The following is a 576,716-nucleotide window of genomic DNA, read 5'->3' on the forward strand; positions in this document are numbered from 1 at the left end:
ATAGCAGGGTACAACAAGCAGAACAAAGTCCTATTTATTTCCTTTAGTAAGGATGGGATAAGGGGAATAGCTTTGGCAGTTACACCAGAGATACAGGATACACCTCAGTGCAGCAATGTGAGTGGATAGGAGATCACTGCATATCTAGTGCATCAAACGTGTTTGAGTCAGTTGTTTTGTTGGTCTAGTGTTTCTTGTTTTTGTGTTCACAGTAAATTCTAAAATGGTTGATGTGTCTGTGCCTTAACGAGTTCACTGCTGAATTTATTGAAATATATACATACTTATATACTGAGGAGTCACACACATATGTGGAAAGTTAAGACCAAGGATTCCAGTAATTAAGATGAGAAGACAGCTGTTGATAATTCTCTAACAGAAAAAAAGAAACAAAAGGAACAGACCTTACAGCAAATTGAAACTTGTTTATTTTTCTGTAAACAACTGCAGTGTTGTATAAGGTATCATCAGTGGATACATAATTTTACAAATGGTTTACATATATAACTCTCATTATACAGACTAGCTGTTACCTGCATTTGTGCTTGCATATTGGTAGTAAGTAAGCTACTGTACATGTAATATTAACAGCTGCCTTCACATGTCTCCCTGTTCATGTCAGCATAGCTCATAATGTGTGCCTCACTCTCCACTTCCCAAGATGTCTCAATGCATGATTCATTGCCACGGGTAGTGTCACTTCTGGGTAATTTCCAAGAATGTTTGCCTATCGAAGACGCAGCCTGCAAACGACATATATCGAACGTGCGATTCTAAATCGATCGCGCGACTGTGTGGTGGCGGGCGTTATGATAAATTAAATGTGGGATGCTAGGAAAACTCCTTCGATTTATGACAGTAGTCAGTGGGATGTCTGGTATTGGAAACGTTTCTTCGGCAGATTGCCTCATTTGGAAGAATCTAAGTCCATGCTTATGCAATGTAGAAAATTGTTTGAAGTTTGTCGCATATGTGACAATCTACCCATATTTTTGCGTGAAATTGGCAGAGTTTACCCAAGTTATGGCAGAAAGGGAATGACTCCCGTAGCATATACATCAAATGTACTTTCTCAAGGCGACAACTTTGACGATGAGTGAGGCAAGCCGATGTCTTTGTAATTACAACATATTTAAGTAACGCGCTCTATTTGTCATAGCTTTAATGACCTTAAGTGACCACTATAAACATGTTCATAACGCCTGCCACCACTGTTGCGTGATCGATTTAAAGTCGCACGTTCGATATATATCGTTTGCTGCCGACTGTTTCGATAGGCAACCATTCTTGGAAATTACCCACTGCTGTGCAGTGCCTACAGATGGTCATGGATAAGAGCGCACATCTACACATCATGCACAAATTGTGTTGAAGTATGGATTAAACACACTGAAGATGGTATAAGCATTGTATTCATTACTTTGAATCATATCATATAGCACACATCAACCAATGAAAGCCTTTAGACAAATATGATTAAGATGAAAAGTCAAAGTGATAATAGCTTCTTCAGAGAGTAAATATTTTTCTCCATATCACGTATTTTTCTTCAAAGTAAAATGTATCGCGTATTACAAACTTTCTAAAGCTGCCTTTGTTCTTCCATACCAAACTTCATCGAAAATTGTTCAGTTGGTTAATCGTGAAAACAGACAGGACAAATGTATCGATTTAAATGAAATAAAGCCCATATGGTATCCCAAGCTATGCTCAAGTTACATGTAAAAATCTAATGAAAATTCGTCTAGTAGTTTTGGAGATTAGCGTGTTTCTTTCAGGGAAGCAACAAGATACGCCAGTTGTAGATAAAACTTCAAATCACGATATCTTTTTATCTGTGACCCGACTTTGGTGAACTAAAGCCTATATTGTGCCCCAAGTTATGTTCAGATTACCTAAGAAAAATCCCAGTAAATCTCATCCAGGAGTTTTGGCAATGCAAGTTTATTTTTATTTATTTGTTTATTCATTCATCCATAGACAATAAATATTGTATGGATGCTGTCCAAGAGTACATATAAATTTATGGGAAACAAAATGTGCAAAAGGAACATACCAAATTTTACATTAAGTAGTACAAAGAATAATACATCCAAAAATGTACAAAGAATAATACTTGGTAATAAATAACACAGAAATATAACTTATTATACATGTATACTAACAGTATTGCAACTACATAGTCTGTTTGCCAAAAGGCTTTACTTTTGTCATCCCTAATTCACTACAATAATTCAGTAAAGATTTTACTGCAGTCAACAGCTGTCCATCAGATTTAAAAAATTAACAGAAACTTTAGGGGATGAAAGGCAGTGTTTTCTGTTTTGCCTTAATATAAACATTATCAGAATTATTTATTGGCCTAAACAGTCATTATAAAAATGACATGTAAAAACATTATTCAAGTAGAAATTATTTAAATTCTACTTTAAATCTGTTATCATCTTCTAACTTTCTGATGTTGGCTAGCAGTATGTTGTAGAGTTTTGTACCAATATGGCTCACATACCTATGTGTGTGTGTGTGTGTGTGTGTGTTCTTTTTGTTAACTGACTATGGAGTGCGGTGCTATTTCGAATATTGTAGTTATGCAAGTCGGCATTTGTCTGAAAATCTGAAAGGTGGGCCCTAACATATAAAACACGTTTGTATATATATAACGAAGGTATTGTTGGAACTTAAAGCTTGTTGAATACGGATTTACATTGTGTCTGTGGATGACTGTGTGTTATTATTCGGATAGCCCTCTTCTGTAATGGAAAAATTTGTCTTAGATGGCAAGTGATGGAACCTCAAAATATTATTCCATATGTTGCAAGAGGCTGAAAATAGCCAAAATTTGCAGTCCTGACACCCTCTGCAGTACAAACATTTGCAATAATTCTAAGAGCAATACAAGCTGATTTAAGTTTCTGCACAAGTCTCATTACATGATTATTAAAATTCAGATTTTCATCTACGTGAATCCCCAGCAATTTTATTGATGCCCATGTGTCTATGGCCTTGTCACCCAACAAGAGATCAAGATTTACATTTTGACATATTTTCCTAATCTACATATCATTTGTTTTATTTTCTTTTAATGTTAACCGGTTTCGATTGAACCAAGTGTGGAAATTCTTTATTACTTGATCAGTAGTTGTTTGCAGCATTTGCTTTGGTGCACCTATTATAACACTACTATCATCTGCGAACAGTATGACCTTTGATACTCCATCTGAGGTGTCAAGGTCATTTATGTAGACAAGGAACAATAAGGAACCTAGAATACTGCCTTGCAGCACTCCTTTTTCTACTTTTCTCCATCTGATACTAAATTTATTTTGTGGTTCTAGACTGTAGAGCTCACAGTGATCAAAAACAATTCAGTTTTATGAAGTTGCTAAGACAAAAAAGAAACAACAAAAAGATGTCTAAAAAAGAAACAAGTTTCACTGTATGGCTAGTGATGTATATCGGAAACTGTCACTAAGCATTGTTATGGAGCATTATTTGAGCTACAGTAAATATGAGGCACAAAGCCTCTTGTTCGCAAAGTCAGTTGTTCAACATCGTCTATAAACGTTGTTTGCCTCAAAACTATCGATTTTTTTTGTTCTGAAATTTAACACACTTTACTTTGTGCACTACAAGTTACAACCGATAATAAAATAATATCGAATATATAAAACACTCAAATCCATCATTAAAGTAATGATGATCAAGCCTAGAAAATATACCTCTTGTCTCCTATGGAGAATAGCGTGGGCCGAAAGAGGTCCCATTTCATTAATGCGTTTGGTTAATATGTCTCACTTTGAAAACTAGTCTCTTCTGAAAACTAGTGGCAATGGAGGCGACTATTACTGGTTTCTTTCAACAGAAAGAAGAGCATGAACCCGTTAAAAGGGGGAATAGCCTCCAAAACCAGCTGTGTGTTTGATCATCAGATCAAAACTAAAAGATTGAAACGTCTTAATAAGGGGCTACCATTATGATTGCAAAAGCGCACGGACATATAGGGAAACTAAAAAAGACACTGAGTTTATAGTAAAATTTCTGAACAATTACGCAGAACAGCATGCTGTTATATTGCTTGACAGAAGGAGCATAGTATTCCAAACACTTTTCAATCTACTACCTTACAGTTACACAAAAATTAAAATCTACGAAACTTACAAAGCGTCTGTTACAGATGACGTACTGCACAAATTTGTACATTCAAAGATATTTTCAAACATTTGGAGGGAACGTTACCCTGATGTAGTAGTTACGAAACCCAGAACAAATTTATGCGCTTTGAGCCAAAAAAATTTTACATCTGCTGCAGAAATTACTTTCGATTCGGAAGAGACACAGTTGCAAATGATTGAGAAAATGAAATGTCACCTACAATTTTTTTGTAAGGAGAAGAGGTAACATAACGATACCACACTAGAGAAAACTTTGCAAATGGTGACAAAGCTTCTTTGCAATACAGTTTCGATATGTCACATCAAGTGCACGTACCAAGCAATCCTTTGCAGCCAACTCTATTTTAAGTGCCGTTTAAACTTGGTATTTAGGGCGTTATGCGCGAAACCACAAATAATTATTTCTGAGAGTGCCAGGAGAACTAAAGTTACCGATCTTATTGTTAGCCTTTTTCAACATAATGTAGAAAACACAGTTTAGGAGAAGAAATAATTTTTCTCCATGCCGACAGCTGCATTAGACAGAAAAAAAAGCAACATCTTGATGAGGTGCTTGGCAAAACAGCAAAATCCTCGCATCATTAATTCCAGCAGCCACACAAAATTTGCTTGTGATTGGCCTTACAGACTTATTTTTTTTTAAAAAAAAAAGTTCAGAGTAAATTATGTCTCCTCTTTACCGGATTTGGTTGTTTGCACTGAATATTTACACCAACAACTGATGTTAATTCCTCTGTGGTGGTAAGAATTTAAAACAGGCGAAGTTCTTGTAAAAATACATGACAGGTTCAATTTTTTCACGAAAATTGTGCCACGAATATGTCCCTTCTATGTCTGTACGATCTGTTGTGGATTGGCAAGACAGCCAACCCACTATGAGAGGAAGCCGAAAGGCACGCGTTTTAGATCACGCAGGCTGACGTGAGGTCTGGAACAGGTCAAGGAAATGAGACTAGCAAAAAACGACGTAACTGTGGAATACTTAACTTTAATCCATAAATGGTGAACATCGCTCTTGACGGTACATGTTTTACAGCATCAATAGTAACTGGTAATGGCGCCTTGCTAGGTCGTAGCAAATGACGTAGCTGAAGGCTATGCTAACTATCGTCTCGGCAAATGAGAGCGTATTTTGTCAGTGAACCATCGCTAGCAAAGTCGGCTGTACAACTGGGGCGAGTGCTAGGAAGTCTCTCTAGACCTGTCGTGTGGTGGCGCTCGGTCTGCAATCACTGATAGTGGCGATACGCGCGTCCGACGTATACTAACGGACCGCGGCCGATTTAAAGGCTAACACCTAGCAAGTGTGGTGTCTGGCGGTGACATCAGATTCCTCCCCCGCAAATCGGCGGACGGTTGTGGCATAAGGCTTCCGCCCGCCGCGGGGAGGACCCCATGTTCACGTATGCGACGAGGTGGGGAGCCTAACAATAGGCGAGGCTGTGCCACCCGCACCCTGCCATTCGGACCGAGGGGAGCTAGGAAACGCCTGAAAACCAGGTCCAGGGTGCACGCCAACATGCAGTGTATGCGCCCGTAGAGAGAGAGGAGGGGCCGAAGGATCGACCTCCATCGGGCCGGGGCACCCGACGGGCGAAGACGACATACGGTTCGGAGCGGGCAAGAGTTCCATGGCGGAGGACAACTGGTCACGGGAAGCGATCGGTGGCGCGTGACCCTGGGAGGCGCCTGGCGGTTGCAGCGACGCGTCCACTGCGGGCGGCGCCGGCGGGAGAACAGGCGGCGGCGGCGGCGGCGCGTCGTCATGGGGCAAAATGGAAGGCATCGTCGGTAACACCTGGGGCTGAGGCGAGCCAGTAGATGGGTCCCCAGGGCGCTGACCGGACAGCACCGTCGCTGAAAGCATACGGGCAGCGGCAGATCCCATGCGACGACAGAGGCGCAGCTGATTGAGATGCCGACGCACCTCACCAGAGGCCCCCAAAACCAGATACATAGCGCGGCCGAGGCAGCGAAGAATGCGCCGTTCGAGCCAACGCCGTGAACCTCGATAGTTGCGGTAGTAGACAACGTCGCCTGGAGCAAAAGCAGGTGTCTGCCACTGCACAGGAACCTGATGCAGCGGATGTAGCAAAGACATCAAGGTTCGATGAGGGCGACCGTGGAGCAACTCAGCCGGCGAGCGACCATCTCGAGGCTGAGAGAGATACGAGGACAAAAAGAGCAATAACGCGTCCTCCCGAGAATGCGCCTCTTTCAACTTCAACATCTGTGACTTGAAAGTCCGGACCAATCGTTCAGCGGCACCGTTTGATTGTGGCGAAAACGACGCGGACGTCAGATGTTGAATACCATTGGCCTTGCAGAATGACTGAAATTCTGCAGACATGAATTGTGGACCATTGTCGGAAACAATAGTCTGCAGAAGACCTTCAATGCAAAAGATGGCAGATAACGCGTGGATGGTGGAAGATGACGTCGTGGAAGACATCCGGACAATAAAATGAAAATTACTGAATGAATCTACCACAACCAACCATCGAGCATTCCAGAATGGACCAGCAAAATCGATGTGTAAGCGTTGCCAAGGGGAAGTGGCTTTTGGCCATGCAAAGAATTTCCGCGGTGGTGCGGATTGTTGTTCGGCACACGCCATGCAAGAAGAGCACATATTCATAATCGCAGCATCGATTCCGAACCAAGTACAGTGCTGACGAGCAAGTTGTTTCGTTCTCACTATACCCCAATGACCTTGGTGGAGAAGCTGTAAGACAAAGGACTGTAACGAACGTGGGACCACGACCCTGGACTGATCATTATCAGAACGCAACAGCAAAACACCACGTCGTACAAAATGTCTCTCCTTGTGAGCAAAAAATCGGCGAACCAACGGATCCCCGATCCGTAACTTTGACAAGGACCATTGAGTAGCAACGAAACGCAGAATGGTAGCCAGGACAGGGTCAGCAGCTGTGGCTGTAGCTACACGGCGAAAATCAATCGGAAACGATTCGACCACGTCATCGGTTTCCGCATCAATGAACATGCAAGCAAGTTCGGAAGAATCGAATGCTCTATCCTCAGTAACAGGCAAACGGGACAACGCATTGGCGTTTCCGTGCTTAGCAGTGGACCGATACAAGATATCGTAGCGGTACTGTGAGAGGAAAATAGACCAGCGAATGAATTTCTGCACTGTACGTGGAGGTACAGGCTTAATCGGATGAAAAAGCGATGTCAAAGGTTTGTGGTCTGTGATGATGGTAAAGTGACGACCATACAGGAAATCATGAAACTTTGTAACACCAAATACGAGAGCCAATGCTTCTTTCTCGGTCTGTGAATAATGTCTTTGCGCAGATGAGAGCAATTTGGACGCAAAGGCAATAGGGCGATAGTGCGAACCATCTTTGTGCGCAAGCACAGCACCGATCCCGAAATCCGATGCATCCACCATCAACAAAAGGGGCTTGCAGGGATCAAATGGCGTAAGGCAAGTATTGGAAAGCAACGCCGATTTCAACTGGCGAAAGGCGCGTTCGCATTCCGTCGTCCAGACGAATGGAACACCTTTACGGCATAAGCAAAGAAGCGGAGCTGAAATGGAAGAGGCATGTGGCTCATATTTATGATAGTAATTGATTTTTCCCAGCACACTCTGTAGCTGCTTCAAATTCTGCGGCGAAGGCAAGTATTGTATGGCACGGAGGTGCTCTGGACTGGGATGTATGCCTCGGGCATTGAGTACATGTCCCAAGTAGGGCAAGTCCCGAGCAAAAAATACACATTTGCCCTTCCGCAAGCAAATACCATTTTGTCGCAAGACCTGAAATAATGTTCTGAGATTGGCTAAATGTTCTTCTTCCATCTGTCCGGAGATCACAATATCGTCCAGATAGTTTGCTGCAGTAGGGACCGACGCACAAACAGTTTGGAGATATTGCTGAAACAATGCAGGGGCGGATGCACACCCGAATGGCAGTCGTTTGAATCGGTACAAACCAAGATGCGCGTTAACCACCAAAACGCGCTGGGATTCTTCGTCCACCGGTATTTGCAAGTACGCATCTGCTAGGTCCAACTTCGAAAAATATTTACCCGGGCACAGTTTGTCTTCCGGGCGGAGTAAAGGAAAAGTTGCAGTCACTAGTTGGGGTTTCACTGTTGCCTTGAAGTTCACACAAAGTCTCAATTTTCCAGAAGGTTTTTGCAAAATTACTAAGGGTGATGCCCAGAGAGAAGCCTGCACACGTTCAATTACACCTTGTGATTCCAAATCGTGTAATGATTTTGCGACCTCATCACGCAATGCGTGTGGAACATTGCGCGCTCTGAAAAATTTCAGTTGCGCGGTTACTTTCAGTTCCAAATGTGCTTTATAGTTCTTAGCGCAACCGAGGCCCGGTGCAAAAATGTCTGCAAATTCTTCACAGAGACGAGAAACACTGTCTGAAGGTATCGAGCTGGAACGGTATCACTTTGCCGTTAATGTCCAAGTCTACAAAAAGTTTATTGTCCTGTTGACGACAAGAGCGACTGTCTCGTGCATCGTGAACGGTCACTGATACAAAATCACTTGCGACTTGACGGAATTTCCAGCGATGTCGACGCACACTATTTGTGGTACGAACACTGTCACCGTGAGAGAGAGTGGCACTGGGAGGAGTGGCATGAACTATATGAATTTCCATGGGCGAAGTTTCACGAGCCTGAGTATCCTTGGTTCGAATTCGGCGCAAAGCAAAGGGCCTGGAATGGTTTTGAGCTTCCGATCGGAGCTTTTTCTGGCAAACACTTTGAACATGTCTTTTTTTATTACAGAAAAAGCAAATAGCCTGGCGGGACGGGCTATTCTCACGCGAATGTCTAGTAGCACACCGCGGGCATGATTTCACTGCATTTGCTTGCTGGTGTGGTACACGTGGCTGAGAGCTGGGTGGCAGCTGCGCGGCCGGGCGCATGGGCTGTTTACTGCTCCGTGCAGCTCGCCCGGCGGGCCGGTTAACCTGACACACGGGTGGCGAAGTTTCAAATGATTCCTGAGCAAAGTCAAGTGTGTCCTGCCGATCCAATATGTCCATCACTTGTTGAAGGGAGGGATTGACTAGTTTCAAAATCTGTTCCCTTATACAAACATCAGAAATGTTCTGTGCAATTGCATCACGTACCATAGTATCTGAATAAGGGAATCCACATTCACTCTCAAGAGCACAATCCCTAGTAAGGCCTTGCAAGGTTGCAACCCACTCCCTATTAGTCTGACCTGCCGTACGTTTTGTATGAAAGAAGGTATACCTTTTTGCAACTACATTGACTGATTCTTTGAAATATGCATCTAATGCAGACAAAATTTCGTCGTAGGACAGAGTTGCTACGGTACGTGTGGACGCCGACGGACGAGAGGAGATAATGCTGCCGCTCATTACCTTGAATTCTGTAGGCGGCGAGATGGAATCCAAATTGGCGTGACCACTCCGTCCAGCTTTCCAGTGCCGCATCAAAAGGACGAAAAGGTGGTGCAACTGCGTGTTGTGGCTGCGTGAGCGGTGGAGCGGCGGCTGCCGCATCGTTTTGCATTGCACGTTGACCCTGGATGAGCTGTCCAAGGGCATCCAGTAAGGCCTGCGTCTGCTGATTCTGTAAGCGATAAAATTCAGACAGTACATCTGGAGATTGTGGCGAAGCCATTACACAAGTAAATCAGGGCAGTATAGTTACGAACGCGGTGTGGCCTCGTCGCCACTTGATGTGGATTGGCAAGACAGCCAACCCACTATGAGAGGAAGCCGAAAGGCATGCGTTTTAGATCACGCAGGCTGGCGTGAGGTCTGGAACAGGTCAAGGAAATGAGACTAGCAAAAAAGGACGTAACTGTGGAATACTTAACTTTAATCCATAAATGGTGAACATCGCTCTTGACGGTACATGTTTTACAGCATCAATAGTAACTGGTAATGGCGCCTTGCTAGGTCGTAGCAAATGACGTAGCTGATGGCTATGCTAACTATCGTCTCGGCAAATGAGAGCGTATTTTGTAGATATCCATTGAGCTGTGTGTGGTGCCATTGGTAGTTTGGCATCATGTAATAGGGGTAGTGGCATCTCATTTTCTTCTTCGCCACTACATTTGCTAGTGTTGCCTGTCCGCGAGTGGCAGCAGCAGCGTTTATCAATAATTAGTACCCGTACTATCTTTGGAAGGATGTGAAGTGTTTTCCGGGTCGGGTGTGTGTGGTAGTTCAGTTGGGACGGAGCAGCAGAGAGGACCGGCAGCGCACAGTCATGCCGGGACTGCTGGCGGCACGCAGGCATTGCTGGATTGAGGGGCTGTAGTTCCAAGGGCCACAACCTCATTGACCACCGGACCCAGGACGTTGAGTTGAGTAAACATTAATCCAGTAGTGAAACCTCCACTATTTTGTGATCAAGCCATTTGTTTGTGTGTTGCTACTAGCAGGGCTGCCGTGAGATGAACAGCAACAAGTGGAGCGTGTCAAGTTGGTGGAATCTGCCTGTTATTAGTTTTTGAATTTTTTGTTATTATTGGTGAAGTGCAACCAGCGGTATTTTTCTGCCTAGTGGCCGCTAACACCTGAGTTACCTGCCCTGGAGGTTAGTGCATTTTTGTGGCAGTGTACTTTTCCTCATCTTGCCGATGCTGTCCGGCATGACGTGTAGTTCGACAGCCTCCTTGATTGCGGTGTCGATTGTGGTTTCTTTTGACTACCTTGGTTGTAGTGGTTCCTTCTGCCTTTTGATGTCTTAAACACTGAATTCTGAAGATGCACTGCTGTCTGTCACTTTGCCCTCGCTTGAATTATTCCATCGTTGTACTGGTTATCACACGTTAGGTGGATTTGGTAAGAGGATTGATCGGCATTTAAACTGTCCCTAGTCTGAGTTGCCATCCTGTTAGGTGAGCATAACTCTTGGCTGCCTGTCTCACCGCTTACGCAGCTGTACGGACCCTTTCTTAGGTCGATCCTTGGAGCACTGTCTGTAGATCTGTCCCCATTTTTTATTTGGTCTGATTGTGTCAAGTGTCTAAAAATAATATTTTGTTTACATTATTCCTATTGCTTGTGGCCTTCAGCCAAGAAATAATTTTGAATTCTCTCTTAATGAGGCCTTCAGCCACCAGTGTAGCTTGTGTTAGTCAATTTTTTTTAAAAAAAATGATTGTTTTTAATAAATTATTTCCTTAAATAAAATGTATGTGTTTACTGTGCAACCAATGTAACTGATTAGGCCCCATCCACACCTTTTCCTGCTTTCCCTAAGAGTTTAATAGATGATGTAAATGAGCTAAAGTTATGTTAATTTCAGAGGAAAATGTCAGAAGTACTATAAGTCAAAATACAAAATTTAGAAATCTATTGGTGCAGTATCCAGATAAAGAAAAATCTAATTTGCTACCTGACGAATTAAACATGATGATAAATACTACATTATCACTGAAGACTCACCTGTGGTTTCTACGGGGAGATTAGAGCCAAAGTGCATGAGAGTGGCAAAACCAAGAACTTAAATTCATGTTAGACAACGACATCATTAGGCCACCTAAATCTGCGTGGGCTAGTCCTTTTCATATGGTACCCAAGGAGAATGGCTCGATAAATCTGTCTGGAGATTATGAATGGTTAAATGAAAGAACTGTTCCTGACCATTATACTGTACCTCAAATAGAAAAGTTCTGCTTTATTCTGCAAGTCAAAAACATATTTTCTAAAATTCATCTGTTTAAGGTTTACTATCAAACAGCCATTGCTGAAAAAAATAAGCACAAGGCAGCTAATAACCACACCATTTGGATCGTAAGAATTCAGTTTAATGAGTTTATGCCAGTGGGATGCATCTTCAACATTCCAGCGATTCATTATGAGGTTAAATTTGGATTGGATTTTGTGTTTCCTTACCTTGATGGCAATTTAATTGCCTCATCCAGTATTGAAGAAGAGTGAGTGTATCTCAAACTAGTCCCAGAGCATATATCTAATTAACTTTTCAAAATCAATCTTGGGAGTAAACAAAATAGAGTCCATGGGATAGTGGATAAGACCAGAAGTAACCCCTCCACTGCTTGAGAAAGTGTAGCAATTTTGGAGTACACGTTACCTGAAAAACTCCACGAGCCCCATGCGTTTCTCAGTATTGTCAACTACTATTGTTGCTGTATGAGAGATGCAGCATAAACTCAGGCTGTATTGCATGACTATCTTAAGTGACGAAAAAGGAAAGGTAACTGGCAAATTCAATGGACTGAGGAAGTGGAGAAGAAATGTAAACATGGTGTTGCAAATGTTGTTTTATTGGTTTTTCCTAATTTGGAGTTACCCCTTGCAGTATGCTCAGGGGCATCAGATGTTGGTGTTGGTTCTGTATGCCAACAACTGGAAAAGGGGAACTGGAAACTGTTTGCATTCTTCTCCCAAAAACTGATCAATTGCAGAAGGTTTACAGTACCTACAACCGAGAATTATTGGGAATTTACTGATGCATAAAAAAGTTTACACATTTGCTGGAAGGAAGGGACTTCATAAATTTCACTCACCATAAACCACTCACATTAGCTTTTAAGGAAAGCAGTGAAATGATATCTCTCCTCAATAGATGACACAGCTGCTTTACATTTCACTATCTTCGACTGATTTTCATCATGTCTGTGGTCATGCCTATATTGTTGTGGATCCTGTATTCGGAGTTGATGAAATAACATTAATCAATTATGACAAAACCAGCAAGATAAGAACTGCAACAACTCTGAACAAGGAACAACTCCTGCAGCTTCAGGCTGTATCAGCTTCCATCAGGAAAAACACTGTGGTGTGACACTTCATCTGCAAATATCAGACCTTACATTCCCCAAGCTTTTCATTATGTTCTCCATTTTCATGGCTTAGCTCATCCTGGCACAGCGACTATAATCAAACCGATAACTAGTAGAGTTATTTGGTCAAACATAAAAACTTATGTGCAACAATGAACTAAATCCTGTGTTAGCTGCCAGAAAACCAAGATCACTCACCACACAAAATCACAATCTGACAAAATTTGTTGAGCCTGATGACTGTTTCAGTGTTGTGAACATTGACCTCATCAGCCTTTTGCATCCTTCTAATGACATGACTCACTGCGTGACTTGTACTGATTGTTTCACATCATGGGTGGAAGTCATCCCACTCCTCAAAGATACCACAGTTGAAAAAGCAGCAAAGGCTTTTACCAGCACTGGATTGTAACATTCAGCATCCATCACAGGTAATCGCCGACAAAGAACACAGTTTGAATCACAATTGCTTAATAATTTGGACAAAGTATGTGGAATGAAAATGTAACACACAGTGCCTTATCAGTCTCAAAGTAATGACAAGTTTGTGACTACATGGAACTTTGAAATCTGCAATCACGGCCCACAACACTTATAATTGTAACTGTCGAGAGGAAATGCAAACACATAAATGTGTCAGTGGACAGACTTAAGCCAGCCTATCTCTTGCAAAAAAAAAAAAAAAAAAAAAAAAAAAAAAAAAAAAAAAAAAAAAAAAAAAGGAATCAGTGAAGAATCTTCTAACTTCTCCAAGGATATCAAATCACAACATTCCTCAGAAAGTCCAAAACAGAGTATTACCTATGTCTGTAAATTGACTGTGTAAACAAGCATCAGAATGGCATTACAAATACGTAGAAGACACATCAGAAGTTACAGTCAGTCCCTATTCTACAACGAACAAATGATTTAGAAGGGAACTGTGAAACTCTTCCATCAACATGTGACAAGCATATTTTTCTGATATTTTGAAAGACAATTTTTCTTCTGTATGGGCTATAAAGTCAGTGTTTACCTGGTTTATATGTAACAAAATGTATTGAAAAATGTACAATTGCTTGATTATTATATTATCTGTGAACCTCAGGATTTTTTCTTATGACTTCTTTCAACTCTTGTAATGATATGTTAATGTGAAAACTGCAGAGTTGTGCTATGGTTTGGGGTCGACACTGTATTGTAGGTTCCTCTGCAACTGGCAGGGTGAATCAGTTCAAAAATCAGAGGAAGGTAACGGCATGTAACCTCCAATAGGACTGTGTCTAGTAGAGCACTGGAGTGTTCAACTTCCGAGTTGATGACAGTTTTATTTTTTCTTGTACAAATCAGTGTTTGATTGTTGTTGTTGTTGTTGTTTGTTTAGGGGCTCAACATCATGGTTGTCAGTACCCTTCTAGTTGCCACATGAATAGGGTTAAAACATGTAAATGCAGACATGCTGAAAAACTACATAAGATCAAATCTGCACTCTCACATTCTTCCTCACATTAGTACACAAAGTCACTCTTAGCAGTACAAAAATGAAAACTGGAACAATACGGTCCATCAAAATCTTATTACCACGCTAGAAAAGCCATGTAGATGCATGTCAAGAGAAGATGGTGTAATAATAGGATGAGCCTACCTTTCCCTAAACACCAAAATCTCCTGCCTAGCAACTTAAGTGGAAAGTCAGACAAAACACAAAATCGTAGGACACATGCCACATTCATTTCACCATCACTTAAAATTGAGGACTAGTCTGCTAATAGACCGGCTTCTACCCTCTTGTCATTATATAAACTACACTCAGTTAAAATGTGGCAAACTGTAATCAACAAGCCACGTGCATCACAAATTGGCAGTTCTCCAAGTCTGAGAAGGAAGCTGTGCATCACGGGGCTGTGTCCTGTTTAAAGACATAATAAGCAGTCCATTTTACTGATCACATCTTACTATCCAACACACCCAGCCATTTTTCGGCCCTGAGTTGCATGATGGACTTTCTCAAAAATGACATCATGGCCCACAGGGATACGCCAGTGAATTACATTTGGAAGGATAAAAGCCCCCTTAGCTGCAGTATTGGTTAACTCATTCCCACATGACATGTTGGCCAGCAGAATGATACTTTTGATCCCTGTCTTTGCAACTAGAGAAGGACATCCTGGGTGGTTTTATCTGATGGTCACATATGCTGGATGGTCTGCAGAGCTCTGAGTGAATCAGGAATTTCAAACCATGGTCACATTTCATCTGATACACAGTTTTATGAACCACATAGAGTTCAGCATCAAACACAGTAAATACACGGAGCAGACAGATTGTGAAGGCATTACTATCCCCCTGTTTGGACTCATCGGGATAAACTATATTAAAGTCGTGGTGCTCAGTTAAAATGGTCAAACATTTCTTGTTAAAAATATGGCCTGGAATGGACAGTTAGTTGCACTCTGTCAATTCTAAAATCAACATAGGCTTTACTAACAATGAAGGTGGTTGCTTTGCATCAACCCCACCTCTGCATGTTTATCAAAGATACTCCTAGATTCATTAAATTTTGCTTTGTCCATATAGCAAATATTTTCATTCCTTGTGGGCAGTTGCTTTAAAGGCATTTCAGAGTTGCATGGATGTTAATAGCAACAGGAAAAGCAAGTGATGTCAGAAATGACTGGAGCTTGAATGCTTGTTAGGCCAGAAGGAACTTTTCCCAAGCAGATAATGGTGGTTCACTTGTCTCTATGCATAAGTTTGGTATACGGCTTGTTCTGTAGGCAGCTGTGGCCAATCTGATACTTTCTTGGTGTACTGAGCCCAGCATCTTCAAGTATGTTGGTCCTGTCGAGCCACAGACCATGAAATCAGAATCTAGATGAGAGTGGATGACACCCTTGTAGAATTGAAGCTATCAGGATCTATTTCCATCACAGTTCTTCCCATTTAAACACTTCATAATGTCCAGCTTTTAAAGGCTCTTAATTTTAGCTCCCTGAGATGCAGCATCCAAGTCAGTTTCCTGTCAAATAAGAGGCCCAAAAACCACAACATATCCTTAAAATGTAAAACAGCATCCTACAGCCTCAGTTCAGAAGATGTAAAAAGAGAATGATCATGATTAAAATCAATACAAACATTTTTCTAATGGGAGAAATTAAACCCATCTAAGCAGACCATTCTTCCAGTCTCTTTAAGTGTCAGCTGCGATTGATGAGAGGAAAAGATGAGACTAGAAATGGAGCAGAAAATGAAGTCATCCAGAATAAGCAGTGCACATGACTCTTCAACTGCAGATGATATGCTATTTAGAACTGCAAACAATTTCATGCTAAAAACACTGACCTGGCGATACCCTGAATTTGAGGGAACTTATCGAAAAGAAAATTACTAACTCTGTACCTAAAATGACGTTCTGCAAGGAAGGCTCCCAGAAAAATTGGCAGATGAGGGTGAAATCCCCATTTGTCTAACTGACAGGTGATAGTATGTCTCAACGTAGTGTCGTGTTCTTTTTCAATGTCAAAAATGATTGGCAGTAAATGCTGCTTTCATAGGAATGCCTCATGTGCAGCAACATCCAGTAAGATTAAGTTACCAAAAGTGCAGCAATATCTTATAAGCCCACACTGGAAGTAGCTTATGAGATTTCTAGATTCCAGAGCCCAAACAAAGCAGGAGTTGATAATCCATTCTAGTGCCTTTCCTACACAGTTGGTAAGAGCAACACTATGATAGCTGGTAGAGAGTGTGTGGTTGTTCCCTTTACAAGAATGGGAATCATTACTGGTGTCCTTCAAGGGTCATCATATTGACACATCACCCCATATTTTATTAAATAACACAAGTAGGATTTCTTTAGATTCAGGGTTAAGAAATCGTAGCATGCCATAATGTATCAAGTCCAGCTCGGGAGGGGGGCGGCGGGTGGCAGTCTCGCGAGCTGCAGATAGTGCTGTTTCCAATTCACAGATGGATAAGGGGAGGTTGTAGGCCTCTTCATTGCTGGAGCTGAAATGTATCTGCCCCTCTCTTAACTCTGCAATAGGCTTGGAACACTGGAATGGACTCATGGACAATGTTACAACGTAAAAGATCCATTCCATTTTCTGTGTTATCTCAACAGGTGCGACTTTCAGGATTCCACTGTTCCATATGGCAGGTAATGTAAATGACATACTTCTTCCAGAGACCTTCTTGTTGATTCCAGTATTAAACTGACAAAACGTGACGGGCTAACAGACTTCAGAAACTCATGCCATAATTGCTTGTAACACTCCTTCACTATCCACTGGGCTTTTGTTTGCTCTTGCTAGCCAAAATATGCCAAAGTTCTTTGCTGATGGACTGGGCTTGAATTTTCACAGTACTGTTCATCTGCATCTTATTGTATGCCAACACTGATCATTCCACCAAGGAACATGTTGCTCCTGCGATGGCATGGGGGTTTTGTTATTGATTCATACGTAGTAAAGTGGATCAGACTGATAATGTGGTCCACCTGAGCTTGGACACTATCTCGGTGTTCAAGTATGACCAACTGGCTGACTGGCTGTACAGTGTCGAGTTTACCTTGCAGAACATTCACTTGGGTAGTTTTCTGGCCCTTCTTTGCATTAGGTGAACAGAAATAGTGAAGTGGTCGCTGGAGTGGAGGTCATCTGCCACTTCTCACAGGACAGACTCTTGTAGAGCATGGGAGCAAACTGTTAGATCAATGGCAAGGAATGATTCTGTTGCTGTACAAAAATGTCATTGTCCCTGTATTCAGGAAGCAAATGATTTCAGATCTTAATATATTCTCAACCACTCCATTTCTTCTTCTTCTTCTTTTCCTGCATTCCCACTAATGGAGGTGTGCAATCGCATCTGCCCAGTCTCCTTTATTTCTCCAGTATGGATAAAGCCCCTTGCATTTCTTAGTCCTGTCCACTGTCTGACATTGTGGAGCGATGACATCCTCCTCCTACCAACTTCTCTCTTGCTTTTAATCTTCCCTTTGATAATCAATTGAAGGAAGTGATACCTTTTATTTTATATCACATGATCTAAGTAAGCTATTTTCTTACATTTGATTGTGGGCAGCAGTTCTTGATCTCTTTTTATTATAGAACACGATGTTACCTAAAATGACACAAAAGCACTGTGATAGCAACTGCTTGTAGTGTGGTGGTTAGGGTGACAGGTGATGAGTAGAGTGTATCAGTTATGAACACTGCCACTGCTCCACTAGACCTTGCACGACAGAGGTCATCTTTTCCATAAAGATGATAGCCCCATAGCAGTGGGGTATTAGAATCCTTAAAATGCATTTCCTGAATGCATATACACACAGATCTAGCTTAGGAGCTTCAGTTCCTCCACACGATTTCTGAAACCATTTAAATTCCACTGTATTATGTCCATTATCTGTCGGCGAGGTTTGCCTTCTTTTTCTCTGTGCACCTTGAAGGGAAGTCCAAGGTTACTGGAGATGGACTAGTGGGACTTTGTGGATCCTTCAAAGGGGCCACTTCCATTTCCAAATCTTCAGCATATGAGGCATCTGCTGATTACGTCACTGTTGCTTTAGTTTCCATTCTATAGAACTTCAGTTTGTTCTTCATGGTAATTTAACCCGTTTGGGTAGAAGTACTGTGATTGAGTGAGCCAAACAGTGCAGGTAAGATTTTTTTTTTCTTTTAAGAGTAACAGAGTCTCATTGTCAGTTGTAGAAGCATGTCAAAATAATTCTCTGGTGGGTGTAGGTTCACTGGAGCCTGTGGTTTTGCGTGTGCAGTAGCACAAGCTGGTGCTGGTAGTGGCAACAGATTTGGAAAATACAGGTGATCACTGAAGCATAAGAAACCAGTCTTAATCGGACTGAGCAAGAATTGCTAGTTGAAAAGTTAAAATCAATGTAGGTGCTCTTTCAAGATTTCCATTCACTCACTTTATCACATTCTGTATGTCTATAATGTCTTCACCTGCCCATTCCTTTTGTAGTATAATGAGGTCTTGGTCCACTACGTATTCATGACACCACCCTGTAGCTGGAATTTAGAATTTTACACAGTTCAGCTACAATGGAGTATTCAGCCAGTGTCTTTGATGTAATAAGTTTTTGTACTTTTCTCGAAGTGGCAGTTTTGATCGACAGTGTATCATTGCAGAGTCTCTTTAATAACTTCAGGCCTATCTGTATGTGCAATGAGGACACTTTAGCAAAAGTACCTTTTTTCCTTTTAGCAATCACAAAAACATTCTGACATGTTTGTGTGCTGTTACTATAACTGTTCCTAATTTGTATAGGGGCATGCTCAGGATAGCTAACCTGATGGTCTCTCTTGTTGGGTTGGGAAAGAGTTCTCACTAACAGCCCATCTAATCCCCTTGGAGTAGCTTTTAAAAATTAAAAGGCTTCATAGCCATCCCATGAGCAGCTAGGATAACAGATGTCCCCCATACATAGTCCTGCTTGCCTGTGTAAGCCCTGTACAACAGAGCTATAGCATGTTTCCCAGAGGTTACCTGCTAACAATTGTTCTACTCAACAGCCATGCATCTCATTGGCATCTTGAGGCTGAATGCTTTTAAAAAGGTTTTTTCCATCTTGACAACCCAGGCACTAAAGCCAAGAACCCTGTTTCCTGTGACACTCAACATTCCACTGCCATGCCACATGGTGGTCACTGAAGCACGCACAGAACTTACAGTTACAGAGGACTGGCAGCACTCTCTAGTACCCAGCTCAGGAAAACTGGTTTTGACAAGCCTACACCAGGTCAATAAAGACTGAGCTTCTTGAGGTTCTCGCCATTTGGCAGGACCAGGGAGGCACGTGTGACTTATCAAATACTGCAAATGTGATGAGCATTTCCCCCAAATCAGTATTTCATTTGGTTATCATAATGCATCTGCATCTACATCTACATTTATATTCTGCAAGCCACCATATGGTGTGGCAAAGGATATTTTGTGCAACCTTATCTCTTGTCCCCTGCACCTACTCCAGTTGTGAATGGTTTTTGAAAAGAGCAATTGTTGGTAAGCATCCACATGAGCCTGAATCTTTCTAACTTTACAGTGATGATCTTTTCTTGAAATTTATGCTGAAGGAAGTATTGTATTGGTTCACTCATTGTGAAATTTCCTGCCTGCTGGGTTCTTTCACTTTGACTACTATTTTCTAATAATGCAACTTCAATACATCTAAAAAAATTGTTAAACCAAATACTGCAAAATTAAATATTAAAATTCATATAATATTGTGGGGTGTACTCATCCATTCCTTTTTGTCAATCCACTGCTGCAACAGTCATTGAGTTACTGTATGTCCACTGTAACTGGATGTTTTATGCCAAGAATGACTAAATCGAACATTACGTTTCAGAACTTCTTTTTTTCCAAGTCTGACATGCTCATTGCATGAATTTACATGAAGTACTCATGTAAGAAACTACATGCTTCTTGCACAAAATCTTATAAGACACTGACATACACCTTACTCCATCGAATGATCATAAAGTACTGACCTTTTGTGCGTACATGGATGCCCCTTTTATATACAATTCCGAACAATCCTCGATATTGTTGTAAAGGGTTTTTTAATCAAATTACAATTAAAACTGTTACCTCAAAATTAATGACTCATTTCAGCAGTTGCACTATCTGTTATAGAGCAAATTCATAGATGAATTTTAAAACATATAACATTTTAAGAGTGTACAAATGCTCAAAATATGAAGTATTAACAATATTTTTAATATTTTTATTAAATACAAAAGATGCATGGTTCCGAAAATGTTCCTACTAATGTATATGTTTCCAAGTCTCCCAATGAATGTGGCACAATAGGTCTTTTGTTTATTTTTGACAAAACACCTAAAGAACTGCCTATGTTTACACGCCAATTATGAGATTTTTCGATAATTACATTTTAATTTTCTAATCAATTTTGATTCTCTCAGTTGGCTTTTCCTTTAAATAACACAGACTTTAATTTAGATAGTGTTTTAACACAAATCCATCTCAGTTTCAAATAAATGACTTTGACCATTGTACTCAATTATTTGTTCCAGATTTCACCTCATTACATTAATCCTAAATATTCCTACCAATTACAGGACCTATATACTTAAGTACAATTATAATTTAGTTGCTAGTTTCATTGTAACAATTTTATAAGTATAGGTTTACCTATACCACTACCTTTTGTCTACATCAGTGATTTCTGTTTATTTCAAATTGGATTGAAAATAGATGTTTTAAATGCGTTTCAATGGACTGTTATGTCTCATCTTCTAGGAATATTCATAGTTGGAATTTTAACAGTATACTACAACATGATGCACAATGCCTCTATTATAGCTGAGTCTAAGATATGAATTGTGTAACTCCCAGAGATTTTCTGCAGTTTCACTCTTGCAGTGCTGCCAAGTGGCTGGCCTGTTTGTGTATGTGTATAGCGGGGGGGAGGGGGGGGGTATTGAAAATGCAGTTGTATTTTGGAGCTTACTGTGGCACCAATAAAAAATATAATCCAGAAATATCTCTTTTTCAATTTCCAAAGGATACTGAGAGATAAGCCAATAATATTACAAAAGCTCATTTTAGGAGGGCTAGTTTTAATTTTGGGCATGCAAGAAAATGTTTAACATTTCCATTTGCTCGTAGTATCTTCAGGACTTCAGCTCTTAAAGAGAATCACAAAATCTTAATGATTTCATGATGTTACTATTGGATAAAAATGTCTGGACATTTTCCCAACTGCAGATAAGTGATCGACAACTTTTTCAATAGGGCATACTTACCATACCGTTATATTTTTGCAGCAACCTACTAGATTGAGTAGTGAAATGTATAGTTACAAGTATTAAGAGACAAGAAATTTTTAAAATTAACGTGTCATAAGAGGAAACATTCCCAACTGCATTAGGCTATGTTATGTGGGTATAAAAATGATGAGATAATATTTTATGGATAGTATAAAAACGTCATGTATTCCAATATGTATGCATTGAGCTTTTTTTCCACAGAGTAATCATTTATTTTCACTCCCAGGGGCAAGAAGTGGCTTATAAATACAAGAAGGGCCAGCCTTATGGAGAAGGATATGAAATATCTATGCAAAAATATTAGAATTTATGCTCTCCATTCCGAGGCATGAAAGTTCATGAATGCAGACAAGAAGAAATTAATGTGGAATGCTGTGCCAACATTATTTGGTGTTCCAAACCAATCCCTCAGTTATATCAGTCAGGTGCAAATTGCCAAATGGGTTCACTGTGCCACTGCAGAAAAAGCAGAAAACATCGTGCTCTGTGGATGTGACTGAAGGAGGTGTACTGAGTGCATCAGTGCATGCCCTGAATAAAGATTCCAGTACAGAGGCTGCACTATATAATTCAGATGTGCCACTAAGTTCGGGTGAGGAAGAAATAATTAAATCAAATGGAACAATTGATCAGCTGAAGAAGCAATTTAAATATAAAGAAGCTGATATTGTTCATTTATTTCAAAGTTTCATGCAGTTTGAAAGGTACGTGCACCACCCAAGAACTGCAAGAAGAAAGTTTAATGCAGAAAATCTGGCTAAGACGGAGAAATACTTACAACAATAAGATGTGAGTATCTTACAAAAAAGCTTTATATCTTGTTTTGAGCCAAGTTAGAGCACCTACTAAGAGGAAAGTAGGCTTCAATTTGATGGTAAAATAAAGGTGTTTATCCAGAATATGTTATATTGCAGTATACTTGCATATAAATATTTATCAGAATATTTTCTTCTTCCATCAATTAGAGCTTTATAGAAACATGTGGAAGGTATATATATATATAAAAAAAAAAATCATTTGGTGAAAGAGAAGGTGAAGCACCCTTCTCAAAGTGAAAAACTTGGAAATCTGTGTAGGGATGAAAAGACATTACTGTCAAATTTATCATATGATATTTCAAAAAACGAAAAATCGTGGATGGATTGTAACAATATAACGAAAAGGATACTTGCTACTCACCACAAAGCGAACATGCTGAGTCGCAGAAAGGCACAACAACAAGACTGTCTGAAAGTTAGCTTTCAGCCAACACGGACTTTGTCAAAAATAGACAGCATTCACACATGCACACATTCACGCAAACGCAGTTCACACACATGACCACAGTCTCTGGCAGCTGGAGCCAGACTGTGAGCAGCAAGCATTATGGGAGAAAGGTGAATCGTTGTGTGCCTATTACGCTTGTGTGAACATATGGTCTTATCTTCTGGGGAAATATGGGTACAGCAAATTAAACTTTCAAATAAAAAAAAAAGAAAGAAGTTCCCCACAGAAAGCCATGCAGGGAAATATTTAAAGAATTTAAATTAATTATGCTTCCTAGCTTATATGTTTATGAATGTGTGTGCTTTTTTAAAACAAACTAGGAATTTTCAACAGTCAGTTTCACAGCCACTAAACAAGAGACAGAGATGATTTTCACAGACACACACAAAATAGCCATTTACCAAAAAATAAACATTATCAACCCAAAATACTTTTTAGTGCACTGCCTGCTGCAATAGAGAAAATTAAAGAATTTCATAAATTCGGAGTGCTAAAAATTTTTTTAACACCACATAGCTTTTGACAAATAACTGCATATGAGAAGAAGTATACTGATGTAAGATAACTGTATACATAAGTGTGTAAACAACCAAAATATAAGAAATTTTATTGTAACGAGAGCCGGCTACAAATTGACTGCATCTATAAATCTATATTGTTAACAGATGAATAAAGATACTCAATTGAGTCAAAGATGACATCTACATCAAAATGGTACACTACCTGTAAAGGTACAATGTAACATGAAACACACCTGTGCACTCTTGTAGAAGGCTGCCAATGGTATTTTTATTTATTGTTTTTCTATTATAAGTATTGTAGCAGTTCTGTGCGTCGCACACCTCCCTGACCATACAGTATCAACATCTATTTATGATGCAATGACAGTTTTTACAGATGGCAGTAGTTTACAAAAGGATAAATACATAAAACCTAATCTTGCATCAGTATTAGTGGGAGGAAGACTAATTAGCGATAAGACATAAACCTATCATAGGCAAACATATCACACAGTCTGGTACAGTTTCCGTGCCTGTATTTTGTCGGCAGCAGCTTTTAACCTTCTATCCGGCCATGCCCATTTCCTTAAACCATGTGTGATGAATGTGAGGACGATCAGTTTCCTTTCACATCATTGTTCAGTCTAAACTTGCACTTTCTTTCTGACCTTGATAAAACATGGGCATTATTTATTGGTTTTTGCAAGTAAATTAAGAGTGTGTTAAGAAAACTTACAGAATAGTGCAATTTTGAAAGTGTTATGTGCCTACTACTTTTATATACATAGCTGTATAAGGTATGGTATTATAATCTGGCAAAATAAAAGTTTTTTAAGGTCCAAACGAGAGCCATTTGAATTGACAGGGGTTTTGCCCAGATAAAGCCATGCAGGGAACTCTTTAAAGAATTAAAAATTTTGCCTGGTTTATTCATTTACGAATCTATGTTTTCTTAAGTCACATCAACAATTCTCTACTCTAAACAGTGAAGTACATAACTATGAAAACGTTAACAGACAAGATTTTCACCAAGACATTCATTCAAAAGCTTTGCACCAAGCGTGATGTATCTCCAAAAATAATGTTCAATGTCCTGCCCCAAAAATAAAAACTACATAAATTTAAAAAAGAAACTATTGTTAAGTAAAGGTTACTATAGTGTTTATGAACATCACTGTCATCGAAACAGATAGGTTTTATCATTTGATTTATTCCTATGAACTATTGTTATTTAACCTATATGTATAAGAAAGACAACAAATTTTTGCAGATGTGTAAAGCGTAATTAAAAAAAGAAAAAACAATGTAATTTCCTTTAACTGTTAGAAATACAAACTGCTCTCTCTCTCTATGATAATTCCTATATGATGTATGTGATAAAAAGGATGATAATAAATTGAATTCAACGGAACTGAATAAGAGGAGTCACGTTATCGGCTAATAAGGTATTCGCAGCGGAATGTGTCCAAGGTACATAGAAATTGCCTACGTTTGTTACGCCCCCTCCCCCACCTTCCTTCAGTGATGATCAACCGTCGTTTTCTTTTATACTGGCAGCGTAACATATATTTCCAGATAAAACGGTTAGTAAAAATAAATGGCAAAACAAAATAACAACATATAGAAGATAAAAATCTTCCGTAACAATACGTCGTCCTCGTTGTCACTGTGATTACAGTTTTTTTTTTTTAAAAAAAAAAAGAGCCGGGAACGACGATAGTTATTAAGAATTCAAAACTAGTACAGGGGATAGCTCGTATTGGCAGGACATGTCGCGGATTTTGCGATCCGTACAACTTTACAGCCTGCTGAGTCTCAGAGAAGAGTTGTTACCACAATCACACTTAATGGAGGTGTAGTGCCGACGTAAGAAAATAATCTAAATTCTCTGCTATGCTATCTACATTCAGTGAGACAATGCTCTCGTAAACTTACGCAACGCCAAGTTGACAAAAGTAAACAGTGAGCTATTAGCCGGTCTCTGATTCCTACAGAGCATTAGTTACTCCGTTTATAACAGGTAATTTTGATCACCCCATATCCTCAATGAAAAACAATCATTACTCGAAATATTCTATATATATCAAGAAGTACATATGATGTTAGCAATGTCAGTATTTATGACATGCTGCTCATTCCACAAACTGTGGCCTGTTGGTCTAGGGGTATGATTCTCGCTTCGGGTGCGAGAGGTCCCGGGTTCAAATCCCGGACAGGCCCGTTCCGTATTTTGTTTTTTTCCATAGCAAACATTTTACGGAATACTGTAAATCCGGCAGATGTCTGACCATCTAATACAGTTATACGTAAAATATATAAACAATTTACAATTAAAAGTAATAGATAACAGCCCATTTAAACTAGAAACAAGTGGATTTCTATCGCTGTATCTGTCGGCACTTTTTATGAAAGATTGTTTAGTCGTTGGAAATTAGTGCCACGCAGTTGACAGCGCGCTTAATGTGAAAATTAACAGGGTTAATTCTTCAAAAATTGCTCTGTTGGCAGCCCTACTACTTTTCTGCGGAGTTTTATTGACTTACCACACTTCTTTTCCCAATATTTATGTTTCTCCCCCGTTACTCAACACATTCAAACATTTATGTGACATTACCTTCACTGGATTTATCTTATTAAGACTACTATCCACATGCCACAACAGAGTGGAAACTGCGAGGGGACTACGTTTATAAATTATGGAGCTCTTGTGTTAATCACTTACTACAATTATAGACTTTAAAGTTGTTAATTCTGTGGCGAAAGTCACTGACACAAGGTCATGGATCGAAGAGGTCCATACAGTCAAGTGATTCTTTAATGCCTTTCGCTATAAAATTAAAATCTGCCTCGCATTTTACTGCCTGAAATGACAGACGCTATAGAACCAAAATACGGTACATAATATGTGTGTTTTAATGGATGTACTGATATAGTAATATTGGAGAGATGTTGCTGAGACTTTGAACTGTGCTTCAGTGAGTCAAATAAAATAATATACACCGAAGGAGGTATGAGAATCCATGTATACAACTATCTTCCAAATCCTTTGAAATCTTGATTGAATTACAATGTCATCAGTAAACCTTAAAGTTATTACTTTACTTTTTCAAAATTTTCATTTGTTTCCATGAAATGGGGAAAAACAAAAAAAGAAGGAAAGAAACTGTGCAGGGAACTGCTGTTTACAATAATGACCAGAATACAGAAATACAGAACAGAGTAACGGAAATATCATAGTAAAACACGTAGTACTGAAGAGGAAAAACCCCCTACAAAATTAAAAGACAAGCAAGATAATTGTTGAATGTAATAACTGAGCCATCTCTCTCTCTCTCTCTCTCTCTCTCTCTCTCTCTCTCTCTCTCTCACACACACACACACACACACACACACACACACACAGTCCAGTTCCCCACCACTCACCAAAAAAAAAAAAAAAAAAAATTTATCTGTAATACCACAGCTAATGATACTGGTGTAAGCCAGGCCATACAGCAATCTCTAGCACTCATGGATTAGTGTGTTATATCTAGCTCTAAAACACAAATAAAGCAATGCAGGAGAGAAGTCAAGATTATCAATCTGCAAAACATGAACATTTTTAAAACAATACTGACGAAAAAATGTTAGACTGAAACAATGCAAATGCACAACGTAGGCGAGATGTATGATACATCATTTCTTAACACAATAATGCATTTCCCCTGCAATCTTCCTCAGAATGATCTGTCAGAAAAGCTGGGTAATGGTAAGCAACCATAAGCAACTGGCGGTGGGGGGGGGGGGGGGGGGGAAGCAAACTCTAGAAGAAGTTTGGACAAACATGGAATATGAAGACGTAAAAGCAGTATTGGAAGACGTATAGGCAATTAATAAGAAACACAAAGGCCAATTCAATAAAGAGAGCCATGACAAATTAAAACCATAACAGTAAAACAGCATGGTACATAACCAACACTGAACAACAGACTACAAGTAATATAAATATTATTAAATCAATGAAAATTGAGAATGCCATAGTAATAGATGGAAAAATTGCTACTCTACTCATACTATGCTTTTTTTCATTCCCAACTGCAATATGGAATATTGCTTTGGGTAACTCCCCAGGGGCTGAATGTATTTTCAGATGGCAGAAGAAAGCAATCAGGTGCATGGAAGGGTTAGCACCCAGAGAGTCCTGCAGAAATTATTTTAAATTTCTTGGCGTAATGACAGTGCCAAGCATGTACATATATAACTGTTTAATAAATGCCAGAGAAAATCTGAAAAAATTGAACATTAGATGTGATGTGCATGCACACAGTACAAGAAATAGTCGCCTGCTGGACTTGCCTTCCACAAGACTTGCTATAGTCAATAATAACTATAAGTACTTAAGCATAAAATTTTTCAATGAGTTAGCATGCTCAGCTCGTACAGTACCACTAAATAAATATAAGAATACATTGCAAACCTGGCTAAAAAACAACGAATTCTATGCAACTGAAGAATTCTTAGAAACTAATCATCCAAATATATATTTTACCTAAGTTATGAAGAAAATGTTTTGATATTATGTAAGCTAGTTATTTACTGTGATTCTTTTTCTTATGTGTGTGTATTTAATTATTGTATAAAACATTGTTTTACATAATGCTGAAGAAAAGGTCTTTAGTTCCTTTTCTCCCCTTTCCGTAACTATTTGAATATCGTACTGAAACTAAAACCCTCTGTAAACTTTGACGCAGCCAATTGTATGAAAAATACTGAAAGGCTAATAAAAATATTCTATTCTATTCAACTTAGTATGACAGAAGTCACACTTTATGTCAGTCAAGTCTGATTCCTCATATTCTGTTGTGGAGCAGTGTGCTTTCTTCTTAAATCACTCTGCTTGAACAATCTTAAGTGTAACGAAGGGAACAGAATGGGCAGCTCTTGGGATGCTATTGAATAATCTGGGTCCTAGATATTTGTGGTTGCAGCGCACCTAATCTACACTAATGTAGGACAATCGATTGACTGTCCACTTCTTGTGTTGTGTTTCTGTATGGACATCCTCAGGTTAAAGTTTTTTAAATTCCCTTTAACACTGAGAAGGCAACTGTATGTATAGAGTTTGGGAACTGTCATAATACTGAGCACTTTGAAGTGATCTTTACAAGATTCTCTTGGAGTAAATGTTGCTATACATTTGATAGGTTTTTTTGCCACTTGAATACAATTTTTGAGCTGTAGCAGTTACCCATAGAAGAGTTCCATAGATAAGATGGGAATGGAAAAATGCAAAATATGCATATACTAGTAGGGTTTTGGCTACATTATCCCCTGTCTCTTATCCAGGTCTAGGATTGCAAAACTTCTCTTAAAACATGTTTTTGGAATTGTTAGCTTGCCATGATTTTGTTTTTGGATCTTAGTCCAATATTATTTGTGCCACTTTCTGATCCTGCTATGTAATTTAGATTTCTTCATCACCTTAATGATAGTTATGACAGATTCCAGTCGAACAAATAGTCATCTGACCCTGCCGTGGCCAGCTATATGCTTGCTTATTAATTACCGCTAATTTCTGGGAAACCAGGAACCCACCGCATGTTTACCCTGTTGCTTCCCCCCAGCCACACAAGATACTCATGGCATTCTGTGATGATATTTGATCTTTTTGCAGAGTTGATAGAGGTTTCAGAGCTGCTTGGCTGTCTGAATAAATGTAGATGCAATAATCCTTGTAGCACATATGTAGTTTCTACTCTGGGCACCCCCTGATAAAGAATATATCCATCTCGAATATCCCAACCAGCTTCCATAGAAAGACTGCACACTCTAGTACTCCATATCTCACAGTCCCAGCAGCTTCATCTGTTTTCAGCCTATCAGTAAACCAATTGTTTTTTCCTTGTGGTTCATTCTTCCACTGATCCCTGCTTCCAGTAGTTACACTGAAAAGTTTGTTGCAGCAAATGGAAGCTGTTGGATAGTCATCCAGCATTTCCCCAACCGTTTCTATATCTACCACAGTCATTATATTAGTGTGAGATTCTGCATATCCTAAAGATTTCTAGTTTTTAACCTATATGGCCTAGCCACTGTCTCCATTGTCAGACACAAATGTAATGGGGGCATGTCTCCATTTCTGCAATGGGTGTGCTGCTATTTTCATCTGTTAACCAATCTCGGCTCCTCCCGAGGTTCTTCACAGCCACCTTCTGTTGTTTTGTTTTATTTATTTGTTTCTTAGTCCTTCAGTCTGCCTGTGATAATTTCACAGGGATATAGAGTGTATCTCAAAAGAATTGCTTAACAAATCAGTACGTATGGAGAAAAATTACAAAAATACAACATTAATGTGAGGTCACATTTGCACCATACATAAGTTTTATCTAGAAAGTTAAAAATAAAAAATGAGTATCTGTGTAGTTGTTCAATCTTACATTATCTTAAACCATACATATATTTTATAGTTCTAGAAGATTTGTTTCATTGTGACTAAGGAACTCATCCAAACTGTAAAATGACCTTTCCAGAAGAAATTGCCTCAGAAGCTCCTAAATGTGCACTTTTTATAAAACGTACATGTAATATCTGGAAGTAGAGCCTTATAAATTCTTGTGCAAGTGTACTGCTCACCCTTTTGCACCACTGTCAGATTTTTACAGTCATTGTGTAGATCATGCTTCCTCTTTTTATTGTATTCATAATAGTCATTATTTCTTTTATACACCTAAGTATTTTTACTGATGAAACACAGAAGTGAAAATATATATTGAAAAATAGTAGTAAGAATTTTTAGTGGGCCAAGAATATTTTCTTTGCTAATGATTCATTTCCCCGAAATACAATTCAATATGTCATTAGAGAATGGAAGTATGTATAGTATGCAGCTTTCATAGTGTTTAATTTCCCACTCTCGGAGATTATACTTATGGCAGAAATCAATGAGGTGAGTGTCTTGTGAAGATTTATTATGTGATGAGATCAGTTTCCTCTGCAGCCAGTCTGGAACTTAAATGTTTCAACTCTTTCTGTTGTCATTGTCACACACTTAACAATTATCCCTTCTTCAGTTTTGGCAGTTGCAGCAAAATGAATATAGTTAGTTTTATTGAAGTTTAACAAGAGTCCATTGACACTAAGCCATTTTAATAAATCAATGAGAATATTGTTATCAGTTCCTTGAAAATGTTTCATGTGTGCGAAAAACAATAAAAATGTTGGTGTCATTTGCAAAAATGATAAAATTGCACTGCAGCTTTTTACATTATGGTAGGTCATTTTTTAGGAACAGTAAATGACCAAGAATGGATACTTGTGGCACTCCACACTTGATACTTTTCCATTCTGATGAAGCAAGACCACTATAAAAATCACTTGCACAGGGTATTCTGACATTGGCCTCTCGATATATACATTTTTTACTGTCATTTCTTATTAACAATATCAGCTTATTCCCAAGAATTAGCAGCTTTCAGTTAATACTAGGCAGAAATCCAATCTGCATTTGGATCACACTTCCTTGCTCTTGTGCAGAAAGATGTGCAGTATAGAGCTGCGTCCATTTTCAATAAGCTACCACAAGAATTCAAAGATCTTAGCAGTAATCCACGTGCTTTCAAATCAAAACTGAAGAGTTTATTCATGGGTCATTCCTTCAATTCTGTCGAGGAGTTCCTTGAAAAATTAAGCTGATTCCTGTGTTATATTGCTGATTGTGTTTACATAAATTTATGGCTTGTCTTTTTTTTTTGGGGGGGGGGGGTCATAAACATTTTATTTTATCTGTTATTACTTTTATGTCATAATTTAATGTACTGACATGTTTCTTGACCTTGGAGATTTACTCCTCAGCTTGGTCCTACAGAACTAGACATGTAAAATAAAATAAAAATACACAATACTACTTTCTGCTTCTGTCTTTGAGGTATGACTATAAACACTTCTTTGGGACACCACTTATTCCTAAAATGTTAGCTTTCTGTGATAATATTTACTTTACAGTACAGTTGTACATTATTTCACCATGTGGCCCCATAAATTTTCATAGCTCTTCTTACAAAGCTGTTTTATCCAGTACATTCTTCTGGGTCTTTGACCCCAGTTTTTACCATAGGCTTTTCTAGTGGACATGAGAGCACCTATTGGTTCAAGGCAAATGGATTCCTGCTGAATGAAAACAAAACACAGCAGATGGTCTGTAGTCTTAGAGACAAGCTTCTGTCAGATGATCCAAGTTATGTCAAATTTTTGGGGGTATACATTGATGATAAATTATCTTGGGGTCAACATGTACAATATATTAGTGGTAAATTGTCAAGAGTTATTTACCTGTTAAGGCGACTTATGGATTGTGTTCCTGAAAAATATGTTAGAACATCCTATTTTTCATTCTTTCAGAGTATAACAACATATGGAATTATTTTGTGGGGGAACTCTAGCTGTGTACATGACATATTAATACTGCAAAAAAAGCTATTAGGATAATTACTGGTTCTGCATATAAGGCACACTGTAAACCATTGTTCTGTGAACAGAAAATCATGACTGTTATAAACTTGTACATATACTATGTTCTAATTTATACGAAGAAGAAATTACCAGAAACAAAAACCAGAGAAAATGTACACAGCCACAATACAAGAAGGAATAGGTGCCTCTATATTCCTTACTACAGGCTGTCAAAGTCACTCAACAGCTGCGAAATCATGGGGTACAAATTATTTAATAATCTTCCTCAATCTGTTCAAGAATTACCTGAACAATTATTCAAACAAACAATTCATGACTGGCTAGTCCTCCACCCATTCTATGACATAAGAGAATTTATCAACTGTAATATAATACTATAATGTTAACAAGAAACCTGTTGTTTCTTTCAAACTATTAATTGTATTTTAGTATGTATATGACGTTGTCTATTGCTGTAATGGACGAATGACAATAAAATTATTATTATTATTATTATTATTATTATTATTATTTTTGCCTTGGAACTCATATTTTTGACATGAAAGATCCATGTCAGTTTTGCATCCAGAGTTACCCCTAGGCACTTCATTACCCTCTCTACCAGCAGAATTTCATCAAAGAGCTTAAGATTCCAGTACATGTTCTGGTCATGCTTCCTTGTAAATGGTACTACAACACCTTTCCTGGGACTATCCCCTAGACCCTTTTCCCTACACAAGTTTTGCCTAAGGTTCAGAGTGCCTTGTCCTAACAATGCTCGCAAATTTTCCAAGTATTACTGTGACTAAATCATCTGTTTATCCTTGTCAAAAGTAATGCCTAGCTTTTAACTCTTTAATGAGTTCATTCACCACTAGGTGCAGTAGTGGAGACAAAACTCGACCTTGTGGACACCCACTATTTTCACATCCATCTTGATGGCTTCTTCCTGCTCAGCATTGTCTCAATCCACTATCATATACTGGTCTTAATGCCATGCTTTTCTGCAGCTATGACTGTGGGTTCAAAAGTCATATTCTTAAAGGCCCCCTTAGTATCCAGAAAGATGCAGAGAGCAGTTTACTGGAACTGTAGATCTTTCTCTACATTCCCAAAAAGTTGGTGAATGCTGTTTCACATGATTCACCTGGTTGATATGCATGTTAGTTTTAATGTAGAGGAATCTCAATTAACCTGTAATGAGTAGCATGCACAGTAACTAGTTTTTCTTATGTATTTACACAAAAGGATGGTAGACTGATAGTTCTCATATCCTTAACCTTGATGCAATTGAGTCTCCTCGGTTCTGGAATGAAAATGAGCTTCATTGTCCTCCAAGTATTAGGAATGATTTCTGCTGTTAGAATGACTCTAACCAGTCTGTATAGATGTCTGATTAATCCCTCTCCTGCTTGTATAGACAGAATAGCTCCATCTGGGCCTGGTGACTTGAGTGGCTGAAACATTACCATTGACTATTGGATTTTCTTGAAGTCAACATATTCTCTGGGAGAGTCCCAGTTCTCCTATTGGTTATCTATGAACAGCTCCTTCCATGGACTGAAGCTTCATCTGTGGCATCTTCCAGAATGCACAGAAGGAAGTGAATCTTGAGTAGAACATCCAGTGTCTCACATACTGTCCTTATAAGCTCACAATTCTCCTTCCTTAGTGCACCCATTGGATTTGTTGGTATTCTTGGGAGGATTTTGTGAGGTCTGGTTCTGACAGCTGTACCTTCTTCCTCCTCACAGAATACCTTCCAGGATGATTGCTTTGCTTGCTTAATAGTGAGATTGTATTTGGCAGGGGTCTCCCAATAGTTTGCTAATTGTCCTTTCCTTATTGCAGAGTTGAACAGTCTTCTTGTCTGCTTCATTTGCAATTCAAGATTATTATTCCACTAGGGCGCATTCCTGTTTGTGCACTTCTTGGTGACTGAACAGGTACAAGGTCATGATGGCAGACATAATTTCATCTACTATTTCCTCTGACTCTACTGGATTCTTTGGAGCTTTACCTTCAGATAAGCACAAGATTAGGACTTTCCTATATGAGTCCCAGTCTGTGCTACTAGGATTCCTTTTGGGGCATAGTCTGCTTAGCAACTATTTCAACCTCAAACTTAATATACATGAAATCAGGCAAGGACAGGTCCATCGCCACCTGCCATTATGTTACATAACTGTCCATTAACATGGGTCCAAAAGTTATATAATTACTTCTTCCCTTTTTCTGTTATTGAAAGTAAGTTCCTTATCCTTATTCAAGATCTTGGGATTGCTCTCCAATAGGTATTCAAGTTGGTACTCACTTCTGCTTCCCCACACCAGGTTGTGGCCACTGACATTGCAACTAACCAGAAGTTGTTCATTCAGCTGTGAGCAGTTGTCTACCAGTCCCCTCACTTCCTGGAAAAGAGTAGTACTGTTCTACAAAGGAAGGTAAGCTGAGGCATGCACAATTCCTCTTTCCTCTCAAGCTCCCTTCCCTTCCTCATGCTTTTCTGTCCTGATGGGCATTAAGTCACTGGAACATAGTGACATTAGCATTTATGAAATTTAATTCTTAACATAAGTACAAGTTCTGTTTTTTTTTAGTATAAATGAGCTTACCTCCAGTTCCTCTGAGGTCTGACATGTTTCCTTTATGTTGTTGTTGTTGTTATTGTTGTTGTTGTTGTGGTCTTCAGTCCTGAGACTGGTTTCATGCAGCTCTCCATGCTACTCTATCCTGTGCAAGCTTCTTCATTTCCCAGTACCTACTGCAGCCTACATCCTTCTGAATCTGCATAGTGTATTCATCTCTTGGTCTCCCTCTACGATTTTTAGCCTCCATGCTGCCCTCCAGTACCAAATTGGTGATCCCTTGATGCCTCAGAACATGCCCTACCAACCGATTTCTTCTTCTAGTCAACTTGTGCCACAAACTCCTCTTCTCCCCAATTCTATTCAATACCTCCTCATTAGTTATGTGATCTACCCATCTAATCTTCAGCATTCTTCTGTAGCACCACATTTCGAAAGCTTCTATTCTCTTCTTGTCTAAACTACTTACCGTCCATGTTTCACTTCGATACATGGCTACACTCCATACAAATACTTTCAGAAACAACTTCCTGACACTTAAATCAATACTCGATGTTAGCATATTTCTCTTCTTCAGACACGCTTTCCTTATCATTGCCAGTCTACATTTTATATCCTCTCTACTTCGACCATCATCAGTTATTTTGCTCCCCAAATAGCAAAACTCCTTTACTACTTTAAGGGTCTCATTTCCTAATCTACTTCCCTCAGCATCATCCGATTTAATTTGACTACATTCCATTATCCTCGTTTTGCTTTTGTTGATGTTCATCTTATATCCTCCTTTCAAGACACTGTCCATTCCATTCAACTGCTCTTCCAAGTCCTTTGCTGTCTCTGACAGAATTACAATGTCATTGGCAAACCTCAAAGTTTTTACTTCTTCTCCATGGATTTTAATACCTACTCTGAACTTTTCTTTTGTTTCCTTTACTGCTTGCTCAATATTAAGATTGAATAGCATCTGGGAGAGGCTACAACCCTGTCTCACTCCCTTCCCAACCACTGCTTCCCTTTCATGTCCCTCGACTCTTATAACTGCCATCTGGTTTCTGTAAAAATTGTAAATAGCCTTTCGCTCCCTGTATTTTACCCCTGCCACCTTCAGAATTTGAAAGAGAGTATTCCAGTCAACATTGTCAAAAGCTTTTTCTGGGTCTACAAATGCTAGAAACATAGGTTTCCCTTTCCTTAATATTTCTTCTAAGATAAGTCGTAGGGTCAGTATTGCCTCACTTGTTCCAACATTTCTACGGAATCTTCCCGAGGTCAGCTTCTATCACTTTTTCCATTCGTCTGTAAAAAATTCGCGTTAGTATTTTGCAGCTGTGACTTATTAAACTGATAGTTCGGTAATTTTCACACCTGTCAGCACCTGCTTTCTTTGGGATTGGAATTACTATATTCTTCTTGAAGTCTGAGGGAATTTCGCCTGTCTCATACATCTTGCTCACCAGATGGTAGAGTTTTGTTAGGCCTGGTTCTCCCAAGGCTGTCAGTAGTTCTAATGGAATGTTGTCTACTCCCGGGACCTTGTTTCGACTTAGGTCTTTCAGTGCTCTGTCAAACACTTCACGCAGTATCATATCTCCTATTTCATCTTCATGTACATCCTCTTCCATTTCCATAATATTGTCCTCAAGAGCATCGCCCCTGTATAGACCCTCTATATACTCCTTCCGCCTTTCTGCTTTCCCTTCTTTGCTTAGAACTGGGTTTCCATCAAAGCTGTTGATATTCATGCAAGTGGTTCTCTTTTCTCCAAAGGTCTATATTATTTTTCTGTAGGCAGTATCTATCTTACCCCTCGTGAGATAAGCCTCTACATCCTTATATTTGTCCTCTAGCCATCCCGGCTTAGCCATTTTGCACTTCCCGTCGATCTCATTTTTGAGATGTTTGTATTCCTTTTTGCCTGCTTCACTCACTGCATTTTTGTATTTTCTCCTTTCATCAATTAAATTCAGTATCTCTTCTGTTACCCAAGGATTTCTACTAGCCCTCATCTTTTTACCTACTTGATCCTCTGCTGCATTCACTATTTCATTCCTCAAAGCTACCCATTCTTCTTCTACTGTATTTCTTTCCTCCATTCCTGTCAATTGTTCCCTTATGCTCTCCCTGAAACTCTGTACAACCTCTGGTTCTTTCAGTTTATCCAGGTCCCATCTCCTTAAGTTCCCACCTTTTTGCAGTTTCTTCAGTTTTAATCTACAGTTCATAACCAATAGATTGTGGTCAGAGTCCACATCTGCCCCTGGAAATGTCTTACAATTTAAAATCTGGTTCCTAAATCTCTGTCTTACCATTATATAATCTATCTGAAACCTTTTAGTATCTCCAGGGTTCTTCCATGTATACAACCTTCTTTCATGATTCTTGAACCAAGTGTTAGCTATGATTAAGTTATGGTCTGTGCAAAATTCTACCAGGTGGCTTCCTCTATCATTTCTTACCCCCAATCCATATTCACCTACTACATTTCCTTCTCTTCCTTTTCCTACTGTCGAATTCCAATCACCCATGACTATTAAATTTTCGTCTCCCTTCACTACCTGAATAATTTCTTTTATCTCATCATACATTTCATCAATTCCTTCATCATCTGCAGAGCTAGTTGGCATATAAACTTATACTACTGTAGTGGGCATGGGCTTCGTGTCTATCTTGGCCACAATAATGCGTTCACTATGCTGTTTGTAGTAGCTTACCCGCACTCCTATTTTTTTATTCATTATGAAACCTACTCCTGCATTACCCCTATTTGATTTTGTATTTATAACCCTGTATTCACCTGACCAAAAGTCTTGTTCCTCCTGCCACCGAACTACACTAATTCCCACTATATCTAACTTTAACCTATCCATTTCCCTTTTTAAATTTTCTAACCTACCTGCCCGATTAAGTGATCTGACATTCCCCACTCCGATCCGTAGAACGCCAGTTTTCTTTCTCTTGATAACGACGTCCTCTTGAATAGTCCCCACCCGGAGATCCAAATGGGGGACTATTTTACCTCCGGAATATTTTACCCAAGAGGACGCCATCATCATTTAATCATACAGTAAAGCTGCATGCCCTCGGGAAACATTATGGCTGTAGTTTCCCCTTGCTTTCAGCTGTTCACAGTACCACAACAGCAAGGCCGTTTTGGTTAGTGTTACAGGGCCAGATCAGTCAGTCATCCAGACTGTTGCCCCTGCAACTACTGAAAAGGCTGCTGCCCCTATTCAGGAAACAACACGTTTGTCTGGCCTCTCAACAGATACCCCTCCATTGTGGTTGCACCTACGGTACAGCTATCTGTATCATTGAGGCACGCAAGCCTCCCCACCAACGGCAAGGTCCATGCTTCATGGAATATATATAAACTGTATTCTTGGATCAGGGTTACATCTATCTCCTGTGTTCTCAGAAGGTGGCCCAATGTGTCAGTTGCCACCTTAGTGTGTTGCAGGTTTCTCTGCAGCTCTTCGAGCTGGCAGCTTGCCCCATTGTCAATTCTGATGAACTTAAGCACCTTGACAGTAACATGAAAGGACCCTAAATTCTGCTTTAAGCCCTGAACTTGCATTGCCTTCAGGGATTTCACAACATCTTCTCCCACAAGTGTTTAGGTGTCAGATGCAACCTTCCAGTTAATTATCCTCCAGTCATTTGTGGAAACTTTCTGGTCCCTGCACTCATATTTTCTCAAAAACGGTCTTTGGAGGTACATGCTTAAGTAGCTTAGGTAGAAATATTGATATCTTCATAGCCCTGAGAAGTTCCTTGGCTGTCTTGATCAGCAGCTTTGCCTTCTCCCACAGATATCTATCTCCTTCAGTCAGTCAGCTGCTCTTATTCCCCTTACAGACAAAGCTTGGTGCACCTTTGTTCACGTAGTCCCTCCTGAGTTTGGGGTCTTGCCTTCTGTCTTCCCTAATCTTTTCAAACTAGCTCCTCCTGCTGCAGGGTGACGTTAACAAATGGACATCATTGCTGAATTATCCTAAAAGCTGAGAGTGTAGTACTACGGGTCTGCTTCCCTATTTCCTGCTTTGGCTTTTTATGGATCTGTTTGTCATGGGAAGTGAAAGTAATAGACTCGTCCTCTTATTCCATGACTTGAAAATGGGAGGTGTTTGTTTACCCCCTTCACCCTAAGACACTGTTTTATTGCAATCTTAGATTGAAGACTTTTTAATTACCTCCATTAATTTTTTGAAAGGAATTTTTTGCCTTCCTTTCTCTCTGTTCTCCTAGAAGTTTCCTCCTCTGTGCCCTTGACGAGGCTGTGATCTTGATCTGGCCCAACTTGTCAATGACATTCTGCACTTCCTGGACAGGGAAACAGCTTCTATTGCTTCAACATCCAATGTTTTAGTATTTGAGGCACCATCAAGTGCCTCAGTTTTTAAATTTGTTTCTCTATTCTCTGTTTTGGTCCCACAAGAACTGGAGATACATCAGGCCAACACCAGTGGAGCCCTATACTGGTATAAGACTAGTTACTCAGAGAGATCATCTGGTATCCCTGCGGCTTCATTCACAACACATTTTGCTAGGTGCCACGCACCACTTGGCACTGATCACATTGGACATCTGGGCAAGGCACCTAAGATGGTGGAGATAAGGACTCTGGAAATAAATGGGGCATTGTGGGACATGTTTTGTAAGGTTTGAAATATCAAATTATTTAATGAAGTATGTAAGTGAAGAAATAATTGAACTATATTCTTCTCTGAATTAACAAATTCGGAGAATAATTATTTCCAGAAAAATTAAAAATATTCAAAGTAGTGCCAATATACAAGAAAGTGATAAAGATGATCCAAATAACTACAGACAAGCATATTAATATCTGGTTTCTCAAAAATACTAGAGATTCTTATGCACTGTATGTTCATTACATTCCTAGAGAAACACACTATTCCGATACTGGCATAACATGGTTTCCAAAAAGAAAAATCTCAACCCTAACAGAATCTGTTATAGATACAGAAGGCAAAAGAAATTCACTGACTGCTATGTTTCTGGATTTGTCTAAAGTTGTTGACGCAATCAGCCATACAGTGCTAACTTAAAAAATTTTAAAGCTATGGTAAACATCATCACACAGCACAATGGATAAAACCACACATTGGTAACAGAAAGAAGTGTGTGACTACAGGATCCAAAATCAGAGATATTAAGTATGATGTATCTCAAGGATTAAAACCTGATCTACTTTTGTTCAGCCTGTTTATAAATAATACTGAGATAAGTGAAAGGATAGAAAATTGTGTATGCTGATGAGATGACATTAGCAAATGTAGAAACAAATCTGGAAACATTGGAAAGAAACACATTTATTTCAACAAATAACACAGTATCATACGGGATGACTTAATTAAAAATCTAAAATGAACACGTTCATGGATTTGGTTATGCTGATGACTAGGTGATGACAGGGGGACATCGAAATTTTGAAGAAACGAAAGCCATCTTAACATCTGGTCTTGTAATAATGGGAACATACTTTTGGAAATGGAGATTGAAATCAAACCCTAGAAAGACAGAGATGACTTGCTACATTTGTGCAACAAAGCAGCAAATAGGCAGGCAGCTCCATATCTATTTTGGTGACAGATTACTGCACCATAATCAGCACCCAAAACAGCTAGGGGTTACACTGGAATGGACACTGCCCTATAAGAAGCATCTAGAAAATGCTATGTGAAGATATGAACTAGGAAAAACATTCTATATAAGCTATGCAGAACAACCTAGAGCTCACCTGCTGAATCTCTCTGCACTTCAGCACTTGGACTAGTCTACTCTTCTGTGGATACAGCACTCCTGTATGGCTCAATAATACACTCACACAAACTCTCAATGGAGAGCTTAACAACACAACGAGAATTATCAGTAGTGCACTAAAATCAACCCCCACTGAATAGTTGTCCACATTGAGCCACATTCTGCCCCATGGACTTCAATGAAAAGCAGCTTCATGAGTTTAAATACATACAAGGCAACCCACAACTCCCTAGCCATCAAGATGTGGTTATCCTGGAAAGAAACTGGTTTCAGTCAAGAAAACCATTCACAAAAATATTTCAGTTCAACTTAACGGTCTGACTGGACAGAGGTTTGCCTTTCACATTGCCAAATCTTGCCTTATATAAGAAAGAAACCCTCAGCCTTTGACCTGTCATATAGAACAAGGACAATGTTTAACAGAATATGCATCAATCATAGCAGAAGTATGGATTCTCTTCAAGGCAGGATAAGGATCCATGTCCAAAACCTGTTTGTGGAGCAGCTAGGTAAACCATTAATCACATACTTGCAGAATGTCCCATCAGGGTCTATCCTGGCAGTAAAGAATGACACAGTTGACTGTAGTAAAAATTGAGATATCTGTTTGTCAATTACATATGCTATTGTTTATATTAAATTTAATATTGTGCTTAAAAACCATATGAGAAATAAATAAATAAATAGTGTTCATCGTGTTCACAAATAGAGAAAAGGGAGATCACATAGATATATTCATAGGTGAAATAAGACTGAAAGAAGTTACATCTGTAATTTTCTGGGGATTACATTTGACAGTAAGGTCCAATGTGGACAACAGGTAGATAATGTTTATTGTAAATTAATTATTATAAAACAGCTTGCACATTATTATAACAAACAACTTATACGATCTTTTTGCCCCATACTTACAATATGGAATTACTGTCTGGAGAAACACTAATACAAAAATAATTATGACCATGCTGAATAAAAAACAAACAGATGCATGCAAAACTGCTTTCCACAGTCTAAAAATACTGACATTTCCATCCATGCACATATACAGAACAATAATTTCATTAATCAAAGGCAATAATGTACTAGAAAAAATGCAAATGTTCATTCATATGACAAAAGAAATAAAGGCTGGCTGAGAAGCATACCACACAGAGCTGTTAAGAAAATCCTTGATACTCAGGAGTAAAACTGATAAAGTATCTTATTGTAAGTGTACTGGAGAGTATGTGTGAAAAGACATTTCAGAAACTTCTTAAGTACTATTTGTTAGAAAATAACTTTATAGTGTGGAAGAATATACATGTAAATAATTATTAGCTGTATGTACTGTAATCACCTGAATATACTGTATGCATAATGACATATCTTCCTACTTTCTGTTCTGTAGCCATCTGAGTGATGGAGTATGTAAATAACTTTAAGACCTGAATATACTGACTGGCATGAAAAAGCAACACATAGTAAATAATTCGTTTGTGAGCAACCAATGAAGTATCAATTGTTTATTGCACTAGCCGTAATAATTCTTTCCTGTGCAATCTGAAAAACGTATCACTTGATGTAAGGCAATAATGATTTCCCACTTTTGTAGCACTTATTGTTATATCTGGTATTGTTCCTGTTTTGATCACATGTGTTTGTAGGCACTTTCTGTGATTATTCTAATCAGTTTTCTGGGGTAGACGTTCTGTTAAAACACTGAAGATGCTGTAGAAATTATTGCTTTGGTGGAAGATGGTCATGGCATACTTTATGGAACAGAAATGTCAAGAGCTACACCTTCCATAATATCTAGAACTGAAGGAGATCCAGAGAAACTGGAGGCTATGCCAGGAACCCTGGTATGGGCCTGATAAGGGCAACATTGGCTAGAGATGACTACTTATTCCAATTTAATGTTCTCTGCAACTGTCACTCCACGACTAAAGCACAAAATCAACTCCACCCTCCGCCACTGAAGCACAAAATCAACTCCACCAAGTTGAAGAGGGTCAGTGTTAGAGAGGGAACCATCTGAAGAAGACTCAAAGAACACAGACACCTAGATGGGGCCATAAAACAGTATTTTACCATCAAATAGTAGATAAGTGTCATAAAAGTAGGTAGAATTTAAAATAAAAAGTTTAAAATAAATTATTTGTAAGAAACTGAAACGTTGCAATTTTTGTACCAGCCAGTGTATAAATCAAGAGAAAAATGTAGGCAATGTGGTTATCAGTTGCCAGTTTAATATTTTAAATTGCTTATGTATGCTAGAGACTTTAAGACATTAAATTGGCTTGTCCTATGTTACAAGTATACGCTCATTGCATAATTTAATCAAACAAAACCAAATAACAAACAGTCAATCAGTACTTTGCTACTTGCTCTATGTATACACTGATTAACATAAAGGTTACACTCTACAATCCTGTCTCACTCACTTCCCAACAACTGCTTCCATTTCATGTCACATCTGTAGCTGGTTTTTGTACTAGTTGTACATAACTTCAGAATTTCAAGAATGTATTGTATTGTTAAAAGCTTTTTCTAAATATACAAATGCTATAAATAAATATTTGTCTTTCTCCAGTCTGCATTGCATTTATGTTTTATTCATCTCATAACATACATTTTACAGATCATCTGATTGTGTTGTGCAGGAGACATGTTAAATGTTACCTTATGATATAAATAATTACACAATTCTTTAACATTATCTTTACCAGCACATGTTTATACAAATACAAATACGAACACAATAATTCTATTAAACTGGTTTTCTTATGATGTACCAGTACTTAATGTCTAAATTTTCCAGATATTATTGTATACATACACAACACTATGATATCAAATGGTCACACTGTTCAAAGGAATCATCTCATCATTCACAAATTTCTCAACTGAGTGGTAGCATTTTTCAACAAGGAAATCATGTAGTTTTCTTCTAAATGAACCAATTTCCACATCCAGTACATCTCAGCCCTTGAGTTTATTGTAGATTTCTATGCCCATGCACTAGGGTGCCCATTGGTAGACTTTTAAGCAATGTTTAAGAAGAATGAAATTTTATTTGTGTCTAGTGTTTCACGTATGTTTGAATTGTTTTCTTCAGTTAGCTCAAGGTTACTGTGTAAAAAGCGGATAATTTCAAATATGTACACTGCAGGGATAGGTAATATTTTTAGGTTCTTGAATAACGGGTTAAAAGAGGTTCTGGAGCGGCAACACACATTTTTCTAACAATTATATTTTGAAGTAGCAGGATTTGTAACATGTGGGTTGAATTTCCCCCAAATATTAAACTGTATCTAATTAAGGTTTCAAAGTGACTGTGGTATATCACTTTCTGGCTGTTTATGTCTGTTACACCAAGTAGTATGTCCATTGCAAGAACAATATTATTTAATTTAGTAGCTAAATAATCTATGTGTGTTTGAAAGCTTAGATTTTTGTTCAGGTTTAGTCCCAAGAATTTGATGGACTGAACTTCTTCCATAACTTGATTTTTATTCATGATACTGATGTCTCTGATTTTTGATTGTTTGGTTTTAAACTGTGTAAACAGAGTCTTTAAAATGTTAAGTTTATGACCATTTTGTTGAAGCTATGTATCTCAGTTGTTCAGAGTGTTTATTACACCATCAGAATTTCTGTCACATTTTCTATCTCAATAAGTACTGAAACATCATCAGCAAATGTGACTGGCTGATCACTTGTGTAAAAGAGAAACAAGTTTGGTCCTAAAATTGAGCCTTGCGGGACTCCTGTAGAATTATATCTGACAGAGATTCATAATATCTAATATGATTACCCTTTGCTTGCTGTTTGTCAGGTAAGACCTGAGCCACTGCAGAGTATTTTGTCTGATGCAGTAACTGAAGCAGTACTGAATCGAATGCCTTTGTAAGGCTGCAGAAGATAATCTGTAACTTTATTGCTTTTGTCCAGTGATGAGCTAATTTTTTCAATGAATGCATTAATTGTGTTCATGGTGCTTTTCTCTTTTCGGAACCTATATATTTTTTGAGAGTAACATCATGTTTCATGATAAAATTTGTTATCTGGACTACAGCTACATTTTCAAATACATTGGATAGCACTGGGAGGACAGAGACAGGAAGATAATTTTCCATTTTCTCCCTTGATACTGTTTTGTGTAGTGGTCTGACCTGTGTATATTTAAGTATAAGAGGGAAGTCGGCATGCTCAAATGACTGAATAGTTATTTAAGATAGAGGGTGTGCTATTTTATCATACACAAATGTAATCACATTGATGGGTATTTCATCCCACTGTGTGGCATTTTTGTTTTTTAAGGACAAAATAGCTCTTTTACATCTTTGATTGAGACTTTACTGAAAGTTACAAGGGAGTCATTATTCTGGTCCTGACCAAAGAAATTTACTCTACTTTAATAAGTAATCACATCTACATTAGATTTTGCTGCATTTATGAGAAATTTATTAAAGCATTGACATATTTGAATAGGGTTCAAAATAGTGTTGTTGTTTTGTTTCTATGGTCTTCAGCCCTTGGACTGGTTTGATGCATCCCTCCACGTTAATGTATCCTGTATAAGTCTCTTCATCGTTGCAAAACCATTGCAACCTACATTCACTTAACCTGCTTACTGTAGACAAGCCATCATCTCTCTCTCTACAATTCTCACCCCCACACTCCCCTCCATAACCCAGTAAGCCATTACTCAGCCTATATACACTCCTGGAAATGGAAAAAAGAACACATTGACACCGGTGTGTCAGACCCACCATACTTGCTCCGGACACTGTGAGAGGGCTGTACAAGCAATGATCACACGCACGGCACAGCGGACACACCAGGACCCGCGGTGTTGGCCGTCGAATGGCGCTAGCTGCGCAGCATTTGTGCACCGCCGCCGTCAGTGTCAGCCAGTTTACCGTGGCATACGGAGCTCCATCGCAGTCTTTAACACTGGTAGCATGCCGCGACAGCATGGACGTGAACCGTATGTGCAGTTGACGGACTTTGAGCGAGGGCATATAGTGGGCATGCGGGAGGCCGGGTGGACGTACCGCCGAATTGCTCAACAAGTCGGGCGTGAGGTCTCCACAGTACATCGATGTTGTCGCCAGTGGTCGGCGGAAGGTGCACGTGCCCGTCGACCTGGGACCGGACTGCAGCGACGCACGGATGCACGCCAAGACCATAGGATCCTACGCAGTGCCGTAGGGGACCGCACCGCCACTTCCCAGCAAATTAGGGACACTGTTGCTCCTGGGGTATCGGTGAAGACCATTCGCAACCGTCTCCATGAAGCTGGGCTACGGTCCCGCACACCGTTAGGCCATCTTCCGCTCACGCCCCAACATCGTGCAGCCCGCCTCCAGTGGTGTCGCGACAGGCGTGAATGGAGGGACGAATGGAGACGTGTTGTCTTCAGCGATGAGAGTCGCTTCTGCCTTGATGCCAATGATGGTCGTATGCGTGTTTGGCGCCGTGCAGGTGAGCGCCACAATCAGGACTGCATACGACCGAGGCACACAGGGCCAACACCTGGCATCATGGTGTGGGGAGCGATCTCCTACACTGGCCGTACACCACTGGTGATCGTTGAGGGGACACTGAATAGTGCACGGTACATCCAAACCGTCATCGAACCCATCGTTCTACCATTCCTAGACCGGCAAGGGAACTTGCTGTTCCAACAGGACAATGCACGTCCGCATGTATCCCGTGCCACCCAACGTGCTCTAGAAGGTGTAAGTCAACTACCCTGGCCAGCAAGATCTCCGGATCTGTCCCCCATTGAGCATGTTTGGGACTGGATGAAGCGTCGTCTCACGCGGTCTGCACGTCCAGCACCAACGCTGGTCCAACTGAGGCGCCAGGTGGAAATGGCATGGCAAGCCGTTCCACAGGACTACATTCAGCATCTCTACAATCATCTCCATGGGAGAATAGCAGCCTGCATTGCTGCCAAAGGTGGATATACACTGTACTAGTGCCGACATTGTGCATGCTCTGTTGCCTGTGTCTATGTGCCTGTGGTTCTGTCAGTGTGATCATGTGATGTATCTGACCCCAGGAATGTGTCAATAAAGTTTCCCCTTCCTGGGACAATGAATTCACGGTGTTCTTATTTCAATTTCCAGGAGTGTAGAATGCAGATAGGCCTATGCTAAAAAACATCTGCTTATCTCTCTCTACTGACTTAATTATGGTGTGGTAATGGGAAGTCATTGGTGAAATATGAATCATGGAAAGTGCTGTGTTGGCAGAAGAGCCAACACCGTTGCTAGAGGAGGCCGAAATGCACGCATTTAATTACACGCAGAGTGGCGTGAGGTCTGGAACATTACAAGGAAGTGAGAACTTAGAAAAACGGATGTAGTTGCTGTAATACTTAACTTTAATCCATAATTGTAGAACATCGCTCTTGATGATACATGCTTCGCAATATAAATATCAATTGAATACGGCGCCTTGCTAGGTCGTAGCAAATGACGTAGCTGAAGGCTATGCTAACTATCGTCTCGGCAAATGCGAGCGTAATTTGTCAGTGAACCATTGCTATGAACGTCGGCTGTACAACTGGGGCGAGTGCCAGGACGTCTCTCTAGACCTGCCGTGTGGTGGTGCTCGGTCTGCAATCACTGACAGTGGCGACACGCGGGTCCGACGTATACTAGCGGACCGCGGCCGATTTAAAGGCTACCACCTAGCAAGTGTGGTGTCTGGCGGTGACACCACAGAAACATTGGAAGTAGTTGAGTGCCTGTTGAGGCACATAATAAAATGTTGCTAAGCTTTTAGATGTGTTCTTTTTCTGAGATAACTTGCACAGAATACATACACATATACTTGCTTACATACATATATACTTGCACTGCTACATTGCTCTGGCTAACTATATTGTAGAACCATTTTCAACAATTCTTTCATACCAATATGCATGTGATACTGGCAACAGATTACACTTTCTCCTGAGATAAGAGAGTTATGTCATTCCATCACAACAGAGTACCTCCCCATTTGTTTGCATCTGTGTAACTGTTTCATAGTTACACATTCTAGAGCTTTTTAAATACAGAAAGGCAACGTCTTGTCAAAAGCCACACCTTTTCTTTTAACCACAATAAATATATTTTGATAGGGATGCATCCTATTACATTTTTATCATTAGAAGTTGACTGCTCTAGAGAAATGTTCTTTTGATCCAGATAGTCAAGCCAACATCCCCATTTTTTGTGATTCACATTGTTTGAATTGAACAGTAGCCATTGAAGCAAACGCAGAAATTAAAGTTATAAATGAATTAAGGCACTCATCAGTCCCCTGATCAGACACCCTGAATTCTCTATGCCTGTACCTGGTTTAGACTGGTTGACTTCCTGGAAATGCTCATCATTGGAAATAACATAGGGAGGCACGTGTGGCATATTAAATGACATGAATCTGTTATGTGTTATCACACGAAAAACAACTGTAAGAGTCCATTGTGAGTAAGAACAGAAGTGAAGGTGTTGATCAAACAAATTACCCAAGACCTAGAAGCATGAGGATCAGAATGAAGCCATATCAAAAATTAAATGATCTACTTAAATAGATAAAACTGGTGAATTGTTCTCCACTGAAGCTGGGTAAGTGGAGATGATTCATGACAATAACTCACTGAACGAAAGGTAATAGCAGAATTAGAACATTGATAGTGTGGCACTTCATTTTTTGTTTTAACTGTATGTATAATTATTTAAAATATTAATAATCTTCATTTCCAGCATACATCAATGTAATAAATGACTTTTTATGACTTTTTCTAGGGATAATGTGCATTTTATTCCTTCACACTCAGACCTCCTCAACAGCTGGCCGTTTTCGCCTTATACTGGCTGCAAACCGTGATGAGTACTACATACGCCCAGCTCTGCCTATTCACTTCTGGAAAGAAGATGAGACTGTAATAGGAGGTAATATGGTTTTATAAAAGTGTATTTTGAATATAAGTTCTGGAAACTATATTTATCCACAGCTTCAGGCATTATTTGAGGATTAGAATTGTTGTTTCATATCTCAGCAATGATCTGCATGGTGCTGAATAATTAGAGCAAGATAAAAGAAACTGTAGCATTCTCCATTACAATATTATGGCTTAGTCAATGCAATCAGTAATAAGTATTGTGACTTAACAATTATTAAATCAAAGTAAAAGAACCACAATAACTTTGTGATCATATGGCCATTACCAGTTACTATTCTGTAATAAAATATAGTAATTGTTCTCATGTGTGCTGGACTGAGACTCAAACTCAGGACCTTTGCCTTTTGCCAGCCAGTGCTCTATCAACTGAGCTACCCAAGCATGACTCATGATCTATCCTCATAGCTTTACTTCTGCCAGCCCTCATCTTCTATCTTTTAAATTTCACAGATGTTTTCCTGCAAAACTTGAAAGACTACCACTCCTGGAAGAAAGGATGTTTTGGAGACATGGCTTAGCTGCAGCCTGGGGGGATGTTTCCAGAATGAGATTTCCCCTTTGCAGTGGAGCGTGCATTGATATGAAACTTCTTGGTGGTCTGGCCATGTCTCTACAATATCCTTTCTTCCAAGAGTGCTTGTCTTTCAGGTTTCACATGAGAGCTTTGTCAAGTTTGGAAGGTAAGTGATAAAGTACTGGTGGAAATAAACTTGTGAGGCAGGGTCATGAGTTGTGCTCGGGTAGCTTAGTTGGTAGAGCACTTGCCTGTAAAAGACAAAGGTCCCAAGTTTGAGTCTCAGTCCGGTACACAGTTTTTATCTGCCAGGAAGTTTCATAGTAATTGTTTGTTATTTATTGGCTTATTGCAATGTTCTCTTCTTTTTGGACAAGACTCGATGCAATTAAAAGACTAATAACTCCAACGGCTGAGAACGGCTGAAAGCAAGGGGAAACTACAGCCGTAATTTTTCCCGAGGACATGCAGCTTTACTGTATGATTAAATGATGATGGTGTCCTCTTGGGTAAAATATTCCGGAGGTAAAATAGTCCCCCATTCGGATCTCCGGGCGGGGACTACTCAAGGGGACGTCATTATCAGGAGAAAGAAAACTGGCGTTCTACGGATCGGAGCGTGGAATGTCAGATCCCTTAATCGGGCAGGTAGGTTAGAAAATTTAAAAAGGGAAATGGATAGGTTAAAGTTAGATATAGTGGGAATTAGTGAGGTTCGGTGGCAGGAGGAACAAGACTTTTGGTCAGGTGAATACAGGGTTATAAATACAAAATCAAATAGGGGTAATGCAGGAGTACGTTTCATAATGAATAAAAAAATAGGAGTGCGGGTTACCTACTACAAGCAGCATAGTGAACGCATTATTGTGGCCAAGATAGACACAAAGCCCATGCCTACTACAGTAGTACAAGTTTATATGCCAACTAGCTCTGCAGATGATGAAGGAATTGATGAAATGTATGACGAGATAAAAGAAATTATTCAGGTGGTGAAGGGAGACGAAAATTTAATAGTCATGGGTGACTGGAATTCGTCAGTAGGAAAAGGGAGAGAAGGAAACATAGTAGGTGAATATGGATTGGGGGGAAGAAATGAAAGAGGAAGCCGCCTTGTAGAATTTTGCACAGAGCATAACTTAATCATAGCTAACATTTGGTTCAAGAATCATAAAAGACGGTTGTATACCTGGAAGAATCCTGGAGATACTAAAAGGTATCAGATAGATTATATAATGGTAAGACAGAGATTTAGGAACCAGATTTTAAATTGTAAGACATTTCCAGGGGCAGATGTGGATTCTGACCACAATCTATTGGTTATGAACTGTAGATTGAAACTGAAGAAACTGCAAAAAGGTGGGAATTTAAGGAGATGGGACCTGAATAAACTGAAAGAACCAGAGGTTATAGAGAGTTTCAGGGAGAGCATAAGGGAACAATTGACAGGAATGGGGGAAAGAAATACAGTAGAAGAAGAATGGGTGAAGTAGTGAAGGCAGCAGACGATCAAGTAGGTAAAAAGGCGAGGGCTAATAGAAATCCTTGGGTAACAGAAGAAATATTGAATTTAATTGATGAAAGGAGAAAATATAAAAATGCAGTAAATGAAGCAGGCAAAAAGGAATACACACGTCTCAAAAATGAGATCGACAGGAAGTGCAAAATGGCTAAGCAGTCATGGCTAGAGGACAAATGTAAGGATGTAGAGGCTTGTCTCACTAGGGGTAAGATAGATACTGCCTACAGGAAAATTAAAGAGACCTTTGAGAGAAGAGAACCACTTGTATGAATATCAAGAGCTCAGATGGCAACCCAGTTCTAAGCAAAGAAGGGAAGGCAGAACGGTGGAAGGAGTATATAGAGGGTTTATATAAGGGCGATGTACTGGAGGACAATATTATGGAAATGGATGAGGATGTAGACGAAGACAAAATGGGAGATAAGATACTGCGTGAAGAGTTTGACAGAGCACTGAAAGACCTGAGTCGAAACAAGGCCCCGGGAGTAGACAACATTCCATTAGAACTACTGACAGCCTTGGGAGAACCAGGCCTAACAAAACTCTACCATCTGGTGAGCAAGATGTATGAGACAGGCGAAATTCCCTCAGACTTCAAGAAGAATATAGTAATTCCAATCCCAAAGAAAGCAGGTGTTGACAGATGTGAAAATTACCGAACTATCACTTTAATAAGTCACAGCTGCAAAATACGAACGCTAATTCTTTACAGACGAATGGAAAAAGTGGTAGAAGCTGACCTCGGGAAGATCAGTTTGGATTCCGTAGAAATGTTGGAACACGTGAGGCAATACTAACCTTACGACTTATCTTAGAAGAAAGATTAAGAAAAGACAAACCTATGTTTCTAGCATTTGTAGACTTAGAGAAAGCTTTTGACAATGTTAACTGGAATACTCTCTTTCAAATTCTGAAGGTGGCAGGGGTAAAATACAGGGAGCGAAAGGCTATTTACAATTTGTACAGAAACCAGATGGCAGTTATAAGAGTCGAGGGGCATGAAAGGGAAGCAGTGGTTGGGAAAGGAGTGAGACAGGGTTGTAGCCTCTCCCCGATGTTATTCAATCTGTATATTGAACAAGCAGTAAAGGAAACAAAAGAAAAATTCGGAGTAGGTATTAAAATTCATGGAGAAGAAGTAAAAACTTTGAGGTTCGCCGATGACATTGTAATTCTGTCAGAGACAGCAAAGGACTTGGAAGAGCAGTTGAACGGAATGGACAGTGTCTTGAAAGAAGGATATAAGATGAACATCAACAAAAGCAAAATGAGGATAATGGAATGTAGTCAAATTAAATCGGGTGATGCTGAGGGAATTAGATTAGGAAATGAGACACTTAAAGTAGTAAAGGAGTTTTGCTATTTAGGGAGTAAAATAACTGATGATGGTCGAAGTAGAGAGGATATAAAATGTAGACTGGCAATGGCAAGGAAATCGTTTCTGAAGAAGAGAAATTTGTTAACATTGGGTATAGATTTAAGTGTCAGGAAGTCGTTTCTGAAAGTATTTGTATGGAGTGTAGCCATGTATCGAAGTGAAACATGGACGATAGCTAGTTTGGACAAGAAGAGAATAGAAGCTTTCGAAATTTGGTGCTACAGAAGAATGCTGAAGATAAGGTGGGTAGATCACGTAACTAATGAGGAGGTATTGAATAGGATTGGGGAGAAGAGAAGTTTGTGGCACAACTTGACTAGAAGAAGGGATCGGTTGGTAGGACATGTTTTGAGGCATCAAGGGATCACAAATTTAGCATTGAAGGGCAGTGTGGAGGGTAAAAATCGTAGAGGGAGACCGAGAGATGAATACGCTAAGCAGATTCAGAAGGATGTAGGCTGCAGTAGGTACTGGGAGATGATGAAAATTGCACAGGATAGAGTAGCATGGAGTGCTGCATGAAACCAGTCTCAGGACTGAAGACCACAACAACAACAAACAACTCCAATGGTATGCAAAAACTTATAATTGGGTTTTTCTATAAACCACCAGTAATTGAAAACTTTAGAGAAACCCTGAACTCCCCAATCATACTGTCATTATTAGAGGAATCTTTAAATGCCCAAAATCAACTGGGATAATCATTGTTTTGTAGGTGGTGTGTGTGATAAGACTTCCTGGGAAATAATACTAAATGCTGTCTTTTAAAATTATTTAGAGCAAATAGTTCAGAGATGTATTCATCATGGAAATCAACTGGATCTTATAACACACAACAAGACCTTGCATCTTTGAGGATGTCCGTATTGAAACTGGTATCAGTGATCATGGGGCAGTTGTAGCAACAATGATACCAAAGTACAAAATTCAGCTAAAATGAGTAGGTAGTTATCAGTTAGCTATATAAAGATGCAGCCATGTCATATCTCAAAGAAAAACTGAAAACAATTACCCCTGGTCAGGAACATGTAGAGGAAGAATAGCTGACCATTCACTGGATAGATACATACCTAGTAAAACAGTTTATGGTGGGAGGAATCCTTCATGACATATAGCCACTGTGAAGAAACTTTTAAAGAAGCAGTGACTACTGCATAATACATGTTAGATAAAGCAGAGTGTAATAAATAGAGGGATGCTGAATGAAATGTAACAGGCTGTCAAATGAACAAGACTTCAATGAGTGCTGTAGGAGAATATTGTTGAAAGAACTTTTACAAAACCAAAAGAAATTCTTGTTGTGTATAAAGACTGCCCATGACACCAGAGTTAGGGTTCAGACACTCTTGGATGACATAGGAACTGAAACTGAGGGTAGCAAAGGAAAAGTAGATTTGCTGAACTTTGTTGTTAAATGCTTCTTCACTAAGGAAAATAATAACTTAAATTGATAAAATTAAACAAGGCTCCAGGGCACAATAGAACCCTTATAGATTTCACACACAGTCAGCAGCTTAACCATAACATACTACAGATTCCTAAAAAGAACTGCACAGTGATTGGAAGGAAACACTGATCACAAAAAGTGTAGCAGAAGTGATCTACAAAACTGTTGCTCTGTCTCTTTTATGTTCAGCTGTTGTACAATCCCAGAAAAATTTTTGAACTCATTTATAATAAAGTATCTTGAACAGAATTACCTCCATCATGCTAGACAGGACAGATTTTGAAAACATCATCATGCAAAATCTAAGTTGCGCTTTTCTTGTAAAACATACTGAAAATCATATATCAAGGCAAACAGGTGGATGAAGTATTTCCTGGCTTCCTAAAAGCATTTGACTCAGTATCTCAGTAATGTTTGTTAACAAAAGTACTATTATATGAGGTACCAAACAAAATTTGTGACTGGATTGAAGATTTCTTGCCAGGGAGGGTGCAGCATGTTTTCTTGGATGAAGAGTCATTGACAGAAGTACAAACATCTTCAGACATATCCCAGGGAGATGTGTTAGGACCCATGCCCTGACATGGCAGACAAAATTAATAGTTACCTCAGACATATTGTAGATGAAGCAGTTATATATAATGAAGTACCATCTGAAAAAAACTGAACATATACCCAGTCAAATCCTGATAAGATTTCAAAGCAATATAAATATTGCCAACTAGCTTTGAAAGCACAGAAATGTAAAACTGTGCTCTTCACACAAGGCAGAAAGATTGTATCCTCTAACAACAATAAGTCACAACTGGAATCAGTCAACTCATACAAATACTTGGGTGTAAGAACTTGCAGGTACATGAAATGGAATGATGACAGGTTAGTTGTAGGTAAGGCAGACATCATTGCATCGGCAGTACACTGCAAAACTGTAGTTAGTCTACAAAAGAAATTGCTTACAAATCACTTGTGCATTTAATCTTAGAATACTGATCAAATATGTGGCACTACTACCAAACAGGCCTAACAAAATATATTGAAAGTATACAAGGAAAGCCAAAATGAATGGTCACCAGTTTGTGTGTTTCATGCAAAAGCATCACAGAGGTGCTGCAAAACTTGAATTGGTAGATGGTTGAAGGTAGACATCAATTACTTTGAGAATTCTACTTACAAGGTTTTGAGAACAAGAATTAAGTGAAGGATCTAGACATATCCTTCAGCTCCCTATATATTGCTTATGTAGGTACTGCGAAGACACAGTTAGACTAATTATAGTGTACAGTGAGACATTCAGGCCATCAATCTTCCTGGACTTCAAATTTGACTGGCATGGGAAGAATCCCTAACATGCTGTACTGTGCTGGCATGTACATCACAGTTGTTTGCAGAATATATGTGTAGATGTTGCTGTGAAACTATGTTGATACAACTGCTGTTCAAAGTGAATTTTGCTCTAAGCAGTTGAGCACTAACTCAGATTTGCACCAAGGAGAAAGTAACTGCCAGAAATGTGAAATATGTGGCATGATACATAGCTGATAGTCCAATGCATGTGAGATTGGAAAGCTGGATTAGGCTAGTTTATATGCATATATGAAACAATGGCTTATTCCTTGACTGCTGCAAGACTATATGTGGTGTCAGTGTTAGACACCACGCCTAGAGGTTGTGATAATCAATAGTGGTCCAGCACTTGCAACCTCTCTGGACTCGCTGGCACTTGCAGCGCCGCCATATGGCATCGACAGAGATTTGCAGATCGCACTGTCCGAGTTAGCTACAGGTTGTGAGCGAAGTCAGATTAGAATAGCCTTCAGCTCACTAGGTTCGCAGACTCTAGTTCGTGCAAGTATTGTGCAAATAGTAACAGAATTGTGTTACCTTGCTTTTTGTATAATCCAGTTAATGTTTGTTAATGAGTCATTTGTATTAAAGAAAGATAATTGTTATTAGTTATGTTCCTGGAGTGCAGTATCAGGACAAAGTTAAGTAAAAGTTATTTAATAAAGTATTCCAGTACTAATTATTATAGAATGTTCCAGATTCCTACAACCACCCCACTTCGCTAGCCTCTATCATCCCACTGCAAATCCAAGGGGTACCAATTGAAAAGCATCCTGCATTTGTGTGAGGTCACGATATGCTGCCATCGACCTTCACATCACTATAATCGGAAACCCTGCAACATGAGAATATGTAGGAGAAACAGTGGCCTTACTTTTTCAGAAGAGCTTTAAGCAAACAGCACTGAACAATTGATTTTGATCAGAGGAATTTTTTCTTTTGCCATAACAAGAAAGTTTGTATATTTCTAGTCTGCTGGTGAAAAATTCTGTTTTTCAAAGCTAAACAGTCAGTATTTGATGTTGTCAGTTTACACCAGGTTGCAGATACAGTTAATGAGCAACACCTGTTCTCTACATCTACATCACACATTTTGGCCAAAGATGCTGGAGTTGGTGGATGTGTGTGCATGAGGTGTGCTTTCTTGTGTGAATACTGTATGTGTGTCTCTTTCACTGATGAAGCATGTGGTCAAAAGCTTTATAGGAGTGTCTTTTAATTGTGCCTGTTGGCAACTTGACGTGTCTTCTTAATGGTAAGTAGCAATCTGTCTTTTCCTACATTGTTATTACATCTGTATTTACATAGATACTCTGCAATCCACCATAAGGTGCATGGCAGAGGGTACCCCATACCACTACTAGTCATTTCCTTTCCTGTTCTACTCGCAAATAGAGCAAATGAAAAACAACTGTGTATATGTGTCCATATGAGCCCTAATTTCTCGTATCTTAACCTCATGGTCCTTATGCACAATGTATTTTGGAGGCAGTAGAATCATTCTGCAGTCAGCTTCAAATGCCAGTTCTTTAAATTAGAAGAATGTCGTCTTCCTTCCAGGGATTCCCGTTTGAGTTCAAAAAGCATGTCACTACACATGTGTGCTGTTTGAACCTAACAGTAACAAATCTAGCAGCCTGGCTTGTACGGATCCCAAACACTTGAACATTACTTAAGAGTAGACCGAACTAGCATCCTACGTGCTGTCTCCTTTACAGGTGAACCACATTTTTCTAGAATTCTCCCAATAAACCAAAGTCAACCGTTTGCCTTCCCTACCACAATCCTCACATGCTTATTCCATTTCATATCACTTTGCAACATTATGCCCAGATAATTAAATGATGTGACTGTGTCAAGCAGGACACTACTAACACTGCATCTGAACATTATGGGTTCATTTTTCCTACTCATCCACATTAACTTACATTTTTCTACATTTGGAGCTGTCTGAATTCTTCACACCAACTAGAAATTTTGTCTAAGTAATCTTGTATTCTCCTACAGTCACTGATCTTAGATGTCTTACTGTATACCACAACATCATCAGCAAACAACTGCACAATGTTGCCCTCCCTGTCTGCCAAATTATTTATGTATATAGAGGATAACAGCAGTCCTATCACCCTTCCCTGGGGCATTCGTGACAATACCTTTGTCTCTGATAAGCACTCATCATCATGGACAACATGCTGGATTATATCACTTAAGAAATCTTTGAGCCACTCACATATGCTCTTACCACCTTTAACAGCCTGCAATGGGGCACCATGTCAAATGCTTTCCAGAAATCTAGAAATATGGAATCTGCCTGTTGCCCTTCATCCATAGTTCTAAGTATATCATGCGAGAAAAGGGAAAACTGAGTTTCACATGAGTGATGCTTTCAAAATCAAGCTGATTCATGGATGTAAGATTCTCAGTCTCAAGAAAATGTATTATATTTGAAGGATGTCAGAGATATTGGTCTGTAATTTTGTGGGTCCATTCCTTTGCCCTTCTCATATACATGAGTCATTTGCACTTTTTCCAGTCACTTGGGACTTTGCACTGGGCGAGAGATCTGCAGCAAATGCAAGCTAGGTAAGGGGCCAGCGCTGTAGAGTACTCTTTGAAAAACCGAATTGGGATTTCATCTGGACCTGGTGATAGATGCTTATAATTATGTCATCCATCCAGGACATGTTCAGTGGTCAAACGATGGTATGTCTGTATGATTCTCCTGCATGAACAATTTCTTGTATGTGAAGTTTAAAACTTTTGCTTTCATTTTGCTATCTTCAACTGCCACACCAGACTGGTCAACAAGTGACTGGATGGAAGCCTTTGACCCACATAGCAATTTTACACAGGACCAGAATTTTATTGGGTCCTCTGCCAGATCTTTTGCTAAGGTATGAAAGAGGTTGCTGTTGTATGCTTTGCACATAGATCTTTTTACGGATGCACAAATATCTACTGGCCTTTACTTCTCATCATTTGTGCATACTCTTTTGAACCACGGCTGCGACAGCCTCTGTTTCCTCAGCCTTTAATCCACTTACTAAGCACATAATTCTCCAAACCATGTGTTATAACTTCAAGTTGAACAAATATATTTCAAGGAAGATGCAATACATGAAAGTCACAGATCAAGTAAACAGAGTAAGATGTGTGTACACTTTAACAGTCAAATCATAACTGAGTCCGAGTCTAGCAGCCACTGGCTGGCTGGCCGCTTAGGTGGTGCTGCTGCTGCATGGCTGGCAGACAGCGCCGCATGTAGAGGACGCACGTAACTGCGTGGCGGCACTTTGAAAGATCGGCGAGTCACAACAGTTTTCCCCCCTTTGAAGTTTTTGCACAGATCTTGATGGAGGTGCCCTGTAGATTGCTAACATCCATAGGTGTTGTTTGACTGGCCATGAAGTCTCGAGGAGGAGGCTTCCCGTATGGATGGAAGTGTCCCCGATGATAACGGGTCGAGATGACAGGAGACGTGGTGGTTGAATCTGCTGGGGCCCCGTGCACCAATCTGCCAGTTGCGGGAAGTCCATTTGTTATAACAGGGGACATGGGCGATGTGTCCGCGTCCGTAGGAGAAGGGGGCGAGTAGAGTTGCTGCGACAGATATCATCTGGTTCCTACATGGTGAGAGGACTGCATTGTGAGTAATGAGAGATTCCAGTATCCCGAGCATCAGGTAGAGCCAAAGGTGGTGTAGCGGCATCCGGAACAGGCGTTGCCGGCACACGAGGCTGAAGCTGGTCTGAATGACACACTGCAACACCCGTGTCCATCTGGATTTCATACAGGCGTTGGCCACGGTGTCATAAGATGCGGCCAGGACTCCATTTTGGCCACCTGCCATATCCCCGTACCCACACAAGGTCATCGGTGGTGAACCATCCAAGCGAAGGCACCCGCGGCCATGAGGTGGAAGGCCGCAGATGATGAAGTAGCGTGCGGGGCTGTTGGCCATGTAAGAGCTCAGCTGGGCTGTGGTCGCCCATGGGGGTGAAATGGTAAGAAGCCAGAAATTGGAGAAGTGCATCATCAGCAGCAGAAGAAGTCAGGAGTTTCCTCATCTGAGCCTTAAATGTGCGAACCAGTCATTCAGCCTCACTATTTGACTGTGGATGGAACGGAGGGGTTGTGACATTCATGACGTCGTGACGGGCACAAAAATCCTCAAAATCGGAAGAGGCAAATTGCAGACCATTATCAGTAACAAGAGTAGAGGGAAGGCCTTCCAAAGAGAAAATGCGAGCTAGAGCATTGGTGGTTGCCACGGTGGTAGGCAACGTGCAACAGACAATGAAAGGAAAGTTAGAGCAGGTGTCAGTAACGAGAAGCCGGTGATGGGGAACCCATCCACAACCTGTTGCTCGGCAACATCCAGGTGGAAACACAAAAGTTCGTCCCTGTCCAATGCCAGGTCAGGACCCATGGGAAGGCGAGTCAGTGCATCAGCATTCGCATGTTGAGCCATCGGCCGGAAATGAATCTCATTATTGAAACGAGACAAGTAGAGAGCCCAACGCTGGAGGCGGTGTGCAGCCTTGTCAGGAAATGATGTTGATGGATGAAGCAAGGAGACAAGTGGTTTGTGATCTGTAACAAGATAAAATTTGGATCCATAGAGAAAAACTCCAAAATTATGAAGACCATAAATAATGGCCAAAGCTTCTTTTTCAATTTGAGAATACTTTTGTTGGGCATCTGTGAGCGTTTTGGAGGCATAAGCAATGGGTTGTTCTAAACCGTCAGAAAAACCGTGTGCAAGGACTACACCGACCCTATATTGAGAGGTATCCATGGAAAAAACAAGATGTTGGCCAGGTCGATAAGTAGCCAGGCACAGGGCCTATTTCAGCATATTCTTCAATTTCTGAAAAGCCGCATCGCATGACGCAGACCAGTGAAAAGGCATGTTTTTATGCAACAGGCGATGCAATGGCTGAGCCACCGAAGCAGCAGATGGTAAAAACGTATGATAGTATGCTATTTTCCCCAAGAAGGCCTGCACTTCCTTAACAGATGTAGGGCGAGGAAGGGCATTGATTGCAGTGACAGTTAGCTAAAGTGGACGAATACCATCCCGAGAGAGTTGAAACCCCAAGTACGTTATAGATGCCTGAAAAAATTTTGATTTCTGAAGATTACACTTAAGACCGGCAGTCTGTAAGACATGAAAAAGTGTGCGGAGATTTTGAAGATGTTCGTCAGTGGTGGAGCCAGTGACAACAATGTCAGCCTGGTAATTTATACACCCAGGGACAGTGAGCAATAATTGTTCCAAGAATTGCTGAAAGAGAGCAGGGATGCTGGCAACCCCGAATGGCAATCGTTGGTATTGATAGAGGCCGAAAGGTGTGTTAAGGACCAGAAACTGCCGGGAAGCAGCGTCGAGAGGACGTTGATGATAAGCTTCTGACAGGTCAAGTTTAGAAAAATACTGGCCTCCAGCAAGTTTAGTGAACAATTCTTCAGGTTGAGGCATAGGGTAAGTGTCGATAAGGCATTGAGCATTTACAGTGGCTTTGAAATCGCCACAGAGACGAATATCACCATTTGGCTTAGCAATGACAAGGACAGGAGAGGACCACTCACTGGAAGTGACGGGAAGTAAGACCCCTGAAGCAGTGAGACGATCCAGCTCCCATTTGACCTGATCACGAAGGGCCACAGGAATGGGCTGAACTCGAAAAAACTTTGGCCGAGCAGTGGGTTTGAGCATGATATGAGCTTCAAAGTCGTTTGCATGGCCTAACCCAGGAGAAAAAAGGGACAAAAATGTCATCGACAAGGAATCCAATTGAGCATAAGGAATAGCATCAGAGACGATATTGACAGAGTCATGTATGGAGAACCCAAAAACACGAAAGGCATCGAAACCAAAAAGATTCTCCGCGTTACGATGGTCGACCACAAATATGGGAAAAGTGCGAACGACAGATTTGTAAGATACCTCAGCATCAAATTGTCCCAAGACAGAAATCTTCTGTTTATTATAAGTCCGTAATTGCCTAGTGACAGGTGACAGGATTGGAGAACCCAACTGAAGACATGCCTGAGAATTGATGATAGTGGCAGCAGAACCAGTATGCACCTGCATGCGAACATCTCGACCAAGTATTTGGACAGTGAGGAATAAGTACAATTGACAGACAACACAGAATCAGAATCAGTGTCATGTTCATGAACATCATGTATGCGGTTGGATTTGCAAACGGATGACACATGAGCCTTTTTTCTTGCATTTGTGACACACGGCCCAACATTGTGGACAGTTTTCTCATGAATGTTTCGTAAAACACCACGGACATGAAGGAAGTTGCCGTGGGTTTTGCTGCAGTTTCTTAGAGGTTTGTTTACGGTTAGGCCGAGGCTGCGCTTGGGAGCGTACTGCGGCCACGTCGGCCAGCGGGGACACGCCACACGCTTCGTCAACATCGCACAGAGGTTGTATTTCCCCGATGTCGCCCCTTGCCTCTGTTTGCGCTCCAGCAGTGCGAGAAATTTCAAAAGACTTAGTGATGGATAGGACTTCATCTAGAGTCGGATTTGCCAACTGAAGGGCACGTTGCCTAACTTCTTTGTCGGACGCCAGTCGGATAATAGCATCCTGTACCGTGGAATCGGCGTAGGATTCTTTGTGAACTTCAGTAATAAATTGACACTTTCTACTGAGGCCATGAAGTTCAGGAGCCCAAGCACGATAGGATTGATTCGGTTGTTTTTGACAACGATAAAAGGCAACACGAGAGGCTACCACATGTGTTTGCTTTTGAAAATAGATGGACAGAAGTGAGCACATTTCAGCAAAGGACAAAGACGCAGGATCTTTCAAAGGAGCCAATTGCGACAACAACCGATACATTTGAGGTGAAATCCCTGAAAGGAACAGAGACTTACATGTTTGTTTGTCCACGACATGAAATGCGAAGAAGTGCTGTCGAAGACGTTTTTTGTAATCAGACCAGTCTTTTGCTGTCTCGTAGTAAGCAGGAAAAGGAGGTAGAGACAATGACGAGAGATGCCTCCCATTTGATGCCGTGATGAAATCATGAATAACATTTGTGAGAAGCGTTTGCTGTTCTATGAGACCTTGCAGTAGTTGCTCTAAAGTAGAAATATGTGGGTCAACGATGGAAAAGAAAAATGACTACCTCGTCGCCAATTGTTATAACTTCAAGTTGAACAAATATATTTCAAGGAAGACGCAATACATGAAAGTCACAGATCAAATAAACAGAGTAAGACGTGTGTACACTTCAACAGTCAAATCATAACTGAGTCTGAGTCTGGCGGCCGCTGGCTGGCTGGCCGCTTAGGTGGTGCTGTTGCTGCATGGCTGGCAGACAGTGCCACATGTAGAGGACGTGCATAACTGCACAGTGGCACTTTGAAAGATTGGTGAGTCACAACACCATGATTTACAATCTTCTAAGCTTTGCCCATAATTCCTCTACATCCTACTGGAAGTAAGTGATGTCAGGTCACTGTCTAAGTGAGATGCTAACAACTGATTATCTGCTCTTTCTAGCAGAAACACTCTCCTAGACTGCTTAACTGATTTATTAACTTTTGTAACCATAGTTACCATAATGACATCATGATTGTTAATACCAGTTTCTATACTGATGGTATTGATAAGGTCTGAACTATTTGTAGCTACAAAGTATGAGAGATTTCCATTGCATATGGGCTGCCAAATTAACTACTCGAGACAGTTTTCAGAAAATGTTTTCAAAAGTATTTTGAACAACAATCTTTCTGTAGCCCCAGCAATGAATCTATAGTTTATACTCAGTAGGTTAAAATCATCTCCAACTGTATTGTATGATGTGGTTGTTTACATGCTACTGACCATAGACTTTCTTTGAATGACTCTAGAACTGTCACAGCAGAATCAGATGGCTGGTAAAAACATCCAACAAATAACTTGGTTTCACCTAGGTCTGTTATATATGATCTAGATAACTTCACTGCCACGCTCAACTTTGACCTCAGTGGAGAAAATACTTTTGTCAGTAGCAATGAACAAACAGTCTCTCTCCTATGGCTTCTAATCTGTCTCTCTGATATATGTTCCATGGCTCACTAAATATCTCAGAGTTTTCCACTTTAGATTTCAGTTATCTCTCAGTCCCAAAAATAATTTGCGCACTACAACTTTCCTGGAGGGTACTAAATTCAGGAACTTTGTTATGAATACTTTGTCAATTTACTGATAAAATTTTGACAGTAAAGTGCCCGTACTCTGAACATGGTCTGACCTCCCTTGCTGTGTTTCGAATGGTGAGTGTTCATCAGAGTACATCGAACTACTGTTTAGCCTAAAAAAGCCTCATGTGCGCTCCTTGACCTATGTTTACTGAAACAAATATTTTCTGTCTTTTATTACAATGTTCTCAGAGGACATATATGTAAAGGCAGATGTCTCTCAACATTAACAAAAATGTAAAAAGAAAAATAATTCATTGTTACTAAGCCACAGGAAGCTATGATATACGTGGCACCAGAGGAAATATCTGATCAGAAAATACTGAGAGTCATTTAGTTACTATCCACAATTTGACATACAAGAAGAAATAATGAATTAAGAATCTGGAGTATTTATTTTATTTTTTTATTGTCTTTTTTTGCATATAGTTACCAACTGACAAATTTTGCAATGTCATAGCATTTTTATACAATTTTTGTACAAACAGTAGGAATTTGCAATTCACATTTACAAGAAGCCACTTAAGGGTGACACACTTGGCAGTATATGGTACAGTACTTTCTAATGCAACATACAGTTGTTACATAGTATAGGTATCTGAATTTACAGCCGGCCGCGGTGGTCTTGCGGTTCTAGGCACGCAGTCCGGAACCGTGCGACTGCTACGGTCGCAGGTTCGAATCCTGCCTCGGGCATGGATGTGTGTGATGTCCTTAGGTTAGTTAGGTTTAAGTAGTTCTAAGTGACTGATAACCACAGCAGTTGAGTCCCATAGTGCTCAGAGCCATTTGAACCATTTTTTTCTGAATTTACAGCATGTTGTTACAAAATTAATATATATTACAATCACCTCAGAATAGTACATTGTACAGATAGAAGAGTTAGGCCTACATTTAAGAATAGATACATTTTAATATCAGTATTCATTCAGTGAGTACAGACATTTGACAGTTAAGAATGATTTTAATTCCCTTTTGAATACTTTACCTCTTACCAGTGAGTACAAACATTTGAAAGTTAAGAATGATTTTAATTCCCTTTTGAATACTTTACCTCTGTGGCACCTTATAGCACTTGGCAGTTTGTTAAACCATATCTGGCCATTCATCCAAGGACTATGATCTGTTGTCTTTAGTTTAGTTCTGTTTCTGAAGAAGCAATCTTTTTGTCTTGTGTTATGGGTATGCACATCAGAGCACTTAGCTTCATTATTTTTATGGTCCACAAAGAATGTTATTAATCTGTACAGATACAAGGAGTATACTGTTAGATATTTATGTTGTGCAAAGTTTTCCCTACATGAATCTCTGTATCCTAGTCGATGCATGATCCTGATTGCTCTTTTCTGCAGTGTTAGGATTCTGTTCATGTGGCTATCAGCAGCACATCCCCATACCTCTATTCCATAATTAATATATGCAAATATTGTCCCATAATAGGCAGTTTTTAATGTTTGTTCAGAGACTAATTTTGATAGTTTGCTAATTAAGTGCAGTGAACTGCTGATTTTACTGCATACAACATTGATATGTTCTACCCATCTTAGATTTTCGTCTAGGTATATCCCCAAAAATTTACATTTGTCAATGTCTACTTTTTTGATGCTACTTATATGATCAATACAGGTTTGGTATGAATTACCAAGTTTAAATGGTAATAGCTGGGATTTGCTAATATTGACTTTTAGACCTTGATCATGGAAGTAAGTAGTTATTTGACTTAAGCCATCAGTTGCAGCCAATGTCAAGTCATTAGTTTGTTTGAAAAAGAGTAAAAGTGCAGTATCATCTGCATAACCTACTAGTTGGGAGTACAGAGGTGCCTCTAAATCATTAATGTAGAACAGGAAAAGGAAAGGGCCCAATATGGAGCCCTGAGGTACACCTTGTTTTACTGTTTCATAGCTGGATTGGAAATGTTTGATCTGACCATTTATTTCATAACTCAGCTTTGTACACTGCTTACGATTGGTTAGAAAAGTGATCAGTAGTTGTATGGATGTAGCATTTATATTGTAAGTTTCCAGTTTGCTTAGTAGTAGCTCATGGTTTACTGAGTCAAATGCTTTAGTAAGGTCTAGAAATATCCCTGCTGTCTGCATTCCCTCATCCAGGGCATCATACACCTTGTGGAGAAATTCGGTAATTGCCTTAATGGTACTGTGATGCTTTCTGAAGCCATGCTGTGTTTCTGCTAGTAAATTATTCTTTGTGAAATAATCAATAAGTTGTGTCAACAAAACAATTTCAGATATTTTACTGAAAACTGGTATTAGTGATATGGGCCTGAAGTTTGATAGCTCTTCTTTCGATCCTTTTTTATGCACAGGTTTAACTGTACTTTTCTTCAATATATTTGGAAATGTGTGCTCCCTGATACCACTGTTGATCATATGAGTAATTATCCCAACTAATTCCTTATTGTATTTTTAATTATAATACTATTCAGTCCATCCCAGCCAGATGAGGTCTTATTCTTTAAGTTATTTATTATTTTTCTATTTCCTCCACATTCACTTCCTTAAATTCAAAAGCAGTTTCCAGCCTAGGGTAAGGCTTTACCATCTGAGTCAGACCTGTGTTATTAACTGGATTCATAGCTGAAGATATAAAATATTCATTAAATATATGGCAGATTTTATCTGGATCTTTAATATGGTTTCCTTCATGTTGGATTCTGTCAATTTGAGCATCTAACTTAGGGGTGGCTTTGCGATATCTAGCTGTGCGGGATTAGCCGAGCGGTCTAGGGCGCTGCAGTCATGGACTGTGCGGCTGGTCCCGGCGGAGGTTCGAGTCCTCCCTCGGGCATGGGTGTGTGTGTTTGTCATTAGGATAATTTAGGTTAAGTAGTGTGTAAGCGTAGGGAATGACGACCTTAGCAGTTAAGTCCCATAAGATTTCACACACATTTGAACTTTTTTTTTTGCGATATCTATTTATTATGAAGTCTTCCCTATATTTGATGACTGAGTTATTTCCTTATCTAGGATCTGTTTTCTTAAATTTGAGAACTGTTTCTGAAATTGTTTTTTTAGCTTGATTGTACTAATCCTTAAATATTTGCAATTTAGTTGACTTAAACAAACAAAACTGCATGACTGCTGGGGTAAAAGAAGTTTTCCTTTGGCGGAAGAAAGTTATTAGAGGTATATTTGATTTAAGTGACGTAATCAGCATTTGGCGGCCGAAGACTTCCGGCATAAGAAGTCAGCCTCATTCTGCCAACGGCCTTGTCAGAGAGGGCAGAGGAGCGGATAGAGGTTCAGGGCACTCTCTAGTCCTAGGGGTGGGAAATTGCCCCTAAAGGCAGAGGAATCAGCAATGATCAATGACATGAGGATGCAGAAGGCAATGGAAACCACTGCATTAAAGACACATTATGTGTATCAACAGGACATGTGGCCTGTAATTGAAGAAGTATCATGATGATCTCTCCATTGGCAAAAGATTCCGGAATAGTCCCCCATTCGGATCTCCGGGAGGGGACTGCCAAGGGGGAGGTTACCATGAGAAAAAGATTGAATAATCAACGAAAGGATAACGTTCTACGAGTTGGGGTGTGGAATGTCAGAAGTTTGAACGTGGTAGGGAAACTAGAAAATCTGAAAAGGGAAATGCAAAGGCTCAATCTAGATATAGTAGGGGTCAGTGAAGTGAAGTGGAAAGAAGACAAGGATTTCTGGTCAGATGAGTATCGGGTAATATCAACAGCAGCAGAAAATGGTATAACAGGTGTAGGATTCGTTATGAATAGGAAGGTAGGGCAGAGGGTGTGTTACTGTGAACAGTTCAGTGACCGGGTTGTTCTAATCAGAATCGACAGCGGACCAACACCGACAACGATAGTTCAGGTATACATGCCGACATCGCAAGCTGAAGATGAACAGATAGAGAAAGTGTATGAGGATATTGAAAGGGTAGTGCAGTATGTAAAGGGAGACGAAAATCTAATAGTCATGGGCGACTGGAATGCAGTTGTAGGGGAAGGAGTAGAAGAAAAGGTTACAGGAGAATATGGGCTTGGGACAAGGAATGAAAGAGGAGAAAGACTAATTGAGTTCTGTAACAAGTTTCAGCTAGTAACAGTGAATACCATGTTCAAGAATCACAAGAGTAGGAGGTATACTTGGAAAAGGCCGGGAAGATTTCAATTAGATTACATCATGGTCAGACAGAGATTCCGAAATCAGATGCTGGATTGTAAGGCGTACCCAGGAGCATATATAGACTCAGATCACAATATAGTAGTGATGAAGAGTAGGCTGAAGTTCAAGACATTAGTCAGGAAGAATCAATACGCAAAGAAGTGGGATACGGAAGTACTAAGGAACGACGAGATACGTTTGAAGTTCTCTAACGCTATAGATACAGCAATAAGGAATAGCGCAGTAGGCAGTACAGTTGAAGAGGAATGGGCATCTCTAAAAAGGGCCATCACAGAAGTTGGGAAGGAAAACATAGGTACAAAGAAGGTAGCTGCGAAGAAACCATGGGTAACAGAATAAATACTTCAGTTGATTGATGAAAGGAGGAAGTACAAACATGTTCGGGGAAAATCAGGAATACAGAAATACAAGTTGCTGAGGAATGAAATAAATAGGAAGTGCAGGGAAGCTAAGACGAAATGGCTGCAGGAAAAATGTGAAGACATCGAAAAAGATATGATTGTCGGAAGGACAGACTCAGCATACAGGAAAGTCAAAACAACCTTTGGTGACATTAAAAGCAACGATGGTAACATTAAGAGTGAAACGGGAATTCCACTGTTAAATGCAGAGGAGAGAGCAGATAGGTGGAAAGAATACACTGAAAGCCTCTATGAGGGTGAAGATTTGTCTGATGTGATAGAAGAGATAGGGGATCCAGTATTAGAATCAGAATTTAAAAGAGCTTTGGAGGACTTACGGTCAAATAAGGCAGAAGGGATAGATGACATGCCATCAGAATTTCTAAAATCATTGGGGGAAGTGGCAACAAAACGACTATTCACGTTGGTGTGTAGAATATACGAGTCTGGCGACATACCATCTGACTTTCGGAAAACCATCATCCGTACAATTCCGAAGACGGCAAGAGCTGACAAGTGCGAGAATTATCGCACAATCAGCTTAACAGGTCATGCATCGAAGCTGCTTACAAGAATAATATACAGAAGAATGGAAAAGAAAATTGAGAATGCGCTAGGTGACGAGCAGTTTGGCTTTAGCAAAAGTAAAGGGACGAGAGAGGCAATTCTGATGTTACGGCTAATAATGGAAGCAAGGGTAAAGAAAAATCAAGATACTTTCACAGGATTTGTCGACCTGGAAAAAGCGTTCGACAATATAAAATGGTGCAAGCTGTTCGAGATTCTGAAAAAAGTAGGGGTAAGCTATAGGGAGAGACGGGTCATATACAATATGTACAACAACCAAGAGGGAATAATAAGAGTGGACGATCAAGAACGAAATGCTCGTATTAAGAAGGGTATAAGACAAGGCTGTAGCCTTTCGCCCCTACTCTTCAATCTGTACATCGAGGAAGCAATGATGGAAATAAAAGAAAGGTTCAGGAGTGGAATTAAAATACAAGGTGAAAGGATATCAATGATACGATTCGCTGATGACATTGCTATCCTGAGTGAAAGTGAAGAAGAATTAAATGATCTGCTGAATGGAATGAACAGTCTAATGAGTACACAGTATGGTTTGAGAGTAAATCGGAGAAAGACGAAGGTAATGAGAAGTAGTAGAAATGAGAACAGCGAGAAACTTAACATCAGGATTGATGGTCACGAAGTCAATGAAGTTAAGGAATTCTGCTACCTAGGCAGTAAGTTAACCAATGATGGACGGAGCAAGGAGGACATCAAAAGCAGACTCGCTATGGCAAAAAAGGCATTTCTGGCCAAGAGAAGTCTACTAATATCAAATACAGGCCTTAATTTGAGGAAGAAATTTCTGAGGATGTACGTCTGGAGTGCAGCATTGTATGGTAGTGAAACATGGACTGTGGGAAAACCGGAACAGAAGAGAATCGAAGCATTTGAGATGTGGTGCTATAGACGAATGTTGAAAATTAGTGGACTGATAAGGTAAGGAATGAGGAGGTTCTACGCAGAATCGGAGAGGAAAGGAATATGTGGAAAACACTGATAAGGAGAAGGGACAGGATGATAGGACATCTGCTAAGACATGAGGGAATGACTTCCATGATACTAGAGGGAGTTGTAGAGGGCAAAAACTGTAGAGGAAGACAGAGATTGGAATACGTCAAGCAAATAATTGAGGATGTAGGTTGCAAGTGCTACTCTGAGATGAAGAGGTTGGAACAGGAAAGGAATTTGTGGCGGGCTGCATCAAACCAGTCAGTAGACTGATGACCAAAAAAAAAACTGCCTGCCGGAGTGGCCGTGCGGTTCTAGGCACTACAGTCTGGAACCGAGCGACCACTACGGTCGCAGGTTCAAATCCTGCCTCGGGCTTGGATGTGTGTGATGTCCTTAGGTTAGTTAGGTTTAATTAGTTCTAAGTTCTAGGCGACTGATGACCTCAGATGTTAAGTCGCATAGTGCTCAGAGCCATCTGACTTAACTTCTTGCGGACAGTACTTTGTAATGCATAAAATATTTGCATTTAGATTACTTATGTATGCAGCGCTGTCAGTGTCATCATTTATTACTGTACTTTAAATATAATTTAAATGTAATTTTAAGTACTACAGTACAGCCAGTTTAATCCTTAGAACTGTCAGCAAACTTTAAACACAATCTTTAATGCTGTCGGCCAACTTTAAACTGTATATTCTAATGATGCTCTTGTTCATTTGAAGAGCGAAACTGGTCAATAAAAAATAGTGTGATTTGTGGCTGCCTTCAAAAACTCACTATGATCTTTCATTATAAATGTGGCTGTGGACAAACCAAATTATGACTTAGGACATAGAATCTAATTTGTAGCCTAGGTAATCTGTATAACAAAACAAATTATGTGATGTGTACATGGTAAGCAAAATCTATGTGATTATTTCTATATATATGTTAACCATTTGTATTGTGACTAGATAGGCACTGCACATAAATAATAGTGTATATCTTTTAAACTACAGAATCAACTTTTTATTCAACAATGAAAACATACAAAAAAGTGTAGTCAAGAAGGCAGTGAAGAAGGTAATGAAAAGAACTGAAATTAGAGGTTATGGCAAAGATAAAAAAAATAAGTTTCAGGCTCCCACTCACCTCCACCCACCCAAAATCAGATCTACCTATAGTGCAGAGCACCCAGAATGTCTTGATATTTAAACTTGATCTGCCGACCACCTCTTGTATGGTATACACAGACTGTGGGGAGGGAGGTGTGTGTGTGTGTGTGTGTGTGTGTGTGTGTGTGTGTGTGTGTGTGTGTGTGTGTGTGTGTGTGTGTGTGTGTGTGTGTTGGGGGGGGGGGGGGGGGTTAGGTCAGTGGCCAGGAAGCGTAGTCCAGTGACTCTGGACTGTTCATGGTGTGTAGTGTCAGCAAGGCTTCTAGTTTAAGTGAGGATAAAATCCACACCAGTTTGGTTTATTCACTGGAGACTTTCAAGGACATTCCATTGTATCAAATGTTTGACATGTGATCCTTCTATTTAGCACTGGGAAAGGACTAATGTACAGTTTCTGTAGGGGTGAACTGACTGCATTTGTACACAGCATTATGTGTGAACAACTTTGCAAATCTTTGTGTACAAACACCTGATGGTAGCTATGGCGAGAAGTGGGCAGGCAGCAGATACTAGTGCAGTGGTAATTTAACTGCTGCACTAACTGAGGGAACTTTGATGTGGCAGGTAGTGGTCCTGGCACTAAGTAGTCCACCAGAATGTATAGAGGCTCACCATAAACCATTTTGGCTTGGGTGCACCAATGTCAGGTTTGAACACCGTTTGGAGGCCTAAGAGAACTCCTGCCTCTCTCCACTTTTCTTGGTGAGACATTAGCAATGCTTTGAAGTTCTGTGCAACTGCTCTACCATACCGTTACTAGTGGGGTACTAGCTATTTGTGTGGTGTTGTTGAAAGCTGCACAGTTTGGTTGGTTCTTGGAGCAGGTTGAATTCGCACTAGCAACCACTATCGGTTGTAATGTGGAGAGGGCACCTGAAATGCACAATCCATTTACAAATACACATTTTTGCATTAATTTCAGCCAATATATCAGCAATAGGGGTTGCCTCTGTCTGCTATGTACATCTGTCCATGGCTGTGAACAAACACCTGTAGTCATCCAAAGGTGGAGGGTAGAGATGGACGCGAAATAGCCTAATCTAGTTGTACTCCCTCAAATTTGCTTATATTAGCATCTACATGACAACCCACTTTGCTGTGTTGGCATGGAATGCAGAAATGTGCTCTCACATGCACATACTTCTTCATGGCAGACCACACCAATGATGCATAAGCAATCTGAACACTCTGGTAGCACGCGCCGCGGAATTTGAATCTCCGCCAGACGTCATGGATGTAAAAGACCCCTAGAGGTCTCTGCTTCACCATCGCGCCGTAAGCTGTGTCGGCCCGCATTTAGTGTGAGGACGCCACAGTGGAACACGTGGTTCCAGTGGCCAATAGCAGCACCGCCGATAGAGTACTTAAGCGCCTGCCTCTCGCTCAGCCAGCCAGTCTAACGTTGCGTACATCTCTGGACACATCGCCTCGTCTTAGACAGCTTATTTACTTTCTTGTTCTGTGTATGAGTGGACATGGTTGTTAGGTTTTCTTGTGACTCCATTGTTTCAATCTTGTTGTTGTTTGTTCTGGCCTTTGTCGGTCGTGTCCGTCCTCTCCTGTTGTGTTGTTGTTCGCGGGTAGTTCAGCGGGTCCCACCACGCTTTCCGTCGCTTCAACCCTGTGACCGCTCTGGTCACCATTACAACAAACACAGTGCTGGTCCCTGCATAAGATAAGTTGTGGATGTTGTTGTAGGTTGTGGAATTCCTGCAAAATGTATGGGCTGGTTTGTTCCAAGAGATGCCAAACCACAGCTTTAACTTTGAGTCTGGTACGGGAATCGAGGTGTAGTCCTGTAGATGGGTCATTCAACAGCTGTCATAACTGTGGATCCAAGACCTGCTTTATAGCCAGCCCTCTGTAGTCTATAGTCTGCATCATACCACAGATATGAGAGAAGTAAGCAGCCACTGAAGTTTCAGCACCTTTTACATGGTGAATGTCTGTTGTGAACTGGCTTATGAACTAAGTTGCTGGAACTATCAAGGTGAATAGTTATCACTAATGTTTTTGAATGTGGAAGTAATTGGCTTCTTGTCTGCAAATGTAGACATTGGTTGAGCTTCAATTTGCAGTCAGAAGTACCTGACTGCCTCATAAATTGAAACAGCTCTCTATTGTGTGCACTCCAATGGGCGGTTTGCAACTATTTAGGGAAAAATTTGAGTGTTTGTCAGTGTTGGTCTACCTGCTGGTGGAGTGCTGCACTGATTGTTAACTGACTCACATAAACAATTATAACCAGGTGAGCACTGAGGCACAGGATGAGTGAGGAGCACTGCCTAACTTAAGCTCACGTGGAGGTTACAGACTCTCTGTTCTACCTTGGGTGTCCATTTCATAACTCACGGACCTCTGGTGTTGCAGCCCGGCAGTTGCATTGGTGAGAGGGGTCTGTTCAACTGCAGTTTCAGGGAGGTGATAGTGGCAGAAATTTATCATATAAAGAAAGCGCCTGACTATTCCATGGTCAAGCAGCCACTGGTACACCTTGCACACATTTTGTTCACCTACTTAATTGTTTATCCAGTAATATATACTGTATCCGATCATGATACACAGTTAGTTAGGATAAATAACATAGCGCCTCACAGTATGGATACTCCTCATTGGAAATTAGAATAGTTTTTAAGGATAGTTTACAGGACATGACATGGGATGTAATTTATAATGAACCAAATGCTAACATAAAATTTAATCTATTCCATGATAAAATTAGATCATTATTTGCAAATAGCTTTCCACATAGGCTGATCAGAAAGGACACTAAACAGCCATGTAAAAAACCATGGATCTCTAGAGGAATTAAAGTATCTTGTGAAAGGGAAAAGGAAATGTATGTTTTGGCAACAACAAATAGGGATCCAACAAGAGCTGTGCACTCAAGATCACCAAGAATGTTCATTAAAAATGCAAAGAATATGCACCTAATGCCAGAAGTCAGTACTTTCAACAAGAGACTTAAGGGTATATGGAATGCAGTGAAATGAGACAGGACAATCAGCCACAAAACAAGACAAAATCACTACTGAACTGAATGGAAGGGCTATAAATGATGAATGACACATAGCAAATACATTTAATAATCACTTCTTAAATATAGGGGAAAGCATTGAGACAAAATGCTCAAGAACAAAATCAGTATCTTGAAAATGTAACTTTAACAAAGTTCAGTCACACGAATGGATCACCAACTTCTTCTGAAATTACGAAAATTGGATGTTCTCTCAAAAATAAAAGCTTATCCGGTTTTCCAATCGAGTGCTAAAAACTTGTTCCCATGTAATAAGCCCAGTCTTATCTGAAATATGTAATGCATCACTAACTCAAGTCATTTTTCCAGAGAGACTTCTTTCAGAAAGGTGATAAGAGAGATGTCAATAATAGCCAACCTGTTTCACTGCTGACATCATTCCCCAAATTTTTTGAAAAGATGATGTACCATAAAATGGGGTTACTTTAAACACTTTCAAACTTTATTACATTACCACAAAAATAGTTTTAATTATTTTAAAGTAACGAGTGCAGCTATGCAGGGAAACTGGGGTCTCAAATGATTGTTCATGTCAAAAATGATCATATGCAAGTTTATTATATGTAATAAAAATAAAAGCCAGTGTTGAAAGTTACCCTGAGAGGGCAGTGACATTGAAGATATAGTATTTTTATTTTGCTGTTCAAAGTTAAAGTCTGTGAGAGCAATTCTGTAGAACAATATTGCTTTTCAATGAAAGTAGTGGTTTAATAATACTTTATTAAGATTAAAGTTCTTTCTTGCTGAAAAGTAAAAATCCCTCCTATCGACATCTGGAGCACTAATGAACTTTACAACATCCTCCTCACTGGCAATTCCTTCGTAAGGTAAATTAGGTCAGTAAAATTTAAATTGAATTTTATGACCATGATGAAGAAAAGCTAAATCATAAGTTACTCAACCACTCTCTTGACTGATCTTTATAATTTTACCAACATAGTGCTTTTTTTTTTGCATTGAAATGAACCAAACGAAAGTCTCCTGTTTCTGGAATGTTGCTAGTACCCAAAGAGTCTTTTCCAGAATTTGTGTTGGAATCATTGCTGTCTGACAGTCCATGCTCATATGTTACTGAGTTCCAGGAGTTCTCTCTTGTGTTCATCAGCACTTGTACTAGTAGAGTCATCTCCTTGCATAGAGTTGTGTTTTTCTTGGGTAGTTTTCCTAGGTAAGACATCTTCAGCACTGGTGCTTCTCTCAGCAGTAACATTAATTCTTCTCTTTCTCTGCATCTTCACTGGTACATTAATACCTCTCAATTTCTTCAGCATGTCAAGTACTATTTGCGACACAGTATGCGATGGTGAATTTATGTCACCAGTTCCAGAATTGCTGGAGGACTTGTTGTGAATTCCATCTGGTAGGCATGTCAGCATCTTGTTGGCACTGACAGAATGTATTCAGCAGTTGTCAAAACCAGACACTAGATTTTCACTTATTTTGTGTTGTGTTGGATATAACTTATTGTAAATTTGATAGAGCAGTTGTCGAAACTGATCCTTGCTGAGTGTTTGAGATTTCTTTTGTCCAGAAGATTTCCAAATGTCTAGTACATTTCAGCAGTGATGTTTTAATGGTCCATAAATGCACCGTCCATTGGTTGCAGCAAGTGAATTCTGTTTGCTGGTAGACATGTGAATGTAATATTATAGTCTTGTGCCTGTTTCAGAATATCTTTATTAAAATGACTGCTGAGATTCTCACCTATTAGTACTTTCCTTCCTGGAATATTTTTGAAATGAGGAATAAAAACTGTTTCAAACCAGTCACTGGATGTAACTATGTCGAACCAGCCACTCTTACTCTAATTATATCACGTATATGGAGGAATACCTTCTGTCTGTGTAGATCAGATATGCTCTGCCTTATATATGATGTAAGCTGGTAACATAACACCAGAGGCTGGACCACAGAACATGATTGAAATTGAGCTTTTGGTAGTGCTCCGGATTCTATCTGAGTATTTCATTCCTCTCTTAAATATGCAATGTCTCTGGCCTGGATCATCCAACAAATTGGTCTCAATGTAATGTAATGCAATTTTATATTATCAGGTGGGACATCAGAGCCATCACCATTTTCAGAGTGAAACTGAAGTTGTTAAAGTAACCTTTGACAGTTCCTGCTGATAATGAAGCTCTGTTTATTGTAATGTTACAACCCATGCACCATGAAATTCTGCCCCTATGTCTTTTCAGAAATCCAGTGGCCCAATCTATACCTAGCATAATATTTTTAAATGCAGGTAACTTATGTCCCTGTGCTGTCAAAAAGATGTTTGCCATCATTAGTAAGCCTAGCAGGTCAAATGGAAATCCTGTCATATACTGTAACATTACATTATATATCATTAATATTTGTTCCATAGATCATGAATACGATGTTTCATTATGCCCATTTTGCTTAGAAATCTCACCATTAAATCTTTTCTGACATAACCTTAAGATACATAAATTCAATACAAACCTCATACATGCTACATTTAAAGAACTTATTAAAGACTATTATACAAATATTATTGGAAGGTTAAGGTCAATATTAGCCTGTAAGCATATAAAATTGATCACATGTAAAAAAATTAGGCCAATATTTGTGCCCTTTCAAATTTTAACCAAAGAATATACAAATGCTAACAGAAGAAGACATTGGTACCAACATGTTCAACATAAATATCCTAAATATCCCAAACAGAAATTTACCTTCCAGTTTTGTTTTAATACTGTTTATGATAATAAATATGACTTTCTGGAAATTGTTCAAAGTTTCACTGTTGTTCAAAGTAACCCCATTTTATGGTATTCTAGAATAGTATCTCTTATTAGCAACAATAGTAGCCTTAGCAAATCACAGTTTGGTTTTCAGAAGGGTTTCTCTACTGAGAATCACCCCATTTACATTGGGGTCCCAAAACCGGATTTCATAAACCAATTTCCCAGCACTGCTTCTGGGTGGTCATGAAAACACTTCAAAATTGATTCTGCAAATCTGCTTCTATTTTCCGGTTTTCCACTTCAAAAGTCAATTTTTGTTCTCATGTAAATGCAATTGGTTTTGAAAAATGCTTCAGCCGTCAGGTTTCATCTTTTTTTCTAAATTTTTGACTAATATGGACATAGTTGTTCTTTTATATAGCAAAGAATAAGTTGAAATATTGGACAGAAGCTGTTTATACATCATTAATCAAAGAGAAATAGCGATGAGGCTGATTAAATCAGAAACTGTAACAGCACCATATCTAACTGGGCTATCAAATCTACTGATATTTGATTTGATTTGATTTGATTTGACTTATTTCATGTTCCATAGGTCCAACTGTGTTGGATACACAAGGACGTGGAACGAGTCAGTTTTTTACAAATACAATCTGATAATCTTATAGCATATACAGAAATTTGAGTACATAATTAAATAAAAATGTATACAGTAAATTCTTTGGGCAGCAATACAGAAAAAGAAAATACATATTTTCTTAGAATCATTAAAACACTACAGAAAACATATGGAGCACACACAGATACAGAGCTCAGGTTAAATAAAATTCTTAGTGGCATTATGTCAACTTGTATTATATAATATTAAAATATTACAATTTATTTAATTAAAAATTCATCTAGACTGTAAAAAGCTTTTTCTAGCAGAAATATTTTTAGTGCTTTCTTAAACTCACTCTTGTTATGAATCTTTGTCTTTATTTTGGGAGGAAGAGCATTGAAGAGTTTTGCTCCAGTGTAGTGGACACCCTTTTGTGCCAAGCTCAAATTTCTGAGTTCACTGTGTATGTCATTCTTCCTCCGTGTGTTATGCTCATGATAATTACTGTTTGGTTGAAATATATCTATATTTTTACAAACAAAACACATGAGAGAAAAAATATATTGGCATGTAGTTGTGTATATTTTAAGATTACGAAAACTATTTCTACAAGAGTCTCTTGGGCGCAATCCACATATAATTATTAAAGCTCGCTTCTGTGCAGTGAACACTTTCCTTGCTAATGGCTGGTTGCCCCAAAAAATAATTCCGTACTCAATGAGAGAATGAAAATAACCATAATATGCCACTTTTGCAGTGTTAGGTTCAACACATGTAGTGACAACCCGTAAAGCATAGGTAGCAGAGCTAAGCCTCTTACAGAGATCAATAATATGTGAAGACCAGTTCATTTTCTTGTCAATGTGCACTCCAAGAAATTTTGTTGTTTCCATTCTAACTATTGGTTGATTACCACATGTCACACTTATCTCTCTCTCTTTTTCTGTTTTTTTTACAGAATTGAATAAAGCTGGTCTTACTGGAATTTAATGAGAGACCATTCACCTTGAACCAATTAACCATATCTGAGAGTATGTGATTAATGAGTTCCTCAAGATTGTTGTCTGTTCTACTGCTCATAAAAATTGTGGTATCATCAGCAAATAATGTAAATTTACACGGCAGGCTTGTACATGATGGTAGATCATTTATAAAAATCAGGAATAATAGTGGCCCAAGAATTGAGCCCTGGGGCACTCCACATGTAATGGAACTCCATTCAGAATCTGAGGAAGTGTCACATAATCCACCCGAGCTATTCAACACAACTTTTTGTTTTCTGTCTTGGAGGTACGACTGTAACCAATTGCCTGCAACACCACTTATTCCTACTAATTTTGCTTTTTGCAAGAGAATCTGGTGATGAACACAGTCAAACGCTTTGGATAAATCACAGAAGACACCAAGTGCTAGCATTTTTTCATTAAGGGTTTCTAGGACTTCATTTGCAAGTGCGTAGACTGCGTCTTCTGTTGAACGGCCCTTTTGAAAGCCAAATTGGCTCTTGCTGAGAACTCCATGCTTCATGAGATGATCAGTAATTCTTACATGTATTAGCTTTTCTAGAATTTTGGAGAAAGCTGTCAGCTAAGAGATAGGTCGATAATTAGATAGTTCAGCTTTATCGCCCTTTTTGTACAGGGGCTTCACAATGGCACACTTAAGTCTACTGGGAACACCTTTCTGAAGGGAAGCATTGAAAATATGACAGAGAATGTCACTTATCCACACACAAGAATATTTCAATAAATTACTAGATAAATTATCAACCCCTGCAGAATTCGTACTTTTTAGAGACATGATGATTTTTTGAATTTCTTCTACAGTGACAGGATTAAAGTGCATTTCTGAAATTGTGTTTGAATATACAGCTTGACAAAGAGCTACAGCTTCATCAACATCGGGCTTGCAACCAATCTGTTGAGTTACTGATAGGAAGTGTTTATTAAAAATCTCAGCCACCGTTTTGGGGTTATCTACTAGGATACCTTCATATCTGATATTATTTATATCTTCTTTACTTGTTGTATCTCTTCCTGTTTCTTTTTTTACAATGCTCCAAATTGCTTTTATTTTATTATTAGAATTATCTATTATTTTCTCATAATAAAGGGCTTTTGATTTCTGTATTAGTTTCTTCAAAATTTTACAGTATATTCTATTGTGTTCCCATTTTTCTACATCTTTACAGAATCTTATGGCAGCATAAGTTTCCCTTTTGGTTTTACATGACTGTTTTATACCTTTTATAATCCAAGGCTTGCTTACAGAATTGGAAGCACTGTTTCTGACCCATTTCTTGGGAAATATTTCTTCAAAAAGAGCACAGAATTCATTTATAAAACAGTTAAATTTAGTATCAACATCATCATGGCTATATACTAAAGACCAATTCATTTGCTGCAACCAGTGGTTGAAAGTTCCTTTCGCCTCTTCATTAATTACTCTAATGAATTTCCATCGGTGAAATCCTTTTTTGAACAGATTAACGTCATAAATAGTGAGAATTTGTCCATCATGATCTGAAAGCCCACTTATAACCTGCCTGACAATATAATTCTGATGTCTATTTACATCTAAAAAAATGTTGTCTATCATAGTTTGGCACTCAGATGTTAATTCTTGTTGGGAAGTTTATTACTGATGTCAGATTGTGTAAGGTCATCACAATCTCAAAGTCTATTTTATTCTTATTTTCTGTCAAAAAGTTTATATTGAAATCACCTAATACTACAATATCCTTCGCTTTTGAAAGTAACCATGACAGAAGGAGTTCCATTGAATGCAGAAAAGTTTTTATGTAACCTGAAGGAGTCCTGTAGACAGCCAACACTATTATTGGGAAGAATTTAGTTGTTATTTCTGTGGCACATGCCTCAGATTGTTGTTCCACACAATATTTCTTAATATCGTGTCTGTGTATGTGCGGATGGATGTGTGTGTGTGTGTGCGAGTGTATACCTGTCCTTTTTTCCCCCAAGGTAAGTCTTTCCGCTCCCAGGATTGGAATTACTCCTTACCCTCTCCCTTAAAACCCACATCCTTTCATCTTTCCCTCTCCCTCCCTCTTTCCTGACGAAGCAACCGTTGGTTGCAAAAGCTAGAATTTTTTGTGTATGTTTGTGTTTGTTTGTGTGTCTGTCGACCTGCCAGCACTTTCATTTGGTAAGTCACATCATCTTTGTTTTTAGATATATTTTTCCTACATGGAATGTTTCCCTCTATTATAATCATATTATTATTATTATTATTATTATTACAGGATTAATCAACACAAAGATTAATTGATAACAATGTCTTGTTGTATTCCTGGTATCCTCCGCCAAGCCTCTTTATCTAGTGTATCTTCCTTGTTGATGCTGCAATGTTCCATTACTCCAGTTATGTGTCTGTCCAAGAACATCGTGGTCTTCTGCACTTACGTCTGCCGGGTGTTTTCCATTCCTAAACCTTCTTTGGCCACCGATGATCTGGCATTCTCATCATATGTCCATACTGTTTTAATGATTTTCTTTCAATTCTATCTATCACTGTATCATTTGCCTTCATTCTATCTCTTACTTCCTCCTTAGTTTTTCTTTCAGTTCTTGATATTCTGGCACTCCTATGCGAATAATCTATTTCCACAGCCATTAGTCTTCTTTTGAGATCTGCATTTAAGATCCATAGTTCTGATTGATGGCACTGATTCAACCATTATCTTACCTGCTCTTTTCTTAATGCTGTTGGAAATATTCTTATCCCACCAAAAAGAATTCATACACCCTAACACTTTTCTGCTTTGCTGTATTCTATACTTTACTTCAGTATTGCCCAATCCATTTTTATCAATATATGCCGCGAGATATTTATATTTCTCTACCTGTCTCATAACTGCTTTGTCATTGATGTGTACTTCAGATTTAGCATCACTATTCACCACCAGATACTCTGTTTTTGTTAGACTCATTTGTAGTCCCCACCTGTTATATTCCTGATATAAACATCATATCATGAACTCAATGCCATAATCATCTTGTGCTATAATAGCCTGATCATCAGCAAAACTTAATGAAAATATCTGTACATAGTTGCCAGTGATTCCCATTCCTCTGCAGCTGTTCTTCCAATTTCGGAGAGCCACTTCTGCATAGAAATTGAACAAGATGGGTGACATACTGCAACCTTGTCGTAAACCTTTAGTAACATTAATAGGTTCTGATAACTTTGAACCTCGTTTAATTTGTACTACATTATCTCTGTACATTTCAATAATAATTTGTAAAAGGTGATCATCTATGCCTATATCTTTCATAGCTCAGATCTAGGGACTGTCTTATAAGCTTTTTCTAAATCTACTGCTATAAATTTCTCCATTAGTTGTTGTAAGATAAATAGGTTAACTGTACATTATCTGTTCTGCCTAAACCCACTCTGGTCGTCCCCATTATGGTGGCCAACATTTTGTCTAATTTTTTCAAACATTATCTTGCCAAATAAGCGGCTCATTGTACAGTTGATGCTAATGCCCCTATAGCAGTTTGTATCTTTTCTATTCCCTTTCTTGAAAATAGAAACAATATATGACTTTTTCCATTCTGAGGGAATTTCAATCCTTTTACAACAGTTGTTCATCAGGCAGGTTATTTGTTTCTTCAGATATCTTCCTCCAGCCTTCAATAATTCAACAGTAATGTTTCCTGGACCAGGTGATTGACCATTCTTTATTTTAATTAATGCATAATTCACTTCCTCTATTGTAATGTTTGTATTTCATTCAGTTACTTCCATCTTCTCTTCATTCCCTTGCGTGTAATATGGCCTATCTTCAGTTAAAAGGTCTGCATAGTGTTTTTCCATTCCTTTAAGGGAATTAGGTTGTTTACTGCTTTGTTTACTTGTGTTTTCTTCATACTGGTAATTGTCTTCCACACTTCTGTTGTTTCTGATCCACCTATTAGACTCTCAATTTCAAAACATTTCTGTTCCCACATCTTGTTCTTTTCTAATTTAAATCTGTTTCTTAATTTGTAATTTGTTGTCTGTTAGTTTTTCCTGTCCTGTAGTGATTGAGTTGATAACCATTTTTTGTAGAGATTTTTCTTTTCCCTAATCAGCATCTTCAGGTCATCAGACATCCATGGAGGATCCCATTTACCTAGTCTTTTACTCTCAATCCCTAGTACCTCTAGAGAAATTTTTGCAAGTGCATTTTTAATATTTTCATTTTCTACTTCAACATTGTCATCTTCTGGAATTTTTGATGCTGAACTGCTTCAAGAGAAAGAGCTTATACCTTGCCTGCTCTAATTCCTCATGATGGCTGTGGTCAGCCACTTTTCCAGTTGTTGATGTTTTTCTCCTAACTTTGCTAAAACTAAGTAGTGATCAGACCCACATTTGGCTCCCCGCATGACTCTACAGTCTTGAACTACCATTTCTGGCCATTGCTTGGTAATGATGTAATCAGTTATTGATTTCTGCTGTTCGGAATTTTCAAGTGATATTGGTTACAGAGTTTTACAAGATTTTCTCCAGAATTATTAATGAGATTTTCTCCATATCTTTCTACTACTGCATCATTTAGTTGTGAGCCAATCCTCACATTAAAATCTCCTGCTATTATTACTTCTTGGTGCTTTTTGAAAATTTTTGGAAATTTGTGGTGAGGTCTTATGGGACCAAATTGCTGAGATCATTGGCCCTAAGCTTACACACTAATTTATCTAACTTAAACTAACTTATGCTAAGGACGACACAAACACCCATGCCCGAGAGAGGACTAAAACCTATGACAGGGGAGCTGCGCAGACTGTGAAAAGATGCCTCAGACCACGTGGCTACCCACCATGGTCTGTGCTTTTTAACTTGGTTGAGTACATGGTCTAATTTCTGGTAGAAATGGCCTTTGGTTTGCTGTGCCACATCATCATTTGGTGCATACACCCCTATTATAACTGTTTCAATACCATATAACTTGATGTTAATAGTGACAGTTCTTTTGCATATAAATGCATAGTCCTTTATGTACGTGCTCAGAGCTTTGTTAAATAGAATGGAAACGCCTGCTTTTGCTCCTTTATGTTTATCAACTCCAGACCAATAATGGATGAAATTTCCAAATTTCTCATTCCCTTGTCGCTTCTTTTTTGTTTCTGAGAGAATAATTATGTCCCAACTTCAGTAGACTTAATTTCATTCTCTATTTCAGTGTGTTTATTTGTCAGGCTTTGAACATTCCATGTACCAACTCTCAATGTCCTTCCCCTTGCCAATAATTGTCGTAAAGAGTTTCTATCTGATTTTTGAGGCTCCGCTTTAGACTCTCAAGCTTGTAGAAGTTTTTGTGGATAATGGGGTGCTGGCCTGTTGACCAACTTGGAGGACCAGGATCTGATATCAGGGTTTACTCCCCTAGGAGGGTTGGCTTCACTATGCCTATAGAGACCCCTGTTCCTTAGATGGGACACATTTTTTCTGGCTCCTCCGTTGAGGCCTGTCCAGCCTGGATGACCCTGCCAGTAGCTACGCTACTGCCAGCATAGCTGTCAACTTCCCTGGAGCACACAAACCCTCCCACCCAGTACTGAAGGTCCTTCGATCAGGCAGTGTCCCTTGGGAGGGAACAATGTGCTTATCATTCCAATAAATTATCTTACCTTTCTGAACAGATTTTAAAGTGAATGGTGATTCACAAATGAAAAGACCAGCATTTAATATCCTCTCAATGACTAGGTAGTTACAGACAGGGTGACTCGCAATTCTCAAAAGACATGTAGTAACTCTCATTCATTTATACAGTGATTTCAGCTGTTCACCAACAGATAACGATGCAGATAAAAAACAACTAGACAATGTTCTATTAGACAGGCTTTTAGATATCTGTGTAAATCTAAATATTTTACATCCTTACTTGTAACTATTTTAGTGTGTACTGACCTCATCACTTTATCACATGTCAGCTGGTCAGCTTTCTCCTAGTTGATTTACTTTACCTGGTGTTAATCTCCCTATGATCTTATGTTCTTGTCACTGAGTGAGCTTCATACAAGTTTGTAATTGAAGTTTCATGTAGGATACTACACAGATGCTATGTATCATTTTCAACTTAAGATGAGTATCAAAGCTTCAGAAACGTAGAATTTTTCTTCAATAATCAAGTATAGCTGATAGAACAAATTTGTTTTATGTGTCTTTGTTAAATCCATCTCACAGTCATATGACCCAGACTAAAACATTGATGTTTTACCCATAGGATCTCATCTAGGGTTATCAATTTTAGAAGAATGAATCCAGCCAAAGTGCCTTTCCTTCAAGATTAAACAATGGAAAATCCAGGATGGAATGTAGCAATATTATGAGAAGGAAAGTTGCTACTCACTATATAGTGGAGGTGCCGAGTCGCAGATAGGCACAACAAAAAGACTCTCAGAATTATAGCTCTCAGCTGTTAAAGCCTTCATCAACAATAAGACACACACACACACACACACACACACACACACACACACACACCTGCAGTCTCAGGTACCTGAAATAACACAGAGAGTGTGTGTGTGTGTTTGTGTTTGTGTGTGTGTGTGTGTGTGTGTGTGTGTGTGTGTGTGTGTGTTTGTGCGTGAGAGTGTGCGTGTATGTCTATTGTTGATGAAGGCCTTAATGGCCGAAAGCTATAATTGTGAGAGTCTTTTTGTTGTGCCTATCTGCGACTCAGCATCTTCATTATACAGTGAGTAGTATATTTCCTTCTCATAACATTGTTTCCTTAAAGAGTATGTTTCCTATATGTGACAGTTAATGCCAACATAAGTGCAGATGAGTTGTATTAATTTGGTGATTGCTTCTTTTGTCCAATAGGTCGTGACTTGGAACCTGGTAAAGAAGGAGGCACATGGCTTGCTCTTTCAGCAAAGAATGGAAAACTTGGTGCGTTACTCAATATCATGATGCCAGGCGGCGAGCATCCTCCACATCTATTAGGAAGAGGTAGTCTTGTTGCCAATTTTGTGCATAATAATGTTTCCTGCAGCAAATATCTGCAAGAAGTGGCAAGGAATGGTGCAAATTATCGCCCTTTCAATCTTCTCACATTACACTTAAGGTAAATGTGCAACTAGCATACTTAAACTCACACAAGTGTGGGCATTCAAGCTGAAGTACTAATTATAACAGAAATAATATTACAGGGTGAGATGTAGTCAGAAGTGTGAGATATTCTGTTACGTTTAATGTAGAAGGTAAGTTGTCATTACATACAGTGGTTTATCTACAGTACTGAATCACACACACACACACACACACACACACACACACAAATACACACACGTACAAGTGTCTTACATAGTGGTTGCTGGGGTGCAGGTATACAGGGTGTCCCACTTTTCTTGAACACCCTAAATAACTGTTTGTCCAGATGCAAATTACAAAATGTTTCAAGCAAATGATCTTTAGCCATCAGGGGGACATCAATCAGCATGATTGCCTTTGTTGTAGCATCATTTTTTACAAAGATATGAAAGGTGGTATGACTTTTTTTTAATGGCACCCTATATTTTTTATTTGGTAATTCATTTCCTCTCCTAAAGACCTATTCAAAAATGTATCACAGTGTACCATTCACTGAAACAAAATGTTATTAATTACGTAACACAACATTGATGTTGACGCTCCCAGCGCTTAGTGCAGGTATTCAGGGTAATGGAACACAGCCACATTCTGATGTCGATAGAGGACAAATGTAAATAGAGGCAGAATGCACACCCGTCATTCCATCAACCATCGTCAGTTGAAGAGTTGTGTGAGTAGAATGTACACCAACGAAGAGAAAGTAGAAATGCTACTCCTCTATGGGGAATGTAAGTTAGCAGAACAGTAGTTGCAATACTGTTTTCTTATGTTCAGGCACACTTAGTACAGTAGTTTAGTTCTTTTAAATACTGTTGTGTAGAGCAGGCATACAGTAAAGGCTGTCCTTCTTACAAACTACATCGACATAATGTTTCTTTTATTGTTATTGTTGAAGGTAGGTGAAATGCTACGCAGGCAGCGGAACTGTACAGTGAGCAATATCCTGACAACAACCCACCTTCCTGACAGATGTTTCCTCATCTTGTTGCAATGCTTCAGGAAATGGGAAGTAACCCAAGGCAACGCAATTGTCGTAACACTCCCACAGACGAAGCTGCCAAACTAACTGTTCTCGCTTCCGTTGCTATGAATCCACATGTGAGCACATGACAGCTTGAACACAAGATTGGCATTTCTAAAACCAGTGTACATCGTGTTCTTACACATGACCAGTTCCATCCTTACCATGTACACATACATCAAGACTTGCATGGGAATGATTTCCAGAATCGTGAACAGTTCTGTCAGGAGCACAACAGCAAATCCTTGCCAATCCGAACTTCTTCTCTAATATTCTATTTACCGATGAATGTAAATATAAGGAAAATGCATTATTGGTCCAGCGACAACCCACGATGGCTTAGACAGGTGGAACATCAGCATCAGTGGAGAGTTATAACGTCTGGTGTGGGATGTTTGGTACTACAATTATTGGCCCCTATTTCATCAATGGTAGTCTAAACAGCACAGTTTATGCCAACTTCCTCAGATGAATTCTTCCTCCTCTTCTGTATGAAGTGCCACTAAGAACCAGAATGCTTATGTGGTATCAACACGATGGATGTCCAGCACGTAATGCCTTGCGTGCACGTCATGTTCTGAACCAAAGGTATTCTGCCAGATGGATTGGTTGAGGAGAAACAGTTACTTGGCCTGCTGCTAGGTGTCCTGATTTAGATCATCTGGACTTTTTTCTTTGGGGATGCATTAAAGAAGTTGTCTATCGCGATATTCCAACAACTCCAGAGGACATGCAGGAACATATCGTTCTTGCTTGTAATTATCTTCAGCAGGAAACACTGGAAGCAGTTAATAATTCTTTCATTCAATAAGTGCACCACGTATCGGTGCCCAGGGTCACCACTTTGAGCACCTTTGAATGTTCTACTCCTGGGAAGTGATTCAGGAGAGTCAGAGTCAATTTTATGTTATGATTTTACTTGGTTTTCATTTGTTTTCTGACAACTCCAGCAAATGGACAAGTTTGTGATCCCAGGTTCAAAGTCAATGTTGTGTTATGTAATTAATAACATTGTGTTTCAGTGAATGGTACACTGTGATACATTTTTCAATAGGTCTTTAGGAGAGGGAATGAATTACCGAATAAAAAATACAGGGTGCCATTTTAAAAAGCCATACCACTGTTCATATCTTTGTAAAAAAATGAAGCTACAATGAAGACAATCATGCTGATTAATGTCGCCCTGATGGCTAAGGAACATTTGCTTGAAACATTTTGTAATTTGCATCTGGACAAACAATTATTTAGGGTGGTCAAGATAAATGGGACACCCTGTATATCTCTCTCTCTCTCTCTCTCTCTCTCTCTCTCTCTCTCTCTCTCTCTCTCTCTCTGTGTGTGTGTGTGTGTGTGTGTGTGTGTGTGTGTGTACTCAATCTCAAGAAAGGATGCTGAAAGCTAAATTATTTACGTGCTATCAGAAGTTAACTTACTATATTTATAGCAAATTATCTGTATTATGACCAAGCGGGGTGGCGCAGTGGTTGGACACTGGACTCACATTCGGGAGGACGACGGTTCAATCCCGCGTCCGGCCATCCTGATTTAGGTTTTCCGTGATTTCCCTAAATCGCTCCAGGCAAATGCCGGGATGGTTCCTTTCAAAGGGCACGGCCGACTTCCTTCCCCGTCCTTCCCTAATCCGATGAGACCGATGACCACGCTGTCTGGTCTCCTTCCCCAAACAAACCAACCAACCAACCTGTATTATGATACAACTGACAATCGCGGTGTCAATTTTTTTGCAAATGTAGCATTAAGGATGCTCTTAGCATCAACAGTCTACTAAGAGCCTAATAATGAATTTTCTGGTGGCTCAATAGCCAAGCCGTTCAAAATTTTCTGTTGAGCAGGTCCCACACCACATGCCTCCAGATACCAACACAGGTAGGAATAACCTGAAAAGAACTCGTCCCTTGCTCAGGCCAAGGGTAAGCATCTCCCACTGTTGGCAAGTCGCGTAGCTATATAGTACCAAAAGCAGCAGAGGTGCATTGTTTTGTGTACCACTGGCTCCAGGGTGCCGGAACTCTGAGTATCGCCCTGCCTAATGGACAGAACTGGCACCCTTTTCACTGCACCGAGACTTTTGTTCTTATTTGGAGCATTTCTGTTAATTTAAATAAACGCGCTATCGTGGGTCGAAGGGAGAAGTGGGGGAGAGTTTAGTTAGGTGGCTAGCTGTTCTGGAAATTTGCAATTATGTCTAATTGGCCAATTAAATATTGGTATTACAAGGGTAAGCTATTTTTAATTAATTATCTCTCATGAATAGATTCGTTATGTATCAGCTATTTATTTCTCCAATTGGCAATACCCTCTTAATTTTTATGTTTAAGCTGTGTCTGTTTTAAAAGAGGATGGCAGCCATAATCTCTCACAGCCATTTTGGAGATGATACGCTACATATTCTTCCTGTCTTTACTTTTGACAGACAAAGAAATACCTTTGCAAAAGCGTCCATTGCATGATGCAGCTCTGTTATGTGGTGAAATTGATATGATCACACATTGTGATCACTCATATCAATTTTACTGAGTGAGGTGGCACAATGGTTAGCACACTGGGCTTACATTTGGGAGGATGATGGTTCAAATACTATCCACTCCTCCAGATTTAAGTTTTCTGTGATTTACCTAAATCACTTATGGTAAATTCCGCTATGGTTCCTTTCAAAAGGGCACATCTGACATACTTCTCCATCCTTCCATAACCTGACCTTGTGCTCAGTCTCACGTTGTCCATGGGATGTTAAAAGTCTTCTCTTCGTTCGTTTTCTCACATAAGTTTTGTCCTGTGAGAATTCACCTTACGGATCATCAGTTGCCAAAACCCCTCATCACCATCACCATCATCATAATCTTTGTATTCTTCCAGAAAGCAGGATAGGGTATTCATGAATAATTTCCCCTACCTTGATATATTTCTTGTTTTATATTGTTTTTCAGTTTTCTCCTCTAGTCTTCAGATATTACTTAATCTGATACAGTGATCTTTTTCTGGGTTGTCCAATTAGTCTTTTCCCATGCACATTTCTATCCAAGTATTGTTTTGGAGGGTGGTTACCCTTCATCCTTTTCACATGTCCAAACCACTTGCACCTGCAGTGCCGTCTCCCAGTCATTAACAGATCTGCTTGCATCTCTCCTCTGATGTCTTCGTTCCTAATTTTATCTCATTTAGTCTTCTGCAAGGCTGATCACAGAAACTTCGTTTTGCATGCTTGAAGCTTGCTCAGGTCTGCCTTGTTAATTACACAGCACTTTAAAATGTGTGTTATAATCAGCAGGAGGTACATTTTAAATGTGCCCTGTTTGCCAAAACATGAAATACGGCACATGAGCCTATTGCGATATTATGTAATAAGCCTTAGTATTCACCAGAACACCTTATATTAAACCTTATTGTGATGTGCAACATTATTCTCATTTAGAGATGCTCTTGATTGCTATATTCATGGAAAGCAAGTTTTATTTCCTAGATTACAAGTTTCGACCATGTCAAAGGGTCATCTTCATCTTAGCTTTTTTAAGGACTGTGCATTGTCACTAGTTTTCCTTGTATGAATTGTTTAACCTATTAAAATCATTACCACAATAGGGAAAGCATCCACTAATGTCAAATGGAATCACTCAAAGCCATGAATTACACTAAATCCTCCTTTGATGTGTAAATGTCATCTACAGGGTGGGCGGGAAGCAGCAAGATGTGTATTGAAATATATCTTTGTAGAGTTATTTATTTGAAATTAACACAGTATGTACATTTTTATATGGAATATGATTGAATGTGTTAGAAGTCCATTAGGCAGCTGTGTTGACCAATCTCCTCAAATGGCCTGGAATACAATCCACAGCTTGCTGGAGGAACTTGTGTAGAAGTTGGTAAGTACTTCCAGAATTTGTGCTTCCAAATTGTCCATTGTGTGAGGTTTCATCCAGTAGACCTCCTCTTTTGCCCAGCCTTGTAAAAAGAGTCATAGGCAGTCAGGTCTGGACTTTTTGCAGTCTATTCATGAGATCCACATCCCCCCAGCCAACATCCTGGAAACTTCTTGTCCAACTGTTCTGCATGACATCTTATACAAAGACAGCATCATCAGCATTTTCCCATACCATGGCCAAACATAACCCTGAAGCATTTGAAGGTAGCGTTCCATGTTCATTGTGTCATGCTGGAGATATGGGCCAATGACATTTGTAGCCATTACTCCACACCACATGTCACTTTTGGATAATAATTCATCTTCTCCACCACAACTCCAGAATGCTGTGCCATTCAGTAACTGCAACTATGCTGATTGGCAAAATCTTGCAAGTGCAATATGGCCTCATCTCTCTAGAGGATGTAGTGAAACAATTGAGGCCAATTTTCATCCCAACCCAACATCAACTCCTCATATTCCGCTTTATGATTGCAGTCTTCAGTCAGCTGCCACACATAACAGGGTTTCCACGCTCATAAGTGTAATTCTTTGTGCAACACCTGATACACAGTATGCCTTGTGTCTGTTCTCATGAGCTTCCTGGTGAGCTGATTTCCCCGGGCTACAGTTGAACCTTTTTTTGCACAATCACCACATTCTCAGGACAGTGAGACATGGATGGACGACATGTTTTTGCTGCATCCTTTACTGAACTTGTGGTCATTAGCTTCAATTGAAGTTCTTTATTGACTCTAGATGAATTGTGACATTCCTTCCCTTCACCATATGTCACCATCTCTACACAATAATCATCAAATTCCACACCTCATAGAATGAAGTAGTCGTTGCTTGTTCTCTAACTGTAAGGCAATTTGCCATCTTTGTTGTTGAGTGTACCACCTCTTGTGGCCATTGTCAGTACTACGCAGCATGAAAAATCACTTTCCTATTTAATGTTATGTATGTTTGTGCTATTCCTAATACTATTACATCAATATTAAAAACTTAACAGCCATTTAATGGTACCTAAATACCTCCTCTCCACCCTGTATATCACCAAATAGCTAAAACAGTCACTGAGTCCCAACTGCAGGTTGTTGATCTAATGGTTTCCAGGAGCAACAAAAATTTGATTTTTGTTATTTCGTGTAATTATTGACTGAATTTAAAAATTGAAAATGAAATCATAATCCAGTCATTAAGTGATATAATCTTGCATTAAACATTTAACACAATAAATCAAGTATTTATGTTAGAAACTGTATATAAGTCTTGACTCAGGATAACTCACAGCATGCAAATTACCCAGACTATATTCATCCAGTATTTGAGAATGAGAGCAGTCAACAATTTCTAACAAACTTTCCAGATGGTTTCAAACATTTTTGAAACTTTTTCTTGCTGACACCCCCTACAAAATAATGCAAGGAAAAAAGTTTATCACTTGCTACATTTTCACTGTTCAGTAGAACTTCAGCATCAGGCATGATGTTTTAATTTATTACTTCTATACTACTGATCCTACTCATGCACATTTTACAGACAATATCCACATACTCTTATGAATATAACTGGAAAATTATATAATTATATGACCTATAATTCATGAGATATGTCAAACATTGAGATACACAAAAAACACATTGAGATACACAGATGGTGCAGACTATACTCATCCAGTGATTGATAATGAGAGCACTTAGCACTTAGCAACTTCCAACTACTGTAAAGATAATTTCAAACCTTTTCTGTTTAACACATTTACTCATTTGTAATGTAATGAGATATTTGTACCTGTTTCATACATGGGAGTTTGTTTCTTTAAAGAGTTGGGGGTGGGGTTACTGTTTGCTTAGAAATCCTCCTATTTCAATTTCACAGCTGACAGTGTAGCTAAAAAGTCTGTACAGGTTACAATACAAACTCTTCTGCTATATTTAACAGTGACATATCATTAACACTTGCAATAACCAATTATATATGAGGTGCGGCTAGAAAAAAACCAGACTGATGCTGGAAAAAACATTTATTTACAATTATTTACAATTTCATGTTATCTCCTCCTCGGTCTCTACACCGCTCCATACGAATTTTCCACTGTTCATAGCAATGCTGCAGATCATTTTCGGTAAGTCTGTACATTACTTCCGTCGCTTTTTCTTTTACTGCTTCAACAGTCTCAAATCTAGTTCCTATCAAAGCTGACTTGACTTTAGGGAAAAGAAAAAAGTCACAGGGGGCCAAATCAGGTGAGTAGGGTGGATGATCTAAGATGGGAATGCTGTGTTTTGCCAAAAACGTCTTCACTGACAATGCACTGTGAGCTGGGGCATTGTCTTGGTGAAGGATCCATGACTTTTTTCTCCACAAATCGTTCCGTTTTCTCCATACTCGCTAACGTAGGGTAGCCAGGACGCTAATGTAGTAATGCTGATTCACTGTTTGTCCCTCTGGTACCCAATCAATGTGCACAATCCCTTTGATGTCAAAAAAAAACAATCATCATTGCCTTGAATTTCGATTTTGACATTCGTGCTTTTTTTTGTCGTGGAGAACCAGGAGTTTTCCAATGCATCGATTGGCGTTTAGTTTCGGGATCGTAAGTAAAAAACCACGATTCATCGCAATTAATAACATTTTGTAAGAAGGTGGGATCACTTTCAATGTTTTCCAGGATGTCAGAACAAATCATTCTTCGGCGTTCCTTCTGTTCAATTGTGAGACACTTTGGAACCATTTTTGAACACACTTTGTTCATGTTGAAACTTTCATGAAGAACCTGCCTAACACTTTCCTTGTCAACTCCTGTTAACTCAGACACTGCTCTGATTGTTAAACGGCGATCTTGTCGAACAAGTTTACCAATTTTTTCAATGTTTGCATCAGTTTTTGCTGACAATGGTCTGCCAGTGCGAGTGTCATCACTGGTGTCTTCGCGGCCATCTTTAAATCGTTTAAACCACTCAAACACTTGTGTTCGCGATAAACAATCATCGCCGTACACTTGTTGTAACATTACAAACGTTTCACTTGCAGATTTTCCTAGTTTGAAACAAAATTTGATGTTAACACGCTGTTCTTTCTGTACACTCAACATTTTCCAACGCACAGACAAAACGTCAACTACTTAAAACAGACGCCACGGGCAGACTGAGTGCAGGAGGCAGATGAAACTCGAGCAGTAAGCGGAGCGAGAGTCACGTGACAGGCCACGCAACTTTCAGCCTTATTGCATTCGTTTTATTGTTTCACCAGTACTAGTCCGGTTTTTTTCTAGCCACACCTCGTATGGTGATTTTACACTTCTCACTCATTTGTTTCAGAATAGTCTTTGATTTCAAAATTTTCATAAACCTACTGAATTAATAAAGTGCTATGCATGAATGAATATGTATAACAATTTCATTGTGAAGTGTAGGATTTGTAAATTTTGTATTACCCTATGTATTATCTCCATTACCGTCATTACAGTGTCATCATTAAGTGCACAGGAAAATAAATTACATAATGTTTTTCTGACTATTTTGCTCATTAAGACATATTTACTTCCAGGAAAAATGATGCTGACATGTATGTGTATTCAAATGTTGGTAGTCAAGGTGAACCCATTAAAATAACTGAAAACTGCTTTGGAATCAGTAACAGTGAGTTCAGTACTCCATTCCTCAAAGTGACAGCAGGCACCGAAAGATTTAAACAAATTGTCCAGAACTATGGTGATATAACAAACAAGGATTCCCTAATAAATGAACTGCACACTTTTCTACAGTGGAAGGAAAGGTATGTTAAAAAGCTTCAAAGCCCTTTCTCCAATGAATTTGTTAAAGTTTGTTGCAAAAGCAACATGGCAAAACAAGAGAAAATGCTTACCATTCATAAAAGCTAACTAAAGCTGTTGTTAGTAGAATAGAATACAACTAATCTTCTTCAGTGTTTATTCATTAACTTTACAATGTGCCATTCAGTCTCTGAATATAAAGAAATAACATCATTACAGGCAATGAGAGTGCAAGAATGGGTTTTACTTTGTTTGCAGATGCAAATTCACATGACAGTGTGTTTAACTAATGATTTCTTATAATATATTTTCTTAAGAAATGTATCACGTATATATGTGTTTCTCACTAATTTCAGTCATTTTCCTGACCCTGTACTCACTGAACGTGCCCCTCAGGTGACATCAGAATTTCTATTGCCACTAAGCTCAGTGTTCGTAAACAACATGAACCGTTCATATGGAACAAGGTAACATATAAATTATATTCACTGTGGTTCTAATATTTCATTATTTCTGTTGGCTTTAATGTGTGTTTGATATATTTCAGAGCACACAGTATAATTCTTATGGATGATGAAGGACATACTGACTTTTACGAGTGGTCAATGAAATGCCCTATTGAGGCTACCAATCCTGTTTGGGAATACAATCATCTAACATGTCAAGTACAGTTGCAGTAAATAGGAAATAAATAGATACTTTTATTATTACGCAGCCCTTCTCAATCATTTCTCATAACTGTGTCTCATATTTATGGAAGAAATTACAAACAGTGTTAATAAAAAGTCTAATTTTATAATAGAATCTAATACAAAAATTCGAAACTTTGGGCATAAATTAACAATAGAATGGATAAAGACAACTACTCACTGTAGTGCAGAGACATTGTTGATAGTCACATTAAAAAGAAATTGAACAACATTGCTCAGCTTTAAAACTTGTATTATTCTTCAGAATACATACAAGGACTAGGGGGAAAGGGAGAGATAGCAATGTAAAGAAAAGAATATGACACCAGAGACAGCTGTCCTGATGTTGGAAGAGCTAGTTGTGTATATTGGGAATGAGGGGTTGAAATTATGAGGGGAAGACGAGTCAGAGCAGAGGGGACCTGCTGAGGAAAGTGCTGTTGATGGTCTACAGACCTACAAATCTAACTAAATGGCTGTTAGTGGAAAGTGCTAAACTGATGGTGCATATGCTTATGTGGGGAAAAGGGGTGAGAATGGGGTGCAGAAAACAGGGTGACAACAGGAGTTTGTTGTAGAACACACTATATCCAGTCCACATGTTATAAAGGTGTTTTGCTCCCCTCCCCCCTCCCCGCGATCCCCTCCCTACACAACACGCACAGCTTATGTCTAAAATATGATGATGAAAAGCATATAGAAGAGGTTGACGGTGTTAAATTCTTTGAATTAGAACTTGAAAATACATTATATTGGGAGGTGTGTACCACTGAAGTGCTGAAGCACCTAAACAAGCTTTTATTTGCAATGCAGATGTTGTCAGAAATATGTCACAAAAATAAACAAGATAACATACTTTGTCTACTTTTATTCCATAATGCCACATGGGATCAGTTTTAAGGTTAACTCATAATGCTGAGCTATGCGTAACACAAATTATTTGTGGTGTAAACCCAAGGACATCCTGCAGTTTTCAAACCGACAGGTCAGTTTATGGAATCTAAACTAGGAATAAGAATAATCTCCACAAAGATGTAAAGTCACTTACTGTGGTTCAGAAATATCACCATTATTCAAGAACACATATTTTCCATAACCTGCCAGCAGCTATAAAAAGTTTAATTACTAATAAAATTCAGTTAAAGGGGGGACTTGGAGCAGGAGAGGCACCACATGACATTTTAATTTCCACTGTCTATACTTTTACAAATAAATTCATAAAACTTTGTCAACACGACCAGGAAGGATTCAGGATTCACGCTCATAGCAGTGGAAGTTCAAAAATGTAACAAAATATATTTTTTTACATGTAAAATGTCATCATTTTTTCACTTACTATTGGCTGCATTTGTTGCTATAGGTACACTTTTCTTCACAAGTAAGAGAGATTCTTTGATGAATTTTGCACAGCATACAAACCATACTTACAGGTGTATGAAACCCTAGAATTTATTTAGTTAATGAAAAAATGAATGAGCTGTTACATTTTTAACTTTATGTTTAGAAAAAACTCAAATTTTATGGTTAGTTATCTCAATTTTTAGCACAGTTTTTAATAGATTTGGAAAATTCTAGAATTTCATACACCTGTAAGTATGGTTTGCATGCTGTGCAAAATCCATCAAAGAATCTCCCTTACTTATGAAGGAAAGTGTACCTATAGCAACGAATGCAGCAAATAGTAAGTGAAAAAATGATATTTCACATGTAAACAAATATATTTTATTATATTTTTGAACTTCCACTGCTATGAGCGTGAATCCTGAACCCTTCCTGGTCATGCTGACAAAGTTTTGTGAATTTATTTGTAAAAGTATAGATAGTGGCAATTAAAATGTCCTGTGGTGCCTCTCCTGCTCCAAGTCGGCCAGTTTGACGTCCTACCCCCCTTAAGAAGACTTATTGATGGCCAACTCCTTCTGCTCCACTGACGAATTTCTTAATGAAAACAATTAATAGCACCAAATAATGTGAATATTACATAAAATCTGAATTTTGCATGTCTACAGCGCAGTAATATGGTCAATGTAAGTAAGTGTTTAAACCAATTTTCTCTTTGATGATGCATGGCTATTATAGCCTAAAAATTATCATATGCAGCTCAGTGTATTATATAGTTACGCGATTTGTGACAAGTTTGTTATTACCTCTCACACAAATATATGATACAAAAATAAAAAAGCTAGCTTACTTCACCTACTTTTATTCCAAATTGCCATATCGGATCAGTTTTAAAGTTTGCGTTTATTATTTATTTGTTGTTTGCCCATGGACACAAGTTGATAATTTTCAGCTTAGAGTACTGGGTGCCATACACAATTTTATAGCCAGACAAAGACAGATGTAACACGTGTGTTCTGGCTGCATTTACCACGTTACATTACATCAAGGCTTAAATATTGCACTGTGCAGGCACATAAAATGTTGTTATATATTTTCTGTTACAATATAAAATTTTAAATATTTATTCATACTGTACATACATTTCTCTATGGCATACACTTTTTTTTAACCACACAATGCCAAATGAGAACTGTATGAGATGTAGCCTTTAAGTTTTTACTATCAACATGGAAAAATCAAGCTGTGATGCATATTCACCTGTTAATGCAACACTTTTTTCCAAGTAGCAGATGACTTGGTAGAGACCTTGAGAGTACAAGTCTGCATTTTCAGTGTTGGTGATGGTTTACAGACCTATAAATTTAACTAAGTGGCAGTTAGAGGTAAGTAATAAATTGGTGGTGCATATGTGTATGTGGAAAAGTGGGGTGAGAATGGAGTGCAGAAAATGAGGTGGCAAGAGGAATGGAGACTGTTGTAGAACACACTATGTGTAATCCAGAGGTTACAAAGGCATCCCCCCCCCCTCCCCCTGTACAATACACACAGTTTATATCTAAGATGTGATGATGACAAGTATTCAGGGTGATTTTTTCCACCATGTAAAAACTCTAGGTATAGATCAATGAGAGGATACAAAACAAAATGATCTAATGAATTTATGTTTGGACATGCATGTCTTTCATTTATTCAGTCATACTTTGTTACAGAGACAGCTGTCTAATATGCACTGAAACCACGCAGCCACAGTTGTTATATGCTTGGTTTCCTTCTAGAGAGTGGTACAGTTCCTCATATGTCATGCTCTAGCACCCTCCCCTGCCATAGTAATTGCTAATGAGTCCAGTTCACTTCTCTTGCTGGCTCACCTTGTATTGGATGTGATACAGCATTGTACACAATGGTTCTGTATTTGAATTGAGAGATTGTCAACATGGTGTTTATTCAGAGAAAGGCAAACTGTGACAGGCAGCAAAGTTCTATCATGAGACCTATCCCCACCGACAACAACCACAGCATTCAATGTTTGCAACAGTGTTTCACTGTTTGTCTGAGACAGCGTCATTTCAGAAAGGATGAAATCATGAAGGACGTACCCAAAATGTTCGGACACAGACTTGGAGGGAAATGTGATTAACCCAGTGGGAGGCGATTGCTGAATCAGTACGAGGCAGTTGGCCCACCAGTACAGAGTAAGCCAGATGACCATGTGGAACATTCTCCATGACAATTGTTACTATCCTTATCACTTATGGCATGTGCAGGGCTTACTGGTGACAGACTTTCCACATCAGGCAGTTTTGTCACTGGTTCCTTCACAAGGCAACCACAATTGTGGGATCTGTGTCATCCATCCTACTCACAGATGAGGCCACTCTTACGTGGATGGTATCTTCAACTTTCATAATAGTCACTTGTGGGATAGTATGCAGAACCCCCATGGTATGGCGACAGCAAATCATCAGCATCAGTGCAGCCAGAATGTGTGGGCCGGGATAACTGGCGACTCTATTTTGGGACCAGTGTTCTTTCCATGTTACCTAACAGTGCGGTACTATCGGCATTTCTTTTGGAAGACTTTGCCCTTCCTGCTGGAAGAAAGGATTATGTGGCTGCTACATGATGATACTCCAGCTCACTTCGCCATTAACGTCTGGACATATCTCAATCGTGTCTTCCCTGGTCGATGATTCAGATGAGGTGATCGTTCACCGGGTCTCAGCCCGTACGATTTCTGGTTGTGGGATACTCTCAAATGTATCGTGTATGCAGAGGCCATTCCAGATGTGGAGACACTGGAGCAGCGTACTCATGCTGCCTTTGACACTGTTCGAATGCAACCTGGCCATTGTGAATGTGGGAGACGGAACATGCTATGGCACATACACACATGCATTGAGGCACATGGAAATCATTTTCAACACGTACTGTAACTGTGGCTGCATGGTATAGAGCATATTAGACTGCAGTCTCTGTGACAATGTATGAATGAATAATGATCTCTGCCATGGAAACCAAGCATTTTCGGACATAAATTCATTAGACTTTTTCTGTTGGTATGATCTCATTGAGCAGTCCCTAGAGTTTCTACATGGTGGAAAAAATCACCCTGTAGAGAGGTAGTTGACAGGTTCTTAGGCTTTCAGAAAATGTTCCACTTCAAAAATCACCTCACTATCACAATAGGAAAAGCATCCACTAATGCTTCCAGCAATGTTTCATAATGACAGCCTACTGCAACCTTGTCAAGAGATTTTCATAGTATGCTCCTGTGACAGTTTGTCCCTTATGAGAATGATCTGTTAGTATTATGCCATAGCAGTCAAAAAAGAAGAAGAAGAAGAAGAAGAAGAAGAAGAAAGTCCAACATCACCTTGACTGTTGATGGTTGGATCTACATGTTTCTACTGCTTGCTTTGCTCCTTTCTCTTGGGGTCACACTGATATAACCAGCACTTGTTCTTGGTGCTTAGTCATCTGGATTGGCCTGACACAGCTGAAAAAGTTCTCCTGCAGTCATGGTTCAGCTGGCTTTTTGTATAGGTGTGAGCAGTTGCAGTATCCAGGAGGCAGTGATCCTTGTCATGTTCAAATGTCATACAACGTGTAAAAAAATAAGATATGATTTTCACATTTTCCATTAACAACTTGATAAAACCGATCTGTGTGGTAGGCCTTTCTGTAGACGTTTTATACCGGATACATGTCATACGTGACAAAAAAAGCCTCTGTTTCGTATAAGAAAAATCGATGCTTTTTATGCAGTAGTCGGTTGTTGCTTGTATCGACTGTAGTCGTTCTAAACGTTATCCTAGGCTTCTTCTATGTCTGGAAGATGGCATTTATGTAATTAGCACTGTTCGTGTTATAAGAGATATATACTGAGATGTGTAAAGTGAGTTCTGGAGATTGTGCAGTTTGGAATCGAACCTTTCCAGGCATATGATGTTATTTTCTATGTGAGGTTGCTGTAATCTTTTAACGATAATTCTCTCGAGAATTTCTGACATCGTTGATAACGCTTATGGACGGTGGTTTTGTGGATCTCGTAAGTTTTAGTCGGCTTTTGGTATTTGAACTGTTCTTGATATTTTTCGATTTGTTGGAAATACAGTACTGGATGTGCGAATAGAATCATTTATACTGATTTGTAACATTTTTTTTTACAATAGGGATAGTGTCACAAAAATTGCAATAACTAAAAAAAATTGATTTCCGAAAGATCCTTGGAAGTATGAAACGAAGGAAGTATGAAACGTTGCAACACAGGACTGTTTATTTACGATTTTTAGTAAAAGGGCAGTCAGTACTCCAACCTTATGTTGGTAATGCCTGCCGCAAGTGGTAACGGGAAAGTAAGAAGGGAGACCTGATTTGTGTAGCAAGTGATGTTTTGTCTCCCAACGCTGGAGAAACAAGCGTAGCATTTTTCTCAGCATCCCTTAGCATTGCATGTATAATTAGTGCAATGGAACTTTAGTTTCACAGAGAAAAACGGGTACACACACGTAATAAGCGAAGTAACACAAATGATTTCGACATATTCTTGGAGACGTGACATGTCTATGGATTTTATTTTTATCAAACATAGGTTTCACTTTTTTGCATTTAAGAATCGCCTTGTATTACAAGCCACAAATGTGACAATTCGTAAATAGAAGGAAGCAAACGTGCATGACAAAAACAAACTGCCTTTTATTTACATAGACATCTTCAAGAAAATAAAAATGTAGAAACATATTCCAGAAAACATAAAAATAATAATACCATGATTTTTTTTTTTTTTTTGTTCCAACACATCACACTAGAGCTAGTACACTGTTGCTCCACTCTTCATAAAATCCATAAATAAATCCTGCTTTTGAGAAAACGTTTTGCGTCATACATTCAAATAAGTAACTGAAAAATATTTTTTACAGTGTCTGGTGCCATGGAGGTATCGCCTTATGGCCGACCAGCTGCCTTCGATACTATTAATGTGTGTACCCGTTTAAGAATCCTTAAATGTCACTTCGTGGTTTGCTCTAAAACGCTTGAATCCTTCCTTCGTTCAAGCATTCGTACGATCTACAACGATCGGAAATGAAATTCGTTTGTGGAAGGATTAGGCCTACTGCTTTATGACACCGAGCAGCACCTCCTTCGTACATTTGGGAGCAACTCTGAGAAAACATTTGTGGGGTTCCTCTTTGCATTCCTCTGAAGACCCATCTTCCTGTTTCGTCTGCCGTATTTTCTTCTCCCGAACATGGCCTCGTCGATCTTGGCAATAACTCCATCCCTACCAAGTTTCTCACTTTTGTTGATGCACATTTTAGTACATACTTCTCTGCAGAAGCTATTCCAATCCACTACTGTCTTCTCAGGTAGCTGTAGTTCATCAGTAATAAAAAAGTTGCTGCACATTTTGACCCACAGACAAGTTAAATGTAGAATTTTTACGATACTTAACTTGCTTCCCTCAAGCCACGAATTTTTTCTAATGCTGCAAGTAACTCTGTGATCAGCCTTATTGCACCTCCACTGCATCCCATCTGTACCTTTTGTACAGGAAATACACCTCACATCCCCACCACACTTTTGACGCTTTCTACGCCTGGCTATAAAACCGTACGATGTAAACCATTTCACTATATTGCATGTCCCACAGTGCTCAGAGCCATTTGAACCAACTGTATTGCATTCGTTTTCCATAAGGACTGGGTCCCTGCAGCGAATTCCTCCGGAGGTTATAGCTGAAAACACAATGGATTTCAAATCGAACTGTCCATCAAAAGAGCCTGGAGTCAGCTGTTTCGGTATTTTGCATTGTTTGCTTAAGCACCAAATGCAGCATTAATATCTATGGTTGTATCATAAAGGTGGCCACACATGTTAACTGCATACATGACAAACACGCTTGCGCAGCCATGCTTGAGTAAGCATGCACAAATTCCTGTAGCTTACACAAGGTTCAAGCATGCTTGTAGAAACATTACTTTGTCAACCAGAAAATGTCGAGCTCGGACGACGATGCGCTTGCTTGGCAACCCTTTTGCTTGTATTACGGAAAAAGTAAAAGACAAAATGTGATAAGAGGAATGAAGAGTGGTTAAATAAACAAAATCATTATTACCATATTAACTATTTGTGGTAGACATGCTATGGAAACGATAACACAGTACTGTTTATTTTTCTTCTCTCTTTCTTCATGTAATATTTTGTTCTGTACAACCCTAGTACAGAACGTAATTTAACAGGACCAAAGGCCTCGGGTTAAGCTATAGGTCAGACTTTCATCACAACCAGTTTTTCTGCTTTCACATTGGTTGACTTCGCCGACTCCCAACCAAACTGTTGCCTCCCAACCTAACCTAGGCTTTGGGCTACGCTACAGTCTATTACTGAAACCATTTTATCTGCTTTCATATTCGTTGGCTTCGTCAACTCAACCAAGCTGTTGCCCCCAACCTAAGCTAGGCCTTAGTCTACACTACAGGTCAGAATGTCACCAAATCCAGTTTTTCTGTTTACGTATTCACTGGCTTCGCCAATTCGCAACTGAACCATTGCCTTCCAACCTAACCTAGGCCTTAGGCAACACTGCAGGTCAGAATGCCATCACAAGCAGTTTTCTGCTTTCACATTCGTTGACTTCAGCAACTCATAACCCAACTGTTGCCTTCCACCCTAACCTAGGCCTCAGGCTATGCTACAGGTCAGTCTGTCACCACAACCAGTTTTTTTCTTTTCATATTCGTTGGCTTCGCCCCCTCAGGGGCTCAGTATTTGTTTGCTGAGTACGAGCTAGGCGACCCCGGGGTTCCTGAGCTGGGGACTGGTAAACGCCGCCAATTCTCTGTCATTGTAAGCTCCGGGCATGCTTCAGCGACCACCGTCCGGCGCGGCGGTGGAATGTTGTGTGTCACAGGGAATGGGGATCTTGGCTTTATCGCCCAGATCGCGAGGACGGAATAAACCTCTATAAAAAAAACCTCAATCTCAAGGTGTGCTGCGTGGTGATGAGATGCATGGCTGTTGAGGTGGAACAGTCGTTAGCGAGCAACCTCTGGGGAACTTGCTGCACCTCAGTTGTATAAGGCTTACTCAGGGACGCGGGGCTCTGTCTGAGTAGACCCTTATTTCCCTAGCTGCTCGTGGGACTGGGATGGAACCCTCGAACTTTTCTTCTTCTTCTCCCAGCGGGAAGGATGTACTGCCTGGGAGTTCTCACACCCATGCATCCAAAAGAATGAGAGAGGCTAGTCCTCCTGCTAATCATTTTGTGGTCAGTAATGAGGCTCAAGGAGTCATGAATAACAATGTATTTGTAGTGATCAAGAGGAAGGAGGGGTCGTTTGAGAAACTGCCCCCCTTATATACTCATAAAGGCTTGGAAGGGCTGGCTAGTACCCTAAAGTCTATTAAGCGGTTGCGCAGTGGTTCCTTGCTTGTTGAGACTAACTGGGACAGTTGGAACCCCTTAAGAAGTCGCAGAAACTGGGTGAGTACGACATCATTGTTGAATTGCATAATTCCCTTAACTCCAGCAAAGGTGTGGTAACTTACCGGGATATTATGGACATAGACGTTGCTAAAATCAAACAAGAATGGGCACCAAAGGGGATCATAGATGTAGAACAAAGGACTTACAAGAACAATGGCGAGACTGAGAAGACTGCCACTTTTATTGTGAACTTCAGTTCTCCAACGCTACCTGAACACATCATGGCAGGTTTCCTCTGTCTTAGGGTTCGGCCCTATGTACCTAACCGTATGCGATGCTTCAAATGCCAGCGTTTTGGCCATACAACGCTGAGTTACAGAGGTGAAGCGAATTGTGGGAAGTGTGGAAAGGCAGCCCATGAAGCTGGCACTGACTGTCCATCTCCAGCGGTCTGCATTAGCTGCTCTGGAAGCCATTCAGTCTGGAGCCGAATTTGCCCAGTTTTTGCAGAGGAACAAAAGATTCAGGAAATCTAAGTAACCAAGCGGATCCCCTATGCAGACGCCAAAAAGGACTATCAGGCGATGAAACCCCCTGTCTTTGCCACTTCTTATACTTCGTTGGTGCAGAAACCTGTTACTAAGGTCGACGCCTCGACTCAGACGTCGTCCAGTGTTCCCTTATCCATCTGTGACACCTGTACTTGCACCTGTATGTGCCAAAGTAAAGTGAAAGACATAGTGATCCAGACAGCTACAACGGAAGACAAGTCCTGCTTTCACAGTGCACAGCCTGAAAGCACCCCAAAAGCAGAGTTCCCCTCAACGCAAAGTTTCTTCAACGAAAAGTTGTTCTCACCACCCCCCTTCCTCCTCATCCTTCTGGGAAGGGGAGCAAGGAAAGGATCCCAACATACGGGTTGACAGCTGACCCAGGCACCATCAGATGTCATTCTGGCACGTCTGACTGATGATGGGCATAATGGATTTTGATGCCTCATCACCAGACCCAGTCAGCTCTAAAACTTCACCTTGCTCTACAAGCGCCTCACCACCCTGGCGCAGAGACATGGGTAAATCAAGACCACATTGATGAAATGGCTCCCATACTCCAGTGGAATATAAATGGATACAGGACTCATCTGGCAGAACTGAGACTCCTTGTCCAGGACAGACCCTTTTACCTCTGCCTTCAAGAGACTCATTTTAAAGAGACTGACACTCCTGTACTTGGAGGCTATCACCTTTATAGAAACGACAAAATTACTGGTGAGAGGGCAAAAGGTGGGGTTGCAGTGTTCATAAATGACACTTTTCACTTCTCACCTATTCCCTTTACAACAACACTACAAGTGGTTGCTGTTCGGATAGTGGCTCATGTTGCCATTACGGTATGCTGTGTGTACTTACCACCCCATGAGCCTCTTGATCGTGGGGACCTCACTCACCTTGATGAGCTACCCATCCCTTTCTCCTTTTGGGGGACTTAAATGCACACAGTGCTCTATGGGGTTCTAATACCACATGCCCCAAGGGTTGGGCACTTGAGAATATGTTACAAGCCACAGATCTTCTACTGCTGAACATGGGTCAAGCCACATATTTTAGCACCAATACAGGTTCGTCCAGCGCTATAGACCTCTCCTTCTGCTCGCCTGCTCTTGGGGACACTGCTCAGTGGGCAGTGGATGATGACCTTCAGGGCAGTGACCATTTCCCTATATGGATCCATCTGCCTAATGGAGCAGAGCCTGGAAGGCAGCCACCGCAATGGTTACTCAAGAAGGCTAACTGGATGCTTTACAGGCAGTTCGCTGTTTTCGAACACCGTGACGGCATCCAGGACTGGGTGGATCACATTACAGCTGTGATTCACAATGCCGCTGATGCATCCATCCCAAAGTCTGTGGAAGTGCCTAGGCGGCGACCTGTCCCTTGGTGGAATGATGAGTGTCGTTTTGCAATCAGGCACAGGAGGGCAGCTATGTGCAGGTTCAATCGATGCCCTACAGTTGCGAATCTTGTGTACTTTCGAATGGCGCGTGCAAAGGCGCGGAGAATCATTCGTAAGAGTAAAGCAGAGGTCTTGGCAAGAGTTCCTGAACTCCATCAATAAGCCCACATCCGCCAGTAAAGTATGGGAAGCCATCAGGAGGATCTCAAGGCACAACTCTCGACCACCAATAGCAGCTGTACGAATACAGGGGTCTCTTGTGACATCGATGAGGGACGTAGCTCAGACATTGGCTGAATCGTATAAATCAATTACGGCTGATTCCAGCCAGGATCCCACCTTCCCTCGATATCGGGAGGCCCAGGAGAAGATTGCTCTTGATTTTCGTTCCTTTCAACATGGAAGAATACAGCCAGCATTTCTCTCTGTGGGAGCTGGATTCTGTATTGTCGGTTGCTTGTGATACGACCCCTGGACATGACCTGATAACTTACAGCATGTTGCAGCAATTGGACTGATGGTCGAAGAAAGTCCTCCTTCAGCTCTTCAATAAAATTTGGATAACTGGCGACTTTCCCAACTCATAGAAAGAATCTAATCTAATCTCAATTTTAAAACCAGGGAAGGATTGGACAGACCCTGGTAGTTATCATAGTATTAGCCTGACAAGCTGCGTCGTAAAGACACTGGAGCGAATGGTCAATCATCGTGTAGTGTGGGTTCTTGAAACCAGGTCCCTACTCAGTCGCTCACAGTGTAGGTTCAGGAGGTATCGCTCCACTCTCGATAAGCTGACCATGCTCGAAGCTGCAAGTCAAGAAGCTTTCCCTTGTAAACAACACCTTATCGGTGTTTTATTCAATTTGGAAAAGGCCTACGACACTACCTGGCGGCATAATATTTTGTTGCAGCTCCATCACTGGGGCTTCTGCGGACGTCTGCCAACCTTCATTGGATCCTTTCTCTCGGACAGATATTCTAGATACAGGGTTGGGAATGCCCTGTCTGACCGTTTTAAGCAGGAGAATGGTATCCCTCAAGGGAGTGTTTTAAGTGTCACAGCTTTCGCCATTGCAATCAATAGTATCACCACCACAGTGCGACGTCCAGTACTATGTTCCTTGTTTACGGACGACTTCTCTATCTTCTGTGCATCCTCCAGCCTCGCCACAGCCACTCGGCATTTGTAGCTGATGACCAGGCGGTTGGAGGAATGGTCTTGCATCACAGGTTTTAAATTCTCATTTGAGAAAACAGTTTGTGTTGATTTTAATCGTTCCCACTGTCTGTTTAATTTGCCCATTCTAATGCTGGGGGGACACCATTCTCACTTTTAAGGAAAAGGTGGTCTGGGTCTTATCTTTGATGAGGAGTTGACATGGTTGCCACACCTTAAAGAACTGAAACTGAGATGTCTCAAAGCCTTAAACATCCTGAAATGTGTCAGTCATCGGTCTTGGGGAACTGACAGGGCATGTCTGCTCCAACTTTATAAGGCCTTTGTGCGACCCTGGCTTGAATAGAGATGCCAGATTTATGGGTCAGCAAGGCCTTCATACCTCAAAATGCTAGATGCAGTTCACCATGAGGGTATTATGCTGTCTATAGGGGCCTATCGCACGAGCCCGGTTGTTAGTTTGTGTGCAGAGGCTGGTGAGCCACAAGCAATGCGGACATTTGGGATCCGTGCAAGGGAGAGCCTTTCATTAGTACAGGTTGGTGGCATTAAGGTCCAACGCCAGGGTTGGAGTAGGGAATCTCCCTGGCTACTACCAAGGCCCAAATTGCTTTTAGAACTGGTTGCTTACAAGAAACATTGTACCCCAGACTACGTTTTCAGACTTACATTTAAGGAGATTTTACATAGCCACCCAGATTTGATTACTGTCTACGCGGATGGTTCTAAGCAGGGAGATTTATCCGGCTGTGTAGTCGTGTTCCCCGACATTGTCCTCAGGATAGGGCTGCCAGAGCAGTTTTCAGTTTATTACGTGGAACTGTTTGCTATCCTGAGTGCCATAGAGCAGATGAGACGGCGTCATGACAAAAAATTATCATCTGCTCTGATTCTCGAAGTGCCCTTCTCGCTCTTGGACAGATGTACCCAGCAGATCGGATGGTGCAACAGCTACAGGACGCTCTCCTTGTCTTACACAGGCAAAACAAGGAAATCATTTTTTTCTGGGTTCCAGGGCACATAGGCATCACGGGAAACGAACTCGCTGATGCTACTGCTAAGGAGGCTTGCTCCCTTCCTCCTCCTGCTCGCTGTTCTCGCTGTTCTCGCTTGAGGAACAATAAACTGCGTTCCATTAAGACATCAGTGCGACCATGGATTACCTCGTTCTGCTCGCGATGGTGTGAAGAAGTAGCCCTTACTTGGCTCAGAGTGGGGCATTGTCCATTGATGCATGGCTTCCTCTTGCATCGCGAGGAGCCCCCAGTATGTCAGAGATGCAAGACACAGCTGTCAATACGACATATTTTAACGGAGTGCGTTTTATATGAAGACCCTCAGGTCTTGAACTGGGTCTCCCACAGGATTTTCCCTCTATTTTAACTGATAACGAGACGAGTGTTGTTCGTGTCTTACGATTTTGTGTGGTGTTCGGAATTCTTCCCAAAATCCTGGGTGTGAGATTTTAATGTGTCGCAGAGTGGCTGGGTCACGTATTATATCTAACTCGTCATCCAGCCACGGTTATTTGTCACTTTTTAACAGCATCTTGACAGGTATTTTATCCATAATTGTTTTTAGTTATCCCGCTGGGTCACGCTGGGGTTTTATTACGGGCTTTTCTGATCCTCACCTTCTTGAAGCTGCTTTACATTGCCTGTGGTGGGATCACAAGTCGTTTCCCAGTTTCTTGATTCTCCTCCATAGGTTGACACAATCACCTTCGGTCTAACATTACTGCAAGGGCACTGATGATCTTGCTGTTTAGCGCCCTCCGTAATAAATCATCATCATCGTTGGCTTCGCCAACTCGTAACTAAACTGTTTGCTTCAAACCAACTTATGCCTTGGGCTACGCTGCAGGTCAGTCTGTTACCTCAAGCAGGTTTTTTGCTTTTTCCTTTGTTGGCTTCGCCAACTCACAATCAGACCGTCACATTCCCACCTCTCCAGACACCGCTAGGCTACAGGTCATAATAAAAACACCAATATGCTGTAACAGAAAAAAGTAAAGAAAGTGTCATCTACACAACGCATGTAATCCATATCTCATTGCAATCAAAATTCGCTACTGTATACAATTTACTTGCGATCAGAATGCCACAAAACAAAAATACTCCTAATTTGACTGACATGAAAAACGCCAAAAACTACCTACATACATCAATAACTGAAAACGCCAAGATGCAGCAGAAGTAGAAAATTAATAATGGACCGTCCATAAAACGTGAAATATTTGTAGCAATGCGCACCAGCACCAACATTCCACATCGATTTATTGATAATTTTTCAGCATAGAAAGCGATACAGGAGATATTGCAGAAACGGAAGAACGTGTCGTCTACACAACGTATGTAATTAGTCCATCGTCGGAACAAAATTTCGGGACCGATGACCGTAGCTGTCTGGTCCCTTTAATCCCACAAACCAACCAACCAACAAAATTTCATAATTGTATACAAATCTCTTGCGCCAGACTTTCCGATAATAAATTTCCGTAATTTAGACAGACCCTACAATAGCTGCTTCAACGTAAAAAAAGTCTCCCAGGTGCTTAACATGAATACAACTGTAATGGAAACGCCAAATGCAGGATAAGTAAAATATTAATTATGGCCCGTCCATAAAACGCGAATAATCCATTGTTGTCTGTCACCACCACAACAATCTACATTTAAGAAAAAAAAAATCATTAGTATTATTTCACCACACAAATTGCTAGATATGTCAATAATAGAAACGTCAATATGCTGCAATAGGAAGTCCTAAGGAAAAGGCCGTCTACACAACGCAAATAATTCTTGTTATTCTGAGCTTTATTTACATTTATCGTAGATATTCGACCAAAAACGTATGTCTAAAAATAACATGAGTCATTCGTATTTTATCATTTTCTGGCTAACTAATCAGCTCTACATCAGCTTGTGTCCAAGCGACTGTCGCCAATGATACAAGCACAGAGGCGCTGCCAACATTTGCACTATACCACGAACAAGAGGAGCACGTTGGCTACCCATAGTACTGTTCAGCGAAGATATTTATCAAAGAGTGTCGATTTCTTTTAAGAACCAACAAATAGCTAGTAAACAGCAGAAGATCCGACCTCTTGCAGAAAGACGCATGTCTACTCAAAAATATGAAGTTTCCTTCACCACACTTGCAGTCAGATCAGTGAATGTAGAGCATAGGAAAGCTGGATGGTATCCAATACCTACATTATTTAACTTACTATATAAGCCACCACAGTGTCAAATTACTGTTTAGACCATCAAATGTGAGACACACACACTTGACATTCACTTCATGCAAGAGTTGGAGAGCATTCTGCACGACTCCAAGCTTTTCATCAGAGGACATGCTATTAACTAAAAAATATGCTATTAGCATTTTCCAGTTAGTGTTCATGCCCACAACAAGAAGCACTAATGCTTCCTTAGCTTCCTCTAACTCTTTATTCTGTACTCCAAAACCTCTATCAACATAACCAACAAATTGTTTCCCATCCCAGGCTAATCTTTTTCTAATTGCCATTTCATCAAATGTTACACATACATAAACATCAACATTTACCTTCTTTGATTTTTCAGAAATTGTTGAAAATGCTTCAGCAGTAAATCCTGGATTTCCATGTTCAGAGCTGTACCAGCGTCTCTGACTATTAGGATGTGGAATGAGATTTCACTCTGCAGCAGATTGTGCGCTGATATGAAACTTCCTGGCAGATTAAAACTGTGTGTCGGACCATGTTCGAGTCTCAGCACACAGTTTTAATCTGCCAGGAAGTTTCATATTAGGGTGTGGTAATGCTAAGTCCAAGGAATTATGCACATATTCATAAGCACATGGGGAATAAAAATACAGTGTTAATCAAAATGATTTCAGTGTGTCAGAGTATTCACTGTTCTTCCCAGACAAAATTCTCCTGAATAATTCTACAGACACATCTAAAAAGCTCTTTTCAATGAAGCCTGCAATCCTCTCACTGATTAGATTTCTTGCTTTTAAATCCGTCACAATCTCTTTTAAACATTTGATTTTCTCCTCTTGTCTTTCACACTTCACTTTCTTTGCATACATTGTTTTCGTATGCTCCTAATCACACAGCCTTTCTTTTCTGTTATTTCACTACAGGGTCATTCCATGTCAAATCAACACACCTATTATACCTCACCATTTTAGATTTTGCTAAAATTTGGTACACTTATAGTGGGTGCTAAGACTAAGAAAAATTCCAAATTTCAATTTTTGTCTCAAACCATTAATGAAATATGGTTTTGTAAACTTTTCAAAAACCAGCCAAAAATGTGTGAATGGACTTTTTTTAAATTGCCCTAAGAGCTGCTCTAATTGAGCTAGAGAGCTGGGAGAGGTATCATTTTGCAGCATTTTGCATGCTCTTTCCAGGGATATACAACAAAACGTAGTTCTAATTAATACTCTTTTTCAAAATACTAATTAATATTTTGATTTAATTTTTTTACTAAAGTACATAATTGAAAATTTTCGAAATATTTCCATAACTACTTCATACTGTTGTAAATCACATGGCAAAATATAAATGTGGGATAATGATGTGTTCATTGTTAAAAAAATTCTGGACTATTGTTTTTCACTAACAGCCATAGTTTGACCAAACTGACCTTTAACAAACAGGAATTTCATTAAAATATACTGAAAGGCAAGTAAAAAAGTACTAGAAATATCAAAACATCACCTTATTAAAACAAAAGTAATCAGCATATTTTGTAATTGATTGCTTATTTTAATTTCATACAACTTAACTAACAGTATACAGTATTAACTGATAAAACAAAAAAGTCTGAGCATTTTACTACAAACTGAAATAAAGTATGAAAAAGTACAAGTAGTTTCATAATAGTTCTGGTCCATCATGTTTGGAATGAAACTATTAAAAAAATTGAACACATAATGCTTGTTTCTGAGTAACAGGTATCTATACATAGCTAAATTTAACACAATAGGTACCAGTAGTAATTCTGGAACAACTTTCTATAAAGTATACAGTAACACTAACTTGAGACAAAAATTAAGTTTTGAGTTGAGAGCAGTTTCCCAGTAAATTGTCTTGGAACTTCACAGATTACATTTTAATAAAGCCAACTGGGTTTGGTTTACATCACTTTCATTAACCGTTAACTGGTCTGGTGAAAAAAAAATTGCATCAAAACTCTAGTGGGATCTGAGAAACCCCAATGATTGAAAATATGTTATCACAAGTAATTGCATTTACTTGTCAAATAAGATACATATTATTACATGTGAATGTGTAATACATGCAATATGTGTATATACATAAATTATGTGTGATTACATAATTAAATTGTGCAAGTAAAATAAGCCGTGTTATTTTACACAGTCTGGGCAAATACATACATTGTGTTCCAAACAAAGCAAGTTATGACACTTTACACAAGAAAATTCTGTCTTTTTCTCGAGGGCACAACTGACAATGCCCCTTTCTGACACGTGACTCTGGACTCCCCACTCCTTCGTCTCCACCTCTATTTTTTTGCAACATCCTGCTGCAGCTCCCTTGGAAGATATCTGGTTTCACGTCTATCCATATGCTCTTTCAAAAGTGTCATTCCTAATGAAGTTAAAAATTTCCTTCTTGGCATCTTCTGTGCTGTTGAATTAGGCTTGCAGTATGACACAATAGCACTGTTTACAACAGCAATGTCCAACACTGCAAAGAAAATAGCCATAGGCCATCTCCTTGTGCATCTCAAAGTAGTGTATGTACCACATAGCTGGTCAAGGGTATCCACCCCAATCTTTGTCTCATTGTAGTTGGTTATCATTTCAGGTTTTCCAGCTATGTTTTTTTGTATATCACTGGAAAATAGCATGAAAAATACTGCAAAATGACACCTTTCCCAGCTCTCTAGCTCAATTAGGGCAACTCGTAGGGCAATTTAAAAAAAATGCCTGTTCACACATTTTTGGCTAGTTTTTGAAAAGTTCACATGACCATATTTCAGGAATGGTTTGAGGTAAAACTTGAAATTTGGTGAAACTTCCGGGCAGATTAAAACTGTGTGCCAGACCGAGACTCAAACTCGGGATCTTTGCCTTTTGCTGGCAAGTGCTCTACCACCTGAGCTACCCAAGCACGACTCACGCCCCGTCCTCACAGCTTTACTTCTGCCTGTACCTCGTCTCCCACCTTCCAAACTTAACAGAAGATGGTAGAGCACTTGCCCGCGAAAGGCAAAGGTCCCGAGTTCGAGTCTCGGTCCGGCACACAGTTTTAATCTGCCAGGAAGTTTCATATCAGCGCACACTCCGCTGCAGAGTGAAAATCTCATTCTGGAAACATCCCCTAGGCTGTGGCTAAGCCATGCCCCCACAATATCCTTTCTTTCAGGAGTGCTAGTTCTGCAAGGTTCGCAGGAGAGCTTCTGTTAAGTTTGGAAGGTAGGAGACGAGGTACTGGCAGAAGTAAAGCTGTGAGGACGGGGCGTGAGTCGTGCTTGGGTAGCTCAGATGGTAGAGCACTTGCCCGCGAAAGGCAAAGGTCCCGAGTTCGAGTCTCGGTCCGCACACAGTTTTAATCTGCCAGGAAGTTTCATATCAGCGCACACTCCGCTGCAGAGTGAAAAATCTCATTCTTGAAATTTGGTATTTTTCTTAGTGTCATACTATACTATACTATAAGTATACGAACTTCTAACAAAATTTAAGAGGGTGACGTCAAATTTTTATTTAAAGTGCGTTGATTTGACATGAAATGACCCTACACTGTCTTTTGTATGTCCTTGGACTTTTTTGTAATGAATAAATGTGGCGATTGTAAACAGTGCCAGAAGTTGTTGTGAGCTGTGCTGCCATTTCTTGTTCAGCTGTGGTAGTGGAACTAGCTGCTTTATTTGACATCTTCAAGGTTCGTGGTTTGTGTGTCTAAAACAGAAATATTGCTCCACATTACTAAAATAGGAAAGTGAGGAACAAAATAGTCTTATGCTAATTTGTTAGTTGTTTGTTTCATGATTTATGATCAAAATAAACATTATGGTAATCAATGTACAAGGGTTCAAACATGCAAATAAAACTTCATTACAATATGGAGAGTATTTAAACACAAAAATATAGTATTTTTGAAACACACACACACACACACACACACACACACACACACACACACACACACACACGCGCGCGCGCGCGCGCGTCATTGTTCAGAACTGTAGTAACAGAAACTCCAATCAGGTTTTAAAACTGGTATGTTTACTTTTGAGGCACATTTTTTTCACTTAGTTGGCTATGAATAATATTCTATCAAAATATTTTGCACCTTTCTGAGACTGAGGTGAGGAAAGTGTGCCTAAATCGTGTTTTCCTCTTGTATTTAATCTATATTTGTTCCAGAAAATACGTGGAAGAAAGAAAACACAGATCAGTCGAAAAAAGTTGCGAAATCAGTTCACGATTATTACACAGCCAGTTGCATTTTATAATAATAAAAGATTTGCTAACTCAAATCTCCTGGTGCCTGCATATCAGTCTCTTCAAAAGTTCTACAGTTAAAATATTGTTCACAAAAATAACTTACCTTCTGCTGTATATGGTCCGGAAAACGAAAGAGAGATGGAACAGCGTCATCTTTCAGCCTTTATGCAATTTACGTAGTTTGCAAAGAAACAACTTACTTCGAAATGTTCAGAACATGAAAAATGATGTTCTGTTGGTTGTAAACCTTCCCTCCTGACAGCGTTTAACCACTTTTGTAATTACTGTGGTTTTGAAACAGGAAACCTGCCAATAAATGCACGACCATTGTGCCAATATTATGTTATAAACAAATTTGTCAGGTATGTGCATTAACATTCAAAACTTCTAAGTATAGCCACGTACCTGTGAAAGGTAATGTGGTAATATTGGTTCCTTCCTGGAATTTATTTGTACAATTAAATGCTGCGCAGCTCTTCACCATTTTCTTCTGTAAACTGGAGTATGTAAACTGTACAAATATGCGTAAAAAATACTGTGTGCATACACCAACGAATGTAGAATGTTCGACCTCTGTTTTTACAAACCACAATACAATTCAACTCGCCACACTATTACCAGTGTGCGATTTGCAGGGGGGGATGGGGGGAATTTCCCTTCCTCTGTATCAGACCATCCCCTCCTCTGGTTTTAGTTTATGCATCCCAACCTGGGATGTTTATTTCCCACGCACCGGAGTGAAACTTTACATATAATGTAAATTTGTGGAGTCGAACACTGAAAGTTTTTAATAAGTCTTACTATTAACACTATTAATATGTTTCAGTTTTCTATCATCAGAATAAGTACAACTTTTCACAAATGTGCCTCCATGTTTTGAATTCCCCTTGTATATCTGTACCTGTATGTAGATGATTTTGTAAATAAGCTTTACCTATAATGTACTTTCAAAGATATAACAAGGGATGGTTTTTCTGATAATGCATACTCGTCAATAGTGAGTTTCAGCATTAACATCTGTTTATAAATAGCTGTTTAACCATGAGTAACGCCACGGTCCAAGCTAGTAACATACGAGGGGCGTTCAGAAAGTAAGCTCCGATCGGTCGCGAAATGGAAACGACTATGAAAATCCGGTAAAGCTTTGCACAGATGTGTTGGGTAGTGTCTCTAGTATAACCCCAGTTAGCATCACGTCGCTCTTCTCATTTCTGAGCTCGCAGTGAGTGCGTAAAGATGTCTAGAAAATAGTGTCTGCCGCCAAGTACGAGGGCCTGGTGAGAAATTTCGCCTGAAGCTATGCAGCTAACATTACATAACTGTCGTGCTGTTTCGTCTTCAAGACAATTCTCAGCCGCATTCTGCAGGGGCAATGAAGATGCTCCTGCATCGTTTGCAAATGGAAATGTTAGATTACCCACAATACAGTCCGCAATTGTCTCCCCCTGAGTTTCATCTCTGGTCACATGAACAGCTGTCTTTGATGACAACATTTTGACACAGACAACGAGGTGTAGGCCAGCGTGGAGAATTGGCGGAAAGCACTGGCGGCTGCCTTCTATGATGAGGCTATTGAAAAGTTGGTACAACGCTATGACAAAAGTCTAAGTCAGAACGGCGACTACGTAGAGAAGTAGCTGAAAGGTGTAGCTAATTGTTACAAGTAAAACATTTCTGATGTTCACTGTGGTTTCAATTTGGCAATCAATCGGAGCTTACTTTCTGAACAGGCCTCGTATATAATTCTACTAACCCCCTAAGACATCCCCCTCACTGGTAGAAGCACAAATCGCACCCTGAGTATTACCACTACAATGGCGTCCCGCCGCAGGTTCAAAATATCCTGCGACTGCAGCACCCTCGGGAAGGGTAGTTATTGTTTCAAGGTCTTTGGGTTGCTACACTGGGGTACTGGTGTACCCAAGACAAAAACGGTATTTTAAAATGTGTAAATGTTTTTAATTCAACATAATACACTGAAGAGCCAAAGAATTTTGCACACATGCCTAATATACAGGGGCCCCGCGACCACACAAAGTGCCGCAACACATGGCATGGACTCAAGTAATATCTGAAGTAATGCTGGAGGGAACTGGCATCATGACTACTGCAGGGCTGTCCGTAAATCCGTAAGAGTACGAGGGGGTGGAGATCTCTTCTGAACAGTACGTTGCAAGGCATCTCAGATGTGCTCAATAATGTTCATGTCTGGGGAGTTTGGTGGCCAGCAAAAGTGTTTAAAGTCACAAGAGTGTTCCTGCGGCAGTTCTGGATGTGTGTCTTACTGGAATTGCTCATGTCTGCCGGAATGCATGATGGACATGAATGGATGCAGGTGATAAGACAGAATACTTACGTATGTGTGACCTGTCAGAGTCGTATCTAGATGTATCAGGTGTCTCATATCAGTCTAGCTGCACACGCCCCACAGTATTACAGAGCCTCTACCATCTTGACATGCTGACATGGATTCATGAGGTTGTTTCCATACGCCTACACATCCATCTGATTGATATAATTTGAAACGAGACTCGTCCAACTGGCCCAAGATGTTTGCAGCCATCAACAGTCCAATGTCTGTGTTGACGCGCCCAGACAAGACCTAAAGCTTTGTGTTGTGCAGTCACCAGGGGTACATGAGTGGACCTTCGGCTCTGAAAGCCCATATCGATGATGTTTCGTTTAATGGTTTGCATGCTGACACTTGTTGATGGCCTAACATTGAAATATGCATTAATTTGTGGAAGGGTTGCACCTCTGTCATGTTGAACGTTTCTCTTCAGTTGTTGTTGGTCCCTTTCTTGCAGGATCTTTTTCTGGCTGCAGCGATGTCGTAGATTTGATGTTTTACTGGAATCCCGATATTCGCAGTACACTCGTGTAATGGTCGTGGAAAATCCCTACTTCATCGCTATGTCGGAGACGCTGTGTCCCATCACTCGTGCGCCAACTATGCCACCACTTTAAACTCACTTATATCTTGATAACTTGCCATTGTAGCAGCAGTATCCAATGTAACAACTGGACCAGGCACTTGTGTTCCATAGGTGTTGCCGACCACGGCCCGTATTCTACCTGTTTACATATCTCTGTCTTTGAATATGCATGCCTACACCAGTTTCTTTGGCACTTCAGTGTCTAATAAACACTTAAATCGTACTTAAGAAAAAAAGAAAAAATATCCAGAGAGAAAAAATGGGACTACTGAAGACATGAATCACAAACTTTTCGTTGATTACTCAAACAAATAAATTTTTTACAAATAGCATATTTAAATCTGGATTTTTGGTCTCAAGCTCTAGAGCAGAAAATACACCACCTGTTGTGGATTCTGGAACCCCTTGGGCTGCCTCTGACAGACCTAAAAAAGACTGATGGTTTGCAGGAGCTCTTCTTAAATACGGTTTTTCTAAACATCTTAACACGTGTAGTCTCATGCCAGTCTCTTTAGGTAAGATCTTCTGTTCAGAAATATTTCCGTATCAGCTGCAGAGCTCCCTCTCAACAACAACATAGAGTTGCATCCAGTAACGCTTAATAAGTTGTACAATAGGCAGAGAGGCCAGCAACAACTTTTCCTTGAAGAGGAATGCGAATGACAGAACTGGTCTAGCATGTCAACACGTCCTTTGGTATAGTTATAAAACTGAATAATTTCCGGGAGTTCTGCTGTATTTGGTTCATCCCCTTTTTCATGCATAGTTGTTTTGGAGGGCAGCATGATAACAGGGTAGGGTGATAACTGAAACAGAACATTGCAGAATTTGGCTCTCTCTGCTTGATGCTGAGAAACGATGGTGGAATTTTATTTTTTTCAATGTGCCAACTGTGATAATTTTCTTCTCTTAAAGACTCTTTGCTGTTTCAACGGATGTAAGCCAATTGTCCACAGTTAGGTTTCTGTTTGCTGCATGAAAGGAAATGAGTTTTTCACAGTAATATCGAGCCACAGGTATATTATCTAGTGTAGATCCCTTCCCTGTATACACTTCCGTACTCAGCACATAAAATGTCTTTGCATCGCGGCACATCACTGTCTTGATTCCGTACTTGTCTGCTTTGTCAGGAATATACATTTTAAATGGACACCGACCTGTAAACCCAACCAATTGATCGTCCATTGTGGTGTTTGTAAGGTATGTATAGTTCTTTCCTTTTGTGTATGGAGCGCTCAAATACGGGTTGTCTCACGGAAGACATCTGGAAGGGGTCCGCGAGTCGTGCGGCGATTTTGCTGGCTATTGCCACTGCGTCTGTCGGTTGTCGCTGTGCGCAGTTCTGGACACCATTACTTAGCACGTGATCCCTACACTGTGCGATTGAGTGTACTGGTGGTTTACTTTGAGTTGTTCTTTTTTTTAAGTTTAATAGCTTCAAATATTGTTGCTAGGCGTCATTATTGCAACTGCACCGAGTCTGGGGCTTTCACTGCCCGTATGTCGCTGGGCCCTGCCCTCAGACAGAAACACCCTTTTCCTGTCTTCTATACTGCGCGACTGAGTGTTCGGGTGTTTTGAGTTTCCTGTCGAGTATCTATTCGGTATGATATACACGAAGGATCAACAAGTGTTTCTTGTGTTGAACTGTGCAATGTGGAATGTCGGCTTGAATTCATACGAAAAGTTCCTGGTGTATGTGTTCCCAATGATTCGAAAATATGCATATTAGTGATTAGTGAAGAATTTTCAAGGTACTGCATCTGTGTTACACGAACAGAGGCCTAGAGAACCTAGTGTTTTTACCGAAAATAAATTAGACGAGATATGGGAAGCCTTGGAAAGAAGTTCGAGAAAATCTCTGCGTCGTTTGGCACTTCTGACTGATGTGTCAACAGCATCTGCCCACAGAGCTGTGCACAAACTGAAATTGAAACCATACAAAATAATGGTAAAGCATCAACGGAGGAGCTCAGATACTGTTGCTCAATGTCGTTATTGCAACTCGTTGTTACAGTCTGTGCACGATGGGGAAGTTGTTTCTGAGATGCTTTTTTTTCTGATGAAGCATGGCTGCATTTTTCAGTTTACGTAAGTTCTCAGAACAATCGACGTTGGAGCTCTGATAATTCTCATGAATTTCGTCAACAACCTCTGCATGATGTGAAAACACGAGTGTGGTGTGCAGTTATTGAACCAGTCTTGTGTGGTGTGCAGTTATTGGACCAGTCTTTCTCCACGAAACAATACGTTCTGACAGGTATGTGAAAAATTGTTTTTTTCGAGAAACAACACGTAACGAAAATATGTGCGGATATTTCATGCAAGATCATGCAACATCACATATCGCCAATGCTTCTAGGACAGCAGTATGAAGTGTTTCTGATGATAGGATAGTGGACTGACCTCCTCATTCTCCAAATCTAAATCTGTGATTTTTATGTATGGGGAATGTTTAAGGACAAGGTGTATGCAACCAATTCCCACATGCTTGGAGGTCTCCCCCAGCGTCATGCCCACGGACGCCTATCCAGATGGGCTTTAAACAAGGCAGACTGGAAAGCCTGCACCTCTTCTGTCACCATTGAATCTCCCCCACATGGTGCCATCGATGTTGTCGTTGAGCAGGTCAGTACAACGATTGCTTTTGCGGCGGAAAACGCGATCCCTCGGTCTTTAAGCTGACCCAGGCGAATGACAGTCCACTGGTGGTCGGCGAGTTCTACAGCGACATAAGCGGCACCCTTCCCTAGAGCACCTCATAGCCTTTAAATAGCTCCGTGCCTGCTTTCGCGAGCTTATAAAAATACGGAAACAAGAGTGTTTCGAGAGGTATGTCTCGACGGTTGGGTGCCATATGTCACCTTCCCAGGTCGGGACATGGATCAAATGTGGTTTTGGGTACCAGACCCCAACAGGGGCCCCTGGCGTTAACATCAATGGCGCGTTATCTACCGACACAAACACGATTGCCGAGCACTTCGCTGAGCACTATGCTCGAGCCTCTGCTTCAGAGAATGATCCGCCAGCCTTTCGCACCCTCAAATGGCGGATGGAAGGGAAAGTCCTGTCGTTCACTACACGCCACAGTGAATCCTATAACGCCCCATTTACAGACATCGTGATGCAAGGGCAGAAGCACAAGTTGATGGGTTGGTTGGTTGGTTTGTGGGATTAAAAAGACCAGACTTCTACAGTCAGCGGTCCTTTTTTCCAAAACTTCAAACACCCACATAGAATAAAAACGAACAATGGACATGACAACAGACGACAGAGGACAAGAAAGACGCAGACTGGGACCAGACAAAAGGAATTTAAAATCACAGAGAGTGTGACAGTGGTTGGCCGACCATAGAGACAAAAAAGGAAAAGCCAACCACCTAGAAACACTCTAAAAAATAACCCACTTTAAAATCGTAGGCCAAAGGCCAGACTCATAACGAAAAAATGACAACACTCAGATTGATAAAATACCCCTGCCCCAATAAAACGCAAAACTAAGCCTGCCATGGCAGTGTCATCTGTTAAAAGGGCAGGGAGCGTATCAGGCAGCGCAAATGTCTGCCTGAGCACTGCTAAAAGCGGACAGGCCAACAAAATGTGGACCACTGTAAAAGCCACCCTGCAGCGACAGAGAGGCGAGTCCTCACCGCGCAGTAAATATCTGTGCGTCAGCCGAGTGTGGCCAATGCAGAGCCGACAAAGGACAACTGAGTCCCTGGGAATGGCTCACATGGATGACTGCCACACAGTCGTCGTCTCCTTGACAGCACGGAGTTTATTAGGTGTGGTCAGATAGCGCCATTCAGCGTCCCAAAGCGCGAAAACTTTGCGGTGTAAGACTGCTCGCAAATCAGTCTCCGGGCGGCCAATGTCCAGAGTTGGTTCACTGTTGGCCTGTTTGGCCAGGCAGTCAACATGTTCATTGCTCGGGATGCCGACATGACCAGGGGTCCACACGAAGACCACAGAGTGGCCGCAACGGACAAGAGTATGAAGAGACTCCTGAACAGCCATCACCAGACAAGAGCGAGGGAAACACTGGTCGATAGCTCGTAAACCGCTCAGGGACTCGCTACAGATAACGAAGAACTCACCTGAGCAGGAGCAGATATACTCTTAGAGCCCAAAAGATGGCGACCAGCTCAGCAGTGAAAATGCTGCAGCCAACCGACAATGAGCGTCGTTCGTAATGGTCCCCTAGAGTGAGAGCATAACCGACACGACCAGCAACCATCGAACCATCAGTGTAAACAATGCCAGAGCCCTGATACGTGGCAAGGATGGAAAGAAAGCGGAAGGCCTCCGGAGGGACTGAGTCCTTCCGGCCCTGTGCTAATTCGAGCCGAAGGCAAGGGTAGGACACACACCACGGGTGTGTGCGCAGGGGGGCCCGGAAAGGAGGTGGAAGAGGGAAAACCCCAAGCCCGGAGAGAAGCTCTCTGACGCTGACCGCGATCGTACAACCCGACCGGGCTGATATTCTGGGAGATGGATGACTGACTGAGGGAACAGGAGACGATAATTAGGATGCCCGGGCAAGCTACAAATATGTGTAGCATAAGCGGCCAGTAAACATTGGCGCCGTAACCGCAGTGGAGGGACACCTGCCTCCACAAGTATGCTGTTGACAGGGCTGGTCCAGAAAGGTCCAGTGGCAAGTCGGATCCTGCTGTGAAGGATGGGTCCAGCACCCGCAACACAGAAGGGGATGCTGAACCATAAGCCAGGTTCCCATAATCCAGACGGGACTGGATTAACGCCTGGTAGAGCCGTAAGAGGTTAGATCGGTCGGCGCCCCAGCTGGTGTGGATCAAGAATCGCAGAGCATTAAGATGCCACCAACACATCTGTTTAAGCTCCGAATATGTGGGAGCCAAGTCAACCGGGCATCAAAAATCACACCCAAAAACCGATGTGTCTCCACCACAGCAAGAAGTTCACTGGCGAGATAAAGTCGCGGCTCAGGGTGAACTGTGCGTCGCCGGCAGAAATGCATAATGCAGGTCTTGGCAGCTGAAAATTGGAACCCATGTGCTACAGCCAAAGACTGCGCCTTGCGGATAGCGCCCTACAGCTGACGTTCAGCAGCTGCAATGCCAATGGAGCTATAGTAGAGGCAGAAGTTGTAAGCATACAAGGAAGCTGAGACAGACGTTCCCACTGCCGCAGCGAGCCCATTAATTGCAATTAAAAACAGGCAGACGCTTAGGACAGATCCCTGTGGTACCCCGTTCTCCTGAACTCGGGAGGAACTATGGCAGGCCGCGGGAGGTACGATGCAACAGAAAATTTCGTATGAAAATTGGCAGCGGACCCCAAAGAACCCAACCGGCGCCATGTCCTATCGTACACCTTCCGCATGTCAAAAAAGACAGCGACGACGTGCTGACGGCGGGCAAGGGCTGTACAGATGGCGGACTCCAGGCCCACCAGATTGTCGGCGGCAGAGCGGCCTTTACGGAACCCACCCTGAGACGGAGCCAGAAGCCACCAAGACTCGAGTACCCAACTCCCGCTGGCTCACCATGCATTCGAGCAACTTGCAAAGAACGTTGGTGAGGCTAATGGGGCGGTAGCTGTCCACCTCCAATGGGTTCTTGCCAGGTTTCAAAACGGGGATAACAATGCTTTCCCGCCCATTGCGACGGAAACTCATCCTCGATCCAGATACAGTTGTAAAGGTCGAGGAAGCATTGCTGGCAGTCCACTGAGAGGTGTTTCAGCATCTGACAGTGGACGCGATCTGGCCCGGGAGCTCTATCAGGGCAAGCGGCTAGAGCACTGTGGAATTCCCACTCACTGAATGGAACATTGTAGGATTCAGGATGGCGGGTGTGAAATGACGTTCCATCCGCTCTTTAATGGAGTGGAAGGCCAGTGGGTAATTCACAGAAGCGGAACTGAGAGCAAAATGGTCCGCTAAACGGTTTTTAATTATGTCGGAGTCAGTACAAACTGCCCCATTCAGTGACATCGCAGGGACGCTGACAGGGGTCCGATAGCCATAGAGACGCCTAACCTTGGCCCTGACCTGCGAGGAAGAGGTATGGAGGCCAATGGTGGAGACATACCGTTCATAGCACTCCTGCTTGTGTTGGCGAATGCTGTGGCATGCCCATGCATGGAGCCGTTTAAAGGCGATGAGGTTTTCTAATGAGGGATGCCGCTTGTGACGCTGGAGCGCCCGCCTGCGATCTTTAATCGCCTCGGCGATCGCAGGTGACCACCAAGGCACAGTCCGCCGCCGAGGGGACCCAGAAGAACGGGGGATGGCAGATTCTGCGGCAGTAACGATGCCCGTGGTGACCGAGTGAACCACCGAATCAATGGCTTCATTAGAAAGAGGCTCAATAGCGTCAATGGAGGAGAACAAGTCCCAGTCACCCTTATTCATAGCCCATCTGCAAATGCGCCCAGAAGAGTGATGCTGTGGCAGTGACAGAAAGATCGGAAAGTGGTCACTACCACATAGGTCGTGATGCACACTCTATTGGACAGACGGTAAGAGACTAGGGCTGCAGATCGAAAGGTCTATGGCTGAGTGCATGCCATGCGCCACACTGAAATGTATGAAGGCACCATAATTTAAAATGGAAAGGTCGAGCTGTGCCAATACACGCTCAATGGTGCTGCATACAAGGAAGCTGAGACAGACGTTCCCACTGCCGCAACGAGCCCATTAATTGCAATTAAAACAGGCAGACACTTAGGACAGATCCCTGTGGTACCTCGTTCTCCTGAACTCAGGAGGAACTATGGCAGGCCGCGGGAGGTACGATGCAACAGAAAATTTCGTATGAAAATTGGCAGCGGACCCCAAAGAACCCAACCGGCGCCATGTCCTATCGTACACCTTCCGCATGTCAAAAAAGACAGCGACGACGTGCTGACGGCGGGCAAGGGCTGTACAGATGGCGGACTCCAGGCCCACCAGATTGTCGGCGGCAGAGCGGCCTTTACGGAACCCACCCTGAGACGGAGCCAGAAGCCCCCCAAGACTCGAGTACCCAACTCCCGCTGGCTCACCATGCATTCGAGCAACTTGCAAAGAACGTTGGTGAGGCTAATGGGGCGGTAGCTGTCCACCTCCAATGGGTTCTTGCCGGGTTTCAAAACGGGGCATTTTTATGTACTTGCTGAACCTATTTGGGGGAGGAGGAAGGTCCATCAAACCAAACGTTTGAGCAGCCTTTTTTCCTTTTCCTATTGCACGCATTGCATACACTAACTTCAAACTCAAATCATATGAACTATGCACAATGTTCGAAGTCATTTTCGAGGTAGATTTATTGCAGGATCTACACAGAACAACTAATTTTGACGCTAATTCCCACCCCCCTCCCCCCTGCTACTTTGTTGTTCAGTTATTTTCAGACAGCCTACACCATCACATTGTCTACATTTCGCCACATCCTGTATCAAAGAAGATAAGATGCCCACATCAACAACAACAAATTCACTACAAACAGCGTCATTTTTAACACAAAAATTTGAAACACCCAGAGGCGTGCCATGTGGGAGTTTCTCCCCTGAAGAACTGATACATAGGTTACTTCCAATAGTGTGGCTTGCTTTGTTTGTGAACTCGTTACCACGGAATTTCCTTTCATTGAATTTCTTGCACACTAAAGGATATGTACTTCCACAAAATATACGTAGCCATTGGGCAACAAACATTCTGTAACTCATGAACAAACTGCTTCAGCGAAACAAAGGTAAATACTAGCAAAGATACTCATTTACAGACACTAGGAACCTGCACTGTTACCAACATGTTCAATGTATCATACGTATAATCGCTGGAAACAGAAAGTTCACAGTTATAATATTGGTTTCTGTAACAGAAATAAAGGGGGAGTGGTGGTATACATGACTGTAACTTTAAAATTTGGTATATATAGGTAATTTTTCATTCGAAACCCTATAATGTATTTATAAATGTAACCAGGAAAGGCTATTGAATTTAAGAAAGTCATAAAAAATTCGATTTTTCCACCATTTATAAGTACACTGTATCCTTAAAGAAATGTAATTCGTCCACGAAAGAAGAATCTTGTAAACACTTGTTCGACCGATTCTCGAATATTGCTCATCAGACTGGTACTCTTACCAGGTTGGATTAGCAGAAGAGGTAGAGAAGATTCAGTGCAGAGATGCACGACATGGGATCGTTTAACCGGCGCGAGAGTGCTCCACAAACTCCAGTAGCAGACGCTATATAAGAGGCATTGTACGTCACAGATAGGTTTTCTATGGAAGTTTCGAGAGGGTAAGTTTGGGGAAGAAGTGTGCAACGTATTGCTTCCTCCCACGTACGTCTCGCGAAATGACCGAATGAGAAAAATCCGAGAAACAGATACAGAGTTCATCACAATCGCAATGTGAAATTTGCGAATAGCAGAGGGAATGGGGGAAACAGATAGTGGTACCAGAAATACCCTCCGCCACGCACCCTAAAGTAGCATGCAGCGTCCAGAGATAGATGTAAAAATCGAAGAATTCCATCACATCATCTCCGAATCCATGAATACGGTACATTCTCAGCTTTTCACTTCTCTGTTGGTCACAGCACATGACTCGGTACTATATACGCATACGTTCAGTGTATGCAGTGTTTTTAATATTAAGGCTTTTATATGTGCCTTTGAAAATTATGTATAATCGAACCGCTTACGTCAGTTCCAAACAGTGCGGTTAGGAAATTTGAAATTCTGCGTGCAACATGGCCGCTACGTTTCATACTGCATTTTTGCAGGTCATTAATTACTTGACTGTAACACTTCATGCGGAAGTTACTTTCGTCCTTAAAGTTTTGCGAACCAGTGTAGTTTTGCCCTAGAAGCCCAATAGTAACAATAGAAACAACTTCTGCCTGATTTATTCATATGTGACTTTCCTAAACTGGAGCTCATTCATGTTTGGAGAGGATGTATACTTACTGCGACTTTCCGTCTCCTCTGAGATCCCACCGTTTCACAATGGATCCGGAAGCCTAACTTTCTCTGCGTTCCTGAACGTCTACGTAACTCTCTCCGAGCATCTGCTGAAGGTGAAAACCTCGCAGTCGCTCCATAATAACAATGTTGGGTTCACCGCGAGTGTACACGAGCTACAGAAGGCATATGGCCTCCCCCACACTGATGCGACCTCTTAGGCTGGCGAAATCTGCGGTAACGGAGCGCTGGCGGTGCGAATTTTGACAGGTGCCACACTGTAGCGAAATTTGCGTGAGGGAACCGCAGTCTGTATGTGAAGTCGCATATGCATACCAGCCACGGCCTTCATTTAAATTACAGTGATAAAAAGTTCTTGAATAAAGAAACTTTCATTTGTAAACTTCAGCTACTAGAGGCAGAGCATGAAAGGAGCCCAAAGTACTTTGAATATACGGGTCATTAAGAAAAATTATAACTCTTAGAAAAAAGAGTGAACAGTATTTTTTAGAGACGTAGTCAGTATCGCAAAAAATATGATGCACAACTAAACTGTAAACACACTCTGAAGATTGTACTCCAGAATGTGCAGTCATTAACACAGTGAACGGAAAGATGTTTCAGTTTTATGTTGTTGTGAACTCTTGTTACAAAATGAGTATTTTCGACACTTAAAAATAACCTATTTTAATCGTGCAAACTCTATTTGTAGAACACAATCGAGAAATGAAGGAAAGGAAAACTTAGATCATAAGAGTGTAGCCTCTGTATCCAAATTATGTTGGGAAAGAAATTTTAAAGTCGCGGCTGTTGAATTAGTAGCAAGAAACTATTATTTTGTATGTACATAGATCTCCTGATAGCAACATTGAGTTTTGTTCAACAATTGCACCTTGCTCTAGACCACTAATAATTACTGGGAAACAGTGGTATTCTGTAGAAATTCTAATATGATTTTCTGAGCCAGAGCCTTTGTTTAGTAAACATATTAATAATCTGTGTGTGACAATTAGTTCTCCAACACATGTAACGAAAACTAGTGCCGTTCTCCTTGATCAAGTAAGTGTAAACAAGGACAGATGTACACCAGAAAACTTTCGACCGTATCTACAGAATGTGATCAAAAGTATCTGGACACCAGGCTGAGAAATAACTTACAAGTTTGTGGCGCCCTCCATCGGTAATGCTGGAATTCAATATGGTATTGGCCAACCCTTAGCCGTGATGACAGCTTCCACTCTCGCAGGCTTACGTTAAATCAGGTGCTGGAAGGTTTCTTGGGGAATGCCAGCCCATTCTTCACGGAGTGCTGCACGGAGGAGAGGTATCGGTATCGGTGTCGGTCGATAAGGCATGGTACGAAGTCGGCGTTCCAAAAGTTCCCAAAGGTGTTCTATAGGACTCAGGTCAGGACTCTGTGCAGGCCAGTCCATTACAGGGATGTTATCGTCGTGTAACCACACCTCCACAGGCCGTGCATTACGAACAAGTGCTCGATCGTGTTGAAAGATGCAATCGCCATCCCCAAATTGCTCTTCAACAGTGGGAAGCAAGAATGTGCTTAAAGCATCAATGTAGGCCTGTGCTGTGATAGTACCAGGCAAAACAACACGTGGTGCAAGCCCCCTCCATGAAAAACACGACCACACCATAACACCACCGCTTCCGAATTGTACTGTTGGCACTACACACGCTGGCAGATGGCGTTCACCTGGCATTCTCCATACCCACACCCTACCATCGGATCGCCACATTGTGTACCGTGATTTGTCACTCCACACAAAGTTTTTCCACTGTTCAATCATCCAATGTTTACGCTCCTTACCTAGCAAGGTGGCGCAGTGGTTAGACACTGGACTCGCATTCGGGAGGACGACGGTTCAATCCCGCGTCCGGCCATCCCGATTTAGGTTTTCCGTAATTTCCCTAAATCGCTCCAAGCAAATGCCGGGATGGTTCCTTTCAAAGGGCACGGCCGACTTCCTTCCCCGTCCTTCCCTAATCCGATGAGACCGATGACCTCGCTGTCTGGTCTCCTTCCCCAAACAAACCAACCAACCAATTTACGCTCCTTACACCAAGCGAGGCGTCGTTTGTCATTTACTGGCGTGATGTGTGGCTTATGAGCAGCCGCTCGACCATGAAATCCAAGTTTTCTCACCTCCTGCCTAACTGTCATGGTACTTGCAGTGGATCCTGTGCACTTTGGAATTCCTTTGTGATGATCTGGATAGATGTCTGCCTATTGCACATTACGACTCTCTTCAACTGCCTGCAGTCTCAGTCAACAGACAAGGTCGGTCTGTACGATTTTGCTCTGTACGTGTCCCTTCACGTTCCTACTTCACTATCACATCGGAAACTGTGGACCTAGGGATGTTAAGGAGTGTGGAAATCTCGCGTACAGACGTAAGACACAAGTGACACCCAATCACCTGACCACGTTCGAAGTCCGTGAGTTCTGCGGGCCGCCCCAGTCTGCTCTCTCGCGATGTTTAATGACTACTGTGGTCGTTGATATGGAGTACCTGACAGCAGGTGGCAGCACAATGCACCGAATATGAAAAACGTATGTTTTGGAGGTGTCCGGATACTTTTGATTACATTTGGACCAGTGCAAAATGTTAGCCATAAAGGGAGTCATATTCAGAAAAATATTGATCACTTCCAGTATCTGATTAGTGAACAATCTTGGACAAAATTATATATCCTACTTCTGTTACAAATGAAAACTTTTGCGGAAAAGAAAGTAATCTCCTGAGCTATAGACAGATTCAAAACCTCGATGAATCCTGTATTAGGATCTCTTGTAAAAGGAATCGGGAAATTTTTTTGCTCTGAGAAACGAACAGCAGTTCAAATTTACTAATACCATAGTTGGTTTTGAGGCGTGTCATAAAAGAGGCAAAAATAAAGGAAAATGACACACATATTACGGAGTTTTCCAATAAAACTAGTCTATGTGGGGAGCTGTGTAGAGTCTTAACGGGAAAGGGGACACCGCACAAAAATATTGTGTTATCACGGGATGGAAAAAATGTCACTGACGTCTGGGAAGTTGAAGACAGTTCTTATTACACAACTGTTGCTGGATAAATTAGCGAAGCAAAAATCTGGAACTCCAACCAATACTACATTCAAGGAATTCCATATATTTAAATAAATAATCAGTCCATGCTCGTCGGTCCATTAAGCCCAACTGAACTGCTGTAAAACCCATTCATTAACTGAATAGTAAATATTCAGCTGGTGTTGATGATATCCTGGATTATATTACAAAAATATCAGCAAGGAACGTATTCCCTCCTTTGTTAGATATCTGCAATTTCCCAAAACAGCTAAAGACACTAAAAGTAGTACCCCTAAATAAAAAAGATGATCAGCAGTGTATAAGTAACTGTAGTCCTGTGTCACTACTGTAATTGTTTTCAAAATTTATCAAAAAAGTGTTCGTTTCGCAACGACATAATTCTTTGACAAAAAATATTATTTACGGATATCAACATGGCTTCAGGCCACAGTGCTCAACAGCGTCTTAAATACGATGAACAGTCACATAAAAATCTCAAGATTATTGTCAGACCTAAGAGAAGCATAGGATGTAATTGATATAATTCTGTGCCCCTGAGAAAGCATGAACAATGAGATGTAGGAGACTGCCAAGTGATTTCATTAAATCATTTTTCGACTATCGCTCACAGCTAACAGAAATAAAATACATGGAAGGAAATGAACTCCAGGTTCACCTTTCAGGACTGTGTCCACTACATCATTATGCTCCATAGGCCTCCATTTTAGGTCCATTTCCGTTTTTGGTACACATAAATGACATCCTATTACACATTAGGGATTCAGAGCCAGTAATGTTTCCGAATAACACCACTCTGTTTCTTGAAGGGGAAAATGTAAAAGATCATGCCGTATCTGCAAAAGAAAAAGCGAAACAAGTGTTTGAGCTGTTTACCAGAAACAGACTAATGTTAAATCCTCAGAAAACAGTATCCACAAATTTCTATACAGATCAAAATAAGAATGCAGCATTAACAAATAACATGTACAGATAACTAAAACAATAGTTGTGTTACAACGTTTTGTGTGGAAATATACACTAGTCTTCAGGAAGTAAAAGGCAATTATAAAATAATGAAAGATGCAAGCAATTAAGTGGCAGGGGGGGCGTGGCATGTTGTCTTGCATGCAGAGTAATCGACAGATGTAGAAGCAAGTTTAGTGTGCATCAGGCAAGTATGTCGAGGTCTTGCCTTTCATTTTGTGTATTAATGACCTTCCAGGAAATATTAATAGCATCCTCAGACTTTTCTTAGATGAAGCAGTTAACTACAATTAAGTATCGTCCGAAAAAAGTTGCGCAAATATTCAGTCGGCTCGTGATAAAATTTCGATGTGGTGCAAAGACTGGCAACTTTCTTTAAATGTTCGGAAATGTAAGATTTACCAAACGAGAACACGTAATATCCTTGGATTACAGAATAAGTGAGTCACAGTTGGAATCAGTCAGCTCATACAAACAGCCAGGGGTAACGATTTGTAGGAATATGAAATGGAACGATAGTTTAGTTCCAGACGTAGGTAAAGCAGGTGGCAGACTCCGGTTTATTGATGGAATAGTAGAGAAATTCAACAGTCTACAAAGGAGATTGCTTACAGAACATACCTTTGGTATATCCTAGAAAAGTGGCTAACTACCATTGAGGGGTAAAATGTTATTTTCTGAAAGACAAAAACGGAAGGGATCAACTGCATTTCAGTCATGAAACTAAATTGTTTTCAATATATGTATCATTATAGTTACACTATTTCATAAGACTTTATTGCTGATTATAAAAGTTCGTAACAATTACGTTTAAAAAAAAATATTAGCATTAACGTGTGACACAGTATGTTGGGGGTTGCAGTTTGTGCAACAAATCTTCCTCACATAGTAACCCATTACACGCATACATTGTATGCATCTATAACAATAAAACTGAGGCATGTACATCACATAAGCTTAAATTTGTAATGAAAATCGTTTCTCCAAATTCTACATAGTTCTCACAGTTGATCAGATATTGCTTCAGTACTCGTTTCGTAACAATAACGAACTAATTGACATCAGAAGACAACAGTAACTTTAAACAGGTACTGCACTGCTGTAGGCTCAACACAGTTTTATTATTGTTAGTTGTCAGAGCCAAAGAACTGTCAGCCAAAAGTCTTCCAATTTCCGCTACTTCAGAAGTAATGAGTCTAGAGACCAAGTGATTTACAAACAGTAGGCTTAATTATCGCGCACGCATTTCAATTTGGTTACTTTTAAATGGGATGCAGGGTGTGATTGAAACAAACGTCGGTAGGGAGAGAAGATGTATTTTGTTACAAGTGCCTACCCTCAATGGGGATAGCTGTCTTTATTGAGAAGGATTTAAAGGAAGCACTCGTGATGCACCGACAATTACGTCATCATTCCGTAAAATAAAAGATCGCTACAAAGAAACAGTACCCATTATCTTACCGGCTCATTAGCTCGCACCGAGCGAGGTGGCGCAGTGGTTAGACACTGGACTCACATTCGGGAGGACGACGGTTCAATCCCGCGTCCGGCCATCCTGATTTAGGTTTTCCGTGATTTCCCTAAATCACTCCAGGCAAATGCCGGGATGGTTCCTCTGAAAGGGCACGGCCGACTTCCTTCCCCATCCTTCCCTAATCCGATGAGACCGATGACCACGCTATCTGGTCTCCTTCCCCAAAACCAACCAACCAATCATTAGCTCGTGGTTTAGTAAGACATCTAAAAAGACTAAATATCAATTATCTTTCGTGATTTTAAAAATGAAAGTGTTCAAAGAAAATTGTTATTCATTCTTTATTTATGATGGTTTGGGTCGGGGTACGGGGGGCGAGGCTCGTACTAGTTAATATCTGATTACACCCAGGGGCAGTGGACTCGGAAAGGTTGGAAAATAATGTGTAAGCGTGTGAGACTCGTTGTAAACTGGAACAGGGGATATTGAACAAAGAATGACTACACGAATGGTCACAGGTTTGTTTGACCCACGAGGGGGACACGGAGATAATGAATAAACTGAACTGGCAGACGTTTAGAAGATAGACGCAAACTATCCCGAGAAATACGATATTGCAGAGCCTGTGTTATTCTGATTACGATGCAAAGTCCCTTTGGACGTGCGTGCGTGTCCAAAGGAGCAGGCAATGCGGCGACCACAGCCATTATGAAACACATTAAATGAATCCGCAATTGCGAGTAAGGACAAACATCAGCTGTAGAATGGAATGATGACAGCGGAAATTTGTGGCGGACCGGGACTCGGACCCGGATTTCCCGCTTATCGCGTGCGGTCGCCTTACCATGTGGCTATCCGTGCACGACTCACGGCCAGACCCAAACTCCTGTATGTCGTCAACCATGCGTCCACTACCTGACTCGTACATCTATTATGTATATTCCCATACAGGCGAGACATGCCTGATGCATGTCCAAAGAAACAGTGCATCGTATTCAGAATAACACAGGCACAGCAATATAGCATTTACCTCCCGATACTGGGCTAGCGACTTTCAAGTACAACATCTGACCTGTACGGGAATATACATAATGGATGTGTGAATAAAGGTCGGTGAGCATGCAGGCCCTCCCAGTAAGGTGGCGTAAGACATTAGCATTGAATGGAGATTGTGTAGAAAAATAGCTCAAAGAGTGGGGAATGATATGGACGGTGTATTGGAATGCTGAATAAAACCAGCTTTCAAAAAAAAAAAAAAAGTGCTGCATTACTTATTGAACGCCACCGGGTACATACGGTGATGAAACTAGAAAGTGTTACATCCTGACCATCTTAAACAAACTGAGGCTCCTCTCCGAAGATACAGTTCAAAGCTGTACCCTCAGTTGGTAAAATCACAGCGACGGTCTTCTGGGACTATAGGGGTTAACTTGTTTGATGTCCTCCTTCATGGTGCAACTATCAACTCTGGAGTGTATTGTGCTACCCCCAGGAAATAAAGAAACGACTTCAGCATGTTCGTCAGCACAAAAATGCAAACAAACTTCGCCTTGACCATGACAATGCAATGCCTAACACAAGTCTGCGCACCCAAGAGAAGGTCACAAAAGTTTACTAGATGTTCATCCTCATCCACTCTACAGTCCGGATCTCGCACCAGCTGGCTTCCATCTGTTTGACCCAATAGAGGATACATTCGGCGGTAAGCAGTACATGCATGTTGGGAAGGTTATTGATGAAGCAAGAGTTTGGCACCGATATCGACCAGCAGATTGGTACCATGTGAACATACAGGACCTCCAATTAAGGTGACATAAGATCGTCTCACTGACCGGAGATTATGTTGAAAAACACAGTTTTGTATCCGAAAGAGTGGGGGATAATGTGAAGTATTGCAATACTGGAGCCCCCAAGGGCTCGGCATTCATTTTCTGGGTACGGGTTTGGTGACCTGGGGTTCCTGAGCTGGGGACTGGTAAGCGCCGCCAGTCGCCTGTCACTGTAAGCTCTGGGCATGCTTCAGCGACCACTGTGCGGCATGGTGGTGGAACGTTGTGTGTCTCAGGGAATGGGGGTCTTGGCCTGACTGCCCAGATCGCGAGGATGGAATAAACCTCTATAAAAAAAAAAAAAACTCAATCTCAAGGTGTGCTGCGCACTGATGAGATGCATGGCTGTTGAGGTGGAACAGTTGTTAGCGGGCTACCTCTGGGGCACCTGCCGCACCTCAGTTGTGTAACGCTTTCCTGGGAGCGTAGGGGTCTGTCTAGGTGGACTTCTAGTTCCCTAGCTGCTCATGGGACCGAGATGGATCCTCCGAAATCTTCTTTGCCTCCTCCCAGCGAAAAGGGTGGGGCCATTGGTAGGTTCCTACACCAACAAGAGGGTACGCGTAGCCAGTCCTCCTGACTCAGCAGCGAAATCTGAGAGTATTGTGACTAGTAACAGAACACATACTGGAGGTCACAATGAGTTTTTAGTAGTTAAAAGGAAAGAGGGCAGCTTCGAGAAAGTTTCCCATTTATATATTCAAAAAGGGCTGGAGGGCATTACTGGCAGTTTGAAGTTTGTTAAGCGATTGCGTATTCGTATGCTGTTGGTGGAAACTGCTAGTTCCCAACAATCTAAGAATCTCCAGAACGCACACTCCCTTGGGGAATATGCCATCGAAACTGAGCTGCACACCACCTTGAATTACAGCAGAGGTGTTGTGACATGCTGGTATCCGGCGGACACTCCCAAAGAGGAACTGAAAGATGAGTGGGCTCCAGCAGGAATAGTTGACAAGCAAAATCTCATGGCGAGCGTGGATGGGGTTCTTGTTAAGTCTGACTCCTTTATCGTGATGTTTAATAGCACAAAAGTCTGTGAACATATTAAGGCAGGTTTCCTTCACTTAAGTGTGCGGCCTTATGTACCAAACCCAATGCGGCGTTTCAAATGCCGGCACTTTGGGCATACTACTTTTGGGTGTCTTGGAAAAGCTACTTGTGGCAAGTGTGGTCTGGCTGCCCATGAAGGTGTCCATTGTTTGTGTCCATTGAAGTGTGTGAATTGTTCTGGACATCACCACATCTGGAGTCGGGACTGCAGAGTGTATGTGGAAGAACGGAAGATACAGGAGCTTAAAACTACTAAGTGCATCCCCCATAATGAGGCAAAAAAGCTCTATAAAGCCATGCTGCCCCCGTGTTTTGCTACCTCCCTCACTTTAGTTGTTAAACAGCCCACACGGAAAGCTGACGCTGCTACACAAACGTAGGCTGCTAGTGTTGGCACTAGTACCTGCATGTGTCCCTGCACTTAGGCTGCTCCAGTCGTTTCTAAGCCTGTCCCTCCCCCAAGAACTTAAGAAAAAGCTGTGGTTGCTGACATTTTAGAGCTCCATGCCCCTCCAAAGGTTCCGTCTGGCATGCTGTCCAATGTTGCCACACCCACAACCATAGTTGTGGCTGCAAAGTCTACCCAGGGAAAAAATCCAAGGCAAAACGTCAAACGCTTGTGAAATCAGGCAGAAAATAACCTGACGATGTCGACATCGAGCTCTCTGACGTCTCTGTCAATTTCTCTTTAGAGTCTATGGAGCTTGATGTCGGATGGGGGAAACATCTCGCTCCAAAACTGAGCCTCCACGCATTGTGGGCTCCCCTTCCCGTTAGAAAGTCAGGATAAAAGTACTACCTCCCCCCCCCCCCCCCCCCCGCCCCCGAGGGATGGCTCCCATTATACAGTGTAACATGGATGGAGTCAGGACGCACGTGGAGGAACTGAAACTCCTAGTGCAGCAATGCCCTCTATGCTTGTGTTTGCAGGAAACACATTTCAAAGCATCTGATGCCCCTGCACTGCGGGGCTGTACTCTATATCGCAAGGATGACCTGACTGGGGAAAGACCTAAAGGAGGGGTTGCTGTGTTTGTCAGTAATGGGCACCACTCCTCTGCAGTTGAAATTCATTCACGTCGGAGGCTTACAGTTTTCTCCCTTTATTTACTCCCTCTGACTGCAGTCGACTTTGAGGCTCTTACAGATCTTCTGGAACAACTCCCCTGATCGTCTCTCCTCCTGGGCGATTGCCCATCATGTCCTGTGGGACTCACCCTCTACTTGCGCTCAGTGTCGAGTTTTGGAGAGCCTCCTGACATCTCAAGTGTTGTGCATCCTCAACACTGGTACTCTGACTCATTTCTCTGGTGCTATTGGGTCATTCTCAGCCATCGACCTATCTCTCTGCTCTCCAGCTCTCGCTGACTCTGTTCACTGGGAGGTCATTGACGACCTGCATTTCAGCAATCACTTCCCCATCCGCATTCACCTTTTGGATGGTGTGTTGCTGGAACAGAAACCGCCAACATGGATGATTGGCAGGGCTAACTAATTGCTGTTCAGTCGATTGGCTGTCTTTGAACGCCATAACAGCGTCCAGGAATGGGTGGATCAAATCACACATGTGGTCCATCATGCTGCTGACCTGTCCAAACCAAAGTCTTTCAGCCCTCGTAAGTGACAACCAGTACCTTGGTGGACAGAAGAGTGCCAATCAGCCATCCAGTGCAGGTGTGCAGCTCTTAGTTTAAATGCCCCCCAACAGCGGACAATCTCACTGCCTTTCCAATCCTGAGAGCCAAGGCTCACTGTGCCATTAAAGAGAGCAAACAACCGTCATGGCAGGAGTTCCTAGATTCCATCAACCATTCCACTTGCCCCCAAAAGTATGGGAAGCCATCCAGAGAATTTCTGGTACATGCAGCCGATTACCGATAGCAGCAGTGCTGAAACAGGAGGCTTCCAAACGACACACAGAGACATTACTCAGATGCTGCCCGAGCATTTTGCGCAAAATACTGCTAATGCAAGCCAGGGTCCTGTGTTTCGTCACTAACATGCAACTGTAGAAAGGGAAAAGTTAGACTTCAGGTCCAACTATTCTGAGGCCTACAACTCCCCTTTCTCCATGTGGGAGCTCGAATCAGCACTGAATGAGACTTCTGACAATGCACCCAGTCCCAACCACATCCGGTACTGCATGTTACGACATCTGCCAGCGGCGGCGAAAAAAATCCTTCTCGAATGTTTTAATCTAATATGGCAGACAGGCGTCTTCCCTAACTTGTGGAGGGAGGCAATACTCATCCCTCTCCTCAAACTAGGAAAGGACTGCACATGCCCCAGTAGTTATCGACGTATCACCTTGACGAGATGTGTTGGAAAGACCCTGGAACAGATGGTTAATCGTCGTCTGGTCTGGCTGTTAGAGACCAGGCAACTCCTTAGCTGCTCTCAGTGTGGATTCCGAAAATTTCGGTCCACAGTTGACAACCTGATCCTCCTCGAAGCGGTTATTCAGCAGGCTGTCCTCCGTCAGCATCACTGTATCAGCATATTCCTTGATACCAGTAAGGCATACGATACTACTTGGAGACATTGTATTCTCACACAACTGCATCAATGCAGCTTTCGTTTGGTGTTTCCTATCTCAGCAGTTTTTTCGGACCCGAGTTGGTGACACACTGATCGATATGAGCAGGAGAATGGAGTCCATCAGGGCAGTGTTCTAAGTGTTACCCATTACCATAGCCATCAACAGTACAACATCTACGGTAAGGAGTCCAGTACAGTGCTCCTTACTTGTGGACAATTTTGCTGTTTTCTGTTCCTCCTCCAGTGTTACAACAGTGAGCTGTCAGTTGCAACTTACAGTGCGGTGGTTAGAGGAGTGGGCTGCAAAGATGGGTTTTCAGTTTTCTGCCGATAGGTGTGTGTATGTTCATTTTAATCGTTCTTGTCGTCCTTTTAATTTGCCTTTCTTGCAAATGGGGGACACTACGCTACATTTTAGAGGTTCAGTGCTGTTTCTGAGCCCCATTTTTGACTCCAGATTGTCGTGGCTGCCACACATGAGAGACTTCCAAGCCAGAACCCTGAAGGCACTGAATGTCCTCAAGTGCCTCAGCCACAGGTCTTGGGGAGCGGTCAGGGCGCGTCTCCTCCAGTTTTACTGGGCTTTTGTGCGTTCATGGCTGAACTACTGGTGCACAGTGTATGGTTCAGTGAGGCCCTCTTACTTCCAGATCCTTAACGCTGTTCACCCTGCAGGTATTCGACTGGGCACGGGTGCTTATCAGGCTAGTCCCATTCCCAGTCTCTGTGCTGAGGCTGGGGAACCACCACTTACCATCTGGAAGCTCCTGCTGGTGCGCCAGGCTTGTAAGTTTCTTGCAGCTCCAACCACACCCATTCACCATATTGTTGCTCATCCGTCTCTGGAGTGTCTTTTTTTCCCATGGCGCTGAGCCACAATGCCGTTTGGGATCCGCATGCAACGTGTGCTGGGGTCCCACGGAGTGGAGCCCGTACAACCCGAAATCCAGGGTTTTAACTGCCTGCCACCCTGGTTACTGGAGAGGCCCAGACTGATATTAGATTTGGTGCAGTACAAGGGAGAGTTCTCCCCTGCCCCGTTTTTAATGACACATTATCTGCCATTTTATCTGAGCACCACGACTATGTAGCTGTTTTTACGGATGAGTCGAAACGGGGTTGCTCTGTTGTCTTTCCAGATCATGTCCTCAATGTCCTACTTCCTCAAGCGTTTACTGTCTTTGATGCAGAATTGTCTGCGATCTTGTGGACACTGGAGCAGAAGAAACGTTATTCCTGTCCTAATTTTCTTGTCTGTTCCGACTCACTAAGTGCCCTTCACTCACTGCAACGTTTGTATCCCACAGATAAAATACTCCAGACCATGCAGGATGCCCTCCCCCAACTAAAACGACTTGGGAAGGAGGTGGCTTTCTGCTGGGTTCCAGGGCACGTCAGCATTGCTGGGAACGAAAGGGCAGATCTCACAGCCAACGAGGTGTGTCTCGACCCTCAAGTCTTTCATTGTGCCATCTCGCTGCACGCACTCACCTTGCTGTTGAGTTCACGAGTCATGCGCCGGTGGGAGGATGAGTGGCTGGAAATGACTGACAATAAGCTCCGTTTAGTCAAGCCCACAACGCGTGTGGTGTACTTTCTTCCAGCCTCTTAGACAGGACGAGGTTCTCCTCACTCGGCTTCGGATAGGCCACAGTCCTATGACGCATGGCTTCCTGCTCCGGCGAGAGGACCCTCCAATGTGTGGTGCTTGTGGTGTCCAGGTCACTGTGCGCCACATTTTATTGGATTGCGTTTTATTTTCTGACCAGCGGGCCGCGGCTGACTTGTCGCCGGATCTGCCGTCCCTTTTAGGAAATACTCAAACGAATGTGGTTAAAGTTTTAAAGTTCTGTGACTTGTCCAATGTTTTTACGAAGATTTTCGGGAGAGAGTCTTAATTTGTTCACAGGGTGACTGATTCGCCCATATTTTATGTAAGTGGCCAGCCAGTGACAATTTACTGTGGCATCCTTGACGCTCCTTTCTCGTTTTCCTTACGTTTTATTTTCTTATAGAGCATTTTTCTTCTTTTCTCTCTTTCTTTGCGTATATATTTCCATTTTACCAAGTTTGCCCACATTTGTTTCTTTTAATGTGTGTGAGGGCGCTGATGACCTCGACGTTGAGCGCCCATAATCCCCAACACACACACACACACACGCACACTGCAATACTGAATAAAGCTATCCTTCTTTCACAAAAAAAAAAAAAAATACTTATTGATCGTCCCTCGTACATTGTTTTAATGCAATATTTTAATCTGTTTATATCACTGGTTAGTGCAGAGATTTTGCCTTTGGTTAGGCTACGATCTCAATGACCGTCGCGCCCCCCTCCCTCCGCCGTCCCGGATTCGCGCCTAACCTGTACGTAAGACTAGCACTCTGCACTAGTTGTCTCGAGTTTTCTGTCGTTCCCTCCACCGAGTCAGGTGGCGCGGTGGTTAGCACACTGGACTCGCATTCGGGTAGACGATGGTTCAAATCCGCATCATACCATCCAGATTTAGGTTTCTCGTGATTTTCCTAAATCGCTCCAGGCAAATGCCGGAATGGTTCCTTTGAAAGGGCGTGGCCGAATTCCTTCCTCTCTCCACCATAAATCATCATCATCATCACTGACACAATCCGAGCTTCCGTTTCGTCTCTAATGACCTCGACATTGAGGACGTTAAACCCAGTATTCCTTCCTTCCGATCCCTCCAGTGTAAATGATCGTTCACACGTACAAAAAGTGCTTGTGATCATTGGTGGATCGTCTGCGAATGCTCGTTCGCTTGTGTTCGCGCAAATTCTCTCCGCTGTAAAAGGGGCTTAGAAGAGCTTTTTAAGCTCCTAACCTTGCGAGGTAAATTAAGAAGCAAATAAAGAAAGCGAGCTTGTGTGGCAGTACGACAGAGGGAGACACCAGTTGAAGGCTTCATATGCAGGCGGAAGAATTGGGCGGAAGGGGGGGGGGGTTTGTCTGGGAGGGGGAGGAAGGCGGGTCAGTAGGAACCGGTGCGGGCATGGGCATCAGTCGGCGCTGCACAGGCAACGTGTACGGAGGCGATAAGCGGCGGTCGTCGTCGCGCTCAGCACACACAGGTAGGTTGCGTGTGGCTACACTGCAGGAATACGAGGGCAGCAGCGGCCTCTGCGGTCCAGGGGTAGCTGGCGCCACTACCCTCTAGGTCAGAGGTCGTGGCTCTTTCCATCCGTGTTTCATCTCGTACGTGTGATGCTTCGCACCTTGCAGATAGGCACACCAGACAAAAAATTACTCACCCCTAGGAGACATCACGCTAATTCCTTCCAACAGCTCCTCTAGCCTTGATAGTGACGCCAAATCTTCAAGCAAGGGAATGCACGATTTTCTTCTGGTATCCCATATCAAGGTAAACGCCGCACAGATACCAAATTGCACGGATGTTGATAGATGCGTTTCAAATGGTTCTAGGTGTTTGACATGCGATTAAGATCTGTTGATTTATTGGGTCAGTCGTGTATGCGATAGGTTGCCCTGAGTGTTCGTCAAATCAGAAACGTATCTGCGCAGTCCTGTGAATATGGCCGCTGTCATCTTAGAACACGAATGTGTGCACACGTACTCATCACGAAGATGTTCAAGAAAGGTCAATCAGTGGAAAATGCTCCTATTGGAACACAAAAAATGTGAACATGTTCCTGTTTTGTATCTCATTCCTTCCTTTCTACCACTCCTGTCTCTTCTCACTGTCGCTATCCCTCTTTTACAGTTGTCATTGTCATACATTCTGTCTCTCGTTACCACTAGCTCTCACCTATTTCCATTTCTACTCTCTTTATTCCTCCCCTCCCCTCCCCCCCCCCCCCCAGCGCCCCCTTCCCACCTAGTCACCGAGCGAGGTGGCGCAGTGGTTAGCACACTGGACTCGCATTCGGGAGGACGACGGTTCAATCCCGCGTCCAGCCATCCTGATTTAGGTTTTCTGTGATTTCCCTAGATCACTCCAGGCAAATGCCGGGATGGTTCCTTTGAAAGGGCACGGCCGACTTCCTTCCCCATCATTCCATAATCCGAGCTTGTGCTCCGTCTCTAATGACCTCATTGTCGACGGGACGTTAAACACCAATATCCTCCTCCTCCACCTAGTAGCACTGTCTCCCTCACCCTATTCTGTCACTGTCGACTATATTCTATTGCCACCGTGTCCTTCTCTTTCTTTCACACTCCTTCGCTCTTTCTATAACACAACCACCGTGTACTATTTTCCAGTATTTATTACTCTTCCGTATCTTTGCCGCCGGCACTATCTTCTTCTGTCTCAGTACAAAAAGCACGAATATGTTCGCGTGCCAAAATTTTTGGGAAATTTTTTAAAGGTGCTGAGGAAGGTGTAATAAAGCAACTACTACACTACTTTCCGATCAGCGTCTTTTAAATAAACAGTAACATATTCATTCGCATTTTTTGTGTTGCGATAGGAGATTTTACGGCTGGTTCCCTTCTTTTTCGTCTTGCAGCAAGACATGTAACCCATATGGAAAACAATATATTCCTCAGTAAAATTTAGACAGTTTATTTATATGAAACTGAAATAACGCAAAACTAATTTTGCACTTGAGATCGGATTTTAGGTGCAAAAAAAATTCGCATGGACTTCAATACTACAACATGGGATTCCCAGATGACAACGGAGATGTTTTACAGCGTATTTCTCCTTGCTACATCACTTTGTAAACTACATTTTCGCCTCGCTCCGTATTTTACGTGCGTATTCTACGTGAACAAGTAGAATAAATTTGAACTTGTGTATCTCGGAGATGGATGAATATATGAAGAAACTTTTCAAGGGTGTTCGAGATAGGGATCTTAGGAACAGAGCGTAAAAATTGAAGGCATTTGCTATGAACAGCGGTCTTGGAATCCTCGGCTGGGTTTTGTCCGCTGGTGACAGCGAAAATATAGTAAAAAAAACCTTTTTGTGTGATTTTCTGAGAAACTGCCGATGAACTAACCGTACCTCCTTTAGTCTCATCAAGCCCACCGTAGACCCCATAAAATACAAAAAGAACCAACGGATTTGCTCCATTTGCGTAAGCAGGAGAAAGTCAGTAATATTCATACTTTGTGCTGTAGGACAGTAACACTAAGACGATCCTTCTGTTAGGTACACAAATGGCCCCTAGTCCGAGGGCTATCCAAAACACTAGATCCTACCTTTTAATCCCCAAGAGAACTCGAGGTATGAGCGTCGGAAAATGCAGTTTTATGCGCAGCGTTTTGGAGCATATTAGGTGAATGCTGTCACATGCATACCGCTACATGGACGCCAAAAATGTTGAAATAAACATCCTAGTTCACGTCTGATTGAATAGATTTGCTCATGGCACGAAAAATATCCTCAAAACATCACACAAACGCATTCCACCTGAACTATAGTCCGTTCATCATAAGAACAAACCTGATGTAAACATTGCACTATGTATTCTTCCGCGTTTGCTGGAGCCTCATTGGGTTTCCATTTCACGTGGGACTGCACACACGCTGTCTCGAGTACTGTCAAGTACGATAATAAGGGTCGTTTTGTGCTGTGCGTCACGAGTACATCGACTTAGCGATAATACGGGACAACAGTTTTACCGCCGCACTGGCCGGTCAGTTCGTACAGCTAGCCTGCAGTGTCGTGGCCAGATGCAGTTCATACGCAAAAAAGAGACGAGCAGAGGAGCAATACAGCTTCGAATGTCATTTAAATTTCAAGCAGAATGAAATAATACACTGCAAATCTCCCACAATGCGCTCCTTAGACGACTAGACGAAAACCGTAACACGTTATCGTTTTTAGCTAACGTACTATTTTAATTAAAAACAAGAATGATGTAAATTCCTGACATAACCACAGAGTAATTTTTCTGCATAAGCTATGTGTAACGTATTGAAGAATTTCACCATATAGTGAAACCACTTAAGTATTACTTACAGTCAGTCGTCTGGTAATCTCTTAGCTCCTTCCTTATCCGAATCCGAGAAATACATTTCAGTTCTGGAAGTGTCACCTGCTACGTTGATAACGAGCCTGTCAATAACAGAATCCACGAAGCCAGCCAGGCGCAGCATTTTCTCTTCTTATTTTATGACGAGCCGCTCTATATCCCGCCAGCGTTCGGCAATGAAGTCTGAAAAAGCTGCGTGCCTTAGTTCCAGCACGTCTGGCAGCTTAACAGTCTTGTTACTTCTCGGGCCGAATCCCGCAATTCTGTTGGGTTCATATTGTAATGGTACAGTATCAAATGCAAAAAAGCAGCGTTTGTATGATGTGATCGATACTGTGAATAGGACTGTTTTTCATGTTTTTACGGTACCTCTGTGGTATAAAACGATGGACATATTCCAAATAAAGAGGATTTGGTTTATTTTTGCCTCAAAAATTAAATTATTATGTTTTCTTAATTTAAAAAACTTTTATGAACAGTCTTTCATAAAACATAGGTAATTAAGAATATGTATTTGAAATGGAAACAGGAATTTCGCGCCCAACATGTAATTAGAAACAAGTAGACGTGCATTATTCATAAAAAATGATGATGAGTTTTATAATTACGAGATGTAGGTATTTCAAATTGAACGAGAAAAAAATGATAATGGGGTGATTTGAACCAACGCACAAACAACGACTGTAGAGTCACAGTCCGTTACTCTACCGGCTGTGGTGCACATAAAATGTATTCGTGTTTATTATCTACATTGTATACAACGCCGGGAAGACTTCAAAGCCGATTATCTCTGTAAATTTTTGAAAAACGTCAAGAACAACTGATTTCTCGGCACTTTCTAACCGCGTTCCACAAGTGTGTTTCACTACGGAATAAAAGCAGCGTCAGCCATGCCCGAGGCAGGATTCGAACCTGCGACCGTAGCGGTCGCGCGGTTCCAGACTGTAGCGCCTAGAACCGCTCGGCCACTCCGGCCGGCTGAATAACTGGTATTTTTCGGAAGTGTTTGCTCATAACCGAATAAAAAAATCGAAATATCAATTTGCCATAGCAGCAGTACTAAGATTTTTCGTTTTGAAATAAACCTTTCTTAAAAATGAGCAATTTTTATTTGTATTTTAACTGCTAATGAGGCCAGTGTTGTTTGCGTTTTAAGATTTTATGTGGTGTCCGGAATTCTTCACAAAATATCGGGTGTGAGATTTTAATGTGTCACAGGGGGCCTGGGTCACTTATTATTTGTAAGTAGCCATCCGGCCGCAGTTATCTAAACCTTTAACCGTGTTTTTACAGTTATCTTACCCATGGCTTTATCTAGCTATTCTGCTGTGTGTCTTTGGGATTTTATTACGGGCTTTTCTGAAGCTACCTTATTGGAGTTGCATTGCGATTCTTGTGGGGGGGGGGGGGCGGATGAAACATGATTTTCGATTTTATTGAACTCTTTTCGTAGATTTTCACCATGTTCATTGATGATGATGAAGTCCCATACTCCTTGACAGAGCGTAGGGGAACGATGCGGGAGACCCGCACCGCCGTACTAGGCAAGGTCCTAGTGGAGGTGGTTTGCCGTTGCCTTCCTCCGACCGTAATGGGGATGAATGATGATGATGAAGACGACACAACAACACTCAGTCATCTCGAGGCAGGTGAAAATCCCTGACCCCCACCGGGAATCTAACCCATGACCCCATGCTCAGGAAGCGAGAACACTACCACGAGACCACGAGCTGCAGACTCCATGTTCATATCATTAAAGCAAGGGCGCTGATGACCTTACTGTTTAGTGCCCTCAACTATAAGTCATTATCATCATCATCATCATCATAAAATCTACATTGGTTTGAAATATTGCATTATTGTAGAAAATGGGAAAAACGATCAGTGCTCTTTTCATAACAATCCCTGCAGAAACAAGCAACCAACACGTGGCATAAGAATCATTGCTGAGACAATAACGTCCTTGTTGCCATGTGTTGTGGCTTAATATACGCACATAAGAGTCCGCGCAGAACACGGTGGCCGGTAAATGCGCTGACGTCAAGGGTGCGTGTGGGGATGGCGGTAGCGGTAGGACTTCTGGACGGCGTTGTAGGGGAAATGCGAAGCGCTGGAAGGGAAGAGTCGTTCTAAACTGAAGCCTACGCTCACATTTATTGTAAATATTAAGTGGGGACCTTCACGTCACACTGGCATGGCGACCATTAAAAAAGAACTGACTTCTCTGCTTTGGTTAGTCTCTAAAAAGAATATCGCCGAAAATGCAGAGATTTATTTTCGCCTGGCTCGTTAAACATTCATAACTCTCAGAGAATTATGAGTAAAACCTACACATTTTTCTAGTTCCTATGTTAGAATTTGCTTCTTTTGCCAAAACACAGCGGAGCTTACACAGTCTCACGTTACTAACATGTTGTGCAGACACTATTGCAAGAGAATTCTGAATCAGTGGTTTCTTAAGTTTATTAAGTGAGGAAATGAGGATAAGTGAAATCAGTGGCTTATGAAAAAGCACATCCCTGATTACAAAAAACGTGTAGTGTCTTCGCTTATGTTGTTCCAAAACCCATAGCGTTTATGGTTCCACCAGCTATCGATGGAGACTTGCCCCACTTGGTCTGTAAGGTAGTTCCTTGCTGTCGTCGCCGGACGATCGTTGTATTGCAGAATGGCACCATCCAAACCTGGAAATACCTTTTCGAAGTGACGTAGCAAAGTTGTTCAATGTTTCATTTACTTTAAAATATTAAAGAGTTCTCTGCCTTTTCTATGAAATAGTTAAAGAGAGAGGAAATTATGGTAACAGTAATAAAGTAAAAGCTTAGCAACAATACACCTTTATCCGCTTGAAGCCCTTGAAAACGGACAAATTGAGACGAAAAACAGAGTTCTTCCGCCCGCGTTTTCGCCCTTTAGCATTGACCATTCGTAAGGCCCAGATGATGATCTGTGGTTACATGATGATCTTTGAGCACACGCGATTTTTTTGTAGCATTGAACTACCGATCACTTCTCGAGAAAAGCAGCGAACGGTAGAACAACTAAGTTTTCTTTTATTTTCCTATTTAATTTAATGTTTTGAATCTATGTGTCTTGAAACTGAGAAAGTCAGAATTTTCCAGTCTCCATTCGATTTATACGTTTACTACAGGAAATAGTATGAATTAAAAACAGAAACTGGTTATATCATAAACCGGTTATTCTGAACGGTTTTAAAAGGCACATTAAACTAGCGTAAAAAAAAAAACCAAACAAACGATATGCCCGAAAACCGGTTGACTGAGCGACAAACGCCATCCCTACAACAAACCCGGTCACACCATTCACACAGCGCGGTCATGGGCACGTCCAGACACGACAGCTTCTCCCTAACATTCTGCCCCGTCTCCCCTACGAGTCCCCTTACTGCGCAGATTCCGTACAACCGACTGGCACCCACACACCGCTTCACTACCGTGACGTACGCTTGCGGTGGATGGTCAGATGATCACCTGGTACAAGTTCTGCACCAGCTACAGCGCCGCAGAGCGACCAGTGTGGTCTTTTAAGGAGGTTACAGATAATTTGTCCGGTGAGGTAATTAAAGAATTGAGAGGTGGTACAGTTATTTGACAGTCGTTTAAAGTTTTGTAATTTCTTTTTGGAACAATTTTGTTAACACAATTTCTCCTTGTGTACGACCTCTGGAAGCATAGCCCAATACCTATTATGTCCAATGGATGTCTGGACACTGATGATGGGAGTTGGGACTAATATTTGCAGAAGGTACGCCAGTGTACAGATATTCTTGACCGGACTGTCTATCGTTTTCTTCCAGACAGTCACCGTGTCTTCTTCTTGCAAGGAGGCGAACAGTGTGCCGCTGTTGTGTGTGGCGACGAGTAGTGTGCAAGGCCTGCTGTAGCCACAACATCCGCCTTCCGGACTGCCTCTTCGTCCTCCACCAGCACATATCCTGAACGTATTTCCTCCTTTCTGCAGGCGGCAGTGAGCTCTTAGTGTCTCTACTTAAATAAACAAAAAATAAATGCTATGGAGATAGTAGGTACTTGATTTCCTGTGAAATACTTAGCAGGGCCGGTTTAATACACTGTCTCCCATGGCATACTTGGGACCATTCCATTTTTTGCGTTTTATGTTTTATTTTACTCTAAAATCAGATGAAAGTATTTCCGTTTTGTACATTACAGTTATTTGTGTACATTACCTATCACTCATTTGGCGGCAGCGTAAATATATCAGGTGTTGTGACTTGGCAAGACAGCCAAGCCACTTTGAGGTGAAGCCGAAAGGCACGCGTTAAAGCTCACGCAGGCTGGCGTGAGGTCTGGACAAGGTCTTAAGACTAGCAAAAAAGGTACGTAGCTTCTGGAATACTTAACTTTAATCCATAATTGGTGAACATCGGTCTGACGGTACATGCATCACAAGATAAATAACAAAGGATAATGGCGCCTTGCTAGGTAGTAGCAAATGACGTAACTGAAGGCTATGCTAACTATTGTCTCGGCAAATGAGAGCGTAATTTGTCAGTGAACCATCGCTAGCAAAGTCGGCTGTACAACTGGGGCGAGTGCTAGGAAGTCTCTCTAGACCTGCCGTGTGGCGGCGCTCGGTCTGCAATCACTGACAGTGGCGACACGCGGGTCCGACGTATACTAACGGACCGCGGCCGATTTAAAGGCTACCACCTAGCAAGTGTGGTGTCTGGCGGTGACACCACATCAGGGAGTCATACTCGCATTCTATGTGGCTAATAATATTCTTGGTCGTCGTCCAATCCATATTATTATATGTGTACAGTCCTTTTATTGTTCTCCTTCATTGGTGCATGGTCTTCATCACCGGGTACTACTGAGAAGCAAGAAAATGTCTCACAGAAGTTATGAGGATGGGCAGATGTGTATGCAGAAGCTTTCAGATGAAGTTATTGAGACTGGTGGAGATACTGCATCATTATTTAGTGTAAGATGAATTTTTACCAGTCGAATCTGCAAGTGAAGCTGGAAGAGGACACGGGAACAGCCAGAAGTAGGTGTACAGTGTGATAAGTATACAGTGTGATACGAAAATCTGTGTGTTGCAAGGGAATGTAAGGATTGGGGCTCATACTTTTCTGTAGAATCTTTTTTCGTAAAGCACAGCACATACAAGACTTAGAGGTAGAAGGCGCCATTATTATCGATTTTTTTCAGTTTGATTTTTGTTACAGCTTCAACTGGGGAACGTAATTAAAAATTATATGTAATTTATCTTGCGCAGTGTGAGTAGTACGTAAAAGTAAATAATAAATAAGTAACAAAAAAGAAGGAAAGTACAAGAAGACTTAGCCAGGTGCTTACGGATGCCTTTCATTTTTCTTGAGCTCTTGAAAATGGTAGGCCACGAACATTTGTTACTGGGACCGTGATCCGCTGTAACACCGAGTCACAGCATTCTGTTATGAGGTGCCACGCGACCACGGAACTTTAGACAGAAACATGCACATGCGTTGTATTTACTTTCCGAGTCAAAAAGAAGAAATTTTTGTGAGCTGCTTTTAACTCACGTGGCAGTCGAAGTGTTAAGGCCCAAGCGACGCAAGCGGCCGCTCGGGGCGCCAGGGAGCGCCAAGTGCAAAATTTGTATGTGGGATCTATCGTGATTTGTAGCGGGGGTGAAACTGTACGGTATCACATGCAAACACGTTCGAGCAAACAAGGGTCCGAAAACGAGCTATTTGCGACATAACTGTAAATCTGTTTTTACGGGGCTTCTCTGATGTCAATATGAAATACAGTATTGTCCTAGTTATTATAGCCGGCCGCTGTAGCCGAGCGGTTCTAGGCGCTTCAGTCAGGAACCGCGCTGCTGCTATGGTCGCAGGTTCGAATCCTGCCCCGGCCGTGGATGTGTGTGATGTCCTTAGGTTAGTTAGGTTTAAGTAGTTCTAAGTCTAGGGGACTGATGACCTTAGATGTTAAGTCTCACAGTGATTAGAGCCATTTGAACCTAGTTATTATAAATGTAACTGAAATGAAATCTTTTCGATTAAGCACCCATCTAATTGACCTCAAATTTCACCCATGGTCTACGTTCACAAGAAATGCAATACTGCTTCAGTATGTGACACATGAAATGAAATGGGGGAAAAAAATGAAATGATCGTATGACATTGATGGCATCGTCCTTCTCCCCTCCCCACTCCCGCTGGGGGAGTTCGGCAGCAGAGTTGCAAGCCTTATTTCAGGTGACGCCACATTGGGCGACTTGCCTGTTGATGATAATGATGAATCTCCGACCCGGCCGGGAATCTAACCCGAGCCTCTGCGGGACAGTCAGATACGCTGGCCACTCAGCTAAGGGGGTGGACTCGTGATGTGTTACAGTTTGTGTTCCACGTGTCTCCCTCACATGACTTTATTAGCAGGATATTTATCTTTTGCATAACTCATATATCTGCGTTTATCTTTTCATCGTGAACTTTTGACCATGTTTATCGTCAGTTCTTAACTACTTTCGTGGCAAATGTCATTAAATTTAACTATTTATTGATGAGTTTTCTTCACATTTAACATACGACTGGCACAGTTAAACAATGTCTAATGTTTAACACATCAAAGTGAAATCAGAAGATTTTCTTGTAATTTTGGCCCCTCTTTTTCCGATAGAAAATGAGATAATTTCTAAATTATGAAAATAAAAAATTCCCTTCTAAACTAAAAAACATAACAAATTTTCTATTTTCATTCTTTCCACTCAGCTTAAGAGATAGGGAGTTCCAAGAGCGTGCATTTCTAGAAGAGTCAAGCAATATGGTTTCTCCTACTTACACCTCGTGCAAAGACCACGAGGTAAAAATAGAGAAATCTGATCTCACACGGAGGTTTACCGGCAATCATTCTTCCAGGAATCATTCCCGACGGGAACAGGAAAAAGCAGAAAGTGACACTGCTACACAAAGGTATTCTCCACCACACACCGTAAAGTAGCTTGCTGAGTACAGATATAGCTAGAGAACGTGCACAATGAGCGAAAACCTATTATGGGAGCTGAGATCCGCTAGTAAAAATCTCAGTTTTGGAATCGATATTGGAGTGCTTACCTCACCACGCAGAACTGGTATTGGGAAATCGGTTCACAGAAAACCTGATTCGAGAAACCATGTAAGGACGGTGAGATTTTTGTGAAGCTTGATAGCAGCGGATAATTTCAATTTATGATTAGGAAGTGGCTGACAGGTGTGAACATTAGAGAACGAGCAGATCAGTAAGTCCTGATTGCAACACACTCACATGAATTATTTGTAGAAAAACGGAACAAAACTGGTACATGTCGTTGTGGGCAAAGACCAGTTTGTGTCCCACCGAGATATAGGAACACTAGAACCAATACTGTGCCTAAGATCTATGTTAGCCAAAGAAACGCACACATTCGATATAGCATTTGTAGATATAGAGTAAGCTTTTGACCACGTTGATTGCGCTGCGCTCTCTGAAGTTCTGAAGGTAGCAGGGATTTAATACAGGAATTGAAAGTTTATTTACATCTTGTGATGAAACCAGACTGCAGTTCTAAAAGCCGAAGGACATGAAACGGAAGTTGTTGTAGTTGATAATGGAATGAAATAGAGTTGTAGAACATCGAACAAGCACTTAAGAAAACCTAGGAGCAATTTGGGAAGAGGATTAAATTTCGTGAAGTAGAAATAAAAACTTTGAGGTTTTGCCAACGTCGCTATTCTGTGAGAATGGAAAAAGACTTGGAGAAGCAGTCGAACTGAATGAACAGTGTTTTGAGAAGAAATTCTATGAGAAAGAAAAAAAAGGGAAGTGAAACAAAGATAATGGCATGTAGTCGAATTAAATCAGGTAATACCGAAAGAATTAGATTAGGAAATGACACTAAAAGTAGTAGATGAGTCTTGCTATTTAGGCAGAAAAATAAGTGAGTATGGAGGAAGTAGAGATGATGTAAAGTACGGACTGGCAATAGCAAGAAAAGCTTTTCAGAAAAAAGGGGAATCTGTTAACATGCAATGAAAATGTAAGTGAGGGGAAACATTTGCTGAAAGAATTTGCCTGCGCTGTGGCCTTGTACGTAAGTGAAACGTAGGTAGTAAAGAGTTCAAACGACTAAGGAATGTAATTTTTTGAGACGCAGTTCTACAGAAGAAGCCGAGAACTAGATGGGTAGATCAGGTAACTGATGAGCAAGTACTGAATCTAGAGTTGCGATCTGCCAAATACTGTGCCAAAGATCTACATTAGAAGATAACCAAAGAAACGCACACATTCGATATAGCATTTGTAGATTTAGAGTAAGCTTTTGACATTGTTACCTACGCAGCGCTCTCTGAAGTTCTGAAGGTAGTAGGGATTTAATACAGGAATTGAAATATTATTTACATCTTGTGCTGAAACGCTACATGAATGACGCAGTAAATAGCAAAATTACGGGTGGTATTGGTAGCAATGGTAGGGAAAGAAACACAAATGAATGTCTAAAAGAGAACTTGTCTTTATCTTTTTTTTGTTTTGCATATGATTAAAACTGTACATCGTTAAGTGTTAGTCCAATGTGTATTTTATATCATTACAAAATAGAAATTACACTTTATAAGCAATAAAAATTAGCTGATCGCCCAACTTCCACTTTTATGTAACCAAAGCAATTGGTTTCGATGCAAGTACAGTTTACATGCACAAACATAAAAAAATCAGTATAGTTATTGTTGTTATTTTGTACTCGGTAGAAAGTTCTTCATCATGGCCGGCCGTGGTGGCCGAGCGGTTCTAGCCGCTTCTGTCCGTAACCGCGCTGCTGCTACGGTCGCAGGTTCGAATCCTGCCTCGGGCATGGGTGTGTGTGATGTCCTTAGGTTAGTTAGGTTTAAGTAGTTCTAAGTTCTAGGGGACTGATGACCTCAGATGTTAAGTCCCATAGTGCTCAGAGCCATCTGAACCATCTTCATCATGATCAAAGGCAATAGTTTCCTGTTATCATTGATAAGTGCAAAAGTTGTTTATAAATAACGGAAACATGTTTTATATAACTCGACGAAGTATTGACATTTTTTTATGTTGTGCAGTGTTTTTTAACTTTGCCTTTTTGTAGGAAATTGCATTTTCTAGCGCTATATAATAAATCTGTATTGTTTTTTTTTATTACAACATCCCTCTGTTGCACGTAACAAATAAACAATTTTCAAATGAAACATTGACAGTTTTACTTTTGCCACAAATATTATTTTTTTGAAAGTAACAGACAGGAAGATAATTACGCGGAAGAAAAATGTTCCGTAGGTTACGTGGCTCGCTCAGTTTCTAGACGGTTCACCGCTTGGGTTTATATGAGAATCTAATAAGACAGGTCACATACGCAAACAAAGAGATCGAAGTGAAGTAACGCATAATACCTCGCTACACCTAACGATCGTAACTGACCAAAGCTGCGAGGGAATCTGCCGTAGTCTACGCTTACTAACGATGGTCTACTGTAGTTAACAACTCTAACTGAATCGGAAGGGGAAGAAACGAAATTCATGGCATTGATAAAAAGAAGGGATCGGTTTATAGGACACATGTGGAAGCATGAATAGTTAATTTAGTTATGGAGGGAAGTGTGTGTGTGCGTGTGTGTGTGTTTGGGGGAGGGGGAGCATTGTAGAGAGAGCAGGGCTTGGCTGCAGTAAGCAAGCAGTCTGAAGTGGACAGATGGAGAGGGTTGCGTGGAGAGCTGCGGTCTGAAAGCCGCCACAATACCGGCCGTGGCGCAGTAGGTTCCCCGGCGGTCGCCCGCACGCTGTGATACCGCTGGCGCCTGCCGTCCGCTTCCGGCGCTATCGCCGGGCGCACAGCACCTGCCGCCGCACACTTGTTCATTAGCCCCGGCCACATGCGTGTCCTCCCAACAACACGCGCACTTCGCTCTAGCACCAGTAGCAGGTCATCACTGGATTCTTGCCATCACTCGTCTACTAACTATATTTCAGTCGCACTGCGGTCTACATCCAAAACAAATCTTTTGAACGGTAGCAGTCTGGTTCACTGTGGAATGTTTATTAAATTGCCAATACTAAACTCTTTTAAGTAACAACAAATTAATATAACTTACAGAACTTAACAAATGGGTAAAAGAATGAGCTTTAAAAACAATAACGGCGGTTTGTCACCATAAAATCAAAGAACCTTTTACAATAGTGCTTTTAGATTTTACCCAGAGACAAAATCCAATGATAAGTTAACTTGGCAATACAACTTAAGATCATTTACAAAAATCTTTAAGAATAATAACGACACTTTGCACCATAAAATCGGAAAATATTAAGAGCAGTAATAAACTTAAAAAAATAATAATAGTGGCAACTTGGCTCCATAAAATTAGAGAAATTTCTTCTACAAGAACAAATTACAATGGTTCTTTAAATGATTTTACTCCACAGACCAAGATCCAATAATAAGTTAACTTGGCATTACAATTTAAAATCATTTATATAAAACAAAAACTTTGAGAAAGATAATGGCACTTGGCGCCATAAAATCAAAGACATGCAAAACACAACCAATAAATATAATATCATCATCAATCATCATCATCATCATCATCATCATCACCATTTAAGACTGATTATGCCTTTCAGCGTTCAGTCTGGAGCATGATCCCCTATTCAGTGCTAACATTGGTGCCTCTTCTGATGTTAAGCCTATTACTTCAAAATCATTCTTAACCGAATCCAGGTACCTTCTCCTTGGTCTGCCCCGACTCCTCCTACCCTCTACCGCTGAACCCAGAGTCTCTTGGGTAACCTTGCTTCTCCCATGCGTGTAACATGACCCCACCATCTAAGCCTGTTCGTCCTGACTGCTACATCTATAGCGTTCATTCCCAGTTTTTCTTTGATTTCCTCATTGTGGACACCCTCCTGCCATTGTTCCCATCTACTAGTACCTGCAATCATCCTAGCTACTTTCATATCCGTAACCTCAACCTTGTTGATAAGGTAACCTGAATCCACCCAGCTTTCGCTTCCATACAACAAAGTTGGTCGAAGGATTGAACGGTGCACAGATAACTTAGTCTTGGTACTGACTTCCTTCTTGCAGAAGAGAGTAGATCGTAGCTGAGCGCTCACTGCATTAGCTTTGCTACACCTCGCTTCCAGTTCTTTCACTATGTTGCCATCCTGTGAGAATATGCATCCTAAGTACTTGAAACCGTCCACCTGTTCTAACTTTGTTCCTGCTATTTGGCACTCAATCCGTTAATATCTCTTTCCCGCTGACATTACTTTCGTTTTGGAGATGCTAATCCTCATACCATAGTCCTTACATTTCTGATCTAGCTCTGAAATATTACTTTGCAAACTTTCAATCGAATCTGCCATCACAACTAAGTCATCCGCATATGCAAGACTGCTTATTTTGTGTTCACATATCTTAATCTCACCCAGCCAGTCTATTGTTTTCAACATGTGATCCATAAATAATATGAACAACAGTGGAGACAGGTTGCAGCCTTGTCTTACCCCTGAAACTACTATGAACCATGAACTCAATTTACCGTCAACTCTAACTGCTGCCTGACTATCCATGTAAAGACCTTTAATTGCTTGCAAAAGTTTGCCTCCTATTCCATAATCTCGTAGAACAGACAATAACTTCCTCCTAGGAACCCGGTCATATGTCTTTTCTAGATCTATAAAGCATAAATGTGGTGTCACCGCCAGACACCACACTTGCTAGGTGGTAGCTTAAATCGGCCGCGGTCCATTAGTACATGTCGGACCCGCGTGTCGCCACTGTCAGGATCGCAGACCGAGCGCCACCACAAGGCAGGTCTCCAGAGACTGACTAGCACTCGCCCCAGTTGTACGGACGACATTGCTAGCGACTACACGTACGAAGCCTTTCTCTCATTTTCCGAGAGAGAGTTAGAATAGCCTTCAGCTAAGTTAATGGCTACGACCTAGCAAGGCGCCATTTGTACCATTGCATGTATCTCAAGATAGTCTCACTTGTATCATCAAGAATGCTGTATACCAATGGACGATATAAAAGTTAAGTGTTCTAGTAGCTACGTTCTTTTCTTTATCACATTCATTACGAATCCTGTTCCAGACTTCGCGCCAGTCGGCGTGTGTGTACGTGTGCCCTTTCGGCTACCCGTCTCTGCGGACTGGCTGCCTTGTCAGTCCACTACAATAAAAATGGCTCTGAGCACTATGGGACATAACTTCTAAGGTCATCAGTCCCCTAGAACTCAGAACTACGTAAACCTAACTAACCTAAGGACATCACACACATCCATGCCCGAGGCAGGATTCGAACCTGCGACCGTAGCGGTCGCGCGGTTCCAGACTGTACTGCTTAGAACCGCTCGGCCACCCCGGCCGGCTATAAAGCATAGATACAATTCCCTGTTCCACTCATAACACTTCTCCATTATTTGATGGTCCTGACAACCTCTAAGAGGCCTAAACCCACACTGATTTTCATCCAATTGGTCCTCAACTAATACTCGCACTTTCCTTTCAACAATACCTGAGAAGATTTTACCCACTACGCTGATTAAAGAGCTACCTCTGTAGTTGTTACAATCTTTTCTGTTTCCATGTTTAAAGATTGGTGTGATTACTGCTTTCGTCCAGTCTGATGGAACCTGTCCCGACTCCCAGGCCATTTCAATTATCCTGTGTAGCCATTTAAGACCTGACATTCCACTGTATTTGATGAGTTCCGACTTAATTTTATCAACCCCAGCTGCTTTATTGCACTGCAATCTATTGACCATTTTCTCCACTTCCTCAAATGTGATCCTATTTCCATCATCATTCCTATCCCATTGTACCTCGAAATCTGGAACATTACTGACCGTATTTTCACCTACATTGAGCAACTCTTCAAAATATTTCCTCCATCTGCCCAAGGAATCCACAGGATTCACCAACAGTTTTCCTGACCTGTCCAAAATACTTGTCATTTCCTTCTTACCTCCCTTTCGAAGACTGCTAATTACACTCCAGAATGGTTTTCCAGCAGCTTGACCCAAAGTCTCCAACCTGTTTCCAAAGTCTTCCCAAGATTTCTTCTTGGATGCTGCAATTATCTGTTTGGCTTTGTTTCTTTCTTCAACATAACTTTCTCTGTCTACCTGAGTTCTAGTATGTAGCCATTTTTGATACGCCTTCTTTTTCCTTTTACAGGCTGCCTTGACTGTGTCACTCCACCAAGCTGTTTGCTTCATCCTACCTTTACACACTACTGTTCCAAGACATTCTTTAGCCACTTCTAGTACTGTGTCCCTGTACCTTGTCCATTCCTTTTCCAATGACTGTAATTGACTACATTCAACTAACTGGTACCTTTCTGAGTTCATTGTTATGTACTTGTGCCTGATTTCCTTATCCTGACGTTTCTCCACTCTTATCCTCCTACATATGGACATGACCTCCTGCACTTTCGGCCTCACAATTCTAATTTCACTGCAGATTAAATAATGATCAGTGTCATCAAAGAATCTCCTGAATACACGTGTGTCCCTCACAGCCTTCCTGAATTCCTGATCTGTTATTGTATAGTCAATGGCAGATCTGGTTCTCCAAAAAAATGGTTTAAATGGCTCTGAGCACTATGGGACTTAACATCTGAGGCCATCAGTCCCCTAGAACTTAGAACTACTTAAACCTAACTAACCTAAGGACATCACACACATCCATGCCCGAGGCAGGATTCGAACCTGCGACCGTAGCGGTCGCGCGGTTCCAGACTGACGCGCCTAGAATCGCTCAGGCACACGGCCGGCGATCTGGTTCTCCTGCCTTCCCAAGTATACCGGTGAATGTTCTTATGTTTAAAAAAGAAGTTTGTGATTACTAAGCCCATACTGGCACAGAAATCCAAGAGTTGTTTCCCGTTCCTGTTGGCCTCCATATCCTCTCCAAATTTACCCGTAACCTTTTCATACCCTTCCTGGCAGCTCCTGGCATTAAAATCACCCATGAGCAGAACACTGTCCTTGTCCTTTACTCTAACAACTACATCACTGAGTGCCTCATAAAAACTATCCACCTTATCTTGATCTGTCCCTTCACAATGTGAATATACTGACACAATCCTAATTTTCTTGCTAGACACTGTCAAATCTATCCACATCAGTCGTTCGTTTACATACCTTATTGCAACTACTCTGGGTTCCATTTCTTTCCTGATGTAAAGCCCTACACCCCATTGTGCTATTCCTTCTTTGACTCCTAACAGGTAAACCTTGTATTCTCCCACTTCCTCTTCTTTCTCACCCCTTACCCGAATGTCACTAACAGCTAAAACGTCCAGCCCCATCTTACTTGCAGCCACTGCCAGCTCTACCTTCTTCCCAGATCTACCTTGATATTAATAGCTCCCCATCTCATTACCATTTGTTTGCCAAGTCGTATCTTAGGAGTACCTGGTTTGTCAGTTAGAAGTGGGACCGTCACCTCCAAAGGTCCGAGGCATTTTGCTCTGATTGTTGCCAGCATCATATTTAAAGTACCAGGGAAGCAGGTTGCTAGCCTTACTTGCTCCGAGTCCCATTGAGTTTTACCCCTAAAGGTTGAGGGACTAACCGGTGGATTTGGTAGTCTTTGCTGTATGAGCACAAAGGTGACCACGGCTCAGAATATGTCCGAGATGCCCAGCCTTATTCCAAAGTTAAATATAATAACAAAATAATAATTTGATACAACCAAAGGGCGCGGGCAACTCCCAACGCAATCACAGACGAGCGAGCTCTCAACACTTCGGAACCTTCCCACGAGAAACGGTCCCCGAAATAAACCACTGAGAGCTCCCCGACATGCCTTCCTCAACTGCCCATCACTTACGCAACTTGGTTATGTTCTGTAACACACGACAGATAACATCAACACAAGATAAAATTCAAAAATCAAATAACAATATAACATCCCGACAGCACATGATAACCACGGCGCCGTTAACTCGGGCGCTCTTATCAAGTGCCGGAAGCCAACACACACAAATCTTAATAATCAATTCTCGCTTCTTAAAACAAAACAATAAAAGCCAAGCGCACATGAATAGTCAAACCACAGTCTTAGAAGTGCCTTAACGACACCAAACGCGACTATTCCACCAAGTTAATAATAACACAGTGAGATAAAAATACAGAACATACCACTAAATGCTGTTACACAAACCAAATTGACGAGATCTTGTTGTTCAGGTCCCAGAAGACCACATATACCAAGCAGCAGTAATTCACTATGCATATACTGTCCAAAACCGCCTTTCTTAGGCAGACTTTACCTAACATCATATGCCAAATATACCATACATGAACGCAACTTCGGACAGGTAATAGGAACCACCTACGTGAATTCCTTCAATAACGAACAAACAGGCACCACCAAAGGTAACGCTGAGCAGACCGGGTTGGCAACGACCCACTCAGCGGGATAACCAAAAGATACTCCAGTTGAGCAAATAAATTAGTACCAACAAATATCGTAACGTGCCACACACACACACAACAAAAACTTCCACCAACGCCGTCCCACATCAGAATGAAGTTCAGAAACCGCTGCTGGAGCTTCCAGCGGAAAATATGACGAGCCAACTGAGCCCACACCCTAACCTGGCAGACGACTCCAAAATTCAGCAACTACTTGTCTCCGGGCCAGAGTATCACAGGACCCCACCGGACCTCCACATCAGACAGGTAGACAGAACAAGTACGCCGACTCCAATTAATCACCACCGCATGGCCAACACAGCGGCGAGTCGCCTCCGCCCCAGACCACTCTGCTCATATTGCGAGGCACAACAACCTTTTTTAGCGCTAGTCACCAGCAGGTCAGGCAGAGCGAACTTCACGTTCCGTGCAATACCCGGAAACCGATTACCCTCTCGCTTTCCGCCGGCCACCGCAAACACACGCCAGCGACGTAATAGCAAATCATCACCGGAGCGCCACCCGCACCAGAACAGCGAACTATAATTATATATATAATTATAATCGATTATAGCGCGCGCTCTAAACAAGATCACAGGATAGCGGCGCGCGCCATATCACACTGTTCGTGTTGAGTTGGATTAAAAGTTCCTTTTATTTTGTGATCGCTATCGTTACGCAAATTCTGGTGCGTAGAGCTTTTCAATTGAATGTAAAATATATAGTTCATCTACACTGCTCGTCAATTGCCAAGAACACAGACATTGTTGGACAGGAATAATCACAGGCATTGATGAAGGACATGAAACATTGGACATAGGTAATAGAGATGGAGTGGTATACATATATGTATAATGAAAACTGGTACAGATTTCACCACACAATGTTGGCGTTTGGCGCAGGTCAGACACCCAACATAAAGGTTGATATCGGACTGTCAGTAAGGAATATTCACTCCTCGGGCTCTAATGCACATATTGCACCAGTTATTCATGGCGGCTACCAAACTGTTGAGTACGCTTTGGCGAATAATGGGCCTTTCCTCTCTCAAGGCGGTTTTCAGTGCATTCACTGTTCAAGGAGCGGGTGTTCGTTGACAAACATGCCTACCAAGAGCATCCAAGGGTAGGGTTTAGTTCAGTGGATTACGCGGCCATTCCATGCGTTCAGTATCTTATGTTTCCGCTTTCTATGACGCCTCAGCGGCCATTGTCGTCCATGTGGCCGCGCGGTTTGAGGCGCTATGTCACGGATTGCGCGGCCCCTCCCGCCGGAGATTCGAATCCTCCCTTCGGCATGGGTGTGTGTGTTGTCCTTAGCGTAAGTTAGTTTAAATAGTGGGTAAGTCTACGGACCGATGACCTCAGCAGTTTGGTCCCTTAGGAAGTCACACACATTTGAACATTTTTCGTTCATGAACAGGAATTCTGGTCCTACCTCACCACTAAACAAACGGAGATAATCCAGAATAATCTCCCTGCAATACCGCTGTGTTCTAATGGCATTTCTCGCAAAGAAATGTAGCGGTGTTCGACCACTGTGCATAAAGCCTACGTACACCGTAACGCCTGTGCCATACCGATGACATTCAAGAATATTCTATGATGTTTAACGTGTTCCCCTCTCTCTCTCCACACTAACTGGTGGCCTGGATCACTTGCCAAAGTGAAGCGGGATTCATCAAAGGACTTCACTTTGGATCACCGTTGCTGACTCTAACGAACATGCTCATTACACAACTCTTTGTCAACGATGACGTGATTGAAGCGGGATGCATTTAAGAGGGTTCCGATCATACAAGCCAGCCTCTGGGAGAGACACGTGTACCGGTAACGGTTGCAGCCTTCAGCGGCCTTTTTTCAGCGCGAGATGACACTTTTGAACACACCGCAGCAATGACACTTCCACCGGCTTCGAGCCGCTCAACTGCTCGTCCACAATGGTAAGCACTCAAACAACATCTCGAAGACTGTTGCGCACCACACGGAATGTTACACTCATTGGTCCCACAACAACCTCTGTCAAACACCGTACTGTAAGAATTGTCGAACGCAGTGCAGGCTTCGCTGCAGTTAACACGTCCCGCCCTCTGCATTTCCTTTTACTACCATTGGTCGAGTATTCCGTAGCAATTATCTGTTGTTTCGTAGCATTTGACAGTTTCTTAGAAAGTGTCTGTTGCCTTTTAGCAAGTGTCAAGCAGTATACATGTATATTTACTGGAGAAAAACAACGTGATTATAACGTGTGACTGTATAACGAAACAGCAGACCAGTTGCCCAAGTAAGCTGTCATATCCGCACCTTACCTTGATATCTAGTTATCATTCACCAATTTCTTATATCAAGTATAAACGGAAGTCAGATCCCAGTGGGAAGATGAATGGGAAACGCCTCCTGTAAACAAAGGAAAATATTACAGGTGGGTTCAATCTCACGTACCAGTCTACCTTGGGTTTCGTAACATCTCAGTATATCACAGAGCTTTGTATACAGCCACTTATGAGATTCAGTCACGGCGCCTTCCCTTGTAATTGGTTCAAATGGCTCTGAGCACTATGGGACTCAACTGCTGAGGTCATTAGTCCCCTAGAACTTAGAACTAGTTAAACCTAACTAACCTAAGGACATCACAAACATCCATGCCCGAGGCAGGATTCGAACCTGCGACCGTAGCGGTCTTGCGGTTCCAGACTGCAGCGCCTTTAACCGCACGGCCACTTCGTCCGGCTCCCTTGTCATTTGTATCGCCTGCAGCAAAACATTCAGACACACGTGATTTAGGTGTTGCAGATAATGATCATTTAATCTTCGCTTGTACCAAGTTCCTGCATCATAGAGAACAATTTCTCGCAGAAATTTGAAATCTGAGAGTATTATTCCCTACTTGCGTTACTGTTCTTTTGCTACAATCTCCTAAGATACTTCTTAGATGTCTAATAAGATTTATTTGAGTTGTTGTAGTTATTGTTGTGGTCTTCAGTCCGAAGGCTGGTTTGATGCAGCTCTCTATTCTGCTCTATCCAGTGCAAGCCTCTTCATTTCCGAATAACTACTCCAACATACAGCCTTCTGAATCTGCTTATTGAATTCATCTCTTGCTATTCCTCCACGACTTTTAACCCCCACACTTCTCTCCAATACTGGTGATCCCTTGATATCTAAGAACGTATCGTATCAACCGATTCCTCCTTTAGTCAAGTTGTGCTATCGGTTTCTTTTCTCACCATTTCTATTTAGTACCTCTCCGTTATCTACCCATCTAATCTCTCTTCTGTAGCACAACGTTTCAAAAGCCTCTATTCTCTTCATGTCTAACATGTTTATCGTCCTGGTTTCACTTCCATACATGGCTACACTCAGACAAATACCTCCTGAAAAGACGTCCTAACACTTAAAGCTATATTCGACGTTAACGAATTCGTCTTCTTCAGAAACGCTTTTCTTGCCTTTGTCCGTCTACATTTCTTACACCCTCTGTAGTCAGACGGTCCAAAAAGTAAAAATGATCAATATACCGTAATGACAACACCTGTTTTTTTGAAACTGGAATTATTAATCCTTTTTGAAGTCTGAGGGCATTTCTGTGTCGCATATATGATGAGGGCAACGGCCTTGCCGCAGTGGATACACCGGTTCCCGTGAGATCACCGTAGTTAAGCACTGTCGGGCGTGGCCGGCACTTGGATGGGTGACCGTCCAGCCGCCATGCTCTGTTGCCATTTTTCGGGGTGCACTCAGCCTCGTGATACCAATAGAGGAGCTACTCGACCGAATAGTAGCGGCTCCGGTCAAAGAAAACCATCATAACGACCGGGAGAGCGGTGTGCTGACCACACGCCCCTCCTATCCGCATCCTCAACTGAGGGTGACACGGCGGTCGGATGGTCCCGATGGGCCACTTGTGGCCTGAAGACGGAGTGCTTTATATATGATGAGCCAAACCATTACGACCACCTGGTCAATAACTTGTTTGTCCGTCTCTCGAACGAAATACACTCCTGGAAATTGAAATAAGAGCACCGTGAATTCATTGTCCCAGGAAGGGGAAACTTTATTGACACATTCCTGGGGTCAGATACATCACATGATCACACTGACAGAACCACAGGCACATAGACACAGGCAACAGAGCATGCACAATGTCGGCACTAGTACAGTGTATATCCACCTTTCGCAGCAATGCAGGCTGCTATTCTCCCATGGAGACGATCGTAGAGATGCTGGATGTAGTCCTGTGGAACGGCTTGCCATGCCATTTCCACCTGGCGCCTCAGTTGGACCAGCGTTCGTGCTGGACGTGCAGACCGCGTGAGACGACGCTTCATCCAGTCCCAAACATGCTCAATGGGGGACAGATCCGGAGATCTTGCTGGCCAGGGTAGTTGACTTACACCTTCTAGAGCACGTTGGGTGGCACGGGATACATGCGGACGTGCATTGTCCTGTTGGAACAGCAAGTTCCCTTGCCGGTCTAGGAATGGTAGAACGATGGGTTCGGTGACGGTTTGGATGTACCGTGCACTATTCAGTGTCCCCTCGACGATCACCAGTGGTGTACGGCCAGTGTAGGAGATCGCTCCCCACACCATGATGCCGGGTGTTGGCCCTGTGTGCTTCGGTCGTATGCAGTCCTGATTGTGGCGCTCACCTGCACGGCGCCAAACACGCATACGACCATCATTGGCACCAAGGCAGAAGCGACTCTCATCGCTGAAGACGACACGTCTCCATTCGTCCCTCCATTCACGCCTGTCGCGACACCACTGGAGGCGGGCTGCACGATGTTGGGGCGTGAGCGGAAGACGGCCTAACGGTGTGCGGGACCGTAGCCCAGCTTCATGGAGACGGTTGCGAATGGTCCTCGCCGATACCCCAGGAGCAACAGTGTCCCTAATTTGCTGGGAAGTGGCGGTGTGGTCCCCTACGGCACTGCGTAGGATCCTACGGTCTTGGCGTGCATCCGTGCGTCGCTGCGGTCCGGTCCCAGGTCGACGGGCACGTGCACCTTCCGCCGACCACTGGCGACAACATCGATGTACTGTGGAGACCTCACGCCCCACGTGTTGAGCAATTCGGCGGTACGTCCACCCGGCCTCCCGCATGCCCACTATACGCCCTCGCTCAAAGTCCGTCAACTGCACATACGGTTCACGTCCACGCTGTCGCGGCATGCTACCAGTGTTAAAGACTGCGATGGAACTCCGTATGCCACGGCAAACTGGCTGACACTGACGGCGGCGGTGCACAAATGCTGCGCAGCTAGCGCCATTCGACGGCCAACACCGCGGTTCCTGGTGTGTCCGCTGTGCCGTGCGTGTGATCATTGCTTGTACAGCCCTCTCGCAGTGTCCGGAGCAAGTATGGTGGGTCTGACACACCGGTGTCAATGTGTTCTTTTTTCCATTTCCAGGAGTGTACGTTACTGATTCGGCGTATCAGAGATCCGAGTTTGTTGGTAGGTTTGTGGAGGTATGTGGCGTTAGACGTCTACGCACAGGTCATGTAGTTCGCGTAAATAACGCGGTGATGGCGCTCGATAGCGACCCAGACGGGTTCCATAGGATCTGAGTCAGGCGAATTTGGTCGCCGAGAGACTAACGTGAATTCATTATAATGCTCCTCAAACCACTGCATCACGGTTCTGGCAGACACGGACAATTACGCTGCTAAAAGATGACATCGCCGTCGGGGAAGGCATCAAGCATGATGGAATACAGTTGGTTCGCAGTTGTCAGTGTGTCTTCGATTACTCACAGGTCCCATGCAAGTGCAGGAGAACGCCTCCCACAGCATAATACCGCTCCCACCTGCCTGCCCTCATGACTTGCTGCACGTTCACCTCGATAACGGCGTTTGTGAAGACGACCATCCACCCCACCTAGTGTAGCAAAAGTGTGATTCACCCGAAGGGACGACACGCTTCCATTGATCGACGGTCGAATCCCTATGCCCACAGCAATCGTAATTAACAATGCCGTGAACGCGAAGGGGTAGTCTGCTGCGGAGTTCCATGTTCAACAATATACGATGAACGGTGTGCTCCGAAACACTTGTGCGTGCACCTGCATTGTGCTCTTTCGGTAGATATGCGACAGATAGCCATCTATACTACTTTACAGGGCAGACAATCCTCCGAACTCCACGTTCTTCGTCGTGGATGTCCAACCGCTTAGTGTCTGGTGGTTGTTTCACTGTTCTTCAACATCTTTCCATAGATGCTCACGGCAGCAGCACGTGAACATTCGACCAGCTTCACCGTTTTCGAGATATTCGTTCACAGGCTCTGTGTAATAATAATCTGCCCTTGATCACAGTCGCTTATCTCTAGGGATTTTCCCATTTCCAGCCCATATTTCCGCCAGTGTGATCCCCTGTCCGTGTTTGCTCCGCATACGTACTTTTGTTTTCGCGTCACGTGCCCGCAACACCACCAGGGAGCATCCGACGTCGCGGCGGGCAATGTTCGTAATGTTTTGGCTTCCCAGTGTACCTCTTGCTCTCACAAGCGTATCAGTAGGTCTGTCGGGATGCTATCTACTCCGGGGGTCTTGTTTCGACTAGTGTCTTTCAATGTCTGTCAAATTCTTCTCGCAGTATCATGTCTCCCACCAGATCTTCTTTGTATAATATTGCCTTCAAGTTCATCTACCTTGTACATATTCTGTATCTCAGTGAGCTGTGACTGTACAAACCTGTTTCTCAACATTTTTTGCAAGGACAAATGTAGTTATTACTTCTACATTTTTGCTAATAATGAAGAGATATTGCTTAGTCAGTTTTAAGTAATTTGGACATTTTTTACATTATGAAAACGTCACTTTTTCCGTAATTGTTCCTGACTGAGTAGTGTAAGAATTAAAGGCTAAACTGTGTAATTGTTGAAGCCCAAACAGTGTACTCAGGCTGGCGGCCAAATAAGAAAAGGATAATAAGGTCAGATCAGGACAGCGATGTCGAACCGAGCAAAACTTTCCAAACAACCGTCGATTGGAAATGCAGCGTCGTGGAGCTACGACCAAAGAACGGCAGACAATCACTGGTGAGAGCGCAGAAGTTTTTCCGATAAGCGAACTTGTTTCGGTGCATCTACAGATGCGACTTTCCTTAGTTAGCACTTTCTGATCTACTGTACTTCTTTATGGAGTAAATGTTCGTTCATGCTCTCAGCGCATCAAAAAAAATTCTAACCATTGGCCTTCAGACTCAGTTATCAGTAACAGTGCACCCCGAAATAAGATATTTCGAGTATCTTATTGCTATGCTATTTCTGCAGTACACCTTATTATTATAATTACGGTGCTTTTAGCGTAACTGATTTAATAAGTTTTATCCAGTAAACCAGTAAACAGCACAGAAAATTCGCGTCTAACACAACCAACCATTGATAGTAGCTTAAAGATGCTTACCTTTATTGTTCAGCCGAAAACTTTATCTTCGGTTGGTATAACTGGTAACTACGCTCTTCAGCACAACAGGTTTAAAATAGGGCAAGTTAGATGAAACGTACACAGGAGTATTCGTCGTCTCTCAATTGGCTGGAATGCAGCACTAGTATAAATAATTAATTCGTTTTCAGAGCTGTTTTCTATCCAAAGTGTTACATGCAAAAGTATGATTGATGCATGAATAGAACACTACACTCACCGATTTCGCATTGTGCTAACCAGTTGGCGCTAGAATGCGGCGCCTTGATAAAATGACGACAATGCAAGGAAAGAATTTTTGTGTGTTGGATAAGCGAGATGTTAATCTGTTACAACAGTGTGCATTCAGAAGGAATTGTGGTAAACGTTGCGCGCTACCCACGAACTTGGAATACCGCAGCAAACTGTGTGGAAGATTTTGCGACGGCGGTTACGTTTCAAACTGTACCGTCTGCAGCTCGTGCAACAATTAAAACGTGAAGATTATGGCCGGTGCCTTCAGTTTTACATCACAATACAGGAAGCACTAGAGGATGAACATTTTGCCTCTAGACTAGGGTGACCAAATTATTTTCGGTGAAAACCGGGACACATTCATCCGGGTGCCAATGAACACCTCATTCCACATGTACCCAGGTTTCTTAATTTTAAATATTAATGTTTTGTTGATACATTTTGTTAACCCGATTATTGTAACTAATAAGAGGATATAAAAGATTGATATAATGTAAATTATCTGTATAATTAATGACATTTAATAAACGTATACAGTAATAAAGAAATGTATTACGATTTTACAAAATTTTACAGCCATTCAACTTTTAATCAATTAATATTAACATGAGCTTTAATATTACTGAGCACTTGTAGATGGAATTGACTGTCCTTGGAGAAAAGGGTATTTTTCACTGCCTCCAGCCTTCTTGATCATGCCTTTGTTCTTTGAGACACAGTGATAAAACTCGGCACAATCCACTTTGTAGTTGTACAGGATCTGCAGGATTGCTTCAAGAGAGTCCACCTCCATTCTGTTTCTTTCATAAGTCCACTGGATATTCAAGAACGAAAATATTCTTTCCACATTGGCATTATGGGCTGGGATTGCAAATAAATACCTTCCAATTATTACCAACTCAGAGTAATGCTGAAGACAGTCACAGCTTTTAAGGAAACTCACCCACTTCTCATGACATTCCAATGGTGTTTTTTTTTTTTCAGCATTCCACTTGTGAAGACTTTCTTCAACAAAATTTGTCAGTATGCCGACCTGATCAAAGAGAATGGAATCATCGATTTCAATCTCTTTACTCTTCAAATAAGAAACTGTCTCTTCAACACTTTCCCATTTTGGCACTCTCTTCAGTAACATCCAATCAAACACCGGCGATGAGGGTAAATATGAGGCGCTCCACTTGCTGAGATATTCTACGCAAGTGTCATAAAACTTGTTAACTTCTTCTATAAAACTCCTTTCCGCTGCTTCTGATACTTCTGCTCTTTTAAGGACAGATTTAACATTAAAAGAAATGAACTGCTGTTCTCTCCTCTTAGTAACAGTTTCCAGAGTATTTTTTAAAACATCATTTATCTCTATTACACTTTTCGTGCTTCCCTCAATTTCCTTAATCCCATGCCGCAAAGTGCTAAGCTGACTGAATGAACCATAAGTAGGCTTCACTTAAAGGGTTATTGAAAAACTGAACCAATATTTTGGCGGTTTTATCTTCATTTACGAAAAAATCTTTTAACCGTTCAAACAGGCGGATAGTCTTTCAACTGCTGGAAACAGTGATAACCAGCGAGTTTTCGAGTGACACATTACATTCATACATTCAGTTCCCACATAATCACAGAACTCCTTAAGCCTCTCTGTTCTAACAGTATATATGTAAAAGTGTGAGTATACCTTCATGACGATAGCTTCAACATCACAGCTTAAACTGTCAGCAGATGTCTGCACGCTATTGTGTAAAACATGTGCAGGGCATCCTATACCTTCAATGTTTTCATGCAATGTGGCCTTTAATTTGGTAAATACGTTGCATTTGCCTTGTCTTTTTAAACCACTAAAGTTTGTGTTGGTGTTGTCTCCACAAAATGCCACACATTTATTTTTCTCAAGATCAAACATTTCGATAGTATTCATACAAAATCTTGAAATTTCGTCAGATGTTTCATTAGGTAGGGAACTCACCTTCAAAAGTTTGGTCTGAATTCCCTGATTAATATCGAATAACTGAACAACAAACGGAAATATTTTAGTGGCCTTCTGATTGCTGGCATCAGTGGATATCCCGTAGAAAGAAGACTTTTTGATGTATTCAAGGCTTTCCTTTACACTCTGGGGAGCAATAACTCCTTTCACTGAGGCTGACACTTTAGTTCTTGCTGAACTTAACTTTTTTGCAATGGAAGGATCATCAAACATAATGCTGTTAAGCTTATTAGTACAATCAGTTTGGTGATGTTTTACGGTGTGGTAGGCTAGTGTAAGCTCGGCTGCTCGAACTTCCGTCTCTTCACTTGACTGATGTTTCACAAAATAATTTTGTAGAGTTTTACTGCAGCTCGGTGCGTTGTATCTGTTAATGTGTTTCTTTGACCTGATGTGATCAACTATGTCGGAACGTGCACCATGACTTATACTAATAAACAGTTACATACGGAACACTCTGCTTCGTAATCAAAACGACCTTTCTTAATGAAACTCCATTCCTTGGAATAACAGTCACTGAACTTGCAGGCACGTTTCGGCATCGCGTTTCACAGTACTGCAGCAATAATACCACTAATATGAGAAAAAACTATTGCAGTTTGTCTGACAAAAATCAACTACTACACTGTTCTGACAATGAGTGTGTGAGCAAGTGGCGCGACAATCGGACGGTTTCATAGCTCTGTTACAATAATACAACTTACTACTTGTTGGCCAAAGTACTGCTCAAAGTAAATTATTGCCTGAGTGTATCAATACTGATACTGTGATTACTAGTGTGGGACAATGGAGGTTTTAGACAAATAAGCTAAAATATATTAATTTCTTGTGTTGTATTTCCTTTAATATAGCGAAATCCCAAAAATTTGAGAAAGTTTCACGAAATGTATTTAAAAACTGAATTCCTGGACTTTTGAGCTTCCCGAAACAAATTTTCTGGACACCGGAACACAGGGATGAAAACCGGGACAATCCAGGTTTTCCGGGACGTTTGGTCACCCTACTCTAGACTGATATTCAGCGACGAAGCAACAGGACTACAAAAGTTGAAGAAGCAACCTTCCATTTATCTGGGAAGATAAATCACCACAATGTGAAGTGTGGGGCACTGAAAATCCACATGAAACTGTGGCGCTTATAGGAGATTCGCCTAGAGCTTAAGTTTTCTGTGCAGTGTGACAGACGAAGCTGTATGGGCCGTTTTTCTTCTGTGAAAAACTGTAATGGGGGACCTCTTACGCTGATATGTTGCAGTTGTAGTTGTTTCCACAACTGACTGCTGATTCCGAGAATTTCATCCCCCAGCAAGAGGTGACAGCCCTTCAACGGCGCACCAGTGTTCGTCGCTACCTAAACGACGAACTTCCGCATTGCTGGATTGGGAGTAGTGGTGAAGATGGTGTAGCTCTGTTCTAATGGCTCCTCCAGGTTGTCTGACCAAACGCCTTGTTACCTTTTTCCTTTAGGGTAACATTAAGGACGGTGTTTATGTACGACACTGCCAAAAACACTGGAACAGCTCAGAAAAAAACATCAGTGCTTCTGTGGTGACCATTGACAGGACGTTGCTACGTAAGGTGTAGAACGAACTTGACTATCGCTTGGACGCGCGTCATGGCACCAGAGAAACACTCATAGAGCGTTTGTAGAAAGCAAAATGCAAGCATGGCTTTTTTGGGTTCTATTCCTCAGTGTTGTTTGAACGGAAATCAGCCCTCTCGTGTGTACCCCGATGGCGATGAAATTCTGGGTCCTGGCTAGAATCGGCCGTAATAGTTTGAAATGATTCTGCCAACGCCCGGGCGATGTCTCTTGGAGATGTTAGGAGACACCCCCGCTCACGTATAGCTGCTATTGGCGGTCGAGAGTATCGCCTTGAGATCCTCCTAATGGCTTCCCATACTTTGCTTGAAGATATGGACCTATTGATGGAGTTCAGGGACTCTCGCCAAGACCTCCGTTTACTTTCTCTAACGATTCTTCTCGCCCGCGCCCGTTGCCAGATTCGCATCAGTAGGGCACCGACGGAATCTTATCAAAGCCGCCCTTCTGTCTCTGATTGCGGTACGACAGTCGCCATTCCACAAGGGACAGGCTGCCTCACAGGTGTTCCCTTTGACTTTGGTATGGATACATCAGCGGCATGGTGCATCACTGCCGTAATGTGATCCACCCAATCCTGGACGCGTTCACACTGTTCAAAAACAGGCAACTGCCTGTAGAGCGTCCAGTTTCCCTTCCTGAACAACTATTTCGGCGGCTTTTCGACTGGCAGATGGAGCCAGATAGGATAATGGTCGCTGCCATGAAGGTCGTCGTCTACTACCCACTGAGCAATGTCCGGAAGCACAGGCGAACAAATAGAGAGGTCTATGACGGAGGAAGAAACCTGAAGCGGCGCTAAAATGTGTGGCCTGACCCGTGTTCAGCAGTATGATGTCGGAATTCCTGATCAACTGCTCAACCATCTGGCCTCTGGGGCAGGTTTTGTTAGAACCCCATAATGCATTATGAGCATTAAAATCTCCTAAAATGAGAAAGGAACGGGGTAGCTGATCCATGAGCTATGCGAGGGGTTCATTGTCAATGAGCTCATCGGGTGGTAAATACAAGGAGCACACTGTGACTAACATGGGCCAGGATCTGAGCTGCAACCGCTGGTAGCGTTGTGGTTAAGGTCACAGGTGTGGAGTGGAATGTGTCCTTAATGAACACTGCCACCCCACCCTGAGCCCTATTACCAGTCACGTCGTCTTTCCTCTACATGTGAGATATCCTGTAAGTACAGGCGTGTCATTCTCTTTAAAATGTGTCTCTTGCAAAGAGATGCAAAAGTGGTTTTCCTGTACTAACAGCCGCAATTCTTCAAAGCGAGTTCGGACTTCTTTTCAGATTCCACTGAAGTATGAGAGCCATATCAGCGGTTCGGTTTAGATTTCCCCCTGTCTTTGCGCCGCGCTGGTGAGACATTTGTGGAACGAGTGGCAGCAGAGGGGCTGCCAGGTTCTGGTGAAGAGGTATCAAACTCCATGATGATTTCCTCTTCATCAGTCAGGGATGCCATGACGACATCCGATGGTGCCTTTGGCAGGTTTGACGCCAAACGTCGTGCCCCTTTCCCTGGTCCCTTTTTCTTGGTGGAAGTCGGGGATGGGGGAAGTGGAGAGGCACTCGGTTTCTGGGGTGCCATCGAAGTCTTCACTGTAGCTTTCTCCGCATTAGCGTTTGGTTCAGTCAGAGCAGCCTGAATAGCTATATCTTTATTGGTTGTGCTCTGGCAGTTACAAACGCAGGTACAGGTATCGGTGGTGGATACTGCTACGCTGGACATGGTCTGCATCGAAGCGTCTACTTTTGACACACTGTTTGGCATCAAGGATGCATAGAATGTGGCAAAGACAGAGGGTTTTGTCGCCTTATACTCTTTTATGGATTCCACATAAGGTATCCTCTTTGTCACCTTTATCTCCTGAATTTTTCTTTCCTCCGCAAAGATGGGGCAGTCTCTGCTCCAGACTGGATGGCTCTCAGAGCAGTTGATACACAGTGCTGGAGATGGGCAGTTGGTCCCAGCTTCATGAGCTACCTTGCCACATATACCGCAGGTCGGTTCACCCCCACAACTCATCGTTGTATGGCCAAATCGTTGACATTTGAAACATCTCATAGGGTTAGGTATATAAGGCCTAACCCTAAGTCGGAGGAAACCAGCCATAACGTAGTCAGGCAAGACAGGTGAATTGAAAGTCACAATGAAGGTGACAGATTTCTCAACAACTCCATTATTCCTACGTGTCCGTTGTTCCACGTCTACAATCCCCTGTGTTGCTCATTCTTGCTTCAGCTGTTCTACCTTGATATCCATTAAATCACGGCAGGTGACAACGCTTTTACTGGAGTTGAGGGAATTGTGCAACTCGACAGTAATATCATACTCGCCTAACTTGGTTGACTTTCGAAGCAGCTCCACTTGCTTTGCCCTTGTAGTCTCAACTAACAGGGTACCATTCCTCATGCGTTTGATAGATTTCAGTGTACCTTCGAGTCCTTCTAAACCTTTATGTATATACACTCCTGGAAATTGAAATAAGAACACCGTGAATTCATTGTCCCAGGAAGGGGAAACTTTATTGACACATTCCTGGGGTGAGATACATCACATGATCACACTGACAGAACCACAGGCACATAGACACAGGCAACAGAGTATGCACAATGTCGGCACTAGTACAGTGTATATCCACCTTTCGCAGCAATGCAGGCTGCTATTCTCCCATGGAGACGATCGTAGAGATGCTGGATGTAGTCCTGTGGAACGGCTTGCCATGCCATTTCCACCTGGCGCCTCAGTTGGACCAGCGTTCGTGCTGGACGTGCAGACCGCGTGAGACGACGCTTCATCCAGTCCCAAACATGCTCAATGGGGGACAGATCCGGAGATCTTGCTGGCCAGGGTAGTTGACTTACACCTTCTAGAGCACGTTGGGTGGCACGGGATACATGCAGACGTGCATTGTCCTATTGGAACAGCAAGTTCCCTTGCCGGTCTAGGAATGGTAGAACGATGGGTTCGACGACGGTTTGGATGTACCGTGCACTATTCAGTGTCCCCTCGACGATCACTAGTGGTGTACGGCCAGTGTAGGAGATCGCTCCCCACACCATGATGCCGGGTGTTGGTCCTGTGTGCCTCGGTCGTATGCAATTCTGATTGTGGCGCTCACCTGCACGCATACGACCATCATTGGCACCAAGGCAGAAGCGACTCTCATCGCTGAAGACGACACGTCTCCATTCGTCCCTCCATTCACGCCTGTCGCGACACCACTGGAGGCGGGCTGCACGATGTTGGGGCGTGAGCGGAAGACGGTCTAACGGTGTGCGGGACCGTAGCCCAGCTTCATGGAGACGGTTGCGAATGGTCCTCGCCGATACCCCAGGAGCAACAGTGTCCCTAATTTGCTGGGAAGTGGCGGTGCGGTCCCCTACGGCACTGCGTAGGATCCTACGGTCTTGGCGTGCATCCGTGCGTCGCTGCGGTCCGGTCCCAGGTCGACGGGCACGTGCACCTTCCGCCGACCACTGGCGACAACATCGATGTACTGTGGAGACCTCACGCCCCACGTGTTGAGCAATTCGGCGGTACGTCCACCCGGCCTCCCGCATGCCCACTATACGCCCTCGCTCAAAGTCCGTCAACTGCACATACGGTTCACGTCCACGCTGTCGCGGCATGCTACCAGTGTTAAAGACTGCGATGGAGCTCCGTATGCCACGGCAAACTGGCTGACACTGACGGCGGCGGTGCACAAATGCTGCGCAGCTAGCGCCATTCGACGGCCAACACCGCGGTTCCTGGTGTGTCCGCTGTGCCGTGCGTGTGATCATTGCTTGTACAGCCCTCTCGCAGTGTCCGGAGCAAGTATGGTGGGTCTGACACACCGGTGTCAATGTGTTCTTTTTTCCATTTCCAGGAGTGTAGAAAGGAGACACTTTTTCAAATGAGACTTCCTTCCTCTTAATCACGATGAAAACATTGTCATTTATGACTCCATGAGCCCTGTTACTCAGTTCTGTCTGCTTATCTGGAGGACTAGCCTCCCTCATGCGCTTTACTGATTGTGAAGTTGCTGAAGGGGAATACGTGGTTGCCATGTGCGTCCCACGAGCAGCTAGGGAACTACACGTCCGCCCAGACAGAGCTTTAAACAACTGAGGTGCGGCAGGTACCCCAGAGGTTGCCCGGTAACGACTGTTCCACCTCAACAGCCATGCATCTCATCAGCGCGCAGCACACCTTGAGATTGAGGGGTTGTTTATAGAGGTTTATTCCATCCTCACGATCCAGGCGTCAAGCCAAGATCCCCATTCCCTGAGACACACAACGTTCCACCGCCGTGTCGCACGGTGGTCGCTGAAGTATGCCCAGAGGTTACGGTGACAGGGGACTGGTGGCGCTTACCAGTCCCGAGCTCACGAACCCCGGCGTCGCCAAGCCCGTACCCGGCACCTGAATGCCGAGCCCCTGGGGGCGAGAAATGTAATTACTGATATTGCCAGAAGGACAGCGATCTCTGTATCAACGTAAAAAAGCTTCCAAAAATTGAAGTTTTGTTCCTCAGATTGCAGTTGATACATATCCTGATTACTAGTTTTGCAAAGTTATAGTGCCATCTTCAGATCATCGGATGTGTGGAGGTAAACTCACAGAAAAGGCACCCACATCCGACACTTAGTACGGTAAAATAAACGCCGTAACTGTATCAAGGAAGTGCAGAGGTGTTAAATAAATCAGATAGAGCACATCACTGCTGTCAGCACATCCATCGCTGTCAGATGTGTGTACGTGTGTACGTGTATCTGATGATCTGAAAATTGGACGTATAACGTTGATGAAACTAGTAATCAGGATATGCTTCAACTGCCACCTGGGCAACAAAACTTCTACTTTGGAAGCTTTTTTACGTAGAATTAAAAATTGTATACACATACAATACGGGAGAATATCATATAATAATATGTAGTGTAGTCGAATGTATGATCTGATGAGTTATGCTGTACTACACTAGCGAAAATGGAAAGTGATACAGCACGAAGTACCAGTCTGATATTCATAAAACTTTGTGGTGATGATCATCACACAACGGTTGCCAAATTATTCAACTGTCATTCCATTTGGAAGCGACGTTCATCACCAATGATAATAGGAAGTGTGACACACATGGGCAGGAATACACTTGTATTCGTTGCGGCACAGAAGCATACGAGTATCCTATGAGGAATACCTTGTCATGCCAGAAATACATTCCATCCAAATGGCTAGCTGGGGGAAAGGGGGATGGTATAAAAATATACATCTTCCCCCTCTCATCACAGACTTGCTCTTTGGGTGACAAATTAAGGGTCTGAACAGAACGGTAAGTTATTCAGACACTCCACAAGTATTTTTGGTTTGAACTGTAGTGCGTCTTGCATTATCTTGGTGAAATATGTCATTTGGTAGACTTATCATTAAGGGTAGGGCAACAGTCTTTATCATTCTCTTCACATACAGGTGAGCATTCAGACTGCTTTCAACAATTAATAAATTAGTCCTGTTGACATACTGAATAGATACCTACAACATGATACTAGGAGTTGGAGAGGAATGGATTTCGATGATTGTTACTTATTGCGGCTTCTACCATGTCGTCTACGGACAAGTGGGCGTCGATATGACTGCGATAAACAGAAGTGAGACTCTTCGATGGACACCACAAATGGCAATCACTGGCCCAATTAACTCTTGCTAAGTGTCATGCTGGTCTCTGTTTTCTGTGGTGAGGTGTTAGCCGTAAGCAATTCACGGCAACTCAAGATCCAAATCCAGCTTCCAGCAATCTGTTCCCGCCAGTTCGTGGTGACACTCTCTGCTTGTGACATATGCCCAGGTTCTGCTGCTGCCCTGAGTGCACATTACCATCACTCGTTCAGTGGCCATTGCATTTCAGCCAACACTGTGTGCGATCTGTCAGTTTGATGCTTGTGTGTCCCTCATTCAAATGATTCGACTTTCTTAAAGTCCAAAAGACGGTGGCAAATCTACCTGCGCACGTCCTCCGGGTATGGTCTGCTGTAATCTCCATCCAAAAGTTTCAGTAACGATAGACATGCCCAGTAGCCATTATGTAGCCAGACCATTCTTCATTTGAAGGAAAAGCTTTATTCTGTACTGAAAACAAGCTTGGATAAGGATGAGATTTTAATCAATATATCCCACAGGGATGATAATCCTTGTGTGTCAATTTGGTTAAGGTGTTCAGCGTGTAATACTTTCCACTTACATCAGTGCATGTAAATTTTATTTTTTATTCTTATTGTTTTGATCAAACAACAAATGATTATTTTGTATTTTTTACTTAACGATATAACCTGGTATGTATTTCACACTCACTTGAAAACTGATACATCATTGATATTGAGCAATGACGATGATAACAAAATAAAATGAAATTTTAATCCAACTGACCACATCCACGAGGAAATGTAGATGTAGAATAGCGGTACTTTCAGACACTCATTGACGAAAGTGTTGTCGGTTCCCGCTTTCTTACAATTGATTTGCCAGAAATTCTCGTATTGCAGGCCGCTCTAAAGTTTAAATTCAGGATTTTGAGTAACGTTCGAAAAGAGATCACAGCGCGACAGTGACGACAGTCTGTAGATATTAAAGTTTGTGCATGCCCAACCAAAAATAACTGTACATTTCGGAGCTTGGATGGCGTCTTCATTAAAAGACTCGCATCTTTGGATAAATCGGTTTGGTGCAGAATATCTCAGCAGTTACGCAGGGACTCATACTAGACCTTGACGTTTTACCTATTAGATCCTCTGCTGCCTCTACAGTACTGTCAGTCACACATACCCATTCGTCTTCTATGGTATTCCTTTCCCCGCTTTCAAATCAGTTGTTGTCTCACGCTCTCTTTGAAATTCTCAACAACTACTGGTTCTTTCAATTTATGCAGTTCCTATCGTCTTCTTACATGTCTGCAGCTTTTCAGTTTTAATCTGCTGTTCATTATAAACAAATTGTGGGCAGTTTCTACATCTGCTCCTGGAAAGGTTATCGCTTTAGGCAGTTTAACATCTGATTTCCACATCTCTGTGATACCATTACATAACCAAGCTGACAACTTCCAGTGTCTCCACGTTTCTTGCACGCATACAACCTTCTTCAATGTTTTTGAAACAAAGTATTACCAATGATAAAATTGTACTGAGTACAAAATTTTACGAGGCGGGTTTCTTTTTCATCCCTTTCCCCCAGTCCATGTTCTCCTACTATTTTTCCTTCTCTTCCTTTTCCTTTTATACAATTCGAGTCGCCCATCGGGACAAAATTTTCTTCTCTCTTAACAATCTGAATACTTTCGTTTATTGCGTCGTGTACTGAGGTGCCAAAGCTCATGGGATGGCGATATGTACATATACACAAGGCGGTAGTATCACATACACAAGGTATAAAAGGGCGGTGTATTTGTACTCAGGTGATTCATGTCGAAAGGTTTCGGATGTGATTATGCCCACACGACGGGAATTAACACAGCTAGAAGCATAGGACATTCAGTTTCGGAAATCGTTAGGGAATTCAATGTTCTGAGATCCACAATGTCAAGAGTGTCCCGAGAATACGAATATTCTGGCATAACCTCTCACTGTGGACAACGCAGTGGATGACGGCATTCACTTAACGACCGAGAGCAGCGGCGTTTGCATAGGGTTGTCGTTACTATCACACAAGCAACACTGCGTGAAATAACCGCAGAAATCAAAGTGGGACGTACGAGGGTTGTTTTTTAAGTAAGGGCCGTTTAAAAAAAAAGACACAAATACTTTTGTAAAAAACTTTTATTTTCTGATTCTACACACTTTTACCTATTTTTCTACATAGTTGCCTTGTTTATTGAAGCGCTTGTCATACCGTACAACTAAGTCTTTAATTCCCTCTTCAAAGAATTCGGCCGCCTGCTCCGACAGCCAAGAGCTCACGGCCGCTTTCACTTCGTCGTCGTCATTGAAGCGCTGCCCGCCAAGATGGTGTTTCAGGTACCGGAAAAGGTGAAAATCGCTAGGAGCAAGGTCGGGGCTGTATGGTGCATGGTCCAAAACTTCCCAGCCAAAAGAATCAATCAAATCCCGAGTCTTTTGAGAGGTGTGAGGCCTTGCTTTATCGTGCAGGAGCAAAACTCCTTTTGTCAGCATGCCACGCCTTTTGTTTGGAATTACTCTGCGGAGCTTCTTTAGAGTTGCACAGTAGGCATCTGAGTTGATTGTCGTTCCTTGTGGCATAAAGTCCACTAGCAAAACACCGCGCCGGTCCCAGAACACAGTTGCCATAATCTTGCGCTTTGACAGCGTCTGTTTGGCTTTGACCTTGACGGGTGAGGTTGTGTGTCGCCATTCCATCGATTGTCGCTTGCTTTCGGGAGTGATATGGGATACCCATGTTTCATCTCCAGTGACAATTTGACTCAACATGTCATCCCCTTCTTCCTCGTAACGAATCAAAAAGTCCAATGAAGTGGCGAATCTCTTCCCTTTGTGGTCCTCTGTGAGGAGTCTGGGTACCCACCGAGAACACAGTTTCTTAAAGTTTAGGTTTTCAGACACAATTTTGTACAAAAACGATCTTGAAACTGGTGGAAATTCCAAAGAAAGAGTGGAAATTGTGAATCTTCTGTCCTCACGAATCTTTGTTTCGACTGCAGCCACCAAATCATCAGTGATCACAGAAGGCCGGCCTGAGCGTTCTTCGTCATGGACGTTTTGACGGCCATTTTTATACTCTCTAGCCCATTGACGCACTTTACCTTCACTCATTGCATTCAAGCCATAAACTTCTGTTAACTGACGATGAATTTCTGCAGCTGATAGCCTTCTCGCGGTCAAAAAATGTATCACTGACCGTATCTCACACGCGGCGGGCGATTCAATAATCGTAAATATTATAAAGTAGCACAGCGATGCGTACACGTCAGCTACAGAGCTGCAACTTGCATCAGTGTGAACGGGAAGGACGCCGGCAAGTGGCGCGGTGGCTTGTTGCGGCGTCCGCGTGAACTACGGGACTATACGCGCGAACGGCCCTTACTTAAAAAACAACCCTCGTATGACGAACGTATCCAGAAGGACAAAAGTGGCGACATTTGGCGCCAATGGGCTATGGCAACAGACGACAGACGTGAGTGCCTTTGCTAACAGCACGACATCGCCAGCAGTGCCTCTCCTGGGCTCCTGACCATATCGGTTGGACCCTAGACAACTGGAAAACCGTGGCCTGCTGAGATGAGTCCCTATTTCATCTGGTTAAGAGCAAATGGTAGGGTTCGAGGTGGCACAGATCCCATGAACCCAAGGAGACAAGTTGTCAACAAGGCACTGTGCATTGTGCAAGTTGGTGGTGGCTCCATAACGGCGTGGGGTGCATTCACACGGTGTGAACTGGGTCCTCTGGTCCGATTGCAAATGTTTGTGATCGGATTTTTGGAGACCGTCTGCAGTCATTAATGGACTTCACGTTCCCATGACAATGCTCCATGACACCATCCACAGTTGTTCACGATTGCTGAAGAATATTCTGGACAGCCGGATCGCCCGACATGAATCCCTTCGAACGTTTATGGAACATAAACGAGAGGTCAGCTCGAGCACAAAATCCTACACTGCAACACTTTCGCAATTATGGACGGCAATAGAGGCAGCATGGCTCAATATTTCTGCAGGGGACTTAGAACGACTTGTCGAGTCCATGCGACGTCGAGTTGCTGCAGTACTCCGGGCAAATGGAGGTCCGACACGCTACGAGGAGGTATCCCACGACTTTTGTCACCTCAGTGTCCAGTAAATCTCTTCAACATCAGCAGAGATACTAAGCTTATGAACTTGTACTACGGAGGGTCTACATCTACATCCATACTCCGCAAGCCACCTGACGGTGTGTGGCGGAGGGTACCCTGAGTACCTCTATCGGTTCTCCCTTATATTCCAGTCTCGTATTGTTCGTGGAAAGAAGGATTGTCGGTATGCTTCTGTGCGGGCTCTAATCTCTCTGATTTTATCCTCTTGGTCTCTTCGCGAGATATACGTAGGAGGGAGCAATGTACTGCTTGACTCTTCGGTGAAGGTATGTTCTCGAAACTTTAACAAAAGCCCGTACCGAGCTACTGAGCGTCACTCCTGCAGAGTCTTCCACTGGAGTTTATCTATCATCTCCGTAACGCTTACGCGATTACTAAATTATCCTGTAACGAAGCGCGCTGCTCTCCGTTGGATCTTCTCTATCTCTTCTATCAACCCTAACTGGTACGTCTCGTGGTCGTGCGGTAGCGTTCTCGCTTCCCACGCCCGGGTTCCCGGGTTCGATTCCCGGCGGGGTCAGGGATTTTCTCTGCCTCGTGATGGCTGGGTGTTGTGTGCTGTCCTTAGGTTAGTTAGGTTTAAGTAGTTCTAAGTTCTAGGGGACTTATGACCACAGCAGTTGAGTCCCATAGTGCTCAGAGCCATTTGAACCATTTGAACCTAACTGGTACGGATCCCTCACTGCTGAGCAGTATTCAAGCAGTGGGCGAACAAGCGTACTGTAACCTACTTCCTTTGTTTTCGGATTGCATTTCCTTAGGATTCTTCCAATGAATCTCAGTCTGGCATCTGCTTTACCGACGATCAACTTTATATGATCATTCCATTTTAAATCACTCCTAATGCGTACTCCCAGATAATTTATGGAATTAACTGCTTCCAGTTGCTGACCTGCTATTTTGTAGCTAAATGATAAGGGATCTATCTTTCTATGTATTCTCAGCACATTACACTTGTCTACATTGAGATTGAATTGCCATTCCCTGCACCATGCGTCAATTCGCTGCAGATCCTCCTGCATTTCAGTACAATTTTCCATTGTTACAACCTCTCGATACACCACAGCATCATCTGCAAAAAGCCGCAGTGAACTTCCGATGTCATCCATCTTGTCTATAATAATGTGTACGCTATGCTGTTCATACTAGCCGGCCGATATGGCCGAGCGGTTCTAGGTGTAAACTTATTTGTCCGTCTCTGACACAGAAGACTGCAAACCTTCTTTCCTTCCCGTCTGGGCAAGCTGTGCAGTGACTAGAGTACATGTAAAGCTTACTGGGACAGGGTAAATGCTAGCTACAATAAAGTCGATAATTCGATCGTAATATTGACATTGTAATTTGATATTCCCCACAACTGACAAAATTTACAAAAAAAAAAAAAAAATGTGAATCTCTCTGTCAACCCAGACACTTCTGAGAATGGCACACTAACAATTTGCAATTACGCTCCCCTATTACTGGCAGCTGCGTTGATAAATACTCGGCACCTCGCAAGGATAACTTCTAGATCGAGAATATTAGGTAAGTTGTTGGAAGTGGTTAGACGTTGGTGAAAATCTCGCTTCTGAGCACACAAAGAGCTCTAACCGCAGAGCTCTGCACGGAACACGCGTTGGTGCAATGCTGCGATACAGACCGTATATCTCCCTTCGAAGACGATGGCCAAGGCGCCGATTCCAAGTCCGTACCGCTCGCTGGCTGAAGGCGAACTCCCTCTCCGCCATTCTCTCGTCTCCCACGCGTACGAAAACGCGGCGGAAGAATACTTAGTATCGGCCAATGTTGAACGCTCTATCATCGCTGAAATCCCTCCACTGAGATCTTCCCAATGATCTAGTTGGTCATAACGTCCCTAGGCAAACGAAATTCCCGTCTTCGCCACGTGTTGCCCAGCACAGGTGGCTCCGGATGCCGGGCTATCCCCAAAAGCTCCGTATTTTCCCGCGTTTCCGGTGAGCGCTACGTGCCGCCCACCTCGGCTCGGCGAGCTAGGGCCATCTGCAGACTTTACATTGCACAATTCTCAACTTCCGAAGCTTTTCACCAACGCTTTAAGTTAGCGGCTCAATCGTGCAGACATGCAGGAAGCACTGCTCGAGAGTGCCTCATATTTATCATAATTCAATAGAATCATGATCTGATGCCCTGGCCAGTCCCTTTATTATTAATAAATGGTTCAAATGGCTCTGAGCACTATGCGACTTAAATTCTGAGGTCATCAGCCGCCTAGAACTTAGAAATAATTAAACCTAACTAACCTAAGAACATCACACACATCCATGCCCGAGGCAGGATTCGAACCTGCGACCGTAGCGGTCGCTCGGTTCCAGACTGTAGCGCCTAGAACCGCACGGCCACTCCGGCCAGCTATTATTAATACTAATGTTGGTAGGCTAACGTGTAAGTGCCCATGTCCTGGCACCTTACATAGGTGCTTCAGTCTGGAACCGCGCGACCGCTACGGTCGCAGGTTCGAATCCTGCCTCAGGCATGGATGTGTGTGATGTCCTTAGGTTAATTAGGTTTAAGTAGTTCTAAGTTCTAGGGGACTGATGACAGATGTTAAGTCCCATAGTGCTCAGAGCCATTTGAATGTGTTCATATTATTATTATTATTTATTATTTTGAGCTTTTCTTCATTACAGAGGCTTATCTCCAACATAATAATTTACTTGGAAATTACAATACAAACAATAAACGTTCTTAAACTATAATCTCAAAATATTTCTGTAGGTGTTTCGATCTTGTGTGTCTTCTTCCTCTGCGCCCATTCTCCTGATTATGTGCTGTGCATTTTGGAGGCGGTCATAGGTCGTCGTCTTCTTCTTCTCCCCTCCAGTTCCCACTCCAGTATCAATTTTGGTATTCTGGTTTTCTCCATTCGTTGTACATGCCCGTATCACTGTAATTTCTTCCTATCCATTACGTCATATATTCTTTCTTTTATTTCCATTCTCCTTATTACTTCGGTGTTCCTTATCTTTTCTTTCCTGTAGATTCTTGCCGATCTTCTCGAAAAGTCCATCTCTAGAGTTTGTAATTTTTTAATGTGCTTCATGTTAATTGTCCAGGTCTCCGTTCCATACAGAACCACACTCTCTAATATGGATTTGTATATTAATTTTTTAGTTCTGCTCATCACATTCCTGCTCCATAAGACTGAGTTAAGCATCCCAATGACTCTCCGTCCGCTACTAATTCTTTTATTGATTTCTGACTCTGATTTTCCCTCGATTTCTAAAATGGATCCCAAATAACAGAAAGTGTTTATCTTTTTGATTTTATTTCCTTCAATGTATAGCTCATCTGAATCATTAGTCAAGTATTCTGTTTTTTGGTAATTAATCTTCAAACCCCAAGTTTTGTATGCTACTGCTAGATGATTGTTCATATTATTATTATTTTGAGGTTTTCCTCATCACAGAGGCTGATCTCCAACATAATAATTTACTTGGAAATTACGATACAAACAATTTTTTTGTTCATATTAGCTCGCCCAAATTCCTATTTCCTTAGTCGTTATTTGACATTCTTCTGCATTACTCCTATTTGATTTTTTTGTTAATTATCCTGTTCTCATCTGATCTGTTCTTCTACTTCACTCATTAACACTGTGTCGAACTTAACCAGGATAATTTATTTTTAAATTCTGTAGCCTTCCTTCCGATTAACGAACCTGACACTTCACGCTCTGACAAGTGGAACGCCAGATTTTTATTTCCTTATGGCGATATCCTGCTGAGAAGATCGCGCACTTTCGAGAAATTTTACCCACCTGTAAGTCATTAACATTAAATCATTAAGCAGAGCTGCATGTCCTCGGGAAATGTAATGGCAGCAGTTTCCCCTTGGTTTCAACCTTTCGCAGTACCAACATTGGCCAGTTTTCCAAGGCAAGATGCGCCGGCCGGAGTGGCCGAGCGGTTCTAGGCGCTGCAGTCTGGAACCGCGCGACCGCTACGGTCGCAAGTTCGAATCCTGCCTCGGGCATGGATGTGTTTGATACCCTTAGGTTAGTTAGGTTTAAGTAGTTCTAAGTTCTAGGGGACTGATGACCTCATAAGTTAAGTCCCATAGTGCTCAGAGCCATTTTTGAACAAGGCAAGATCAGTCAATCATCCATACTGCTGCTACTGCAACTACTGAAAAATCTGCTGACTCCCATCGGAACCCTGTGATCCGTATGTTAATCTTGCCTCACCCACGATCTATTCTATCATTGATACGCGCAAATCATGCCACCGCTGTAAGGTCGATGGTTCGTCTTAGCGACTAAGGAGCGACAAAAATCGTATAAATTTGCAACGTAGAACAGCGGTTCATTTTTCGCGGACAACCAATGTCCACTAGCACAGAATATCGAAAGGAAGGCAGAACGGCAAATGGGTAAGAAGGTGAAAAATATGTGTGGGTAGTGTTATCTCAAATAAGTGAGACCTTTTAAATACCTCGGATGTAATGTCATGTACGATTACAATAACGATAATGAATTTAGCATGCAAACGTATCAGCAATACGAAGGACAGATAGAAAAATTTTGTCACTACACTGTACGAGAGAAGCACCAATGAAATTTTTTAATACGGTGATTTGACGCAGACTTTTGTATGTTAGTGAAACGTACAAGGAGCCCTTGAGTGCGAGATTGCAAGTTCAGTCTCTAATAACAATTATGACAGGAAAATACTAGCTGCTTACGGCTCACCGTGCGCATCAGGAGAGCGACAGAAAATGAATGCCCGGGCGGTGCAGAGGTCAACCATAATGGTAGGTATGTATTATACTTCACAAAATGGACGTCGTCGACATTCAAGAAATGTTCAAAACAAATCATTAACTTGCACCATGAACACCGAATAAAAGATGGCGCGCCACAGTGATCGCAAAGGGTCGCACCACCACGGTCGAACTCCCTCAAGCGGTATCCGTTCTTAAAGAATGCATAAGGAATCATATTGGTGCAACGGGATGATGGAATGCGATAGCTTGCAAACGAATGCGTAACAGTCTGTCATGGGGCTTATCGTGAAACTGGCTATTCTTTACGGCGTAGCTGCAGACAGTGCGGTAATAGGTTCATAGGCAAGGAAGAAAACTTATATCCAGAGGCTGAATTTGTCCAGCGTTTCCGGGTGGTATGAACTGCAATGTCAACATTTTTCAGGGTGGATAGTTTGCTCTAAAGGAGTATGATTTTTATACGAAGACCAGGAATCAAGCAAAAACAAGTTATTTTGATCTGCTATTGGCCAAAAGCAGTGCTCACATCGCAGTTGTAGTTCTCTTACACCCATTTTACGACTATTACTTGCTGTGACGTTAATATTCCCTACCGCCCTTGTCAGATCACGCACACTAGAAAGAATCGTAGAGGGCAGAGCACCTCCAATTTGTCGCAGCACAATAAATAACTTTCTAGGTAACTTACTATCCATATTAATACGAATGTGTTAATGCAATGATGTTATTTGATCTTGATACAACTATCTTGGTATCTCTAATTTCCAAGTTTGCTTTCATTTTTCGGGCCGATTCCGCAGTTTCCTCTGCATCGTCAAGTTGACGCTTTGCTTGATATTTCGTCATCCAGTTCTTTAGCACTATTTGAAGTTATGCAACCATTCACCTTTTCCCTTGAAATCACTGTAATCTACGTCGCGCGCAATTTGATGTGCGTAACATAGTAGGTCACAATCAAGCATATCCTGGAAACTGTATTGAGCGTCCTTGAAACGCGCAAACACCAGTTTATGTAACAACGGTCATATTACTGCGGACTTTCGAAATCTGTTCATATTACTATGCTGCGGATCACCTCCCATATACGTCATTATGTTCAGTACCTGCTCCTTGGACTATGTGTCACTACTAGAGTCCGGGATTTGTGGCACCCTGTCCGACAAGGATGACGAACTACATGGTTCGACAACTATCTCAGTATCACTTTCACTTTTAAGCACGTGTTGTAGTCATTGTACATTGTGCGCACAGTCGAGTGTATACGAAACTACACATTCTACTCACTCATCTTGCAGAAACGCTAATATTTCATCTATCGCTTCTTTCTCACTCTGCGAAATTCCTCGGGTTCCTTTCTCTTTCTGACGAAATGTCAGCTTCGGCAACTGTTGTTGTAAATAGAATGCAATGTTTGCTTTTTTTTTATCGTTGCCATTGCTCTGCTTCGTATCATCAGCACTAGCATTGAAGTACTGTTGCGGGTTAATCATCAACTAAGCAGTTTAACTAAGATCCATAACGTCATGCTATGCTTAATATTGGATACCCTGTTTTGCCGTTAGCAGTCAGTATTGTGGTCAGTATTTGGGGCGTCGAATGCCGTATACATCATTGACTTTATGCGACCTCGGACTCAAAGGGTTCATGATAAATATGGAAAACCCAGAAAAAACAGTAGAACTTTGGTGTCCGCAATCGCGTGCCTTAGACCGCTATTAGTCGAGAACAATTTGTATAACCGACAGGTATGAATAAGACTGAACGTTCATTGAGAAACGTGAACGCATTCAGGCTATCGGAGGACTTGCATCACAGACCCAAGCGCAGTTGCCTAAGAAGTCCGCTTTCCTGTGGCTTCAGCCTGTGTGAAGGCGAATGAAGTAACACTGCGACGGTCACAGGTGACAACAACAAAAATTGCTAGTTTTTGTGTAACAAATTGAAATCCCTGGTTTTGGAAACAAGCGGCATAATGCGTGTCTTGCTATTGAAGAACTATGAGGAGAACATTTATCATGTTCAACCACATCACTTGACGAGTCCTCAAGAGCATATTTTCTAGTAACAAGTGTAAAGTATTAACGAAAAATTGTGTTTACTTTACCTCTTTCAATGTACTGTCAATGAAATAAGTCACTTACGTGCTGTCCGATTACGCTACACCACGGTTTCACACTCAACTGTCTTCGGTTGAACGTCTGACGAAGTCACATGAGTTTGCCTTTGGCTATAGTGCATCTTTCCCAAATTTGCGTTCCCGTGGTTTGTGAACGTGACCTCAACAGTAAACAAAATTATTGGCTTGGTGGAGAACCCACAGATTAACGATGGAGTGCTGAAAAATTATGACTGCGAATTCTTTATGCTGTTCTCAATATCGATTGAGGTAACACTTGTCATGCATATTACTCGGTAGACTTTTTCACTTCGTTGACGCAAGTTGCAACTCTGCCGCTTGAGGGCTCCGAACTGCAGCGTGTAGCGTGGTGGTGCGCACCGTAACGATGACGCTGCGTGAGAAACAGACCATTACAAAACTGAAAGCACGAATTCGAAGAGCTTGTCCACACATGGAGCATCCTCTCATTCAGCAGAATAATGCCGCTGAGATGTCTGCAACAATCTGCCTTGGATTCACGCCATCGATCATCCTCTATACAATCCCGACTTGGCCCCACCCGATTTTCATCTGTCTCCACAACTTAAGAAACACCTTCGAGGAATTAATTTTGATAGTGATTAAGCGGTGCAAACAGAGGAGCTCTGACAACAAAGTGAACATTCTGCAGTGAGGGTAACAACAAACTGGTCTCTCGTTGAGATACACTATGTGATCAAAAGTATCTGGACACCTGGCTGAAAATGACTTACAAATTCGTGGCGCCCTCCATCGGTAATGTTGGAATTCTACTGTTGGCACTCCACATGCTCGCAGACGACGTTCACTGGGCATTCGCCATACCCACGTCCCGCCATCGAATCGTCACATTGTGTACCGTGATTCGTCACTCCGCGCAACATTTTTCCACTATTCAATCGTCCAATGTTTACGCTCCTTACACCAAGCGAGGCGTCGTTTGGCATTTACCGGCGTGATGTGTGGCTTCTGAGTAGCCGCTCCACCATGAAATCCAAGTTTTCTCACCTCCCGCCTAACTGTCATAGTACTTGCAGTGGATCCTGCTGCAGTTTGGAATTCCTGTGTGATGGTCTGGATATATGTCTGCCTATTACACATTACGACGCCCTTCAACTGTTGGCGGTCTCTGTAAGTCAACAGATGAGGCGGCCTGTACATTTTTTTGCTGTACATGTCCACGTTTCCACTTCACTGTCACATCGGAAACAGTGGACCTAGGGGTGTTAAGAAGTGCGGAAATCCTGCATACACTCGTATGACACAAGTGAAACCCAATCACCTGACCACGTTCGAAGTCTGTGAGATCCGCGGGGCGCCCCAGTCGGCTCTGTCACGACGCTAATGACTGCTGAGGTTGCTGATATGGAGTACCTGGCAGTAGGTTGCAGCACAATGCACCTAATATGAAAAACGTATGTTTTTGGGGGTGTCCAGATACTTTTGATCACATAGTGTTTATGTGTCCGTCGCCAGGGTGAATAAGCTGACGGGAAAAAAAAAGTATCAGCACCGAGAAGGAGCTGTGCGACACAGCCGAAAATTGGAAGGCGCGTTTCTACATCTGAAAGATGACATCTACTCAAATTTCAAGTCAGTCGCATAAGACCGGTGCAAGTAGCGCCACACTGAGAATGCAAATCATGTTTGCTTTAAATACACGCTGTAACGATTGTGAGCGTTCGTACCTTTGAAACTGGGCGTGGTGAGTTGATGTCAGTCAAGAATGCCTATAAGGCAACAAGACACCATTATCAACATTTCATTGAGAATGAACGAGGTCTTGTAATAGGGCTACGAAAAGCTGCATGTTCCTTATATTCAAAAAAATGGTTCAAACGGCTCTGAGCACTATGGGACTTAAAATCTGAGGTCATCAGTCTCCTAGAACTTAGAACTACTTAAACCTAACTAACTTAAGGGCATCACACACATCCATGCCCAAGGCAAGATTCGAACCTGCGACCGTAGCGTTCGCGCGATTCCAGACTGAAGCGCCTATGTAAGGTGGCACGAACTGAATTCTTGATTACGCCCCATAAATGTTCGATGGTAATCATGTCGGGCGATGTGGCTGACCAGATCATTCGCTCAAATTGTCTAGCATTTTCTTCAAATCAATTTCGAACAACTATGGCCCGGTGACATAGAGCATTGTTATCCGTAAAATTTACATCGTTGTTTGCGAACATGAAATCCATAAATGACGGTAAATGTTCTCCAAGTAGCCGGAAATAATCGACGACCCAGTCTATTTTATGTACACAGCCCACCACCATTATGGAGCCACAACTAGCTTGCACAGTGCATTGTTAACAACTAGGGTCAATGGTTTCATAGAGTCTGCACCACACTCGAGCCCTACCACCAGCTCCTACCATCTGAACTGGGGACTCATCTGAACAGGCCATGGTTTTCCAGTCGTCTAGGGTCAAACCAATTGGTTCACTAGCCCAAGGGATAAGCTGCAGGCGATGTCGTGCTGTTAGCAAAGACACGTGAGTCGCTCGTCTGCTGCCGTAGCCCGTTAAAGCCAAATTTCGGCGCATTGGCCAAACGGATACATTCGTCCTACATTGATTTCTCCGTTTATTTCACGCAGTGTTGGTTGTTAGCACTGACAAATCTAAGCAAAAGCCGCTGCTCTTTGTCGTTAAGTGAAGGCCGTCGACCACTGCGTTGTCCATGGTGAGAGGTAATTCCTGAAATTTCCTATTCTCGGTTCACTCTTGACATTGTGGATTACGGAATGTTGAATTCCGTAACGATTTCCGGAACGGAACGTCCCATGTGTTCATATCTCCAACTAACATTCCAGGTTCAGAGTCTGTTAATTCCCGTTGTGCTGTCATAATCACGTTGAACTCTTCTTCACATTAATTACCTGTGTACAAATGACATCACCGCCAGTGCACTGCCCTTTTACCCAAATGCCTTGTGTGAGCGATGCTACCGCTCTCTGTGTATGTGCATATCACTATCCCATAATGTTGGTCACCTCAGTGTGTATCTGCACTCACACAGGTTTCACTGTTTCTTTGATTTGTGACTGGAGCAGTTTAATCGCGTGCGCGATCTATCTATGAATCGTTTGAAGTTTTGAACTTTGTTTTGTTTGTATCCTGTATTTTCTGTGACGGAGATCAGAGATCTGGGATCATTTGCCACTGAACTAGTTATCTCATAAAAGAAGGACACGACTATAAAAGAACTCCTCTCTAGTTATAAAATATTCATCAGCCATAGCGTTTAAGGAAAAGTTTTGAAAAAACTTTCAGAACACATTCTTCACACATAGAAGAAGAAAATACTCAGGTGAACCCAAACATTATGACCAGTTGCTTAATAATGTGTTGGTCAACCTTTGGAACACAATACAAGTAGCTATTCTGCGTGGCACGGGTTTGATAAGTTCTCGATAGGGCTCTTAAGGATTATATGACACCAGATGTCAACGCACAGGCCATGCAGTTCCTGCAAATTTCGGCTAATGGTTTGTGGTGCGGAGCTAGCGCCTTATGATGTCCCAAATGTGTCCCATTGATTTCAGATCAGCTGAATTTGGTGGGCAGATATCAACGTGACTCACTGTCATGCTCTTCAAACCAACCTACCACGATTCTGGTCTTGTGACATGGACAATTATCCTGCTGGAAGATGCCAGCACCGTCGGGAAAGACATCATGCAGAAAGGGACGAAAGTAGTCAGCAGTAATGGTAACGTAGTACAAGGCTGTCATGGTGCCTTCCATTACTACCAAAGGACCCTTGGAAGCCCATCTGAATGTTACCCATAGCATAATACAGTCCACACCCGACTGCATACGTGGTGCGGTGCGTGTTTTTAGCACCGTTCACGTGGATGACGACCGTCGACCTGGTGTAACAAGAAACGTGGTTCATCCGACCAGACGATATGTTTCCATTGACCCACGGTCCAATTTCAATGATCCCGTGCTCACAGCAGTCGTAATCGACGATGTCGTTGAATCAACTTGGGAACACGTAGCTTCCGTCTACTGGAGAGCTCCATGGTCAACAATTACCGCTCAACGCTGTTCTCTGAAACACTTGCGCCTGCACCAACATTGTATGCTGTCGTCATGTCTGCTACAGATCCCGCATATCCTGATTTACAGAATGGGAAAGCCTCCGACGTCCGTGGATGTAGGATGCCTTCTCGCCTGTTTGTGATCTCACCGTCATTCAACTACACTCCAGAGATGCTCACGACACTTTGCACGCGAACAGCTGATGAGCTTTGCTGTATTTTTTTTTTAATGCTAGTTTCCATAACAATCTGCCCTTGCTCATAGTCGCTATTTCATTGGATAGTTCCTTTTGCAGCCCGTATAGTCGCTGGAACGATTCTCCATTCGTCCCTGCTTCGCTTACATACCTTGAAGAGCCAAAGGAACTGGTACACCTGCCTGACATCGTGTATGTGAGCACGCAGTAGTGCCGCAACGCGACATGGCATGGACTCGACTAATGTCTGAAGTAGTGCTGGAGGGAATTGACACCATGAATCCTGCCGGGCTGTCCATAAATACGTAAGAGTACGAGGGGGCTTAGATCTCTTCTGAACAGCACGTTTCAAGGCATCCCAGATATGCTCAATAATGTTCATGTCTGGTGAGTCTAGTGGCCAGCGGAAGTGTTTAAACTCAGAAGGGCGTTACTGGAGCCACTATGTAGCAATTCTGGACGTGTGGGGTGTCGCATTGTCCTGCTGGAATTGCCCATGTCCGTCGGAATGACAATGGACATGAATGGATGCAGGTGATCAGACAGGATGCTTATGTTCTTGTGACCTGCCAGAGTTGTATCTATACGTATGAGGTGTCCCATATCACTCCAACTTCACACGCCCCATACCATTACAGAGCCTCCACCAGCTTGAACAGTCTCCTGCTGACATACAGGGTCCATGGAATCATGAGGTTGTCTCCATACCCTTACACGTCCATCCACTCGATACAATTTGAAACGAGACTCGTCCGACCAGGCAACATGTTTCCAGTCATCAACAGTCGAATGTCGGTGTTGACCAGACTAGGCGAGGCGTACAGCATTGTATTGTGCGGTCATCAAGGATACATGAGTGGGGCTTCAGCTCCGAAAGCACATATCGATTATGTTTCATTGAATGGTTCACACGCTGAGACTTGTTGATGACTCAGCATTGAAATCTGCAGCAACTTGCGGACAAGGATACATGAGTGGGGCTTCAGCTCCGAAAGCACCTATCGATTATGTTTCATTGAATGGTTCGCACGCTGAGACTTGTTGATGACTCAGCATTGAAATCTGCAGCAACTTGCGAACGAGTTGCACTTGTGTCGCGTTAAACGATTCTCTTCAATCGTCGTTGGTTCCTTTCTTGCAGGATTTTTTCCCGGCCGCAGCAATATTGCAGACTTGATGTTTTACCTGATTCCTGATATTCACGGTTGTTGTTGTTGTGGTCTTCAGTCCTGAGACTGGTTTGATGCAGCTCTCCATGCTACTCTATCCTGTGCAAGCTTCTTCATCTCCCAGTACCTACTGCAACCTACATCCTTCTGAATCTGCTTAGTGTATTGATCTCTTGGTCTCCCTCTACGATTTTTACCCTCCACGCTGCCCTCCAATGCTAAATTTGTGATCCCTTGATGCCTCAAAACATGTCCAACCAACCGATCCCTTCTTCTAGTCAAGTTGTGCCACAAACTTCTCTTCTCCCCAATCCTATTCAATACCTCCTCATTAGTTACGTGATATACCCACCTTATCTTCAGCATTCTTCTGTAGCACCACATTTCGAAAGCTTCTATTCTCTTCTTGTCCAAACTAGTTATCGTCCATGTCTCACTTCCATACATGGCTACACTCCATACAAATACTTTCAGAAACGACTTCCTGACACCTAACAAACCTATGTTAACAAATTTCTCTTCTTCAGAAACGATTTCCTTGCCATTGCCAGTCTACATTTTATATCCTCTCTACTTCGACCATCATCAGTTATTTTACTCCCTAAATAGCAAAACTCCTTTACTACTTTAAGTGTCTCATTTCCTAATCTAATTCCCTCAGCATCACCCGACTTAATTTGACTACATTCCATTATCCTAGTTTTGCTTTTGTTGATGTTCATCTTATATACTCCTTTCAAGACACTGTCCATTCCGTTCAACTGCTCTTCCAAGTCCTTTGCTGTCTCTGACAGAATTACAATGTCATCGGCGAACCTCAAAGTTTTTACTTCTTCTCCATGAATTTTAATACCTACTCCGAATTTTTCTTTTGTTTCCTTTACTGCTTGCTCAATATACAGATTGAATAACATCGGGGAGAGGCTACAACCCTGTCTCACTCCTTTCCCAACCACTGCTTCCCTTTCATGCCCCTTGACTCTTATAACTGCCATCTGGTTTCTGTACAAATTGTAAATAGCCTTTCGCTCCCTGTATTTTACCCCTGCCACCTTCAGAATTTGAAAGAGAGTATTCCAGTTAACGTTGTCAAAAGCTTTCTCTAAGTCTACAAATGCTAGAAACGTAGGTTTGCCTTTTCTTAATCTTTCTTCTAAGATAAGTCGTAAGGTTAGTATTGCCTCACGTGTTCCAACATTTCTACGGAATCCAAACTGATCTTCCCCGAGGTCAGCTTCTACCAGTTTTTCCATTCGTCTGTAAAGAATTCGCGTTAGTATTTTGCAGCTGTGACTTATTAAACTGATAGTTCGGTAATTTTCACATCTGTCAACACCTGCTTTCTTTGGGATTGGAATTATTATATTCTTCTTGAAGTCTGTGGGTATTTCGCCTGTCTCATACATCTTGCTCATCAGCTGGTAGAGTTTTGTCATGACTGGCTCTCCCGAGGCCATCAGTAGTTCTAATGGAATGTTGTCTACTCCCGGGGCCTTGTTTCGACTCAGGTCTTTCAGTGCTCTGTCAAACTCTTCACGCAGTATCTTATCTCCCATTTCGCCTTCATCTACATCCTCTTCCATTTCCATAATATTGTCCTCAAGTACATCTCCCTTGTATAAACCCTCTATATACTCCTTCCACCTTTCTGCCTTCCCTTCTTTGCTTAGAACTGGGTTGCCATCTGAGCTCTTGATATTCATACAAGTGGTTCTCTTTTCTCCAAAGGTCTCTCTAATTTTCCTGTAGGCAGTATCTATCTTACCCCTAGTGAGACAAGCCTCTACATCCTTACATTTGTCCTCTAGCCATCACTGCCTAGCCATTTTGCACTTCCTGTCGATTTCATTTTTGAGACGTTTGTATTCCTTTTTGCCTGCTTCATTTACTGCATTTTTATATTTTCTCCTTTCATCAATTAAATTCAATATTTCTTCTGTTACCCAAGGATTTCTATTAGCCCTCGTCTTTTTACCTACTTGATCGTCTGCTGCCTTCACCACTTCATCCCTCAGAGCTGCCCATTCTTCTTCTACTGTATTTCTTTCCCCCATTCCTGTCAATTGTTCCCTTATGCTCTCCCTGAAACTCTCTACAACCTCTGGTTCTTTCAGTTTATCCAGGTCCCATCTCCTTAAATTCCCACCTTTTTGCAGTTTCTTCAGTTTCAATCTGCAGTTCATAACCAATAGATTGTGGTCAGAATCCACATCTGCCCCAGGAAATGTCTTACAATTTAAAACCTGGTTCCTAAATCTCTGTCTTACCATTATATAATCTATCTGAAACCTGTCAGTATCTCCAGGCTTCTTCCATGTATACAGCCTCCTTTCATGATTCTTGAACCAAGTGTTAGCTATGATTAAGTTATGCTCTGTGCAAAATTCTACAAGGCGACTTCCTCTTTTATTCCTTCCCCCCAATCCATATTCACCTACTATGTTTCCTTCTCTCCCTTTTCCTACTGACGAATTCCAGTCACCCATGACTATTAAATTTTCGTCTCCCTTCACTACCTGAATAATTTCTTTTATCTCGTCATACATTTCATCTATTTCTTCATCATCTGCAGAGCTAGTTGGCATATAAACTTGTACTACTGTAGTAGGCATGGGCTTTGTGTCTATCTTGGCCACAATAATGCGTTCACTATGCTGTTTGTAGTAGCTAACCCGCACTCCTATTTTTTTATTCATTATTAAACCTACTCGTGCATTACCCCTATTTGATTTTGTATTTATAACCCTGTAATCACCTGACCAAAAGTCTTGTTCCTCCTGCCAGCGAACTTCACTAATTCCCACTATATCTAACTTTAACCTATCCATTTCCCTTTTCAAATTTTCTAACCTACCTGCCCGATTAAGTGATCTGACATTCCACGCTCCGATCCGTAGAACGCCAGTTTTCTTTCTCCTGATAACGACGTCCTCTTGAGTAGTCCCCGCCCGGAGATCCGAATGGGGGACTATTTTACCTCCGGAATATTTTACCCAAGAGGACGCCATCATCATTTAATCATACAGTAGAGCTGCATGTCCTCGGGAAAAATTACGGCTGTAGTTTCCCCTTGCTTTCAGCCGTTCGCAGTACCAGCACAGCAAGGCCGTTTTGGTTAATGTTACAAGGCCAGATCAGTCAATCATCCAGACTGTTGCCCCTGCAACTACTGAAAAGGCTGCTGCCCCTCTTCAGGAACCACATGTTTGTCTGGCCTCTCAACAGATACCCCTCCGTTGTGGTTGCACCTACGGTACGGCCATCTGTATCGCTGAGGCACGCAAGCCTCCCCACCAACGGCAAGGTCCATGGTTCATGGGGGGGATACTCACGGTACACTCGTGACATGGTCGTACGGGAAAATCCCCTCTTCATCGCTGCTTCGGAGATGCTGTGTGCCATCGCTCGTGCGCCGACTATAACACCACGTTCAAACTCACTTAAATCTTGATAACCTGCCATTGTAGCAGCAGTAACAGCTGTAACCTATCTAAGAACTGCGCCGTGTGTGCGTGTGTGTGTGTGTGTGTGTGTGTGTGTGAGAGAGAGAGAGAGAGAGAGAGAGAAAGAAAGGAAGAGAAAGAGATTCTATCTGTGTTCGTTCGTGCATGCAGCGGCAAGTGTTCGAAGGTGTATTATATTTTAGATGGCATTCTCTTTCCAGTGACCAGGCATCTACATGTTCTGAAATGCAGATTGTTTTATGCAGAGTATTGATAGCAAATTGATGGTTCAGTCGTCCGAGAAGAAATTTGCGTGTGCTGTAATTACCTCTAAGTTGCGTACCTTAAAGTGCACACAAACTCACAAAACTCACCATTTACGTCAGTAAGATGTAGGAGGATATGGTAGGTGGCTATGTTCTGCTTGAAGCAATTACGGAGGTAGCTGGCGAGGTAGGGCACCTTCGCCTCTGACTTTATAGGGTACACAAGCATTGTTGATTCTGGGACCCAGCACCACTTCGGAAATTGAACGCTTTGAGGTGAAGACAGAAACTCTGACCTGAAGTGTCTCTGATCGCGAGGCGGTGAGAACAAAGTGGCGGTAGGTAGTTTTCTGGCCGACACTTTTCCCTTGTAATCAGTAGCGAGTTGCTGTGCCAAGTGGGTCGCTGATAGGAGGTCAGCGCTCTTCGGCGTAACGCTACACTTGCAGCAAACAGTAGACAGTTCCGTTCAGGGCCTGCCCTAGACTTTGACTACGAGCAGAATGACGTCAAGTGTAAGCTGTGCAATCTACCGAATCCCTTTTTAGAACTAATACTTGCTAGTAATAGTCTTCTGAAGACGCTTCCCACATTATCAGCACTTACCACACGTTAAGTAACTGTCCATCAGGACCGGTCCAAATGAAATATTTCTGTGCCGCTTCCCTTATATTTTTCGTCTCCGTTGCAGAATGTCACAACGATCCAATAATAAAGTACTCTTGATTTTAGCCTTTCTCCATACGAAACGAACAGGCTTCAATACTTTTGTCCAGCCAATCTTCTGTTGGCAGAAATGTAGAGCGCTTCTGTTCTGTCCCTGATGGCACGTTTGTTGAATTCATCAACAACTTTGATTTCATCACGTTTCCTCCTAAGTTGAAGAGAAGAAAATTTTTTTTTAATAACTGAAATTGCATTCGAGAATTAATCTTTTTCGAAATGCGTTAGATGTATTGTTAGTATTACTGTATGGATCTGCATTTAATAAAAAGTGCTCTGCCGGTAACAGAGCACACATTTTAAAGTAACTGGGACCAAATGCGGAGCTGTTTTTAAATAGTCTCTAATAATATTACAATTGAAGCTGAGATTTCGTCGCCAGGAGTTACTGCGCATACGTCTGGGTGATTCCTAACGAACACTCTAATTCTGTCAGTGCTGTGCAAGCTCTTGCCAGTATACCTGTGCATCGCAGCTCTAAGGGAAGACTGCGTAATTTGATGTAATAGTTCTTTTGGACTTTTATCAGCATCGCATTACTTCACAACATTTAGCACCATTTTCCGGTATTACTTTCTGATAATCGCTTTCCGTCTCATCACTCGTTTTCGAAAAATCACAATCAAAATAGCGGGACAAGAAGCAGACAGCGACAGCACAGCTTAGTGAAAAAGCAAACAATCGGTCAACACCGACTTATAGTACACTGCACATTTGGTAACGAACATCTGCCAATAAATATGGCACGAAGTCTTCTGACTGTTGCTTGCTGCAACCAGATCAGCACTATAGACTCCACTCGCCATGATATAGAGACATCAGCAAAAGTGTTGCATCACCCTGATACGTCGTGCAGATGCGCTGCTGTTCTCACTATCCCTGTACCGACCGGAAGGTCACAACTGACTATGTTTATAAATATACACACAGTTACCATGAATGCTACGTACGAGCAGCACATCACACTCAAATGCGATGCAGCGTTTCAGCACCAGCATTAGACGCGTCTGTGGAACAGTGGAGTGACATCCATCATTCCACGAAGGACAGTCGCGACCAGTGATACGGTCCACATCATCACGTTACGGGCAAAAGGCTTGTCAAACTGGGGAAGTTGCTCGTCGTGTGCACCGGAGTTCAAGTGACGTGGTGCGGACGAGGACACGGTTCCAGTTGACAGGCAGTGTTGAGCACTCGCACCGCACAGGCCGTCCACGTTTCGTTGGGTGCGCAAGATGATCGATTTCTACGACTTTTGAGTCAAGGAACCGATGGTTGAGTGCTCCAGAAATGAATTCGGCATTCGAAGAGGCTGCCGGACGTCATGTACCGTATCAAACTATTTGAAGATGATTGCATGATGTAAATCTCCATTCCCGAGAGCGGCAAGGACCACTTCGTTCACCACAGCACCATGGGCAAGAAATAATGCACAGTGGACGCCCCAGGATTGCCGTAGGATGTTGTTTATGGAAGAAAGTCGGACCTGTTTACACCCTGATAATCGCAGACAACATGTTTGGAGACAACCCAGAAACATCGAACACCTCCAACAATTGCCCCCAAACGTGTATCAAGGTGGTGGTGAAGTGACGTACTGCAGCGACATTATATGGGGCCACCTTCTGTGGTTGTTGGGGGCAATCCCACTGTTCTAATGTACAGCGTCGAGATCTAACCAATAGTGGCAGATGTCGCCAACATTTTGATGAAAATTTCATCTTGACGGTTAATAAGCCGCTCGTTCATCATACTGTTCTCGTAAATAAATTCTTTCAGCATACTAGGATCATCAGAATGGAATGGCGTGCCTGTTTGCCTGATGTAAACACAATCTAACATGTGTGTGATCTATTGAGCTGTTTTCGGACATTGGCAATGATCCTGTACAACTTATGCAGAATCGCCTTGGAAGAGTGTGACGATTTGGACAAGAACTGGCTTGATGATCTTATCGATGGTATGCCAGGACGAATTCAAGCCTGCATCGATGCATGGGGACGTTCCACCACAAACTGACGTTGTGACGTTGGTCAGGAGTGCGGTTCCGCCCCCCCCCCCTCCTCCCCACCCCTTTGGGAAACAGACGATTTTGTCGTTGCATAAAAGTTTTTTTAAATTTCGTGATCTAGACATCTTGCATATCAACCAGTTTTTGTTTTCTGTGCCATGAATTTCGAAATAAAGGTATGATGCATAGCTTTTGCTGATGTGTGTAGTTCCCACGTTGCGGAGCTCGTAGTTCTCGTGTTGCAGAGCTCGCACAATATAACTTGGTCCATCATGCACCCGAAATGCCTTCCCATTCTCAGCACCGGGCAAGTCCGAGAGAGCGACTCCCTCAATTTGTTGTCACCTACTGACTGTGTACTTTATCCGTTATGAACGAAACATTCTCTGCACACTTTGGCATGGCCAAAGCTACACTGCAGGGACAGAGGTGTGCACAAACTGGTTGCAATCTCTCTCAAACGATTTTAAAGAAAATACCTGCTAAAAAAATGATTCTGTCACACCTCATAGCCTCATTCATCAGCTTTATGATGAACTACCAATCATTTTGTAAATGGTCATATTTACTGTGATATTTCGACATTAAGTAAGCTACTACATGAAATTAGAATAGTTTGAAATGAAAAGTAGGAGTTGATCTGAGTTTCCATTTGGTTTAGGTAACGTCATACATTGCTGGGTACTTTATTCTTTGAACTTGAGATGAGATCTATATCTATCTCCAATCTCGAGAAAATGGGTTGTTTGTAGTGCACTCACTTACACTTGTTTGAAAACAGTAGAATGAAGTATTCATAACACCCCTCGAAACAATAGAATGAAATGTGGAGACAGAAACACACTAAACCCGAAAAGAAAAGCAAGTACACAAGTAACGAAAATTAACTAAAAGTAACAAATATAGGAACTGATAATAGGAATTAATGTATATACGCTAATCCTGGTTACCGATTCCTATCGTTCCATGGTTCATAGTAAATTATTTGTGAAATATAATAGGATTTCGCATTTGTAATGAACGCCAGTTCTACTTACTGATTTCAATATTAGTAACCTTTTCGCAAAGAGAGCCATTAGAAGCGCAGAAATCCTATTACAAAACTGCTGCAAAACCGTTAGCAAAATTATGAATCATAGAATGGTTGGAATCGGTGGCTAGAATTGGTGTATATAGGAGATCAGTTCTAATTACTGATTCCATTTAGTCGATGGTTCATAATTTTGAAAGTTTTTGCAGAAAATCTGTGGGCTAGGTTTTTGTAGGATTTCTAAATTTTTTGTTGTTGTTGTTATGGTCTTCAGTCCTGAGACTGGTTTGATGCACCTCTCCATGCTACTCTATCCTGTGAAAGTTTCTTCATCTCCCAGTACCAACTGCAGCCTACATCCTTCTGAATCTGCTTAGTGTATTCATCTCTTGGTCTCCCTCTACGATTTTTACCCTCCACGCTGCCCTCCAATACTAAATTGGTGATCACTTGATGCCTCAGAACACGTCCTGCCAACCGATCCCTTCTTCTAGTCAAGTTGTGCCACAAACTCCTCTTCTCCCCAATCCTATTCAATACCTTCTCATTAGTTATGTGATCTACCCATCTAATCTTCAGCATTCTTCTGTAGCACCACATTTCGAAAGCTTCTATTCTCTTCTCGTCCAAACTGTTTATAGTCAATGTTTCACTTCCATACATGGCTACACTCATTACAAATACTTTCAGAAACGACTTCCTGGCTCTTAAATCTGTACTCGATGTTAACAAATTTCTCTTCTTCAGAAACGATTTCCTTGCCATTGCCAGTCTACATTTTATATCCTCTCTACTTCGACCATCATCAGTTATTTTGCTCCCCAAATAGCAAAACTCCTTTACCACTTTAAGTGTCTCATTTCCTACAGATTCAATAACATCGGGGATAGGCTACAACTCTGTCTCACTCCCTTTCCAACCACTGCTTCCCTTTCGTGTCCCTCGACTCTTATAACTGCCATCTGGTTTCTGTGCAAATTGTAAATAACCTTTCACTCCCTGTATTTTACCCCTGCCACCTTCAGAATTTGAAAGAGAGTATTCATGTCAACATTGTCAAAAGATTTCTCTAAGTCTACAAATGCTAGAAACGTTGGTTTGCCTTTCCTTAATCTTTCTTCTAAGGTAAGTCGTAAGGTCAGTATTGCCTGACGTGTTCCAATATTTCTACGAAATCCAAACTGATCTTCCCCGAGGCCGGCTTCTACCAGTTTTTCCATTCGTCTGAAAAGAATTCGCGTTAGTATTTTGCATCTGTGACTTATTAAACTGATAGTTCGGTAATTTTCACATCTGTCAACACCTGCTTTCTTTGGGATTGGAATTATTATATTCTTCTTGAATTCTGTGGGTATTTCGCCTGTCTCATACATCTTGCTCACCAGATGGTAGAGTTTTGTCAGGACTGGCTCTCCCAAGGCCGTCAGTAGTTCTAATGGACTGTTGTCTGCTCCTGGGGCCTTGTTTCGACTCAGGTCTTTCAGTGCTCTGTCAAACTCTTCACGCGGTATCGTATCCCCTATTTCATCTTCATCTACATTCTCTTCCATTTCTATAATACTGTCCTCTAGAACATCGCCCTTGTATAGACCCTTTATATACTCCTTCCACCTTTCTGCTTTCCCTTCTTTGCTTAGAACTGGGTTTCCATCTGAGCTCTTTATATTCATACAAGTGGTTCTCTTTTCTCCAAAGGTCTCTCTAATTTTCCTGGAGGCAGAATCTATCTTACCCCTAGTGAGATAAGCCTCTACATTCTTACATTTGTCCTCTAGCCATGCCTGCTTAGCAATTTTGCACTTCCTGTCGATCTCATTTTTGAGACGTTTGTATTCCTTTTAGCCTGCTTCATTTACTGTATTTTTATATTTTCTCCTTTCATCAATTAAATTCAGTATTTCTTCTGTTACCCAAGGATTTCTATTAGCCCTCGTCTTTTTACCTACTTGATCCTCTGCTGCCTTCACTACTTCATCCCTCAAAGCTACCCATTCTTCTTCTACTGTATTTCTTTCCCCCATTCTTGTCAATTGTTCCCTTATGCTCTCCCTGAAATTCTGTCCAGCCTCTGGTTTAGTCAGTTTATCCAGGTCCCATCTCCTTAAATTCCCACCTTTTTGCAGTTTCTTCGGTTTTAATCTGCAATTCATAACCAATAGATTGTGGTCAGAGTCCATATCTGCCCCTGGAAATGTCCTACAATTTAAAACCTGGTTCCTAAATCCCTGTCTTACCATTATATAATCTATCTGAAACCTGTCAGTATCTCCAGGCTTCTTCCATGTATGCAACCTTCTTTTATGATTCTTGAACCAAGTGTTAGCTATGATTAAGTTATGCTATGTGCAAAATTCTACCAGGCGGCTTCCTCTTTCATTTCTTCCCCCCAACCCATATTCACCTACTACGTTTCCTTCTCTTCCTTTTCCTACTATCGAATTCCAGTCACCCATGACTATTAAATTTTCGTCTCCTTCACTACCTGAATGATTTCTTTTATCTCATCATACATTTCTTCAATTTCTTCGTCATCTACAGAGCTAGTTGGCATATAAACTTGTACTACTGTCGGAGGCGTGGGCTTCGTGTCTATCTTGGTCACAATAATGCGTTCACTATGTTGTTTGTAGTAGATTACCCGAACTTCATTATTAAACCTACTCCTGCATTACCCCTATTTGATTTTGTATTTATAACCCTGTATTCACCTGACCAAAAGTCTTGTTCCTCCTGCCACTGAACTTCGCTAATTCCCACTATATCTAACTTTAACCTATCCATTTCCCTTTTTAAATTTTCTAATCTACCTGCCCGATTAAGGGATCTGGCATTCCACGCTCCGATCCGTAGAACGCCAGTTTTCTTTCTCCTGATAACGGCGTCCTCTTGCGTAGTCCCCGCCCAGAGATCCGAATGGGGGACTATTTTACCTCCGGAATATTTTACCCAAGAGGACGCCATCATCATTTATCCATACAGTAAAGCTGCATGCCCTCGGGAAAAATTACGGTCGTAGTTTACCCTTCATTTCAGCCGTTCGCAGTACCAGCACAGCAAGGCCGTTTTGGTTAGTGTTACAAGGCCAGAACAGTCAATCATCCAGACTGTTGCCCCTGCAACTACTGAAAAGTCTGCTGCCCCTCTTCAGGAACCACGCGTTTGTCTGGCCTCTCAACAGATACCCCTCCGTTGTGGTTGCACCTACGGTACGGTTATCTGTATTGCTGAGGCACGCTAGCCTCCCCACCCTCGGTTAGGTCTATGGTTCATGGGGGGCTAAATTTCTTCTGATCTCTGAATTACTGCGAAAACGTGACAAATATTGTAGGTACCGATATCGAGCTGTTTTCCTTTTTCATAGAAGTTAAGAGGGTAATACTAAATGTAGAAATCTTGTAACACTCTAATACATGCACTTACTGCAAGAAAGGTCTGAATAATGAACGGTGCAATAGTTGAAATTTGTGATTATAATTAACCTATACAGGATGATTCAAAAACATTTACGAACTGAAATGGCACACCGGGCATACAACAAGGATCAGTAATCACACAGGAACTGGGGTCCCAAACGCCAAGCGAGGCTACTAAATGCTGGAAATGGGCGCCCACTACTGGAGATGCTCAAACTTTTGTCCACATTCATCGAGACACGCCTACGTTCGACGCTGCATTGAACGGTGCACCCTCTCAAACATATCTGGTGTGGCTCTAAGATGCCGCAACAATGCTACCCACTAGATCCCCTAGATGTAACAGGTGGTTCATACGTACCTCCCTTCAGGTAGACGTCGATTGGGGACAGATCGGGTGATCGTGGTGGCCATGCAAGTGGTCCGCCGCGATCAATCCAGCGGCCCGGGAAGTTTGCCTACAGATGTGCCCTCACCTGTCTGCCTAAATGCGAGGGATCTCTGTCGTGCTAAACTCGAATGCGGTGATGAAGAGACATGGGGACGTCATTCAGCATGTCCGGCAGAACATCTCGCAGGAACACGAGTCTACGAGATACTTGCGTCCACCAAGTCGGTCCGGGAGAATGTGCGACCCAGTTAAACAGTCGCCGGCGATGCCAGCCCAAACGTGACGGTAGCGCCCTCTCGTGGCGTTGGCAACACCCGGTTCCTATGTGACTGCTGATCCTTGTATGCCCGATGTGCCAAATCAGTTCAAATGTTTATTTTTTCGTCATCCTGTATCCCTAAATTCTAGTTACCGATTGCAATATTTGTTATTTTCTCGTTGTAGTTTAGAGAGTAATTACTAATGCAATCATCCTATTACGTTTCAGTGACCCACCGGCTGGGAAAACATAATGAAACCAGGAATGAGCCACTGAATCGGTAACTAGAATTGACCTACGTAACTAATATCTGTTTATCGATTCCAACCATTCCATGGCAAATTATGAATCTATGTAGGTCAGTTCTAGCTACTACGTCCAAAAATCATTATTTTCCGCCGTTTTTACAGTACGTATGTGAAGTGGTATGTTGTAGGTTTTGTAGTTTTGCTGCTACTTTTTGTACTATTGCAATAAATAAATTGTTTACTTCTTGCAGAAATAAGAGAAGAAAAAAAAGCAATGTAAATGCAGAAAAAAACCACTGCGAACACAAGTAGCAAAAACGCACGACTTGCATACTTTGGAATCGACAAGTAGAATTTACCTTTATAGGACAAATCTACTAACCCATTTCCAAAAACGTTATTGTCCAAAGTAGTATACAAAAAATTTCCAAAAATGATAAACCTTGGAATCGGTAACTCTAATACCCGTAACTCATATCGCCTACAGCATCCCGGAAATGATGCACCTTGGAATTTGTGCCTCATAAATGAAAGTACAAGTGGCACAGGTATTGGAAAATCTTCGAAATGGGAAAAAGAAGACGATTATACAGAAAGTTACCACATATAAACTTTGAGAGAAGTGAAAGATCATGGCTGACAAGAAGAACAAAATAAGGACAGAACACGCAGTAAGAATGCTAATAGTTTAAACTATGACAAAATAAGCAAAAACCAAAATGATGAATGAAATATGTAATAAGCAACACTAAATGCCAGGCACGAAAGAGGTACCACCCAAATCAGGTTCTTTCTCACCCACATGCCCTGCCCGCTCTCAAAATTGTGAAATAAAAAACACAAAGAAAAGCAAAGAAGCAAACACAGAAGATCTCACGCACAAGACTCAAGAAGCCAACCCCTCGCTCCTCTATTTTACTCAAAAAATACTGAAACATCAAAAATACTTCTCCCCAAAGAAACCAGAAAGTAACAAACCTTCAACCACAGTAAATGAAAAAATGAAGAAAGCATAAAACAAAAATGAGTGAAATACTGGGTTTATAGTCTCTTTCTTTGCCGTTTAGGGTGCAACTAGATCCGTCAATTCATTCTCGTGTTTTTGCTCTCTTTATGTTTATTTTACAATTAGTCGTGGTTCTTAATATTTTACTATGGCTTAGGTAATAAAAGTATACTGTTTCGTATTACTTAAAAAAGCAATAAGAACTAACATATGTCTTACGGAGCTCATCTGAGGCCAAAGATCTTAATAGACAGTTCCGTTCGCTCCGCTGGGTGCGCTAGTGTCGCTCTAGCTGTCAAACGGTAATAACTTTCACAGCAGTTAATGCTGTGAGAGTATACGTTGCGATCTACTGTAGAAGTTCTTTGTATCGAGTTGACGTTGTGCTGTTCGTTTGTCGTGTTATTGTCGCCGAGGCGTCAGTTTGTAAATTCAAATTTGTTAATTTATCATCGTAATGTTTTCCTTATTCATTCGTTGGTATGTCGTAACAGTGGTTTTCAATTTGTGGTGCGTGTTTGTTGCGAAAGTCTCCCTGTATATTTTGAAGTAGCGATATCTGGTGAACTTATTCTTCCATTGTTCTGTTGTGCAGATTCCGATTCTGCTTTGCTTGATTTTAGTTCTGCGTCAGAAATTTCGGTGGGCGAGGATTCGAATTCTGATTCACGCTATTAGTGATTTCAATTTTTGTGTTTATCAAACTCACTGTTGCCATAATTTTTATGTGCGCCTTTCCCGTGGGCGAGCTTCTGATATCCACCTGAAAACCTTTTCAAGTTGCGTGTTAAAACGTAATGTTGTCTTTAATGTTGGATAATTTTTTAAAGAAATAATGTAAGCTATATCTACTATTCTGCAGCAGCTTCTTGTCACTTCTTCCAATTTGCGCTACTTGATGGCCAGGCAGTTTACTGTTGTGGCGTAGCTATTTTTATGGTGTGCTGGCTGTTAAATATAAAAATCGCCGTGACATAGGCATAATGGACCAGTGGCACACTTTTATGTTGGATTGGATCTTTGATATAATTTAGATGGATATGGCTAGACACGGAATCTTCCGGAATTCTGTCGGTTTATAATAACTGCTTCCGATCTTTTAAGTCTGTAGTAGTATAGTATTAGTAGATCTTCATCAGATTTGTAGTAATAATAAAGTTACTTTCCATTTTTTGGTCATTTGGTTTCAAGGTTTTGTTTGGGATTAATGGCTGCTGCTGCAGTTGTTAATACTGCGAGCTGGAAGTGTGGCATTGTCAGTGAAGGCACGCTTACAGTTTGTGTGTTACGGAATTCTTTCACTGTTTGTAAAACATACTGTTTACCAGTTGCTTCTTACGGCGAAAGACTAGGATTCCGATTTTTGTTAAGTTGTTGCAAATGTTTCCACTATTGTTGTGGTTATATGAAAATGAAATGATCGTATGTCAACTAGAGACCATACTACGAGGCCTGTTCAGAAAGTAAGCTCCGATTGATTGCCAAATTGAAACCACAGTGAACATCAGAAATGTTTTACTTGTAACAATTAGCTACACCTTTCAGCTACTTCTCTACGTAGTCGCCGTTCTGACTTAGACTTTTGTCATAGCGTTGTACCAACTTTTCAATAGCCTCATCATAGAAGGCAGCCGCCAGTGCTTTCCGCCAATTCTCCACGCTGGCCTACACCTCGTTGTCTGTGTCAAAATGTTGTCTTCAAAGACAACGGTTCATGTGACCAGAGATGAAACTCAGGGGGAGACAATTGCGGACTGTATTGTGGGTAATCTCACATTTCCATTTGAAAACGATGCAGGAGCATCTTCATTGCCCCTGCAGAATGCGGCTGAGAATTGTCTTGAAGAAGAAACAGCACGACAGTTATGTAATGTTAGCTGCATAGCTTCAGGCGAAATTTCTCAACAGGCCCTCGTACTTGGCGGCAGACACTATTTTCTAGACATCTTTACGCACTCACTGCGAGCTCAGAAATGAGAAGAGCGACGTGATGCTAACTGGGGTTATACTAGAGACACTACCCAACACATCTGTGCAAAGCTTTATTGGATTTTCATAGTCGTTTCCATTTCGCGACCGATCGGAGCTTACTTTCTGAACGCCCCTCGTATATGCATCACCAAAACCTTAAAATATGCGTGAAAATTGCATGAAAAATGCTTAAAATGCATTGTAAGTATCGAAATGTGCAAGATCAAATAATAAAAAAAATGGTAGACTTCCGTGCGTTATATCTCAGAAGTCGAATCTGAGCTTATCAATTACGAGCGCCGCCCACGTGAAAAATCGGTACATTTCGAACGCTGATGTCATTTCCTGAATACTTTCTGGTGGAGGTTAGAAAAGGGTCCTTTCTGGGATTATTTGCTAAAAATTTGCAAAATGGGGACGCATACCTTGTTTCAAGAATTGTTCGTTCTAAGCTATTGTTGTCGGTAACAAGCGGAAGCGACGCGAGTCGCAGTGAAACAATGGATATGTACGGGACCAACTTCGAGATATATCGCACGCAGAGGGGCACGATCAAAAAGTCCGTGATATTTTATGTAAAAAGCAACATACAATCGTGAATTTATTACCAGCATTAACTTTTAATTAATACTATTGGACCAAAGCATCATTTACAGATTTACATAACCGACTAAGTACTGTTCCAAATGTTCGGTAGTAAGATTGTGTCTTCGATCACTCAAAACATTTTTTTAAGCAGAAAAGAACCGTTCTACATCAACTGACGTAACTGGGCTGTATTTGAACGTGGGTGTTACGTTGGCACTTAACTGTTTCTGGTAAAAGTTCTCCTATCCCATTAATAAAACTATCAATTTGACAAAAGCGTTCGAAGCCTGGTTTATCGTTTGAAATGTTTTCAAACTTTTTAAGTTTTCTTGGGAATACCTCTTGCAATGAGAAGTTCACTAGAATAATTTTATTCATTATCTGAACAGATTCATTCAACGCCAAACCTTGAGTTTCAAGCTTTTTAATACTTGCAGGTATGTGGCAAAAATGAGTGAGCGGTCTAGCGCTGCAGTCATAGACTGTGCGGCTGGTCCCGGCGGAGGTTCGAGTCCGCCCTCGGGCATGAGTGTGTGTGTTTGTTCTTAGGATAATTTAGATTAAGTAGTGTGTACGCTTAGGGACTGATGACCTTAGCAGTTAAGTCCCATAAGATTTCACACACATTTGAACATTTTTTTGTTGTCCTGGCCCTTTCTCCTGCATTCCTCGGATATGAAGACTTGTCTTTACATACTGGCCTGTTTGAAACTTTTTTTTTTGCACAAAACGTTTTTCTCGCCAACTCGACAATATAAAACAATTCCGTCATATGAAAATGTTCCAGGATGGTCAGCTATCCGCGAAACGACGTTTCTTTTTTCGGGCGACATGGCGCGTACAATGTTGCACACTACACATTCGTAAACACGTTCAACTGTGTACGGCGCGGGCGCAGGAGCATTGGATTCAGTCTGCCTGTTCCTGTTCCTCTGCTGTAATGATTTCGCTAAGCAGTGGCCTCTCGGTTAGCGACTGCAGGCAGTTCTAGGTCGCGGTCGATCTGTGAGACAGAAAAACTGTAAACATACAGCGAAAATAAGCATCGTCACTAGTTTTTAGTTAAAATATGCCATAACCGGTGGAAAGGAGCCAACTGTGCAACATGCAGATGCATATAATCCGGTCTCTAGTCATTATTAATCGTGCTTGTTTGGCCGTCTGGTGTACGACATGTTTCCCGCTACTTCGGGACGAAGCGTCGATGAAAATGAGATGAAATGATAAGAACAACGAACACCCAGTCCCCGAGCGGAGAAAATTTCTAACCCGATCGGAAATCGAACTCAGGACCCCGCGAATTAGAGGCAGTGGCGCTAACCATATTTTTTTAAACGTTACAAGCAATTTATTTACAACATTCAGTCACATAATTATTGAAACAATCAATCATTGTTAGTCCTTCAAAATAACAATCAGACTGGCCTCTGCAACCAGGGACTGTGGCCGTGTGTGTTGGCCTAAAGTTTACTTTTTTGTCAATCTTTTTGTTGTCTGTCTGCGACTAAACATCTCCGAAAAGGACTTTTAGACTGACAACACTTAAGTTACGAAGACCAAAAACTGAATTCTTTTTGAGTGAAGCAACAAAAAGAAAATTATTTTTCATCAAGTCTCGACCTTTTGCTTCGCACTTTGTGTGTCTGAGAAATTTTCGTAACGTTTGTCATAATTTTTACGTTCCGCTGAACCCGCAAAATAGTATGAGTAAGACATGTTAAAAAAAAAAACTAGCTGCAGTTTTCTGCTTAGTTGACATTATCAAATGACCTGCGAAAGGAACATAGGTAAATTGTGGCCATTTCCTGTTTACATTTTCATTGGTAGTTACGTCTAATAAGTACTGACGGCCGTATTCATTGCGCTGTTGACTGTAAATTTAACTCTCTCTATCTGTTGAGCTGCAGATGCTTTTGGCCGTCTGCTTTGAGGGTTCCTCGTAGGCGTCTCTGCCGATCCACCCAGGGTTTCATAACTTCCTTTGTCACGTTTTTCGCCTTCACCATTAGATCAAGAGCTACGCACGTTATATGAAACTTCTATAGACGTTAATATCGCTATTTTGAGTAATTTTAAGGGGGCAAAAAGTTTTAATTAACTTCCACTCCTTTGTATCTTGTAGTAGGAACCTGTTTCCCTTCTACTCCCAATGTTCAGCGTTCCATTCTGGCTGTCACATTTGCAGTTCACGCTGAAGGATATTCATTTCTCTTCAGGGATTTCTTGCTAAAGTTTCCTAAACCTATTAGCTGAAGTGAAAGAGGAGACAATTTTTCGTGATGCGTTTATTAATTCCGTTAGGAGGCTTACTTGACAGTTGCTTTAATTTTGGGGGCTCAGCATTCATTTGCTGAGTACGGGCTTGGCGACCCCGGGGTCCTGAGCTGGAGACTGGTCAGCGCCACCAGTCTCCTGTCACCATAACCCCTGGACATGCTTCAGCGACCACCGTATGGCGCGGCGGTGGAATGTTGTGTGCTGCGGGGAATGGTAATCTTGGTTTGACCGCCTGGATTGCGAGGAAGGTAAACCTCTATAAAAACCCCTCAATCTTACGGTGTGCTGCGCGCCTATAAGATGCATGGCTGAAGGGGTGGAACAGTCGCAAGCGGGCAACCTCTGGGGTACCTGCCGCACCCCAGTTGTATAAGGCTTACTCAGGCACGCAGGGCTCTGTCTGAGCGGACCTTTAGTTCCCTAGCTGCTCGTGGGACCGCAATGGACACTTCGACCTCTACATTTCCCCCTACCAGTGGATTGGGTGGGCCATTGGTAGGAAAACACACCCCATCGAAAAAGCGACTTCGTGCTGCGAGTCCTCCAGCGCCTAGTGTTACTAGAGATTTATCAGACTGTCATAACAGAGCACATGCTGATAACCAGAATATGTTTTTGATTGTCAAACGGAAGGAGGGTTGTTTTGAGAGGGTTTCTCCCTTTTACATCCACAAGGGTCTTGAGGGAATTGCAGGAACACTGAAATCAGTGAAGCGACTGCGCAATGGGACTCTGTTAGTTGAGACTTCTAGTTCCCGGCAAGTCACTTCTCTTCAGAAAGCAACCTGTCTCGGAGAGTACGCTATCGAGACCGAGCTCCACTCCACTTTGAACTATAGTAAGGGTGTTGTGACATGTAGGGACTTGGCGGATATCCCCAAAGACGAGTTGAAATCTGAGTGGGCTGACGAAGGTATTGTTGACGTTCAGCATATTATGAAACGAGTCGATGGGGACCTAGTCAAATCCGACTCGTTTATTCTCACGTTCAATTGCCCGAGACTCCCAGAGCATGTTAAAGCGGGTTTCTTACGTTTGCCAGTACGGCCATATTTCCCCAACCAAATGCGCTGTTTTAAATGTCAGCGCTTTGTGCATGCTACGTTGGGGTGCAATGGGATACCCACTTGTGGCAAATGTGGTCAGCCTGCCCATGAAGAAGACGATTGTTCATCGCCTGTGAAGTGCGTGAATTGCTCTGGGAGTCACCTTGTCTGGAGCCGGGTCTGCCCCATCTATCTCGACGAACGGAAGATACAGGAGATCAAAACATCTAAGTGCATCCCCTATGGTGAGGCCAAGAAGCTCTTTAAGGCCATGCAGCCTCCTGTGTTTACATTTTTCGCTTCTGCTCTGCAGAAACCGGTACAGTTGGCCACTGTTGGCTACACAAACGGAGGTTGCTAGTGTCATCACTAATACCTGCGTTTGCCAGTGCACTTGTGCTTCTGCGGTTGTTTTGCAACCTGCAGCTCTCCCCACAACGTCGAACAAGGCCGTGGTTGCTGACATTGGGGTACTTCCTGCCCCTCCCCATATGGCGCCTTCTGCACAGGCGAGTAAAGCTCCAACTGTTGACAAGGTTCTGCATTCTAAGCCCCCCAAGACAAAGACGCCGAGGGTGAAGGTTTTTCTACCTGAGGAGACTAGTCAGGGTTGGTTCCGATGTCGAGGTCATCATACTGTCTGACATCTCCCTTGGGTCGCCATCGGAGCTAATGGACATTGACCGGGGGCGATCTTCTCGCCACAGGAATAAATCTCCGACCAGTACGGGCTCCCCTCCAAAGCACAGAGGCAGGGTGAAAGTTCAGTCACCCAGATCACTGGCTCCCATATTAGAGTGGAATCTGAATGGGTCCAGGGTGCATGTGGCCGAATTACAACTCCTTCTACAAGAGTGCCCCTTGTGCTTATGTCTCCAAGAGACACATTTTCGGGCCACTGATGCTATACCGTGTATCGAAAAGATGATCTGATGGGGGAAAGTGCAATGGGTGGTGTTGCGGTTTTGTCCGTGACATGCACCACTCATCTGAGATCCCTCTCGTTACGGACTTGCAAGCAGTTGCAGTTGACCTTCTTGTGGGGTGGAGGCTCTCAATCTGTCCCGTTTACTTACCGCCTCAGGATGCAATAGACTGTGAGGCTCTCACAGACCTCATTAGCCAACTCCCCCGCCCATTTCTCCTTCTGGGGGAGTTCGATGCTCATAATGTCTTATGGGGCCCTACAAGTACTTGCCCCAGGGGTCGTGTTCTGGAAAGCCTCATGGCGTCCGAAGAACTGTGCATCCTCAACTCTGGTGCTCCCACTCATTTCTGTGGCCGGCCGAAGTGGCCGTGCGGTTAAAGGCGCTGCAGTCTGGAACCGCAAGACCGCTACGGTCGCAGGTTCGAATCCTGCCTCGGGCATGGATGTTTGTGATGTCCTTAGGTTAGTTAGGTTTAACTAGTTCTAAGTTCTAGGGGACTAATGACCTCAGCAGTTGAGTCCCATAGTGCTCAGAGCCATTTGAACCATTTTTGAACTCATTTCTGTACTGCTTCTGGATTGTCGTCAGCTATTGGCCTTTCCTTTTGCTCTCCAGTACTCGCGGATTCTGCTCTGTGGGAGGTTGCTGCTGACCTCCATTCTAGTGACCACTTCCCCCTTTGGATTCGCCTCCTGGATGAGGCTGTGGCATTACCAGTGCCGCCCAGGTGGCACCTCTCCAGAGCTGACTGGACAGTTTTCAGCCATTTGGCTGTTTTGGAACACCGTGCCAGCATCCACGAATGGGTCGACCATGTTACAGCCGTGATCTCCCATGCTGCTGAATTGTCGATCCCACGGTCCTCAAGTCATCCCAAGAGGCGTCCTGTCCCTTGGTGGACCACTGAGTGCCGCTCAGCCATCCGAGCCCGCCATGCAGCTCTGCGCCACTTCAAGTGCCGTCCCTCAGCTGACAATCTTGCGGCCTTTCGGGTGGCAAGGGCCAAGGTGCAGCGAGTGATGAAAGAGAGCAAACGACGGTCATGGCAATCGTTCTTGAACTCCATCTCCCGCTCCACTAGTTCTACGAAAGTATGGGAAGCCATCAGGAGGATTTCCGGGAAACGCAGCCAACTACCTGTCACAGCATTGCTGCATGAGGGATGTCTCCTCACGGCTCCGAGAGACATTGCCCAGACACTGGCCATGCATTTTGCGGAATCTACTGCCACTATTAACTGTGATCCAGATTTCTGCCACTACCGCACTGCCATCGAGAGGGGTCACTTGGACTTCCGGTCTCCAAATTCTGAAACCTACAACTGCTCCTTCACAATGTGGGAATTGGATTCAGCGCTGTCTGTGGCTCATGATACTGCGCCCGGTCATGATCAAATCGTGTACAGCCTGCTGCAGCACTTGTTGCTGCCATCCAAGGAAGTTCTCCTGAATTGTTTTAATATGATATGGTCATCCGGCACGTTCCCTGACTCGTGGAGGGAGGCGATTTTGATTCCCCTCCTCAAACTGGGGAAGGACCGAATGCATCCCAGTAGTTATCGGAGTATTGCTTTGACGAGCTGTGTCGGGAAGACATTGGAACACATGGTCAACCGTCGCCTGGTTTGGCTGCTCGAGACCAGGCAGCTCCTTAGTCACTCTCAGTGTGGCTTTCTGATATGTCGTTCAACTATAGACAACTTGACCCTGCTTGAGGCATCCATCCAGCAGGCCTTCCTACGTAACCAGCATTGTCAAAAAAATGGTTCAAATGGCTCTGAGCACTATGGGACTCAACTGCTGTGGTCATAAGTCCCCTAGAACTTAGAACTACTTAAACCTAACTAACCTAAGGACATCACACACATCCATGCCCGAGGCAGGATTCGAACCTGCGACCGTAGCGGTCGTGCGGTTCCAGACTGTAGCGCCTTTAACCGCTCGGCCACTCCGGCCGGCAGCATTGTCTAGGTGTATTCATTGACATTAATAAGGCGTATGACACTACTTGGCGCCGCCTTATTCTCAATCAATTCCATCAGTGGGGCCTTCGTGGCCATCTCCCCATTTTCATTCGGTCCTTTCTTTCCCACCGCCTCTTTCGATATCGGGTTGGTAATGTGCTATCTGATTTGTACGTGCAGGAGAATGGTGTTCCTCAGGGAAGTGTTTTAAGTGTCACCCTCTTTGCCGTCGCCATTAACAGTATCACATCCACTATCCGGAGTCCTGCCCAGTGCTCCTTGTTTGTGGACGATTTTGCTGTTTTCTGTTCTTCCTCCGGTCTTGTCACTGGTAGTCAGCAGTTGCAGCTTACGATAAAGCGATTAGAGGCATGGACTGCGAAGACGGGTTTTACCTTTTCTGCAGACAAATGTGTGTGTGTTCATTTTAATCGTTCTTTACGTCTTTTTACCTCCCCTGAATTGCGTCTGAGGGACACCATTCTTCCTTTTATAGACACTGTGAGGTTCCTGGGACTTAATTTTGATTCCAAGTTGTCGTGGTTGCCGCACCTTGAAGACCTCAAGGTGCGGGCCCTGAAGGCACTGAATATTTTGAAGTGTCTGAGCCATCGGTCCTGGGGAGCAGATCGGGCGCGTCTGCTGCAGTTTTATAGGGCTTTCGTCCGGTCGCGTCTTGACTAGGACGCACTGTGTATCGGTCAGCGAGGCCTCCGTATCTGAAGATTCTTGACGCAGTACACCATGAGGGTATCAGGCTGGCCACTGGTGCCTTCCGTACCAGTCCCATCCCCAGCCTGTGTGCTGAGGCAGGGGAACCGCCGCTCGCCATCCGGTGGAAACTCCTCATGGTGAGACGGGTGTGTCAATTCCTTGCCTGTCCTACCTCCCCTGCGTACCCTACCGTTGCCCGACCGCCTATGGAACGTCTCTTTTCCAGTCGTCCCAGGGCAACGAGACAATTTGGGATTGGTGCCAAGCATTTGCTTGAGTCCCTTGATGTGGAGTGTGTGGCACCCGAACTCCAGGGGTTTACCCGCCTGCCTCCCTCGTTGCTCCAGAGGCCCAGCGTTCTTTTAGACTTGTCAGAGTACCGGAGGAGCTGCACTCCTGCGTTTGTTTTTACCTCCTTATTTTACAATATTTTAAACCAGCATCCCGACCATGTACCAGTACTTACGGATGGCTCTAAACAGGGGGACTCTGTTGGTTGTGCTGTTGTTTTCCCTGATCGAGTCGTCAAGTTACGGCTTCCTGCGGCGTTTACCATCTATGATGCTGAATTGTTTGCGATCTTGCGGGCATTTGAGCAGATGAGATGTGTTCCCATTCTTAAGTTTCTCATCTGTTCTGACTCCCTGAGTGCCCTTCAGACCATGCAACGCTTGTACCCAGCGGATGCGGTCGTCCAGAGCATCCACGATGCCCTACTCCACCTGCAACAGCAGGGGAAGGAGGTTTCTTTCTGCTGGGTGCCGGGGCACATGGGTATTAGGGGAAACGAACTGGCGGATGTGGCTGCCAAAGATGCATGTTCCCTCACTCACGTTGTTGAATGTGCCGTCCCCATCCATGCTGTTACCTCCCTTTTACGTTTTCGTGTTATGCGTCAATGGGAAGAGGAGTGGCTGGCAGTCATTGAAAATAAGCTGCGTCTGGTCAAGGCCACCACGCGGCCATGGCGTACGTCCTACCAGTCATGCAGGTGGGATGAGGTTCTCCTCACTCGCCTCCGCATCAGGCACAGTCCATTAACGCATGGTTTTTTACTCCGGCGGGAGGATTCCCTAATCTGCAGTGCTTGTGGCGTCCAGATTACTGCCCGTCACATTTTACTTAACTGTCCTTTATTCTCTGACTAGAGGGCGGTGGTTTCCTTGCCACCGGATTTGCCCTCTATTTTGCAAGATGACGCAACGACTGTGATTAAGGTCTGATGGTTTTGTGTACTGTCCAATTTGTTGCCTCGGATTTTAGGGAGAGGATTTAATGTGCTGCTGGGTGACTGTCTCACCCAGGTTTTAGGTAAGAGGTCCGCCAGTCACGATTACCTACTTGTTTCACTTCGATTTCTGTTCTCTTTTCCTTGTGTTTTCTTTCCTTTTTTAGTGCGTTTCTTTTCCTCTTGTTTTGACTCTGTATGTGAGGATTTGGAACTGCGTCAGGCCTGTGTCTTTTAGCCGTTCTCCTTGTTCGCTGTCCGTCTTCTTCCCTTCACCGCATGTGTTACTGTTGCTATGCGTTTCGTCGCTGATGACCATGCTGTTTAGCGCCCGAAAACCTCAAACCACACACACACGCGCGCTTTTATTTTGCATATTAGATACTCGGTTGCGAAGTATCTCTTCTGTGGTGTTCAGCGTTAACGCTGGTCGGACTGTATCTGTTTTTTTTTTTAAATTTATTTTTTTATTTTGCGATGGCCAGGGCTCTACCTTCGGAGGAGGTTGGTCCCTCAAGTGTAGGGGGTAAGGTTTCTTACTTGGGACACCATTTATTTCATAAAATGGGGTGCCAATTTTGTCTTTTTGGAGATTTTTTGGCACTATTTGTTGGTTCTTTACGCCCTCATACTTTGTATTCCTAAGGAATTTTTTTCTTCCTGTTATTGAATTTGACCAATTCTAAGTTACTCGTGCACTGATTTGATATCTGAAGTATTTCGTAAATTGTTAATCGTAATTTAGAATAGACATCGGTACAATTATTTTATGCCATTGTGCTGTTTGAATAGTTGCCAGATCCTGAAGTTGTTCCCGTGTAGGTCTGAGCCTTTCAATCTTGTCGAAGATTCCTCTTGTAGCCTCGATAATTTGCATATCAACTGTTCTGCGTGAATTCCATCTGTTTTGGTCTACCATGAAGCGTTGAGGATGAGTTTCAAACACCTGTTCTGCAATACTTGTAAGGGCCTTCTGTTTGATTTGCTTGCGATAGCCCAAGACGAACAGCAATAGAGCAACCTGGGTTCGACTATTGCTTTGTATATGTGGAGTTCGGTTTTGTGGTGCATCTCTTTGCTGCCGAGTAATGGATAAATTGCATGGATAGTTCTTGAGATTCGCAGTCTTTGTCTTAGATCTGGTTCTTGAACAACATCTTGCTGTCAATTGTTACTTCTAGATATTTTACTGTTGTGGTCCATTTAAGTTGTTTACCGTTTAGTTCAATCTGGTCATGGAGTTGTTTTTTCTGGGTTTGTCTTTGTTTAGTTTTGCCCATTTCTCTGTGTTGTTGACTTGTTGCTGTAGTCTGGTTATTGTTGTACTAAGTCGTCGGTGTGTGGCCAGGAGTGCGGTGTCATCGGTAAATTAAGCAATAATAAAGTTTTCGGTAGTAGGAATGTCATTGACGTAAATGTGAGAAGTGTCGGAGATAGGACTTAGCCCTGTGGAATGCCTTCTTCTAAGACTTTGATTTCTGATCGTTTGTCATCGACTTGGACCAAACATCTTCTGTCCTGTAGGTAGCTGTCAATGATTCTGATATAACAATCTGGTATGTCTGTATCTTCTCTGTGTTTTGCAATGAGATTTTCTTTCCAAACTTTGTCATAGGCCTTTTCTATATCCAGAAAAACTGCAAGTTTATACTTGTATTCCTACCAGTGTTTTGAACGTCTAGTTCTGTTGGCTGTCGGTGTTGTAGCTCTTACTACAGTTGAAATTTGCTCTTATTTTTCTATTTCTTCCTTATTTAGTTTGTAGTACGACGATGCGTATTTTCTATTTTAAGCCGCCGCTAGTACCGACTGTAATCGGGGGTTCTCGAACCTTTATCGGCATTCCACCCTTCTGAAACATACATTATTTGACCCACCCCTCCCCCCATTTTGCTTTCCATCGTCAGAACTTGTCATAGTTCGCACAAAACGGTACATTATATCTTATTTACTTTTGTCTAATTACTGCAACTATGTTACAACGACAATAATAATAGTAATTCGGATATATCAGATGTAAACTTCCGGTTTTAAATTATCATATCCTTCATTTGTATTATTCAAAGATGATGCAAGACGACAGTTAAACTAGTTTATTGCAGTATTCCACCAAGAACTAGCGGAACTTTCAGTCAGTGCAAATACGTGTGCGTCACTACATATTCGTTTACAAATTAGTTCACAAATTAATTAATTGGATAAAATTTAACTTTTTCCAACTGTAAGGCTTTATATTCAATAGAAACTGATCATCCGAAAAAGGAAGCTAGCAAGAAAAAGTGTACACGATTCGAAATTAGGTATTTTGTTGGCATTGTCACATTTAGTGTGCTGTGTGTGCTTCAGTTTTATGAGGAAAGCAGCAACTGGCAGATGCCCTTCCATCTAGCCGATACCGGTTTTTCGGTCGATTAATGCCACTGCGGAAAATATGTACTCGAGACAATAAGTTGATTCCAAGTGTAATAACACATCTGCTGCCCTTCTTGCGAAATTGAGTGTCTGTAACCAAAAATTTTCAAGAGACTTCGATTTAAATCGTGTATAAGTATTCTTTCACTTGAGTGTTCTCTTAGCTGTTCCTGTTCTACTGGTGACAAGTGATCTGTTTGATCTATCGTACGGATTGTGAGTAGAGTCATATTCAGATGAAAGTTTTGTAAATTTATGTTCGAATTGTTGTCGATGCTTTTCGAGATATACTACTCCAGTTCTATGAATTTTACCTACATCCAACACATTTTCCTCGGTGATATCATTCTGACAGGAAAACATCTCGCAATTACTCTTCTCCATCTGTCCAAGTTTTCTATTATAAACACAAGGACTTTCTTACCTTAGAAAGACGATATTACTATTTCGACCTTCAGGTGATACTTTTAAGATCATTCAGTTTCTCAAAAATGTCTGCAAGTAGCATTATATTAGAAGCATTTTTCATCCAGAAATGGGCGCAAGTGAAGGACTGCAGTTCGATCGGAAAAGACGAAGTTCTTCCTTCAGCTCCACAACGCAACGAAGACAATCTACGTACCTATGTGCAATAGAAGCAAATCATGAGTAGTACCACCTTGTAATGTCTCTTGCAGCGATCTCTCCGCGATATTTTCAGAAATTTTATAAAGTATATAACTCAGTACATATCTCGAAATATCTCTTCTTATCTTACCGATTCCTAAACTTTAATATACGATGATTATCAATGCAAAAATGCAAAGTAGTTTCAAGCCCTATTATTCCTTGGAGCGTCCATTTACTCCATGGAATAGCTTCTCTGCTATCTGTTTTCTCTTATGAAAAGAATGAAGGTGTGCTTGCCGATTAGCCGTGAAAGGAGGAAGATGTATATGTATGTATTGTTGAGCTAGTCGCCATCTTGATGAGATTCTGTATGAGAAGGAATTTAATACACGAACTAAACAAAAGTAAGTGTGTTCGCGTATTATTTAACTGATTATTATTGACAGTGTCTGCTTACTACGCTGTGTTGCACGGGATCAGTGGGGAACGTCTGAGTTTCACTGGACGAACCTGCCGTTTTGTATGCTCAAGATATCCAGTTTATTACTTCAAATAAATAGGCTAACACAGTCTTGCCACCAGATCTCCGGTCTTCCCCACGTGATCACCGAAAGTTAATAATTATTACAAATGTTTTTAGGAGATCGATTGACAATTTTCGTCGCACCGAGACTTCGAAATTGCTTCACTGCCTTATGGAATTTAAGTTAAGCTCAATTTAATCAGGATTGAACAGTATTGAACTGTGTGAATGTGATAAGCCTGCTTTGTGAATGAAAATTCCCTTAATATACGCATGTTTTTTTTACTATCCTGATCAGTGAAGCTAAATCAGGCCGGTGTGAGAGAGGTTTTCAAATTTTGGATCCCACAAAAAAATATTAAAACCTCTTCGCAAAGAATGAAAAAGAGCCTACTGTTTAAAGCTCGAGTATTCGCAAAATGTGCTGCATCGTTGAGCACTTCATTGATTTCCGGTTTTACTACTTTAGAAGCTAATGCCTTGCTGTGTATCACTCAGTGTGTTAATTTCACAGAAGAAGAAACAGTACAGTCTCTCGTCACGAACCTCGTTGTCGAGTAGTTGGTTCATGGAGATGAGAATCTGATGCTAGCAGTATTTGTTCACCAGAAGTCTTTTTCGTTCGTAATATGAAGTATGGATATTTCAATGAAACTCACTGCCCTCTATTACTCCGTGTAATCTCCGGGGGAGGAGTAAGGGATCTTTGAGGACGGCTGATCTGAATCTAAGTATTTTCTCCAAGTCTGGACGACAGCTTTGATATCGCGGACTAGGACTGTTGACAAAAGTTTGTTTACCAGTACTCTTTGGTACTTTCACTGGTATTTTCTTAATTCTATCAATTGAGTTATTTTTTCTGTTATGGATAACTATGTTTCTGATCAATATGACTGTCCGTCCTCCTTCTGCAACGTCGTATCTTTGCGATATGTCTACGTGTTTTTAATGCTATAGTATTCGCAATCACTCAGAAGTCTCCTACATATCTACGTAATATCAATCTTATTTTGCTGACAAACTGTTTCAGTTCTAATTTATTTTATGTTATTGCATTCACATTTCATATGCCAATAGTCGTGTCACGAATCTGGTGTCTACGTGAGTCCATTCGTTAAAAAGTTGCGCAGTATGCTCTGCATCAGTGGAGTTTAGTTGTAGTTACGACAAATTTTCCAATTTTGATATTTCTGTCATTAGGAATGACGGATTCATGGTTGCAATATCTTTAGGTTGTTTCATCCTTCATTGTTCAAGTTAGGGTAATTGGGTTGACTCGTGATATCCGCATTGCACTTGTCGTAAGCTTTGTGGCTGGTTTTGTCTGTATAGACGCTGATCTGTTCTTCTGAAGTTTAGTTTTCTATGTTGCATTTTCATGCATCACAAAAAAGCACACATACATACAAATATGTAAACTCAGAAGTTCACATAAACGAAATGAAGTAAAATAATAATAAAAAAAACAACAGAAGAAAATTACCTAACAAGAAAATGAGGAATGATGGATTTACCCCAAAATTCCCAAATCAATATTTTAACTATCCCGACCAATCCCACCCTGTTCCTTAATTATCAGTTACCCGTCACCCCGCATTCCGACCTGAAATTAGTTAACAAATATTTGCGGACACATTTGCCCAACACGTTTAAGGAAACACTTAAACGGACAATATGTATTGGGTACACTACGCCTCCATTAACATTCATCTAAATGAATCTGTAATGTCGAAGTGCGTCGTTTCCCCATCCCTATAACAGATTTTATGGCTGACCAATAACCTTGTATACTGTTGGTACAAGCTCCAGTTGATGAACTGAATTCAGTATTATGATTGACGACAATATGCAGAAAACCCCTATTCCCCAGACCCCAATATGAAGAAAAACCATCGAAAATAGCTAGAGACCGCTCAGCAACATGATCTTCCATTAATTTCACCAACAATTTCTTCGTTCGGTTAAGAATTGCTTTAAAAACATCATCGCATTCTGGAACTGAAATTACAGCCCCCCAATCCCATAATCACAGCGAAGTTTCTCTCTTGTTGTACTTGGTTTTGCCAAAATGAGACTTTATATATTCCCCACAAACTTCCCTACAAAACGGATATCAGTCTAGAACGGTACGCTCGCTCACACGACATTCATGCACACACAACCACACAGGATACCTCAAACACCAACAGTATGTAACGTTTATTATATCCGCTACGGTCGCAGGTTCGAATCCTGCCTCGGGCATGGATATGTGTGATTTCCTTAGGTTAGTTAGGTTTAAGTAGTTCTAAGTTCTAGGGGACTGATGACCTCAGAAGTGAAGTCCCATAGTGCTCAGAGCCATTTGAACCATTTTTTTTTATTATATCCCTCAAGGCCAGCTTTGATTTCTCAACCATGTTCCTCGACTAATTGAACGCCATAGTCGATCCTTGTCAAAACCCATATGAATAAATCGTGAGTACGACGAGCAGACACATTTATCAGGCGCTTATGTTCGCCGCACTCACGACGTCGAACGTAATGAGCAAGAAGACCAGACATTCGCTAAAATCGAATGGTTGCCATCATGTCTAAGCCCTAAGCCTCCTCTAAGTCTTCCACATTCATGGAATTATCTCAAACTCACTAAGAATGTAAATAAGTATTGATTGAATTGGAAAGAACAAATGATTTAAATTAATGCAAACGACAAAAATCTTACACGATGTCTAGTGTTGTCTTTTAAAAACACGTTCATTTATTTCAATGGCAGCGCTAATCCACAGCAGACAACCGATTTATTATCTATGGCTCGAAAGTACCTGTGAGTAACCTATGAAGTCATTGATCGTAGCCGACGGGTTGTATCCCGTTCTTCAGTTGACCTAGATTGTATAAATCTGCTGGACCTAACGGTGTTTAGAGACGCTTTATTGATGCAAGCGATTTTTTGCCTTGCACAATGACGTATTTTGCCCACACTTCTGCATAAGAATATGTGCTCTTCACTCTCTGTCAAATTACATAGGGAACACATGGGTGAATCCGCTAAATGTATCCTGCTTCGTTGGTAGCTATTTTCCTGTTGACCGCGAGATACCAGTTAGATTTGACTTCAGATTGTAGACCACAATTGTTGTTTTTACAAACTGAATGCCAAACAAAATTTGAGTATTTTTGCTCAGTTATGTTGCTATCTTGCGTTCAGCTAGGTTCGTGTATACCTCTTATCACTTTGCTGCTTACCTTTTCTAGAGTCGTTAAGGAATTTTCCACTGTTTATAGGTGTTGCTGTTGCACGCATACATGGCTTGTGATAGTTTAAATACGTCGGTGAGATTTAATCCTCTTTATTCGTAGCCATTGATAATTCTAGTGAGCGAAACTGTTTCCGAGATAGATTCTTAGGACGAATGTTAGTAGTATCATAGAGTCCGATGTTTTTCCTAAAATAATGAATTTCGGACGACGTAATAAGGTGTGGTTGCGGAGTTGGATGACAGTTTCGGATATTTTAACCATGCGCTAGTTCTCCGTGTTTCGTGGTTTTACTTTTCCGGTGACAATTGGACGTAGAGAATAGAGCTTTGGTCATAGTAATTGTTTACAACGGTTTCTGCAATTCGGACACGATCAAAGTGAGGCCTTTCGGTGAATAATCCCGTATTGTCCGAAGTATGTAATGCGTCACTAACTCAAGGCATTTTTCCAGAGAGACTAAAATATGCCTTTGTTAAAACCCTCTTTAAGAAAGGTGATAAGAGACGTCAGCAGCTACCGACCTATTTCACTGCTGACATCATTTTCGAACATTTTGAGAAGGTGATGTATTCTAGTTTAGTATCTCACCTGGACGACAATAACATCCTCAGCAAATCATAGTTTGGGTTTCAGAAGGGTTGCTCTACTGAGAATGCCATTTACATGTTCACACACCAGATATTACAAGCATTAACTAACAAAATAGCACCGGTAGGTTTGTTGATGTAAATGATCTACCGTCTAATGTACAACAAGCAGAATTAGTTCTTTTTACAGATGACACCAGTACTGTAATAACTCCCAGTATACATACAGAAATGGGTGAACAGAGTTCTCAGAAGTATCATTGACTGGTTTTCTGTGGAAGGTCTCACCCTGAATTTCACAAAGACACATCATATTCAATTCTGCACCTCCAGGGGTACTACACCAGTGATAAGTGTAACATACTGATGAGAATTTAAATTGGAAAAAACACATTTAGGAACTCCTAAAACAACTTAGTTCAGCCACATTTGCACTTAGAATCGTAGCACATTTTGGGGAGAGAGAAGTCAGTAAGTTGACATATCTTGCTAATTTTCATTCAATAATGTCAAATGGAATAATTTTTGGGGTAACTCATCTTTAAGAAAGAAGGTCTTCATTGCTCAAAAACGTGCTATAAGAATAATATGTGGTGCTTACCCGTGATCATCTTGTAGACATCTGTTTAAGGAATTGGGCATTCTGACTACTGCTTCACAGTATATTTATTCCCTCACGAAGTTTGTTGCAAATAATCCACTACAGTTCAAAAGAAACAATGAGGTACATAATTACAAGACTATAAGAAAAATGACATTCATTACTCAACATTAAGGTTGTCTTTAGCACAGAAAGGGGCGCACAACGCAGCAACAAAGATTTTTGACCACTTATACCCAATGATGTAAAATGTCTAACAGACAGCAAGGTTAAATTTGATAATAAATTGAAAATGTTTCTCCTTGACAACTCTTTCTATTCCATAGAAGAATTTCTATGTTCGTAATGAGTAAAAGGTGGTGGGTAGGAATCATCTTGTTTCCATTTCGGGGGAAGAAAAAAAATATTATATGGTGATGTTTAGAGTACAAATAGATGTACAAATTAATTTGCTATATGAATGTAAAATGACTCGTTCCACATCTTGACAATTTATCGTGCAAAATGATCCATGGAACATGGCGGGTATGGTTTTCGATATGACACATTTCTGCCCTTTCATTCGGTTTCTGTACTGTTACCTATATTTGGAATATCTTTCTTGTTTATCGTAATTGTTTGATCTGTAGCGGGAGTTCTGTAATATATGGCGATGAAAATGTACTTGTGATTGGTGACTGTAATAGCGTATTGAATTTCGCGGTTTATTTAAGTGAATACCGATTAGACATCTTTGGTATTGGAAAAGCGCAGTGCAGGCGAACTGTATTCGGTAGGATGCATGGGTTTTGAGATTACTGGTGTCACTATTGTGCGTTTTGGAATTGCGTTCGTGTTCTTGCTATAAGGAACGGGGATCAAAAGTAAGCTCGTTGATGGTTTGCAAGTCAGCTAGTGCTTCTGTATTGCTTTTTTATCTCTTTTTATTGTTTTTGTTTTTATTTATTTTTTGCGATATCTAACTTATCGGCGTACTGTCTCCTGTTAAACGAAATGAAGACTGGGTCGGTTGAATTACAGCAAAGGTGTTGTGACGTGCAGGGATCTGGTGGACGTTCCCAAAGAGGAACTGAAAGACGAGTGGGCTCCAGAAGCAATAGTTGACATGCAAAATATCATGAAGATGGTGGATGGGGTTCTTGTTAAGTCAGACTCCCTTATCCTGATGTTTAATAGAACGAAACTCCCTGAGCATATTAAGGCATGTTTCTTTCGCTTAAGTGTGCGGCCTTATGTACCCAACCCAATGTGGTGTGTCAAATGCCAAAGCCTTGGGCATACTATTCTTGGGTGTCGTGGAGAAGCTACTTGTGGCACGTGTGGTCAGACCGCCCTTGAAGGTGTCCATTGTTTGTCTCCATTGAAGTGTGTGAATTGCTCTGGGCCTCACACCATCTGGAGTCGGGACTGCAGCGTGTATCTGGAAGAATGGAAGATACAGGAGCTTAAAACTAAGTGCATCCCCTATGCTGAGGCGAAAAGCTCTATAAAGCCATGCTACCCCTGTGTTTTGCTACCTCCTTCACTTCAGTTGTTAAACAACCCACACAGAAGGCTGACGCTGCTACACAAATGGAGGCTGCTAGTGTCGGCACTAGTAACTGCGTGTGTCCATGCACTTGTGGTGCTGCAGTCGTTTCTAAGCCTGTCTCTCCCCAAGAACAGAAAAAGCTGAGGTTGCTGACAATGTACAGCTCCCTGCCCCTCCAAAGTTTCCGTCTGGTACACTGTTCAATGTTACCACACCCGCAACCACAGTTGTGGCTGCAAAGTCTACCCAGGGGAAAAATCCAAGGCAAAACGTCAAACACCGGTAGAATCGGGCAGAAAACAGCCTGACGATGTCGACTCGGCCTCTATGACGTCTCTGTCGATTCTTCTTTAGAGGCTATGGAGCTTGATGTCGGATTGGGCCAACCATCTCGCTCCAAAACTGATCCTCCACCGATTGTGGGCTCCCCTCCCCGTCAGAAAGTCAGGATGAAAGTCCTACCCCCCTGATAGACATGAATGGATTCAGGACGCATGTGGAGGAACTGAAACTCCTTGCACAGCAACGCCTTCTGTTCTTGTGTTTGCAGGAAACACATTTCACCCCTGCACTATGGGGCTATACCCTATATAGCAAGGATGACCTGATGGTGGAAAGAGCCAAAGGAGGCGTCGCTGTGTTTGTCAGTAATGGGCACCACTTCTCTGCTCTTCCCCTGGATACCAACGTGCAAGCAGTTGCAGTTGAAATTTCTGCACGTCAGAGGCTTACAGTTTACTCTCTTTATTTACCTCCATTGGATGCAGTGGACTCTGAGGCTCTCACAGATCTTAACACCCCTGATTATTTCTCCTCCCGGGCGACTTCAATGTCCGTGTCCTGTGGGGCTCGACATCTACTTGCCCTCAGAGCCGAGTTTTAGAGAGCCTTCTGACATCTCGAGACCTGTGCATCCTAAACGCTGGAGCTCTTGACTCATTTCTGCGCTGCTACTGCGTTATTCTCAGCCATCGACCTGTCTTTCTGCTCTCTGGCCCTCGCCGACTCAGTTCACTGGGAACTCATTGCCTTAATTCCAGTGACCACTTCCCGGTCTGCCTTCAGTTACTCAATGGTGTGTTGCTGGAACAGAAGCTACCAACATGGATGATTGGCAAGGCTAAATGGATGCTGTTCGGCCAGTTGGCTGTGTTTGAACACTGTGACAGCGTCCAGGAGTGGGTGGATCACATTACATATGTCATCCATCACGCTGCTGATCTATCCATACCAAAGTATTTCGGCCCTCTTCAGAGGCGACCTGTCCCTTGGTGGACAGAAGAGTGCCATTTAGCTATCTGGGAAAGGCGTGTGGCTCTCCGACAGTTTAAATTCCGCCTGACAGCGGACAATCTCACAACCTTTTGAATTGCCAGAGGGAAGGCTCGCCATGTTATTAAAGATAGCAAAAAGTGGTCATGGCTTTAGTTCCTGAACTCCATCAATTGTTCCACTTATTTCTCAAAAGTATGGGAAGCCATCCAGAGGATTTCCGGTAACACAGCCTTTTACCGATAGCTGCAGCGCTAAACTAGGGGTGCCTCCAAACAGACGCTGGCCGAGCATTTTGCGCAAACTACTGCCAATGCAAGCCAGGATCCAGGGTTTTGTCGCTACCATGCGACTCTCGAGAGGGAAAAGTTGGACTTTAGGTCGAACAGTTCTCAGGCCTACAACTACCCTTTCTCGATGTGGGAGCTCGAATCGGCACTGACTGAGACTTCTGACACTGCACCCAGTCACGACCACATCTGGTACTGCATGCTTCGACATCTTCCAGCGGTGTCAAAGGAAATCTTCCTCGAATGTTTTAATTTAATATGGCAGACATGCGTCTTCCTCAACTCCTGGAGGGAGGCAATTCTCAACCCTCTCCTCAAACCAGAGAAGGACTGCACATGTCCTAGTAGTTATCAGAATATCGCCTTGACGGGCTGTGTAGAAAAGACCCCAGAACGGGTGGTTAACCGTCGTCTGGTCTGGCTGGTAGAGACCAGGCAACTCCTTAGCCTCTCTTAGTGTAGATTTCGAAAATTTCGGTCCACAGTCGACAACCTGACCCCCCTAGAGGCGGCTATTCAGCAGGCTTTTCTCCGTCAGCATCACTGTATCAGCATATTTTTTGATATCAGTTAGGCATAGGAGACACGGTATTCTCGCACAACTGCATCAGTTGGTCTTTTGTCGCCACCTCCCCATTTTCATTCGATCTTTCCTCTCTCAGCGGGTTTTTCGGACCCGAGTTGGTGACACACTGATCTATTTGAACAGGAGAATGGTGTCCCCCAGGGCAGTGTCTTAAGTGTTCCTTTTCCACAGCCATCAGCAGTATAACACATAGGGTAAGGAGTCCAGTACAGTGCTCCTTATTTGTGGACGACTTTGCTGTTTTCTGTTCCTCCTCCAGTGTTGCAACGGTGAGCCGTCAGTTGCAAGTTACAGTGCGGCAGTTAGAGGAGTGGGCTGCAAAGACGGGTTTTCAGTTTTCTACCAATAAGTGTTTGTGTGTTCATTTTAATCGTTCCTGTCGCCATTTAATTTGCCTGCCCAGCATGTGGGGGTCACTATCCTACATTTTACAGACCCAGTGCGGTTTCTGGGCCTCATTTTTGACTCCAGATTGTCATAGTTGCGACACCTGCGAGACATGAAAGCCAGAACCCTGAAGGTGCTGAACATCACCAAGTGCCTTAGCCACAGGTCTTGGGGAGCGGACAGGGCGCGTCTTCTCCAGTTTCATCGTGCTTTTGTGCATTCGTGGCCTGACTATGGGTGCACGGTGTATGGGTCAGCGAGGCCCTTTTATTCGCAGATCCTTGACGTAGTCCACCATGCGGGGATTCGACTGGCTACTGGTGCTTATTGGACTAGTCCCATACCCAGCCTCTGTGCTGTGGTGGGAGAACCGCCACTTACCATCCGGCAGCAGCTCCTGTAAGTTTCCTGCAGCTCCAACCTCACCTGCTCACCATACTGTTTGCCTCTGGAGCGCGTTTTTTTCCAACCGTCCATGAGCCACGATGCCAAAATGGATCCGTGTGGAACGTGCACTGGTGTCCCTTGGTGTGGAGCCTCTACGGCCCCAAATCCAGGGTTTTAATCACCTGCCACCCTGGTTACTGGAGAGGCCCAGAGTGATTTTGGATTTGGTGCGCTGCAAGAGAGATTGCACTCCTGCCACAGCTTGTAATGCAACATTTTCTGCCATTTTATCTGAGAACCACGACTATGTAGCTGTTTTTACAGATGGGTCGTGTTTTGGTTGGCAGGAGAGCCAACACCGTGTTACTAGAGGAGGCCGAAAGGCACGCGTTTTAGCTCACGCAGGCTGGCATGAGGTCTGGAACAGGACAAGGAAATTAGAATTTAGAAAAACGGAAGTAGCTGGTGGAATACTTAACTTTAATCCGTTAATGGTGAACGTCGGTCTCGACGATACGTGATTCAATATCAATAGTAACTGATAACGGCGCCTTGTTAGGTCGTAGCAAATGTCGTAGCTGAAGGCTATGCTAAACTATCGTCTCTGCAAATGAGAGCGTATTTTGTCAGTGAACCATCGCTAGCAAAGTCGGTTGTACAACTGGGGCGAGTGCTAGGAAGTCTCTCTAGACCTGCGGTGTGGCGGCGCTCGGTCTGCAATCACTGATATACTAACGGACCGCGGCCGATTTAAAGGCTACCACCTAGCAAGTGTGGTGTCTGGCGGTGACACCACATTCCTCCCCCGCAAATCGGCGTACGGTTGTGTTATAAGGCTCCCGCCCGCCGTGGGGAGGACCCTATGTTGACGTATGCGACGAGGTGGGGTGGGGAGCCTAACAACAGGCGAGGTTGTGCCACCCGCACCCTGCCATTCGGACCGCGGGGAGCTAGGAAACGCCTGAAAACCTGCTCCAGGGTGCACGCCAACATGCGGTGTATGCGCCCGTAGAGAGACAGGAGGGGCCGAAGGGTCGACCTCCATCGGGCCGGGGCACCCGACGGGCGAAGACGACATATGGTCCGGAGCGGGCAAGAGTTCCATGTCAGAGGAGAACTGGTCCCGGGAACCGATCGGCGGCGCGTGACCCAGGGAGGCGCCCGGCTGCTGCAGCAAAGCGTCCACTGCGGGCGTCGCCGGCGGGAGAACAGGCGGCGGCGGCGGTGGCGGCACGTCGCCATGGGGCAAAATGGAAGGCAGCGTCGGTAACACCTGGGGCTGAGGCGAGCCAGTAGATGGGTCTCCAGGGCGCGACCGGACGGCACCGTCACTGAAAGCAGACGGCGAGCGGCAGATCCCATGCGACGACAGACGCGCAGCTGGTTGAGATGCCGGCGCACCTCACCAGAGGCCCCCAAAACCAGATACATAGCGCTTCCGAGGCAGCGAAGAATGCGCCTTTCGAGCCAACACCGTGAGCCTTGGTAGTGACGATAGACAATGTCGCCTGGAACAAAAGCAGGTGTCTGCCACTGCACAGGAATCTGATGCGGCGGATGTAGCAAAGACATCAAGGTTCTATGAGGGCGACCGTGGAACAACTCAGCCGGCGAGCGACCATCTCGGGACTGAGAGCGATACGAGGACAAAAAGAGCAATAACGCGTCCTCCCGAGAATGCGGCTCTTTCAACTTCAACATCTGTGACTTGAAAGTCCTGACCAATCGTTCAGCAGCACCGTTTGACCGTGGCGAAAACGGCGCTGACGTCAGATGTTGAATACCATTGGCCTTGCAGAATGACTGAAATTCTGCAGACATGAATTGTGGGCCATTGTCGGAAACAATAGTCTGTGGAAGACCTTCAATGCAAAAGATAGCAGATAACGCTTGGATTGTGGCAGATGACGTCGTGGAAGACATCCGGACAACAAAAGGAAAATTACTGAACGAATCAACCACAACCAACCATCGAGCATTCCAGAATGGACCAGCAAAATCGATGTGTAAGCGTTGCCAAGGGGAAGTGGCCATACAAAGAATTTCCGCGGTGGGGCTGATTGTTGTTCAGCACACACCATGCAATAAGAGCACATATTTGTAATCGCGGCATCGATTCCGAACCAAGTACAGTGCTGACGAGCAAGTTGTTTCGTTCTCACTATACCCCATTGTCCTTGGTGGAGAAGCTGTAAGACAGAGGACTGTAACGAACGTGATACCACGACCCTGGACTGATCATGATCAGAACGCAACAGCAAATCACCACGTCGAACAAAAAGTCTCTCCTTGTGAGCAAAAAATCGGCGAACCAACGGATCCACGATCCGTGACTTTCACAAGGGCCATTGCGTAGCAACAAAACACAGAATGGTAGCAAGGACAGGGTCGGCAGAAAATCAATCGGAAACGATTCGACCACGCCATCCGTTTCCGAAGCAATGAACATGCAAGCAAATTCGGAAGAATCGAATGCTCTATCCTCAGCAACAGGCAAATGGGACAACGCATCGGCGTTTCCGTGCTTAGCAGTGGACCGATACAAGATATCGTAGCGGTACTGGGAGAGGAAAATAGACCAGCGAATGAATTTCTGCGCTGTACATGGAGATACAGGCTTGTTCGGATGAAAAAGCGATGTCAAAGGTTTGTGGTCTGTGATTATGGTAAAGTGACGACCATACAAGAAATCATGAAACTTTGTAACACCAAATACGAGACCCAATGCTTCTTTCTCGATCTGTGAATAATTTCTTTGCGCAGACGAGAGCAATTTGGACGCAAAGGCAATAGGGCGATCGTGCGATCCATCTTTGTGCGCAAGCACAGCACCGATCCCGAAATCCGAGGTATCCACCACCAACAAAAGGGGCTTCTGGGGATCGAATGGCGTAAGGCAAGTATTGGAAAGCAACGCCAATTTCAACTGGTGAAAGGCGCGTTCGCATTCCGTCGTCCAGACGAACGGAACACCTTTACGGTGTAAGCGATGAAGCGGAGCTGAAATGGAAGAGGCGTGCGGCACATATTTGTTATAATAATTAATTTTTCCCAGCACACTCTGTAGCTGCTTCAAATTCTGCGGCGAAGGCAAGTCTTGTATGGCACGGAGGTGCTCGGGACTGGGATGTATGCCTTGGGCATTGAGTACATGTCCCAGATAGGGCAAGTCCCGAGCAAAAAACACACATTTGCCCTTCCGCAAGCGAATACCATTTTGTCGCAAGACCTGAAATAATGTTCTGAGATTGGCTAAATGTTCTTCTTCCGTCTGTCCGGAGATCACAATATCGTCCAGATAGTTTGCTGCAGTAGGGACCGACGCACAAACAGTTTGGAGATATTGCTGAAACAATGCAGGGGCAGATGCACACCCAAATGGCAGTCGTTTGAATCGATACAAACCAAGATGCGTGTTATCCACCAAAACGCGCTGGGATTCTTCGTCTACTGGTATTTGCAAGTACGCATCTGCTAGGTTCAACTTCGAAAAATATTTACCCAGGCACAGTTTGTCAAAAAGATCTTCCGGGCGGGGTAAAGGAAAAGTTGCAATCACTAGTTGTGGATCCACCGTTGCCTTGAAGTCCACACAAAGTCTCAATTTTCCCGAAGGTTTTGGCAAAATTACTAAGGGTGATGCCCAGAGAGAAGCCTGCACACGTTCAATTACACCTTGTGATTCCAAATTGTGTAATGTTTTTGCAACCTCATCACGCAATGCGTGGGGAACATTGCGCGCTCTGAAAAATTTCGGTTGCGCGTCGACTTTCAGTTCCAAATGTGCTTTATAGTTCTTAGTGCAACCAAGGCCCGGTGCAAAAATGTCTGCAAATTCTTCACATAGACGAGAAACACTGTCTGAAGGCACAGTCTGGTTCACTGATAGGACCTGATTTACTATAGACAAGTTAAACAACTGAAATAAATCGAAACCAAACAAGTTCACTGCAGAAGAAGAACGAAGGACGTAAAATGACACAAGTTTTGTTTGTCTTTTGTATGTTGCAAGAATGCTGCACTGTCCTAACACTGGGATATCTTGACCCGAATAACTAGTTAACTTAACATTTGCGGCATGCAACGGAGGTGTGCCCAGCTGTTTGTACGTGTCTTGATTGATCAGTGAAACTGTAGCTCCGGTATCGAGCTGGAATGGTATCACTTTGCCGTTAATGTCCAAGTCTACAAAAAGTTTATTGTCCTGCTGACGACAAGAGCGACTGTCTCGTGCAACGTGAACTGACACTGGTACATAATCACTTGCGACTTGACGGGATTTCCGGCGATGTCGACGCGCACTATTTGTGGGACGAACACAGTCACTGTTAGAGAGAGTGGCACTGGGCGGAGTGGAATGAACTACATGAATTTCCATGGGCGAAGTTTCACGAGCCGGAGTATCCTTGGTTCGATTCCGATTCCGGGGTGAAGCAAAGGGCCTGGAATGGTTGTGAGTGTCCGATCTGAGCTTTTTCTGGCAAACACTCTGAACATGTCCTTTTTTATTACAGAAAAAGCAAATAGCCTGGCGTGACGGGCAATTCTCATGTGAATGTCTAGTAGCACACCGCGGGCATGATTTTAGCACTGCATTCGCTTGCCTGCGCGGCACACGTGGCGGAGAGCCTGGCGGCAGCGGCGCGGCCGGGCGCGAGGGCTGTTTACTGCTCCGTGCAGCTCGCCCGGCGGGCCGGTTAACCTGACACACGGCTGGTGAAGTTTCAAATGATTCCTGAGCAAAGTCAAGTGTGTCCTGCCGATCCAATATGTCCATCACTTGTTGAAGGGAGGGATTGACTAGTTTCGTAATCTGTTCTCTTATACGAACATCAGAAACGTTCTGTGCAATTGCATCACGTACCATAGTATCTGAATAAGGGAGTCCACATTGGCACTCAAAAGCACAATCCCTAGTAAGGTCTTGCAAAGTTGCAACCCACTCCCGATTAGTCTGACCGGCGGTACGTTTTGTACGAAAGAACGTATACCTCTTTGCAACGACATTGACTGATTCTTTGAAATATACATCCAATGCCGACAAAATTTCTTCATAGGACAGAGTTGCTACGTCGCGTCGAGGAAATAATTTCACTATCACACGGTACGTGTGGTCGCCTACGGCGGAAAGAAGAAAGGGCTGCCGCTCATTACCTTGAATTCTGTAGGCGGCGAGATGGAATCCAAATTGGCGTGACCACTCCGTCCAGCTTTCCAGTGCCGCATCAAAAGGACGAAAAGGTGGTGCAACTGCGTGTTGTGACTGCGGTAGCGGTGAAGCGGCGGCTGCCGCATCGTTTTGCAGTGCACGTTGACCCTGGACGAGCTGTCCAAGGGCATCCAATAAGGCCTGCGTCTGCTGATTCTGTAAGCGATAAAATTCGGACAGTACATCTGGAGATTGTGGCGAAGCCATTACACAAGTAAATCAGGGCAATATCGATAAGAACGCGGTTGTGCCTCGTCGCCAATGTTTTGGTTGGCAGGAGAGCCAACACTGTGTTACTAGAGGAGGCCGAAAGGCACGCGTTTTAGCTCACGCAGGCTGGCGTGAGGTCTGGAACAGGGCAAGGAAATTAGAATTTAGAAAAACGGACATAGCTGGTGGAATACTTAACTTTAATCCGTTAATGGTGAACGTCAGTCTTGACGGTACATGATTCAATATCAATAGTAACTGATAATGGCGCCTTGCTAGGTCATAGCAAATGATGTAGCTGAAGGCTATGCTAAACTATCGTCTCGGCAAATGAGAACGTATTTTGTCAGTGAACCATCGCTAGCAAAGTCGGTTGTACAACTGGGGCGGGTGCTAGGAAGTCTCTCTAGACCTGCCGTGTGGCGGCGCTCGGTCTGCAATCACTGATAGTGGCGACACGCGGGTCCGACGTATACTAACGCAGCGCGGCCGATTTAAAGGCTACCACCTAGCAAGTGTGGTGTCTGGCGGTGACACCACAGGTCGAAACAGGGTGATTCTGTTGGTTGCTCAGTTTTTTTTCCGGATCATGCCCTCAAGATCCGACTGCCTCAAGCGTTTACTGTCTTTGATGCAGAATTGTCTGTGACCTTGCGGGCACTGGAGCAGACGAGATGCTCTTCCCGTCCTAAATTTCTTGTCTGTTCCGATTCACTAAGTGCCCTTCACTCACTGCAACGTTTGTATCCAGCAGATAAAATAGTCGAGACCATCGAGGATGCCCTCCTCCAACTACAGCGACTGGTGAAAGAGGTGACTTTTTGCTGGGTTCCAGGGCACTTTGACATTGCTGGGAACAATAGGGCAGATCTTGCAGCCAAGGAGGCGCGTCTCGATCCGCGAGTACTTCAGTGTGCCGTCCCCCAGCACGCACTCCCCTCGCTGTTGATCTGACGAGTCATGTGTCGGTGGGAGGATGAGTGGCTGGAAATGAATGACAATAAGCTCTGCTTAGTGAAGCCCACAACGCGTGTGGCCACAGTCCTATGGCGCATGCGTTTTATTTTTTGACCAGCGGGCCGCGGCTGACTTGCCGACGGATCTGCCATCTCTTTTAGGAAATACTCAAACGAATGTGGTTAAAGTTTTAAAATTCTGTGACTTGTCCATGTTTTTACCACGATTTTAGGCATAGGGTCTTAATTTGTTCACAGGGTGTCTGGCTCGCCCATATTTTACGTAAGTGACCAGCCAGTGACAATTTCCTGTGGCATCTTTGACGCTCCTTTCTCGTTTTCCTTACGTTTTATTTTGTTATACAGCATTTTTAATCTTTTCCCGCTTTCTTTGCGTGTATGCTTCCATTTTACTAAGTTTGCCCACATTTGTTTCTTTTAATGTGTGTCAGGGCGCAGATGACCTCGACGTTGAGCGCCCGTAGGCGACAACACACACACATACACACACACACACACACACACACACACACACACACACACACTAAAGTGTTAAGAAAAATAGATAAATCTGAAATCCAACTGAATTTATTGCTCCAATTCTTTGTCATTTGTTAAAAAAATATACTTTTTGTTTCTTTAAATTAGTTTCATGAACAACTCTTTTTTTGAAACTTCTCATGCGAAACCTTCTTTGATTTACGGAGATTTACCGTTGCGACACTAAAGTAATACACATTCCATACATGCAGTGTACTCCTCAATTTGTCTTGTCTTGACTTCTGTTTGCCGCGCGGGATTAGCCGAGCGGTCTAAAAGCGCTGCAGTCATGGACTGTGCGGCTGATCCCGGCGGAGGTTCGAGTCCTCCCTCGGGCATGGGTGTGTGTGTTTGTCCTTAGGATAATTTAGGTTAAGTAGTGTGTAAGCTTAGGGACTTAGGGACCTTAGCAGTTAAGTCCCATAAGATTTCACACACATTTGAACATTTTTGACTTCGGTTTATGACTTTCAGCTCACAACCTTCTTCAGCAAAAATTGAGAAATCATCAGTTCCACTGTAGTTTTTGATAATTTGCTGTGATTGCACTTTAATTACAGTTATCAAATCTATTTATGTCATAGTGCCATTCGAAACTTGTGACCTAATTTCTTTGGATATTATATGTCCGAAGTGTGTTGTAAGCCTCCCTTGGTCACGGACAGTAAGAGGTTTTTACATCGTTGGTAAGGCTTTGCTGCAATAACTGTAGTTGTCATAGAAAAGCGAAAGACTTCTTCCAATCATCTCTTGACACTTTCACGATAGACAAGTTGCAAGTGCGCTGCAATATTAAAAAGTATTTTATATACTCGAACCCAGTGTCACTTCGAAAAGTTTTGGATCTCATAGCTCTACGTAATTACGTAGACACGTGTCGGATCGAAAAACTATTCGATATTCTCACGAGAAACTACTCAGAGTTAATCCTAAAACACTCTGGATGACTTTGAACGTCCAGCAGCATTCTGTAAACGGTTTCGGAGACTTTAGATTAAAAGTCTGATGATGTTAATCGTTGGAAGCCACAGAGTTCTTGCATGGTTTACTCGTTTTGTACCTTGCGCCACGTTAGCAGTGGGAAGGGAGACGTATTGGCAGGTACAGAGGCGGTTGAAGGGGACCGAGTTGGTAGTGTAAGAGGCGTAATGCACTTGGCAGACTTGTCTGCGGCAGCCAATAAAAAAATGGGTGCATTGTAGCCCACGCGCTGGGCTGCTACGACAGGCAGCTGCCGGCCGGTGTGGCCGAGCGGTTCTAGGCGCTTCAGTCAGGAACCGCGCGACCGCTAAGGTCGCAGTTTCGAATCCTGCCTCGGGCATGGATGTTTGTGATGTCCTTAGGTTAGTTAGGTTTAAGTAGTTCTAAGTTCTAGGGGACTGATGACCTCAGATGTTAAGTCCCATAGTGCTCAGAGCCATTTGACAGGCAGCTGGCTCTGCGCTGTCAGTTGTGAGCAGGCTGTCTCGTGGAGAAAACATGTGGTTGCCTTCAGTCTCTGTGCACTTGTCGAAGAAGCCAGATCTTGCTTACATCCTAAAACAAATTTTATGATGACTTTCGACAGCTTGCAGAGGACCTGGGGGAATTTCCAGCTCTGGAGGGACGCACAGTATATCTTCAGATTTATAGCTATCTCTTTCTGACACATCATTTTGTAAACACAGCCATAATTTATTATGGCAGTTGCAAATTGTTCTCGAAAATCCATTGGGCAATGAAAAATTGTTGGTTCGTCGTTTATTTGCCAGAGTGCCAAAAGTGCATTCTGTAAGCCGCCTAATCCGAGACTGTTGTTTGTTAACCTCCTCCATCCATAAGGATGCATTAAATTTTCAGATTTGCCAAATGCCTCGTCTCTGACAATGACGCGTGGCATCGGTACTCCCTTTTTTATATGGGGCTTTTCTCGATTTTTATGCAAAATTGATTGTATAAAAGTAGATTAATCACTATATTTTCTGTATGCTCCAACATCCATGTAAGTGAACTTATAATCTGCAACGCATAAAGCAAGAAAAACGACGGAGAAAATAATTTTTATAATTGTCGTAAAGTACATTTGTTGCGAAGAAAAAGGCATAACGTAATCTACATCCATCTCGCTTTTTTGATCGGTCATTGCTGAACGTCAATTGGCCGAGAATTGGCTACTCATCACTACGGCTGCCTAGCGCGCTATAGCTCAAACTGCCGAGACCATCCGTGTTTAAGGATTTTTATGTTCCGTTTGTTACACCGTGAATCAAGTAAAACTACGCTGAACTCTTGTTAGTTTCAGCGCTGCAGTACTTAACGAGGTATGGTAGTGTGCCCTGATTTCCTCCCACCTCTCAGCAGACTTGGAGGGGGATCTACGTTTTAGCGCGTACTTCAAAATACGGTGCAGCTTGACTTGGCATCATTGCCATTGTTATAGGTGAAAGAAGCAATAAGTAATAGACAAAATCGTAGGACCAACCAGCGATCGATCCATAAGCATTTATTTTCGTAGCCTGGAACTCAAGACACAGAGCCACAAAAGCACATTTATGGGTAACTCATTAATAAGTTATTTAGCAAACATAAGCTGTATTGAGCCAAGGGAACAAACACTAACTCCGTACATGAAGTAAACAATGAACATACAGTGGCATTAGTTGTTGTTGTTTAATTAATTTACAAATGATTTATTGATGAATAAATTCGAATCATTATCCAGATAGAAATTTATCTAAAAAATACCTAGCTGTTTTCACCATTAGCTTTACAGGCCCTTTCTCTTTCTGATCATTACAACTCTAATGGGTACTACTAGTTCATTTGTTCGATTTTCTCACTAAAGCTTGTAGTGTAGCTGGATAGAAGTTTTTTGTTAATTAGCTTTTTGCGTTGCCCTTCAGAAAACCTGGTTTCCTGCAATACGGACCCCACCCTTCTTGGCTGTCAGGGGCATTACAAAAATAGTACTTACTATAACAGGATGTCAGATGAAGTTTGTATCTATGTCTTTACTCTGTATGTAGCGCACCTGTAGCCCTTCACTTTTAGAAGCTGTGGATGTCAGGGTGAGGACAATGGAGGAAATTACCATCTGTAACATTTACCTTCCTCCTGATGGTGAAGCGCCGCACCACGTATTGGCTGCACTAATTTCCCAACTCCCCCCACCTTTTCTTCTTCTGGGTGATTTTAACGCCCATAAACCTTTGTGGGGTGGATCCAAGGTTACTGGCTGTGGTAAAGTTGTCGAGGACCAACTAACTCAATTCGACCTTTGCCTCCTCAGTACAGTGCCCCCACACATTTTAGTGTGGCACATGGCACATACTTGACCATTGATCTCTCGATCTGCAATCCTGGCCTTCTCCCTTATATCTGCTGGAGAGCTCATGACGATTGTGTGACAGTGACCACTTTCCACTCTTCCTTTCTCTCCCCAAGCGTCACTCATCTGGACACTTGGCATTAGGCTCTTATGAGAGGCTGATTGGCCACTAGCGCTGAATCTCCGTTTCATAGCAACATCGACAAAGTGATCCACAGCGTCACTACTATTGTTTGCTGCAGCTGAATCGGCAATCCCTCGTTCCTCAGGCTGTCTGTGGCGGAAGTCAGTGCCTCGGTGGTCGCCGGAAATCGCTGTGGCCATTCGAGATTGCAGTCGGACCCTCCAACGTCATAAGAGCCACCTGTCCATGGAGAACCTCATTGCCTTCAAATGGCTCTGTGCCCAGGTCCGCCAACTCATGAAACGACAGAAGCAGGAGTGTTGGGGACGATTTGTTTCCACCATTGAACCTCGCCTTCCCAGATTTACACTAAGCTCAGACGCCTTAACGGATATCAGAAACCTGCAGGTATACCTGGGATTTCCATACATGGAGCTGTATACACTATCCCAGAGGCAATTGAAGAGCATCTTACTGAGCATTATGCTAGCGTCTCTTCGTCTGAGGCTTATTGCCCCATCTTTCATCTCCTAAAACGGGATGAAATGACAACAAGGTCGCTCCACTACTGACAACTTGGTCTACCTGGAGTCCGCCATCCGAAGGCCTTTTCCCCAGTGTCAACACCTTATTGCCGCCTTTTTTTACCTTACTAAGGTATATGTAACCACTTGGCTCCACTACATAGTGTAAGGGCACTGATGACCTCGCCATTGGGCGGCCGTAAGATACACATACACATGCATACATGCCACGACATACCCGCAACATTTAATGAATGGGGTCTCTGGGCCAGCTCTTGATCTTCATACAGAACTTTTTGCCACTTCGCACCTTCAGAGTATGAAGCGGTGATTTACACAGTTCACCCCATATCCAAGAGAGTGGGGTCCCGCAGGTCTCTGTACTGAGTGTTTCACTCTTTTTAGTGGCCATTAATGGTCTTGCAGCGACGGTCGGATCCTAAGTACCATCCTTTTTATGTGCTGATTAGTTATATTTCCTTTTGCTCATCTACTATTGGTGTGGCTCAACGTCGACTGCAGGGAACCATAATGAAAGACGCAGTCATGAACACTCACTTATGGCTTTCAGTTCTCAGCCACCAAGACTTGCGTTATGCATGCCTGTCTTTGTCGTACTGTCCACCCACACGCAGAACTTTAGTTTGATGACCAATTACTTAATGTAGTGGAGACTTACCACTTTTTAGGACCCCGTCTTGACTATGGGAACCTGGCGTATGGCTCATTATCATCCTCAGCACTGCAGCTGCTAGACCCTATACACCAGTGTGGAGTTAGACTTGTGATGGTAGCTTCCCAAAAACGCCCAGTCACCAGCCTCCTCATGTAAACTCGGGTTCCTCCATTGCAGATCTGGCGATAACAACTGTTTGTGCAGTATACCGCCCACACTCATAGTTCGCCTCAACATCCAAATTTTCTTTCCTTACAAGGCGTCCCATCTCCACAACAGCGGCCAGATCGGGGATTCCAATTGCAGTCTGTGTCCGAACCCTTCTCATTGAATTTCAGGCTTTCCCTCTACCACCTTCCCTGCGAGTTCACCCGTGTACACCTCCATGGTACATGCCTCAGCCACAGCTTAGTCTGGACCTATTGCAAGGCCCAAAAGGCTCAGTTTCACCTGATGCTCACCGCCAACAATTTTTTTTCTATTCTCAGCAACTTCGAGGGCTCAGAAATAGTCATGTTGGCCTCGCTTATACCCTCAATAGACATACTGAACAGAACTCCGTGCCAGATGGCTGCACTGTTTTCACTGCAGAGTTGGTATCCATCTCTCGCGCTCTTGAGCATGTCTGCTTCTGTGCTGGTCAGTCCATCATCATCTGTAGTGACTTCTCAAGCAGCCTACAAGCTTTTGACCAATGCTTCCGTTGCCATGCTTTGATAATGACCATCCAGGAGTCTCTTTCTGCCCTCGAAAACAGTGGACGTTCAGTGGCCTTGATTTTATCCCAGGACATGTTGGGATTCCAGGCAATGAACTTAACTGTCAATTTCGCGAAAAGGCTATTGGCAAACTGACCCCAGAGATAAGCACATTGCAGATTGATCTCCAATTGGTCTTATATGGGATATTGAATGGCGCACCCTCAGTACACCAAATAAAATATGTGTTATCACTGAGACAACGACTGTGTGGAGGTCGTCTATGCATGCTACTCATAGGGAATCCGTTGCCCTTTGGCAGCTCGTCGCCAGCCGTACTATGCTGACTCATGGTCACCTCCTACATCGTGAGGACCCACCTCGGTGTCCCTGTAGTTCACACCTAACTGCGGTCCACATCTTGTTAGACTGTTGAGTGTTAGCTGGCCTGCCTCCAGTGTTGGGCGACAATGCCTCAATGGCTGGTGTGGTTTTACGTTTTATTCATAATGGGGATTTTTATCACACAATCTAAGCATGGGCATCTGTCCTTCTCTCCCAAGCCTCCACCCTCCCTCCATTTTAACTCTTCCTCACTCTTTGCTGTTTGTTTGCCTTGGTGTTCTTCTTGTCCTTGTGTATGTTCATCTCGCCTTCTCTTTTAGGTTCAAATGGCTCTGAGCACTATGGGACTTAACTTCTAAGGTCATCAGTCTCCAAGAACATAGAACTACTTAAACCTATCTAACCTAAGGACATCACACATATCCATGCCCGAGGCAGGATTCGAACCTGCGACCGAAGCAGTCGCGCGGTTCCAGACTGTAGCGCCTAGAACCGCTCGGCCACCCCGACCAGCTCTCTTTTAGGCTGGAGATTTTAGTGTGTTCGCATAGTGGCTGTCTCATCCTTATTTATTCTTGCGATCTGCCAGCCCAGACCATCTGCTAGTACTTTATTACCTTCCAATGCATTTCTTTCCTTTTAGCATACCTTTTCCCCTTTTGGTTTGCTTCTTTTGTTTTGTCTTTCAGTGTGGTTCCCAGTTAGTTTTACGCCTTTTTAATTTCCTTGTCTCCTTTTGGGTATGGTTTTAACCTGAGACCTGTTTGCATGAGGAAAAAGGGGCTGATGACCCTTTAAATTTGAAAGACTAAACCCTATGGACGTGACATTGTCTTATGCTGCAGCTACAACAACGGTTACAACCCATTAGTTATTTCACTTACAGTTGGCCCTCAAAGCTGCAAGACTACACCTAAGCCCTTATTGGTGGGGAGGGCCTTCCTATACTTGTTGCTCCCACTATGCCTAATTCGGGAGCAATGCGCCCCCCCCCCCCCCCAAACCTTTGGGGACATCAGTCCCCACTTCTCAGCTGGTAAAGAATCAGTCTTCTTTGGCTCTTCTCGCTAGGTAGGGGTCTCTTCAGTCACTCCCTTCCAAGGTTCCTACCAGTGGGAAAGAGGACACCGGTCAGTGGCTGAAGAAGTCGCAGGCAGCTGGTTGTAGGGCTTCACGATACTCCTCAGTTCCTTAGACTGAATCAGTGAATCCCTCACAGCTGGAGAAACATAAGCAGCAGCGAAAGAAAGCTAAAAAGAAAAAGACTCCCAAGAACAAAGACATTGCGGTGGCACCCACACCACTGCTCCCTACAACCTCCACGTCTGAGGACAAGATGGAGATTCTGGCATCCCCCAAGGACCTAGATCTCACCAGACCCTCAGCCACGATGGATATAGGTCGCACAGGTACACAGTTGGTGGCAGCAGGTGACCCTGAGGCGTAAACTGCCTCCTTGCCTTGCCTTCATGTCTTCTCAACCTCCAGACAACATAATTCTCAAATGTGGCAGTTTTTCCACCACGAGGCTGAGCTATGACAACTGTTAAGCTTTAGACCTGCTTTCTGCATTGCCCTTCAGGAAACCTGATTACTGGCAATGCGGACCCCTGCCCTTTATGGGTATAGGGGAAATTACAAAATCCGTAGCGCTTATAATAGAGTGTTAGGTGGAGTATGCGTCTATGTCTTGAACTCAGCAGGCAGCAAACCTGTGCCCCTTCAATCTCCTCTTCAAGCTGTAACTGTCCCGATAAGGACAACACAGGAAATGACCATTTGCATATCTTTCTCCAGATGGTGAGGTATCTCTGAACATATTGCCTGCACTGATTAATCAACTATCCCAAATTTCCTACTTTTGGGAGATTTTTAACGCTCATAACCCGCTTGTGCGGTGGCACCATGCTTACTGGCCGAGGTACAGATGTCGAAAATTTACTGTCTCGCCTCGACCTCTGCCTCTTAAATATGAGGCCCCAACCAACTTCAGTGTGGCTTGTGGTACTTACTCGGCCATTTATTTATTACTTTGCAGTCCAGGACTTCTCTCATCTTTCCTCTGGAGAGCCCATGACGACTTGCCCTCAATCGGGTTTGGGGTTGGAACAGGCTCGAGGTATTCCTGCCTGTCGTAAGAGGCATCTAAAAGGAGTCTTCCACTTTTCGGCCCAATAAGTTCAGGTCCCATTTTATGGTTTGACCTCCCACTTTCCAAATTCTACAGCAGTGCAAGCCATTTGGGGAAGGACGCCTTACGCAGTGCACCAGTTATCCATACTGCCGTTAGATTAGATATCTTGCATCTCTGAGGCCCTCCGCTTACGCAGCGACTCAAATGCAACCCACTGCCGACGCTACTTAGCAACCGAGTCATTTCCTATGTTGTTAAATGGGGTTCGCAGACGGCGCCACACATTGGTTCATCGCTCGCGACACATCGTCAACCAGTAACATGCGACTCGGTGCCCGCGTTGCAAGCGATCCGAGTTGCGTCGTGTCCTCCCCATCGGCTTTGTTTTACGTGGTTTTGAAGATGGACGAGCAAGTTTTAAACATTACTTTTGTGTGGGATGTAGAAAAACACCCCATTTTATACAATTACTAGCTTCCAGGCTACTGCAGGAGAGGTTTGACAGACAAGGCGTGGAGTGACGTCGGAAAAGAAGTTCGTATCACGGCTATGTAATATACTGTATATCTATTGTTTAAAATAAAATTACCAGTAAATCAGTGGGAACTAATGTACAAAAAAATATATAAATCATACCTAGGGAATGATTTGTGTGACAATGCCATTCTGTAAAATTACATTGTTGTGCGCAAACAAACCTGAAAACGGCGGAAAACGACAAAGATGACATAAATCTATGATGTGTGTTAAGTAGAGTGGTGATGAGTAATCGACAAGTCAAAGTGAAAGCCGGGCAGTCTAAGGCGAGTTGTATGGTTCGTGCAGCTGCCCCCGTCAGTGGTTCGAGTCCTCTCTCGGGCGGGTTGTGTGTGTTGTCCTTAGTGTAAGTTAGATTAAGTGGTGTGTAAGCCTAGGGACCGATGATCTCAGCGATTTTGTCCCATAGGAGCTTACCACCACCACGTTAAGGTGAAGAATGTAGGTTTTATTCATTCACGCTGCCCTCCAATACTAAATTGGTGATCTCCTGATGCCTCAGAACATGTCCTACCAACCGGTCCCTTTTTCTTGTCAAGGTGTGCCACAAACTCCTCTTTTCCCCAATTCTATTCAATACTTCCTCATTAGTTATGTGATCTACCCATATAATCTTCAGCATTCTTCTGTAGCACCACACTTCGAAAGTATCTATTCTCTTCTTGTCCAAACTATTTATCGTCCATGTTTCACTTCCATACATGGCTACACTCATTACAAATACTTTCAGAAACGACTTCCTGACACTTAAATCTATACTCGATGTTAACAAATTTCTTTTCTTCAGAGACGCTTTCCTTGCCATTGCCAGTCTACATTTTATATCCTCTCTACTTCGACCATCATCAGTTATTTTGCTCCCCAAATAGCAAAACTCCTTTACTACTTTAAGTGTCTCATTTCCTACAGATTCAATAACATCGGGGATAGGCTACAACCCTGTCTCACTCCCTTTCCAACCACTGCTTCCCTTTCGTGTCCCTCGACTCTTATAACTGCCATCTGGTTTCTGTACAAATTGTAAATAACCTTTCACTCCCTGTTTTTTACCCCTGCCACCTTCAGCCCCCAGGGGCTCAGCATTCATTTGCTGAGTACGGGCTTGGCGACCCCGGGGTCCTGAGCTGGGGACTGGTCGGCGCCGCTGGTCTCCTGTCACCGTAACCCCCGGACATGCTTCAGCGACCACCGTATGGCGCGGCGGTGGAATGTTGTGTGCTGCGGGGAATGGTAATCTTGGCTTGACCGCCTGGATTGCGAGGAAGGCCAACCTCTATAAAAACCCCTCAATCTTCCGGTGTATTCCGCGCCTATGAGATGCATGGCTGTTGAGGTGGAACAGTCGCAAGCGGGCAACCTCTGGGGCACCTGCCGCACCCCAGTTGTATAAGGCTCTCCTAGGCACGCGGGGCTCTCTCTAGGTGGACTTTTGTTCCCTAGCTGCTCGTGGGACCGAGATGGATCCTTCGAATTCCTCTTTTCCTCCTCCCAGCGGAAAGGGTGGGCCGCTGGAAGGTTCCAACACCCAGTCTCTGAAGAGGGCTCGTGCAGTCAGTCCCCCTGACTGCAGCACCTCTTTGATAAGTCAAGTCTTTAGTAACAGAATGTGTTTCTCATTGTAAAACGGAAGGAGGGTAGTTTTGAGAAGGTTTCGCCCTTCTATATACAAAAGGGTCTGGAGGGCACCTGTGGCTACTTAAAATCAGTGAAGCGTTTGCGTAATGGGACCTTGCTCGTGGAAACTTCCACTTCCCAGCAAGCCACTAACCTGCAAGCTGCTAAATGCCTTGGGGAGTATGCCATAGACACTGAACTGCACAGCACCTTGAATTATAGCAAAGGTGTTGTGACATGCCGGGATCTAGTCGACATTCCCAAAGACGAACTGCAACGTGAGTGGGCTCCGGAAGGCATCGTTGATGTTCAACATATCATGAAGAGGGTTGATGGCCATCTTGTGAAATCCGACTCTTTTATTCTGACCTTCAGTAGCACGAAACTTCCAGACCATATTAAAGCTGGCTTCCCTCGCCTTAGTGTGCGGCCTTATTTCCCGTCTCCAATGCGCTGCTTTAAATGCCAGCGTTTTGGGCATACCACCTTCGGGTGTAAAGGCGACGCGACTTGTGGCAACTGTGGTAAGGCTGCTCATGAAGGAGTTGGTTGCTCGTCTCCACCTAGATGTATCAATTGCTCTGGCAACCACCCTGTGTGGAGTAGGGACTGCCGAATATTTTTAGAGGAACGCAAAGTCCAGGAAATAAAAACAACCAAGCGTATCCCCTATGGTGAGGCCAAGAAGATCTATAAGTCGATGCAACCTCCCACATTTGTTACATTTTTTGCATCCCTGGTTCAGAAGCCTACTCCAAAAGTCGATGCCTCGACGCAGACCGAGGTGGTGAGTGTTGGCACTAACACCTGCAGCTGTCCGTGCACTTGCAACGCAGCCAGTGTTTCAGAGCCAGTAGCCCCTACTCGACTGGCAGACACAGGTACAGTGGCGAACTTGGGCCAGCCCCTGGCGCCTCCAACAGCTGCGGCTGTTCCCAAGCCCAGTGCGCCGATTACCACTCCCACATCCGCTCCCCCAAAGCCCACCAAACCACAGAAAGCTCCTGTACACCAGCCACAGCGGGTCAAATCCCGTGGTAAACCATGTGACCATGCGGATGTTGTTTTACGAGAGGCTTCCTCTGACTCTTCCCCGGAGTTGATGGAATACGATGTATGTGTGGGGCAATCATCTCGCCCCATGCCTGCTCCTCCACCTGCTTCGGTCTCCCCGCCTCGTCGGAGAGACAGGATGAAAGTGCTACCCCCATCATAGATGGCTCCCATACTTCAGTGGAACTTGCAAGGGCTCAGGACGCATGTGGAAGAACTTCGCCTACTATCTCAGGATAGACCACTGTGTCTATGTCTCCAGGAGACTTATTTCCATCCATCATACTCCCCTGAGATACGAGGCTATACACTCCACAAAAAGGACGACCTGCGTGGAGAGAGAGCTAGAGGAGGTGTAGGTATTTTCGTCAGGACGGACTACCACTCCTCGCCTCTCTCACTTACGACGACTTTACAGGCCGTCGCTGTGTCCGTGCACGTGCGTCATCCATTGACTGTATGTTCACTTTACTTGCCCCCACATGATGCTCTTGATGAAGCGGCCCTCACCGACCTTCTTACACAGCTCCCCCAGCCATTCATTATTTGTGGTGATTTTAATGCCCACAATGTGCTTTGGGGCTCTGCAATTACCTGCCCCAGGGGTAGAACAATTGAGAGGCTTCTCCTGTCATCCTGTGCCTACTTGCTCAATGGAGGACAGAATACTCATTTCTGCACGGCGACTGGGTCGTTCTCTGCCATTGATCTCTCGCTTTGCTCTCCAGCTCTTGCCGCCAGTGCTCACTGGGAAGTGGTTGCTGACTTGCACAGCAGTGATCATTTCCCAATCTGGATTCACCTGCCAGATGGCGTGGGCCCCGAAAGGAGACCACCACGATGGGTGCTCAGTGGAGCTGACTGGACACTTTATAGCCAGTTGGCCCAATTCGAACACTGTGTGAATGTTGAGGTGTGGGTGGATCATATCACCAAAACGGTCCACCACGCCGCTGCAGCATCCATTCCACAGTCCACAGGCCACCGGAAGAGGCCACCTGTGCCTTGGTGGAGCGCCGAATGCCGCTCTGCAATCAGGACCAGGCGTGCGGCTCTGCGTCGGTTCAAGCGTCGGCCGACTGCTGAGAATCTTGCAGCCTTTCGGGTGGCGAGGGCAAGATGTCGCCGCATTATTCGTGAGAGCAAGAAGAGGTCGTGACAAACGTTCCTGAACACCATTAATCGTTCCACCAAAAGTTCCATTGTGTGGGAGACCATCAGAATTTCTGGCAGAGGAGGGAGGTGCCCCATAGCTGCTGTAATGACTAACGGCACTCTCCACACGGATCCGCGGGACATTGCCCAGACTATGGCAGCGTATTTTGCCACAGTTACTGCAACAACCAGTCAGGATCCAGGTTTCCAGCGCCATAGAGCGGTTGCTGAGAGATGTAGTCTTAACTTCCAGTCCACCTCTCATGAAGTTTACAACTGCCCATTTTCTATGTGGTAGCTGGATTCTGCATTGTCTGGAGCTCGTGACACATCCCCTGGTTACGACGGGATCCATTACAGTATGCTATGGCACCTCACAATGCGCAACAGAGAAATACTCCTCGCACTTTTTAATGCCATTTGGGCGTCGGGTCACTTTCCTGACGCGTGGCGTGAGGCAGTTTTAATCCCTTTTTTAAAACCTGGGAAAGACCGCACGAGCCCAAGTAGCTACCGTAGTGTTGCCCTCACTAGTTGCATAGGGAAGACCTTGGAGCGGATGGTCAACCGCCGCCTTGTCTGGATGTTAGAATCCCGGCAACTCCTTAGTCGCTTTCAGTGTGGGTTCAGGAGGTTTCGTTCCACCTTCGAAAACCTTGCCCTCCTGGAGGCGGCTATACAACAAGCTTTCCTCCGCCGTCATCACCTTCTAGGTGTATTTTTCGACATCGAGAAGGCCTACGATACCACTTGGAGGCGTCTCATCCTGGAGCAGCTTCACGAATGGGGTTTTCGTGGTTGTCTTCCTCTTTTTATTCAGTCTTTCCTCTCGCCACGATATTTTAGATACCGAATTGGTGACGTCCTGTCTGATCGCTTTGAACAGGAGAATGGTGTCCCTCAGGGTAGCGTTTTAAGTGTGACTCTCTTTGCCATCGCTATTAATAGCATTACGTCCATAGTGAAAAGTCCTGTCCAGTGTTCTTTGTTTGTGGATGATTTCTCTTTGTTCTGCTCTTCTTCAAGCCTTGCAACGACAACTCGTCAGTTGCAACTTACGATTAGGCGTTTGGATGACTGGGCGCAGAAGAGTGGTTTTAAGTTTTCCACCGAGAAGTCTGTATGTGTTCTTTTTAACCGTTCTCGTTCGATTTTAACCTTTCCTGAGTTGCGGTTGAGGGACGCTATTCTTACTTTTAAAGACACGGTGAGATTTCTGGGGCTCATTTTTGACTCGAGGCTCACGTGGTTACCTCATCTTAAAGACCTGAAACGGCGGTCGCTTCAGGCTTTAAGTATTTTAAAATGTCTTAGCCACAGTACATGGGGAGCTGACAGGACTTGTCTGCTCCAGTTTTACAGGGCGTTTGTGCGATCTCGGCTCGATTATGGGTGCACGGTGTATGGGTCTGCGAGGCCTTCGTTCTTAAAGATTTTGGACGTTGTCCACCATGAAGGGCTTCGGTTGGCCACTGGGGCATCCCGAACTAGCCCCATACCAAGCCTCTGTGCAGAGGCTGGTGAACCGCCACTTCATATGCGGCGACGGCTACTTACAGTGCGCCAGGCGTATAAAACTTTGTCCACACCATACACCCCTGCATACCATACCGTTGCTCAGCCTCCTCTGGCACGATTGTTTCATAACCGGCGACGTGCGACGCAGCCCTATGGGATTCTCGCACAGGATTGCCTCGGTGCGATGTCTATGGCTGGTCTTCGTGTTTTACGTCGCGGTTGGAGCAGATCTCCACCTTGGCTCCTCCGGAGACCCAAACTTATTTTAGATTTGACTAATTTTAAGAAACATGGAACAACTGATTTTACGTTCCAATCTCTGTTTTTTAACATTTTAGATGTGCATCACGGTTTCACTGTTGTTTATACTGATGGCTACAAACAGGAGAATGTCCTTGGCTGTTCTGTGGTGTTCCCTGATCATGTTACCCGGATTCGCCTCCCTACTGAATATACCGTTTTCGCAGCGGAGCTCCACGCGATCCTGAAGGCACTGGAGCAGATGAATCGTGTTCGGGGCGATCGATTTCTTATCTGCTCCGATTCTCTTAGTGCCTTACAATCACTGCAGAACCTATACCCGACTGAGGAGATTGTCCAGCTGATACATGACCAACTGTACTTGCTCCAACGGTGGGGTAAAGAGGTATCCTTCTGCTAGGTGCCTGGCCATGTCGGCATATGGGTTAATGAACAGGCCGATCGGGCTGCCAAGGAGGCCTGCAGAGAGCAGGATGTGGTCCAGTGTCCTATCCCCTTGCAGTCAGTCATCGCTGCACTCCACAGGAAGTGCATGGAGATGTGGGAGGACGAATGGCTGGCGGTGACGGCCAATAAACTGCGGTCGGTAAAGTCAACCACTCGGCCGTGGCGTTCCTCCTGCCGGCTGCTCAGGCGGGAAGAGGTGGCCCTCACACGTCTTCGGATCGGGCACTGTCCTCTGACGCATAGCTATTTATTACGGCGGGAGGATCCTCCGTTTTGTGATGCTTGTGGTGTGCACCTCTCTGTCCGGCACATTTTAACAGACTGCATTTTATACCGTGATGCAAGGGCAGAAGCACAAGTTTATGGGGATCTGCCTTGTGTTTTAGCTAACGATGAGACGTGTGTGTCTAGGGTTTTTAAGTTTTGTGATGTGTCTGGACTCCGGCCTAAACTTTTAGGCTGGAGGTTTTAGTGTATTGCAGAGTGGCTGACTCCTCCCTTTTTTCCTTGCGGTCAGCCAGCCACTTCCATCTGCTACATTGTTTTAGCTCCCTCTACCATTTTCTTCCTGTGTTGTCCATGTTTTACTGCTGACGCCCTGCTTCATCCCACGCTTCGGTGTGGGTGAGCGCGTATTTTTCAATGATTGTTCCCCGTGTTTTATGTTCCGTTTTATGTAAATGTTCTGAGTTTTTTTTTTCTTGACACCCGTCTCACTATGATACTGAACGGGCGCTGAAGACCTTGCTGTCGTGCGCCCACAAAACCCCTCTACTACTACTGCCACCTTCAGAATTTGAAATAGAGTATTCATGTCAACATTGTCAAAAGCTTTCTCTAAGTCTACAAATGCTAGAAACGTTGGTTTGCCTTTCCTTAATCTTTCTTCTAAGATAAGTCGTAAGGTCAGTATTGCCTGACGTGTTCCAACATTTCTACTAAATCCAAACTGATCTTCCCCGAGGTCGGCTTCTACCAGTTTTTCCATTCATCTGTAAAGAATTCACGTTAGTATTTTGCAGCTGTGACTTATTAAACTGATAGTTCGGTAATTTTCACATCTGTCAACACCTGCTTTCTTTGGGATAGGAATTATTATATTCTTCTTGAAGTCTGAGGGTATTTCGCCTGTCTCATACATCTTGCTCACCAGATGGTAGAGTTTTGTCAGGACTGGCTCTCCAAAGGCCGTCAGAAGTTGTAATGGAGTGTTGTATACTCCCGGGGCCTTGTTTCGACTCAGGTCTTTCAGTGCTCTGTCCAACTCTTCACGCAGTATCGTATCTCCCATTTCATCTTCATCTACCTCCTCTTCCATTTCCATAATATTGTCCTCAAGTACATCGCCCTTTTATAGATACTCTATATACTCCTTCCACCTTTCTGCTTTCCCTTCTTTGCTTGGAACTGGGTTTCCATCTGAGCTCTTTATATTCATACAAGTGGCTCCCTTTTCTCCAAAGGTCTCTTTAATTTTCCTAGTGAGATAAGCCTCTACATCCTTACATTTGTCCTCTAGCCATCCCTGGTTAGCCATTTTGCACTTCCTGTCAATCTCATTTTCGAGACGTTTGTATTCCTTTCTGCCTGCTTCATTTACTGCATTTTTATATTTTCTCCTTTCATCAATTAAATTCAATATTTCTTCTGTTACCCAAGGATTTCTACTAGCCCTCGTCTTTTAACCTACTTGATCATCTGCTGCCTTCACTACTTCATCCCTCAGAGCTACCCATTCTTCTTCTAATGTACTTCTTTCCCCCATTCCTGTCAATTGTTCCCTTATGCTTTCCCTGAAACTCTGTACAATCTCTGGTTCTCGTGCTACAGACGCGAAATTTAACCGACATGAAGAAGATGCTGTCATATGCAAATTTTTAGCTTTTCAGACCATTCACACAAGGTGCTGACATGAGGAACGTTTCCGACCGATTTCTCATACACAAACAGCAGTTGACCGGCGTTGCCTGGTGAAACGTTGTTGTGATGCCTCGTGTAAGGAGGAGAAATGCGTACCATGACGTTTCCGACTTTGATGAAGGTCGAATTGTAGCCTATCGCGATTGCGGTTTATCGTATCGTGACATTGTTGCTCGCGTTGGTCGAGATCCAATGACTGATAACAGAATATGGAATCGGTGGGTTCAGGAGGGTAATACGGAACGCCGTACTGGATCCCAACGGCCTCGTATCACTAGCAGTCGAGATGACAGGCATCCTATCCGCATGGCTGTAACGGATCGTGCAGCCACGTCTCGATCCCTGAGCCAACAGATGGGGACGTTTGCAAGGCAACAACCATCTGCACGAACAGTTCGACGACGTTTGCAGCAGCATGGAATATCAGCTCGGAGACCACGGCTGCGGTTACCCTTGGCGCTGCATCACAGACAGAAGCGCCTGCGATGGTGTACTCAACGACGAACCTGGGTGCACGAATGGCAAAACGTCATTTTTTCGGATGAATCCATGTTCTGTTTACAGCATCATGATGGTCGGATCCGTGTTCGGCGACATCGCGGTGAACGCACATTGGAAGCGTGTATTCGTCATCGCCATACTGGCGTATCACCCGGCGTGATGGTATGGGGTGCCATTGGTTACACGTCTCGGTCACGTCTTGTTCGCATTGACGGCACTCTGAACGGTGGACGTTACATTTTAGACGTGTTACGACCTGTGGCTCTACCCTTCATTCGATCCTTGCGAAACCCCTCATTTCTGCAGGATAATGCACGACCGCATGTTGCAGGTCCTGTACGGGCCTTTCTGGATACAGAAAATGTTCGACAACTGCCCTCGTCAACACATTCTCCAGATCTCTCACCAACTGAAAACGTCTGGTCAATGGTGACCGAGCAACTGGCTCGTCACATTACGCCAGTCACTATTCTTGATAAACTGTGGTATCATGTTGAAGCTGCATGGGCAGCTGTACTTGTACACGCCATCCAAGCTCTGTTTGACTCAATGCCCAGGCGTATCAAGGCCTTTATTACGGCCAGAGGTGGTTGTTCTGGGTACTGATTTCTCAGGATCTGTGCACCCAAATTGTGTGAAAATGTAATCACATGTCAGTTCTAGTATAATATATTTGTCCAATGAATACCCGTTTATCATCTGCATTTCTTCTTGGTGTAGCAATTTTAATGACCAGTAGTGTAGTTTTACTTTAATTTGATACAAAAGGGATTCTATTTTACTTGCGTTTGCAAAAATACTAAGTTACTTTATACTGGATTTCTTTTCTATTTCTTTTTACATTGTTTCCCTTCAGTATACTTGCTACTATTGAAGTAATGCTGTCACAGTGGGACTTTGTTTTCTTTTTTTATGAAATTTGGCTTTTGGGTTTGGGTCTTATATTGGGTTTTGGGTACTATTTTTATATTTTCATCTTTGCGTCAAAAGGAAGTGGCGTTATATCCAGATTGTCCCACTCCTCAATGGCGATTCGCCATAGATCCCTCAGAATGCTTGGTGGGTCACGTTGTCCATATAAAGCTCTTTTCAATCTATTCCAAGAACGTTTGATAGTGTTCATGTGTGGAGAACATGCTGGCCACGCTAGTCGAGCGATGTTGTTAAGCTGAAGGAAGTCATTCACAAGATGTGCACGATGGGGGCGCGAATAGTCGTCCATAAGACGAATGCCTCGCCAATAAGCTGGTGATATGGTTGCACTACCGGTCGGAGGATGGCATTCACATATCGTACAGCCGTTATGGCTTCTTCCGTGACCACCAGCGGCATACGTCGACCCCACATAATGACACCCCAAAACAGTAGGGAACTTCCACCTTGCAGCACTCACTGGACAGTGTGTCTAAGGCATTCAGCCTCACCGGGTTGCTTCCAAGCATGTCTCTGATGATTGTCTGGTTGAACGCATATACGACACTCATTGGTGAAGAGAACGTGATGCCAGTCCTGAGCGGTGCATTCAGCATGTTGTTGGGCCCATCTGTACCCCGCTGCATGGTGTCGTGGTTACAAATATGGATCTCGTCATGGATGTTGGAAGTGAAGTTGCGCATCATGCAGCCTATTGACTGGTTAGTTGGTTAGTTTGTGGAGGCTGAAGGGACCAAAGGCCACAGTCCCTTTTTCCACGATCATGAAAACCCACAAGGAATAAAAACGAGCAATGGAAGTAACAAGGGATGATACAGAACAAGAAAGACATAGACAAAGACCAGGAAAGAGGAATTAAAAAGAACACACAGAGTGTTACAGTGGTTGGCCGACCATGGTAACAAAAAAAGAAAACGACAACCACCAAGAGACACACTAAAAACCCCAATCTAAAACCGTAGGCTAAGGCCAGACTCAACACAAAAAGAACACAAATCCTCTGATCGAGCAATAAAAGCCCTCTGCGCGAATAAAACTCAAAACTAAGTCCGGCATTGCAGCTTCATCTGTTAAAAGTGCAGAGAGCATATCAGGCAACACAAATGTCTGCCTGAGTGCAGTTAAAAGCGGACAGTCCAACAAAATGTGGACCACCGTCAACGCTGACCCACAGCTACGGAGAGGTGAGTCCTTGCGGCGCAATAAATCAGTGCGTCAGCCAGGTGTGGCCAATGCGTAGCCCGCAGAGTACAACGGATTGCTCCCGAGAGGACCACAAGGAGGAGCGCCACACACCGGTAGTCTCCTTGATGTCTCGAAATTTGTTGGGGAAAGGCAGGTACCAAGTACCTTCGGCCACAAAACTGACTGGAAATCACACTCTAAAAGGCCAATCCCCAGGGATGGTGCACTGAAGCCAATTTGGCCTACTTGTCAACGTGTTTATTACCCGGGATGTCGACATGATCTGGGGTCCACACACAAAAACCACAGAGCGGCAGTAACAGGCAAGAGTGTGGATGGACTCCTGGATAGCCACCACCAGACAAGAGCGAGGAAAACATTGGTCGATAGCTGTAGAATCCTACAGTCTGGCGAGAAAGGGGAATGGGAGGTGGGACACATGGTGTATTGGGATGGGATGGACAGCCACAATCTCGCCATATGAGTCTGGAAGCACAGCAGGAAGACATGTGGCCAAACTTGGCAACACTTAAAGCACCACATCGGGGAGGGATATATGGCTTGACATCACAGCGGTAGACCATCATCTTCACCTTCTCTGGTAATGTGTCACCCTCGAAGGCCAAGTTGAAAGACTTAAGCTTTTATGGGGTGTGATAGAAACAGAAACATCCTCCAGCTTGTAACAAGCGAGTAATGCCCGTGACTGGGCAGAGGATGCTGTTTTGATCAAGGCTGACCCAGATCGCAATTTGGACATGTCGTCCACCTCCCCAAACTTGTCTTCTACATGCTCTACAAAGAACTGAGGCTTCATGGGCGCAAAGGATTCCCCACCAGCTCTCGTACATACTAGCTACCAGGGCGAATTAGCTTCGTTGCCATCCTTAGCCTTTCGTTCCTCCCATGCTGTGGCCAGGGAGGGAAACGACTTGGGATCATAAGTGTTTGCATTAAATTGAGCCCTTGAACGCTTAGAGACTGCTGTCGGCTTGCCACCAGCAAGAGAAGATGTGCCACACTTCATTGCGTGTCATCTGTCCTGATGCCAAGTACTCCAACCAAGGCCCTCCCTCGGACGCCACCCAGCCGCAGCAAGGGCCACCTGGCAGGACGGCCATTGCCGGGAGTCCTGATGCCCCAGAGAGATAGACATCTACTGCTTGGCATACGTGGGCATTTAACGGCGCAGGCACCAGCAGAGTGTTCCCTGTGTTTTCAGGGAGCTACAACCAACACGCTACATGGCAGCCCCACCACAACAGACTGGCTACCGTGCTGGATATCAGGTGGAAAAAAGTCCTGGTCGTCGTCGGTGCAGAAAGCGATACAGCATAGTGGATGGCGGAAACTGCACCCAGGAATGTATCCTCGCCCAAGAGATGGAGAGTGAGCGGGACTGCAATGCGAGGACGAGAAAGGGGGCTAAAGATCTCAATGCCTGATGGACACGATGCACCATGTAAGGCGCCCTACCACAGTCGGCTCGCTCTTCGGAAAAATTTGAAGTATGGTGGTCAAACCCTACAGGCGACCATCACATAAAGGCCGAAACGTGGGAGACTCCTTTTAGCTGCCTCTTACAACAGGCAGGAAAACTGCGGGCCTATCCTAACCCCAGACCCACCGGGGGAGGGGGGGGGGGGGGAGGGTCATCCTACTGCGCACAGTTTGAGTCATAACACGACATTCTGTGGCTGCACGAAAAGCATTATTCTGCTGTCAGGGTTCCTCCGGGCCATAATCCGTAGGTAGCAGTCATCCACTGCAATAGTAGCCCTTGAGCGGCCTGAGCGAGACATGTCATTGATAGTTCCTGTCTCTGTATTCCCTCCATGTCCGAACAACAACGCTTTGTTTCACTCTGAGATACCTGGACACTTCCGTTGTTGAGAGCCCTTCCTGGCACAAAGTAACAATACGGATGCGATCAAACCATGTTATTGACCGTCTAGGCATGACTGAACTACAGACAACACGAGCTGTGTACTCCTCCCTGATGGAATGACTGGAACTGATCGGCTGTCGGAACCCCTCTATCTAATTGACGCTGCTCATGCATGATTGTTTACATCTTTGGGCGGATTTAGTGACATCTCTGAACAGTCAAAGGGACTGTGTCTGTGATACAATATTCACAGTCAACGTCTGTCTTCAGGAGTTCTGGGAACCGGGGCGATGCAAAACTTTTTTTGATGTGTGCAGCACAGTACGCACGTAGTTTCTTTGTTAGGTAACTTTGCAGTTGTTGGTGTGACGACAGCCACCTCATTTAACACTTCTTTGAGGCAAACGGCAGTATTCGTTCTTGTTGAGCAGTAGTATTCTGTTCATAGCCCTGTATGTAATAATTATTCTACGTTGTGCTGCGTTCGAAACTAACGCCCTTGGGTGTGGTTTTCACATAGGGTGGTAAAAGTATCAGCTGTCACTTGTCTGATTCAGATTTCTTTTATTGATGGACATCGTTTATAAGGTATTTCCTTACTTTTAGTTCTGTAAGTATAGCTACTACAGGATCAGTTTCTTGGAGCCTTTTAATTAAGATTTGCATTTCTCTTTCATCTGTCTGCTGGTGTAAACAGTACTGTAACTAATTAATGTTCGAAAGGTATTTGGTTGCTTGTAGTCTTCGATATTGTCGAAGAATTACGTAGTTCTCCTTTCGGACCGCACTCATTTCGCTGTGATCGTGTCTTCGATAAATGTTTTCAAACGTGGACATACTGTCACAGATGGAACCCCCGAACATGATGGCACTTCTACTACAATTATTTCAGTCATTGATCGAATATGCACTTTATTATGATCAGTGTCGGGCAAAATTTATTCGAACTTCGAAAAACGAATACTAGACAGAATTATTATTCGTTATTCATGAACAAAAATAAAAATGAAGTTCTTCAGGAAAGCTGCAAAGTGTACTCAGTTATATTTTCATTCACCGGTCTCATACTTAATTTGACAAGAACATCGTCAGAAACTCAGGAATTTACACTGTGGAATACACAGAGTGTGAGAATTTGGATATTTTTTGTGTTTGTTATCAAATTAAAATTGCTGCAAGAAATAGAAATATAAATTTCAGTCTTCGCTTTTTTGTGCATGTATGTAGACGTGTTATTCTTGCGCTAGACAAAATTTCATTTTACTGTAATATCTGTTAAAATTCATCTTTGTAACGTTTTTATAAATACATCGTCAAAAATACTGTCCAAAAAATTCGGCATTTAGAAGTATCTCTGTACCATCAATATGGCACGTAGTTGAGTCAGTTTTTTGTTTGATTGTCTACGGCAGTTCAACGAATATGTGGAAGAATCCTTGTAAATTAAATGTTTCATTCATGTAAGGAAGTACTTTATAAACGATGTCCATCAATAAAAGAAATCTGGATCAGACAAGTGACAGCTGATACTTTTACCACCCTATGTGAAAACCACGCCCAAGGGCGTTAGTTTCGAACGCAGCACAACGTAGAATAATTATTACATATAGGGCTATGAACAGAATACTACTGCTCAACAAAAACGAATACTGTGACATCTGTTGAAATTCAACTTTATAATGTTTTTATAAATACATCGTCAAAAATACAGTCCTAAAAATTCGGCATTTAGAAGTATCTCTGTACCATAAATATAGCACGTAGTTGAGTCTGTTTTTTGTTTGATTGTCTACAGCAGTTCAACGAATATGTGGAAGAATCCTTGTAAATTTAATGTTTCATTCATGTAATAAATTTTATGGTTTTACTTCATTTTTACGAAAAGTTGCAATTCTTTCAACACGTTTAGCAAAGGGCGTTTATCTGCAGTGAGAATGTTTCATGCTATGCTGTATCTCACCTAATACATGTTTAGTTGTCTTCAAATACTCACTCAGTGCTGTACGGTTGGAATTTAAATTGCATGTTCAAACGCTCTTCTGGCTCGGCTACTGTACGTTTTCTGACAATTTGCTTTGTATACTTCTGAATTACTCTATTTGGCCATAAGCAGAATCTCTGTGTTTTTGTGCACGTCTAAGGGAACTGCTACTCCAAAATGCGACTTTTCGTCATGGGAAAAATTGGGCTGTTATACGAAATTTATTTGTTTGTGTGTTGTACCGTGTATTTTCTACTGGACTGTGTCTGTTGTGATTCGTCCGTTTAAAATTTTTCTTTATGTTTCTTCGTAATTGTTCCCTAGTGTTCTCTTTTGGATTTTCTGTAGGCTTAATTGTGTAGGTCTTTCTTGGTCAATTAGTGGTAACTATAACATTCCGTTTAAAATAAATATACCTTTTCTTGTGTTGGGTTGGATGATTGGTATTATTTCCAGTAACTATTCCTGAAAATTTTGGCTTTTTGAAGACTTAAAAAATATATTTCCCATTCTATCTACTAATAGAAAAATCGAGAAAATTAATGCAACTCTCAGTTTCATGTTCAACTGTGAATGCAATTTTTGGGTGAATTTGATTTACTTTGTCTGTAGCTTCATTTATATCCTATGTGTGTCCACTAAATAAAACTATATTAACATCAACATAGCATTGATAATACAGTATTATATCAGGAAATTTGTCAAAAACGTAAAATTTCCAACTCATTAACGTAAAGGGCTGACACGGTGCTTGATAAACTATTATCCATCGCTAAGCTCTCTCTGTCCTTTGGCAAATTTGTCCATTAAATGTAACGAATCTGAGATCAAGGCTAAATCGCAAAACAGCTCGACGGTCTCACTTACCGACACGGTTTCATACTCTAGTAAATTACGATTAAGTATATCTTTTTTTTTCAGTTGGCATATTCGTGAACATATTTGTGACATCCCAAGAAGCGAAAATTGCATCCTCGGAGGAAAGTGGATACTATTTTTAATGGTGAAAGTCGTGCCAAATTTGTACACGCTTTCAAGTTTCTTATCAATTTTGTAATTTAACTCGCATTTGTGAAATTCGATAAAGATTTGTATTAGAAGTTTAAGTTGCGATCTCTTAAATATAATTTCAGTTTTAACATTAACGTAACATTGTTTGACTTTTATGGTGGCTTTCTTCGTAGTGATATTTGCAAAGTCTCAAAGTACTAATGGCTCTCATAATTAAAAACAAAAGGTTTTTTGTAACTTTCGGTAGCCGGACGAGGGAAACGTCAGATTTTGATATTTTAAAGATACAAGTTGCTCGTCTGAAAGGACACAATTATAATACGAAAACGCTAATAAAATGTTAGTTAACTGCCATTATCCTTCGTCAATTATCTTCGCGCTGATTGCAACCAAATATTAGTCCTCAAATACAAATTGTTTTTGATAGAAGCAGTTAGGTTCGGTATACTGTCATTTTAAATTAAACATCGATGCTTTTGATGACTTACTGTATCAACTAAATAATTGTACGGCGTCTGGTAGATTACGCTAAGACGTTATTCTCAATACTTACAGACAGAATAGAAGAATAATAATTAAAAGTTTTTGTCTTCTGCTTTAGAAATAAAAATTATCTAAGATATTATCTCCTACGCCTGTCACATGTATATAAATTAATTCTTTGCCGTTACTCGTTGTATTTATTTCACACAGAATTTTTCTTTTCCATTAAGAGGTCTGTTGCAATGGCTGTATCGTATAAATCACTCACGGCTGATTCTAACCAGGATCCTACTTTCCACCGATATCGGGAGACACAGGATGGTGTGGTGGTGTGTTGGGGCTTATGGGCGCTCAACATCGAGGTCATCAGCGCCCTGACACACATTAAAAGTAACGAATGTGGACAGACCTAAGAAAACTAAAGCACACACTCAAAGAAAGCAGGAAAAGAAGGAAAATGCTACATAAGAAAGTAAAACCTAAGGAAAGGGGAAACATAGCAACAAGAATGTCACAGGAAATTGTTATTGGCTGGCCACTTACATAAAATATGGGCGAGCTTGTCACACAGTGAGCAAATTAAAATCCTCTCCCTAAAATCTTTGTAAAATCATTTGACAGGGCACAGAACTTTAAAACTTTAACCACATTCGTCCGAGTGTTGCCTAAAAGAGATGGCAGGTCCACTGGCAAGTCAGCCGCGACCCGCTGGTCAGAAAATAAAACGCAATCCAATAAAACGTGGCGCACAGTGACCTGGACGCCGCAAGCACCACAAATCGGAGGGTCCTCTCGCTGGAGCAGGAAGCCGGGCGTCATAGGGCTGTGGCCTATTCGAAGCCGAGTGAGGAGAACCTCGTCCCGTCGATGGGGCTGAAAGGAAGTACACCACACACGCGTTGTGGGCTTGACTATACGGAGCTTATTGTCAGTCACTTCCAGCCACTCATCCTCCCACCGACGCATGACCCGTGAGCTCAACAGCGAGGTGAGTTCGTGCAAGGGGATAGCACACTGAGATACTTGTGGGGCGAGACACGCCTCCTTGGCTGCGAGATCTGCCCTTTCATTCCCAGCAATGCCAACATGCCCCGGAACCCAGCAGAAAGCTACAACCTTCCCCAGTCGCTGTAGTCGGAGGAGGGCATCCTGGATGGTCTGGACAATTTTGTCTGCCGGATACAAACGTTGCAAAGAGTGAAGGGCACTGAGTGAATCGGAACAGACAAGAAATTTAGGAGAGGAAGAATGTCTCATGTGCTCCAGTGCCCGCAAGATCGCAAACAATTCTGCATCAAAGACAGTAAAAGTCTGAGGCAGTCGGACCTTGAGGACACGATATGGAAAAACAACTGAGCAACCAACAGAATCCCCTTCTTTCGACCCATCCGTAAAAACAGCTACATAGTCGTGGTGCTCAGATAAAATGGCAGAAAATGCTGCATTAAAAACGGTGGCAGGAGTGCAATCTCTCTTGTACTGCAATAAATCTAAAATCACTCCGGGCCTCTTCAGTAACCAGGGTGGCAGGCGGTTAAAACCTGGGATTTGGGGTTGTACAGACTCCACACCGAGGGACTCTAGTACACGTTGCACACGGATCCCAAACGGCAACGTAGCCCAGGGACGGCGGGAAAAAAGGCGGTCCAGAGGTGGATGGGCAACAAGATGGTGAGCAGGCGATGTGGGAGCTGCAAGAAACTTACAAGCCTGGCGCACCAGCAGGAGCTGCCGCCGGATGGTAAGTGGCAGTTCGCCAGCCTCAGCACAGAGGCTGGGTACGGGACTGGTCCTATAAGCACCCATGGCCAGTCGGATCCCAGCATGGTGAACAGCGTCAAGGATCCGCAAATAAGATGGCCTCGCTGACCCCTTATACTGTGCACCCATAGTCCAGCCGTGAACGCACAAAAGCTCCATAAAACTGTAGGAGACGCGCCCTGTCCGCGCCCCAAGACCTGTGGCTGAGGCACTTGAGGATGTTCAGTGCCTTCAGCGTTCTGGCTTTCAAGTCACGTAGGTGTGGCAGCCATGACAACCTGGAGTCAAAAATTAGGCCCAGAAACCGCACTGTGTCTCTAAAATGTAGGACAGTATCCCCCATATGCAAGGAAGGCAAAGTAAAAAGATGACGAGAACGATTAGAATGAACACTTATCGGCAGAAAACCGAAAACCCGTCTTTGCAGCCCACTCCTCTAACCGCCGCACTGTTAGCTGCAACTGACGGCTCACGGTTGCAACACTGGAGGAGGAACAGAAAACAGCAAAGTCGTCCACAAATAAGGAGCACTGTACTGGACTCCTCACTGTAGACGTTATACTGTTGATGGCTATGGCAAAGAGGGTAACGCTTAAAACACTGCATTGGGGGACACCGTTCTCTTGCTCAAAGCAATCAGACAGTGTGTTACCAACGCGGGTCCGAAAAAACCGCTGAGACAGGAAAGACCGAATGAAAATCGGGAGGCGGCCACGAAAGCCCCATTGACGCATTTGTGCAAGAATACAGTGTCTCCAAGTAGTATCATATGCCTTACTGATGTCAAAGAAGATACCGATACAGTGATGCTGACGGAGAAAAGCCTGCTGAATAGCCGCCTCTAGGAGGGTCAGGTTGTCGACCGTGGACCGAAATGTTCGGAATCCACACTGAAAGCGGCTAAGGAGCTGTCTGGTCTCTAACAGCCAGACCAGACGCCGGTTAACCATCCGTTCCAGGGTCTTTCCGACACCGAGCGAGGTGGCGCAGTGGTTAGCACACTGGACTCGCATTCGGGAGGACGACGGTTCAATCCCGTCTACAGCCATCCTGATTTAGGTTTTCCGTGATTTCCCTAAATCGTTTCAGGCAAATGCCGGGATGGTTCCTTTGAAAGGGCACGGCCGATTTCCTTTCCAATCCTTCCCCAATCCGAGCTTGCGCTCCGTCTCTAATGACTTCGTTGTCGACGGGACGTTAAACAGAAACCCCACCACCACCATCTTTCCGACACAGCTTGTCAAGGCGATACTACGATAACTACCGGGACATGTGCGGTCCTTTCCTGGTTTGAGGAGAGGGATGAGAATTGCCTCCCTCCACGAGGTAGGGAACACTCCTGTCTGCCATATGAGATTAAAACATTCGAGGAGGATTTCCTTTGACGCCGCTGGCAGATGTCGAAGCATGGAGTACCGGATGCGGTCGTAACCTGGTGCAGTGTCAGAAGTCTCAGTAAGTGCCGATTCAAGTTCCCACATGGAGAAAGGGGAATTGTAGGCCTCAGAACTGTTCGACCGAAAGACCAAGGTCGCTCTTTCGACAGTCGCACGGTAGCGACGAAACGCTGGATCCTGATTTGCAGTGCCAATACTTTGTGCAAAATGCTCTGCCAGCGTCTGAGCAATGGCTCTGGGTGTCGTTTGGAGGCATCCCTGGTTCAGGACAGCAGCTATTGGTAAACGGCTATGTTTACCGGAAATCCTCTTGTGGAACAAGTGGAACGGTTGATGGAGTCCAGGAACTCATGCCATGACCTTTTCTTGCTCTCTTTAATGACACGGCGTGCCCTGGCTCTCGCGATTCGAAAGGCGGTAAGATTGACCGCTGTTGGGCGGCATTTAAATCGGCGAAGAGCCGCACGCCTGTCCCGGATGGCTGAACGGCACTCTTCTGTCCACCAAGGCACAAGGCGCCGCTTAAGAGTACCAGAAGACTGTGGTATGGACAGGTCAGCAGCATGATGGACCACAAGCGTGATGTGATCCACCCATTCCTGTACGTTATTGTGGCCATCAAAGACAGCCAACCGAGTGAACAGTGGCCAGTTAGCCCTGCCAATCATCCACGATGGTGGCCGCTGCTCCAGCGTCTAAGGTCATTGCATCCAGAGGGGGTAAACAAAGGGAGCAAACGGTAAGCCTCTGAGGTGAATGAATTTCAACTGCAACTGCTTGCAGGTCAGTATCCAGGGGGAGAGCAGAGGAGTGGTGGTCATTATTGACAAACACGGCGACTCCGCCTTTGGCCCTTTCTCCAGTCAGGTCATCTTTGCGATATGACGTATAGCCCCTTAGTACAGGAGCATCAGATGGTTTTAAATGCGTTTCCTGTAAACACAAGCACAGGGGGCGTTGCCGTGCTAGGAGGTTCAGTTCCTCCACATGTGCCCGGAATCCATTCATGTTCCACTGTATAATGGGAGCCATCTATCAGGGTGGGAGTACCTTCATTCTCACTTTCTGTCGGGGAGGAGAGCCCACAACAGGTGGAGGCTCAGTTTTGGGGCGAGATGATTGCCCCAGTCTGACATCAACCTCCATCGCCTCAGAAGAGAAGACGAGAGAGACGTCAGAGAGAATGACATCCACATCACGAGACTGTATAACTGCAGTCTCCTGTAGTGGGCGAGTCTACACCTTTGTCTTTGGCTTCGATGTTCTGGCCTGAGGTGGCATTGGAGCCAAAACCTCAGAAGCAGTAGGGGGTGTAGCAGCGCTGGGCAGTGCACAAGACTGGACCCGGGAAGGGGCAGGAAGTTCCATGATGTCAGCTATCACGGCCTGGTCAGAAGGCCGGGGGGGAGCAGCAGGCTTCACAGGAACGGCAGCAGCACACGTACATTGACAAGCGCAGGTGCTAGTGCTGACAGTAGCAACCTCCGTTTGTGTAGCGGCATCGGTTTTCAAGACTGGTTGTTTGAGAACAGAAGAAAAGGAAGCAGCGAACGTGGGCGGCTGCATGGACTTGTAGATTTTCTTCGCCTCACCATACGGGATGCGTTTTGTAGTTTATAGTTCCTGGACCTTCCGTTCCTCAAGGAAAACTCTGCATTCCCTACTCCACACAGGGTGATCCCCAGAGCAGTTGACACACTTGGGAGGAGAGGAGCAACCAACTCCCTCATGGGCGGCTTTACCAGAATTCCCGCAAGTGGCTTCCCCTCTACAGCCGAGAGTAGTGTGTCCAAAGTGTTGGCATTTAAAACACCGCATGGGGTTGGGGTAATAAGGCCGTACACTGAGACGTAGGAAACCTGTCCTCTTTTAACCGCTCTCAGGCGTGATTTTAATCTCCTGGGTGACTTAACCTCTCTTTTAGGTGACAATGTCTCTATGGCAGATCGGGTTTTAAGTTTTATTCGCGCAAGCGGCTTTTATAGGTCCATTTAAATTTTTTTTTAACATCACCCTCTTTTGAGCTGTATCTTTTAATTAGTTTTGTGTTGTAATTCGACTCCACCCTAAACTTTTAGGCTGGAGGTTTTACCGTGTTGCAGAGTGGCTGGCTCATCCTATTATTTTCGTGATCAGCCAGCCACAGTCCTCTGCTGTGCAGTTTTAATTCCGTCTGCCTTCGTTCTCTATGTTGTTTTTGTTGCTGTGCTCTGTTTTCCGTGTTGTCTTACAATGGACCATGGGGCTTTTCTTCCCCCGAAATTTTTCTTTTAGTGCTTCGCCTGACTGGTGGATAGTTTCACTGTGCTCTGTGTTTTTATGAAACAAGGGACCGATGACCTTTGTAGTTTGGTCCCTTAAATCTTTAACCCAACCAACCAACCTGCCTCCACATGCTCTGGAAATTTGGTGCTGTTAAATGTAAGGATAAATGAGTCAGTCTTTATGAGAGTACCATCCACCCGTTTCATAATGTGTTGCACGTCGACAATTCCTTCCCGGGATCATTCAGCCTTCAGTTCGTCTTGGGGAATGTCAACGAGATCTCTGCAAGTTACAACACCCTTGCTGTAGTTCAAGGTGTTGTGAAATTCAGTCTCTATCGCAAACTCCCCAAGAAATTGTGCCTTCTGAAGGTTCTGGACTTGCTGGAAGCTAGATGTTTCAACCAACAAGGTGCCATTTCGCAAGTGCTTTACAGATTTTAATGTGCCAGCAATACCTTCTAAGCCCTTCTGTATATAAAATGGCGAAACTTTTTCAAAACTCCCGTCTTTTCATTTAATTATGAAAAACACATTCTGCGAAGCAGCATGCGTTCTGTTACTACTACCTGAATCAGGAGGACTGTCTACGCGAACCCTCTTGTTGGATTGGGTGTTAGAACCCACCAGCAGTCCACCCTTTCCGCTGGCAGGAGAAGAATAAAAGTTCGAGGGTTCCATCTCGGTCCCACGAGCAGCTAGGGAACTAGAAGTCCACCTAGACAGAGCCCCGCGTGCCTAGGTAAGCCTTATACAACTGGGGTGCGGCAGGTGCCCCAGAGGTTGCCCGCTTGCGACTGTTCCACCCCAACAGCCATGCATCTTATAGGCGCACAGCACACCGTAAGATTGAGGGTTTTTTATAGAGGTTTACCTTCCTCGCAATCCAGGCGGTCAAGCCAAGATTACCATTCCCCGCAGCACACAACATTCCACCGCCGCGCCATGCGGTGGTCGCTGAAGCATGTCCGGGGGTTACGGTGACAGGAGACTGGCGGCGCTGACCAGTCCCCAGCACAGGACCCCGGGGTCGCCAAGCCCGTACTCAGCAAATGAATGCTGAGCCCCTGGGGGGGGGGGGGGGAGACACAGGGAAAGGCTGTATTCATGTAGGGTCTCCAGCCGCAACATATCGTCATCTGGACACAATATTCCGGCGGTCCACCTGGCCGCCATGGCCGCCATCTTCGGGTGAGTAGGCCGTCGCAGTAACTCGCCTGAACAGAAATTAAACACTTTGTTTTTAGTGTCATGTGTGTCTATGCAGGCGCGTCGCATTTGCGACTCGCCGTGTACAGGTATCAGGTAGTGGTTTTAACAATATTTATTGACAATATATTTACATTTGTAGGGCCAGGCGTCCTTGGGCCTCAGGGGCCCTTAGCCGACCTACTGTGGTGTCCGCTTTACTACTACATTACAGTTGGTTCAGTGTAATTCTTCTTCCTCTTTTAGTATACACCTGGTTATTTTGAACCTTTGGCCTGTTCTTGGGTGAACAATGCCTACTTCAACTAGTTGCGGAAGGGTGTTTCTGAGTTGGTCTATTTTGTTGCTCCAACGGCGGGGTAAGGAGGTGTCCTTCTGCTGGGTGCCTGGTCATGTAGGAATATGGGGCAATGAACAGGCCGATCGGGCTGCCAAGGAGGCCTGCAGAGAGCAGGATGTGGTCCAGTGTTCTATTCCCTTGTAGTCTGTTATTTCTGCACTCCCCAAGAAGTGCATGGAGTTGTGGGGGGAAGAATGGCTGGCGGTGACGGCCAATAAACTGCGGTTGGTGAAGTCAACAACTCGGCCGTGGCGTTCCCCCTGCCGGGTGCTCAGGCGGGAAGAAGTGACCCTCACGCGTCTTCTTATTGGGCACTGTCCTCTCACACATTGCTTTCTATTAAGACGGGAGGATCTTCGGATTTGTGATGCTTGTGGTGTGCACATCTCTGTCCGCCACATTTTGATAGACTGCATTTTATACCGTGATGCAAGGGCAGAAGCACAAGTTGATGGGGATCTGCCCTGTGTTTTAGCTAATGATGAGACGTGTGTGTCTAGGGTTTTAAAGTTTTGTGATGTGTCGGGACTCTGGCTTAAACTTTTAGGCTAGAGGTTTTAGTGTATTGCAAAGTGACTGGCTCCTCCCTTTTTCCTTGCGGTCAGCGAGCCATTACCATCTGCTATATTGTTTTAGCTTTCTCTACCACTTTCTTCCTGGGTTGTCGATGTTTTACTGCTGGCGGCATGCTTTGTCCCACGCTTCGGTGTGGGTCGGCACATATTTTTCCAAACTAGTTTCCTGTGTCTTACATTCTGTTTTACCTTATTGTTCTGAGTCTTTTCTTGACACCCATCTAAATCTGTTACTGAGCAGGCGCTGTAGACCTTACCATCGTTCGCCCTTAAAACCCTCTCCATCCATCCATCACATTGGTGTAAAGTTTGGTTGCTTTCTTTTTGATTGCTTCCTTTAGGGTGTCCATTTGTGATGCTTCGTGGAGTGCTTAAGTGCTCTCCCAGGGTGGGGCGTGCAGTATCCATCGGAATACCTTGTTTTGGACTACTTGCAGTGACTGTATTTGTGTCTTGGCTATTCCCCATGCTGTGCTTCCGTACAGGAGTGCTGGGAGAACTGTTACCTTATATAGTCTAAGTTTTGTGTCGTGGTTCAGGTCATTGCTTAGGAAGAGGGGGGTTAAGGCCTTGGTCATCTGGGTACACTTCCGCTTCTTGTCCTGGATGTGTACTTTGAAGAAGAGGCTGGCCTTTAGTTCTACACCCAAGTACCTAACTGATGGTGTCCATGGGATTCTACGACCGAGGACCTGTATTGGTTCCAGTCGTGGCCTTTTCTTGCAGAAGTACACCATCTTGGTCTTCTCCGCGTTGAATGATACCTTGTTGGTTCTGCACCAGGAGACGACCTCGTCCATCTGGCGTTGTGGTCTGTTTCTGTTCGCGAAGTGTTGGCGGCCGCTCGTATAGAGGGCCGTGTCGTCTGCATACTGCGCGAGTCGGACGTTGTTGGCTCGTGGTAGGTCGTTAATGAAGACGTTGAAGAGCTTCGGCGAAAGGACAGAGCCTTGTGGGATACCAGCTGCGAGTGTCTTCGTGCTGGACTGCTTCTTCTCTACGGCAAGTACGATGCGGCGGTCCTTCAGGTAATCCACGACGAGGTGTATGTAGCAATAGGGAATTGAAGTTTGGGTCGTCAGCTTATGGATTAGTTTTTCGTGCCACACTCGATCGTACGCCTTGTGCCAATCTAGGAAGGCGGCCGCGGTGGCGAAAGAGACGTTGTAGTGGTCGGCGATGTGTTCCACCACTCTCAGGACCTGTAGCTCTGCCGACAGTTTCCGCTGGAATCCGAATTGTTCGGATCTTATGGTGTCATCTTCTGTCACCGGTTGTTGGATTCGCTTGAGGATGACTCTCTCAAATATTTTGCTGAGTGTGCTCAGTAGGCGTATAGGCTGGTAGCTCGTCGGGAAATGCACAGGACCTGTAGCTCTGCCGACAGTTTCCGCTGGAATCCGAATTGTTCGGATCTTATGGTGTCATCTTCTGTCAGCGGTTGTTGGATTCGCTTGAGGATGACTCTCTCAAATATTTTGCTGAGTGTGCTCAGTAGGCTTATAGGCTGGTAGCTCGTCGGGAAATGCAGGTCCTTTCCTGGCTTAGGGAGTGGGATGATCCTAGTGGTTTTCCATTTCTGCGGAAAATGGTTGTTGAAGACAGCTGTTGAAGATACGCGTTAGTAGCACGAGGGGTTTTCGTGGTAGCTCCTTTAGGTGTGCGGTCCGTTCCTGGTGCAGATGTCCCCTTCCGTTTCTGTATTATTTTCTTCACCTCTCTAGGGGTTGTGAGAAGTGGCTGGGTTGTTGCGGGGCGGCCCAAGAAATCTTGTGTGAACTGTGTTATGGCGTTTTCTTGCTGTCTTTCTGCTTCGTTGTTCATATTGTGGCAGGCTGTTTTGTTCTTCAGCGAAGGCTTCTGCAATTTGTAGTGGGTCGTATGTGAGTCCCTGGTTCTGTTCTCTTTTCCTTGTGTTTCCTTTCCTTTTTTAGTGCGTTTCTTCACCCCTTGTTTTGCCTCTGTATGTGAGGATTTGGAACTGCGTCAGGTCTGTGTCTTTTAGCCGTTCTCCTTGTTCGCTGTCCGTCTTCGTCCCTTCACCGCATGTGTTCCTGTTTCTATGCGTTTGGGCGCTGATGGCCATGCTGTTTAGCGCCCGAAAACCTCAAACCACACACACACACACACACACACACACACACACAGTGGTTCGTCTGGATTGCGCGTTTTGGTTCCTTGGGGGAGCGGATGTCTTTGACCAGGTCCCACTCCCGTTTTTGCTGGAGGTGGAACTGGTCCATCGTGTCCTCCCATTGTTCGCATCTCCATTCTTTCAGTCGGTTCCTCAGTTCACGTTGTAGCCTGTTCATGGTTCCCCTGTCGCCTGGGTTTCTGAATTGTTGCCACCTGTGTCGGTATCTGTTTTTGTGATGGCATAGTTCCTGTAGAAGAGGGGGCAGCTCAGTTGCGTGTGGTGTCGTTGCTATTGTAGTTGCCGTGGCTCTTCGTGACGCCGCGGTGATCTTCTCTGTCAGATAGTTGATTGCCATCGAGATTTCTTCTACGGATCGTAGGGACAAGGTGGGGCAGACTGAGTTATTCAGCGATCTTCTGTACGCTTCCCAGTCGACGTTCCTGGTTGTCCATTGCTCGTTGGATAGTTCCACCCGCCGTAGAGAGATCAGCGCGGGTAGATCGGAAGAGAGGTCATTCAGTGCTGTTAGCTTGAACTCTGCTGGTACGTTCTTCGTTATCACGATATGTAGAACGTCTGGATTGTGACTATCGAATATTGGGATGTAGGTCGGCTCGTCTGGTGCGTGAACGTCGAGCTCTAGTTCTTCTGCGATGGCCAGCAGTCTGTTATCGTTCCTGTTATTCACGCGTGAATTCCAGTTCCGGTGTTTGCAGTTCAGGTCTCCTCCTATGAGCGCTGCAGAGGAGAGCCTTGTTATTCCCTATATGTCTTGTTGGACTAGTTCCGCTCGTGGGGGTGGGGAGGTACGCTGCTGCGAATGTAATGTTTCCTGCGTTTGTGCGTACGGTTTCTGCCGTGGCTTCGATGTGGTTTCGTCGTGGTAGGTCTTCCATATGGTGAATAAGGGAGCGCCTGACGAAGACAGCTGTGCCCCCTCCTCTTCTGAGCTGTCGGTCGGTCCGATAGGCGTACATGTTCCGGAGTTTGAAAGACTCATTCCCGTGGAGGTGCGTTTCATCACCATTAGGACGTCGACTTTGTGGGCCGCGATGAACTGTTCGACTTCGATTTTCTTCTCTCTCAATCCGTCGGCGTTCCATATCGTCGCTGTAAAGTCCCTTGTTTTGGTGTGATGAGCCATCTATTCAAAGAGGGACAGTATTCCTTCTGCTAGTGCCAGTATCTTGCTGAAGGGTGTCGGTGGCGGTTTGTATTTTGGTGCCTGTTTGGCGGATTTTTGTTAGGGTGTCTGGTTTGAGGAACGTCTTGAAGAGTGTCGATATCTGTTTGACGGCATCTCCAATGGATCTTGTTGTTGCTGGTTCGCCCTGCACTGCTTGTGTCGCTGGTCTTCCCCACGCATTCGTGCGGGCCGGTGGTCGCTGCCGAAGTGGTGGAAAGTTCTGTGTAGAATTCGCTGGTGGTGGGGGAGCGCTTGTCGATGTGGTCATTGCAGGTCGGTGGTCGGGCTGCCTCCCTCTGAGGTTTACTGCTGGGCGGAATGGTTTCAGAGCTCGTTGGAATTCAGGGCCGCGGAAGTTTGCGGAGTGTCTTTTCGTCCCACACAGAGCGCAAGTGTAAGGCTCTGCTGGGCTCAGTTTGCACTTGGCTGATGAGTGAGGTCCGGCGCACTTGACGCACCTCGCCGGTAGCCGGCAGTAGCGACTGTTTGGCGTAGTCTCTGGCAGTTATTGCGCTGTGGCGGCCCATCGCGAGGCTCGTAATTCTCTATCCGCACTCTTTGATCAGTATGAACCTTTCCTCGTAGATGGCGTCCGATTTCTTCCCCTTGGGGAGGGATATGACGTATACTGACATGGGGACCAGCTTCTTGGTGTTCTCGTCCCGTTGGCTGTACTGGTGGATATCCTTGATTTCGTAGCCTCTCTTCAGTAACACGTTGACGATTGTCTGGGGTGGAACGGTTTCTGGTATTCCTTTTATTACCACTTTCAGGTTTCTATCTTCCAGCAGTTGATGTGTGTAGCAATGCATGTTGTTGTGCTCCAGAACTGCATTAGCCTTGTGGTAGTATCGAAGTGGTAGTATCGAAGTGGTATCGTATGTGATCACCTTTGTAAATTGCTCTCAGTTCTCTGATGATGTTCTTTTTCAGTTCCGCGTTGAGGAGTAGGTAGTCTTTGGTGTGGTACACTACTAGTGGTGGCAGCTTGTTCGTGTTTGCTGCCGTCGTTGGCGTCGGTTGTGACGTGGCTTTTCTGTGCGTTCCGCGAGTTCCGCGTAGACGTTGCTGACGGGAAAGTTGAAGGGTTGCGTGTTGGTTTTCGCCCTCTTTCAGATGTGTCCGGTGATGTGGTTCCCTTCTTGCGTCGTCGTTTATTGGTAACTACTTGGAAGCCGTCGTCTTCCATCTTGTCCGGTACATCTTGTCCTGTTGTGGGTGGGTCGCACACCATTTGTGTGTCTTCACTTTCTGAGTCGGCGTCCGAGGCGCCGGCCGACGATTCTTCCGAGGACGACCGCACTGGTCGGCCGTCGTCTTCCGAGTCGCTGGCGTGGCGTCCCTGTCTCGTCGTCTTTGCTGTTGACTCTTTGCGTAGCCGCGCCCGACGTAGAATGTCGAGGATTTGCTGGTGTTCTTCCACCAGGAGGTCGGCCATATGCAGATTCAACCTGCACTGTGGTACGTCGAGTGAAGCATCTGCATGAAGGGATGCGGCGTCCAGTATCGTGATTCCTTGGTCCGGTGGTTCTTCCAGTGAAGAAGTGGCACCTGGTGGCGGGGAAGGGGCCGCGGATTCTCGCATGTCCCGCCGCAGCCGGAGCCCTGACCGTGAAACTGCACTACGCTAACAAATCTAGTTCAGGTTAATCCTGAACAGTCTCTCACCCTAGTTCGCCCTACGCTTAGCGCACGTCAATTTTGCTTTTTTACGCTCGCAAACGCACGGTTTGATCGTAGTGAGTCGCAGCGAGGCGCTGTGAGTAACGCAGTACTCACGCTACGGCTGCTGCACTGCACTGCACTGCAAATCTCTGCTGACATCAACCAGGAGTGAAACAGGCTAAGCAGCGAAGCTGCTGTTCCTGTGTGGACCTCAATAACGATTTCTGGCCTCACGGGTGGGATTGGTCTATGTGAGCGGCTGCGTGGGAGCTGACGCTTCGTCGAAATCGTCATCGGGGCTGCGGAAGAAACTACTCCCGCAGCAGATCGCCCCCTGATTCTCGGATGTGCGACAGCCAGGTGAGATGCCTTTCCAGCGTCACACCGAGGTATTTGCCGGACGGTGACCACGGGATGGGGCCTCCCGAGATCGTGACAGGCGGCAGGGCAGGATACAGTCGTCTCCGAGTGAAGACGACCGCCTGGCTCTTGGCGGCGTTAAATTTGAGTCTCCACTTGGTGGACCACGCCTCCAGGACGTCGCACGCTAGTTGCAGTCGGCGGTGCATCGCGACCACATTCATGCTGCGGGTGAACAGCGCAGTGTCGTCGGCATAAAGAGCCAACTCCACGCGCGGTGCGTCAGCGGTGTACAACAGGGGACTGAGAACCGTCCCCTGCGGTATCCCCGCACGAATCGGCCGGTCGGTGGAGGTGCCGCCGGCAGCCCGGACGTGGAAGGGGCGGCCCGCGAGGTGAGACCGCAGCAGAATGGCGTGTCACGTCGGGACCCCATATACAAGGAGCTTGTACACGAGGCCCTCGTGCCACACACAGTCGAACGCCTTGGAGATGTCGAGGAGCACCGCCCCAATGTACTCCCGCGTCTCCAGCGCCCGCGTCGCCTGTTCCACCAGGCGTAGTAGCTGTTGTGTGGTCAAGTGGCCCCTCCGGAACCCGAACTGCTCCTCCGGAAGAGCCCTTCAGCAGTGACGTGGCGCAACAGGCGCTCCACGATCTTGGGAGCAGGTTGATCGGCCGGTAGTGCTCTGCATGGCGCGAATCCTTGCCGGCCTTGGGGATAGCCACCACTTCCGCGTTTCCACGCGGAAGGGAAGGTCCCAGAGCGGAGAACGCAGTTGAAGGTGTCCGCCAGCGATTGATGTACTTCCGGCGGCAGTAACTTCAGGACGTGGTTCGTGACACCATGGGAGCCACCCGTTTTCCTGGGGTTTTCCATGAGACGAACGTGGTCGGCATCGAAGACGTCCGCGATGGGGTGGAAGTTGTCGGCGAACACGTCGGCGAGGGCATTGGCCTTGGCGTCCGGGGCACACACAACCTCGCCACCAACCTGGAGTGGAGGAACCCGCTGATGGCGGCGGAGGAAGCACTTGGCGGTTCGCCAGGCACTCCCATCGGTCGTGTCCAGGGTGGCCACAAGACCAGCCCAGTCACAGTTCTATTGTTCATCAATAGCGGCCCGGATTTTGCGCCGTGCCCTATTGAGGCGGCGCTTGGTCGCAGGCTGGCGAGTGAGCTGCCACTCACGAAAAGACGGTTCTTGGCCATGATAGCCTCCAAGATATGCGGCAGAAGCTGCCGTGACATCTCGCGAGGCCTCCGCGGTTGTCTGGGAGACGCAGCTGCAGCAGCGCTGAGAGTGTGCCGCGTGAAGAACGCCAGCGCAGCATTGAAGTCGAGCACGTCGGACTGGCCTCTGGTTGGAAAGAAGGTGTCGCCATACAGACCCAGGACGACAGCGCCGTGATGTTGGGTGACGCGAAGAAAGTGCCACCCACTGACTTTGGTGACGCGTGAGTTCCATTGCGGGCTCTTGGCATTCAAGTCGCCCGCAATGAATAGCTTCCCACGCAGCATCAGCAGTGCATCGAAGTCGGCCTCCAGGAGGTGGCCCCTCGGTGGCCTGTAGACTGCGATGAAGGTAATGACCCCCGCCGTGGTGGTGACAGCCACCCCAGTGGCCTAAACCGTAGCAAGAGGCGACATCTGGATTTCGTGGTTCTTCAGCGATCTCTTCACGTAAACAGCGGTGCCACCCCCATGGGTGGGCCGGTCGGTACAGTAGCAGCGGTACTTCGCCACCCTGACGTCCACACCAGGTTTCAGGAACGTCTCGCAAACGAGACAAATGTCTATTGCCTCGTTGCGGAGGAATTGGCGGAATTCCCCTTGTTGGGGAACCAAGCTGTGTGCATTAAAACCGCAGACTGTGAGCCCATGGACATGCGAATTATCCATGGCGGGCAGCAGGAACAACGCCGGCTTGGAGGGCGGACGTGACGAGCTCAGCCGCATCGTGAGCTGTGGGGGCCTCTGGGGCAGCCTCCATGGCAGGAACAGCAGGTTGGGGAGGGACCGCAGGGGGCGGTCGCCGCAGCGGCGCAGCCGGAGGGGCGGACTGTTGCCGCGCCAATGGGGCAGCAGTGGTCGGCCGTTCCGCCGCGGGGGCGGACCGGCGCGGTCCTCGGCGGCGCCTGCGGGGGGCGGTAGCTTGTTCGGTAGGCGTGGGTGCAGAGGCAGCAGCCGCCTCGGTCGAGGCAGGCCGCTGCTGTGCAGCGCTATCGGAGGCAACAGGCTGCTGGGGGGAGGGGGCGGGCGCTCCTCCGTTGGCGGCATCAGCGAAGCTGGTGTGAGGCTGCACCTTGCGGGAAGGGGCAGCCCGGCCACGGTGCTGATGTCGGCCATGCTGAAGGGCCGGACACCCTCGGTAGCTCGCGACGTGCGCGCCGTTGCAGTTGCAGCACGTCGGTTATCTCCTCTCGTGGGAGTGTGCACTCCTTGCTCTGATGCTGGGCCCCACACTTGATGCAGCGGGTCTGCATCGAGCAGTAGCGAGACACATGGTCGAGTCATTGGCAAGAGAAGCACTGGGCCCTCTTGCCTTTGGCCCGCAGTGGTTCCACTTTGACGTCGACCCGCCCTACCTGCCGCACCTGAAAGATCTTGCGATTTTCCAGGTTGTCGACAAGAACGACGTGGTAGAGCGGCACGGGGCGGTGGGTGCGTGGGGAGTTCATGAGCCCCGTGTGGCGGATGCCGAAGCCCGTGTCCTCCAGTTCTTCACGGAGGTAATCCGCCCCCAAACTGGAGGGGGAGGCGGCGGAACACCACCTTCAACAGCTTGAGCGGTTCCGACGGGTTCGTGTAGCAGTGGAGGCCATCTTTGCAGATGACATCCATTACTGCACGGTAGTCCTCGACAGTGGTCACGGAGAGTCGGTAAAGATCATTGCCGGCAGTCCTGATGCTGGCAGTGGGCGCCATTCGAGTGATCTTCAGCTCGAACGGCTTATAAGGGCCGTCCCACTGGACCACAATCGGTGGCTGGCGCGGCGATGTTTTCCGGAGGGGGGGTGGCGGCGTCATCCGTGACGTCATCAGACGCGGCCTGGAAGACGTTGGCGCTCGGCAGCGGCAGCGCAGGCTGTAGGACAGCCGCCCTTGCCGTGTGCCGCCTGGCAGGGGTGATGAACCCGTCCTCGTCAGGGTGGCGCACGGGAGCAGGCCCTGTGGTGGACCGCTGCTCCCTCGCGTGCGTCGTCTTCGCGACCGTCTGGGCCGCGGTGGCAGCGGTGGCGCGGGAGGCTTTAGGGGCCTTCTCCCGCGGCCGAGCAGTGTCTGAGCCTTGGGAGCGGACGTCAGAGTCGTCAGCCCGGCGCTTCCGGAGTGCACGGGCATCGTCAACGTCACGTCTGTCAGCGTCGGCAATTGCCTCCGCGAGATTTGCGTCTGGCAATTCGTCGTCATCTTCGATCACGGCGGCCTCTCGAGCTGGCTTTGCACTCGCCCAGACCGCGGTAGTGCCCTTCTCGCAGGGCGGGGCAGAAACGCGTGGCTACGGGCTCTTGCTGTCGCAGGGCCGTAGGGGCAACCACGAGCGAACCGACCTCTTGCATGGCCGGCCCCCGTGGCGCACCCAGTGAGACCGCCGTCGCCAGGGACGCAGACTCTTGCACTGCGCCTGGCGAGGCCCCCACCGGCTCACCTGCCTCTTGTCGCCCCGTGCCCGGCAGTGCATAGTCGCCCCCATGAGCAAGCTTGTGCATTCGCACGAGCATGCGCTCCTGGGCAAGCTTGTGCATTCGCACGCGCTCCTGGGCGCGAGAAACGTCATCAGAAGAGTTATCCAAGTCATTGTCAGGTAGTCGGCGCCTGTTCGTCATAAGTGGGGGCCGGATGGGGCCGCCGACGGGAGCAAGTCAGTCGCCTGAGCTGACCCCGCCGGACAGCGATCCGCCACACCCTTCGCTCGATCGTCAAACACGTCCTCTCGCCTCGACATCGCAACTCGGACTCGTGAGTGTGCACTAGGGCTGCTCAGCTCGGAATGAAATTAAACATGCCGCGGCGGCCCGTTTATACACCGACCGTGGGTTCACCGCGCATGCGCGAACATAACTGCCCACTAGCGCAAGGCACAACAGCGCACCTGTGGCGAAAGCTCGCGGAAACCATAAATCGATATCAAACACTGTTGACAGCTTTTGATGACCGAAACAAGGACTATTGTTTCTTAATGTCAAACAGAACAGGGTTCTAACTCTTACTTAAAGAATACTCCTTATCTCTATTTATAATATTGTCAGATAGCCGGATGTCAACGGCTTCTTTCATTACACAGTCCCAATACCACGACGCAGGGGCAACCACTTGTGCCTCATCGTACAGCATTTTATGTCCTTCCGTAAGACAATGTTCCGCCACTGCAGGTTCTTCTGGCTGAGATAAACGCGTGTGGCGATGATTCTCCACGCAATGATCCTGGACCGTGCGAATCTTTTGTCCAATATGAGCTTTCCCGCAATGGCAGGGAGTCTTGCAGACCCCAGGCTTTCTCAAATCCAGATCATCCTTCATTGAGCCCAGCTGAGCTCTGGTCTTAACTGGCGGTCGGAATACACTTTATGATAAACACTATGTCCTAATGTCCCATCATCCCTTCTGTAGACCAAGACATATAAAAACGGAAGTTTTCCATCGTTTTCAACTTCCATCGTGAACTTAATATTGGGATACAGACAAAAAGATGGGAGGGAAGCTCTCGGCGTATCTCCAGAATCAAGTTGGCTTTAAGAACACAGCCTTCAGTGCCATGTCCTCAAAAACTTCCATAAACAAATTGGCAACTATGGGGGATACTGGACTCCCCATATCCACTCTGTCAGTTTGTTCAAAGTATTTGTCGTTAAAAAATACGTCGATGTCAGCACATGGCGTCAAAGCTTTTGTATCCCGCCTGGTAGGAGGCGCGTGGGTCTGCTCCTGTAAAATGAAGGGTAGGCCGAATGTAGGAAGCGAGTAGGAGCAGGTGAGGTAAAAATCTCGGTACTGCAGAGTGAATTTAAGTCACCTTTACTATAGGAAGAATTAGGATTAATTAAACTTAACGTAACTTTGGCTGAGATGAGCACGTAGGTGCGAAGCCGTACAGGTATCTACGCTAACAGCTACTAGTAGTTGGACGAACTATCATTGAAGTAACTGAAGTAACAAAGTCTTGTAATGATGAGCCCCCTATGAAGTAAAAACAATGTCGCTAGGTCGTCTCCTCGGAATCAAATGGGTAGAATCTTGAGCGGCGCTCGTAGAGCTGCACAGCGCCGGCTAGCGGACGTTGTCGTCGGTGTCGTAGTGCCACCTAAGAACTTGTACCTACGCCGTGAAATCATAGCTATCGATACCACAAAAACTTAGTTGTTTCTTCGTCCAATTTTTCACCAAAACTGCAAAGAACCTTCAAGAGGAACTCGAGTAAACAGAGACACAACACCAAAACTAACGAGCAAATCCGTGGGACTGAGACACAAAGACTTCAAACGATGAGTGAAAACCAGAGAATTGGAAATATGGTGTTCGCATTTTCCGGCGTGTGGACTGAGAAGGGATACTAAATACTTGTCTAAGTAGGAGTGCCCAAATTGCTAACAATAGGCCTTCCTTGTGTACCTAAGGCAAACCGTATAATCACGGCGGGACAGCAGCACCATGTAGAAGTTTTTTTAAGAACATCGTCAGATAATGAAATCCTCTTCAAAGGTGAAAGTATCTTGCGTTTTATACGTTCAGTTGGATCGTTCTACAATCTTCGGTATGGGCAGTCTGCAAGCAAAAGATCCATTTGACCCACATAATCGTCTCGCGAAAGAACAACAGTTGTCTGCTGGTAGAATTACTAAATACTTCTCTTCTCTGATGGATCGGATCGTGGTTCTTTCAAGGGAAGAGATGTAACGTCACGGGGGTGGCAACCGGCACAACTTATGAGAGATCTCTTGCCTAACCTCATCATCTAGATCGTCGAGAAACCTGGAAACCACTTGTTCAATGGCGGAAATAAATTCCGTAATGGAAACATTCCTGGGCGTAGAGGAAAATTAAATCCCTTTTCCAAAACTGCCAGCGTAGCGTCGTCCAGTTGTTTGGTTGTGAGTTTGATCATAACATGTCGACAGGTATCATCATCCATTATTATAGACAGAGAAGGTTGCCTACAGACGGCGTTTGCATGGACCCAGTCTGATATTGCCCAGGACGAACTGTCAACCCAGTCCCAGGATGCAGCAGACAACAACGCCGAAACTTCCAAACGCAAATAAAATAAATCCTTGGATGTGAAATCTTGTTGCCTTTGTGTAAAACGAATGGGCCCCCTTACTACGGCAAAAGCAGCACGCTTCTTAATGCTGTTGGCTATTCTTGTCCCAGTCTAATGAACAATTCTGGCAAATTTAGGTATTATACCTTCATTCCGGCATCTCAGCAGAAAAGCGAGGGCGCTCAGAAACTTCCCCTTCTTCTTACGAAGTTTGTCAAACTTTCTTACAAGTTCAAACATTCCCTCCCAGTAGAGGCTCTTGATGTTGCTCCGTAAACTTCCCCGGCGTAATAATTGGGTCTCCAGCCGGAACATATTGTCACGTGGAGAAGGCTGATTTTGATTTCCGTTTCACCAACATGGAGGAGAACAACCAACCTTTCTCTCTGTGGCAGCTGGATTTTGCATTGTCAGTAGCTTGTGATACTGTCCCGGCGTAACGACAAGCGCCGGCACGAAGATCAAGCATGAGTTCACTGTGCGCCACGTTTCACTGGATTGCGTTTTATTTTCTGACCAGCAGGCCGCGGGTGATTTGCCGGCGGATCTACAATCTCTTTTAGGAAATACTCAAACGAATGTGGTTCAAGTTTTAAAGTTCTGCGACTTGTTCAACTTTTTTACCAAGATTTTAGGGAGAGAATCTTCATTTGTTCACAGGCCCATATTTTACGTAAGTGGCCAGCCAGTGACAATTTCCTGTGGTATCTTTTGCGCTCCTTTCTCGTTTTCCTTACGTTTTATTTTCTTATACAGCATTTTGCATCTTTTCCCGCTTTCTTTGCGTGTATGCTTCCATTTTACTAAATTTGTACACATTCGTTTCTTTTCATGTGTAACAGGGCGCTGATGACCTCAACGTTGAGCGCCCGTAAGCCCCAACACATACATACACACACACACACACACACACACACACGGCAGGGAGGGCTGTGAGACGACGCCAGCCTATAGCATGCTGGCTAGGACGTCACCACGACAGGAGCGGCATTTTGGAACTCCGTGCTAGCGTCCACGAATGGGTCGACCATGTTACAGCCGTGATCTCCCATGCTGCTGAATTGTCGATCCCACGGTCCTCAAGTCATCCCAAGAGGCGTCCTGTCCCTTGGTGGACCACTGAGTGCCGCTCAGCCATCCGAGCCAGCCGTGCAGCTCTGCGCCGCTTCAAGTGCCGTCCCTCAGCTGACAATCTTGCGGCCTTTCGGGTGGCAAGGGCCAAGGCGCGGTGACTGATTAAGGAGAGCAAACGACGGTCATGGCAATCGTTCTTGAACTCCATCTCCCGCTCCACTAGTTCTACGAAAGTATGGGAAGCCATCAGGAGGATTTCCGGGCAACGCAGCCAACTACCTGTCACGGCATTGCTGCATCAGGGTTGTCTACTCACGGCGCCGAGAGACATTGCCCAGACACTGGCCATGCATTTTGCGGAATCTACTGCCACTATTAACTGTGATCCAGATTTCTGCCGCTACCGCACTGTCATCGAGAGGGATCACTTGGACTTCCGGTCCCCAAATTCTGAACGCTACAACTGCCCCTTCACAGTGTGGGAACTGGATTCGGCGCTGTCTGTGGCTCATGATACTGCGCCAGGTGATGATCAAATCCTGTACAGCATGCTGCAGCACTTGTTGCTGCCATCCAAGGAAGTTCTCGTGAATTGTTTCAATATGATATGGTCATCCGGCACGTTCCCTGACTCATGGAGGGAGGCGATTTTGGTTCCCCTCCTCAAACCGGGAAAGGACCGAATGCATCCCAGTAGTTATCAGAGTATTGCTTTGACGAGCTGCGTCGGGAAGACATTGGACCGCATGGTCAACCGTCGCCTGGTTTGGCTGCTCGAGACCAGGAAGCTCCTTAGCCACTCTCAGTGTGGCTTTCGGAGATGATGTTCAACTATAGACAACTTGACCCTGCTTGAGGCGGCCATCCAGCAGGCCTTCCTACGTAACCAGCATTGTCTAGGTGTATTCATTGACATTAATAAGGCGTATGACACTACTTGGCGCCGCCTTATCCTCAATAAATTCCATCAGTGGGGCTTTCGTGGCCATCTCCCCATCTTCATTCGGTCCTTTCTTTCCCGCCGCCTCTTTCGATATTGGGTTGGTAATGTGCTATCTGATTTGTACGTGCAGGAGAATGGTGTTCCTCAGGGAAGCGTTTTAAGTGTCACCCTCTTTGCCATTGCCATTAACAGTATCACGTCCACTATCCGGAGTCCGGCCCAGTGCTCCTTGTTTGTGGACGATTTTGCTGTTTTCTGTTCTTCCTCCAGTCTTGTCACTGCTAGTCGGCAGCTGCAGCTTACGATAAAGCAATTAGAGGCATGGACTGCGAAGACGGGTTTTACCTTTTCTGCAGACAAATGTGTGTGTGTGTTCATTGTAATCGTTCTCGACGTGCTTTTACCACCCCTGAATTGCGTCTGAGGGACACCATTCTTCCTATTAGAGACACTGTGAGGTTTTGGGATTCGTGCCAAGCATTTGCTTGAGTCCGTTGGTGTGGAGCGTGTGGCACACCAACTCCAGGGTTTTACCCGCCTGCCTCACTGGTTGCTCCAGAGGCCCAGCGTCATTTTAGACTTGTCAGAGTACCGTAGGAGCTGCACTCCTGCGTTTGTTTTTACCTCCTTATTTTACGATATTTTAAAACAGCATCCCGACCATGTTCCAGTATTTACGGATGGCTCTAAACAGGGGGACTCTGTTGGTTGTGCTGTTGATTTCCCTGATCGAGTCGTCAAGTTACGGCTTCCTGCGGCGTTTACCATCTTTGATGCCGAATTGTTTGCGATCTTGCGGGCATTGGAGTGGCTGGCAGTTGGTGAAAATAAGCTGCGTTTGGTCAAGGCCACCACGCGGCTATGGCGTACGTCCTACCAGTCACGCAGGTGGGATGAGGTTCTCCTCACTCGCCTCCGCATCGGGCACAGTCCCTTAACGCATGGATTTTTACTCCGGCGGGAGGACCCCCAATCTGCAGTGCTTGTGGCGTCCAGATTACTCCAGATCACTGTCCGCCACATTTTACGTTACTGTCTTTTATTCTCTGACCAGAGGGCGGTGGTTTCCTTGCCACCGGATTTGCCCTCTATTTTGCAAGACGAAGCAACGACTGTGGTTAAGGTCTTACCGTTTTGTTTCCTGTGCAGTTTGTTGCCTCGGATTTTAGGGAGAGGATTTTAATGTGCTGCTGGGTGACTGACTCACCCAGGTTTTAGGTAAGAGGTCCGCCAGTCACGATTACCTACTTGTTTCACTTCGTTTTCTGTTCTCTTTTCCTTGTGTTTCCTTTCCTTTTTTAGTGCGTTTCTTCTCCTCTTGTTTTGCCTCTGTATGGGAGGATTTGGAACTGCGTCAGGTCTGTGTCTTTTAGCCATTCTCCTTGTTCGCTGTCCGTCTTCGTCCCTTCACCGCATGTTTCTATGCGTGTGGGCGCTGATGACCACGCTGTTTAGCGCCCGAAAACCTCGAACCTCACACACACACACACACTTGGCTGCGCTGATAGCCCAACTGCCGTCACTATTTCTGTTACTGGGCGATTTTAACGCCCATAATGCTTTGTGGGTCGGCTTGGTGGCGACAGGCTGAGTCACTGTTGGTGAGCAAGTGTTGGCACAGCTCAACCTTTCCCTCTTAAATGATATTGCTCCACACATTTCAGCACGTACTCAGACTTTTACTGTCTTTGTTGCAGAATTGTTTGCTATCTTGCGAGCACTGGAGCAGATGAGACATTCTTCCTGTCATAAATTTCTTGTCTGTTCCGATTTACTAAGTGCCCTTCACTCTTTGCAACGTTTGTATCCAGCAGATAAATAGTCCAGACCATCCAGGATGCCCTCCTCCACCTACAGCGATTGGGGAAGGTGGTGGCTTTCTGCTGGGTTCCGGGGCATGTCGGCATTGCTGGGAATGAAAGGGCAGATCTCGCAGCCAAGGAGGTGTGTCTCGATCCACAAGTATCTCAGTGTGCTATACCCCTGCGCGCGCACACCTCGCTGTTGAACTCACGACTCATGCGTCAGTGGGAGGATGAGTGGCTGGAAGTGACTGACAATAAGCTCCGTATAGTCAAGCCCACAACACGTGTGTGGTGTACTTCCTTTCAGCCCCATCGACGGGACGAGGTTCTCCTCACTCGGCTTCGGATAGGCCACAACCCTATGACGCATGGCTTCCTTTTCCGGCGGGAGGACCCTCCAATGTGTGGTGCTTGTGGCGTCCAGGTCACTGTGCGCCACGTTTCATTGGACTGCGTTTTATTTTCTGACCAGCGGGCCGCGGCTGACTTGCCAGCGGACCTGCCATCTCTTTTAGGCAACACTCGGGCGAATGTGGTTAAAGTTTTAAAGTTCTGTGCCATGTCAAATGTTTTTACAAAGATTTTAGGGAGAGGATCTTAATTTGCTCACTGTGTGACAAGCTCGCCCATATTTTATGTAAGTGGCCAGCCAATGACAATTTACTGTGGCATTCTTGTTGCTACGTTTCCCTTTCCTTACGTTCTACTTTCTTATGTCGCATTTTCCTTCTTTTCCTGCTTTCTTTGCGTGTGTGTTTCAGTTTTATTAGGTCTGTACACATTCATTCCCTTTAATGTGTGTCAGGGCGCTGATGACCTTGACGTTGAGCGCCCATAGGCCCCAACACACACACACACACACACACACACACACATAGCACGTACTCAGCCATCGACCTTTCAATCTGCAGACCAAGCCTTCTACTTGTGCGGTAGTGACCATTTTCCGATATTTCTGTCACCACCACAGCGTCACTCTTCTGGGCGCCCCTGCAGATGGGCTATGAATAAGGCTGACTGGGACTTGTTCGCTTCCATTGCCACTATTGAGCCTCTTTGTCATGACACAATTGATGTGGTGGCTCAAATGATCACTACCCGCATTGTTTCTGCAGCAGAATCTGCAGTTATCTGTTCTTCCAGGTCCCATCGGCGGAGGATTGTTCCTTGGTGGTCGCCTGAAATCGCTGCAGGCATTAGAGACCGTAGGGAGGCCCTTCAACGCCATAAACGCCACCCTTCCCTGGAGAACCTTATTGCCTTCAAACGGCTTCGAGCACTGGTTCGCCTGTTCATCAAGGAAGCTGGTGTTGGGAACGCTATGTCTCCACTTTTGGAACAGGGCCCTCCAACTCCCATGTTGGGACCCAGCTCCAGCGACTTTATGGCAGCATAACCAACAGGTGTACTGGAATTTCCAAAAATGGAGCTGTATCCACCGATACTGACGTAATTGCAGGGCACCTTGCTGAGCATTATGCTCACATCTCTGCGTCGAAGAATTATCTCCCCACATTTAGTCTCCTCAAACAGAGGGTGGAGCGACAACACCTCTCTTTTGCTCCATGCCACCCTAAGCCTTACAACACTCCGTTCAGTGAGTGGGAATTGCTCTGTTCCTTTGGCAACTGTCCTGACACATCCCCTGGCACATATTGTATCCATTCACAAATGCCGAAACATCTGTCAGTTGATTCCCAACGCCGCCTCCTTGCTGTCTTCAACCGCATTTGGAGCAATGGCTACTTCCCATCGCAGTGGCAGGGCAGTATCATTATTCCAGTGCCATAGCCTGGGAAGAACACACTAGATGTTGACAGCTATCATCCCATAAACCTCAGCAACATTGTGTGTAAGCTGCTTGAACGTATGATGAGCCGGTGGTTGTATTGGCTTCTTGAATCTTGGAACCTTCTGGCTCCATCCCAGGCGGTTTTCGCCAAGGACGCTCCACCATCGACAATTTGGTGTACCTGGAGCCTGCCATTCGATCAGTCTTTTCCTGGCGACAACACCTCATTGCCGTATTTTTCGATCTCACGAAGGCCTACGATACGACTTGGCGACACCACATCCTTGCTACTCTGGATGAGTTGGGTCTCCAGGGCCCACTCCCGATTTTTATACAGAACTTTTTATTACACCGCACATGCAGAATTTGCGTCGGTGCTTCCCATTGTGCACCCCATATACAAGGGAATGGGGTCCCGCAGGGCTCTGTCAAGGCGTGCCCCACTCTTTTTAATTACCATCAATGGTCTTGCAGTAGCAGTAGGATCGTCAGTATTTCCTCTCATACGCTGACGATTTTTGTATTTCGTTTTGCTCCTCTTCTACTGTTGCCGCTGAACGTCGCCTGCAGGGAACTATATGGAAGGCGCAATGGTGGGCCCTCGCTCACGGCTTTCAGTTTTCAGCCACCAAAACTTGCGTGATGCACTGTTGTCGCCGTCATACCGTCAACCCCCATTCCCAACTTTACCTCGATGACCAACTACTAGATGTAGTGGAGACTTACTGCTTTCTAGGACTGGTCTTTGACACCCACTTGAGTTGGCTTCCCAATCTTTGTCAGCCTAAAGACAAGTGCTGGCGGCACCTTAGTCTTATCTGCTGCCTGAGCCACACCGACTTGGGTTGTACACTGCTGTAGCTGTACCAAGCCCTTGTACAGTCCCGTATTGATTACAGGAGCGTGGTATATGGTTTGGCAGCCCCTCTACACTGAGTCTACTAGACCCAAACCACCACTGTGGAGTCTGCCTCGCGATGTGCGCCTTCCGATGTAGCCCCGTGAACAGCCTACTTGTAGAAGCTGGCTGCATTGCGGTTCCGGTGGCAGCTATTGCTCGCAAATTATACTGCCCACATACATAATATGCCTCGCCATCCAAATTACAGTCTTCTTTTCCCTGACACGGTGGTCTCTTCTTCATGAACTTAGCACTTCCCCCTTACCACTTTTCCTGCAGGCCCACTTCCGTACCCCTCCATGGTCTATACCTCGGCCGCTGCTTCAGCTGAACCTATTTCAAGGCCCCATAGGCTCAGTTCGACCTGAGTCCCTCTGTCGGCATTTTATCTCTCTTCTAGGACAGTTTGAGAGCTCAGAAGTAATCTACACCGATGGATCACTGGTTAACGGTCTTGTCGGTTATGCTTATGCTCACGATGGCCATACTGAACAACGCTCATTGCTGGATGGCTGCAGCATTTTCACTGCAGAGTTGGTTGCCATCTATTGCGTTCTTGATCACGTCCGCTACTGTTCTCTTGAGTCCTTCGTCATTTGCAGTGACTCCTTAAGCAGCATACAAGCTCTCAACTGGTGCTTCCCTAGGCATCCTTTGGTACTGTTAATCCAGGAGTGTCTTTATGCCCTCTACAGCAGTGGACGCTCAGTTACCTTCATTTGGACCCCAGGGCATATTGGAATACCAGGCAATGAGCTTGCTGACCGCCTGGCGAAACAGGCCTCCAGTAAACCATCTCTAGAGATTGGCCTCCCAGAGACGGATTTGCGAACCGTCTTCCGTTGCAAAGTTTTCGTTATCTGGGATACTGAATGACGCACTCTGAGTACACCAAATAAACTCCGTGCTATCAAGGAGACGACGCATGTGTGGCGGTCATCCATGCGAGCTACTCGCAGGGAATCTGTTATCCTCTGCCTACTCCACATTGGCTAACTTCTCCGTCATGTTGACCCACCTCGGTGTCACTGTGGCTCCCTTCTGACTGTCGTGCACATCTTGCTTGGCTGCCCACTTTTAGCTGCTCTGCGGCGGACTTTTAATCTTCCCAGCAACTTACCTGTGGTGTTGGGCGACAATGCCTCAATGGCAGATTTAGTCTTACATAGGGTTTGTATCGTACCATCTAAAGGCGGGCGTTTGGCCTTCTCTCTGGGGCCTCCACTCACTCTTCCTCCATTTTATCTGTGTCCTCCTTCCTTTACATTTGTTTGTCTTTGTGTTCGTCTTTTAGCTACATGTGTTCACCTTGCCTTGTCTTTTTGGGGTGGACATTTTAATGTACTGCAGAGTGGGTGACTCATCCTCTTTTATTCTTGTGATCAGCCAGCATAGACTACCTGTTCTATGGTTTTAATACAATCTTCTACTTTTCCTTATGGTGTATATTTTCCCTTGTTTTTGTTTGTCCCATTCATTTTCCCTCTTTTCCTTTACCAAACGTACTTTGGGAGTTTTCTTTACCCTGAGCCTTGTTTGTATCTGGAACAAGGGACTGATGACCCTGTAGCTTGTTCCCTTTATCCCTCAAACCTGTCAACCTTGGCGCCGACGTTGCATGGTGTCGGCTCCCCTCACACTGCTCATTATTTACAGCCAAGCTCTTCGCTGTGTATCAGGCCACAGAGTACATATGGTGACACAGGCTTTTCAATTATGTTCTCTGCTCAGACTCTCTTAGCGCCCTTCAAAGTCTCTGCACACTGTACGCCAACCATCCCTTAGTGCAACAGCTCCAGGAAAACTGTCATTTGTTCACTCTTGATGGAGGCACTGCGATGTTTACGGGGGTTCCTGGTCACATTGGTCTCCCAGGAAACCAGGCTGCTGGTGCTCCTGCCAAGGCTGCAGTCCTCGTACCTCGGCCCACTAGTTCCTATATTCTCTCCGAAGATCTCTGTGTTGACGTCTGTCCCGCCGGGAGGTCGTTTTAACCTAGGTTGTGTATAGGGCACTGCCTTTTTAGCCATCGCCATTTGTTAAGTGGCGTTCCCCCACCACTTTGTGCACATTGCGACCAAGTTTTAATTGTCTGCCATTTCCTGATGGAATGCCTATTTTTTAACCGTTTATGTTCCCGCTTGGGTTTGCCGTCTGATTTATCGGCCGTTTTAGCGAACGACGCGCGGACTGTCGACCTAGTTTTACTTTGTATCCGTCGTAGTAATATGGCGAAGGCCATTTAATGTTTAGTTCTATGCCCCTGTTGTTCTATGGTGTATTTTATAGCCCTTTCTCCACGTCCCTGCTTTTACCTGCCTTCTCTTACGTCGATTGGGATTGACGTGTAGTCGTTTTTTAACTCCTCTCTGTTTTCGTGGTCTATAGTTTTGACTTGGGCGCTTATGACCCCAGTTGTTTTTACGCCCTAAAAACAAAAACGAAGGAAGTGAATGTGATGTATAGTGAGAGGAGGCGGATTGTACTTAGACCGCTCACAGAAATGAAAACAACAGGTAAAGGGTTGTAGAACCACCTTACAACAAAGGAATTCAAGAGTCAAAACTTCCAAACCAGGACGCAAGAGTCATAGCAAGTGATACTTGTGTAGAACAAATAGGAAGTGCGCACGTCTGGAGGTTCCTTCCTTACCCTTGCTCTTGCAAACACACGTTGCACTATGACAGAGACATAAAATTGAATAAACAAATACATCAGTGACCGGACAGACAGTTCATAATTTTGTGAAAAGAAATATGGAGCACTAGGGAGATTTGATCATGGATCCAGTCCAACCCAGCGCCCATATAACCACGGTGACATTGCTATTCGACTTCGTTCAATGTTGGACATCTTGAGCTTGGAACGTTCACTGTTTTTGCTTCTTTTTTCACAGTTGATTACACCTTCTTCCTGTTTTCATGCTTGATCTGTGTTCAGTTTGTAATGGGCTATCCACTGGGCCTTGTTACCACTAAGGCTGAGGGGGGTGCGATGGGGGGTTTCCCTTGTGAGTAGCAGTCTTGGAGAGGTGCACGGCGACGTTACTACGTGCGGGCCTCCAGGTCACAACATTTCTTTAGTTTGTTTTGAGTAAGTGCATTTCTCTATCCGTTTCTATCCTATAAAATTTTGTGCAGAAGTTGTTTATAGCGTAAATCAACCATCCAAGATATCTGTAAACATTAATGGAGGGATTTGATCATTCGTCAGTGTGCCAGTACAAAGTATAAGCAGATTAGTCATTAAATATGTAATGCTTTGTGGAAATTGTTTAACGTGGGTTATTGGAGTATTTTATTAAAATAAAAGAGCTGCTGTAATAGTTTAACATCATCATTGTTTACGTACAGTATCTTACAATGGAAATGCGAGCCTTTGGAGGAAAATCGGTCTAAAAATTTACGTAGATATGGGTTGTGGAGTCCATTGTTTTCAACAATCTATGACATCACAAATTAGTAGTGCAGGGAGACGTTTCCTTGTGCACTACTTTATTGGTTGCACTGTAGTTTGAAACGCAAAACATTTAATAACTCGCAGGAACCAAATTTACAAATTATGTCATACTTTGTAATGAATACGTTGGAGTCTTCCACCTTAGTGAGGAAGTTTTTCAAAAATTTCCGCCATATTGGATAGCCATACCACAGTCTCCCACGGCATTGTACAAGTGTTTTACATAATAGATTTTGTTAATATTTTCTGAGATTTGGCAGAATTTGCTGTGATATCATTAATTTGTAATAATGCAGCCACTCCAGTTACTCATTGTATTGTCAAACTTTCTTACATCATAAATTTTGTTGATTTATTACAAAATTATTGCAGAATATGCTGCGGTGCAGAATATACATAATTAAATTACAGTATTTCTGAAGACAGGACAGTGAACTCGTTTTAACACATACATTGTGCCTCTCACACACACATACGCTAGTAATGTAGGGATGACATAGATTTGGAATGCAGCAACAGTTCATTTGTTTAAATATTGCGTTCTGGTTTTTTTAAAGTTTCAACAATATTTTATTGACAGTAATATACTGCGTGCACACACACACGCTAGTAATGTAGGGGTGACGTAGACTTGTGGTGTAGCAAGAGATTGTTCAAGTATCATGTTGTGGCACCTTTTTAAAATTTAAAGTTCAACAAGAGCATATTCATTGTTAGTAATGCATTACAAATTTTTTTAACTTGCGATGCAGTGTGATTTGTTAAATAATTCGCTGTAATAATTGTTTAAAATTATATTTACATATATCTCCAGTATGAATATGTAGGTCTTTTGATAGTCGCTATAATTGCAACAAATTACCGAAAAACCGTAAATAGAAGTTACTTATGAGAGGAAGGATTACTTATACCTACATGGCTTCTTATTATACTTGGGATGGTGGTCGTAGCTGGACTCTCCTGATGTTTAATGACGATCCTTCCACTATAGTGCACAGACCTCAAATGACACAACCCACTTAATTGCTGTAGTATTAGAAGGAGAAAGGGGAGTGGGAGCTTGCGTCTTGTTGATCCAGAGGGGAGGGGGTGATCTTGAATGTAACACATAAATGTGCATCTGGGGAGTTCAAGGGGGAAGGATGTATGTTCAGGACAGGAGTTCCCTGTGGTGGCCTAGAATGTAACTCAAGTAACTGCCTCAGGTGGGGGGGAATCATCTGACACCAGATGTGATCTTGAGATAAATCGTTATCTTCGCCAGAAACTACCCTGCCCTTGGGTTTTAGATGGGCAGCTGGAGGCGACACCTCGTTAAAGTATTCCATGTAGAGATTTGCGATTGTAGGGGTCAATGGGGATCTCCTGCCTATTCCATTTCTTTATTCATAAATCTGCCCATTGCTGTTGAGTACATGTTCAAAGAGTTCTGTTATTTACGGTTCAAAGTCTGGTGTGTACATGCACTCTGCGCTGTGTCAGCAGATGTCGCTGGGAGCAGGTGGTCGCCTGCTGGTGCTGGCGGCAGGGGCGAGCTCAGTGCTGCTGGCGCTGCTGGTGGTGGCCTGTCTGGTGGGGCCCGGCTGCTGCCTCTACGAGTACCTGCACCGCAGTGAGTACCTATCCGGATGCTTGCTCTCGATCAGACAGTATTGTGCATCCTTCTTCCAGGCAACAGATATCTTGGTTGAGGACTCCAATACACTATTGATACCAATTTATAACCAGTACATTGCATGACAGAACTCGTGTGATGACCCACAAAAGAGAGCGTATAGGAGTACTGAACCCCAAAAACCATTGTAGTGAAAAGGTATGTGTTTCTACATATATCAGTTTCCAAATGTTTCATCTCATGTTTGGAGACATAAGTAGTGTGAAAATTAAGGAAGTGTAGAAAACTAGGATCTGTGTTCAACACAGGGTACTTCCCAGTTGCTTGCTCCTGCGAACGGATTTGCTTGCATTCTGACACATATGGAGAATGTTCCAGTCAGATTAATGGGAACATTCACAGGCTCGCTCTACCTGCTGCAATCACAAATATAATACTGTTTGAGAGTCCATAGGAAGCTGACTTTGGCAAGAAACAATGGGAAATACATTCCATTAATAAAAAAATAAAAGGAAAACTTGCTCCTGAATGCAGGTGGAAAGGACTAAAAAGTATTCCAATCATTTACAGACTCGCATAACTATAGTCAGTGGACCTGTCTTTAGAAGCTAAGTGTGCTAAACGAAACACTGATACGAGTGAACGCACACTTTGATTTTATATTGTATAAATTTTGATATTGATAAAATTGTGCAAGACTGTTGCCATTAGTGTTCTTAAATCAATGCCATGATTTACACACTTCTCAAAATTTTGGATGAATGCTTCTAAACGCAGTAGTTATGTGAAATTCTAGGAAGTTATGCTAAAGCAATGTAAACAAACTGTTATTATTGTTATTATGAAAACATTTCATATTATCTTATTGCTATTGTTGTTATACTTGTAGACATCTGCATCACGTTCAAAGAGAATTTGAAGGTAAATTATATTTGTGGCTGAGTTCTGGATCTGTGTTTGTCACAGGTAACTCATTTCACTTTTCCAAATAGTAACTGTGTGAACACTGCAAAAATGACACATTACTGTGTAATTTTGCATCTGGCTGCAGTCTTCTGTAATAATCACTTGAGTATCTGTACATTTCTACAGGTGGAAGTATTTCGTTTCTAAGCAGATAAAGGACATGGGAACTATATTGTGAAAAAGAGAAAACCTGTTACTTATGTACTGAAGAAAACTACAAGAAAATTAGTGACATACAACATACAGGAGTCTATGGACTGATGTCTGATGGTTTACGATATTGTCACACTATACCAGTGGAAAGAATGCAGCAGTTACTAACTTCTTAACTTGAAGCACCTGCATAAAGCTGACCCCCTCCTTCTGAGAAAATATGTCCTGACCTGTAGCGTAAATATTCCCAAATTTGTTGCAAGATTTTATTGGAGTTCAGCCTGATGAACAATCCTGGTGCAAAATCTGACCTACTGTGGGTGGGTCGTTGACCACTATGTATATCCCCCAACAGCATCAACTGTCTTGAATAGCCTGTATGAGTCAAGCACTCATTACGCACTTCACGTTTGGCACATATATAAAAAATAAATGAATAAATAAGGTAAAGAACATATTATAAACTTCATTTTGGTTTGATACAATGTCAAGAAACCAGTACCTAAAATTACATATTTCAACAGGCTCAGAACAGTTAGACAATCTATCCGAAAAACACGTACATCAATCTTAATACTATTTCATGGTGAAAAGTCTCCCAGAGGTAGTGATGTACAAGCCTTGATAATATAGTGATATTCAAAAAGAAAATTGTAGTGGTAATGAAAAGGTTGTCAGCGTTATCTGACTTCTAACAATGCCTCAAAAGTAGTTAAACAGCTCACACTTTCATATAATTGAGTCATATAGGTCCAAATAATTTGAGTTCCATAATGTAGTGTTGCCACACATAACAGCCTGATGTCTAACTGCTGCAGGCCATACCACCATACCTTGTTTAATGTCTGAAAATATCTCACTGTGAGAAAATCTGTTATGTGTTTCCAACTTTGCTTATCACGATCTGTAACTTAAACAGGACTTTCCTTTTGGCCACTACTCGTGCAACCATAGATTAACAAGATGGTGGCATCCTATGTTCACGTAAGCAATACATGAATAAAGGGAATAATCTAGTTAGAAATTATAGTACAACACGAGCTGTTTAAAGCGAATATATTTCTCTTCAGAAACATAGACACAAATTACAAGTTTTCAGTGAGAATTGTGTTGATACAAAACAAACTTTCATCACCGTAACAAACTGATATCATTTTGCAAGCCAACATTTTCATTCTCATAAAACCTGAGGTAGAGGGATTAAATACAAATATAATGAAATGAACTTTAAAGTTATGCAGTAATCAGCTTCTCAATATTTGACAAATTCACACCCTCTCAGCCGACAGTACTGGATGTGAATGCATGTAAGTGAAATGGATGCCCACAGCCTAAGTCACCTCTAATGGTAGCACGAAATTCAGCATAACAAAAAGACTTGGAATTATCTTAGTGGTAATTATACAAATTATTCATCATAACTTACCATCAGGCAAAGCTAGTTTCATCAGATAATGTGCTACATCAAATATAGCTAAAAAATCAGAACTGTCTCAATACTCCAATTACTGTACACCAAAGGTTAATGGCTGACCACTTTTGAAAAAGGAAGACACATGGATCCTCTACACACATATGATTAGCTGAGGGCCATTGGCTAACCAAACACTGGATTTCTTACGCAATGTCCCTCAGGGGCTCAGCATTCATTTGATGAGTACATGCTTGGCAACCCCGGGGTTCCTGATCTGGGGCTGGTGAGCGCCGCCAGTCGTCTGTTACCGTAAGCTCTGGGCATGCTTCAGCAACCACCATATGAAGCGGTGGTGGAACGTTGTGTGTCACAGGGAACGGGGATCTTGGATTGCCTGCTCTCTATAAAAAAAACCTCAATCTCAAGGTATGCTGCATGCTGAGGACATGCATGGCTGTTGGGGTGGAGCAGTCGTTAGCAGGAAACCTCTTGGGAACCTGCGACACCTCAGTTTTTCCTTGGCTGCTCGTGGGACAGAGATGTAACCCTGGAAATCTTCTCCTCCCAGCTAGAAGGGTGTATTGCCTGGGAGGGAGGTTAGTCCTTCTGACAACCAACTTGTTGTTAGAAATGGGGTTCAAGGAATCATGAATCACTATGTCTTTGTAGTGATCAAAACAAAGGAGGGGACTTTTAAAAAGGTGTCCCTCTTCTATATCCATAAAGGCTTAGAAGGAGTTGCTGGTATCTAAAGTCTATTAAGCAGTTGCAAAATGGTTCCTTTGCTGGTCGAGACTAACCATGCAAAGCAGGTGGAACTACTTAGGAAGTCACAAAAATTGGGTGAGTATGACATCATTGTTGAGTTGCATAACTCCCCTTACTCCAGCAAAGGTGTGGTCACTTGCTGTGATGTTATGGACATTGATGTTGCTGAACTCAAACAAGAATGGGCATCACAGGGGATGATAGATGTGGAATAAAGGACACCTCGACTCGAATACGGATGTCAAGCTTATGGATCTGCAAGACCTTCCTACCTCAAAATGTTGGATGTGATTCACCATGAGGGTATTAGGCTTTCAACGGGGGCTTATCGCATGAGTCCAGTTGCTAGTCTATATCTCGAGGCTGGAGAGCCTCCGCTGTCCATTCAGCGTCTTCTCCTTGTGTACGGCAAGCATACAGGGCCAAGTCCACTCCTATTTCGTTGGCGTCCAACACCTTTTCACAGCTGGCACTGGAATGTTTCTTCCGCCACCGTCCGAAGGCAACAAAGCCGTTTGGGATCCGTGCAAAGGAGGGTCTCGAGTCAGTACACCTGGAGGGCTTTAAGGTACTCCACCAGGGATGGAGTAGGGGATCTCCGTGGCTACTACAAAGGCCAAGATTACTTCTTGATCTGGCTGCTTACAAGAAGTATTGTACCCCAGACCACCTTTTTAAAATTAAATTTACTGAGATTTTGGACCGCCATTCAGATTTTATTACTGTTTACACCGATGGGTCTAAACAGGGGGATTTTATGGGCTGCTGTGCTGTGTTTCTCGATACTGTCCGATAGGATAGGGCTCCCAGAGCAGTTCTCAGTTTACTATGCAGAACTGTTTGCCATTCTGCAGCATTAGAGCATATGCGAAGACATCATGGCAAGAAATTCATCATCTGCTCCGATTCCCAAAATGCTCTACACGCTCTTGAACAGATGTACCCAGCAGATCGGATGGTGCAAGAAGTGCAGGACGCACTCCTGCTCTTGTAAAAGCAGGGTAAGGATGTAATTTTCTGCTGGGTTCCAGGGCACATAGGGATTCCTGGAACTTGCACACGCGGCTGTCAAGTAGGCTTGCTCCATCCCATCTCCTGCTCGCTGTTCCGTCCGCCTGCAGGCAATAACATCATTCATGACTTGGAAGGTCATGCGTTGGTGGGAGGCTCAGTGGCTGGAAGTGAGGGATAATAAGTTGCGAGCAGTGAAGGATTCTGTCCGACCGTGGCTTACCTCCTTCCATCAATGACGAGCTGAGGAAGTAGCCCTTACATGGTTTCGAATAGGACACTGTCCATTGACACATGGTTTTCTGTTATGTCATGAGGAGCCACCAACGTGTCAGACATGTGGGACACAGCTGTCGATACGACATATTTTAACTAAGTGTGTTTTGTATGCGGGTTTGAGGGAAGATTTGTTTCCCACCAGACCTGCCCCCTATTTTAACTAATAATGAGGCGAGTGTGGCTAGAGTTTTACGTTTTTGTGTCATGTCTGGACTTCTTTCCAAAATATTGGGATTGAGATCTTAATGTGCTGTAAAGTGGTTTGGTCACCCATTATTTGTAAGTGGTCACCCAGCTACAGTTAAGTATTTTTACCTGTTTTGTACTGGTATTTTATTTTTAGCTTTATCTACCTGTTTTGATGTGCTGTGTCCAATCTTGAAATTTGAGCATTTATAATTCTCTTAAAGATTGGCTCTGAATTGATCCTTGTTTAACAGATCTTGGCTGCACTCGTCAACATTTATTTTGGGAATGGGCGCTGATAATCTCGTTGTTGTGCGTCCTAAAGCACTAATCATCATCATCATCATCTGTAACAAAGGACACATATGAATAATGGAGAAATTGAGAAAACTGCCACGTTCATCGCGATTTCAATTATCTGACACTATCTGAACACATCATGGCAGGTTTCTTTCGACTTATAGGTTATATGTACCTAACCCTATGTGCTGCCCCCTGTGAGTCCGGGGGTTAGAATAGGCCCGAGGTATTCATGCCTATCATAAGAGGCGACTAAAAGGAGTCTAACACGTTTCAGCTGTGTAAGTTCATGTCCCATTCTATGGTTTGACCTGCCACTTTCCAAATTCCACAGAAGTGCGTACCATATTGGGAAGGACGTCTTGTGTGTTGCACGAGTTATCTATAGTGCCCTTAGATTCGATCTCCTGAATCTCTTGTTGTCATGGCATTGCATATCCACCTGCATATCACCTATCTGGGCTAGGACATTTTCCAAAGTATGTCATCTATTTCCGTTGCCCCCTGTCCTCTTTCGCCCCCATGACACTATTGGATTCCTCTGTGCCCAATATCCAGCATGGTATACAGTTCGTTGTGGTAGGGCCATCATGTACGCATTTGGTGGTAGCCCCCAAACAACACAGGGATCACACTGCTGATGCCTGAGCTGTAAACTCCCCTTGTATTCCAAGGAGTAGATGCCCGTCTTCCTGGGGCATCAGGACTCCCAGAAACGGCCATCATCCCAGGTGGCATTTGCTGGGGCTGGGTTGTGCCCGTGGGGAGAGCCTCTGATCGGAGTGGGTGGCATCAGGGCAGATGACTGACAATCAAGCGGATTAGGTTATCTTTTGCTGGGGACCGAATGGCCCAGCAGTCTCTAAGAAAGGGAATGTTGATTACAGCGCTGACAGATATGACCCTAAGTCGTTCCCCTCCCTAGCAACACCTTTGGAGGAACATAGGGCTTCAGAGTGACAGGATCCCTATCACCACGTTACTTAGTTTGAGGCATAACTGATGGGTACTCCTTTCTGGAAATGAAGCCTTTGTTTTTTGTTGAGCACCTTGAGGATACGTTTGGGGAAGTGCCAGCACTGTCCAAAATGCGCAATTGGTCGATTTTGATTCAGACAGCATCTCCAACCCAGTCCTGGGCGTTACTCGCCTGTGACAAGCTGGATGATATTCTTGTTTCAGTCACTCCTCACGAAAGCCTAAATATGGTCCAGGGAATTATTTTTCATCGTGACCTCCTGTTGCAGTCTGACGATGAGCTATGTGCCAATTTAGAACGGTGGAGTGTCCATTTCGTCCTGCACATTTACAGGGGACCCAAGGATAATAGGGTTACCAGTGGTGCCTTCATCTTGGCCTTTGAGGGTGATTCGTTACTTGGAAAGGTCAAGGTGATGGTGTACCGATGTGACGTCATGGCCTATGTCCCTCCCTCTATGTGGTGCTTCAAGTGCTGGAAATTTGGGCACATGTCGTCCCTGTGCCCTTCCAGTGCCACCTGTAGAGACTGCAGACTTTGCTGCATCTGAATACTCCATGTGCGCCGCCTCCCACCTGTGTGATCTGTGGACAGCATCACTCCCCCTGATCGCCGGACTGCCCAGTACCCCAAAAGGAGCGCAAAATGTGGAGTTCAAGACCCCTGCAGGCTAAACTCAAATATGAAAGGTTAAACGCTGTTCCCATAGGATCTTCTTATGCTACCGCCGTTATGGCGTCGCCATCACTGACACCGTTACGTCCATCCTCCAAGGTTGCTCCAGTCGGCCCTCAAGGCCACCCATCTCGCTCCCCTGTCCAGTTGGCTGGGGGATGTCTTCTTCTGTTGCTCCCAAAGTTTCAACTTTGGAACAAACACCCCCAAAATGCTGGGGGCATCGGTCCCCTCCCCCCAGCCATAGAAGCAAATGCCTCCTCTGGCTCCTCTTATGCAGAAGGGGTCCCTTGGAATGCTACCTTCCACGCCCCCCCCCCCGCCCCCCCCCAGTGGTCCAGTGGACACCAGCCAGTGGTTAAAAGAACCACTGGCCGCTGGTTGAAGGGCTTCACGGTCTGCCTCTGCCCTTGAAGCTACTTCTGAGAAGCCCTCCCAGCAAGCTCCTAAGGAGTGGCGAGAGGGCAAAACTTCAAAGAAAAAGTCCACCAAGAAACGGGAGCCTCCAGTGCCCCCTACACCAGCACTCCTCCAGGGTTCTGCGTCTGAAGACGAGATGGAGATTTTGGCGTCCCCTGAGGATCTAGCTCTCGCCATGGTACTGGGTGCGAACACTCAACCGGTGGCGACAGGTGATGCTGTAGCCTAATTTGCCTCCTTGGTCACTCCATGCCACCCCAGACGACAGAAAGCGTCATTCTCCAGTGCAACTGCGGCGGTTTCTCTCCCACCTGGCTAAGTTACATCAACGTTTAAGCAGTGTCCCAGCTTTTTGAATTGTCCTGGTTTGCCGCATACAGCCTCCCGACCCCCTGCAGTACAGAGAACTACAGATATCCAACAGTGAGGGCGTGCGGGCGTCGACGTCGGTGGAAATCGTGCTCGTAGGCAGGCGCACCACAGGTACTTCCATCTCGAACGAGGTGGGTTGTGCAGGCAGAGTGGCGAGAGTCAATTCGACTTCGTAGTCAGTTACCCACTGTGGCCAGATGAGACGGCGGCCAGCCTGGGAGTAAGCAGGCGGGGTGGTCGTCGCCGTGGTGGTGGCATGTGTGGCCCTTAGGTGGATGGAGCTATCAGGGGTACTACAAAAACTGTCCTACCTATGACAGTGTATTTTCGTCCTTACATCTGTAGCGGCCGGCCGCAGTGGTCATGCGGTTCTAGGCGCTGTAGTCCGGAACCGCGCGACTACTACGGTCGCAGGTTCGAATCCTGCCTCAGGCATGGATGTGTGTGATGTCCTTAGGTTAGTTAGGTTTAAGTAGTTCTAAGTTCTAGGGGACTGATGACCTCAGATGTTAAGTCCCATAGTGCTCAGAGCCATTTGAACCATTTTTTTGAACCTCTGTAGCGAACCTGTACCCTTTCAAACACCTTTAGAAGATGTGGCTGTCAGGGTGAGGACAACACAGGAAATTACCATCCATAACATCTACCTCCCTCCAGATGGTGAAGCACCACCCCTCGTTTTGGCTGCTCTCATTTTGCATTTCGCTTCCAGTGTCGGTTCAGGAGGTATCACTGCACGCTTGATAACCCTGGCCCCGCTCGAAGGAGCAATTCAACAAGCGTTCCTTAGTAAGCAACACCTTGTTTGTGTTGTCTTTGACATGGAAAAGGCCTACGATACCACCTGGAGGCATAATATTTTGTTGCGGCTCTGTCAGTGAGAATTCTGTGGATGTCTATCCACCTTCATACAATCCATTCTCTCGGACAGACATTTTAGATACGAGGTTGGAAATGTCCTGTTTGACAAGTTTAAGCAGGAGCATGGTGTCTCTGAAGGGAGTTTTTTAAGTTTCACGGCATTCGCAAAAGCAATAAACAGTATTACGTCCATAGTGCGACGTCGCTTACTATGTTCCTGGTTTGTGGAAGACTTGTCCATCTTCCGTGCATCGTTCAGTCTCATAACGGCTACTCTACAATTGCAGCTGACGATCAGGCTGTTGGAGAAATGGTTTTACACAACAGGTTTTAATTTTTTTTTCGAGGAAACAGTTTGTGTTGATTTTAACCATTCCCACTGCCTGTTTGATTCACCCATTTTAAAACTGGGGACACCGTTCTCACTTTTAAGGAAAAGGTAAATTATTTGGGCCTTACTTTGGATGAGAAGTTAATCTGGCTGCCACACCTTAAAGAAGTGAAACTGAGATGTCTGAAAGCCGTAAACATCCTTAAATGTTTGTGTCATAGGTCTTGGGGGCCGACAGGGCTTGCCTGATCCAACTTTAAGACCTTTGTGCGATCCAGGCTTGAATACAGATGCCGGATTTGTAGGTCAGCAAGACCTTCATACATCAAAATGCTGGATGCAGCCATTTAGCATCCCTGCAAGGGAGAACCTTGGATTATTACACGTGGGGGGCATTTAGGTCCAAAGCCAAGGTTCAAATGGCTCGGAGCACTATGGGACTTAACTTCTGAGGTCATCAGTCCCCTAGAACTTAGAAGTACTTAAACCTAACCAACCTAAGGACATCACACACATCCATGCCCAAGGCAGGATTCGAACCTGCGATCGTCACGGTTGTGTGGTTCCAGAAAAAAATGGCTCTGAGCACTATGGGACTTGACATCTGAGGTCATCAGTCCCCTAGAACTTAGAACTACTTAAACCTAACTAACCTATGGACATCACACACATCCATGCCCGAGGCAGGATTCGAACCTGCGGCCGTAGGCGGTTCCAGACTGTAGCGCCTAGAACCGCTCGGCCACCCCGGCCGGCTCCAAAGCCAGGGCTGGAGTAGAAAGTCCCTCTGGCTCCTACCAAGGCCCAGATCTGCTGTATCTCGTTGGGACGTTGGAATTTTAGTACAGGCTTTTCTGAAGCTTATCTTATTGGGGTTGCCCCAAGCTTCTTGTGGGGAGATGGAACTTGCTTTTCCATTTTATTGACCTTTTGCCACAGATTTTCATAATGTTCATCGGTTAATCATAAGTGCATTAGTGGTGATGACCTTGCTATTTAGCGCACTCTGCCATAAATCATCATCATCCGACACAATGGTAATGCAAAGAGTTGTATGAACCTACCAAAATCAATATGTATTAAAGCTGCTGCCTTAATATCTCGGAATTGTTTATAGTTGTGGTCTTCAGTCCGAAGACTGATTTGATGCAGCTGTCCATGTTACTCTATCCCGTGCAGCCCTCTTCATCTCCGAGTAACTACTGCATCCTGCATCCTTCTGCATCTGCTTAATGTTGCTGCATCCTGCCTAGTCATCAAAAATGTTTAGTCTAGGAACCTTGCTTTCTCGGATCACTAGACAACATTCAAGCAAATCGTATTAATGAATTCTATTACAAAATGAGCAATTACAGTAGTTAACTTTGTGTTACATAGATGTGTCTCAAGCAAAGGGCTACCAACGAAATGAACAAGCTTCTTCAGTATATACAGTTTCTGAGTCGCTGGTCTTGAAGTGCCTAATCTTGATGCTACTGTTCAACTCGCCACGACCAGTCGGGCGCGGCGCTTACGTCCTCTTCACATAGAGGTCGCTGCTGTTGCGTTGTCATCCTGGAGAGTGGTCGGTCAGCGTGCAATTGGCTGACCCGGCGCTTGTCTTTACGTCGTAACAAATGTATTCGTCTCTTTGTCTCTCTACATTTTTTTTACCCCCACACTTCCCTCCAGTACTAAATTGAGGATCCCTTCATGTCTGAGGATCTGACCTATCAACCGATGCCTTCTTTTCGTGAAGTCGTGCCACAAATTTCTTGTTCCCCAATTCTATTCAGGACCTCCTCTTTAGTTAGGTGATCGACCCATCCAGTCTTCAACATTCTTCTGTAGTACCGCATTTCGGTAGCTTCTATTCTCTTTTTGTCGAAATTGTTTATGGTCCTCGTTTCACTTCCATGTATGGCTACACTCCAGAGAAATGCTTACAGGAAAGACTTCCTGGCACTTAAATCTAGAGTCGATGTTAAATATTTGTTCTTAAGAAATACTTTTCTTGCCGTTGCCTGCCCAGATACCAAAATACATCTCGTACTTTAAGCGTCGTTTCCTGATCTAAATCCCTTAGAAACCCCTGACTTCATTCGACTACATCCCATTATCCTTGTTTTACTTTTGTTAATATTCATCTTATATTTTCGTTTCAAGACACTGTCCATTCCGTTCAACTGCTCTTTCAATTCCTTTGCTGTCTCTGATGAATTTACGGTGTCATCGGCAAACCTCAATGTTTTTATTTCTTCGCCTTTAGATCCTACTCATAATTTTTCTTTGACTTCCTTTACTGCTTGTACAATATACATATTAAATAACATCAGGGATAGGCTACATCCGTGTGTCACTCCCTTCTCAACCGCTGCTTCCATTTCATACCCCTCGACTCTTGTCGCTGCCATCTGGTATCTATACAAGTTGTAAATAGCCTTTCGTTCAATGTATTTTACCACTGTTACCTTCAAAATTCCAAAGAGAGTATGCCAGTTTACATTGTTAAAAGCTTTCTCTAAGTGTACAAATGCTATTAACGGAGGCTTGACTTTCCTTAACCCATCTTCTAAGATAAGTCGTGAGGTCACAATTGCTTCGCGTGTTGTTATATTTCTCTGGAATCCAAGTTGATCTTGCCTCAGATCGGTTTCTATCAGTTGTTCAATTATTCTGTAAAGAATTCGTGTAAGTATCTTGCAATCATGCCTTTTTAAACTGATATTTTGGTAGTTGTCACACCTGTCAGCAACTAATTTCCTTGGAATTGGAATTACGAAATTCTTCTTGAAGTCTGAGAGTATTTCGCCTGTCTCATAAATCTTGCTCACCAGATGGAAGAGTTTTGTCGTCGCTGGTTCTCCCAAGGCTATCAGTAGTTCTGACGGAATATCATCTACTCTTGGGGCCTTGTTTCGACTTGGATCTTTCAGAGCTCTATCAAATTCTTCTTCCAGTATCTTATCTCATATCTCATCTTGATCTACGTCATTTCTCTTTCTACAATATTGGCTTCAAGGTCATCTCCCTTTTATAGAACCTCTATATACTCCTTCCACCTTTCAACTTTGCCTCCTATGCTTGTGATTGTTTTTCCATCTGAGCTATTGATATTCATACAGATGGTGTTCTTTTCTCCATAGGTCGCTTTAATTTACCTGTAGGCGGTATCTATCTTTCCTCTAGGATACATGCTTCTAAATCCTTATATTTATTCTCTAGCCATTCCTGATTAGCCATTTGCACTTATAATGGATTATACTGTAAATGCTGAGAGTATGTGAATGCAGCTTGCCGCTAACTTGGTGTAATGTCTCTCACACATACACCTGTACAGTAAAGTAAGGGCCTCCTGTTTTATCTTTAGGCTGATCCGTGATAAGACATGCAAACAATTATACTAATGGAGGATTCTGCGTAATTTCTCTAATTTCATTCGCTCTCTCTCTCTCTCTCTGTCCTTTATCTATATACAGTTTTAAATATAATATTTCATTACGTGAACTCAGCCCAATGGAATCTCTGGTGGAGCCCTTCGTCTTAATATTCAGCGGCTGGCTTGCTGTAAAAGATCTTTATATATATTATTATTGTTAAGCGCTACATTCAGTTGGGAAAATCGATCGTTTGAACAATTCGTTCATTTTACGACAGATTTAGAATTTCAGATGTGTCCGAAGCCTTTTTGGACGATTTTATAAAATCTCGGTGATTGCAGGCTCTCTTCGTCACAACTGAAACTTCCCCACTAATTACAGGGCCAAGACAATCATCAATGATTCAGACAGAGAACTCATTCGTCATTCACTCTAGAATAAAAGGGTCACAAACCTTATTTCTGAGGAAAATTGTATATTCAATCCATTTCCATTACATGTTCCGTTTTCTGTTGATTCCAAGTCTTACTTAATTTGCGTTTACAGTTTTTCTCTCTCTTCAAATAACCCGCTAGTGGCACAAACGTTAATAGCTCGCTTTAGCGAGAAGAAGAGCAAAAAAGTCTCCTTTAGCAACCCGACAATCTTCCAACAGATACTTCCGAAGCTGTCCTAGTTATCCGTCTCTAACAACCATGGAGAATACATATATGTTTCTCTGTTCTTCCAAAGAATAAACGTACTAGAAAAATACCTTGGCGTCGACGAGCTGTCGGCGCATATATTACTAGAAAATCCGCTCAGATACTTTCCAAAAGTGAATAAATGTGGATGATTTGATTGATAATTATTAATTATTGCGTGGTAGAGGGTAATTTTCCGTGGGGAGATTACACACTTCCTGTCAATTTCATTTTGTAGACGTTTGAGTTTCCTTTCGCCTCTTTCATTTACGGCATTTTTATATTTTCTCTTTTCATCAATTAAATTCAATATATATTTTGTTACTCAAGGATTTCTAATAGCCCTCGTCTTTTTACCTACTTGATCCTCTGCCGCTTTCACTATTTCGTCTCTCAAAGCTACCCAGTCTTCTTCTACTGTATTGATTTCCCCTGTTCTTGTCAACCGATCCCTAATGCTCCCTCTGAAACTGTCAACAGCATCTGATTCTTTCAGTTTATCTAGGTCTAATCTCTTTAGATTTCTATCTTTTTGCAATTTCTCCAGTTTTAACCTACTGTTCGTAACCAATAAATTGTGATCAGAGTTCACATCTGCCCCTGGAAACGTCTTACTATCTAAAACTGGTCCCGAAACTTTTGTCTTACCATTATATAAACAATCTGAAACCTTCCAGTGTCTCCAGGTCTCTCCACGTACAAAATCTTCTCTCATAATTTTTAAGTGTCTCCAGGTCTTTTCCACGTACACAACCTTCTTCTATATTTTTAAACCAAGTGTTAGCAACGGTTAAACTATGCACTGTGCAACATTCTACCAGGATTCCTCTTTTATTTTTTTCTCCTAGTCCATATTCATCAAATACTTTTCCCTATCATCCTTTTCCTACTGTCGAATTCCAGTCCCCAATTACTATTACATTTTCGTCTCCCTTAACTATCTGAGTAATTTATTTTATCTCATCATACATTTTTTCAATCTCTTCTTGTCTGCGGAGCTAGTTGTCATGTAAACTTGTGTGATGGGAGTGAGCTTCGTCCCTATCTTGGTTACAATAATGCGTTCATGGTGCTGTTCATAGTAGCATATCCGCTTTCCTACTTCCTTATTCATTATTAAACCTGCTCCTGCATTACCCCTCTTTGGTTTTGTATTTATAATCCTGTATGCACCTGACCAGAAGTCCTGTTCCTCCTGCCACCGAACATCACTAACTCCCACTATATTTAACTTCAGCCTATCAGTCTCCATTTTTAAATTTTCTAACCCACCTGCCCGTTTAACGGATCTGACATTCCACGCTGTGATCCGGTGAACGCCAGTTTTGTTTCTTCTCCTGATGACGACATCGTCCTGAGTTGTCCCCGCCCGGAGATGCGGGGCTATTTTACCTCCGGAATATTTTACGCAAGAGGAAGCCATCTTCATTTAACCTTACAGTAGAGCTGCAGGCCCTTGGGTAAAATTACGGCTGTATTTTCCCCTTGATTTCAGCCGCTTGCGGTAGCAGCCCAGCAACAAGGCCAGGTCAGTCAGTCATCTAGACTGTTGCCCCCTGCAACTACTAAAAAACCTGTTGCCCGTCTTCAGGAACCACACATTTGTCTGGCCTCTCAACAGATACCCCTCCATTCCGGTTGCAAGTACAGTACGGCCATGTGTATCGCTGAGTCAGGCAAGCCGCCCCACCGATGGCAATGGCCATGGTTCATTGGGGAGGAGGGGGGGGGGGGGTATTTGTAGTAGATAGTTGTACAAATAAGTATTATAGATTGAAAAATATAAAAAAGGTGGTGAGAAATGGCAAGAGCCAACAACAGGCGCCTTTCAGTCTTTCACAGACTTGGTCATCCCTCATGTTACTCTCTTTACTTTAACCTCCCGCCAAAGAATAAATTACAGGCTTCTGTTTCTTTCCTCTTTGCGTAAAGGATTCCGCTACAGAAAACTCACAACCGCCAGAACCCAGAAGCGCTCCTGCTTTTACGTCATTTACATTATGGCAATTTCGATAACTAACTATACATATTCTGAAGAATTCCTCTCTAAATCAGTTTCCTACACAAATCCTGTTCAATATCACGGACACCACGCTCTGCATCGCAGTGCATATCTCTTCGCAGACAAATTTATCTATATCTTCGTCATCATGAAACAATATGTAGAACACTCATATAGCCCGTGCTTCGTCCTTAACATAGCACCAAATCTGTCACTACTCGGAACTTGTTCTCCCGCCCGCCGCCTGGGATAAGCAGTTTGTTCATAGCCGCACACGACCTTCCATCACCCACACTGAATTCGCGTTTCTCCTTACACAAACAGCTAGAACTGATGTTACCATCCAAAGGCGTGGGCTCATCTCTCTCCACGAACACGAATGTGCAGATACCTTCTTTTGAAGTGACGAGTGTAATAGCTACAAAATCTCCATTTACATCACATATGTTACCTGTATATTCTGATTCTTGTTCCATTCCATCATTAACCGCCCCCATCTCCACTAACTGCTCGTCTTGAAGGCTACTGGCCGATGTGTCTTCCGCTATGCTAATTTAATTTGGCCTTCAGCGCACGTGCTCTTGGCTCCGTTGCTTTCCAAGGCAAAATATATTAAATCACAAACTGTAAAATTACCATCATTAATGTAACCCTTCTCTTTCGATTTATTCTCACACTTGATCTTCGTAAAGGGTATTGACACCCTTTTCTCTGACTCAGAAATGCATATACCTTCAGTAGTTACTGCTATAATTCTCACTGACATCTTCAGAATTTTTAAACAGCCAGTTAATCTGGAAAAATCTTTAAAATTACATTTATTTTCGCTGACTTATTCGCTCTCCTGCTCACATGATTTCTCCAGCATTCCCAGAACTCGTCGTCACTCAAAATCGCGTCTATAGTCTACCCTTGCTTTTGTTGCACACTTCTGATCTTATAGTTATTTTTCTCTTTTCTTATTCCCTTTTATCGCCTTTTTATTAATCTATCCCAGAGTTAAAGATGTGTACGTTTTAGTTTTCCAACTGCACCTGCTTGTGGCTATTCTGACGCTTGCACCTGTCATCCTCGCTGCGCCCATTACATTCACAATTACGTAGACCTCATAGTTTGAATCTCAATGCGTTGTCCAGTTTCTCAGCAAGAGCTGTGACTCATCTAGTGAGTCAGTCGGGCTGTGTATCAGATTGCATTGCAGAGTCTCCTGTAGCTTTCTTTTGGTGTTGGGATTTCTAATAAGATCACTAGCGGCCTGCTCATAAGCGTGACTCGTTTTAACTCTTTCACAGAAAATTCTTTCTTAGTGGCCTGACTGTGATCGTAAAGGTCTGCCGAATGCTTCTGGAAAGCAGGACGCTCACAGTCCTTGTGAGGTCAATTGAGGAACTGCTCCACTGATAAATAGCGGCTCCGATCACACGGATGTGGCTGCCAAAGATGCATGTTCCCTCCCTCATGTTGTTGAATGTGCCGTCCCCCTTCATGCTGTTACCTCCCTTTTGCGTTTTCGTGTTGTGCGTCAATGGGAAGAGGAGTGGCTGGCAGTTGGTGAAAATAAGCTGCGTCTGGTCAAGGCCACCACGCGGCCATCGCGTACGTCCTACCAGTCATGCAGGCGGAATGAGGTTCTCCTCACTCGCCTCCGCATCGGGCACAGTCCCTTAACGCATGGTTTTTTTACTCCGGCGGGAGGACCCCCCAATCTGCAGTGCTTGTGGCATCCAGATTACTGTCCGCCACATTTTACTTGACTGTCCTTTATTCTCTGACCAGAGGGCGGTGGTTTCCTTGCCACCGGATTTGCCCTCAATTTTGCAAGACGACGCAACGACTGTGGTTAAGGTCTTACGGTTTTGTGTCCTGTCCAGTTTGTTGCCTCGAATTTTAGGGAGAGGATTTTAATGTGCTGCTGGGTGACTGGCTCACCCAGGTTTTAGGTAAGAGGTCCGCCAGTCACGATTACCTACTTGTTTCACTTCGATTTCTGTTCTCTATTCCTTGTGTTTCCGTTTCCTCTCCTCTTGTTTTGCCTCTGTATGTGAGGATTTGGAAGTGTGTCAGGTCTGTGTCTTTTAGCCGTTCTCCTTCTTAGCTGTCCGTCTTCGTCCCTTCACCGCATGTGTTCCTGTTTCTATGCGTTTGGGCGCTGATGACCACGCTGTTTAGCGCCCGAAAACCTCAAACACACACACACACACACACACACACACACACACACACACAAACTGACAACGGCCAGGAGAGCGGTTTGGTGACTGCATGCTCCTACATATCCGCATCCAGTGACGCCTAGCGGCTGACGATGATACGGCGGTTGGTCGCTACTGTTGGGTCCTCCGAGGCCTCTTCAGATTGAGTTTAACTTTTAGTGGCGTGACTACTCCTATACACAGGCCCATTCTAGAATTCATTTTGCAAGCGTGTCTGCCTCGTGTCGCACCAAAACTTTGATTTAAACCATTCCACAAAAGCCTTAGTGCCTAGAAAATTATGACAGGGCGCTGATGACCTCGACGTTGAGCGCCCGTAAGCCCCAACACACTCACACACACACACACACACACACACACACACACACACACACACACACTAGAAAATTGTCTGCATTCTGGTGTGACCCTGACGAACCGATGCTGTCCAGTCACCACTATACATATCTTATTTTTGCTGCGTCGGCCATCTCTGTAGCAAAATTAGCACTACAGGCAGCAAGGAAATCGATAGGATGATACTTACTCTCTCCTGCAAAGTATTCGCCGTTCACTGGTGAACACATCGCGTCACCAAGATAATTAGCCACTTGACCCGATGCAATCTCATGAAGCGCCACTTTCAGAACTCTGCAGTTTATGCTGCGCGGTCTCGATACCGAAGTACACATTTAGATTTTGTTGTGCATTTTGGTCTTACCATGAAGTTATCACACATCTTTCGCAATCGAATCAGTGGCTAACTTCGTTCCCAGTTCCAGTGAAGTCTCCCTTTGCTCAGTGATCTCAGTACTGCCATTCAGATGTGTCCATAAATTATCCACACTTTCCACCAGTTCTCGTTCTATGTGACTGACATTTTTTCCTTTCTGATTTCACAAGCAAGTTTGCTCATTTCTGATTTTAACCTACTCAGCTTTTCTTCAATAATCCCCCTGTTATCCCTTCTATATTTTCAGTTTTTTGTTTTAAATTCTTTTCTAATCGTTCGACTTTCCAATTTATTTTCTAAATTACCCATTTGCCAACCCATTTTCTTTTTTACACCCCAAATTTTATTCTCGATGCCACTCATTTGGTTTTCTAAATTATCCATTTAACTCGCTATACCACCAATCTGTAAAGACTATGCACTCGTATATTGCATAATAATTACTAGTGAACTAGCTGCTTTGCTCCCGTTACGTGATTTAAGACTGTTGGGCTCATCTAATCCACAAACACTTCACGACTCTTTAATTATTACGCCGCAAATCATGCTTGTAAACAGCTCTGAAAATCAAGTCAAATTTACGCCATTGGCGGTGGCACTTAACTATTCCGTCATGTTTTGGAGGGAAAATAGATACCGACGTTCCTTCACATTTGCTTCCAGGTGAAACAGTCATGCGAAATGTGGAAAAATATAAAAAAATGAATAAATTAATATTTGAGTCGAAATGGGGTTCAAGCCAAAACAAATTTTCTGAATGATAATGACCTACGAGACAAGCAGTCATTGGTTAGATTAAAACCACATCCCAGATTCTTTAATGAATCAAACTCACATGAAAAAAACCCAGCTGCAACAGTTTGAGTAATTTAGAAATGAGTTAATGTGTTAATATTTTACGTTAAGCATGTAAGCGAAAAAAGTTGAGAAAAGGTTTGAAATTATATTTAAAGTTTGTTGGAAGTTGCTAAGTGCTCTCATTCTCAAGCCAGTCGCACATTTGCCAAGATAATGCTTATGATCGTATCTTGGTTGGCAGTCGGCGATGTGGTGCAGTGTTGAACGTTCCTCGGATATCTAGGAAGACGGGATCTCCTTCTTCGCTTCTATATATTGTTTGCAGTATGTCGTGTAGAAATAAAGCAAACTATGTTTCAGACGAATGGTTTTTTCCTATTTGCGTACTAATTTTTTGATAGAAGCTTGGTTTACTCCAGGAACGTCATAATGTTTGAGCTTGGAATACGCTCTAGGATGACGCAACAGGCGAACTTCAGCGATACTGGTTTGTAATCATACGCATCCGATCTTTAGTCTTCTTGCAAACAGGAGTGACGTGTATTCTTCTCCAGTCACATGGAGGTATTCGCTGCGCATAAGATTCTCGATAAACATGAATTACGCGGCGTATTCGGTATAGAAATCTACCTAGAATTCCGACAGAACCTGGTGCCTTGTTCAGTTTAAGCAACCAGTAACTGTTTTTCAGTGCCGGAGGGGCGAATATCAATGTCTCGCGTTTGTGAGTCTGTCCTCATGGCATTGCATAACATAATACACTCCTGGAAATGGAAAAAAGAACACATTGACACCGGTGTGTCAGACCCACCATACTTGCTCCGGACACTGCGAGAGGGCTGTACAAGCAATGATCACACACACGGCACAGCGGACACACCAGGAACCGCGGTGTTGGCCGTCGAATGGCGCTAGCTGCGCAGCATTTGTGCACCGCCGCCGTCAGTGTCAGCCAGTTTGCCGTGGCATACGGAGCTCCATCGCAGTCTTTAACACTGGTAGCATGCCGCGACAGCGTGGACGTGAACCGTACGTGCAGTTGACGGACTTTGAGCGAGGGCGTATAGTGGGCATGCGGGAGGCCGGGTGGACGTACCGCCGAATTGCTCAACACGTGGGGGCGTGAGGTCTCCACAGTACATCGATGTTGTCGCCAGTGGTCGGCGGAAGGTGCACGTGCCCGTCGACCTGGGACCGGACCGCAGCGACGCACGGATGCACGCCAAGACCGTAGGATCCTACGCAGTGCCGTAGGGGACCGCACCGCCACTTCCCAGCAAATTAGGGACACTGTTGCTCCTGGGGTATCGGCGGGGACCATTCGCAACCGTCTCCATGAAGCTGGGCTACGGTCCCGCACACCATTAGGCCGTCTTCCGCTCACGCCCCAACATCGTGCAGCCCGCCTCCAGTGGTGTCGCGACAGGCGTGAATGGAGGGACGAATGGAGACGTGTCGTCTTCAGCGATGAGAGTCGCTTCTGCCTTGGTGCCAATGATGGTCGTATGCGTGTTTGGCGCCGTGCAGGTGAGCGCCACAATCAGGACTGCATACGACCGAGGCACACAGGGCCAACACCCGGCATCATGGTGTGGGGAGCGATCTCCTACACTGGCCGTACACCACTGGTGATCGTCGAGGGGACACTGAATAGTGCACGGTACATCCAAACCGTCATCGAACCCATCGTTCTACCATTCCTAGACCGGCAAGGGAACTTGCTGTTCCAACAGGACAATGCACGTCCGCATGTATCCCGTGCCACCCAACGTGCTCTAGAAGGTGTAAGTCAACTACCCTGGCCAGCAAGATCTCCGGATCTGTCCCCCATTGAGCATGTTTGGGACTGGATGAAGCGTCGTCTCACGCGGTCTGCACGTGCAGCACGAACGCTGGTCCAACTGAGGCGCCAGGTGGAAATGGCATGGCAAGCCGTTCCACAGGACTACATCCAGCATCTCTACGATCGTCTCCATGGGAGAATAGCAGCCTGCATTGCTGCGAAAGGTGGATATACACTGTACTAGTGCCGACATTGTGCATGCTCTGTTGCCTGTGTCTATGTGCCTGTGGTTCTGTCAGTGTGATCATGTGATGTATCTGACCCCAGGAATGTGTCAATAAAGTTTCCCCTTCCTGGGACAATGAATTCACGGTGTTCTTATTTCAATTTCCAGGAGTGTATTTCTGGTTTCTGTCCTGTATCTTTGATTTCTAATATTGCTATCCATTTCTGTCAGTTCCCATGGCCTGAATACGTAAGTAACACGACTACCAGATTCTATCTTTGGCAGACTTAAATGAATCGCTATGCCCACGGAGTTTAAAGCTACTAAAATTCTATCAGTAACAGTTACAAATAATCTAGAAATGAATAGCAAATTAGAGTGCAGTTCTACCTATCTTATCTACAATACGTACATATTAATAGCAATGACCAGGAATATTAAATAAGAAGACATTAGTCTGAAAAATGCTCACCATACGGAGTATTTTTTATCTTTATGAAACTTGTCATAGAAAAATGGAGTCTCATACACTTACAAGAGTAGCTTATGTCTTTTTGTGCTAATGACTGAAGGACAGGTGGATTTTTGGCGCTTTAGGCCTACGCTGTGAGACCAGAAATGCTATTTGCTCTATCTTGTGGAACACTGTATTTAAAAAAAAAAAGTTATATTTAGGCGCTACAAAGCCCCCAAGGGATATCTTTGGATTATATAATTCATTCAGTCAGGTACAATACAGTACAGATTACATTTAAGCTGAATGAAGTTACATCAGTAAAGAAGTGAATTTGTTTTTGAATGAAATTTTTATACAATGCGTACAGTCGTTTTGGAATTTCAGCATATCATGAAATAGTGTAGTAAGATATATTTGTTACATATTACCGAAAATTTTCTTTTTAAGTTTGGTGAGCCCGTATTGAGTGGCATGAGTTCGAATTAAACTTACCTCGGTTATCTTATTGTCCTCCCATTCAGACATGGTCTGAGCAGAAACTAGGGTAAAACCATAGACAGGCCTTCGACCCATGATATAAAGGATTTGTATGTACAAGGCGTACAACTTTGCTTCCGCCGTTTTTTCCCCAACATTTGAGGCTTTAATGAAACAAATTGGTTACACATGTATTATTCAAAGTATTTTCCATCGCTGGCCACTACTTTCTCCCATCTTTCGGGCAGTGTGCGAATCCCGCGTCGAAAAAATTGTTCATCTTTTGAAGCGATCCACGAATCGATCCAATTTGTGACTTCTTCATGAGATCGGAAGTGTTGGTCAGCCAGGCCGCGCCATTGATCTAAACAGGTGATAGTCAAAGGGAGCAATGTCTGGAGAATACGGCGGGTGGGGAAGGACTTCCCATTTTAACGTTTCCAGGTACTTTTGACCTCTTTTACAACGTGGGGTTGTCGTGCTGCAAAAACACTTTATCATGCCTCTCGCTGTATTGCGGCCGTTTGGCTTTTAATGTTCTGCTCAAACGCATTAATTGCGTTCGATAACGAGCACCTGTGGTTGTTTCACTTGGATTTAACAACTCATAGTACACGACGCCGAGCTGGTCCAACCAAATGCAGAGCATGATCTTGGAGCCGTGAATATTCGGTTTGGCCGTCGACGTGGAAGCGTGGCTGGCATATCCCCATGATTTTTTGCGTTTAGGGTTATCGTAATGAACCCATTTCTCGTCCCCGGTCACAATGCGATGCAGAAATCCCTTCCGTTTTTGCCTCTGAAGCAACTGTTCACAAACAAACGCCGTTCAAAGTCTCTTGGTTTCTGCTCACACGGGACCCAAGTTCCTTTCTGAATCATGCCCATAGCCTTGAGACGTTTTGAAATGGCTTGCTGTGTCACTCCCACTAATCGTGCCAATTCTTCTTGAGCCTGACGCGAGTCTTCACTCAGCAATGTCTCCAATTCTGCATCTTCGAAAACATTCTCTTTTCCACCACTATGCCGTTCTTGAAGCGTTGAAACAACTCATGACTCGTTCTTTCACTAATAGCGTCCTTACCAGACGACTTGAGAGCATTCGATGAGACCCAGTCACTGTTTTCTTCATATTGAAACAAAATAGTAACACCTCCCGCAAATGACGAGAATTAGGCTCGTAAACTGACATTTTCAGTCAAGAACAACTTTATGATACAGACACAAATCGACTAATGTTTGAATGAGGTTATGTTGATCGAGGTCCAAGCTAACTGCCTGACGTCTGCGATCTGTTTCTTTCGACCGTTATTTACCGTTGTCGCCACCTATCGGCAAACGGCGGAAGCAAAGTTGTACAACTTTTAACTAACGCAAGTATATTCTTATCGTTCATTGATATTAAATTTTTACATACAGAAAAAATAGACCATCTAACCAGCCCAGAATGTAGTAATTTGCAACTCAACAAAAAGTGCTAAGCACTTGCGTGGTTGCAGTGTTACCTTGGTGCGATTTCCAGCTTAGTAGTAAAGAAGCGACTTACATGCTCGAACCACCAAACCCACTTGCAATTCGATACTGGAATAGGACCATTCGCAGTCGAACAAAGTGCGACTTGTGAAACTGATAGTACAAATTGTAGATTTTCCTCTATGTTTCTAATTTGGAACACACAAGCGCCAAACCTCACATTCGAGGCATCCATCGACAAAGAAAAATACAGTGACATACTCGTATCTGGGTGAAGTAATATCTTGGAGGATAACCGACTGAGTCTCATGTTATCAAATGCTGTCTGACAATCCTTGGACCCCTACCTCTGTGAGTTTGCTTAAGTAAATGTAACAGTGTCTCACTGTTCAATAATTAATTGACTAGCGACAAAATGATGATAGAACAATCCTAACCCAATTGATGCCTGTAGTTGTTTTCTTGGCCTGGTGGTGGAAAAATTAGCTCGCACTGAATTTTTAACTCGTCAGAGTAAATGCTTTTTTGTGGTGTTAGATGCCTCAAAAACTGTACCTCTTTATGCCCTAACTTACTTTTCTGAAAATTGGCCGTAACCCCAGTCTCCCGAATTTTATTTAGAATTATTTCAATCAAATCTAAATGATGATCCCATGTTTGTGATGCTATGAGAATGTCAACAAAGGACAAAAGTAATCTAATCTAAACATGTCTAATGCAGCAATAAATATTCCAGAACTTACTTTCAGACCAAATGGCAAGGCCTTGAACTGATAGCTACTGCCAAGATATATAAAAGTAGGAATAATTGTTCTGCATTTGCCAGATCTGATCTAAATGATCTCACTTTGTCCTTTAACTAAGGTTATAGTGACTATCAGTACGACCTTTTTGCGTTTGGTGACGATTTGTAACAGCATCATGGTCGCCAATCTCTCTCTCAGTGGTTACAATGTCGAAAATATCAGGCCTATTTGTAATTTGTTTATTTTACTTTTTTATTTATAGCCATCAGCCTTCTGATTGTTTCGATACACCCACCTTGGGTTATTTCTACTGTGCTAACCTCTTCATCTCAGAGTAGCACTTGCAACCTACGCCCTCAGGTATTTGTCTTCTGTCTTCTGAACGTATTTGTATTTCCTTCTTTCGTCGATCAGTTGAAGTATTTCTTGTGTTACTCATGATTTCTTTGCAGTTACCTTCCTTGTATCTTTGGCTGTCTGCCCAACATCTGTGATGGCTACCTTTAGAGGTGTCCTATCTTCTTCAGCGAAACTGCCTATTGTGGTATTCCTTATCGCAGTATCCGCATCCTCAGCGACTTCCAAACGTGTCTGGACATTTCTCAGAACTTCAGTATCCCGCTTCCTTCCACACTGATTATTCCGGACTATTCTCTTAAACTTCAGTCTATCCTTCCCCATTTCTAAATTGTAACTGGAATTTCTAAATTATTAATTTCACGTCTGGGTTTAGGACTAGATGTTCCAGACAGCTGTCAGACGATGTTTCCAATATTACTTTAGAAGACTGTTTGACCATACCGCCGATAAAGTATGTGTAATTTTCTCAATCGATACTGAGCAGGTTCAAACTCGCAACTGGGCCGTGGCGTACCCCCTTCCAGCCACGTCGACGGGACGTCATCCGTACTCGTCTTCGCATCGGCCACAGCCCTATGACGCATGGATTTTTACTACGGCGGGAGGACCCTCCGATGTGTGGTGCTTGTGGCTTGCAGATCTCGGTGCACCACATTTTATTGGACTACATTTTATTTGCTGACCAGCGGACTGCAGCGGATCTGCCGGCGGATCTGCAGTCTATTTTATACAATGCTCAAACGAATGTGGTTCGGGTTTTAAAGTTCTGTGAATTGTCCGACATTTTTAACAAGATTTTTTCGTAAGTGGTCAGCCAGTCTCATTTCCCTGTGCTGTTCGTTTAGCTATTTTGTGTTTTGTTTTCCATCTGTTTAAATTTCTTGATTAGCTATCTTGCCTCCACATTGGTTTTAATGCATAGGAGAGTGCCTGTGCGATAGTCATTGTGTGGTTGTTTCGTGTGCATGCGTGTACGACAGTTTTCGTTCTTATCCACATTCGTTTGTTTTCATCGAGGCAGGGCGCTGATACCCTCGCGGTTGTGCGCCTATAAGTTCCCAAACCACACACACACACACACACACGTATTATACTAATTACTTAATATGTAGTTAGTGACCGTTTATTTCTTTCGCACAAGAATTTGTACGTATAACTGTAATAAAACTGAAAAACTGGCATCCTGCACTTCATCAACATTGATGCTGTTCACGAAACAGACCTGGCTGAGATTTCCGCCGACCGTGTGTTGTGAACGTACGTAGACGCCCATTCGCCTATCCCTGCCGGAGCCTGCACCTCGTACAGTTGGATGTGCTCAGCGTCACTGCCCTGAGACCGTCCTCCATCTTGTGAGATCACAGAGAGAGAATCCCGCCCTGTGTGAATATTTACTAGAGCAATAAACCCGCTGAGATTGCGTTCATAATACCTACTTAAACAGCACTGAAGACATGGCCGCGGTCGCACGCCTCTTGCACAAACGCGACATTGCTGTGGAGATTTCAGGAGGGCGTATTCCAGGCCTTGAAGCATTTTCATGCGGTTAGGCGCGGGTCCATGTTTCATTCAGTTTCTACCCTGGCCCCTTCCGCAAAGACACTGACGAAACAAAATCACAACACTAAGCAGGAGTTGTGCGACGTTATCGAAAGTTGGCAGGCATATTTCTACATCTGAAAGATGATGCCTATTCAGATCTCGCGCCAACTGTGTAATAGCGGCGCTATTAGCGCCATTATGGGGATGCAAATCAGGTTTGCTGTAAATACACGCTGTAAAGGTCGTGAGCGTTAGTTTCCTTTGAGATTGAAGTGGCGAGTTGGTTAGTCAAGGATGCCTTTAAGGCGACAAAGACGCCATTATCAACTCGTCACTGGGTTTGAACCAGATCGTGTAACAGGTCTACGAGGAGCTGATGGTCCTTCTGCGATACTGCAGGAAGACTCGGCAGGAATATGGCCACTGTACATGATTCCTGCCAGCGGTGGTGACGAAAATGTACGGTTGCGAGAAGACAGGTCTCTGGACGGCACCTGGCACCACCGCTAGGGAAGACCATCGTGTTCGGCGAATGGCTCTGGCGCATGGTACTGCATCTGCCGCAGCAGTTGACACAACGAGCTGTTACAAATCGGTTAGTTCAAGGAAAGCTCCGAGTCAGACGCCCTGTAGCGAACATTCCACTGACTCCAAACCACCGCAATTTGCGACTTCAATGGCGCCAAGCGAGAGCTCATTGGAGGGCAGGGTGGAGGTCTGTGTGTTTACTGATCTAAACTGGTTCTGCCGCGGTGCCAGTGGTCACCGTGTGTTGATCGAAAGGTGGCCATCTGAGAGCCTGCAGCCAACCTGTGTGCGTAATAGAGACACAACCTCGAATTATGGCCTGGGGTGCGATTTCATATGGCAGCAGGAACACTCTCGTGGTTATCCCACGCACCCTGACTGCAAATTTATGCCGGCCGATGTGGCCGAGTGGTTCTAGGCGCTTCAGTCGGGAATCGCGTGACCACTACGGTCGCAAGTTCGAATCCTGCCTCGGGCATGGATGTGTGTCATGTCCTTAGGTTAGTTAGGTTTAAGTAATTCTAAGTTCTAGGGGACTGATGACCTCAGATTTAAGTCCCATAGTGCTCAGAGCCATTTGAGCCATTTGCTAATTTATACGTCAATCTGGTGATTCGACATGTTCTACTGCCATTCACGAACAGCGTTTCAGCAGGGTAATTCTCGCCCACATACCGCTGTTGTTACTAAACATGCTCTGCAGAGTGTCGACATGTTACCGTGACGTATTACATCACCAGATCTGTCTCCAATGGAACACATACCGGACATTATCAGATAACAACGCCGCGTCATCCACAACAAGCATTAGCCGTCCCTGTTGTGTTGACCGACCAAGCGCAACAGGCGTGGAACTCCATTCCAGAAACTGACATCCGACACCTGTGTAACACAATGCATGCGTGTTTGCTTGTTTGTATTCAACATTCTGGCGGTTACACAGGTTATTAATGTACCAGCATTTCACATTTGCAATGGTTTTTCTCGTGCTTACCTGTGATCTGGCAATGTTAATCACTTACGTATGTTAACTATTTCTGAAATTTCATCGCTCTACATTAACTTGTTTTTGGTATTGCGATTTTTTCCATCAGTATAATGTGTAATTGTAAAAATAAATAGGCGATTTTACTTTGTGATAACTTTCTATTTAAAACGTTTACATTATATCAACTCCATGTAAAATCAGTGAACCAATAAATAATTTTTTTATATCGGAGCTTACTACATTGCTTTAGCATAAACTGCCAGAAATTGTAGGTCAGAGAAGTAGTGGATTTGAAAAGCATTCGTCCAATAATTTGAGAAATTTATGTGGCGTCCAGTTGATTTAGCAACTATTGTAGCAACATATTCTCTCAACTTTCGGAAAATAATAATTTTCACAACATAAAATCACATTGTGCATTCACCATTACCAGTATTTTATTTAGCATTCCGATTGTCAGCATAGGTCTGCAGACTGCGGCAAATCAAGGTTGTAAATGGTGAGAGTGCTGTTTTCTTTTAGTCATTTCCGCCTATATTCGACAAGTCAGTCTTCCTTTTACTTTTTTCTTAGGCTTTTGCCCCTGCCTTTTGTTAATCAACTTTCCCTGGTTTTCCACATCTGCCTGCGGACTAACGATCCTTGCCGAGTTTCTTAAGTTAACAGCAGTTACGGACAGCCTGTTGAGTTTGTAAATTTTTTTTTTAAAAGCTTGGCTGTAGGCAACATTGGTCACAAAGCCAGCAATAGCTGTATCTGTACAAACATAAAAACCGATCGAGGTGGCGCAGTGGTTAGACACTGGACTCGCATTCGGAATGACGACGGTTCAATCCCGCGTCCGCCCATCCTGATTTAGGTTTTCCGTGATTTCCCTAAATCGCTCCAGGCAAATGCCGGGATGGTTCCTTTCAAAGGGCACGGCCGACTTCCTTCCCCATCCTTTCCTAATCCGATGAGATCGTTGACCTCGCTGTCTGGTCTCCTTCCCCAAAACAACCAACCAACCAACCTTAACATAAAAGTTTGAGTTGAAGTAAAATGATAGAGTAAACTGAGCTTTGTGAATAATACAATATACTAGGGAGATTACATAACGCACAAGGCTATTCTTACAACAATTTTGTACGGAGTATCTTATTTGAGATAGTTTGAGACTACATATAAGCATACAAGTTCTTAATTCAAAAAATGGTTCAAACGGCTCTGAGCACTACGGGACTCAATTGCTGTGGTCATAAGTCCCGTAGAACTTAGAACTACTTAAACCTAACTAACCTAAGGACATCACACACATCCATGCCCGAGGCAGGATTCCAACCTGCGACCGTAGCGGTCGTGCGGTTCCAGACTGTAGCGCCTTTAACCGCTCGGCCACTCCGGCCGGCGTTCTTAATTCAAAAAGTATACAAAGGTATAATAATTTTGGTCTTCATATACAAATATCAGGAAAACCCCGAAACTTTATGCAATCGAACTCCCATGCGTAAAACAGCTTTAAACATCAGATTACTTTAGAAATGATTTAATGTGTTAAATATTTGACGTTAGGCGCGTGACCGAGAAAAAGTTTAGAAATGATCTGAAATTATGTTTACATTTGTTGTAAACCGCCAAGCGTTCTCAATATCAAACACTGTGGCTATAGTCTGGGTAATTCGAACTCCGTTTTAAGCCAAACCTAGTTTTCCACGCATCTCGATGTTTGTGACGTCAAATCTCCTGAACTATGTGCCGTACGATGTTATAATTTTGTAGTTAGATTCAGAGGTAATTGTGGATAGTGTCTGCAAAAAGTGCTGCAGTTACATTTATTAGTAAAGAAGTAATAAAGTGAAATGTTGTGCCAGATGCTGAAATTTTACTGCATGAATAGGAAAATGTGGTAAGCTATAAACATTTTGCTCCATTCACCATTTTGCGGGAGATGTCACCGAGAAAATTTTCGTAAAGATATGAAATTTTGTGTAACGTTCGGTGGAAGTAGCGAGGTGTTCTCGTTTTCAAATACTAGGTGAAAAAGATATTCAGGGTAATTGGCGCGGCCTGAGTTACGCTGCCTCAGTTTCTAGCTGTAATACTTATCTTACTTCACGATAAAGGATGACAGCCAAAAACAGTTGCAGGATAAAAATTTATTAAAATTCTCGACCAAGGTTTCGGTACATATAAATATACCTTCATCGGAAGTAAAAAAATCTAAAATTACATCATGCAATGGAGATTAATAAAACAATTGTGCCAAAGGCGTCGTCAATAATTAAGACATCTTCTCCATATGTACAACATGACTATGGGCACAGGGTCAAAGCGAACAGTTAAGCATCATTACTTCGCCTATGAACTGTCTCGCTAGTTCATAGGCGAAGTAATGGTGCTAAACTGTTCGCTTTGACCCTGTGCCCATAGTCACGTTGTACAAATGGAGAAGATGTCTTAATTATTGACGACGCCTTTGGCACAATTGTTTTATTAATCTCCATTGCATGATGTAATTTTAGGTTTTTTACTTCTGATGAAAGTATATTTATATGTACCGAAACCTTGGTCAAGAATTTTAATAAATTTTTATCCTGCAACTGTTTTTGGCTGTCATCCTGTATCGTGAAGAATTTCAACAGTTGCTGTTGCAGCCATGTTTAAAATCTTGACTTATCTTACTGTTTTAAACCTTCAACATGAGATTATATCTTTTAATGAACAGAAGATAACAGCATTTTAAGTTTTTAAATTCGGCCAATAGTTATATGAAATATTGCTGGATTAATGCACCTTAAACTTTCATGCCTAAAAAAAAAAAAAAAAAGAAAAAAGAAAAAAAGGAGTGCATCGCGTTGTTCTAACTCAGCTGCCTCCATGAGATTACTTGAGGCAAGTGGACTTGTAATACAAAGTTTACGAGTACATCTGTACGTGCGCTGGAATGTCATCTGCAGGCGGTAAATCCGCAGTCCCACCCACAAGGACAAGTTCTCAACACGAACATAAAAAACTACAATTCCTTGCCATTTTGTTGCTCCATAAATCAAAATCTCATATTCTCACCGGATTTCTCTATTTTCTGTATCCGCAGAACATACCACATATCACATTTGAAAGCCTACTGTATTACTTTTGCAATACTCGATGGAAACAACAGATTGAAAATAATCCACATTTATCTCCAAGGGAAAGGGTTACGCAAAGAAACAGATAGGAAATCGACCATGGCCATATTACAAAGTTCCCTAACCATCAAATGGACAACTACAGAAAAAAACATTTAAGGGATGTCGGACGGTGGGGTTGGGGCCTTCATTGTCCTCTGGCTGCAACACGTGAGTCACATATGCCTCCTTTTTTTAAAATCCCGCCTGGAAGGCGGCGCGTGGGTAGGAGCAGGAAAAGGTGAAAATCTCTCGGTACTGCAGTGTGATTTAAAATCACCTTTACTTTAGCAACAAGAGTAATACATAACTTTGCCCTGAGGTGCGAAGCTGAAGCGAAGCGTCCCGGTCGTCTGTTCTTGATCAAATGGGCCGAGTCTCCAGTGGTGCTCGTAGAGCTGAACAGCGCCTGCTAGATGGCGTTGTCGTCGTTGTCTGTCGTAGTGCCAACTTACCTGGCAGCTACGCCGTGGCATCCTAGCTATCGATACCACACTTTTAGCCAGCGTAGTGCAGCAACACGACGTGGCATCGACTCCACAAGTCTCTGGAAGTCCCTTGCAGAAATACTGAGCCATGCTGCTTCTACAGCCGTCCATAATTTTCGAAGTTTTGCCGGTCCAGAATTTTGTGCATGAACTGACCTCTCGATTATGTCCCATAAATGTTGGACTACAAGGCAATTGGGCGGCCAAATCATTCGCTCGAACTCCCCAGAACGTCTTTCAAACCTGTCGGGAACAATTGTGGCCCGGTGACATGGCGCATTGGTGTCCATAAAAATCACGTCGTTGTTTTGGAACATGAAGTCCATGAATGGCTGCATGTGATCTCCAAGTAGCCGAAAAGTACAAGAACCATTCAATGTTCAGTTCATTTGGACCAGGGGACCCAGTCCATTCCATGCAAACACAGCTGACACCATTATGTAGCCGCCACCAGAGCGCATAGTGCCTTGTTGACATCTTGGGCCCACGGCTTCGTGGTATCTCCACCACGTTTCGACACTACCGTCAGGTCTCACCAACTGAGACTCATCTGACCAGCTCACGATTTTCCAGTCGACTAGGATCCATCCAATATGATCGCGAGCCCAGCAGAGGTGCAGCAGGCGATGTCGCGCTGTTAGCAAAGAAACTCGTATTGGCCGTCTGCTGCCATAGCCCAGTAACACCAGATTTTCCCTCACTGTCCTAAAAGATACGTTCGCCGTACGTCCCACATTGATTTCTGCGGATATTCCACGCAGTGTTACTTATCTTTTAGCACTGACAACTCTACGCGCTCTCTGCGTTGTCTGTGGTGAGAGGCAATGTCTAAAATTCAGTATTCTCGGCACACTCTTGACACCGTGAATCTCGCAATATTGAATTCCATAACGACTTCCGAAATGGAATGTCCCATGCTCTCGCTGCAATTAACATTCCGCGTCGAAAGGATGTTAATTTACTTCCTTCGGCCATACGTCGGAATCCTTTTCACGTGAATCACCGGAGTACAAATGACTCTCCTTTTATAACTTCTGTACGCGATACTACCACCACCTGTTTATGTGGATATCGCTCTCCCATGACTTGTCCCCTCAGTGTACATAATAGTGTTCGAAACGAAAATAGACAATCTAATGCCCGCATCCCGTGGTCGTGCGGTAGCGTTCTCGCTTCCCACGCCCGGGTTCCCGGGTTCGATTCCCGGCGGGGTCAGGGATTTTCTCTGCCTCGTGATGGCTGGGTGTTGTGTGCTGTCCTTAGGTTAGTTAGGTTTAAGTAGTTCTAAGTTCTAGGGGACTTCTGACCACAGCAGTTGAGTCCCATAGTGCTCAGAGCCATTTTTTTTTGACAATCTAATTACAACGGATTATTTCAGTCTTTGTTTTTAAATTTCTTTTCAAAATCGGAAACTATGCGCAGATAATACGCACAGTGGCTAATCCGCAATCGAGAGTGTAAACTCTCCACTAAATGTCCTTCACACAGATGTATGTCCTCCTCCCACCTTTCATCCGCGCTTCCATGTGGGACGAATTTCACCGTGCTTTGCGCTTGCAGATGTCCTCTTTGCTTAACGCTGATAGCGCATCGATCCCGCTTAAGCGAGACGCGCTGAAAGCACACAAAGTGCCGCGCGATAATGCGCTCACGCTGATAGCAGAAAACACTTGTCGTGCGCCGCGCCGTATTGTAGGCCGCAGCTGCGATACGCCCCATATTAACTAAGCACCAGGCTTATTCCTAACAGAGGACATGCTGCTAGTACGTCACCAGCATGGTGCTCCCTGAATAATGGAAATGTAATATATTGATTATTCCTTGCTACTGTAGTGTTATCTTGAAGCTGTGAGAAAGGAGGACAGGCGCTCCAAGGCGCGGAAGAAGAGACGATGCTCAGGGCATACGAAACGAGGAGAGATGTTGTTACATGAAGTAAGCCGTAAGGGGAGAGCCCTGCGAAAATGCAGACGCCCCCAGACGCGGTCCCAGGGGGTTACTTACTCTTCAAGGAATTAACATGTAACTTCATATGCCGTCTAGACGCTGTGGTAGGTTGCCACGGTAGAACTTTGTAACCAACAGGCACGTACTAGCGTATAAAGCCAGCTTGATACCAGCCCTGAGAACAGCAACGTCAGTCGGCTCACAAGGGTTAGAAAGAGAGCGAAAACGCCAAAAACTGTTGACCTAGCAGTCCCTATTTCGGGGAGCCTGAGGAGCGGGGCTAAATGACGTATAACAGTAATGTTGCAAGCCTTATTTGGCAGAGCAGTTACGTTTAGCTTTCAGCTGAACAATGTTGATACCAAATGCGGGCATAATTAGTGCAACTGCATTAACATCCCGCCTTAGGAGCAGTATAGGGGACCTAACTAAACCGTGATTGGCAGGCGCCTGCAAGAGACTTGCGGGATTGGCAGGGTGGCTGTAAGTAAGAAAAACAGTGCCCCCACGCGACTCTTTAAAACCCCTAGATTCCGCATTTTGGCGGTTCCCAGTCAGACGATCTGGGCGCGAATCCGCGTCCGTCGACTCCAGCCTCGGTCCAGCTCCGCGTAAGTCTGCTCTCTGGCTTGGAGTGGCTCAGTGAACAGTGTCACATTCAGCATGTTTTGTTTTGCAACTAAGTTGTTGCCTTAAGATGCTGCTAGTGTTTGCTACTGTGGTTAGCATCCACTCCTGAGACTTCTGCACTGGCTTTTGTTGTAACAGTGTTATTCATGCTTTTTCTAACCCTAGAAGTAGCCCCCAGTGTATTAGTTAGTCCTGTCTGGAATAAACAACTATTTCGAAACCTTGTTTGTCCAAGAGTCTTCACAACGAGTTCCCTACCAAGTCTCACCACCTGCATTTCTAGTAAATGCCTGTACCAGTGTTGGCTCAGATAGAAGAAAATAATCAAATGCCTTCACTGTGAATTGTCCTTCTGCTTTCTGCTCTGTACCGCTCGGGAGCGCAGTCTGACCAGTAACCCCTTTTCTCCCTCTTACACCTATGTCAGGACACGAAAATGTGACCATCCTGAGATTCGAAGCCTGGTCTCTCAAATTCGTAGTGCCAAAAGATCTGTCTCGTTCCATCTTTTCCCTGTCCTAACTAGGGCCGGTCACTAATGATTCCGAAAAAAAAACATAGTACCGTATAACTACACTCCTGGAAATTGAAATAAGAACACCGTGAATTCATTGTCCCAGGAAGGGGAAACTTTATTGACACATTCCTGGGGTCAGATACATCACATGATCACACTGACAGAACCACAGGCACATAGACACAGGCAACAGAGCATGCACAATGTCGGCACTAGTACAGTGTATATCCACCTTTCGCAGCAATGCAGGCTGCTATTCTCCCATGGAGACGATCGTAGAGATGCTGGATGTAGTCCTGTGGAACGGCTTGCCATGCCATTTCCACCTGGCGCCTCAGTTGGACCAGCGTTCGTGCTGGACGTGCAGACCGCGTGAGACGACGCTACATCCAGTCCCAAACATGCTCAATGGGGGACAGATCCGGAGATCTTGCTGGCCAGGGTAGTTGACTTACACCTTCTAGAGCACGTTGGGTGGCACGGGATACATGCGGACGTGCATTGTCCTGTTGGAACAGCAAGTTCCCTTGCCGGTCTAGGAATGGTAGAACGATGGGTTCGATGACGGTTTGGATGTACCGTGCACTATTCAGTGTCCCCTCGACGATCACCAGTGGTGTACGGCCAGTGTAGGAGATCGCTCCCCACACCATGATGCCGGGTGTTGGCCCTGTGTGCCTCGGTCGTATGCAGTCCTGATTGTGGCGCTCACCTGCACGGCGCCAAACACGCATACGACCATCATTGGCACCAAGGCAGAAGCGACTCTCATCGCTGAAGACGACACGTCTCCATTCGTCCCTCCATTCACGCCTGTCGCGACACCACTGGAGGCGGGCTACACGATGTTGGGGCGTGAGCGGAAGACGGCCTAACGGTGTGCGGGACCGTAGCCCAGCTTCATGGAGACAGTTGCGAATGGTCCTCGCCGATACCCCAGGAGCAACAGTGTCCCTAATTTGCTGGGAAGTGGCGGTGCGGTCCCCTACGGCACTGCGTAGGATCCTACGGTCTTGGCGTGCATCCGTGCGTCGCTGCGGTCCGGTCCCAGGTCGACGGGCACGTGCACCTTCCGCCGACCACTGGCGACAACATCGATGTACTGTGGAGACCTCACGCCCCACGTGTTGAGCAATTCGGCGGTACGTCCACCCGGCCTCCCGCATGCCCACTATACGCCCTCGCTCAAAGTCCGTCAACTGCACATACGGTTCACGTCCACGCTGTCGCGGCATGCTACCAGTGTTAAAGACTGCGATGGAGCTCCGTATGCCACGGCAAACTGGCTGACACTGACGGCGGCGGTGCACAAATGCTGCGCAGCTAGCGCCATTCGACGGCCAACACCGCGGTTCCTGGTGTGTCCACTGTGCCGTGCGTGTGATCATTGCTTGTACAGCCCTCTCGCAGTGTCCGGAGCAAGTATGGTGGGTCTGACACACCGGTGTCAATGTGTTCTTTTTTCCATTTCCAGGAGTGTATAATGGAAATGTTTAAAAGTGATTTTAGTTCATCGCCGGCCGGCCGTTGTAGCCGAGCGGTTCTAGGCGCTTCAGTCAGGAACCACGCTGCTGCTACGGTCGCAAATTCGAATCCTGCCTCGGGCATTGATGTGTGTGATGTCCTTAGGTTGATTAGGTTTAAATAGTTCTCAGTCTAGGGGACTGATGACCTCAGATGTTAAGTCCCGTAGTGCTCAGAGCCAGTTCATCGCCAATAGCTGATGATAAAAATATTTTATCACTTTAGACAAGAAGTTTCTCAGGAGATCTGCGACCATCCTTGACACTAAATGATAATACACTTGTGTTGGTCGCCAATAGATTTTTTTATATGTTTATCATCACATGACGCGATCGGATAATCCCATCATCACTCTTGTGGTATGAAACATACAATATAAGACAAGTTTTTTAAAGGACATACATTGAAGCAATGCAGTGTAGCTCTTGAAAATCAGTACTGAGTATCTTGTCGCCTCCTACCCCATTCCGCAACACCTTCGTTGTCCAAACTGACACAGCCAGTTCGACATGGTAGAAAGTAAGCAATCTTGTCAGTAGGTGTCGTTAGTGGCAGAAAGCTCTGACGCCATACCTGCACTTTAACCGTGACAGTATGTGTAAAACATCAGGCAAACTGGTATATGACAACGATTATTTTTTAAAGGGTATATGTATTATTTAACTTACATATGTAGAGCAGGCGGTTACTTCCAAGATCATTTGCAAGCGATATACATCGAACTCGCGACTTGCCACAGCACCAGATATCAATTTTATTTACGGCGTTGTCAACAATAACGACAAAAGATGAATGTCTGCAGTAATGAAGTTAAATATATGTAATTTAATTTACCTTACTCGTCATTCAGATCTTTCATCCTGTATAATTCCGCGTGTTGTGAACGCAGCAATCCTGGAGTGCACTCTACTGATACCAGTCTTGAAAACTGGGTGAGTCTCGCAAGGAAGCTTCTTGCCAAGCAAGCGCAAATTGCGGAAGTACAGGAAAGATGTACAGTTCGTCACTGTCTTCCGGTCGCCCTCCTCTTTTAAAAGCGGTTTCAGTGATTTTCATAGCTATCGATATTCTACGTATGTATGGACTGACGGCTCTTTCGAGGACACTAAAGTCCACTGAATGATTGGTAAATTCTTTCTTCAAAGTGTTTTAAGACTTCCAGTCATGGGTAATTACTTACGTTCCTGACGATATGAAGTGCTTAACAAGGGACACTAAAATTCATTTGTCCCTCGAATACATTTTAACTATGAAGCACTTCCGAGACTCTCTTTCTATGCCTCCAAAATGGTTCAATTGGCTCTGAGCACTATGGGACTTAACATCTGAGGTCATCAGTCCCCTAGAACTTCGAACTACTTAAACCTAACTAACCTAAAGCCATCACACACACCCATGACTGTGACAGGATTCGAGCCTGCGACCAAACACCCCTATCTGTTCAGTTTCGTTTTTCGAAAGCCCTCCTTTCCTGTACTAGTGAGTTGTGATGCGCGATTCATCTACGTCTACGACCTTGTTTTCACCACCTGTCGGAGCCCTATCTTTCGTCACAATCATATACCTCACGATAAAAACCATAGCAATTGCAAACAATGTTAGTGGATAATCGAATTTCTGAAGCAGTCGTTTCCAACATGTTTTATTTAACCCAGCAGGACACTCAAGTGATACTCTGGCGTATCGGCAGTTTACGTTTATCGAACCATGTGTTTCTTCTGATTGTAGTTCTTTTCTGACATTTCATAAAATATAACTGGAACAGGAAACCAACATTGGTCGTTTTTTACCAAGTTTGTCGCACGTCTTCCCAGGACAATCCACGCAATTTTTACAATCGTGATTCGGCAATAGATGATACTCTCAACATAACTGTGAACAACTTTCCGCAGTGCTCAATCTCGGAATTAACGCACGCCATGTGAGAGTAGTAAAAGTCTATCCAGAACCGGTTTCACCCATCTCTAGAAGACTATCGACAGTATATGCCCCGTACTCAACAGCAGTATATCAAAACGCAATTTTTTCTGCAACTGCTACTGCAGCGCTGCCAAGCAGCTAGCATGTATAAACAGTCTGCTAAACGGCTGTGTATTGTTTATATGGGTGAAGAAGCACATTCATATCATATATGAGGTCGTGTTTCGGAAGTAATTGTGCCGCTTTAAATTGTAGCAGCAATTAAAAAAATTCCAAGATTGTAAAAGACATGTGAGTAGTTTTTACTGTATCAAAATGCGTCTGAAATCTGCAAAGAAACTTCTGAAACGAATTACAATCGACGCAAAGCATCACAGTTCAGAAAGTACGTGGCAATCACACGATTATACTCGTGACTGAAGAAAGCATGCTACTAAACGGAAGAGGCAAAACCATCACACAAAAGAAGTAAACTAGAAGTGCACGTACGGTCTCAGGGTTTGCAAAGTTCGATTCCCGGCGGGGTCAGGGATTTTCTCTGCCTCGTGATGGCTGGGTGTTGTGTGCTGTCCTTAGGTTAGTTAGGTTTAAGTAGTTCTAAGTTCTAGGGGACTTATGACCACAGCAGTTGAGTCCCATAGTGCTCAGAGCCATTTGAACCATTTTTGTTTGCAAAGTCTGCTATTGTGAATAATGAATGAGCGTCATATATCCCGATAATACAATTAGATCAACCAGGCAACCGTAGATTCGTGTTGGCGTTTGTTTTCTTAGACAGCTCACAACGAAATTTCTACGTTCCACATCATACAGACCTCGCACTGTGCTACAGGAGAGTCTCTTAACACATGTTTTCACGAGCAAATTGTTGGATCGTAACCTAACCTAGACCTCGGTCTACGCTGCAGATCAGTCTGTCAGCACAGAAAGCTTTTCCGCTGTCACATTCGTTGGCTGCGCCAACTCACAACCAACCAGTGCATTCCAACCTCGCCTAGATCTCGGGCTATGTTACAGATCTGCCTGTCACCACAGACACCTGTTTCGCTGTAAGATTCACTGGCTTCGCCAACTTGTATCTCAGTCGTCACATTCACTCGTAACCTAGACCTCCAGCTAAACTAATCCATTAGCGTGGCATAAATGACTCTGCAGAACTGAAATTTTTCTTTTCCCCCGCCCAATAATACTCTTTATAGCTCCCCTCAACACTATTCAATTGCAGTTTTACACAACCCTGTTTCCTGTCTCTAAATTCAAGGGAATGACTCACAGTTAAATGCATGTTCTCAACTTCACGGTAAGCCCTTGTAACTAGCCCACCCATCAGACATTATAATTGACCCACCTTCCATATACATTTTTAATTACTGAAACATAGTATAAGCTGTCCCATCTTTACATAGCTAAAAAATCATGTCTTAAGAAGAATGATTACCTGAAACAACTGAACAACTGGTCCCGACACCCATGGCGCAACAACATCATGCATTCTTGCAACATATATTTTTTCCAAACTTTGATTAATCAGTTTCTGCCATAACCCCGGCCCACCAGTTTTGCCTCTTTTCATAAAAACATCCGACAAATTTCCCGACGAAACAAATACAAATCAATAACCATTTTGCGGTCTGTTTCTCAATCATGAGCAGTAAACCAAAAAGGAGATCAAAACAAAAAAAGCAAGAAAGTAATAAAATAATTTTAACAGGTAACCTCGATTTTTCGCATCACGTTCCTCGACGAAAAGACCGCCACTCGCGATATTTTGAACACCGCCACGTATATAAATCGCTGGTGGGTTTCTTTGTAACCTTGGATAATGTCGCAACCACAAACACTAGAACTACAATAATTAGCGATTAGGTTGTACTGTCTGGCAATTCTGAAAGCCATTCATCGGTTCTCTTAGTTCATAAGCCAATTTCACAAGAATGAAGCGAATGTGAAAAATTTGTGGTTCCGCACTCCCGCTACTTTCCACATCTTTAGATCAGGAGCAGAACCAGGCACCGCAGCTTCCTCTATATTTCTCGATGCTAGTAATAACTGAAAAGGAATTACAAATTCCAGTGCCACGCTTGCGTCAAAGACAGATTGTCGTTTCTGAAAAAGATCAAAAATTAACAAATCACTTTGTATGTAAACCAACAAGATCAAGATCAATAGAATGTAAAGTTACACAGAAATTCTATCCAAATTGCCCACTAAAACGTGTGTCATAGCAGTCATTACGTCACACCTTAGAGCAGACTACCCTTCAGATCCGTATTACATTGCACTGACATTTTATTACTGCATGCTGGAATTAACAGGAGACGGGGCATTACTTTAATTACATTTTCCTTTTTGTGTTGGAAAAGTCGTCGCCACGTTCAGTGACTTCTGATAGCTGAAGCGATGCTCGCGGTCAGTGCGCGGTTCTTCATCGTAGACTGTATGCCAACGATGCAAAAAAAAGCGATATTTAGGGTCGTGACAGTCGCGTGATCGCTTGCAAGTGATCTTGGACATTAACGAGGATGCTACTTGACGAATCAAAAGATCGACTGTGGTTTTTGGGACCAGAAGAGTAAGTAACTGCTTTCACTTAGAAGATCTCTGTCCGATGCGGAAAACACACTGACTTCTGTTTGCGACAGATTCTTTAGTCCAGTTGCCTGGTAACGGCTCTGCTATAGAAACAACTATCTCTTAGTGTTAGATGTAGTAGCCATGGGTGTAATTAGGCGGACGCAACCGGGTTACTGCCCCGGCGGCCCAGAGGTAAGGGACCCACTGACGCCTAAAAGAAACAAAGAAAAATAGAAGGGAAAACTGAAATGGAAAAATGACAAAAATTGAAAATGTTACTATGTATGAATGTTAGAGTGTATAGCATGTTAGTAGGAAACGGTTGTGTTCTGGAACTATTTCTTTGAATGCGATCTAGGTCCACTTCGGCCCGTTCATATTGTACCAGCACTCCACAGACAGTTGAAAGATATAAGATGTATGCTTGAACCTCCCAGCAATTATCGAAATCGGATTGTCAGCAAAATCTGCTCATGTACTAACTAATCCTACAGACATTGCAGTGTTCCTGCTGTAGACTAGTCAGGTTCACCGTGTTGTTAGTTTATCTGAGGTGCTCCAGTTGTAATGTTGGTACTGTGATCTCTAGATACGAGGGATCTTTTTTTTTCACCTCCGATCGGTCGCGAAATGAAAAATGTTTTATTTGCAATATTTAGCTACACCTTCCAGCGACTTCTCTACGTAGTCGCCAATTTGCTGTAGCGTGGTACTCTTCTGTGATAATACTGACTCCAGTATCCATACGATTGCTCGGCAGCTATTCGAACTCTTCCACGATTTGTAGGATGTGACAGATGACCACTTGTTTTGTTTGAATTACTCCATGATAACTTTTGGGAGTTGAAAAATGCGAATGACAAGTCAGCGAAAGCAGACAGCACGTCGCCCAATTCCATTTTATGACACTTTGGCTGAGAAGAATTCGAAGGCCTATCAATGAGAGATAGAATGTTGCGCATAATTTTCCATCATAATCAACAGATATGTTGTTATATGCCAGTAGCTTATGAACCCGACTGTTATCTGCATGCCATGCCAAAAGATGTGGAAACATCTGGCAGTCACAAACACAGCAAGACTCGGTCGAGAAAGTCAACGTCTGCCAAGATTTATCTCATGTTTGCGCGCCTCAAGTGATGTTTGAGACATTCTAGAAGTATTTTGATTTATTACTGTACACCTCACGTCTTTTCAAAAACATTTTCACAAATTTTGTTTTGCTTCGTGTAGTGTTATTTGCAGCAGTTTGGCTGGGCAAGTGAACCATTCATGCGGAACAAGCTTCCTCCTTGAAAGCATACTGAATTCGAGAGAGAGAGAGAGACGCAGATTTCATAATGCATCTCTACTCGGTTAACTTTGTTTCCTTTCTGCGCATCTGTTCGCTCATTTCTCTATTTTTCGATAGGCTTTTGTCATGTCAGATCTTATATTAAAAGTGAGAATAAAGCTATGTCAATTTTTCAATTACACCTAATTTAAATTTCTAGAATCATTTAGCCTTGAAATGGCCTAAATTTTTTTGGTTCAGAGGAAACCATTTTGAAAATCATTCATCACACCATTGAAACTTTTCTTACGCGAAATAGCCAGACCTCGAAGTGATGATCTTTTTGACAGCTGACTTGCTTTCCTGGTGTCTTCCATTCTTGAATTTTTCTAAATTTAGTACTTGATTCTAAGTAAGACATTTAAACAACTGAATAAATAACACTAATTTTTTATGCAAGACCTTGAAAAGATGAGCTTTTGCACACTTCATTTGTCCTCCCGGTGCCCGCTGTTCGCGAAATGTCCCAAATTTAGTGTCTGATTGGAAGAGAGCCATATCACACTAGTGCAGCTCTTTTCCGTAAAATAACTGAGCCTTGAAGACATGATCTTTTGGACACCTTATTTACTTTCTTAGCGTCATTTTTTTCTCGACAGTCCTGAATTTAGAACTTGATTCGAAAGAAGCCATTTTGACAATTAAATATCACATCAATGCCACTTTTTATGCGCAAAGTAGTGTAACACTTCTGTCACTAAACGTAACTGGGTTTTCTATTTTGATGCTAGTCAATTGTCAGGATGAGCATTACTGCAAAGGGCATTTCATTGTAAAGCATTATGTCAGGGAGAAAATACTAAATAAATTGTGTTGCTTGAGGCTTTCCCGACGGACATGTTGTATATATGGTTCTCGGGCGAGACGTCGGATGTCATAGTGAAAACTCCACAATATTTCGTCAGCGCAACTGGCCGACATCTTCAGGTGCGACGAACACACTGCTAAGGCAAGACCAGGGCTCCCCATTTATGCCCGTTTTAGGCAGGAAGTGCGCATGCGTGGAGGCGCCAAATTCGATGGCCAATAGCGACGATATCAACTGATAGCTGGAAGGACAGTAACGCCACCTACAGGATGAAGAACCAAATACTTCGGCGCACGCGCGGAGGCTGCCGCCGCTGCTCTGCGCTGCCATCGGCAGCCCCAGCGACCTCTGTCGGAAGCCGCAGGCAGTACTGCGCGTCCACGTAGGCGCCGTGATTATCCTCCCGTTGTCAACAGAATATTTATGTTGCTGGCGAATCGTCGTCCGTCTTATGACCAAAAGTATTCCTCTCTGCTCGAAGCGACTTCAATATGGCCAGTGCTGGATCCCATGCTGAACGAGCATTGTCTCAGTACAGGCCATTCTATGAATTACCTACATACAAAAATTCTCGCATCGACGAGTTCGTACTGGGACAGTGTTATTAAGGAAGCAGTGGAAATACGTAGCTCGACGAATCTTGTAAACAGAGACACGGGCTTTCAGCTTAGTTCAGCATGGGATCCAGCACTGGCCATATTGAAGTCGCTTCGAGCAGAGAGGAATACTTTTGGTCATAAGACGGACGACGATTCGCCAGCAACATAAATATTCTGTTGACAACGGGAGGATAATCACGGCGCCTACGTGGACGCGCAGTACTGCCTGCGGCTTCCGACAGAGGTCGCTGGGGCTGCCGATGGCAGCGCAGAGCAGCGGCGGCAGCCTCCGCGCGTGCGCCGAAGTATTTGGTTCTTCATCCTGTAGGTGGCGTTACTGTCCTTCCAGCTATCAGTTGATATCGTCGCTATTGGCCATCGAATTTGGCGCCTCCACGCATGCGCACTTCCTGCCTAAAACGGGCATAAATGGGGAGCCCTGGTCTTGCCTTAGCAGTGTGTTCGTCGCACCTGAAGATGTCGGCCAGTTGCGCTGACGAAATATTGTGGAGTTTTCACTATGACATCCGACGTCTCGCCCGAGAACCATATATACAACTAAATAAATTACTTGTTCTCTCTTCACAACATGTGGGCAGGGTGGGTTCTTCCTTGGCTCGGGTATGAGGTAGAATGAAACAGCATTTTTACATAAGATAACTTTTATTGAAAATTGTGTACAACTGTTTCCTTACTGGATGTTCTGGCTCGGAGAGCGGCAGCTGTGTCGTTTGCGAAGCCTTCTGCTGCGGCAGCGGTGGCGCCTGACTACGCGTGGCGGTGTGTATCTCGTGTCGCCGTCTCGCCCAGTTGACTGGAGACGCGCATCGTGATGTGGCCCGTTTAATTATTGAGAACGAAGTCGTGCATCGGATGGTGATACCTTGGATGTGGCGTCCCAGTGTTTCTCTTCTCTAAGCGGCCGCGTGTGTCAGTGTTGTACGTCGGCCAGCGGAGCGGCGCGGCGGGGGAAGGCCAGCGTCCCGGACTCGAACAACGGACTCCCGCTTGCCAGTGTTCGGCTGTCAGATCTTCATCCCAGCTCACAGTTGATTGCAGATGTGAGGCTGTCTCCTTCCCGTCCTCACGAGTCACCCGGGTACGTAAAAATCAGTCTTCAAATACCTTCTAACTTCTGTCTTCTGGCGGCGAGGCTGCTGCTTGCTATTCCATTACAGCGGCGGACTTGGTGCGTCTGTGTATGATGTAGTCTCTTCTTGCATGACGGTCTTCAGCACCGAAACTGACTGTAAACTACTGCTACTCTTCTCTTCTTCCTTCGTCTGTCGGGCCCACTGCATCTCACGTATTTATTCACTTCAGTTTACTGGAGGTGAACGACTTCACGGTCATTACCTCTTCTGTCACGTTGAAAAGCTTCTCGAAGAATCTTCCTAACGTCGGTCATTGGCTCTTGGAATGTAGGCGAGGGCCTTTGCTCACATGTGACAACTGAGAAACACGTGAGCCGGTCCGGTGATGCCCTGACGGCTGAATCGACAGCTTCCGCTTATGTGGGGAGGGCGATGGCTCTTCTGTCACTGCTGCTCTGCCCGCTGTTTGCCCGTGTGTAACTTTTCTAAACTAAACTAAGTTTTTCATTTATTTTCTAATTTCTACTTCACTTCACATTGATTTCACTAATTTATTCACCTATCTTAAGTACCACTCAACAGTAGTTACGCCTTGAAGAGATGAACTTCCCGACACTTCATTTGCATAGCTAGCAGCAGCTGTTCGTGAAATATTTCGATTTTCCCTCAAATCACTACTCCAGTTTTCTTAATTACCTTGATTATTTTCAAGCAATTAAACCCTGTTTTGCAGAAGCGAACCTCACGCTGCTCAATTTGATACCTCATTTATCCATTTTCCACTCTTCATGTGGCTATGAAAATTCGGACAAAAATTCATTGCGTTATTTCTAGGGTGTTTGGTTTTTTTTCCGCTCAAACATTTGACCAAAAAGAGAGTGTGATTTACATTCGGATGACAATGACCTCTTAAAGAGGAAGAGAATGTTCAAGAAAATATGTTAAAGAGTCCTTATGCAAGTTGCACTCCAACATTTTCGACTGCTTAGAGAACTTTCTAATGATTAAACACAAATTCTTTATCATTTGTGTCGAATTAAGGCAACGAATATTTTGTCATCAGCCATTTATTGTGTATGAGATTCTGTGCTATTAAAACGGAGAGTGGATTCAGCAACTTACGGCTTAGTGTACTGCGAATGTATAGTTTAGGTATTATATCTGGATTAACGTATCTATTTCCATCTCATAAAAACAAAATGTGCTTCTTGTTAGTTACATAAAAAATTAACATTTTTTTTTTTATTTTATTGAAACCCAGCCTGTGTGACGCAAATTGAGGGGCTACTTGATTGGGAAGTAGAGGCTCCAGTTATACAAACTGACAGCGGTCGGGAGAGTTGTTTGCTGACCTCATGGCCCTCAATATCCGCATCCAGTGACACCTATGGGAACAGCGAAGCACAGTTGAGCGCGGAAGGGGGCGATGTTGTCTGCTTGCCGGTACGTGCGCGCGCATTATGGCTCTTAACAGCAACAGTTGTGATTTTCTTACTGGAGTTCCGCCGCGCGGAGTGACCACGGGGTTTGAGGCGTAATGTTACGGATTGCGCGGCCCATCCCGTCGGAGGTTCTTAGCATAAGTTATTTTAAGTGGTATACTCGGTTCTATTATTTGAGAAGTCTTCGATCCACTCACATATCTGAGAACTTATTCCATGTGTTCGTACCTTCGTTAACAGCCTACAATGGGACACCCCGTCAAATGCTTTCTGGAAATCTAGAAATACGTAATCTGTCTGTTTCCCTTCATCCATTGTTCTCAGTATATCATGTGAGAAAATGGCAACTTAAGTTTTGCACGAGCGATGCTTTCTAAAACCATACTGATTCGTGCACATAAGCTTCTCGGTCTCAAGAAAGTTTATTGTATTCGAACTGCGAATATGTTCAAGGATTCTGCAGCGAACAGAAGATAGGGATATTGGTCTGTAATCTTGCGGGTTCGTTCTTTTACCTTCGATTGGGACTTTGTGCTGGGCGAGAGATTCACGATAAATGCAAGCTAGGTAAGGGGCCAATACCGTAGAGTAATCTTTGTAAAATCAAACTGGGATTCCATCCGGACCTGATGATTTATTGACCCACGTAGCGATTTTACACACTTTCTACCTTGACGCTGTTGTTATTTGCACTCTGATCCGTGGACGATCCACTGGAATTGCTCAAGTATGTAATTAAATTTTCTGTATTATTCTCGACACTCACTTCACTTTTCCGCGCTTCTTAAGCAACCCTTTCTGTGTGGCATACAACATTTCACCACTTCTCTGGCATCATTTGTGACACTGTTTCCTCAAACATCTTTGAATTTCTGCCACAGTGAAGCTTTTGTTATTTGCTGTCACGTAATTTTTAATTTGGGTCCAAATTATATCGATGGCGTTGCAGTGGTACAGTAGAAGTCTAAGGACCCTGTGGCCACGTTCTTTAGCTACACCGCCCACAACATACTGTTGAAATTGTGGCTTTATTTTTCTTTACTGTTTCCATGAGCTCCGCCTTGCACAAATCGTCCTGAATTTTCATGTTGTGGCGTTTCAACAGTTCAGTAATTTCGGCTTTTTTCGTTGCCATTGATAGAGCTTTTCCGTAATAATTGAATGGTACGGGGCATTATCGATTACAGTGACAGACGGTCGATTTAAGTTTTCCAGTAGTTGCCCCTCGAACCACTTCAGAAAACTATCGTGGTTAATCTCCACGTGGTAGTCATGTCTTTCCTCGACCTGTGAACGAGAAGAAAGTTATGTACGAAACCACATGCAGTTCCAGGATGCAAGACAATAATTCTTGCGCTTTTTCCCACTAGAACAGCAGAACTCATAGCCTGTCGAGTCTTTCCTGACAGAATGACCTTCGTTTATCCATGTTTCGTCGAGCCACACAGTGTCTTCAAATGGCTCTTTAACAATAGTTCTTAAAAATCAACAACGACACTTCTTGAAAGTCGACAACGCCACGCCACGATGTCACCTCTCTCCATTATAATTTTCTGTCCATTATTTTTTTATATCGAAACCCGAGAACTCTGACAACCGTTAACAAAGACGTTTTGCTACCAATGAATAACTGTGCCTCGCGAGGAGTAACGCTCAGTTTTTTAATAATTGGATGTTCTTTCCTCTCGTAACATACATATATGACCTAGCGAGATGGCGCAGTGGTTAGCACACTGGTCTCACATTCGGGCGGACGACGGTTCAATCCCGCGACCGGCCATCCTGATTTAGGTTTTCCGTGATTTCCCTAAATCGCTTGAGCCTAATGCCGAGATGGTTCCTTTGACAGGGCACGGCCGACTTCCTTCCCCATCCTTCCTTAATCTGATGAGACCGACGACCTCGCTGTTTGGTCTCTTCCCCCAAATCAATCCAATCCAAATATGTGGAGACGAACAGCATCTTGCTGAAACGAATCCAAGTTTGTTACACGTGGTTTTGTCCTTCTCTTCTTTCCGAGTGTCCGCGGTTTGGATGAACCAGGCTCTTCCCATTCTGCAGAGTATTTCTCCCTACAAATTTTGGCAACAGTACTTTTGTTTAGCTTCAAGGCGTCTGCAGTTCTTTCGACTACCTTCAAATGGCTCTGAGCACCATGGGACTTAACTTCTAAGGTCATCAGTCCCCTAGAACTTAGAACTACTTAAACCTAACTAACCTAAGGACATCACACACATCCATGCCCGAGGCAGGATTCGAACCTGCGACCGGAGCGGTCGCGCGGTTCCAGACTGTAGCGCCTTTAACCGCTTGGCCACCACGGCCGGCTCGACTACCTTCGCTAGAGGCAATAAAGTTGTCTCTCTCTTTCTCGAAATATTCTCGCACAGAACACACAAACTGACGTGTCTGAGCACGCAAAACATGAGTAGATCGCTGAACTTTCCGTTTAGCAGCCACACTTTTTTGCGCACTTCCACTTCTGGCTTCAGACATCCTTTTGCGCAAATTAAACTCGACGCACAGAGAAACAGAACACCCAACGAAATGGACGACAATTGTTTACGTTATCGCCCGCAAGCGCCGTCTACAACTGGCTACAATAGCCGCTATCTGCAGTAGCAGAGAGATTTGACAATTGTGAAGGGAACAGGAGGCCTCAGTCACTTTGTTATTTTGATCCGGGTATAGTTCCTTCATACCAGCTAATGCAGGGCCGACCCGGCGTGCCAACCTTCGCGCGTGCAGAGTGTGCGGGCTTTAGCATGCTTAGTCACCGTTGTTAGTACTTCTCTTACCTCTTCATCACGCGACAGTTGATGGGATGAAAACTTAGGGAACCGATCGCTCCAGTCATTTCTTTGCGGTGGAACATAAGCTCGTTATGTGTATAGGTTCTGTCATATATATACAGATAGTGACAAATAACTTAACCAATTAGAATGCTGTGTTGGTACAAAGGGTGTATCATAATTAATGGCGTAAACGCATACAGTTGAAAGTACACGATACTAGAAGCAAAAAAGGCTGAATAAACATACGGTCGAAAATGCATACCTTAAGAACTGCGAGCAATTTTTCATCTTCGATACTGTGAAACAAATCTTTTCTACTGCAAATTGTTATCTGTCCATATTTTGGAAAGTGGTCGTATGGACCAAAATAAGAAAAAAATGTCCAGCAAACATGTGCTCTAAAACGTATACCTTAAAAGTTACAAGCTCTTGATCATTAGAAGAGTTATGTTTCAAAGTAGCAAAGATGAACAAGGGCTCATAGCTCTTAAGGAATGTGTATTTTAGAGCACATGTTTACTGGACTTTTTTTCTCTTTGTTTGTCACGCATCTTTAAACTTATTCGCCCAACAACGCATAGTACTCACATCAACACAATCGCTATAAACTGCTTTCATTCTGTGATGAATCTCCTTTGGGGTGACACCTTCTGCTGTCAAGAATTCAATGACTGCACGTTGCTTAAATCGCATTGACCGGCCGTCTGTGCAGGGTTCCATACTTTACACTGTAACAACACAACCGTTCAACGGCAAGGCTTCCCGTCTACTGGAGCTGTAGAGAAGAGGCCACGGAAAAAGCCAGTACCTGCCGCACACCAATGCTGACAACTGTTGAAGAGTTAAGAGGGTGGAGGCATTACTTTTCAGCCAACCCTCGTACAATTAGTAACTAGATTCTGCACCACGAGGAATGGCTAATGTACTGCTCCATTACCTACTTTAATGGCCACAGAAACCTGTTTCGTAACTTTACTAGACTTATTACCTACAGCAGTTAAAGTCTTACACTTTTGAACAAGAAACTCTGGTACAGGTTCAAATTCAGTCACTTGCTTATAAAAATTATGCCACAAAACACTCACAGCCGCTCCTGTGTCCAAAACAATACTGGTTGGAATACCAGTAGTTTAAGCTAAAACTACTTCATTGCTAGATGAACGACATTGTGTATTTTCCTGCAATAGTTCATCAGATAAGCTCTCATCATGATTGTAGCGTAAAAATGACAGTGGTTGCTGCTTAAAATTATTTGCTACATAACCATTGAGTTGCTCATCAGTGGGTTATCAAACAGACCGTCTTCAGCCACGACCTGTGGCACAGTAGTGACTGTCTTTAGTTTGATGTCGTCGTGACTGGTGCAGGTGTTGGTACAGGCGGAGGTGGAGTTTCACTTGACACTTCTATTATGAGGGTATTGTGTATTACACTCTCCAATCTGTTGTGACTTTTGTGGTTGAGCATCTTGACTTACTTGTTGATTGGTGTGTAAAGTCCAATTTTGATTTTGTACAGGCTTGGCAGTATTTGCCACGGATCTGTGTTGATCTTGTACTGAGGTGGTGGACCAGTATTTTGGTACGCATTACGTAGATATTGTTCCAGTTTTGCTGTTTATTTTCTTTTGTTCCAGTTCTTGTTGTTTCCGTTTCTGTTATTTCCATTATTGTTGTTGCGGCGCCTCTTGTGTGGGTTGTCGCCTGTTACGTATGATATGTTATGATTATTGTTCATATTGGGACGTGTCTGCTGATTTTGGTACGTGTATTGGTTTGCAGAAGGAAGATGTTGGTTCTGCTCCGCTACGTAACCGACAACGGCCGGCGCGCAAGGATTAAGCTAACTAGCCTGCCTGCGCGTTTTGCTGAAGTAAACATTGTGGCAGCTGTTATGCCACGCGGAACGTTGATCCTCATATATCAAAGTATCAAGCACAGTCTGAAATCTGCATCATTGTCTGGAGTGTGCTGTAACTTCAATGCTAAAAGGCTTTCAGTGTGCGGAGTATATCGCGCGTAGCTACAGGTTCATCAAGAAAGTGTCCCATATTTCTCAGAATATCGGCACAAATTACCATGTTTTACTTGTTCCTCTACCTAACGGAGTTTCTCGGCTCATTGCAGAAGATGAAGTGGTGGAAGAACCATTTAAAACCTAGCTATCCTCACAGGCAGGACAAATGTTTAAACAAATATGGTTCAAAATGGTTCAAATAGCTCTAAGCACTATGGGACTTAACATCTGAGGTCATCAGTCCCCTAGACTTAGAACCGGGCATGTATGTATGAGATGTCCTTAGGTTAGTTAGGTTTAAGTAGTTCTAAGTGTTGTGGCGTAACAAGCTAGTCACGCCACACTGAGGAGGAAGCCGAAAGGCACGCGTACACACACGCCGACTGGCGTCAAGTCTGGGACAGGATAAGTTATGACTGCTATAAAGAAAATACGTAGCTTTGGAATATACTTAACTTTTAATCAATCCTTGTGATACATCTCTCTTGACTATACAAATGAGACTCGTAAGATACATGCACTGTGACAATTGGCGCCTTGCTAAGTCGTAGCCATTAACTTAGCTGAAGGCTATTCTAACTGTCTCTCGGCAAAATGAGAGCAAAGGCTTCGTCAGTATAGTCGCTAGCAACGTCGTCGTACAACTGGGGCGAGTTCTCGTACGTCTCTCGAGACCTGCCGTGTGGTGGCGCTCGGTCTGCGATCACACAGTGGCGACACGCGGGTCCGACATGTACTAATGGACCGCGGCCGATTTAAGCTACCACCTAGCAAGTGTGGTGTCTGGCAGTGACACCACACTAAGTTCTAGGGGACTGATGACCTCAGAAGTTAAGTCCCATAGTGCTCTTAAATAAGGAAAAAGAAAGAAGAAGACTTAGAACTACTTAAACCTAACTAACCTGACATCACACACATCCATTTCCGATTCAGGATTTGAACCTGCGATCGTAGCAGCAGTGCGGTTTCGGACTGAAGCGCCTATAACCGCTCGGTCACAGCGGCCGGCTAAACGAATAGGGAAACTGTGTAGAAAAATAGTGAAATATGTAAGGAATTAAATAAAAACAGGTTTTTTTGTATAAAATCTCTGATGGTTTACATTTTATAAGGAAAGCGGGTCTTATTGAGTAACCGTCATAATTTGTCTATGAAACAGGAATTGTCCAGATTAAATGATTTTAGTTCAGATTTAAAACTTGTTTTGATATATCAGTCATTGTATATTATTGGGCAAATCATCAAAGATATTTTGTCAATATCTACTAAAATCCATTTTGAGCCACTGACAGATAACAAAGGTTATGTTTCTTCTAGTGTTGTAGGTGTTCTTGTTAAACTGTGATCGATTTCTATGTGATTAGTTACCTTATTATGCCGTAAGATGTTATTGAGTGGAAATAAGCAGAATGTGTTAGGAGACTGTTTCGATTGTTTCCAAGTGTAGCAATTGTATGAAGAGCAAAATTAGCTGTACTGTTTGAGAAGCTCAGTAATACGCTTCTTTCAGTTCTAATTTTAATCAGTATACACGCCCAAAAACTTGAATTATTATAGCCTGTTTACTGACATTATTGAGTGGAAATATGCAAAATATGTTAGTAGATTGTTTCGTTTGTTTCCAAGACTAGCGAATATACGAAGAACAAAAGCAGATAAACTTAATTGATTGAGCTGCTCAGTAATATGCTACTTCCTGTTTAACTTTTCATCAGTATATTAACCCAAAAATTTTAAGCATTCTTCCCTGTTTACTTGATTCCACTTCATGTTCTACGTTAGTTGTTGGTATGACTCTGTTGTACAAAACTAAACATAGTGTCTTTTCTCAAAATGTAGGGAGCGTCTGTTTTCAGAGAACCACATAATACTTATACAGTCTCTTCCGTAGCTTTCTCTCTAATGGTATTTGTTATAACAAAAAGTACCAATTCTGATTGATGGATGTGAAGTAGGTCATCCACATATCTAAGGAATAGGAATGAACCCAAAATGAACCTTGCTGAACTCCCATCGTGATTCTCGCCAATCACACTGTATAGTAATACAATGTACTCAGTCATAAGCAAAATAAAATAAAATCGCTTTCATTACTACTTTCATTTTGACATATCGTACATAACTATTTTTCTGATGTTTCTTTTCTTCTTTTCCTTTGATACTTTTGATTGGGCAGTGACGGATTCTGTGCTCATATGTGTCTCACACAGGACTTCAACAGAACAAAAGAAATAAGTTATGTACGAGTGAATACACATGTGTATTCTGACAGCAATGACACTGAAATTTAAAAACAGAGGCTACACATCGACATACGAAGTTATATAACCAGTGAGGATTTTGCGGCCACTTTTTAACATGTTATCTGAAAGTGTCTGTTTCGGGTGAACCACGACCAGTGAAGAATAATTTTTTTGGCCTATCAGGCACTCGTGCAGGCGAAACGTAACATTATCAAATGGCAATCGGCTGAAGAACTCGAAGCAGATGCGTCCGGGCAATACGTCACATTAAGTAGTTTCTCTGCAACTTTGTAGTTGTGGTGACGACACCCTGTGTTTTTTACTTGAGCATTAACGCATCGAAAGACGCTGGTTAACTGTTTTCCATTGTGTCAGCAGAACAGTACTGCTCAAGTAAGTGCAGACGGGATACGGGCCTGCCCCACCTGTGTACACCAGCCGCAGCTGGCGCGATCACCTGAGTATCTACCTGCCGATGGACGCGGCCGTGCAGGAGTAGAATTTTCTATCATTGAAACAATGTTGCGCTAAGCTGCTGCGCTCTGACGTCAAAGCAAAATCATTCCATACAATGTAGGTTTCAGGGGCCAATGTTTTACGTCCTAGATGGTTTTAGCGTATGGGTACTAGGATGTCGTCTAATATGACGAGTGACAAAAATTGGAAGTGTCAGTGTGCGGCTAGCGTTCGCTGAAATCGGTCACGTGAAATATTTAGCTCGGGCTTTTGAGATGCCATTTTACACTGATCGTATTTGGGTTGTTTCCATGTCATAATTTGTTCTATGACATTCTATGACAATATGCTGTTCCAAGGCAACGGCGCATTGGAGACTTATCATATACACGTCACAGTTTGTTATAATTTAATGTCAGTTAATGACACATCCACCGTAAAAGTCCGTAGGAGATTGCAAAAATGAACAGTAATTATGTTCAAAGACTTACTTGGTCACTGTGATCATGTGGTTAGATAGTCGAAGAATGTGTTTACAGAATCGAAGAATTTGCATCCTGGTACATGCAATTTTTTTGAGCTCCCCATTTGTAACACATTCTGGGACTTTGTTATTCATATGACAGAATATTCAATGTTATTTACATATAAGTGTGTGATCTCTCCGTGGAATGAGTTTCTTCGAATTCGTTGCTCAGTCGGAGTAAAACACGAAAGATGAAATTGCTGTGAGTGAAACAACTAGCAGTGACATTTATATTCTTTCTTATCACAAATATTTGACCCTCTTTTTTGTAATATTTCGCTATTTCCGAGGATGTGGTTGGTCATGAACCTGAGGCCGGGGCCTCGGGAGCGGGGCGGGCAGCGTTGAACGCTGTTTCCCTCTCAGCGGGCAACACAAATCGATCTGACTACAAGCGCTTCGGGAGGCGAGTGCAGCTGCCAGTAACCGCGTCAAGCGAAGCGTGCATGTGCTGTACAAACCAGTTTGTGCAGCGAGCGGCGAGCCGAAGAAATTATCACAGCGGTAAGACAAAAATGGTTCAAATGGCTCTGAGCACTATGGGACTTAACATCTGTGGTCATCAGTCCCCTAGAACTTAGAACTACTTAAACCTAACTAACCTAAGGACATCACACACATCCATGCTCGAGGCAGGATTCGAACCTGCGACGGTAGCAGTTGCGCGGTTCCGGACTGAGCGCCTAGAACCGCACGGCCACCACGGCCGGCACAGCGGTAAGAGAAACGCAAGAAATTTGGTAGTCTAATCATTCACAGTATAAAAATAGGTCGACTGGAAGGAATATAATATGGAGTGAAATAGTAACGAAGCTTAAGGTTCACGGTAAGTGAATCATTTCACTGTCGTAAGGTTCTGACAAAAGTAATTCACAAACATATCTCGCACATTTCTTGGTGCTAGTGATGTTAGCTATACACTGCTGGCCATTTCAATTGCTACACCAAGAAGAAATGCAGATGATAAACGGGTATACATTGGACAAATATATTATACTAGAACTGACATGTGATTACATTTTCACGCAGTTTGGGTGCATAGGTCCTGAGAAATCAGTACCCAGAACAACCACCTCTCGCCGTAGTAACGGCCTTGATATACCTGGGCATTGAGTCAAACAGAGCTTGGATGGCGTGTACAGCTTCAACACGATACCACAGCTCATAAAGAGTAGTGACTGGCGTATTGTGACGAGCCAGTTGCTCGGCCAACATTGACCAGACTTTTTCAATTGGTGAGAGATCTGGAGAATGTGCTGGCCAGGGCAGCAGTCGAACAGTTTCTGTATCCGGAAAGGCCCGTACAGTACCTCCAACATGCGGTAGTGCATTATCCTGCTGAAATGTAGGAATTTGCAGGGATCGAATGAAGGCTAGAGCCACGGGTCGTAAGACATCTGAAATGTAACGTTCATTGTTCAAAGTTCCGTCAATGCCAACAAGAGGTGGCCGAGACGTGTGACCAATGGCACCCCACACCATCACGCCGGGTGATACGCCAGTATGGTGATGACGAATACACGCTTCCAATGTGCGTTCACCGCGATGTCGCCAAACACGGATGCGACAGTCATGATGCTGTAAACAGAACCTGGATACATCCCGAAAAATGACGTTTTGCCGTTCGTGCACCCAGGTTCGTCGTTGAGTACACCATCGCAGGGGCTCCTGTCTGTGATGCAGCGTCAAGGCTAACCGCAGCCATTGTCTCCGAGCTGATAGTCGACGCTGCTGCAAACGTCGTCGAACTGTTCGTGCAGATGGGTGTTGTTTTTTAAACGTCCCCATTTGTTGACTCAGGGATCGAGACGTGGCTGCACTATCCGTTACAGCCATGCGGATAAGATGCCTGTCATCTCGACTGCTAGTGATACGAGGCCGTTGGGATCCAGCACGGCGTTCCGTATTATCCTCCTGAACCCACCGATTCCATATTCTGCTAACAGTCATTGGATCTCGACCAACACAAGCAGCAATGTCGCGACACGATAAACCGCAATCGCGATAGGCTACAATCCGACCTTTATCAAAGTCGGAAACGTGATGGTACGCATTTCTCGTCCTTACGCGAGGCATCACAACAACGTTTCACCAGGCAACGCCGGTCAACTGCTGTTTCTGTATGAGAAATCGGTTGGAAACTTTCTTCATGTCAGCACGTTGTAGGTGTCGCCACCGGCGCCAACCTTGTGAATGCTCTGAAGAGCTAATCATTTGCATATCACAGCATCTTCTTCCTGTCGGTTAAATTTCGCGTCTGTAGCACGTCATCTTGGTGGTGTAGCAATTTTAATGGCCAGTAGTGCAACTGTTTAAATTTTATAATATTTCCTTCGTTTAAAATAAAATTTTGAAAAGAAAAAAATTCGCTGAATTCACTTTTACTTACGTCAGAAGCTACAATATTGCTGTGATATAGATGAATGGAAATTGGTGCAGGGTTCTCTCAAGCGTGCATCGATGTTTTCCCAAACGCAATCAAATTCAGACACAGATTCTCTTGCAGTCATGGAATTGATCATGATCTAATCGTAACAAATTCTCAAACAATGTATTACGCTCTGCAAACGTTTCTCTCAGTTTCACTAGAGTACTTGGACCTTTCCTCAAACTGAATAAACCGACTTTCAGAAACGTATTTCCTTCCAGTGTCAGACTGAATAGCAATGCGTCCGGCTCTGTTGTTTCTGGAATCTCTGCAGAACGCTACTACACACCGCTGAACAACACTACAGCGTCGGCTCGCGTTCTGGCGTCATCAAGAGTTCTGCCCGCTCCCCACCACGCTGCACTCAGGGCTTATCTAGCCTAGAGTAGAGCTTAAATTGGCGCAGGTGAAACTAGCTGCTATCATATGTATAGTCTTGCTTGTCATCAATACTTCACAGTTGATTCGGAACATTGCGCGATTTCCGAGAGTGTCTTTAGCAGGAACCTAACAGCACAGCTTAACCCTCCGGCAGACGTACCTACTGTGGTCACAAGAGCAGCCGCGCGTTGTAAAATTTGCAATATAATCTGCCCGCAAAAATAAGCTTTTGTTAAGCAAACTATTATATTTGTTGAAGAAACCAGTTCATATTCACTGTCTTCAACATTTATAACAAAAGCGTTTGCTATTTTAGTTCTTTAAATAACAATTTAGCCAGTTTTTCTGACATTCGTTCACTTTTATAACACCTTTCACAGACAATTTGCCGCGCAGGATTAGCCGAGCGGTCTAGGGCGCTGCAGTCATGGACTGTGCGGCTGGTCCCGGCGGAGGTTCGAGTCCTCCCACGGGCATGGGTGTGTGTGTTTGTCCTTACGATAATTTAGGTTAAGTAACGTGTAAGCTTAGGGACTGATGACCTTAGCAGTTAAGTCCCATAAGATTTCACACACATTTGAACATTTTTTGAACAGAAAATTTGTTTGTGAATTAATTCCAGCAATGTTAAAAAAATGAAAAAGTAGACAATAGCCAGCTCCTTGTAATTCTTGAAACGGAGTATCAGGCACACATTTCATCTGCAACGCAACAGTAGCCATGTCATGCACAACAGACAAAACTACGACAGCACAGGTTTTACAAGGGACGTACGAAAATAAGGTGTTACCTTGCTGAAATCCAAACATTGCACCACCAATTTGTTTTTCATTGTACCAATGCAAGTGATAGTCTTATGCAGCCAATATTCAGAAACGAGGTAGCATGCGTACCGATCGTTAGTTGTAAGGTTTCTGTCCATTATAATTATCCGGGCTGTTATGCCGTGGTCGGCTGATGAATTCTGTGTCGATTCCCAACGTTTCGTCTCCGACTGCGGGAGACATCTTCAAGGGGGTCCGTAGCTCGATGGAAGGTCCAACACACCCACTGGCTCGCTACTGGGGGAATCGACACAGAATTCATCAACCGACCACGGCATAACAGCCGGATAATTATAATGGACATGATATTTCCGGCCGTGAAAGTCTACATTTTAGTATGTAAGGTTTCTGTTAAAATTTTCTGTAGGCACCACATATCTTTTCACTATACCCTCAGGAGCATTACATACCCGATATTGCCCTTCGGTTGCATGCCCCAGTACACCTCCAGATTACGCATTAGCCGCGAGGTCTGCGGCGCCTTGTCACGGTTCGGCGGCTCCCCCCGTCGGAGGTTCGAGTCATCCCACGGCCATAGTTGTGTGCGTTGTCCTTAGCCTAAGTTAAGTTTGATTAAGTAATGTGTAAGCTTAGGGACCGATGACCTCGGCAGTTTGGTCCCATAGGATCTTACCACAAATTTCCAAAATTACGCAATAAAAAGTTTTTGCATCACATAGTGCAACCATTTTTTATCCCTCGTTTGCTGGGTATGTACTGAATCCATCCGCAGCTGTCTCGGTAAGGACGAAGCATTTCCTCTATTGTGGTGAATTCCATCAGGCCGTAAGAACAATGACAGTAACAAAAGGGTCCGACACTGTACGAACTGCAGCCAACTTATCAGTTTTTCTCCTGTTGTTCCTCGTTTCCATATAAACAAACAGCGCAAAACATAGAAAAAACAGAAATCTTTTGTAACTCATTGCAGTGCTAACCATCTGCATTCCTGTTCCGTCTGCTGCCCAGAGTTTTCTTCTTCCAAAAAAATAGCTCGCTGTTTATTTATGCAGGTATTTGTGTAGTTTACAATGTCAACAAGAAAGTCAAGGACAGTTATTTTCAGAAAAGCACTAACGTCATCAGTTATATCCACCACATTTCTCTTTGGTAGAATTTGCACGTTGTTTTTTCTCATGTTCTTTGATGTTTTAGCACACTCGGTTTTACACCAACACGAAACTTTGTCTTTTCAATAAAGAACTCCCGTACATCTACTGTCTCTTCGAAATCATTACCATCCTCACCTTCAAGTTCAGGTTCACTGCCATTGCCCTCATATTCATTGTTTTCATCATTCAGCTCCGCTTCACCTTCCTCCAGGTCTGAAAAGTCTGGATAGACTTTATCATCACCTCTTTCGATTAGGTTGCGAATTTCTTCGTCTGATACACCCTTTGACTCGGAACAAAAAATCAAAGAAATGAAATGAATAAATACATTCAGATGCCAGGAATAACCAAAGTAATGTTTAATGTGCATCTATTCAAACTAAAAAACTGTGAATGAGTATAGTTACTTTTTATGACACTTAACTTTGGATATTGGCAGCTGGAACAAAGCCTGCAACTGTCACGCCAACTGGCGTGCATTGTGCGTTTTACAATATTCGACACCTCGTTGCTTACAGTTCAGAAAACAAACTGAGAAAGCTAACCAAAGGAACTGACGCCACTTTAACATCGTCGAGAAAACATTAACAATGGAATACATGGAAGCGGTGGCGCAATAGCTCAAGATTAAGGAATCAATTAGCCATAAAACTTGCAGCTGTTGTACTTTTTACAACAGCGCAGCCGCTGGTGGGCTAAACTGCTGCAAATGCAACGAGCAGCAATCATGTTTATTTCATCCACCTGTGCAATGGCGCTCGACCCGGGGGTAAGCCGATTCGCGTCGTGGCGGTGGAAACAATTTTCACTGCCAGTATTTGGCCGGAAAGGGGGCGACAGGTAGTGGTGTAAAATTCATGATCACCAGACTTCGCGCCAGTGTCACGGTTTAAATACCAAACCTCTTCGCAGTGTCTCATGAAGTGAGGGCATGTGACACTGTAGATGCTGCTCCGTCCCTCGCATGGGGACGTTAAGGTTGGTGGCCGCGGCCGCCTTGGTGCTATTTGCGAGGAATAGGCTACGTACTGGTACCAGGTTGCACCCTCTCCCTTAAAAATTTTTTTTTGTCGTAAATTTGACAGTCAAGACAAAGACTGCGCCACGTTGCGAGTGAGAGACTTCACATGACCGATTTCTAATTCCAGCCAAATGGCAGATGCAGTCTGTAATACTACTGAATCTTAGTCACTTGTCTAATGCTGTAAGGCATGCCTGTGTATTTACCATTCCATCTCCTAATTCTGGAGAAGATGTCAGAGGTTGGTTAGTCGATTTTAGAACTCAAACAAGCCTGGGAAGGTGCCAGAGCCTGAAGTACTGCCTCCCATTTGGTCAACACCAAGGAATTGCACAGACGTTCTTCGAGAACTTCCCTCTCTGGATCCAGGGGTTAGAATAGGCCTGCAGTATTCCTGACTGTCGTAAGAGGCGACTAAAAGGAGTCTCACACATTTCGGCCTTCATGTGATGATCCCCTGTAGGTTTGACCTCCATATTTCCAATTTTTCCTGAAGAGCAAGCCAATCGAGGAAGGGCGACTTACATGGTGCATCGTGTCCATAGTGCGTCGAAATCTTTAGCCACATATTTCGTCGTCGCAGTGCAGTCCCACACATTTTCCATCTCTTGGGTGAGGATACATTCCTGGGTGCGGTTTCCGCCATGCACAATGCAGTGTCGCTTTCTGCGCCAATGACGACCGTGGACTTCTTTGCACCTGATATCCAGCATGGTAGCCAGTCTGTTGTGGTGGGGCTGCCATGTAACCTGTTGCTTGTAGGTTGTAGTCCCCTGGCAACACAGGGATTGCTCTGCTGATGCCTGCGCCATTAACTCCCCACGTATGCCAAGTAGTAGACGCCCGTCTCCCTGGGGTACTGGAACTCCCGGCAATGGCCATCCTGCCAGGTGGCCCTAGCTATGGCTGGGTGGCACCCATGGGGAGGGCCCTTTGTCAGAGTTGGTGGCATCAGGACGGATGACACACAATGAAGAGTGGCACATCTTCTCTGGCTGGTGGCCAGCCGCCAGCAGTCTCTAGGCGTTCGAGGGTTCAATTCAATGTGCAGAAGTATGACCCCCAGATCGTTTCCCTCCCTGACCACACCATGGGAGGAACGAAAGGCTAAGAATGGCAGTGAAGCTTATTCGCCCCAGTACCTAGTATGTACGAGAGCTGATGGGGAGTCTTTCATGACGATGAAGCCTCAGTTCTTTGTAGAGCTTTGAGAGGACAAGTTTGGGGAGGTGGAGGACTTGTCCAAAATGTGCTCTGGGGCAGTTTTGATAAAAACAGTATTCTCTGCCCAGTCACATTTTAACAGACTGCATTTTATACTGTGATGCAAGGGCAGAAGCACAAGTTGATGGGGATCTGCCCTGTGTTTTAGCTAATGATGAGACACGTGTGTCTAGGGTTTTAAAGTTTTGTGATGTGTCTGGACACTGGCCTAAACTTTTAGGCTGGAGGTTTCAGTGTATTGCGAAGTGGCTGGCTCCTCCCTTTTTTCCTTGCGGTCAGCCGGCCACTTCCATCTGCTATATTGTTTTAGCTCCCTGTCCCACTTTCTTCTTGTGTTGTCCATGTTTTACTGCCGACGGCATGCTTCGTCCCACGTTTTGGTGTGGGTAGGCACATATTTTTCCAAGCTTGTTAGCTGTGTTTTACGTTTTGTTTTATCTTACTGTTCTGAGTCTTTTCTTGACACCCATCTCAATCTGTTACTGAGAGAGCACTGAAGACTTTGCCGTCTTGCGCCCATACAACCCTCTCCATCCATCCATCCATCACTCCATAATATCTGCCTTGCGCCAATTTGAACGTGGCAGCTTTTCTGTCTGAATGGTAGCTGGCGTTATCCATCACGATAATTGACCCTTCCTCCATCGCAGACAACAGTCGAATAAACCTATTCTTAAAAACTTCTCCATTCATTTCTGAATGGTAATCGGATTGGCAAGAACTTTTCCAACCACGAAATACAAGTTTGGCCACTGATATGAAACCTGCGGTTAATGAACCAGTGTGGGCGATGATTACGCGGCCATCTCTACAAGCAGGCACTTTCAAACCGCCATTTCCTTTGAAGTCGTGCCATATACAGGGTGTTACAAAAAGGTACGGCCAAACTTTCAGGAAACATTCCTCACACACAAAGAAAGAAAATATGTTATGTGGATATGTGTCCGGAAACGCTTACTTTCCATGTTAGAGCTCATTTTATTACTTCTCTTCAAATCACATTAATCATCGAATGGAAACACACAGCAACAGAATGTACCAGCGTGACTTCAAAGACTTTGTCACAGGAAATGTTCAAAATGTCCTCCGTTACCAAGGATACAGGCAGCCACCCTCCGTCGCATGGAATCCCTGATGCGCTGATGCAGCCCTGGAGAATGGCGTATTGTATCACTGCTGTCCACAATACGAGCACGAAGAGTCTCTACATTTGGTACCGGAGTTGCGTAGACAAGAGCTTTCAAATGCCCCCATAAATGAAAGTCAAGAGGGTTGAGGTCAGGAGAGCGTGGAGGCCATGGAATTGGTCCGCCTCTACCAATCCATCGGTCACCGAATCTGTTGTTGAGAAGCGTACGAACACTTCGACTGAAATGTGCAGGAGCTCCATCGTGCATGAACCACATGTTGTATCGGACTTGTAAAGGCACGTGTTCTAGCAGCACAGGTAGAGTATCCCGTATGAAATCATGATAACGTGCTCCATTGAGCGTAGGTGGAAGAACAAACTAAAATGATCTCTAACATGGAAATTAAGCGTTTCCAGACACATGTCCACATAACGTCTTTTCTTTATTTGTGTGTGAGGAATGTTTCCTGAAAGTTTGGCCGCACCTTTTTGTAACACCCTGTATACTTATTGGTGTAATTCTGTGAAACCCAAGTTTCATCCAAGTACACTGCAGGCCTGGTGTCTTCAGCACGCAAGAAGTGCATTGTACGCAAAAACTTCGCTCTTGCTGCTGTAATGTCTCTGTGTTCCATTAAGAATTTTCATCCATCATTACAGTTCTTGAATCGGAAACCAAGGGAGCGCAGAAGATGAAGAACGGAGGTCTCTGAGCCTAAGTAATTAATTTTTTCGCAGAGGCCAGCCTGTATTTTTTTAACTGTTGGATACTCTCCTCTGTAGTAATATACAAGTACAGCTCTACACACGAGATCTTAGTTAAAATCGACAAAGTCGGTTGATTTCCGTTCACGTTCGTATCCCGGAGACACCACACGCTTTAGCAGTAAGTTTATGAATTTGCGTAAAATTGAAGTTATTCCTCGCTTTTTCATTGTCGGCCATATCAGTTAAAAACTTGAGAACGTTCAATATTATAATTTTCGATTGCTTATTAATGTCTTTCCGCCCTTTACGCACACCGATCAGAGGAGTACTACAAGTAGGCCTTTGCGCCTGCATTGTTCTTCACCACTGAACAGACGTCAAAGCACCTTTCTAAAGACAGTAAGATACGAAGATCAGATGTGAACTCTCAATATAGCACGGTAACACTGAGCTTTCAGCTGCTCTGACCTAACACACCACTAACAGTACCTACGTGGCAACAAAGCTGCGAGGCGGGCAAATCACAGCCCGCAGCCCCTGCTGGCTTCAGGCAGTGGCCGTGACCTAGAGGACTCTACTTTCGTGCTGGCCATTATAGTGGCAGACTTTGTACTATTTTCGCATGGAAGATGTTAAGCTGATGTGAGAGCACTTAAGTGAGTGGGAAAGCATGGTTGAACTTGCACAGGTAATTGGTAGTTACTTTTCGGTTAACAGGAGAAAAATCACTCACAGTGAATGGTGAAATATGCAATAAAGTGGAGGCTAGTCAAAGAGAAACTGTATCAAGTGATGTTACAAAGGCAGTTGAACTTTTCACATTGCCAGAGCAGGAGCATGACTGTCTGTGAGTTATGGTTTTTATTGTGATTTTGAGCTGTCACCAACGGCCTTGACACAGTGGTAACACCCGTTCCCGCCAGATCACCGAGGCTAAGTGCTGTCGGGCTGGGCTAGCACTTGGATGGGTGACCATTTGGTCTGCTGAGTGTTGTTGGCAACCAGGGTGCACTCTGCCCTTGTGAAGCAAACTGAGGAGCTGCTTGACTGAGAAGTAGTGGCCCCGGTCTTGTAACGTGTACTAGAGTCCCCCCAAATCCAAGGTTTTAACCGCCTGCCACCCTGGTTACTGAAGAAGCCCAGAGTGATTTTAGATTTATTGCAGTACAAGAGAGATTGCACTCCTGCCACCGTTTTTAATGCAGCATTTTCTGCCATTTCATCTGAGCACCACGACTATGTAGCTGTTTTTACGGATGGGTCGAAACAAGGGGATTCTGTCGGTTGCTCAGTTGTTTTTCCATATCGTGTCCTCAAGGTCCGACTGCCTCAGACTTTTACTGTCTTCGATGCAGAATTGTTTGCGATCTTGCGGGCACTGGAGCACACGAGACATTCTTCCTCTCCTAAATTTCTTGTCTGTTCCGATTCACTCAGTGCCCTTTACTCATTGCAACGTTTGTATGCGGCAGACAAAATTGTCCAGACCATCCAGGATGCCCTCCTCCGACTACAGCGACCGGGGAAAGTTGTAGCTTTCTGCTGGGTTCTGGGGCATGTTGGCATTGCTGGGAATGAAAGGGCAGATCTCGCAGCCGAGGAGGCGTGTCTCGCCCCACAAGTATCTCAGTGTGCTATCCCCTCGCACGCACTCACCTCGCTGTTGAGCTCACGGGTCGTGCGTCGGTGGGAGGATGAGTGGCTGGAAGTGACTGACAATAAGCTCTGTATAGTCAAGCCCACAACGCGTGTGTGGTGTACTTCCTTTCAGCCCCGTCGACGGGACGAGGTTCTCCTCACTCGGCTTCGAATAGGCCACAGCTCTATGACGCACGGCTTCCTTCTCCGGCGCGAGGACCCTCCAATTTGTGGTGCTTGCGGCGTCCGGGCCACTGTGCGCCACGTTTTATTGGATTGCGTTTTATTTTCTGACCAGCGGCTGACTTGCCAGCGGACCTGCCATCTCTTTTAGGCAACACTCGGACGAATGTGGCTAAAGTTTTAAAGTTCTGTGCCCTGTCAAATGTTTTTACAAAGATTTTAGGGAGAGGATTTTAATTTGCTCACTGTGTGACAAGCTCGCCCATATTTTATGTAAGTGGCCAGCCAATAACAATTTCCTGTGACATTCTTGTTGCTATGTTTCCCCTTTCCTTAGGTTTTACTTTCTTAGGTAGCATTTTCCTTCTTTTCCTGCTTTGTTTGAGTGTGTGCTTTAGTTTTCTTAGGTCTGTCCACATTCGTTCCTTTTAATGTGTGTCAGGGCGCTGATGACCTCGATGTTGAGCGCCCATAAGCTCCAACACACCACCACCACCGGTCTTGTAAACTGACATATAGCCACGAGAGCAGTGTGCTGACCACATTCCCCTCCATATCTGCATCCAGTGACGCCTGTGGGCTGAGGATGACATGTGTGGCCAGTTGGTACTGTTGGGCCTTCAAAGTCCCATTTGGACAGAGTTTAGTTTAGTTTAGAGTTTCGAGCTGTCATCATAATGTTTACTGCATGACGGACATTGTCTTGGATCAGAGCCATAGCGGAAAATTGTAAAGTAGGACGTAGGCCAACAGTGGATCAGAAGGGGTTAAAATATTGTCTCCCTGCCAAAATGTAGCTGTTCTTAATGATGTTATTGGTTCCTCTCCTGAGTAGGCCTAAATGCACTGTATGAGTTGAAGTACTCTTAGGGAATTGAGTACATGATGAAATTTGTAGCTTAAACACTTCAACAGGCTAAAGAAATCATGACCTTCTGCATCACAGATTATTAATTCATTTGATAATGAGTTCATCAGGATATTTATAAGAACAAGATACAGAGCAGCTCAGGTCATGTCTGTAGTTAGACATAACACTGCTCTCTTAAACACCTTGCAATCTTTTTATTTCTATGGTTGATTATGCACATGCTGTAAATCGATAAACATTTATGAACAGCTCTATGTACATATTCACCTGTGTTGTAAAGTTGACAGAACATAACCCAATATATCTGGGTGATCCATGGAATCTGATTGATGCTTCGATACAGCACAGCACTAAACAACAGAATATTCATACCAATAATGCAACTGATGTGTCTGCTTAAAAGGAATTTTGCTGTGACATCATTATAGCAAAATATGCATTCACCCACTCTGCTTGCTGCCTCAGTTAGTTCTCAGGAATGGTATTGCAGGTACAGAAATACACAGAATCAGTATATAATCATCAGTAAAATATTAATTAACAAGATTACCCCTCTTATTCATTTAAATATTTGCTGTTTATTTTGTTAACTGAAAACTGCTGTAATACAAAACATTGAACCCCAGCAAACCAGATGCTAATCAGCCATATAACATTAACTGTAGATTTCTGTACTTTTACAGAGAGCATAATGAATTGAGTTTTTGAATTCTATGTAATTAATTTGGAAAAATTTTTTGGGGGAGTTAACTAACAGACTAAAACTATAGACAATTTTGTATGTATCAAAAGAAAAATTCTCTCCAGATATCTACAAAATTATGAGATAGAATTTCTGGCCATTACTTACATTCAGCATACAAAACTGCTGGTAAACATACATAAAAAGAGCTACACAGTCTTAGGCTATGGAACTAATAGTTCCTTCCTCAGTGATAGGACAGTGGAGGTTAAAAAGGAACAGCAGGTCATTCAGACCCCAAGATGACAACACTTACCTATTTGTTCCAAAATCTAGGATTATGCAAGAACTTGACATGTGTCTATTAGCAATAATGACATTTTGTGTCTTCGTCACCTGTGTCTCATTCATACGTGCACAGTAAAATGCAATTTGTGTCCTAATATCTTCATTCTTATGCTTAGTGCTGACATTGTGTTTGCAGAGGAGAGCCGAGAGAGGCGCAGGCAGAGGTTGCTGCAGAGCTGTGACCTCCCCATCCCAGGAAGTGTCAAGCTCACTGCTGCCAAAATCATCGACAATGATTTAAATGATGCTCCAGGGTCTGATACATCTGACTCTGTATCTTCATTGCCACATATAGTACGCACCTCAAAAGATACTGGCCGCACTGATGGTAAGTTTTACACAAGGATGCTTCCATAAGATAAAATTAACATGAAATTGGTTGTGTATTAATGATGCCTTTAACTTGGCAAAACAATGAGTAACAAATGTAATGCATTGCCAGGAAAAAATTAGAACACCAATTGAGAGATTTAAAATTAATTCCAAATTTATTATAGAAGTAATACATTTAAATATGTGGAATGATTATGTTTGCAGATCAATAGCTCAAGTGGTATCAGGTGCAGAACCATTCTGAAACACCCATGTTAGTATGCAGTGTAGCCTATAGGCGAACGCAGGTACTGAAACTGGCATTCAGTCAGTCAAAAAGGTGACGATTACTGTCTTGGAATACATTATTCTACATCTTCTCAATATGTTTACATAGCTCTGCAAAAGTTGTGGGTCGATGAGTCGCAGGAGTCAATTGTCGTTCTGACATGTCCCATAGCCTACATGTTTGTAGTTTGGAGACAAGTTCAGAGACTGTGGTGACCAGGAAAGCTGCTGCACGTCTTGCGAGCACATTAAGTAGCGAGGGCAGTGTGCAGATAGGTATTATCCTGTTAGAACAGCAATTCACCTTCCTGCTGCAAGAATGGCAGAAGAACTGGTCGAACAACATTCTGCATGTATTGAGCACTCATAAGTGTTCCTTCCACAAACACTGAATGTGAATGAAAATTGTAGCTAATTACACCCCAGACCATGAGGCCTGATATGAACTGTTAGAGACAGTGCTTGCCATATCTACACTGTCCATGCAAACAACCACCGCCTTGCATACAAGTAGAATTTGCTTTCATCCCTGAAAATCAAGGCATACTATTCCATCCTCCAGATGATCCTCTCACAGCACCAATCGAGCTGTGCACATCAATGCTGTGGCATCAGTGGAAGATGAGCTTGAAGTGTGCATGTCTGTAGTCCCACTGTTAGTAATGAGTTTTCAACAACTCAGGTTGGCACTTATGGGGTCACATTTACTCTTATCAGTGCTGTGCAAGTTGTACGATCTTCTGCTGGTGCTCTTACTATACGACATTCTTGGTGGGCGTCTGTGCTGCATGGACATCCAGAATCTTGTCTACAAGTGTGAAAATGCTCATGTATTCACTATTGCCAGCACCACTGCACAAATGATGTGACATGTCCAACTAGTGTAGCAATTCTATGAAACAACCATCCCACCAACTGAAGAGTCACAGTTTGTCTCCTCTCAGACTTTCCAAGTTGGCTATAGGAAGCATGACTACGTCCCCATGGCATGTTGTCTACTTGCTCTATAAGTGTGCCCCACACTTATCCTAATGGCCATGTCATTCCATTTTAAAAGGTAGAAACGGATACACTCTGGTACCCAAGTCTGCTTGTGGATGATTTTGAAACCATTATCAGAACACATACCATCCCACAGGTGGCATATTCTGCCATCAGATGAAAATCGACATTACCTTTCAAGGTGTTCTAATTTTTTTTTTTCGACAGTGTAGAAAGTAAATCTTCATTCAGTTACTCTGCCCAGATAACAAAGATTTATTTCTTGTGACACTATGAGAAAACTCAGTTAATCAGTTCTTATTAAAATTTAAACAAAATGTGTCTATTTGAAGTTTTATTCTCTTCACATGAAAAATGTAGTATAAATATTTATCACTGAGTCAGCCACATTAGAGCCACTCAAGTCACTCATGCTGTGTGGATACTTTCCTCATAATTCCAAGACAATGAAGAATTCTCAAGGTGTGCCGAGAAATGTTTCAGCTTTTAGTGTTCCAAGACCGGTGACTTGTTTCCCTCATTCTCACAACAGCTAGGTCCCTCTCATACTAACCTCCCCTAGTTGGATCCTCTTTTTATTTCTGAGTAAGGAGGATTTGTCTGATGTGATAGAAGAGGAAACAGGAGTCAATTTAGAAGAAATAAGGGATCCACTATTACAATCAGCATTTAAAAGAGCTTTGGCGGGATAGATAACATTCCATCAGAATTTATAAAATTGTTGGGGGAAGTGGCAACAAAACGACTATTCATGTTGGTGTGTTGAATGTATGAGTCTGGCAATATACCACCTGACTTTCCGAAAAACATCTTCCACACAATTCTAAACACGACAAGAACTGGAAAGTGTGAGAATTACCACACAATCGGATTAACAGCTCGTGCATCCAAGTTGCTTACAAGAATAATATACAGATGAATGGAAAAGAAAATTGAGGATGCACTAGATGACCATCAGTTTGGCTTTAGGAAAGGTAAAAGCACGAGAGAGGCAATTCTGACGTTTTGGTTAATAATGGAAGCAAAACTAAAGAAAAATCAAGACACGTTCATAGGATTTGTTAACCTGGAAAAAGCGTTCAATAACGTAAAATAGTGCAAGATGTTCGAAATTCTGAGAAAAGTAGGGGTAAGCTATAGGGGGAGACGGGTCAGAGACAACAGCCAAGAGGGATAATAAGAGTGGACAACCAAGAATGAAGTGCTCATATTAAAAAGTGCCTTTTACCCCTACTGTTCAATCTGTACATCGAGGAAGCAATGATGGAAATAAAAGAATGGTTCAGGAGTGGAATTAAAATTCAAGGTGAAGGGATATCAGTGATACAATTTGCTGATGACATTACTATCCTGAATAAAAGTGAAGAAGAATTACATGATCTGTTGAACAGAAGGAACAGTCTAATGAGTACAGAATATGGATTAAGAGTAAATCTAAGAAAGACAAAGGTAATGAGAAGTAGTAGAAATGAGAACGGCAAGAAACTTAACATCAGGATTGATGGTCACGAAGTAGATGAAGTTAAGGAATTCTGCTACCTAGGCAGTAAAATAACCAAGATGGACGGAGCAAGGAGGACATAAAAAGCAGACTAGCAATGGCAGAAAGGGCATTCTGGCCAAGAGAAGTCTACTGATATCAAATATTGGTCTTAATTTGTGGAAGAAATTTCTGAGAATGTACATCTGGAGTACAACATTATATGGCAGTGAAACATGGACTGTGGAAAAACTGGAACAGAAGAGAATTGAAGCATTTGAGATGTGGTACTACAGACGAATGTTGAAAATTAGGTGGACTGATAAGGGAAGCAATGAGGAGGTTCTGCACAGAGTAGAAGAGGAAATGAATATGTGGAAAACACTGATAAGGAGAAGGGATGGGATGATAAGACATCTGTTAAGACATGACGGAATGACTTCAGTGGTACTAGAGGGAGCTGTAGAAGGCAAAAAATGTAGAGGAAGACAAGAGATTGGAACACATCCAGCAAGTAATTGAGGGCTTTCATCCGGTCGCGTCTTGACTATGGATGCACCGTATATGGGTCAGCGAGGCCTTCGTATCTGGATATTCTTGACAAAGTACACCATGAGGGTATCAGGCTGGCCACTGGTGCCTTCCGTACCAGTCCCATCCCCAGCCTGTGTGCTGAGGCAGGGGAACCGCCGCTCTCCATCCGGCGGAAACTCCTCATGGTGCGATGGGTGTGTCAATTCCTTGCCTGTCCTACATCCCCTGGTACCCTACCGTTGCCCGACCGCCTATGGAACGTCTCTTTTCTAGTCGTCCCAGGGCAACGAGACCATTTAGGATTCGTGCCAAGCATTTGCTAGAGTCCCTTGGTGTGGAGTGTGTGGCACCCCAACTCCAGGGTTTTACCCGCCTGCGTCCCTGGTTGCTCCAGAGGCTCAGCGTCCTTTTAGACTTGTCAGAGTACCAGAGGAGCTGCACTCCTGCATTTGTTTTTACCTCCTTATTTTACGATATTTTAAACCAGCATCCCAGCCATGTACCAGTATATACGGATGGCTCTAAACAGGGGACTCTGTTGGTTGTGCTGTTGTTTTCCCTGATCGAGTCGTCAAGTTACAGCTTCCTGCGGCGTTTACCATCTTTGATGCCGAATTTTTTGCGATCTTGCAGGCATTGGAGCAGATAAGATGTGTTCCCAGTATTAAGTTTCTCATCTGTTCTGACTCCCTGATGCCCTTCAGACCATGCAGCACTTGTACCCAGCGGATACGGTCGTCCAGAACATCCATGATGCCCTACTCCACCTGCAGTGGCAGGGGAAGGAGGTTTCTTTCTGCTGGGTGCCGGGGCACATGGGTATTAGGGGAAACGAACTGTCGGATGTGGTTGCCAAAGATACATGTTCCCTCCTTCACGTTGTTGAATGTGCCGTCTCGCTCCATGCTTTTACCTCCCTTTTGCGTTTTCGTGTTATGCGTCAATGGGAAGAGGAGTGGCTGACAGTCGGTGAAAATAAGCTGCGTCTGGTCAAGGCCACCATGCGGCCATGGCGTATGTCCTACCAGTCATGCAGGCGGGATGAGGTTCTCCTCACTCGCCTCTGCATCGGGCACAGTCCCTTAACGCACGGTTTTTTACTCCGGCGGGAGGACCCCCCAATCTGCAGTGCTTGTGGTGTCCAGATTACTGTCCGCCACATTTTACTTGACTGTCCTTTATTCTCTGACCAGAGGGCGGTGGTTTCCTTGCCACCGGATTTGCCCTCTATTTTGCAAGACGATGCAACGACTGTGGTTAACGTCTTACGGTTTTTTGTCCTGTCCAATTTGTTGCCTCGGATTTTAGGGAGAGGATTTTAATGTGCTGCTGGGTAACTGGCCCACCCAGGTTTTAGGTAAGAGGTCCACCAGTCACAATTACCCACTTGTTTCACTTCGATTTCTGTTCTCTTTTCCTTGTGTTTCCTTTCCTTTTTTAGTGCGATTCTTCTCCTCTTGTTTTGCCTCTGTATGTGAGGATTTGGAACTGCGTCAGGTCTGTGTCTTTTAGCTGTTCTCCTTGTTCACTGTCCGTCTTCGTCCCTTCACCGCATGTGTTCCTGTTTCAATGCGTTTGGGCGCTGATGACCACGCTGTTTAGCGCCCGAAAACCTCAAACCACACATACACCCACAGGATGTAGATTGCAAGTGCTACTCTGAGATGAAGAGGTTAGCACAGGAGAGGAATTCATGGGGGGCTGCATCAAACCAGTCAGAAGACTGATGACCAAAAAAAGAAGGAACTGATGTATCTGAAAACTAGATTTATTGTCAGTGGACAGTCATTTCTTATCTGAAAAATAAACAGAAACTCGTATAAAAACAGAACCTGCAGTTCATTAACCAATGAAGTTTTTATCTATTGTTTTGTCATGAAACACAACTAAAGTATCCAGTCAGTAGATATCCTTTATTACCCACATATGATAACAGTTTTATTTTTTGTCAAGTATAGCGCCTAAATGCACAAATCACACACAAAAAACTCATCATGCACTGTTAGAAAAAGTACTGCAAATACAATACAATACAGTACAGAACAGTACAGTTATGAACTTTGAATAATACAAGAAACCATTTAATTGTGCAAAGATGAAGTACGGTGAAACAACATATTCAGTACATTTACTGTCCTTGGATATTTCACTTTAGCTGTTGCAATTTGAAATAATTGCGTTTTAATGTGAGATCTAATTCTGTGCTCTTTCTACGTCAGTTTCAGCTGTATCTAGCGATATTTCACTGTTGGGTCGGATGCAGCATCGTGACTCAACATATAGCTCTATGTCTGAGGGCACTGAGAGATCTTCTTCATTCAGGGTGAGTCCACTGTATGTCAGCTTACTTGTAATGAAAATAAATCAATGTTTAGAAATTCATATTGCCTTGCATTTTCATAAAGATTTAATTCCTTTTAACCTTTTATGCAAATTTCTGTGTGATAGTGGCGACACGGCACACTAAATTTCTTGTTATTCAGCTTGATCCAAAACTAACATCATAAAATCACACAATAAAAACAAAATGGACTCAGCTCAGCTGTTTGATAAGCATACCTAGGACTTTTGTAAGTGGAAAGCTATTGCATAGTTCTTATTATGTCTTTTTACACGACTTCTTAACCTGTGAAGTATTGTAACCAGAAAACCCAGAGGAATGAGAAGAATTTTTATTTGATACCATGAATCCCGCAGACAACATGAGAAGAAACTTATCAAACAATGGAAAATCCAGAATGGAATTTAACAATATTAGAGAAGGAAAGTTGCTACTCACTATATAGCGGAGACAATGAGTCACGATAGTCACAACAAAAAGATACACACACACACACACACACACACAAATGTAACTTCAGTTGTCTGAGACTGCAGACGCGTGTAAAGTTGCATTTGCGTAAGTGTGTGTGTGCGCATATGTGTGTGTGTGTGTGTGTGTGTGTGTGTGTGTTGACAAAGCTATAATTGTGTGAATCTTTTTGTTGTGCCTATCGCGACTCAGCATCTCCACTATATGGTGAGTAGCAACTTTTCTTCCCTAATATTGTTGAGAAGAAACTAACAAACCTTATTGCTATACACTTTTATATCTGTATCTAGAAATGCAAACATAATCTAAAAACCAGGGTATTTAGCATGGTACCACATATTAGTGTTTTTTCAAATTCTGTATAAAGTGTGGGAAGAATTACTGCTTAAATGCCTCTGTGCGGCTTGTAATTACCATTATCTTGTCCTCATGATGCCTGCAACAGCTGGCTGAAGAGTATTTCTAACCTCTTCACATAGTATTGGTTCTTGAAACTTCATAAGCAGGCTTTTGGTGCCATTCTAGTATTGGTTCTTGACACTTTATAAGCAGGCTTTTGGTGCTAATCTTCTATGTATAAGTACAATATAACTTGCTGATTCCATCTGGTATGGATGCTACACAGTTGAGTAATATTCTAATATAGGAGGCACCAGTGATTTGTATGCTGTTCACTTTGTAGGCAGACTGCATATTCCCAGTATCTTGTGAATGAAATGAAATTTGTCTCCTATGTTGTATATTGTAGAGCATATATGATCATTCCATGTCATACCCCCACAAATTGTTACTCCCAGGTACATGTATAAGTCGACTGATTCTAACTGTTAACAACTGATATTATAGCCAGGAGGATACTATGTTTTTCTTTTTCTTTAGTTTTTCAATTTTTGAACTGCATAATTTTACATTTCTGTACATTTAAAACAAGATGCTGATATTTGCAGCATTCTGAACTTATATCAAGATCTGATTTAATATTTGTGCAGCTTTTTTTAGATAGTACTTCATTGTACATAACTGCATTATCTGCAACAAGTCTGAAGTAACTATTAATATTGTCTTTCAGGTCATCAGTACAGAACATGAACAACAAGGGTCCAAAACACTTCTCTGAGGAACACCCAAAGTTATTTCCACATCTTTCAATGACTCTCCATCCAAGATGACATGCTGCATATTCCCTAGCATGAAATTTTCAATCTAGAGCCTCCCTCTCTCCCTTCCTTCCTTCCTTCTTCTCTCTCTCTCTCTCTCTCTCTCTCTCTCTCTCACACACACACACACACACACACACACAAATACTAAGGCTGTTTTGACAGCACTTTGTTGACTTCTGTACTGATGAAGATAACATGAAATGATGAGGACAACACACACACACCATCCCCGGGTAAACAAAATCTCCTACCCAGCTGGGAATCGAACCCAGGACCCCGCAGTCTATAGGAATAATGTCAACTACTCGATCATGAGGTCCAGACAAATTTAGTTCATTCCTCATAGTACCACAGTTTTTTTACTACACATTGGTAAAGCACTGAGTCAAATCCTTTTCAGAAGTCAAGAATACTGCATCCATCTGACTGACTTCATCATTTGACTTCCAGATGTCATGAGAGAAAAGCTCAAGTTACATTTCACATTACAGTATCACTGTTTTCAGAATTTAAGCTGTTTGACATGGAGTCATTCTGTTTGAGATATATTGTCATATTTGAGCTCAGAGTACATCCTAAGATTCTATAATGGATGACATCAGTGTGCTTTCTTCCAATCATGGAGTTCATGTTTTTGTTGAAGGGATGTATGATATATTATAGTTGAATTTTGAGCTAACTTAGCCTTAAATTCTATATGGTATCTGACAGGGTTTCATTTTAGTGGTTTCAATTTTTCTCAGTACCACTGCACTGGAAGTGAAACATGGACGATAAATAGTTTGGACAAGAAGAGAATAGAAGCTTTCGAAATGTGGTGCTACAGAAGAATGCTGAAGATTAGATGGGTAGATCACATAACTAATGAGGAGGTACTGAACAGGATTGGGGAGAAGAGGAGTTTGTGGCACAACTTGACCAGAAGAAGGGATCGGTTGGTAGGACATGTTCTGAGGCATCAAGGGATCACCAATTTAGTATTGGAGGGCAGCATGGAGGGTAAAAATCGTAGGGGGAGACCAAGAGATGCATACACTAAGCAGATTCAGAAGGATGTAGGTTGCAGTAGGTACTGGGAGATGAAGAAGCTTGCGCAGGATAGAGTAGCATGGAGAGCTGCATCAAACCAGTCTCAGGACTGAAGACCACAACAACAACAACAACACCACTGCACTAACACCTATGTCATTGATCTTTGCAGTGGTGCAAGAAGTTAATTAGAGCAACATTTCTGTATCTTCCAGAGTAAAGAACCATTTGAAAATGGAATTTAACATATCTGTTTTTGCTTCAGTTTCCCTTTCAGTTCAGTCATTAATGAGTGTCCCAACATGTAACATTGGTGCCTCTGATAGCCTTTACATATGACCAGAATTTCTTGGGTTTTACAAGAGATCTTTCATCAATATTCTGCCACAGCAGTCATTGAAGGCTTCACATAGAACTCTCTAGACAATCAAATGCATTTTATCTGGCTTCTCTCTATCCAAAGCCTTATGCTTTGTTTTACATCTATTATACAGTAGTCTGTTTCTTTAGAAGTTTCTTTACAAAGACAGATTACCATGCCTCTCATCATGACGTGATCTACCAGTTACATATCTGTTTATTGCATGGTCAATTATTCCTTTAAACTTGTGCTATTGTTGCTCTCCATGCTCCTGCCCAGAATAAATGTTTTGAGCTGCTCTTTGACATAAGACATGACTTTGCCTTTATCCCACTTACTGAAAACATAAATCTTCCTATTTGTTTTAGCAGCCCTTTGTACGTTAGTAATAATTGTTGCTAAACCTACTTCATGTTCACTGAATCCAATTTCAGTGAGGACATTCTAAACATGTCAGGCCCTCTTGTAGCCATTAGGATTAATATATTTCTATCATGAATGCGCTGCTGTACTATCCGCTCTAGGTAGTTTTCAGAGAGTGCATTTTGTATTATTTCACAGGATGTCTTGTCTTACCCACCACTTTTATTTATTTATTTACCTATCTGTAGACAACCAGGATTGTATGTATGTTGTCAACATAAGTATATACAATAGGTACACAAATTTATAGTTATCACAATCAGAATTCATGAATATTGTAACATAAAGATACATTGTTAAACCACTTACTAACACAGTTGATAATTTTTACATATATATATATATTTACATCATTCCAAATAATCCTTGACAGTATAAAAACACTTTTCCAAGAGAGATTTTTTTCTGTGACTTCCTGAAGTTATCTATTTCGCTTGTGTCTTTGATCCCTTTTGGAAGATTGTTGTACAGCTTAATTCCATTATATAACATGCTATTTTGAGTTTTTATTTGTTTTTGCTGTAGAGGTGTAAGTGTTGTCTCTCTGCATGTATGGAACTGTTTATCGGGAACTGGTCAATGTATTTTTTTTTTATGTATTTTACTGTCTGCAAAATGTATTCACATGGATCTGTCAATATACCCAAAGATTTTAATAACTCCGTGCAGTGGGATCTATTGCTACTTGTAGTTATGATTCGTATGGCCCTTTTTTTGCAACTTAAATATTGTTTGTCTCTTCTTACAAAACTTTTTTTTCCAATCATTTGTTGGATGATTAAAATATCCCCCAATAATGAAAGTATGATTGTTGAACATTAGTACTGGTGAAATTAGTTTTTTCTGTAGTTTACAGCTACATTTTGGAATGAGTCTGATGGTTGATAGCAAGATCGAGTTACACTTTTATGCCCACCATTGATAGCGAGTCTTGTCCAAACAATTTCACATGCAGCTTTAGTTTCTATCTCAGTGGATTTGAATTTCTTGTATACTGTGGCAAATAAACCACATCTTATTTTGATACTTTATTTTATTAAAGGAAGAATGATGTGCAGGACAGCCAGTGTTCTTTGCCAGCTGAATCCAGCTACTGTGCGTTGCCGAAAAGTTAAAGTGCACTTATGGTGTAGACGGCTCTCCCACTGCATGCTGCAGTTGGCAATTAATTTCCATTCACTGTAACCAATTGGGTGATAGTATACAGTAACCAGTGATAAATGCTGAATCTAACAACTTGTTTCAGCAGAGGATGCAAACTGATTACTTTTGTCTTTAATGTGAATAGCTTGAGTGTGTGTAAAATGCAGTAAGAAGGTGAAATATGGTGTTAAATTATGTTCGTGGTCACAGAAATGGATCCATCGTCAATGTTTAAATGTCTTAGGGGAAAAAAACATGACCTGTGACTGTGGAAATGTGCACTGTAACTATCGTTATATCGTGTGTTTACAAACGGAATGCGAAGAAGAATGCACGACATCTTCATTAAAATATGATCTTATGTTAGCTAAACTATATGTAGAGAAGCTTGAATCAGTGATAGATAGTGTACAGAAGCTGGAAGAAGTGATAGACCATTCAAAGGGTAGTGAAACGGTTGTAAACGAACAAAACGGTAACTTTATTAGGCCTAAAAAGTTTTGTCGTGTTAATCGTAACGAAAACAACTTTCGTCTCCCACAAGCAAATAAGTTTGAATTTTTAACGTGTGATGAATATGAAATATGTGAAAAGAGCCAAAGAAAGGAAGTACTTTCATCAAATGCAGCGACCACAAATCATTTCAGTAGGCCTACGAAGTCCTGTAATAACAAGAAAGAAAATACCAGAAAATACATGGAACATACTTATCGCGCAAACAAGATATCTACCAATACAGGTAAGAAGAAAAAAGAAGATATTTTCATACTTTCAGACAGTCATGGAAAGGGCATAGCCGACATTTTGTGTAACATGCAAACTATATTCAAGGTTAGTGGAATAACGAAACCGGGTGCCCCTTTGCGCGAAGTTTTAAAAGACTGTGAACATTCTTTGAAGCTGGGAAGCAACTGTCTAATAATAGGAGGTGCTAATGATGTTTATAGGAACGAGGGCAAACTCGCCACAAGAGCTCTAAGAAGTACATTACAGAAAATTACAGATGTTAACTTCTTCATTGCCAGTATCCCACAAAGACATGATCTTATAGAAGAATCCTGTGTCAACAAAGAAATCACAGTTACTAATAGGAAATTTGAGAAAATCTGCCGAAGCCTCCCAAATGCCACATATGTGGACGTACCATCCGCAGAGAGAAGTCATTTTACAAGGCATGGGCTTCACAGAAATAAACTCGGTAAATCATTCATTAGTCGAGAAATCCTTAATGCAGTGAAGGCAGTTAAGGACAAGAATAGCACGACCATACCACTTCCACCACCAAACACAGCAACTGAAAATTTCCAACAAGAAAATGAAACTGAATCACTGACAACAGGTCCAGCACTAGAATCTCCACTTTCTTCAAAAACAGCTGAGATAAATGATTCAACTAGGGCAGAAGTTTCCAAAGCAGCTTCAGCAGATGCAGCTACATACTACGCAACTACAACAGCAACACCAACCCCCACAGGATCAAGTGTACAAGCTGACAGTGTAGAAACCTCACCAACAGGAGATCCGCCCTCTATGGCAGAAAGGAGCACACTAGTGTCTGCAGCTGCTCCACATAGGATGTGCCTGAGATCAAGAAAGTCCTCAGCTGCAAATGGGGATTTTTTATGGTACTGGGGCAGAAGGGGGAAGGTTCCAATCAGAATGTAAGTAATGTAGTTAATAACAACAAATGTGGGTGTTACCAGCACAACAGCTCCCTCCTCCCTGCAGAAAACTGTTCCTGTAATACTGGTATGTCAAAAGAAATAAAACTCAGTCCCAACAATGGCAGCACCACAACCAATCATGTAATTAAAAATAAGCTCAAAATTTTTCACCAAAATATACAAAGCCTGCTCTGTAAGTTAGACCAATTTATTGTAAATATTGATGAACCAACAGGCGCAAATTGTGCTCATATTCTCTGTCTGACAGAACACCATATCACTTTTGGCATCGAAATGCTCAATATACCAAACTATGTTTTAGCTACCTCATTTTGTAGAAAGCATATGTGCAAAGGTGGGGCAGTTATTTATGTGAAAAACAGCCTGTCTTTTAATACAATAGATGTAGAGAAATATTGTGTAGAGAAAGACTTTGAGGCATGTGTCACAGAAATAGTAGAAGCTAACAAGAAACTGGCAATCGTAGCAGTATACAGGGCTCCATCTGGTAATTTTAAAGTATTCATGAAACAATTAGATTCTGTGCTATTGTATCTAACAAGAAAAAATAGGGACATTATAGTGACTGGAGATTTTAATATAGATTTCCTAGAAAGCTCATCTTCTAAGACAGAGTTTGCAAATTTAATGCATACCTACAACCTTGTCTCCACTGTCAGTTTTCCCACAAGAACTACTGCCACTTCCAGCACTCTAATAGACAATATCTTTGTAGATATGAGTAAAACTAATCACATCAAAGTTGAAAAAGTCATAAATGGTCTCTCTGATCATGATGGGCAAATACTCACAATTGACAACTTTAATACAAATCAGAACAAAGCTAGTGCACAGTGGAAAACCATTAGAAACATGAATGAGGAAAATATCCAAAAATTCAAATTATGCATTTGGGAGACTGACTGGAGGTATGTTTATCTTGCAAATGATGTTAATACAAAATATAATTTATTTACTGATGAATTATCAGGTATATTTGAACATGTCTTTCCAAAAAGGGTCTGTAGACTACAGAACAGGCAATCAAGCAAAAAACCATGGCTCACCAAGGGCATAAAAATATCATGCCAGAGAAAAAGGGAACTTTATATAATATCTAGACAATCCAATAATCCCCTGCAGATGAAATATTATAGGACATACTGCAAAATCTTAAATAAAGTCATTAAAAAATCTAAAAGTATGTGCATGCAATCTGAAATTAACTGTTCAAACAATAAAATCAGAACGATTTGGAATGTAATAAAGAGGGAAACAGGTACTGCACCATCTGACAATGAAAAAACAGCTGTCCTAAAAATTAATGATTTGGAAATAACTGATAGTAAACAGATGGCAGACACATTTAACAACCACTTTCTAAGTGTCACCTCTCAAATAGGTTGCAATGGTGCCCTTGGGGAAGCTTTAGATATTCTGAAACTTAACCTCCCACAATGTTTTAATGATATAAATGTAACACCCATAACTGTTAATGAAATTAAAAAAATAATTCACTCATTGAAAAGTAAAGGATCTTCAGGTATAGATAACATCTCTAATAAACTGTTGAAGGCCTGCAGTAATGATGTAAGTGTAGTACTTGCTCACATTTGCAACACGTCTCTTTATGAGGGAGTTGTTCCAGAGAGAATGAAATATGCCATTGTGAGACCTCTTTTCAAGTCTGGCGATGCTACAGATGTAAAAAATTATCGTCCTGTCTCTCTCTTAACAACATTTTCAAAGGTTCTTGAAAAGGCAGTGTATAACAGGATTGTGGCACATCTAGATAAACTTAATATTATTAACCATAGACAGTTTGGTTTTCAAAAAGGCGTTTCCACAGAGCGTGCCATATATTCACTCACAAATGATGTCTTGGAGTCTATTAATAGTAAGAAGTCACCAGTTGGTGTCTTCTGTGACATTTCCAAGGCCTTTGATTGTGTAAACCACAAGATACTCTTGGAGAAGGCCTTTCATTACGGAATCAAAGGGCCTATGGGTAACTGGCTAAAATCATATCTTGAAGACAGGAAACAAAAGGTGGTTCTAAATGGCTGCAACAAAGGATCTCCTAATCTAGTGGATTCTGAATGGGGCAAAATTCAGCATGGAGTTCCCCAGGGATCTGTCCTTGGACCCTTGCTGTTTTTAATATATGTTAATGATTTACCTCTGTCCATTAGTAAAAGTTGTGAATTCACAATGTTTGCTGATGATACAAGCATTGTCGTAGATGGTAAGTCTACTGCTGATCTGGAGACTGATGTTAATGATATACTCAGAGAAGTTACAGCTTGGTTTTCAATTAATTCTCTTTCAGTTAATATTAAAAAAACTAATTTTATACAGTTCCACACAAAAAATAAAACTCTAGAAAATATAGTAATTGCCCATGACAACCAGGAACTAGAACAGGTGCAATCCACTAAATTCCTGGGGGTTCACATTGACAGTAGGCTCAACTGGGAACAGCATGTGTCCCTTACTCTAAAAAGGCTTTCATCAGCAACTTTTGCTCTAAGAATAATTACTCATTTTGGGGACATCAACATTTTAAAATCATCTTACTTTGGGTACTTCCACTCATTAATGAGTTACGGAATAATATTCTGGGGTAATTCACCAGCCTCAAAAAAAAATCTTCACTGCTCAGAAGAGAGCAGTCAGAATCATGTGTGGGGTTCCTCCACGAACCTCATGTAGAAAACTTTTTCCACAGTTAGGTATTCTGACCACAACATGTCAGTACATATACTCTCTGATGAATGTAGTTAATAAAGACTATGCTCAGTATGAAACCAATTGTTCATATCATAACTACAATACTAGAGGTAAAGATGATCTACATGTTGAACTAAAAAATTTAACACTTGTACAGAAGGGAGTAAAGTATGCTGCTATAAAGACTTTTAATGCATTGCCTAATTATATTAAATGCACAATACAAAATGAAACGCTGTTCAAAGGTATGTTAAAAAAATACCTGCTCGACCATCCACTGTACTCGTTAGATGAATTATTTTCCAGAAGTAATGCCCTCCCTTAATAATAGATGTATTTAGTCTCTTAGTTATTAGATGGATGATACAATATTATGTTAATGTCATAGTGTTAATGTTATAATGTTATATTGAGAATTGCTATACTAGTTTAATGACAGTTTGTAAATGAGATACTTATAATATCTATATCATTGTATTATATTACTATTCTGTAGCATTAATTGTATTTGTACAATTGTATTGACACATTCCACATCCAGGCGAATCACTCGCATGTACGGATCTATGGAATACGCATACCAAATAAAAATAAAAAAATAAAAATGACTGTTATTAATCTAGCTCTTATGAACTATAAAATTAGTTACTTTTTTTATATGATCAACCCAATGAATGTGGCTGGAGGAAAACTGGCTGTGGTAATGGACTGATCTGTAGTGTAGCCTGAGGTCTAGTTTAGGTTGAAATGTTGCAGGTTATTTGTGAATTGATGAAAACAATAAATGTGAATGTAAGAAAACTGGTTTTAGTAACAGACTGAAATGTAGCTTAGCCCAAAGTATAGTTTAGGCTGAAATGTTACAGTTTGGATGTGAGCTGGTGAAGCCACTGAATATGACTGTGGCAACAGACTGATCCCAACGATCCTTTTGAAAGCTTTTTGGGTTATTTTCAAAAGTCCCAATTTTTGAGGCTGTGATTATTCAGGAACCTAAGAGTACGATTTAAATTTTATGGAATTTTCTGTTTTGTATGGCAGCATTCTAGACAACATTTTCCATTATGCTGCTAAGTAACTTCATGCACTCATCATTGTGATGACATTTGTTGAACACTATTTTCTCCTTGTTTCTGCCATTTTGTCTAAGTGTATAACTTGTCATTACTCATGTTTGCTTCCCATCATTCACCATGCAAACAGTCGCCAGGCAGGATGCAATGCAAGAGCAAGTGATGCTGTAAACTTTTACGTCAGCAACAAAATGCAATGCTGATACTCTAGTCTTATATCCTCCAACTTTGTTCTCACTCATTGTGCCTGTAAAAGAGAACTGTTTAGGTATTGTGTGAGTTATCACATTGGGTTCTATTATACTTTCCTGGTAAATCTGCTAAAAATACAATTCTGAATGGTTGCATTGCAACTTCATTACATGATATCATTAAGAACTAGATAATGAATTTATTCTTGCAGGTGACATTAACGTTATCAAAAACTGAAAAGTAATAAAAAGCAAATTGCTGCATGCTGTTTGAGAAATTATGACTTCTTGCTTGTGTAATACAATCATTAAAGAATGGAAGTTACCATACAATTCACTGTAAGGCAATGGATATTATACTGCAGCACATTCTAAGAATACTTTGTCTTTTTCACTTGTACTAGCAAATTATCAATGTGCAAATGAAGTGATTGAGGAGAATTCTTGACTATTGTTTTAGCTATTTTCCCAGTTTGAGGTCAATACCCATATGCAAGATGTGTAGGGTTCAAATAGAAGGAGATGTTGCCAAATATCTTTATACATGATATCTCCTGTTATTGTAATACCATATACTGCAATTAAGACTGCATTGTAAATGTTTACTTTATGCCTCTTTCAAAAGCAATAATACTGCAGAATAACTGTTATATCATCTATGAGAGTATGGTAAGTCATAAATAAAGTTTTCAGATTCTTCTGTTAGTTATGTGCTATGAGTTTTATTCATAGTAGATAGAGGACTGTTTTGGTGAATTTAAGTAATATGGCATGAAAACTTGCAAATGTTTGAACAATTACATAGCACTTACGTTCCTATTGACTCAAAATTTACAAATAATATATTATGAAAAATATTGTTGCAGAGTGTTTCAACAATTACCAGCAAGGAATCAAATGGCAGTGCAACAGATCTGAATAGTCCACAGATAAAACTGATATTACAATACTTATCAGCTGAGGATGGTGGAACAGGCAAACTTACAATCTGCATAAAGGTAAAGTTGCTGAAAGGATGCCGAAACTTTAATATTACAGTTGCTTGCTGTCTTAGAATTCATTATATCAATGTAGAAATGGCAATAACAGATAGAAAAAAGTAGAGCTAATGGTCTGACACAGCCATGGAAAGATATGCATGCATAGACTACATTTTATGGCAATTTGTCGCTGCAGTAATGGTGCCACCAACACTGTTGCAAATCATATGCTGATGAATATGGGCCAGCCATATTTCTGAGAGATAAGGTTGATAAATGTTTTATTCTACCTTTGAGCATATTTACATGCGATTGGTGTCGTTAGTGTAATACAAAATAATATCAACAGTAATAATAATAATATAAACTTGGACAAATGGCATCAAATACAATATAATAATCGTAGGTGGATACAATACATATTTATGCAAATGTCAATAACAATAAATAGTTTCCTAACAGATCAAGCACACGATAAATGAACTATGTAGTTGACTGAATGACAAATAAATAATCAAACAGATAATTAACAATACGTAGATGAAACAATAATAAAATAGTTACACAGTATGGCATATGTATAGTTTGCAGTTAATTTATTGTTCATTTTCATAAGGAAAGCGGGTCATTTGTCACATACTCAAAGAACACTTGGATGGTTATCAAAGGGTTTCTGGTGCTGTCCTCATGGATTAGAACATGTTCATATAGCCAAACCAGAGCTGTTTTTGTATTTATCTGTAGATGTTTTCTTCTTGCTCTTGTGCCAACTCACTTCACTACATTGACTGCAAACATTTGCAAGCTTAATCTGAAATAAGCAAAATACTGTTTGGTTGCGTCAGCCTCAATCTCAATATGGATCATTCACTGTGTCTTCTTATCCTGATTTAAATCACTATAATTAACTTGTATGTAAAACTTTCCTTCTCCCAATGTGGTAATGGGAACACTGATGATTGACTGTCCCAGTTTAGTGAGTAACAGTCAGATAAAGAATAAAAGAAAGAATTTAACAAAATTTTAGGTACAGCTCTAGATTTAGAAGAAGATGTGTACTATTGCTGTACCAGTATTTGAAGCCTTTAGTTGAACTTGCTGAGTGTTGAAGTTATTATGGCGAAATACTAGTGAAATTTTTAATAGAATATTATTATTTAAATGCCATGTAAAGCTTATTTTAATTGATTCCTTTAGTAATTCAACTTGGAATTGCAAACTTTAGGTAACAAAAGGCATACTGATGGGAAGTGCACTTTAAAGAGGCACAACAAACTTTTTTTATGAATCACCAGTTTCCAGTATTTAATGCGGAGTCCCCATCTCATTGTAATTAGTATACAGTCTGTCATATTGATACTGTCTTACCCTACATTTACAAGATATTCAATACCATGTTTCAAAATCTTAGTGGGTTACGGAAGAGGTGGTTAATGAATTAAACTTTCAAAAGAAGTTTACTTACTTAGATATAAAGTACAAATTTATTTTTGTTTAGTTCTTCATTGTAGATTGCAGATTTTCCTTTGTTCGCTTAAAGACATTGTTAGAATACTGTAGGGAAATTCATATTACAATGATTGTATTGAAATTCATGTATTACCCTTGGTATAGGCAATAGGTATTTTAATAACTAATATCCCTTGAAAAATAGCATTGTTAAAATTAAGTGTCATTTTATCTGCATTTGAAGATATAATGAACAGGTTTATATCGCTGATCTCAGTGCGTGACAAGTTCCTATAAATGCATTTTACCTTATCAGACACATTTTATTTAATATTTTGCAAGAATAGAGATAATCAATTTTCTATAAACAAAGGCATCACAGAAATATTTACTCTCTGTGCATTAGTCAGAGCTTCCAAATAAACAGAAAAATGTTGTTCTTTATAAGACATAAAGTCCAATGGCATAAACCCATTGACATACTCATAACAAAAATTTCAGTTTGACCCACTCCTCAAATAGAAAAATCTGTTATGTTGAGCTTCTGCTGACACTACAAAAACTCATCTGTTACTGAAAAACAAGTTGTAGTTAGTTGTTATTTATGCTGAGAGCACATGACATTGTAGTCAATAACACTTAGACATTAACTTTTAAAATGTTGTACAAATCTGTTACATAGATAAATAAATTTATCAAAAAATGTTGTTATTATACAACAGAAAAAATTGTTCAAAAAGGATGATGTACAAGAAAGCCATTTAAAAATACAAAATAGCTACAAAATTCAGTATTTTGATATGTGTTGACTACAGTTTAAGGGACATGCTATTGTTTTGTTTCCAACAACTTAGGTAGTATATGAGAAATGAGCCAAAATTCTAATAAGTGCTCAACATTGTATATGCCATCACTCAAAATAGAGGGTAAGCTTCAACTGAAATTGTATTTTGCTCTCTTATGTGCAAAGTGTGGGTGCTTATTAAACTGTGGCATACACATGTTCATACAACACAAGTACTGCACAGTCTCACTACAGAGAAGGCCTAGAAGTTCAAAGGTAACATTGCTGTGGTGAAGGTGACAAACTTCTGGGACAGTGCACTAAAGACTATGGTATTCATTGAAAAGTTGGGTAATTTAATCAATAGGGATGGAGGCTTAAATTTAAGAAAACGTGAGATACTAATTTTCAACTATCTGAGCTTAAACTTGCACTCAGTTTCTTTCCTTCTGTGTTTTACGTTGCCCTTATTTAACATTAATATCTGCAGTGTCAAAGGCATATTTCTAATTTTTTTCCCAGTGTTTTTCATGAAAAAGTATCCTTTGCTGGATACTTTCTACACTACTAATTTATTCATTCATGCATTGACTTCTGCAGACTGCATTTTGAAAAATGATGATGAATACTAAAATGTTGATTTGACACCACAAACAGTCATGAAGCCACAGTTCCTAAAACAATAAAATTTTAAAACGGTTCATTACTAGTTTCAATGCATTTTCAAATGTAATCACAAACCTGGAAAACTGCATTAATCATTGCAACCATACTTCTTTCAAACATTAAGAAAAATACACTAAAAAAAAACATGATGAATGCATTGAGAAGTAAATCAGCAGAAAGAAGAAGCTATTTAAGAATGTCTGCGTTTCTTCGGTAAGACTTAAAATTAATAATGATTGCCTGGTTTTGTTATTAAGAAAAGGATATTTGTTGTGATCTATATGTTCTACAATGGATGAAATTAAACATGTTAAGTAGCAAGAAAGATGCAATTTCAAAACAGCCCCATCTTTCTGGTAATAGTATTTGGTTACATTTTATCTACCACTACATATTTCGTGAAGGTAAACAGGACATTACTCAAAGCTCTGCTTTCTTATTTAGCTGGGATGTGGTCAAACTTCTTAATTTAAATCCTTATACATGTATCCTGTGGTTTCCTTTGATGACTTTATATGAATGCTGCTTTCAGTAAGGCCACAGCAGATTTCTCCTTCCATCATTGTTACATTGGGGCTAGTGCTTTGTCCATAAAACTCACAGTGGTAGAAAACATTAGAATTTAATGTTAATAACATGGACTGGTAGTCATATAATCCAGGTACTGAAATAGGTTATAGAAAGGATAATTACTAACAGATGCTTTTAGTTGATTTCTGAATACAAATGTACATACAATTAAGTATATGAAGTGAGTAAGCAGTTTTTTTGGGAAAAAAATTTGCATCAACATGCAAAACTCTACCAGTTATTCTATCCCTACTATTCCTTTCTTGTCTGCCCCCAGGAGCTGAATGGTCAGTGTGACGGATTGTCAATCCTCTGGGCCTGGGTTTGATTCCCAGCTGGGTCAGAGAATTTTCTCCGCCCAGAGGCTGGGTGTTGTGTTGTCCTCATCATCATCCTATCATCCTCATTGACTGCAGGTCGCCGAAGTGGCTTCAAATTGAAAGACCATCACCCGGCGAACGGTCCGCTTGATGGGGGGCCCTAGCCATATGATTAAATAAATAAATAAATAAATTCCTTTCTTAATTAAAGATATATCTCATTTTGTAATTATTTATAGGAGGTGCAGAGATTGCCACCAAGAGACTACATTGGTGGGCTGGAACCATATGTAGTGATGGTTATAGTTCGTTCTGGCTGGCCACTACATCGCCGTGCAGGGCCACCACTCCACACTTTCCGAACAAGAACTCTTAGGCATTCATTTAATCCACACTTTGACCAAACTTTCACTGTGGAGGCAAAAAAATCTGAGGTGAAGGTAAGCTAATAATTCATTAAACTCGTGCACTTAAAACTTAACAAAATACAATTTATCTTGAATTGTTGGACCTTAAGCTTAAGCAAACTACAAAGGTAATGGGCTCATATTCAGAAAGGGCCAGAGGTAGGTTATGATCTGTATCATAGCTGAAGTTTCCAGCAATTTCCACTGAATTTTCTTGTGAATTATGGAACAAATCCTTCAGTATAAGCAAAAAATATTTCTTTTAGATTTTTTCTTCATTTGCTCACATGCTGTTATTTCATTATTTTTTATTTCATTATTTTTTTACTCCTATATGGAGTAAAAAATAATGAAATAACTTCACAGTCGAATTATCCTGTAATTGATTGTAGGTATTATGAATTTCAGTGTAACTTAAAAAAAGGCTTGTCTTGCACTAACCATTAATGTCTGAGAAAGGAGGACAGTTGGTTAACTGATAGAAAGCAAAATTTTCCCAAAGCTTTTCTCTCATATTCATTTTCCCTTTATGGTTTCTTCTCAAAATCATTCCTGGTGTTACTATGACTTTTCCGAGAGTGCTGCTTGCTGATGTCAAACTGCAAGGTATTTGTTATGAAGAGACAAACTTGCAGTCTGTCCATGAGATTACATCATTTACTCATATTATCAGTTGCCTGTATCTCTTCTTACATAGAAAGTCACTTATATAGTATTATGAGCTACATACATAATGATGATAGTTGAACACAACATAAGGACTGGTTCTCCCAGCTTATTACTGCTTGCAACTAAACACCTCAAACCTCAAAGGGTCTGCCCATACTACGGGCTGCATGGGCCCTCCATGTCAGGTCCCTGCATTATTTTGCTGTGCTACCGATGCCAGTTCATCTGCCTCCACCACAATATCTGCTGGAAGGAATACTTAATATCTCTCCCCTGAAAAGGAAAAGGGCATGTAGGACTGAAAATAGCCTGACCTTGTCAGTGACCTCCTGTGCAGAACCGAAGAGGCTACCAGAGAATCCTTCAGCAGATCAACCACTGAAGGAACAACTCTGACACTGCTGGCTCCACCACAAGGGCAGAGTGGCATGGAGGCTGGAGCAATGTGTGGGTCACCAGCAGCAGTGGAGGCTAGGCCACCTCTATCAGTGGAGGGGGGGTGGGAGGGGATGGAGGTGGGGGATGAGTTCTGCATTGGCAGGTGCAGCTGTGAGCCTCACTAGGGCTCAGGTCTGCCAGCAATGAGGGGCAGCGTAGGAGGAGGCAACAGGGAAGCATGCCATTCCCAGTGGGAGCCTGCACCTGGAACAATGTCCCCAGCCCTGTCACCTAGCTGACCAGAAGGCAGTGGCAGTGACGTCCCAAGAGGGTGTGGGCATGACAGGTCAGCTGTTCTCCATCATCCATCATAAACAACTGCTGACCTTTGTGGCCCACATCGGCATCCGGCAGCCACCCCAGCTACTAACTGAAAGACCTGGACCAATTGGCAGTCCTGGGAGAAAAATGCAGTGAGCCAGAGTAGTCCATGTCGTGTGACTCAGGGTGCAACAAATCAAGGAGACCCCCTCATCTGGTGCCCGTGCAAACATTCTGCCAGACTGCACCTGCTGACCAGCATCACCTGGTATGTAACCAGAAAACTTGACAACACTTTGTTATGAGAAGAAGCAGTCACTGACTTCTTTATCTGGGTCTTGAATGTAAACACGAAATATTCCGCCTCTGAGTTGGATGTTCAGAGTGAAATGGAATGGTAGTCAGATGCTGGAAACCATTGTGAAAGCAAAAGTCTTCAGACTCCTGCATCACAAATTGCCTACACAGTAACCCTGTGGGTCCCTCCATGGCAAAAATAACTGACAACATGCAAAGAGTTGATGACAGCTTGACTAGTACAGGAACTTGCACAATGCAACATCCACCAACAACCAAATGCTGCAGTAAAGCAGACCATTGAAATCAAAGTGCACCCTGTCCTAACAGTGCACCAGGCCTGGCCAAGGAAAAATGGGTGAGGCAGTTCCATGCACAAGACCCACAAGTCTGCACCAGATGTTCAACATCACAATCAATGGCTGACCAACAGATGTGATGTCGCACAAATGCCTTCATACAAGCCACGCCCCAGTGTAATGCATGCAGCAGCTGCAGTACGTGAGAGTACAACACTGTGGGATGACTGCTTAACAGCCTTGCTTCTCTGTGGCAAGCATCAGGACTCTCTGGACATCCACACCAGAAGAGACACATTCCGGCCAACTAATATGGACTGCCAAAACAATTTTCTGGAAAAGCGGATCAGCAGCAGTGGCGATCATGACCACTCGACCTGTCAATGGAAAACCTACAGGTTCAGTGGAAACTTCAGGTAAGCATTGTGCAAGCCAGTGCAGGAAAAACAGTGCCCCCCACCCCTTCCCCCCAACAACTTTGTCAACAACTCCATTGGCTGCAAAACTGGGTACAAATCTGGGACACATTTCATGTTGACTGTCTGTTTAAAATCGCTGTAAAGGCACACGACACCATCGGGCTTTTGAATCACACCAAATGGGTAGCCCACTGACTTGACAAAATAGGTGAAATGACACCTTGATCCTGCAAATGCTGCAACTCGCCCTTTATAGTATGCGCAGAAAGCCATGGCCTGCTAGATGCGTTGACGGCAGGGAGCGCACAGGGAGAGCAGATGTGGTACGGGGTACAGGCAGGTGCTATACGGGAAGTGCCGTTCTAAGCTGAAGCCTATGCTGACATTTTCTGTAAATATTAAATGGGGGCTGTACGTGGCCACACTTACATGGTGACCATTCATAAAGATCTACTGTCACCTCCGCTTTGGTTAGTATCTAAGAAGACTTTTGCCAAAAATGCAGCAATTTAATTTTGCTTCGTTTGTTAACTATTTGCAACTTTCAGAGAAGTATCATGAGTGGCAAATTTTGAGTAAATCCTACACATTTCTCTGGTTTCCTAGTTAAAATTTACTTCTTTTGCTGAAACACAGTGGAGATAATATAGGCGTAGTTGCAAAAGAATTCTGAAATAGTAGTTTATTAAGTTTATTTAGTGAGGAACCAAGGAAAGATAAAGTCAGTAGCTTATGAAAGAGCACATTCTTGGTACAAAATAAACATGTAATGCCTTCACTTTGGTTGTTCCAAAACCCATAGCATTTCTCATTTCACCAGCTATAAATGACCCTTAAAAATTGCATTCTTTCATCAAAAAATCTGTATTTAGTGGAATAACATGGTAGATAATGAAGTTTTGCGTAATATCCATATCGTAAAATATTTTCCTCTTTGTGTGCTATTATTTTCCAAAATCTCATTACGATATCTCAAACAGCTTATGAAATATGATGAATGTTGTAGATATTTCACAATGGCTTTATCGCTGGAGTGGCTTGATCCAAATCAGATCAATTTTCTCAAGACTGGTAACAGATAGAGACCTCCAGCCAAGTCTAAAGAAAAATTCAATATATTACCTATAGTGACCTCTATTTTTCACTACAAACGTTCTTGAATTTTGCACAGTGTCTTACTTCCACTTAAATATCACAATAACTATGACCATTAATGACATGATGGGCACGCCATCATGAACCAGATGTATAAAGCTATAAGTAAAGCAAAAATGAATTTTATGCGCTGAATAGTTACTGTAAAATTGTTTGAGAAAGATTGCATAGCATGCACCTTGATTCTGTCATCTCTGACCAGCCAAAAAGGTTTTAGACACTGTCGGCCTCCTCTTCTGAACTACCGAATGAATTCGGCCAGTGCTTTGACAAAAATTGCTCATTGCACATCGACCACCATACCCTGCGTGGGCTGCGCCTTGCTGCACATGGTGAAGGAACTGGGGCAGGTGCAACAAAATTTAGGTACTAATAATGGCTTAAGAGAACATGTGCCGCAAAATTTTCTGCCTGGCTCAAAGTATTTTCAAACAGTGTGCCATATGACTGCAGTAAGAAGTCCAGATCATGAAAAGGACAGGATTTAGACACTAAATGCATTTCGTCAACAATTTGGAAGTGTGAAATTCTCATATTTTGCACCAATGGTGAACTGACCACTGACAGTGTAAGTTGCCAGTTGTTGTTGTTGTTGTTGTTGTTGTGGTCTGCAGTCCAGAGACTGGTTTCATGCAGCTCTCCATGCTACTCTATCCTGTGCAAGCTTCTTCATCTCCCAGTACCTACTGCAACCTACATCCTTCTGAATCTGTTTAGTGTATTCATCTCTTGGTCTCCCTCTATGATTTTTACCCTCCACACTGGCCTACAGTACTAAATTGGTGATCCCTTGATGCCTCAGAACATGTCCTACCAAGCGATCCCTTCTTGTAGTCAAATTGTGCCACAAATTTTTCTTCTACCCAATTCTATTCAATACCTCCTCATTAGTTATGTGATCTACCCATCTAATCTTCAGCATTCTTCTGTAGCACCACATTTCAAAAGCTTCTATTCTCTTCTTGTCTAAACTATTTATCGTCCACGTTTCACTTCCATAGTAGGTTCCTCGAAATGGCAGTGGGCTGGCCACGTTGCAAGAAGAAAAGACAACAGATGGATGAAACTAGTACTGGAGTGGAGTCCGAGAGAGCACCGGAGGCCTAGAGGAAGACCACCAGACAGATGGGACAAAGACATCAAGAAGATCGCTGGTAACACCTGGCAGAGAACTGCCCAAGACCGTCCCGCTTGGAGATGACTTCTGAAAGCCTACCTGAATCCACAACTCGAAGAGGCCACATCATCTAATGATTGAATTGGCTGATGATGATGATGATGATGATGATGATTAGATGGCAACACTCCATACAAATACTTTAAGAAACAACTTCCTGACACTGAAATCTATACTCGATGTTAACAAATTCCTCATCTTCAGAAACGATTTCCTCACCATTGCCAGTCTACATTTTATATCCTCTCTACTTCGACCATCATGAGTTATTTTGCTCCCCAAATAGCAAAAGTCACTTACTACTTTAAGCGTCTCATTTCTTAATCTAATTCCCTCAGCATCACCCGATTTAATTCGACTAAATTCCATTATCCTCGTTTTGATTTTGTTGATGTTCATCTTACATCCTCCTTTCAAGACACTGTCCATTCCGTTCAACTGCTCTTCCAGGTCCTTTGCTGTCTCTGACAGAATTACAATGTCATCGGCGAACCTCAAAGTTTTTATTTATTCTCCATGGATTTTAATTCCTACTCCGAATTTTTTTTTGTTTCCTTTGCTGTTTGCTCAATATACAGATTGAATAACACCGGGGATAGGCTACAACACTGTCTCACTCCCTTCCCAACCACTGCTTCCCTTTCATGCCCCTCGACTCTTATAACTGCCATCTGGTTTCTGTACAAATTGTAAATAGCCTTTCGCTCCCTGTATTTTACCCCTGCCACCTTCAGAATTTGAAAGAGAGTATTCCAGTCAACACTGTCAAAGTCTTTCTCCAAGTCTACCTAGAAACATAGGTTTGCCTTTCCTTAATCTTTTTTCTAAGATAAGTCGTAGGGTCATTCTTATAACAGGGAAGGAGAGAAAATGACCCCACTAAGGAATGCACTGTTTGCTGCCATGCAATTCCATGCACCCCATGAGCCTGTATATGTCAAAATTAATGAGTCTGACTGTCATTCCTGTGTCAGCATTTGACCTGCTGCCCCTCGACAATCAGCAGAATATCATGGGGTAATCTGCATAGGTGGCAGTGATGGCCTTAGAGTCCAGTGAAAACACAGAGGTGTCCAATGAATGACTTGTGGCCCTCCGACTGTTACAGAAATGACTCATGGGTTGATGACTGTCACGGACAGTCGATAAATTGCCAATCTAATGGCAAAAACCACACATGGCTGCCTAATGCAGGCAGGCAGTCTTGATGAACATGCAACAAATGACAATTGGGACAGGACTGCTGGCTCACCCTGTGGGAAGAGAATGATATTGAGGACCCAAAACCGACACAGTTGGGAATTATGAAGCTGCAACTGAGGCAAACCTACATAGCTCGGCCCAGATGAAAACAGCACTGCGACGCCATTGCACTGGAATCGTCAGTGGTGTCAACATATGCCTTCGATGACCTCTGGGACATTAGGGGCTGTTTACCATGCACACATAATTGACCCACCTGCCAATTATCTGAAAGGTCACCCCTTGCCACCACTGTCAGTTCATGTGAGTCCACAATCTGGACAAAGTTGGCTAAAGAAGGGTCAGATTTGTTGGTGATAGCTAAAACGGTCAGCCTGGGGATGTGTGGCTTTACAAGGCTATAGTGTTATGTGTAAGGTGTCAGCCCATCCCTGGGGAGCAGACCCTAATGCAAGCAACTGAAGAGTATCTTGTGTTAAGATGTAGCTCATAACTTGTAGATTCCTCACCATGTTTGAAACTCTTCATTTTTGTTCTGCTTTATTCCCCAAAAATTAGATGTTAATTTTGGAAATTGATGTATGTAAAAAATATAAAACTTCTACTGAAATATGTTTTGGGAAGGGTGGGCACAATTACCCCCTCCATCATAAACAGCCACCTCCTTCATGGATCCACACTTATGTATCTAAGATAAATACTGGTGTGGTAATGGAGATATACCTAAAATTGAGGCATCATCAATATCCCCCCCCCCCCTCCCCCCCGTCCCATAGCAGCAGTACTCCTGGTAATTTTATCATGTTAAATTTAGCTTGAGTAAGCACAATCAGTTTATGGCAGTTTAGATTCTCACAGTTTCTTTACTTTGTTACTGCATGTCTTGACTCATTGTGCATCCCTGATGGTTTCTTTTGTGTTGTGATCTACAGAACATGACAAATGAACTAGTAACTAAATCATATGTATCCTGTAACTGAGATGAAAATTTGTGGTGATAAGTGGTTATTTGAAAATGAAGACTTGCATTTATCAATAAGTTTTTATAAAATTTGCTTATAAAGAACAGTTTCTATTGTATGGCACACTTTACCTTCATAATGACATTACATCTAATAGGAGTGGTGTCTACGAGCCACAGCCTATGATCAAGACAGGTTCGGAAACCCAACTGAACTCTGTTCCCTTGACCTTGCTCTCAGAGAAGTCAAGGGCTTAACCAGCAGTCAGGAGGAGAAGCTGCTCACATTCAGTCTGGCACCATCTTCAAAGGTAATAACTCCTTAAAAAATTTACACAAACTTCAATTTAGCATATAAAAATGACAAGTGTGAGGTGTGAAAGAAATTTCAGTGTCATTATCTATTTCTTGTCTGGTAGCGGAGATGAGAAATCGCTCAGCCCTAAGTTATCTTTTGTTTTACCTTTAATCTCTGAGTGGCATTTATGATCACCTTTACATAAGAATGATTCACACTATTTTAATATACTCCACTGTCTCTCTGAAACATCTGACTTGCATATTAGAATTATTCTGCTACTATGCCACATCATATGTGTGCTCAAGGAATCATTTATTTGTCATTTGGTGCACAGCTACTGTTGAAGTTATATTTGACATTGCAAACCATCACTGAATGGGTAACAGCATTTCCAATGAAAATAACAATTAACAACTTGCAAAAAACGCTCACAGCATAAATAAAACAAACAAAATGTGGCAATAGATAATATCTCGAATAGCTTTTAAGAAATCGATTTATTAGATACATGACCATCATGAAATTAATGTAAATAACCCACCAAAGTTCAAACCAAGTAATAATCTTCATAATGTGATGGGAAACAAAAATTTGATTTTTCATTAAAATTCAAAATTTGCTCAAGGCCTACATAGTATCTGGCATTTAGCAAAGTTAATTTTAAAAGAAACATATTTTTCTTTCTTTTAATAGCTGTATATGTTACAGTAATGATATCTAATTTGAAGATTTGTTGCACATATAGTACAACAGAACAATGCATTTACTTCTACCATTAAAATGAATTATGTTTCATGGTTGTGAATTTTTTTCTTGAAATAAGCAGCATGTTACCATGTGTAACTTAGTTATAGTAAACCGCCAGATTAACAAAATGATATAATGTGTGAATCATCTAAGGAAATTATAGTTAGCAACTTAGACAAAGACAGTGCATGCTGAACTGGTAACTGTCACACATATCCAAATAATACAGAAACAGTATGAAATTTTAGTTTATGTGACATAATTCAACATAGAGTGGCTTGGTTAACATCATTGACTATGCTTTAAAGTGGGGAAGAGTGTGTGCAGATTAATGGAAGGTTAACTATTATATAATGTGTAAATAATAACAGTGCAAAGTAATAGATGGTAGTTAAATATAATATTAAAAGAATTATGGATGTGAAATGTGACAAGGTGTTACGATTCTTTCTACAGCTTGTGCATGATCTTATATAAGTAAATTGTATCATGCTGTAAGACACAAAAAAACAACATGGCCACAACAAATCAAAGTATTCTCTTCTTCCACATACAGGCAAACAACATTTGAGAACATAAACACAAGCAGAGAAGGAATCCAGGTACAGACACAAGCAGCTGCTGAGAATTAGTGTGTACCCCAGCATCAAGCAGAATGATACCTCCTCCTCCAGCCATTGTAGTTTGAGGATTGTTTAAGAGACATTCCATAGCTGGACGAGCAATGGTACAGTATGTTGGTGAAGTGGAGGTAGTGAGGAACTGGCACACCTGATGGACAATGAAAACCTACTGCTGGATAGTAAGTGGCAGTTCACCAATCTCAGCACAGAGACTTGGTATGGGTCTTGTTCTGTAAGGTCCCGTGGCCAACCTGATACCCTCATTGTGTACAGTGCTAATGATCTTCACTTACAAATACTTCACTGACCCATACACCATGCACCCATAGTCCAGCACCCAAAAAATCCAGCACTGTAAAACTGGTGCAGATATATCCTTTCTGCTCCCCAAGACCTGTGGCTTAGACACTTCAAAACATACTGTGCCTTCTGTGAACTTGCCTTCAGGTCCTTCAGGTGTGGTAACCAAGACAGTTTGGAGTCAAACCTAGACCCAAAAACTGCACTCAAAATGCAACAAGAACGATTAAAATGAACGTAGACATTATTCTCTGCAAAACATGTACAACCAGTCCGTGCAGCCCACTCTTCCAGCTCCTTTAGTGTAAGTTGGAGCTGACTGGTCGATGTTGCAATACTGGAGGAGGAACAGGAAGCTGCAAAATCATCCACAGATAATGAGCATTTTATGGGATTCCTTACCATAGACTTGATATTGTTTATGGCTGTGGCAAAGAGCAAACACTTAAAACACTGCCCTGAGGAACCCCATTCTCCTGCTCGAAACTATTTGGCAGCATGTCACCCACTTGGTGCCGAAACAAGTGCTTTAATAAGAAGGGCTGAATGAAGATTAGATGATGACCAGGGAAGCACCACTGGTGGAACTGCCCTAGAATACTGTGTCTCCCAGTAATGTTGTATGCCTTACTGATATCAAGAAATATACCTACACAATGATGTTTATATAGGAAAGCCTGCTGGATAGCCACTTCTAGCAGTGTCAGGTTGTCAACAGTCGATCGACATCTCCTGGATCCACAGTGAGAGTGACTTAGAAGCTGCCTGATCTTTAACATCCAGATTAGATGATAGTTAACCATTTTCTCCAAGATCTACACAGCTTATTAAGGTGTCACTCTGGTAACTATCTGGACATGTTCAGTCCTTTCTCAGTTTGAAGTGAAGTGCCTCCTCCATGAGTTGTCAAAGCTACCTGTCTGTAAAATCGAATTAAAATTTTGTAATAGGACTTTCTTTGAAGCTGGTTTCAAGTTCCACAGCATGCTGTATCGGATTTGGTCGTGAGTAATTTGTGTAGATGTAGACTGGGCTCAGCAACATGAGTATCGGACAGTCCAGAATCCAGCTCTCACTTGGAGAATGGCCAATGGTAGGACTCCGAACTGTTGGACCTGAAGTGAAACTCATACCCTTTCCATGATGTCACATTAATCACAGAATGCTGGATCCTGGCTGGCAGTGGCAATAGTAACTGAAAAGTGCTCTGCCATTGTCTGTGAAATGTCTCTAGGTGTTGTTTGGAGACAACCGTGATTCAACAACAATGCTACAGGCAACCAACTGCTTTTGCTGGAAATCCTCCAGTCAACTTCCCATACTGTAATAAAACAAGTTGAACAATTGATAAGACTCCAGGAACATTTGCTCTTCCTTGATAATGCATCAAGCCTTTTCCCTTGCTAAATGAAAGGCTCTGAGGTTTTCCACTGTTGGGCAACACATAAATCATTGCAGAGCCACAAGACTACACCATTTCACTGAATGGCACTCATCAGTCCACTAAGGTACAGGTAGCCTCCTGTGATAATATGAGGACCTCAGGATGGAGAAGTCAGTGGCATGGTGGATCACACGTATGATGTGGTCCACCCCCTCCTGGATTATGTTGTGGTATTCTGACACAGCCAACTGGCTGAATAGTGTCCAGTTGGCTCTGCTGACCATCCGTTGTGGCTGCATCCTTTCAGAGAGAGCCCTATCCACCAGATGAATGTGCAGTGGAAAATGACCACTGGAATGAAAGTTGTCAATGACTTCCCACTGAACTGGGTCTGTGAGGGTGGGAGAGCAGAAAGAGAGGTCAGTGGCTGAGACTGAGAGAATGACCGAGCAGCACTACAGAAGTGAGTGGTAGTACCTGTGTTGAGGACACACACCTCGTAAGATGTCATGAGGCTCACCAAAACCTGACCCTGAGGGCAAAAGGAGGCAGAGCCCCACAATACATGATGGTCATTGATATCTCCCAGTAGGACAGTAGGAGGAATTGTTGGTGGAGGCATTCAGTAAAATATGTTACAGCCTCAGACTCAATTGGATCTTGCAGAGGTAAGAAAACAATGATCATCAAACACATGTTATCTTTAAGTGCAACTGTTTGCATGTCAGTAGCCAGAGGGAGAGCAGAGAAGTGGTGTACATTATTGACAAACACAGCAACACCTCTCTTGGCCCTATCTCTGGTTATCCTTGTGATAGGGTGTATAGCCCCGTAGTACAGTAGCATCAGATGCTTTAAAATGTGTTCCCTGCAAACACAAGCCCAGGAAGCTTTCCTGTGCTAGGAGTTTCAGTTCCTCCATATGTGTTTTTAACCCTTTAATGTTGCACTGTAATATGGGAGCAATCTGTCTCGGGGGTAGTACTTTCACCGTGTCTGTCGGGGATGGGGGCCTGCACAAGGTGAAGGCCTGGTCTTGAGATGAGAGCCCCAGTCCGACATCAGTGTCATCAAAGGGGATGGCATTGGCATCATCAGACTGTTTTCTTCCTTTCTCCTCGCCTTTACCTTTGGAGCCACAACGTCAGAAATGGTAGTGGCAGTGCTGGGTAGTGGCCCAGACTCAATCTTTGGAGGGGCAGGAAGCTCCACAGTGTTGGCAATCCCAGTCTTATCTGAAGTTCTGGGTGGAGGGACAGGCTGCAAAATAACTACAGCAGCACAAGTGCATTGACAAATGCAGGTACTAGTGCTGACACTAGCAACCTCTGTTTGTTTAGCAGCATTGTTCTTCTGAATTGCCTGATTAAGAACATAAGCAAAGAATGTAACCAACTTGGGGTGCTGCATGGCCTTATAGATCTTTTCAGTTTCACCATATGCGATGTGCTTCATTGTTTTAATTTCCTGTATCTTCTTTTCTTCAAGGGAGACACTACAGTCCCTACTCCAAACTGGATGATCCCCAGAGCAGTTTGTATGCTTTGGAGTAGATGAACGACTGACTCTCGTGGGTGGCCTCACCACATATACCTCAAGTGGCCTTCCCCTTTCAACCAACAGTAGTGTGCCCAAAGTAGTGGCATTTAAAAACAGCACACTGAGTTGGAGAGATAAGGCCACATACATAAGTGAAGAAAACCTGCCTTGATGTACTCTGGAAGTTTTGTACTATTGAAAGTCAGTGGAAACGAGTCTGATTTCACTTCATCATCATCCACTCTTTTCATAGTATTTTGCCTGCCAACAATGCCTTCTTCGGTTCTCTCGGCTTTCAGTTCTTCTCTGGGAATGTCAGTAATACTCCTACATGGCACAACACCTTTGCTGTAGTATAAGTGTTGTGCAGCTCAGTTTCTATTGCATACACCCTGAGGCATCGCACTTTCCCGAGGTTCTTTACTTATTGCGAACTGGATACTTCTACCAACAGGGTCCCATTATGCAAGTGCTTGACAGATTTTAAGGTTCCAGAAATGCCCTCTACACCTTTTTGAATGCAGAACAGTGAAGCTTTATTGAATCTGTCCTGTTCCTGTTTACCTATTACAAACTCATTCTGCATCCAACATGCATTCTGTTATTGTTAACTGAATCTGGAGGACTGGCTACCTGAGATCTCGTGTTAGATTGTATGTATTTACCTACCAGTGGCCCACCAGTACCAATGGGAGGAGGAAGAGAAAATTTTGAGGGTTCCACCTCTGTCCTAAGTGCACCCAGGGAAATAAAAGTCAATCTAGACAGAGCCCCATGTGCCTAGGTAAGCATTATGCAACTGAGGTGTGGCAGGTTCCCCAGAGGTTGCCTACTAACAACTGTTCCATTTCAGCAGCCATGTATCTGTTTGTAGTGCAGCACATGTTGAAATTGAAGGGTTTTGTGTAGAGGTTTTTATCATCCTCACAATCTGTGTAGTCAAGCCAAGATCCCCATTCCCTATGACACATATCATTTCACCACTGCACCACTTTTTGAAGCATGCCCTGAGCTTATGGTGACAGAGGGCAGGTGGCTCTTAACAGTCCCCAGATGAGTAACCCTGGGGTCGACAATCTGTTCCTAGCAAACAAATACTGAGGAAAGTACACTGGTGGCATGGAAGCAAGCATAATCAGTTTGTGATAGCAACTGTAGGAGCCTATTGCTGCTCAATGAATGATTGGAGTGCTGCTTCCATGGACAGAACAATCAAAGGAACAACCACACACAGAAGTGAACACCATGCTCATCACCAATTATATCATACTGTAAGACAGAAACAGCAGCACAGCCACATAACAAAAGTTTATTCTTCTTCCATATACCAAACAGCATTTGAGAACATACACACAGATATAGAAACAATCCAGGTACTAATATAAACAGTTTCTGACAATAAGTATGAACAAAAATATGACAGTTTGTGCCTGCTGCACTGTGCTTATAAAAAGGAGTGCTCCAGTAGATGGCGCAGCAGATGCTATATGTGTGCGCAAGTGATGTGGCACACTGCAGTTGGTCTCTAGTGGCCAGCCCACACAGACGCCTCTGGTGGAATATTTGAAGTGTAGGATGTCAGCAGGCTGGTACATGTATCAAGTATTATGTACAGGGATACAGCATAAACAACAAATACATATGAAATTCTCTTTTTACATTCAGGGAAATGAGATAGTGTGCCATATTTAGGTCAAAATTGTAACACAAATTATTGCTGCAGACTTATTTGCTAGATGCATAAATGAGTTACCAATTACAAGGCATATCAAATTTATTTAGAGTTCTAATGTTTATATTCTCACACTGTTTAATTTTCTTTAAGAAGCATCAAACAATAACAAAATAAAATTAGAGTTTCATTTTATCCTTCTATTTTCAGGAACTAGGTCAGATACTTTTTGGACTGAGTTTCCTTCCCACAGCTCAACGTCTGTCATTTTGTATACTCAAAGCAGCAAATTTAAAGTACTTGGAAGTTACTGATTCTCTTGGAAGTTTTTGTAAGTATATTTATGCAATAGTGCTATAATATTTGATACTGATTGTAGTCATAACAGACAGTTCACATTCTCAAACCAGTAGTTCTAAGCTATTTTTAAGTCCGTCCTTAAAGAGAATAATATCTGAGATATGATGGTTTAATACTTCACATTTTGCAGAACACACACTGTCACTTTGTCTTACTGTACTAAATTCAACATTCACATTAATCAGCTATGTTTGTCAGATTGAGTGCTTGTATTCTTAGTAGCCAATTCATATATCCAGAATATAATCTGGCCTCGGTCATATCTTTCTTCTCATTCGTTTATCTGTTCACACATCATGATCCACAATTCCCATCATCCATCAAGGGATATGATACAAGTCAAGTTACGGATTAATGGGCTAATGTAGTCACTTAATGCTACTTCTGTAAATCAGACTAACAACAGCTTATAAATAGGGCTAATATATTTGTATTGATATTTACCACGCTTATCTAACTTTGCAAATAACACTATTAACCTTTATATACTGTTGTTGTTGTGGTGGTGGTCTTCAGTACAGAGACTGGTTTGATACAGCTCTCCATGCTACTCTCTCTGTGCAAGGTTCTTCATCTCCCAGTACCTACTGCAACCTACATCCTTCTGAATCTGACTCGTGTATTTATCTCTTGGTCTCCCTCTATGATTTTTACCATCCATGCTGCCCTCCAATACTAAATTGGTGATCCCATGATGCCTCAGAACATGTCCTACCAACCAATCCCTTCTTCTGGTCAAATTGTGCCACAAATTCTCTTCTCCCCAATTCTATTCTGTACCTCCTCATTAGTTACATGATCTACCCATCTAATCTTCAGCATTATTCTGTAGCACCACATTTCAAAAGCTTCTGTTCTCTTCTTGTCTCAAATACTTATCGACCATGTTTCACATTCACACATGACTGGAATTCGGCAGTAGGAAAAGGGAGAGAAGGAAACGTAGTAGGTGAATACAGATTGGGTGTAAGAAATGAAAGAGGAAACTGCCTGGCAGAATTTTGCACAGAGCACAACTTAATCATAGCTAACACTTGGTTCAAGAATCATAAAAGAAGGTTGTATACATGCAAGAAACCTGAAGATACTGACAGGTTTCAGATAGATTATATAATGGTAAGACAGAGATTTAGGAACCAGGTTTTAAACTGTAAGACATTTCCAGGGGCAGATGTGGATTCTGACCACAATCTATTGGTTATGACCTGTAGATTAAAACTGAAGAAACTGCAAAAAGGTGGGAATTTAAGGAGATGGGACCTGGATAAACTGACTAAACCAGAGGTTGCACAGAGTTTCAGGGAGAGCATAAGGGAACAATTGACAAGAATGGGGGAAAGAAATACAGTAGAAGAGGAATGGGTAGCTTTAAAGGATGAGGTAGTGAAGGCAGCAGAGGATCAAGTAGGTAAAAAGATCAACAGGAAGTGCAAAATGGCTAAGCAGGGCTGGCTAGAGGACAAATGTAAGGATGTAGAGGCTTATCTCACTAGGGGTAAGATAGATACAGCCTACAGGAAAATTAAAGAGACCTTCAGAGAAAAGAGAACCACTTGTATGAATATCAAAAGCTCAGATGCAAACCCAGTTCTAAGCAAAGAAGGGAAAGCAGAAAGATTGAAGGAGTATATAGAGGGTCTATACAAGGGCAATGTACTTCAGGACAATATTATGGAAATGGAAGAGGATGTAGATGAAGATGAAATACTGCGTGAAGAGTTTGATAGAGCACTGAAAGACCTGAGTCGAAACAAGGCCCCGGGAGTAGACAACATTCCATTAGAACTACTGACAGCCTTGGGAGAGCCAGACCTGACAAAACTCTACCATCTGGTGAGCAAGATGTATGAAACAGGCGAAATACCCTCAGACTTCAAGAAGAATATAGTAATTCCAATCCCAAAGAAAGCAGGTGTTGACAAATGTGAAAATTACCGAACTATCAGTTTAATAAGTCATGGCTGCAAAATACTAGCGCAAATTCTTCACAGACGAATGGAAAAACTAGTAGAAGCTGACCTTGGGGAAGATCAGTTTGGATTCCGTAGAAATGTTGGAACACGTGAGGCAATACTGCCCCTACGACTTATCTTAGAAGCTAGATTAAGGAAAGGCAAACCTATGTTTCTAGCATTTGTAGACTTAGAGAAAGTTTTTGACAATGTTGATTGGAATACGCTCTTTCAAATTCTGAAGGTGGCAGGGGTAAAATACAGGGAGCAAAAGGTTTTTACAATTTGTACACAAACCAGATGGCAGCTATAAGAGTCGAGGGACATGAAAGGGAGGCAGTGGTTGGGAAGGGAGTGAGACAGGGTTGTAGCCTATCCCTGATGTTATTCAATCTTTATATTGAGCAAGCAGTGAAGGAAACAAAAGAAAAATTCGGAGTAGGTATTAAAATCCATGGAGAAGTAATAAAAACTTTGAGGTTTGCCGATGACATTTTAATTCTGTCAGAGACAGCAAAGGACTTGGAAGAGCAGTTGAACGGAATAGATAGTGTCTTGAAAGGAGGAAATAAGATGAACATCAACAAAAGCAAAACGAGGATAATGGAATGTAGTTGAATTAAGTCGGGTGATGCTGAGGGATTTAGATTAGGAAATGAGACACTTAAAGTAGTAAAGGAATTTTGCTATTTGGGGAGCAAAATAACTGATGATGGTCGAAGTAGAGAGGATATAAAATGTAGACTTTCAATGGCAAGGAAAGCATTTCTGAAGAAGAGAAATTTGTTAACATCGAGTATAGGTTTAAGTGTAAGGAAGTTGTTTCTGAAAGTATTTGTATGGAGTGTAGCCATGTATGGAAGTGAAACATGGACGATAACTAGTTTGGACAAGAAGAGAATAGAAGCTTTCGAAATGTGGTGCTACAGAAGAATGCTGAAGATTAGATGGGTAGATCACATAACTAATGAGGAGGTATTGAATAGAATTGGGGAGAAGAGGAGTTTGTGGCACAACTTGACAAGAAGATGGGACCTGTTGGTAGGACATGTTCTGAGGCATTGATGGATCACCAATTGAGTACTGGAGGGCGGTGTGGAGGGTAAAAATTGTAGAGGGAGACCAAGAGATGAATACACTAAGCAGATTCAGAAGGATGTAGGTTGCAGTAGGTATTGGGAGATGAAGAAGCTAGCACAGGATAGAGTAGCATGGAGAGCTGCATCAAACCAGTCTCAGGACTGAAGACCACAACAACAACAACAACAACATGTCTACACTCCATGCAAATACTTTTAGAAAAGAAATCTATACTCGATGTTAACAAATTTTTTTTCTTCAGAAATACTTTCCAGGCCATTGCCAGTTTAAATTTTATATCCTCTCTACTTCGACCATCATCAGTTATTATCAGTTGTCGCTGACGCAATTTAATAGTTTCGGTGAGATATTCAGTGACATAACCGGCACCCTCGAGCATTGGGCACCATACGTCACCTTCCCAAATCTAGATGAGGATCAGACGTGTTTTTTGGTACCAGACCCACAAAGGTGTCCCTGGCATTAACATCAATGGTGTGTTATCTACTGATGCAAACATGTTTGCTGAGCACTTTGCTGAGCACTGTGCTTGAGCCTCAGCATCAGGGAATTAATCCCTGGTCTTTTGCACCCTTATATGGTGGATGGAAAGGAAAGTCCTCTCATTCACTACACGCCACAGAGCACCCATTTATAGAGTGGGAGCTCCTCAGCACCCTTGCACATTGCCCTGGCACTGCTCCTGGGCTGGATCGGATCCACAGTCAGATGATTAAACATCTCTGGTCCGACTACAATCGACATCTCCTTGTCCCCTTCAACCGGATCTGGAACAATGGCGTCTTTCCATAGAATTGGTGGGAGAGCACCATCATTCCAGTGCTCAGACCTGGTAAAAACCCACTCAATGTACATAGCTATCAGCCCACCAGCCTCACCAAAGTTCTTTGTAAGCTGCTGGAACATATGATGTGTCAGCGGTTGGATTGGGTCCTGGAGTCGTGGCCTACTAGTTCCGTGCCTGGGCAGTTTCTGTCAGGATCATTCTACCACTGATAATCTTGTGTCCCTCGAGTCTGCCATCTGAACAGCCTTTTCCAGATGCCTCACTTTGTTGCTTTTTTTTTTTTTCCAGATGCCTCACTTTGCTGTGTTTTTTTTTTTTTTTTTTTTTTTTTGCAAAGCGTAAGACCTGACCTGGTGACATTATGTCCTTGCCACATTATACAAGTGGGATCTCAGAGGCCCGCTCCCGATTTTTATCCAAAATTTTCTGTCACTTCGTACTTTCCAAATCAAAGTTCATTCCCCTCATAGTTCCCTCCACATCCAGGAGAAGGGAGTCCCACAGGACTCTGTTTTGTGTGTATATCTATTTTTAGTGGCCATTAACAGTGTAGCACGAGGCCATGAAGTGGTTTGCACCGATGGCTTGATGGCTGGTGGTCAAGTCGGCTTCACATGTGTCCATGGAGGACATTTTGAACAGCATTCCTTGCCAGATGGCTGCAGTGTTTTCACTGCAGAGCTGGTGGCTGTATCTCGTGCTCTTGAGGACATCCATTCAAGCCCTGGGGAGTCGTTTCTTCAGTGTACTCATTCCTTGAGCAGCCTATAAGCTATCAATCAGTACTACCCTCATCATCCCTGGAACGGTCCAGTCGTTCAGTGGTGTTTGTCTGGACCCCAGGTCATGAAGGAATCCTGGGCAATGAACTTGCCGACAGGCTGGTCAAACAAGCTACACGGAAACTGCCTGTAGAGATCGGCATCTCTGACCTGCGTTCAGTATTATGGCGCAAGGTTTTTCGGCTCTGGCAGACGGAATGGTATTATGTCAGTACGCACAACAAACTGTGTGCCATTAAGGAGACTATGAATGTGTGGAAGTCCTCCACGCAGGCCTCTCACTGGGACTCTGTGGTTCTCTGCCGGCTCCACATTTTCCACACTTGGGTGACTCACGGCTACCTCCTGCACTGTGAAAACCTGCCTCGGTGTTGGTCTGGCGTGCGGTTGACAGTGGCCCACATTCTAATGCACTGTCCCACTTTGATTGCCCTGCCACTAATTTTATCTGACACCTCATCGGCTGATTTAGTTTTATGTTCTATTTGTGAGGGTGGGTTTTATCATTTGGTCTAAGTTGCAGCGCATGTCCTTTGTCCCTCTGCATCCTCCACCCTAGTTCTTTTAGGTTGGAGGTTTCAATGTGTTGCAGAGTGGCTGGCTTATCCTTTTTATGCTTATGGTCAGCCAGCCATGGTAATCTGCTTTCTCGTTTTAATCTTTTCTACCTGTTTCTTGCATTTCTGAGATTTTCTTGTCCCCTTTTGTCCATTTAAGTGTTTGTTGCTCTTCCGTCGTTCTTGTAGTTTTTCCTTTCATTCCGTTTTGTGCTGTATGTCTCATTTGTTTTATTCTCACCCTTGTGGCATTGTTTTCTTTGGAACAAGGGACTGATGACCTAGCAGTTTGGTCCCTTCCCTCCTCTTTTAAACCAACCAACAAACCAACCATAATAAGCCACTTGGTATTGCTGGAGACTTAACCTGCAGAATGGATATACAAAACTACAAAGTAAAAAGAAATAGTATAAAAGTTGCAGGAAGAAGGTTTTATCCTATTAAACAAGCCCAACATACCTACATATATTTCCCACAATTGGGAAAGTACAAGACATTGTATTTGTAAGGTGACCAACCAGGAGTAATGTGTCACCTCTCTGGACTGCAGACCACACACCACTTCGGAAACATATCCCTCCTGAAATAAATATCCAAGAAGCCTGGCGAAAAGAACAAGAAAAAGAGGAAGAAGCACTTCTGAGAACAATAGGCATTGGGAAAGTGGAAGCAAACTCAGACGACATGACACAAATCGAAATGCTAGTGGACAATTCGTGACTAGAGGAAGCAACAGAAGTGATAGGAGAACTCCTAAGGCAAGCCTTCAATCCCAGAAACAAAAAATGAGGGAAAACTGGTTTGCCACAGAGTGTTACAGTCTTAAAGAAAGATGTACTAGAAAGCCGACATCAATGAAAACAGTGTGCAGAGAACCCTATACTCCTCAGAACTTACACTGAAAAAGGAAATATCTATAAGAAAACTCTAAAAGAAAAGAAGAGAACATTCTGAGTAAGAGAAGTAAAGAAGCTAGTGGATGAAGCCTCAAAAGACTCATATATTGCACTACCTCCAGAAAAGGAAATGAAACACATTGCATAAATATGAAAATATGGGAGACACACTTTGACAACATACTGACCAAGGAAGGACTAGGAGGGAGACCAGAGACCAGAGGGCAGAGAGGATACAATGCCACAGACAACCATGGAATGGATCACATTGGCCACCGAATAGATCAAAGATTCCATTAACAGCACCAAAAACAATGTGGCATTTATAGACTTCACAAAAGCCTTAGACGTTGTAAGCAGAAAATTAATGAACATAAAACTAGAGGAAACCATAGGAGAAAACAATATATGGACACGAATCATAAGCACAATAGTGTGATCGAATGAAATAAGAATCTCAGACCACCTCTCCCTGTTGGAACCAATACTCCAATCAAACAGAATTACTATAAGGAGACCCACTGAGTCCTCTGTTATTTATCCTTGCAGCAGAAGAAATTGTAAGAATACTCTAAAGGAAGGGTGTAATCTCATATGCAGACAATATTGTAATAGCTGCAGACAACATTGCAAAGTTACAAGAAGCGATAAATTACATAGAAGACTGATGTATCAAACACGGCTTCAAAATAAATGTGCCGAAAACAGAAATGATAGTACTCAGAAATGGAGTAAGAGCACCTGCATCAGCTCAGATTTTCATATGGAAGAAAAAACTGAAGATCGTATCAGACTTCAAGTACCTAGGGGTCACAGTACAAACAACTGCAAAATGTTTCACAAATCATGTAACAGAGAAAGCAATGCAAGCAATAATGCCAATCCATGAAATACAATACATCAGATCCCTTAGCCGAGAGACAGCAATGGCACTATTTAAAGCCAAAATCTTCCCAATACTGATGCATGTCACAGCAATTATCTGCCACATCGTACAGTGCAAAACCTAACAAGACTAGAAAGAGTGAAGGTGACCTATATAAAGAAAGCAATAAGAGTGTCCAAAACATGATCCAAACTTCTATACCTGCTGGTGAGGAAACCCTTCCTCGTTGAAGACCTATGGACATCCTGACGCTAGCCAATAGCAGCACTTTGGAAAGTCTACTTAAAATATTGAAGGAAAAAACGAAAGACGTAGCTCCAGAATTTTACAGCACAGGTGCCATGGTTGACCAAACATACTGAAGATTGTATCAGACTTCAAGTACCTAGGGGTCACAATACAAACAACTGCAAAATGTTTCACAAATCATGTAACAGAGAAAGCAATGCAAGCAATAATGCCAATCCATGAAATACAATACATCAGATCCCTTAGCCTAGAGACAGCAATGGCACTATTTAAAGCCAAAATCTTCCCAATATTGATGCATGTCATAGCAATTATCTGCCACATCGTACAGTGCAAAACCTAACAAGACTAGAAAGAGTGAAGGCGACCTATATAAAGAAAGCAATAAGAGTGTCCAAAACATGGTCCAGACTTCTATACCTGCTGGTGAGGAAACCCTTTCTCATTGAAGACCTATGGACATACCTGATGCTAGCCAATAGCAGCACTTTGGAAAGTCTACTTAAAATATTGAAGGAAAAAACGAAAGACGTAGCTCCAGAATTTTACAGCACAGGCGCCATGGTTGACCAAACATGCACAATGGAAAACTTTGGAATTAGACACATGATCACCAGAATGGCAGTCCATGGTTTCCACCACCTTATTTGCAACAACACATCATATCATGAGCCAAATGCAATGTGTGAGAGTAAACTGTGTCATCAGATATGCAAATGTTACCACATAGAACTCTGTGCTGAAAGAACAGGGTCAGTAAGTGACTATGCAAATCACAATATTATAATTTCTAATTTCATTTACCATTATCATTGTACTTTGAATTATTATGGCTATTTGGTTGCAATAAACTTATTATTGAATAGTACACTGGACTTAATAGATTTTCAGTGTGTTTGAGTTACTGAAAGATTTTTCTTCTAGCATATTTAAGAACACATCTGCTATTGTCCTAGCTATGCTGCACCCAATGGCCACTCCATCTGCTTGTGTATAAAATTTATTGTTAAATTGAAAGCAGATTTGTTGTAGTACTAATTGCAATAGTATTAGAATTTTATTGGTGTCTGTTATGGAAGTTTTTCTGTATTGTAGTAGATTATTTTCAGTTATGGCGAATTATTCATAAATCAGGATATTAGTGTAGAGATTTAAATATTGAAATATATAAATTTTCCAGTTTTTATATATGCCTTTTATTTTTTATGCCAATGATCTTGAGGTTTTTACTGTACGTGTTTTATTATACATGTAGAATTTTTTTATATGGTTGTTTAATTTTGTACTAATAACCTATGTAGAGCCATCTATGCTGTCTACCACTGTTTGGATCAGAGCTAATGGTTTATAGATTCTTGGTTGTCAATGTAATATGTGTGTTCTAGGGTTCATCATTATACTTGATCTTTTTACATGGTTTCTTAGGGCTGTGTTACATTTTTTTCTTCATTTGTGCTGTGTATATGTTTGTGGGATCCCTGTTTATTTGTGTGATATTATTTGCCTTAAAAAGTCATACACTTTTCGTATGTAGTTGTTTTGCTTTAATGTAACTAAGCTGTTGGTTTTGTCTGCCTTTACTGCTATAGCATTATTACTTGCCAGTTTGTGGTTGAGCTGCCATAATGTTATGTGGTCTGTTCTTTTTTTTTGTAATGTAAGTGTTTGAAAATTATTTCTTTTTCTATTGTATTACCTGATTTAATGATTATTTTATTTATTGGTATTTTAGTGAGGTCTTTTGCTACTTTTGTAGTGCCATAAGACTTTTTTTCTCCTGTAGTGTTAAATTTAGACTCAAGATTAAAATATAATTCTTTATCTAGTACAATTTTTTCTTCCTTTGTGAACATAATAACTGTTAGATTCACAGTTCTCTTATAAAATTAGAATGGAGAGGTTTGGTTTTGCATTACATTTCTTGTGGGCTATTGCATGTCCATGTGTTTAATTTTCTTTTTGTGTGTGGATTGAATTTGTTGTGTAATACGATCTCTTTATTCATCTACAAACTTGGATACATGATGAAATACAAGTGAATTTATACTGTTAGTATGTTTTCAGTGAGAGAGGTGCATTTATTGATTCAGGTATATTTTATTATTCTCTTTGGCTTTGATTTCTTGCTGCATAGATGGTTGGCACTATTTTGGGTGCTGCAACATTCTTGATATAAATGTATGTTGGAATGATTGGAATGATTTTTTTTCTTATACATAACTAGTTGAATTTGATGTTTTGAATTAGTTTTACCATTTTTACTTTTAGGAACATAAAATGCAAGATATTTCCCATGAGATTGTAAGACATAAGAGCTAAAAATTTATATTCCTCTGGGCCCACTGTATAGCATATGTCTTTTAAGGGTATCGTATAATTATAATTCCAAGTGTGTTACTACGATTGATTGTTTTTAATTTACAGCAGGTTACCTGTAAATAAATGGTACATAATTGTAGTACATTAATTTATAAATTTGTGGGTAACTATTAAATAGCTTTCATTACATATTTAGCATGTTTAAGAATATATCCAATACTGTTCCAGCTACACTGCATCCCATGGCCGTTCCATCTGCTTATGTATAAATTTTACTGTTACATTAAAAGTAGTTTTGTTGTAGCTCTAATTGTAGTAGTTGTATGATAGATTACAATAGCAGCATCCAATGGTGCCATATGTACATGAAAATATCAGTAACTACATAACAGTTGTGATGGACAGTACTGCCTGTAACTGTATAATATCGTTGGGTTACCTGTCATGAACATACTGATATAAAGTATATAATCTGAGAACTACATAAAGTAATAAGTCAGATAAGATGATAACCAACCATTATTCCTACAATAACATGAAGTGAACATGGCTAAAAGAAAACAGACAGTGACAGAACCACCGATATTGCGTGGATGTGAAAACCTGTAGACACATGTCAAAATGTACGATAATGAAATATGTTTAACAATTACATATAAAATTATGTATATAAAATTATGTACCATTTACTTAACAGGTAATCAGATTACATCAATCAGCTGAAACAGGCCTATTGTAAAATAAAAACTTAGCAGCATACATAGAATCATAAATTATAATTTTGCTATGACCCTGAAGCACATATGCTGCACAGTGAGCCTAGAAGAATGTAATTATATGAACTGAAGCTCAAAAACATGTTGTTGTTGTTGTTGTGGTCTTCAGTCCTGAGACTGGTTTGATGCAGCTCTCCATGCTACTCTATCCTGTGCAAGCTTCTTCATCTCCCAGTACCTACTGCTACCTACATCCTTCTCAATCTGCTTAGTGTATTGATCTCTTGGTCTCCCTCAAAAACATACTGTACCCAAAAAAATTCTGTAGAGAAAATTCAATACATAATATAGTAGGACAGGTAAGTTGGATGTATTCCTATGAACCAGAAACAAGAGTAGTCAATTGATCAAGTGCTCCAAGAGGATCTAAAACCAATGCAAGAGGTGCATTTGCAAAGCATTGCAAGAAAATGATTGCTTGTTGCTTTGGGTGTATACTTGATACATCGCAATTATTACAGTAGAGGATAGATGAACAACAAGTGCTGAATGGTACAAAACAATTTGTTTGCCACCAGTCTGCAATGCAATCAGGAGAAACAACTGTAAGAGTCACATGATTACAATGACATCTGTGAGAAAGTACATCAAAATACTTGAGCATTTGATGGAGAAAAACATTGAATTAATGTTGCATAGTGTGTAATGGTATTCATATGATTAATCAGCAAATGACTTATAAGGTGTGTCCAAAGCAGTTTTGATTACCTTGAGACCCTGCCAAATCCTGTCACAACCATGTTTTTGACTTATAGACATCAAAGTGGGAAAAAAGTTTCCTGAATTGATTAGATTGCATGCGGAAGTGTATAGGTTTTAAAGACAATTATTTTGAGATAAAACAGACGATTTGCACAAAAAGGGTTTTTGTAAAAATTAGAAGGGCCCTTTATTGCCTTGTCATCCATCTATCCTCATTTACTTCCCTCCTAGAACTTATAGTCAGATTTTAACTGGTTGATACTGGCCTCTGATGTAAACTGGTCGTTACTGGCCAGCGATACAGGAGAGGAAGCTGTACTGGCATTATTAGCTCCCATTGTGGTGCCACTTCTGATGCACAAAACGGTCAGTCTCTGCCATTTCTTGGAGCGAGATTCATGTAACATTTAATTTCATGTGCCTTATGATGTGTGGTTGCTGTAATTGAAATAGAGGAAAATTATTTGCTGTGTTTGAATTTCAGAATTTTTGTAGGAGATAAGAGACTTTATACTCCATACTTGTCTTGAGTTAAATACTCATAAAACTGGAAAACAGAGCCACCTTCTGCCTTGTATCCACCAGTTACACTTGGGATCACCATACTCATGTAAGTGTGGCAGGAAGGGAACCCCCTATCACCGAAAGTATTTGCTGTTATGCAGTAGCTTGTTTGCTCATAGCAGCTGTAGAGATTTGTCACAGGACCAAGTACTGATAGGCAAACTGCAACGATGTATGGCAATGGAGATTAGAAACTATTTACAATATGGGAAATTTACTGGATGAGTAACTTAATGCATAGCAATGTACATGGTCCCTTCACATTGAAGTGACAACTGCAACTGTTTGACATCAGCATCCAATAGCCACTCACACATGGTGAGTGACAGTGCTAGCAGTGGACTCTTATAAAACATGCCAGATGGATGCGGAAAACAGTGCAGTCGTCATAATGTGGAAATGGAGTGATTTATCTGACATCCAAAAGGCCATGATAATTGTCATATGGTGCAAGGATGGATGCATTTTCAAAATGGCTAAGTTTGTAAACTTTTTGCATGCTGCTGTTATTAAAAAATATTGTGCACGGGAAAATGGCACTATACAAAATGATCACCGTGGCAACTGTGATCACCAAGGGCCATAGATGATAGGGATGAACAAAAGTTGTGGAGGTGAGTATGGGTGAATAGACAGATGAACCAAGGGGCTACTAACAGTGTCTCCTCAATGAAAATTCAGTGAACTCTTTGTGAAGTAATAATAAGCAGTTAATCAGATGCAAAAGGGAAGGTTTATTTATTGTTGACCATGGTTACGGCGTTTATAAAAACATCGTCTTCAGTGGAACATTGGAGACAACCTAAACAGGTTAACCACCTAACATGGTGCTCATCATTGAGTAACACTTCATCAATGTACAGTTCATGCACAAGCATTGCATACGTAATGCTTGGGCTATGGGAACCTGCTGAGAGGGGCACTAGTAGTATGCATGGGGATGTTATGCATTGGTGAATGAACAATATTAGCTAAAAATGTTGAAATTAAACATTATGACAATAAAAACCCAGGTCATAAGTACATACATAAAATTAATAAAATGACAATAAGCAATAAGTTTCTACCATGAAAAGCTTATTGTAGTAAGAAAAAAATTACATAGACTGTGAGATGGTGTAAATACACCATAGAGTACAATAAGACCATGGGTGGGGGGGGGGGGGAGGGAGAGAAGAGAGGAAGATGCTAAAAACGTGTATAGCTAAAAAATGTGACATAGCTGAGAAATTGTGAACATTAAGAACTCAAGAAATACATCAACATAAACATAGAAGGAACAGAGTATCACCAGTGTTAAGAGATGAGGAAAATGGCATATACAACAGTCATATGTGAGATTGAGCCACTACTTTGTTACGTTAATGACAGTAGAGGTCTCCTCATCTTTACTGAGCACATATTCATTATACATTAGTTTGAAACATCTCTCTGTCTGTTCTGTGTAATAGTTAGGACAGTCACTGCATGCATTTTTATAAACATCAGAATTAGTGAAACAATCTGCTTGCGTTCTGATAGTATGCGTTAATTTTTATTTTGGTCTATTGTTTACAGAGAAAGTAGCTCTGCAGTCATATTTCTTGTTTAAAAGTTTACTTATCTTGTGAAGTTTATTTTTTCTTGGCATGATGGCATCTACCAGCATGACAATGCAACATATCACACAGCTCACAGTGTACGTGTGTGGTTTGAAGAGCACCAAATGGGTTTACCGTATTGCCTGGATTTAAACCCAATTGAGAATCTGTGGAACCACCTTCAGCAGGCTGTTTGTGCCCTGGATCCTCAATCTTGATACCTAGGTACAGCTGCCCACGGCACTGAAGTTGGCGTGGGTGTTGATACCTTCCAAAACCTATTGTATGTCTTCCTGCATGTCTTGAAGTGCTCTGTGCTGTAAAAGGTGGTTATTCAGGCTTTTATTTATTTATTTATTTATTCATCCGTGGAACAATAAATATTGTATGGATGTCGTCAGATTACAACACATGAGCACACATACATGTACAATTAAACAGGTTTCTCATATTTTGTGTAGTTTTTATAACTAGTCATACACATATTTATAATTACATAATATTTTGGTGATAATGTCATATGTTGCTAATAATCTACATCTATGTTAAATATTCTTTTACAGTATAACAACTTTTACTTACTAAAAAGGTTTTAAGCTTTTGTCTGAAAGTGAGGGGCTCATTTATTTCTTTAATTTCTTGTGGTAATTTGTTATACAGTTTTATCCCATTATAAAATATACTTTTTTGCGTCTTTGCCTTGTTCTTTCTATCTAGATGGAGGTGGTGACAAGCTCTTGTTTCATGGTCATGTGTTAGGCTGTTTGTGTTGTACATGTTGAGATTTTTCTTAATGAACATTATGTTCTGAAAGATATACTCACAAGAAACAGTTAGAATTCCTAGCTTTGTAAATAATTCTAGACAGTGGGCCCTGTTGTTGCTATTTGTTATTATCCTTATGGCTCTTTTTTGTACTTTGAACACAGTTTGTATGTTACTGGCACTTGTTCCCCAAAACATGATCCCATAGCTGAGGACTGAGTGTAGATATCCGTAATATGTTTTTTAAAGACAGGTATTATTGCATACCGGTGCAAGGATTCTAAGAGCATAGCATGCAGTGGATAATTTCTTTGCCAAAATGTTGACATGGTTTGTCCATTTCAGTTGGCTGTCTACATTCATCCCTAAGAATTTGGTACTTGTTACACATTCTAATTCATTATTATTAACTTTTATTCTAGTGGCATTGTGTTTTTTGTTCAATTGGAAGTTAATATAGTTAGTTTTCTTTACATTTAGGGTTACTTTATTTTTTAATGACCAGTTGTGGACATCATTGAAAGCCTCGTTTGCTCTTTCTGACAGTTGTGTTGGATTTTCACCTGTTATTACTATGTTGCTGTCATCAGCAAAAAGTATTTTTTCGCCATGTCTGATACTTTGTGGGAAGTCGTTAATGTATATAAGAAACAATATTGGGCCTAATACACTTCCCTGTGGGACGCCTATATTCACATTTTCTGGGTCAGACAGGTGTTTTATAAGGGAATTGTTTGAAACTTGTGATATATCCTATATCACAAATGTGATCATTGGGATGATAATAAATAAATAAATAAATAAATAAATCTAAAGTCGTTGAACTCTGTTTTCCAAGTATGATTTGAACCACTTCTTTGTCACCCCTCTTATTCCTATTTGCCCTAATTTATGAAGTAAGATTTTGTGGTCAACTGTATCAAAGGCCTTAGACAAGTCTAAAAAGATACCACTTACTTTTGACAAGTGGTCACATTAATGTGACTGGACAGTGTAGTTTAAAATTCACATGCCTTGATCTGTCTTCGAACACTGGACTAGAATTGAACATTGACTGATATAAGTTGTAGAATGTCCAGTTGGGCCCTTCTAGCTGCCGATAATAGGTATGTCCTAATGGAGTCTTGAGGCACAATGTTGGTGCTGTCGAAATAGTGCCGATGCATTGCCTGAATGGGGCCATGAATTTGCTTTTATCCAAGTTTCACGGATGGATGTTCACTTGGGAACTATATTAGAGACATAAGGTGGAAGCATAATATAGCTCGTGTTGTTTGTGCCTTTTGTGACGTTTGAACTTAACTATGTTGCGCCTCCCTGGCGGATGGCCTTGCCATGTAGAAGAGCCCTCACTGTGTATGATTGTGTGTCATATCATTGGAGGACACAGTATCCCAAAGCTTATACATATTGAACGTAACCTGGAAGGTTTGTTGCAAAGTGAAATATTTCGAGAATAAAAGGGAAAAAAAAGTATTTCAGTGAGTTCAGTAGTTTTCAAATTACGACTTGATGTGTTTGAAGTTGTTACTCAGACGGTAAAATTCACCTTTCAAAAAAATTATCGGGTCCTGTTAAAATTAGGAATAGTATTTGGAACATTTAGAAACATTATAGAGATGAAAACCATACGTGAATTTCATATTTTGCACAAGAGTTTCGTAGGAGATAGCGATTTTAAAGCGGTTTTCTATGGCAGTGTTGAGCTGTGCTGGCTGCTTTCACACAATAATTATCACGACACCGTCGCAACCACGACCAAAACGTATAGTCACGATACTCCTGGTCGTTCTTATCATGCACTGCGACAGCAGCGCGTCAAGCGAACAGTAATCTACAACGCTGACTACATTTCAGATGAAAGTGAATAGTGTCATCTATACTGATTTGTATCATGGTTTGTACAAAAGCGAGCACACATTGCCTAATAAATTACGGTAATAAGTAACAACTAGAGACCGGATTATAGGCATTTGCATGTTGCGTATGCATTTGCATATTTGGCTCCTTTTCACCGGTTATTGCATATTTTAACTAAAAATTAGTGATGATCCATATTTTCGCTCTATGTTAACAATATTTTAAAAATTTAGACCGGCGGTATCTAGTTCGATCTAGTTTTGATGTCTCACAGATTGACCGCGACCTAGAACTGCGTGCACTCGCTAACCGAGAGGCCACTGCCAAGCGAAATCATTACAGAGGAGGAACAGGAGCAGGCAGAGTCAATGCCCCTGCGCCCGCGTCCCTGGTTAATCCCCTCCGCTGTCATACCGTACGCATCGGCAACAAATGAAACTACGCAAGCTTTTAGTCGGGCGTCCATTGTTTCAGTTTGGTTTCCTATTTACTTATACACCGTTGAACGTGTTTACGACGTGTAGTGTGTAACGTGTTGTGCGCCATACCGCCCGAAAAAAGAAACGTCGTTTCGTGGATAGCTGACCATCATGGAACATTTACATATGACGGAATTGTTTTATATTGTCAAGTTTACGAGAGAAATGTTTTGTGCAAAAAAAGTTTCAAGTAGACCATCATGTCAAGGCAAGTGTTCATATAAGGACCACGACAACAACTTCTGACAATAGCAAGTTGCACTAGCAGTGATTTGCCCAAAAATAATTGAAAAGCCACGTTCGCTTCAATATCGTTTGCTAGATGATCGGTTTCAGCACTCTGAAGGTGTCATCATGGGATCTGAAACGTGGATTAACATTTATAAAACCATATGGACATCATGGCACATGAGGTAGATCATCTGATAAAAATCATTGTTACAAACAGTAAAAAATAATAAAAAACTGCTCTCATGGTCGTTCTTTCCATAAAATATAAAACTGAAGTCACCAGATGAAACTACCACTGCTCGGCTAACACACGGTGATGATGCCGACCGGTGTTAAGCGAGCAGTGGTAGTTTCATCTGGTGACTTCAGTTTTATATTTTATGGAAAGAACGACCATGAGAGCAGTTTTTTATTATTTTTTACTGTTTGTAACAATGATTTTTATCAGATGATCTACCTCATGTGCCATGATGTCCATATGGTTTTATAAATGTTAATCCACGTTTCAGATCCCATCATGACACCTTCAGAGTGCTGAAACCGGTCATCTAGTAAACGATATTGAAGCGATCGTGGCTTTTCAATTATTTTAAAAACAGAGTGATCGGCCCACGACACACTATGTGTTCACTGTAACCAAAAAAGTCGCTTTAACATGGATCTATGTGAAGCATTCATTGCAAACAATATCCTTCTTTACAAATTTACGAGCCCTATCCTCAAAGGCTTCCTGCGCAAATATTGCGTAAATCAAAATATACCAAATGGATCAATATGGGGTAAAAATTACATACCGACAATTTACGAAATGTTCTGGAAGAAATACACAATGAACTCAAGGACAGCATTATCTGGATTTCAGTTGACGAAACTACAGACGCTTGTGGCCGTTACATTGCAAATTAAATTGTTGGTGCTTTAAAAGAAGAGCCTTCTTTCTATTTAGCGGCCTGCAAAGAACTTGAAAAAGTAAATCATTCTTCGATCGCCAGATTTGTGATCGAGGGTATTAAAAAAAATATCTTCTGCAGATGAAAGGGTGTTTATGTTTATTTCTGGTGCTGCTTCCTGTATGATCACAGCAGGAAAAAACCCTCACAGTACTTTATCCCAATTTGATTCATGTGACGTACTTTGCTCATGGAGTACATCGCCTTGTTGAAGAAGTACGTTCCATGTTCGTGAATGTAAATAAATTGTTTTTAAAGGCTCCTGCTCGCATCAAGACCTACAAAGAAAAACTAGCAAATGTGCCTTTACCTCCCGAAGCAGTGGTAACTCGTAGGTGTACGTGGATCAAAGATGTGTTGTTTTACAATGAACATTTCGAGGCCATTAGAGGGGTAGTAAACGACTCCGATAGTGCAGAGGCTTTGGTAATTTGTCAGTGCAAGGAAGCTTTTAATGATTCCGGTATTAAAAAAAGACATTCCTGTGATTATTACTAATTTTTCCAATATATCTACAAGTATTAAAAAAGTTGAAACTCAAGGCTTGGCGTTGAATGAATCTATTCAGTTAATGAATAACATTATTATAGTGAATTCCTCACTGCTGTGGGTATTCCCAATAAAACTAAAAGAAAAGTTTGAAAAAATTTTAAACAATAAACCAGGCTTTGAACCCTTGTGCCAAATTGATAGTTTTGTTAATGGGACTGGTGAACGTTTACCAGAAACGATAAGTGCCAACATAGCACCCACATTCAAATACTGCCTAATTACCTCAGTTGATGTAAAACGGCCCTTTTCTGCTTACAAAAATGTTTTGAGTGGTGGAAGACACGATATTACTACCGAACATTTGACACAGTACTTGGTCGTTTATGTTTACTATAGCAGAAAAATGTAAAATAAGTTTTAAATGATGTTTTGGTCTAATGGTATTAATTAAAAGTTAATGCTGTTCAAAAAAAATTCATGATCGTATGTTGTTTTTTTAAATAAAATACTTCGGAGTTCTTGAGCGTACCCTCTGCGTTGTTCCTGTACATATCGATAGTTGCCGGCCGGAGTGGCCTAGCGGTTCTAGGCGCTACAGTCTGGAACCGCGCAACCGCTACGGTCGCAGGTTCGAATCCTGCCTCGGGCATGGATGCGTGTGATGTCCTTAGGTTAGTTAGGTTTAAGTAGTTCTAAGTTCCAGGGGACTGATGACCTCAGAAGTTAAGTCCCATAGTGCTCAGAGCCATTTGAACCATTTTTATCGATAGTTTGGCTGCGACTCACTCGCATCGCATCCGCTTGTTACCGACAATAGCAAAGAAGGAACAATTCTTGAAACACGGCATGCGTCCCCATTTTGCAGACTTTTAGAAAATAATCCCAGAAAGGCCCCCTTCCTAACCTCTACCAGAAAGTAGTCAGAAAATATCAGCGTTCTAAATGTACCGATTTTTCGCGTGGCCGGCGCTCTTCTTCGTAATTTATGTGCACATGTTCGACTTTGAGATGATAATGCACACAGTAACTACCACGCTTTTTTATTATTTGATCTTGCATATTTCGACACTTTTCATTTTTAAGCATTTTTCATGCATATTTGCATGCAAATTTTAAGGTTTCTATGATGCGTATAATCCGGTCTCTTTAACAAAACAAGACACCAAGTTTGGCATTCTATACGGTTCCTAAAGATCACAACAATGAAACAGCACATTGCAAGTCACTTTGGTCACGATTTTCTTGTAACCTACAGACATTGGCTGAAGAATGTTTCTTTTTAAGTAAAGGAAATACGAGGGATGATCAACATAGACTGAGATTGATCCTTTTCATTACTCCATATCAATGTTTACATGAGCTTTTTCAGTGTTCCCCTCCTACTTGAATGTACTGTGTCTCTGCCAGTTCTCGAGGCCATTCTTTGTAAGTTCCTGAGAATCACCTTACTTTTTTTAAACACTGCTTCATTGTTCCCAAATCAAATGCCCTGGAGCTTTGTGTTTTGTTATGAGAATAAAGAAAATCGCAGGGTGGAAGATCGGGGCTGCAAGGCTAATGTGGTACGCAGGTAATGCTGAATTGAGCCAGAAACTGCATGACATGATATGCGACGTGAGGCCGCCATCCAGTCTGAGAAATTTCTGGTCGTTTCCTCGGAACGTACTCCCCCAGTTTAGCCAATACTGACGTGCAGTATGCTGCTGTAATAGTAGGGTGAGGGGAACTGCATGCTGCTAAATCATTCAAATGGTTCAAATGGCTCTGAGCACTATGGGACTTAACATCTATGGTCATCAGTCCCCTAGAACTTAGAACTACTTAAACCTAACTAACCTAAGGACATCACACAACACCCAGTCATCACGAGGCAAGGAAAATCCCTGACCCCGCCGGGAATCGAACCCGGGCGCAGGAAGCGAGAACGCTACCGCACGACCACATGGTAAATCATTCCATGACAGTAAAAAAAAAACATCTCAATCACTATCCCTGCAGATGGGACAACTTAGCACTGTGTTGGGCAGTTTTCCTTCACGATCATAGTGACGCAGCCGTGACTCATCATAGTTGATAGTCGATTCCAGAAACGCATCTCCTCCATCAGCAAACAGATGCATTACCTAACGGCTTGTCTCCATTCGCACAGTCTTTTGTTTAAGAGTCAACGGACGTGGTACTGTACAGGCACAAACACGTGCCATATGGAGATAACCGCGCTTATTAGTAAAAACACTGTCACATGAAATTCTGAACATTTCATTGAGGTTATGTAATGTTGTCCACCAATCCACACGGACAATAACAATAGCTATGTTGATGTTGACTTCTGTCACGCCGGCCGCTGTGGCCGAGCGGTTCTAGGCGCTTCTGTCTGGAACCGCGCTGCTGCTATGGTCGCAGGTTAAAATCCAGCCTCGGGCATGGTTCTAAGTCTAGGGGACCGATGACCTCAGGTATTAAGTCCCATACTGCTTAGAGCCATTTGAACCACTTGAACTTAAGTTACAGTAGAAGCCGTAACATTAGGCCCCTTTTGGTTAACAGGGACAAGTCGGCCTTCTTTGAAGTCCAACCTGCTGTACCAGGTAGTGCAACTGCAGCGTACGCTTTCTGTACCTTTTCGAAAGTTTCAGTGGCTGTATGGCTTAAACGAACAAACAATTTCGTTTGGCCGCACTGGTGTTTTCGCGACATCTCCATTGCTTGGTATGAGAAATGCAAAGACCGTCTACAACATAAAGCATTACTACCAACATACCTACAAGAGAGTGCTGCTGATCATGGACATTATATATAACAACCTGCGCCTCACGGAAGCTGCAAGAAAAAAAATCAGTCTTAGTAGATAGTAAAAAGTAGAAAATATGATGGCTTATAGAAAAACATCGTGTGTCTTTTGTTTACTATACTTCGAAACAAACCAGTTTATGTATACAGAATGTAGGAAACTGGTATGGAATGCAGTGTGTACATTATTTACGGTACCAGGTAAGCCACTGTAACTACAGCTGAACGGAAATCTACCACAGAGACATGATAATAAAACGACAAAAACAGTAATATTTTCAATGTTTCTGAAGACGTTATCTTATTAAACATGTATTTGTGAATTGGAAAGACGAGAAAAGTGGAACATTGAGCAAATCTTTAGATTTCGTGCAAAATTGTTCCACGTAAAGGAAGTGCCAATCATAAGAGCAGTCGCAACAGTAATATATGCTTCTTATGGATGAAAAAATTTACATTCTCTTTCATTCAGTGGACTAAGCTGCAATTATAAGAAATTTCGAGAGTATTTTTTCATAAAGGCATTATAGATGCAATTTCGTTCATGGGTTCTGGGCCTGTTTACATTTATTTTATAATTAATCAGGTCTGTTGGTCTCATACTGACTCTTGGGACGGAAAAATGTAATTAATATTCTATATAAATTAAATAGAAACGGAATTAAAAACAGACATTACTGAAATGGCACAAATAAAATAAAGTGATGAATGGCTTTCTTGACGCTAAAGGTGGTAGCATGCCTTCACCTGTTAGACGGTAACAACTTTCACAGCAGTCGAAACTCTGGACGATTAACGTCAGGCGCAAATAAATTAAATCAGACTGTAGTGGGGGGCTGACCTCCTAGGACTTGAAAGACCACCATCATCATTCACAGTATCGCCAGCTGTTTTTATAGTGAATCAGTAAATTTTATTCGTTTTAGTTTGATCATTAGGGCTGGGCAAACGATACTTGCTTTCGAACAGGCTCTAGGTTTCGCGATACGCCGAAGCGTTCGATACAATTTCGAGCCCCTTCGAGCAAGCACAGAAGATCTGACTCGCGCGATAAACTGACTGTAACTGCTATCGCGAGAATAAATTACAAGGCCATTCTTTCACATGGTTCCATGAGACGTCACTAAACCGCGGGATGGGCGAAAGCTCGAGAATTGGACAGTCAAGATTGAAATCTCTTATTTATTTGCTAGTTGTCCTTGTTACATATGGTCTGCATCTTAGAACATATTTTTGTCCGAGTTCCACAGTTATTTTTACCGTTAAAATCCATAGTGCATTAAAGACGCTAAGATTCGTCGTGGACATACTGCCATCCACAGTCACTAGGTTGCGGGCTAATCGAAAGACGAACCAAATTCGAGAGTTCCCGAACTGTGACGTGAACTGTTCGAACAGTTCGAGTCGTTTTCAAACACAATGCTATTGATCATTTTCTGCGAGAGAACTGTGTGAGGAATTTGTACCTAATTTGGCTTAAGATTAGCGATACGGCTGTTAATACACTAACAGATTATTTCTTCTCATTTGAAGTAAATAGCTTGAAGTAAGACTCACGTGTACGGTTCACAGATCCCTTCGTCCGCGTCATCCAGCTGAACATGTCCACGGGGCGTTCACTGCGGCGCAAGAAGACGACTTTCCGGCACGCCTCAGAGAATCCCGAGTTCAACGAGACGCTGACGTTCGACGTGGCGCCGAGCCAGCTGGAGTCGGCGACGTTCCTGGTGCTGGTGTGCACGCGGTGCCCGGACAGGGGCGCGGGCGGCGGGGAGAAGTCGCGCGCCGGCCACGGCCCCAAGGACCGCTGCCTGGGCAAGCTGGCGCTGGGGCGCGCCGTCACCACCAAGAAGAGCCGCGACCACTGGCTGGCCATGCTCGCCTCGCCCCGCACCGTCATCTCGCTCTGGCACACCCTCAAGTGAGCCGCCAGACGCCGCCCTGTGCGCTGGTACTCCGGCCGCGTGCCGCTGGAACACACCAACTCTTCTGCGTAGCCAGCACGTTTTCGACACGAGCACAGACGGGGCCCGTCGCAATTCTACGCCAGAATCTTCGAAGACTTCCTCGTTATGAGCCCGATCGGAACAATAACATCCTCCAGAACTTACACCATAAGGTTTTTCATGTTTGGATCAAAAAGACATAGGTTACCTACTTCTGTATGTTCGTTGAAATCGTTTGAAGAATAAAGATAAGTTTATCTGTTTCATATATAGAGAACTAATGATTCCGTTCTTAACGACTCCACGCCTGAGTGACGGATCGCTGGCGATATCGCCTGCAGTCTGCCGCTCGCTCCGACCACAGAATGGTGTTCCTCAGGGAAGCGTTTTAAGTGTCACCCTCTTTGCCGTCGCCATTAACAGTATCACGTCCACTATCCGGAGTCCTGCCCAGTTCTCCTTGCTTGTGGACGATTTTGCTGTTTTCTGTTCTTCCTCCAGTCTTGTCACTGCTAGTCGGCAGTTGCAGCTTGCGATAAAGCGATTAGAGGCATGGACTGCGAAGACGGGTTTCACCTTTTCTGCAGACAAATGTGTGTGTGTTCATTTTAAGCGACACTGTGAGGTTCCTGGGCCTCACTTTTGATTCCGTCGCGGGCCCTGAATATTTTGAAGTGTCTGAGCCATCGGTCCTGGGGAGCAGATCGGGCGCGTCTGCTGCAATTTTATAGTGCTTTCGTCCGGCAGCGTCTTGACTATGGATCCACCGTGTATGGGTCAGCGAGGCCTTCGTATCTGAAGATTCTTGACGCAGTACACCATGAGGGTATCAGGCTGGCCACTGATGCCTTCCGTACCAGTGCCATCCCCAGCCTGTGTGCTGAGGCAGGAGAACTGCCACTCGCCATCCGGCGGAAACTCCTCATGGTGCGACGGGTGTGTCAATTCCTTGCCTGTCCTACCTCCCCTGCGTACCCTACTGTTGCCCGACCGACTATGGAACGTCTCTTTTCCAGTCGTCGCAGGGCAACGAGACCATTTGGGATTCGTGCCAAGCATTTGCTTGAGTCCCTTGGTGTGGAGCGTGTGGCACCCCAACTCCAGGGTTTTACCCGCCTGCCTCCCTGGTTGCTCCAGAGGCCCAGCGTCCTTTTAGACTTGTCAGAGTACCGGAGGAGCTGCACTCCTGCGTTTGTTTTTACCTCCTCATTTTACGATATTTCAAACCAGCATCCCGACCATGTACCAGTATTTACGGATGGCTCTAAAAAGGGGGACTCCCTTGGTTGTGCAGTTGTTTTCCCTGATCGAGTCGTCAAGTTATGGCTTCCTGCGGCGTTTACCATCTTTGGTGCCGAATTGTTTGCGATCTTGCAGGCATTGAAGCAGATGAGATGTGTTCCCAGTCTTAAGTTTCTCATCTGTTCTGACTCCCTGAGTGCCCTTCAGACCATGCAACACTTGTACCCAGCGGATACGGTCGTCCAGAACATCCATGATGCCCTACTTCACCTGCAACGGCAGGGGAAGGAGGTTTCTTTCTGCTGGGTGCCGGGGCACGTGGCTATTAGGGGAAATGAACTGGCGGATGTGGCTGCCAAAGATGCATGTTCCCTCCCTCATGTTGTTGAATGTGCCGTCCCCCTCCATGCTGTTACCTCCCTTTTGCGTTTTCGTGTTATGCGTCAATGGGAAGAGGAGTGGCTGGCAGTCGGTGAAAATAAGCTGCGTTTGGTCAAGGCCACCACGCGGCTATGGCGTACGTCCTACCAGTCACGCAGGTGGGATGAGGTTCTCCTCATTCGCCTCCGCATCGGGCACAAACGCATGGTTTTTTACTCCGGCGGGAGGACCCCCCAATCTGCAGTGCTTGTGGCGTCCAGATTACTGTCCGCCACATTTTATTTGACTGTCCTTTATTCTCTGACCAGAGGGCGGTGGTTTCCTTGCCACCGGATTTGCCCTCTCCTCTTGTTTTGCCTCTGTATGGTAGGATTTGGAACTGCGTCAGGTCTATGTCTTTTAGCCGTTCTCCTTGTTCGCTGTCCGTCTTCGTCCCTTCACCGCATGTGTTCCTGTTTCTATGCGTTTGGGCGCTGATGACCATGCTGTTTAGCGCCCGAAAACCTCAAACCGCACACACTACACACGTACGATTAGCGGAGTAACTTCAACCAGTATTTCGAATGCCACTGTGCCGTGGAGTTCTGCTGTGAAAAATGAACTACTTGTTCGGCAGCGATGGCTGTTGATTTCCTTACGTCAATTCTGACTTGTATTAAAAAAGTCTAAAAAGGGAATTGATATTTAGTAAACTAGTTTTGGAACGCTGTTTTGGGAATTGTAGGCTATTTCACAGCGTACATAGTACATTTCACTGAAGATAAGTGTGTTGTGGCCATATTTCTAGTCTCTATTTTTCAAATACATCACAAAATCCCCAATTCCTTTATTATCTATTAGTTTTGTAGTTTAACTGCAACTATTTACACAATGATTTTGCAATCTCGATCTGATTATTGACACGTTATCAAATAGAGCGCTGCTGGTTTCCATTACTCTTTTTGTAAATTGTATGGTGAAACGTTAGATTATATGAAATGACAACGGACTTAGCCACGGCTGTAGAATGAGTCTGCCTGAAAGATTTAAATTAGAATGTGCACTTCGTATTACGGTACATTATTTTGTTTCGAAGTTATAACTTTAATAATGCTGTAACAGTGCAGGATGCAGGGGACCGTGAACGGTAAGTAACAGAGCCCTGACTCAAAAAATGAAACACTTTATTTCAGTACAATAAATTTACATGAAGCACACACTGGTAACCGGAGCATCTTTATTAAAGTAATACAATTACTGCAATGCAGCGTGCCGAAACTGAAAATATTGCTAAAGTGACAATAAGGAACAATATCCAGCAATTATTTAAATGCACCCAAAAGCAGATTAGACCAAATGTCAAAAATTATTTTAAAAAACACTAGTAATGCAAAATACTTTAAACCACAATCCACGGTTTACCAATGAAGAACGCCAAGGACTCGGCCTAAAAGCTTTGTTCAGAAGGCGGTATTTACATTCGGCATCGGAAGTAAGAAGCCATTCCACTAATTTTACATGGGTAGAATACAATTAGATTCTAGAGCTCTAAAACACAAAAGCAACAACGTTAACATAAACAACAGCATCTTAAAATACATATGATTTAAGATAAGGTACAATGCTGCCCCTTTTTCCTTTTACCATTTAAAAACTCGTATCATATTACCAAATCAACCGAGTCCTAGCTCAGAGGATCAAGCACTAGATTAACCTAATGAAAGATGCCGCCCAGGCAGAGCGTAGTTATAATTACTAGAAACACCCAGGGTGCACCGAAGTTACCATTGGCACTCCCTTTGTAGATACGAAACAAAAGGAACACTTCAATGCTGGACAGCTGCTGTCCTTTCGGCACTGTCAGAATTGAATCACACCAAAAATAAGTTCATTCACTTTGTTCCTCGCCAATATGTAATACAGCAGAGGGGAACTCACTCTTAACTTCCATTGCGTGATGATAACCACCACAATGGTCTCGCACCAACTGCCCTCAATGCAGTACTTTCGCGGTGGAATTAGAAGCAGCCTTTCCCATGGCGATGCTCCAAAATAGCAAGGTAAATGCCTTTACGGGACCGACGAATTCATATATGGTTACCCACCACAGACCTGTCTCCAAACAGGACTTGCCACTCTTGCCGGCCTTTGTGGCCGAGCGGTTCTAGGCGCTTCAGTCAGGAACCGTGCTGTTCCTACGGTCGCCGGTTCGAATCCTGCCTCGGGCATGGATGTGTGTGTTGTCCTTAGGTTAGTCAGGTTTAAGTAATTTAGGGGACTGATGACCTCAGATGTTAAGTCCCATAGTGTTTAGAGCTACTTGAACAATTTTGAATTTTGCCACCCTTGCAAGCGAACATTTGCCATTGTCCTGGGCAATGTTCATGTATTCATGACCGCCAGCAAACTGCTACCAATTTTAGCTCCCAATACACCGTCTCCTCTTATCGCTTGCGGCTGTTCTTCTGCCAGGGTGCGTGGAAATCAGTCGTCTCGCGGCATACCGAAGAAACTCAAGAATCAAAGCACTGCTGCTAGTCTACCAAACGCATCGATACGAACCTATCAAATGGCTATAGTTGCTTCATAAATAACTCAAAATCACCAGTATATGGAGCCCAGTATACCGTGACGTTTGCTACGAACTTCGTACGAATTTCTTCGTTTACAGTACAAGCTTCAATCACAGAAAAATATGAAAGTGTCAGTGTACTGACTGTATATTTCTATTCCTTCTTAGTACTAGCAGCTGAAGGCCCACTCGCGTACCCTTGATGACCGCACGACGCACAGCTCTATGCCTCGCCTGCCCCCGTCAACGACGACATTGGATTGTTGATGACTGGAAACATGTTGCCTTGTCGGACGAATCTCGTTTCAAATTGTGTCGAGCAGATGGACTTGTATCAGTATGGAGACACCCTCATGATTCCATGGTCCCTGCATGTCAGCAGGGAACTGCTAAAGCTGGTGGAGGCTCTGTAATGGTGTAGGGCATATGCAGTTGGATTGATATGGGACCCCTGGTACGTCTAGACACGACTCGGACAGGTAACACGTACGTAAGCATCCTCTGTAATCACCTACGTCCATTCATGTCCACTGTGCATTCCGACGAACTTGGGCAATTCCAGCAGGTCAATGCGACACTCTACTCGTCCAGAATTGCTACAGAGTAGTTACAGGAAGACCCTTCTTAGTTTAAACACTTCCGCTGGCAACCAAACTCATCAGGCATGAACATTGTTGAGCATATCCGGGATCCCTCGCAACGTTCTGTTCAGAAGAGATCTCCACCCTCTCGTACTCTTACGGGTTTAGGACAGTGCTACAGGATTCATGGTGTCGGTTCCCTCGAGCACTACTTCAGACATTAAGGCCTGGCCAGACAGAATGCGGCCTGGCCGTCCAGCCTGTGGCCTTGAACCGCAGCCGGCAGGCCGCATTGTTGAATCTCTCGTTATTGTATGGCGGCGGTCACACATAGTGCGGCTCTGACGCACCGGCATGCGGCCTGCCGCACCGACAGCCGCCGGGTTGTCACAGATTACAGATTCGCCGCAAGCTGGAGCGGCTGCTTGACTCTGTTGGCGCACTCTACTGCTCTGTGGTCACACTGGAAGCAGCGGCGTGAGGCGGTTTTTGTCTTGCAGCTCGTAGTGCATGCATCATGGACACAGAAAGACGTATAGAGGAGGTGAGGCAAAATGGTTCAAATGACTCTGAGCACTATGGGACTTAACTTCTGAGGTCATCAGTCAGAACTTAGAACTACTTAAACCTAACTAACCTAAGGACATCAAACACATCCATGCCCGAGGCAGGACTCGAACCTGCGACCGTAGCGGTCGCGCGGTTCCAGATTGTAGCGCCTAGAACCTCTCGGCCACTCCGGCCGGCCGAGGTGAGACAATACAACTTTTTGTATGATACACGCGATCCTCATTTGGAGGTAGAATACTTTTGCCCTCGATATGCTCTTGATAGAAAGCTGAATTCTGAGAAATAGTGTTGTCACTGTGACGTCCATAATTTTCAATATCAACTACTGTAAACTCGTAGTATGGATCAACAATCGCCAGGAGAAACAGCGAAAACAATCGTTTGTAACAGAAGAACTGGGATCCACTATCCTTCGGGCATTTTAACCTGATATGCTTCCCGTCTATGCTTCCAAGGCAGTTCGGAAACCCCCAAAGTTCTAGAAATACTTCTTCAGATTTCTTCCACATCTCTGTTGTAGGAGTAGGTAAATACTTGGGTTGTAGAACAGTCCATATTGCCTGGCACACTTGTTTCACAATTTCTGTGTGTTGAACGTCCTAACCGAAAAGAAAAAGCTATGCTCTGGTGACTCTCGCCTGTAGTCAAGTATCTGGAAAAGATTAAAATAAATTATGCCGATAGAACGAATAGATAAGTTAACGGCCAAATATATGTTTGTGTAAATTCAATGACAATGTTATGATTACAATGAAACAAAACAATCTATTAAGTGGAAAGTTCTCTCTAGCGGGACATACGGAACTAGATGTTACTATCGTTTGCTGTATTCGTAAAAACTTCATTTAAATTTATCACTCCACTCGTAACTACGTTGTGGGATAGCACTTTCTTCCGCCGAACCTTTCATATGATACAGCAAAATTGAAATGGAATAAATTATATGACTTCTGTTTGAAGCACAAAGAGGCCACAAATGGTAAAACGTACCTCAAACAAATGGCTAGTCTGTGGCTTGTATCAATTGGTTTTCTCCAGTTCGTTGTGCACTTCTCGGTGCTACCTTTTTTATCAGGCGAAGCAGTTCCTCGAAACATTCTCGCGACATACGAAAATATTTGAAGAACCTATCTTCGTCAGACTCTAGATCAATTCACAGACGATGGTATACTCCTAAGCTTTCTCTCTTGCTAATAATGTCGTGCACCCAACATTTCCTCTTCTTGGTGCCATTTCGCATCGCTAGTGCGAGCTACTCATTTCTGCACTTAAAAAAACTTGCACAAAGATAACGTGTCCCGCGTGAAGCTTCCAAATCGTCTAACGCCAAGACAATCGCGCTACGCATGCAAACTTAATAATGGGGTTCGGCGCTTTCCACAGTGTAACAGCTGACGCATCAAGAGTGGCTGCGGCCGGCCGTTGCCTGTGTGGCGTCCCTGGCCGCTGACCGGCCCGGCCTCCCGCTGCGCCGTCCGTCTCAGCGGCAGGCCGGGTTCTGTCTGGCCAGGCCTTCTAAGCGATACTAGGCAGATGTACCAGTTTCTTTGGTTCTTCAGTGTACTAAAAACCCTGACTAGTGGCGTTAGGGCAGGGGGCTTCTTAAAGCTCGATTTTTTTGTTTTCTTGAATATCTCGAAAACATCGATTTCTAGAAAAAATGTTTTCCAGTACAAAATTAATCTACATTAAATTTTCTACAAAAAAAGAGTAACAGTTTTTGCGTTGCATTGGATAAAAAAATTGCAGATTATTGAAAATAGGATTTTGACTGTAATTCATTTGCAGAAGCTGTAAAGTTCTGTCCATAAATCTCACAAGAATGTGTAGGAGAAGAGATGGGGACAGACGCACTGACAGCTGCAGGAAAAATTCTGGGCTCAAAATGTAATAAGGAATTACCCTCCACAGATTACTTTATCCAAGCCATTCGAAACATGGAGGCTGTACCCAGCTCCCTCGCCTAACAGGTTGAATGCAATGGTTTACAGTCACTTGGTACGGGCCTTTTCCGGGGGCTTCGTGGCGAAGTCTCCACTCAGGCAACAGACAGCAAATCACGATTCCCCAACCAATTTATTCTGCAACTAGCGAGACTATAATTCTATCTGCATCAGAGATGCAGACAGGATGACCAGACAATGACACTGAGGCTTTTGAAACGGGGATATTTCAACTGAACATAAAATCATCGCGGCCAGCAATGCAATCGTTTGCCCTCATTATCTAGAGGTGCCAGCTGACTTGTCCCCACCCTAATGTCTCAGTTATTATTAGTTACCCTTGCCATAACACTTTCCGTCGAAGCTAGGATGCTGTGGAGCGGCTGAGCTCGGGTGTTACATATTGTTATTCCGTATTGCATGGTTCGTAGAGAATGATGTATTGAATGCTGCCATACTGCATCGTTTGCGCTCCTTAATTACAGATCAGCTTGGAGTGTCAATGTCTTACGACCAGCGCCCTGCCTTCTGAAACTTTATTACACATTGCGTGCTCCACACACTATATGTGACACGGTGTGAGCAAGACCTGGTTCTTTCCCATCGGCGCCAAGTAATAATTTTTAAAAATTTATATGCATATCCGCAAATTGGGTCTGCTGTGCAACAAAATGTTTAACTATACACTTGTACACGCTTTCAGACATTTGGGGAACACCTTGCTTCAGAGGATTTGTTGTGAGTGTAAAGGCTCTTTCCTTTCAATATCTTTGGCCGATACTTCACCTTTGGCTGATTTCATTTTCTTTGGTTGACAACTTCTGTGCACGTGGTTTGTTTATCAAAATATTAAACAATGCTGCAAAACGGCAACTGTGTTATACATTTTTGACTGAAAAATCAGCCATAAATTTCAAATAAAGGTTTATTATCCCTTTACCATGGTTTCAATATTTGGAAAAATATCTTCTTCAGAAGTATTGGCCTTACTTATGTAATCTGGCGCTATCTAAAGGAATGGCTTGCAGTAACTCTTGTTTCATTAACTTCGTTTATGACAATTGCCACTCGGCTTCATCTAATCTATTGTGACATCATATGACGTAATAAGGCCAATACTTCTGAAGAGCCGGCCGCGGTAGCCGAGCGGTTCTAGGCGCTTCAGTCCGGAAGCGCGCGACTGCTACAGCCGCAGGTTCGAATCCTGCCTCGGGCATGGATGTGTGTGTTGTCCTTAGGTTAGTTAGGTTTAAGTAGTTCTAAGTTCTACAGGACTGATGACCTCAGATGTTAAGTCCCGTAGTGCTCAGAGCCATTTGAACCATTTGAAAAAGATATTTTTACAGATATCAAAACCATGGTCAAGGTATAATAAACCTTTATTTGCAACTGGTTGGCTGATTTTTGAATCTATGCTGGTTTGTTTATGTTTCATTGATAGGAAAGCATATTAGTATACGGTGAGTTCAAATGGTTCAAATGGCTCTGAGCACTATGGGACTCAACTGCTGTGGTCATCAGTCCCCTAGAACTTAGAACTACTTAAACCTAACTAACCTAAGGACATCACACACAGCCATGCCCGAGGCAGGATTCGAACCTGCGACCGTAGCAGTCGCACGGTTCCGGACTGCGCGCCTAGAACCGCGAGACCACCGCGGCCGGCTATACGGTGAGTGAATTAGCAAAACCATTATGTGGAAGTGAACAGGTATAGATAATAGAAAGTGGGAAAACTGTGTTTAAGAAACGTGGGTTTAATGGAAACAATTTGCAAGCAATAAAGCATGATGTGAGTGCATTTTTTTTTCACAAGATTTACACTGACCAAACGTCAACACATGATATATGCCCCAAAAGACCATTACTTTAAAAAAGACATATAAGAAATGAGACCTACTCGCATAAGCATTCACTACTGGCATGCAGTCAGGTTTCTTGTAACTCCTGATTTACTGGGAAAGTGTCTTCATGGAAAAACTCAGAATGTGAATGAAAGCCTAAAAAATTTAATTTGGATTAGATTCTCAAAGAGGACTTGCTGTGTAGTTAATGTACCAAAAAGAGGTGTTTACAATGCAGTTTTATACTTCAGTGACGAAAATAATGAAAAATTTGAAATGCAAAATAAAGTCGGTGTAAAGCCAGGTGCGTTTACTGCAAAAGCATTTTACACCAGCGGTCAGAGCAGGATCAACAAAGCTGACAAAGCATTGTCTGACTACAAATAAAGGCTAGACAGATTAGAAAGGAAGAGAAAAACCTGGAGGATGAGATGGAGTGTCCCACGTGGTAGCACACGTCAATAATTGATTGTCCCAGGTCGTATGTCATTAATATTCAACACAAATACGCAAAACACAATTGAATTAACCTTCTTGACTGCTACGGTAAATCCAGTACAGATTAAGTTTACCACGAAATAATAATTGATAAACCAATAGATTATGTAGACTCTTTGCATGTACAATAACATGAAAGTTAATGTGTTCCACAGGAGGAATCACGAACTAATTATGATCGGAATAATAATTCTTAAGTCCAGTTAACACTGGTGCTTACTGATGAAAGATCGAAATCCGTGTGGTCGTACGATAACGATGGTCACAGAGCACAGTTAACAGTCTAATTTCCACACAGGAATATCAGTCTCGGAGAACCGGTCTCACAGGAGACCAAGTCGGAAGAGGCGAAGTTCCTTGGCTGACGTCAGACTGCTCATAGTATGTGTAGTGTGGAATCCTTAAGATTGGGGTGCTGCTGGAACCATTGGGTGTAGATACTGGAGAAACTGCTTGCAGTGGCTCATGGAACTGAACTGGCTGAGAACGGCAGGGCGCCGCCCTAAATACAGGCCTGGCGGAGTGATATCTTCTCAATGCCTGGAGAGCATGTAATTGGCGGGGGCAAAGTAGTTGTCCCGATTGCGGTGCTGCCCGGGATTCGCGCGCCACTGGTCTTGGAGGTTTGCGCCCCTTGTGGTCAAGCTAGTTGTGAACGGCGGCTCGCGTTCTACTTCAAAACCGACCGACTTGTTCGCGACATTGTCTAGCTTGTGACAGATACCCCGAGCTCGTAAGCCTGTTGAGTCTGCCAAAGGAGTGTTCTCTGTGGAGCTGTAGCGCAGGCGACTTGTCGACCATGTTTGTGACGCGGCTGGCCGTGGTTGCAGGTGAAGGCCGCGGATGGGTATTAGCATGGATGAGTTTAAAATACAGGTAAGTTTGTTACAAGTTGATTTACATGAATTAAATCTTTTAACTGCATCATCTCGGGTTTACATTTTTTGCATTATTAGACGACTTTTCTGAAGAAGTATCTGAGGTAATACTATGAGATTTTCAAGTGCTGTTCAAAACATGTCACAGTTTAATTGGAAGTAAAGAATATATCCTTTAATTAAATTGTGATTTATAGGTTTTCGTGTTAGGAAAAAATACCTTAGTTTGATTGTGCAAAATTCAAAACTTTGTAACAAAATTTTAAACATAAATTAATAATTGTAGCTCAGTGTTCTGACAACCCTTTAAGGACCCTAAAACGAAAATTTCAGATCGATTGCATGACTGACTATTCAATTCTGGCTTATTATAAAAAGGCAATGAAGAAAAATAAAAATAATTATTTGGGGAAAATACAGTCCAGGACTTGTACTATATTTTTCCAATAACAACAGCTCTTTTGTTTTGCACCACCACATACTAACTCTCGTGTAAAGACGTATTTTCCCTTCAGGGAACTCCACAGTACGTTATGGACTTTGTACATCCTCTCGTGTTCCTGTGTGACAATATCGTGCCACCATTTTTCAACATCACTCGTCACGCTAGGCGGGTCAGAAACTCGGTACCGCAGTCTCTTCATTGAGCACGGCCGTGGGTGAGACTGGCAGAGCAGTGGCTTTTTGTACAGCGACTAGACTTACGAAAGTTGGTGTTTAATTTCTTGGTCAGAAAGAAAGAAATAAGTGCTTCAACACTTTCGGAAATTTAACCGTATGGCGGTGAAGTAGGAGGTGAAAGGCTTTTTCCCCTTTGAAAACATATCGTTATTAAAGAACTACTAAAGTATTTTTAAAGCCACGTCTATGAACATACGTATTTGATTTCTCGGTTACAGATTAAAAAAAGCGTGTGTTTCAGTGTTTTTATGAGTTGAGCCCCTAAGGGCTTCTCGGTTGGTGATGAAAAAATGCGTGTTTCACTGTTTTTGGAAATTCATCCGCTAAGGGGGTGAAATAGGGTCACACTAATTTTCTGACACATCATCGCCCAGCCCAAACCGCTAAGGATAGAAACTTGAAGCGTGGTGAGAATGTGGACCTAATACTGTAGGAATCATTTAAGAAGGGATTACGGAAATTCCACTCCTAAGGGGGTGAAATAGGGGACGACTTTTTAAAAGTATGTCGCAATTAAGGGAATTTTGAAGCTAACACTGTGAAAATTGGTATTTAGTTTCTCAGTCAGAAAATAAAAAAATACGTGTTTCAGCATTTTGAAAATTCCACATGGCGGTAATATAGCGAGTGAAAGCTTTTTTTGAAAGTAAATCATTACCAAAGAAATACCACAGCATTTTTAAAGCTACTTCTAACGAAAATCGGTATTTTAACTTTTCACTCAGAAATTAAAAAAATACGTGTTTCAGTGTTTCTTGGACATTCGACCAGATTATTGATTGAAAGGTTATAAAATAAATAAAATAAAATATAATAAATAAAATATTTCAATTATTCACTATTTGTGATGTATATGATTGTGATTGGTTGTAATTGACATTTCCTTATCTGGAACGTGGACGTTTAATTATAGGAGATGAAAATCTGTAAGGAAATTTTAAAGCAATAGCAAAATTAATGAAAATTGGTATTTCATTCCTCGGTTAGACATGAAGAAGTCTTTGTAAGCTATGGAAGTTGCTATGAAAATATCTCCACAAGAACGCAAAAGGCATGATTAACAAAAACTTTGGACTCCAGCTATAGAATGGCTTTTTAGTCAGAAGTACATTGGGAAAATACCATGATTATATGGCCTCAACTAGCGTGAAAAGCTTAAAAGGTGCTGCAATTTGTGAACAACATAAAAATTCGAGTAAATGAAAACAAAAAACAATCTCTGCAGGCCACATAGTGTAGGCGAGCGAATCAGCGGGCGTTAAGCTAGTTACAAATAAAATATGTGAATTGTGTAATTTATCGTGTACATGTACAGTCTTATGTATGTTCTCTACTGTAACAACTGTTGCAAAAGAATAAAACAATTATTTACAGATTATTGATTGAAAGGTTATAAAATAAATAAAATAAAATATAATAAATAAAATATTTCAATTATTCACTATTTGTGATGTATATGATTGTGATTGGTTGTAATTGACATTTCCTTATTTGGAACGTGGACGTTTAATTATTCGGAATCAGACGCTTGACAATGGCTATTTGGTATAGGCAATGTTACTCGTAGTTGACCGTGAAATAAAACTGAAATAATCGGACTTCGTAATTAAATCGTTTCCAAAGACTGCTGCGGTAGGTATGGACTCATAATCTAATCTCAATATTACAATGATTTGCCAGCCATGCCAATACGTCATACAGAGGTGATTGTCTACTGAACATAAAAAAAGTTACATAGTTAGTTAAATCAGATATATTCAATGAAATTGCCTACAGTTCATAATCCTACTTACTTTTACAAATACAAATTCTTTTCAGAATCGAGTGCCTAGTGTGGTTGCAACTCGCAGTATTCTTCTATAACATGAAAATATGGCGGTGTGCCAGACAATAAAATAAAATACGTGCTTCTCGCACCACTTCTACCAGAGCTCTCTCTTCTTAATCAAACATAAGAGTAACGTAATTATGCTTTTGTTTTATCAGCGACACAGCGCTGCAGTTATGTGCCATAGGCTTTATTTATTTGTCACTGATTATTTATTTAATTAATATTTCGCGTTTCCGCGGAAACTCACGCTCGGCATGCAAATGTGCCTTTATATTGCCCCCTGAATTGCGAGGCGAAAGGACACACCTGCAGGCGAGCAATTCACCTAAAGGCACAGGAAAATCTAAGTTATCTACAACTATTTACATGACTTACATTACACACATTATGTACAAAATTTGAATGACGCGGGTGCGCCGTAAAAGTTCTTATGTTGGCAGATAGAGTGCGCGCATGCGCAGAAGCGTCTGTGTGACTCCGGCACTGCCGTTATATTGTACAGTTAGATCACGCGGCACAGTATTGCAGTTCATATTGTTCGTGTGCGCGCGTTTCTAAATCGTTGCACAAAGAAAATATTCAAGCAAGAGTTCATATGAAGACTACATTCTATGACAGGTAACTTAGTTTTAAATTTACAATATTTGTTATAACACAATACAACTTAGATTGTTGAATGTTTCTTAGATACATAGTATTGTTTTGAAATACTTCAAAGAAAAATGTCCGTATGTTTCAGGTGCGTTGACCTATACACATCGTGACGTTACTTCAGTTCATATTCACCTGCTGCACAATAATTTTTTACAGGTTAGTGTCGTCGTGGTAAAGTTTTTTGATCACAGTAACATCGTTGTATAACAACGTGATTAATACATAAGCGTGTCCATTTCCCATTTCCATTATAGTCGTTGTGCTACAGTTCGTTGTGACAAAAAGCATTGTTTATTACAGATCTGACGTGACCCGTCGAGTAATTGGTCCTCGTGCAGTTCGTTTTTTACATTCCGTGGAAGTTTGGTTGCAGAACCTTGGACGGCACATAGCTGGCGTCGATTCTTGGACAGTCCAGGTAAGAGTGTCCGTCACATTTCGAGAACATTTCATTCCCTGAAGTTCCAACCAAAATTCTTCCACCCGTCGTGTTGTTTTCTGGACAGGCACTTTGTGTCCATTTAATCCAGTTAACATCTTGAAGTTAGGTACTGTAGTAATGTCACTAGACGATGCACGAATTATGCACTTCACATTTTCAGTTTTTTTTTTTTTTTGAATATAGCTCACCTAAATGTTCGTAGTTATTAATCAAAGAAATGGTTCATCGCATTTACATAGGTACGATGCATAATGAATGGCATTAACCGTTTCTTTCACATAGGTTTCTGCGTGGTTGCAGAGTTAGTAATGTTCGTTAATGTCCGTGAACAGTGGTTCACTATGCAATGTCTTTTTGGCACTCGTTTTGTTCCAATTTTTTACATAGTAACAGTTACATTATACATCATTGAAAGAAAAATAAACATGAGTAATCGTACATATACACGTCACATATTTTCTTAGCATAAACATAATTCAGTTGCACATAAACATGTTTACATCATCATTACATAGCTATGGGTTATTACATTGTGTCACATTTGATTACATGAATTGCAGATATTGACGTCCTCTTTATCGGTTTTGCTGGAATTTTATCGATGTTTATTTTATGATGTCATCTGAAATTAAGATTGGTTAGACACAACATTCATTACATCAGTAGGCAAGACCAGGCATTTTCACTACTCAATAAATATTCAAAATAATAAGAGACGGAAAACTGTTCGATTCCTCGCGTTTTGTGCGTGTGTGTATAGTGTCTGTGTGGCCTTGACTACTGATAGATGCTTTTCGTGTTGAGAGATGTGCGTCTAATCTATTTTTCGAAGTAAAAGATCGCTTCACAGATGACGTCTGTCGGTTCGTCAGGTGTCATACCAAGTCAGTGGTACCTACAGTAACAAATGTTTCGTGAAAAATTAACATATCATTCACTGCTACGTAAACATAAATTTTATTTTAATATTCCGTCTTCCAGGTGGTGGCGCGCGCTGAAAGAAGAGTTCTTCTGCCTTCAACTGCGTCACTGGAACCGCTGAAATGAAAATTTCTATACTACTTATTATCTGTGTTGTAGCAACAGAGTTTTTCGAGTTGCTTAGCAATGTTTTGATGGGTATGACTTTGACATTATTCCGCATGAAATGCTCTAAGATCTCGGTGTGCGTATAGCCCAATAATTTTGTTAGTTCTACGATGTTGTAACAGATACGCACCAGGATGCGGTATGTTAATAATTATATAAGGTCCTTCATATAGCAGACGCCACTTAGCGTTGCGTCGTTTTAGTGCTACAGATTTATGATGAGTACGAAGTAGTACAAGCATTCCTACCTCGAATTTTTGTTTTCTTTTTATTGTGTTTCTGTGATGTTTGTTTCGTATCTGTGCGTGATGTGTCAGCGTAGTCAAAACTTCTTTTATTTTCTGTTCTGGTATGATTTCCTTGTCTGACAACTTAGGTAATGGTTCTATCCACTGATCGTTCTGTTTGCAATTGAACATGATCTCGTTAGGTGTGTAATTTGTTTCGTAAATATTTAAGTTATTGTGTATGTCTTCGAAAAGACTTAGGTAGGACACCCAATTAGTATGTTTTGATGAAATATAGGTCCTCATGAATCGGTTTAATTCTCGGAAAAGTCTCTCAGTCGCGTTACATTGTGGACTAAACCTCGAAATAAATATACTTTTAATGTTATTGTCCTTCAAGAAATTTCTCCATTTGTACCCAGAGTAGTATGCTGCATTATCTGACAGAATTGCTTTAGGTTTTCCCACGTGCGTCAGGTAATCACTTGAGAATCTTCGTATTATAGCACTTGCAGTGGCGGATTTTAAAGCATAAAGTTTTACATGTTTAGAAAATATATCGTAAAAAGCTAAGATATATTTGACGCCTCCAGAGCTTGCTGGATACGGTCCACTGATGTCAGTACACAGAATTTCCAGGGGTTTACTGGGTAAAATAGAATGTAAATCTGTTTTTGTGGATAAATTCTGAGGTTTTGATTTTTGACGTATGACACATGTTTTCAGTTCCTTGTAAATTTTTCTTCTCATATTGCTAAAATAACAGTATGTGCTGATCTTTGCTAAACACTTTTTCGTCCCATAATGATCCCAAACTAAGTGTGTGTGCCAAATCAGATTACGTTCAGACTCTTTGGGAATGCATACACACCAGTTAGTAGCATTTGGATGTCGGCGATAAAATAACACATCATTGTGTAACTTGTAATACTTAGTCAAAGGATGATTGTGTTTTTCTACCAGTAATGTTATTATCTTATACCAGTGAGGATCAGATTTTTGTAATTCAGCCATGTTTCTGCACATATCAATATAATATTGGTGATACTGCTTATCTTGCATTAAGAGAATCCTGTAGTCATTTACATTTTCCAAGTCACTGTTGGTATCATTCATACCTTGTGGAAGTCTAGACAAAGCGTCTGCAATGGTGTTGTCCTTACCTCTTATGTATTTAATTTCAAAAGAGTAGTTCTGAAGTGTAACTGCCCATCGTGATAGTCTAGGATGTACAAGTTTACAAGTTAACAAAAATGTCAGGGCCTGGTGGTCAGTGTAAATTACTGTATGTTTTCCAAATAAATAATAATTGAATTTCTTGAATGCCCATACTATGGAAAGTGTTTCTAACTCAGTAGTGGAGTATGTACGCTCACATTCAGATAAAGTACGACTCGCAAACCCAATAATTCTTATCTGTTCCTTTTCTTTATTCTTTACAACTTGAAATAAGCAACATCCCAAGCCAGTACGTGAAGCGTCACAAGTCATACAAAAATCTAAATTGAAATCTGGATGGCTCAATAAGTTTGCATTCACTAAGGCATGTTTAATTGTATTAAAGTCATTCTGGCACTGTTCTGACCAGATCCAAACTTGATTCTTTCTGAGTAGATTTAGCAGATGTTTACTGTTCAAAAGTGGTTGTGGCAAAAAACGTCTGAAAAATGAACATAGCCCAAGGAATGATTTTAACTGCTTTTTAGTTCGAGGGCTAGGAAAGTTTCTGATAGCATCTAATTTACTGGGATCAGGACTTATGCCCTGTGAATTAATGATATGTCCTAAATATTGTATCTCACTGCAACCAAACTTTGATTTTCTAAGATTGGCTGTGACTCCAGCTTGTGCAAATTTTTCTAAAATTCTTTGAAGTGTGTCAACGTCTTCATTCCAAGACTGTGTAGCTATCAGTATATCATCTACATAGTGTGTGACTGTCTCAACTAAATCGTCGCCAAGCACGGTATCCAGGGCTGTAATGAATACCCCAGAACTGACATTCAGTCCGAAAGGTAGAACACAAAACTGATAGGTTCGCCCCCCGAACATAAATGCAGTATATTTCCGAGAATCAGGAGTGATACCCACCTGCCAAAATGAATTAGCGAGATCTATTGTGGAAAAATATTTTGCATCTAGAAATTTCTGTAATTGCTCTTCTAAATTTTCGGGTTTTGTGTGAACTGGTAAAATTATTTCATTAATTGCTCGTGCGTCTAACACTAACCTAATGCTTCCATTTGATTTTTTGACAACCAGTAGAGGACTACAGTAAGGTGAGGTGGATGGTTGAATGACCTTCCAGTCTAACATTTGTTTTAATTCTTGCCACACAGCAGGTCGTTGAGATAACGGTACGTTATATGTCTTGTGGTAGAAGATCTTGTGAGGCTTAACTTCAATCTTGTACACATACTTGTTGATAACACCTATTCGTTTGGTAAAGACTTGTAAATATTTGGATAACACTTCCTGTAGTTTTATACGTTCATGTGCACTGAGAGCAGTAGCTTCATTTATCTTATGATCAAGCAATGTTTTCAAGTCCATTAGCTCTGTGTCAGATGAGTGTGTGTGTGTGTCTTGAATGTCATTGTCAAGTACTAACTGAACCTTGTACCCTGTACAGTGTTTGTCATGCTTTAGAGTTCTCCTGTCCAAATCAATAATAATTACACTGCCTTTATCCTTTAAAATACATTTACCTTCGGAGAAGTCTATAATGCAGTCCTTCTCGCTCATAATATCTATTCCTAATATGCAATTTGTCACAAGGTTTTGTACAACCAGGAATGGCCATTGTACGGTTCCATTACCTATTTTAATGTTTACAAAAACTTGCTTCGTAACCCTACATGACTTATTACCTAGTGCAGTAGTTATTTTACAGTTTTGGGCAGGAAACTCAGGCACGGGTTCCAATTCACACATCTTTTTATAGAAATTAAAAGACAAAACGCTCACAGCTGCACCTGTATCTAGGATAATAGTAGTTGGAATCCCACCTACTACACCAGTAGTAGATGCTAAAACAATTCCATTTGTGTTTGAACGACATTGTGTACTGTCTTGCAAAAGTTCATCTGATATATTGTTATTGTGGTTGTATCTTATAAATAAAACAGGTAATTTTTGTTTAGAGTTATTCGGCATATCATTATTCTGTTGTTCAAGTGTGGTGTCAAATAACTGATTAACATTGAAGTCGCCCCCCAAGAATTCTTCAGCCACGACCTGGGATAGAAGTGACTGTTTCTAGTTTGTCGGATTAGCATTTGTACTAGGTACTGACACAGATTGAGGTTGTGTATCAGGTGTCATTTCTATTATATTCACATTCGGATATTGCCTATTGTGATCTCCAAACTTTTGCGGTTGTTGTTGCTGTTGCGCATTATAACTTACCTGTCGGTCGTAAGGTATGCTCCAATTTTGTCCTGGTGGCTGCTGTGGTAAAGCAGTGTTTGAATGGAAGTACTGATCGTTACGAGTCCAGCCTTGACGCTGTCTTGGCTCGTAGTTATTATTATTTCTATTTCTGTTTGTGCTTTTGTCGTTCCCTTTGTATCCGTTGTTACCGTTGTAGTTATTACCGCGGTGCCTTTTGTATGGATTGCCGCATGAAGTGTTATTACTGTTGTAACTATTGTTTGTATTGGAATACGCGTGTTGATTTTGATTTCCGTATTGAGACGGCATGTGAGTTTGCTGTTTTTGCTGTACCGCGTATCCAACTGTGGGCGCGCCAGAATTGAGTTGGCAAGCCTGCATGTTTTGCATTCCACTAGTGTAAACATTGTGGCTGCTGTTTTGCCGCGCGAAGCGCTGATCTTCAAGTAACATGTCAACCGAATCTAAAGCTATTAAGAAATAATCTGAATCGTCATCCGGGATATGTAGGAGTTTTTCTTTAATGTTGAAAGGCAATTTGGCCTTCAACGCACAGAGTATATCGCGTGTTGCGACTGGTTCGTCTAAAAAGTGTCCCATGTTCAAGTATTTTTCAAAATATCTGCGTAAGTTGCCATTTTTACTGTTAAAAATTTCAGGTTCTAGAATTTTTCTTCTGAGTCGCTCCTGGACGGATTGCGACCAGAATTTGTTCAGAAAAGCACGCTCAAACTCACTGTACGTGGTACATACGTCAGCTTGACTGTATGCCCAGACAGCTGCATCGCCTTGGATGTAACCGACAATATATGAAATCTTTTTCCGGTCACTCCAAGTGCGTGGAAATGCGTTACTAAAAGATTTAAGAAAAATCACCGGATGAATGGTTCGTTTTTCTGGGATAAAAATCTGAAATTGCCTGTGTTTCATTAACCTTTCTTCTTCCTTCGCATTGTGATATGGATTTATTCCACTGTAATTACTGCTATGTTCAGCTGGCGAGTAATTACGATAATGTTGCTGTGGTTTACCATGATAATAGCTTGTGTTTGTGTTTGCACATCGTGGTATGTATTGTAGTCGTGGTGTGTTTTGTTCTTGTGTGTTTGTCGTGTGCGGTATGTGTGTGTCATACTCGAATGTATATTGGTTCCTGAACTGTGCATTTTGGCTGATATTTTCGTTACATTCAGTCTGTGGTCGATCGGTGAATTCTCTCATGGGTGCAGTGACGGATTGTACTGCATCACTGATCAGCTGTTTGTTATTAGTCATGTATTCCGCTACGGAGTCGTGCACAATTGTTGGCAAATTTTCACGTAAGCATCTATCAAAATGTTTGTCTTTGTTCACTACCCAATCATGAAATTCTTTATTAATGTTTTGAAAATGAGCTGTGGCATCAGATTGTAAGATGTCAGTCAGGTGTTGTTCAACATCGTCAAATTTATTCTGCACGTCAGTAATTCGTCTTTCAAGGTTGTCGTGCACTAAAGGATATGTTTGAATTTGTTCAGTAAGAACTTCACACGTGACATTAAGGTTTTTTACTTGTGTCTGTAAAAGTGCTACGTCAGTTGTAGTCTTTTCTTGTCTCGTATTAAGCTGGGAAAATTTAGTACTGAGTTCATTCATCTGTTTGGTCAGTGTGGCGTCTATAAGTTCCACACGTTTACATAAAGTGTCATTACCTGTCTTGAGTGCTATGAGGTCAGATTTAATTTCGTCATTTTGTGTCTTTAAGGTTGCCATGTTCTCCGCGTTCTGTTTCATTAACATTTGTAACATGTCGGCAATGTTTACCGTTTGCAAGGTCTGTGCCCCCGCCGCGTCATTAGACGTGACGTCATGCATTAACATGGGCTCTGACTGAGACTTTGAAATTTTTGTGGTGGACGGGCTATTGTCAAAATTTCCGTCAACACTTGCGTCAATGTTTGATAAATCGTCACTACCGGTTGCTGTCGTAAAGTCATTTTCTAACATTTGTCTCTCGTCCGAGTCGGATTGTGTCTGAATAGTACGTCTTTGCTGTTCCATTTTTGCGTATTGATTTCTAGTTGTTACCATGCCACACATGATATATGTTTCAAGAAAATATTTGACACTGATTTTAAAATAAGATGCAGTTGAGCATGAATCGCTCGTAGCAACAATGGCTGTCCGTTAATTTAAAAATATAAACTGAATTTGAGATTATTGGTAATGGCTGCTGGCCATGTTACATCATATCGTACAGAAGTCGGCCATATTGTACACTCGTGTATTGGTATTGTTGCATACGTTATTGTTTAGGGAAAAGTACTGAGAATGGAATTTATTACTGAAAACTGTTATGCGCGAAAGAAACACTACAGAATTTACTGAAAAGCTAATACACTGAATTTATATGTCTGGTCAAGCCTGCTAATGCAAAGATGCTGCGTCTTACCTTATTTTGCTGGAAGTTTCATTGCGTCTTCCGGCAAAACTTTAGAATTGGAAAATATCTTCAGATTTTTGTTATCTCTCATACATTCACGTCCAGGTCCAGAAAGTTGATTTTTGACATGAAACAAAAAGAACAATGTAACAAATGACAAAATAACAAGTCCGACACGCAGTCGCCAATATAAAATAAATAAAATATAATATATAATATAATAAAATATTTCAATTATTCACTATTTGTGATGTATATGATTGTGATTGGTTGTAATTGACATTTCCTTATCTGGAACGTGGACGTTTAATTATTCGGAATCAGACGCTTGACAATGGCTATTTGGTAAAGGCAATGTTACTCGTAGTTGACCGTGAAATAAAACTGAAATAATCGGACTTCGTAATTAAATCGTTTCCAAAGACTGCTGCGGTAGGTACGGACTCATAATCTAATCTCAATATTACAATGATTTGCCAGCCATGCCAATACGTCGTACAGAGGTGATTGTCTACTGAACATAAAAAAAGTTACATAGTTAGTTAAATCAGATATATTCAATGAAATTGCCTACAGTTCATAATCCTACTTACTTTTACAAATACAAATTCTTTTCAGAATCGAGTGCCTAGTGTGGTTGCAACTCGCAGTATTCTTCTATAACATGAAAATATGGCGGTGTGCCAGACAATAAAATAAAATACGTGCTTCTCGCACCACTTCTACCAGAGCTCTCTCTTCTTAATCAAACATAAGAGTAACGTAATTATGCTTTTGTTTTATCAGCGACACAGCGCTGCAGTTGTGTGCCATAGGCTTTATTTATTTGTCACTGATTATTTATTTAATTAATATTTCGCGTTTCCGCGGAAACTCACGCTCGGCATGCAAATGTGCCTTTATAAGGTTACATTGCCTTATGTACATATGAAGGGCTTATTTCAATTGTGGTACAAGTCCAGTTTTGTTGATCTTGAGATACAGAGTCCTAAAGTTAAATGGGCACTGAAAAATCTGCAGTTGAGATACCAGAAATATTCAAGCATATGGCTTCTTGCGAAGCATTATAGACAGAAAAGTGGAAGTAATGGACTTGTACCACTATTGAAATAAGCCCTTCATATGTGGTGTGGTGTGACAAGTGTTGCAAAAATAAAATCGTATAAAGTAACTGGACAGCAGACCAGACCTTAATTGTCAGTTCTGACAACTACTACATGTAAAACAAATATTTCTTCTTCCAGTCATGACACATGGGCTGCATGAATAAAGTGAAGCAAACGCTTTTCATTCGAATTTCGTAGCTCAAGCTTCGATACTTATGAATAAATGTGAAGCAAGAGCTTTAGCTTGTGGGGACGAAATGATGGAAAAAGATTTTCCTTCGCCTTGAGCTCTGCCTTCGGCATTAGGTAAACTGTATGACTAAAGAGAAGCTCTGACGTCATGCTGGAAGCAATGTGAAGGCTGGTCTGTAGCAGACTCACGTTTGGAGAGTGCAAGTAGCAGCATGCATACGCCGTGAAAAATGCTACAGGCCACGTCGATGTCCACTCGGAGAGCATTATAAAACTCGATATCGTTTCAACGAAGAAAATGTTAAATGGATTGTGAATCTTTTCTACCGGACATGGAGGGAAAAGGAGGTGGAGCACTGTCATTAGACCAGAGGCTGAACATTTTCCGTCAGTATGTAACTGATCGATGATTCCAGTCCGGCATAGCAGAAGAATTGAGGATTCATCAAGCTACAATGAGTAAAACAATGAGTGGAGTTTGTACGACGATAATGGAAAAGGTGGCTTGCGAATCACATTTCCGTCGTTACCACATAATGTGATGGTTGAAAAAAAAAAAAAAACGAGTGGCTACAAAAATGTAAATTTCCAGGTGCTATAGGTGTACGCTCGTGCGAATTCCGAAACCCATGCAGTACGGGAACGAGTATATGAACGGAAGGCTACACTAGTACTGGGTGGTTATACTTAAACTTTCCCTGTATAACACGGAAACTAAACCTAATTACTGTGCGAGTACCAAACTTGTAACATTAATTTCCAGAGTATGGGGTGCGTGATTCCCGTGCGTCACAGTGCCACCGTCCAATTCCAACTATGACCACCAGGTCACGTGATCAGTCATCGTGATTCATAGTCTCGTGACCAGTCGCTGTGTACTTACTGACGCGTCAGTAAGAACTTGGACAAAATGAGTAGGGCATTATTGGTGAAACTCTGTTATCAATACAGCAGCAATGCTGCAGCTGCACTTCGAGAACATGGCCGGCTGAAAGGATTGGGAAAGGCCCTCTTTCTCCACCTGATGTGCGGTGCATGATGATTAAGTTCGAATCAACTGGAGAACAGGGCATCGCTCGGGAAGAGGCTGGCAACTTGTCGCACCACACGTTGTTGATGAAATCACTGTTGCTATGGAAAACTACGCTGCGCATAATTCCCGATCGTCAGGCAGTGCATGTGCTATGTCACGGCAGTTAAACATCCCTTGGTCCACTGTACGGAAGCTGCTTCGAAACATTCTCAAATGGTATCCATACAAGATCCACATCGTACAGCAGCTTGCACCACAGGGCGCACAACGACGTGTTGACTTCGCTCTCGACCTTCTCGCAAGGACTGATGAGGGCTGGTCTAGGACCATCCTATGGACGCCCGCTCGGTTGGCTGTGCGGTCTAACGCACGGCTTTCCGGGTGGGAAGGAGCGCCGGTCCCCGGCACGAATCCGCCCGGCGGATTTGTGTCGAGGTCCAGTGACCCAGCCAGTCTGTGGATGGTTTTTAGGCGGTTTTCCATCTGCCTCGGCGAATGCAGGCGGGTTCCCCTTATTCCGCCTCAGCTACACTACTGGATGTCGGCGATTGCTGCGCAAACAAGTTCTCCAAGTACGCGTACACCACCATTACTCTACCACGCAAACATAGGGGTTACACTCGTCTGGTGTGAGACGTTCCCTGGGGGGGTCCACGGAGGTCGAACCACACAATAACCCTGGGTTTGGTGTGGGGCGGCGGAGGGCTGAAGTGGACTGCGGTAGTCGTGGTGGGGTTGCGGCGGGGACGGAGCCTCTCCATCGTTTCTAGGTCCCCGGTTAACATAACATAACATCCTATGGTCAGGCCAAGCTCATTTCTCTCTGATGCGTGAGGTGAACACACAGAATGACCGAGTATGGGGATCTTCACTGATGGGCGCCATATTGAGCCCCTTTTGTAGCGGCCGGCCGCGGTAGTATAGCGGTTCTAGGCGCTCAGTCCGGAACTGCGCGACTGCTACGGTCGCAGGTTCGAATCCTGCCTCAGGCATGGATGTGTGTGATGTCCTTAGGTTAGTTAGGTTTAAGTAGTTCTAAGTTCTAGGGCACTGATGACCACAGATGTTAAGTCCCATAGTGCTCAGAGCCATTTGAACCAACCCTTTTGTAGCAGCAATGGAACTGGTATGTGATGGTATGACGTACCGTAGCAGCACATTAAAAGTGTTTGTTGAATTAATTTTGAATTGATTCTATTCCCTATCCCCCTGACATTGATGCTACCAAGTTTGGTAGTTTCCGAGTTATAACGTGTCAAATAGGGAAAGTTTAATTATAACCACCCGGTATATATGCGCAGGTTACGTGTAGTGTAAAGGAACAGTTCACTAGCGCTGAGGCTAGCTGGCTAGGGCTAGTATGTACATGACAATCGCATATGGAGAAATTCAAGTGTCGGGGAATTGCTAATTGAATTTAAGAACACTGTTAGTTTCGATGATGAAGGCTTTGGGCCTAGAGCCCTAGTTGATGAACTCCCATCGCAATCCAACAGAGGAGGAACACAAATCATTCAACAGGCTTTAAAAAAAAAGAGGGTCGTAATTGGACTTTTTTGTTCAGCTGAAGAGACTGTTTCGTATTACACTTGCTCTTGTTGTTGTTGTGGTCTCCAGTCCAGTGTGTAGAGTTTTCTTGTTGTTTTTGTTGTTGTGTCACCGCCAGACACCACACTTGCTAGGTGGTAGCCTTTAAATCGGCCGCGGTCCGTTAGTAAACGTCGGACCCGCGTGTCGCCACTATCAGTGATTGCAAACCGAGCGCCGCCACACGTCAGGTCTAGAGAGACTTCCTAGCACTCGTCCCAGTTGTACAACCGACTTTGCTAACGATGGTTCACTGACAAAATACGTTCTCATTTGCCGAGACAGTTAGCATAGCCTTCAGCTATGGCAATTGCTACTACCTAGCAAGGCGCCATGTTCAGTTACTATTGATATTGTAAATAATGTACAGACAAGAACTACGTTCAACATTAATAGATTAAAGTTAAGTATTCCACCAGCTACATCCTTTTTTTCTAGTCTAACTTCCTTGTCCTGTTCCAGACCTCACGCCAGCCTGCGTGAGCTAAAACGCGTGCCTTTCGGCTTCCTCTTACATTAGTGGGTTGGCCCTCTTGCCAATCCACAACATTTTGGCGACGAGGCCCCCGCGTTCTTATTAATATTGCCCTGATTTACTTGTGTAATGGCTTCGCCACAATCTCCAGATGTACTGTCCGAATTTTATCGCTTACAGAATCAGCAGATGCAGGCCTTACTGGATGCCTTTGGACAGCTCGTCCAGGGTCAACGTGCAATGCAAAACGATGCGGCAGCCGCCGCTCCACCGCTAACGCAGCCACAACACGCTTTTGCACCAACTTTTCGTCCTTTTGATACTGCACTGGAAAGCTGGACGGAGTGGTCACGCCAATTTGGATTCCATCTCGCCGCCTACAGAATTCAAGGTAACGAGCAGCAGCCTTTTTTGTTGTCCTCAGTAGGGGTGAACACGTACCATGTGATAGTGAAATTATTTCCCCGACGCGAAATAGCAACTCTGTCCTACGACGAAATTTTGTCTGTATTAGATGCATATTTCAAAGAATCAGTCAATGTAGTTGCAAAAAGGTATACCTTCTTTCGTACAAAACGTACGGCCAGTCAAACTAATCGGGAGTGGGTTGCAACCTTGCAAGGCCTTACTAGGGACTGTGCTTTTGAGTGTCAATGTGGACTCCCTTATTCATATACTATGGTACGTGATGCAATTGCACAGAACGTTTCTGATGTTCGTATAAGGGAACAGATTTTGAAACTAGTCTATCCCTCCCTTCAACAAGTGATGGACATATTGGATCGACAGGACACACTTGACTTTGCCCAGGAATCATTTGAAACTTCACCAGCCGTGTGTCATATTAACCGGCCCTGCCGGGCGCGCTGCACGGAACAGTAAACAGCCCTTGCACCCGGCCGCGCAACGGCCACCTGGCTCTCAGCCACGTGTGCTGCGCAGGCAAGCAAATGCAGTGCTAAAATCATGCCCGCGGTGTGCTACTAGACATTCACGTGAGAATTGCCCGTCACGTTAGGCTATTTGCTTTTTCTGTAATAAAAAAAGGACATGTTCAGAGTGTTTGCCAGAAAAAGCTCAGATCGGACACTTACAACTATTCCAGGGCCTTTGCTTCGCGCCGGAATCGGAATCGAACCAAGAATACTCCGGCTCGTGAACCTTCACCCATGGAAATTCATGTAGTTCATTCCATTCTGCCCAGTGCCACTCTCTCTAACAGTGACTGTGTTCGTCCCACAAATAGGGTGCGTGGACATCACCGGAAATCCCGTCAAGTCGCATGTTTTTTGTACCAGCGTCAGTTCATGTTGCACGAGACAGTCGCTCTTGTCGTCAGCAGGAAAATAAACTTTTTGCCGACTTGGACATTAACGGCAAAGTGATACCATTCCAGCTCGATACCGGTGCTGCAGTTTCACTGATCAATCAAGACACGTACAAACAGCTGGGCACACCTCCGTTATGTGCCACAAATGTTAAGTTAAATAGCTATTCAGGACAAGCAATCCCTGTGTTAGGACAGTGCAGCCTTCTGGCAACATACAAAGGACAAACAAAACTTGTGTCATTGTACGTCCTTTGTTCTTCTTCTGCAGTGAACTTGTTTGGTTTCGATTTATTTCAGTTGTTTAACTTGTCTATAGTAAATCAGGTCCTATCAGTGAACCAGACTGTGCCTTCAGCCAGTGTTTCTCGTCTATGTGAAGAATTTGCAGACATTTTTGCACCGGGCCTTGATTGCACTAAGAACTATAAAGCACATTTGGAACTGAAAGTCGACGCGCAACCGAAATTTTTCAGAGCGCGCAATGTTCCCCACACATTGCGTGATGAGGTCGCAAGAACATTAAACGATTTGGAATCACAAGGTGTGATTGAATGTGTGCAGGCTTCTCTCTGGGCATCACCCTTAGTAATTTTGCCAAAACCTTCTGGAAAATTGAGACTTTGTATGGACTTCAAGGCAACAGTGAATCCACAACTAGTGATTGCAACTTTTCCTTTACCCCGCCCGGAAGATCTTTTTGATAAACTGTGCCCGGGTAAATATTTTTCGAAGTTGGACCAAGCAGAAGCGTACTTGCAAATACTGGTGGACGAAGAATCCCAGCGCGTTTTGGTGGTTAACACGCATCTTGGTTTGTATCGATTCAAACGACTGCCATTCGGGTGTGCATCCGCCCATGCATTGTTTCAGCAATATCTACAAACTGTTTGTGCGTCGGTCTCTACTGCAGCAAACTATCTGGACGATATAGTGATCTCCGGACAGACGGAAGAAGAACATTTAGCCAATCTCAGAACATTATTTCAGGTCTTGCGACAAAATGGTCTTCGCTTGCGGAAGGACAAATGTGTGTTTTTTGCTCGTGACTTACCCTACGTGGGACATGTACTCAATGTCCAAGGCATACATCCCAGTCCCGAGCACCTCCGTGCCATACAAGACTTGCCTTCGCCGCAGAATTTGAAGCAGCTACAGAGTGTACTGGGAAAAATTAATTATTATAACAAATATGTGCCGCACGCCTCTTCCATTTCAGCTCCGCTTCATCGCTTACGCCGTAAAGGTGTTCCGTTCGTCTGGACGACGGAATGCGAACGCGCCTTTCGCCAGTTGAAATCGGCGTTGCTTTCCAATACTTGCCTTACGCCATTCGATCCCCAGAGACCCCTTTTGTTGATGGTGGATGCATCGGATTTCGGGATCGGTGCTGTGCTTGCGCACAAAGATGGATCGCATGATCGCCCTATTGCCTTTGCGTCCAAATTGCTCTCGTCTGCGCAAAGAAATTATTCACAGATCGAGAAAGAAGCATTGGGTCTCGTATTTGGTGTTACTAAGTTTCATGATTTCTTGTATGGTCGTCACTTTACCATAATCACAGACCACAAACCGTTGACATCGCTTTTTCATCCGAACAAGCCTGTACCTCCACGTACAGCGCAGAAATTCATTCGCTGGTCTGTCTTCCTCTCGCAGTACCGCTACGATATCTTGTATCGGTCCACTGCTAAGCACGGGAACGCCGATGCGTTGTCCCGTTTGCCTCTTGCTGAGGATAGAGCATTCGATTCCTCCGAACTTGCTTGCACGTTTATTGATGTGGAAACCGATGACGTGGTCTAATCGTTTCCGATTGATTTTCGTTGTGTAGCTACAGCCACAGCTGCTGACCCTGTCCTTGCTACCGTTCTGCGTTTTGTTGCCACGCAATGGCCCTTGTCAAAGTCACGGATCGAGGATCCGTTGGTTCGCCGATTTTTTGCTCACAAGGAGAGACTTTTTGTTCAACGTGGTGTTTTGCTGTTGCGTTCTGATAATGATCAGTCCAGGATCGTGGTCCCACGTTCGGTACAGTCCTCTGTCTTACGGCTTCTCCACCAAGGACATTGGGGTATAGTGAGAACGAAACAACTTGCTCGTCAGCACTGTGCTTGGTTCGTAATCGATGCTGCGATTACGAATATGTGCTCTTCTTGCATGGCGTGTGCCGAACAACAATCAGCACCACCGCGGAAATTATTTGCATGGCCAAAAGCCACTTCCCCTTGGCAACGCTTAAACATCGAGTTTGCTGGTCCATTCTGGAATGCTCGATGGTTGGTTGTGGTAGATTCATTCAGTAATTTTCCTTTTGTTGTCCGGATGTCTTCCACGACGTCATCTGCCACCATCCAAGCGTTATCTGCTATCTTTTGCATTGAAGGTCTTCCGCAGACTATTGTTTCCGACAATGGCCCACAATACATGTCCGCAGAATTTCAGTCATTCTGCAAGGCCAATGCTATTCAACATCTGAGTACAGCGCCGTTTTCGCCACAGTCAAACGGTGTCGCTGAACGATTGGTCAGGACTTTCAAGTCACAGATGTTGAAGTTGAAAGAGTCGCATTCTCGGGAGGACGCGTTGTTGATCTTTTTGTCCTCGTATCGCTCTCAGCCCCGAGATGGTCGCTCGCCGGCTGAGTTGCTCCACGGTCGTCCTCATCGAACCTTGATGTCTTTGCTACATCCGCCGCATCAGGTTCCTATGCAGCGGCAGACACCTGCTTTTGCTCCAGGCGACGTTGTCTATTATCGTCACTATCGAGGTTCACGGCGTTGGCTCGAAGGGCGCATTCTTCGCTGCCTTGGCCGCGCTATGTATCTGGTTTTGGGGGCCTCTGGTGAGGTGCGTCGGCATCTCGATCAGTTGCGCCTCTGTCGTCGCACGGGATCTGCCGCTCCCCGTCTGCTTTCAGCGACGGTGCCGTCAGGTCAGCGCCCTTTGAACCCATCTACTGGCTCGCCTCAGCCCCAGGTGTTACCGACGCTGCCTTCCATTTTGCCCCAAGGAGACGCGCCGCCGCTGCCGCCTGTTCTCCCTCGCAGTGGACGCGTCGCTGCAACCGCCGGGCACCACCCTGGGTCACGCGCCGCCGATCGCTTCCCGTCACCAGTTGTCGACGCTTCAGCCCCTCCTGTCTCTCTGCGGGCGCATACACCGCATGTTGGCGTGCACCCTGGAGCAGGTTTTCAGGCGTTTCCTAGCTCCCCTCGGACCGAATGGCAGGGTGCGGGTGGCACAGCCTCGCCTGTTGTTAGGCTCCCCACCTCGTCGCATACGTCAACATGGGGTCCTCCCCACGGCGGGCGGAAGCCTTATAACACAACCGTACGCCGATTTGCGGGGGAGGAATGTGGTGTCACCGCCAGACACCACACTTGCTAGGTGGTAGCCTTTAAATCGGCCGCGGTCCGTTAGTAAACGTCGGACCCGCGTGTCGCCACTATCAGTGATTGCAGACCGAGCGCCGCCATACGGCAGGTCTAGAGAGACTTCCTAGCACTCGACCCAGTTGTACAACCGACTTTGTTAGCGATGGTTCACTACAAAATACGTTCTCATTTGCCGAGACAGTTAGCATAGCCTTCAGCTACGTCATTTGCTACGACCTAGCAAGGCGCCATGTTCAGTTACTATTGATATTGTAAATAATGTACAGACAAGAACTACGTTCAACATTAATGGATTAAAGTTAAGTATTCCACAAGCTACATCCTTTTTTTCTAGTCTAACTTCCTTGTCCTGTTCCAGACCTCACGCCAGCCTGCGTGAGCTAAAACGCGTGCCTTTCGGCTTCCTCTTACATTAGTGGGTTGGCCCTCTTGCCAATCCACAACAGTTGTGGTCTTCAGTACAGGGACTGGTTTGATGCAGCTCTCCATGCTACTCTGTCCTGTGCAAGTTTCTTCATCTCCAAGTACCTACTGCAACCTACATTCTTCTGAATCTGCTTAGTGTATTCATCTCTTGGTCTCCCTCTACGATTTTTACCCTCTACGCTGCCCTCCAATTCTAAATTGGTGATCCCTTGATGCCTCAGAACAAGTCCTATCAACCAATCCTTTCTTCTAGTCAAGTTGTGCCACAAATTTCTCTTCTCCGTAATTCTGTTCAGCACCTCCTCATTATTTACTTGATTTACCCCTCTAATTTTCGGCATTCTGCTTGTCTAAACTATTTACCATCCATGTTTCACTTCCACACAGGGCTACACTCCATACAAATACTTTCAGAAAAGACTTGCTCACACTTAAATCTACACTCGACGTTAACTAATTTCTCTTCTTCCGAATCGCTTTCCCTGCCATTACCAGTCTACATTTTATATCCTCTCTACTTCGACCATCATCAGTTATTTTGTTCCCCAAATAGCAAAACGCATCTACTACTTTAAGTGTCTCAATACCTAACCTAATTCCCACAGCATCACCAGATTTAATTCGACTGCATTCCATTATCTTCGTTTTGCTTTTGTTGATGTTCATCTTATATCCTCCTTTCAAGACACTGTCCATTCTTTTCAACTGCTCTTCCAGGTCCGTTGCTGTATCTGACAGAATTACAATGTCATCGGTAAATCTCAAAGTTTTTATTTCTCCTCCGTAGATTTTAATTCCTACTGCAAATTTTTCTTTTGTTTCCTTTACTGCTTGCTTAATATACAGATTGATTAATATCGGGGATAGGATACAACCCTGTCTCACTACCTTCCCAACCACTGCTTCTTTTTGATGCCCCTCGACTCGTATAACTGCCATCTGGTTTCTGTACAAATTGCAAATAGACTTTCGCTCCCTGTATTTCACCCCTGCCAACTTCAGAATTTGAAAGAGAGTATTCCAGTCAACATTCTCAAGTGCTAGAAACGTAGGTCTGCTTTTCCTTAATCTATCTTCTAAGGTAAGTCGTAGGGTCAGTATTGCCTGACGTGTTCCACCATCTCTACGGAATCCAAACTGATTTTCCCCGAGGTCGGCTTCTACCAGTTTTTCCATTCGTCTGTAAAGAATTCGTGTAAGTATTTTGCAGCCGTGACTTATTAAATCGATAGTTCGGTAATTTTCACACCTGTCAATACTTACTTTCTTTGGGATTGGAATTATTACATTCTTCTTGAAGTCTGAAGGTATTTCGTCTGTCTTATACATCTGGCTCACCAGATGGAAGAGTATTGTCAGGGCTGGCTCTCCCAATGCTATCAGTTGCTCCAACGGAATGTTGTCTACTCCCGGGGCCTTGTTTCGACTTAGGTCTTTCAGTGCTCTGTCAAACTCTTCACGCAATATCATATCTCCCATTTCATCCTCATTTATGTCCTCTTCCATTTCCATAATATTGCCCTCAAGGACATCGCCCTTGTATAAACCCTCTATACAGGGTGTTACAAAAAGGTACGGCCAAACTTTCAGGAAACATTCCTCACACACAAATAAAGAAAAGATGTTACGCGGACATGTGTCCGGCAACGCTTAATTTCCATGTTTGAGCTCATTTTAGTTTCGTCAGTATGTACTGTACTTCCTCGATTCACCGCCAGTTGGCCCAATTGAAGGAAGGTAATGTTGACTTCGGTGCTTGTGTTGACATGCGACTCATTGCTCTACAGTACTAGCATCAAGCACATCAGCATCAACAGGTTAGTGTTCATCACGAACGTGGTTTTGCAGTCAGTGCAATGTTTACAAATGCGGAGTTGGCAGATGCCCATTTGATGTATGGATTAGCACGGGGTAATAGCCGTGGCGCGGTACGTTTGTATCGAGACAGATTTCCAGAACGAAGGTGTCCCGACAGGAAGACGTTCGAAGCAATTGATCGGCGTCTTAGGGAGCACGGAACATTCCAGCCTATGACTCGCGACTGGGGAAGACCTAGAACGACGAGGACACCTGCAGCGGACGAGGCAATTCTTCGTGCAGTTGACGATAACCCTAATGTCAGCGTCAGAGAAGCTGCTGCTGTACAGGGTAACGCTGACCACGTCACTGTATAGAGAGTGCTACGGGAGAACCAGTTGTTTCCGTACCACGTACAGCGTGTGCAGGCACTATCAGCAGCTGATTGGCCTCCACGGGTACACTTCTGCTAATGGTTCATCCAACAATGTGTCAGTCGTCATTTCAGTGCATTCCAACGTGATCAAATTGTAAATTTTCGCAATCAACATGTGTGGGCTGACGAGAATCCGCACGCAATTGTGCAATCACGTCATCAACACAGATTTTCTGTGGACGTTTGGGCAGGCATTGTTGGTGAGATCTTGATTGGGCCCCATGTTCTTTCACCTACGTTCAATGGAGCACGTTATCATGATTTCATACGGGATACTCTACCTGTGCTGCTAGAACATGTGCCTTTACAAGTACGACACAACATGTGGTTCATGCACGATGGAGCTCCTGCACATTTCAGTCGAAGTGTGCGTACGCTTCTCAACAACAGATTCGGTGACCCATGGATTGGTAGAGGCGGACCAATTCCATGGCCTCCACGCTCTCCTGGCCTCAACCCTCTTGACTTTCATTTATGGGGGCATTTGAAAGCTCTTGTCTACGCAACCCCGGTACCAAATGTAGAGACTCTTCGTGCTCGTATTGTGGACGGCTGTGATACAATACGCCATTCTCCAGGGCTGCATCAGCGCATTAGGGATTCCATGCGACGGAGGGTGGATGCAAGTATCCTCGCTAACGGAGGATATTTTGAACATTTCCTGTAACAAAGTGTTTGAAGTCAGGCTGGTACGTTCTGTTGCTGTGTGTTTCCAATCCATGATTAATGTGATTTGAAGAGAAGGAATAAAATGAGCTCTAACATGGAAAGTGAGCATTACCGGACACATGTCCACATAACATATTTTCTTTCTTTGTGTGTGAGGAATGTTTCCTGAAAGTTTGGCCGTACCTTTTAGTAACACCCTGTATATGCCTTCTACCTTTCTGGTTTCCGTTCTTTCTTAGAACTGTTTTTCCATCTGAGCTCTGGATATTCATAAAGATGGTTCTCTTTCCTCAAAAGGTCTCTTTAATTTTCCTGTAGACAGTATCTACCTTACCACTAGTGATATATGCCTTACATTTGTCCTCTAGCCATCCCGCCGTCAGAAGTTCTAATGGAATGTTGTCTACTCCCGGGGCCTTGTTTCGACTCAGGTCTTTCAGTGCTCTGTCCAACTCTTCACGCAGTATCGTATCTCCCATTTCATCTTCATCTACATCCTCTTCCATTTCCATAATATTCTCCTCAAGTACATTGCCCATGTATAGATCCTCTATATACTCCTTCCACCTTTCTGCTTTCCCTTCTTTGCTTAGAACTGGGTTTCCATCTGAGCTCTTTATATTCGTACAAGTGGCTCTCTTTTCTCCAAAGGTCTCTTTAATTTTCCTAGCGAGATAAGCCTCTACATCCTTACATTTGTCCTCTAGCCATTGCTGCTTAGCTATTTTGCACTTACTGTCGATCTCATTTTTGAGACGTTTGTACTCCTTTTTGCCTGTTTCATTTACTGCATTTTTATATTTTCTCCTTTCATCAATTAAATTCAATATCTCTTCTGTTACCCAATGATTTCTACTAGCCCTCGTCTTTTCACCTACTGCCTTCAGTATTTCATTTCTCAGAGCTACCCATTCTTCTTCTACTGTATTTCTTTCCCCGATATTTGTCAATTGTTCCCTAATGCTCTCTCTGAAACTCTCTACAACCTCTGGTTCTTTCAGTATATCCAGGTCCCATCTCCTTAAATTCCCACCTGTTTGCAGTTTCTTCAGTTTTAATCTACAGCTCATAACCAACAGATTGTGGTCAGAGTCCACATCTGCCCCTGGAAATGTCTTAAAATTTAAAACCTGGTTCCTAAATCTCTGTCTTACCATGATGTAATCTATCTCAAACCTTCCAGTGTCTCCAGGCCTCTTCCACGTATATAAACTTCTTTCATGATTCTTAAACCAAGTGTCAGCTATGATTAAGTTATGCTCTGTGCAAAATTCTACCAGGCGGCTTCCTCTTTCATTCCTTACCCCCATTCGCGACTGCTACGGTCGCAGGTTCGAATCCTGCCTCGGGCATGGATGTGTGTGATGTCCTTAGGTTACTTAGGTTTAAGTAGTTCTAAGTTCTAGGGGACTGATGACCACAGATGTTAAGTCCCATAGTGCTCAGAGCCATTTGAACCATTTGAACCTTACCCCCATTCCATACTCACCCACTAATTTTGCTTCTCTTCCTTTTCCTACTATCAAATTTCAGTCCCCCATGAGTATTAAATTTTCGTCTCCCTTCAGTATCTGAATAATTTCTTTTATCTCATCGTACATTTCTTAATCTCTTCGTCATCTGCAGAGCTATTTGGCATATAAACTTGTACTACTGTAGTAGGCATGGGCTTCGTGTCTATCTTGGCCACAATAATGCGTTCACTATGCTGTTGGTAGTAGCTTACCCGCATTCCTACTTTTTTATTCATTATTAAACCTACTCCTGCATTACCCCTATTTGATTTTGTATTTATAACCCTGTATTCACCTGACCAAAAGTTTTGTTCCTCCTGCCACCGAACTTCATTAATTCCCACTATATCTAACTTCAACCTATCCATTTCCCTTTTTAAATTTTCTAACCTACCTGGCCGATTAAGGGATCTGACATTCCACGCTCCGATCCGTAGAACGCCAGTTTTCTTTCTGCTGATAATGACGTCCCCTTGAGTAGTCCCCGCCCGGAGATCCGAATGGGGGACTATTTTACCTCCGGAATATTGTAGCCAAGAGGACGCCATTTATCCATACAGTAAAGCTGCATGCCATCGGGAAAAATTACGGCTGTAGTTTGCCCTTGCTTCCAGCCGTTCGCAGTACCATTACAGCAAGGCCGTTTTGGTTAGTGTTACAAGGCCAGATCAGTCAATCATCCAGACTGCTGCCCCTGCAACTACTGAAAAGGCTGCTGCCCCTCTTCAGGAACCACACGTTTGTCTGGCCTCTCAACAGATACCCCTCCGTTGTGGTTGCACCTACGGTACGGCTTGGTCCATGTCCATGGTTCATGGGGTGGGGGGGTGGGGGGCTGAGAGTTTCCTTATCAAATGTCATAATAATTATAACTTGCTGCTTTGTACTGTATAATGCTGCGAGACATCTACAGGATGAAGATTCTGAACATGCTGCTCTGGATGTCCTTGATAATGGCGATAATGTAACTGAGAGGGAAGTTATTAGGAGAGGACACGAAGAAAGACGACAAATTGTAGCTCTGATACAAAATGTATGATTTTGAATTATTTAATTTATGAATAAAAGACTGCTTATCATCGACAACAATCTCTTGGTAACGCGTCCTAAAGAGCGGTATATTAAACATTAAAACATTAAAACTATTTTTATTTTATACCACTTGAGCATTGTTTTCACTGTTCACTTTTGCATTAAGGAAGTTCATTGTCATTGCTTCTTTTTCCTTGCTCCAGCAGCACCAGCCCGCGTAATTCCGTGGCACTGAGCTCCATTGTCTCACCAGTTTCTGGCAGACATTCTGCTGTCTTCATGGGTGGTAGCCTGTCGCGTGAACTTCCTCTAGACGATGAGTTGTTTTCCGTCTCTTTCTTTTTGCCTCCCGAAGATGTGATTTCTCTAAGAATTCAGGATAAGTTTCTAAAGTCTTGGTTGTACTTCCTGCACATACCAAGTGTTCATCTGAATCGGAAAGCATATTTTTAGTTGACTAGTCACGTGAGATCATTTAAAATAAATAAAGCGAAAGTAAGTCTTACGGCCAAGAAACAGCGAAATTGGATGCTCGCGCTTACTCAATAAATGTTGTTGACAGGGTAGACGAAGCGGCTCACACAAATGCTTCGCTTCTTCCTTTTGCTTGCTAGTAAATTATCTGACTTCTAGCTTTATCTTACAAGCTTGTCCTTTAGTTTTATTCATACGGCCCATGGTCTTCAATTTCCTCTGTTAATGTGCACTGTGAGGTGGACTATGAGGTATCTGGCGTTTCCTGAGGAATGTAGAACTTCATTTCTCAGTACGGTGTGGTGCTTACTGTTCATCCTCCAGCACACACTCTGATTTTTCTCATGTACTCTTTTCATTTTTTTGCAAAAATTCATTTGAAACGAACTTAATTTCTTTCAGTCTCGACAGAAACTGCCGTTTATCGCGTAATACTAGTTACACGGTACAGTATTCTGCGGAATGTATTGAGCGAACTTCAGTATGTTTAAAGCTCTGTAGTCTCCTTCAATATATTGCACAAATCGTCAATATCACTCTCAGGCGGTCAATATTGTTGCGCAATGCGCCATTTCGCACAATAAATGTTGAGTGTGTCAAGGTCCCTTAACCATTGTTTGGTAAAATTTTAAACAAGCATTTTGGAGGAAGAAGTTCTCTTCATTTGTCAAGGGAAATTTGTAGTTACGCGAATAAAACGATTGGGGACCTCAATCAAGAAGTTTATATCAACTGTCTCCGATCCAAACTTTGCCGACTATGTTTTGGGATCATCATAGATTGCTTATATTCCTACGTCAGATGCCTTATTACATGTATCATTTAAATTAGATGTGGCGTTGCCTCCAATATCAGCAAAAAGGGTAGCCGGAGAGCCAAGCAAGTTACGTATCCCCTCCACCTTTTCTTGGTTCCCTCACCGTGACATCTCGCTCTAGTCATCAGTCGGCAGAAATCGGGAACTTTCGATCAAGCAAGTATCATATTTGATTCAAGAACCACAAGCTGACCTTTGAGATTCTACAGCACTGCGAGGTAGCGCAGTGGTAGGCACGCTGGCTCGCATGCTGGAGGACGACGTTTCAAACCCGCGTGCGGCCAGATTTAGGTTTTCCGTGATTTCCATAAATCGCTTAAGGCAAATGCCGGGATGGTCCCTTCTAAAGAGTACGACCGCTTTCCTTCTCCATCCTTCCCTCATCCGAGCTTTTGCTTCGTCTTTAATGACCTAGGAAGAATATAGGAACACGAGGTGGAGGAATAAGCGAACTCCTTTACCTCTCAAATAAATTCTTAAACGGTTCTTTTTTCTCGTTTCGTTTTTAGTCATACTTTGTCCCACACTCCCCCATGCCCACTCCTCCTGTTTCTGCACTTTTGGAGGGATACCTATATCGGCAAGCCCTCTGTACGATTCTCGTCGTGGTAAGGTCTGAACAGAACAAAAATGGTGCTAATTCTTTGGCCTTTGCATGCAGTTCGTAGTTTCTCTTTAAGCTGCTTGAAATGTAACTGGCGATCGAGGGCAATGCCCAGCTAGTTGAAGGACGAGGACCAAGGAATGACTTTATATTGTTTACGGAGATTTTGTCTGAGTTGCAGTAGTTTTTTTTCGAAAAATAGACAGCTGTGGTTTTATCTGTTTTAATTTCGTCTTTTTTAATTCACCGTGGTGTAGATAATATGAGCTGGCATTGTAGTTTAGAGATATGTGCAAAATGTTTTTCGGCCGGATGCCTAAATAGAACCGTGCCATCCACGTTTTATGCTAGTTTTATTCCTTGATTTTGGGGAAAAGAGTTAGCGAAAGTGCGGAACCTTGAGATATGCTCGTTCCGATTTCTTGTTGTCTCAGAAAATAAACGGCAGATGTACCCCACAACCTTCCGCTTTGTGATGATAAGTTTTGCCGTTTGTTATATGTTTTCTCCCAGGCGAGGAGAGATGAATCATTGCAAACAGCGAGTTGAAATTTTAAGGTATTTATTTAGATAACGAAGTTCCTGTATTTCGGGTTATAATTTCTTTTTAGACTGAACTGTTCTGCATGGATGGTATCTTCAGAAGAGGAATTTGTGCTTGTTTTAAAGTAGCTTTTCGAGAATTTTGCTCATAGCATTCAACAGACTGATCGGACGGTGGTTGCTCAAATATTTGTCGTTATTATTTTTACTTTTTCCATTGATGTGGGAACTAGGTTAATTGTAGTCATGCATAAATTATTCTTGATGGATTTTCCGGTGAATGCTTGAGATGTACGTTGCAAATTTCCATCAAGTCCGGGAGCAGATTTTCCTTTTATGCATTTCAAAATGTTGCATACCTCGGACGTCGTGGTAAGCTGTGTCAGATCGTTGGCTGTCTGTTCCGGTAATTTTGGACGCGTTCGAGTACCGTCCGTTCATAAACGTCCTCCTCTGGCGATAATTTGAGGTCAGGGAGAGAATTTGCTGTTCATATGTATTGACGAAGGTTTCTGCAGTTCTCAGTGTGTCGAACATGAGAAAATTTTGAGTGGTAATTGTATCTTTAGTTTTGCATCCGTAGGAGAAGCTCTTCTTTTTAGTCACTGAAAAGCACATTTCTGGTTTGTCGTGCGGATTCCGATAGTGCTGCCATAGTGTACCTGTATATTGATTGTAGTAATTCGTCAAGTAGTGGGCGGAGTTCTGTGGTACACCAAGCTAAGAATGTAGTGCTCGTGGAAGATTGGCTACGGTCGTTTTGAATTGTCTTTGTTACGTACGTACATATGATGCGTTATCATCTGTGATAGTTAGTCGGAATATAGGGCGAACTGTCTTGAACAGAATACGTGAATATTGTTGCCAATTTATTGCACGTTTGGAAGGGGCTTTAGTGTGGCTAACTATTTCTGTTTGGCCGCAATGAATTGGTTGGTTTAAAAGAGAGGGGCGGGGTGGGGGGTGGAAGGGACCAGACTGCTAGGTCATAGGCCCCTTGTTCCTAATAAAACAAAGCCACAAGGGTGGGAGTAAAACAAACGAGACTGATTACAAAACGGAATGAAAGGAAAATCCATCAGAACGACGGAAGGGCAACAAACACTTAAATGAGCAAAAGGGGACAAGAAAACCACAGAAACGCAGGAAACAGGTAGAAGAGATTAAATCGAAAAAGCAGATTACCGTGGCTGGCTGACCATGAGAATAAAAAGAAGAAGCCAGCCACTCTGCAGCACATTAAGACTACCACCCTAAAAGCACTAGGGTGGAGGACACAGAGGGACAAAGGACATTTGCTAAAACTTAGATCAATTGATAAAATCGAACCTCACGAATAAAACCTAAAACTAAATCAGCCGATGAGGCGTTGTCAGATAAAATAAGCGGCAACGATTCCAGTAACCCAGAGATTTGGTCGCAGGGCAGTCAAAGTAGGACAGTGCACCAGAATATGGGCCACTGTCAACCGGGCGCCTCTCCGACACGGAGGCGGGTCTTCACGGCGCAGGATGTAGCCGTGAGTCGCCCCAGTGTGGCCAGTGCAGAGCCGGCAGAGAACCAGAGTCCCTGTGGCTGGCCCGCAAGGAGGACTTCCACACATTCGTAGTATCCTTAATGGTATGCAGTTTGTTGTGCGTACTGAGCCTATGCCATTCCATCCCCAGAAGCTGAAAAACCTTGCAGTTATTTGAATGCCGATCTCTATTAGCCGTTTCTGTGTAGCCTCTTTGACCAGCCTGTCGGCAAGTTCGTTGGTGAACGACTGGACCATTTCAGGGCATAGATGGACGCCTGGATGGTCGCTACCAAAGGATGACGAGGGTAGCACTGGTCGATAGATTGTAGGCTGCTAAAGGAATCAGTACACAGAAGAAACGACTCCCCAGGACATGAACGGATGTGATCTTTGAACACGAGATAGCCACCAGCTCTGCAGTGAAAACACTGCAGCCATCAGGGAATGAATGCTGTTCAATATGTACTCTATGGACATATGCGAAGCCTATGTGATCATCAGATATCGATCCGTTGGTGTAAAGCACTTTGTGGCCTCAGTACATGTCAAGAATCGAATGGAAGTGGCAGCGGAGAGCCGCTTGGTTAACTCAGGGCCACGTGAAAAGTCCAGGGACGCTGCAGTCTAAGTGTACACCATGGAGGTGTACGTGAATGGACCTCAAGTATAGGTGGTAAAGGCAAGGACTCCAGTTTGGGTAGAAGGGATCAGACGAGAACTGCAAATTGTAAGCCCTGACCAGGGCTGCTGATGCGGGAGATGAACCCCATGGATGGGAAAAGGAGACAGTAATTCGAATGTTCAGGAGAACTATGAACGTATGGAACATAACTGGAGAGCAGCTGTCATGCCTAACCTTCAATGGAGGAACTCCAGCCTCCACCAGGTCGCTGGTCACTGGACTCGTCCTAAAAACTCCCATCACTAATGGAACGCCACAGTGGTGCACTGGGTCGAGTAAATGCAACTCTGAGGGCGCCGACGAATGATATACCACACTCCCATAATCAAGGCGGGATTGAACAAGAGCTCTGTAGAGCTGCAGCAGCGTAGGGTGATCTGCGCCACAGTTGGTGTTGCTCAGGCAGCGGAGGGCATTAAGGTGATGTCAGCACTTGCGCTTAAGCTGACGAAAGTGAGGAAGCCAGTCAATCCGGCGTCGAAAACCAGTCCTAAGAATCGCTATGTCTCCACTGCAGTGAGTGGATAGCCATTAAGGTGAAGTTCTGCTTCCAGATGAACGGTATGACGCCGACAGAAGTGCATAAAACACGACTTTGTGGCCGAAAACTGGCTCCCTGTAGGCGCCGCTCAGCAGCACCAGTGCTGGTGGAGTAGTACGAAATGCAGAAGTCATCTGCATACAGAGAAAGTGAGATGGTTGGCCCTAAAACTGCTTCTAGACCGTTAATGGCCACTAAAAGTAGAGATACACTCAATAAAGAGCCCTGCAGGATCCCGTTCTCCTCGATATTGGGGGAACTATGGAAGGCACCACCTTGGACATGGAAAGTACGAAGCGACAGGAAACTTTGGATAAAAATCAGCAGCGCGCCTCTGAGATCCCACTCGTATAATGTGGCAAGGATATGATGTCGCCAGATGGTGTTATATACTTTTAGTAAATCAAAAATGACGGCAACTAGGTTTTGGCGTTGGCTGGCAGACTCGAGGGACACAAAATTATGAGTGGTAGAGCGACCCTGGAGGAAACCGCCCTGGCTCGGAGCCAGTAGGCCACGTGACTCCAGGACACAACCCAATCATCGCCACACCATACATTCTAGCAGGTTACAAATACAAAGAACGTTGGTAAGGCTGATAGCTATCCACATCCAGCAGGTATTTACCGGGTTTGAGTACCGGAATGGCGGTGTTGTCCCGCCATTGCAATGGAAAGACATCATCGCACCAGATTCGGTTGAAGATGATGAGGAGATGTCGCTTGCAATCAGACAAGAGATGTTTAATCATTTGACTGTGGATCCGATCAGGCCCAGGAGCTGTGTTGGGTCAATGTGCAAGGGCACTGAGGAGCTCCCACTCTGTAAATGGGGCGTTATAGGCTTCACTGTGGCTTGTAATTAACGAGAGGACTTTCCTTTCCATCGGCCGTTTGTGGGTGCGAAAGGCTAGGGTGTTATTCTCCGATGCAGAGGTTTGAGGATAGTGCTCAGCAATCGCGTTTAGGACGATAGATAACACGCCATTGACATTAACGCCAGGGTCACCTGCTGGGGTCTGGTATCCATAAACACATTTGATCTTCGTCCAGACTAGTGGAGGTGACGTATGGCACCCAATGGTCGAGACGTATCTATCCCGACACTCCTGTTTTCGTCCTTTTATAAGCTGGCGAACGCGGCAACGGATCTGTTTAAAGGCAGTAAGGTGCTCTAGGGAAGGGTGCCGCTTATGTCGCTGGAGATCTCGCCGACGCTCTTTAATTGCCTCAGCAACTTCCAGCGACCACCAAGGTCGCACCATAAAGAACGAGGGACTGCGTTTTCCGCCGCACAAACGATCGTTGTAATGACCTGCTCAACCACAAAATCTATGGCACCATGTGGGGGAAATGCAAAGGTGACAGCAAAGGTGAAGGCTGCCCACTCTGCCTTGTTGAAAGCCCATCAAGGTAGGCGTCCATGCACATGACGCTGGGGGAGTGACAGGAAGATGCGGAAGTGGTCACTACCCCACAGGTCGTCATGTGCTCTCCAGTGGACAGATGGGAGAAGTCATGGGTTGCAGAGGGATAAATCAATGGCCGAGTAAGGTCCATGAGCCACACTGAAATGTGTGTGTGTGTGGGGGGGGGGCGTATTTAAGAGGCAGAGATCGAACTGATACAGTAAAGTTCCAACATCTCTGCCTCGGCCAGTCAGCATGGTGCCACCCCACATCATGAACATTAAAATCTCCCAAAAGTAGGAAAGGTGTAGGGAGTTGATCAATCAATGCAGCCAATATGTTCAGGTATACTGCACCATCTGGAGGAAGATATACATTGTGGACAGTTATTTCCTGCAACGTCCTTATCCTGACAGCCATAGCTACAAGAGGGGTGTGAAGGGGCAGAGGTTCACTGTATACTGAGTTCAGGACATAGACACAAACTCCACCTGATGCTCTATTATATTCGCTGCAGTTCTTGTAATACCCCCTATAGCCATGAAGGGCTGGGGTCTGCATTTCCAGGAACTAGGTTTCCTGGAGGGAAATGCAGAAAACAGGTGTAAAGCTTAAGAGTTTCCATAGCTCAGCCATGTGGTTAAAAAACCGCCACAATGAGATTGGGAGGCATGAAACACTCAATGAGGCTGTCTACGCCTCAGGGTCACTGCTGCCACTGGATGAGTACCTGTGCGATCAACATCCTTTGTGTCTGAGGGCCCAGAGACATCTAGTTTTTCGGCAGATGCCAGAATCTCCACTTCACCCTCAGACGTAGTGGTGGTAAGGGTGCTACCGCAATGTCTGGGTTTTTGGGGGTTTTCTTCTTTTTGGTTTTATCTCGCAGCACCTTTGGGTGTTCTGGCTGGGAGGAGTTCACTGTCTCAGGGATTGAGGAAGACTGTGAAGCCCTCTGACCAGTTACCAGTGGTTGCTTCAGCCACTGCAGTTGTCCGCTTTGCCACTGGTAGGAACATGGGTAGGGAGTGACCCAAGTAACCCCTTCCTAGCGAGAGGAGCCGAAGAAGATGTATGCTTCTCGAGCTGAGAAGTGGGGACTGATGTCCCCGATGGTTGGGGGAGCGGGGTGTTACTCCCAAAGTAAGTGGTGCAGGAGCAACAGGGAGGGAAGGGCCATCACCATCAAAGGGGCAGGTGGAGTATGATGGCTCTCAGAGGTAACTGTATGCAGCAGAATGGAAGGTGCTAGAACCGTTGTCATAGCGGCGATGTTAGTGGATGTCATATGCACAGGATGTAGCCCCTCATATTTTCGCTTAGCCTCAGTGTAGGTCAGTCGGTCCAGGGTCTTGTATTCCATGATTTTCCTCTCTTTCTGTAAGATCCAGCAATCTGGCGAGCAAGGTGAATGATGCTCTCCACAGTTGCCACAGATGGGAGGCAGGGGCACACAGAGTATTGGGATGTGATGGACGTCCACAATGGTGGAAGTACAGCAGGAAGACATATGGCTGAACTTCCAGCACTTAAAGCACAACATTGGGGGAGGGATATATGGCTTGACATCACAGTGGTAGACCATCTCCTTGACCTTCTCGGGTAATGTGTTACCCTCAAAGGCCAAGATGAAGGCACTGGTGGGAACCTGATTATCCTTCAGTCCCCCATGGACGTGCCAGACATCTCGCCACTCTAAATTGGCGCATAGCTCGTTGTCAGACTGCAAGAGAAGGGCCCTGTGGAATATAATACGCTGGACCATGTTTAAGCTTTTATGGGGTGTGATGGTAACATATGTCCCCCAACTTCTCACAAGAGAGTAATGCCCATGACGGGCTAGAGGATGCTGTTTTGATCAAGACTGACTCTGACTGCATTTTGGACAAGCCCTCCACCTCCCCAAACTTGTCCTCTAAATGCTCCACAAAAGAAACTGAAGCCCCATTGACATTAAAGATTCCCCATCAACTCTTGTACATATGAGGAACTGAGGGGAATAAGCTTCGCTGCCATCCTTAGCCTGGTGCTCCTCCTATGGTGTGGCCAGGGGTTGTATTTCTTAGCACTGAAGTTAGACTTTGACCTCTTAGAGACTGCTGGTGGTGAATCACCAGCAAGAGATGATGTACTATGCATCAGAGCATGTCATCCGCCCTGATGCCACCCACTCCAACCAGGGGCCCTCCCCATGTGCGCCACCCACCCTCAGCAAAGGTCACCTGGTAGGATGGCCATTGCCAGGAGTCCTGATTCCCCAGGGACGCGGGCATCTACTCCTTGGCATATGTGGGGAGTTAATGGCGCAGGCATTTGCAGAGTGATCCCTGTGTAGTTAGGGGCTACAACCAACAGGGTACATGATGGCCCCACCAAAACAGACTGGCTACCGTGCTGGATTTGAGGTGCAAAGAATTCCATGGTCATCGCTGGCGCAGAAAACGACACTGCATAGTGGATAGAGGAAAATCCACCCAGGCAGGTGTCCTCTCCCAAGAGATGGAGAATGAGCAGGACTGCAATGCCATGACGAGAAAGAGGACTAAAGATCTCAATGTACAATGGACACGATGCACCATGTAAGGTGCCCTTCCCCAAATGGCTCGCTCTTTGGGAAAATTCTGAAAAATAGAGGTCAAACCCTACAGGGGACCATCCCATAAAGGCAGACACGTGTGAGACTCATGTTAGTCGTCTCTTACGGCAGGCAGGAATACCTCGGGCCTATTCTAACCCAAGGACCCGCAGGGCGGCCGCAATAAGTTGACCCTTCGTGCGGTGGCTATTGGGAATAGCAGGGGTTATCACTAAATACTCACGGCATAGAGATTTGTGTAATAATAATGTTCGAGTAGCAACAGTATTAGTAGTACTCGCTTACAATAGTGAAAAGTTCATGTTTTAGGTACTTACAATATTGGTGACCACAGGCAGAGTTAGCAGACATGTTTCTCGCTCTATTCGCCAGAAAAATCCACCATCTCATTCAGTTGGTACAGCACCATATAAATTTGTTGTCATTGAATGTAGCATCTTGTCAGTAGCTTGGAAATGGTCGGGCCCACCACATTGTTTCACAAGTTCAGATGACAGAATGAGCCTATTTACAGTATCTAATGCCAGTCTATTTCTAACATTGGTTTTTATTTAACCCATTTTAGGAAAACTCTTTCACAAGAAGAGTTGGTGTGGAGCAATGACATGCTGCCAGTGCACACTTCGCTAGTTCTTAAAATCATTATTTCCGTCAATATCGCTTTTGTCTTTCACAGCACTCCAGAAGCTATCGGGTTCAGGTACGTTCTTTATTTCGCAGGGAATGTTACTTATTGTGGATTTTCTTCAGTCATTATCTAATTTTGGACATTACTAAGTTCATTGGGATTAACAATTCTAGGCCCACTGATAATGATAGGAAAAAGAAAAGCAGCTTTGGAAGAAGAAGCTGTGGTTGTAGAGAGATTCAGACGGGCTGTAAATGCAAAAGTGGAGTCGTCACCAAAATCGAACCGACCCTTTAACTAACAACCTGTGATACGAAAAATCACGACAGCGAGTTCATTCTTATTAGAATCCAATGAATAAAACAGAAGGAATTGCTGTTGTGGTAGCTTCTGCAAACACCAGACGTTTTTCGAAAGCACTTCCTTGAGGATTCCAGGCAACATTTTGCTTGCCTCACTTGCGGATATATGCAGGGAATGGCAAGTGCGCTTTACCGAAGTGATGCCTAGTAATTCATTCCGCATCCTCTGGCCCCTATCGGAGTTTCTGTCGACCATATTGTTGCATCTGTCTTATGCAAAACATATTATATTCTTAATATCGAAGTCTGCATCTTTGAATACAGGAATTACTCTATTGTACAACCGTTCTGCAGTGGCATCTGGATGAAACATTTCAGTTTAATCAAGATGATACACCTGTGCCAACTTCAAAAAGTGTTCCACATTTTTATTTTTGTCATTGTGGTACCTCATACATAGAAGCTTCTCACGGTGCTGACATCAGTGGAGTCAATTACGACGCTATACTTCACTTTGTTCAAAATGTCTGTCAATTCTCCACTGTCACACTTACTAATCATATTTTTTACAGTCTTTATGCCTTTGGTGCGAAGTAATTTAAATCACATAGCAATATCAGCCACTATAATTAGCCTCGCAGAGGGCAACTAGTTTAGGTGGAAGTCTTAGCTTACAGCAACATTATATTCCGCGAGAAAAGCACATGACTGCTGTGGTGCCACCGTCAGACACCACACTTGCTAGGTGGTAGCTTAAATCGGCCGCGGTCCTCTAGTACATGTCGGACCCGCGTGTCGCCACTGTGTTATCGCAGACCGAGCGCCACCACATGGCAGGTCTCGAGAGACTGACTAGAACTCGGCCCAGTAGTACGGACGACCTAGCAAGGCGCAGTTATCCATATCTGGAGAGAGTCTCACTTGTGTTCACCATAGAGATGTACAAGAAGAAATTAAAGATAAGTATATGAGAAGCTCCGTTCTTTTCCTTATAGCTTTTACCACATGTCCTGTTTCAGATTTAACGCAGGACGGCGTGATTTGACGCGTGCCCTATCGGCTACTTCATTGTGGACTGGCTGCTCTTGTCAGTCCACAACAACTGCATTTCAGCCCCTCTTACTTTTTTTTTGCGACACAGTTTTCCTGCTGTTACTACTTGAAGTGCTGTGCTTAAAGTTCTCGAGTCTGTCCAAAGCCAGGACCATTTAAGTTTTTTGCTTAGCTGCCTGTGCATGGGTTTTCAGCACCGGTAACTCTGCTGTATAAACAGATTTGAACAATACACAATGCGCACGGAAAACATTGTCGTTAAAGGGGCCGCTCCAAACAAGGACTTCTGGATTTTATTTCCATCGCTTTTGGTACTTCAGTTTTCTGTGTAGCAGTTTCGTTGAGTTATCGCATCTCAAAATTTTTTCCCCAGAGTTCCACAGCTTACTCTCTTGGCTATTTCCTCCTTACTCTCGCATCCGGAGTCACACATTTTGGTAAACAGTACTTCATTCCTAATTTTAAACCGTAATACCCGTACAGGAACTCACGATTAGTGAGTGTGGACGACTAACGAAAGGCGTCACGCGACAGCAACTAACAATAATTATTAGTGCCTTAGGTTTGCTTGCCTCTGTTATTGAAGTGCACGATCTAAAAGTTAATCTAGGCCAGAGTGCTGTCAGAATAATTTGTTTACATTCGTTTAATTTCTCTATGACAAGCAAGCAAGGAAAATTATCATATATTTAGCCGATATCGTAAAATGTATTATCGTACATCGCACAAATTATGGTATGCCCACATAGTTATCGTACGATAATCTCAGACTTCGTGAACAGAGGTGAGATGAAGGCAGTACCGACTTCTTCTCGCAGTGTTGGCAACATTAGCCGTGTTGTATGTTTTGTGCTTGTACGAAAGCAGAGATGACAAACGCGCAAATACTGGCAGCGCTGTAAGACAATTGAATATCTTCCATCTAGTGCCAATGTGTTCCGCTAGTAGCAGCACCAGTTTCGGTTGCTTGGATGAGAGGTGCAATTCGTATTGAGTGTGTAAGAAGCAGTTATTAATTTTATGTACCTATTGTTCATTTCACCTTAGTCTATTGCGAATTTGTTGTGCAGTTTTGTTTTATCAAGTGAATTGCTGTACTACTGCCATCGTTTTCAAAATGTATTTGTTTGGTAGAGTAATGCTTCGAGTAGCGTACGGAGATATATGGATACGCGAGTATGATGGTAGTGGAGGCTTCCATGCAAGCGTTTGGAATTTCTTGGTGAGGTAGGTTACGGCAGATTCGATATCTTCAGCGTTTTCTAGCCGCAAAGTGGATCGAACGGAGTTTGAAAAAAGTCGAGGAAAATGTTGCTATTGTGTTTCAATTTTAGAGGCCTCTTTTGACTATGTTGTTCTGGCTATGTTGGGACGACTGAACGTCTGCCTTACGTGAGCTTGTTTACTTTTTGTATATCCACGAACGCTAGTGTATTTTTAGTAATAGCGACATAAAATACGTGTGGGCGCTATCTTCTGTTGAACGAGATGTGTCCCATATCGACAGTTCCGTGTTCGACGAATGATTAATTTTCAGAGTGCACTAGAGGAAATTGGGCAATTATGCAGTTTAGGGGGCACATGCGCTGATCACGAGAAAGGAAACACGTATTTCTGAAGATACGGAATAACAAAAAAATTTTAATTTCAAAAATTATGTTAGTCATATCTGATGCGCTCGTCACCAAAAAAGTACTATTTTCATATGGATGCAAAAAAGATCAATTAACTGCCTCAAAATTTTTTTTATCAGAAATGATGTATTGCATATGTACGCACGGAATTTCAAAAGCTTTTTTTCCCCATAAAAGATGGAATTAAACAAATATATTTGAGAAAATTTTATTATTTTGTACAGACGTATATTAAAGCTCGAATCACAGATTTGATAAAAACAGCTACCTCAAGTTAATTTGCAGCATTAGGATAGATTTTTCGAACATGCTATAAAAAATTGTGGAATGGATTTTCCCCAAAACGTTGACGCCAGACACATTCCGCCAGGTAGTTATTCAGCATAGCACGGTGAGTTCCGAAACGCCTTTTGTTTTTTTCTTCAGCTCTTTGCCGGACTGACTCCATGTGATTTGTGGTTGCGTTTGTAAAGGGATCGATAAAATAAAGCGATTGATTAACAGTCAGATGATTGTAGCCCAAGTTACCTATGGTGTTGTAAGCTAGCCACAAATCAGAAACTACTGTGGTTCCAGGCAAAACATACTGTTGCAAAATTTGCAGCAAATGGGTAGCATCACGTCGTGGTACAGTAACCATAAAGCTTTGCTTTGTTTCAACGTCATAACCACCAAAGACCCATTGCCCCCGCACCGTATGACCTCGATGGTGCTTTCTCCTGACGAAGCAGCTCTATTTCAACATATACGCTTAATCTTCAGAAATACGCGTTTCCTTAAAAAAATAGGTAATTTTCACGTGATCAGCGCATGTACCCCATAAACTGCATAAGTGCCGGAAATTGGTTTAGCATGAGAGAAAACGATAAGTTTTTTATTGGATGTAACTGCATGTGAAAAGTTGTCGACGTTATTTCATTTGAATATGTATGGAGCAAATTATGGACTACCAAAGACTAATGCATTCGATTAACGGCTCAAACGCATAAAGTCACTTATCGTTGTTGTATGGGCAAGCTGCACAATTCATGATCTATATGATTATTTTCCCATGACTGCCCTAATATATTTCATTATGTCCAAAAGTATCTCCTTGGACTTCTAAACATTTCAGTGCCTCTTTAAAAAGCGCCGAATACCCATCGACCTGTTGCGTTATTTCTCTCCCAAGTTTTCTTTTTCCAAATGGTGATTCATCAATTTACAAAATTCTTTCCCATCAAATGTTTCATTTTTCTCGAAACACAACTACAAACTTCCACTCAGCTACGCATAGATTGACAGGTTGGTAAGAAATTTAATTGCTGCTAAATTTAAACATCAAACGAAGTCGTAAAACGGTAGTTTTCTACTGCAAACCAGCAGCCTATCCTTCAAAGATCCCCAAACCACACACACTGAGCATTGTTTCTCGTACCAATTATTGGTAAACGTTACGTATTGGAACGTCTCGTATTTCTAATAGCTAATTTATGTGCGTTGTATGTGTTATGCACCGAAATAATCAGGAAAGTTATTTGTGACGCGTAAAGCATTTCTCCATTTATCCTGTATTTTCATTACTTTAAAGTGTCTCAAATATGGAGCGAACTTTTGCAACTTAGAAATCGTTCAAGGAATGAGGAAGCCTAGATTCTCATAGCGTCATATTGACGTCAAACGGAACGAAAAAAAAAAGTTCAGTTCAGAATTCACGACTCATCTTACAGATAAGATGTTCTGACACTGGCAGTAGACCATAGCGTTTATCATGAAAGAAAGATGCTATGGCTCTTTAAAGAGCGCCGAGTACCTATTCCCCTCCCAAATTTTTTCTTGTCATATAGAGATTCATAAATTTCCCACCAAGTTTTTCGTTCTTCTCTAAACACGCAGCAATGTAGACTTCCCTATAGTATTCTTTCCGATCAACAACAGGTTGACAATCAGTAACAAATGTGTGTGCTGTTACAACCATACACCCAAAAGTACGTCAATCGCGAAAGGGTATTTATCTGTAGTTTGCTACCTGCAAACCAGGAACCTTTTCTTACCGAACATTGTTTCTCGTGTCCATTACTCCCTTTTACCCTACACTTCCATATGAAACTGTCACTAAAGATCTTGTTCGCTACCCGCTTCATTACTGAATGACGCATGTTACCAGCGTTGCCAACTCTCCAAAACGAAATAAGCTAAATGTGCGTACAAAAGATACTTAAAAAAGGTGAAATACAATTAAGGTATATTATGCGCAATTTTATTTTTGCTATAATTATACTGTGTAACAGGATACTGGTTCCGTTTTTTCGTTGTTTGATCTGTGCTAATTGTGTCCTCCGTTTTCGTACTAGAATGTAATAGCAACGAAGCAAGCTTGTCCTTCATAGAAACGTCACTGAACCAGCGCGCCGATGAGCGTTAAGCATTAGCCTTGTACTGCTTCTGCGTTTTGGAGCAGTGACGTCATCTGTCGCCAAGGTCTGAATAGTCGCCCTTATGATACTGGATCCACTTTTTCGTTGTTTGATCTTTTCTAATTGTCTCCTACCTTTCTCGTTTTTTTAATCGTGTGCTTGGTTTTGCAGAAGTGCTACCATCTTTGATGGCTGGACCTCGTGTAGGGTAGTCAGGTAGAGGTTATCTTTTTATTGGCGTTGGCAGGGCTTTGGGCTCATGGTCCTTGACACATGCAAAATACTTCTATTACTCTTTATTGGAAGATTATTGATCACGGTACCTCTATTCTGTGCCATGGTTCTGGATCTACTAAGCCTACATCTTCTAATTGCCTTGTAATTGGACGCAAGGTATCGATTTCATCGAAAAGTGCTCTTGTTTTGGTAATGACTAGATCTGCTATAGTTAGTAATCCTGTTTCTTGATAACGTATGTGAATTCGAGGCCACCGAGAGGCGCGAAATATGATACGAAGGCAGCGCTTTTGGAGAGTCTGCAGTTTTTGTATGTTAGATTTGCAAGTTGCACCCCACAAGCCACAACCATATGGCATCATGGGGACGATCGTGGCCTGGTATAATCTAAGTTTTGTGCGAAGTGACATATCTGTACTACTAAAAATGCATAAAGGTCATGGATAGTGCGGATAACCTTCTCACGCTTGAGTTGTATGTGTAAGCTATATGTTAACTTACTGTCAATTGTTACGCCAAGGTAGCGAGTACTGGTGGTCCAAACAACGTTTTGGTTTTGAATCGTGAGTGTTCTATTCAAGATCGGACGTTTTCTAGTAAATAAGATAGCTTTCATTGTATTAGCGTTTATCTTGATCTTGTTATCGATGGCCTACAGTTGCAAGATGTCCAATTGATGTTGCAGTCTGTTGATGACGGTATTAATCTGTCAGCTTCTCGTCATCAAGGCCGTACCAACTGCAAATTGCGTTAATAGCGTATGTGGTAATTTGGGTAAATCATTGACATATACAGTGAAGAGGACTCGCAAAATCACCGATCGCTGCGGAATACCGTCTCGTTGTCTTCATTTCAGACCTGTAGCCTTAGATTTTGCACAAAAAATAGTTTGTCCTGAAGGAAGTTGTCAATTGTTTTCAAGTAGCATTCCGGTAGATCTGTGGTATCTGTAGTGTGGCTATTAGCTTATCCGCCACACTTTATCGTAAGCCTTTTATACGTCTAAAAATATAGCAGCTGTATAATTTGACAGATTCATGTTGTAGGAGAGAAACTCGGAAATCCGTAGTAGTTGACTCTCGGCTGACAATTTGTGCTGAAACGCAAACTGTTGTGGTGGAATAATGTTTTCCAGCAGAGTGGGACGAATCCTTACCAGCAGTTGTCTCTCTAGGAGTTTCCCAAAAGTTGAGAGAAGGCTGGTAGGTCTGTGGTTCGCCGGGTCTTGCAGGGATTCGTGCTATTTTCCACTGTGTAGGAAAATATTCATTCAACGAGCAGCTGTTGTTGAGTCTAGTCAAGAGGACAAGAGGTTTCCTCTGGAGGTGCTTGATGTGTTTGTGATTTTATCTGGTCCTGGTGCAGAGTGGGAACCGAGATTCTTAATGATTCGTCGGAGCTCTCCGGGCGTTGCTCTGCTGACAGTTTGTCTAATCCGGTGAGCAGTCATTCTTGTCTGTGCGTCTTCGTGGTCATCATTTTCTTAATCAGCTAAATATAAGGTATTCATACGTCGTAGCGAATCGCTCTGCACGTTCAAGTGGTTCGAATATCAGTTGCCCTGCGTGTTGTAGTGCTGTTTTTGGCGTTCTTGGCTGCCGCACATTTCTTGTGAGTTGCCACTCATGGCGGTACTGAAGGTGGATAGTTGACATTTTGTCTTCCCAAAGTTCTGATCGCCACTCTTGATCACGTAAGTTCTAGTGACAATTCCTTCATTTCCCTGCGGTAGACAGGATTTCTTGTGTTCTGCCACTTCTTCCTGTTTCGGTTTTTTAAGTCCTGAAGCTCGGGTGGAAATTCCTCGTAAAATGAATTTGCAAACGTTACAGTGGTGGATGCCTGTTTGACCGCTCGTCGAATCTTGGTCGAGAGTGTGGCTATTGTGTGATCGGTAGCTTCGATTGTTGAAACGTCTTCCGTGGGGGAGACGTTATTGTGAAGCCATCGTTGAAAGTGGTCCCAGTATATAACATGTTTGGAGAATGGTGCTGGGGATGGAATGGCGTTTATTAAGCGTCCAAGAACGGGATGGTGGCGTGACGTCGTTTATGGTCTTGAGGCGTAGGTTAGGATTTATATTTTGTACCATGACGATTTCGAGGACGGCTTTTGGTATATATGTAGGGTCTTCAGGGCCGATCGTTAGGGCTTGTACCCGTACTTAAAGATCGTAGAGACTGTTTCCTCTTGCATTGCCCCGTCTCGAATTCCACGCGAGATACTTAGCATTTAGATCGCCACCTAGGAGCACTTTGTCGTACAAGTCAAAAAGTTGGATGAAATCTTGTTCATGGAAAGAATCCGCAGGGCTGAGGTATGCTGCCTGAAAAAAACGCACCCCCAGAACAGGCCATGAAGTCCCAACGGTACCGACCGGCCACCGTGTCATCCTCACCGTAGGCGGAGGGGCATGTGGTCAGTATACCGCTCTCCCAGTTTCTGAAACTGGAGCCGCTACTTCTCAATCAAGTAGCTCCTCAGTTTGCCTCACAAGGGCTGAGTGGACCCCGCTTGCCAACAGCACTCGGCAGATCAGATGGTCACTCATCCAAGTCCTAGCCCAGCCTGACAGCGCATAACTTCGGTATCTGACTGGAACCGGTGTTACCACTGTGGCAAGGCCGTTGGCGAAGTATGCTGCCACCAGTGTCAATTTTCCACCAGAGGTTCCAGTTGTCACCGCCGTTGCTTCAAGTGTGGAGAGACGTGGGAGGTCTTCATGCTTGTAAGTAAGAGATGAACGAAACAACATAGCCATTCCTCCACCTCTTCTGTTTGGTCGGTCCGTTTGATATGTAGTCATATTTTTTATCTTAAAGGTATGTGTCGGTCTCAGGTGCGTTTCTGATAGGAGCAGTACATCAATTTTGTCTTTCTATAAGGTCTGTTAGTTCTGGTTTCTGTTTGCTTACTCCATTTGCATTATAGACACAAATTGTGACGTTCTGCATTAGTTGTCTCTGTTCCATTATTCGTCAGAGAAAATACCCATTACATCCTCAGTCAGTATGAGGATTTTGGTTTTTCTGTTGTGGTTTCTGTTAGGAGATGGTTGGGTGGTGAGCAGTTGCCAGTGTCTTCAGTGAGGGAAAGAAGGCTTCTGCGAAGTTGAAGGTGGGTGTCTGTCTGACCGTGCTGGGTTCCTGTCTGCATCAGTGACAGTCTGTAGGCCTTAATGGCTTTCTGGAATTCCTCACACCCCCTCCAGGAGGCAGGGCGGCCTGTTTGTCCAGTTTGCACATTTTGGTGGTTTCGATCGTGGATGGGTACAATTTTTGGAGAGGTGGTGACCACCACATTGCACACGGCGTACTGGCAGGGAAGAATAATTGCCCGAATGGTAAAATTTTTGGTATTTTTTACATTGGGCAGGGCCTTCTTGGGCGTGATAATCCTCTACCAAGACCTTTGTTTGAACATAATTTAATGTCGTAAATAGCTTAATGATTGGTTCCCTTTGGGAGCGTGATGCTGGTTGGGGAATGAGTCTTCTCCTGTGGAGATCCCGCTTCTTGAATTGGTGCACTAATGAAATTTTGAAGTTGAGGTGAGTTAGTTCGGCCTTGACCTCCTTCTGAGATTTCTTCAGGGATTGTCTTGATTACAACTTATAGTTCCCTTTCCTCTGCAGGTTGGTGGGTAAACAGCGGCATTTTGATTTGTTGAAAGAGAATTTAAGGCAAGTAAGTGATCCTAAATTGACTCAAAATGGTATTTTATCTGGTTGTTACGATATAGGACCTTCACAGGACATTTGATGCGTCCTTTAAGAGCGGCATTCAGTGCGAGATATTTTACCGCATAATTAATGGTGTTTGGGGGGACCGTGGACTTTGGAGGTTGAGAAGTGGTGGCATTGGAAGGTTCTGATTGTGGTTCTACAGAGTTGGTTTCGTCTGTAGCAGGGGCTGAATATTTATTATGGGTGGTAACGTATCGATTTCTTGCTGGCCACTGGTAGGTATAGTGAACGTCTTCTTTTGTTCTTCTTTTCCCCCTTGACGATTTGGAAGGGCAGTTCCAGTTCTTGCGAGTCATCTTGAATGGCCATGGCATCTGTGGGTTCCAGGTCCCGGGATTTACTCTGGATGGGTGAGTCATCTTCTGAGATGTCGCTATTGGATGGGAGATTCTCCAGTATGCTTCTGATGGCAGCTTTTTGTGCTGAGAGGTCTCGGTCTTGTCGTAATCATATGATCTTTTCATGTATAAAGCGTTGACAGAGGTCCTTGGATGATTCGGCATCACTGGGAGGTGGGTCTGAGTGGTGGGTAGTCTTAGTCACGGGATCGTCCTCAGCCCTCAAGTCCTGGCCTGGCCTCGAGGAATACGGACTGACGACCCGCGGGTGGGGCCCTGGCTCCTCTTCGTGCCCTGACCTATCCATTCCTAGAAGTGCGGCTATCCTACACAATCTCGCCTGATCTCTGTCGGCCTAACACTGTTAGACACGAAAATTTCGCCTTTCACGGTGCACAGCACCGGTTTATTCCGGTGAGAACCGCTATTTGACAATTACTAAGCGATCGGTAAGGAACGTCTCGCTCGCACTGAGAGGTCGCTCACAGGTCGCGAATGCTTCCTGCTCGGGCTCGCCGATGCTACGTCTTTGTACCAGCATGTCATTTATAGAAACGTCTCTGTACTGGAGAGCCAAGCCAGTTATGTATCTGTCTTTACTGTGTTGCAGACGCAGTAGATTGCCGAACAGCGTCGTCTTCCATCGACGCATCCGTGGAGTAGTCTATATCTTAATCCAGGCTCCTTGCCGTGGTCATCAACAAATCGTTCCCCTTCCTCCTTTGCCAGGTCGTCGTCAATGGAGTGACTCACGGGCCCGCACGGTGGTCAGTCCCATCCGGAGCGCTGCTAGGTGCGTCCGTTCGCTTCGACTTTCTGGTAGCAGAATGGTAGTAGCAAGCGCGCGGGCGGTCCGCATCTTTGTAACTCTCTATTCGTTGTGGGTAATGTAGCATTTACCTGTAGGCATTTACTATAGTTAAATTCCTTTATCTTGGCGGCTCGCGCATGTCCGCCCAGGCGCGGGAGATTGCTGCGTTGCCAGTTGCAAACGACGCACGCGCCAAGAGAAGCAGCGCCATAGTATAGTGTAGTTCGCAAACTTACGTTCAGGGGGGAGCGCGCAGTTTATGAAGTAAAGCCACCACGGCCGCATTAACCCTTTCGCTGCTACAGAGACGTGCTCCCCGCACAGCGCGATTTTGTAATCACTGCACTGCTCGCCTGTGCAGACAAAAAAAATGGTTCAAATGGCTCTGAGCACTATGGGACTCAACTGCTGTGGTCATAAGTCCCCTAGAACTTAGAACTACTTAAACCTAACTAACCTAAGGACAGCACACAACACCATGTGCAGACACATGGTGTTCAGACTGCTTTGACACATCATTCTAGTTCACAAAAACTATTTGGCCCAAAAATTTGATTTTTACACATCTTCGTGACTGATACCTTCCCCCCCCATAAATGACTTAATTTTGTTTCGATGTTCAACGCAGTTATTGTGCAGCATTAAATGTAGTAAACCATTGCACGAAATTTTGAAGAGTTTGCAGAGGTAAAAGTCCATAGCGTATACTTTCCGTATGGTCGATTTTAGTTGCCACAGTGTTGAGAACGAAATGTGGACAAGATACCGAAATTTCATATAAAATTTACTGTATAACAATCTCATTTAAGTACCAGATAGGTGTCGTATGTAATATTGAGAAATATTCCATCTTTCGCGACTGTAATAAAAGTTTTATTTACACCGGGCGCGTTTGGCTTTATTTTAAAGCACTTAAATCAATCAAAAGTAAGTAGACAAAATACATTAAACAAAACTGTGGACTTACAAAAACATTAGGACTTTAATATACTGTGTATCAGTGAAGTGAAGTGCTCTGAGCTATGTCAAATATAATTTTTGTGTGTGGCACACACAAACAGCATTTATTTGTTAAAACACTCATCAGCCGACACAAACGTTGAATATTGTTACCGCAGCACTAAACTATGGAAGGTGACTTGGCAATGGAGGAGACAAAATACTGTCCACTGAAGATACTTCAAAACAGAAAAACGCGTCTGGTCTAAATAAGACGCTTATTACAGTTGCAGAAGAGGAATATATTTCAATACCATTGGTAAAACTGCGACTGTGGAACAAAAACAAGAAAGAGAACATGAGTATTATTGTGTATGTGCCCTACCTTTCATTGTTGTCAATCGCCGCGATTGTCTTCTGCATCACTGTAGGCAGTGTCGCAGTCCGAATCATCAGGTCTTAGTGATGACGATGGGTTCAAGCAGATTGTCAATTAAAATTTCCCTGTCCATGTCCTCCTGTAGCCTTTGTGCGTGCCGAACACATTCAGCCCATGCTGAAGGAGTAATACTGTCAAGTGCTTCGTGCAAAAGCCTTTCTGTATCGGCAATTTTAAATGTCACGTTTCGTTCTGCGACATACCCTTTTACTTGTGCCCAAATTAACTCTATCGGATTGTATTGACAATGATACGGTGGCAATCGCAAAACTGTGTGTCCATGTTCCTGTGAAATACAATCCATTTCATAAACTTTTGCGCGAGACTGCTACGAACGTGACGATCTTCGCCGTCCTCTCTACTGCAACTGCCGTAGCTTCGGAAGTCTGCAGTACAGGAGTCGGTGCAACATAATGCTTAATCGACCTCTTGATGTAGATGAGCGTCTCGCCGCCATGCGTGAGCTGATCATTGCGGTAGCAATGATAATTGGCGATGTTGGCCCTCAGTCCCGGTTTCAGGTGCGTCTCAGACACCAGGAGGAGGTCGATGTTTTCATCTTAGAGAAACTGACGCACTTCCAGTAAGTCGTGATAGATACTGTTGGCATTATACGTTGCACTGCGGAGTTCCTCGTATCTGCGGGCTCTATTCATTGTTGGATGAAGAAGCTGCATGTGATTGCCCAAAGGCGCTTCTGATGACCGCTTCGACCGTGGAGGCGACGGTGTCAGGTAACGTTTGAATTGCCCTACTCATCTCGGTGATAGCCGCCGTCATAGTCTTCATGAGTTCCAAGACGTCTGTGAGGCTGATAGATTGCTGCCGGGGTTGTTGTCGATGCTCTGGGTGTTTTGGATGTCTCCCACGCAGTAGCTGGAAAGACGAGGAGTCCAGGATGACCTTCAGTGGCGCGCGCCTTCGGGGCAACGTCAACACCAACAACTGCCGCAGCGGTGAGACTTTGTGTAGTGTGCGCCGTGAGACGCTGCGTCAGTGGAGCAGGAGCCGAACGTACGGCGTCAGTGGTTCGTCGACTTCCTTGGGTGCTGCGGATCACATTGGCCCCAACATTTCTTGCGTTGGGACGAAGTGGTGGAAGGCCTCTCGGCCTCCTCCTAGCATCCTTATGCTTGAGACACGCGCGAAAGTTTGCCAGGTGATTGCCGCCGCATAAGCCGCACTTCGCAGTGTTTTCCTTCGATACAGTGCACTGTCTGCTGTCATGTGGACCGCCACACTTAACACAAACAAATGGCATTGTGCAGTGGCGGGCCACATGACTAAAACGCCCTGGCATCACAAGCACTGGGTGACTCCTCGGGATCGATGGAGTTTCTCCAAAGTAACTGCGAGTCTGTAGATCCTGGTAAGTTGAAAGATCTTCCTCTGGTCGACGTGTCAGACAGCACGGCGACATGAAGTCCCAATTTCTTCTAGGTGCCTGGCAGCCGGTGGTAATGAAGCCAATATCTTCTAATTCTTCTTATAGGTGGTCATTGGAGAGCGATGACACTGTCCTACGGATCACGACCTTCAGAGTAAGCGGTCTCACCATCGGAAACGTGTAATTTGGAATGCCGTTTGTCCCAAGCATATCCATGACCTTCATGTAGTCTTCTGTTGACGTCACCGTGAGTTAATGTTTGTTGTAGATGCTGCTTCAGTCAATCATACAGCGTTTTACTATACAACGATCAGTGTATCTGTTGCTGCTGCTGCTGCTGCGCGTCAGTCTGCAGTTTCCCCCTGCGGGTTTGGGGGTAAGAAAAGGCCTGCAGTATTACTGTCTTCGTAAGAGGCGACTAAAAGGAGTCTCACACGTTTTGGCTTTTATGTGATGGTGCCCTCTTGGGTTTGACCTCCATCTTTCAAAATTCTTCTGAAGAGTGAGCCAATTGGGGAAGGGCCCCTTACATGGTGCATTGTGTTCATCATGTATTGAGACCTTTAGTCAGCTTTCTCGTCGTCACATTGCAGTTCCGCTCATTCTCCACCTCTTGGGCGAGGATACATTCCTTGGTGCAATTTCCATCACACACTGTGTTGTGTTGCTTTCTGCGGATACCACGACCATAGACTTCCTTGCACCCAATATCCAGCTCGGTAGCCAGTCCATTGTGGTGAGGCCGCCATGTACCCTGTTGGTTGCAGCCCCTTGACAACACAGGGATTGCTCTGCTGATGTCTGCGCCATTAACTCCTCACGAATGCCAAGGAGTAGATGTCCATCTCCCCGTGGCATCAGGACTCCTGGCATTGGCCATCCTGCCAGGTGGCCCTTGCTGAGGCTGGGTGGCGCTCGTAGGGAGGGCCCCTGGTCAGAGTGAGTCGCATCAGGGTGGATGACCCGCAGTGAAGTGTGGTATATCATCTCTCGGTGGTGGCCAGCCGCCAGCAGTCTCTAAGCGTTCTTGGACTCAATTCATAGCTCAGAAATAAGATTCAAAAGAGCGAAAGGCTCAGGATGGCAGCAACACTTATTTGCCCCAGCTCCTAGTTTGTACAAGAGCTGATGGGAGTCTTTCATGGCAACGAAGCCTCAATTCTTTGTAGAGCATTTAGAGGACAAGTATGGGGACGTGGTGTGCTTGTCAAAAATGCGCTCTGGGTCAGTCTTGCTAGAAACTGCACCCTCTGCCCAGTCACATAGGTTACCCACTTGTGACAAGTTGGGGATGTTTCAGTTTGCGTCACACCCCCATAAAAGTTTAAATATGGTCCAGGGTATTATTTTCCATAGGGACCTTCTTTTGCAGGCTGACGAGCTGCCCGCCAATTTAGAGCGCCGAGGTGTTCATTTCGTATGGTGCGTTCATTGGGGACTGAGGGATAATCAGGTTGCCACCAGTGCCTTCTCTTGGCCTTCGAAGGTAATAAATTACCTGAGAACGTCAAGGTGATGGTCTACCGCTGTGACGTCATGCCCTACATCCCTCCCCTGATGCGGTGCTTTAAGTGCTGGAAGTTCGGTCATATGTCTTCCTGCTGTACTTCCAGCCTCACATGTCGAGATTGCGGACGCCCATCACATCCCAATACTCCATGTGCCCCGCCTCCTATCTGTGTTAGCTGTGGAGAACACCATTCCCCCTGCTCGCCAGACTGTAGGATATTCCAGAAAGAAGATAATGGAATATAAGACCCTGGACCGCCTGACCTACACAGAGACTAAGCGAAAATGAGAGTCTACATCCTGTACCAATGACATCAACCTACACCGCTGCTGCAACGGTTCTCCCATCTCCCATGTCCTCACGTGCAGTTGGCTGATGTGTCAGAATCCACCTGCCCCTTTCAATGTGGAGGGCACATCCCTCTGTGTTGCTACTGCTCCATCTACTTCAGGAGCAACACCCCCCCCCCCCAACCGTTGGGGACATCAGTTCCCACTTTGCAGCCGGAGAAGCGTAAGACTTCTTTGGCTCCTCTCGCTGGCAAGGGATCCCTTGGGCACCTCCTTCGCAAATTCAGACAAGTGGAAAAGCGGACACCAGCCAGTGGTTGAAGCAACCACAGGTTGTAGGACTTCATAGTCCTTGTCCGTCCCTGCGACTGACCCGGTGAAGCCCTCCCAGCCAGAACCACCAAAGGCACAGTGCGAAAAGCTGAAAAAGAAATAGGCTCCCAAGAATCCAGCCATATTGGTGGCACCCATACCAACGCTACCTACAATCTCAGCTTCTGAGGATGAGGTCGAGATTCTGGAGTCTGCTGAGGACGTGGATATCGCTGGACCCTCGGACGCAATGGATGTCACTCGTGTGGGTACTGAATTAGTGGCAGCAAGTGACCCAGTGGCGTAATCTGCCTCCCCAGTCCCTTTACGCATTTCTCAGCCATGGACAATGTCATCCTCCAGTGGAACTGCGTCGGTTTCTTTCACCATCTTGCTGAGCTCTGACAACTTCTCAGCCTTCACCCTTTCTTCTGCATTGCTCTTCAAGAAACTTGGTTTCTAGTGATGCAAACCCCCACCCTCCGTGGCTATCGGGTTTATTATAAGAACTGGGCAGCTTATGAAAGGGTATCTGGTGGCGTCTGCATCTATATCCTTCACTCTCTTCACAGCGAGCCTGTTCGTCTGCAAACACCTTTACAGGCTGTCGCTGTTCGGGTGTGGACGCCTCAGGTTGTTACTGTCTGCAGTCTGTATCCTCCACTGGATGGTGATGTCCTGCAGCATGCCTTCAAGGCCCATAACCCTCTGTGTGGTATATCAGTGGCAGTGGGAAGAGCCAGCACCAATGAACATCTATTGGCACAGCTCGACCTTTCCATGTTAAATGATGGTGCCTTCACACATTTCAGTGTGGCGCATGGCACATACTCAGCCATCGAACTTTCGATTTGCAGCCCTAGCCTCTTACTGTCTGTCCAATGAAGTGTGCATGACAACCTGTGTGGTAGCGACCATTTTCCGATCTTTCTGTCGCTGCCACAGCGTCACTCTTCTGGGCGCCCATGCAGATGGGCTATGAGTAAGGTTGACTGGGACTTGTTCTGCTGCATTGCCGCTATTGAGCGTCTTTCCAATGAAACCATTGATGCGGTGGTTCATTCGGTGACCACCGTCATCGTTATTGCCGCAGAATCTGCCATTCCACGGTCTTCTGGGTCCCTTCGGCGGAGGACTGTGCCCTGGTGGTCGCCTGCGATCGCTGAGCCGATTAAAGATCGTAGGCGGGCGCTCCAGCGTCACAAGCAGCATCCCTCATTAGAAAACCTCATTGTCTTTAAACAGCTCCGTGCGTGGGCCTGCCGCATCATTTGCCAACACAAGCAGGAGTGCAGAGAACGGTATGTCTCCACCATTGGCCTCCATATCTCTCCATCGCAGGTTTGGGCCAAGATTAGGCGCCTCTATGGCTATCGGACCCCTGTAAGCGTCCCTGCGCTCTTACTGAATTGAGCAGTTTGTGCGGACTCCGACGTAATTGCAAACCGCTTGGCATAGCATTTGCCCTGAGTTGTGCTTCTGCAAGTTACCCACTGGCCTTCCGCTCCATTAAAGAACGTTTGGAACGTTGGAGCCTTTAATTTACACGCGCCATCCTGAATCCAACAATGTTCCATTCACTGAGTGGGAATTCCACAGTGCCCTAGCCGCTTGCCCTGATACAGTTCCTGGGCCCGATCGCATCCACTGTCAGATGCTGAAACACCTCTTAGTGGACTGCCAGCAACGCCTCCTCGACCTTTACAACCGTATCTGGGTCGAGGGTGAGTTCCAGTCGCAGTGGCGGGAAAGCATCATAATCCCCGATTATGAAACCTGGCAAAAACCCACTGGAGGTAGACAGCTACCGCCCCATTAGCCTCACCAACGTTCTTTGCAAGTTGCTCGAACGCATGGTGAGCTGGCAGTTGAGTTGGGTACTGGAGTCTCGGGGCCTTCTGGCTCCGTCTCAGGGTGGGTTCTGTAAAGGCCGCTCCGCCACCGACAATCTGGTGAGCCTGGAGTCGGCCATCCGTACTGCCTTAGCCCGCCGTCAGCACCTGGTCGCTGTTTTTTTCGACATGCGGAAGGCATACGATACGACAAAGTGACAACACATCCTTTCTACGCTTCATGGTTGGGGTCTTCAAGGTCCGCTGCCCCCCCCAGGGGATCCACAACTCTTTTGTGGATACGTGTGTAGCGAGCACGGGACCCCGAGCTGATGTGGCCTTCCTTCCTTTCCGGGCTGCATACCTTCCCTTTCCGCATCCTTCCCCATCCCCCATCTTCGCCCCCCCCCCCACCTCTGGCTCTTTCCTTCCTTTTCTCCCCCTCTGGGGGAATGGTTTGTGCCTACGTCCGGAGACAGACGCTTGTAAATGTACCACATTCTTCGCATTCCTTACTTGTAAGTCTTCGTTCTTCCTTTGTCCTTCCCTTTTCCTTACCTCTTCTCTCTACTCTTTCCTCCGCTGCGGCGTTTGAGACCTCTTTTTTCCTTTCCCTTTCCCTTTCTCTTTCTTCCTCCCTGTGCGTGTCCGAAGGCCGACCCACGCACTTCCATGCGTAGCCGGTGACGGGGTAACGCGTAATTCCCCGCCCCGGGTAGACATGTAGGACACGTACGTACCCCCTGGTAACGGCCAGGCCCAGGGAGGGGTGATTACCCGAGCTGATACCTTCCGAAAGTGCCGATTGGTCCCTCCGTCCGTTTGTCGGGAGGTGTGCCCTGAGGTGTGAACAATCACCTAAGGCGGGAGTGCCCTCAGAGAGGGCCCCCACAAGGGAGGAGCGCGCCATCGGAGACGCCGGTAATCATGGGGGATTCTTCCGCAATGGTTTCCTCACCTTCCACTATGTCTGCTCACAAACGTAAGTTCACTGAGTCTCAACCACAGTCAGTTCTTCCATCGTTGCCACAGTTCCTTGTTGTTTCTCGGTCTGACGACGGTCACGACTTCTCCACAGTCAACCCTTTCATTATTCAGAAAGGTGTCGACGCAATTGCTGGTCCTGTAAAGTCTTGTTCCAGATTACGGAATGGCACCCTGTTGTTAGAAACACACAGTGCCCTCCAGGCACAAAAATTGCTGCGTACCTCACTACTACACACTTTCCCTGTCCGGGTGGAACCGCACCGTACCTTAAATTCCTCGCGTGGAGTAGTTTATACACGCTCCCTCGATGGACTGTCTGACGAAGAAATTCAGCACTACCTGTCAGACCAGGGCGTAACGGCTGTTCATAGGGTTATGAAAAGGGTTGACACGAAGATCATTCCAACCCGCACTGTCTTTTTGACATTTGATAAAGTGCAACTCCCATCGAAAATCAAAGCAGGCTATGAGATAATTTCCGTTCGTCCTTATGTCCCAAACCCTACGCGTTGCTATCGGTGCCAGCGATTCAATCACACCAGCCAGTCCTGTTCTAATCCGGCCAAATGTGTTACGTGTGGCAGGGATGCCCATGAGGGTGCTTGTCCACCTCCATCCCCTCGCTGCATCAACTGTATGGGTGACCACGCTGCTTCCTCTAGAGATTGCCCAGTTTTTAAGGACGAAAAGCTCATCCAGGAAATAAGAGTGAAGGAAAAGGTGTCGACCTTTGCTGCTCGGAAATCATTCGCCAGTCGACAGCCCACTGTGCCTCAGACAGGCAAATACAGCACTGTCCTTGCTTCTCCTCGGCCAACAAAGGAGGCGGCCACGCAGACTTGCGACCTCACCTTTAGTGCCACGGTCGTCCGATCGGCCAGCGCAAAGATCGCCCGTTCAACTTCACCACTTTCGCCTGCCCACTCTTTGGCTCACCCTTCGTCGGGTTCTGCTAAATCTCGAGCCCAAAGGTCAGACACAAAGTCTTCGAAGAAAGAGCATACTCGTGAAGAGTTTTTACGTACGGCAACTTCACCACCATCGGTTCCTCCTTCCTCTAAACCTCATACTTCCAAGAAGGCTACAAAGAAACCCAGTTCCTCTCCTTCTCCGCCAAGGCGTGTCCCATCCACAGCGCCACCTGGCGGAAATCGCCCGCGGCCGTCTTGTGTCGCCGAGGCGCACTGCTGGTGGGCCGGTCAACCGGCCGATCGCTGGTGGCAGGAGCTGCTCCTGACCAACCTATGGATCAGGATCTTCTGCCTTCGGCTGACTGCCATTCCATGCTGTCGGTCGCAAGCTCTGAGCAGTCGTTGAGTTGACAGCACCCTTGGTCACATTCCTCCATTTTCTGTTCACCCTATGTCCATTATCCACTGGAATATCCGCGGCATTCGAGCCAATCGGGATGAATTGTCGATCCTCTTACGATCCTACTCGCCGGTCATCTTCTGTCTTCAGGAAACAAAGCTGCGTCCTAATGACCGCTTTGTTCTCCCTCATTTTCAGTCCGTCCGATATGACCTCCCCTCTGTGGAAGGCACTCCAGCCCATGGAGGACTCATGATTCTTCTCCATGATACTCTCCATTATCATCCAATCCCCTTAGACAGTTCCTTCCAAGCTGTCGCCGTCCGTCTTTCCCTTTCTGGATACACGTTCTCTCTTTGTACTGTATACATTCCATCATCCACACCGATGGCACGAGCTGATCTCTTCATCTTCTTGGTCAGCTTCCACCCCCCTATTTGCTGGTTGGGGACTTCAATGCCCACCACCCGCTTTGGGGATCTCCACATCCTTGTCCACGTGGCTCCCTATTGCTAGACGTCTTCCACCAAGCGGATCTAGTTTGCCTCAACACTGGGGTCCCCACGTTTTTGTCTGCCTCCACGACAAATTTATCTCATTTGGACCTTGCGATCGGTACTGTTCCGCTTGCTCGGCGCTTCGAATGGTTCGCCCTTGATGATCCACACTCGAGTGACCACTTTCCATGTGTCCTTAGGCTGCAGCCTCAACTGCCATATATGCGCCCGCGACGCTGGAAGTTTGCCCAAGCCGATTGGACACTTTTTTCGTCTCTAGCGACATTCGATGACCGTCGCTTTCCCAGCGTCGACGATGAGGTCACACATTTTACCGACGTTATTCTTACAGCTGCGGAACGTTCAATACCACGCACCTCCGAATTGCCCCGGCGCCCCCCAGTTCCTTGGTGGACCGAGGCATGCCGTGACGCAATCCGTGAGCGGCGACGTGCTCTTCCCATTTTCCGTCACCATCCTACTTTGGCAAACTGTATCCGCTATAAGCAACTCCGTGCGCGATGCCGTCGCGTCATCCACGATAGCAAGAAGGCAAGCTGGCAATTCTTTATTAGCTCCTTTAACACCTTCACTCCCTCCTCGGAAGTTTGGAGTCGGCTTCGACGGTTCTCAGGCGCGCCTAGTTTCTCCCCGGTCTCTGGGCTCACTGTCGCGCATGATACCTTAGTGGACCCCGTCGCAATTTCTAACTCATTGGGTCAGCACTTTGCTGAGATTTCGAGCTCTTCACATTACCCGCCAGCGTTTCTCCCGAAGAAACGTGCAGCGGAAGTGCGACCTCTTGCTTTCTCCTCTCAAAATCGCGAAAGCTACAATACTGTTTTCTCCATGCGGGAACTCCAACATGCCCTCTCTTCTTCTCGCTCCTCCGGCCCTGGATCGGATGGTATCCATGTCAAAATGTTGCTGCATTTATCAACCCATAGTCTGCGTTACCTCCTTCGCCTTTATAATCGAATTTGGACCGACAGTACCTTTCCCAGACGATGGCGGGAAGCTATCGTCGTTCCCATTCCGAAACCTGGAAAGGACAAACATCTCCCCTCTAGCTATCGCCCCATTTCTCTCAAGAGTAGTGTCTGTAAGATTTTGGAGCGTATGGTGAATTACCGTTTAGCTTGGTGGCTGGAATCACGCAGTCTTTTAACACCTGCCCAATGCGGATTCCGAAAGCATCGCTCTGCAGTTGACCATCTTGTTGCTCTCTCCACTTATATCATGAACAATTTTCTCCGGAAACGCCAAACGGTAGCAATATTTTTTGATCTGGAGAGAGCATACGATACCTGTTGGAGGACAGGCATCCTCCGCACACTGTTCTCTTGGGGCTTTCGAGGCCGGCTGCCCCTTTTTCTTCGCGAATTTATGGCAGAGCGAACATTTAGGGTACGGGTGAACACTACTCTCCCGTACTTTCTCTCAAGAAAACGGGGTACCCCAGGGCTCCGTGCTGAGTGTTGTACTGTTCGCCATCGCTATAAATCCAATTATGGATTGTCTCCTTCCTGACGTCTCGGGCTCCCTCTTTGTGGACGATTTTGCGATCTACTACAGCTCTCAACGGACCAGCCTTCTTGAACGCCGTCTTCAAGGATGTCTCGATCGCCTCCACTCTTGGAGCCTCGAAACCGGCTTCCGTTTTTCTCCCAGTAAGACCGTTTGTATTAATTTTTGGCGACGTAAGGAGTTTCTTCCGCCCTCCTTACATCTAGGTCCTGTCAACCTTCAGTTTTCAGACGTCACTAAATTCTTGGGTCTTATGTTTGACAGAAAACTGTGCTGGTCCTCCCACGTTTCCTATCTTTCGGCTCGCTGTCTGCGAACGCTCAACACCCTCCGTGTCCTGAATGGTACCTCCTGGGGAGCGGACCGAGTGGTCCTTCTCCGCCTCTATCGCGCCTTAGTGCGCTCGAAATTGGACTATGGAAGCATAGTCTACTCCTCTGCTCGGCCGTCTATTCTTCGGCGTCTCGACTCTATCCACCACCGTGGATTACGTTTAGCGTCTGGCGCTTTTTACACTAGCCCTGTGGAAAGCCTTTATGCTGAGACTGCTGAACCTCCGCTGTCCAATCGGCGAGCGGTCCTTCTGAGCCGTTATGCTAGCCATCTGTCTTCCATGCCTGCTAATCCAGCCCATGACCCTTTTTTCGACGCCTCCTTTGATGTAGGGTATGCAGGCCGCTCCTCCTCCCTACTACCCCCGGGAGTCCGCTTCCGTCAACTGCTCCATTCTCTTTCCTTCCACTTTCCTAAAACCTTCTTGACAACTTGGGGTACAGCACCGCCTTGGCTCCGTCCCCGGATCTGTCTGCTCCGTGATCTTTGTCAATTTCCCAAGGAAGGTACACCTTCACTTGTTTATCGTCGGGCATTTGCTGCTCTATGTGCACAAATGACGGACGCCACCTTTATTTACACCGACGGCTCGAAAACATCGTTGGGTGTAGGGCATGCCTATATTGTTGGCGACGCCCCAAATCACTTTCGGCTTCCCGACCAGTGTTCGGTTTATACTGCGGAGCTTTTCGCTGTTCTCCAGGCTGTCCACTACATCCGCCGCCATCAGTGTATACAGTACGTAATCTGCTCGGATTCTCTCAGCTCTCTCCTCAGTCTCCAAGCTCTTTATCCTGTGCACCCTCTGGTCCACCGGATTCAGGACTGTCTGCGCTCGCTCCACCTGGGGGGCGTCTCGGTGGCGTTCCTCTGGCTCCCGGGACACGCTGGTATCTGTGGGAATGAGGCGGCCGATATAGCGGCCAAGGCTGCAGTCTCTCTTCCTCGGCCAGCTATTCAATCGCTTCCCTTCACCGATATACGGAGCGGTTTATGTCGCAAAGTTGCTCATTTATGGCTTGAACATTGGTCAACACTTCCCCGAAATAAACTGCGGGAAGTGAAAGCCCTTCCTTGCGCTTGAACCTCTTCCTCCCGAACGCGTCGTCGGGAGGAGGTGATTTTAGCTAGACTCCGGATAGGGCACTGTCTTTTTAGCAATCGACATCTTTTAAGCGGCGATCCTCCCCCACTCTGTCCCCACTGCTCTCAGCTGTGGACGGTAAGACACCTTTTAATTGAATGCCCCTATTTTAATCCGTTGCGCTCCCGTCTCCAGCTATCGCCTGATCTATCGTCGATTTTAGCAGATGACACGCGCTCAGCCGACCGCATTCTGCAGTTTATTAGTGACAGTGAAATGACGTCAGTCATTTGAAGTTTTATCGGGGACCATCAACCCCTCTCTGTAGTGGACTTTTAAGCCTTGTTTCTGCTTTTAGTGTCTCCAATTATTTGAGTTTCGTTCCCATTTTTGCTGTTTTCTATTTTCAGTTTTTATTATTTCCTCAGTCACGGACCGGGCGCTAATGACCATAGCAGTTTTGCGCCCTAAAACCACAAAAAAAAAAAAGGTCCGCTGCCGATTTTCATACGAAATTTTGTGTCGCATCGTACCTTCCGCATGCAAGTTGCGTCCTCCCATAGTTGCCCCCGAGTTCAGGAGAATGGGGTACTGCAGGGATCTGTCTTAAGTGTCTGCCTGTTTTTAATTGCAATTAATGGGAATGTGTCTCAGCTTCCTTGTATGCTGACGACTTCTGCCTCTATTATAGCTCTATTGGCCAGCGACGCACTGTTCACCCTGAGCCACGACTTTATCTAGACAGCGACCCTCTTGCTGTGGTGGACACACATCGGTTTTTGGGTGTGGTTTTTGATACCTGGATGACTTCGCTGCCTCATATTCGGCGGCTTAAACAGATGTGTTAGCGGCATCTGAATGCTCTGTGATGCTTGAGCCACACCTGCTGGGGAGCCGACCGATCTACCCTCCTACGGCTGTACCAGGCGTTAATTCAGTCGGTCTGGATTATGGGACTGGGGCATTCCGAACTAGCCCCATACCAAGCCTCTGTGCAGAGGCTGGTGAACCGCCACTTCATATGCGGCGACGGCTACTTACAGTGCGCCAGGCGTATAAAAATTTGTCCGCACCATACACCCCTGCATACCATACCGTTGCTTAGCCTCCTCTGGCACGGTTATTTCATAACCGGCAACGTGCGACGCAGCCCTATGGGATTCGCGCACAGGATTGCCTCGCTGCGATGTCTATGGCTGGTCTTTTACGTCGCGGTTGGAGCAGATCTCCACCTTGGCTCCTCCGGAGACCCAAACTTATTTTAGATCTGACTAATTTTAAGAAAGATGGCACACCAGATTTTACGTTCCAATCTCTGTTTTTTAACATTTTAGATGTGCATCACGGTTTCACTGTTTATACTGATGGCTCCAAACAGGAGACTTTCCTTGGCTGTTCTGTGGTGTTCCCTGACCATGTTACCCAGATTCGCCTCCCTGCTGAATATACCGTTTTCGCAGCTGAGCTCCACGCGATCCTGAAGGCACTGGAGCTGATGCATCGTGTTCGGGGCGATCGATTTCTTATCTGCTCCGATTCTCTTAGTGCCTTACAATCACTGCAGAACCTATACCCGACTGAGATGGTCCAGCTGATACATGACCAACTGTACTTGCTCCAACGGCGGGGTAAAGAGGTATCCTTCTGCTGGGTGTCTGGTCATGTCGGCATATGGGGCAATGAACAGGCCGATCGGGCTGCCAAGGAGGCCTGCAGAGAGCAGGATGTGGTCCAGTGTCCTATCCCCTTGCAGTCTGTCATCGCTGCACTCCACAGGAAGTGCATGGAGTTGTGGGAGGACGAATGGCTGGCGGTGACGGCCAATAAACTATGGTCGGTAAAGTCAACCACTCGGCCGTGGCGTTCCTCCTGCCGGCTGCTCAGGCGGGAAGAGGTGGCCCTTACACGTCTTCGGATCGGGCACTGTCCTCTGACGCATAGCTATTTATTACGGCGGGAGGATCCTCCGTTTTGTGATGCTTGTGGTGTGCACATCTCTGTCCGGCACATTTTGACAGACTGCATTTTATACCGTGATGCAAGAGCAGAAGCACAAGTTGACGGGGATCTGCCTTGTGTTTTAGCTAACGATGAGACATGTGTGTCTAGGGTTTTTAAGTTTTGTGATGTGTCTGGACTCTGGCCTAAACTTTTAGGCTGGAGGTTTTAGTGTATTGCAGAGTGGCTGACTCCTCCCAGTTTTTCCTTGCGGTCAGCCAGCCACTTCCATCTGCTACATTGTTTTAGCTCCCTCTCCCTTTTTCTTCCTGTGTTGTCCAAGTTTTACTGCTGACGCCCTGCTTCATCCCACGCTTTGGTGTGGGTGAGCACATATTTTCCAATGATTTTTCCCTGTGTTTTATGTTCTGTTTTATGTAAATGTTAGTTTTTTTCCTTGACACCTGTCTCACTATAATACTGAACGGGCGCTGGAGACCTTGCTGTCGTGCGCCCAAAAAACCCCCCTACTCCCTGTGAACAGCATACTTGTGGAGGCAGGTGTCCCTCCACTGCAGTTACATATTAACATTGATCCCACAGTCGGTCGTCCGTCTCCCAGAATGTCGGCCCCAGTCGGGTTATGCAATCACGGTCCGCGTCGGAGAGCTTCTCTCTGGGCTTCGGGTTTTCCCTCTTCCACCTCCTTTCCGGTCCCTTCTGCATACACCTCCGTGGTGTGCGCCCCATCCATGCCTTCGGCTCGAATTGCCACAGGGCCCGAAGGACTCAGTCCTTCCTGACGCCTTCCACTGACGCTTTCTTTCTATCCTTGCCACATATCACGCTCTGGCGTTGTTTACACTGACGGTTTGATGGTTGCTGGTCATGTCTGTTATGCTCTCACTCTAGGGTACCATTGCAAACAACACTCATTGCCGGCTGGCTGCAGTGTTTTCACTGCTGAGCTGGTTGCTATCTTTCGTGCCCTAGAGAATATCCGCTCCTGCTCAGGTGAGTCCATTATCTGTAGCGACTCCCTGAGCAGTTAACGAGCAATCGACCAGTGTTTCCTTCATCTCGTCTGGTGATGGCAATCCAGGAGTCCCTCCATACCCTTGCCCGTTGCGGCCCCTCTGTAGTCTGTGTGGAGCCCTGGTCATGTTGGCATCCTGGGCAATGAACATGTTCACTGCCTGGCCAAACAGGGCACCAGTAAACAAACTCTATACATTGGCCAGTCTTACTCCACAAAGTTTTCGCGCTTTGGGACGCTGAATGGCGCGATCTGACCACACCCAATAAACTCAGTGCTATCAAGGAGACGACGACTGTGTTACGGTCATCCATGCGAGCCACTCGCAGGGACTCAGCTGTCCTTCATAGGCTCCGCATTGGCCACACCCGGCTGATACACAGATACTTACTGTGCTGAGAGGTCCCTCCTCTATGTCGCTGCGGGGTGGCTTTGACAGTGGTCCACATTTTGTTGGCCTGTCCCTTTTTAGCTGTGCTCAGGCAGACATTTTCGCTGACTGATACGCTCCCTGCTCTTTTAACAGATGACACTGCCATGGCGGGCTTAGTTTTGTTTCATTCGGGCAGGGGGCTTTTATCACTTAATCTGAGTGTCATTTTTTTGTGTTGAGTCTAGCCTGTGGCCTACGATTTTAGACTGAGTTTTTAGTGTGTTTTTCGGTGGTTGGCTTTACTTTTTTGTTTCTATGGTCGGCCAACCACTGTCACACTCTGTGTGATTTTAATTCCTTTTGTCTGGTCTCTAAGTCTTTCTTGTCCTGTGTGTCTGTTGTCTTTTCCATTGTTCGTTTTTTTCTGTTTGGGTGTATGAAGTTTTGGAAAAAGGGACCGGTGACTGTAGCAGTGTCGTCCCTTCAATCCCACAAACAAACCAACCAACCAACCAACCTACCTACCTTTGCGGTTCTCTTCAGTCCCGAACACTGAATCAAGAAGCCGTCCCAGCTATGGTAACCAAAGGAACAGAGCGAGAAATCGAAATCGACAACCCTTGAGGCCAAGGATTGCAGTGGCACCCACTCCACCGCTACATACAAGCTCTGTGTCTGAGAATGAGATGGAGCTTCTGACGTTCGCTGCAGTTCTAGATCTCGCTGCTCCCTCACACGATGTATATCACTCCCTAGGCACTCAGTCGGTGGCAGCAGGTGACCCAGCGGCGTAATCTGCCTCCTTGGTCCCTTCACGCCTTTTTCGACTGTGGGCAATGTCATTCTCCAGTGGAATTGCAACAGTTTTTTCCATCCTCAGCCTTCACCCATTCTTTTGCATTGCTCTCCAGCAAACTAGGTTTCCAGCGATGTGGACCCCCGCCCTCTGTGGCTATCGCGGTTATTATAAGAACTAGGTGGTTTATGATAGGGTTTCTGGTGGCATTTGAATTTACGTCCTTAAGTCGCTTTACAGCCAGTGTGTCCCTCTTGAAACATCTTTATAGGCTGTCGCTGTTTGGGTAGAGATGCCTCAGGCTGTTACTGTCTTCAATCTCTATCTTCCACCGGATGGTGTTGTCCCGCAGCATGTATTGTCCGCGCTGATAGCCCACTTGCCGCTACCTGTTACTGGGCGACTTCAACGCCCATAACCCTCTGTATGATGGATCAATGGCAACAGGCCGAGGTAGCGTCGTTGAGCAGGTGTTGGCACAGCTCACTTTCTCTTTTAAATACTGGTGCCTTCATACATTTCAATGTGGTGCGTGGCACGTACTCAGCTATCGACCTTTCGATCTGCAGCTCTAGTGTATTACAGTCTTTCCAATGGAGTGTGTCTGACGACTTGTGCAGTAGTGACCACTTTCCAATCTTTCTGTCACTGCCACAGCGTCACTCTTCTGGGCATCCCTGCAAGTGGGGTATGAATAAAGCTGACTGGGACTTGTTCACCTCCATTGCCACTATTGAGCCTCTTTCTCATGACGCCATTGATGCGGTGGTGCACTCGGTCGCCACAGGCATTGTTACTGCCACAGAATTTGCAATTCCCTGTTGTTCTGGGTCCCCTCGGTGGCGGACTATGCCTTGGTGCTCACCTGAGATCGGTGAGGCGATTAGAGATCGCAGGCGGGCTCCCCAGCAGCATAAGCGGCATCCATCATTGGAACACCTCATTGCCTTTAAACGGCTGTGTGTGCAAACCCACCGCCTCATTTGCCGACGCAAGTGGGAGTGCTGGGAAGGGTATGTCTCCGCCATTGGTTGCTGTGCCATGGATAATCTGGTCTACCTGGAGTCTCCTATTGTACGGCCTTTGCCCGCCGACAGCATCTGGTCACTGTCATTTTCGACATGTGGAAGGTGTACGATATGACATGGCGACATCACATCCTCACCACGCTTCATGTGTGGGGTCTTCGGAGTCTGCTCCCGATTTTCGTACAAAATTTTCTGTCGCTTCATTCCTTCCGCGTTCAAGTTGCGGCCTCCGATAGTTCCTCCCGAGTTCAGGAGAATGGGGTTCTGCAAGGATCTGTGTTAAGTGTCTGCCTCTTTTTAATTGCAATTAATGGGCTCGCAGCGGCGGTGGGAACGTCTGTCTCAGATTCCTTGTATGCTGACGACTTCTGCCTATACTATAGCTCCACCAGCATTGCAGCTGCTGAATGGCAGTTGCAGAGCGCTGTCCGCAAGACGCAGTATTGGGCTTCCAGTTTTTGGCTGCCAAGATCTGCGTTATGCATTTCTGCAGGCGTCGCACTGTTCACCCAGAGCCATGGTTTTATCTTGATGGCGAACCTCTTGCATTGATGGAGACTCATTGGTTTTTGGGATTGGTTTTTGATACCCAGTTAACTTGGCTTCCTCATATTTGGCAGCTTAAACAAATGTGCTGGTGACATCCTAATGCTCATTATTGCTTGAGTCACACCAGCTGGGGTGCCGTCCGGTCTACCCTTCTACGGTTGTACCAGGCGTTAATTCAGTCCCACCTAGATTATGGTAGCCTGACTTAAGGGTTTTGGGTCTGCTTCCATGTAGGGGTTGCTGGACCTCATCCTTCACAGCGGGATGCAACTCGCCACTGGAACTTTCCACACAAGCCCTGTCAACAGCATATTTGTGGAGGCGGGTGTCCCTCCATTGCGGTTTCGGCGCCAGCTATTACTGGCCGCTTATGCTACACATGTTTGTAGCTTGCCCAGGCATCCCCATTACTGTCAGCAGTTCCTCAACTTGGTCGTCCATCTTGCAGATCGGCGGCCCCGTTCAGGGTGTACGATCGTGGTTTGAATCCGGGCTCTTCTCTGTGGGCTTGAGTTCTTCCCTCTCCCACCTCTTTTCTGGGACCATGTACCTCTACCCCCATGGTGTGTGCCCCACCCAAACCTTCGGTTCGACTTGGCACAATGCCTGAAGGACTCAGTCCATCCTGAGGCCCTTCGCTGCCGCTTTCTTTCACTCCTTGCCGCGTTTCAAGGCTCTGACATGGTCTATACTGACAGTTCGACAGTTGCTGGTTGTGTTGGTTATGCATTTACTCTAGTGGATCATTATGAACAACGCTCATTGCTGGCTTGCTCCAGTGTGTTCACTGCCAAGCTGGTCGCCATCTCTCACGCCCTAGAGTATATCCGCTCCTGCTCAGGTGAATCCTTCGTTATCTGTAGTGACTCCCTGAGTGGTTTACGAGCTATCGACCATAGTTTCCCTCGCTCTCATCTGGTGTTGACTATGCAGCAGTCCCTCCATAATCTTGCCCCTTGCGGCCACTCCGTGGTCTTTGTGTGGACACCAGGTCATGTCGGCATCTCGGGAAATGAACATGTTGACGTGCTGGCCAAACTGGCTGTCAGTGTACCGGCCCTGGAGATCGGTCTTTTGGAGTGCTATCTTCAGTCAGTTTTGCGGCGGAAGGTCCTTGGTACCTGGAGTGATGAATCGCACACCCTGCCTTCGGCCAACAATCTTCGGGCCGTCAAAGACTACCGCTGTGTGGCGCTCCTCCTTGCGGATCTCTTGCAGGGACTCTGTTGTCCTCTGCCAGCTTCGCATTGGCCACACCTGGATGACGCACAGGTTTTTATTGCGCTGCGAGGACCCACCTCTCTGTTGTTGTGGTTTGGCTTTGACGGTGGTTTTGTTGAACTGCCTGCTTTTAACTCCGCTCAGGCAGACGTGTTGCCTGATATGCTTCCTGCAATTTCATCAGATGATGAAATGGCAGACTTAGTTTGGTGTTTTATTAGTGCAGGGGTTTTTTATGGCTTAATCTGTTTGTCCTTTTTTGTGGTGTTTAGTGTCTTTTAGTGTCTCACTTGGTGGTTGGCTTTTCCTTTTTGTTTTCATTGTCGGGCAACCGCCGTCACCCCCTGTATGATTTTAATTCCTTTTGTCTGGCCTGTGTGTCTTTCTTGTTCTCTGTCGTCCCTTGTCATCTCTATTGTTTGTTTTTATTGTTTGTTTTTATTTTTTGTGGGTGGCCCTTGTAGTCTGGTCCCTTCAATCCCATAAACCAACCAACCTCTCTGCAATGGCCACTGCGCCATCTTGAATGACGTCAAACCGGTTGCTGACCATTACTGATGGCGTTGTCTGCTTGCTGCTGTTTCTTCGCCTGCTGCTTCTTAGGTGATCTCACGAATCCGTCGTCTGTGGCCGATATGGGGTGTAGTGCAGGCCCTTGGTCGCTATGGTTCCTTCTGTGCCGCACTGTAGACGCAGCATGTTGGCGAACAGCGTCTTATTCGATAGACGCATCTGTAGAGTAATCCATCTCAAGGTCCAGGTTCCTAGCTGTGGCTGTCAACAAATCATTCAACTTCCTCCTTTGCCTGGTCGTCATTGGTGGAGTGACTGACAGGGCCGGTTGCAGGGCAAGCCCCACCGCACGGTGGTCAATCCCCTCTGGAGTGCTGCTTGGTACATCTGTTCGCTTGGACATTCCTATAGCAGAAAGGTAGCAAGTGCTATGTCCGCTTTCTTGAGGTGAAAGGAGCTGGGTTAGAAAGGGTTTACTTAGCAGCATTTCCTTCATCTGCTGACGTGTGTGTGTGTGTGTGTGTGTGTGTGTGTGTGTGTGTCTACATCTTTATTTTTCGTGTTTTGACATGTGTGTTGGCGGATCGTGTATTTTTCTTGAGTTGTAGGGGTTAAAATATTCCTTCTTCCTTCTTTTTTCCCTTTCACTGCATCATCTTTCTAGCACTGCAATTGGTCTACAATGTCTCTCGTGTGGGTCTTGGGGGCACCTAAACTTATGTGTTCGTCGACTCAGTCGTCTTCTGGTAGAAGTGTCTTGCAGTATTCTGGTGTCTCTGGAGCACTTCCAGTTCTTTTGCAGCTTCATGCAAGTATACATGAGGAAATTGCAGGTGCACGTGGAAGACACTCCGCAATATTTTATTCTGGAGGGACTCTAACCATTGTATATATGTCCTCGCTGCTCCACCGCATACTTCACACATAGCTGAAGAGGGACTGGAGGTACATTCGATAGATTAGGATCCCATTGGCGATCGACATGTCTGATCCTTCGTTAATGATTGGGAACAATACTCCCAACTGGTGATTGATTTTCTTGCAAACACTTCATTGTGGAGGCGCCAGGTGAGTTTTGTCCTTGAGGACACCCAGGTATCGAACTGAGTCCTGCCACTCAAGTTCTATCCCGTAGAGCCGGAGTTTGCGTTGGGGTCTAGCACGTTTCCAGGTGAAGACGATGGTTTGGGTCTTTTGCAGGGTTAAAACTTATCCTCCATCTTGCTCCACATTCTTCCAGTGCATTGCGTGCACTTTGATGTCTTGGAATCAGTACTTCGCGCCATCGACTTCTTGTGTACTGCATAGTCTCATCTGCTTAGATGGCTCGCTCAACCAGAGGTGCTTTTAGGAGGTCCAACGTGGAGATAGTATAGAGGACTGGTCCTAAGACGGATCCCTGTGGGACTCCAGCTTCCATCCATCGTCGACTTTGACGGTGAAGATGCGCTGTTGAATGAATGTACGATGCAATGAGCTTGAAATATCTCTTGGGGAAGCCTAAGGTGTGCAACTTCCATATCAGCCCCATGTGCCACACGCTGTCAAATGCTTTTGTGACTTCTAATATTACAGCACCACACTATTCTCGATGGCTGAAGGCAGCTGTGATGTATTCCACCGCTCTCAGTATTTGCCGCGTGGTGGAGTGGCCACTTCGAAATCTAAGTTGTTCTGGGGGGTAGGATATCCTTCTGTACGACAATCCGTTGCAGTCGACTGAGGGGTAGACGCTCGAACAGCTTGCTGACGTGTGGAAGCAAGCTAATCAGGCGTTAGCTCGTAGGTAGCTTTCTGTTCTTCCCCGGTTTAGGCACCGCCACCACTAGGGAGTGCTCCCAGGTAGATGGATAAACTGCTGAGGTCAGGATCCAGTTAAAGATGGCAAGTGGAACTATCGCCGTCCAAGGGAGTTGCTTCAGGACTCTTCCAGCGATGTTATCCACCCCCGGGGCTTTGTTGGCTGGCAGCAGTCGGAGTCCTAATTGCACTTCTTCAGCGGTATTGGAGGGTTAGGATCTTCGATCATAGTCTTCCTGGAGGAGAGCTGCAGCATTGCGCTCGATGGTATCAACCCGCTGGAGGTCCACATGATGTTGCAGTGGTCGAAAATTCGTTTCAAAGTTGTCCACCAAGAGGTTTGCTTTATCTTCTGGACTGTAGACTGTCCGGTCGCCAGTGGTTAATGGAGGAATTCTTGCATGTCTTTTGGTGAGAAATTTTACTGTTTGCCATCTGGGGTGAATGATCGTAATTTGTGTGCCCACATTCTGTTTTTATGTGCGATGATGCCCGTCTTTATTTAGCGGCGCAGCTGGTTTATTCGTCTCTTGAGGTCTGCATTGCGAGTAATGCGCCATTCTCTGTTTAGTCTGTTCCTGTCTTATCGCCGTGAGAATGTCTTCAGGAAGGTCAGGTGTGCGGAAATGAGATGGTCTTGGTGATGGAGTAGCAGCGTGCAGTGCATCTGTGACGGCGTCAATGAGTTTGTCGATGGAGTCTTCAGCAATTTCTTTGTCTGCGTCGATGACAGTCACGGAGAAGTGAACATGATTTTGAAACAGGTCCCAGTTCGTTCGTCGGAGGTTAAGTTGGCCAGATGATTTGAATTGAGGGCGTGGATAACTTCTACGTCCATGAACTGCGGAATTCCTTTAGTAATGGCAATGTCGATGTGTGGAGTGCCGTTTGATGATGGATAGCATGTCGGTTGTTCTGGTCCACATTCATGGGAATTCACTACTTCTAGTGCTTGCATTAGTCGGCGACCGCTGTCATTAGTGTTGAGCGAGTTCCACGCCACATGTTTGCAGTTCTACTGCGACAAAGATCTTTCCGGGTAAACTGAGAAGCCTAACGTCTTCGAGCTCTAGTGGTCTTCTTGCGCTTCGGTAAACTGCAACGAATGTCACCGGTCCTGTCTAAGTCTCTACTAGAACCGCTGTTGTCTCGATGTATTGTCGCAGGTGGTCGAACTTCGTGGTGTCAGATGGAGTTTCTGACGTAAATTGCGGTGCCCCTCCGTGTGTCAGCTTGTCAGTCCGATAGCATCGGTAATTTGCTATGTTACTACGAATTCCTGGTTTTAAGAAGATTTCGCTCGCCATAAAGATGTCGATGTTGTGGTCGGTGATAAATTGCTGGAGCTCCGGTATGTCGTGCGTCAAGCTGTCGGCATTATATGCCAAAATACGTAGGTCTTCTAGTCTGGGCATTCTAGCCATGATGAGGGACAGAAGCGTCTCTTGATGCCGCTGTGGCTCTGCTGACCGCCTGTTCCACTGAGGCGGCGATGGTGGCTGGTATCTGCGCGACTTGCTTGCTTGCTTCTGCAAGCGATGTTGACACTTGCGCGAGGAGTGCTATGATGGCTGCATAGTCCTGCATGCGATGGTGGTCCACTCGCGAAGCGATGAATCCCATGTATTCTAGCTCTTGTTTTAAGTCTTCATTTGAGTGTGTCTTGGGTATTTTCTTTATGAGCACCTTCAGTGTCGGTGGTCGCACTGCTGGGAGGTATAGTTAGCTATACCTTCTCTTCCAAACACGTCCATTACCACTACGTAGTCCTCCGTCGAGTGTAGGTTTAGCTTCAGTGTCTCCTCTCCTATTTGCTTGACGAGAAAAGGCTGCTTACAGTGATCTTTGAGCCAGTCGCGTAGCATTTTGTAATCTTCTTTAAATTGCAACACAATCGGTGGCACTTTTTTGTACACTGGAGGCGGTTGTTGTTGCACTTCATGTTGCATTTCCGTTCCCTGCCCGTCTTGTTGCTGTAGTGGCTCGTTGTTGCGCCGCCCGATCTCTCTGTTGTGACGACAATGATAATGTGGCCTCTTCTAATGTGCTTCCCAGTCCTTGAAGCGTTTCGTAACTGTTTGAGACCGTTAGTTTTCTGGCCACAATGAGTTTTTGCGGTCTTGCTTGCTTCTTTTTAGGAGGTTGTTCTTAAACCTTCTTCACTTATGGCGAAGATCGAAGGACGCATCGGACTTCTTCCGCGAATTCCTCTTCTTCCACGTTTTGCTCTCCGCCGCTCGATGCGCTCTTCCACGATACTATCTGCATCCGTGTCGTACGCGAAAACCATTTCAGAGACCGTGTGCGTCTCCGCGGCGAGGGTACTACCCCCCCTCCACGGGTCGGGTCGTCGTAAGCGCGATGGTTGATGGCGGGGCGGCCGGCGTGACAGGCGCTGCCGGACCGCCGCCGGCCGACGCATGCGCAGTCGCCGGGTTAACCGGCTCGCTCGCTCGCTCCGCTCGCGCGCGTAGCTCCTACGTCCGTCTCTGGCGACATCTCAGCCGCCAGGCGCTCCGTCCATCTTCTTATGGCTAATCTTATAGCTATTTGGTGTAAGTTTTACTTGTTAGCATTTCCTGCTTCTTCTGGGTTTGGCGTGTGGGTTTTGTTCATCTTTATTTTCAGTGTATTTTGTGTGGGTGTGGGTGTGGGTGTGGGTGTGGTATGAACTTCTGTGCTTTTCACAGTGCGGAAATATTATATCTTTTGGGGCAAATTGTCTCCAGTGCCCTTTAGGTCTGTGGGGAAAGGAGTACGTCTTCTGGTTCCAAATTCTCTGATGAGTGGGTTTGCGGTGTCTTCCTATAGAACCGTCGTGCAATTTGCTGGTTTCGTTGTAGGACTTAAAGTTCTTCAGCTGCCTCTTATAGGTAGTAATGTGAAAATTGCGAGTGCACGTGGAATACGCAGTGGAATATCTTATTCTGTTGTGACTGTAGGCACTGTATGTGTGTTCTTGCTGCGCAGCCCCAAACCTCGCAGGCATAGTCCATTAGGGGTCTAACGTACATTCGGAAAATCAAAGGTCCATTTGCGACGGAGAGGTCGGATCCTTCGTTGATGAGGGGGTACAGGGCCCCTACCCACTGATTGCACAGATGTCTTCTGTATGGAGCTTCCAAGTCAGTTGTTTGTCCATTATGACGCCAACATAGCGTGCAGACTTCCCACAGAAGTTCACTGTTACAGTGGTGCGGTTGACAGGCAGGCATAGTCTTCTGACAAGTGAAGATGATTTCTTGGGTCTCGGCTGCCCACTGCTCAAGGGCATTGAGGGCGCTCTGAAGACAGGGCACGAGGACCTCTCTCCAGTGGCTTCAAGTGTAGATCATGTTGTTAGGGTAGATAGCCTTCTCCACTCGTGTTTGTGAAGGGATATCTGATGTGAAGGAGAGATGAAGTATAGGAACGGCCCAAGGACAGATCCTTGTGGAACGCTGGCGTTGATGCTATGAGCTGTTGAGAGTGCATCTTCTATCTCGACGGCGAAAGCGTGATTCTGCAGTATGAAGCAATTAGGCGGATGTAAGTCTTGGAAAATCTCAGTCGGTTGAACTTCCACATGAGGCCTTGATGCCAGACACTCCCAAAAGTCTCCTTAACGTCAAGCAGGACTACTCCACAGAATTCTTTCTTGTTGGAGGCTTCAGTGATGTATTCAACTGCTCACAGTTTTGTTGTGTCGTGCTGTGGCTGCTACGAACGCCGAACTGTTCCTGAGGTAGGATGTCGTGCTGGTTGATGTTCTGCAGTCGTGGTAATAAGAGCTGCTCAAACAGTTTTCTGAGGTGAGGGAGAAGACTGATGGGTCGATAGCTCTGGGGTGACGTCGATCTTCTCCCGGTTTAGGTACCAACCAATATAGAATGCTTCCACTGGGCTGGGTAGACTGCTGTGGTGAGAATCCAGTTGAAGGTCGCACTATCGCTGTCCAAGGCAGTTGCTTCAGAACACGACCCTGGATGTCGTCTGAGCTGGGGGCTTTATTCGGTGGTAGTGCCCAGATGCCTGCCTGCACTACTTCTGCAGTAATGGGTGGGATGGGGTCGTCTTGTTTGTCAGGTTCCTCAAATAGAGCCTCCGCTTCACATTCAATGGTGTCTATTCGTTGTGTATCTACTCTGTCGTTCAGTGGTTGAAAGTTGGTTTCAAAAGTGTCTGCAACGTATTTTCTTTGTCTTCCGGTCGATATGCAGTCCTGTCCTGAGTCTGGAGCGATGGAATCGTTTTTCATTGGTTGGTGAAAAAGCTGATAGTGCCAATGCATCGGGTCTGACACAAAGGCACGGAGTTTCACTGCTCACTGCTGGTTTTTATGGGCAATTATTGCGGATTTGATGTCTCTTCTCAGCTGGATTATCTGCTGTTTGAGGTCTGGTGGCAGCCCCAGCGTCGATAGGTGAGGTGTCTTTGGTGGTGGTGTGGCGAGGATGAATGCCCCCAGGAGCTAAGCATTCATTTGCTGGGTACAGGCTTGCGACCCCGGGGTTCCTGAGCTGGGGACTGGTCAGCGCCGCCAGTCTCCTGTCACCGTAACCCCCAGACATGCTTCAGCGACCACCGTATGGCGCGGCGGTGGAATGTTGCGCGTTGCGGGGAATGGGGATCTTGGCTTGACCACCTGGATTGCGAGGAATGTAAACCTCTAAAAAAACCCTCAATCTTACGGTGTGCTGCGCGCCTATAAGATGCATGGCTGTTGGGGTGGAACAGTCGCAAGTGGGCAACCTCTGGGGCACCTGCCGCACCCCAGTTGTATGAGGCTTACTCAGGCACGCAGGGCTCTGTCTGAGTGGACCTTTAGTTCCCTAGCTGCTCATGGGACCGCAATGGACCCTTCGACCTCTACATTTCCCCCTACCAGTGGATTGGGTGGGCCACTGGTAGGAAAACACACCCCATCGAAAAAGCGACTTTGTGCTGCGAGTCCTCCAGCGCCTGGTGTTACTAGAAATTTATCAGACTGTTGTAACAGAGCACATGCTGATAACAAGAATGTGTTTTCGATTGTCAAACGGAAGGAGGGTAGTTTTGAGAGGGTTTCTCCCTTTTACATCCACAAGGGTCTTGAGGGAATTGCAGGAACACTTAAATCTGTGAAGCGACTGCGCAATGGGACTCTGTTAGTTGAGACATCTAGTTCCCATCAGGTCACTTCTCTTCGGAAAGCAACCTGTCTCGGTGAGTAAGCTATCGAGACCGAGCTCCACTCCACTTTGAACTATAGTAAGGGTGTTGTGACATGTAGGGACTCGGTGGATATCCCCAAGGATGAGTTGAAATCTGAGTGGGCTGACGAAGGTATTGTCAACATGCAGCATATTATGAAACGAGTCGATGGGGACCTAGTCAAATCCGACTCGTTTATTCTCACATTCAATTGCCCGAGACTCCCAGAGCATGTTAAAGTGGGTTTCTTACGTTTGCCAGTACGGCCATATTTCCCCAACCCATTGCGCTGTTTTAAATGTCAGCACTTTGGGCATACTACGTTGGGGTGCAATGGGATAGCCACTTGTGGTAAATGTGGTCAGCCTGCCCATGAAGGAGCCGATTGTTCATCGCCTGTGAAGTGCGTGAATTGCTCTGGGAGTCACCCTGTCTGGAGCTGGGTGTGCCCCATCTATCTCGAGGAACGGAAGATACAGGAGATCAAAACATCGAAGCGTATCCCCTATGGGGAGGCCAAGAAGCTCTTTAAGGCCATGCAGCCTCCTGTGTTTACAACATCTTTCGCTTCCGCTCTGCAGAAACCGGTACAGTTGGCCACTGTTGCTACACAAACGGAGGTTGCTAGTGTCAGCACTAACACCTGCGTTTGCCAGTGCACTTGTGCTGCTGCAGTTGTTTTGCAACCTGCAGCTCTCCCCACAACGTCGGACAAGGCCGTGGTTGCTGACATTGGGGTACTTCCTGCCCCTCCCCATATGGCGCCTTCTGCCCTGGCGAGTAAAGCTCCAACTGTTGAAAAGGTTCTGCATTCTAAGCCCCCCCAAGACAAAGACGCCGAAGGTGAAGGTTTTGCCACCTTCAGAGACTAGTCAGGGTTGGTTCCGATGAGGATGCTATCGGACTGTCTGACATCTCCCTTGGTTCGCCATCGGAGCTGATGGACATTGATGTCGACCGGGGGCGATATTCTCGCCCCAGGAATAAATTTTCGGCCAGTACGGGCTCTCCTCCTAAGCACAGAGGCAGGGTGAAAGTTCAGCCACCCTGATCACTGGCTCCCATATTACAGTGGAACCTGAATGGGTTCAGGACGCATGTGGCCGAATTACAACTCCTTGTATGAGAGTGCCCCTTGTGCTTATGTCTCCAAGGGACACATTTTTGGGCCACTGATGCTCCTTCTTTACGGGGCTATACCGTGTATCGAAAAGATAATCGATGGGGCAAAGGGCAAAGGGTGGTGTTGCGGTTTTTGTCCGTGACATGCACCACTCATCTGAGCTCCCTCTCGTGACGGAATTGCAAGCAGTTGCAGTTGACCTTCTTGTGGGGCGGAGGCTCACAATCTGTTCTGTTTACTTACCGCCTCAGGATGCAGTAGACTCTGAGGCTCTCACAGATCTTATTAGCCAACTCCCACGCCCATATCTCCCTCTGGGGGACTTCAATGTTCATAATGTCTTATGGGTCTCTATGACTACTTGCCCCTGGGGTCGCGTTCTGGAAAGCCCCATGGCGTCCGAAGAACTGTTCATCCTCAATTCTGGTGCTCCCTCATTTCTGTACTGCTTCTGGGTCGTCATCAGCTATTGACCTTTCCTTTTGCTCCCCAGCATTCATGGATTCTGCTCTGTGGGAGGTTGCCGCTGACCTCCATTCTAGTGACCACTTCCCCCTTCGGATTCGCCTCCTGGATGAGGCTGTGGCATTACCAGTGCCGCCCAGGTGGCACCTCTGCAGAGCTGACTGGATACTTTACAGCCATTTGGCTGTTTTGGAACACTGTGCCAGCGTCCACAAATGGGTCGACCGTGTTACAGCCGTGATCTCCCATGCTGCTGAATTGTCGATCCCACGGTCCTCAAGTCATCCCAAGAGGCGTCCTGTCCCTTGGTGGACCACTGAGTGCAGCTCAGCCATCCGAGCCCGCCGTGCAGCTCTGCACCGCTTAAAGTGCTGTCCCTCAGCTGACAATCTTGCGGCCTTTCGGGTGGCAAGGGCCAAGGTGCGGCATGTGATTAAAGAGAGCAAAGGACGGTCATGGCAATCGTTCTTGAACTCCATCTCCCGCTCCACTAGTTCTACAAAAGTATGGGAAGCCATCAGGAGGATTTCCGGGAAACGCAGCCAACTACCTATCACGGCATTGCTGCATCAGGGATGTCTCCTCACGGCGCCGAGAGACATTGCCCAGACACTGGCCATGCATTTTGCGGAATCTACTGCCACTATTAACTGTGATCCAGATTTCTGCCGCTACCGCACTGCCATCGAGAGGGTTCACTTGGACTTCCGGTCTCCAAATTCTGAAACCTACAACTGCTCCTTCACAATGTGGGAATTGGATTCAGCGCTGTCTGTGGCTCATGATACTGCGCACGGTCATGATCAAATCGTGTACAGCCTGCTGCAGCACTTGTTGCTGCCATCCAAGGAAGTTCTCCTGAATTGTTTTAATATGATATGGTCATCCAGCACGTTCCCTGACTCGTGGAGGTAGGCGATTTTGATTCCCCTCCTCAAACCGGGGAAGGACCGAATGCATCCCAGTAGTTATCGGAGTATTGCTTTGACGAGCTGTGTCGGGAAGACATTGGAACACATGGTCAACCGTCGCCTGGTGTGGCTGCTCGAGAACAGGCAGCTCCTTAGCCACTCTGTGTGGCTTTCCGAGATGTCGTTCAACTATAGACAACTTGACCCTGCTTGAGGCGGCCATCCAGCATTGTCTTCGTAACCAGCATTGTCTAGGTGTATTCTTTGACATTAATAAGGCGTATGACACTACTTGGCGCCGCCTTATCCTCAATCAACTCCATCAGTGGGGCTTTCGTGGCCATCTCCCCATCTTCATTCGATCCTTTCTTTCCCGCCGCCTCTTTCGATATAGGGTTGGTAATGTGCTATCTGATTTGTACGTGCAGGAGAATGGTGTTCCCCAGGGAAGCGTTTAAAGTGTCACCCTCTTTGCCATCGCCAGGGCGAGGGCCATGTAGCGAAGTATTGCCGCAACGCGGCGCGGTGCGTCAAGTGCTCAGGCGAGCACGACAGCCGCGCCTACGGCCGCGGCAGCAACGTTCTGCCGACTTGTGTCCGGTGTGGCGGCCCGCACGTCACCAGTTGGCGCGGTTGTGCAGCTTTCTCAAGCCGCAACCGTGCCGGGGGCGGCGAGGCGGCCGCGGCCGCACCGACGCAGCGGCAGAAGCGAAGACGACGTCGGAAACGGCGGAGGGCGCAGAACAGCCCGGCGCAGCTGAGGGACGGCGCAGTAGCAGATCCACCTGCCAGGGGCAGGGACGACCGCTCGGAAACGGGTAGCCAGGACGCAGCTCGCTCTCCCATGAAGAAATGTGACCTCGAACTCGGCACCGCCGTGAAGGAGGCCACAGCAGCCCTCAAAGCCGTCATGGCGGTGGAGAGGGCTGCCTTTGCAGCCGCCGTGGCTGCAGAGAAGGAAGAGGCCTTGAGGCAACTGCGAGAAGTCTTCGCCCAAGGCCTCAGCGCAGTCGTACCTGCGAACACTCCTGCGACCTCGCAGAAGGACGTTCGCGCGCCTATCCCAGCGGTTGCCCCAGCAGCACCGCAGGTGAAAGGTGCAAAGAAGAAAACCGCCGCCCCAGCGGAACCGGTGGCGACGCAGACCGCTGCGGGAGCAGCCCCTCCAAGGACCGAGAAGACAGAAAGGCAGCCCTCATCGCGCAAGCGCGAGCAAACGGCCTGCATTTCTCCGACGCTGAAGCGGCGCAGCTTTCAGAACAAACGGAGCTGCTCGAAGCTACACTGCAGAAGGCCTGCGCCGTGCAGTAGAGGACGACGCTGAGCGGTAGCCGATCGCCGCCGTTCTGCACCTGCCTGTTGAAGCTGCACCAAGTCACTGACGATAAGGCGCAGCAGAGGGCCTAACAGCAACGCATGCGTTGCCGCGCCGAACTCTTATGTTACAGGGAGGAAGCCACTGCGGCCGGCCCAGGAGACTACAAGCGAGCCGAGCCGCAGCACCCGGACTGACCCAGCTAACGAACACGCAGCACATAGGTAACGATGAACGATACCTCACGCTAACCTCACCTCACCTTGCATGCTCTGTCCCAGCTAGCAAGCCGCTACTGCCCTTACTACCCGTCCTACTGTCGCAGAGGTTTTTTCCCTTGGCGCTGGTCTTGGCCCTTTTTTTCCTCTGCCCTTACAACCGCTACCCTTCAATCGTTTTTGACCACTTCTATCTCCTGATGGACCATGTTAATGCACGCATCCTGTGACGCCTCATTCAAAAACTAACATGTGTACAGAGGTGACAGTAGAACTTTTGGTCACCACGTTGGTGTGGTCGTGGAGGGGCCCCATCCTTTATAAAAAGCAATCGCCATTAACAGTATCACGTCCACTATCTGGAGTCCCGTCCAGTGCTCCTTGTTTGTGGACGATTTTGCTGTTTTCTCTTCTTCCTCCAGTCTTGTCACTGCTAGTCGGCAGCTGCAGCTTACGATAAAGCGATTAGAGGCATGGACTGTGAAGACGGGTTTTACCTTTTCTGCAGACAAATGTGTGTGTGCTCATTTTAATCGTTCTCGACGTGCTTTTACCTCCCCTGAATTGCGTCTGAGGGACACCATTCTTCCTTTTAGAGACACTGAGGTTCCTGGGGCTCACTTTTGATTCAAAGTTGTCGTGGTTGCCGCACCTTAAAGACCTCAAGGTGCGGGCCCTGAAGGCACTGAATATTTTGAAGTGTCTGAGCCATCGGTCCTGGGGAGCAGATCGGGGGCGTCTGCTGCAGTTTTATAGGGCTTTCGTCCGGTCGCGTCTTGACTAAGGATGCACCGTGTATGGGTCAGCGAGGCCTTCGTATCTGAAGATACTTGACGCAGTACACCAGGAGGGTATCAGGCTGGCCACTGGTGCCTTCCGTACCAGTCCCATCCCCAGCCTGTGTGCTGAGGCAGGGGAACCGCCGCTCGCCATCCGGCGGAAACTCCTCATGGTGCGACGGGTGTGTCAATTCCTTGCCTGTCCTACCTCCCCTGCGTACCCTACCGTTGCCCGACCGCCTATAGAACGTCTCTTTTTCCAGTCTTCCCAGGGCAACGAGACCATTTGGGATTCGTGCCAAGTATTTGCTCGAGTCCCTTGGTGTGGAGCGTGTGGCATCCCAACTCCAGGGTTTTACCTGCCTGCCTACCTGGTTGCTCCAGAGGCCCAGCGTCCTTTTAGACTTGTCAGAGTACCGGAGGAGCTGCACTCGTGCGTTTGTTTTTACCTCCGTTTTTTACGATATTTTAAACCAGCATGCCGACCATGTGCCAGTATTTACGGATGGCTCGAAACAGGGGGGGCTTTGTTGGTTGTGCTGTTGTTTTCCCTGATCGAGTCGTCAAGTTACGGCTTCCTGCGGCGTTTACCATCTTTGATGCCGAGTTGTTGGCGATCTTGCGGGCATTGGAGCAGATGAGATGTGTTCCCAGTCTTACGTTCCTCATCTGTTCTGACTCCCTGAGTGCCCTTCAGACCATGCAACACTTGTACCCAGTGGATACAGTCGTCCAGAACATCCATGATGCCCTACTCGACCTGCAACGGCAGGGGAAGGAGGTTTCTTTCTGCTGGGTGCCGGGGCATGTGGGTATTAGGGGAAACGAACTGGCGGATGTGACTGCCAAAGATGCATGATCCCTCCCTCACGTTGTTGAATGTGCCGTCCCCCTTCATGCTGTTACCTCCCTCTTACGTTTTCGTGTTATGCGTCAATGGGAAGAGGAGTGGCTGGCAGTCGGTGAAAATAAGCTGCGTCTGGTCAAGGCCACCACGCGGCCATGGCGTACATCCTACCAGTCATGCAGGCGGGATGAGGTTCTCACTCGCCTCCGCATCGGGCAGTCCCTTAACGCACGGTTTTTTACTCCGGCTCGAGGACCCTCCCAATCTGCAGTGCTTTTGGCGTTCAGATTACTGTCCGCCACATTTTACTTGACTGTCCTTTATTCTCTGACCAGAGGGCGGTGTTTTCCTTGCCACCGGATTTTCCCTCTATTTTGCAAGACGGCGCAACGACTGTGGTTAAGGTCTTACGGTTTTGTGCCCTGTCAAATTTGTTGCCTCGGATTTTAGGGAGAGAATTTCAATGTGCTGCTGGGTGACTGGCTCATCCAGGTTTTAGGTAAGAGGTCCGCCAGTCATGATTACCTACTTGTTTCACTTCGATTTCTGTTCTTTTCCTTGTTTCCTTTCCTTTTTTGTGTGTTTCTTTTCCTCTTGTTGTGCCTCTGTATGTGAGGATTTGGAACTGCGTCAGGTCTGTGTCTTTTAGCCGTTCTCCTTGTTCGCTGTCCGTCTTCGTCCCTTCACCGCATGTGTTCCTGTTTCTATGCGTTTGGGCGCTGATGACCATGCTGTTTAGCGCCCGAAAACCTCAAACCACACACACACACACACACACACACACACACACACACACACACACACACACACACACACACACACCTGGATGGAAATCATGTGGGTTCCTCGGGTCCACAAGCAAAGGCATGAACTTCTTCCATAGCCTGTAAGAGACGTCGTCCGCTCTCATCGGTGGCGAGAGAATTCCACGCAACATGCTTGGAGTTTAGATCTTCAGTGATTGGCGGTTGAGCTTCGAAGTGACGGATGGAGTTTCGGATGAATATGTCTGTTCCCCCTCCATGTGCCGGCCTGTCCGTCCTGTAGCAGCGGTAATTGGGAATGTTACTGCGGATGCCGGGCTTCAGAAAAGTTTCATTGACCATGCAAATATCTATATTTCGGTCGATGAGAAACTGCTGCAGCTCCCGTAGATAGTGCGTGACACTGTCGCCACTGTAAGTACAATGTGTAGTTCTACCAGATGTGAAATTCTAGCCATGATGGGGCACTGCTGAAACTTCTCTTACTGCCTGGACGGCTCTGCTAACCGCCGATTCAACGGTGGTGGCTTTGATTTCTGGAAGTTGTGAGAGTTGTCTTGTGACTTCCGCCAAGGATGATGTAACTTGCGTCAGAAGTTGTACGATGGATGAGAAGTCCTGTGGTGGTGCGTGTTGAGCAGCTGGAGGCATCTGTTGTTGTGGATCTGGTGGTAAGGCTCGCTGACTCACTGCATGTGGTGGTGTAGTAGGCTGAGATCCTTGTCTCACTGCGTCAGCTACACTGAGTTCAGCTCGAATTCTGGCTGCTGGTCGGTCCATCAGTGTCGGCCATGCTTTGTCTTCGGTGGTCGGTGGGGCTCATGGCTTTCGGAGGTGACGTCGAGCATTGGTAGCGGTGGTCTTGTGAAGAGGGAGGCCTCGTTGCCGGAAATTTGCCAGATGCGATCCACCACAAAATCTACAGGTGTGCGGTTCTTCCCATTTCCGCGTGCATTCTTTGCTGCTGTGTCCTCCGCCGCATCTAACACACATCAGGGGCATAGTGCATAGACGTGAGACGTGCCCGAAACCAGCGATAACATTGCACTGGTCCCCGTGATTTGCGTAGTTTTTCGACTGTAATGCACAGTTTGTAGAACCTGGTTAATTTGAAACCTCCTGTGAGCTGGTGTATTTTCCAGGATGACAACCCGATGTCCAGTGGGACGATTTGTGCCTGGCATGCGATGAAAATCTAAATGTGATGCAACAAATCCCATACCTTCAAGCTCTTCTTTGACGTCTGAGTTCGAGAGCGTTTTAGAAATCTTCTTAAAGAGCGCCTTGATAGTTGGAGTGCGTACTGCGGAGAATGTATAATTAGGTATTCCGTCTCGTCCTAGCTTATCCATAACCAAGACGTAATCGTCCGTTGATGAAAGGTTCAGCGTGTCTTCACCTGTTTGCTTCACCAGGAACGGCATTTTGCAGTTGGTCTTGAGCCAATTCCGCAACTCCTTGTAGTCTTCTTTGTATTGAAGAACTATCGGAGGTACTTTCCGGTGTACTGGTGCTGGTGGCGATAGATCTTCTTCCATACCATCTCCACCTTCGCCTCCGTGGTCGTGTCTAGCATCTGAGTCTCGTTGCTGATCCGTTCTTGCACGTTGTTGCGCCGCAAACGATGATGTAGCTTCTTGTATTGTCTGTCCAAGCCCTTGTAGAGGTTGAAAACTGTTGGAAACCGGAAGTTCCCGGCAACTAATAGCCGCTGCGGCCGCTCTTGCTTTTTCTTGGGCGGCTGGCGATACCCATCTTCTGGCGCTTCGTTACGCAGAGGTCGGCGTGCTGGCGATCGGTCGCGGGTTCCTCTTCTCTCCCGCTCCTCACGTCGTCGGGTCTCAGTACGCGAGGCGAGAGTGCTGTCCGCGTCTTCCTCCGAATAATAATCCATCTCTCCATCCGCTTTACTTAAGGCTAACTTAAATTAGCTGCTTGGTGCAGAGTTTACCTCGCGGCATTTTCTGCGTCTGCTGAGGGGGCATTTGTGTATGTTATCTTTATTTAGTGCGTAACATCTGTGGGTGCGGGACGTTGTGGGGTCATCAGGTGTTGGGCTTCCATTGGCGTCAGGTTACGATGGGGGATGGCAGTGCTTTTCTGCTTGGAGTCGTCAGCGGTCGAGCAGGGCCACAGGTCGTCGGTAGCGGTCCCCAGGATTGGCGGGGGCTCCTAGCGCCCTGATGAGAGGGTTCATAGAACCCCTCGTCCGGGTATAGAACCGTCTTGCGCATTTCTTGTGCCGTTCCAGCACGGCGTCCTCTTCGGCTGCCTCGTGGAGGTATCCATGGGGGAACTGTGAGTGCACATGGAAGACCCGCCGCAAGATCTTATTTTGCAGACACTGGAGGCGTTGAATGTGTGTCCTCGCTGCGCAGCCCCAGACCTCGCACGCATAATCAAACAGCGGGCGGAGGTAGAGGCGAAAGACGAGCAGGCCATTCGCCGGCGACAGCTCGGAGTGTTCATTGAGGAATGGGTAGAGGGCGCCCATCCGTTGAAGGATCTTCATCCTCACGTCGTCAATGTGAGGCTTCCAGGTCAACCTCTTATCCATGAGGACCCCCAGGTAGCGGACGGTATCACTCCACGGAATTTCGACGTCGTAGAGGCGGAGTCGTCGTTCCGGCGCAGTTCTCTTCCTCGTGAAGACAATGGCCTGCGTCTTCGCCGGGTTAAAGGCAATGCGCCATTTCGCAGCCCAGTCCTGCAAGGCCTGGCAAGCTGCCTGAAGGCGAGGGATCAGCACCTCGCGCCAGCGACTTCTGGTGAACAACATCGTGTCGTCCGCATAAACAGCTTTTTCGACCCGTGGAGGTGTTGGTAGGTCCGATGTAAACAGGCAGTATAGGACCGGCCCGAGAACTGAGCCTTGAGGGACGCCAGCTCGGATAGGGCGGGCTGCGGAGAGGTGATCGTCGACTCGGACAGCGAAGGTGCGTTGCTCCAAGTAGGACGCTATCAGACGGATGTAGGCCTTCGGGAAGCGCAGTCGGTGCAGTTTCCATAATAGTCCCCGATGCCACACGCTATCGAATGCCTTCTTGACATCGAAGAGGACGGCCCCGCAATAGTCGCGTTGGTTGAACGTCTGGGCGATGTATTCAACAGCCCGGAGGATCTGCATCGTGGTCGAGTGGCCACTGCGAAAGCCGAACTGTTCCGGCGGCATGAGTTCCTCAGCATCGATGTGGACTTGCAACCGTCGAAGCAAGAGCCTCTCGAACAGCTTGCTGAGATGTGGTAGCAAGCTGATCGGCCTATAGCTGGATGGTTGGCGGCGGTCTTTCCCAGGCTTAGGTACGGCCACCACGATGGAGTGCTTCCAGGCGCGTGGATAGTTTGCGGTTCTCAGGATCCACGAAAAGATGGCTGCCAGATAGACAATCGCCGGCCAGGGCAGCTGCTTCAGGACCAAGCCTGGGATATCATCGACGCCAGGGGCCTTGTTTGGAGGCAGCGTTCGAAGGCTCTCGTGAACTTCCTGAGGCGTGATGGGCGGGATAGGCTCGGCCTCCTCCACCTCGTCTTGGAGCAGCACCTCCACTTCGCGTTCAATGCGGGCAACGCATTGTTGGTCCACCCCCTCGTCGAGCGGTCGAAAGTTGGCTTCAAATGCATCAGCCAATGCATTCGCCTTATCGTCAGGCCGGAAGACATCAGCAGCATCCGTGACAAGCGGCGGAATCCGGGTGCGACGTTTCGTGAAGAATCGGATAGACTGAAAATTCATCGGGTCAGGCGTGAATGATCGAAGTTTCTCAGCCCACCGCTGATTCTTATGGGCGATGAGCCTGGCCTTAATGTCCCGCCGGAGAAGGTTGATGTGCTGCTTGAGGTCGCGATTCCTGGTAATCCTCCACTCACGACACAGCCGATTGCGCAGCCGTATCGAGTCCAAGATGTCTTGAGGCAGTCCTGGAGCTGGGACGGTAGTAGGTTTCGGCGGAGGCGTAGCATGGACGAGTGCATCCGTGACGTCAGCAACGAAGTGGTCGATGGAGTCGCCGTTGATGTCTTCTGCGGCACGCACATTGTCAACAGAGTGGGTAAGCTGATCCTTGAAGCTGTTCCAGTTCGTTCTTCTGTAGTTGAGGCGGCCGGTGGAATGGTCCGGGGCAACTTGGAGGGTGAAGAGCACCGGGAGGTGGTTCGAATTCAGTGCATGAACCACCTCTGCTGTCAGATGCTGCGGAAGACCCTTGGTAATGGCCACATCAATCACGTCTGGGCGACCGTTGGACGGGTAACAAGTGGGCTCTTCCGGGCCACAAACATAGGCTTGTGCTTCCTCAGTTGCACGGAGAAGGCGTCCACTCCAGTTGGTGGCCTGAGAATTCCAAGCGGCATGCTTGGAATTCAGGTCCCCAGCGATGAAAAGGCGTCCAGGCATGCGAAGCAGTGCCCGAGCATCTTAGAGTTCCAGCACCCTTCTCGGGCTGCGATAGACCGCAACAAAGGTGATGGGTCCCGTGTTCGTTTCCACGACGACTGCTGTAGCCTCGATGAGTCCTGTTGCCGGCGGTTGGATCTCATGATGCCTGATAGACCTTCGTATGAAGATGGCCGTCCCCCCTCCTCTTGTCAGCCGGTCTGTCCGGTAGCAACAGTAGTTAGGGATGTTGCTACGAATCCCAGGCTTCAAGAACGTTTCACAAACCATACATACATCGACGTTGAAGTCTGTCAGAAATTGTTGCAATTCAGTCACATCATGGGTGAGACTATCGGCATTATATGCCACAATCCTCAAGTCTTCAAGCCGTCTATTCCTGGCCATGATTGACAGTGTGTGATGCTGCTGTTGCTGCCGGGAAGGCCCTGGTGAGTGTCGCCTCAACTGTGGCGGCAATGGTAGCTGGCAGTTGTGCCAGCGTGGAGGTGATGCTGGCGAGTGAGGTGGCAATCTGAGTCAGCAAGGCCAGATCATCATCTGTACCTGGCTGTTGCTGAGGGCTGGTTGCCGGAGGCGTCTGTTGGCGTTGTCTTGGTGGTGCCACAGGCGGCGCCTGAGCAGCTGGTGATCCTGGTGGTTGCAGCGAGCGCCGAAGGGCGTCCGCCACAGTGAGGTCAGCTCTGATCTTCGCAGCACGGCGGTCCATCAGTGTGGGCCAGGCGCGGGCGTCGGAAGTCTGCGGCGGAGGCAGCTGCCTGGGGCGGCGGCGACCGACGGACGCCGTCTGCTTGAGGGTAGGCGGGAGACCGCGCATACGTCGACTGGCCTCTATGTTTACTGCACGGGCGGAAGTTCGCCGGATGAGCGCCTCCGCAAAGGCCACAGGTCGCTGGCTGGTCCCTGCTTCTTGTGCACGTCCTACTGTCATGATTTGCGCCGCACTTGACGCAAATAGAGGGCATTGTGCAGCACCTGGCAACGTGGCCGAACCCTTGGCAGCGATAACACTGCGTCGGGCCACGGGTCTTCCGGAGCTTTTCCACCGTGACTTCCAGGTCGTAGAAGCGTTCCAGTTGGAAAATATCTCGATGCTCTGCTGTATCCGGTAGGATGACTACCCGATGACCAGTTTGCTGGTTGGTTCCCGGCATCCTATGGTGCTCAATCAGAGAGGCCACGAAACCAAGTTCCTCCAATTCTTCTTTGACATCAGCATGCGCCAATGTGATAGGGATGCCCTTGATGAGCGCCTTGATCGTCGGCGGCCGAACGGCCGGAAAAGTAAACATCGGGATGCCTTTCTTCCCAAGCATGTCGTGTACCAGGATGTAGTCTTCAGTAGACGCGAGCATAAGCTTCAGGTTGCCATCCCCCGACTGTTTGACTGTAAATCCTTGGCGGCAGTTTGCTTTAAGCCAGTCACGTAAATCCCTGTAGGAGTCCTTGAATTGTATAAAGATCGGCGGTATTTTCCGACGTGGTGTGGTCGGCGCGGAGGCAGACTGTTCATCCATGGGCACCTCGCCCTCATGCTGCGGCGGCTGTGCCGCGCCATCTGCACGCTGCTGCATCGCACGATGGTGCTGCTGCTCTGCCAGGGAAGAGGCGGCATCTTCTAGCGTGGCCCCTTCACCCTGCAGTGGCTGGAAGGAGTTTGAGACCTCCAATTCTCTCGCGACGACGAGTTGCCGTGGCCTAGCCTGCTTCTTCAATGGCGGCTGTCGGAAACCGTCGTCTCTCGTGTCGTCCCGTGTAAGCCGTCTCGATGTAGTCACGGTCCGCGCTGCTTCTGCGCCGCAACTCCGATCGTCGACGGTTGATGACCTCCTGCACGGTGGTATCCTCATCGGCATCCGAATAGCACTCCATATCGGCGTCCAAATACTGCTCTGCCGCAAGGGTACTAGTAGTTCCCCCCGCGACAGGTCCGGTCGTCGTAGGTGCGCCGGCTGATGGCGAGGCGGCCGGCGGGACAAACCCCACCGGACCGCGGCCGGCCGACGCGGGCGCAGCCGGAGCACGTGCTCCGGGCGCGCGAGCGCAGAGTGACACGTCCGTCTCGTCTGACATCGCTCACTCGACTAATAATCCATCTCGGTGTCCAAGTACTGCTCCGGAGCAAGTCCTGCCGCGCCGCGGCCGGCCGGCGCATGCGCAGTGCGAGCGAGCTCATTCTCCGCGGCTGGGACGGCAGCGCAGGCTCCGCTAACACCCGAATCATGTGGCATCGTGTCCGCGACTGCAAGCGCGGCGCTCCGTCAACCTTCTTATGGCTATCTTACAGCTATTTTGTGCAGGATTTACTGTTTAGCATTGCCTGCTTCTTCTGGGTTTTTGCGTGTAGGTATGGTCATCTTTATTTTCTGTGTATCTTGTGTGTGTGTAGGACGGGGATGAACTTCTTTGCTTAGTTGCGGTGCGGAACTATTTTTGTCTTCTGGGGCAAATTGTCTTCAGAGCCCTTTGGGGCTGCATTGAAATGAGTATGTCTTCTTGTTACGTCGTCTTATACACGGTCAAGTAAGGCAACAGGTCTTCTGTAGCGGTATCTTGCGTTCTGTGGCGCTCCAAGTGCTCTGATGAGGGGATTTTCGGCCTCTTGAGTCTTCCTGTAAAAGCGTCTTGCGATGTCTTGATGTCGTCGTATTACTTCTTGTTCTCCTGCTTCGTCTTGGAGGTAGCGATGTCGAAACTGAGAATGCACGTGAAATACGCGGCGTAGAATGTTATGTAATGACGGCAGTCGTTGTATGTGAGTTCGAGCCGCACAGCCCCATACTTCACAGGCATAATCCATTAGCGGCCGAACATACATACGAAAGATCAGACGTCCGTTCGCGACGGAAAGGTTCAAATGGCTCTGAGCACTATGGGACTCAACTGCTGAGGTTATTAGTCCCCTAGAACTTAGAACTAGTTAAACCTAACTAACCTAAGGACATCACAAACATCCATGCCCGAGGCAGGATTCGAACCTGCGACCGTAGCGGTCTTGCGGTTCCAGACTGCAGCGCCTTTAACCGCACGGCCACTTCGGCCGGCCGACGGAAAGGTCAGAGTTTTGATGAGGGGGGGGGGGGGTACAGGGCCCCAATCCGCTGATTGACTTTGGCACGGACGTTTTCTATGTGCATCTTCCAAGTTAGCCTTTTGTCCAGTATGACTCAAAGATATCGCGCAGAGGCTTCCCACGGGAGCTCGGTGTTGTAAAGTCGTAGTTGTCGGACAGACGTGGTCTTCCGTCGAGTGAAAATGACTGCTTGCGTCTTCGTTGGGCTGAAACTGATGCGCCATTTGGCTGCCCACTGCTAAAGGGCGTTGAGCGCGCTCTGTAGGCGACGCACGAGGACCTCTCTCCATCGGCTTAGCGTATATGTCATTGTATCGGCGTATATATCCTTCTCCAGTCGTGGCTGCGAAGGGATGTCCGACGGGAAAATTGAGTAGAGGACCGGCCCAAGGACAGATCCTTGGGGCACTCCGGCGTTGATATGACGTGCAGTTGATAGTGCGTCTTCTATTCGGACAGCGAAAGTGCGATTCTGAAGGTATGATGCGATGAGGCGGACGTATGTCTTCGGAAAGTGGAGTCGGTTGATTTTACATAGGAGTCCATGATGCCAGACGCTGTCAAAAGCTTTCGTCACGTCGAGCAGGACTGCGCCGCAAAATTCTTTCTTGTTGAATGTTTGGTGTTAGCAGAGCCAACACCGTGTTACGAGGGGAGGCCGAAATGCACGCGTTTTAGCTCACGCAGGCTGGCGTGAAGAGGGAAGAACTATACTGACGTGAGGTCTGGAACATGAAAAGGAATGAGAATTCAGAAAGCGGACGTAATTAGTTTGATACTTAACTTTAATTCATTAATGATGAACGTCGCCCTTGACGGTACATGATTCACAATATTATCTGTTCAGAATAGTAACTGAATATGGCGCCTTGCTAGGTCGTAGCAAATGACGTAGCTGAAGGCTATGCTAAACTGTCGTCTCTGCAAATGAGAGCGTATGTAGTCAGTGAACCATCGCTAGCAAAGTCAGCTGTAAAACTGGGGCGAGTGCTAGGGAGTCTCTCTAGACTAGACCTACCGTGTGGCGGTGCAATCACTGACAGTGGCGACACGCGGGTCCGACGTATACTAACGGACCGCGGCCGATTTAAAGTCTACCACCTAGCAAGTGTGGTGTCTGGCGGTGACACCACAGAAAGCTTCAGTGATGTATTCAACTGCTCTGAGGATTTGCTGAGTCGTGCTGTGACCGCTGCAGAAGCCAAACTGTTCTTGTGGTAGAATTTCGTGCTGGTTGATGAAGTTTTGTAGTCGTGGCAGTAGGAGTCGTTCGAAGAGTTTGCTGACGTGAGGTAGTAGACTGATAGGTCGGTAGCTCTGGGGGTGGCGTCGGTTCTTCCCTGGTTTTGGTACTGCAACCACTATTGAGTGCTTCCACTGAGCGGGATAAATGGCTGTTGTGAGGATCCAGTTGAAAATTGCGGCGAGTCGAACTATCGCTGTCCATGGTAACTGTTTCAGGACACGACCCTGAGCCGGGAGCTTTGTTTGGTGGTAGTGCCCGGAAGCCTGCCTGCACTTCTTCGGCGGTAATCGGTGGAATAGGGTCGTCTTCTTCGTCCGGTTCCTGCGGTAGTGCGTTCGCTGCTTCTCGTTCAATGGCGTCAATTCGTTGCGGGTCTACTGTCGTTTAACGGTTGAAAATTAACTTCACAAGCATCGGCCATCATGTTAGCTTTATCTTCTGGTCGGTATGCAGTCTTGTCTTGAGTTTTCAGCGGTGGAATCGTCGTGCGTCGGTTGGTGAAGAAACTGACTGAGTGCCAGTGCATCGGGTCCGGTGTAAAAACTGGAGTTTTGCTGTCCACTGCTGCTTCTTATGGGCAACGATGGCTGCTTTGATCTCTCTTCTCAGTTGATGTATCCGTTGTTTGAGGTGCTGGTCGCGCGTAATGCGCCATTCACGGCAAAGTCGGTTTCGATGGCGGATGGATGCTAAGATTTCCGGCGGCAGTCCAGGTGTCGGTAAGGGCGGCGTCTTGGGTGGCGGTGTGGCGTGGGAGAGCGCTTCTGTGATGCAGTCAGTGAGTTCAGTGAGGGAGTCTTCAGTGATGTCTTCTGCTTGCAGCACGTCGACAGAGAATGTGACACGCTCGCGGAAGGTGTCCCATTTAGTGCGTCGGAGGTTTAGGCGGCCAGCGTGATGTTCCGGTGCGATGTGCAGATGAAAGATGACAAGAAGGTGATTTGAGTTCAGCGCGTTTACGACTTTGGCAGTCATGAAGTGAGGGATGCCTTTGGTGATGGAGATGTTGATATCCGGTCGACCTCGAGATGGGTAACATGTAGGCTCTTCTGGTCCGCACACGTAGGCATTTACCTCTTAAGTGGCTTGCAGAAGAAGTCGGCCGCTCATGTTCGTCACCAGAGTGTTCCATACAGCGTGTTTTGAATTCAGGTCTCCTGCTATGAAGAGTTTTCCCGGCGTACGCAGTAATGCTCGGGAATCATCCAGGTCCAGTAGCTGTCGTGGAATTCTGTGTACAGCAATGAAAGTGATTGGACCCGTCTGCGTCTCCACGAGAACGGCGGTGGTTTCGATGTAGCGAGTGATGGGTGGTTGTACTTCATGATGTATGATGGAGCGGCGAATGAAGATGGCGGTGCCTCCTCCGTGCGTCAGTCTGTCGGTCCTGTAGCGTCGGTAGTTGGGAATGTTTGATCTTATTCCAGGCTTCAAGAACGTCTCGTTGACTAAGCAGATATCGATGTTTTTGTCAGTAAGAAATTACTGCAGTTCTGGTACGTCGTGGGTGAGGTTGTCTGCGTCATTATTCTTAGTTCATCCAGTCTTGGCGCTCTAGGCATGATGTTGAGGTTCAGATGCTTCTCTGGTTGCCGGTAAGGCCCTGCAGATCGTCGCTTCAACGGTAGCGGCGATGGTGGTAGGAAGCTTAGCAAGTGTTCTGCTCACTTCTGCTCACTTCCGCGAGCGATGACGCGATCTGTGTGAGCAGAAAATCGATATCTTGCTGGTCTGTCCTGGGTGGTGGTGGCGGTCGTGGAGCTGATGATGGTTGCTGCCGATGAGTTGCAGGTGCAGCCATGCCCTGTGGAGTTGCAGGCGGTGGTGCGGTGGGCTGAAGGCCCTGCTTCAGGGCGTCTGTTGCTGTTAGTTCCGCGCGCAACCGGTTTGCGCGGTGCTGCATCGGCGTGGGCCAGCTGCGCTGGTCCATTCCCCGTGCAGGAGGCGGCGGTGGGCGTTGCCAGCGGGTGGATGGCTTCAGTTGTGGTAGGCCGCGGTGTCTTCTGCTCGCCTCTTTGTGTTTGGGGAAGGTGCGGTAATTTGCTGGATGCGCACCGCCAGATAAGCCACGTGATTGAAACCCTGACATCGAAAACCTTGGATGTGGCTGCGTGATCTTCTGAGTCTTTCTACTTTAATAGACAGGTCATAGATTCTTGTCAGTTGAAAGATATTGCGATGTTCCGGCGTGTCAGATGAGATGACGACCCAGTGCCCCGTCAGTTGGTTCGTGCCTGGCGTTCTGTGATGTTCGATGAGCGTCGCCACGAATCCAAGACCTTCTCCCTTTACTTCAGAGTGAGTGAGCGAGGACTGAATGCCCTTCATCAGTGTCTTCAGAGTTGGTGGGTGGACCGCTGGCGTGGTGTACATGGGGATGCGTTCTTCCCCAAGCTTCCCGACGACCACTACGTAGCCTTCAATGTTCTGAAGGGTTAACTTGAGTGTCTCGCCGCCCGTCTGTTTGACTGTGAATGGCGCCTTGCAGTGGTTCTTCAGCCAGGTATGGAGTGTCTTGTAAGATTCTTTGAACCGTAAGATGATAGGTGGAACCTTCTTATGTACTGGTGCAGTTGTTTGTTGCGACGTGGCCGGTTGTTCTGCGTCCATGGTCTCTTCGTCCGATCGGTTTCGCCGCGCATCCTGTGCTCGTTGCTGTTCCGCTCGTTGCTGCTGTCTGTTTACTAAGTCCGCTGTTGCAACATTCAGGGTGGTCCCCGTTCCTAGCAGGGGTTGCAATCGGCTGGAAACGTCTAGCTCCCTTGAGACGATGAGTGGTTGCAGCCTAGCTTGCTTCTTCCTGGGTGGCAGTTGGAACTCTCCTCCTGTCGCGGCCCCGAGTTCGTGTCTTCCATCTGTAGAGAGGTCGCGTTCTCCTCTTCTGTTGTGCTTATCGCAGGCTGACAGTTCGTTCAGCGGTGGCATCATCGGGTAAAGCCGGAGTGAAGTCTATCTCTGAGTCCGTAAGCAGCTCCGGCGCAGGGGTACTATTACTTTCCACCACGCCGGGTCGTCATAGGTGTGTCGGCTGATGGCGGGGCGGTCGACGGGGCAAGCCCCGCCGAACCGCGGCCGGCCGACACGGAATCACTCGCTCCGTTCGCGCGCGTAGTTCCTCCCTGCATTACGTGCGACATCTGTCGCGTCTGCAAGCGCGGCGCGGCGCGGCGGCGCGCAGAGTGGCTGCCGCTCTCTCGGCCGTCCGCACCCGCCCGCGACACTGGCTGGGCCTGGCGCGCTGGCGACTATTCTCTGTGGCTGCGCTGCGCTCTGCTCTGCTCTGCTTGCCGTCCTGCTCCGCTTTCGCTGTGTGTACGCGCGTCGTCGAAATGTCAGATCAGGCGGCTACGAACGAGACTGCTGCGGCACCCGCCGCCACCGGCACTACGAAGGAGGCCAAGTCTGCGTCCTCTGCGAAGAAGCCGCGCGCCAAGCCTGCGCACCCGCGCACCTTCGAGGTGGTGGCGGCCGCCATCAAGAGTCTGAAGCAGCGCGGCGAATCGTCGCTGCAGGCGATCAAGAAGTACATTGAGGCGCACTACAAGCTGGACGCGGAGGAGCTGGCGCCGTTTATCAAGAAGTACCTCAAGTCGGCCGTCGTGGCCGGCGAGATGGAACAGACGAAGGGCCAAGGGAGCGTCCGGCTCTTTCAACGCACCAATGGGCGTAAAGCATTGGGCTCGTATTGACACTGCCTGATGGAACAGGATCGACATTTCTCGCCCAGGCCTGAATAGTTGTACTTAATATGCTGGATTTCACTCTTTTCGTGGTTTGATATGTCCTGATGTATTCATACGTTTTTGTAACAGCATTTAAATGCTGCGAAGGAAATATTCCTTTATAGAAACGGCACTGAATCTGCACACCAATGGGCGTTAAGCATTGGCTACGTAGTAACACTGCCTGATAGAGCAGGAACGACGTTTCTCGCGCAGGCCTGAATAGTTGTACTTAATATGCTGGATTTCACGCTTTTCGTGGTTTGATATGTCCTGATGTATTCATTCGTTTTTGTAACAACATTTAAATGCGGCGAAGGAAATCTGTCCTTTATAGAAACGGCACTAAATCTGCACATCTATGGGCGTTAACCCTTCGCTACACGCGCGTGGACTGAGAGTCCGCATTGCGTTTTATACCATTTTCATGAACAATTCTGACATTACAGTTGGCAAATATAATATATTCGATTCTGGATAACATAATAAAACAACAAATTCATAAACAATGTATTTCAGCTTCAGTAGTGTACATAAAATATTTTAACTCATAATTTACCCGTAAACCAATGAGAACATTCATTGTACTCGCTGAAATTTACGTTCGTTCTGTTTTTTCACTGTTTTTCCAAATGAATATTAACCAACACTTATCTCAAGTAAATTAGCTGAGAAACATTTTCAGAAAACTATATTTTACAGCCTCACTGTCAATTCGAGTAAACCACTCGTGGTGGTTGCCATTTTCACTGCACTCACTGTACAGATATGCACCGACATGGTCCAGGCATACAAATTTATTGCACACATTGCAGGAAAATCTCGTTGGTCTGTTTTTTTTTCCCTATCACAGAAGTTGCATCTTTCTCGAGCTGTTGTTTGTGGAAGTCTAGGAAGAGCTTCAGCTGTTGGTAATCCCAAAATTTCAGTGATACGATTCTTTATGTTCACCGGTGTACTTAGATGATCGATCTTCATTGTCATGCAACAGTTCTTTGGCAAGAACTTTTAGATAGTCTTTTCTGGGAATTGTTGAATCCGAATTGCCCTTGTAAATTATGTAATCATTGATTCCAGCAATATTTAGAAGAGAGGAAAAAATTATAAATGGCCATCTTCTGGTAATTCTTGTCACAAAGTACATTCATCTCATGAACTTTATCCACACCAGATTTAGTCTCGTTGTAAAATGTTATTTCCGGCTCGCATTTTCCGAATCACTGTCAATACTGTCATCATCATGTAAAGTAGACAGTACCAGAACAACCTGGTCTTTCTTAGGTTTATATGAAACCAGTGTCATATTCTTCCTAAATGCAAAAAAGCTGGATTCCACAGGACGACCTTTTGCTACTGTCATAAATGGAGGAATTTCACGTCTATTTTTTTCGAATTGTTCCAACCATTGTTAGCTTGTCGTTTTCCAACAACTCAGCCGCAAGTGGAATTGATGTGAACCAATTATTAAATGTTACATTTCTGCCAGATTTGGATATGCATTTCACCATTCTTTTGACAACAACATGAGGTGTGTTTTCAGAGATAAGGCCCATCCACGTGCTTTCCACTGTATATTTCTAAATGGCTGGTATAGAACATCCTTGAATCTGTAAGTGCAAACATTTTTATACCATATTTTGCCGGTTTTGATGGAAGGTATTGTATAAATCAACATCTGCCCCTGAATGCATTCAGCATTTCATATACTGTAACTAGTTCTGAAAACTATGTTTCTTGCAGTTTTCATTGAACTGATCCATCAAGAATCGGACAGCAGCTAATTTGTCTCTTTCCTTCCGATGAGCTCTGTTTCTGACGTCATCAAATCTCAGACATGTAAGAAAGAAACGAAAACGATTTATGCCCATTGAAAGTCTGAAGTACTCCACTACAGTACCATCTGCAGCCCAGAGATCTAGTAAATTTGTGTGATGTTCGTAGCACTCCCGCCAAGAAAAGGAGTCCTAAACAAGCTTTGATTTCTGTAATGTTAGTGTCTGCAGCATCTCTTTCTCTGGAATATTTAGAACGGATGGTAGCAATGTAAATATTAGTGCAGCGAACAATTTCTTCTAAAAGGTCTGTTATAACCTTTAATCACCAATAATCGTGTGGATATTCAAACACACTCACTTAGAAACAATAGCTGGTTACATGATGACAACTCAGTATCTCTTATTCGACTGCCGTGCCGTGACATGCGGCCGCCGCCGTTCGTAGCTAGGTGGCGCTCCCGCGCTCAGCCGAGTTGCGGAGCGCCTCTATAGCCGTTTGCGCGTACTGTCGTGGCGGCACTGTTAAATGTCGTGGCACTGTCACATCACTTTCCCCCCCTTGAAAAAAAAAAAACCTCACTCACTTCGTTGGAGACATGGACAGTGCGGAGACATCCATGGCCTCTTGTGAGGCCCCGAGAAGATCCTGTGGAGACACACGAGAGTATGGTCGAATATGTCCAGGACGGAAGCTCGTGCGTGGAACGTGCCTCCTGGACGAGATGATGGGTGAAAACTCCGGAGCAGCATCCATAGGTGTCATGGACCTGGGGGTGTGCTCCAGCGAGATGGGTCCCAAAGAAGGCGGCGTCGCGACTGGGGCCGGTTCCGGCGTAGTCGGAAGCGGTAGCGACGTCGGCTGCATCAACGCGTACGGTAGATCGGCAGCAGCGACAGGACTGGCTTCTCGGGCTGGTGGAGGCGAAGGAAGGGGCGGTGGCACCGGCGTGGCCACCACTCGTGGGCGCATCTGGTCGTAATGGCGAACAACCATGCCGTCGTCCGTACGTATTTCACAAAGCCGGCGGCCGCGAAGAGCCTTGACCACCCCTGGAATCCATTTAGGGCGAGATCCATACCCTCGTGCCCACACTTGGCGCCCACCGAGTATTTTCCCGCACTAGGGGACACAGCACAAGGCCTGACAGGGTGAAGCAGGTGCAGTAGATTGTGCGGTTGGCGGCCATGCAAGAGTTCAGCAGGGCTGCGATCACCCAGAGGCGTGAAGCGATAAGAACTCAGAAATTGCAGCAGAGCATCTGTGGAAAAATCACTAATGAATTTTTTCATCTGGCTTTTGAAAGTGCGGACAAGGCGCTCGACCTCCCCATTCGATTGCGGATGGAAGGGCGGTGCTGTAACATGATGAATCCCTTGTCCAGTACAAAAATCACGGAAGGCCTGTGAAGAGAACTGAGGGCCATTGTCCGTGACGATCGTGGATGGAAGACCTTCTAGCGCAAAGATTTTGGACAAAGCCAGCGCCGTCGCCGCAGTGGTGGGTGACTGACATCGAACAAACGGAAACTTCGAGAAGGCGTCAATCAACAGTAGCCATTAAGTACTGAGGAAGGGGCCGGCAAAATCAGCGTGCACCGGTTCCCATGGCTGCGCCGGATCAGGCCACGGAGAGGGCATTGTACGGGGTGCAGCCAGTTGTTGAGCACGCTGACCACATGCAGCAACCATGTGGGCGATGTCCGAATCAATACCGGGCCAATAAACGTGCCTGCGGGCCAGGGACTTAGTCCGAGAAATCCTCCAATGGCCTTCATGCAACAGTTTGAGAACATCTTTGCGAAGAGAGGCTGGCACCACGACCCGTGGAGATGCGCCATCCGTGGCCAGAAGAACACCACCATCACGAACAGACAGACGAAGGCGCAAGGCATGGTAGTGGCGAAGGGGATCCGATGCCCGGCCCTTGGTCCTGTCCGGCCAACCCCGTTGAACAAAACCGATCACCTGACGCTGGACAGAGTCCCGCGCAGTAGCCGACGCGACCTGCGAACCTGTAAGTGGAAAACCCTCGACCGCACGACGTTATTCCTCATCAATGTGGAAACAGAGTAGTTCATCACGATCGAAAACCGGGTCGGGGCCCATCGGCAATCGCGACAATGCGTCAGCGTTGGCGTGCTGGGCCGTGGGGCGGTAGTGAATCTCATAGTGAAAACGAGACAAGTATAAGGCCCAACGTTGCAGGCGGTGAGTTGCCTTATCCGGAAGCGACGCCGATGGGCTGAACAGAGAGACCAGCGGCTTGTGGTCGGTGATGAGGTGAAACTTAGAACCATACAAAAAAACGCTGAACTTTTTAAGAGCATAAATGATAGCGAGCGCCTCCTTTTCGATTTGAGAGTAACGCCGTTGCGCATCGTTGAGGGTCTTAAAAGCATAGGCGATGGGCGAGAACAGCCCCTAGGCCATACTGTGACGCGTCAGTCGCCAGAACCAAGTGCTGATCCGGACGGAATGTGGCAAGACAAAGCGCCGACTGCAAATGAGCCTTCAGGCGGACAAAAGCCTGCTCACACTCGTCGGACCAACAGAAAGGGACGTTTTTGCGTAATAGCTGATGCAGAGGATGAGCTACCGCCGCCGCGGATGGAATGAATTTGTGATAATAAGCAATCTTGCCTAGAAACGCCTGAAGTTCTTTGACCATAGACGGCCGGGGTATAGCGTTAATGGCCGCAACGTGCTGACGTAGAGGACGTATACCCTCACGGGACAAGTGGAAACCAAGATACACAATGGAGGATTGGAAGAACTGTGACTTGTCCAGATTGCATTTCAACCCAGCCGAATGCAAAACCCGAAACAGTGAACGCAAATTGCGAAGGTGCTCCTCAGTGGAGGCCCCCGTGACAACGTCATCCAGATAGTTGATGCAGCCGGGAACGGAAGCCGTGAGCTGTTCCAAAAACCGCTGAAAAATGGCCGGCGCGCTAGCGACGCCAAATGGTAACCGCTGGTACTGATACAACCCACAAGGAGTGTTGATGACGAGAAATTCCTTGGAAGAAGCATCCAACGGCAACTGATGGTACGCCTCCGATAAGTCAAGTTTGGAAAAGAACTGGCCCCCAGCGAGCTTCGTAAATAACTCCTCAGGACGGGGAAAAGGATAAGTGTCAATGAGGCTCTGAGCGTTGACGGTGGCTTTAAAATCACCACACAATCGCAGACTCCCGTTTGGTTTAGAAACCACCACGATTGGCGATGCCCATTCGCTGGAGGTAACAGGAAGGAGAATCCCTGAAGCTGTTAACCTGTCAACCTGTCTATCTCAGCCTTGACAGGTGCACGCAACGCCACCGGAATAGGGCGTGCGCGGAAAAACTTAGGGCGAGCTGTAGGTTTAAGAGTAATGTGGGCTTAAAAATCCTTGGCACGACCCAGACCAGCAGAGAACACGGACGAAAATTCAGAACACAATCCATCCAGCTGTTGATACGGAATATCCGCAGATATGAGGTGCACATTATCATCAATGGAGAACCCAAACAAGTGGAAAGCATCATAACCGAACAGGTTTTCAGTGCCCGCATGATCCACCACATAAAACGTGAGGGGCCTAGCAACAGACTTGTAGGCAGTGGAAACATCAAACTGGCCAATGATAGGAATTTTCTGTTTATTATAAGTTCTCAGATTTCGCGTAACTGGAGACAAGGGAGGGGAGCCCAACTCCAAATACGTGCGAGAATTAATGAGTTACTGCAGAGCCAGTGTCCACTTGCATGCGAATGTCTTTATCCAGAACACGAACAGTAACAAACAACTTATTTGTTTGAGAAAGCACACAGTTAACATCCATGTCCGATGCCTCGTCCTCGTCGACAGGAACTTTAGGGGACTGACACACAGAAGCAATGTGGCCTTTTTTCCTACATGAATTACACGTGGACCAACGTTTTGGACACGCGGCCCTGTCATGCTGTACGAAACAACGTGGACAAGAAGGAAGTGCGGAACGAACCTGCTTCTGTTGTTGCTGTTTTCGCTGCGAGCGTTGCGGGCCAACGCGACGTTGTTTACGCGAGTGAACCGCCGCCACAACTTCGTTCTCATGTGAAACAGGCAAATTGTCCGTGTCGAAAGTTGACTGTACAGCGCCTACATCACACCACGCATCTATTTGCGCGCCAGCAGCGTGAGACACTTCAAAGGATTGAGCGATGCTTAGAACTTCCGACAACGACGGGTTTGGCAGTTGTAGGGCACGTTGCCGAACTTCATCAGGAGCAAGCCGTAGAATAGCATCCCTAACCATTGAATCAGCATAAGACTCATGATGAGTGTCCGTGACAAACTGACATTTCCTACTCAGACCGTGTAGTTCCGCCGCCCAAGCCCGGTAAGATTGATGGGGCTGTTTACGACACTGGTAGAACGCCACGCGGGCGGCAACGACGTGGGTGTTTTTGCGGTAATAGTTAGACAATGTCACACATTTCTTGGAAGGACAGGGAGGCAGGTTCCCGCAGAGGGGCTAACTGAGACAGTAGCTGATAGATCCGTGGGGAAATCCAAGACAGAAATAACGACTTACACATAGGAGCGTCGACAACGCCGAAAGCCAAGAAGTGTTGCCGCAAACGCTTCTCATAATCCTCCCAGTCTTCAGCGGCCTCCTCGTAAGGAGGGAATGGAGGCGGCGAAGAGGAAGACAGACGATGAGTAAGCGACGTCGACAACGCCTGAATAGCAGCCGTCAGCTGTGTTTGTTGTTCAATGAGCGCTTGCATAAGCTGTTCCATGTCTGCCCCGACACGAACACACAATTCCACAACGCAGTGAAAATATCCCATCCTCGTCGCCAAAAAGTGTTATAACCTTTAATCACCAATAATTGCGTCGATATTCAAACACACTCACTTAGAAACAATAGCTGGTTACATGATAATAACTCAGTATCTCTCATTCGACTGCCGTGCCGTGACATGCGGCCGGCGCCGTTCGTAGCTAGGTGGCGCTCCCGCGCTCAGCCGAGTTGCGGAGCGTCTCTATCGCCGTTTGCGCGTACTGTCGTGGCGGCACTGTTAAATGTTGTGGCACTGTCACAACAGTGTCCTCTGTGAAGAAAAGTTGTAAACAATCAATTGGACGCTTGGCATTTTTTGCTTCGCCTATGACTCCCGGTAGATGCTTGACAATATTATGTTGAGGTCTTCTTACTCTTCTGTTTTTGGATTAGAGCTCGATGGCTCCATTGCATACCGTCTTTCCAAAAACACAAATTTTTCGATAGAATCACTTTCGTCCAGCGACTGTTCACTATCTCAATAGTGATCACTTTCGAATATTGACTCCAGATCACTACATTCTTCATTACCAAGCTTTCGTCCAACCACTGCAAAACCTGATAGTCATCACCGTTCTTCTGAGAAAAATGTATAACTTATTTCACTAATCGGTGTTGGTCAATGGAAAGTCTCATAATTGTATGACAGTTTGGATAACAAATAAATAAAAAAAGTTTCTAAACGTAACTGTATGTTTTGTAATATTATAAAGGAAGAAACCTCCTTACCTGCAATACATCGTAAAAGAACTGGTAATAGAACCGCACCACACGAATGCACACACGCGGACTGACACTCCACACCTCAAGAGACTGCTGCTTCTGGCAATAATAACTAACTTCAATTGTTGCCAATAATTCGTTACAGGAGGGGGGGAAGGTAGAAAAAGCCGCTAATGAAAATCTTGAATTTATAAGTGATTGTTGATGGAAACATAAAATTGCGGACTCAGTCCGTGGCGCGTGTAATGGAGGGTTAAGCATTGGCCACACAGTGACACTGCCTGATGGAGGAGGAACGACAATTCTCGCGCAGGCCTGAATAGTTTTACTCAAGATGATTGAGTTCACTCTTTTCGTGGTTTGATGTTTCCTGATGTATTCATACGTTTTTATAGCAGCATTTAAATGCGGCGAAGGAAATCTGTCGTTTATAGAAACGGCACTGAATCTGCACACCAATGGACGTTAAGCATTGGCCACGTAGTGACACTGCCTGATGACCCCCTGCGGGTTCGGGAATAGGAATAGGCCCGCGGTATTCCTGCCTGTCGTAAGAGGCGACTAAAAGGAGTCTCAATTGTTTCGTTCTTTCATGTGATTGTCCTCTGAGGGGTTTGACCACCTCATTTCAAAATTTTCCGTTAGTGCGTACCATTTGGGGAAGGACGCCTTACGTGGTGCATTCTTTATCCATCTTGCCTTAAGATCTGGCACATTCGTTATGTCATGGAGTTGGACTTACGCTGAGCTTACGGCCACATCGGCTGCAGTGTGTTGCGGGTAGCATACCTTCCCTCCATTGTACACTTCCATCTATGCTCCCTGTATACATGGATATTCGACATCCGACAACCAGCACGGTAGCCAGTCCGTTGTGGTGGGGCAGTCATGTACCCTCTTGTTGGTCGCCCCCCTGACTACACAGGGATCGCACCGCTGATGCCTGAGCTGCTACATCCCCACGTATGCCGAGGAGTAGATGCCTATCACTCTGCCAGGTGGTCTTTGCTGTGGCTAGGTGGTGCCCAAGGGGAGAGCCCCTGGTCGGAGTGGGTGGCATCAGGGCGGATGACATGCAATGAAGCGTGGTACATCATCTCTCGCTGGTGGGCCTCCACCAGCAGTCTCTAAGCCATTGAGGTCTAACCTCAGCGGCAAGAAATACGAACCAAGCCTGGCCACTCCATGGGAGGAACGTATGACTAAAGAAGGCAATGGAGATTATTCACCCTGGTACCGCGTGTGTTCACGAGTTGATGGGGAATCATTTATGTCGACCAAGCCCCTACTTTTTGTGGAGCATTTAAAGGACAAGTTCGGGGAGGTGGAGGGCTTGTCCAAAATGTGCTCTGGGTCAGTTCTCATCAGAACAGCATCCTCTGCCCAGTCACGGAGGTTGCTCACTTGTGACAGTTGGGCATGTTTCCTCACCATCATGCCCCATAAGAGTTTAAACATGGTCCAGGGTATTATATTCCACAGGGATCTTCTTCTGCAGTCAAACGATGAACTACGTATCAACCTAGAACGACGAGGTGTTCATTTCGTCTGGCGCGTCCATCGGGGCCCGAGGGATAATTAGGTAGCCACTGGTGCCTTCATCTTAGCCTTCGAGGGTGTCGTCTTATCCGAAAAGGTCAGGGTGACAGTTAACCGCTGTGATGTGAAGCCATATATTCCTCCTCCGATGCGGTGTTTTAAATGCTGGAAGTTTGGGTATATGTCATCCCGATGTACTTCCAGCATCATGTATCGAGATTGTGGACGTCCTTCGCATCCCAATACTCCATGTGCCCTGCCACCAGTCTGTGTTAACTGTGGAGAACACTATTCCCCTGCTCGCCGGACTGTAGGATATTCCAGAAGGAAAGGAAGATAATGGAATATAAGACCCTGGATCGCCTGACCTACTCCAAGGCTAGGCGGAAGTATAAGAGGCTCCATCCTGTGCCAATGACGTCGACCTACGGCGCTGCTGCAACAGCTGTTCTCCCATCGTCACATACGGTTGGCACTAAGATCGGTCGAAATCCACCAGCCCCCTTGATTGTGGGGGCACTTCACTCCCTGTTGCTCCTGCTCTATCTACTACAGGAGCAACACCACCCCAACCATCGGGGACATTAGTTCCCCCTTCACAGCCAGAGAAGCGTGAGACTTCTTCGGCTACTCTCGCCAGGAAGGGATCCCTTGGGGCCCTCCCATCCCAGGCTTTGCGCAGTGCCAAAGTGGACACCCGCAAATTTCTGAAGCAACCACCGGTCGCTGGTCGTAGGGCCTCACGGTTGTCGTCCGCCCCTGAGACTGACCCAGCGAGGCCCTCCCAGCCAGACCAACCAAAGGCACAGCGTGCAAAGCAGATGAAGAAAAAGGCTCCCAAGCATCCTGACATTGTGGTGGCACTCATCCCACCACAACCTTACAACTCTGCATCTGAGGATGAGGTGGAGATTCTGGCTTCTGCTGAGGACCCGGATCTCGCCAGTCCCTCAGAGGCGATGGATAGCTGTTGCATAGGTAGTGAATCGGTGGCAACAGGGGACCAGGAGGCGTAATCTGCCTCCGCAGTCCCTTCAAGCCTTTCTCAGCCATGGACAATATCATCCTCCAGTGGAACTGCAGCAGTTTCTTCCACCATCTAGCTGAGCTCAGACAACTTATCATCCTTCACCCTGTCTTCTGCATTGCTGTTCAAGAAAGCTTGGTTTCCAGCAATGCGAACGCCCGCCCTCCGGGGCTATCGGGGTTATTATAAGCACCAGGCAACTTATGAAAGGGTGTTTGGTTGCGTCTGTATCTATGTCCTTCACTCTCTTCACAGCGAGTAGGCAGCTATTCAGCAGGCTTTCCTCCATCAGCATCACTGTATTGGTATCTTCTTTGATATCAGTAAAGCATATGATATTACTTGGAGACACTGTATATGCGGGTTTGAGGGAAGATTTCAGTTTCCCACCAGACCTACCCTCTCTTTTAACTAATAATGAGGCGAGTGTCGCTAGAGTTTTACGTTTTTGTTTGATGTCTGGCCTTCTTCCCAAAATATTGGGATTGAAGTCTTAATGTGCTGTCCAGTGGTTTGGTCACCCATTATTTGTAAGTGGTCACTCAGCCACCGTTAATTATTTTTACCTGTTTGTACTGCTATTTTATTTTTAGTTTTATCTCCCTGTTGTGATGTGCTGTGTCCAATCTTGCAATTTGAACAATACCCATTCTCTCACAATTCGGCTCTGAATTGAACTTTTGGGAACGGGCGCTGATAACCTCGCTGTTGTGCGCCCTAAAACACTAATAATCATAATCATCATCACTGTATTCTTGCACAACTGCATCAATGGGGCTTTCGTGGCTGCCTCCCCATTTTCATTCGGTCTTTACTGTCTCAGCGTTTTTTTCGGAACCGAGTTGGTAACACACTGTCTGATCGCTTTGAGCAAGAGAACGGTGTCCCCCAGGGCAGTGTTTTAAGCGTTACCCTCTGTCCTACATTTTAGAGACACAGTGCAGTTTCTGTTCCTAATTTTTGACTCCAGGTTGTCATGGCTGCCACACCTACGCGACTTGAAAACCAGAACCCTGAAGGCAGTGAACATCCTCAAGTGCCTCAGCCACAGGTCTTGGGGAGCGGACAGGGTGCGTCTCCTTCAGTTTTATCGAGCTTTTGTGCGTTCACGGCTGGACTATGGGAGCACAGTGTATGGGTCAGCGAGGCCGTCTTATTTGCAGATCCTTGACACTGTCCACCATGCAGGGATTCGACTGGCCACGGGTGCTTATCAGACCAATCCCATACCCAGCGTCTGTGCTGATGCTGGGGAACCGCCACTTACCATCTGGCGGCAGCTCCTGCTGGTGCGCCAGGCTTGTAAGTTTCTTGCAGCTCCCACCTCGCCTGCTCACCATCTTGTTGCTCACCATCTTGTTGCTCATCCACCTCTGGACCGCCTTTCTTCCCACTGGCCCCGGGCTACGTTGCCGTTTGGGATCCAAGTGCAACGTGTGCTAGAGTCCCTCGGTGTGGAGTCTGTACAACCCCAGATCCTGGGTTTTAACTGCCTGCCACCCTGGTTACTGAAGAGGCCCAGAGTGATTTTAGATTTATTGCAGTACAAGAGAGATTGCACTCCTGCCACCGTTTTTAATGCAGAATTTTCTGCCATTTTATCGGAGCACCACGACTATGTCGCTGTTTTTACAGATGGGTCGAAACAAGGGGATTCCGTTGGTTGCTCAGTTGTTTTTCCAGATCGTTTCCTCAAGGTCCGACTGTCTCAGACTTTTACTGTCTTTGATGTAGAATTGTCTGTGATCTTGCGGGCACTGGAGCAGATGAGAAATTCTTCCTGTCCTAAATTTCTTGTACGTTTCGATTCACTAAGTGCCCTTCACTCATTGCAACATTTGTATCCAGCAGATAAAATAGTCCAGACCATCCAGGATGCCCTCCTCCAACTACAGCGATTGGGGAAGGTGGTGGCTTTTTGCTGGGTTCCGTGGCATGTTGGTATTGCTGGGAATGAAAGGGCAGATCTCGCAGCCAAGGAGGCGTGTCTCGCCCCACAAGTATCTCAGTGTGCTATCCCCTTGCACGCACTCACCTCGCTGTTGAGCTCACGAGCCATGCGTCGGTGGGAGGGTGAGTGGCTGGAAGTCACTGAAAATAAGCTCCGTACAGTCAAACCCACAATGCGTGTGTGGTGTACTTCCTTTCAGCCCCGTCGACGGGATGAGGTTCTCCTCACTCGGCTTCGGATAGGCCACAGCCCTATGATGCATAGCGCCCTGCTCCGGCGGGAGGACCCTCCAATGTGTGGTGCTTATGGCGTTCAGGTCACTGTGCGCCACGTTTTATTGGATTGCGTTTTATTTTCTGACCAGCGGGCCGCGGCTGCCTTGCCAGCGGACATGCCATCTCTTTTAGGCAACACTCAGATGAATGTGGTTAAAGTTTTAAAGTTCTGTGCCATGTCAAATGTTTTTACAAAGATTTTAGGGAGAGGATCTTAATTTACTCACTGTGTGACAAGCTCGCCCATATTGTACGTAAGTGGCCAGCCAATGACAATTTCCTGTGGCATTCTTGTTGCTACGTTTTCCCTTTCCTTACGTTTTACTTTCTTATGTAGCATTTACCTTCTTTTCCTGCTTTCTTTGCGTGTGTGCTTCAGTTTTATTAGGTCTGTCCACATTCGTTTCTTTTAATGTGTGTCACGGCGCTGATGACCTCGACGTTGAGTGCCCATAAGCCCCAACACACACACACACACACACACACACACACACACACACACACACACACTCCCTCTACAAACACTTTGAGTCTGTCGCTGTTCGGGTGTGGACGCCACAGGCTATTATTGTCTGCAGTCTTTACCTTCCACCGGATGGTGATGTCACGCAGCATGTCCTAGCTGCGTTGATAGCCCAATTGCGCCACTGTTCTTGTTACTGGGTGAATTCAACGCCCATAACCCTCAGTGGGGTGGGTCAGTGGCGACGGGTCCAGGCGCCACCGTTGAGCATGTAATAGCACGGCTCCACCTCTCCCTTAAATGATGGAGCCTTCACACATTTCAGTGAGGTGCATGGCACGTACTCCACCATCGACCTTTCAATCTGTAGCCCTAGCCTCTTACTATATGTTCAATGGAGTGTGCATGACGACCTGTGTGGTAGTGACCACTTTCCGATCTTCCTGTCACTGTCACAGCATCAGTTTTCTGGGGCGCCCTTGCAAGTGAGCTATGAATAAGGCTGACTGGGACGTGTTCTCCTCCATGGCCGCTATTGCGCCTCTTTCTAATGAAGCCATTGAGGCGGAGGTTGGAACATCGGAGCCTTTCATTTCACATGCGCCATCCTGAATCCTACAGTGTCCCATTCACTGAGTGGGAATTCCACAGTGGCCTAGCCGCTTGCCCTGATACAGCTCCCAGGCCAGATCGCATCCACTGTTAGATGCTGAAACACCTCTCAGTAGACTGCCAGCGATGCCTCCTCGACCTTTAGAACCGCATTTGGGTTGAGGGGGAGTTTCCGTCGCAATGGCTGGAAAGTATTGTTACCCCGTTTTGAAACCTGGCAAGAACCCATTGGAGGTGGACAGCTACCGCCCAATTGGCGACGAACAGTTCACCCTGAGCCACGGCTATATCTTGCCGGCCATCTTCTTGCTGTGGTGGGGACACATCGGTTTTTGGGTGTGGTTTTTGATGCCCGGTTGACTTGGCTCCCACATATTCAGCAGCTTAAACAGATGTGTTGTCGTCGTCTTAATGCTCTGCGATGCTTGAGCCACACCAGCTGGGGCGCCGACCGATCTACCCTCTTACGACTCTTCCAGGCGTTAATCCAGTCCCGTCTGGATTATGGGAGCCTGACTTACGGTTCAGCATCCCCTTCTGCGTTGTGGGTGCTGGACCCAATCCTTCACAGTGGGATCTGACTTGCCACTGGTGCTTTCTGAACCAGCCCTGTGAACAGCTTACTTGTGGAGGCAGGTGTCCCTCCACTGCAGTTGGGGCGCCAACGTTTACTGGCCGCTTATGCTGCACATGTTTGTAGCTTGCCTGGGCATCCTAATTATTGTCTCCTGTTCCCACAGTCAGTTGTCCAACTCCCAGAACGTCGGCACCGGTCGGGTTGTATTATCGCGGTCTGCGTCAGAGAGCTTCTCTCAGGGCTTGAAGTTTTCGCCCTTCCACCTCCTTTCCCGGCTCCTCACCGTACTTCCCCGTGGTGTGTGTCCCGCCCTTGCCTTCGATTTGGCACAGGGCCCGAAGGACTCAGTCCCTGCGGAGGCCTTCCGCCGCCACTTTCTTTCCATCCTTTCCTCGTATCAGGGTTCTGGCGTTGTTTATACTGATGGGTCGATGGTTGCCGGTCGTGTCAGTTATGCTCTCTCTAGGGGACCACGACCTCCCCCCAGGGGATCCACAACTCTTTTGTGGATACGTGCGTAGCGAGCACGGGACCCCGAGCTGATGTGGCCTTCCTTCCTTTCCGGGCTGCATACCTTCCCTTTCCGCATCCTTCCCCATTCCCCATCTTCGCCACCCCCCCCCCCCCCTTCACCTCTGGCTCTTTCTTTCCCTTTCTCTGGGGTTATGGTTTGTGCCTACGTCCGGAGACGGACGCTTGTACATATACTACATTCTTCGCCTTCATTCCTTGCTTGTAAGTCTTCATCCTTCCTTTGTCCTTCTCTTTTCCTTACCTCTTCTCTCTACCTTCTCCGCTGCGGCGTTTGAGACCTCTCTTCTTTCCTTTCCCTTTCCCTTTCTTCCTCCCTGTGCGTGTCTGAAGGCCAACCCACGCATTTCCATGCGTAGCCGGTGACGGGGTAACGCGTAATTCCCCGCCCCGGGTAGACAGGTAGGACACGTACGTACCCCCTGGTAACGGCCAGGCCCAGGGAGGGGTGATTACCCGAGCTGATACCTTCCGAAAGTGCCTATTGGTCCCTCCATCCGTTTGTCGGGAGGTGTGACCTGAGGTGTGAACAATCACCTAAGGCGGGTGTGCCCTCAGTGAGGGCCCCCACAAGGGAGGAGCGCGCCATCGGAGACGCCGGTAATCATGGGGCATTCTTCCGCAATGGTTTCCTCACCTTCCACTATGTCTGCTCACAAACGTAAGTTCACTGAGTCTCAACCACAGTCAGTTCTTCCATCGTTGCCACAGTTCCTTGTTGTTTCTCGGTCTGACGAAGGTCACGACTTGTCCACGGTCAACCCTTTCATTATTCAGAAAGGTGTCGACGCAATTGCAGGTCCTGTAAAGTCTTGTTCCAGATTACGGAATGTCACCCTGTTGTTAGAAACACACAGTGCCCTCCAGGCACAAAAATTGCTGCGTACGTCACTACTACACACCTTCCCTGTCCGGGTGGAACCGCACCGTACCTTAAATTCCTCGCGTGGAGTCGTTTATACACGCTCCCTCGATGGACTGTCTGACGAAGAAATTCAGCACTACCTGTCTGACCAGGGCGTAACGGCTGTTCATAGGGTTACGAAAAGGGTTGACACGAACATCATTCCAACCCGCACTGTATTCTTGACATTTGACAAAGTTCAGCTACCATCGAAAATCAAAGCCGGCTATGAGATAATTTCCGTTCGCCCTTACGTCCCGAACCCTACGCGTTGCTATCGGTGCCAGCGGTTCAATCACACCAGCCAGTCCTGTTCCAATCCGGCCAAATGTGTTACGTGTGGCAGGGATGCCCATGAGGGTGCTTGTCCACCTCCATCCCCTCGCTGCATCAACTGTATGGGTGACCACGCCGCTTCCTCTCGAGATTGCCCCGTTTTTAAGGACGAAAAACTCATCCAGGAAATTAGGGTGAAGGAAAAGGTGTCGACCTTTGCTGCTCGAAAATTATTCGCCAGTCGACAGCCCACCGTGCCTCAGAAAGGAAACTACAGCACTGTCCTTGCTTCTCCTCGGCCAACAAAGGAGGCGGCCACGCAGACTTGCGACCTCACCTTTAGTGCCAAGGTCGTCAGATCGGCCAGCGCAAAGATCGCCCGTTCAACCTCACCACTTTCGCCTGCCCATTCTCTGGCTCACCCTTTGTCGAGTTCTGCTAAATCTCGAGCCCAAAAGTCAGACACCAAGACTTCGAAAAAAGAGCATACTCGTGAAGAGTTTTTACGTACGGCAACTTCCCAACCATCGGTTCCTCCTTCCTCTAAACATCATACTTCCAAGAAGGCTACAGAGAAACCCAGTTCCTCTCCTTCTCCGCCAAGGCGTGTCCCATCTACAGCACCACCTGGCGGAAGTCGCCCTCGGCCGTCTTGTGTGTCGCCGAGGCGCACTGTTGGCGGCCGATCAACCGGCCGGTCGCTGGTGGCAGGAGCTGCTCCTGACCAACCTATGGATCAGGATCTTCTGCCTTCGGCTGAATGCCATTCCATGCTGTCGGTCGCAAGCTCAGAGCAGTCGTTGAGTTGACAGCAACCTTGGTCGCATTCCTCCATTTTCTGTTCACCCTATGTCCATTATCCACTGGAATATCCGCGGTATTCGAGCCAATCGGGATGAATTGTCGATCGTCTTACAATCCTACTCGCCGGTCATCTTTTTTCTTCAGGAAACAAAGCTGCGTCCCCATGACCGCTTTGTTCTCCCTCATTTTCAGTCCGTCCGATATGATCTCCCCTCTGTTGAAGGCACTCCAGCACACGGAGGACTCATGATTCTTCTCCATGAAACTGTCCATTATCACCCAATCCCCTTAGACAGTTCCTTCCAAGCTGTCGCCGTCCGTCTTTCCCTTTCTGGATACACGTACTCTCTTTGTACGGTATACATTCCATCGTCCACACCAATGGCACGAGCTGATCTCCTTCATCTTCTTGGTCAGCTTCCACCCCCATATTTGCTGGTTGGGGACTTGAATGCCCACCACCCGCTTTGGGGATCTCCACATCCTTGTCCACGTGGCTCACTATTGCTAGACGTCTTCCACCAAGCAGATCTAGTTTGCCTCAACACTGGGGTCCCTACGTTTTTGTCTGCCTCCACGGCAAATTTATCTCATTTGGACCTTGCGGTCGGTACTGTTCCGCTAGCTCGGCGCTTCGAATGGTTCGCCCTTGATGATACACACTCCAGTGACCACTTTCCATGTGTCCTTAGACTGCAGCCACCACAGCCATATATGCGCCCGCGTCGCTGGAAGTTTGCCCAAGCCGATTGAACACTTTTTTCGTCTTTAGCGACATTCGATGACCGTTACTTTCCCAGCGTCGACGATGCGGTCACACATATTACCGACGTTATTCTTACAGCTGCGGAACATTCAATACCACGCACCTCCGAATTGCCCCGGCGCCCCCCAGTTCCTTGGTGGAACGAGGCATGCCGTGATGCACTACGTGAGCGGCGTCGTGCTCTCCGCGTTTTGCGCCACCATCCTACTTTGGCCAACTGTATCCGCTATAAGCAGCTACGAGCGCGATGCCGTCGTGTCATCCGCGATAGCAAGAAGGCAAGCTGGAAATTCTTTATTAGCTCATTTAACACCTTCACTCCCGCCTCGGAAGTTTGGAGTCGGCTTCGACGGTTCTCAGGCGCGCCTAGTTTCTCCCCGGTCTCTGGGCTCACTGTCGCGCATGACACATTAGTGGACCCCGTCGCAATTTCTAACTCGTTGGGTCAGCACTTTGCCGAGATTTCGAGCTCTTCAAACTACCCGCCAGCGTTTCTCCCGAAGAAACGTGCAGCGGAAGTGCGACCTCTTGCTTTCTCCTCTCAAAATCGCGAAAGCTACAATACTGTTTTCTCCTTGCGGGAACTCCAACATGCACTCTCTTCTTCTCGCTCCTCCGCCCCAGGACCAGATGGTATCCACGTCCAAATGTTGCTGCATTTATCAACCCATAGTCTGCGTTACCTCCTTCGCCTTTATAATCGAATTTGGACCGACAGTACTTTTCCCAGACGATGGCGGGAAGCTATCGTCGTTCCTGTTCCGAAACCTGGAAAGGACAAACATCTCCCCTCCAGCTATCGCCCCATTTCTCTCACGAGTAGTGTCTGTAAGGTTTTGGAGCGTATGGTGAATTACCGTTTAGCTTGGTGGATGGAATCTCGCAGTCTTTTAACACCTGCCCAATGCGGATTCCGAAAGCATCGTTCTGCAGTTGACCATCTTGTTGCTCTCTCCACTTATATCATGAACAGTTTTCTCCGGAAACGCCAAACGGTAGCAATATTTTTTGATCTGGAGCGAGCATACGATACCTGTTGGAGGACAGGCATCCTCCGCACACTGTTCTCTTGGGGCTTTCGAGGCCGGCTGCCCCTTTTTCTTCGCGAATTTATGGCAGAGCGCACATTTAGGGTGCGGGTGAACACTACTCTCTCCCGTACTTTCTCTCAAGAAAACGGGGTACCCCAGGGCTCCGTGCTGAGTGTTGTACTGTTTGCCATCGCTATAAATCCAATTATGGATTGTCTCCTTCCCGATGTCTCGGGCTCCCTCTTTGTGGATGATTTTGCGATCTACTACAGCTCTCAACGGACCAGCCTTCTTGAACGACGTCTTCAAGGATGTCTCGATCGCCTCCACTCTTGGAGCATCGAAACAGGCTTCAGTTTCTCTCCCAGTAAGACCGTTTGTGTTAATTTTTGGCGACGTAAGGAGTTTCTTCCGCCTTCCTTACATCTAGGACCTGTCAACCTTCCGTTTTCAGACGTCGCTAAATTCTTGGGTTTTACGTTTGACAGAAAACTGTGCTGGTCCTCCCACGTTTCCTATCTTTCAGCTCGCTGTCTGCGATCGCTTAACACCCTCCGTGTCCTGAATGGAACCTCCTGGGGAGCGGACCGAGTGGTCCTTCTCCGCCTCTATCGCGCCTTAGTGCGCTCGAAATTGGATTATGGAAGCATAGTCTACTCCTCTGCTCGGCCGTCTATTCTTCGGCGTCTCGACTCTATCCACCACCGTGGATTACGTTTAGTGTCTGGAGCTTTTTACACTAGCCCTGTGGAAAGCCTTTATGCTGAGACTGCTGAACCTCCGTTGTCCAATCGGCGAGCGGTCCTTCTAAGTCGTTATGCTAGCCATCTGTCTTCCATGCCTGCTAATCCAGCCCATGCCCTTTTTTTCGACGCCTCCTTTGATGTAGGGTATGCTGGCCGCTCCTCCTCCCTACTACCCTGGGAGTCCGCTTCCGTCAACTGCTCCATTCTCTTTCCTTCCGCTTTCCTAAAACCTTCTTGACAACTTGGGGTACAGCACCGCCGTGGCTCCGTCCCCGGATCTGCCTGCTCCGTGACCTTTGTCGATTTCCCAAGGATGGTACCCCTACACTTGTTTATCGTCGGGCATTTGCTGCTCTATGTGCACAAATGACGGACGCCACATTTATTTACACCGACGGCTCGAAAACATCGTTAGGTGTAGGGAGTGCCTATATTGCTGGCGACACCCCAAATCAATTTCGGCTTCCCGACCAGTGTTCGGTGTATACTGCGGAGCTTTACGCTGTTCTCCAGGCTGTCCACTACATCCGCCGCCATCGGCGGATACAGTACGTTATCTGCTCAGATTCTCTCAGCTCTCTCCTCAGTCTCCAAGCTCTTTACCCTGTGCACCCTCTGGTCCACCGGATTCAGGACTGTCTACGCTTGCTCCATCTGGGGGGCGTCTCGGTGGCGTTCCTCTGGCTCCCGGGACACGCTGGTATCTGTGGGAATGAGACGGCCGATATAGCGGCCAAGGCTGCAGTTTCTCTTCCTCGGCCAGCTATTCAATCGCTTCCCTTCACCGATATACGGAGCGGTTTATGTCGCAAAGTTGCTCATTTATGGCATGCGCATTGGTTAACACTTCCCAATAATAAATTGCGGGAAGTGAAAGCTCTTCCTTGCGCTTGGACCTCTTCCTCCCGAACGCGTCGTCGGGAGGAGGTGGTTTTAGCTAGACTCCGGATAGGGCAGTGTCTTTTTAGCCATCGACATCTTTTAAGCGGCGATCCTCCCCCACTCTGTCCCCACTGCTCTCAGCTGTGGACGGTAAGACACCTATTAATTGAATGCCCCTATTTTAATCCGTTACGCGCCCGTCTACAGCTATCGCCTGATCTATCGTCGATTTTAGCAGATGACACGCGCTCAGCCGACCACGTTCTCCAGTTTATTAGTGCTAGTGAAATGACGTCAGTCATTTGAAGCTTTTTTTGGGGACAACCAACCCCTTTCTGTAGTGGATTTTTAAGCCTCCCTTCTGCTTTTAGTTTCTCCAATTTTATGACTTTGTTCCCATTGCTGCTGATTTTCAGTTTCGGTTTTTTTTTTTTTTCCCAAGTCACAGGTTGGGCGCTAATGACCATAGCAGTTTTGCGCCCTAAAACCAAACAAAAAAAAATCTAGGGGACCACTACGAACAGCATTCATTGCCAGCTGGCTGCAGCGTTTTCACTGCTGATTTGATCGCAATCTTTCGTGCCATAGAGTATATCCGCTCCTGCTCAGGTGAGTCCTTCGTTATCTGTAGCGATTCCCTGAGCGGTTTACGAGCTATCGACCAGTGTTTCCCTCGTTCTCGTCTGGTGATGGCTATCCAGGAGTCCCTGCATACTCTTGCCCGTTGCGGCCGATCTGTGGTCTTTGTGAGGACCCCGGGCCATGTTGGGATACCAGGCAATGAGCATGTGGACTGCCTGACCAAATATTCCACCTGTGAACCAACTCTGGACATTGGCCTCTTGGAGACTGATTTGCGAGCTGTCTTACGCCGCAAAGTTTCCGCGCTTTGGGACGCTGAATGACGCAATGTGCCCACACCTAATAATTTCCGTGCTGTCAAGGAGACGACGACTGTGCGGCGGTCATCCATGCGAGCAATTCAAAGGGACTCAGTTGTCCTTTGTCGGCTCCACATTGGCGACACCCAGCTGATGCACAGATATTTACTGAGGCGTGAGGACCCGCCACTGTGTCGCTGGGGGCCGGCTTTGACGTTGGTCCACATTTTGTTGGCCTGTCCACTTTTAGCTGTGCTCAGGCAGACATTTGCGCTGCATGATACGCTCCCGGCCCTTTTAACTGATGACAGTGCCATGGCAGGCTTAGTTTTGCGTTTTATACGGGCAGGGGGCTTTTATCACTTAATCTAAGTATTTGTCTTTTTTGGTGTTGAGTCTGGCCTTTGACCTACGATTTTATACTGTGTTTTTAGTGTGTTTCTCGTTGGTTAGCTTTTCCTTTTTTGTCTCTATGGTCGGCCAACCACTGTCACCCTCTGTTTGATTTTAATTGCTTTTGTCTGGCCTTTGTCTAAGTCTTTCTTGCCCTGTGTCGTCTGTCGTCTTTTCCATTGTTCATTTTTATTCTGTGTGGGTGTTTTTAAGGTTTGGAAAAAGGGACCGATGACCGTAGCAGTCTGGTCCCTTTAATTCAACCAACCAACCAACCAACCAACCAACCTACCTACCTATCGGACCGCGGCCGGCCGACTCGGGCGCTGCCGGCGCAGGTGTGCCTGTCGCGCGAGCACTGACTCGTCCGAGGGCTGAGTCGTGCGTACTCCCTTCCTGACATCACTATCTCGAGTGGATAGCAATCGCCGTTCCGTCAATCTTCTTAGACTGTGTGTCTGTGTTCGTGTAGTATTTACTTGAGAGCTTTTAATAACCATTGTGATTGTAGAGGACTGCATTTGGAGGTTCTGGTGGCGTTTGTTATCTTTATTACGGTATGGGTAATTTGGGTACTAGCTTTGGGATTGTTACATCTTCTTGTGGGTACTGTAGGCATTTAGCGAAACAGTAGAGCCACGGGCCGCTTATATCGGTCCCTGTCTTCGTTCGGTGCGCCCAGGTTCTTGATCAGTTCACTGCTGGAGGCCTCCTTCTCGTAAAATTTCCGGGCTGTGGCTTGAATCCTGGCAAGGACTTCTGTTTTCCCCGCTGCTTTGTGGAGTGGACATGGTGGAAACATGTGGTGAACGTGAAAGATTCTTCTGAGAACTCGGTTATGCATTGTCTGAAGTCGTTGCAGATGAGTATGTGCTGCGTTGTCCCAGACGAGGCATGCATGATCCATTACTGGTCGAATAAACATCCTGAATTTCAGCAGGCCATTTTCAACCGATAGCGTGGAGTTCTCATTAATCATAGGATAGAGAACCTTATTCCAAACAGAGTCAACTTGATGATTCTTGTTGAGTTGAGAATCCAAAACTACTCTAAGGTACGTAACCATCTATTACCATGTCAAGTCAGTGCCAAAAAGTGAAATTTCTTGAATGTGAAAAAATCTTCTTTTCGTAAAAACGGTGGCTTTGCTCTTCTGAGGATTGAATCCAATACACCATTTGCGGGACCAGTCTTCTAGGTCATGGCAGGCGTCTTGAACGCGTCGGTGTACCGCTTCTGTCCATCTATTTCTGGTGTACAGGACGGTATCATCAGCATATATTGCTCTCTCGACTCTGGGAGACTGCGGCAGGTCCGATGAGTACAGGGAATACAACGTCAGTCCAAGAACGGATCCTCGGGGAACTCCGGCACATATGGGGTGGATGGTTGATTGTGAATCGACGACTTTGACCGCAAAGCTTCCGTCTTTTAGGTAGGACGAGAAGAACTTGATGAATGGCAGAGGTACTCTGAAGTTGTGTAGCTTCCATAGGAGTCCCTTGTGCCAAACGCTATCAAACGCTTTTGTGACATCCAGGAAGACCACAGCGCAGAATTCGTGGTTGTTAAATGCCTGTGTGATGTACTCCACAACACGAAGTAGTTGATGTGTTGTGGAGTGTCCGCTTCTGAAGCCGAATTGCTAGGGCGGTAGCAGCTGACGGTCGTTCACGATGAGCATCTGTCATTTGAGAAGTAAACCCTCGAAGAACTCACTGATCTGCGGCAACAGACTGATGGGCCGGTAGTTGGACGGTTTGTTCCTGTTTTTCCCTGGTTTGGGCAGGGCGACTATTGTTGCATGTTTCCACTGACGTGGGTATCGTTTGCTGCGGAGAATTTTGTTGAAGATGGCTGCTATTCTTGGAATGGCTTCTTGCGGTAGCTGTTTGAGTGCCCTACTTGGCATACCGTCGTGTCCAGGGGCTTTGTTGTTGTTCATGCCTCGTACGTAAAATTCAACTTCTTCTGCTGTGACTGGCGTCCTCTTCTGGGTCGTCTTTGAGACGTCCGTTTCGATGTTGGCGATGTGCTGCTGGTCCACATCGTCGTTCATCGGTTGGAAATTTGCTTCAAAAACATCCGCTAAGGCGTTGGCTTTATCTCCTGGTGTGTAGACTACGCCTGTTGGAGTTTCCAATGGAGAAATTCTCGTCAGACGTTTAGTAAAGAAGCGTACAGCGTCTCAAGAATTAGCATCTGGAGTAAAGGACGTCAGCTTGGAGATACATTGCTGGTTCTTGTGATGGGCTAACGCCGCTTTGATGTCTCGCCTCAGTGCATTCACGCGTCGTTTGACGTCCGGATTCCTCGTCAGCCGCCATTCTTTGCAGAGGCGATTCCTTTTGCGGATCAAGTCGAGTACGTGCTGTGGCAGTCCTGGAGCTGGTGGTGGTGGTCCTCTTCTTGGCGGTGGCGTCGAGTATGTGTTGGCGTCGGTGATGGCGTCCACGAAGCTGTCTACGTCAGCGTCGATGTCAGTGGTCTCGTCGATCGGTGTGTTGTCTAGATGAGACCGGATATGGGCGCGGTAATCGTCCCAGCGAGTCTTCTTGGTGTTGAGTAATTGCTGCCTCTGAGTTGGTTCAACATGCAAGTTAAAAACAACTGGCAGGTGATTCGAGTTGAGAAGATGGTGAAAATCTGCTGACATGGACTGATTGAGTCCTTTCGTGATGGCAATGTCGAGAACATCCGGAGTTCCTTGTCCTCTCGCTGGGTAATGTGTAGGTTCTTCAGGTCCGCATACGTATGCATTGGTTTCATCCAGCACTTGCAGTAGTCTTCTGCCGCTGTAGGTGGTGACGATACTGTTCCACGCCGCGTGTTTGGCGTTTAAATCGCCCGCGATAAACAGCTTGCGAGGTTGTTGTAGGAGGAATTTGTCGTCCTTAACCAGAAGTCCTTTAGTTTGTCGATATGCAGCAATAAAGGTGATAATGCCTGCTGAGGTTTCCACTGCAACAGCTGTCGTTTCGACTGTCCGAATTGTTGATGGCACTTCATAATGAGCGATGGATGCTTTAATGTAGATGGCTGTGCCACCCTTGGCTGTCAATCTGTCATTCCTGTAGCACTTGCAATTTGCGACGTTTGCTCGAGGACCGGGCTTCAGATGCGTTTCTGTCACCAAACAGATGTCAACGTTGTGTTCTATTAAAAACTGATGAAATTCCAGCAGGTCTGGGTGGATGTTGTTGGCATTGTACGTGGCAATGCATAAATCTTCAAAGTGACTAACTCTAGGCATGATGATGAGCAGCTGGTGATGCATGGCTGACTTGCATGAAGCTTTTGAGTGCCGCCTCAACTGCAGTGGCGACTGTGGTGGGGATGGCTTGCAGTGTTCGGTTCATTTCGGCCATGGCTGTATTCATCTGGGCCATTGTGTCGGAAATGGACTGGAAGAGTGCTGCAACGTCTTGCATTGCCAGTTGGGGGTGGTGTGAAGTCCCTCTTGTGGCGGGGGCGTCTGGTTGGATGGACGTTGATCCACTGTTGTGGGCGCTGCAGCTGGATCTGGTGGGGGTAAACCCAATGCGTTGCGCTGTGGAGCTGCTGAAGTGGCCATCTGTTGGCGTATTCGTGCAGTTGTTCTCTCCCTCAGACTCGGCCATGCCGCCGTGGCACTGCTGGGTGGAGAAGGTGGTGGTGGTGGTGGTGGTGGTGGTGGTGGTGGTTGTTTTCTGCTGGCGGCGGAAGGAGGCGCGTTGCGTGTCCTGTTCTTCATAGGCGGCAGGCCCCTTTCTTCTGCTGTCGTCTTTGTTTTGGGCAGGATCGAAGACTCGCTGGATGATTTCCACCGCAAAGCCCGCATTTGGCAGGTTCTTCGCTACGACGTGTGCACTGCCTGCTATCGTGTGGGCCACCACACTTCATACAGACGAACGGCGTTGTGAAGCGCCCGGCTACATGATTAAACCGTTGGCACTGGAAGGACTCTACGGGTCCTCTTGATTTCCGGAGATTTTCGACAGAAATCGTTAGATAGAGCATCCTAGTTATCTTGTAAACTTCGCGGTGCTGCGGTGTGTCAGTCAGCACGACGACACACAGGCTCGTGTACTGCTGCGTTCCCAGCATCCTGTGGTGATCAACGACCATGGCGGTAAAGCCCATATCTTCTAAGACTTCCTTGCTGTCATCATGTGGAACGGAGAAGGGAATTCCACGAAAGACAGTCTTCAACGTTGCAGGTCGCATGGTCGGAAATGTGTACATCGGAATAGCCTTTTCACCGACCATTTGTACTACTGCGCGGTAAACTTCATCGGAAGTGACTGTCAACTTTTGCTTTTCGCCCCTGCTTGCTTGACAGTGAAGGGCTGCTTACAGTGGTTCTTTAACCACACACAGTTCCATGTATGAGTCCTTATACTGCAGCACAATTGGTGGAATTTTTTGCGCGCCTGTGATTGCTGCTGCTGCTGCTGTGGCTGTTGCTGCTGTGGCTGTTGCTGCTGTGGCTGTTGCTGCGCCGCGTCTGCGGTGTGTGCCGCCCCATCGTCTTCAATGGCGTCAAATCTGTTGGCCGTCGGTACTGTCGGCGTCTACTGTTGCCACCGGCCGCGCGCTAGTTTCTTCTTCGGCGGATTTTCAAAGCCGTCTTCATTTCCGGTCGTTCGGCGTCCTCTTGTCTGCGAGTCTGCCCTCGTCTTACGGTATTGCGCCGCGTTAGAGGTATCCTGCTGGTCAGGCATGTCCACATCTTTTTCCGATGCCGATTCATAATAGTCCATTTAGATGTCCAGGGTCCGAGCAGAGGCCGTCAGTAAGTCATTTCCCTGTTTCCTTTGCCGTGTCGTCATTTTGGGGGGCCGGATGGAGCCGCCGACGAAGCGAGCTCCGCCGGACAGCGATCCGCCACACCCTTCGCTGAGGAAGACTCCGTAATCATCGCAGCGCACGCGTAGCACGCCCGCTCTCCACGGAAGACTAACTCGAACTGGGTAGCAAGCGCCGGTCCGCGTCATCAGTTTCATCTACTTAGGAAAGGTAGTGTTTACCAAGAAGGCATTTACTACTAAAGTCGGATTTTGATAAGGAAAGAAGGTTTATTTATTTGACATCATGTAGGCGGTGGAGAAAAGTAGATCACAATAGGGGAGCGATACTAAGCAAATTAGCGGCTAAGTAGCACGCTGGACCGCTTGTAGCGGTCTCTGTCTTGAGACAGAGCACCAAGGCTCCGGATGAGAAGGTTGTCAGAGTCCGCAGAGGAATGATACAGGTTTCGCGCTTGGCGTTGAAAGCAAGCCATGACGCAGTCCTCTTGCACTGCCTCATGGAGATATTTGGACGGGAATGTGGCAGGAACATGAAAGATGCAGCGGAGTGCCTTATTCTGGAACTGCCGAAGGCGACGAATGTGCGTATTGGCCGCATTTCCCCAGACGGCGCTTGCATAGTCCATCACTGGGCGGATAAAAAACGGTAGATCAGAAGCCCATTCCTCATGGAGAGTGCAGAGTGTTCGTTAAGGAGGGGGCATAAGGCCTCCAGTCGTTGATGCACTTTAAGGCGGACAGCCGCAGCTTGCTGGTGCACGTCAGTTGACAGTCCATGATGACTCCCAGGTAGGTGGCGGTGTCGGTCCACACGATGTCCACACCAAACAAGCGGATCGGCGGGACTTGGAGCGATCTTCTCCTAGTGAAGATGACGGCCTGGCTCTTGAGGGCATCAAAGGAGATTCGCCATCTTGTCGCCCACGTCTCGGGGTCGGAGCAGGCATCCTGCAATCAACGGTGGAGAGTGGCAGGCCATCTGCTACGGGTGTTGAGAAGGATGTCATCGGCGTAGAGGGCCCTCTAAATGCGTGGAGATCGAGGGAGGTCAGACGTGTAGATGGAATAGAGTGTGGGGCCCAGGACAGAGCCCTGCGGAACTCCCGCCGTTATCAGCCTGTGTGAGGACAGGGCGTCGCCTATCCGCACCTGAAAGCGTCGTCCTCGCAAGTAGGCGGCGAGGAGATGAATGATCCTCTTCGGGAAGTGCATTTCCTTGAGCTTGTATAACAGCCCGCAATGCCACACATATCGAACACCTTCTATACATCTAAGAAGATGGCACCGCAGTATTCCGTGTTGTTGAAGGCTTGCGTGACTTCTTCCACCACCCGGATCAGCTGTAGGCAGGTGGAATGCCCCTTCTGAAAGCCAAACTGTTCATGCAGGAGATTTCATCTGTGGTCCAGGTAGTACCGTAGGCAGTGCAGCAGTAGCCTCTCGAAGACTTTGCTAAGATGAGGCAGCAGACTGATGGGCCGGTAGTTCCGAGGATCCTGGCAGGGTTTGCCCGGTTTAGGAACAGCCACAGTAACAGCATGTCGCCAGGCTGTCGGGTAAGTGCAGGTCCTGATGATAGTGTTGAAGATAGTGGCAAGTATCATGAGAGCGATGGGTGGCAATTCCTTCAGGACCCTCACAGGAATGTCATCAGCTCCCAGCGCTTTGGTGGAAGATAAGGCCGCGATGGTGGGCTTGACTTTAGCCGGAGTAATGGGCATGAGAAAATCCTCGTCTTCACCAAATTCTTCTGCCAGGTACGTGGCGATGTCCCCCTCCGAGTTGGACATGCTGCAGGTCGATGGGGTCAGCGATGCATCGGAAGTTCGCTTCAAATACATTGGCCAATGCATTAGCTTTGTCCAAAGGCGCATAAGCGACGCCATTGGGAATATCCAGAGGAGGAATAGTGGACTTCCGTTTAGTGAAAAACCACATGGCATCCCAGGAGTGAGCATCCGGCGTGAAGGAAGCCAACTGCGACGCCCATTGACAATTTTTGTGATCAATGATGGCTGACTTGATGGTGTGTTGGAGGTAGTTGATATGCCACTTCAGTTGGGGATTCCTCATAAGCTGCCAGTCCTTGGAGAGCCGATTCCTCTCACGGATAAGGTCAAGGATATCCAGCAGGAGACCAGGCCGCGGTGGCGGCGATCTTTGAGGGCGTGGTGTGGAGGAATCCGAGGCAGTCCCCACAGTGGTGGTGAATTCGTCAATCGCCCAGTCGACGTCGTCAGCGTTATCCCCAGGGTGGAGAGTGATGGAACGAGAGAGGTGAGCACGGAAATGGTCCAAGTCCGTCGTCTTCAAATCCCGATGGTTGGGCTGTGATGAAGGGGCGACAGCGAGCCTGAAGAGGACAGGAATGTCATCAGAGTTCAGAGCATGGATCGATTCTGCAGTGAGGAACTGCCATAGCCCTTTAGTGATGGCAAAGTACAGGATGTCCGAGGCACCTCAGGAGGGAAAGCAGGTGGGAGTATCCGGTCTGCAGGCATAGGCATCTACTTGGTCCAGCACATGAAGTCGGCGGCCATTGTGCGTTGATGGAATTCCACGCAGCGTGCCTTGCATTTGGATCGCTAGCAATGAAGAGTTTGCCACGAAATTGGAGCAGCGCATGAGCTTCGTCCATGTTAAGAAGTACACGTGGCGGACGATAAGCCGTGATGAACGTCACGAGGCCAGCAGAGGTCTCTACCGCGACCGCTGTTGCTTCAAAGGTCTGGAGTGGCGGCGTTGGTGCAGCGTAGTGTCGAAAGCTGTTTTTGACATAGATCGTGGTGCTGCATCCGGCCGTCATCCAGTCAGTAAGGCAGCACCTATAATTAGCTATATTCGCCCTGAGGGCTGGCTTGAGATGAGTCTCTGTAACGAGACAGAGATCCACATCATGGTCGAGGAGGAACTGCCGCAGGTCCAAGAGGTCGTGGTAGAGTCCATTAGCATTGTAGGTGACAATGCAGAGGTCCTCCAGTCGTCTAATCCCGGCCATGCTGGACAGATGGAGCCTTGCGGTTGGCACTTAGTGCTCCTCGAACGGTCGCCTCGACCGCGGCTGCAATGGTAGCATGGAGTGCCTGAATGGCTATGTTCATCTCTGTAAGAGTAGCCATCATCGTCTGAAGAAGAGTCTTCACGTTAGTGTCAGCATCGTGGGGTTGACTTCTGGAGGGGAGCTGCTGGCCAGCGTCCTGGTGGCGTCGTGGTGGCAGCGTCGGAAAAGAGGACTGCGACAGGTCCAACCTGGGAGCAGGAGCTGGGGCCTGAACCCCATCCCGAGCGACATCTGCAGCTGTTTGGTGTTGCAAGACGTAGGCACGTCGCCGCTCAATCAGGGTAGGCGGCTGAGGGCGATAGTCTGCTTCAGCCCGCGTAGACGCTGTGGCGTTCCTGGCTGTGCCTCTGGGTGAGCGCTGTTTAGCGTTCAACGGCGTTAGTCCTCGTTGGCGGCGACTGGCCTCCTTGTGTTTTGGACAAGCGCGGTAGTTCGCCGGGTTTCCTCCACACAGGCCACATTTAGCAGGCTCTTGCCGTGGGTGCATGCAGTTCTTGCTCTCTATTACCTCCGCCACATCGAACACACAGAGCTGGCATGGTGCACTGTCGAGCGACGTGGTTGAAGCCCTGGCAGCGATAACACTTCAGGAGCCCTTGTGATTTCCGGAGTTTTTCACCCGTTACTGCCAGGGCACAGAGCCTGGTCAGCTGGAAGATTTCATGGTGATGGTCCGTGTCAGGCAGCACGACGACACTCAGACTCGATTTCCTGTTTGTGCCAGGTATCTTATGGTAATCCACGACTGTGGCCACGAAGCCAAGCTCTTCCAGTGACTCCTTGACGTAGACATTCTGAAGGGAGTTCAGGATACCTCGGATTACAACCGTCAGAGTCGGTGGTCGCACCATAGGTATAACAAGAGATGCCCTTGGATCCAACCATATCCATGACCGTCATGTATTCTTCAGTGCTGGACATCATCAGCTTAAGCTTGTCCCTGCCGGCCTGCTTAGCGGTGAAAGGCTGCTTGCAGAGTTGCTAAAGCCACTCATACAGAGTCCAGTAATCATCAGGGTATTGAAGGACTATAGGTGGTATCCGCTGTTGTTGTGGTGGTTGAGGGTGCTGCTGCTGCGGCAGTGGCTACTGCTGCGCAGCTGGAGCCGTCCCCTCGTCACCTTCGTCCATTACTTCAAAACGATTGTTCCAAGCAATGGCCTCTTCGGAAGGTTGCTGTCGATTCCGCGCCATTTTTTTCTTGGGAGGTTTGACGAAGCCTTCCTCGTCAATCCGCGATGGAGAAGGACGTTGGCGTCCTTTTCCGCCCTGGCGTCTGCCGCTCCTCAGCAGGTTAGAGATAAACTGCTCCTCTGCGTCGTCTTCGACGGACGCGTCCGTAGAATAATCCGCTGCGAAGTACAGTTCTCGTGCTATAGTCGTCAAAAGCTCGTTACCCATCCGCCGTTGCTGTGTCGTCATCGGTGGAGTGACTGACGGGGCCGGCGGTGGGCCAAGCCCCAACGCATGGCGGTCAGTCCCCTCCGGAGCGCCGCTAGGTAGGTCTGTACACATCGACATCCCATAGCAGAATGGTGGTAGCAAGCGCTCCGCCCACTTTCTTAAGGCTAACTTAAAGCTATTTTATGCAGGTTTACTGGAAAGCATTGCATGCTTCTACTGGGGTTTATTGTGTTAGGATTTGGTCTTCTTTAGTTATTTGTGCCGTGTGTGTGTGTGTGTGTGTGTGTGTGTGTGTGTGTGTGTGTGTGTGTGTGTGTGTGTAACGGTGGTGTGACTTTATGGCTTTTGCGCTGCGGATTTTTGATTTTAACTTCTGGAGCGGTTTACTTCAGAGCCTTTTTAGGCTGGGAGAGGTTATTTTCAGTCTTCTTGCCGCGTCATCGGTCAAGTAGTGCGATGGGTCTTCTGTACTTGTCTCTTGCGGGTTGTGGTTCTGTCAGTGCTCGGATGAGAGGATTGTCTGCGTCGTGGGTCCGGTCATAAAATCTTCTGGGTAGTTCTTTATGTCACTGGAGGACCTCCTGTTCATCTGCTGCGTCTTGTAAGAATCGGTGCGGAAATTGCGAGTGAACATGAGACATGTTGGAGTATTTTGTTCTGTAGTAATTGGAGTCGTTGGATGTGTGTCCTGGCAGCACATCCCCACACTTCGCATGCATAGTCCATTATAGGCCTTATGGACATTCGAAAAATCAGCAGGCCGTTTTCGATAGACAAATCTGTAGCCTTGTTGATGAGCGGGTAGAGTGCTCCTATTCGCTGATTGATCTTGGCACGAACATCTTCTATTTGTAGCTTCCAAGTGAGTCTTTCATCAAGGATTACTAAGATATTTTGCGGATGTGTCCCATGACAGCTGGGTGTTGTACAGGCGGATGTGGCGGACAGGCATGGTTTTCTTTCTTGTGAAGATTACTGCTTTTGTCTTGGTTGGATTGAAGGTTATTCTCCACTTCGCAGCCCACTGTTCAGGGGCGTTGATCGCGCTCTGCAGAGGTGGTACAAGAACTTCTCGCCATCGACTTCTTGTGAAAATCATAGTACCATCAGCGTATATTGCTTTCTCAACTCTTGGCTGCGATGGTCCGTCTGTTGTACACAGCGAATACAGGATGGGTCCAAGGACCGATCCTTGTGGTACCCCGGCGTTGATTCGTCGTGCTGTCGACAGTGCGTCGTCGATCTGGACAGCGAAAGTACGATCTTGCAGGTATGAGGCGAGTAGGCGAATGTATGGTGGTGGTTGCTGGGATGCTTAAGGGGGACTAAACAGCTAAGGTCATTAGTCCCCCATTCCAAAAACAGGCGAGACATAAATGCACGAAGCAGGTAAAACCCCAAGGGGAAGGAGACTCCCCCCCAGGCCCTAAAAGAACACAAATGCGGTAACGAACGCTACAAACACGAAGAGTACAGATGAACACCAGACAAAAAGAAACAGAAGAAAAGAAGATGGCCGGAGACTGGTTGACTGACGATGACAATAAAAAAGGGATAGTCAACCAACCGACTACACACTAAAATCTGCAACCAAATATGAGAGACTCGAGGACAAGAGACACACAAAGGGAAAGGAGCAGGACCTCCCTAAATGGAACCATAAAAAGGACTACCACGGATAAAATTTAAAACATCAGCCACGGAGGCATTGTCGCTTAAAACCAAAACCAAAGGCAAAGTGCTCGGGAGATTAAAAGACTGCCGGAGGGTGCGCAATCGGGGACACTCCAATAAAATGTGGGCGACCGTCAGCCGGGACCCACACCGACACGGGGGGATCCTCCTGACGCAAAAGATGGCCGTGCGTCAGGTATGTATGGCCAATGCGGAGCCGACACAGGATAAGAGTCCCTGCGAGAAGCCCGCAGGGAGGAGCGCCACACATCGGTCGTCTCCTTGACAGCCCACAGTTTATTCGGGGCTGTCATGCCACGCCACTCAACAGACCACATCCCAAGCACCTTACGGCGCAACACCAGCTGCTGATCGCGAGCCGTAAGGCCGATCTCCAAAGCTGGGGCGTCGATCGCCCCTTTGGCCAGCCTGTCAACACGTTCATTCCCCGGGATGCCAACGTGACCTGGCGTCCAAACAAATACCACCGAACGACCAGAGTGGGTAATGGTAGAAACAGACTCCAGAATAGAGGACACCAGAGAAGAAGAGAATAGCAGCGGTCGATGGCCTGGAGGCTGCTCAGGGAGTCACTGCAGATGACGATGGACGTACCTGAGCAGGAACGCATATGCTCAAGAGCGCGCAATATGGCCACCAGCTCTGCAGTAAAAATACTGCAGCCAGCTGGCAAGGAGCGCTGTTCAACATGGGCAGCATGAGCAAAAGCGTAGGCAGTGCGACCATCAACCAGGGAACCATCAGTGTAGACAGTCTCACAGCCCGGAAATGAGGCGAGGAGCGCAAGAAAACGGCGACGGAGGGCCACAGGCGGAACCGAGTCCTTGGGTCCCTGTGCCAAGTCCAGACGGACGGATGGCTGGGGCAAACACCAGGGAGGCGTAGGTGCATGGACCCCGAAGGGAGGCAGAAGAGGGAATGACCCCAGTTCAGACAGCAGGGACTGGATGCGGACAGCTATGGAAAGCCCAGACCGAGGTCGCCGTTCGGGCAGATGGAGGACCGTGACAGGGAAAAGCAGGCGACGATTGGGATGGGCCGGCGAGCAATGCACGTGGACAGCATAGTCGGCGAGCAGTCTATGGCGGCGAATCCGCAGTGGGGGAACCCCGGCCTCCACCAGTAGACTATCCACGGGGCTCGTACGAAAAGCGCCAGTTGCAAGCCGAACCCCACAGTGGTGTATGGGTGATGCAGACCCATAGGCCAGGCTCCCATAATCAAGCCTGGACTGCACAAGGGCTCTGTACAATCGCAACAGCGTGCAGTGATCCGCACCCCAAGATGTGTGGCTGAGGCAGCGGAGGGCGTTGAGGTGCCGCCAGCACTTTTGCTTCAGCTGAGTAATATGAGGAACCCATGTGAGCCGGGCATCAAAGACGAGTCCTAAGAAGCGGCAAGTGTCCACCACTTCAAGCAGGTGGCCGTCGAGGGAAAGTTCAGGATGAGGGTGGACCGTCCGACGCCTGCAGAAGTGCATAACTCGAGTCTTGGCTGCAGAGAACTGAAAACCGTGAGTTAGAGCCCATGATGCTGCCTTCCGAACGGCTACCTGCAGCCTGCGTTCAGCGACTCCCGTAGTAGTGGAGCTAAATGAGATGCAGAAGTCGTCGGCATACAAAGGAGACACCTACAACCCCACGGCTGCAGCTAGACCATTAATGGCCACTAGAAATAAGGAGACGCTCAACACCGAGCCCTGCGGGACCCCATTCTCCTGTGTATAAGATGAACTAGAGGCGGCACCGACTTGCACCCGGAAAGAGCGGCGCAATAAAAAGGTTTGAAGAAAAGCCAGGAGCCGACCACAAAGACCCCACTCATGCAACGCAGCAAGGATGTGATGCCTCCATGTGGTGTCATACGCCTTCCCCAGATCGAAAAATACAGCAACGAGATGCTGACGTCGGGCAAAGGCCGTACGGATAGCAGATTCCAGCCGCACCAAACTGTCCGTGGCAGACCGGCCCTGACGGAAGCCACCCTGGGATGGAGCGAGGAGACCGCGCGACTCAAGGACCCAACACAAACGCCGCCCCACCATACGTTCGAGCAATTTGCACAAAACGTTGGTGAGGGTAATGGGACGATAGCTGTCCACCGCCAGTGGGTCCGCACCGGGCTTCAAGATGGGGACAATAAGACCCTCTCGCCATTGCGACGGGAACACGCCCTCGCTCCAAATGCGGGTAAATACCGCGAGAATGTGTCTCTGGCAGTCCCTGGAGAGATGCTTCAGCATCTGTGCGTGGATGCAGTCTGGTCCTGGTGCTGTATCAGGGCAATCGGCGAGGGCAGCGAGGAATTCCCTCTCGCTGGAAGGAGCATTGTATTTTTCAGAACGACGCGTGTGGAACGATAACGGCGTCTGCTCGGCTCGCTCCTTGAGAGAGCGAAAGGCGGGGGAATAGGTTGCAGTCGCAGAGCTCTTAGAAAAGTGCGCAGGAAGGAGTTCAGCAATGGTGGCAGCGTCCGTGCAGACAGCGCCGTCTAAGGAGATCCCAGAGACACCCATAGGGGTCTGGTGTCCATAAATCCGCCGGATCCGGGACCACACGAGCGAGGGGGAGACACGGGAGCCCAAGGATGAGACATACCGCTCCCAGCCCTCCTGCTTACGCCGTGTAATAAGACGAAGGGCCAAGGCACGGAGCCTCTTAAAGGCGATGAGGGTCTCTAGAGACAGGTGCCTTCTATGGCGCTGGAGGGCCCGCCTACGGTCGCGAATAGCCTCGGCAATCTCCGGCGACCACCAGGGTACAGCCTTCCTCCGAGGGAGTCCAGAAGAACGGGGGATGGCAGCCTCAGCCGCCGAAATGATTGACGTGGTTAAGATGCGGACCACCTCGTCAATGTCACCCTGTGGGGGAGACTCAATGGTCGCAGCGGAAGTAAAAGCCGGCCAGTCAGCCCTGTGGAGAGCCCAGCGGGGCAGGCGCCCAGAAAAATGACTCTGGGGCCGTGACAAATAGATGGGAAAATGGTCACTACCACACAGGTCAGGATGCACTTTCCAGTGGAGTGACGGGACAAGGCCAGGGCTGCAAAGAGAGAGATCGATGGCCGAGAACGAGCCATGGGCCACAGTGAAATGCGTGGGAGCACCGGTGTTCAAGAGGCTAAGGTCGAGCTGAGCCAACAAATGCTCCACGGCCCGACCGCGGTCATCGGACACAGTCCCACCCCACAGAGGGTTGTGGGCATTGAAATCGCCCAGAAGCAGCAATGGTGGCGGGAGTTGTGCCAGCAGCGCAGCCAAGACATGGCGGGGGAGCTCCCCATCTGGAGGAATGTAAACAGAGCAAACAGTAATAGCCGGCGAGAGCTCAACCCTGGCAGCGACTGCCTCTAAAGGCGTCTGAAGGGGTACTGGCGAGCTACAGACAGAGTGGTGAATGAAGAGGCAAACCCCACCTGACGCTCGGTGACAGGCAGCACGGTTCTTATAGTATCCCCGATAACTGCGAAGGGCGGGGGTCCGCATTGCAGGAAACCAAGTTTCCTGCAGAGCAATGCAGAGAATAGGGGAAACACTCAGAAGCATCCAGAGCTCAGGCAGGTGGCGGAAATAACCGCCGCAGTTCCACTGGAGAATGGAAGCAGGAAGGGACTGGGAGGGCGTGAAGGCGACTAAGAGGCAGACGGCGCCTCAGAGCCAACAGCCGCCACCGGGGGAGAGTCAGCTGTGTCCATAGGAAAGGCCCCCAAGGGTTCCGTGAGGGCGAGATCCGCGGCAGAGGCGAGGATCTCCACCTCATACCCGGAGCCAGGACTATGTACAGCAGGCGGTACTGAAACAGCCGGAACGTCCTTCTTGGACACATTCCGTTCCTTCTTCTCGCGTCGGCCCTTAGGGTGAGAGGGCTGGGAGAGCTTCTCTGAAGGAGCATCGGAGGCTGACGACAACGCAGAAGCCCTACGACCAGCAGGTGGCGGAACCTTCAGCCACTGGCTGACATCCGGCTGGGTAGGAGAAGAAACGGAGGAAGGGAGAGCCCCGAGGGACCCCTTCCGCGAGAGAGGAACCGGCAGAGGCAACGCCGGCGGAGAAGGCGGGGGAGGGATCGAGCCCCCCCGTTTTTGAGCAGATGTCACTCCCGAAGTAAGCGTGGGGGGAGTGACAGAAGAGGGTGTGCCCCCAACCGCTAAGGGGGCAACAGAGGAAGGCTTGCCCCCAGACACGAGGGGGGCAGAGATGCACGGCCCCGAGGGCCCACTGAAGGCGGCACAGATGAGGCGACAACCGTCGCTCGCGAGGGCGAGCATGGAGAGTGGTGCTCCCCACAGTTGACAATACAGGCGGAGGCACACATGGAGAATCGGGATGAGAGGGGCGTCCGCAATCTCGATATTTAGCGCTGGACGGGCAACGGGAGGACATATGCCCAAACTTCCAGCACTGGAAGCACCGCATCGGGGGAGGGACGTATGGCTTGACGTCACAACGGTAAACCATTACCTTGACCTTCTCGGGCAAGACATCACCCTCGAATGCCAAGATAAAAGCACCGGTGGCCACCCTGTTAGTCTTGGGGCCTCTATGTACATGACGGACAAAACGTACACCACGTCGTTCCAAGTCGGCTCTCAGCTCATCTGATTGTAACAAGAGGTCACGATGGTAAATAATCCCCTGGACCATATTTAAGCTACTGTGGGGAGTGACGGTAACAGGGACGTCACCCAGCTTATCACACAAGAGCAACGCTCGTGACTGGGCTGGGGAAGACGTCTTGAGGAGGATGGACCCATTCCTCATTTTAGACAACCCCGCCACTTCCCCAAACTTATCCTCCAGGTGTTCCACAAAAAACAGAGGCTTTGTCGTAAGAAAGGAGTCACCATCAGTCCTGCAGCAGACAAGGTATTGTGGTACATAAGGCTCCTGTTTGGCACTAGATCTACATCCCTCCCATGGCGCAGCCAACGAGGGGAACGACTGAGGGTCATATTGCACAGCATCAAAGTCTACTCTGCCTCGCTTCGAGACGCTGGTGGCCGTGCGACTACCAGCTTGGTGTGATTTATTGCGCTTCATTGCGCCACATCCGCCCAGATGCCACCTACTCGGAACGAGGGCTCTCCCCAAGGGCGCCACCCAGCCAAAGCAACGGGTACCTGGCCGATATCCCGTTGCCCAGAGTCCCTGTGCCCCAGACAAGATGGGCACATACTCCTTGGCATGCATGGTGAGGAAACAGCTCAGGCATCTGTAGTGCGATCCCTGCGTGGTCAGGGGGCTACCACCAAGAGGGTACATGACGACGCCACCACAACGGACTGGCTACCGTGCTGGATTTTAGGTGTTGAAAGGGTCTACAGTTGTCGTGGGCGCGAAGAAGAGGATTGCGCACAAGACGAGAAGGAGACAACCCAGAAGATGTTGGGTGTAATCCCCCCCACACGACAATAGGGAACATGCAAGATGGTGGTGCATGAGGGAGCAATAGAAAAACACCACATAAGGTGTCCTTCCCCAAATGGCACGCACTAACAACAGAAATTTGGAAAAACAGTGGTCAAACCCAAGAGGGGTCCATCACAGAAGGCCGAAACGTTTGAGACTCCTTTTAGTCGCCTCTTACGACAGGCAGGAATACCACAGGCCTATTCTTACCCCCGAACCCGCAGGGGGGGGGGGGGGGGAATGTATGGCTTCGGGAAGTGCATGTGATGGAGTTTCCAGATTAATCCTTTATGCCAGACAGTGTCGAATGCTTTGGTGACATCTAATAGAACTGCGCCGCAAAATTGTGTTCTGTTGAATGCTTCTATGATGTTGTGGACGACTCTGAGAATTTGCTGTGTTGTACTATGGCTGCTGCGAAAACCGAACTGTTCCTGTGGTAAAGTTTCGTCCCTGGTGATGATATTTTGTAATCTTGCTAGAAGGAGGCGTTCAAAGTGCTTACTGACGTGTGGTAATAAGCTGATCGGTCTGTAGTTCTGTGGATGATGTCGATCTTTACCGGTTTTTGGTACTGCAACGACTATGGAATGTTTCCACTGAGATGGATATGTAGCTGTAGTCAGGATCCAGTTGAAGATGGCTCCAAGACGTACTATCGCTGTCCATGGGAGTTGCTTCAATACACGACCTTTTATACCGTCAACGTCGGGAGCTTTATTTGGTGGTAACATCCTGATTCCTGCCTGGACTTCTCTCGCACTGATAGGCGGTATGTGATGTTCCTCTTCATCCTCCTCATCAGGCGCTTGTAGTAGCGGTATCGTCGTCTTGCGGTTGGTAAAGAACTTTATCATATGCCAGTGCATGGGGTCTAGGATAAAGGCACGAAGTTTTGCTGCCCACTGCTGATTTCTATGAGCGATCATAGCGGCTTTGATGTCCCGTCGTAACTGATTTATTTGTGTCTTGATGTGCGGATCGGGTGTAAGTCGCCATTATCGACATAGTCTGTGCGTCGTCGAATGGAGTCAAGTATGTCTTGCGGCAGTCCTGGCGTCGGTAAGTGCGGCGGCTTTGGTGGTGGTGTGGAGATGTTCAGAGCTTCTGTAACGCAGTCGGTAAATGCAGTGGTTGATTCTTCTGTAATGTCGTCTTCGTCCTGTAATACGTCGATGGAAAAGGTTAAATGCTCGCGAAATGAATTCCAGTTTGTGCGGCGGAGATTTAGGCGGCCTGGGTGATGTTCTAGCGTGACATGAAGGTGAAAGATGACGGGCAGATGATTCGAGTTTAATGCGTGTACAACTTCAGCAGTCATAGAATGGGGGATGCCTTTTGTGATGGAAATGTCTATGATATCTGGTCGTCCACGGGATGGATAACATGTCGGCTCTTCAGGGCCACAAACGTATGCATTTGCCTCTTCAGTTGCTTGGAGGAGAAGGCGGCCGCTCATATAAGTGACAAGAGAATTCCAGGCTGCATGTTTAGAACTTAAGTCGCCAGCTAAAAAAAGTCGTCCAGGTGTTCGTAACAATGTTCTTGCGTCATCAAGGTGAAGGAGCTGACGTGGGCTTCGATAAACGGCGATGAACGTGATTGGTCCATTCTTCGTCTCGGCAACAACTGCAGTCACTTCCATTTGGCGCGTGATTGGTGGATGAGTTTCATGATGTGGAATGGATCGCCGAATGAAAATAGCGGTGCCGCCCCCATGAGTCTGTCTGTCTGTCTGTCTGTCTGTTCTATAAGATCCGTAATTTGGAATATTAGAGCGGATTATAGGCTTCAAAAATGTTTCGTTCACAAGGCAAATGTCGATGATACTGTAGTCAATAATAAATTGCTGCAGCTCAGGCACGTCGTGAGTCAAATTGTCTGCATTGTATGTCATGATACGTAAATCGTCTAATATCGGCGCTCTAGGCATTCTGCTGCATACATACGTCTCTTGATGCGGGTAGCGCTCTGCTTATCGTCGCCCTGATAGTGGCGGCGACGGTTTGCGGAAGCTGCGCAAGCGTTCTACTCACCTCCGCGAGCGTCGACGCGATCTCTGCGGGTAGAACGTGGATGTCAGGCTGTTCCGTTCTCGGTGGTGGTGGTGGTGGTGGTGGTGGCGGCGGCGGCGGTCTCGATGCAGTTGTCGGCTGCTGTCGATAGGCTGGCGGCACAGTTTGACGTTTTGACGCCGGAATTGATTTCGATGCATTCGGCTGGAGGCCCTGTTTGAGAGCTTCCGCTGCCGTGAGGTCCGCGCGCAGCCTATTCGCGCGGTGCTACATGGGCGTGAGCCAGCTGTTCTGGTCCACGATCGGCGCTGGTGGAGGCGGCGGCGGTCGTTGTCGGCGCGTTGGTGGCTTCATAGGTGGTAGTCCGCGGAATCGTCTGCTGGCCTCCTAGTGCTTGGGGCATGTGCGGTAATTTGCTGGGTGAGCCCCACCACATAGTCCGCACGTCGGTGCTTCTTCTTTCGACCTCTTGTATTCGCGACTGTCGTGTTCTGCGCCGCATTTGACACACACGGGTGACATCGTGCAGTATCGGGCAACGTGCTTGAACCCCTGGCATCTGAAACACTGAATGTGCCCGCGCGATCTTGTTAGCCGCTCGACCTTTATGGATAGGTCGTACAGTCTGGTCAGTTGGAATATGCCGCCATGTTGTGACGTTTCCGACAAGATAACTACTGTGGCCCGTCGGTTGATTCGTGCCTGGCATTCGGTGGTGTTCAACGAGCGTGACGACGAATCCAAGGTCTTCAGCATGCGTCACTGTAGATGATATGCCTTTGATTAACGTCTTGATGATCGGTGGACGTACTGCCGGCGTCGTGAACATCGGTATTCCTTCTTCTCCTAGTTTTCCCACGACGGTGACGTAGTCTTCTGTATCATTTAATAACAGTTTAAGCGTTTCACAGCCCGTCTGGCTGACGGTGAAAGACGCCTTACAGTTAGCCTTCAACTCCTTATATCTCAGTGTGATTGCTGGAATCTTCTTCTGTCCTGCGGGTGGTGTTTGATGTGCCTCCGCTTGCTGTTCAGCCTTCATTTGCACGTCATTGCTGCTATCAGCGGGCGTATTCAGCAGCCGCTGTTGCTCCTCTCGTTGCCGCTGTTTCTCAGTCAAATCTTCACTCGCGACGTCCAGTGTCAACCCCGTCCCTTGTAGGGGCTGGTAACGGTTGGATATATCAAGCTCTCGTGCCACTGCGAGCGGTTGAGGCCGCGCCTGTTTTTTGCATGGCGGTAGCTGGAACTCAGATGCAGCTGTGTTGCCGACTTCGCATCGGCCGTCTGCAGAGAGGCTACGGTCTCCTCTTCTGTGCATTTTGCCATCTCTCGAGGCTTCAGGAGCTTGGGCAGGTTCATCTTAAGCTGGCAGGTCCGGAGTGCAATCCATCTCGTGGTCCTGAGGCAGCTCCGACGCGAGGGTACTAATACTTCCCCTCGCGCCGGGTCGGGTCGTCATAGATGTGCCGGCGTGGCGGCCGACGAGGTAATTGCCGCCGAACCGCGGCCGGTCGGCCGGCACGGGCGTTACTGGCACACGTGTACCAGTCTCGCGAGCGCGGAGTCGCACGTCATCTCCCTCTGACATCACGATCTCGACTGGTGGTAGCAAGCGCTACGTCCGCTGTCTTGGGGCTAAGGAGCTGGGATGAGAAGGGTTTACTTTTCAGCATTTCCTTCATCTGCTGATGGTTATGAGTGTTTGTGTGCTTCTTTATTTTTCGTGTTATGTCTTATGTGTATGCGGAACGAGTGTTATTTCTTCAGTTGTAGGGTTACTATATTTTTCTTCTTTTTCTTTCGTTATTTGCACTGCTTATCCTTCTGGCAGTGTGATTGGTCGTCGGTGTCGTTCGTGAGGGTCATGGGGGGCACCTAAACTTCTGATGAGGGGGGGGTTCGTCGATTGCGTCGTCTTGTGGTAGAAGTGTCTTGCTATCTTCTGATGCCGTTGATGTACTTCCAATTCTTCTGCGGCTTCGTGTATAAATCCATGCGGAAATTGTGGATGGACGTGGAAGACTCTTCGTAATATTTTATTCTGCAGGGACTATAATCGTTGTATGTAGGTCTTCGCTGCTCCGCCCCATACCTCGCAGGCATAATCGAAGAGGGGTCGGAGGTACATTCTATAGATAAGCAGTCCATTGGCGGTTGACAGGTCCGATCCTTCGTTCATGATTGGGAAGAGTGCTCCCAACCGTTGATTTATCTTCTTACAGACGTATTCGATATGTAAACGCCAAATGAGTTTGCGATCCATCAGGACACCCAGGTATCGAACTGAGTCCTGCCAGTCCAGTTCGATCCCGTAGAGTCGGAGTTTTCGCTGTGGTCTAGCACGCTTCCAAGTGAAGGCGATAGTTTGAGTCTTCGCGGGATTGAAGCTGATCCGCCATTTTGCTGCCCATTCTTCTAGGGCACTACATGCGCTTTGAAGTCGCGGTATCAGAACTTCTCGCCATCTGCTTCTGGTGTACAACATGGTGTCGTCAGCGTAGACTGCACGTTCGACTCTAGGTACCGTAGGCAGGTCCGATGTATAGATGGTGTAGAGGACCGGTCCTAAGACCGATCCTTGCGGTACTCCTGCTTCTATTGTCCGTATTGTAGATGTGGCGTCATTGATTTTTACGACGAAGGTACGTTCCTGAAGATATGACGCAACGAGCTTGACATAGCATTTTGAGAAGCCAAGGGTGTGTAGCTTCCAAATCAGCCCCATATGCCACACGCTGTCAAATTGTACCGTTTACGCTCCATCGTCATCTGCCGTTACCAGGGCAGACATGACGCAACTTGTTGCTCAGCTACCTGCACCATTTTTGTTAACTGGAGACTTCAATGCCCACCATCCTCTTTGGGGCTCTCCAGCATCCTGCCCGAGGGGCTCCTTGTTAGCAGACCTTTTCAACCAGCTCAATCTTGTCTGCCTCAATACTGGCGCCCCTACTTTTCTTTCGGACACATCTCATACCTATTCCCATTTAGACCTCTCTATATGTACTCCCCAACTTGCACGCCGGTTTGAGTGGTATGCCCTTGCTGATACGTATTCGAGCGACCACTTCCCGTGTATTATCCATCTCCTGCAGCATACTCCCTCTCCGTGCTCCTCTCGTTGGACCATCTCCAAGGCAGACTGGGGGCTCTTCTCTTCCAGGGCGACCTTTCAGGATCAAACCTTCACAAGCTGCGATCGTCAGGTCGCACACCTCACGGAAGTCATTCTCGCTGCTGCTGAATATTCCATCCCTCACCCTACCTCTTCTCCACGTCGCGTACCGGTCCCCTGGTGGACCGCAGCATGTAGGGACGCTATACGTGCTCGTCGACGTGCTTTACGCACCTTTCAACGCCACCCTACAGTGGCGAATTGTATTAATTATAAACGATTACGTGCTCAGTGTCGTCGTATTATTAAAGAAAGCAAGAAAGCCAGCTGGGCTGCTTTCACCAGCACCTTCAACAGTTCTACTCCTTCTTCTGTTGTCTGGGGTAGCCTGCGCCGGCTATCTGGCACTAAGGTCCACTCCCCAATTTCTGGCTTGAAGGTCGCGAATGAAGTCCTTGTGGCCCCTGAGGCTGTCTCCAATGCCTTCGGCCGCTTTTTCGCCGAGGTTTCGAGCTCCGCTCATTACCACCCTGCCTTCCTCCCCCGCAAACAGGCCGAGGAGGCTAGGCCACGTGACTTCCGCTCCTCGAATTGTGAAAGTTATAATGCCCCATTCACCATGCGGGAACTCGAAACCGCACTTGACCGATCACGGTCCTCCGCTCCAGGGCCTGATTCTATTCATATTCAGATGCTGAAGAACCTTTCTCCTGCGGGTAAAGGTTTTCTTCTTCGTACATACAATCGCATCTGGATTGAGGGACATGTTCCCGCATGCTGGCGCGAGTCTATTGTTGTCCCGATTCCTAAGCCGGGGAAGGACAAGCACTTGCCTTCCAGTTATCGACCTATCTCGCTTACCAGCTGTGTCTGTAAAGTGATGGAGCGAATGGTTAACTCTCGATTGGTTTGGCTGCTCGAGTCTCGACGCCTACTTACCAATGTACAATGTGGATTTCGAAGGCGCCGCTCTGCTGTCGACCATCTGGTTACCTTGTCGACCTTCATCATGAATAACTTCCTGCGGAAGCGCCCGACCGCGGCTGTGTTCTTTGATTTGGAGAAGGCTTACGACACCTGTTGGAGGGCGGGCATTCTCCGCACCATGCATACGTGGGGCTTTCGCGGTCGCCTCCCTCTTTTTATTCGTTCCTTTTTAATGGATCGACAGTTTCGGGTACGTGTGGGTTCTGTCCTGTCCGACACCTTTCGCCAGGAGAATGGGGTGCCACAGGGCTCAGTTTTGAGCGTCGCTCTCTTCGCCATCGCGATCAATCCAATAATGGATTGCCTCCCAGCTGATGTATCAGGCTCCCTTTTCGTGGACGATTTTACCATCTATTGCAGCGCGCAGTGTCCACGTGTCTTGGAGCGCTGTCTTCAGCGTTCTCTTGACCGTCTTTACTCCTGGAGTGTCGCCAATGGCTTCCGTTTTTCTGCCGAGAAGACGGTCTGTATTAACTTCTGGCGCTACAAAGAGTTTCTCCCACCGTCCTTACGACTCGGTCCCGTTGCTCTCCCACTCGTGGAGACAATCAAATTTTTAGGCCTTACCTTTGACAGGAAACTTAGCTGGTCTCCACATGTGTCATATTTGGCCGCCCGTTGTACCCGTTCTTTAAATGTCCTCCGTGTTCTCAGTGGTATGTCGTGGGGAGCGGATCGAACCGTCCTACTTCGTCTATATCGGTCGATCGTCCGCTCCAAGCTGGATTATGGGAGCTTCGTATACTCCTCTGCACGGCCATCCATCTTACGCCGCCTCAACTCCATACAACATCGGGGTTTACGACTTGCGATCGGGGCGTTTTATACTAGTCCCGTCGAGAGTCTTCATGCTGACGCTGCTGAGTTGCCATTTACCTACCGGCGCGATATACTGCTTTGTCGGTATGCCTGTCGGCTACTGGCAATGCCCGACCATCCCTCTTATCGTTCCTTTTTTGACGACTCTCTTGACCTTCAATACGGGTTGTATGTCTCTGCCTTGCTACCCCCTGGAGTTCGCTTTCGTCGCATCCTTCAACACCTTCATTTTTCACTCCCTGCAACCTTTCGAGTGGGCGAGAGCCGCACGCCACCTTGGCTCCAGGCTCAGGTCCGCGTTCACCTCGACCTCAGCTCGCTCCCAAAAGAGGTCACCCCCGGTTCGGTCTACCACTCCCGTTTTTTGGAACTTCGTTCGAAGTTCAACAACATGACTTTGATTTATACAGATGGCTCTAAGACCAATGACGGGGTCGGGTGTTCCTTTATTGTCGGGGCACAAAGTTTCCAATACCGGCTCCATGGCCATTGTTCGGTCTTCACAGCTGAGCTCTTTGCCCTCTACCAGGCTGTTCTGTACATCTGCCGCCACCGACATTCTGCTTATGTCATCTGCTCAGATTCCCTGAGCGCCATCCAGAGCCTCAGTGATCCGTACCCGGTTCACCCTTTCGTACACCGCATCCAACGCTCTCTTCAGCAGCTGGTGGACGTCGGTACGCCGGTTAGCTTTATGTGGGTTCCTGGCCATGTCGGTATCCCTGGGAACGAAGCTGCAGATGCCGCGGCCAAGGCTGCGGTCCTCCAGCCTCGGACAGCTTCTTGTTGTGTCCCTTCGTCCGATTTTAGCAGGGTCATTTGTCGGCGCGTTGTGTCGCTGTGGCATGCCGATTGGGCTGCACTTACCGACAACAAGCTTCGGGCCTTAAAACCTCTTCCCGTGGCTTGGACGTCCTCCTCACGCCCTTCTCGGCGGGAGGAGGTCGTTTTAGCAAGGTTAAGAATTGGACACTGCCGGTTCAGCCATCGCCATCTGCTGACGGCTGCGCCGGCGCCGTTCTGCCCATGTGGGCACTTGCTGACAGTTCGTCACATTTTAATGTCCTGTCCCAATCTTAAAACACTGCGCCTCGATCTTAACCTGCCTACTACTTTAGATGCCATTTTAGCGGATGACCCACGAGCAGCTGCTCGTGTTCTTTGTTTTATCAATTTGACAAACCTCGCTAAGGACATTTGATGATGTTTTTTAATCCTATGCCTGTCAGTCTGTCTTTTATTGTGTTTTCCCTTTTAGTTGTTGTCAACTTGTGCCTCGCGGTGCATTCTTAGAGTAGTCAGGGCGCTAATGACCATTGAAGTTGTGCGCCCGGAAACCACAAAAAAAAAAAAAAAAAAAAAAAAAAAAAAAAAACGCTGTCAAATGCTTTAGTGACATCCAGAAGGACGGCGCCGCAGTATTCCCGGTGATTAAAAGCTGCTTTGATGTATTCCACCGCTCTCAGTATTTGTTGCGTGGTGGAATGACCACTTCTATAGCCAAATTGTTCTGGAGGTAGAAATTCTTCTGTGCGATTATTCGTTGTAGTCGGCTGAGGAGAAGTCGTTCAAAAAGTTTGCTTACATGGGGAAGCAAACTGATTGGGCGGTAGCTCGTGGGGAACTTCTTGTTCTTCCCTGGTTTAGGCACCGCTACCACCAGGGAGTGCTTCCAGGCAGTTGGATATGTTGCTGATGTGAGAATCCAATTGAAGATGGCCGCGAGTTGTACTATTGCCGTCCATGGTAATTGCTTGAGGACTCTTCCGGCGATATTATCCAACCCTGGGGTCTCTTCCTGGCTGGCAGCAGTCGGAGGCCAATCTGTACTTCCTCGGCGGTAATGGGGGGGGGGGGGGGGGGGAGGGAGGAGGGCCGCAGTGTTACGTTCGACGGTGTCAACTCGCTGAGGATCCACACGTTCTTGCAGTGGTCGGAAATTCTGTTCAAAATTGTCCGCTAAGAGATTTGCTGTTTCTTCTGGGCTATATGCTGTCTTGTCTTCTGTCTTTAGCGGTGGGATTCTGGTGCGTCGTTTGGTGAAGAATCCTTGCGGATCTGGGTTACTGAGCGTAGTTTCTCCGCCCACATTTTGTTCTTGTGTGCGATGATGCCCGCCTTGATGTCACGTCTCAGTTGGTTTATTTGTCTCTTGAGTGCTGCGTTGCGGGTGATGCGCCATTCTCTATTGAGCCGGTTTCTCCATCTTATCGCCGCGAGAATATCTTCGGGAGTGCGTAGGTGAGATGGTTGTGGTGATGGAGTGGCAGCATGCAATGCGTCGGTGATGGCGTCGGTGAGCTTGGTGATGAAATCGTCAGTAATTTCTTCGTCCGCGTCGATGACACTCACGGAGAAGTCGACATGGTTGCGGAATAGGTCCCAGTTCGTACGTCGGAGGTTGAGTCCTGCAGTTGCGTAATGTTCTGGAGTGACGTTGAGGGTGAATAGAACGGGCAGATGGTTAGAATTCAGAGCATTGATCACTTCTGCGTCCAGATGCTGCTGTAGTCCCTTGGCGATGTCGATGATGTCGGTTCTTCTGGTCCGCATGCGTAAGCGTTGACTTCTTCTAGGCCTTGCATTAGACGATGGCCGCTGTCGTTAGTGTTGAGTGAGTTCCACCCAGCATGTTTACAGTTGAGGTCTCCTGCGATAAAGAGCTTTCCAGGTATGCTGAGGAGCCTTCGTGCATCGTCGAGTTCTAGTGGTCGTCGTGGGCTTCGGTATACAGCGATGAATGTTACTGGTCCAGTGTGCGTCTCTACCAAAACCGCTGTCGTCTCGATGTACTGCGTCACAAGCGGTTGGACTTCATAGTGTCGAATGGAGTTGCGGATATAGATGGCGGTGCCCCCTCCATGTGTCAGTCTCAGTTCTGTAGCATCTGTAATTTGCTATGTTGCTCCGTATTCCTGGTTTTAGAAAAGTTTCATTGACCAGACATATGTCAGTGTTATGGTCAACGATGAATTGTTGGAGCTCCGGTATGTCATGCGTGAGAGTATCGGCATTGTATGCCAATATACGAAGGTCTTCCAGTCTAGGCGCTCTGGCCATGTTGTGATGCTGAAGCGTCTCTTGATGCCGCTATGGTTTTGCTGACCGCCTGTTCTACTTAGGCGGCGATGATTGCTGGGAACTGTGTGATTTGTTTGCTGACTTCAGCAAGCGAGGTTGCGACTTGCGCGAGCAGCGCCATGATAGCCGCGTAGTCCTGTTGCGGCGGTGGCGGCGCATGTGTGGCTTGCTGCTGGTGCTGCCTGAGTTGCACCGGCGGCCTCTCTGGTGGTGTTGGTCTGTGTGCTGCAGTCGATGCCGTTGTCGGGTTGAGCGAGTTCTTCAGTGCGTCCGCTACTGTCAGGCCGTCTCGGATGCGGGCAGCGCGTCGTTCCATGAGCGTCGGCCATGTTCGTCTTTCAGTGGTCGGTGGTGGAGGTGGTGGGCGGCTGCGACGTCTGGCGTCGGTATTAGTCGTCTTCAGTAGTGCTTTCTTGCTTGTGCTTACTGCAAGACCGGAAGTTGGCAGGGTGTGCTCCCCCACACAGGCCGCACTTAGCCGGTTCGTCCCTACTCTTCGTACATTGGCGGCTGTCATGCTCGCCGCCACATTTCACGCACAGTGGCGGCATTGTGCAGTGGCGTGCGACGTGTCTGAAGCCCTGACAGCGGAAGCACTGCACAGGGCCACGAGATTTCCTTAGCTTCTCAACCGTAACGCTGAGGTCGTAGACTCGTGTGAGATGAAATATATCACGGTGGGCTGGCGTGTCTGGCAGTATCACGACTCGATGCCCTGTCAGCTGATTGATCCCCGGCATCCGGTGGTCGTCAACTCTGGTAGCAACGAAGCCCATATCTTCAAGCTCCTCTTTTAGATATGCATGAGTCAAACTCTTAGGTACGCCTTTGATGAGCGCCTTTATCATTGGTGGGCGCACTGATGGGAAGGTGTAATTTGGAATGCCCATACGACCAAGCTTTTATCCATCACCACGGTATAATCTTCTGTGCATGAGAGCGTAAGCTTCAGAGTCTCTTCACCAGTTTGTTCAACCGTGAATGACTGTTTACAGTTTTCTTTGAGCCAATTCCTGAATTGTTTATAGTCTTCCTTGAATTGCAGTACAATAGGAGGTACTTTCCTATGTACTGCAGGTTGCGATGGTTGATCTTCTGGTTGCGGGTCAGCTTCCGTTTCTCCTTGGTGGGTTTGCACGTCTTGTTGCGTTCTCTGCTGTGTCTCGCGTTCATGCTGCTGTCGAGCAAGTGAAGCTGCTGCCTCTTCCAAAGTGGCTCCCGTCCCCTGGAGCGGTTGATATCGATTGGTGACATCTAATTCTCTTGCAACAACGAGTTGTTGTTGTTTTGCCTGTTTCTTTTTAGGCGGCAACTGGAATCCCTCCTCTCTCGGTTCGTCGCGGAAACGCCTGACCGGAGAACGGTCGCGCGATGATCTTCTCTCGCGCCTCTCCCGTCGTCTGCACTCCATGAGCGCTTCATTGGCACCGTCAGCATCCATATCCGGGTCGTAATCCATCTCGTAAGCCGGGTTCTGCTCTGAGTCGCGGGTACTAATACTTCCCCGCGACTCAGGTCTGGTCGTCGTACGTGTGTCGGCTGATGGCGGGGCGCCTGACGGGGCAAGCCCCGTCGCACCGCGGCTGGCCGACACGGGTTCACTCGTTCCGCTCGCGCGCGTAGCTCCTGCCTCCGTAACGGGCGACATCTCAGTCGCGACTGGTAGCAAGCGCTCCATCCACTTTCTTATGGCTAACTTATAGCTATAATGTGCAGCATTTACTTTTTAAGCATTGCCTGCTTCTTCTGGGGTGTAACTCCTGCTCTTGCAACAGCAGGGTAAGGATGTAATTTTCTGCTGGGTTCCAGGGCACATAGGGATTCCTGGCAATGAACTTGCAGATGCGGCTGCCAAGGAGGCTTGCTCCATCCCACCTCCTGCTCGCTGTTCCGTCCCCCTGCAGGCCATTACGTCTTTCGTGACTCGGAAGGTCATGCGTTGGTGGGAGGCTCAGTGGCTGGACGTGAGGGATAATAAGTTGCGAGCGGTGAAGGATTCTGTCCGACCGTGGCTCACCTCCTTCCGCCACCGACGCGCTGAGGAAGTAGCCCTTACACGGCTTCGAATAGGACATTGTCCTTTGACACATGGTTTCCTGTTACGTCGTGAGGAGCCACCAACGTGTCAGACATGTGGGACACAGCTGTCGATACGACATATTTTAACTGAGTGTGTTTTATATGCGGGTTTGAGGGACGATTTCAGTTTCCCACCAGACCTACCCTCTCTTTTAACTAATAATGAGGCGAGTGCTGCTAGAGTTTTACGTTTTTGTGTGATGTCTGGCCTTCTTCCCAAAATATTGGGATTGAAGTCTTAATGTGCTGTCCAGTGGTTTGGTCACCCATTATTTGTAAGTGGTCACTCAGCCACCGTTACTTATTTTTCCCTGTTTGTACTGCTATTTTATTTTTAGCGGTATCTCCCTGTTTTGATGTGCTGTGTCCAATCTTGCAATTTGAACAATACCAATTCTCTCACAATTCGGCTCTGAATTGAACTTTTGGGAACGGGCGCTGATAACCTCGCTGTTGTGCGCCCTAAAACACTAATCATCATCTTCTGGGGTGTAATGTGTTGAAATTTGTTCTTCTTTATTTATCTGTGTCTTATGTGTGTGTGTGTGTGGGACGGGGGTGTGGCTTTATTGCTTTTGCGTTGCGGATTTTTCTATTTTTTACTTCTGGAGCGGTTTACTTCAGAGCCTTTTTTAGGCAGGGAGAGGTTGTTTTTAGTCTTCTTTCTGCGTCATCTGTCGAGTAGTGCGATAGGTCTTCTATACATGTCTCTTGCAGGTTGTGGTTCCGTCAGTGCTCTGATGAGTGGGTTGTTTGCGTCGTGTGCGCGGTCGTAGAATCTTCTTGCTTGGTCCTTGTGTCGTTGCAGTACTTCTTGTTCGTGTGCTGCCTCTTGTAGAAAACGGTGTGGAAACTGTGAATGAACGTGGAAAACTCGTCGTAGGATTTTATTCTGCAGTGATTGTAGTCTTTGAATGTGCGTCCTGGCTGCACATCCCCATACTTCGCTTGCGTAGTCCATTATGGGTCGTATATACATTCTAAAAATCAGCAGGCCGTTTTCAGTAGACAAGTCTGAAGCCTCGTTGATGAGCGGATATAGTGCTCCTATTCTTTGGTTGATTTTGGCTCGAACGTCTTCTATCTGTAGCTTCCACGTCAGTCTTTTGTTGAGGATTACTTCGAGATATCTTGCAGATTTGTCCCATGGCAGCTGGGTGTTGTAAAGGCGGAGGTGGCGGACAGGCATGGTTTTCTTCCTGGTGACAATTACTGCTTGCATCTTTGTCGCATTAAAGGTAATTCTCCATTTCGCAGCCCACTGTTCAACTGCGTTGAGCGCGCTCTGCAGACGTGGCACGAGAACTTCCCGCCATCGACTTCGTGTGAAGATCATGGTGTCGTCGGCGTATATCGCTTTTTCTACTCTTGGTTGTGATGGTATGTCTGTTGTAGAGTAGAGGATGGGCCCAAGGACCGATCCTTATGGTACCCCGGCGTTGATTCGTCGTGCTGTCGACAGTGCGTCGTCGATCTGGACAGCGAAAGTACGATCTTGCAGGTATGAGGCGAGTAGGCGAATGTATGGCTTCGGGAAGTGCATGTGATGGAGTTTCCAGATTAATCCTTTATGCCAGACGGTGTCGAATGCTTCGGTGACATCTAATAGAACTGCGCCGCAAAATTGTTTTCTGTTGAATGCTTCTATGATGTAGTGGATGTCCGGAACCGCGGGGCTGCTACGGTCGCAGGTTCGAATCCTGCCTCGGGCATGGATGTGTGTGATGTCCTTAGGTTAGTCAGGTTTAAGTAGTTCTAAGTTCTAGGGGACTGATGACCTAAGATGTTAAGTCCCATAGTGCTCAGAGCCATTTGATGTAGTGGATGACTGAGTATTTGTTGCGTTGTACTATGGCCGCTGCGAAAACCGAACTGTTCCTGTGGTAGAGCATCATTTCTGGTGATGATATTCTGTAATCTTGCGAGAAATAGACGTTCAAACAGTTTACTGTCGTGTGGTAATAAGCTGATGGGTCTGTAGTTTTGCGGATGACGTTGATCTTTGCCGGTTTTTGGTACTGCGACGACTGTGGAATGTTTCCACTGAGATGGATATGTAACTGTAGTGAAAATCCAGTTAAAGATGGCTGCAAGACGTACTATCGCTGTCCATGGCAGTTGCTTCAGTACACGACCTTGTATGTCGTCAACGCCGGGAGCTTTATTCGGTGGTAACATTCTGATTGCTGCCTGGACTTCCCTGCACTGGTAGGCGGTATTTGATTTTCCTCTTCTTCATCTTCCTCGTCTGACGCTTGTAGTAATTCATGTGCCTTTCGTTCTATTCTTTCGAAACGCTGCTGGTCAACTTTGTCGTTCTGTGGCTGGAAATTTCTTTCAAACGTGTCAGCGAGCATGTTTGCTTTGTCCTCAGGTCGATATGCGGTCCTGTCTTGCGTCTGAAGTGGCGGTATCGTAGTCCTGCGGTTAGTGAAAAATTTTATCATGTGCCAGTGCATGGGGTCTGGGGTAAAGGCGCGAAGTTTTGCTGCCCACTGCTGATTTCTGTGAGTGATGAGAGCGGCTTTGATATCTCGTCGTAACTGGTTTATTTGTCTCTTAATTTGCGGATCTCGTGTAAGTCGCCATTCTCGACATAGTCTATTGCGTCGTCGAATGGAGTCGAGTATATGTTGCGGCAGTCCTGGCGTCGGTAAGTGCGGCGGTTTTGATGGCGGTGTGGAGAGGTTCAGAGCTTCCGTAATGGTGTCAGTAAATGCAGTGATTGATTGTTCCGTAATGTCGTCTTCGTCTTGTAATACGTCTATGGAGAATGTTACATGTTCACGAAATAGATTCCAGTTTGTGCGGCGGAGATTTAGGCGGCCTGCGTGCTGTTCTGGTGTGACATGGAGGTGAAAGATGACGGGCAGATGATTTGAGTTTAATGCATGTACAACTTCAGCAGTCATGAAATGGGGATGCCTTTTATAATGGAGATGTCTGTGATATCTGGTCGTCCGCGGGATGGGTAACATGTCGGCTCTTCAGGGCCACAAACGTATGCATTTGCCTCTTCAGTTGCTTGGAGGAGAAGGCGGCCGCTCATATAAGTGACAAGAGAATTCCAGGCTGCATGTTTAGAACTTAAGTCGCCAGCTAAAAAAAGTCGTCCAGGTGTTCGTAACAATGTTCTTGCGTCATCAAGGTGAAGGAGCTGACGTGGGCTTCGATAAACGGCGATGAACGTGATTGGTCCATTCTGTGTCTCTGCAACAACGGCGGTCGCTTCTATGTGGCGCGTGATTGGTGGTGGAGCTTCATGATGCGGAATGGATCGGCGAATGAAAATAGCGGTGCCGCCGCCGTGCGTCGGTTTGTCTGTTCTGTAACATCTGTAATTTAGAATACTGGAGCGTATTCCAGGCTTCAGAAATCTCTCATTAACAAGGCAAATGTCGATGTTATAGTCAATAATAAACTGCTGCAGCTCAGGCACGTCATGAGTAAAATCGTCTGCATTATACGTAAATTGTCTAGTCTCGGCGCTCTAGGCATGCTGCATAGGTACGTCTTTTGATGCTGGTAGCGCTCTGCTGATCGTCGCCTCAATAGTGGCGGCGATGGTTTGCGGTAGCTGGGCAAGCGTTCTACTCACCTCCGCGAGCGTCGACGCGATCTGTGCGAGTAGAACGTGTATATCCGGCTGCTCCGTTCTCGGTGGTGGTGGTGGTGGTGGTGGTGGTGGTGGTGGTGGTGGTGGTGGTGGCGGCCTTGATGCAGTTGTCGGCTGCTCTCTATAGGCTGGCGGCACAGTTTGACGTTGTGACGCCGGAATTGATGCAGATGCATTCGGCTGGAGGCCCTGTTTCAGAGCTGCCGTGAGTTTCGCGCGCAGTCTGTTCGCGCGGTACTGCATAGGCGTGGGCCAGCTGTTCTGGTCCACGGTCGGCGCTGGTGGAGGCGGCGGCGGTCGTTGTCGCCGCGTTGGTGGCCTCATAGGTGGTAGTCCGCGGAATCGTCTGCTGGCCTCCTTATGCTTGGGGCATGTTCTGTAATTAGCTGGGTGAGCCCCGCCACAGAGTCCGCACGTCGGTGCTTCTTCTCGCGATATGTTACATTCACGACTGTCGTGCCCTGTTCCGCATTTAACGCACACAGGTGGCATTGTGCAATATCGGGCGACGTGATTGAACCCTTGACATCTATAGCACTGGATGTGCCCGCGTGATCTTCTTAGCCGCTCGACTTTTACTGATAATTCATACAGTCTCGTCAGCTGAAATATGCCGCGATGTTCTGGCGTGTCCGGCAAAATAACGACTCGGTGGCTCGTCAGTTGATTTGTGCCTGGCATCCTGTGGTGTTCAATCAGCGTGGCGACGTATCCCAGGTCTTCCAACTCCTCCTTGACTTCTGCGTGTGTGATTGTAGATGGTATGCCTTTAATTAGTGTCTTGATAGTCGGTGGACGTACCGCCGACGTCGTGTACATTGGTATTCCCTCCTCTCCAAGCTTTCCCACGACGGTAACGTAGTCTTCTGTGGTTTTTAGTAATAATTTAAGCGTTTCACCGCCCGTGTGTCTGACGGTGAAGGACGCCTTGCAATTTGCCTTCAACCATGTGTGTAGCGTCTTGTGCGACTCCTTGTATCTTAATTTTATTGCCGGAATCTTCTTTGGTCCTGTAGGTGGTGTCTGTTGTGCCTCAGCTTCCATTTGCACATCATTGCTGGCGTCAGCGGGCATGTTCTGCCGCCGCTGTTGGTCGTCTCGTTGCCGCTGTTTTTCGGCTAAATGTTCATTTGCGGCGTGCAGTGACACCCCCGTCCCTTGTAGGGACTGGTACCGGTTCGATATATCCAGCTCTCGTGCCACTACAAGCGGTTGAAGCGGCGCCTGTTTTTTACGTGGCGGTATCCGAAACTCCGATGCGGCTGTACTGCCGTGTTCGTGTCGGCCGTCTGCGGAGAGGCTACGTTCTCCTCTTCTGTGAATTTTTCCGTCTTTCGAGGCTACTGGAGCTTCGGTAGGTTCATCCTCTTCTGGCAGTTCCGGAGTGAAGTCCATATCATGGTCCATAGGCAGCTCCGACGCGAAGGTACTAATACTTCCCCTCGCGCCGGGTCGGGTTGTCCTAGACGTGCCGGCTGATGGCGGGGCGGCCGACGGAGCAAGCGCCGTCGAACTGCGGCCGGCCGGCACGGGCGTTCCTGGCACATGTGCACCAGACTCGCGAGCACGTAATCGCACGTGGTGGTAGCAAGCGCTATGCCCGCTATCTTAAGGCTATTCTATTAGCTAGTTGCTGAAGATTTTACTTTATAGCATTTCCTTCTTCTTGGGAGGGGGATGAGTGTTTGTGAACTTCTTTATTTTTGAGTTGTACTTATGTATTGGCGGGACGGGTTGATAATCTTATTTTTATTGGCATTTATTTCACTTTTTAGAGCAGTACCTTCTGTTTACCGGTCAATGAGAGCAACGGGACGTCTGTATCGCTCCCGTTGGTTTTTTGGTGCCCCCAGGATTCTAATTAGGGGGTTTGTTGATGTAGGCGTCTTTTCGTAAAATCGTCTGGCGATCTTCTGAAACCGCTGCAGGACTTAAAGTTCTTCTGCTTCCTCATGGATGTACTGATGCGGGAATTGTGGATGGACGTGGAAGACTCGTCTCAGGATCTTGTTTTGTGATGATTACAGTCTTTGAATATGTCTTTTTGCTGCTCCACCCCACCCCTCACAGGCGTAATCAAAGAGTGGTCGCAGGTACATTCTGTAGATGAGCAATCCTTTGGCTACAGAGAGGTCGGATTTTTCATTAATGATTGGATAGAGCGCTCCAAGTCGCTGATTTATCTTCATCCGGACGTCTTGAATGTGGTGACTCCGTGTGAGTTTCTTATCCATGACGACTCCTAGGTACTTCACTTTCTCTTGCCACGGAAGTTCTACGTTGTAAAGCCGTAGTCTGCGTTGTGGCATGGTCCTCTTACTTGTGAAGATGATAGCTTATGTCTTGCCTGGGTTGAAGCTAATTCTCCATTTAGCCGCCCAATCTTCTAAAGCGTTGCACGCGCTCTGTAATCGTGGCACGAGTACTTCTCGCCATTTGCTGCGGGAGTAGATCATAGTGTCATCTGCTTAGATGGCTTGTTCCACTCATGGGACCACTGGTAGATCTGATGTATAAGTTGTATAGAGCACTAGCCCGAGGACAGATCCTTGTGGGACTCCTGCTCTGATCTGTCGTACTGTTGAGGTAGTGTCATCCATCTTCATAGTGAATGTGCGGTCCTTTAAGTATGACGCTATGAGTTTTACGTATTTCTTCGGAAATCCGAGGTTGTGCAGTTTCCAAATGAGTCCGTGATGCCACACACTGTCGAAGGCTTTTGTTATGTCAAGGAGTACAGCTCCGCAGAATTCTCGTCCGTTGAAGGCAGCAGTGATGTACTCAACAGCTCGAAGAATCTGTTGTGTGGTGGAATGGCCACTGCGAAATCCAAACTGCTCTGGTGGTAGTAGCTCCTTTTCTTCTATTATCCGGTGTAGTCGCTGTAGTAGCAGTCGTTCAAACAGCTTGCCTACATGTGGCAGCAGGCTGATTGGGCGGTAACTCGTTGCTTCTTGACGATTCTTGCCAGGCTTCTGCACTGCCACCACAATGGAGTGTTTCCATGCTTTCGGGAAGATGGTCTTGGAGATGATGAAGTTGAATATTCCTGTTAAGTGCACCATTGCTGTCCTGGGGAGTTGCTTCAAAATTCTTCCATTGATATCATCTACTCCTGGCTCTTTGTTGTTGGGCAGCATCTTAATTCCTTCTGCCACCTCCTCCACAGTTATAGGCGGGATGGGTTCTTCTTCCTCGTCTTCGTCTTCATGTGTGTATGTCTATGTCATGGTCAATGAGAAATTTCTGTAGCTCCGGAATATCTTGAGTTAGGTTGTCTGCGTTGTAGGCGACAATCCTTAGTTCTTCTAATCGTGGGATCCTAGCCATGATGTGCAGTGGCTGGTGCTTCTTCTGTCGCCTTGATGGCTCTACTGATCGCTGTGTCTACAGTGGTAGCGATGATAGCCGGTAGTTGTGCGAGTTGGTTACTGACGTTAGCGAGTGATGCAGCGACTTGGGTGAGCAATGCCACGATGCCTGCTATGTCGTCCGTTGGTGCTGGCTGTGGTGCAGTGTTCGTTGGTTGGCGCTGTGTGGACGGCGCGTGTTGGTTGGCAGGTTGCTGTACTGCGGACGGTGGTGCTGATGGTGGTAGGCCATGTTGAAGCACTTCCGCTGCGCTCACTCCTTCTCTCATTCGAGCTGTTCGTTTTTCCATTAGTGTCGGCCATGTCCGCGCTTCCTTGTGGTGGTGGTGGTGGTGGTGGTGGTGGTGGTGGTGGTGGTGGTGGTGGTGGTGGTGGTGGTGGTGGTGGTGGTGGTGGTGGTGGTCGGCGACGACGACGGCGGTCGTCAGCTGCCGTGGTCTTATGGGTAGGTGGTAGTCCCCTTACTCTTCTACTTTCCTCTTTTTGTTTTGCACACGACCGGTGATTCGCAGGATGCTGCCCTCCACAGAGCCCGCAGACTGGTGGTTCGTTCCTGTCTTTAGGGCACTCTCTACTGTCGTGCCCTGCGCCACATTTGACGCACATCAATGGCATCGTGCAAAGTCGCGCGATGTGTCCGAAGCTTGACATCGAAAGCATTGTATGTGCCCTTTGGTCTTCCTTAGTTTTTCCACCGTAATGCAGAGATTGTAGAAACGTGTTAACTTGAAGATGTCTAGGTGTTCCGGAGTATCTGGGAGGATAACAACACGATGCCCAGTTGGTTTATTTGTGCCTGGCATGCGATGTAGCTCCACGCGTGATGCGACGAAACCCATTTGTTCAAGTTCTTCCTTGACGTCTTCATTTGTTAGCGTCTTTGGTATCTTCCTGATGAGTACCTTCAACGTTGGGGGTCGTACTGCTGGGAAGGTGTAGTTTGCTATTCCTTCTCTTCCCAGCATGTCCATCACTTTGACGTAATCTTCTGTTGAGTTGAGATTCAATTTTAGTGTATCTTCTCCTATTTGCTTGACCAGAAAGGGTTCTTTGCAGTTTTCTTTTAGCCAGTTACGAAGCTTTTTATAATCTTCCTTGAACTGCAACACTATTGGAGGTACTTTCCTGTGTACTGGTGGCTGTTGTTGTTGCTGCATTTCCATTTCTTGCCCGTCAATTGGCTGTTCCGGTGCTGTATTGTCCCGTTGTTGAGCCGCCCGGCTTCTCCGTTGTGACGACAGTGCTGTTGTAGCCTCTTCTAATGTGTGCCCCATTCCTTGGAGCGGTTGATAGCTATTTGAAACTGGTAGCTCCCTGGCTACTATAAGTTTTTGTGGTCGTGCTTGTTTCTTCTTTGGAGGCTGATGAAAACCTTCCTCGTGTATGTCAAAGATCGACGGCCGCGTCGGACTTCTCCCGCGAGTACCTCTTCTTTCGCGATCTTCTCGGCGCCGCTCTATGCGGTCCTCCACGATCCTGTCCGCGTCGATGTCATAGGAGTATCCCATATCCGTGTCCGTGTGCGTCTCCGCAGCGTGGGTACTATTACTTCCCCCCGCTGCGGGTCGGTCCGTCATCGGTGTGTCGGCTGATGGCGGGGCGGCCGACGGGGCAAGCCCCATCGGACCGCGGCCGGCCGACACGTGATCGCTCGCTTCTTGCGCGCGCTGACACCCCCTCCGTATTGTGCGACATCTCAGTCGACATTGGTAGCAAGCGCACCGTTCCGCATCGTCTAAACTACTGGCTTGGGTTGAGGAAAGGTAGTGTTTACCCTAAGGCATTTACTAAAAGTCAGGTGTACGGTAGAAGGAACTTCAGGTGGAGGAAATTGTAATCTTTATTTGCGGCTTTTGATTCAAATTGATTTGGTCTTCTATGGGTGGGGCACTGCCAGGTGCATTACCTGTTGAGCAGTGCTGCAGGTCTATGGTAGGTGTCCCGGACGTCAGACGGGACTCTGATGTTCCGGATGAGAGGGTTTTCTGAGACCCCTGCTTTTTGATACAATCTTCTGGCTTTGTGTTGAAAGCGGCGAAGGACTTCAGGTTCTTGCAGAGCGTCGTGGACGTACAGTGATGAGAACTGCGGATGCACGTGTAGAACTCGTCGTAAGGCCTTGTTTTCCAGCGCTTGTAAACGCTGAATATGTCTGCAGGCAGCATTGCCCCAGGCGACGCAGGCATAGTCCATGATCGGCCGGACGAAGATCCTGTAGATGAGGAGGCCGTTGGCAACTGAGAGTGAGGAGCCTTCGTTCAGCAGCGGATAAAGTGCTCCCAGGCGCTGGTCCACTTTCCTGCGAGTGGCCTTGACGTGCTGTTGCCAGATCAACTGGCGATCCAGCACTACTCCAAGATAAGTTGCGGAAGGCAGCCACGCGACGTCTTCCCCAAATAATCGAACTTGCGGCACTTGAGGTGGTCATCATCTTGTAAAAATAACTGCTTGGCTCTTTTGAGCGTTGAAACGGATCCTCCACTTGCAGGACCATTCTTCAAGGTCAGAGCACGCATCCTGAAGTCGGCGGTGCATGGCCTGTGGCCATCGGCTGCGCGTGTAGATGGTGGTGTCATCAGCATACATAGCTTTTCCCACCTTGGGGGAGGTGGGGATGTCCGACGTGAAGAGACAGTATAGTATCGGCCCAAGGACGGAGCCTTGAGGTACTCCAGCGCCTATTTGCCGGACAGTCGAGCAGGAGTTGGCAACTCAAACAGCGAATGTTCTCCCTCGGAGATAGGATGCGAGCAGCTGAACCAAGGAACGGGGAAAACCGTGTTGCTTCAGTTTCCACAGGAGCCCCTGATGCCAGACACTGTCGAACGCCTTGGAAATATCAAGGAATACTGCTCCACAGTATTCCCTGTTGTTAAAGGCAAGTGTTCTTTCTTGAACGACGCGGATCACCTGTTGTTCGGTGGAGTGGCCTCTTCTGAACCCGAATTGCTCTGGCGGGAGTATCCTCCTTTGGTCCATGATGGTGCGGAGTCTTCGGAGCTGCAGCCTTTCAAACACTTTGCTGATGTGTGGGAGTAGGCTAATCGGTCGATAGTTGGCCGGTTCCTTTCTGTTCTTCCCCGGTTTGGGAATGGGGATAACCGTGGCTCTTTTCCATTCCACGGGATACGTCAGCGTCCGGAAGATGGTATTGAAGACAGCAGCCAGCCAGATATAGGCCGACGGAGGAAGTTCCTTCAGGGCTTTATTAGGAATATCATCTGCCCCTGGTGCCTTAGTGGTGTTCAGACCAGCGATGCACGTCCGAACTTCGTCCGTCGTGACGGGCGGAATCGGACCTTCGTCTACAGCAGCAGGTTGGTCCAGGTATTGTTGGACTTCCGCTTCCACGCGCTGAACGTGAGCTTCATCAATCGGGTCGTTCACGGGGACGAAGTTGGCTTCAAAGACATCGGCGATGGCGTTGGCCTTATCCTCAGGTGTGTAGACGTTTCCTGCCGGGGCTTCCAACGGAGGAATGGTCGTCCGACGTTTCGTGAAGAATCTAACCGTGTCCCAGTGAGTGGCATCCGGTGTAAAGGCCTCGAGTTTCGTGGCATCCGGTGTAAAAGCCTCGAGTTTCGTGGCCCACTGCTGATTCCTGTGGGCAATGAGGGCGGCCTTGATGTCGCGCCGAAGTTGGTTGACGCGCCTATTGAGGTCTGCATCTCTGGTTACTCGCCAGTCTTTACAGAGACGATTGCGGAAGTGTATGAGATCCAGGATGGCTTGTGGTAATCCCGGTCGAGGTGGCAGTTGCTGTCGGGCTTGTGGCGTGGACTGCCGGAGGGCTGTGGTAACAGCAGCTGTGAACTCCGCCGTGGCGTCATCGACAGGGGCATCCGGTTGAGTAGATTCCAGCAAACGGGTGAGCCGATCCCGTGCTGTCGAGAGTGCGTCGTCTATCCGGACAGCGAAAGTACGTTCTTGCAGATATGAGGCGAGTAGGCTTCGGAAAGTGCATATGATGAAGTTTCCAGATGAGTCCTTTGTGCCAAACGGTGTCAAATGCTTTAGTTACGTCGAGAAGAACTGCACCACAAAATTCCTTCCTGTTGAATGCTTCGATGATATAATGAACGACTCTGAGGATTTGTTGCGTTGTGCTATGGCCACTACGAAATCCAAATTGTTCCTGAGGTAGAGCTTCGGTTCTGGTTATGATGTTCCGTAGTCTCGCAAGAAATAGGCGTTCAAACAGTTTACTTACGTGCGGTAATAGGCTGATGGGTCGATAGTTTTGCGGATGACGTCTGTCTTTGCCAGGTTTGGGTACAGCGACGACTATTCAATGTTTCCACTGTGATGGATATGTAGATGTGGTGAAAATCCAGTTGAAAATGGCTGCAAGTCGTACGATCGCTGTCCATAGAAGTTGCTTGAGAACACGACCTTGTATGTCATCAACGCCGGGGGCTTTGTTCGGTGGTAGCATTCGTATTGCAGCCTGAACTTCCCTTGCATTGGTAGGCGTTATTTGATTTTCCTCTTCTTCTTCGTCGTCGTCGGACGCTTGGAGTAATTCGTCGGCCTCTCTTTCTATTCGTTCTACTCGCTGTTGGTCAACTCTGTCCTTCTGTGGTTGAAAGTTTCGTTCAAACGTGTCAGCGAGCATGTTTGCTTTGTCTTCTGGTCTGTATGCGGTTCTGTCTTGTGTCTGAAGTGGCGGTATTGTGGTCCTGCGATTGGTGGAAAGACTTTATTATGTGCCAGTGCATAGGATCCGGGGTGAAGGCGCGGAGTTTTGCTGCCCACTGCTGGTTTCTCTGGTTGATAAGTGCTGCTTTGATGTCACGTCGTAGCTGGTTTATTTGTCGTTTTAGTTGCGGATTTCGTGTAAGTCGCCATTCTCTGCATAATCTATTGCGTCGTCGTGTGGAGTCGAGGATGTGTTGCCGCAGTCCTGGCGTCGGTAAATGCGGCGGCTTAGGTGGCGGTGTCGAAAGATTCAATGCTTCTGTGATGGTGTCAGTAAATGCAGTAATTGATTGTTCTGTAATGTCGTCGTCGTCTTGTATTACGTCTATTGAAAATGTTACGTGTTCGCGGAATGAGTCCCAGTTCGTACGGCGGAGATTTAGACGGCCTGGGTGCTGTACTGGTGTGACATCAAGGTTGAAAATGACGGGCAGATGGTTTGAATTTGATGCATGCACAACTTCAGCGGCCATGAAATGTGGGATTCCTTTCGTAATGGAGATGTCAATGATATCAGGTCGGCCGCGCGATGGGTAACACGTCAGCTCGTCAGGGCCACAAACGTACGCATTTACTTCTTCTGTTGCCTGCAGGAGGCGGCGGCCACTCATATTAGTTACAAGGGAATTCCAGGCTGCATGCTTTGAATTTAGATCGCCAGCGATAAAAAGTCGGCCTGGCGTCCTCAAAATGCTCTTGCGTCATCAATATCGAGAAGCTGACGTGGGCTTCGGTATACTGAGATGAATGTGATTGGTCCGTTTTGCGTCTCTACAATGACAGCAGTCGCTTCAATGTGGCGCGTGATTGGCGGAGGAGCTTCGTGATGCGTAATGGATCGACGAATGAAGATAGCAGTGGCGCCGCCGTGTGTCGGTCTGTCCGTCCTGTAACATTTGTAATTTGGTATGTTGGAGCGTATTCCAGGCTTAAGAAAAGTCTCATTTACAAGGCAAATGTCAATGTTGTAGTCCATAATAAACTGTTGCAGCTCAGGCACGTCATTAGTCAGATTGTCCGCGTTGTACGTCATTATTCGTAAATTGTCTAGTCGTTGCGCTCTAGGCATGCTGCATGGTTATGTCTTTAACTGCTGGTAGCGCTCTGCTGATCGTCGCCTCGATGGTGGCGGCGATGGTTTGCGGTAGCTGCGCAAGCGTAGACGCGATCTGAGCAAGGAGTACCTGTATATCGAGCTGTTCCGTCCTCGGTGGTGGTGACGGCTGTCTCGGTGC

General features: G+C 44.7%; 3 protein-coding genes and 1 non-coding gene across 8 annotated transcripts; 3 read left to right on the top strand and 1 right to left on the bottom strand.

The window, feature by feature from the left end:
- The first annotated feature begins 1,314 nt into the window (after positions 1-1,314).
- Positions 1,315-93,803, top strand: LOC126203599 (transport and Golgi organization 2 homolog). 5 transcript variants are annotated; one of them, XM_049937963.1, is made up of 6 exons: positions 1,315-1,398; positions 48,102-48,248; positions 84,100-84,343; positions 92,868-93,095; positions 93,450-93,560; positions 93,641-93,803. In XM_049937963.1, the coding sequence occupies exons 2-6, from the start codon at positions 48,107-48,109 to the stop codon at positions 93,771-93,773; spliced, it is 858 nt and encodes a 285-aa protein (XP_049793920.1). In that variant the 5' UTR covers positions 1,315-1,398; positions 48,102-48,106; the 3' UTR covers positions 93,774-93,803. The 5 variants fall into 5 exon arrangements, with proteins under 5 accessions (XP_049793920.1, XP_049793921.1, XP_049793919.1 ...); XM_049937964.1 differs by lacking the exon at positions 1,315-1,398 and adding an exon at positions 25,024-25,101; XM_049937962.1 differs by lacking the exon at positions 1,315-1,398 and adding an exon at positions 25,258-25,384.
- On the top strand, positions 25,667-25,738 carry Trnap-cgg (transfer RNA proline (anticodon CGG)). Its single transcript has one exon. It is a non-coding gene; the product is annotated as a tRNA-Pro (tRNA).
- Positions 93,804-138,978: 45,175 nt separating the features above from the next.
- Positions 138,979-412,365, top strand: LOC126203596 (synaptotagmin-5-like). The gene is made up of 9 exons (XM_049937959.1): positions 138,979-139,058; positions 288,452-288,578; positions 354,387-354,578; positions 360,086-360,189; positions 371,319-371,450; positions 375,461-375,661; positions 382,666-382,818; positions 389,284-389,404; positions 411,724-412,365. The coding sequence occupies exons 2-9, from the start codon at positions 288,452-288,454 to the stop codon at positions 412,074-412,076; spliced, it is 1,383 nt and encodes a 460-aa protein (XP_049793916.1). The 5' UTR covers positions 138,979-139,058; the 3' UTR covers positions 412,077-412,365.
- LOC126204309 (uncharacterized) lies at positions 269,595-273,013 on the bottom strand. Its single transcript, XM_049938695.1, has 2 exons — positions 272,674-273,013; positions 269,595-270,313 (listed from the first exon to the last, which is right to left on the bottom strand). Exons 1-2 carry the CDS (start codon positions 273,011-273,013, stop codon positions 269,595-269,597), a joined length of 1,059 nt encoding a protein of 352 aa, XP_049794652.1.
- Positions 412,366-576,716: the final 164,351 nt, after the last annotated feature.

Source organism: Schistocerca nitens, chromosome 9, assembly GCF_023898315.1.
Source record: "Schistocerca nitens isolate TAMUIC-IGC-003100 chromosome 9, iqSchNite1.1, whole genome shotgun sequence".
Classification (NCBI taxonomy): Eukaryota; Metazoa; Arthropoda; class Insecta; order Orthoptera; family Acrididae; genus Schistocerca; species Schistocerca nitens.

Bases quoted from the DNA above. Each gene is read 5' to 3' on its own strand.
- LOC126203599 (XM_049937963.1), top strand. From the start codon at position 48,107: ATGTGCATTTTATTCCTTCACACTCAGACCTCCTCAACAGCTGGCCGT. The intron at 93,096-93,449 runs GTATGTTAAAAA...CACTAATTTCAG, and splicing joins TTTCTACAGTGGAAGGAAAG to TCATTTTCCTGACCCTGTAC. The intron at 93,561-93,640 runs GTAACATATAAA...GATATATTTCAG, and splicing joins AACCGTTCATATGGAACAAG to AGCACACAGTATAATTCTTA.
- LOC126204309 (XM_049938695.1), bottom strand. From the start codon at position 273,013: ATGCCGCCAACGGAGGAGCGCCCGCCCCCTCCCCCCAGCAGCCTGTTG. The intron at 270,314-272,673 runs GTCCGCCCTCCA...TTTCACGGTCAG, and splicing joins GATGCGGCTGAGCTCGTCAC to GGCTCCGGCTGCGGCGGGAC.
- LOC126203596 (XM_049937959.1), top strand. From the start codon at position 288,452: ATGTCGCTGGGAGCAGGTGGTCGCCTGCTGGTGCTGGCGGCAGGGGCG. The intron at 371,451-375,460 runs GTAAAGTTGCTG...AATTATTTATAG, and splicing joins AACTTACAATCTGCATAAAG to GAGGTGCAGAGATTGCCACC. The intron at 389,405-411,723 runs GTAAGTATATTT...TACGGTTCACAG, and splicing joins TGATTCTCTTGGAAGTTTTT to ATCCCTTCGTCCGCGTCATC.